Source organism: Gouania willdenowi, chromosome 18 (genome assembly GCF_900634775.1).
Source record: "Gouania willdenowi chromosome 18, fGouWil2.1, whole genome shotgun sequence".
Classification (NCBI taxonomy): domain Eukaryota; kingdom Metazoa; phylum Chordata; class Actinopteri; order Blenniiformes; family Gobiesocidae; genus Gouania; species Gouania willdenowi.
In genome coordinates this window covers 23,622,448-24,199,163 of record NC_041061.1, presented here as the reverse complement: position 1 = coordinate 24,199,163, position 576,716 = coordinate 23,622,448, and the positions used below count along the sequence as shown (strand labels likewise).

Below are 576,716 nucleotides of genomic sequence, written 5' to 3'. Positions count from 1 at the left end.
TCTTCACTTTAAATTTCCTAGATTTTGTGATTCATTTCTATTTAATTAAGGGAAATATAATAGAATAATTAAAAGAAAACTTAAATTAATTGTCAGAATTTTGAGTTTTCCCAACAGTTTAACATTAAAAGTGACTGCAATTGTGCAATATAAGCACCAGGAAAACTGAGCACCTGCAAATATTGAGTTTCATTTACGATTACCTCTTCAATTATCTACTTTCAATTACAATAAAATTACGATTACAAGCAATTATAATTAAAATTACATTAATTATGTTTCCCCTGAAAGTAAATTACAATCACTGAGCTTTTAATAAATGATCCTATAAAACGTAAACTTCCTTTTGTGTTAGCATCTTGATAACGGGTCTTAAATCAGCTGTAAATTAAAAAAAATCATCATCTAATTTGTTTCTCATCTCTTTGTTACCTTGTTAGGCTTCCTCATCAATGACAATATTAGTAAAAATATTTTTGGTGTTGGCATCTGAGCCTTTATTCTGTCAGTATATCCCTAAATTAAAATTTTGTGACCAATTTTCTATTTAATTAAGGGGAAATAATATGTAATAATTGGCGAAAAATTGAAGGATTTCGTAGGAATTTTGAGTTTTTTCAACAGTTGAAGAATGTCTAATGTAGACGTCATTAGTATTCACTGCAGTGTCACCACAATCACTGCAGCCTTCACTCATCTCCTGCTGATCATAGTACAACACTTGGTTTGACAAAAAATACTTTTATTAATGTGTGTGGATTTTTATTAGTAATAAAATGTAATAATTTCACTCTAATGTACTGTATACTAATGACATAACTCTATCCAACCATCAAAGGGCTTCTGTTGATCACACTACAACACTTGATTTGTCAAAAAACACTTTCATAATTGTAATGGGTTTTTATTAAAAAAAAATAGTAAAAATGTATTTAACTCTGGTTTCATTAATCATTTAACACAGTTTAAGAAGGTGTCCTATTTTTATTTCCTCCTATTGGTCATACTTGAGGTGCAGTCTGTATAGTTTATTGGTATGGTGTCTTAATTTAATTAATTACTATACGCTATCATTATTTGGCCAAACTGGTACACTGGGGACCATGTTTACTCTGTGTTATATTAAATATAGCATCACATACATCAAGAGAAGTGTCATCAAAAACATTTTACGAATAAAAATCCATTAAAATTTGTAATAAAAAAATGTCTCCTCATCCCAAAGGGCCGTGAGTTTGACACGTGTGGCACATGAGAAGCAGAGTGGTGGGGGCGGAGCAACGAGCAGCTTCTTTACTCACAGGGCGTATCCAGCAGAGGCAGGAACGTCACTGTGGCCGTGATCTGTCTGATGACGGAGCGGATCTCATCCTGAATGGCCTTGATGGATTTCTCTCTAGGAGCACTGGGTGAGAACGTCAAAGAATATCAAACACTCACTCTTTCTAAATCAGTGTTTCTCAAATGGGGGTACATGTACCCATGGGATAGGGGTGTCCAACTGTTTATTTCAGGGGCCGAATACAGATAAGTTTGATTTCAAGTGGGCCACAGTGGTTGGGAATCAAACAATTTCAACATTAGTGAGCTTTGCATTTCCATGTATAAATAATATAGAAGTATGTACGGTAGTATACAAGGCAACTAAAATATCCAAGCAATAGGTGACAGGTAGTAAGTATATTTATTTAATTTGGATAGATTTGTTTCAAATTTGAGGATTGAGGAGGATTTGTTTTTTTTTTTCACATGTGAGACTAGAAATGACTTCCATCGTGTTATACAAGCATGAGAAAACTGTGAACCCCTGTAAATACTGTAGAGCAGGGGTGTCAGAGGCCAAATACAGACCAGATTGATCTCAAGTGGACCACAGATTATATGTGGGGGGGAAAAAGAACAATCTAACATCATTGTGCCCTAGTTTTCAAATAAAATATACTGAATAATAAAAACAGCAAAATACACAAAATGATGGTAGAAATGATCTTGACTAGAAAATATAAAGGTCAGTCTTAAAAATAAATGCTTTTCAAAGAATTCTGAGCAAAATGTTGTAGTTGGGTCTCATCACAAGCAATACAAAAATAAACTTCCTGTCACCATTTCACACTAAAAGTGTTCTGATTTATTCATTTCTTCAGACAACTTTTTTCAGGAAATGTACTTTGATCTCCTGACATGTTTCGACTGCCAACTGTCAGTCTTCCTCAGGGGCAGCTACTACATATCAGGGGGCGTGGCCAGCCTGGGAGAACTCTCAAGTTGGCCACGCCCAGAAAAAACTCATGAGGACACATGAAAGCGATCAGTAGCAAAAAGTTGTCTGAATAAATGAAACCTTAACATAAAACACAAAATGACTCCAAAAATATACAACAAAACAATAAAAACATACAAAAATTGACAAAAACCCTTTGATCTTTCCTGTATTAATGCTCATAATGGTCATTATTATTCTAAATGCTGACGTGGACGTAGATAATGTGGCCCTCAGCGCAGACAATCACATTTTGTGTCCCTCACTGTATTAAAAGGTGCCAGATTATGAATTTGATCTTTATTTTCCACAACAAGACTAAATTAATATGTTGGAGTCATTTCATGCATTTTTCTTCCATTTGATGAGCTTTCGTTGTAGTTTTGTGTGTTTTTGGAGTCAATTTGTTGTTTTAAGTATTTTCCTGTCATTTTCACCATGTCTGTCCCTACACAAAATGAAACTTTGCATTAAAGTATGAACAAGTACTGGTTCTTTGTGTTAATATGTGATACCAACCAGTTCTCTTTGGCTGACTTGTCACACTGGATGTCAAACTGCCATCTCTCAAGCACCTCGTTGGTCTCCAGACAGGTGATGACCAGCACCAGCTTCTGCACCGTGCACTCCATCAGCCACTCTGCACCACACACACACACACACACACACACAATTCTACTGTTGTCAAGTCCTGTTTCAGGCTCACGTGTCGTGTAGTGCCTCCGATTATTTTTTAATCACAGGAAACTGACCCAAAGCACAGAATTTAGGTTCAAAAACAAAAAAGCAAATTTAATGCACTTTGTGGTTTAATGAGAGAACATATATAATCTGACTCTCTTTTAGCAATGCAGCCCAGTCAGTTAGAGGTTCTGTACATTATTATATAATGTATAAGTGGGGACAAGTTAAACATTATATTTTATATTGTGCGTTGATGAATTGTCATTGCTAAATAAATATTTTCATATTTTTAATTGATTTATTCTTTGAAGCATTAATATTAAGTTATAGGGGTGTCCCGATCCGATATCAGCCAGAAAACAAATACCAGATTTTATCTGACTGCATCTAAAATCTCCGATATAATATATATTGGGTTTTTTTTCACGGTATATGACGGTATTTTTTTTTCATGCATAATCAGGTGTTCACAGCATTTTCTACTGGTTGAGAGAGGAATTACTGCAGTAGATTGACTTATGATGGTTTATTTACTGTCATGATGAGTGAATATTGTAGAATAATTCCACACTAGTAGTAATACAAGTTTGCAACAGCAGCCCAATGGCTCTTTGTCGCACTAGCTTTAGCATTAGCTTGATTTCTAGCTTTAAATGCTTATGGTGAATAAGGTAGCGTTTTGTTTGCAGCTCTACCAGGACTTATTTCCGCGTTATAGGAATTACAAATTGGGATCCTTTGCTCTCTTTTTTTGTGTATTACTGCCGACGTGCTAAGCTAACTATGTCCGTCAGTGTTGTTCTCCTGTAGCAGAGGAATGCGTACGCAGGCACATGCAGCTTCAGAGCTTTCAGTTGTGTCTTTGTGATCCATGATTTACACCGTATCCTATTTGCAACGTTGAAAAAGGTCCAGTCTGAAACGCGGCACGGCGTAGCGTTCAGAAAGTTGTGTAATCAAATACACCAATACGACGGTATATTAAAAAATTCATATCATAACAAAAATATATACTGGTATTTGGTATGAAACGGGTATAGCGCCCAGTCCTAGCTCACCCACCTTTGAGCTGAGCGACCACGTTGTTCATGTAGTTCTTCAGCTTGACGTCAGTGGTGAGATGAAGGCTCATGTCATAGTGGGTGACTCTGCTGAAGGTCTCTGGTGGGTAGATGCCTCGCTGGTAGAGGATGCTGTTGATGCCGAACGCTGAGGAGGGAAAGGACAGAAAAGAAGAGAAGTCAGGCAAATATGGGGGTGCAAAGGGGTGGAACATTTCCTGTAAAATTCCACGGGAATTTAGGCTTAAACATTTTGGGAATATTTGGAAATATAAACTGTTTTTTAAAGGAATTATTAACTTGAATTAAGCATACACAAATGTGTCAACTTCCACTTTCATTTAATGTAATGTAATGTATTTCCACAATGTTTTTAAAGCTGCTTTGATTGTGCACAGCAAAATGTGTAGTTACTTGTGGGGATTGACTCATGCCGCTCATTGAGGATTCTGTTTGGAAGTTTTGATTTATTTTTAACAGAATACAAAAGCTTTTGTGTTAGATCAGATTGAATTTTCAGAAAAAGCTGATGTTTTAGTTATTTTTATATTGTTGTATTGATTTTTTTTTTGTAATATGATTACTGTTGGATTTGGCGATTGGACATAAATAAAGGTAGTTGCGATACATCCGTTTGCAGGGTTCCTACAGCTTTAGTCCTATTAAATTCAAGACTTTTTATTGCCATTTAAAAAGCAAATTTAAAACCAACTTTACAGTAAACATAATTGGGACACACACGCAAACACCACATCGATAACATAAGGTTGGGGGAGTGTTTTTCAATTGTCAAGTGCAGACGTGCAACTGGCCGCCCCCAAAGTAAACACACAAAAATACACAAGATGACGTAAAATACTGTAAATTAATGTTACCATTTATTTTGAAATGCGAGACCAATCACAATATACTTATTACTGTACGTGTTACAATGTAGAACATTTGAAACATTGATTTAAGGACATTTTAATGACAATGAAGGCCTTATTTTTAGATTCATGAATTTGCTGGAACCCTGGTTTGGTTACTTTAGTTATCGGATACGACACATAATCCTTGTTTAAAAGTATGAAATAGACACAATGCAAAGAAAAAAATAACCCTTAATTGGGGGGGGGGCATCAACATTGTGCTAATCATTGAATAATTGGGGCTACTTTAATCACCATATCGGTGTAATTTTATGCACCAAAAGGGTTTTATTTAATATTCATACAGTAATTGGGAGGATAAATTAAAATATCAAAATACATATCGTGCACTGTGATTCAACCTAAAAATATCGAGATATTGGTTTTAAGCCGAATCGTGCAGGCCAAATTAGTGTGACGATGTCTCGATACGGCGATGTATCGCAATATCGTATCGTGAGGTACCCAGAGGTTCCCACCACTACTATTTACTATACTTGCTCATTTTACATGAAACCCTTTTGTTTTTTTAATCCATCAAACACATTACATAATCTATAAGTGAGGAACAGATAAAAACGCAAATAATAAACACTTCTTTTTTTCACCGTCTCAAACAAGGTGAAATGACAGTAAAAAGTGTTTTTTTTTTTTTTATCACATTCACACACTACGGTCAGATTTAAGGTCTGATTCGTGGTGTGAGGATCTTTGTTTTGAGTTAAAGTGAAAATATGTATAAACCTATAGGTGGAAATGTTTAATATCCATTCATTTTAAAGCACGGTGCACGCCTCGCCGTGTATTAACAGGCCATGGTAGCATTAGCTGCTCTAACTTGATGCTATTATAAACCGTCCGCTGAAAGAAAGCAATACATACTCACAGAAGAAGTCGGCCACAAGCTCACTACTTCCTTTGAGGGTAATTCCTTGCAGTGTGCTAGTCATTTTGTCCCAACACGCTTGGTTTTTGCTTTTTCAGGAAACTTTTTGTTATGCTTCTGAAGCCAACTGCCCGCCGTGCAGTTCAAAATACGTCAGCTTCATGTCTGCGCATGCGCCGGCCCGATGACGTCAGGGGTGCGCTTACATAATAAAGACACTAGGGGGCAGTGCTCAAACAACACAACGCCATATTGACCCATAGACATAATACGTAGACGCCGCATCGACTGCTGCAGCACACTACAGCGGTGCGTCAGCAGGGCGGCCATCTTGGACCGGTGGCAATCGCTCCTACAGTGCATTACATCTATGGAGGAATTATGTGTTTACACTATTAAAGTTGTCATAAATCGCTCAATTCTCAAGCAATTTTAACGGGGACAGACAAATGTACACAAAATGATTCAACACAAAAAAACACACAAAATGACAACAGGAATGCACAAAGTTAGAGAATAATTTAGAAAATGAACACAAAATAAGAGAAAAATAAGGCAAATATACACAAATTGAGTAAAAACACACACACAAAAGGACTCCAAAAACACACAAGATTTACAAAAAGACAACAAAATTACCCAAAATGACTCCAAAAGCACATTAAACAACAGCAAAAACACATATTTACTCAAAAAAAAAAAAAAAACTCAAAAGATGACTAAAAAAACAAACAATGTAAGTACATATAAATTACACCAAAAACACATAAACACAAAAAAAACACTCAAAAGTAGACAACAGTTTAAACTCAATGACTCCAAAAGCCCACAAAATGACCAAATAAATAAATAAAATGACTGAAAAAAGACACTATAACAACAACAAAAACACTATTTACTTATTATTATTATTATTATTATTATTATTATTATTTTTATGGAATATATTAGGAATAAGTAAATATGGATAGTGATTGAGTTTGTCATCTCAATCCACCTCTCACTTTTTTCTGTCGTAGCGAGTCCCTCTATAGCAAACGCGTCTTAAAGTGACATTTGGCTTGACTTTTCTTTTGCGTCCCCCGTGCTACCTGCTGATGTGGAGGGCCATGACTTTAACTGGAGCAAATTGTTTGTGTTGCCGCCTCCAGCGACAACTTTAGCCCGACAAAATTTGCATAATGGACATTGGATATTTTGAAACTGAAAAACCTCGAAACAACAGACAGGGCTTCTCTTTTTGGCACAAGTTCTTCTGTCTCATCATGTTCTACTAGTTCTGCAGCTGTAGATGTCTTTCTTATCCATTTACACCGTAACTAACACCAGATCGCTACTATTTACCTTCCCCCGTGCAACCTTGAAGAGGGTCAGATCTGTAACTCGCAGCTTAGCGTTCCGAATGTTGTGTAATCAAATGCACCGGTACTGCACTATATTAAAAATGCATATCATAACGAAAATATACACTGGCATTCGGTATGAACCGGCATTCCTCCCAGCACTACTAATACTTTTATTTACATGATTATAGTATAATATTTATTTTATACTGTAAAAAGTGGCATCAAAAGCAGACAGAGTTTGCGGGGGCCGGGGGGCAAATTTGCGAAACGTAGGATGATAGAGGAAGGTACCGCCTTTCTTACCGTTGGCCAGAACGACTCTTCTCAATATTGCAAATTTAACCAAGTAATTCTTAAGAACAACTGTAAAGACTAAATTAGCCCACAGAAGAAGTAAGGAATAACTTGTTTAAGTAATTATCTGGTTAATAATGACAAAATTAATAAACCTAAAAATTGAAACCTGTAATCTAAATCGAGGGCTAGATTATGGAGCGACATATATGCTCTTCTATTGAAATATATGCAAGCTACATCTATGTACGGGTTCCATGGCAACCCTTCTATTACCCTAGTAGTGAATCACTAATTCCTTTAAAAAGTCAGAAAAGCTGTCTGCCCTGAACGTGACATAAGATAAGCCAATCGGAGAAGAGTCGTTCTGGCCAATCCGCAGTAAGTAAGGCGTTACCTTCCTCTATCATCCTACGTTTTGCAAATTCGCGGACATAGGAGTATTGCCCCACCCCCCTTGTACTGTTTTCCCAAATTAATTAAAAAAAAATACAATTCTCAATATAATGTACATAATATAAAATTAGTTTAAATGCCATGAAACACAGTGACTGTACAAAATATAAATTAATTAATTTGTTGTTCTTTTAAAAATACAAGTTATTTATGGCGCTTTAGTCATGTGACTTGGTTCTTCTTCTGTTGCGCAATTCTTCTTCACAATGTCAATGATGAATTGACACTGCGCCCAGCAGTTCATGTATTACCATACATGAAGCAGAAAGCGGGCACCAGCCTGATTTCATCATGAATTTACAACATTAAAGAACGCGTCGACGCACATTTATGTAGTCAACATTATTAATTATGTTACTAATCATTTTTGCATTATTGTATATGTTACGCACATTGTGGTTGGCATGAATCTCGAGACTCGGTCTATAAATGTAATTAATTATTTTATTGTTTTTAATTTTTTTTTTTTTTTGTGAAAAAGTTGCATCAAGACAACCCAAACTGGTAACAACTGCACTATCATTAATAAAGAATGCACAGTTTCCAGCTGTTTACTTACCAACCTACATATGATGTGGTGAGTACGTGTATATATAAATAGTGTGTAAATAACATATACAGAAATGGAGCCAATTTTTCCGAGAGGAGCAATAAAGATTCCAGTCTTTTCTACTAGACAGACTTCAATAACGGTGCAAAAATATTGATCATATTATTAAATATTTGATATTGATTGGATTTTTAAGAAACTTTTGGTTTTAAGTTCTGTGGAGCAAATGTCTATTGACTCCACACACAGCACAGACTCAGTACAGATGGCTTGTTACAGTCCAGCGTGACCTATTTCACACTGTAAATCCAAATAAACAAGGAAGCAGTCAAACTGAGATGCCTTTTAAAAAGCAGCTGCAGCTGACATCCCTTGGGAACTCATTTCTTTATCATGGTGAAAAGGAAATAGTGCATGCTAAGGCTTCAGTGGGTTGCAGTCATGCAAGATAATCACTTTCAACACCACATACATTAGTTTAATATATATAAAATACTCACATACAAGTAAAACATAGTGTTGTGGCGGTTTTAATGGAATGAGACGGAGTCTAGTTGTAGGGTTACTGGTCAGATGCGGACACAGGGTTTCCATATGTGTGTCCAATTAATCTGTGGTTGTTCTGTGCTCTCAGGGTTTTGTATGTTGCTGATATTTGTGCTAAGCATAACAATGACAGAGTCTCTGAGAAGAGACCATGGCAAATGTTATCAGTGTACGATGGTATCTGCTTAGGGCAGTGTGACCAGGACCAGGAGAGGATTCTGTAATCACATATCACAGTTAGGAGTTACTTTTTCCCCTCACGTTTATTTGTGATAATAAATCTTGCCACGGTTTCCTTGCATACAGTAAACATCTCGTGTATAAACTTAAAAAGTAAAAGATTCAATCTTACACAATTGGAACTAAATTTTTTTTTTTTGACAAAGGCATCTGTATGAAATAAAAGGTTTGTAAAATTGTACAATTTTTATTTTTTATTTTTTTAAATAAAAGAATACCAATGATTTCAATTCAAAATAAAATATGATGATATAAAAGTATAGCTACATTTATTAACTCTAAAACTGAGAAAATAACTGACATTCAATGCTGTTTTTGCATCGGGCATTACGTTTAATCTGGTTGGTCGGCTATGATGTAATGCATTTACAGTTACACAATGTCCTTTCGGAGGTGGCAAAAGTAGTTTTCAGTATTCAAGTAAAAGTATAGATACTTGAATGAAAAATATATTTGGTAAAAGGAAAAGTATTGAAGTTGCTCCCTTACTTGAATAAAGGTAAAAAAGTACATGCCAACAAATTCCATTTCTTTTTTTCTTTTTTTTTTAAGAACTTGTAGAAAACTGGTACATGGAAACAAAGTAAATGTGGAGAATTTAGCGCTCATTATGAAGACAATTTGTAAATAAAATGTTTTAAAAAAAAAAAATGCAAATACTCAATTATATTCAGAGCAGCTTTGAGTTTAACATTTTTAAAAACTTGAAAATGTTAACCATAAAATTAAAGGACCTGCCAAACAGAAAAAAGTAAAAGTTGCCAAAAAGTGTTTTACACTCAAGTAAAGTACAGATACCAGAAGAAAAAAAAAAAACTTGTCACCTCTGATGTCCATTGATCATTTTGAAATAAAAAATAAAAAATTTACTCTGTAATGGTTGGGTGTAAAAATGTACCAAATTAATTTACTTTTTTTAAACGCACTTAAGTACAAGTAAAATTACTGATTTAGAAATATACTCAAAAAAGGTACACATACCCATAAAAGAAACTCAATTACAGTAACGTGAGTACTTGTAATCCATTTCTTTCACCTCTGTAAACTAAACAAAAAATCAGAGCAGTTACTCCTTCTGGTCTCTGTGCAGAGGTTTAAAATGCAGCCTCATATTTTAGAACATCCTGAGTCACATTTAGCTTTTACAGACATAAAGCTTTCAGACACTGAAAATGTTCACAATGTAGCACTAAAGCAAACTTTTGATAGTAGCAGACAAATATCACTACCTTCACAAGAGCACCAGAGGTCTCCTTTAGAACCTCTGGTAGGAGGCTAATCAGACAGTTATAACTTGTGTCGTCGTCTGATTGTGTCACATTTGTAAAGCTGTGCACCGTCGGAAATGAGAGTCTGGCAATTTGAAAGAATCCATGTGATCCAAGAGTTTGCAAGAGGAAATCAGTGAAAAACAGTTTTTAAATGGAATAATGAAGCTACAGCTATACTGCTCAGTCAGCAATATGAAGCATATAAGAAAGGGTTTTTGATGACTTTGCCATTCACATCCAAGAAAGCCAAAATCATTGATAATATGACAAGTTAACAATATTTGAGCGCACAGATCCTCCCTTTCTTTAACAATAGAGGTAAAATGATTTTTCACTGTACATTTGTTAAAATCTAGGTAGTAAAAAACATAAAAACTAAATATTTTGTGGCCAGTGAAGCTTCCAACTACAACAAAACAAGCAGTATACAGGGTTTTCATGGTGCGTCATCAAACCGGAAGTCGCCATCTTGGAGGTACTCAGCAGCACTCAACAAAGCAGATCCCGAACGTTGAACAAAAGAAAATGGTGAATTATTGCTGTGTTTTTGCCTGTACCAATCGGTCAGACCATGAAAAACATTTAGAGTTTTATAGACTGCCAAAAGTTATAACAAATCACAGAGAGCAATGTCAAAAGTTATCAGAGGAAAGGAGGTGCTTGTGGTTCGCGAAGCTAAACCAGGATCTACGAGGAAAAATTCTGGACATCTAAATTTGTTCAGCCCATTTCTTGTCAGGTATGAGTTGTTGATAGCAGTGACTGTTAAAGGGGACATATCATGCTAAATCCACTTTTTTAGCCCTTAAATGCATTCTGTTGTATATTTATAGTGTTTAGAAGTACAGAAAAGTTCAAATTAGTCTCTTCAGGTGCTCCGTTGATATCTTTATATTCTGTTTTGGTCATATTTTTCAATCTGTTTAGATTTTTCGATTCTCTATTACGGTTTTTGAACAATAACGTCACAGTATTTGCAGCGGAACTGCCAAATTAGGACATCGACTCCAGGCCCAACACTTAGAGCAATCCGCCATTTTTATTTCTCGCTTTCATTTTGTAGTCCAAGCTCCAGGATGCCGAAGTTACGAGAGGATAAGTCAAAATGTTCGGTTGTTGGATGTAGTAACCCACACGCTTCATTACAACGTCTCCCAGCATCAGAACCTTTTCAAAGTGCCTGGTTGAGTTTTATTTTTCACAGAAATGTACCCACATCTGTGGGTAAGGTCAATTTTGTGTGCGCGAAGCTTCAGCAACCTCCGCCAGTATAAAGAAGGATTTGCCGAAAGACTTTGTCTGATTGAGGGTTCAATTCCTTCTATCTTTGGAGACGACAAACAGAGCACTTCGGTAAGCTGTAAATAACGCTAAAAAGTGTGATGATAAGACGTCCCAGTCATTGTTTTGTTAGTATTAGCAGTTGCACCATCTTCATATGTTAGCGCTGTGTGCTCGTTTTAGATCCTTGATGATATGGCCTACGTGATTTAATTTAAGTCTAAAGTTTTCATTAGTCGTTTAATTTTGCCATTTTTGTCTCAGAAAAGACTATTAAAATGCATTTTGTGACGTTAGCTTGGCATTAGCGTTGGCTCGGCGCTTGTGTTAGCTCACTTGTTAACATCCATATGGAGACGTTGTTCTGCAGGTTCATCATCATTTTCGGGTCCGACTCTGCCTCGAACATGTAAGGCTGGATGGACAAGTATTCCGTTGTTGACATTTTGTAAATAACGTGTGAATAAAAAGTTTCTGCGCCGCTACTTAATCGTATCTCTTCTATCAAACTACAAAAATGGCCGAACAGGGTGGAGTTGAACCGAGTGTCACCTCTGCAATCTGGAGAGGGGGCGGGGTATGAAGTGTCTCATTTGCATTTAAAGAGAACGCATCAGACGCACATCAGAAAAGGGGTAGAAAAGGGGCCTGTGGAGCTATAATAATGAGGAATTCAGACCAGAGCATTGCAGTTCCGCTTTATATAGACCACAACTGTATGATTTATATGTAAAAAGGATGGATTTAAAAGCATAAATTAAAATTAAAATTAACTAATTTTCTAGTATGATGATGATAATTTAATTCATATCAAGCTGCTGCATGACTTAATATAATCACATTTAATAGCCTGCTACTGTAGCAACACAGTTCTTAAAATGTAGAGCTAAAATGTACTGTATTTCTCATTGTATTCCAGGAAAAAGGTCTGACCTTTATCAAAAGGATGACCCAGATTGGGTTAGGGTTAAAACCAGGTAGTTGATGATATCAGGATACGCAATAGACGGAAGACTCTTCAGGTCGTCATTGATCCAAGACGAGGGAGCCAACTCGTATGGATCTGCATCACCAATAAACCCTAACTTTTCCAAATATCGTGCCCTTTCCTGCGGAACAAGTCCTTTCCTGTATGCCTTTGCATCTATAACACATTTTGAGGAGCTTTTCTATGGTTTCGGACATTTATCCATCAGAGTGTTTATCTCCGAGTGCATCCAATATGGCCGCGCATCCAGATTACTGCCCAGAATGTGACGTAGGTGAAAACCCTTTATAATACACCAACATATTATTCATATATTTTAGAATTACAAAATAATATGAACTCAAATGGTATCATCCTGAAATCCTCTTCATCTTCAGCTGAGCACGCTTATTATTTTGATTAATGATCATGAAATGCACATCTGCGTAGCTATGAAGCGGTGTCGTAAACACACTCATTACTAACAAAATTAGAATTTCCACAGTTATGGGGTTGATTGCGAACAGTTTGAAAATCCCTTTTAACTTAAATATATTAGTTTTAAAAACATATTTGCCCAAAAAAGTAATGGACCATAAGTGGTCCAAGGAATATTCTTTGAGAGAGGCTCAGCGCTATAATTTCATCACAGAGACTGTGGTTACTGGCATTAAACTCTTTCAGAAATGACTCCAGCATTGTGAAACACACATGGCTTTTTCTTTGCCATTTCTCTGTGTGAAAGAGAAATAATCATAACATTTGTGGGTTTTTTTCTTTCCCATCTCTGATTGATGTTCAGTTTTTCTTTATATTGACGTATGTTCTGCTCTCCCAGGGCTACTTAGGGTTTCTTTAAGGGATTGTCATCACTGTGGTTCTTTTGGTTGGTGTTTTGTTGTTGTTTTTTTTAATCTTTGTTTCAACACTTTTTTGGGGGTTGCTTTGCTTTGTATGAATGTTTTCTTATTTTCTTCTGATTTTCTTTCTCTCCGTCTTGTCTCTTGTTTGGGCAAAGTTGACATGGCTCCCAACAGGCATTTCTCTTTACCTTGTACCATCTCTCTGTCAGGTGTTCCTTCTCACTATGTCTTTGGGGTTTTTTTTCACCGTTTTTGGGTTTTTTATCTGTGTCTCTTCTTAAGATCCCTTTATTCATTCTTGTCAGTTTGAAATATTTAGCTTGATTCATAATTTTGTGCTTACTTTTTAGTCTTTTACATACTCTGCATTTTTGTTCAAATAATCCCCCAATAGTGTTGCTACTTTAGCAACTTTTCAAACTCCGCGAGCAATTTAAGTCCCTTGAATAATATAGCCATGGCGCTGAACAGCTGTTTTACCCTACTTAGCGCATCGCTAACATTATGATCCCTCTCACACAGCAAAATAGAGCTGTGTGTAGGCTAACTTAGCTTTTGGGTGTAGCATTAGCATGCCCTCCTGGAAAAGTCTTTAAATACATTCTCACAAAATTACATTCAATCCTAAATTTAAATTAGAAATTCAAATTCCTAATTCCACATATATACTTTGTCTACTCTAAGCAAATCCACATAACTTTGCTGAGAAAGGCTGAGGCCTGGATTTAAACTTGCAACCTTTTCGTAATCAGAAAGCGCATCACTAGCTAGAATCTATAGCCTACGACTTTAAACTATTTTATAGTCACCTTTCATCTTGTGCTATTACAAGCAGTTTAGGCGCTTCATTTATGTTGGCAGGGGAATGTACAGTATTGTGTTTTTGTGAGCTAATAAGCTAATAGCTGTATTGTTGCAATGAACCCCAGGAGCTTTAATCTGTTGACTTGATTTGGCTTTGAGGATTGGATGGCTAAGCAACAACCTCCATATTTCAGCTAGTCTTTGTACATGTGACAGAAGCAAAATGAGGTCTATGTTTCTTTGTTACAAATTGTGACAGACAATGTTCTGGACTAAGTAAATGTGACTGATGCTAAAGTGTGTAGAAAAGAGGAAAAAAAATTGGAATTCAACTATCCGCACCATCTGTAAATGCCAGTTGTTAATGTTGCGGTGAGGCCAGGATCAGTGTTGTCACAATGTGTAGCCAAACCCTCAGCAGTAAAAGTCACTATTAGCTGTCCATAAACTTTATGTCAGGGAGGGTCGGATTTCAACGGCATAAATAGAGAGAAGTACAGCTGTGCTGGTGGTTATTTACAATGGACAGAGAAGAGTAAAAGAGTGAATAAAAACTAACAAAAGTTGGGAGATTTGTTATTGCTCGGAAAAAAGAGTCGCTATCGGGGCCTGAAAAGTCAATTCATGTAGTAGTGATGTTCCGAGATGTGCCGAGGCTACAAAGCGTGTGCAGTGATATCGAGTCGTGCCTCATTTAAGGGAGGAACCAAAAACGATGACGAGCTTCAGAGATTGTCGCAAGGATTGACGGCATCATAAACCCGTCATGCTCTGTTCATATTGTGGGTGTTTGATCAAGAGCTGCTGTTAGTTTGGATAAAATGTAATGGTTATTTGAAATGGTTATTAGAGTCTGGATAGGGTTTTGATAGCTTTGATGTAGTTAGACGGAGAACGAGAGAGAGCATTTGAGGATTTTCGAAACTAAGGAGAGAGTATGAAACGAGAGATTAGTTAACCTCATTTCATGTATCATTCAGCACCATTCATTCTGAATAAAATTGCCCCTGTTCTCTACATCATTGTCCATGTTACACATGCATATTCAGTGACTTCTTCTTATATGCAGTTTATTATTTCAGTGAAACAGTGGCCTAGCAGTCAGAGAACAGGGCTGAAGCTCTGGAGGTTCTGGGTTCAGTAGGTCTGATGAACCATTTTGTGAACCAGTTGGCTAAAGTGTTGTGATGCCTCATGAGGCTTCATCTCACCAACAGTTCTACCCGTAGAAACATTAAAATATTGCCCAAAGTACAAGTTAATCAATAATTCATATTATTTTTCATTTTCTGGGTATTTTCCTGCATAGAAATATAGGCGGCTTTCGCTATCAGTCGGTTGATATAGTTAATCCATCAGCCACATGATTTGTCATGATATGGGTGTTTAACCAGGTGTAATATTTTGGGTTTGCTTGCCCAGGGTTATGAGCTTGATTCCCAGTCCCTGTAGTTATATTTTTTTGCTATGTTATTGTTCTTTTGTCTTTTTAGTACTGGGTTGGTAGTTGGTGTTGGTGTTCTGTGGGTTTCGGCTCAACTCCGCGCCTAACCCCCTCTCACAACCTCCTTCTTCCACTAATGATATACAGATAAACAAGGTAGTCGAGGAAGTTGGCATCACTGGCCAGGGCTATTTTTGGCTTTGCAAGATTTGTCCATAGTAATAAAAGAAGCAAATGCTCCTATCTTTGTTTGTGGTACAATAAGACAACTGTGCAAAGTAGGGATGTAACGATTAATTGTAAGGCAGTTAAAAATCGATTCATAGGTATCACGATTGACATCGATACTTTGAAAATTTAATTGCAGTACTTTTTTTTAAACAGCAGAGGGCGCTATATATATTATCCCTTCTCTTGTCCAGCAGGGTACCGGCGGGCGGAATCTGCTACTATTTTCTTTCTGGCCGCCTTCTACTCTTACATGTTAATGTTACATGTTAATAAATGATTCCTTACCCTTTTAGCACCGAAATAATATTTGCAATATTACGTGAATATCTGTAAAAGTCACGTTTTTCTATTAGCTCTGTCTGCTAGCATAGCATCTCTTCTTCACTGCTAGATTAGCTGCATGCCAACTGACCCCTGGGTTACCAGCGCCCTCTGCTGGTCTAAACAAATATCTGACGTAAATCAGTGCAATGACGGGTTTTTTTTTTAAAGTCCAATTGTTAAGGCACAAAATACATTTTCAGTTGCACTTTTAAATTGAAAAATAACTATTATGCAGTTTTGCATTGTTTACTATAGAACCAGAATTTAAATTAATAAGCTTTTTCTTCATTTGTATTATTCCTTTATTTATTTCATTCAATATTTATTTTTAGTTAAAATGCATTGTTTTGAATAGATTATCAAGGGATTCTTTTGACAATTAAAAATAAAAGGAAAATAATACAGTATTTTCTAGTTTTTTCCCAAAAAAAAAAAAGAAATATTTTTCAGTCATCATTTGTCTACAGTCCCATTTTGTAAAATAAATTGTGAGAGAATTGTATCGTGAACCCAGTATCGTGAACCGAATCGTATCGGGAGTTGAGTGAATCGTTACATTCCTAGTGCAAAGTGATGAAACAGTTGGTTATGTTTGGAGCTGACTGAGTCAACTCTGGCTCCACACCCAACAATCACTCGCCTTTTCACCCTCAACAGCTGGAGCTCTGAGAATGCACTTTTATGGTTGAATTTACGCACAGCTCATAGACATACATTCCCATATTCATGTGGATATAAGAGCCCAATGTAAACATGATACCGTGCACAAAGAATTTAGTGCTTGGTGTGTTTGTGGTGAAGATAAACTGTAGATACGTTTTTTGTGGCACTGAGACAAACGTCTTTTTAAAGTAGACTAAGGAGCCTAAGTCCATTAGTTTGAACCCATTTCAAGTGATTCCTTGTAAAAATGGATGCTTCTTTTTGTCTCATAAAGAGTTTCTTCCTTTTATGAGCTAGTTTATACGACAGCTAGAGACCATCTAAACATGCAGGTTCCAATGATGAATGGATAGGCCTCCAGAGTAAACAAGGCCTAATGGATAGTGGATAGGATGAAAGTCACTGTCAAGCTTTGCTTCCTCACATCCTCAATGAAGGTTAGAGTTCAGAAATGGGACAAACAGAACACGGGCTAAGGGTGAGCAGTGCTTTTTACAAGTTGAGCTGTGAATTTTTAACACATATGTTGCCACAGGCTTCAGTGGAAAAAGACGGGAATGGTCATTGTTTAAGAGAATCACCATTGCTCTTTTGTAGAGCGAGTTAAATTATGATTTTGAGTTAAAGTGAAAAGCCCTCTATTACATTTTTTTATTAAGGGGGATTTTTCAGATATTGCCTAAATCCTGTTTGTGTTCTCACAATGAATTAAACAAAACCTCTCCATTAAAAGTACCTTACAATGGAACATTCAGCATCTTGGAGTAACATTTTAGCCATTTTGGTGCATTACAGGAACAGATGTACTGGGTTTGACGCTACTACAGTAATTATTTTTTATTTCCCAATAAAAATGGATGAATATTTTTTTTAACCATTAACAGACAAGTGAAACTAACTATTTAGCTGAACCCAACCGTGTGGCTAAGGTAAACGAAAGGTATCCACTCAAACTTTGGAGCTTTTACAATTTAATATGCAAGAAAAAATACAACGGGAACTATTTGGATCAGGGAAACAAATGTCAAATTTGCTGATGTTTTATGCAAAGCACAGGCCACTACTGTATAGGGGATGGGGCCAAACCCAATAAAAATAATCCATAACCAAAACATGTTCTTTTGAAATCTAACACCAGATTTCAACAGGATGGGAAACTACTCCTTAAAGCTGATTACTGGAGTTTCTGAGAAATCTACGTTTATGTATGATTCTTTTGAAATGCGAAAAAATACCTGACTAGTCTTTTACTATGGTCTACTGCCGGTGGTCAATCATATACATTAATGTATATAAGTCCCTCCTTCGTCCTATAGACCCCTATACAAATGGAAACAATTGCCGAGTGCGCCCTGCCAATAGGTTTCAACTTCCTGTTTTTGAGACTGTCAGTCAAAATGAATGTGGAACTGTGCACGGAAACAAGGCCGATTTTAGCTCTTACCTGACCCATAGACCTATATCAATATGACTTGATGCGACCTTGTTATGTTCCGCAATGATCGCGCAGAAAGTAGAGGCGTGGCTTCTGGTAGAGAGAGGTAGTGGGAGGACGTGAAGCTGTTTAGGGCGGGACATCGAGACGTTTCTCAGAAACTCTGGATCGCAGCTTTAACGTCTCCATCTGTGATGCGTAACTGTTGTTGCAAGGACTCAGGAGATCTTGCTAATTCACTTGTTCACCATATAGCGAGTTGTAGTCAATACAAACAGTTCATGGTTTCCTTCGAGAGCAGAAGGAAATCGACTCGGTCCTGCCCAGCAGATCTTCAGTTTTTTTTGGAGATAATTGTGATTCAACCATAGCCAAGTGCAAAATCTATCCGAAAAAGTATTTTATTTTGAAAATGAACTGGATGTTTTATCCTTTGTCTGTGCACTACTTCCTGTCTATGGTGAATCTATGTGGCATTGCTTTGGTGTCTTGCAAAAATAGATGGTCTGTGTATCTGTTGCAAAGGGCTACGAACTGATGGAGTAGTCACTTTAATGTAAACGTATCAACTTCGTTGCTGTTACGCAGCAGATATGCATCCAGTGTGAATTGGGGGGTCACAGGGTAAAAATGTCTCATTCTTCATAGAGAGGCACAACAGAAAAAGTTTTTAAATCACTGCCCTACAATAAGATGAGATGGACAGGGTGAAACGTACATTGCCTAGAATGGTGCAACAGGGTCCATTTTGAGCAAGGCCTGGGGTTTGAGTTCTCTGTTTCCTTGGACATTTAATATGGCCATTGGGACATCACCTCGCTGGAGGGAAAAAACCTGAGCTAAGGCGGAAGGCTGAGCGGTACTGACGCAAAGTATTCGGCTTCACCGGCAAAGCTGTGAGGCCTCACCGAAGCTCTTTTTAAAATCTGGCACTGTAGTGGATGGTGAGATGAGAAATCCAAAACAAAAGCTGTAGATAGCGGTAATACTGGCTCAGATGACGAGACCGGATTGGCGACATAGGAAAAGTTGTTAATTGTGGTGACTAAGTTGCTAAGTTGCAAACATTGCGTCAAGCGCAGTAAAGCAGGAATCCTGGACACAGCTTAGCCTACACTGCCACCCATAGCAGTACATTTCTACCATGATGGAGCTTGTCTCTAATTCATCCATCCTGTCTCTTCCAGCTTTATCCAGATTTTGCTTTTCTACAACCTGCAGGAGTCGTCAATGAAAAATATCCGGGCTAGGGATCGGGCGCCTGCTTGTCCTTGAACGTCCCACTTTGCAGCTGCTTTTTATGTCTCAGCTGCAGGGAAATTATTTAATGGTCTCTTAAGTTTCCACAGTGTGTTACCAAGGGTATTGTGTTCTGCTGCTGTAGGGATCATTGTGTTGAATTCAACTCTGTTTAATAATCACAGCAGAGAAAGAGAAAGAAATGTGGGCAAACTCTGAATCAGGGAGAAGACTTTCTCAGCATTTTATGCACATCTGTTCTTCTTCCGCCCTTGTAGAGCTGATGTAACCACAGGGCACACAAATGCACTCATCTGGGGTTGTTTAGTCAAGGCGCCAACAAAGAGAAAAATGCATCTGTCACTGTGCTGCCATTATTAAATAGCATGTTTGGCACAACACACAGAGCACGTGGAGCAACCAGTGTAATCCGGGTTTAAAGAAAGGCTTATTCACATAATAGGGGCTGTTTGCTGGTAGCTGTTTCACGAGAATCCTAAAAGTGTGTCTAAAATAATTTATTTAGCGTTGAATTAAACTCTATTTCTCTGCTACTACAGTATATCATGTTTATGTGTGCCTAAAATTAGAAATTTCCGCTGGATGCTGACAATAGAATAAAATTATCATTATTCTAATAACAGTTTGAGTAGTGGCCAGTGTTCATTTTGTTGACTAAAGTATTTTTGTCATAGTTTTCATTGGCTGAATTTTTTTCAAGTGACAATAACTCGACAAAGACAAATATAAAAAATACATGTTAACAAAAAACAAATCAATTATTTATTTATATTTTTGTTGAATAATAAAAATGAAACTATAATTTTGTCACATGGAACTCATGTGATCATGGGATCTTAAGCATTGATCCCATCAAATCTGTCTATGTGTATTCATAAACATTAATGTTACACAAATCAGGTTGACCAATCATAATTGAGTGTTTTAAACTCTTATCCTGTATATTATAGTTGACTAAAACCCTAATATCATTTAGTTGACTAAAACTTTATTTTATTTTAGTGAAAATTTTTTATGACTAAACTAATTCTAAATTTGCTATTAAAATTAACACTGGTAGTGATTGATAAACAGGCATCAAAGTTCACTGGTAATCTCAATCATAACTTCTTACATCTGTGGCTTTTGTTGCAAAAAACTGATGTTGGTTTTCTGCACGACAATAAAGAGAGAAGATCATTTAAATATTTTACAGGAAGTTGCACCAATAATCAAGATGTAGAGTGATTGTTGGCCACATCATGCATATTTGAATAAAGCGTTAGATAATCCACACTTTGAAGGATGTTATAACAAAAACAAATGTGGTTGTGAATTAAAATATAAATATTAAAGTGTGATGAAAAATATCAAAAAAGGTTAAATGAATAATAGAAAAATAATCTAAGTCCACTTCTCCCATGAGCAACATTTTAAAGATTTACATAATTCTTGGAATTATTTAACCTTGATTTCACTTCTTTTGATCTTTCTGTTTTTCTTTGGTTTTTTTTTTGGTTTTTTTACCTTGTTTGCACATACTGCCAAAGGTCAACACTACACGTAATGCTCAGCTATGGATGTGTTATTATTGCAATGACATAAATACTTGTAATTTATTGCATAATTGTGAGCATTACCAGCCCTCCCTAAGGAAGGGTAAGACGTTTTTTTATTAAAAGAGAGGGCCGTGCTACACCTTGGTGAGGAGGAAAGGAACGGGGAAGAGGGAGTTAGGGTGGGACATTAGAAGGAGTGATTGATATTAAGCTATTTTGGTTGTGCTGACAGTATAATGTGATGCTACTATTGTGCATATTGTGTTGTAGGATTCTCAACTTTGTTTCTTTCTTTCTCTATTTTGCCAAATGCCAAAATTAAATCGCGACCCACTTTTTCTGAGAATTCAACCAACCAAATTTAGTTTTTAAAAAATAGCCGTTGAAAGCACACATACAGTATATAATCTTTTTAAAAACATAAATCTATATATTTTCCTGTGCAACATGCATTTCACAGCATTCCTGTTAAAAGAAAAGTTTATTTCAAAATAAAAGACAAGTCCAACATGAGAGAAATTAAGAATGTATTTATTTTGGACCAGCTGTCTGCGACCCACCCCACTTTTGGGTCCCGACCCACCAGTTGAGAAACACTGACAAATTGATTTTCTCTTTCTTTTATCAACTGAGTGATCCCTCTCCTCATGATGATACTAGGACCATAGAATTAATTACCTTTAATGAAGTTTTACTTTAATGGGTCAAAAATGCTACACAGGCCCTTTAATTAACAGCCAGCTTAACAATATCAACATTTTGCACCACTTTTTTCATATTCTCTCCAATGGGGACAGCACATGTGAGTAAGCCACCCAGACGTCACAGTCTGGGTTGCAGCCGTAGTTTAACATACTCCTCATATTGTCTCTTATGCTACTGTTGGATATGTTGGAAAAAGAGTAGTCATGCTTTAGTTTAGTTTAACCTGTTAGAAAAAAAAAAAACCTTGTTTTTTAGCATTCTCTGCAGATTGCACACACACACACACGTACAGACACACACACATGCACACGCTCTGTTGTGTATCCACTGTGAGAGAGCTGCAGTGAAAAACTCTTTTCAGCTCGGTTCATGTATGGTGAAAAGAAGTCAGTGTGCTGTGCAGAAACACACTGCTCATTTATGTCTGTCAGAGTGAAGCTGACACACACACACACACACACACACACACACACACACACACACACACACACACTAACTGCAGGCTTAAGCCCACCTCTAACTCGCCCCAGCTAGCGTGCATTGGTAGCGAGACTAAAAATAGTGCTGCAGCTCGTCTCTGGGCCTTCTTTGTTGGGACGTTATTAAAATGAGGTGTAATTACCGCCTTCTCCCACCACTCAGATCTGCCTCACCTTAAGTCCTCACCAATTTCTTCATCACTTTCATATTGAGCACCAGAAATATTACAATAAAACAATAAAACTTTCATTGCATAATTTGATTTTCTAAATGTCAATGTTTAACCTCTTAAAATGTAATTGATTACCCTTCCAATCTATATTGTTAGTGATCAGGATCATGGAGTGCAGGTCTCTATCCCCCTTCACTCAGGATAGAAGCGATGCACCAGGACACAACAAAAGTCAAAGGATTAAAGATAAGTAACAAGAAGAGTAGTTTTTCTCTCAGCTAAATCCTGTCTGAATTTTGTTTGATCTCGTCAATTATTTTGCCTATAGCATGTGTCAGAGCAAAAGAGTGATGAAATGGATGAAACAGGACATTTTCTTTACACAGTGACTTGCTTAACGTTTATCTTATTCTCCACCAATTAAGAAACAGCCATACTGCTTTGAGCATTACTTTATTTATAAAACACCAACCTATGCTACTAAAAGTCAGCATAGTCAATTTATCTTGTCTTCAATTCTTCCATGTTCAATTACAGCTCAATTATGATTACGGTGACTGGCATTTTTTCACAATTACAATTACAATTGCAATTATATTTTTCCCTTGAAAGTCAATTACAACTAAATTATTTGCATTTCCTGAAGAAAATGCAAGCGAGGATGCGGGTGCTGGCCTGCAACTAACTTCGCATTAGCATTAGCCTAACATTAACATTGGCTGGCATTAGCATTAACATAGTGTTAGCATTAGTTCAGCATTAGCCAATAATTAGCATTAGCCTAGCATTAGCATTGGCTGGCATTAGCTTAGCATTACCATTAGCCAAAAGTTAGCATTAACCTGGCATTAACATTGGCTGGCATTAGCTTAGCATTAGCATTAGCCTAGTGTTAGCATTAGCATTAACAAAAGCCTAGCTGTCAGTGCCCAATCCTTTCACAAACTGCATCCTTTCAGATCCTTTCAACGCATGCGGTATTTTACGGCAGTTTGTGTACTATTTAAAAGGTTGAAACCCTGCCATTTAAAAAGAATTAGAAATTTACTTTTGGAGTGAATTTCGATTTATTTTGGTTTTTATCTTATTTTCTGTCTGGTTTTTGATTGTCAATGTTGTGTATTGTTTTTTTATTTTTTAATTAACAATTAACAACACCACAAAACAGTCACATTGAAATGTGTACTGTTCAAATAATTAACAAAAGCTCTGTCATAATTATTGCAAGTGAAGGAAGTGATGTAGTCTACGCGCATGCGGTGAAAGGATCTATAAGGATCCGACCCGTGAAAGTATTGGGCACTGACACTAGCGTTGACTAGGATTAGCCTAGGATTAGCAATAACCTTGCAATAGCATTAGCCTAGCATTAACAATAGCGTGGCAATAGCATTAGCCAAGCATTCAGCTGCTAAACACTAACAACTAATAACAACACTCCATTATCATTTGATAGAGCTTGCAAACAGCAATTTAGCAATAATAACCATGTAGACACAGTATAAGAATTTATTTTGGAAATGAATGTATTTAAATAGTACATGTATATAAAGTAATTGTTTTTATTTTTCTCTTGTCTACATATGCTGTCCAAGATCAACACTCAAAGATCAACTTGTTACCCCAGATTCCTTCACATGATATTGAGTTTCAATGGTGGCTTAGTTACTCAAGCAGCCCAGATAAAGTCATGACACTGGAAGTAACATGACTAACATTACTTTTGAAAAACTATTAAACAATGCTGAGGCAGGTGAGTACAACTAGTTTCTATCATTATTCATTGTTATATATCGAGCATTATTATTTTTACATATACTAGAAATGATGAATTCAGATTTTGGTGGGATATCACTCGATGTATCTGCAACGCAGTTGTAACTTCCATAGTAAGTTGTGGACCATAGCAGGAGATTATTGCCACACTTTGTTTTCATTGTGAACACGGTTGAAATGTGATGTAGACATAATAACAAGCCTTGCTGTTCTTTAATCACTGATGTTATCAGCAACAGGCATGCTCATATCAGAGTGCCGTTGCCAAAATTCAATCAGTCTATCAATTTCAGGAAACAAGATTATAAGTATGATTCAAAACTATAATCTTCCTCTGTCGACTTTTAATTACAGAATAACTGACGGGAGGTTTGGTATTTTTTTCACAGTATAGGGATGTAGGAGTATTTTCATATCGTACATTTTAGGGTTTTGAGTTGGTGGTCTGTTGGCTCCAGGCCTCTGAGTTAGAGGTCATGAGATCAAGCCCTGTTGGGGTTGTTTGTTTTGATTAAGTCTTGTTTATTTTATTTTTGTTTTGTTCTAGTCTCCCTGTTCGTGTCTGCAGGTTTAGGTTCCCTACTATGCTTAAGGATTGTTTGGACACTGAGGGGTGGATTTACTAAGATCTGGAATAAAAGGTGGTAAACACTAAATCCTTTGGTGAGATGTTCACTAAGAATGAAGCAATGATTAGTGCACGTCCAGAAGTGGTGGAGACCGCTCTATTTAAATGAGCGTTTTGCTCGTTCAATGTGGAGAGGTGAGAGCACAGAAGCACACAATGACATTTGAGGAAGTTAAATTGGAGGCAGACAGACTTCTCTGTCTGCTGCACAAACATTTGATAATGTAGAAAACTAAATAAAGAAATAAAAATGTTTAGATTTAAAAAATAATGATATTTTTCCCCCTAATTTATTGTGGCTGCTCCGTCAGGTCCTGTACCTTTGCTCTGATCAATCCAAAAAACAAGCAGATTTGGACAGAAACACTCCTACTGATCTGTTGACGCCATTGACTTGAGTTAGTACAACAACAGAGTCTGTCAATCAGTCGATCAGCACCATTTGAAGATGATCTACTGACCATCATCGAGCAGGTCTGAGCAGCGCTGTGTGACGCACACTCTCATATGTGAACATTATTGCTTCATCACTGCGTAAATTACGCATCTAATCAGCTGATTCTGGCCTGACATCAACGCAACACAACAGTTTATTGATGGTCAAAACATGAAGAGAAAGACACAGAAGCTCACTGGAGCTGTGCGTCCGAAGCAATATTCACATAGGTCCGTGCACAGCATCCTCTGGCTCTGCACCGCAGCGGACACACATGAACCAGACTCCATTTTTTCTCATTCAGTGGATGTTAATATTGACTCTTGTTTTATTTGAATTATTTTCTTATACTAGAGAGGTTAACTGGAGCCTTTTTTTCATCTCCACTGTGCAAACACAGACGCAGATCTCTGTCTGTGTTTGCACCTGCTTGTCAGCCGTACTATTTTTCTGTGCTAAAACTATCACCGCAAACAGTTCCAGATTTTAATAATTGCATTGCTTGCATGTCCTCCTCCCATTGTTTTGCTCGCCTTGTGAGCTCCGCTAATCGCACTCAATGGATTGAGGGCACATTGCGACGTGCAGTGGCAGCAGCGTATTCCTGATTCCCTAGGGTTTGTACGGCTTATTAGCGTGTGGAGTGATGTTTGCACATTTTTAATACCCCTAAACCTTTAGTGAATCCACCCCTGAGTGAGTTCAGTGCAGTGTCTTGTGATGCCTTTCTCTTCTGCTTGGTTTTGGGTTCTAGTTTTACAGTCTTGATTTGCAGATTTTAAAAGTTCAACTTGTACTGTGTCTGCTGGTTTGTCTTCACATTTTGTTTTTGGTTGGAATAAATATGAACGGTTATTGAAACCTTCATTGATTCTCCTTCACTGCATTTGGATCCTCCTTCCCCTTCCACCTCACTTAAAGCACACCCTGATTATACCACTTTGCCAAATGCTTGAAGTATCACAGATAGAGCATTCCTTTGTTAATATTTGCATGATTTGGACTACTAGGATTTCTATTGCAACAACACATTATCAGTAGGGTAAAACTAACCTTACAGTTCTACAAAGACCAAAAGATACATGCAAGCTCCAGGAGGACCCTGGGATCCTGATATAACCACTTTTGGATGCTATTATTGGTTTTACTGTAGGTGCAAGACCTGAAAGCAAAGATTGACTGGCTGGAGGCTGCAGAGGGGAAAAGAATTGAAGAAAAGGAGACAGATAAGAAGGTGTCAGGAACTGAAGGGGTTGGGTTTGACTATCAAGAAGTACATTTAGAAAAGTACAAAAAGGAGCATTTGTTTTGTTTTACAGATGTTTTTTGCAATTATTTTATGTTCTTTAGTATGAAAAAAAAACTGTCTTCATTATATTTCACAAACCATTTAACCAATTCTTTCACACGCCTACATAACCTTTTTAAGTTTGAAGCCTAAACTAAAGTAGAGCAAGATGGGTCACAAGTTTTTCACACATTGCCTTCATTACCAAATGTAAAGGCTCCAGTGAAACCAACATACAATTCTTTCAACTGTAAAATAAAATCCAGGTACTTGTAGAAAAGGTTGTGCAAGAAACAATAAAAAGTATTTTCATCTATTGTAATTGTGGTAATTTTAAGTTGAATACAAGTATCAGCAGTTATCACAGCTGCAGCTGCACACGGATCTTTGCAGTTTTTCTCCGCTCTTGTAGGAGGAGCCGCTGAACTTGTTTTGGTGACACACAACGGGGTCTCTGTGCAGCTCAGGCAGGAGTTTTGGGGGAGGTTCGTGGAGGTGAAAATAGATGCTTCTTGGGGGAAGAGTTGCTTCCCACCATCAATGACTGAAACAGTTCCTTTGAAATATGATTCATTGTTGCAGAGATCCACTGAGTTACAAAGTAAAACGTGTGTCATTTAATCAGTGTTATAGGGTTGAAATCACAAAAATGTATATATTATTTACATACTTATATTACAGTTTGTTTAACTTTATCACTACATCCATAAATCTCCTCTTTGGTCTTCCTCCAGGCCTCCTACCTAGCGGTTCCAACCTGAGCATCCTTCTACTGATATATTCACTGTCCCTTCTCTGTACATGTCCAAACCATCTCAGTCTGGCCTCTCTATCTTTATCTCCAAAACATCTAACCTGTGCCGTTCCTCTGATGGACTCATTCCTGTTATTCTCTATCCTCATCACTCCCATGGAGAACCTCAACATCTTCGTATCTGCTCCCTCCAGGTCCGCCACCTGTCTTTTCCTCAGTGCCACTGTCTCTAATTCATACAACATGGCTTGTCTCTCTACCTTCTTGTACACCTTTCCATTTTTGCAAATACTCTTTTATCATACATCACAGATCTGACACATTTCTCTACCAGTTCTAGCCTGTCTGAGCACGCTTCTTCACCACCTTTCCACACTCTCCTTTGTTTTGGACTGTTGACCCTATGTACTTAAAGTCTTCTACTTTTTTTTTTATCTCTACTCTCTGTAACCACACGGCTTTACTTGGGTTCCTCTCAAGGGTTCCTTTATGCAATCCCACCCCCACCTTGAACTCCTTGTCACCCCTACAGCTCACCTCACCACTGTCCTGCACCAATTTCTGTCAAAAGCTTTCTTTAGATCTAAAAAGACCCAAATGCAGCTCCCCCTGATCTTCTCTGTATTTCTCTATCAATATCCTCAAACAAACACTGAAATGGTTGTACTCTCTCTTGGCATGAAACCATACCTCTGCTTCATAATGCTCACTTCTGCCCTTAGTCTAGCTTGCACTACTCTTTCTCATATCTTCATTGAATGACTCATCTAGTTTATTCCTCTGTAGGTCCCACAACTCTGCACATCTCTCTTGTTCTTAAAAATGGGCACCAGCACACTTCTCCTCAATTCCTCAGGCATCCTCTTACTGTCTAAGACTTTGTTGAACAACCTTGTCAAAAAACTCTACTGCCACCTCTCCTAGACACTTCCATACCACTACAGATAAATGAGTAGGACAATGACGTGCAGTCAGGGTAGGCAAGGTAGGCAGTGCCTATTTCCTGGAACGGCTGCCGTCTCACTCCGCTGTAAGGCAGGAGGAGACCACGCCCCCTCCCACAAGCACAAGGCTGCTCTGCCTCTGTTCCCATAGCGTGTTTTTATGTGTTTTGCGCATGCACAGTCAGTTCCCCAAGATTACAACCATTTACGTCCAAAGGCAGCTCTCTACGCTGCCTTTGGACATAACCACGCTATACTAAATGCTATACGTAAGTTCACAGTGCATTAGTGAATTGATCCCATGTGACCGCTGCAGCTAGCGCTAGAGACGATAGAGAAACTTTTTTTTGAGGAAAAACTACAGTTTTTAAAAGATGGGAGACCAACACCTGAGCTTCCAGACCTTCAGCAAAGGTAAGGTCAGAAAATGTTTCATACTTTTCACAATGAATGGTACAAAAGGAAGGATTGGCTTTGTGGATGCGCCTCACTGAAGCTGCTCCGAGTTGTTGTCATATTCTCCGTGTTTCTGTGTTTTCAACACAAACAACGAATGCGCTGCCATGTCACAAGATATAAATCTTGTTGGGAGAGTATGGAGGCTATATTAAATAATTGTTTAGGTTTCTTTAATGGTGTTTTACGATGTTGATTTTGTTAGATGGCTAAATGTTTGTTCATGTGGATCTTGTTAAGTTTTTTCTTTCTTATTATGAATTTTGTATTTTAATAAGTGCATTGAGATTACTTTGTTGTAAATTGCGCTATATAAATAAAGTTGTTTTGAATTGAATTAACACTTGCCAGCAGAAACATAGGAAATTGTCATTGGTGGTCTCGATTTGCAACGTGCCTACCCAACCCTAGTGGTCACGTCACTGCAGTAGGACCAACTGCCTTTCCACTTTTTATTCTCTTCAATGCCTGCCTCACTTCAGCCTTTCTAATCTTTGTTACTTCCTGCTCAACAACAGTCCCCTCTTCTACTCTTCATTCCCTTTTGTTTTCCTCATTCATCAGCTCTTCAAAATACTCTTTCCATCTTCCGATCATACTGCTGTCCTCTGTCAACACATTTCCATCTGTGTCCTTGGCCCCTAACGTAATGCATGTCCTTCCCATCTCTATCTCTCTGCCTTGCCAACCTGTATAAAAAAATCAGTCACTCCCTCTTTACTATCCGAGTTACTTTCTCAACTCTGGGGATATTCAGCGTCACTTTATCTAACTCATGCCATTCTGACTTCCATCCTACCTATGAGGCAACATTGAACATCACACATTCAATTTCTAGCTTCAAACTCATCACTCTGTCTGACACCTTTTTCACCTCTAACAAACTCCTGCTCCAAGATAACTCCTCCTGCTCCTAGGCCATGGTAAAACAACTTGAACCCCGTTCTTAGCTCCTTTTTTTTATCTTGAATTGATGGTTGAAGTAGCAGCAATGTGGTAGCTCATCATTTCAAAGCACAGTGTTTTTTTTTCCTACCGACTGTTATTAGGTTGATCAGGTTTAAATCACATTTCATCAATAATACATTCAGCAATAATCACTCTTTTGTTTTTGTACATTTTCAATGAACTATCTTGCTAATCACCAAAATGCCTGTTTTAAATCTTCATCACTAAACTTCAGATAAGGTAGTACGGTGCACGAGGATACAAGACATTGTATCCCAATGCAAAATTGGACTGTAAGCTTCTCAGACTGTTTATAGCTTTTTTTCTTGTGGTTAGAGTGCAAACACTGTAGTAAGTAAATTAAGTTATGGACATTGTATTTCAGCCACAGTAAGAGCAACCAAACCCCAAAAACAAGTTTTTCTGCTGAAAACAAATATATTTGTGTATGAAGTATTGATTTTGATTGATTCTTGTCCAACTCTTGACATTTTAGTCGAGGTATTTAAATTTGGCATATTTTTGTTGCAAAAATGTTTGCTATTGGTCTAGAATGAGGCCGATTATGTTTTGCTGGCTTCCTACCTCACATACCACCACTGTTAGCCCCACCCCTCCTATGAAAATGAGTACCTGTTGACTCTGCAATCTGTGACAAGTACTGAGTAGGTAGTTATTATAGCATAGCTTGTTCTTTTGATATTATATAGTATAGACTGGGCGCGTCGTAACTAAAATTTTTGAATTTCCAGCCCAGAAGCACGTCAGCCAAAATCTCTGGGTTTAGTTGCTCTTTCTTTCATAAGATATTTCTCCTAGCAAGGGAGATTGCGGTATATGTATAGCAAAAGTACATTCCATATAAAGAAAGTAATGCTTCTTTATATTGTATATATAAATGACATCATATTCGACCATCATTTTGGGAATTTGCAAATATTGCTATATCTGACTTAGTACGCACATTTTTAAAAGAATTGTCTGAAAATAAGTTTAATATTAACACTAAGATAGGACAACCAAATAGTTTATTACTTAAAGCTCCAGCCTGAGCAGGAAGAGTTTCTTTAGGGGAATGGTTTTAGCGACTATGGACCCATGACCCTGTTTATCATCAGCAGGAAGTTTGGGGAGGTCAACGGTGTGCAGTGACCGATGAAAACTAGAATGCACGTGTAGCCTCTCAAGTTGCTGACCCCAAGAGAACAGAGCAACGTGTGTTATCCTCAGAAAAATAAGTGGATTTCAACCCCCGACGCCACAAGAAAGTCAAAACAATTTGGATGCCATCAAAAAGAGTGGTATCTGATGACAGTTTTAGAAGTATTGTTTGCAGCCATGCATGACAGTGGAAGTGCACAGCTTAGTGTCTTCTCTCTGGGCCACAGGAATGAGGAAAATGTACAATGTGTGACCATGGTTTACACCAAAGGCAGTAACTCACTCTGTGATGGTGGGGACGAGGCACCCCCGGGCTTTGACTTTGCACTTAGGCAAACATCTCTCAGAGGCACCATTAGAGTTAAAAGCCATAAGACTTCAACAACATCCTGTCTGCCACGAGAACCCAATATAATGTGTTTACTTACAGTGGGAAATGTATTATATTATGATTCAAGCAGGTTTACTAAAAACGTATTTATTACATGCTATTCAGAATGTAAACAGTAGTAGTAGTAGTCGTAGTAAAAATGTTAAAATTAATCTTTGCCTATACTTGCGTTTCATGATTGTTGGATTCCCAAGTGAATTTATAAATGTTCTAACTATAGTATCCTATATCTTTAAACTTTAAACTGTTAACATCACCTCATTCCAACAGTATTCTCCTACACTGCTGTTTTATTGGACTTTCTGATATTTCATTAAAAGTAGCTAAACCCCCAAACCACTTTTTTTTTTTTCTGCTTAAAACAAATGTATTTGTTGATTATTGATTGTTGTGCAACTCTTGACATTTTAGTCAAATTATTTCACTTTGGTGTATTGCATTGTAAAAATGTAAAGTGACTGCCCTCTATGGATTGAAACCGGGATGGTGGTTTGTGACATTTGGGTGGCTTGTTACATCATTAACCACCACTGTTGGACCCGCCCCTCCTATAAAAACTAGCACCTGTGTACTCTGCAATCTGTGGTGAGTAGGTTGGATTGAGAGTAGAATAGAATAGTGAGTATTGAGTAGCTAGTTAGTGGCATAGATTGTTGTTGGGAATTTTACAGTACAGACTGGGCGAGTCTTAACTGCTCCTGGAGCCCCGCCCATAATCAAGGCATGTTTTGAATTTCTAGTCTAAACATACGTCAGCCAAAACCTCAGTGTTTAGTTATTCTTTAAAGTACAATCAAAGAAAGAACTGCCCTCAATTAGGGCTGGCCAGTATACCTTTTCATACCGAATACCGGTACATATTTTTGTTACGATATGAAATTTTAATATACCGTTGTACCAGTGTATTTGATTACACAACTTTTGGAACGCTACGCTGCGCCGCATTTCAGACCGGACCCTTTTCAATGTTGCACTTCTAAATAGGAATGTAAAGAGTTGCGCTCTGGTATTAGTTGAGGTGTAAATCATACATGCAAATTGATAAGAAAGACAGAATTAAAAGCTCTGAAGCTGCATGTTCGGCAGTAATACACAAAAAAAGAGAGCAAAGGAACGCAATTTGTAAATCCTATAATGCGGAAATAAGTCCTGGTGGAGCTGCAAACATAACGCTACATTATTCACCATAAGAAAGCATCACACCATTGAGTATGTAGCATTTAAAGCTAGAAATCAAGCTTATGCTAAAGCTTAGCTAGCGCGGCAAAGAGCCATTGGGCTGCTGTTGCAAACTTGTATTACTAATGTGGAATTATTCTCCAATATTTACACATCATGACAGTAAAATACACCATCATAAATCAATCTACTGCAGTAATTCCTCTCTCAACCAGTAGAAAATGCTGTGAGCACCTGATTATGCATGAAAAAATAAATACCCTCATATATCATGAAACCGTTAGAATTTTGAAAAATACCGTGATATACATTTTTGGTTATACTGCCCAGCCCTACCTTCAATCAGACTGGAATGAACCAACTCCAAGCATTGTTTTATATCATTATACCACTGTTTACTATTCAAGTTAGTTTTCCAAACATTTCTAACCTTTTCTTTAGTTATGCTGCCATGGATTTAAGCGGCTGGTGAACCATTACTTGTGCTCTTATCATGGCTTCTCTCTAAATGCCTTAAACATTTCTCTCCTAATATTGTAGTCTGGGAAACACACAGTGAAGTTTATTGGACCTCTTTGGCTTAAGTTATTTAGTCACTTACTCACGAGGTATTTGTGGTCCTTAATGTAACCTTTAGCATCTGCGTTTATTGGTTTGTGTTGCCTCTTGATAGTCTGGTTTTCTTTCACCATCAAAACCTACACTGTTGTTTACTGACATTAGCTAATGTGTTAGCATGCTTGGTCGGAGTGGGGATAACCTTCCTCTACCAAAAGTACCTTTACCTTGATATTCTGTGCATATGCATACACATGCAATGATAATAATATACTTGACCTTCGCTGCTGTAAAGCTTTTAAAGATTAAAATTAATTAAATACTCAAGATAGAATTTCACAGAAATACAACATCAATAAAATTGATGAAATAGTCTCTTTAATGTGTTGCATCTTGTGGTGTGGATGGTGATGACAAAAAAGGTTGTCTTGACCCCACAAGTTTAAATATATACCAATGGTACACTGACTCAAAAATGAAGGCATCTAAGCTCTTTGCTGTGATATATTGAAAAAACCTTTGTTCAAAAGAGTATATAAACCTTTCAATATCAAGATGTTAAATACTTTGATACACTTCAAATGTTTTGGTGCAGGTGACCTGTAGTTTTCAAAATAATATTTTTTTTAATCAAGAGAACATTTCCAGTGTAGCTAGTCCACGAGTATAGGTCTAAATGATTGACTCTCATATACATGCAAAACTACACACATTTTGAATGTATATGTACACAATAGCGTGTCTAAAAAAAAAAAAGAAGTTTAGTTAAATGCTTAAGGAATATTACTCCCACATGTGAGGATTGTAAAACGTCTTACAATGTGGTTAGAAAATATTACAGAACACGCCAGCAGAGATCCAACCCGCATCATTCAGACATTTAGAGATAATCCCCTGCTCCTCACGGCGTTTACACCCTGTAAATGAGATCAGTGTGTCAGGATGTGTGTGTGTGTTTGAGTAGTGACGAGGAATTATAGGACACTGAGAGAATTGTTCCTCTGTTGGAGGAGGTTAAGGGGTGACAAAAGCAGATGTCAGGGTTTTTTTTCTCATCCTTCCCACTCGCTCATCTTTCCTTATGTCGTACACACACATTCACACACTTTCCATCACATTCAGGTCCTGATTTGTTGGCACGTTTGTTGGTATTTTTTACTCGGGACTTTTGAACTGTAGGAATTTGTTTTTCTATTACACTCCTTCATAAATATTCTCGTAAACTATCCATGAACTCCAAATTATATTTACAGTAAAGCCAGATAAAATATGATCACTGTGGCGAAGTTATTTATCACAAAAATTGTTTCCAGCAGAGCTGCCCATTGCTCATCAGGAGAGGGTCCAAAGCATTTGGTTTTTATGGAGATACAGTACGTTTCTGACAAAGTAAAAGACATTCCTGTCTCTTTTGTGTGGAATTTGCATGTTCTCCCTATCATTAGCTTTAGGTGTCAGTGGGTAATAGGTGTGAATGTTTGTCTAAATGTGTTAACCCTGTAATTCTGTTCAGGGTGTACACTCTTATAAGAAAAATAGACAAAATCCCAATTATCGTCTCGTGTGAATAGAAAAGAAGGACATTAATTTATAACAAATACTTAAAACTGCTGGAGTATTGTTTTTACTTATAAAGACATAGAGTAGGCCTCATCAATATAGTTTTGCGCATTGCATTGTGGGACGTAGAGTCCGGATGAGCATAGAAGTGTTTTTATTTAATTTTTACTGTAACTTCTTGTGTTTTCCCCCAAAAGAACTTTGACAAAGTGACTTACCAACACATTTATTGTGTTTCCAAGAACTGAAAGTTGCATCAAAACAAAGGCAGATGTTTATTTTGGGGCTTAAACGTCAAGATCCGAATGCAGCCAAAACTGAATGTCTTGCAGAATTCTGGAAACAAACTTTCAAAAAAAAAAAAAAAAAATTGAGTAAATCGCTTAAATTAGGCCAACCTGTAGCAGCAACACAACATATAAAGACAATTTAGGCATTTTTTGCATGTATATATTGGCAAAACTCATGTTAATATAGTTTTGCTAAGTGGTAGTAAAAGCAGGGTGTAGTTCAGTTAATATTACAGTTTTGTCGGTCACTTCACAAAGAAATGCTTCGGTTAGTCTGCTTTCAAAGTGTTGCCACAACAGGGTAAATTATACACATATACTACAGCAGGTGGACACTGGCAAAAACAGAAACTATGGGCAGCGCTGAAAGTTGTTCTGGCAAGTTGAAGAATTCCATGTGCTATTTGCACACAGAACTGTGCGACAAATGCACTAATGGATAATACTGAAGCAGTGAAATTGGGAGCCCAGGATCCACCTGGAGCAGCAATGGGCTGAGCAGCTTTAGAAGAGAATCCAGCCTATGCTTCCTGTTTTATGCTTCATCTGCAGCTTTGACTCATGTTTATTTATTCTTTAAAGCCAGAGGGAACATTGATAGCTACCAACGGCTAGTCATAAAGTGTTTTAAGGCTCTGCACATCCACCTGATTCTGTCTTCAGAACAAAAATAAACACTGAACTGATGCCAGATTCATTACTCAAACCCCAAGAGTGACCTTCACCTGTCATTCCTGTGTTCTTCAAGACCCGTTTTTTTTTTTTTTTACAGCACCATGATTTCACTAACTGTCCTCCGTGGTACAGCCCTTTACAGATGGCCTTCCTGTGCAGAAGGGACCTGTTTTGGTGGGGGTTGGGGTGGAGGGGGCTAACACTAACTGAGTGCGTGCCAAGTAAAAACAGGTTTTGTTGAGGTAGTCATCTGAGCCAGCTGAATAACATATTAAACAGTGAGTGTGCCAGCAAATCGCCGCGCTGGGAACCAGCTGTGCATGTGTCTGTGTACAACCACAGTGGGTTAACAGATGCTAACAGTAGCTTATAGGTTATGGTGCAGTGTTGAGCTGACTGACACATGTGGGAGCCCCTCCACCAAATCTTTATAAATCACAGCCAAATATGAACAAATATCCACCATACTCATTAGGCGGAGTTTGCAAAACGTTAGTGAAAAAACAGTTTTCCCAAATTCATTCAAAAAATACAATTCTTATTATATTGCACGTAATATACAAGTGCCATGAAACACAGTGACTTGACAAAATATATGTGAATTAATTTGCGTAAGTTATTTTTTTGGCGCTTCTGTTGCACAATTCTTCATTACAATGGAAATGGTGAAGCGACAAATGGTGAAGCAGAAAGTGGCCGCCTGCCTGATTTTATCATGAATTTACATTACATTGAACGACGCGTCAACGCAAATATTTGTAGTCAACATTATCAATTATGCTATTTATCATTTCTGCATTATTGTATATGTTACACACATTGTGGTTGGCGCGAATCTCGAGACGGTTTTATATGTTTAATTCTATTTTTTCTTTTGACTTAGAGGTGTTGCCAGAAAAGAAAGAAGGAAATGTCCTGTTCATTTTGAAAACTGACTCCCTGGCATGCTTAATGTAAACAACTTTCCTGGACTGCTTACGATTTAGAGAACCCAGAGAATTGATAAAGTTTTTGATGAAGCGCTGCCTCCGCTAATACCCAGCGTTGTGATAATGAAATTCCTTAACTACACTGATAAAACTCAGTCATGAAGGCTGCCTGGATAAAAAATCCGACACTCCTAAACAAGCAGAGAGTCATGGATTTTCCATACTCCTCAAACAAAGGAAAACCTTCAACAAGGCATACCAATTGAAATATAAAACGTTTGCTCTAAAACTATAAACTCTTCCCACTATTGCTCAATATGTATAACAAATCTTTTGATCGACAGCTCCTTCTCTAGTACAGCACTAATAACATTACTGTGAAAACCTGGAAAACCTCTAGAGCGATGTGGTTCTTATAGACCTATAACATCCATCCATTTTCCAACCTGCTTGCTCCTTTTCAGTGTCATGGAGCTCTGCTGATGCCTATCCCAGCTATCATTGGGCACTAAGTGGGGGGTACACCCTTGACAGTGCTCCAGTCCATTACAGGGCAACAGACACAAAGACAGACAACCACTGGCACTCCCATTCATTCCTATGGGCAAGCTAGAGCAGTGGTTCCCAAACGGTGTGCCGCTCCAAGCGCATGCCGGTGCACGCTCATACTACTCCGTGTGCGCGCATGATTCTCCATAGCCTCTGGCTGTGCACAACGGAGCTGAGAACACCTAAACGTGCGCTGCACCATACATACGCTAAAAGGACTGAAACCAAAAGGACTACTGGTGACTGTTAAAATGATCATTGTATAATTCATTTGCTCAATAAATTTGCTGAGTTAATGTAGTTGTTTATATGAGAAGAGGAAAATAGTTTAAAATGTGCTTAAAACCTTGTTTGTGTATTTAAAGGCTAAAATAAGTCCGTATTTAAAAAATAGAAAATTTCTCTTTAATAAAATTGAGAGTGAAAATATTAAATTTATGTATGAAAATTATACTATTTTCATACATAAATTTAATATTTATAATATAATAATATAAAAGTGTTTCTGTTGAGAAATTGTTAAATTTAAATTTAAATTGTAATATCTGTAATTGATATAAACATAAGGAAAATGGTTTCAGGTTCTAAAAGTAGACATAGTTTTCTGTTTGGTTAATGCCTAATTTTACAGGTTACTTAATTATTTAGTAAAAAAAAAAAAGTTTAAAAAAATACTTTTACCAAATTAAAGGTACTGACCTGAATTGTACTTGAAAAATGATGAACTTATTTGCATTGTGTTTTGAGTTCAAAGGTTTTTCACCTTTCTTGTCACTGGAAAGAATAAAGGTAAGAATGAAATCCTGAGTCTGGTCAAGTTCTTCCTTTTTCAAGTGTGGGAAGCCATGACGTTATAAAGGCACTTGACAAATACATTATTATTGCAATTTACAACTACACAAAAATATTTTTATTTACTACTTTGTATGCACTCATTTCATAATACAGAAGCAAACTCTATACCTAACAACAATTCTTTAAAAAAAAAAAAGAAAAAGAGAAGGCAATAGTTCGCTGTTCCCCCGATTGCACAGGTGGGAATTATAAGACTGTGACAAAGACTGTAGGACAACAATAAAACAGAGAAACAGCGAGAGGGAAAATGGGGCCGTTTCTTATACGGTCACCTGTGATACCGTACATGATATGAGTGATAACACATGTTATAAAGGCTATTTTCTACAATAGGTGTGCCTTCAGATTTTTACTTACTACACAAAAAGTTTGGGAACCACTGATCTAGAGACTCAACCTAACAGTCAAGTTTTTGGATGGTGGGAGGAAACCGAATTACCTGGAGAAAACCCATGCAAGCAGAGGGAGAACATGCAAACTCCACACAAAAAGGACTCGGGTGTCCACCCCAGGGCTTGAACCCAGGACCTTCCCCCACCATGAGGCCCCTATGGGGGGGTCTATAATAGTATAATAATCTCAAAATGTTTACTAAGAGGCCTGAAGGAATTCTACCTGAAATAACTGATCCATCAGGATAGCGAGTTGAAGTAGTTGACCAAAATACATGTGTACAGGTAACACATGGGTTTAATAAGACTAGGCTTTATATTTTGTTATAAAAGTACTGCTTCTGTTGTTCGACGCTGAGAGAGTCTTTGACAGGATTGTGGCATTGCTTGATGCACCTAAAAGATTTAGCATGTGGGGGAGGTACGATTCCTATATTCTGACCAAATTCTTACAAATGAGCTATTGTAAACATCCTTTAGATTTAAACAAGAAAAAGACAGAGTTGCCCCCGGTTACCTGTTTGGTTCACCCTGGTCATGAAGCCTTTAGCCATGGCATTACGCAAACACATCATCCTAGCAGGAATTTAAATGGTAGCTATAGACAATAGAGTAGCGCTGTATGCGGATGCTCAAATTCAGATAAAACGCTACATAACATACTCACCCTGGTGGACACATTATGTACCTTTCTAAAGTAGATTTAATCAAGACTTAATCCTCCAACCTTGACTGCATCTAAATGTTTAAACAGAAGTTTTTTTTATGTAGATACTAAATGAACCCTCTTAGGAGCAGATAAGCACTTTATAAATGTTGGATGAAACTCCCTATATTGTCTATTGGACACATCACAGCCTAAAGACAACAATCTTAGTCAAAATATTGAAATTTGGGAACAGGGTGCTACATCTGAGTTCACAAGGAAGTTGCCTGTGGTCCATGCTAACTGTGATGATGAAAAACTGCTGCTTGATATGTTTCCAGAAGCCAAACGGTGTATCCTGGAAGAAGCAAACAATGTGCAGAATCTCTGAGTGGTTAAGAGGAATGTCTTTTCACTTTGCTCTTGAAAGGATGAATTATTTTACAAAGAACAAGCCTGATAAATCTTGAAAAACCTAGACTGAAGAGGTGGAAAGCCTGTCATTCCCTTTTTGTCTTTATTCAATTAGCTGTCCCCTTGTGTATGACAAAGGTTATTCACAGGAACACTTCTTTTTACCTTTCACAGAAGTTTTTTTATTTTTTATTTGCTTGTTTGTCTTTGAGCAGGATTACATCAAAAGTGTTTAATGGATTTGATCAAAATATTAACCAAAGATAGACCCTTGTCCATTGAAGATTCCATTAGAATTTGGAGGGCATCCGGATCAAGATACTGATTCTGAATCAGTTTGAAAAGTTTCATTTTTGAAAGGGAATATAACATTTTTGGTACCATGATCAGGATCACTGATCCAGATAACTGCCAATATATGACAAAGAGAATATTTGGTGCTTGGCGGAGGTTTGCACACTCTAAGTGTTCTTGTTTGATCATTAATACTACTAGTACAGTGCCCGTCAGAAGTATGTATTCATATAGTGGGGGCTTACGTAGTTAGCAATAATGGCCAAATGTGTATGTGTTTGAAGGTTGGATGTACAAAGAGGGTTTTTTTTATGTCTTTCTGTTGTCTTTTTGTGCATTTTTGTATAGTTATTGTTTTTTTGTTGCCATTGTCGTGATTCTGGAGTCATTTTGTGCATGTTTGTATAAATATTTAGTTTTGTGTATTTTGAGTCATTTTCATATTTTTAATGTTGTTTGGTGTATTTTTCTGTAATGTGTTTTTTTGGAATCATTTTCTGTGTTTTTGGAGCCTTTTTGTATATTTTTGTGCATTTCTGTTGTTGTTTTGTGTACTTTTTGTATCAATATTGTTTAGTTTTTTGCTTTATTTTACTCATTTAGTATATTTTTATTATATGTTTTCGTGAGTTCTCTCTCACACGCTCGCACGCGCATCAGCCATGCACATGCACATACTTTGTCACAGGTTGTTGAAATGCGTGTGTGCAGAGAAAAAAAAAAACAGACCCACAGAAACTATTTGAAACTTCTGGAAACTCTCTCTCTAAACTACGGAGGACACATCCGCGGCCATTGTCCGTCAATAACTTCCGGGTCTCGTCATAACATCCGTGTCCCATCCGTCCGCTCTAAACAGCGAACGGTCAAACAATTTGAAACGTTTTGAAACGTAATCACCAAATAAGGAACAGTCAAAAAGTATGTTTCCTCAAAGGAGAAGTACACAGGATCTCCAGACTTGTGAAAGAGCCTTAAATAATCTTCCTCTCTCTCACTCATGTGTTTGCAGTCCATGTCTGCTTGGCTATGTGAGCTGCGATTAGCTCTGGATGCATACGTGACTCTAGTTCGCCATTGCGATTGGCTCTGGCACGCACCGAACTACACTTTGAAATAGATATAGATGGTGCGCTAGCGCCCCCTCACACTGAGGTCAAAAGCTGAATAGGTTTCACTTCTGGGTGAACATGAATGTGCCGTACGGGTGAAATCAAATTGAAATAAATGTTTTGAAATTACCAAATTACTCCAAAATAACGTATGCGCACACTCGGGGTGTTTGGAAGCCGTTGGCAAAGTTTAGGTTGAACAGATACTGCGTCGGGGAGATATTTGCTCTACAAACACGCATGCACGCAGACCTTTCTTGCATTATAGATAGATTAGGATTTTTATTCCTATGATACTTCATTCTGTTTACATTCAGTGTTATTTGAATATACTACACATATCTGTCTTGTGTTGTGTGATGTTTGTTGTTTTTTTCTTTATAAACTGAAAAAGGAAAAGAAGAAGAAAAAAACTGTAGCTTATATGATCTTGCCTCAGTGGAAACGTGTGAGCTTAGCCTGGCGCTAACCTGTTCATTTTCTGGTTTTCTCAGTTTTCAACTATTAGCAATTTCATTGGATTTGCTTGCGGCTCCATTAAATGTGGCTGTGAAAAAGTTGTACAAGCGTTAGCTGACTTGTGTTTTTTCTTTAATGCAGACAACTATTCTTTGTCATTCTCTGGCCAGACTGGTTGAGATTAAAGGTCACAATTGACTGATTTGTCAATCACACTACTGTTGACTTTTCTCACGCAAGAATCATTTAGTGTAGCAGAGTTTAGTAAAGTTAGAACACGGCTACAAATGAAATACAAATAAAATAGGTCACATATCACAATGAGCTTAATTAGTAAATATATTCAATAGCCAGATTATCAAGCATGGTGATTTATATGATGTCTACATCAGTGTTTATCAAATGGGGGTGATAATCATACTAAATATTACCAGCAACTCACAAAACGACAACAAAAACACCCAAAGAAAGGAGAAAAATATATTGAATAATAAAAAGAACAGACAAACAACAACAAAATACACAAAACGGCACCAAAAACAAACACTGAGAGAATGATTTAAATAATACCAACAACACAGAGCAACTACAACAAAAACACACAAAATAAGAGAAAAATATATCGAATAATAAAAACGACAAACCTTGAATGAAAAAAAAAAATAGAATAATAGAAAAAAAAATGGAAATAAATCTATTCAAGAGGCACTAAATACTATTTAAATTCCACTTATTTACAATGTGTGTCATCACTTATTCATTCCATCATTATACTCTATAGTTGTTTTTTCGAATAATTCTGATCAGAATGTGTTTGTCAGACAAAGGGAAAGGGGGTACTTGAGCCAAAAAAGTTTGAGAACCACTGTCCTACATTATTGGTGTTTTTGTCACTTTGGTTTTAACACTGTGGAGAGTGGCCGCTCTTTAACTCACCTGGGTTGTGCAAACATACAGTAGCTAGTTGGCTAAGAGCAGCGTGCTAGAAGGAATCCGGGAATGAACAAACAGGGTCTGTACTGTTAGTTTGCGCGCGTGCATGTGTGTGTGTTCATGTGTTAGGGCATGTCTGACATGCAGACAAAACAACGTGGTGGCTAACAACATAGAAACATCAGAACTGAGGTTGCGTTAGCAGCAACCACATCATGTACTGTACCTTCATCTAACACGGTATTAGTCTCATACAAATTTTAAAATCTATAATTAGCAAGTATAGTAAACAATAGATTCCTTTGTGTTATGCTGGGGGAGATTGGGCACACATAAAATGTTGGCACAGCAATATGGTTCTGCCAAGTCAGGCCAGTAAACTCCCGCAGCTCCAGGGAGCTGCTAGTTTAAATTAAGGCTCTACTGTTGCTTCCTTTTGATCACTTGGTTGTTTCGGAGCCAGCCGCTCATTAGAACGCTCAGCACCCACAAGGCTTTTTATTTGGAGTCGATCTGCTAAAAGGTCAACAGATCAGGTTTAGTGCTGAGTCATCAGAAGAAGAAGTTTCCAGATGGACTGTTGTTTAACTTTACCAACAAAAACGAAAAACAAGTATAAATAAAACAATGACGGCAAGGTCAGACTTTTTGAAAACTACGATACACAGGAATCATTTTTCTGGAAGCTGATTAGCCATAACATTACGACCACCTCAGTAGTTTGCATAGGTTCGGATTTGCTTCCACAACAGATCCTTGCCATCACAAAATACCAATATATATTAGAAAAATTGACAAAATTGACAGTCTCATGTACGAATATAAAACAAGAGAACTCAGATGATCATGATGATTATTCACACTTTATAGTGTTAATTACCATGCACTATGTCCAAATGTATGTGCACTCCATTTAAAAGAATAAACTCAGTGGAGTGTAATTGAGGAACCAACTGACACAATTTTATAAAGATCTGTCAATTACAAACCGAGATATGAATTTTTACAGTTTTGCCAATTATGAGAATTAGGGATTTTTCAAACTGATCCAGAATCAGTATATTGATAAGAAACCCCTCCAAAATGTAATGTAATCTTACATGGCGTAAGGTCTATCTTTAGGCTATAATAGGGTTATACAGTAGTTATGGCTTTGGTGAGGACTATGGAATTTGGTCTACTTTTCTGATAAAGGATTTTGTGGGATTTACAACATAGACCATATTCTGTTTGCATGCTGAACAGCTTTGGTTTGGTGACATTTAGTGAAGAAATCCGGTGTCAAGGTCTGAGTTTACCTCCGTACTGAGATTATAACCTTAACCCTAACATAATCCAATAAACAAATAAAACACGTGTGCGTTCGTTTTGGAAACAAAAATAAACAAAAATGAATGATTAGTTTTTTTAGCAAAAATTCATTTTACGGCATTTATGTGATTTCTCTGCGCAAAGAAAAGAAAAACACAGTAGTTCTTTCACTTTTAAGATGGCAGCGAGTTGGGTGTCAACCTTTTCAATGCCCGAGATCGACATTATTTTCATATTATTAGAAAAAAAGTTAATTTTGCAGGAGCTTTATGGTTTGTTAATTAATGGGTTAAAAAAAATGTAAAAAAAAAAGGAGTAAAAAAGTAAATATTCTCTCTTATCGTATATCCGGATTAAGGGTTGCAGCTGTGACTTTTTGTACGGGAATAAGTGAAAACTGCAGTAAATAGCTCAAAGACCACATCTGATGAAAAATTATTCTGCTCACGAGCTCAACCAAAGTACCATGCTAAATATACTGGTCTGAAATAGCTGACATTCCTCCTTTATCAGTTAATCATGTGGACTGAGCAGGTTCGGTACAGTAGCAGGCTCCACCTGCCTGACCACCCCCTCCCTCTGGAATGTCTGCCACAGTACTGTCCTCCGCCACATCATAGGAGTGATCTATAATCTCTGTGTCAACATTTCAACACTCGCTCCCCTTACACTTGGGGGGGTCATTCCTCAGCATTGATTTAAGCTGCAGAGTGCACTCAGGTAAACACAGCAGAGGGGAACTGGAAGGCTTTTATTTTCATTAGTAAAACGTGCTTGCACTTGTGGCAGATGGTAAAAGATGACAAGTGGTACAATATAAATGGTGTCTTTAGGTATAAGACAAAGCAACAATTGTTTAGGGTGATATTGGACTGATAGGATGGTAAACGGTAAATGGACTTGATTTATATAGCGCTTTATCCCCACACTGAAGCAGTCTCAAAGCGCTTTACATATCAGCTCATTCACCCAATCACTCTCACATTCACACACCAGTGGGACAGGACTGCCATGCAAGGCGCTAGTCAACCACTGGGAGCAACTTAGGGTTCAGTGTCTTGCCCAAGGACACTTCGATCAGAAGACGAACCACTACCACCTGAGCCACGGTAAAGGAGCACATATAGCCAACGAAACAGAGCCATAACCAACAAGAGTATGAATTTTGAAAGTTGCAAATTGGGGGTTGGGACCAAAAAGTGGGTTGTGAATTTCAGTATAAACACAGCAGAGATTTACTGGATTTTCTGAACATTTTGATACCTGGATTGTTTAAAAAAAAAAAAAAAAAAAAACTATTGAAACTTGTGGGACACATTTCTGGCCATTATTTCTATCACTTGTTAAATGCGCTCTGCCCAATTTCCTCCCATTGTCCAACAACATTCCAGTTAGGTTAAAGATTAAAGTCTCAAACTCAAAAGGTTCCACTAACTGCCTTTAATGTCTTAACAATGGAGAGCTAGTGGAAGTGTCAGGGCTGATTTGGCTAAAAGTGGGGGCTACTCATTATAATGTGATACTATTAGTGAAGAAGAAGCGTGTGATGGTGATCATCACGATAGAGAAAATAAACGTACTTGCATAAGACTAAGGTTAGAGAAACCATTGAAATGAGATTTGAAAAGAAAAGCTCCTCTTTCCAAAACAAAGAATTCAGTGAAGAAAAACTATTAAATACGTATGGGATTTAGGAAGTTTTCCAATACCAACGTCACTACAATGAGCATACCTCGAAAGAAGCTAGCGGGCACTGTGCAGAGTACCTCTCAGGTATGCATGGAGCAAGCATTACGCCATAGAGTCTCGCCATTTTGCACTGGAGCGTGGTCCGTGGGTCCAAGTGTGGACTTTCTGGATACAACTGATTAGCTATTTGTTGTGTCCAAGCATTGCTGGTATTTCTACACTCAATGGCACGCACCCACAGTAAAACCAGGCCAAGCTGTGTTGGATTAGCGATCTTAGGTGATGAGTGGTGACTGATTATGAGCTCAATGAGGTCTTTAACAATGACAGAGAGCTTGAGGTTACATCTTGGCGCGTTATTCACCCAGCAGGACTGCCTGACTAAGGACTTCACTGGAAGGGACCAGTTTCTGGAATAGATTTGATTCACTCTCCCGGGAAAAAGAGTAAGCACAGCTCATTCCAACAGGTACTGTAACGTTTCCTAAACGACAGCCATCACCTAACAAGTGCCAACAAGTACCGACACCCTCCTGAGTGTCGTTTGCTGTGGACGCTGTAATCTGTCAACTTTGTTTTCTAACTTCTAAATTTATTCAGGCCTTTAAACCAATGACTAGCGGATGTGTTTGTGCACTCAGGCACTTCCAGGACCCTGAGAGTTATAACCTGTGAGGGTATTTCACAGAACTACTGTACAGCCCCCCCCCTCCAACCACCACCAGCACCCTCACCCCACCAGACACCTTGGGTGCAATTCAGTGGCTCATAGCGGCCTCTTTATACAGTGGCCTGGATCCTGTACGTTTAGGCAGTTACAGAAGTGAGGCAGGTACAAACTATGGCTAAATCACCCAGAGGCAATGAAGCCTGAGTGAGATAAAACCAGGAGCGCCAAACATTACATGAATAACATTCACATCCACAACAAGATTCAATGATTCGGCTTGTAAGTTTTCTCAATATTTGCCTGCATTTCTTTTAGTTTACTTATTACATTTTTGTACAATTATTTCAAGATAGAGGCCTGCGTGTTTGCGGTGGTGTAGGATCACTCTGGACAGATTTAAGTTGTAAAATAGTTCGCTGACCAATAGGAGCAATGCATAAAGTCCCATGAATGGTGTACTGGTATGTTGAAGAGTTATGAATACATAAATAAATCACAGTAAAAAGTTGAGATGACGACAAACACTTGAACATATTTGATTAAGGCGGGCATACACTGTGTGATTTTTGGCACATTTAAGCCGATTTTTGACTCGTGTGTCTATTTTTGGGATTGTCCCGAGTCTCTGCCAAATCATGTCATGCATCGTGTAGTATACATGGGGTCACAAGAAGCGATTAACACCTCACGACCAGCTCCCGATCAGCAATCGTATGGTCAAAAGAAAATCAAACATGTTTAAAATCCCAGTCGCTCCTCGTGAAGGTATCGCACAGTTGAAGCAGTGCCACGGACAGTCTTACCTCAAACTCTCACACTGCGCATGCTCGAACACCGTAGGACCTCTGTAAAATTGACGGACCGTACTGCCCACGTCTGTCCAGCCAGTTCCTGGTCCATCGCATTGATGCCTTTTCTTTTTTTAAAGCTCTTTTTACTGAGATTTATGAGTGTCTCTCCACTTTCGGGTTCTTCTTCTTCTGTTTTAAAGGCAACGCTTCAGAGTTCTTCTTCTTCTTCTTCTTCCAATTTGTACGTTGCATTTCCGGAAACAAGACCCCGACATGTCGTGTATGAACGTACAGTGTGAGCAGTCAGATCGTGTCAGTGTCGTACAGTGTGAGAACATGAATCGTGAGCTGCGCACATTCTAACTCTGCAATTTAGTCGCGCAATTTAAGCTGGAGCTGAGTACAACGAAATTGAAAAAAAATGCACATTATCTGCCCACCTTTAAAGGAACCAGAGTTGCTGTTATGTATCTACTGGTGCCGCCCGTTTCTTGTGATCAACTTCTGTGTGTGTTGATGGCTGTTATTGGAAAAGCTAGGTATTGAAACATGGAAAATATATTTTTACTGCCCTCACAAAAGCTGTGTAGTTATTTTTATAAAAGTCCCTACTCACACATTTTCTAACATCTATTGTTTGTCTCGCACCAGCAACACAGTGGATAGTCAGTTGCCAGTTCATTTGGATACTACATGGACCGTAACACCGCAAAAAGAAACTGAAGCGAGCAGGCTTTTTACGAGCTGAAACAATCAAACACTGCATGAAAACAGGAGTGGTACTAGGAAACTGCTGGTGGAAATCATGTGGGATAACAGCTGAAATGACTCCTAAACAGTCCTATCCTCTCTGTGTGTGGCAGCCTGGTCCAGTACCTGGGGGTGCAAAAAGGGTGCATTGGACTTCCCAGGATTTTTGGTCCAATCCGACAGAATCCTCTCTGTATGCGGCAAGCTTTAGTACGGTTAATACTGCTGCACTTAATGAGTTTAAATTAGCCATCTTTAAAGGTTTGTTTTCACTGACACATTGTAGATGCTGCAGATTTGTTCAATTGTACACAAATGGTACATTTCTTACGATTAGGTCAAAGTTGTTAGTTATTGGCTAGTAAAAGTAGATACATGGTGATTTCCTGTGATTTTTTTTAAGAAGTGATGGTTTGAAAATAAAGCAATTGCTTTAATTTAAAAAACATAAAGCATTGCATGTTAAAACTGAAGTATTTTCACAATCTTTATCTCGTGCTTGACCTCCGCTTCCTTCCTTTCCAGACCAATATTCTGGTTCCAGCTGGTAAAAGGGAGAATGACCAACATTTCACCCATCAATAGTTGAGGAAAGCTGCCAGTTGACATAAGTAAAACCAGCTGATTGTTTTTATGAATATATACACTGAATAAAGAACTTAACAGAAAATAAAGAAGCTTGTGTGGTTATTTAGAAATATATCTCTCGTACAACATTGGTTGCACAATGCGTAAAGTCGGAGAAGACAAAACGCGGCAAAAGCCCACAATACCCCATCATCTTTAGACCTGCCATTTTTTATAGGAGGGGCGGGGCCAACAGTGCTAGCTCGTGATGCAAGAATGCCGAATGACATAAAAGAATTTCGTTCTCAGCCAATTGTAGAATTCTATTGTAGAAAAACCTCCACAGGTTTGAACCCATAGAAGGCCATAATTTGTACATTTTACAACAAACTACACCAAATTAAAATACTTTCACTAAAATTTTAAGAGTTGGACGAGGATTAATCAACAACAATACTTTATACCCAAATACATATGTATTCAGCAGGGTTTTGGGTTTTAGTAACTCTTTAAATTGAAACATTTGGGGAAACATATTAAATTGAGAAGAGCATCCATTTATAGCTATTGTAATGGGTTGTTTCTGTTGTATAGAGCCCTGACCTTTCACTTCTGATATCTGGTTACTTTTACTATTGAAACAGAAGCAAAAGGTATGTGACTAAAGCTACACAATCTATTTAAGTGACGTCTTTATTTTAGAGTTTGGCTCTTTTGAACCCTGGTTAGATATTCTGGTGCCTGAACCTGAGTGACTAAAGAGGCCTTTCTGTTACAAGTGTGTTTATTGGTGTTACAAGGTTAATGTGGCCCATCCTGTGCACAGGGATCTGTCAGGGGGAGAATGTAAAACAGCTCTGGTTTTGTCATTTCTCTGGCTCTTCTATTTTAAACATAAATCAAATGTCTGCTTTTGTGAATCCAGAGAAGAAAACCAAATTCCTTTGCTCACAACGCCACTAAAGTGAGAATGGATTAGAACCTTTTCACTGCTGTTTGGATAAAAAGTGTTCCCCTTTTAACAAATGACTGATCAATTCACAGGTAATTTATAAGCCAATTTTAAACAAGTAATGCAAGCACCAGACAGCTTTTCCATTAGACTTGACATTAAATTGTTAATATTTCATATGAAACAGCTGAAGAATATGAAAAGTGTAAGAAAACAGAACAATTAGGGGACACTCATAGTATGACTTCAGCTCAGAAGGCACATGTGCGACAAGCAAAGGTTGAGAATTGATTGTGGGAATGTCATTCTTGATATTTCTATATGTTTTGTGCTAAATGGATAATGCATTATATTGTTTTAATGTAAGATAATCATATTTTTATGTGTATATAGACTATAGTGTCCAGGTATCTAAGAATGAAGTTAAAATCTTTCTAAAAAGAGGAGTCTTTGTATGAATGTAATTATAATAGAACAGTGTAATTGTCCAATGGCATTTGATAGCAGAGAACCTTTATAATGCTAATGTACCACATAATAATCTAAACAAGGCTAATAAACTCCCCAGTACAAATCCCAGACTCCCAAATTGTCACTTTCAGAAGCAAAGAAGCTTCTTTAATGAGATGTAAAACGTCTTCCATCAAAATAGGCAGTGGCTATCCGTACGGTTGCCGTATCAATATACTGACATTCTCTCCGTACTCAGCGCCGCTCATTGGCCAGTTTAGGTCACGTGACTATGACTAAACCTAGCCGTAAACCTAACCCTAACCTTAAAAAATGTTGCGATATAGGGTTATAACCTAAACCTAACCCTAAAACGCTACGTACGTGTACTTCGGTAAACCAATAGCACTGGGGGTTGTCCGTACGGCAACCCTACGAATAGACACTTTCATCAAAATATTGAATCAAGTTGCTTCAACAAAGTTCCCAGAACAAACTATGTACAGTAAGTTGGAGAGCTAATCAGTAACTAACCCAAACAGCAATTGATTAGCAAGCTCTAGCTTGATAGCTCATTCATCATTTTTTTCATTATTATTATCCAATGAATGAAAACCAAGGCAGATATAATTTGTATGGTTAAGGAAGGTTTAGATCTGAATTTGTCCAACAAAGAAAACTCAAGGGAGGCTAGTGTTAGTCAATACCAGCATATAGGCTATAAGAGATTACTGATGTATAACAGATTGTTGATAAATATAGATAAATGTTAATTATTTGATCTTTATTTAAGTAAAAGAGTCTCATTAAGATTAAAAATCTATTTTTCAGGAGTCTTGGCCAAGATAGGCAGCAGCAAAACTACAAGCACACATACGATTTCTTTACAACGCCAAGTATGTTAAAATGCTTGATAAATACCAACAATAAAAGAGTTAGAATTCTAAGTAAAATAAGAAAAGCAAGTGCATGTTATCCCCGTGCTTGCTTCCCTGGTGATAAGCTGGCCTCTGCTCTGTTTTAAATGGATATATCATTGAAACCACAACAAGAAGAGGCTTTAGAACTATTTATATTGAGGATGGATGTTTATGCCGTGCTTCCAACTGGAAAGTTTAGGGGAAAAGATCTACGCTGGTCGCGCAATTGTCGTCACGTTCGCTCTTTGTTTAATTGGTTACTCTTTGTGTGTTTGTCTCGACCCGCCCAGTCCCCGAGAACCCAAACACTTGGTAAGCGATTCCATACTAATCGCCTGTATTAAACATTGAATAATAAAAGAAGAATAAGATGGATTCCAGGCTACTGATGACAATACTGATGACAATAGCGCAACAAGCGTAGATCTTCTTCCCTAAACAGGGCCGGCAGAGGAAAATGGTGTGTAGTACGGTTCACAATTAATGTTTTAAAGCCTCTTCTTGTTGTGGTTTCAACGAAATATCCAGATTTTTCAAAACAGAGCAGAGCAGCAGCTCCGAACATCTTTTCCGTGGAGGGCGCCATGTTTGTTATGACACTGCTTGGCGCAGGAGATATAACGTTCTTTCTGTACGGCTCAGTTTCTTTCGAACCGAGAAAGTGAGTCGAAAAGATCGCATTACCATACCCATTTTGTTACAAAAAGTAAGGAAGTGGGTGTGGCTTATGGCCAGGGTACGCATTTAACACCTCTTTTGCTGTTTGTTTTTTTTTTCTCAACCTTATAGAATTAATTTGGCTTATTTAGTTTTGAAGTTTCGTGTTTATTCCATTTCCATAGCCAATTATTTCTCCTGTGGACATGTCATAAAATAAATTCTTAACACTGGAATTTTTTTTTAATTTTATTAGCTTGAAAGAGGCAGAAAATGATTTTAAGAAATCAAATTGTGTTAACAAGTAACAAAGTAATAGTTTTTTCTGGTATCTGTACTTGACGAGTATTTATTTTTTTTGGCGACTTTTTACTTTCACTCCTTTTTAAAACAAGTATCTGTACTTTCTACTCCTTACGTTTTAAAAGAGAGTTTGTTACTTTTAAGACCTTCGAAGATGACGTTGCGATGTAAAAAGACGCAAACGTTCAATTTTTTTTCAGTGCTGCTCTGAGTTTTATTGAGTACCTGCACTTTTTTTTTTTTTTTTTTTGACACATTTTATTTACAAAATGTATTTACTACGAGTGCTAAATTCTCCATGTGTTCAAAGGTAACAGATTTAACTTGCTTCCATGTACCAGTATTCTACAAGTTCTTTAAATATATATGGATTTTTTGATATTATTGAAGGGACAGTAAAGGCAAGGCAAGGCAAATTTATTTGTATAGCGCATTTCATACACAAGGCAACTCAATGTGCTTTACATGATAAAACATTCAATTGTTTAAAATCAATAAGAACATTTAAAATCACCAGTAAAATCAATTAAAATCATCAGTAAAATCAAGGTATTTAAAATATTATTAAAACAGTTCTTTCTAGGCATACATGTATGAAAGTGTTCATTCTATTTGTGTCATTAAGGAACCGATCTGAAGTAAGAAAAAACAGAGATTTGAGAATGTATAACAGTATTGTATTATGGTTGAAAATGGAATGGAGTTTTGCATTTGATGAATTTTGATTGGAATAATGTTTTGTCATTTTTAGATAACTTAATGCTAGTATAATGAACTGATTTTTGTTTTGATGGTGTAAATGTGAAATGATTTTTAACAAAACTAAGAGAACAACTTTAATACTTTTACCACTCGTTTTTTATTCAAGTATCTATACTTTTACTGGAGTACTGAAGACTAGAACTCTCTGTCTACCACTCCCATGAAGCTGGAGATATACGAGCTGCCCCTAAACGCCTCACACTACACTGGGAGTGTGACACGCACACATACATACACACGCGCGCACGCACACACCGTGTCCCCTCTCACTGACAGGATGGACGACATCTGCTGGGACGTGGACGGACCAGCTGCTGCTCGTCTGTGGAGCGAACCTCCAGCACCACTGACACACTGGACCGTGCGTGAGGAGCTGTTCTCACGCACACTGTGAGCGTGGAAGTGCGGCAGCAGCAGCAGCAGCTGGCAGTGCGATGGATTCTGTTTCAGCGTGGATTCAACAACTGTGACATTTTCCCACACGCTGAAACACAAATGATGCCAAGTCCGTTTCCACAGGCTGGGCCTGAAAATGTGCACCGTCACCGCCACTGACCACCGTGCGTCCGTCCCTCAGTCTCCCGCACAGCCACAGACATGTTGGTCCTGTGGGTTCCTCTCGGTCTGTTCCTCAGCTTCATCATCTCCCAGACGTGGAGCGTTCAGATGTCGTGGGAGAACTGGGACTCGGTGGGGGTGCGCGGCGGAGGGAACGACCTGGGACAGCAGAGCTCTCAGCCGCACATGGTCTTCATCCTGGTGGACGACCAGGGATTCCGAGACGTGGGCTATCACGGCTCAGAGATCAAGACCCCGACCCTGGACCGACTGGCGGCGCAGGGGGTCAAACTGGAGAACTACTACGTCCAGCCGCTGTGCAGCCCGTCCAGGAGCCAGCTGCTGACCGGCAGGTAGGCTCTGCTCTCTGCATGGCAGGGGTGTTCAGTACTCCAGTTAAAGTAGAGATACTTCAATTAAAAATTACTCCAGTAAAAGCATTGAAGTTGATCCCTTACTTCAGTAAAAGTAAAAAAAATAAATAAAAAAAAAAATGCCCCTTTAATAATAAGACAGGGTTTTTTTTTAGTTTTTTTTAAAGAACTTTTAGAATACTGGTGCATGGAAACAAGTTATATCTGTTAACACCTGGAGAATTTAGCACTCATATTTTATTTACAAATTGTATTTAAATACAATTTGTAAATAAAAATGTGTCAAAAAAAAAAAAAAAAATAAGTGCAAATTCTCAATAAAATCCAGGGCAGCTTTTGAGTTTAACATTTTTTAAGAACTTGTAGAAAACTGGTACATGGAAATAAATTAAATCTGTGACCTTTTCTGAGCACCTGGAGAATTTAGCACTGATTGAAACGCATAGACTACCATTCTATTCATACGCAGCGCCCCTCATTGGCCTTATTAGGTCACGTGATAGGTGCACCACGTAACTTAAAGTTCCGTCAGTTTTATTTTAGCTCATATTTATCTTTAGCTACCCCGCTAACCCTTTTATTTTAACTCTAACCCAGGAAATACCCTAAAATGTTTATTTTTCTTTTGTATATGTATTTTTAAAGGTGGGATTTGCCGTGTTAAATATGTTAAAATGAAAAAATATATTTGACAAAAGCGGGATTTGAACCCATGGCAGCGGAAGGAAGAATTCTTGAGTCAGACGCCTTAGACCTATCGGCTATCCTGACACGTGTAAAAACACAGGCACATTACGCTTATGCAGAAAATTCCAGAAAACGTTCCCATAGTTCCGGGGGCTATTACACTTCGTAAACAAATTGTTTCAAGCTTCTCTTTCAGCTTCGCGGTTGTTGGTTTGCGTCTTTTTACGTCGTGACGTCATCTTCGAAGGTCTTAAAAGTAACAAGCTCATTTTTCAAATGTAAGGAGTCGAAAGTACAGATATTTGTTAAAAAAGTAAGGAGTAAAAGTAAAAAGTCGGCAAAAAAAGAAATACTCAAGTAAAGTATAGATACCAAAAAAACTACTTCAGCACAGTAACAAAGTATTTGTACTTTGTTACCTGTCACCTCTGCTGCATGGGTCTAGTCTCCAACCCAGGGGTGTCAAACTCAGTTCAGTTCAGGGACCAAATACGGAACACTTCATCTTAAGTGGGCTGCAGGTTTTAGATGGGAAAATTAGTAATTTAACTATTATTGTGCTCGAGTTTGCACTTCCACATATAATTATAAAACATGACGGCACTGATAATGTCAAAGCAATAAGTGACAGATTTTAGTCCCTGCAGGATCTTCACTTTCAATATATTAGATTTTTCTTTTCTTTTTACATAATTTGGTCATATTTTGTGCAAGTCTGAAGAAAATTGCATTATTTGGGAAAAATTGTTATTTCAATAATATGAGAAGAAAAAAAATGAATTCCATCATGTGATATAAGCGTGGGGGAAATGTGTGAGTCCTGCTTTTATTGTTGCGTTGCATTGAATTTGTGTATTATTTTGGGGATATCTAGCTGATATATCCACAACTGAATTAGTTGGTTATTTACACAATGATTCATGGTTTCTCTGACTTTTTTTTAGCTTTCTACTGCGGGCCAAACTTGATGGCACAATGGCACTGCAGGGGTTACTTGAGAGAGAGTAAAATTTAAAAAAGAAAGAATAAAAACATGAGGGTTTTAAAATGTTAATATTTTAGTTAAAAACGATAATCATACTAAATATTACCAGCAACTCACAAAACGACAACAAAAACACACAAAATAAGAGAAAAGTTGAATAATACTGAATAATAAAAAGAACAAACAACAACAAAATACACAAAATTATGATAGAAATGATCTTGATTAGAATGTTCTCGTCGGACAAAGGGGGTACATGGATTCAGAAATAAGAGAAAGGGGATACTTGGGCCAAAAAAAGTTTGAGAACCACTGCCCTAAAGGGGAGGATTTGGCCCCCGGGCCTTGAGTTTGACACGTGTGTTTAAGGCTTGCTTTGCATTAGATTAGATTAGTACCATATATGTATTAACTCACTGTTACTCATCCTGATGTCTTCATACATGCTTATCCTGTTGGAGGTCAGGGTCCAACCAGGACAGATTGCCAGTTCATTGTAGAACCAGTCCCACATACACATTTAAACCAATTTTCCCATTTAAAGACTGTACATCTTTCCATTTCTAAAAAGATTTCTTCTTTTAAGCTCTAATGATCTACCAATAGTGGAACAAAACCAAAATTCTCATAGATTAACTGATTGGTGTCATCTGTTTAACATTTGGCCGTATGAGAAGATCATCATTGGCTGTTGACGAGAACCATTACATTACTCAACGTCAAAGCTGTCTACTCTGTTCCAGCTGGTCGTACAGATGTTCAGTGATCCGCTCTGCAGTGTAGCGTCGATCAGCAGAGGATCCCGGCTTGTGTTTTCCAGTTGTAGGGAATATCCATCCTTTTATTTTTCAAAATACATCAAACATCCATGACATTGCAAGAAGTTTCTCTAGTCACAGTGTCACTTTACCACAACTGATGACACAGTCCGCACAGTCATGCATGAATTTGACGCAGCACTGAGCTGGAGAAGCCGCGCCTCCAGGAAGCTCTCTGCCGTGATTGACATGTAAACAGACACGCCCATAAAGGTGAGCATTTCAGCGTCCTTCGCACAGTGCTATGTACGTATTTTCTACAGTCTATGTGTGTACCCGGCGAACGCCCCGCCCCCACGCTCTGCCTCGTGTTTATAAAGCAGCATGTGCTCGGCTACGGAGTGGGTGAGAGGAGGGCGGGCCGTCCGCTGGCCCTACGTCACCGTGCGCGGAGGAGGAAGTCAGTGTCCCGTCTATAGACACGCCCACTCATGAATATGCATAAGTAGGCCGCAAATCAGACTGTTTGTGTAGAGTTGCTCAAAAAGTGACTTTTCAGAGGCTAAAACTCTGGAAAACATGGGACCTTTAAACTTCATCCCCATTCAATAGTCCGTGGACAAGTTGGCCCATATTTAGACAAGCACGCGCAACGACCGCACTGTTTGCTCGCGTCTTTACAACATCCAGTTTTGGTCAGCTTTTTTCAGTGAGAAAAGTGTTTTGGTCGAAAACCAAAAATGCACTTTTGGGCCATTTTCGACAGAAAATTTTTGGTGGCAGGAATTTTGATGCATCATTTATTTATACAGTCAAATTAAATAGAACATTGGTTCTATTTAAGCCTATATTTCCTTTTGGAAATAAAGGCTATAGGTTGTTAAAAAAAATTGTCCTCAAATCCCCATCTTTAATTAACCCAGAAATGGCAAACTCTGTCTAGTGTACCCTCTTTTTTTTTTCTTAAAGCTGCTACCCACAATAATTATTTTATTAGACAAAATTGTAGGCCTCATAGATAAATAAATCGAACATCATTTACTCCAAAAAGAAAGGGAAATGTTTGAAATGTAATGTTTGTTTTTATCAACACCGTAAACACTATGTAGTGTATTCATAGATTAATTTCTATGCATCCCTTAAATGGATGCATAGAAATGTGTTATATATTTCTTATTTTTTACTATATGTGTTAACAGGCTCTTCTGAACTCTATTCTGCAGGTCATTGGGTCTGAATAGGTGTTGTTCATTTTGCCTTTGACTATTATTACTCCAGAGTCAAAGTTTTTTAAATATTGTCCAAAAATGGTCTTAATATAGTAACTAGAGGGTTTTACCATTATCATTTTCATTGTTGCAGATTCCAGAATTTAACTACATGTATATGCGGGTTTACATCATGATAAATGTTTTTCCTGTAAGTTTGAGCTAAATGGGACAATTTTAAAGCTCTGGTGCAAAATGTTTTTTCTTGAGTTTAACAGATTCTCCTTTAACGTGCATGTTTGATCACCCTATCTCCTTTAAAGTTTACCCTATCAAAAGCTTTCAGTTTCATTTTTATGCTTTTGTGCTTTATGACCGAAACGCTTGAGTCACAAGCCAGCAAAGAAGATAAGTTTGTTCTATGTCGACCGACGAAAAAATAAATCTTCAAGGGCAAAACATAGTCTTTTTAAAATTGTATTTATTTATTATGGGGACAGTGCATATTAAAGCTGATATCCGGAGTTTCTGAGAAACGTCTCGATGTCCCGCCCTAAACAGCTTCACTTCCTCCCACTGCCTCTGCCAATCTACCAGAAGCCATGCCTCTACTTTTCTGCACGCGCATCGCGCAACATAACAAGGTTGCATCGGGTGGCATTGATATAGGTCTATGGGTAAGGTAAGAGCCAAAATCATATTTACCTGTTTGCTTGTTCCGCATTCGCTTTGATTGACAGTCTCTGCTACAGGAAGTCGAAGCCTATTGGCTGGGCGATCACGCGCTCGTTTTCATTTGTAAAGGGGTCTATAGGATGAAGGCAGGACTTACAGTATATACATTGATGTATATGAATGACCATCAACAATAGACCATAATACAAGACGAGTTAGGTATTTTTTCACATTTAAAAAGAATCATACATAACATAGATTAATCAGAAACTCTGGATATCAGCTTTAATATACATTTCTGTAAATATGCCAGAATTAGCCTAAGGGCTATTTTTTTTTTCTCTGCACATGCTGTCAAAGGTCAACACTACAAGAAGTGCAATCATTTTGAGACAGCAATGCATGTTTTGTTATTGCAATAAAATAAATTGATTTATTTTATTGCTTAATTCTGACCATCACCAGCCCTCCCTAAGGAAGGGTAAGAAATCTTTTATTAGAGGGAGGATATAAAAAGGGAGAGCAGTGTTACACCTAAGTGGAGAGGGAGAGGGAGGGGGAGGGGTAGGGGAAAGGGAGCAGGGAGGAGAGACTCAAGGTAGGAAATAGAAAGGGTGGGGAAGAATAGATTGTTTTACAGTGAGGGTGAGATGTGAAGTTGTAGAATATATTGTGCTTATTATGTTGTGTAATCAAGCCAGTATAGTGACAAGTGTGACGCTTAGCTATAATGGTGGTGGCTGTGGACAGGGGGAATGAGTGAGTGGTAGTACCTAAAGCAGGTATTTGGGATTAACGTGTCTAAAGTTAAGCCCAGTATGAGTTTTATCCCACATCCCAAGGCGTGCCAGTGCATCGTAGACCAGTGTATGTGCAAAAAACCGCTACCGCAAACCCAGGAACTGCCCCGGGCCCGCAGATGCAGCCAGGCCAGCAGAAAGAGTGGGGGCCAGGGAGCCCCAGGCCACCCCCCCACGGCCGAGCAACCCCCCAGACGCCCCCAAGATCCCAGGCTATTTTTAATCTGTAGTCCCTGGAGCAGTGTTGGGGTTCGGTGCCTTGCTCAAGGGAACCTCAGCAGTGCTCAAGAAGTGCCCTGGAACCTCTCCAGCTACCAGAACAACTTCCGTATTTTGGTCCGCACTTTAAACCTCATGATATGATAAATGCTACATGGTTCACCACACTGATATTATCATGATACAGAGTTTTTACGATAATCAATTTATTGCAAGAAAATCACACGATACATTTCAATTTGTCTCAAAGTCAATGTTTAGTGCCTTTTAAAAGTCAAACAAACCTTTGGTCTGATCTAACTATGTACAGTAAGTTTCCTGTCCTCCCTAACTCCTTTACCCTTTTATTTCCCCCTCTCTTAGGTGTAACAATCATTAGTCCCCTGTACCACAAAAATAACGTTTTATTTAAAATCATCAGGAGTGTTGTGCCAATCCATCCAAATGTACCTACTTGGTGTAAATATGTGTTATTACCATGATTACTGTAATTAATCAGGTGTAGCTTGGCTTTAATGTATCTGGCTTATGTAGTGATGCATGCCAAAGGACATGTCAGTAGATGGCAGTGGTTAATTTATTTTTGCTTCAAGCATATAGTTTGTAATTTTTCTGATATGTTCTAGGACATAAAACATTCACGTGTCGTTGCTCACCAAAGGTCAGAAAACATGGTTCTATTCCCCTTTTAAATGGGATATTTACTAAAATAGACACAGGCCTTTTAATGCTAAAATGCTAACCAGTGCTAACAGTTCAGTTATTTTATCAGAAATAAACGCTATAAGCAAATCCTTTAACCTTTGCTCAGGTTTCCAGATTCTAATTATATCGTCTTTAAAGGAGAATTTAGAGTTTAAAGCCTGAGGTTTTAACTGAGTTTTTATTACCCTTCAGGTTGGATTTAAAAGTTTTATTTCCATTCGGCTCTGTTGTTCCTGCATTTTTGCTTTTATTGGTGCAGTAGCAGCCTTTCTTTAAGCAGTGGATAATAAACTATTCCATGAAGAGTTTTTTCAGGTAGTAGATATTTGGGAAAATATGTTGTTGATTATTGAGTGATGTATTTTTAGCTCTGTTGTGTTTGTGCTTTAATTGCGAATTGTCATTGAAATTTTTGTTGCAGAAAAAAAAGGAAAAAAAAGCAGATCCAGAAACTATCTGATATTGATTAGAAAGTCTTTGTAGTGAAACAAACCTCAAAGGAGAAGGTTTAGAAGACAACATTCAACAGGATGAAAATAGAGCTGATGCTGACGCTAAAGTCAGACATAATGGTTCCAATGCTTGTCGTAGCATTTGAGGATCTTCTCTGCGAGATATGAATGAGTGCAATATAAGGCTGAACGATCAACCTTAATCGCATTGGTATTGAGGTTTTCATTACTGCGTAGGGATGTAACGATTAATCGTAAGGCAGTTAAAAATCCATTCATAGGTATCACGATTCATATCGATTCTCTGAAAATTGAATCGCAGTACTTTTTCTCTTGTCCAGAAATATAGGCGACGGGCGGAATCTGCTACTCCTCTCTTTCTGGCCGCCTTCTTCTCTTAAACATATTCATAAATGATTCCTTACCCCTTAAACACCGAAAGAATATCTGTAATATTATGTGAATATCTGTAAAAGTCACGTTTTTCTTTTAGCTCTGTCTGCTAGCATAGCATCTCTGCTTCACTGCTAGAATCTCTGCATGCTAACCGACCACTGGGTTACCAGCGCCCTCTGCTGGTCCAAATAAATATTTGATGTAAATACAATGAAATTACTATTTTTTTTTTTTAAAAGTCCAATTGTTAAGGCACAAAATACATTTTCAGTTGCACTTTTAAAAAGAAAAAGAACTATTATGCAGTTTTGCATTGTTTACAATAAAACCAGAATTTAAATTAATAGGCTTCTTCATTTGTATTATTCCTTTTCTTTATTTCATTCAAGATTTATTTTTAGTTAAATTGCATTGTTTTGAATACGGGATTTTTTTGACAATGAAAAATAAAACGAAAATAGTACAGTATTTTCTAGTTTTTTTTCACAAAAAAAATAAAGGAATATTTTTCAGTGATCATTTGTCTACAGTCACATTTTGTAAAATAAATCGTGAGAGAATCGTATCGTGAACCCAGTATCGTGAATCGCATCGTATCGGGAGTTGAGTGAATCGTTACATCTCTATTACTGCGATAACGTAACCTCCGATGCTGGAGTTTCTGTTTGCATCATTTGAGCGATATATATGTTCACCAATCAGAACTGCCGAGATCCGCCTTCCTGGGCTTCTGGCCAATCAGAGATGGTTACAGGACAAAAGCTTGTATACGCGACAGCGAGTCTCAGTGTGCGCTAACAACTACACTAGGGCCCTAAAAAGATTTTGCTGAAAAATAAAATGAAACGCATATGCATTTAAATGTATAAAATATTTTTAAAAATTGTAAATTGAATTGAAATCGCAACAACTGCCAGAAAAATTGCAATTAGGTTTTTTTTGTCAAAATTGTGCAGCCCTAGTGCAATGACAGCAGGCTGATCCAAGGAAGCTGCCATTACCACTAACTTCACATCAGGTCCTTTAGTTTGCAGGGTTACAATGGAAGTTTCCAGTCTGCTTTATTTTAACCTACAGTAGAGCTGTTGCATGGAACACCACCCAATGATGTCTTTTTGACCTGCTTCAGACATTTCCGCTTTGGCTAACGCCTGTAACCTTGGTTTTGACTCATGAGAGCATTAGCTTCGTAGTTCCCCCGATTTGGATTTCCAATGGAATTAACTTCCTGAAATGGTAATATTTAGATGGCATGGTTACCATCACCTACAGTACATGTTTTGAAAGAATATTACCACAATTTCCCCTTATAAAGGGTGGTTAAATATGTAGCAAGTGTTTGGAAGACATAAACAAACATATACAGACCCTTTCCAAAAAATTAGAATATCATGAAAAAGTTGTTTAATTTCCATAATTCCATTCAAAAAGTTAACTTTCATAGATTATAGAATCAGGGCCCACAATTTCAAGTATTTATTTGTAAATTTTTTTACATAATTTGGGCTTCCAGCTCATAAAATCCACAAAAACAGGATTTCAAAAAATTTGAATACTGTGAAGAAATCACCATTTACTTCTTAGTTTGTGCAGAAAAAAAGAGCAGAAGAAGGACTGGACTGTTGGCCAGTGGTCCAAGGTCCTCTTTTCTGATGAAAGTAAAGTGTGTCTTTCTTTTGGGAATCAAGGTTTTAAGGGTTTGGAGGAAGACGGGTGAGGAACAGAAGAGAACTTTGCACCCCAAATCATGACTGACCGTAGATATTTCACACTGGACCTCAAGCAGCTTGGGTTCTGTTCCTTTTCATCGGAAAAGAGGACCTTGGACCACTGGCCAATAGTCCAGTCCTTCTTCTCCTTTTTTTTCTGCAAAAAATGAAAAGTAAATGGTGATTTCTTCACAGTATTCTAATTTTTTGAATTCCTGTTTTCGTGGATTTTATGAGCTGGAAGCCCAAATTATGTAAAAATTAACAAATAAATACTTGAAATTGTTTAAATTGTGGGCCCTGAATGTATAATCTATGAAAGTTTAACTTTAACTGGAATTGTGGAAATTAAACAGCTTTTCCATGATATTCTAATTTTTTGGAAAAGGTCTGTATAGCGCAAAATCTCGAGCTACGAAATATGTGGGCGGACCATTTTGACTTCTGAGGAAGATTTCACATAATCAATCCCTATTGAGCGTTTTTGGTATGTTATGGGGCATCAACTATTAGGGGTATCCCAATCCGATATCGGATATCAGTTCGATATCAGCGTGAAAACAAATATCGGATATGGTATTCAAATTTCTGAATTTCTGATTAAATTTTGTTTTTATTAATTTTTTTAATTTATTTTAATCATCTGTAGAATACTGTAGATATTATGTTGAAGGTTCAAATGTATGTAACCAATTGGTTAATAATAAATGGGTCAGTTTTTCTCATACCTACTATTGCTGACTATTGTTCTCTGTATGAGTAACATCACTTGATCAAACCTTTTCTAACATTCCACACTACAAAAAAGGTAATTATTATTTCTTTATTAAAGAAAAAAAAAAGTAATAAAAGTATGTGTGATTCATGCTGATATCGGGTCATTATTGTATCGGCCGATACGCAAGTCTGCAATATCGGTATCTTATCGAAAATGAAAAAGTTGTATCGAGACATTCCTATCAACTTTCAGTAATTAACAGTATGATTAATTGATGAAAGAAAATTAGAACCCCCAGATTAGATTTGGTCATCTTCTCTGAATCAGAAATATCATGCTTATTACCATGAATCATTAGAAAACACCCATGTAAGATGAAGTATTAGTCCAATTTAACACAATTCCTTCAAGGCCACATATGATGGAATATTAGTCACTACCGTATAGGAATTTAGTCTGAAAGGTGCAGAACTACAATATAATGTGTATATTACAGTATATGTGTGTATGCTATATTTACATCTGGCACTCCGGCTTGGAAATATGAGCCAAAATGTATCAGTTTTTTTTCTCATAATGGTGATATTTCTCAATAAAGTCGAATCAGAAGGATCATTTTGAGACAAAGGCCTTGGTGCTAAATACCACTCAGACACTTTTATTAGCAGCCAGCAGCCCAACATCTGACTTTTATTGTGCTGCTTTTGGCTTTGACTTTGATGGACAGCCCACATAATTGGTCATGTGACACCTTTGTACGAAGGCAGACAACGAGTAAATGCACTTACCAAAGTGGACATCATGGCCGTGCAGAGACAAACACAACTAACCCATGAAGCATCTTTTCACATTTGAACCGATAACCGGTACCTGGGAATTGGTATCGCCACTTATTGTTACCAATTTTCGGTACTTTTGCATGTGTTTACTTGCTCATTGATAAAATCTAAAATTTTCAATTTAACAGTATTGTAAAATCACATTCACAAATTACTTCAACTAGAAAAACGTTAACTCCAACTACGTATTTTATTTTATTTTATTTTTTTAATGCACAAATTAAAACCCAGCTCTATGTACTTTAGGACGGTACCTATAAAAGTACTGAAGTCGGTACTCATCCCTTGTCTTGGTTCCACAGATTTCATTCTTGGCACTTTTGCAGCCGAATTTTCCAGTTGATTTTTTTCCCCCGCTGAATTTCAATGCTAAATAAATTCAGTGAAAATTTTAATTCAGATAGCACAGATGAACTTCTTCAGATATTTGAAGGCACGGATGTCAAAGATTGTTCCACAACAGCGGTCCCTTCCTTGTGCATGGACTCTGCAGGACTTCCCTTCATCAGCCCCATTATGGAGCAGAAAGAAAAGCTAGAGACATGCTGGCTTAATATTCCTTGGCAGGCTTAGTTCTGAGTAAATAATGAGCGTGAGATACGTACCTCCAGGTACAGAGGTTCAATGATGTATCCAGGCTCATAGTCCTGAATGCTTGCGGAGAAGTATGCATGAGGTTGAGTGTGGGGAAGAACAAAGAGCATCTGCATGCATGTTTACAGTAAAACCTGAGCTCTCTCTTTCAGCCTTCTCCTCACTAAACACTCTAACAGCAAAGTTATTCAAACACTCTCTGGCACACTCGCATAGACTTGTCAAGACAAATGTCAGACTCAGTCAAAGAGATGCTTCAGGTATGCCTGATTTGGTGTTTACAGGCTTTTTAGACGGGTTACAGTAACAACCGGGGTTTGAGAAGAGTAGCGTTGGATATTTATTTCAACTGTCACATGGTTATATGTTTCACTTCAAATCTGACTGTACAGCATGCATCTTATTATCACATCTACAGAAATTTCCAGGATTTTGGAAAGAGTCCAATTCAAATCCCTGGAAGAGTCTCTGCCTAAATTTTTCACTTTAGCTGTAATAACACTCGTAAATTAGATAGGAGTTGTACTAATAATCACTCAGAGGAACATGGGAAACGATCCGTGGGAAAACCATTGCATTCTACTGCCGGGGATCAGCCAACATAAGTACGACGAGTGCCTTGAAAAATGTCTCCTACGGAAAATTTATAGTATTATGTCATCATCCTTACAGCATGTTGACGATAAAACTGTCATCACTTGCAATATGTCTTTATTGTAGGTACAAGCTATTCTGTAAAGGTTTTGAAAAATATGAATTGTTGCTTTTGAATAATTTAATAACTCGAAGGTATCTGTAGAAAAGTGTTCCAGGATTGTAATCAAACCACTTTAAGAAAGCAAATAATCGTAGATGTCTTCAACTGTTGGAAAGAAGATCTTCAAAGCTGCCAGACTGAAAGACGAGACAGGGAATTATTCCACGTATGGGCTTCTTTGGGATAATGCAGTCAAGTGAGCATGGCCACTGGCTGTTACTTCAATGAACCCTACCATTGTTCTGGTATTAATCTCCAGGAGACACTTGAGAAGTTCCAAAACAGATCATACCCAAGTTTAGAGACGCGATTATTACCGGTAGTTGACGACTAAAGATTTATGACATTTGTTAACACCAAATTAGAACTCCAACTTCACCAGTTCAACTTTTTCTTGAACATCTAAAGAAAAAAATATATATATTATTTGTTTATTTAATTATTTAACTTTCACTATCAGATAGGGGTTAATGAGCAGGAGCCATGTGGTCAATGTACAGACAAAGACTGTGCTTGTAAATGTGTTTTTTTTTAAATAGGAAATGATGATGGTGTGTAAGCTCTTCCATTAGTTTTGAACCAGGAACATATTTTCAATAAGGTAATATCCCCAACCTGCAGACCTCTGTTTGTGTAGAGTTTTGTCAGAGTTCGGTAAGTTATCTATCAATGAACTGACATGGAAACATCCTTATCTTCTTTGTCAATCAGTATTATTTGATATTAATTTAAATAAGATTAAAATTAAAACACTCCTGGCAATAACTTCATCTTGTTTGTTGAAAGTGGTACATTATTAAGCCAATGTAGAATCCTATGGGGACCCATTATTTAATCATTTTCATTTTTAAAATTTATTTTTCTTTTTAAACAGAATCGAATTTAAATATCAATAAGACAGGGAAATATACTCTCACATTCATGTTTCGGGACAATGTCACACATTTATACAAAAATTTTCCAAGTAAAAGGTGGGCAAAGATACAAAAATGACAATTCTTGCAGAGGTACTGTATATGAAGTATTTTGACACAATATTATGGAGTTCACCCCCTGAAATGGAAATGGCTATATGATATTGACTAAACCCTCACTGACGTGTTTTGAGATAATATCACACATTTACATACAATATACCACCGTAAATGTATGTCCTAATGTGTTACAACTTTAGTAAAAAGTAACAATATCGAGATCTCAGTCCGTTGTTCAGCACTAATATGAAATCAATAACCATAGCTAACTTCTTTAATCGTATTCAGCATGTTTTGCACCATTTTGGGAAGTTAAACAGCTAGTAATGACATCTGATTGGAGAAAGCCAATGAAATGGAAACAAAACAGAAAAGTGTAAATTGATGCGGAAATGACACGGGAATGGTTAAACACTGAAACAGAATTCGGAAACATTTTGAAACAGAAAATTGGAGCTTGAGCTTAGTCTGAGTGCAAGGCCAGTGGCACACGGTAACGGTCGCTAACCAGAGACACAACCAGCAATTGTTTTCCTTATACGCTTCATTTTTTTTTTTTTTACTGTGGGGATGATTGGGGGAAAACTGTTTAAAGTACATGCCGACTCTGCTTTGAATCTTGCCTTTAAGCTTCAAAGCTGCTAGCTAAAAAGCAGCAATTGCTTGGTTTTGCTAACCATGGTTCCAACAAGCAGCCGTGTTTGAAGAACTCTTATCTGCTTTCAACAAGAGCCAGGAAAAACGTTTCCTGCTGTCCATTCAGAGAACTTACATAGAATCGACATGGGTTGTTGTTTTTTTTTTCTTTCAAATGCACTGAAATGGTTTAGCTGCTTTACATCAGAGCTTTTCTTCTTCTTCAGTTTTCTTGGCCCAATGACTGATCTCCCAAATTGGAAGAAGTGACGTGCTAAAGATGTAGACAAGCTTCTATGGAACATCCCCAAATTACAAACTGTAGGCTCCGTATTCCAAAAGCATGTATTGAAATGAAAATCTTCTGGCTCAATGGAGATTTATTATACATTAATGTACATCATATTTCCAAAGCCAGTATGGTTTTTTTTCTGGGAATGTTGTCTATGTCTAAAGCATCTATACACCCTTTAGATTATTCCGACATACCCTTAGTGACATTGTGTGTAACAATGACGGTTTAACATTTCAGAAACCACACAGATGGCTCTCATATTTTAGTAAATGGGCAACAGGTGTTCAAGCTGCAGTCAATGTTCTTAAGCTGCTCAACTTAGTTCTTTCTTTGGTTTCTCATCATGAAGTGAGATATGTCCCATGAACAAGCAGGAATCAAAAACTGCGGGCCCTCCTTTTTTTTTACAACAGGTGTTGCAAATGTCACGTTACAGGGTGAAAATGGATATTCATTCATTGAAGGTGTGACTGAATCCAGCTGTGACCTTGTGAAACGTATACGGAACTCTAGCCAGGGCCGAAAACCTTGATTGATTCATTGGCATGTTGGAGTTTGTGGTAGCTATAGTAAATTACTTTATTACACAATATAAAACATGTATTACAAATAGTTTGAAAGATTTTTTTTGTTGGTTTATTGAAGATTTGCATGTACAGTATGTGCGAAAAGGCCAACAAAGGGCTAGAGATATGGATGGGAGTGAGTTAACAGAGGCTGAGGGAAAGAGTTAAGTAAGATGAACCACTCCAATGCCTGGTCACGGCTGCTTATTAGAACCATACTTCTGGAGGACGTGGAAAAGAAACACAGGCTAAAGCTTCGGCTATGCAGGCAGCAGTTACTTAATGCAGTGGTTTTCAACCCTTGGGTCACAAGACACTGGGAGGGGGTTGCGAGATGCATTCAAGAAACTATTTTGAGCCCATTTTTGCTTATTTTTACCCTTTTTCTGCAACTACACCAAACTTACCATATTTTAACCTAATTTCATCATTTTCTCTCCTTTTAATGCATTTTTGGTAAATTACTCCCATTTCTGACACTTCATCAAATTTCAAAGCCTTTTCTGCAAATGTTTTCCACTTTGAAGACATTTTTGGAACTTTTAATCCCTTTCCATTACTTTTCCCACCTGATGTTGCATATGTTGTTGACCCATTATTGTCACTTTTAACCTCTTTTCAACATATTTAATGCTTATTTTGGCAAATTTAACCACATTCATGAATTGGCATACCCATTATTAGTCAGTTTAAACCAATTGTTCCAGTATTGACACTTTGAACATTTTTCACCACTTTTTCAGTCTGTTTTTGACCACTCAACGTAGCCTTTTGAACACATGTTTTTTGTGTTTTAATATTGTAAGGTACTGTTATTGTTGTTATTGACTTGTAAATGTATTGTCATGCTTGTATTTTAATGCCTTTTTACATCTTGGCCAGGGGACTACAGATGAAAAATAGCCTTCTGGCTAATTCTGGCTTTTTTTTAGCCATGTTTGTTCATGTGTTCAAATAAACCAATCTAATCTAATCTAATCGCTAATTTGCAACTTTTAATCAATTTTTGTGGGTTTTAAAATCCCATTTCACCACCTTTTCCACTAATTTTGGTGACTTTTGAACCCATTTTATTTCTGATTAAAACAAGAATTTACATCTTTAAGATGACTATTCCTGGATAACAGTGGATATTATTCAGATAAATAAATAAATGTGGTTATCACAGATTCATAGAACAATGGACAATCATTTTGCTGACTTTATGGATGGACCCCAAAAAGCTCCCCCCTTTATTTCCCCTTATAGATGACCCTGTCTTCACATGACTGTTCCTCAATGTTCATGTCTGTGTTCAACCACTTTCAGGTACAGTGGGGTTCCCGGTCTCTGGCACCTTTATTTTGGGGGTCGCGGGCTGAAAAAGTTGAGAACCACTGACTTAATGGAGAACCTATAAACTTCACTGGCTGGGCTATGCAGTTGTCTGGTGGGACACGAACGATGGCTGAAAATTTAATGATGTGTGTGATTTGTTGGCTTTCTGCCTCAGTTGTTGTAAAAATAAACCACAGTTAGATTAAGATTGGCCTGCACCTGGGTACAAGTTCTGATAAGATATGAGAGTGAGTGATTATCCGTCTGCGTGTGTTTGGTCAGGTTAACCTTTTGGCCTCCTGTGGCTGCTCATTCATCCCCGTTTAGTTTTTAAAGAACCTATTAATCACTCACAGTTAACATGTGGAGGGATGCCGAGGAAGGAGTGAAGATCTCCAGAGGGCAATAGTTACTGCTGACATTATTTTAAGGCCTCATAAATACTTTATGGTTTGAAATGTCCTTTGGACACGTCAAAGACTCTAAAATCATGTCCCCGTTTCTCTTTAAACCACACCTCATGTGTCAACCAGACACAACACAGGGATACTTCACGGTCCTCAACCAGTGTTGAATGATTGTTAGATGGATCACAGTATGCACTTAGCATGACATTCTCATTACATAGCTGGAACCTTTTAGCCTGTTAAAAGCTGTGTGGTTTGTCTAAAAGGGTCAAATTGTAACAGACATGTTGATTACCATTGAACCATGAAAAGATTTTGTTTGAGGGCCTATGCCTGATGGTCCCGAGGGCCTCAGAATTTTAATGATTGCGGAAAAAAGACAGAAATTATTATGGATGCACCGAAATGAAAATTTGTGGCCGAATACCGAATATCAAATGCGGTTGTTAGGTTTTTCACTATTTTCTTCAGCCTAGAATACATTTTTAGGCATGTTTTTTAAACAACTAAATGTTTATTGAATATTCTGACATTTTTTAAATATCCCAGTAGCCTTTGCTTTTAAAAGAAAAAAGCACAACAGTTTTTCATTTATATTAGCCCTTCAAATAAAACAAAACATGCATTCCAAAAAAAACTAAAGTGCATTAAAGGAGGGGTATGATGAAAAAAAATCATTTTATAATGGTTTTGCTACAGTGATATACATCTCTTCAGCCTCATTCAGAGGGACAAAGTTGAAAAAGTTATGTTTCCTCCCTCCCATGTTATTCCACATTTATTAAAAAGTCAGCTCCAAACAGACGAGTTGGATTTTACCCACGTTGGCAGTTGACGTCACCTAACACGCCTCCTAGAACGTGAGATCCTCCCTCTCCAACTATCCAACAGCTAAAACAATACTGTGGTTTAATATAGAATATATATTATACTTTATTGCCATATATGTAAATGCAAACTGCACTAGTTTTTCTGCTGCCGATCATGTTGGGAGTCACTGCTTGGAGCCATGGACCCATTGTTTATACACATCAGCTGTTAGCACACCGTGCTAATGCTACACCAGCCTATGCAGGGAGACCCGACATCGCTTGTGATATTCACGGATTCGTGGCTCACAGCGCTAACAGCGGACTCGGTTGTGGAATTGGACGGCTTCCAACCTTTACGCGGTGACTGGGAGCGGTAAGGAGAGAGTCTGGATGTGTTTGTGTGCGGAAAGGAGGAGCTGCTCCTGCTGCTCTGTTTCTGCAGCAACGCGCACACACTTTTCCGACTCAAAATCACTGCACGTTGTTTGATTGCGTCATTGCTTCACACGTTACTTTTCGGCCTTGCTTTTAACTCACTAAACCTGTGATCACTCAGCTGCTGCTGCACGATTAATTAAATCTCTGACAGACACAGACTTCTGTCCACGTTGGTCACAATGATTCAACTATTTTCATACTATACAATAATTCAATAAGGTTGCTTTAAACTACTTATATTTAAAACTGCGTATTATGGAAGCCAGTAGTTCTGTTTCACTGCAAACATCCCTCTGTAATAAACCAGGACGCTCTGAGGCCGCGCTATTTCCTCATATCTCCAGCACATCTAACTCGGTCACGCTTTACAGCGATAATGATGATGATGATGATGATGATGATGATGATCAAGGAGAGAGATTTTAACTACGACTCAGACAGAAGAATGCAGCTGATCTTCAGTCACACTGCAATAATCTGATCAATGATCTGATCAAATCAACCTGTTATATTGTTTATTAATGAAGGCGTTTCACATTAAAAGTGAACTTCATCATTTTCACGGATTTCAATGACATTTACAAGCATTGGGAAAACTCCATGCTCCGTGATTTTTAGACAGCCCAAAAAAATGACATCACCACCTCCTTTCCTTCAGCCCACCTTCATTCACAGACTACGTGCTTTTTGGCTCCTTGTGCATGGTGGGCGTATCAGGAACCTGGACCAGAGAATATGTTTAGGAGAGAAGTACGTAACTGCAGGCGCGCAAAAAAGCGCTTAAAACCAGACAGTAGAATAGACCCCTTAGTAAAATAGAAATGGCTATATTTTTTAACAAAATCAAGCAGAAATTGTGATATGACAAGGAATCTACTCTGAAATACATGTTTTTGGACAATATCATGCATTTACATACAAGTTTCCCTGTAAACGGGTGACAATATGACAGAGTTTATCACCTTAAAGAAATAGCTATATGACAAAGATTGCACCTCATGCAATTTTCCACTGTAGAACGGGTGACCTAATATGTAGCAACTTAAACACAGACAGATCTCGTGTAAAACCTTGCATGATTTTGACGCTTGCATTGAGCACACCTTTACAACAGAAAAATGTGAAAAATAGTAATGTTAAGTAATGTTAAACAGGACTTCCTGACTTGATCAAATAATATTATGAACATGAAGTCCATAAAAAGGTAATAAAAGACTAAAACACAATCTAAAAGTGCATTCTGTGTGTAAAGCTTTTGGTAGGTTCTCTTTTCATTGTGTTGGTGGGAGTTTCAGTGTGTGAATCGCTGCCTTCATGGAGCACTGCTCAATGCTGTGGTAGTTCTGTCTTGTCCATAGGGATTGAAGTTATACCAAAGCATTGTGTATTCTTTTCACTGAATCCACAATTTGGGAAACTTGATCCCGAAAGGTATTCTTACTGCTCCCTGGTCACAGTCAAACCTCAACGTGGGTCAAAAGGTCTACTGGTTGACTTGCTGAAGAGTCAAAGGGACATTAAACAAGAGCTCATGTGTTCATCTTCAAAGAGCTGCTTTCAAATTCCTGACAGAACAACTTTTTTTGGAGCCAATAAATCTTTCAGACATGACAAAATTGTGGCTGCTTACTGCGTTTAATGAATTAAGTTGGAAGCAAGTACATAGAAGACATATTAAAGGTCCCATGTCATGTTATTTTTCACCCATCTCCATTTGTTCCAAGAGCTCTAAAAACATAGTATTTGAGGTTTATTTTCCCAAACTCACCTGTTTTCCAGAGTTTTAGCCTCTGAAAAGTCACTTTATAAGCAACTCTAATCAAACAGGCTGATTTGCGGCCTAGTTATGCATATTCATGAGTGGGTGTGTCTATACGGGACACTGACTTCCTCCTCCCTGCACGGTGACGTAGGGGAGGAGGCGTGGCTTCTCCAGCTCGTACTGCATCAAATTCGTCATCAAAGTGGGAATGTGTCATCAAATTGGAGTGAGGTGTTTGAGCTCACTCTGCAGTAAGAAAGGAACAAATCACCCTCTAACTAACGATTGAGGGAATCAATGAAAAACCACTTTAGGCATGTGTATGAAGCCCTAATAGAACTTTTATGATGTTTAAAGCACAGAAAAGTTGATTTCGCGTAACATGGGCGTTTAAGGTGAACGTCTCTGCATGGGCTAATTCAAGGAACAAAAACTGGAAGGAAGTTTGATAACACACAGACCATCTAAAGAGACACAACCTAAGCCAAAGCTGATTACTTGAACAGAACATCATCAACCCACATGCACTGAAATCAGAGGAATGTTAGAGTGCTTGAAAGATTAAGGACACAAATCACTTTTTTAGGCTGTGTCTTGGCTGTGTATTAGACTGACTGTCAATGAACTACAAGTCATATTATTAAGAATGCTAACTAGCATAAAACAGATTTTAAAAAGGGCTAAACAGCCTTGAAGTTGTTGCGTGGGTAATTTTCTTGTTCATAACTGGACTTTATTCATGGTTGCTGTAAAAGTATCCACACAAGAGCCCGACTTGCCAATCCGACAGCATACACCTTAAATGTTTCAATCTTATTTTATTGTAAAACATTGAACAACTGTGAAACAGTACAAATGTGTTGTTTTAACTGCACATGAGGTAGTTATCTCAAATATAAATAAAAAGTTTTTTAGAACATGGCTGTCCAAACTACTAAATTATATCAGTTTCTTTACTCTTTCATTTTTCATATATTAAAAACACACTAAAGGTGTGCAACAGGTTACGCTGCAGGCCTGTTTTGAGCTATTTGCCATAAATGAAGTGCAAAGCAGTATTTTGATTTTACAAATTACAAGGTTGAGGGAGATGATAGAAAAGGTTAGTTGTTCTCAGACTTATTGCAGTTACTTGTACATTAATGGCATGTTTTTCTTCATGTCCAATGCTATTTTCCTCATCGTAGCTTTGCTCTTTTTACTACTCATAAACTAACAGCGGCCCACTGACTGGCTCTTTGCTGTGCTAGCTTTAGCATTAGCTTGATTGCGAGCTTCAAATAGGTATGCACCAAATATTCGGTGGCTGAATATTGCAAAAAAAGCCACATACGCCCTTCGGTTTATTGAGTTAAAAGCAAGGCCGAATAGTGGCGTGTGACGCAATGACGCAATCAAACAACGTGCAGTGATTTTGAGTCGGAAATGTGTGTGCATGTTGCAGCAGGAGCAGACCAGCAGCAGATCCTCCTTTCCACACACAGACACAGCCAGACTCTCTCCTTTCCGCTTACCTAGCACTGTGAGCCACAAATCCGTAAATATCACAAGCGATGTCGGGTCCCATCGTTTCCTCCCTACACTACACCGGGTCTCGCTGCATAGGCTGGTGTAGCATTAGCATGGAGTGCTAACAGCTGATGTGTGTAAACAATGGGTCCGTGGCTCCAAGCAGTGACTCCCAACACGATCGCCGGCAGAAAAAGTAGTGCAGTTTGGGCGTCCAGTAGTGCAGTTTGTATTTACATATATGGCAATAAAGTATAATATATATTCTATATTAAACCACAGTATTGTTTTAGCTGTTAGATAGTTGGAGAGGGAGGAGCTCACATTCTAGGAGGCGTGTTAGGTGACGTCACCTGCCAACGTGGGCAAAATCCAGCTGTCCCGTTTAAAGCTGACTTTTTACAATATGTGGAACAACAAGGGAGGAAACAGAACTTTTTCAACTTTGTCCCTCTGAACGAGGCTAAAGGGATGTATATCACTGTAGCAAAACCATTATAAAGTGATTTTTTTTCATCATACCACTCCTTTAATGCACTTAAGTTTTTTTTGGAATGCATGTTTTGTTTTATTTGAAGGGCTAATATAAATTAAAAAAAACTTTGTTTTGCTTTTTTGAAAAGCAAAGGCTACTGGGATATTTAAAAAATGTCAGAATATTCAATAAACATTTACTTTCTTAAAAAAACATGTCTAAAAATGTATTCTAGGCTATTTATGCGCTATTAAAAAAATAGTGAAAAACTTAACAACCGCATTCGATATTCAGTATTCGGCCAAGAGTTTATCTTTAATTTAAAATACGGAATCGTTCCTTATTTGGCCATTAAATGGTGCATCCCGTACTGAGCCAAAATGGAAGTCTGTTTGTTCCGTATTTGCCTAAATGACCAGAACACTAGACATGTTCATCAGTCTGTCACACACAAAAACGCAGGAAATACGTTGTGGTGCAGTATTAAAATAATGAATTGTTATTTCTTACAGAGGGTATTAATGATAAATGACTGACACCAAATAAAATCATGATAAAACAATTTGTCAACCTAAAAATATATCGCATTGTGCAATAACTATCATCAACTTTCCTTGCACCTGTGGTTCGCCTTACGTTTTGAATCTCTGGCAAGATAACTAAACCAACAAAAAGACTATTCTGGAAGAAAATAGAGATTTTATTTGTGTGATGAAATATTGAATTATCCCAACAAATGTATATTCGTAGGAGACTAGCAGTTTGTTTGTTTACTTTATTCCTCTCTAAATATTAGTGTTTCTGAATTGGCATTTAACTGTAAATAATAAAAACCAAACTTTGGCTGTAGTTTTCAAATAGTGTGCAAGCAAGGCAATAAAGGACATGGTGTAAGACTTTTACTGTGCTTGTGAGGTTACTGTACGGTTTCCCTGCAGGAGTTTGGGATTTAATGGAAAATGAAAGTAAATAAACACTCCACTAATGGTTACATCAACACAGTTTTCCTCTAACTTCAGTCACCATTTATCCTAAAACCTCAACTATTATAAAAGGCTGACAACTCTGATTATGTACACACTTTGTTTATGGCTAATCTATTTCTAATGGGGTCTTTTCTCCTTCTTTTAAAGGTATCAAATCCATACGGGCCTTCAACATTCCATCATACGTGCCACGCAGCCTAACTGCCTCCCCTTGGAAAACGTCACACTGCCCCAGAAACTGAAGCAAGCGGGCTACTCCACCCACATGGTGGGGAAGTGGCACTTGGGTTTCTACAAGCGTGGCTGCCTTCCCACACAACGTGGCTTTGACACTTTCTTTGGCTCCCTGTTGGGAAGCGGCGATTACTACAGTCACTACAAATGTGAAGGGCCCGGAATGTGCGGCTACGACCTGTATGAAGGCGAAGAGGCTGCTTGGGAACAGGACCGGGGCTTGTACTCTACTGTGATGTATACCCGAAAGGCCATCAATATCTTAGCCAATCACAACCCACGCAGACAGCCTTTGTTTCTTTACTTAGCTTATCAGGCAGTTCATTCCCCGCTGCAAGTTCCCGCTCGTTACCTGGAGCGCTATAAGGGCATCCCCAACCCACATCGTAGGAAATATGCTGCCATGGTTTCTTGCCTGGATGAAGCCATCCATAACCTTACTGTGGCATTGAAACGCTATGGCTACTATGATAACACTGTTATAGTGTACTCTTCAGACAATGGAGGCCAGCCCTTAGCTGGAGGTAGCAACTGGCCCCTGAGAGGAAGCAAAGCCACCTATTGGGAGGGGGGCATTAAGGCTGTGGGCTTTGTTCACAGTCCGCTATTAATGAATAAAGGGACAAAATGTCGATCTTTAGTCCATATTACAGACTGGTTCCCTACACTGGTGACTTTAGGGGAAGGAACTATAGACGAAGATCTAAACCTTGATGGGTATGACGTTTGGGAGGCCATTAGTGAAGGTCTCCCATCACCTCGTCAAGACATTCTTCACAATATCGATCCCATTTACATCAAAGCCAAAAATGGCTCATGGAAAGCTGGGTATGGCTTGTGGAACACAGCCATCCAGGCTGCGATACGTGTGGGCCACTGGAAGCTCCTGACTGGTGTTCCTGGCTACAGTGACTGGGTGCCGCCGCAGACCTTCACCAACCAGAGACTGACAACTCGTTGGCATAATGAACGTGTCAGATGGGACAGAGGGAAGTCCCTCTGGCTCTTCAATATCACCGCCGATCCTTACGAGAGGGTGGACTTATCTCAGCGCTATCCTCACATAGTGAAGAAGATGCTAATGAGGTTAGCGCAGTTCAACAAGACAGCGGTGCCGGTACGATACCCCTCTAAAGACCTTCGCTCTAATCCTCAGTACAACGGGGGCGTGTGGGGCCCCTGGTACAAGGATGCGAAGGCGGAACAGGAAGAGGATGAGAGATACAACAACTTGTTCACAAACCATCTTGGCAAAAGACGGTGGAAAAAAAGACCCAAAAAAAAGAAGTCTAAAAGGAAGGTGGAACCACAGCCCTATTAATGTGTTTCAGCTGCCTTTTCTCAGGGATTGACTTACATTCTGTACATTTCTGACTGAAGATAGTTAGAACTTGAGTGCATACTGTGAGAGGAAAATGTGCATAGTAATGTCCCAAATGCCTCTAGAAATTCAAGCTAGAGCATCACTACTCGCAACACTACTGCCCAGGGTTGGGGTCAATTATTTTTTTAATTACAATTAAATTTGTTATTTTCCCCCTATTTTACAGCTTAAATCAGCTGTAAAATACACTAAAAATATCATCTACCATCTAATTTGTTTCTCATCTCTTGGTTACCTCATTAGGCCTTCCTAATCAATGAAAATATTGATATTATTATTTTTGGTGTGGGCGTCTGAGCCTTTTTTCTGTCAGTATACTCCTAGATTTCAATTTATTTTTTTATATGGTACAATGATCCTTGAGAGAACTCACAGGTTAACTTAATATGAATCATATAATAGCTTACTACATAGGCCTGTGTGTAAACCATAGAACTATAACATGGTTCCCCAGTTTTGCATTTAATTACATTGTAAATGACAGTTTGAATTCCAATTACAAAGATAAAACTATCTGAACTCGATTACGATTCAATTACGATTACAACAGCAACCATTTTTTTCAATTAAAATTTCAATTATAATTACATTATTGTAATTAATTACCGATTACAATTATAACTGACCCCATCCCTGCTACTGCCATATCCAAAGACAGCTCAGACCTCATGTTTGTGGCATTTCAAGAATGTTTATTTTGCTAGATTGTGTTGCGTGCTTTAACTGTTGTCACTTTTGTAATTGTGTATGTAGGATTGTGTCTGCTTAGGGTTGAAAATACAGTAAATGTTGCTTGACGGTTGCCATAAATATTGGTGACAGAAAGATAGAGACATACATTGTTGCTAATAATGGTGCTAAAGTATCATGACTGAAAACAGTTGATTGTTATATGCACAACCTGTGTACATTTTAGGCAAATACATTTTATTCCCTTTTTTTTTTTTTTTTTTTTTTTTTTTTAAATCAGTTTTCTGGTCCGGAACCAGGCCAATGTGAATGTAAAACACACTTAACAAAATAAAAGCCCCTCTGACATAAAACACTTCTCTCATTCTTGGATTTATTGGTACCAGATCCCCTATATCCCGATGAGAGCAAATACTCTTGTAAGTAGAAAGGTTTATTATTTCATTCATATGCTGAGGCCTACACCTGGAAGGTCTATTTATTCTAGAAAAATACAGTGAAGTGGGATCATCTAATGGCTTCTTTTTTGGCTTTTAGTGCCTGATCAGTTATGATGGATGAAGCTCATGACAGTACATTTCAATCCTAAAGCAATTATTTTATGACTTTTCCTTCAGCGCCCATGGAAATGTTACAAAAAGAGTTATTGCTTGAAATACTTACAAACTAATAGCTCCTAATATTATCTTGCTATGTGTTTTAAGCAGCCCTGTGACATAAGGTGGAATAAACTCTGGCTCCAGACTACACTGTGATCTGAACAAGATAAATGGGTTGAAGAAGACTGAAATCACATAAATAGTATATCATGCTTTAAAGGTGCAGTCTGCAACTCTTATAAAAGTCCCCCCTGCTGCTCCTGCTGCCTTTGGCAGATTGCCAGATTGCACTGTAACCAGCAAAAAGAACCAATCAGAGCCAGGATTGTGTTTGATGGACTGTCTGACAGCTGTAGCTCACAGGCCCCGCCCCTTTTCCCGGGGCTGTAGCGCCATCTTTTTTACAGTGTATGCTGTGGAGGAGTAGAACATGGAATTGGTGACTTTTCTGCTTGAAAGGTAATTACTGCTGCTTGATTTACGTCATGTTTGATTTGTAATTGTTACACTAGAACTCTGTAGTGCATGTGTTGTTCATGTGCGCTCAGCAGCCTCCGTGTGGGCTGCTTTAAGTGACACTGTGTTGCTGCTGCTGTTGCTGAGGTGGGTGAACATTGAGAAAGAAGCGTTGCAGTAATATGCTTTTAACAGTGCATGTTGTATTACTATAATGTTGCTGTCAGACTAACGTTAGCTTGTTAGCTCCTCTGAGGGAGGGACTTTGGAAAGTTTGGAGGCAGGGCAAGAGAGCAGCGGGGAGGGAGGGGGAGAGAGGGATCTCAAAGTCGTGGACTACACCTTTAATTGATTGTGATATCATATTGTCACAACATCTATAGTCGATTGTAGAGTGTGTCATTTCAACTTCAGGAGACGTAGTCCAAAGGTCTCATTTGCTGCCAGAAAATGTAGAAGTGCTTATATTGTTAAAAAAAAAAGAATATGTCCCATATCTTAAATCTGGGCTACGCATATGTATTTTATAGGGGTGTCTCGGTCTGATATTGATATTGGATATCGGTCCGATATCAGCCAGAAAACGAATATCAGATTTTATCGGACTGCATCTAAAATCCCCGATATAAGCGCTCTGATAAAATTTTCCGCTCCATTTCTCCATCTATCTATAGGTGAATGCACCTTAACGTTAGTGCTGGTCTTGTAATTTATTTTTTATTTATTTTATTCAGTTGTAGAATACTGCAGATCTTATGTTGAAGGTTAACATGTATGTAACCAATTGGTTAATAATAAATAGGGTCAGTTTTTCCTCATACCTACTTTTGCTGACTATTGTTCTCTGTTTGAGTGACATCATTATAACATTCCACACTACAAACTAAGTAATAAAAGTATGTATGATTCGTGCTAACATCACATCGGATCAATATCAGTATCGGCTGATACGCAAGGCTGCAGTATCGGTATCATATCGGAAGTGGAAAAGTTGTATCAGGACATCTCTAGTATTTTATGTAAAGTTCATGCACAGATGGGAATATTTTTTGAAGAATGTCATGATGATGACATTTTTTTTTAGACTGGAATTAATTGTCAGTCTCATATCTTTTGCGTTCTATTTGCAGAATGGCACTTTTTGCACTTTAAATGACAAAATTTGGTTTTACTTATGTTATTGTTAACTTAATGTTTTATATTCCTATTGGATTGAAAAGGTCATATCCATAGTAAGTATTTCCAGAGTGACTGGTCCAGTTCCAGAACCAAATAACATGTCCATTCAGTCCAATGATAACTAAAGTAAAGCTTTCAATTGCAAATCTAAAGGACTCAACATTTTGGTGCTTCTGCCTATGTAATATCCACCAATACTAGTTCTATTTAAAGCGGTGGACCAGTTCACTAGAAATCACAAAGGTTCTGAGAAAATTGAGCTAAACTGAAGATAAAATCACGTTATGAGATCAGACCACCAACACGGTCAACATTCATTGCATCATGTGTACAAACAGAGCCTTTGCGCAACCTCCAAATCCAAACCAAGTGTGGTGCATTTGCATTAAACACTGACATCCTCACATTATGTCGTCTCTACAGGCTATTTTGGAAAATTGGGAATAGTCTCAGCTGGTATGCTTGGTTTTATTGTAAACTATAAAACCCAACGGATGCCTACTTTAGCATTACGAGTTGCAGCTGAAGTTATATGAGATCACACGTATTTCCTTGCTGAACGTCACCTCCCATGGGCCATGGGAACACTTAAACCATGGATTCATTGGGAATTCACATTTGCTTTCAGTTACGGCCATTGGGATCTCTCTTGTGGAATATGCCAGAGTTGTAAAGCAATACATCACATTCTCAAGCCTCCCCAGTCTGACAATAAGAGTCACCATTGGAGGTTTATGGGGAAAATGAAAGAAAAATAATCTGATGGCTGCAAAGTAGGACTGCTTCAATCAGACTGAGGTGTGACACTATGATTCTTTCAGCTTCCTTTCCACTTTGACAGTGTGTATAATGTATTTATTTTGGGTAAATACGTAATGAAGGTGCAAATTAGCCACATTTTTGTAGGTACTCTGACTGGGTTGGCTACCTGTTTGCCAAGAGCAACAAGCTAAGAGCCATGACTCAGCTGGGCTTCAGTTCTGAACCATTAAGACAACTATGAATACAAAAATCCAGCGATGATTGAATAGACAATGATGTAGCAGCCGCTAAACCATGGATTATGAAATATCTAATTAATACAACCAAAAATGTAAAAAATAATGCCTGTGCCAGTCAGAGCAGTACTTATTGCCAAGCACAGATCTCCAAGTACTTGGCAAATGTTTTACATTCCATTTAGGCTATGTTTACACGGCAGGCCTTAATGCACATTTTGTATGCTCGTTCATATTACACATTAAATGCTTCTTCTGTCAGTTTACAGTATGAACGGAATGCAACCCTAAAGCAGGGCCCAATAAAATTCATTTTATTTATTTCCAAATTCTGTATTTTTTTCTCCCAAATTCTGTTTTTTCCACTTTAGTTTTTTAAATTCCGTTTTTAAAAAAAATATTTTTCAGTTTTTAAAGAAAATATTAGTTTTTAGCTCCTGTGAGGAAACAAAATAAATACTAATAAATAAATTTAAAAAAACTCATAATTAAACAAAAATGTATTTAAAAATAAAGTAAGATACAATTAAAAGGTAGATATAAGTTGTAGTGACATGGATTATTTTGACTGCTCCTTTTTAATTATTTATATGTCATATAAAGATATATGAGAACTGCATTGATGTCACCTGATTTCCTCTCAGGGATCAATGGTTTACTGGATCTGATCAGGTTTATTGATTAAGTTTTGATTAACTTAGTTTAAATTATCCTATCTTCTGTAGCTCTGATGAGATTTTGTTAGAATGTAACATTCTAATAACGTTGCTTCAACTGACTTTTATTTTGTAAAACGGAAGTTCCCACTGAAACGGTTGTACTTGAGGTAGGTTGCTGACTGTGAATGTGCGCCTACGAGGCTGGAATAAAAAGAACAACACGGACTGAGCTATTTTTAAATAGCCAGGCACAACAGTTTGAACACTGAGCAGGGGAAGATGATTAAAGCTAATCTCGTTTTCACGGAGCACCGCTGCGTTACACGAAAAACAGGCGGAGCTTCACAGGCACAGCAAAGTTAAACGGGCACTGTTGACTCTGTATTTTGGAGTTAGTGATGATTTGCTTTGTTTTAGAGGGTGTTTTGGTGATTTAAGATGAATTTAATTTAATTTAATTGAGCAGTCCCCGGAAACATTTCCTCAAAAAAACGTTATTTGCCCCACGAATTTTGTTTCTGTTTCTTTTTTTTGTCCATTTTTTTTGTCCATTTTCGCATTCAACCATTTTCATTGGTCGATTCTGTGATTCCGTCTGCGATTCCGTTCTGCTTGCAGTATGCAGACACGCAATGTGTTTACGGAAGTGAATATAGAAGCATCTCTTCTCGGCATGTGTGGCACTGATAATATGTATAATATAATAAATATTTATTCATTTTAAAACATCACTCTCCTTCCACTATATACTTTTCACACCGTTCTCGCATTTCAATGATGTAAAGGTCGGATAGAATGCGACCCGGCGGTTCAGACAGCAGTCGCATTGCAAAATATTGGATTTAGGACCATATGGAAGTGGGTCGGATTTTAAAAAATCAGTCTTTAACAGATTGGATACAGGTCGCATATGGGCAAAAAGATTGGATTTGGGTTGCATTTGCCTGCAGTCTGAACGATCCTAAGAAGAGTAGGGCTTGGTGAAATGTTTAATACCAAGGTGTTTTATGGCTTTCTGCTGTCATTCTCAATGGTGAGGTCATCCCTGGGCAGTGGCCACAAAAGGCAGGGAAAAGCTCCGAAATGAAAAAAACAAAATCAACATCCTATTTCCTGAGATAGGCGTAGAAGGCTAAGCTCAGGAAATCTGCAGGGAAATAAGTAAAATGCTACTGTTCCTATGGAAAATATATCTCTGTGTTTTATCAGTTCTGGGGTGAAGAAGCACTGGAGCCAACATAGAGCAAAAAGCTTTCTAGCTAGCAGGATAAATATTGAAAGTATACAGTATACCTAACACACGTCTTTAGATTCTCTTTGGAAACGTACTTCTTAATTCTGTATTCATAGCTAGCTTCTTGGCTAAGAGATACTGCTAGCCAATCCCGTCTTTGACCAACAACAAAAGTCCAACTTAGCGATGCGCTCACATTGTGCTGTGTATCCTGACACCTTGTTTTTTTTACAGTTTGTTAAAGTAAGAATGTCTTGAATGTTTCGACACAAGAAAAAGCTTTTTATCATCACATGCTAGTAGCATTAGCCACTGATGACACGAGTTCACCATGTTTGAAACTTTTCATTGTCCATTATTGTGTTCCTTGTTGAACTTGTTAAAACACCTATGGTAACTCATCTTTCCTGCTTCTAAGGGCCGATTAATGGTGGCTAAAGAAAACCTGACACTGAAGTGCACCTTGAACAAGTAGTACTTCACCAAAACATAGGGTGGTGGTTAGTAATGCACCAAAATTTTGGCCCCAAAAATTTTCAGCCAAAAAAACGGAAATCCATAATTGGGCCATTTTCGGACGAAAAATGTCAGGGCCATAAATGCAATGGGACTAATGATTTCTGTTAGTGTTTGGATTTTCAGTCTTGGTTTTCTCATTTTTGGTTTTCGGTTTTGGGCCAAGAATTTTAATTTCGGTGCATCCCTAGTGACGTTAAATACACAATAAACAAGATAAAAGTAGATGTTGGAGTTGAAACATATATAACAAAATTGAATAATGCTTTAAATGCTCTTAAGTTTGTCCCCTAGTAGAGTTAAATACTGCTGCACGTGATAACGTCTTAGCATTTATTGAAAAGAACCATAACACCAACATTGTGACAAACGTTTTTAAATGCTGCAGATTTGGTGTATGGGTTGTGGTCTGTTATATATAATAATGTGATTTTTTTTTTTTTATTTATTTTTTTTTTTTCACCTTGTCTGCACATGCTGTTGAAGGTTAACACTACAAGAAGTGCAATCTTTTAACAGCAATGCATATTTTATTATTGCAATTAAATAAATTAATTTATTTCATTGCATAATTGTGACCATCACCAGCCCTCCCTAGGGAAGGGTAAATACTTTATTAAAGGGAGGATGTAAAAAAGAGAGGGCAGTGTTACACCAGGGTGAGGGGGGTGGGGGGGGGAGTTAACAGGGAGGAGGGATACAAGATAGGAAAACGAATGGGTGGGGAATAGTCAATAAGTTTCAAGTGATGCGATGTGAAATTGTGGTTGTGTATATTGTGCTTATTGTTGTGTTATCAAGCCAGTCTGGTGACCAGTGTGCGGCATAGGAATAATGGTGGTGGCTGTGAGCAGAGGAGGAAGTGAGTGGAAATTCCATAAAACAGGTATTTGGGAACAACGTGTCTATGGTTGAGCCCAGTATGAGTGTTATCCCACAGGCTGAGGCCAGTGCATCCATGAAAAATGTAATTCCAAGAGCCGCTACTGCAAAACCCATGAGCCGCCCCCGGGCCCGAAGAAGCAGTCGGGCCAGCAGAAAGAGCGGGAAATCTAGGGGCCCCCGGCGACCACCCCACGGCCAAGCAGCCCCCCGAACACCCCCAAGATCCCAAGCCGAGAGGCAGCCATTGCCCCCCCATACACACCCGAGAAGGCCCCAAGGAGCCAAGGACCCAGCGCACCACGCCACCGATCCCAACCCCCAACCCCCAGGCCCCTATTCTGGCCTGTGGCCCCCTATTCTGGCCTGTGGCCCCCTATTAAAAAAAAAAAAAAAAAAAAATATATATATATATAATAATGTGATATAAATAAAATAATTAAAATTTGTTTCTAGCTAGTAAAAATAGTAACATGGAAATTTTCTATGTAATTAAGAAAATCAAGCAATTGCATAAATTATGTTGAAACTTAAACAGTTCTGACCTTTTTAAATGTCTGCTAGCCTTCCTTATTATCTTCCCCTCTAATTAAAGTGAAACCATGAACATTTTGTATCAAAGAAGCTCTTTTCAAACCGTCAGCTCCTCAGACTATGCAGTACCAATGAAGTAGTTCACAGTTTCAGAAAGGTTGGTGACCCCTAGTGTAGTCATTGGCAGTTTGTGTACTAACTACTATGTAAGCTATATTCTGGTCAGCCCTTATAAACCACATTGACCAATTGCTGCTTCTTTCAAATCAACTTTGAGGACAGAATATCATAATGTTCTGTGAATGGAATCTTTATGGAATGTGCTCCGAAGATTTTTCTGAACTAGGCTGTGCCATGTTCTTGGCAGATGATAGGTCTCCAGACATGGGGATTTCCTACTATGAACAAGATAATCCTTAAACAACTGGACTTCTGCTTCTCACCAGAGATTCAGTAATTCCCACATACCATTGTTTCTAACAAATGGTCCCATGAGACACTCCTTTATTATCTTACTGTTTGTTCTTTTTGGCTTTCAATAATCTTATCGTGTATGTACTATGTTCCAGTTTGCTTATTTTCCTTCTCTGTCACTCACCCAGACTTTATTCATTCCATTCATTTGTTCTCATGTGCTTTCTTTACACTCCCTTTGTCTTCCTCACTAGAACCCTCTGACAGTTTTCCTCAAGTCCGGACCTGTGGGATTTTCTCGCAGTGTGCCTCAGAGGGTTTGGAAACACTATGTGGTCCATCCTTGGACCACGGTGAACACCCCAAGGTCAGATTTCCAAAACCTCATCTTTTATGACTCACTCAAAACACTGATCCCCTCAGTGTCTCGCAGTGCATGCTCACAGTCAATGAAGCAACATAATCTTCACTGTGCTACAGCCAAAACATGAGGCTATGCTAACTGTCAACACGTCCAACGAAGCAAGACCATAAGGGGATTGAAGGCCTCCATTCTTTGTATGCATCATTTGCTGCTTGCATTAATTAACATCCATTTATCACTTTCAACAAAAAAGATCCACCCAAGAGACGCATATGGTCCTAATTATTATCAAACATTAGCTGAAGACCTCACACCAAACATGATATTAGATTATTTGCAAGTGAGGATGAAGGTGCTGGCTCGCGTCGCACTGCATTAGCTTAGATTTAGTATTAGCTCAGCACTAGCTAGCATTAACATTAGCATTGCATTAATATATCACGAGCCTTAGCACAGCATTAACATTAACCTAGCTTTAGCATTAGACTAGCAATAGCATAAATCTAGCATTAGCATTAACCTAGCTGTCAGCGTCACAAACCGGATCCTTTTAGATTCTTTCAACGCATCTGCAAACCAACCATACATGTTTCTTAAATATTTTAATAGTACACATTTAAATATGTTACTGTTTTGTGGTGTTTCTAATCGTTAGTTTAATAAAAAAAATAAAAAAAGAGAAGAAAAAAAAAAAAACGGATAAAAACACAATACACAACACTGACAATCAAAGACCAAAAAGAAAATAAGATTACAACCAAAATAAATCGGAATTCACTCAAAACATAAATTAATTTTTTCTTTTAAATAGCAGGGTTTCAAGTATACGAACTGCTGTAAAATAGGTCGACCGGATGGAGACGTGTTTCGCGCATGTGTTGGAAGAATCCGAAACGATCAGGCCTGGGTGTAGACGCGTTGCGCATGCGTAATATGTTTTTCGTTGCTGGTATTTCTCTAGCTAAAAGAAAAGAAAAAAAAAAAAACTTGAAAAGAACTATAAATAACATGTACATAAATACTTTATCAAGTGAAGTACAAAGGTCAGCTGTTGCTTTTCTACCTTTGACAAAAACCACCTGCATTTATGTGACACAGCCATACCTCTGTACCTGTAACTTTATCTGCATCTTTATCTTACTGTGGACAGACATAACATTCATGTCTCTGAAACTTTAATGAAACTGCGCTGCAGTCAGATACTCTTTGCCTCTGGAGCTGGAGCGTGTGCACCAAGATACGACACCAGGAAATAGCCACGCTCAATATCTTTTTCAGAAACAGGGAAACATTTCCAGGCTGGGAATGTCTTTTTAGCCAACACCTGATATGACATGTGTTATGTCACTGAAAGAGCGTGTTTATAACCGACTATAGTTGTTGGACATGACTCGGGAATGTGAAATAAAACAAAAGAAATTCACTGCGCATGCAAACGCTTATGTTTAAAAATGTCTCTGATTAAAAATGTAAAAAGTGATTATTATTGCTGATGATCTATTACTGTAGCGCTGTCAATGTTTTAGGGTGTGACACAGCTGTAACATCTGCAGTGGATTAAAATATCAGGCAAAAGAATCTAAAGATTGTTTTTAGTCTGTGAAGGGTCCAATACAACTTATGATCTCATCTTGATTTACATGCCAGGGCTGATCTGAAGGAAAGAAGTCCGAGCAATGAAACAACGTGTAATGTTTGGGTGTCCATGAGGCATGTGAGCTCATGTTTCCATCTTCGTGCTCTTTATCTAAACAGCAATTAAACGAAGATTTGAACAGTGAGGATTAGATAAAATGAATTTACATCAGCAATCAGTTTGGGATGAAAGCAAAGCAATGTCTCCACTTTAAGCAAATGTTACGTCTTGATTTATTAAAGTGAGTCCAAAGGGATCTGTATGTTTCATAACGTACATCCTTCCAGCATATATTCTTTTTTACGTACAAAACATCTGCTTATCCTGAATGCAGTCCCACCTCACCAGAGTTTGAGATTTTTGCCACTGGGTAGTGTGGAAGAAAAATTGAAATAAAATTTATAGACCGTCTCGAGAAAACCCCTCAACGTCCACCATCCCGAATATGGGTTAAATTGCATGTTCTCACTCATTCACTCATTTAAGGGATTAAATGCTTCTCAAATAAAGCAGCATATCACAAGTATCATATACCGTTTGAAAGCTTAGCATCTTCCGTTTTTGATCATATAAACCATTCTAAGACACAACTATCACAGCACAGTCAATTATTTTGACAAACTTTTTTTTTTTTTTTTAAATGGTGACATAAACAAGACAGTGACACTCCTCACCTTTAAAGCAACCAAGTCTTACTGAATCCATATATTCCATCAAAAGTGGTCTCAAAATCTTCCTGAGACATTCAAAAATCCAATGAATCCCAGTATTTAGTCTAAAACAGTGAAACTGCTGCAAAAAATGTAATTAAATGTCCTATTTACAAGAAGAAACCTGATTTCTTTTTTTTTTTTAGCTCTGTAAGCCTGACCGTGTCATTAAAAATCCTCATTTTTATATTAATGTTGTAAATTCATGATAAAATCAGCGGCCGCTTTCTGCTTCATTATTGGTGCAGTACCACACATGAACTGCTGGGCACAGTGTAACTTCACCATTTAAATTATGAAGAAGAATTGTGCAACAGAAGAAGAACCAAGTCACATGACACGAGTGCCAAAAAATAACAACCACAAATTATTTCATATATCTTTTGTACGGTCACTGTATGGCACTTCAAATATGTGTATGTTATGTACATTATATTAATAATTGTATTTTTTTCAAATGAATTTGTGATAACTGTAATGAAAACATTTGACCACTATAGAGGGCAATGCTCTCCCTGCGTATGCTTACCAGGTAAAGATGCTCTTGTATTTTCTCTAAATCAATAGACTATTAAATTAATTCAAGTCTTTTTTCAATTTATTTTCCTTGATCATGGCCATAGCGGACCAACACAACCTCTTCCTCCACTTCCTTCTAACATAGAACATCAAATGTTTGTAATTTGACACTTTTCTCAAGCATCATGCAGGTTGTTTCTGTGCCTGGAGCAGATGACCTTATAAGGTCATGTACTGTATGAAGAGCTGAGAAGCCCAGGCAAACAGTGCATGAAACAATCAAACCATGGGCTCTTTTTTCAACAGACCACATAAGCTGTGCAAAAAAACTCCTTGTTGAACATGAACATTCAATTCCAATAGGAATTTTACATGATTCCAAAGGCTCATATTTCCCTGTTTTTGTTTTTTTTTTTGCAAGTAGAAGGTGGAAAATGGACTTCTAAGTGGGACATTTCTTATTGTTTATGAATGGAATAAAGCAGAAATAGCAAATGATAAACAGTTGTTGTGGTGTTGAGTGCTCAAACCGGCAAAATGATGGATGGGGATTTTTTCTGTTTGCCAAAACAAAAAGAATATGACTCCAGGCCACTAAAAGGGAAGATTGGGTCCCGTTTATTAGTTTATTAGGATGTACCCAGGATCCCTCTGCACGTACACCTAGCAGCACACCTGCCCTCAAAGTGCAAAACGTGTGTCTTTAAACTTTAGTTTTTCCCCTGACCACATATTACACAATTATACTATATGCAAACAAATTGTCCTTTGTGTTCACACTGGGCAACGGATTTCAATGAAATTTGGTGAGCTGATAGACAATGACAACAGGAAGAACAAGTTCGATTTTGGAGATGATTCGGAAGGTACAGTAGATACAGTAGCTCTAAACTTGGCGTAGGTTTGCTTTATCTGGGTGCTCTTGTCTTTGTTATGCTATCAGACAAAGCTTTTTAGCAACTGGAGGAAAAAAGGTCAAATGTTAAAGATATGGGTAACACTACTTGAAGTTTCATACACAAAGGATGACATTGCGCTGTCATTATTATGGCATGACAGCTGTCATTAGCATAAACAAGCTGTCATGGAGGCTGTCATTAAGTGTCGTTTGTTACCATAACCCTAACACTTCATTACCCTAACCCTTAACCTTCCCTGGCCCAGACCCAAACCCCTCCCTCCCCTAACCCTAGCCATTCCCTCCCTGGCCCTGACGCTAAAATACTTCCATCTCAACCCCATACCCACATTTTGGGTAGGAGGCTGGAAGCTGGGTGAGGTCCAAACAGACCTAGTTGTGGTCAAGCCCAAACAGGCTCCCACTTTTGACCCTCGGTGACATTTTTCTTAACCCTCACCCTACACATAGTCTTACAAGAACACATATAAACACTACCACCTCCACCCCATACGGTCCAAACAAACCCATTTGTGACAAAGCCCAAACAGGCTCCCACTTCTGAACCTCGGCTACAATTCTATGAACCCTCATACCACATGACACAACCTTACAACAGGGGGTCCATACGGACAAGGAATTGAGAGGGTATACCCATCCCATACTTCTGATCCCTATCCCATCCTTGCTACACCACAGCACCAGCACTGACATTGCATATATACTGATACAATATCACGAACCTTTTGATGAGTGACACAAGGAAGAGAGGAACACGAATGACAAGCGTCGACCCGTGTCTGGCTTTGATTTCCTATTTAACTGGGAGATGCTCAGAACTCCCCGGGGGGTCTCATCGAGAAAAAACATTCCCTTCCCTAACCAAAACCTCAACCCTAACCCCAAATCCTGCCTAACTCCACTAGATCTCTCCACCTAACCCAAAAAATGCCAACATAGCTCCAAAGGTGTCATAATTTAGCGTACTACACTTATTGTCAGGCTTCATGACACCTTATTCATGCTAATGACAGATAATGACTGCGTAATGTCAGCCTTATGTATAAAACTTCAGATAAAGTGTTACCAAAATATGTTTTGCTGTTTTTTGTTTCCAAGAGGTCAAAGAGTTCCGTCCTCCCAGGTTGAGATAAAATCTTTTCATGCTACTGTTGGATAGTTTGTCTGAAACACATCCAGAATGTAGAAGTTCTTGGTTCTATAAGTTTAATATATGTCTAGTCGTTCATTCACTCTTGCTAATTGTCAAGCAGCCTCTTGCAACTTTTCATGTGACTTTTCACGCTGCTGTCCAGCTCCCAGACTGATGGATTACAAGATGTTGCTAGAGTTTCTAAATGCAAAGTTTCATCCACCAGGTGCCTTTAAATGGCTTTGTTGTATTTTATGCTATATTAAAAAAAAAGAATTGATTTGAACCAGGACCAGATAATACCAGGAAAGCACTAGAAAAAGGGAAACTGCTTGTCTTGGACTTCAACTCAGTAACAAAAAATATTATAAATAGTTTCCTTCTTGGCTTTACTAACCCTGCTTTTACTCATCTCATCCTCAGGTCCAAGTCTTTTGATCTCGTACTGGAACAACTCATCCCTACAACCACCATTCAGGCGGTAGAACCAGGTTGTTTCTTTGAGATGAAAATCTATGATAATGCATTTGCAGAAACGTGTGACTCTATTTGTTATTCAACGCAGCATTGTAGCTTTAACATTAATGATCCATAGCTTTTCCAAGCGCAGCTTCCAGAAAAATGAGGCTGGACCTGAAACTGCTGACAGTCGTTCTTGGTTGCAAAGTTATTTAGCTATGGAAAGGCTGAGATGATGGCAGGGTTGGACCAGGTGGCAGAATTCAGGAGAGTTCCACATTTCTTTGAGATATAATAGACCTGAATGAGTCTCTTGATTATAAACCATTACGCAACAGGTTTTAGTGAAGACAAGTTGGCTATAAAGCTCTTAGGTTTGATCCTAAATTAACTAACGAGTTTAACAGTGTTAAATTTTGATTTAGTTTTAATCATAGCCTTTTGACTAAAATGCTATTTAGTTTTAGTCAAAATGTTGTCATCACTAAAATTTTGTAATCATTACTTTATTTCAGTTATAGTCTAGTTTTAGTCGACAAATGACATTACAATTTTAGTTAAAGATATAGTCGACTAAAACACATGGGATAAAAGTGTATCCATTTTTTAAGATTAAATTACCATCCATCAGCCTGTTATTGGATGGTATTAATGTTTGTAAATACACACACACACAGATTTGATGTGATCAATGCATAAGACCACATGCGTTCTGATTGGATTCCCATGTGACAAAATTTTATATATATATATATATATATATATATATATATACTTTTTTTTGATAAGTCATTGTCTAGTTATCGTCACTTAATGGAGTTCTTCTTCTTGCTAATAATTTATTTTAGTTCAATTTACAGTAAATGAAAAAAAAAAAATCAGGCAGATGTGTTAGAATGGGTCAGTCTAATATGTTGTACATGTTTCCTTTTCCTGCCGGGACTTTTTCTGCTGCTCATTTTACTGGCAACACAGCTGACCTCTGCAGATGTCTTCCTTTCACTAATACAGTCTTAGTATATAGATGCTGGGTTTCCCCCTCCATGGATGATTGTGACATCTCCTGATTGGAGGAAAATCCCAAGCACTGGAAGATTGGAAAAAGCTGTTTGGAAGAATCATTATGTCATGATCAGATCCTCTGGATCACCTTCCTACTCGTTCTAGTTGGACGACCGTGTGTGTGTGTGTGTGTGTGTGTGTGTGTGTGTATGCATTATGTATTCTAGCATGTTTTTTTTCTGCAAAAGAAAAACCATATGTTGCCAGATATCCATCTTTGTCCGCCCAAAACATAGAAACATGGTTATGTCATTGGGTCAAGTTCCCTTTTTTGGCCAAAAACAGTCCGAGGTTGATTAATCAGGTCTGTGGGTTGTCCCTGGTGAGGGGCAGGGATAGTAAAAACCAGGTACGTAGCCATTTAAATTGATGTACTTATACATTTCAGTTTGGTAGATTGTTTAATAGTTACATTTCCGAGTTTCTTTCAGCTTCAATCATCTAGTCCACCAAACACCAAAGACAAGTCAAAGGCTGTAAAAGCTGTTTGCCATTGGCAGAGAAGATTTGGCACATTTTTCATGGGTGCAACCCATATCCTCAGCTTTGCTGCTCATCCAAGAAATGCATGTTTTTTTTTTTTTCAAATGTGGCACCATTTAAAAGGGAAACTTTCTAACAGAATAATATTTATAACCAAAACATTGTTACAGCAAAGAAATAGTCAACTAAACACACATTTTCTGACTTTCTGTGTTATGTTTAGCTTTTATATTTGCACAAGTCGGGCAGCGTGGCACTCCTGGGCACTTTTGGCTCTGAGGAAATCAGGTTCTTAGCCTATGTCACTGGTTACGTGTGTGTAGTAGCGGAAATTCAAAACACAATGAAAATGAACTAAAATGTTGTATGACATGGTTGTGGAAAAGAGCTAGTCTTTGCATTTCAAAGACTAGCTTATCTGCTAACATCTTAAAGCTGCTGGAGACAATTCTTTTATTTTATTATCAGATAAAGGCCTTATAAATCAATAATTTAACGGTTGTACAACAAATATAAAAGCAACATGGTTTCAATGAGGGCAGTTCAGAACTCTGTTCTTCTTTGACTGCATCTGCTGTTGCTACAGCAACAAGTCACGTTAACCACTGGAACCATAATCTTATTAATTAGTATTTCGTGGCCACAATTAACATTTTCTTTCATTTGTGTGACTCCAGAATAATTCAAAGACAATTTGTTAAAAAAAAAAGATTATATTATATTCATAGATAGAAATAGTTTTGATCTTTGCTGCAAACACTCGGTTTGCTAACATTGTTGGAAAATCTTTGTGCATTGCATTGTGGGATGTAGAGATGGATAGAAGTGTTTTTACTTCATTCTTACTGTGATTTCTTGTGTTTGCCCCAAAAACTTTGCCAAAGTGACTTCCCAACACGTTTCTGGTGACTTCAGTCCAAAACAATGGCCGATGTTTATTTTGAGGGTAAACGGAAAGGTCCAAACCCGGCCGAAAATGAACGTCTCGTGGAGTTAGGTGATATCACTGGGAATACTGGGTAAAAAACTAGAACAAAAATGGTGTCAAGTGAATCACTGTCCTTCTTGTCTGGAGAAGAAACTCAAGAAATCACAGAAAGAATGAAGTAAAAACACGAATATGCATCCGTCTACAAGACTACACATCCCACAATGCTATGCGTTAAACTTTTCCTAATCTTTGTTTTCTTGCAAATGATCTACAATTTATTGATCTCTACCACAGTTAGTTCCGACCAAGTCATTTTATTGGACGACAGACATTCCTAGAGTGCTGATATAGAGCAACACCAGCACCGGGACTTCTTACAGATCATGTCACTCCACTGTACAGCTGATCTAAATACCATTAATTACATTTTTGCTGCAGTACACTGTCACTAAGTTCACACGACATGAATGAATGCACAATTCGGATTCAGATTTTGTGTGTGTGATTGTTCATATCACACATCAAATGCGTCTTCAATCAGTTTGGAGTTTGAAAGGAATGAAACGATGAAGTGACGCGCATGTGCAGAAGCGGCACGTACGGTGTTCACGGAAGTAAACATGGAGGCGTCCAGTGTCGGGCTGTGTGTTGCTCTGAGAAATGTTCTGTGCAACAGAAGTCAGCACTTCATAACTTTAAGGAGAGTGAAAAAGAAGAGAGCCAGGTTGATCACTCAGGCCGTTTGCTGTGATGGCTGCTACATCTTTACAACGGACTGTTTGGAAGCGGAGTCGGGGTTAACAGTGGTGGGATGGGGATGTCAGCGGCTTCAATGATGCGGAGTTCATTAAAATCAGGTTTGTGTTGTTCAGACTGTCTTTAAAAGATCGAATAGAAAAGAATAGATCAGAATAGAATCATTTTATTGTCACCGCACAAGTACAACAAATTTGCAGTTTGCAATACAGGTCGCATATGGGCAAAAAGATCGGACTTGGGTTGTATTTGCCTGCAGAGTGAACGTAATGTGTGTGCTCTCCACTGGTCGAACTATTTTTGTTGGCGGAGCCAAACGATTAAATAAACAAACAAATCATAATCGCTTGTCACTCATTACTGTTAATTAATAAAATATAAAATATTCTTGTAGAACTGTTGTATAAAAGCAATATCACACTCGAGGTCATGCTGTGATATTACTTAAATGAGGCCTACACTACATGATAGAAAATTAGTGTCCCTGGCAGCTTTAATGCTAGATATTAAAGCTAATAACCGGAGTTCCTGAGAAATTTATGTTTATGTATGATTCTTTTGAAATGCGAAAAACATACCTAACTAGTCTTTTACTGTGGTCTACTGCTCGTGGTCATTCATATACATTCATGTATATAAGTCCCTCCTTCATCCTATAGACCCCTATACAAATGGAAACGATTGTCGAGTGCGCCCAGCCAATAGGCTTCGACTTCCTGGAGCGAGGACCGTCAATCAAAGTGAATGCGTGTGCTGCGTAAACTGTACACAAAAGCAAGGCCACGCGTCTCAAACAGGTATCACATGGAGGAGCGACTGCCAACATGTAAAGCTTCTACTAAAGGACAGAACAAAAATCCGGGTACAAAGCTAGTGGATAAACGTCTTCGTGATCGCAACAGGATTCATCTTCGAGCTGCTTTTCAAAGGGGGAGGGACTTTCTGCTTTTAAAAGGATTCCGAACGAACCAGGATTTGGCAACATTTCTCATGGACAGGTAATAAACATGTTTTGATCAAAAGTTACGGCACTCTAACAATAAATGTGTAGTTTTTGTAGTTATGCGACTTTGTTCTGTTTTGCAATGAGTGTGCACAAACGTAGAGGCGTAACTTCTGGTAGGTTGGCGGAGGCAGGGGAGGAAGTAGAGCTGCTGAGGGCGGGACATTGACAAGTCCTCTCAGAAACTCCGGATAGCAGCTTTAAGGCATATTTAAAGATGCTTTTTTAAAGAACCAGGGCATTGGGACCATGGGTTTGGAAGTGGTTATAGTCAGTGTTGTGCTAGTTACTGAAAAAAGTAACTAGTTACCGTTACTAGTTACTTCATTCACAAAGTAACTCAGTTACTATTTTGATTACTTACACCAGAAAGTAATGCGTTACTGGAAAAAGTAACTTTTGAGTTACTTAGAATTAAAGAATGTATTATTTATTTTGGGTCATTTGTGTCCATACAGCTTCACAATAGTGCTGTAATAATAATATAATAATCCACTGTTGATCAACTGCTATAAAACAACCATAAATGATGTCCATATAAAGCACAAAACAGTTGCTCCAAAATTAAAACAGTAATTTTTCAGCCATAGCACAGTAATGTAAAGTAAGCTGTGCATATTCTAGGTGCACATTCTGCTGTTGAAAATGCCGTGCAATAGTTTGGCTGATCTGTCCCTGGATAACAGTCACAGTCCATTAAAATCCATCCGCAGGGTTAGCTTAGCTTCACTGATGCATCATTTGGAGACAAAAATAATGCGCATATTTCTACTCTGAGAAGCTTGTCCTGCTCTCGCATTGACTCAGCATGATTGGCACACGTGATCTAAACAGAAACACGCTGACAATGCTGGAATTACACTGCTGCTAGCAAAGTAACGGACAAACGCACCATATTGTAACAGTAACGGTGTTATTTATTTAGAAATAGTTACTGTTAAAAGTGACGTTATGCTGGTTATAGTATTACACTGGATGTATTTGTGTAGTTTCACAGTTGAACAATATCACTGATTGTGTCTTCATTTTCAACATCAAATGTGTGAAAGCCTGATAACTGCACTCTGTGTGTGAAGCTTTAATAGCTCCAGCCCACCCTGCTCCTGCTGCACCCCTGACCCAGTCCATGAGCCTCTCCCACCAGAACTCTGCATATGACATCCATACGCTGTCTGCAGCTCATGCTAAGACTAAATGAGAAAAGAATGTGTATGTCACATTGTAAATCTGTGTTTTTGACCTTGTGAGTGCAGGCTGGATTGAGTGATGCAGAGTAACAGGAGAGCACCTGAGAGCCAGGGATGGGCTGAGGGTGTGGAAGGAAAAACAGCCAAAGTGTCACTCACAGCTCTGAGCTTTTTATTTTATGGTGGGCGGACAGCAAGAGGGAAATGTGTAGTAACTCTTCAACAGTTTTATCTCTGGGAATGTGAAAGAGGAGGGTTTGGTAGCAAAAAAAACGATGAGGAGCTTTGGGATTAGGGCTGAAATGATTGATCGACTTACTTGATTAAATCAATAACAAAAATTCCTCGAGGCAAAAATTGTGCCTCGAAGCATTGTTACATTCCTATGACGCGCACTATACGTGCAGGGACTGCACACCACTAGTGCGTCATCAATGCGCGACAAGCATTCTGCATTCAGTTAGCGCCATGGCGGAGAGTAAGCGACAGAGAACGTCTAAAGTCTGGGATCATTACATCCCAGACTTTATGAAGAAAACAAGGTGAAGAAAACAAGGTGCAATCATGTGTTTACTGTAAACAATACCTGTCATACCACAGCAGTACGACTTCAATGATGCAGCATCTGAACCGCAAGCATCCACATGATGTTTCAACAAGCGTCGTTGAAACAAGGTCATGTAGCACTAATTTAGGCCTGGGCCGATTATCAATAAATAGATAAATTAACTGGACAAAAAAATTAAATGAACGCAGAAGTTTTCCAGCCTCGATATATTGACATATGCATGTGTATTTGGCTGCGTGCCTGTCGGCTGTGGCTGCAGAGGTTAGCATTAGCAACGGATATAAAACAGCAGATTACTCAGTCAGTTGTAATATTTCTCAGTGAACATGCAGCGTAATTACTCTAAAATAGTAAACCACCGCCAGGCAATCTTAGATTTAGGTAAATCAAACAGTTATAGTCCGGTAGATGCGGCAACACTTGCTTTGGATTGCTACAGCAGCTACACCCAGCGGCCTGGTAGCAGCTGAGCCTCGTACCAGCGATGTCCGCCAGCAAAGGAGACGTAAGCGGTGAGTTCGTAAGCACGCACGGCATGTGTGTACACACAAACCAGGGTAGACGGTCTTTAAATCCTTAAAAAGGTAAGGTATTACATTTGATGAAGCCAAATGTAAGGCCTTAAAAGCTTTGCATTTGAGAAATTGTAGCATTAAATATTGTGGTACGTCTCAGTGCCTGTGCTCTGAAGTGTTGTGGATTTTAAACACTGTCTCTGATCATCACTGTGACAATTCTAATGATGTCACCAGCACAATATTTTAATACAGAATATAAATACTTTATTAAGCCTGAGATAAATTAATTTTCTCAGCTGCTAAAAACTTAATTCCAGTGTTTGTCAAACACATACACACACAGGTTTCTAGGTTACCATAGCAAATAGGCTAACCCTAGAAATGATATATTATTTGGGTAACACTTTAGTTTAGGGAACACCTATTATTATTAACTATTAATTAGTTGCTTATTAGAATGCAAATTAGTAACATATTGATTCTTAATTAGTTATTATTAACCAGTAATCCATTAACTAAGAGTTGTCCCTCAATAATCTCAGAATTATTACTTATTTGTTGTAAGTAAGAAAGATGTACCAGTATATGAATTACAATCTCAACATGCTAGGGTTAGGGTTAGGTTTAGGATTAGGGTTAACGTTAACCCTAATCCTAAACCTAACCCTGTATGGACTGCGAGACTGCCATTAAGTGTATAATAAGGCATTAATAAGAATAAGGCATTAATAAGTACTTAATGATGACTAATTAAGAGCCAATATGTTACTAATGCTAATAAACAACTAATTAATGGTTAATAGGTGTAGTTTGTTGACTTAACTGTATTGTTATTTAATTGTTGGCAGTGGCACTTATAAACACTACATGGTTCAATTGTAATAAATGGGCTCAGTTTTGGAGCCAAATGTTGTTTTTTTGAGAAATAAAAGCCAAATGCTTGATCATTTTACAGCCACGTCATTTTCGTTATGTATTATTTTGTTAAAAAAGGCAAAAAAAAAAATTATATATATATAATTATATATAATTATATAATTAATCGAATATGTATATATATATATATACATATTCGATTAATCGATGGATAAAGTGCTAGATTAATTGATTCCAAAAAGAATCGATAGCTGGAGCCCTATTTGGGATACACAGGTTATGACAATTTCTTCTTTTGACAAAACAGTTCCAGTTTGATTCCAACAGGGTTTTTTTTTTTCTTTTTTTTTTTGCCCAATTTCTCTGAAAAATGAGAGGAATTGACACTTCTTCCTTTTGTTACATGTCTTTTAGGTGAAGAGTTGTCTGTAGCTACGCTAAAAGTACACAGTAAAACACCATCATTTTAAAGTGAATCACTGAATAACTCAAAGTAAAATTTACATTACTTTAATTGAGTTTCCTTTAAGGGTACTTTTACTGTACTTTTTTTTGAGTATATTTCTAAATCAGTAGTTTCACTTGTACTTAAGTACATTTTAAAAAAAAGTAAAGTGATTAATTACATTTCTACACCCAACCGTTACTTAGTGAATTATTATTTGTTTTTGTTTTAAAACAATCAACTGACATTGTGAAACTACAAAAAAGTAAATGACTGGACAACAATCAAATGTATCACATCATAGCTGACCAACCAGATTATACGTAATGCACCGTGCCAAAACAGCACTGAATGGAGGTTATTTCCTCAGTTTTAGAGTTCATAAATGTAGCTACTTAAAGCCTGATCATTTTTTTTTTTAAATTGAATTCATTGGTGTTGTTTTACTTTTAAAAAAGAGAATTGTTTCGTATTGTTACTTGTCCCTGACCGAGCGTTGTGTCTTGTTATACTTTATACTATTTACTCGATTACATGCTCTTTTACTTATTTATTTATTTTACTACTGTGAAGCACTTTGTGACTATTGTCTGTGAGAAGCGCCATACACATACATTTTACTTACTTATTTACATCATTATTCATTTTGACAAACCTTTTCTTTTATACAGATGCCTTTGTGGAAAATAAATTCCTTAAGTTTATACATGAGATGTTTACTGTATGCAAAGGAACCGTAGCAAATATTATGACCAAATGTAAATGTAGGGGATGAAAATAACTAGTAACTTTTACATTGAGAACTATTTAAATGAGCTTCTTTTTACTTGTACTTGAGTATTTAATGTGTGACTTACTTGTAACAAAAGGCTACTTCTACTAGAGTAGGATACAGTATATCAATACCGTGTGGCTTCTTCCCGCCACACATTAGCGTTACAAAACAAAGAAGTGGCAGAGCAGCACCCCCATGCGGTCAGAATTAAAAATACCGTATAACATGTTCATTTTCCTTTCCTTCCCGTTTTGTGACTAACTCTAAACAGAATGTGGCAATGACCTGAGTCTCACAGCCACGCAAAGTTTATTCATCATACACTAAATAATCTATGAAGCTACTAAAGCCTTAAATATTCACTGAAAAATTATTCTTCTTATTATTATTTTTTTTGGTCCGTTTCCGGAGATAACTTTCAGGTATTTATATATATATATATATATATATATATATATATATATATATATATATATATATATATATATATATATATATATATACTGTAGACTATATATACACTGCTTTTTAATAGTGGATATGTAATTTTATTATGGCTACTAGTAGTAATGGTATAGGAGCTCATGTATATGGTGCTTTAGGAGAAATAGATAGATAGATATAGATAGATAGATATAGATAGATATAGATAGATAGATAGATAGATAGATAGATAGATAGAAAGGACAGTGGTTCGTTTTACAATCTCACTACACTTTTGGATTAGAGCAGATTAGAGGGTGAACAGGGATTAATGGAGACCAGGTTAACAAGCAGCACTGCAGAGTAAACCTCACCAGGATTTTCTGACCTTTATTAAAGCTCACTTTGAGCCATGGACATATTTTATTTGATTGATTTCTCATCCTAAATAAATAAAACATCTTTTCAGAGAACAGTCTTGGTCTGTGTGTTTGATAAATAGATTTTTCCGTGACCTAGTTACTGTAATTAGCCAGATTTCCTCTGATGGCTGTTCTGATACTGTTTCGTGTGGACAGTATGTGTGGGATTTGTGATTCACAGAAATTACAGCTACCTACAGTCCTCAAACACAGGAAATACTTTTATACACGCTTTTAATTCAGTTTTTGCTCTATAGCCTACTTTTGTTTTATTTTTTCTGCTTATTCTATAACTTTTGTTTTGCAGCACTTTCACATTCTCAACAAGTGTAAAATAATTTCCTCACAATTGTGATGTTTTATCACAATAAAATGTCTGCAATAGCAGCCGTTTAAAAGCATTTAGTCTCCGCTGAAAAAAAGAGACATAAAGCGTACAGGACTGGAGGCCTCCAGGAATAGAAGGTCCTCCTTCCTGTAGTTCAGTCTCTCTGCCTGTAGGTGGGGGTGCTGGGCTAAGTTTGGAACGAGGAAGCACCGGGTGGGAACTCCAGTTCATATTTAGAAAGTTGGCTTTAACAACAACATCCGGTAAGAGTGACTTTCAAAATAAAGGAAAACATAAAAACAATGTGCAATACACGTGGTTGTTAAAAATGTAGAATCAGATGAAAGCACAAGGTAAAAGTAAGACGTGTTTTTTTTTTCTTTTCTAAATGTCATCCAAATGCTTTTTTACATCATATGTCACTATTTCAGAGGTGTTTTTATGTTCATTGCTAATTCGTTTTGTCTTTATTTTCTTTGTTTTGTGAAATATTTCTGTAATTTTGTATGTTTTTAGCTCTTTTCGTGTGTTTTTTGTGTTTGTTTTGCATGTTATTGGAATCAATGTGTGCATTTTTGGGTCCGTTTTGTGTGCTTTTCGAGTTATTCTGTGTATTTTTTGTCATATTGTATATATTTTTTTATGTTACAAGTTTTTTTGTGTGTATTTCTGTTGTCGTTTTGTGTTTTGGAGTCACTTTGGTTCTTGTTTTCAGTTGTTTTTGTGTATGTTTGTTATCTTATGGGTTTTTGGGGTAAACTTTTTGAATGTTTTAATGGTATTTTTTATATAAAAAAGCTTTATATGTGCAATAATATTTCATATTCCATACAGAATTTATCTCATATTATTTATATGTATCTGTACTGTACAATTGTTATTATTTGAAATATTGTTTATTAATTTTCCTGTTAAATTGCCTTTCGTAATATACTGTTGCTTTTACTATTTATCTATGGCTGCCGTAACAAGTGAATTTCCCCATAGTGGGGATTAATAAAGTATAATCTGATCTAATCTTTCTTGAGTAGTTTTATTTAATTTTTGCTCTTCTGTGTGTTTTTGAAGTCATTTTTGTCCCTGTTTTTCTTTTCTCTTAATAAAGTAAATCTATTGTTTTTGTGTATGTTTGTCGTCGTCTCATGCGAGGTTTTTTTGGGATTATTTTTGGGATTATTTTTTTTTTGTCCTTTTGCACAATTTTTGTAAATTTGTGTTTTCTTGGGTAATTTTGTGTATTTTTGCTGTTTTGTGTGTTGTTGGGGGCAACATAGATTAGACTATGGGCCACTTGACCACTAGTTTCCCCCAAATAATAACTGTAGTGAAATACTGGTTGCTTTCACAACAATTAGATTAATTTTCTGTAATTTTTGAAGTCATTTTTGTATCTGTTTTTTTTTCCTCACTCTCTTTTTTAGTAAATTTGTGATTATTTTTTTGTTCTTTTGTGAGATTTTTGTTATTTTGTATGTTGTTTTGAATACATTTTATGTATCTTTGCTGTTTTGTGTGTTTTCGGAGTAACTTTGTGTGTTGACTTTTGGGGGCAACACAAATTAAACCAAGGGCCACATTTGGCCCCTTTGGTCACTAGTTGCCCATGTCTGATATAAAATTACAATTAACAACTTTCCTGAAATAAGAAAATGTTGCCACTCCATTGGTTGCTTTCACATCAATTATATATTTTCTTCAAAACAAAATCAAAGTACTTCAGGGTTGGACTTTTAATTTGGAATAAAAACACCGGAAGTGTGTCACAGGTGCTTTTCCTCTTTTGACCATAGTGAAACTAATCCAAGTGTCAGCGCAGAGAGTCACACAACAGCAGGTCGCGACGTCCGCTGTCAGGTCCAGGACGAGCCGAACAGAGCCGAGTCCAGCCGAGCCCCCACTCTGAGGGTTCCGACAGTGTGAGCACTTTGTGGACCAGCTTTCAGCGCCTGCTCTCAGCCCAATATGGCTTCAACCACCTGCACCAGGTTCACGGATGAATACCAACTGTACGAGGAGCTGGGAAAGTGAGTGTTTGAGTTTTTTCTCCTTCATTTATTTCAGCGGAACACCTCCTTTACCTGTGTCTCCCCTAATTAGTGCAGCTGGGCTGCCTCGCGCCAAATCTCATTCATAAATTCATACTTTCATTTTTTTTTTTTTTTGCCAGAATACGCAACATTGCTGACTAAATATTTAATTAAATTAAATGACATTGTAGAATTTTTGTACAGTTGTTTCTTTATCTTCCATAACCGCCATTAGGCGCGTAAACAAAGGTGGTTATTATTTTTTATTTTTTATTTTTTAAAGTTTCAAAATACAAACTCAAACAGCAACAAACACCTTAAATCGCAGGCCGAATTTTCACAAACTATAATTGACAGTTTTTACCAGCTTTGTTTTTGTCCTAAAGCATCCCTGACTATTAATAAACACAGAGACGATCCTAAATGTGCTCATTTTTAAACTGAGTTCGGCTTAATGATCAACATCACCTGTGCGGAGCTCCGCCGTCTCCGCGCAAACGGACGCGTTTCTCGGTGAAGTTTTCGCGTGAATCTCAGAACAGGCCAGTCATCGCTACGTGTCTGTGGGTCACACTACTGACACACTACTGACACACATGCTTTCAGCTTTACAGGCTGTGCCTTTGTTTCTGCTGATCGTTCCGTGCGTAAAACCTGAGGAGAAGCGATCTTGGCACGGGACGTAGGAAGGTGTGGCAGACTGACAGTGATTCCTGGCTGGAATCATGGAATGTTGTGAAAGTAAAGCAAATATTATTCTCACTGATTGGAGCAGATGGATGATTGTAACCAAATGAGTCACAGACAGAGGTAAAAAAGCTGATACATGTATTGATCACATGGACTACATTCCTTAAAACCAGTAGTTTATCTCTGCGCTGGTTTAAACCAAAACCATCCATCAACACGTATATAGTTGTATTTCAGGCTAATAACTAAAGCTGATGTTTAAACATATTAAGAACTATAACGTGTTTATATATGGATCAATGACCTGACGCCTAAATCTTCTGTCCAACTGCATATTTTTCTTTTTAAAAAGGTTTTAATTTATAAAACAACAACCTTTATATGTTGTACCTCACCTATATGTGCACTGACTTTACATTTTTGATAAATACTTATCTGTATTTTATTCTTTTATTAACTGTTTGGCCACAAAACTTCTTTAAAATTACTATAAATCTATTCAAATTAGTTTTTCTGCAGTTTTTTTTTAGTTCTCTACACAAATTAATTATTTACATTTTTTATTTCCATCGTAATATTCATGCAAAATTTGTCTGAAAATGCCAATTTTATGAAATGTCTTGCGTTGAAGATCCACATGCATCAACCCGTTTGTTAAACTAAAACTCTCGGAAATGCAGGTAAAAATAATTTAGATTACACAGAACTTGTAAAAACAATTAAAAACATGATAATGTTCATGTTATTAAGATTGAAGTGAAATGTTGAAGTCCCCACCAGCTTCAGTTATTGATTGGTTTGGTAATTAATTCCAATATATATAATATATAATATAATATATAATATATACATATCTATATATATATATATATATATATATACACATATAGGCGATATCAACCAAAATTCATATTTTTTTCTCAAAATTGTGATCGACAATATGAATCTTAATATTTTGAACTCAATAAAATCTTATCATAAAGACAATTCTAGGCTAAATTTGCTGATGCCAAAAAGCCACACAGGCTAAAATAACATCACAGTGCTTTAAGATTGGTAAAAAAAAAAAAAAAAAAAAAATGTGTGTATCACAAACATGGGCAACTAGCAGTCCCCAGAAGTAAATTGATCAAATTACAGCAAAAAAATCCCCCAATTGACTACAAAAACACACATTTACAGATAAATACACAAAAGGAGAAAAAAAACGCACAATGGGACAACAAAAATACCTAAAAGAACAACAAAAATACACAAATAAACAGAGAAATACAACAACAATAATGAAAAGGACACAAAAAGATAACAAATGCACAATGGGACCACATAAATACAGAACAAAAAACTAAAATAATAAAAAAGAATGCAAAAGATACAAAAGGAGAGAAAATACACAACAGGACAACAAAAATCCAAGAACAACATACATATAAAAACATACACAAAACGACTCAGAAGACATTCAAAATTACCAAAAAATACACAAAAGAACAATAAAAAATACATAGGACAACAAAACACACAAAAGGTGAAAAAAAATTCACAATGGGACATTTATTAACAAACAGCTGCCACTTTTGGCTTGTTCTCCTCTAAGGGACAGCACATGTGAGTGAGTTGTGTAGTGTGGCATGTTAATGACTTATTGGCAATTAAAGTTCACAAATTCATACCAAAAACGCTAAATAGGGTTAATAAAGTAAACTGTTGGTATTCATTTTTATGCTACAGACAATTTACAGAAAATTCCACAGCATTGGCTACACTTTTGACCCTCAACCACCCAATTAACAGGAAACATCCCATGGAAATGTGTGATATGGTCCCAACACTATTTGTCAAACCTCTAATTACCGCCAAGGAGTGAATCTCCCCTACGTTTTGCATCCTGTGCAGTGATTAAAGGTGTGATGTTTCACCAGGTAAACTCATCACCAGTTCAGCTAATACACCAGCAATAGCTAAACCTGTCTTTGTACCAGAGCTTTTTTTAGATTTGAATGCACTTTAGATTTGAATTGATCTAAAAGATACATTCAAGTCTGTAACGTTCAGGCAGTAATAATGTATTAATTTCCTTATGTTGGCTGAATAGCTACAAACCAAAAGGAACATACAAGTTGATTCTGTAACATCTGGAAATCCAACCAATAAGGCTACAAGATCACTAATGAGGATCTGTATCACAGTAATTTGTCCCTCAAATTAAGAAGGAATTACTGAGAGTTGGGATGAGTGGCGGCGTGAAGTAAGGCTGCAACCCGAAATCCATAAAATTGATAAAAAATCAACGAATAAAAGCGTTGGTTGTTGCGTCGTGGGATTTATGTCACTGACCGTGACGCAGAGCCGTCTGCTTTACCTGCAGGGCTTTGTCAATAAAGTTTTTTTTTTTTTTTTGTGTTCTTCTGTGTGTGCGCACAAGTGTTTGTGTGTGCTGTGCACCCATGACTGTGTGTGTGCGTGTGCGCGAGAGAGATACTTCTCAATTTTTTCAGTTAAATCCGCTTAAGCAGGTTGTAAATTAGCTTTTATAAATAAACTTAACACAATGATGGGAATCTTTAAAAGAAAACGCCTCAAGTTTTGATTTCACTCCATTATAGACTCTGGTCTGTAATGGAGTGAGGCTGGACTAATGGCATTTAGACAAAAGTTAAAGTAGTTTATCACATCTACTGACATTTGTTTCTTTGGGCTACTAACTTCCCTTAACCTAATACTGCAAATAAAACAAGTTAATAATTGAGTTGTTGTAAATTGTGCTATAATACATTCTCATACCATACTATCTGATTAATTGATTAATTTATTGACTGATTAATCGATTATGAAAATAATCGTTAGTTGCAGCTCTAGCGTGAAGTAGAGTTCTTACGTTATATCAGCAAAGACTTTGTGTTTGTATTGTTGCATTTTTCCGTGTGATTTCTAAATGAAATGTGGTTCTTGTAGGGGGGCGTTCTCTGTGGTGAGGCGATGCATGAAGATCTCCACGGGACAGGAGTACGCTGCCAAAATCATTAACACCAAGAAGCTCTCTGCCAGGGGTGAGTGAGTGCACTGAGCTGATGACATGGTGTTTGTAGATTGTGTCAAGACAAGAAGCTTTTCTAAACCGTTCCTTATTCGCCCCGTCACCTACAGCACGTGTTTTTCTCACTTGTAGCATTTTGTTCTCATTCTGCTTTTGTCATGTTTCAATTCACTGTAATAATCTACTTGTCGTACTCAGGAGGTGCATTGCCACTGCTGACTCAGTGTTTAGATAGATTTAAAACACAGGATAGGGAATATCCCGTTATCACCACACGCTTCCATTTTTATCATCAAGTATTTTTAGACTGGATTGATCTTTGCTCCAAACCCCAGTGGGCTTATGGGAAACACACAGACAAAGGATGAGCTCCTAAATAGATGCTGGTTGAATGTTTTATTTGTGGAAAGAAGAAAGAGGAAGCTCATGGTCTCCACATTGAATGATGGTGGCTACAGCCCTGTGAGCGATGATGGCAGGGGAAAAGGGGGGATGTTAATAGAAAAGCCGTCAGTGATTAATTTCATACCAAATTCTTCCCCAGATCCTGTGATTGGAAATCTCATGTTCACACAAAGCTGATATTATCCAATATTTTGGGTATTTTACTAGGATGTTATTTTTGCAGGATTGAAGTGTAAAGGCCAAGTTTTACTTTTCTCTTTTGTTTCTGTTTCATCGACTTTCCCTGATCCAATGTCATTACTGGTTTTTGATTTTCCCGATATCACCCCAAACTTAAAAATTCTTATCAATTTCATATTTCTCTTCTGTTTTTGCACAGAATTCATGCGCTGATTTTGCGCATGATTTGACGCCTGTCCATTTGCTAAACATGCTACACATTAGGCTAGCTGTTTTACCCTGGTAAATTGTGTGTAAATGCGTGATATTACAGTGGCCCTAAAAGCTCACGACACAAAATGACAAACAATGCAACACAAAACAAAAGTGCATACATTTACAAACATGACACGAAACGCTCACAGCACGAAACGCTCACGGCACAAAACGCCCACAACACAACACGAAATACTACATCACAGAAGTTCACCACACAACACGAGTGAAAGTGAAAATCATGGAATTCTGCCGTGCTTCTTTTGTGATATGAACTTTTTTGTGTTGTTGTGAGCTTTTGTGTTGTATTATGGGTTTTGTATATGTAAGCGCTCTCATTTTGTGTTGCGTTGTGGTTTTCGTCATTCTGTGTTGTGAGCTCTCGGAGCGCGTTGAGTTGTGGGGTTCTTCATTTTGTCTTGTGTTGTGAGCCTTTAGGGCCACCGTACGATATTGTCCCAAAACATGTCGGCGAAGGTTTAGTCTGTGTCATATCGCAATTTCAACTTTATTTTAAAAATGAATAAATAAATAATTAGTAGGGATACACTGAAATGAAAATTATTGGCCGAAAACCAAGGTTGAAACACCAAAATGATCTATTACTCTGAATGTGTACTAACCTCACTAAAATGAAATCATTGCAATTGTATAAATTAATATTAATGTTCAAAGAATAAATCAATTAAAATGATCTAAATATTTTTTAGTACACATTTGAACAATGCACAATATATAGTGAAAAAATAAAATGTTTAACCTGACCCCACTCATACATTAAATAATATTACACAGGCGGTGCCTATAACTGACTGAGCTGCTGGAAGAGAGTCAGATTATATATGTTCTGTCATTAAAACACAAAGTGCATTGAAGTGTCACCAGGACGCACACACTCTGTGTGCTATGATTGCGGCGTGAATCATTTCTTATGTGGGACGCACTGCTTTAATCCCATCTAAGTAATGATCTTCATAACACTGACCAAGTACCTTCATGATGTAGCTAAAGAGCATCTCCGTGTGACGTGGGCTCACAAACTGAAACCAGATTCTGCTTTTGATCTGAAGTCATGTGTCAGGCTGCCGTGTAGAGGTACGTGTCGGCGAAGGGCGACATGTAACTACCGTGTCGACATGACACAGAAACATAAAACACACTTATGTGCCCCGTCAACTCTGCTCAAAAAACACATTTAGTGCTCAGAACAATTGAAATACTGTCACTCCTGAGTCGGTGGACACGTTGGCCTGTTTCCAGACAAGTGCGCGCACCGTTTGCTCACATCATCAAAACATCCTGCTTTTTTCGAGGGGAAAATTATCAGTGGCCGTAATTTTGGTGCATCACTAATAAGTAGAAAAATGAAGTAAGAGCACTGAGAGAGCGCAAACCTCCATCAAGCACCAAATACCCTCATTGCTAGCTATTTGCTTTTATCTGGATCAGTAATCCTGAATATGGCACCATGATCGTACATACTTTAAATTTCTATCCTCATTAATAACACTAAAGTAGGTCACTCCAAATATATGGTATCCCCATTTTTATTCAATATTTTAGAAAAATATTGAGGTAACGGCAATCTGGATCCAATCCAGATGAAGCTGGATGTAGTAACTGAGGAAAAAACCCGACATAACTGAGTTAAATTTCATGAGTATCTGTCAATTAGGAACCAAGATATATGCATTTTTGAAAATTCACCAATGATAAGAAATAGGGACTTATCTATTGTTGAAACTGATCCAATTAAATTAATGGAATCTTCCATGGCGTAAGGTCTATCTTTGGTTTAAAATTTTGTCCAAATCTGTTAAGTACTTTTAACGTAATCCTGCTAACAGACAAATAAATTAATGCCAATGAAAATATTACCAATAACAATCTTGCTATTTGTTTTCTGTTTTCTGGGGGTTTTGATTTAATGCAGCTGTAGAAAGAATGTGAAATCTGTGTGTTGATGCTTTTATAGTAAACCAATCAGTTGACCTTTAAACTCCACCAGAAGTGTTAGTGATTGTCTTCATCAATTTAATTTACACAACTAAGAAAACCTTTAAACAGCAGCACGTTCTCTTCAAGTCGAGCTTTGGCATTTTAAGACTTACCAGATTGCCGTGCTGTGGTGTTTAGTTACTTGATTGTTTCACAGTTGGTCACATCCTCGAATTTGGTCATTAATGGGATGTTGCTAGGCAACAACAGAGATGAGTAAGTGGCCACGTTTGCCAGGAAGTATTCTGACACACTCCCCATCAAGCTGTCATTTTACATAGTGGAAGTCTGTACTGATTCATAGAAGAAATGTGATGAATTCGTTTAGTGGCTGACAGAGTTGAAGGGTTTATAATTTAGTTGTGGTCCGATTAAAGCCGCTGGGGACAATCACTAACATTTTAATTGCCAAACTGACTTTATCGGTGTTTGCACGCATTGAAAGTTCTGCTAAAATATTTACGGATTTTGATTGATATTGTTTCATTCCACGGAAATACCCGAATACGACCGAAATTTAACAAATAGAACGAATGGACAACAAGTGTTTCACTGTCTTCCTTGTCTGGTAAAGAACCTCAAGAAATCATGGTAAAAATGAAGTAAAAACACTTCTTAAAGAAACTCATCCACTTCAACGTCATCTTTGCTTTTTTCTCCAGGACTTCAAAATCCCACAATGCAATGCGTGAGACTTGTGCGTGATATTGCATGAGATTTGACATTTCAGTCTCTCTGACCAACCGTTTACGAAGACAAATTCCATGTAAATGCGTGATATTCTCCCAAAACATTCATGTTAGGGTACATCAATAACGATAATATTGCTTTTTCTATTTCAGGAAGTGAGTTCCGTATTCTGTCCATTTTCCACAATCATAGAAAATCGAAGGCCGTACGTTTGCACTTATAACAGTGAAGAGACATTTCAGATGAAGCTCTGCATTCATTTTCAGTCACTAGATAAGTTTTTGAACAAGATAATAGGCAATTTTCTACACTGTTTCTACATCAGTTTTCTGGTGAAAAACACTGTAAATGTGTGCTATTGTGCCAAAACATGCAATCAAGGTATTTCTACGGCATGTTAATTTTAATTAAAGGGGTAAAAATAATTTACATTTCTGAACAATTCTGCGCTTTCCATCATCCTGGAAAAGCCTAATTATGACTTATCTGTGGGATACATCAGTCACCATTTAAACATATTGTTCTCAGTGTTGCTGGAAAATGTAAAAATTTGATTCAGATTAACCAAACTAGTAACAGTTGATGATTAGTGATACCAGTAGTGATGATGGGAGTAGCACAGAGAAGAAATCATGAACATAAGGTCTGCAGCACTAAGTTCTGCTCAGATGATGCAGCGATTGACAAGGTGACTATAGTGTATGCAGATAAAGCCGTTTGAAGGTGTCCCCTCTTAAAGGTAAGAGAACATTTGGCCACCCTTTAACACCTTGTCTCCTTTTATTAGAAACACCATAGCTGAGAAAATCTATTCTCAAGCATTTAACTACAGATAGTGTTATCGGTTTGTGGCCTCGGCTTGATGGCGGCCATTTAATTTAATGATAACATGCTAAAAACAATACAACCTAAATGTATTTATTTGGAATTTTATTTCAAACAAAAGGTAAAAATGAAAAATAAATTTAAAGAACAAAAAAACCAAGTATAAACTTAAGTCCCTCCTTTTCATCACTCTACACTTCATTGCAATATTACTGTTACTTCCTATACGTAAGGAATGGATTTAATATACAACATGCATTGATATATAATCAATCAACTGCACTAATAAACAGTAATTATGCCATATACATAATCAATTTCATTAAAAATAAATATAATGCCAATTACCAATAAATAATTAGTATAGAAATGTATATTACCACTATAAATATTCTGTTCACTACATATATACACATTAATAATTAAATAAACCATAATCAATAGTATAATATAACAATAATTAATTGCCCTCATTTTGTGAGGTTTCACCTAGTAATTTTATTTACAAATGATAGTTATGGAGGTATATATAACAGCTATAGATATAGTTAGAAGAGTTACATTGCATATGATAATACCAATCAATATATTGAATATTTATCCCATTGTTAATACAGCCTATCTTCCTCCTAGTAGCTATTGAATATATGTTTTTTTGTATGTACTTTTGAAGTGATGTATATTATTAAATTGTCTAACTTATTCAATATTTCAATCCGCATACTCTTGAATGTTATCCGGGCATACAGTGTAATGACGAAGAGTTCACCTCTCAAACTACAACCCATCTCTGTTACCAAATAGTTTTTGCAAGTAAATAAAGAGGTGCATTATTATGTAATAATAGTTTTCCCACTAATGTCCTTTAATCTGTCTTGCACGTAGTTGTTTTCCGAGCAATGAAAATGGCTGTAATCTGGCTCCCAGTGCCTTGACTTGGCAGCTCTGACCACACACTCTTCCTTCAGGCGATCACCGCCACATACACTCCTGCTGTGTTGGCGGATATTGAAGCAAGCTGGCTGAACTCAAGGTCACGTGCAATGAGGGGAAATCCCAGAGTCGCTGCCAGCACTGCTGATGCTGTCGCTACGTGATGAAAATTGGAAACGTGCGGCTCCACCTCATTGGAGATGGATTTATGTGGCTGTAAAGTCCAGGTTGCGTCAGATGCGGCACTCTGTGGTGAGATACACTTGTGAGGGCTGTTGACAGGACTGCAGAGCTCAACTTTAGTACAAGGAGAGAAAGGTATAAGCATTGTTTTAGACTCAGAATAGACCTGTTTCCCTGAAACTGTGAAACCAGGAGAAACACTATGAAGAACCATCGACATGTGATCAGTGTAGTGGTTGCCAGGTAAAACTTAGTGTTGGAAAATGTTTGTTTTTCTGCCAGCATTTCCTCTAATTGTGCCCATCAGGGTCCTCTAGCTTTGCACTTGAACGTATCTGGCCAGATGTTTTTCCTGTCCTAAATACAGACGTAGGCGCGCTAAACCAACAACCTCTAGCCGTTATCCTCCCCTTCTGACTGTAAAAGATGGAGGCTGACAGTTGTCTTCATGTCAGAGAGTTATAATCCCCCGTGGAGGAGAAGTGCGAGCCTGTCGTCGCTGACAGCAGGAGCCTGTTAGAAGGGAAAACTGGGGCAGTGGTTAAACGCAGAGCTCGTGATGCTTGGACTCAGCGGAGTGTAAATGATCACTTGACAAACCCAGCAGGCTGTGGAAAAGCCGGCTCTGGTTCAGGAGCCTGTCTTTCTGTTTCTTTTTTTCTTTTATGTCTCTGCTTCTGGAAAATACCCACAGCCCCATCCGCTCACCGTGAACTCTTCATTCCCATGGAAACAAAAGCGATGGAGAGCTAAATATAGTCTGTGGGGGTAATATAGTATGTTACAGTCTTTGGGATGGGAACTCAACTCTCACACACACTTAATGATAAATGGACAGTGGTTGCATTGTTGGCTTGGTTGTGATTCATCAGATGACCTTCGTCCCCTTAACTCCACCTACAGTCCAATGATGATGTTGATTGGGTCAGTAAAATCTAAAGCCCTTCAGTCACGTGTGCAAATACAAAGGTAGAGTGCTTCAATGAAGATCTCTATCAGATGTATGTGTGCGATGGCAGTAGTGGCTTTAAAGTCTAATGTCAGAGGTTGAACCTGTCATTTCCACAGAGCCCTGTGAGGATAAAACATGAAAGAGGGGGATCAGCAAGGATAAATTATGTGTGTGCGTGTTTGCTAGAGATTGTAACACAAATCAGGCCCACGTGTACGGTCTAAATGCTATCTGTGCATGTCATCATTGTATCCGCAGTTTATCCCTTAGGTCTTAGTTGACCCACATTACCCCTGACTAGGACACCAGCAAAGTTGTGATTCAGTAACCCCAAAGAATAAGTCATTTATTCTCTATCCACACTTTGTTCTGTCTAGGTTAACAGGGGTCGGCTGGTTCTAAGTCTGGCTCACATTGGGTGCGAGGTGGGGTCCACCATGGACTAGATGCCAGTCTGTCACAGAACCAACATTGAGATAGAATCGGGAAATCTGAATACTGTAATCAACCAAAAAAACATGGTTATTGGAATGCAGAAGAAAGTTCCCTGAGAAAACTTGGGCAAACATACATACTCCACTAAAGTCCATAAAAGTTCTCAGCGAGTTATCGCGATATTAAAATGTTACAAGGTTCTGTCGAAAAAGGAATCCCACAAAATCTACTACAAATCTGATTATGGTTTATTTTAATTACCTCTGCCAAGGAGATAATCTTTTCACAGCCATTAATTTGTTTGTCTCTAAGAAGGCTAAGTCAAAGGTACTTAACAGATTTTACGCCATGGATGATTCCAATACATTTTAGAGGGAATCAAGATCAATAAACTGATTTTGGATCAGTATCAGAAATTAAAAAAAAAAATCTATCTCATCATTGGTGAGATTTAAAAAATTTACATCTCGGTTCCTAATTGATTGAAAAAGTTGGGGTGCCCATACATTCGGATCAATGGTATCATTAATAATCAGGATAGAAAATTGTAAGAATGATCATGACACCATGATTTGGCTCAATGATCCAGGTAACTGCCAATATCTGGCATATCTGGCATTTGGGCTCTCTGGGTGCTGTTGTTTTTTTATATTCCTATTAGGTTGAAAATGTCAGATCCAGAGTGTGTCAGTATGTCCAAGTCAAATAAAAGCATAGTTCTTTTTCCTGACTGCATTTTGTTTTGTGTTTTTACCTTTTCAAAGATATTGTATCATTATTGTGAACCCATTATGAGCTGCGTTTCCATTACTCTTGGAAATGCGCAAAATTGAAATAGCTTAACACAAACTGGTAATGGAAACTCATCAATTATGAAAAAAAAAAACACGTTTTGATCTTGAAATGTATCAGAAATGCGCAATAGAAACACTTTTTATGCAATTATATGTCACAGGATGTGACACTCTGGTCACATGACCACTTCCCTCTGAGAAAAAATGGTGCAGTATCTGTGGACAGTAGAGGAGACTGAGACATTTCTTAGCATTACTGCCACATTTGACAATAAACAACAAAGAGATGCAAAGTGTTACTGAGTGTCCAACTTCCTGCGGCGATGTCTCACTGGATGACATTTCACGAGAGTATTGAGGCTCCGGCCCCAAAACAACCTTCAATGGAAACATGTTCAAAGTGTAATTATACTTTGTCGACATTTTAGAAATATTGCTTTATTTTGCAAAAAAATGCAATTAAAACACAGCTAGTGTCTATGGTATTGTATCATGAACTCATTGTTTTGTCCCACCCCTAGTTCGAGTTCAACCAGGTAAGGTTGATTCTGCTAGCTTAGTTTAGGAAACTGCACTTGACGTTTGAAAGAAGAACAGAATTAGACTATTGGAGAACAGGTGAAATGTTTTCAAGCTAAGCCTTAAGTCCAGTCTCAGAATCTAATCCAGTGATGTGTGTTCTGCCAGTTTTAGATTTTTTATAAGGGTTCCAGTGTGTCTCTTGTACCGCTGCTTTCATTCTTTCCCATATGCAGTGCAATGGTTAACCCCGACTGATGCTAGTTTTTTTTTTCACACATTGAAGAACTTTTGGGTTATTTTAGATTTCAAACATCTTTAGATTTATTCTTGATAGATGGGAAAAAAACGTCAGGTAATATCTATTCCTTAGTGCCTTAAAGCATTAGGAAATCCATTCTTATATGTTTGAAATGAATTAACACATTTTCCTATGTATCTACCTCTTGCTATACCACCTTGCTCTGAGTCTACAAGGTTTATCTTGGCATAAGATTCCTTAATTGTCTACTACTAACCGAAGATTTAAATCTTGTTTGGTTCTAGTTTGGTTGTGAATGCACCATAGAAAAAAGTCTGAGTTCCGTAAAGAGAAAAAAAAAAAAAAAGAGTAGTGCATCTGTTTGTGTATTCATAATAATCCACCCTGGATTCCCTTCGCCAGTAACTGATGCACAGCTGCTCGCAGTGAGCTAAATATATCTCATTCGAGCTACACGAGGGAGCATAAAAAACAGAAATCAGGCTGCCATGTAATAGAGCAGCCGTCAGCGGGAGCTGAGGACTCCCCGGTCTGTGGCAAAAGGTATTTCATCTTCGCCTGCCTAATTTCTCCATCAATCATCACACAGAGCTCATGATTCCGCACTCCCCACCGGTGTAATTAATGATATTTCCACTTTGACTGCATTCAAGCACGGAGATGTGCATGAATAAGCAGGTTAAAAGGAACAATGAAAGAATGGAGGACAAGCATTCAGGGAAAATTTGCAGCATAAAATATGTAGGAGAGAAACATGCACAGTCAAATTGCAATTATGAGGCTCACTGGACAAAACCACTGATTCTTTTAGCAGGCAGCATGGAACAGCAGCTCAGTTACAATAAGATGTCACTCATTGTTTCAAATCAGCCTGATGTAGCCCGTCAGAGTAGCACTTAAACCTGAACAGCAGGTGATTGGTTGGAACATATTGAATTGATCACTGTTCAGGAGGTGTTGAACTTGCGAAACAGAAAATCACAGAGAAAGTTGAGTTGAGAAAGTCAACCAACCACAGGCAAAGTTTGCAAATGGTTGTTGCCTTTGAATTGAAGTTTTTTTTGTTTTTTGCTCAATTCTTTCAACAATGAGGTTGTGAATTATAATGTAAGCTTTGAATAAAATTTATTGGTAATTAGAAGATCAGAAGATACCAAGTTTCAACTTTTTTTTAAATCAATTTCATTTGATGTGGAACATGCACTTAGTGTTTGAACCAGGAAGTGCACCTAATCTGTTCATTTATTTTTATTTTTTTTAAAAGAAAATAACTTGATGACAGGCTACAGTCTGTTTGCAGGTTGTAGTTTAAACCTCTACTGCTGAAGCGCTGGAGACAAATGAACTGTAGAGAAAAGGAAAACAGACTAGTACACAGACCAACACACTTAATCCAGTGCAAGGTTTACTGAAGTCTGGCTTTTGTTTTTGATTGTATACTGATTGTATCGCTGTCATTTCTCCTAAATTACATTCCCAAGCTTTGTTTTGATTTAATTTAATTTTGAACATGAACACAACAGCAGTGTATCTCACGATGAGGAGAAAAAAAACAAAAAACAATGATAATAGTAATAAAACAAATGAAAATAAATAGGGATGTAACGATTAATCGTAAGGCAGTTAAAAATCGATTCATAGGTATCACGGTTGATATCGATTTTCTGAAAATTGAATCGCAGTACTTTTTTTAACCAGCAGAGGGCTATCCGGAAGTGTTGGCGGCGGGCGGAGTCTGCTAATACTTTCTTTCTTTCCGCCTTCTACTCTTAAATATATTCATAAATGATTCCTTAACCCTTTAGCACCAAAAGAATATCTGTAATATTACGTGAATATCTGTAAAAGTCACGTTTTTCTATTAGCTCTGTCTGCTAGCATAGCATCTCTTCTTCACTGCAAGATATCTGCATGCCAACCGACCACTGTATTACCAGCGCCCTCTGGTGGTCCAAACAAATATCTGACGTAAATCAGTGCAATGACGTTTTTTTTTCTTTTAAGTCCAATTGTTGAGGCACAAAATACATTTTCAGTTGCACTTTTAAAAAGAATAAGAGCTATTATGCAGTTTTGCATTGTTTATTATAGAACCAGAATTTAAATTAATAAGCTTCTTCTTCATTTGTATCATTCCTTTATTTATTTAATTCAAGATTTATTTTTAGTTAAATTGCATTGTTTTGAATAGTTTATCAAGGAATTCTTTTGACAATGAAAAATAAAAGGAAAATAATACAGTATTTTCTATTATAAAAAAAAAAAAGAATATTTTTCATCATTTGTCTACAGTCCCATTTTGTAAAATAAATCGTGAGAGAATCGTATCGGGAGTTGAGTGAATCGTTACATCCCTAAAAATAAATCATACAAGGCAAAGAGAGAACAAATGGTAGATGTTCATTTTGATCTGTTGGTTTCTCGGTTTTAGAAAGTGAGGATTTTTCTTCCTGACCTTTAACCAGTACATTTACGCTGTCACAGACAGTGACAGGGCTACAATGCAGTCAGCACTTCCTTGTGTGAGGGCATTGTGAAAGTTTTAGGGTGGGGGGATTGACCTTAAAGCAAATAAAGCTTTAAAAAAAAAAAAAAAAACATTCTTGGTGGTGGAAGCTGGAAAATGGCATTAAAATACCGTATTTTTCAGACTATAAGGCGCACTGGATTATTAACAATAACTCTCAGCATTGTTCAGGTTTAACACATAAAATACAGAACAATACACTCACTTTTTCAGTTCAGTATGTTGAAGCACAGTACAGGTACATATCACTCCACGAGGCGCCTGACTACGGTAGCCCTAAAGTGCCAAAAATCCATCAAGAGGTGCAGCTTCATAGTTTACCAAAGTTGTACTAAAACATTTTGACATATTAATTTCATACATAAGGCGCACCTGATTATAAGGCGCACTGTTGATTTTTGAGAAAATTAAAGGATTTTAAGTGCGCCTTATAGTCCGAAAAATATGGTTCTTGTTTTTTGCCTTTTTCGTGTCTTATTATATTATTGCCATTACCATCAACAGTTGTTACTGATTATACTACAGCACTATTTCTCTTTCTCGTGTAAGCGAATTAGCATGTGGGTTAAAGGTACAGCAAAAAGTTGAAAAAACATTGAAAATGGTACATTTTTTTGACCCTAAGTTTCTCTTCTGTTATCCACTGGCCTTAAACTACACTCAGCAGTTAACACAACACATTGTTTTTTTTGGTTCTGATGCTTCAATAATACAACCTTATACTGCTAATTATCCATGATGGCCTTCACTTTTTAACAGTAATCAGATTTAAAAGTAGGGCTGGGCTTTAAGGATCAAATTTCATGTCTCTTGTTTTCTCAAAAAGGCGATATACTGTAAATGTTAATATTTATTTCTCATTAAAGTCCTGGAACAAATTTTTAACTTCTAATACAATACCAATATTACTGCCTACAGTATTGGCAGACACTGATATCAATCTAATATCAGCACGGGTTATGCATACTTTTATTACTTATTTTGTAGTGTTAAATGTTAGAAAAAGCTTGAACAAGTGATATTACTCAAATAACAATTGCTATCAACAGTAGGTGTGAGAAAAACTGATCCATTCATTAAACAATTGGTTATATACAGTACATTTTAACATTAAGAATATAAGAATATTCTACAATTTAATAAAATAAAAACATCTAGAAGACCCTGAAAAATAACCTCAAGAAATCCAAGAAAAGCAATATATATATATGTATATATATATGTGTGTATATATATATATATATGTATATATTAGATGTAGGCCGATAACATCTGATTCTTATATTTATTTATTTTCATTTTTTTAAAATGTTTTGCTGACATTGGACCAATATAATATCAGAGCGGGACATCCTTCACATTTTTTATTTACCACCTAACAAAGAAATCTCAATATATCGTAAATGTTAATGTATCCAGATTTACATTATATATTGAGATTTATATTTGACAATATAGAATGACATTATCGCCTATAATAAGATTTTATTTTAATTTATTTTTTGTTGTGTTGAAATTATATTTCCAATAGGAGTTGCTGCGTTTGCTACTTTGTATAACTCGCTCAGCTGTAGATCTACATAGAAACAAATTACGGTTCATTCTGTAATTGTTAAAGCTCACATTGTATGGCAATGTCTCACATGCTGTCATTTTTTTCTCATTGCTTTTGATGTACATTAAGTTACGTTACCAATGTATGATAAAGTAATTTACATTATGTTTAGTTAGGATAGAATCAGAATCAGAATCAGCTTTATTGACCAGGTACAGTTTAGAACAATACGAGGAATTTGACTTGGTAGTTGCAGTGAAAGAAGACACATCAACACACCGGGGCAGCCTTATGCGGCTAATATAGTATATTGATTGTGAGCTGAATGGAGTACACTCAGTCCTCCCATGATGGAAATTACCTCAGTTTTGAAGTGTTCACTCCTCTTGATACCTTTTTTATTTATTTTTTTCGTGTTGTTGGTCAGTGCTTCAGCTGAAGAACCATCACGGTCTATTGTCATCCTCTCAGGTAGCATCTTTTCCAAACCCTTTGAACCTCTGATAATCTGGAGTGTGGCCTTTGGGCTTTACTCCAAATCCTCATTTAGTGAAGTAGGGCAGCCACCTGAGGGACGGGCTGCCTTTTTCTTTAATTAGGGCTTCTTTGTCTGTCAGAGGCACCTCCGATCCGCTGGTGCTCTCCTCGCCTTAATAAACCACTCCATAAGACAAGGTCATGCTCACTCGACACCCTGTTGCTCTGAGACTCTGTGGAAATACGATCCTTCTCTCACTTCTTGTTCTATTCTTATGGGAAACTCAGCTCAATTTCCTCCACACAAATTACCCCTCAACCTGAGATCTTTGATTTGCGGGTATTTCACGACAGAAAAAGCAGAAATGTGACGTATCGGTGACTTGTGAGAGATGGACATTCCTAGGATCTATCTCAGGATAGTAAGATTGAAGATCACTGGACTTTTTGCTGTTTTTACATTAAATCTCATCACTTCTACAGATAAGAGAAAGTTTTTAACTTATTAAAGGTCCCATATTATGCTTTTTTCCACCCATCTCCATTTCTAAGAATCCCAACAACATAGTATTTGAGATTTATTTTCCCGAACTCGCCTGTTTTCTGGAGTTTTAGCCTCTGAAAAGCACTGATATGCGGCCTACTTTTGCATATTCATGAGTAGGTGTGTCTGTAGATGCTATCCACACACTCTTGTTATTGATTTCAGCCAACAAACTGCACATTATAGTAAAAAACATATTTTTTTAAGCGGCTTTTGAGTCAGAAAAGCACTGCTCCATGGTGTGTGTGTGCGCGGCGCCAGAGCAGCAGCAGAGAACACTCACCGAAGCTGCTAAGTCGCTTTTTTGTCATCTCCTCAAGTGATTACAGAACTAGTCCATTCAAGGTGATAGTCCACTGTTTTGTCCAATCGCTGCGTCACAAAGACTCCTATCGCCGCTCAGAGGAGGTCGGCCTATGAAAATTACTCCTTTGGTTACGTCACGACAGGAGCAGAATCTGAACAGCCAGTCGAAGCACCGTTTTAGCAGTGGGTGGGCTGCAGAAACCATACAGGAATCACTTTTCCTCATCCTGGGAGTTGACAGGCTCAGGGAGGACCAGTTTATTGATGTAAAGACCAGAAAAAGCGTGTTTTTCATAATATGGGACCTTTAAAGTTCATCTTTCTTTCAAATAATTTTAATTTTTTTAACCTTTTCACTGCACTTCATGATGGAGTATTATGCTATTTTTCATCTCCATTTATTCTAAGAACCCCAAAAACATAGTAGTTGAGGTTTATTTATTAAAACTCACCTGTTTTCTAGAGTTTTAGCCTCTGAAAAGTCAGTTTCATGAAGCTTCTAAAAACAGGCTGTTTTGGGGCCTTCGTGCATATGAATGAGTGGGCGTGTCTGTAGATGCAGACTCCACACTACAGCTGATCATCATAGCAATTGTCTTTTGCTATTCACACACTTTTATTGTTTTCAGCCAAAATACTGCAAATTACAGTAAAACACATGGCTATTGTGATTGTGAAATGACAAACGCTCCACGGTGTGTTTATCACAGCAGCAGCGGGTTCAATCAGCTGTTTCAAACACTCACCAGAGCTGCTACGTCGCTTTGTTGTCATCCTCTACTGACCACAGGAGTAGACCATTTAAGGTGATAATCAATTGTTTTGTCCAACCACTGCATCGCATTGAGTCACAAACACCTCAGATTATGTTAAAGGCGATAGGAAGCTGTATAACCGCTACTAAAAATGGAACTGATTGTGGGCGCTTCGCATTATCTATATACTGGATAATCTACAGTGAGGAACATAAGTATTTGAACACCTGGAAATTTTTGCAAGTTCTCCCAGTTAGAAATTATGGAGGTATCTGAAATTTACTTTGTAGGTGCATTTCCACTGTGAGTGACAGAATAAAAAAATGAATTAGAAAATCACATTGTCTGATTTTTTTTAAATTATGTATGTATGAACACCTGAGAAAATCAGTGTTAATATTTGGTACAGAAGCCTTTGTTTGCAATTACAGAGGTCAAATGTTTCCTGTAGGTCTTGACCAGGGTTGCACACACTGCAACAGGGATTTTGGCCCACTCCTCCAAACAGATCTTCTCTAGATCTGTCAGGTTTCGGGGCTGTCGCTGAGCGACACGGAGTTAAAGCTCCCTCCAAAGGGATTTAGGTCTGGAGACCTGGCGAGGCCACTCCAGGACTTTAATTTTAATTTTATTTTTTTTTTTAAATTTTAATTACTTTATTAATCCCTGAAGGGATTGATATGCTTCTTACAGAGCAACTCCTTGTTATCCTGGCTGTGTGCTTTGGGTCATTGTCATGTTGATGCATGGTATTGTATAGTTAGAAAAAACATGCCAATATTAAAAAGGATATCACCAAATCTGCCTAATATTTAAGCGTAATTTTAACGTTTTAAATCACAAAAGAGGGCAGGAGAGGACACTGTTTAATTACAATATACATCTTTCTTTTATACTAAATTCTGCCTAAATTTAATGTATTTTGTGACATTTGTGATTAAACCGTATATCAAACCTTAAAAAGCAGTCGTCACATCCTTAAAACTACTTTTCAGGTAAAATCCGAGGATGAAATCAAAAACACCCTGCAAATGCTTTGTTTTTTCATAAACAAAGCATTTCCTCCTCGTTTCCATTTGCCTCAATTTAAATTCAAGATAAAAGCACCAGTGGGTTGATCATTAAGTCTTGATGCGTGACAATGAGTTTATTTGCCGACTCCTCGTTATTTCATGCTGAAAATTGGCAATAAACGAAGTTCACCTTTACCTTGTGTTTTCTTGAGACTTGCTTGGATCTAATCAGAACTTGTTAAGGTGGAAAATGAGATTTGTGTTAATGGTAGATTGTAATTCATCATTTGTTTTTGTTTTTCATTCAATCAAATTAGGGAACTATTGGTTTTCTGCTGTGATACTTAATTTACAAACTCACTTGTGGGCAAAATGTTTGATATTGACATGGCAAAATACATCAACATTTTCTCATATGCAATATAGAATGACACTATATCATTTATAATATTAGGCAGCTGGCTGGTAATAACCCCAGTGACTTTTAATCAGATTGTCTTTGGAGTAAGACTTGTTGAGGAGAGGGTGGTAAATTTTGTCCAGTGCTAATTCCAATTACACAAAAAGATTATGCATCTTAAGTGAGTTTCTTGTAATGCCATAATGTATTGATTTATTTAAAAAAGTGCTGCTTATAATTTGTTTTCTGTTGCCATTTTAGTAGTTTACTTTGTTTAGAAGTGTAGGCATTCTGAAAATAATTATAAAAAATGTTTTTCTCTCACAAATGAAACAGTTGTAGATGTTTCTTCATCACTATGCAGGGAAGACGTATACAGACACTGTTTTGCCGTAGCCGTGTATTTTTACCTTGTGCAGTTAAAGGCTTAGTAGTCGTCACGTACTCCTCTCCCAGTATGGCGGACGTTTTAATGATGTATGTGGGTGTTGGGCGGGTGTGTTTCTGTGGGAACCAGCGCTCTCTGAAAGCCTGATAACACCTGAAGTCTGCACCCCTGACTGTGGATTGAGAGGGTTTGAGCTTGGAATGCTGAGAAGCATCGTGTAGTTAAAATTCAGCATGTCTTTGTCGAGAACAGCTTCCATCTCACATGTTGTCGAACTCAACACTCATGCTCGTTATATCATGGTCACCAACTGTACCGTGGTTTAAAACGATTCTCTTTTATTCCGCCTGTTGTTTTTCTCTTTCCATCTCATTTCTCCTCCGTTTTAAATCACTGGCACAGGAATAGTGAGTGAAACGTTGTCGTTGAAATTAAAAAACGATAGGCTTCTCCGACAGTACTTTTCTAAATAAGCTGGCAATACACAGCAGGGATGTTAAGCTGTAGTTCTGGCTGATCATTGGAACCCCGTTGGCACTTGGGCGGAGATTCACATAGAATTTGAGTTTGGTTGTGATGGGGTACTTTGGACCCCTACTGGTACAATCAGTTTAATTATGACAAAGCAGCTTTCGAAAACCCCAATGTGGTTGATGAGTCACTTGCATTTTATAGAAAGTTGGTGTTGTAGAATTGATTATGAGGATTGTAGTGTATAACTGCAGAAAAATGAAGTTAATCAAGTTTTTTTTTTTTTTAAATATTACCATGTCACCAACATGTGGAGGCTCGGATTAACCGTTTCAAAATTTTGCATATTTTGTTTCAAAGTTTACCCATTTCCTCGTCTGTTTACACATTTTCATTTCATTACTGACTTCTGAACTTTCCAAAATCATGCCAAGCATGTGTAAAAGTGTTCATTGAGTTAACAATTGTTATTAATTTAATATTTCTCCGCTGTATTTGCACCCAAAGCATGCACTGAAATCCCACAAGTTTTTGCGTGTCTATCAGTTTGATAACACTGCTACAAAAATACGCCACCTGTTCTACAGTGGAAAATTGTTTAAATATTTAAAATTGTCATAAAATATGCTAATGAAGTCTGTCATGTAGCCATTTTCAGGAAGTGAGCTATGTAATATTGTCCCATATTCCCTGTCATAATGCATTTTTGCTTAATATTGTTATGAAAAAAACTCAGATGAGAATAACTGAAAAGCTGCAGTAACTGCATTCCGTCTATTCCGTCCTTTTTTGCGATCATGGATATCAGAGGCCCTAAAATGTAACTTTCTCTCTCCAACTTTACTTGGCACATAAATAAGCATAAATACAGATACTGCTGTCAAAGCTTTCAGACCTTTATCTTCATTTTTTTGACTTGATAAACTCGATAAACTTGACTTGATAAATAATTGCTGCAATTTGCTTTATTCTTGATTTGTACCAAGTTTCCATTGGTTTTTATTAGATTGTGTAGGTGAGGCAATCACAGCAGCTGCAGTCCATTACAATCGAGGTTGTGTCGCACCGCTGTCAAGATTAAACGCCTCCACTTGAGGGTGACTCACATCTATAAATGGATAGGCTACAGGCAATGGATAAATATGCATGTTTGTCCATGTGAACCGCTCAGAGCTTGATATTGATGAACCAACATTTGGGTTCTGGTCGTAACTTATTGCAAGGGTCCATGAGGATGGAACTGTGTGTGTGGGAGATTTTTCAGCATTCCAGGTCTTTGTTTTTTTACATCAAATTACTTTTTACTACAGGGGAGAACATTTGCTGAAGGACCTTTGAAATTTCTCATATCAATATCAGATGTTTTTAATAATTGCATTAGTTAACAAAATTAATAATATTAAGATATTTGAACAATAACAAAACGGAATACTCTTTGACATGTGCACGCCCACTGATATCATGTTAATATCGGGTGACATCGGTATCGGTTTTTCCGCCAATATTGAGAAAACGATATGTGCTTTTGTTTGAAAGAATTTAAGTTGAACAAGTTTTCTAGTTTCATGCAGATGTTTATTTATGGAATACATCCATTGGGGCATCACACTAAAAGTAGGCATTAATTGTTAATTCCATAGATTTATACGTATATTGTGACCTAAAATTAGGTTGGCGTTTCGATGTTTATATTGGCATCGGTTAATATTGGGAATAAGAAATTAAAGCTGGACAATATTGGGATATGGGCAAGAAGCTAATATCAAACATCTCAAAATGGTTTTATTACACTTTGTAAGTAACATATCAAGGTTTTTAAAATGTTTTAATTAGGGATGCATCGAAATTAAAAATTGTGATCGAAGCCGAATAAAATATAAACGTTTGGCCGAATACCGAATATGTTTTTCACTAATTATTTATTTATTTCTAATAGTGCATAAATAACTATAAATAAATAATACACTTTTAGACATGTTTTTTAAAGAAAGTAAATGTTTGTTGAATATTCTGAGATTTTTTAAACATTCCAGTAGCCTTTGCGTTTCAAAAAAAGCACAACAAAGTTTTTCATTTATATAAAACAAAACATGCTTTACAAAATAAACTAAAGTGCGTTAAAATGGATAAAACCACAACAAATGAAGTATTGTCATTTTGGCAAGTCTGCTTAGCCACAGCATTAAATCTTTTTTAAATATTTTTTTTCCCAAATTTTGTGTTTTTTACTTTAATTTTTTAAGTTTCGTGTTTTTTTTTTTTAGAAATATTTTTAAAGAAAATATTAGTTTTTAACTCCTGTGAGGAAACAAAATAAATAACAATAATAAATAAAAAAATAATCATAATTAAACAAAAATGTATATCAAAAATAAAGCAAGATACAATTAAAAGGTAGATATAAGTTGTAGTGACATGGATTATTCTGACTGCTTCTTTTTAATTATTCATATGTCATATAAAGATGTATGAGAGCTGCATTGATGTCACCTGATTTCCTCTCAGGGATCAATGGTTTACTGGATCTGATCAGGTTTATTGATTAAGTTTTGATCAACTTAGTGTAAATTAACTTAATTTAAATGATCCTGATGACATCATTCCGGACTGTAATGATTAAACAAAAATAAATGGACACAAGGAAGCATCAGTTATTTCACCACTAGGGGCCAGAATATTTTACAGTACCAGAAGTTATCAATAATCTACGATGTTTCAGACTCTACAATCCCTGGTATCGATGGTCTCGTCCACAACAACAGAACTACTTGTCCATGGATCTTCTGTAGCTCTGATGAGATGTTGTTCGAATGTAACATTATTGCTAATGACGTTGCTCCAACTGACTTTTATTTTGTAAACTGGAAGTTCCCACTGAAATGGTTGTACTTGAAGCAACTTGCTGACTGTGAATGTGTGCCTACGAGGCACGGACCAAAGGCTGGAATAAAAAGAACTAAAGGACAACACAGACCAACAGTACGAACACTGAGCAGGGGAAGATGATTAAAGCTGATCACGTTCCCTTGGAGCACTGCTGTGCTACACGAAAAATGGACGGAGCTTTTACAGGCACAGCAAAGTTAAACGGGCACTAAGAAATGTGCATCGGACACCGCGTCACTGCACGTTGTTTGATTGCGTCACACGCTACTATTCAGCCTTACTTATAACTCACTCCAACGAAGGCCGAATGTTGCTTTTTTTGCAATATTTGGTTACCGATTATTCAGTGCAGCGTGTCAACAAATTGCATCTTTTCACTTCAAACACAAAATATATCACCTACTTTTGCCGTTTCTTTGTTTGGTTTTGTTTTCATTTTACAGTTTTAGAGTGGGAAACTTTCAATTGTATATATGTGCCTAGGTAAGTTTGTGCCATTATGTATATTAATATCTTGTAAATATATACAGTATATTGCTAAATATCCGATCCTCTGGTGTTAAAAGCCACGTGGAGGAATACAGTAGTTAAATGGAACTATAGGTCTGACTGTATGAATGTTGTTTTTGAGTAGCAATGGGTCTAGCCAAAGCTAATGGAAACCCAGATAAAAAGATAAAATGTTCTCTTGTAATTGTTGGTCTCGGGTGTGACCACACAGTGGCAAGTGGGCATTCTCAAAATATATAAATAAACGAAAGGCTAACAATCACGAAATGATCCATTAAGATTATTCAATTGCTGTGTGGGCGGGGCCTTATTAAGGAAAACTTGACTGCAAACACTGCATTCTGGCCCAGATGCGTACAGTAGATACTGTGCAGTTAGGATGTCATACATTTATGTAGCATTTTTACTTTGTACGAATGAACCAACAACATGTTGAAGGATGTGTAATGACCTATTCTTTGCACTTTGATACTGGGTGTTGTAATATCTTTAATCCTTGGCTCCTGTTTTATTGCTATTGCTAATTTGCTAGCTTTTAGGCTCGTTAATGATTTCTTATTTCCTCCCACACTCAGCAGGCCACTTTGTTTCTTCTTTAACATTGACAAGCCAGCGATTGTTCACACTAACACTAGTTGTCCTTTTTATTGACTGCAGTCATTTATTAGCACAAGCAGGTTTGTGTTTTTTTTTAAGTCAAACAGACTAATTTGTCTCAGGCTAAACGGTTCAGTGGAAAAGCTGCCATCCTGTATCGCATGACAATGGAATCAAAAGAGGATATTAGGCACAATGTTTCCCGAGTACGGGAGGGAAAGGGGAACTTGAGCCAAATCCAGCAGGGGATTGTGTGTATTTTGTGTGCCTTCTTATGTAATCCAGGGTTTTTTTATCCCAATCCCTGGTCTAGTGCAGCCACAACTGCAGTGCTCACACATCTCCTTCATCCAATTTGGATTATGTCCACTGCTGCCTTTGTTTTTTTTGTTTTTTGTTTTTTTTTGTGTTTTTTTGCTCACAGTAATACATCTGCCAACAAGCCGTCCTGGGCAGCGGTCGCTTTGGATGAATTACAGTTAAGAGTTTGGCGGCACAAATTTAATATAATGACAGAGGATCCTCTACGGGATTACACCCTTTAAATATAAAAACAAATGGCAGGAATTTTCTGTCCATCAAAACTAATAACAGAATGAGATAATCACACCAGTATCATGCAAAATATGTCTTGCAGTGATTACTTTTATTAATGAATACATTTGAATAAATAAGTGATATTAGCAGTAAGACATGATAGTCTTTTTGTTTGTGATGCATATATTAAATTGACTTGAATTTTCTAAGGTCAACTAAATGGCCTAAAGACTTTGGACCACACATTTTGGGTTATTTTACAGATGCCTCGGTGTGGACTTGTGAATGCTGTTTTTTTCTGATTTCTGAGAAGTTCATGGATCTTCCAATATTTCAGTATTCCGTTCAGATCTGACGATAAAATTGGACAAGAGGATTTATAATTTTCTCAAAGTTCTTGGAAAGCCACATTTAGTAGTTTAGTGGTTCTTTCACTCCAGATTTTTGTCGACCTACAGCAGGACGTGCACTAGAAGGAACGGATTAATCCCCAAGTGTTTCCCAAAGTAAGATCTGTAGATTTTGGCAGAAATCCAGGTTATGATATACCATGTAGAATTACTAGAGGTATCCAAAATTGGTCTTTGATGTTTAGCTTCTTATCAAAGATGCTTCCTCAGACTTTTCTACTTCAAAATTGCTGTCAACATTGTAGCCAATTGCAGACGAGTATTCCAGCTAAAAGAAAGATCAGTGTAAAGGAATGGACAACTTGGGCAAGGCAACGATGAACATCTTCCTTCCTATGTTTACGACTGGTGTCTTCCTCTGTGAGCCTATTGGACTCAGTAACCGTCTGGACCTCTCACTGGGGTCAATGGGTGCCATGTGAGAGCTGTGAGTAGTACAGTTGTTTTCGGAGACATTGAAAAAATAAATGGATGCTTTATACTTGGCCTGAAACGATTTATCAATTTAAACAGACTAAACAACTCAGAAAATGAGTGGATGCAAATCATTTCAGACGCCACACCGTGTAATTTGTGTTTCCAGAGCCGCTGGGTCTCGTTTCCTCTCTTCGGTACGCTGCACCACTGCCCTTACTGTCTCTATTGAATTGTTGCCATGGTTACCCAAAGAAGCATGGGACAGCTAGCTGAGCACTAGCAAAACTAGCGAGTGTCTAAGGCAGGGGTCTGCAACCTTTACTCTCAAAGGAGCCATTTTGCCTCATCTCGCATGGATTAAAATCCTTCCGGAGCCGAAAAATAATCTGCTCAATGAAGATAATACAGTGTATAAAATTCTATACAGTTAAAATAGTATCGAATAATTTTATGAGTTAATGATTTGAAGGGAATAACTTGAATTTGATAACACATGAATGAAGTACAGATACCAGAAAAAACTACTAAGTACAGTAACAAAATATTTATACTTTACTTGTCACCTCTGTTCAACTTAGATCATGTTCTTCAGGAGAAAGAAGAGCAGGGAGGAAGCTGTTGATAACAAGAACTAAAGGACAAACACAGGCTAGAAGCACTTCACCTAAGGGTGCATTACTTCAACTGGTTATCTTCACAACTAGGGATGCCTTAACGTAGTGATCTATTCTTGTTTACCGGTTTATTTGTGGAAACCTTATTACATAAATATTGAGAAAACCAATAGCAATACTTAAAAGTAATGAAGCTGTATTTGATTTTGTGCTTGGACACGCCCTGATCAGGTATTGGTGTTAAAACATCGCTACAAGCATTGTACATACAGATAGTTGTTGTTTTTCTTTTCAAACAAAATGTAACATTTTAATTTGTATTGTTAAACTTGGGAAAACTTTTGTTTTAGTTCAATTTAGCACTGTCATTGAGTTTATTTAGGCAACCTTGATTTAAGTTTTATCTATTTAAATGGTCATGTTATTAGATTTTTGTATGTTTATTTGGTGCAATAAAAAGAGCTCAAAATCATTTCAATAAGATCAAGAAACATAAAGACTGAAATGTGGGATTTCTCTTTAATAATTGATTACGGTAATCGATTCATTATACCACACACGTATCAAAGCGGTCTCCACTGAAAGTCACACTCATCCATTTATACACTGTTGCTATGCAAGGCACGAGCTCTCCATTGGGAACAACTTGTGGTTCAGTGTCTTGATCAAGGACACTAAGGGACATGGACAGGGATAGCCTGGGATTAAACCACTAACCTTTCAATTAGAAGGTGACCTGTTCTATCAACTGAGCCACTTTTAATCCACAGATATGAGACACGTTACAAATGGTGGCTATTGTTTCAGAAATGATTTTATAGTAAAGTTAAGGTGATAGTCTCACTTTAATTATCAGTCACTTGAAGGACTCAAGCTTACTTTTGTCTGCTGTCATGTCAACACAACACACTAGGATAAGTGCTGGGTATTACCACAGACATACACATCTTTCATTTTAAGCACCTCATAAAATGTGGGGTAAGTATTAAAAACAGCCTGAAGACATTCCACCAATATTTCACTCAACTTTCCCAAAGTGTGCTGACAAGTATTGAATGATAATAGGCATAGTTTTAATGATAGCACTTTTATTATTTGGCATATTGACCTTTTGTTAAGGATCCCTTTACATGGTTTCTCAAAAGTGATTTGTAAAACCTGAAACACGTACATGGTAATAACTTGGACGATTCAGAGACTGTAGTCCAGGGGTTGAACTTGTTGAGAGTACGTGTTGTATTCTGTGGAGCAGAGATTTTAATGCCCCAAGGTTTTATTTATCAAGCAAAACAGTTTTCCTTCCCGCCTGTGACTCACACGCGAAGCCCGACTCCTGGAGCAGATGACGGAGGTGGGGGGGTACCATGCGGTGGGTCAAACAAAGTCAAAGATGCTTACTTTGGAACCACTCGTCTCTTTTAACCTGCTGCCCTCAGGCCTTGTTTATCAAAGCCTCTGGAGAAATATTAGGCATCTGCTTTTTATCAGCTCAAAAACGCTGCCTGCGCTGTGTTCATGTGCTCGTTTACAGAAAGGAAATTCCTCCAAATGGCTTCATTGGGGACGAGGAAATGACATGGTGGAACATGCCAAGCTGTGTTACATTGACTAAAAGCAAAGTGTTTAGCTTGGCAGGAAAGGGAACGAAAGAAAATCACAGCAGATGTGTAGATGGTGAAAACAGAAGTAGCAGGAGGGGTCAGCAAATGTAAAGGTTATGTAAAATATCAATTAGAATGGATGTTTTATATTATAATATCTTAAGATAATAATCTAAATCAGGGCTTTATTTATTAAACTATTTTGATGGTTGACAAGTCACGTTGTACAGTAAACTGCAATAATTACATTATAGTTTTTTTTTACATAATTGATAGTAGGGAGCAGGTTACGCAGAGTTGGTGGAGAAGAATGCTTGAGCAAAACAGAAAACATATTTAATGCCTCCGACTTTACATTTCAAAATTTACAAAATTCTGTTTCAGGGTTTTCCCATTTCTGCATCAAGTTACGCTTCTCCATTTTCTTTCCCCATTTCATAGTCTTTCTCTACTTAGATGACTTAACTGGCTATTACACTTCCTGAAATTGTACCGAACATGCTAAATAAGGTTAATAGAGACAACTACTATAATTAATGACATTTTATATGGTAAAGAAAATTCACGTAAATGGGATGTTGGCTAAAATCACGCGTTTACCCTCCATCATCCCTTCTATGGGAAAATACCTTAGAAATGTGTGATATGGTTCAAAAACATTATTTGTGAACGCTTTAGCGAGTGCCAAATGGTGAGTCACGCTTTTGTTTCGTACAAAAATCTGCACAGTCGTGTGATTGGAAATACGTCTGCCGTGAGTGACTTGTCACCAGGTAAACTTATGACCACTTCAGCTAATGCACCAACAGCCAACAGTCTTTGTGTCAGAGCCTTTTCAGATTTGAATGCAGTCATGATAATCTAAACCACTTGTTCATCACAGCACAAAAAAATACACAGTTTTTTCCATTTATTTTCAACAACCGCTGAAAATCAGAGGCTTTAAATGTGTGAATGAGAAGGTTGGTGATGGTTTGGCCATTTTCTGGTACTGTATGTAGGAGAGATGATAAATATGTAGGGAGAAAGGGTGACCGATGATCCAAGCTGATATTTTGCACTTTGGTGGGTCAACAAATACATTTTCGTAATAAAAGGAAATGTAAAACATCTGAGGTTTGTGTCCTCCTTCTGACCTCTTCATATCATCCAATCACATCTCTTCCTGAAACTCAGCGTGTCCCTTTGGTGCTGCTTGTATTTGTCTTTTCACCACCCAGCTTTTGAAACCAGTTGATTTTATGTCTTTGGAGAATACACTGCAGAGATCATTCGGGTTTTCTCTCCTTGGCTTGGGAATTGTATGTAACGAACAAAGCTGTATCTCTGGTTACATCATGGGAAATGATGTGTCCAACATGTAAGGAGGTTTTTTTTTTTAGCACTAAAACCAGATGTCTAGTTATATAAAGTGTTGTATTTCCTCTCAAAAAGTCTGTTTAATAGATGAACAGTTTTAATCATCTTATATTTGATGTAAGAATGTCATAATACTGTATATGGACATGAAGGACACCAACATACTTTCAGGTAGTTCAGTGAGAAAAAAAATAAATAGCTACACTCATCTACCAAACAAAGTCAAATGGCATTGATCCTCCCCTGTGCTGTGCATGCTGGGCCTTTATTCTCCTGTCTGTTCCTGTTCTCACATCAAAGCTTTCAGTTGTGATCATATATACTGTAGATATATTTCTTTAGTTGGAACAGTAAAGTGATGAAGGGAAAAAATGAGATGAAAAGCTTCCATTAAAATGGTTGGACTTAAATGTATGGACGAGAAATGTGAGCGTGTGTAGGCGGAGATAAATAAAGGTCTGCAGTGACATGTGGTGTTCTCTGAGCAACGGCTCTGACAGACAGGTAGTGACTGCACTGTAAAAGAAAAGCCATTATGTGTGTACACATGGAACGTGCCCATGTGCTATTTTAGAAAACTAAAAATAAGGTTTATATAAAGTGCCCAACACTGTAAAACTGACTGCTAACAGTGTTCAACTCATGTCTCGTGGTATTTTATACACAAACGCATGCATTCATTCAATTCTTTCCCTGTTTTGTAAGAGGTCGCTTTGGAATGTGGCTTCACACCCAGTCATTTTATAGTACTGGGACCAGTAACCAGTTGGTGTTACTGCTTATGTTCAGGCAGGTGAGGACTTGTGGAGGCCTGGGGAAGCTACAGGAATTTACATCTGGGGACAGGTTGGTGCCGTTATAAATCACTTCAAGAAAGCATCACATTCAGCGATGTTTTAACACATTTTTAGACTTGCTTTTAAATGGCCCACTGCGTTGATTTAATTAACAGGTAATTTTATATGGGTACTTCTGTACCATTTTTCTTTTGTTGGTAACAATGCTAGAAGTTGCAATATATGTAGGCATTTCCATATGAATTGAGACTGTTTTTTGATATATAGTACAAGTATTCTAGTGAGGCTGCTGTGCCAGAAGAGATGCTAAACCAAGTGTTTTTTTTTTGTTGCTAAAATGTTGATTTATTTATTTACTTTTTGCTTGCTACTTACATTGCTGATTTTTAATATGTAGTTGGATTAAGTTTAGCAAAAGAGGTTTTACTACGTCACTTCACTAATTTGGAATGTTCTGTTGGATGCTGTTCGGTTCTTTTACAAGAGCAGCAGTTCCTTACAGCACAGTGTCACTTACAGCAGCCCAAACGGAGGCTGTTGCACGCACACAAACAACACATGCACCACAGAGTTCTAGTGTAACGCTTACAAAGCAGACCTAATGTAAATGAAGCAGCAGTAATTACCACCTTCTACTCCTCCACACCATTCAGTGTAAAAAAGGCGGCGCTCCAGCCTGGGAAAGGGGCGGGGCCTGTGAGCAACGGCTGTCAGACAGTCCATCAAACACAATCCTGGTAAACCAATCCTGATTGCCAGAATGCACCGCGACTGAGCAAAAAGAACCAATCTGCCAAAGGCAGCAGGAGCAGCAGTGGGGACTCAATGAGTCTGTTTTTTTCACACAAACTACTAGTTTCATGTGAAGCTGTCCTTACATAGTGACAGCTTTAGCAAATATGACAAAAAGTCACTTTTATAAGAGTTGCAGACTGCACCGTTCTGACCAAACACTCGGGTTTGATGTGTTATGGTTCGTAAATGAAAAGACATTTGCTCAGTTACTAAGGAGAAGCAGCCTGTTTTGTGTCTTTAAAACATGTTGTTGAATAGAAGGACATGGAATAAACCTTAGAGGAAACAATGGAAAGGAAAACTCCGGAACTGCTCGTCCTGTCTCCATCTTATTTGGAGTTAACTGGAGCGCCAGGCTGCTGCTGCTTTTTATCCTGCTTCTTTCCTTGCAGCTTAATGTCTTTCTCTCTGCTGTGTGATCCTCCACATACTTCCAACTTTCCTTCTATTAGATCTCATGATTGTAATTCCTAACTCACCACCATTTTAGTCTATAAAGACATTCAATATTCAGCCTTATGGACTATTATCATCACCCACTGAGAAAAACTTTTAAAAGCTGCTTTCTGTCTTATTTTGTTGACGATAATGATCTTGTTCTTGCATTTTAACAAATGTGTGTCTTGTACACTAGCCTGATGTATATTTTGAAAAAAATAAAATAAAAAACAATATTGGTAGAGTTGGAATTCACTTTACAGAATAGTAACGTAGGACTTTAGAAGATACTCTTCCTTTTTCAAGTCCTGGATATTGCTAGTTGTAGCAATCCAGATCCGACCCCTGGCATCGTATTATATACAGTACATATCACACGGGCTTACATTATTCCATTGTTTCATTCTTCAGTCATTCATTCTTGCATGCTTCCCTTTTAGATTCCATGTTTTTTCTTGGGCTGCTCACTGATTAATGCTCATCTTTGAATTCTCTTTGTCCCACACAGGGGACTTTTGTTTTGTATAGCAGCAGATGAATAAAGGGTAGTAACTTTTCACACATTTAAAACAAATATGTAAATGAAAAATGAATTACAAAGTTACATACAATACACAAAAACAGTGTTAATTATATACAATATAAATATAATACATTCATAGATAAGTTGACTTTGGGCAGAGATTGTGTTAGGGTTAGCAGCAGAACCTTCCTTTGCAGTGATATAACATGTTGGTTGGGATGGTGTTTAGTAGGGATGCAACGATTAATCATAAGGCAGTTAAAAATCGATTCATAGGTATCACAATTGACATCGATACTTTGAAAATTGAATCGCAGTACTTTTTTTAAACAGCCGAGGGCGCTATATATTTATCCCTTCTCTTGTCCAGCCGTGTACGTGGTGGGTGGAATCTGCTACTACTTTCTTTCTGGCCGTCTTCTACTCTTAAACATGTTTATAAATGATTCCTTACCCCTTTAGCACCGAAAGAATATCTGTAATATTACGTGAATATATGTAAAAGTCATGTTTTTCTATTAGCTCTGTCTGCTGGCATAGCATCTCTTCTTCACTGCAAGATATCTGCATGCCAACCGACCACTGGGTTACCAGCGCCCTCTGCTGGTCCAAACAAATATCTGGCATAAATCAGTGCAATGACTGAGTTGCACTTTTAAAAAGAAAAAGAACTATTATGCAGTTTTGCATTGTTTACTATAGAACCAGAATTTAAATTAATAGGCTTCTTCTTCATTTGTATTATTCCTTTATTTATTTAATTCAAGATTTATTTTTAGTTAAATTGCATTGTTTTGAATAGTTTATCAAGGGATTCTTTTGACAATGAAAAATAAAAGGAAAATAGTACAGTATTTTCTAGTTTTTTCCCCCCAAAAAATAAAGGAATATTTTTCAGTCATTTGTCTACAGTCCCATTTTGTAAAATAAATCGTGAGAGAATCGTATCGTGAACCCAGTATCGTGAATCAAATTGTATCGGGAATTGAGTGAATCATTACATCTCTAATGTTTAGGCACTAATGCCACAGATTCAGTCTCAGAATTTGAACAATTTTTGATATTTTAATGCAAAAAGATGCTCCACTTTTTCCAATGTGCATTTTGTTGGATGAAGTTATTCAGTTGGCTCCAGCCAGCAGTGTCCCAATGCACCAGTTTCATCTCTGATATAATACTAATATTGCGGCCTTGCGTATTGGTCGATTTATGTTCCGATACACGTATTTATTACTTATTTTCTAGTTTGGAATGGTATAAAAGGCTTGATCATGTGATATTAATATTATTATTAATAAGATATTATTGTTAACAACTGGGTTACATACATTTTAACCTCAAACATTAGAAGAACCTGAAAAAGAACCTCAATAAATATATATATAAAAAAATAAATTATTTGAGCATTTAGATACAGGCTGATATAATCAGATTTTTTACTGATATCAATATCGTATCGGGACACCCTAAATGTAAAGCACCCGTTAATAATTGTAAGACTAGAATCCTAAACCACTGCAGACTTTCTCCTGCAATAAAGTGGGTCATTGTTGAGAGGATCAATGCATTCATTAACCCACTGCAGCTTTGGTTTGAAAGGATATGAAATCAATATGCAGACGCCGCAAGATGGGTTACTTTTTTCAGAATACACACACAGTAAGCAATACACAATAAAGTATGATGTCTGAATACAGATAATTTGTGTATATAGATAATTTATATGTATCATGTATATTTGAATTACAGCCTTTTATAAGGAGAATTCTTACTTCATCTTTATAGCTAGAGAAAATAAAGAATATTAGTTTTGAAATTGCCAGGATGCCTAAAAAACGGCACTTGTGCTAATCAATTGAAATTATTGTGGTTGTGATTAGATGTAATTCTTTGGTGGTTTGTCTGAAGCACATTCAGTCACCTAAACCTTCTTTGCATCTTCTTGAAAACATTCTTTCATATAGAATTGTTACCTTTCAAAACAGTTCCACACGTAGTCTTCTTTATCAAAACCAAAATCAAACACAAATCAGAGCAACTAACCAAAACAAAAAGAGCTTTATTCAGCTTTGTCATTTTAGGTTCAGCTGGAAAAGTGCTTGATTGGGGTTATGGTTTGTGGTTCAGGTGTTAGATGGGTTGTCCTGTGATCACGTGGTTAGCAGTTCAATTTCAAGGCTACAACTATGTTTGTCAAAGCGTCTATCGGGCAAGACACAGAATCATAAGTTGCTACCAATGACTCAACACTGCCTAGCATGGGAGCAGAGTCATCAGCATTGTGAATTTTGAATAGGTGAATTTGGCTGATATTGTAAAGCACTTTGCAAGTACACAAGTGGTGATTAAATTGCAGCAAAAATGTAGGACAGAGTGTTTGTTCATTAAATACCTTCACAGCCCACTAATATTTACACAACAGTGTGCCTTTTGTAGTTACAGTCGGGCTCTGTTATCACCTTCACTTTACTGAAGCGTGCCTTACACACATAAATCAATCTCAGACCAAAGGGGTCTCAAACTGTAATACGGTAATGTGCACAGATGACTTGGAAGAGAGTATGTGCCACCCTGAGGTGCAAGACTGTCAAAGTGCTGCTGAAACTGTTTGGCGCCTTGGTTCATTTAGTGGAAGGCACCAGGCCCTGCAGGCTGCAAAGGATGAGCAAAGAAAACCAAAAATATCACTAGACTGGGAGTGCATGCATGCGATACCCTGGCTCTAACTGCTAGCAGCATCACCCCACAATGGGTGTTTATCGACTAGAAAAATAACCCAAAGACAATATGGTTTGGAATTTAAATTATGCATATTTTTAGATAATTACCTTTTGCCACAAGACTTGATCTCAGGTATGAACTCTGTCTACACAAAGACACTCGCAATTAGGAATGTGACGATATCTCGGTGGTGATATATCGCGTTATTTTATCGCAAGATCGATTATCGATACGCTCACGCTTAGTATTGAGTTTTTATTTAATTTATTTTTTTTTTTTATTAAATTTTTTTTTTTTTTAAAACCTTTTCTGCTTTTTCACTAAAATGTGCAGGTACATCTTCACAGAAATTGTGTCACTGTTTGTTGAAGGAACCAATATATTGTTTACTGGAATATTGCACTATAATGGTGTCACTGGTAAGAAAGACCCTATTTTTTGTTTACAGAAAGCACTATTGGCGATAATTATTCATTTATATTGGTATGTTGACACTTATTTACAGAAATATTGCACTAAAATAGCGTCACTGTTCATAGGACACTTTTTCAAATTATTGTCTTTCAGAGATATATAATAAAAAATTATTTTTTTCACTTAATGTTTTTTTTTTTCTTGTTATGTCATAGATTATCGTAGATTGATTTCTGACCAATATATCGATAATCGCAGTATCGTCATATCGTGAGATAATCGTTATCGTGAGCTTTATATCATATATCGTAACGCAGGGTACCCAGAGGTTCCCACCCCTGCTCGCAATAGAGCTAACAAAGGAGTACACTATTGTGAACTAAAAGTCACAAATCAAAGTATCAGTAAAATGTTGCCGCACATGGTAATCCTCTTTGGGGTGTTACTTCAGGTTTGTTACAAAACACCAGTGGCTGGATTGAATATACAAGTGTAAGGGTAATTAGGCACCCTGCTACAGCTGTGACTAATTACTTTTAAATCAGTTACCTGAAGTGTTCTCTTCAGCCCCTCTCCAAGAAATTCAAGAAGGTTTGATGTGATAATTTTTTCCAGCTTCATGGAAATTTTTTTTTTTTGTTATGGAAGGTATTGCTGTTTTAGAAATGTCTGTCGGTGCCCAATTTGTTCGCGGGCCTGATAGTTTCGGATCCTTTCAACGCATGCGGAAAACGCATCTACATCTTGTCGGCCTATTTTACGGCAGTTTGTGTACTATTTAAAAGATTGAAACCCTGCTATTTAAAAATAATTCAAAATTCATGTTTTGAGTGAATTCTGATATATTTTGGCTTTTATTTTATTTTCTGTTTGGTTTTTGATTGTCAATGTTGTGTATTGTTTTTGTCAGTTTTTTTTTTTAAATTAACAATTAAAAACACCACAAAAAAGTCACATATTTACATGTTTACTATTAAAATATTTAACAAATGTCGTATGGTTGGTTTACATTCAAATATCACATCCCAGGAGCTCTGTTGTAAAGATTGCAAGTGAAGGGAGTGACGTAGTCCACGCCCATGCGTTGAAAGGATCCAAAACTATCAGGCCTGTGAAAAGATTGGGCACTGATACTGTCTTTCCATACAAACCTCACTCAGGTCGCCAGCCCATCATGCTTCATGATGCAACCACACAACTTCTTAAGGAAAACATGTAAACTCTACTCTAGTGATATTATCTTCTAGGGATGTAACGATTAATCGTAAGGCAGTTAAAAATCGATTCATAGGTATCACGGTTGATATCGATTTTCTGAAAATTGAATCTTTTTTTAACCAGCAGAGTGCGCTATCCACAAGTGTAGGCGGCGGGCGGAGTCTGCTAATAGTTTCTTTCTGGCCGCCTTCTACTCTTAAATATGTTAATAAATGATTCATTACCCCTTTAGCACCGAAAGAATATCTGTAATATTACTTGAATATCTGTAAAAGTCACGTTTTTCTATTAGCTCTGTCTGCTAGCATGGCTTCTCTTCTTCACTGCAAGATATCTGCATGCCAACCGACCACTGTATTACCAGCGCCCTCTGCTGGTCCAAACAAATATGACGTAAATCAGTGTAATCACAGTTTTTTTTTTTTAAAGTCCAATTGTTAAGGCACAAAATACATTTTCAGTTGCACTTTTAAAAAGAAAAACAACTATTATGCAGTTTTGCGTTGTTTATTATCGAACCAGAATTTAAATTAATAGGCTTCATTTTCATTTGTATTATTCCTTTATTTATTTCATTCAAGATTTATTTTTAGTTAAATTGCATTGTTTTGAATAGTTTATCAAGGAATTCTTTTGACAATGAAAAATAAAAGGAAAATAGTACAGTATTTTCTAGTTTTTTTCCCAAAAAAAAATTTGTCTACAGTCCCATTTTGTAAAATAAATCGTGAGAGAATCGTATCGTGAACCCAGTATCGTGAATCGAATCGTATCGGGAGTTGAGTGAATCGTTACATCCCTATTATCTTCACTCAACCCAAATTACAAAGACGACACAACAGAAAGACCATTCTATGTAAACTTAACTTGTTGGAATGAGAGGTAATTTAGAAGCTTCATATGCAATAAAAAGCACTTTAAGCACATGACAAAGTGTGATGTAGTGATTACTCAAGGAAGTGCTCCACCCACGTAATTCCAACTGGTTTGATGAGGTTAAAGGCATCTCATCATTGCGTAGACTTGCCTATTTTAAGGTTATTTTCTTTGTTAAGCTGGAAGGCATGCTTAGATCTGATAGTGGCATCCAAGTGAGCCTTGAGCACCACTTTCAAAGTCTGATGTTAAATTAATCAGCGGTAATGTTTTTGGTCTTCTTAGGGATAACATAACGTCTAAGGAACTGGATAACATATAACTAGGCACTGAAACATAGAACAAAATGCTGTTTCTCTATAGATTCTCTATGGGAGCAGAGCGGAGTGGAATATGAACGCTGATTGGCTGAAATCTCAAAATAGTAATGACACAAATAAAGGGATAGTTTGTGTATTTCAGGCAAAAAGTTGATATAAATGACTCCAAAGACATTTCTTATGCCAATGAGTAAAAGTTTTGTTATTCACCTTTGACTTCTCACCTGAAGTGCATTGATGCAATTGGTTGTGTATTAATTTAACTCATACAGAAAAGTAATTTTTTAATTTTTATCATTGTATCTTGCATTTGCAGGAATAAGTAGCAAAATACAGCTTGTTCAGGGTGTCCATTGATGTTCCTGCTCCAAATGGCTAAAACAACACTGCTGTATTAATAACTACTCAAACTGTCCTTTAGGCTGGTGATGACAACCATTCCTACGGCATGATACTACATACTGTAAAGCATCTGTCTGCACCAGAACCTGTATAAGAAAGCTCAGATTTCAATTCAACAAATCGGCCGAAACATTTTTGAGCAGCTCTAGCTTTGTAGTTTAGGTCCCCTCTGGGACTAAAAAGGAAGCCCAGCTGCTCAGTGTGGCCTCCCCATCTCACTCTGTGTTCAACAGCTGGGTCTGCCTCTTCCTGTTTACAAAACATCAGCTCCATCATATGAACAACCTTTACCCTCAGCACACTTTGGAACAAACTTTTCCAAGAAAAAAGAGACACGCAGCCAAACACAGATACATATTCAGGATCACATGTTTATGATTGTGTGATGATGTAACTTCAGCTTCAATCAACATATGTAATCATTCTTGGCATTGTCACTAAGCTCCCCCGGTGCCGTTTTATCAGAAGCACATCCTCCTGGTCTCAGTTCATGAAGGCTGTGATGAGTGCGTAATGCCTGTCTGGCAATCGAAGTTGCACATATGGGAATATGATTGACTCAGCGATGACTTATGATGCGACTGTGATAGCACATATTTCTGTAGTTCCACATGGCAGCCTCCGGCTTACTTGTCACATCTGTTTCATACAATGGAGGCAATCGTAATAAGAACCCTAGAAGTTTCCAGACAAGACAGCAGTTTAAGAAGTTTGAGGAAAAAATTAAAGTCAGAAGTCTGAAAGCGCACACGGTCTGTAGATCAGAAATGGTTTTACCTTTGAGAATGATTTGCAAGTCATTGCAAGAGATTCCTCTTTGAAGACGACATTTTCATGCTGTTTGTTCCTTAATCACACGGTGGATAAAAGGTTTGCTTAAGCTAAAGAGAAAGAAAGGATCAATAGTAAATTTACAATGTTGTCAATTTAAACTCCAGTGAGAATTCTTGCTACATTTCATCCTATGTTCTTGTATTGTGTGTTATTGTTGAGATGTGAATCAAAAAACATATTTCCCTTGTGACTGTTTTTCTTTTGCAAGTTATGCAATCACATGTTCACAATCATGTTGCACTGCTCAAATTCATCAGAAATCTGAGCCGTTACATTTGTGGTATTTTTTATTTGTTTTTGCCTCATGTTGAAGTCAATTTGCTTAGTTTTTCCTTCCTTGTTTCTTACCACTCAATCAAAGCACATCCGTTCTGGATTCATTTAAGGCTGGCTCCAAGCCACAATCCTAAGCTTAGTCTCTCAAGATTTGTTTACTTTATAAATCATCTTGGATGTTAACTTTATTACTTTTTGAATACATGCTATACCTTCTGTATACAGTGCTTGTACTTCCATCTCATTGTCCTGGCCACTTCCACCAGCTCCTCCGGCGAGATCCCAAAGCATTCCCATTCCAGTTGAGCGATATAATCCCTCCGTCATGTCCTATGCCGGCCTCAAGGTCTCCTCCCAGCTAGACATGTCCAGCACACTTCCCTAAAAAGGCGTTCAAGTGAAGGAGTACCAGCTTCACTGTTTCTTTCTGGGATGACTGAGCACCTCACCCTATTTCTAAGGCTGAGCTTGGCCACCCTGCAGAGAAACTCATTTTAGCTGCTTGCATTCTTTTAGCCATTACCCAAAGCTTGTGACCATAGGTTAGGGTTGAAATGTAGATCGGCCAGTGATCTTGTCAACAAGATCCAGAGTTATTTGAACTGGTCTGTCTTACAGCTGGCCACAGTATGTGGTCCAGACTCTTGCTCTTTGCACATGCCAAAATTATGTTTTTCATTTTTGCAATTTTGTTTAATTTATAAAATAAAATGTAACTATGCGTTAATGTTTCCTGACAATATTGTCTTTTTTTCCCATATACCAGAGAGACAGTAAATATGAATATAACTTTTTAAATATATAAAATATGCTGTTTTTAAAGGGGTGCCCTGACTTTCGCACACAACTGTATACACAAATTGGTATTATGAAATGTAAAAAAAAAAGGTTAATTTTGGTGATACATTTTATGTAATTAGTTTTTAGATTAAACATACTATAGATGTCAATTTTTTGAGCTATGCTTGGTTGAGGATATTTGTGAACCTGATGCCTTGGTTAAAATGGTAGATTTGAGATTAAATGACGGGAATATTTCTATTGCTTATGTTTCTTGTGTATGGTAGTGGTGTAAAATCTAGTTTAAAGGGCTATCTGTGATCCTGAGTGAGAGCTTTTGATACACCACAAATCAACACAAATATGTATTTTCTCAGTTGAATTTTTTTCCGATGTTGTGCATTGTATAATAAAATATGTTGTTATCGGCCTGATGGTGACTCGGAGTTGTTACTGAGGTTAAGCTTGTAGAGCTTCCATGCGTTTCCAGCGACAGTATCTCTTCCTGCTGTGAGTGGAGGCATCTGCTCCATCCGCTCTCTCCTTTTAACCCCAGCTCCACTCACTCTCCCACTCATTTGTTCACTCATGCACAAAAGTACACTTGCACAGACGGACCTCAGTAGTCCCAGCTAATTGCATTTTAACATTATCTTTCCTTGTACATGGCCTATGAGTACACCTGTGAACATAGCCTAGTAACCGCTCGCGAAAGCTCCCGTGAGACATACACGAACTGAGGTTTGTTCACAGTGGATTTAACAGTACTGGGAATCGTTCTTGCCAGTATAGTCGACTACCTGAATTTTGTTTGTTTGACTCAAAGAGTATGATAAGGAGCTCTCTCGTGTTTTGTGCTTTCTGGTTAATATGAAATACGTTAATCTTTATCATTTTCATTTGGCTCTCACTTTTTCTTTTGATTTTTCCATTAATTTATACCTCATCTTTTGAACCTTTCCTAATTCATATAGTTGGCTTATATTACCTTAACAAACAACAAGGTTGAACAACATTTCTAGGGCCTCAGACAGACACGGACGGAACTTTTTTTAAAGGTTTCACAAATAATGTTTTAGGACCAAATCACTCGTTCCCTTGCTGTTTGGCTAAGGGTTCTATCAGTGGGGCTCCCGTTGTTAGCAATGTAATCCTCCCATCTTTATAAATCATTTGAACCATTTATATATAAAATTAATATCACTGTTTCAGTCTTTTAACCATATTTAGCAAGTTTGGTATGATTTTGTGAAGTTTACTAGCCAGTAAAGCAATCTAAAAAGGGAAGAATAATAAAGCGAAAAAAAAATGTAAGAAGTGTAAAGTGATATGGATGCAAGTAAATTCTGAAACATTCACTCGTTTTAATTGAAATGAATGGCATTTTTATGACCATGTACTTTTGTGTTCTTCTGTTGGTATATATATATATATTTTCATGAATGGGAAAAATGGCAGATTAAATGGCTGCATGTCTTGTTTGCAAGAGTTTTCAGTGTTTAGAACCAGGTGATGAAAGTTCCTCAGAATTAAATGAGTAAAATATTCAGCATGTATGTTTGTGTGTTGGCAAGCTTGTTTTGTTTTTTTTAGCATTTGTCACATTCACACTTCTGGTCTCTTGGCACCAAACTCAATATCTCACCTCTCACTAGACAAACAGCAGGTGTAAATAGTTGCCAATAGCAGTTCTGCTTCCATCCTCATCATTCTTATGCTTTTATGAAAGATTTCACTGTGTTACTACCTACCAAATGTTTCATAAAGCCTGATCATTTTTTATTTCTATTCTCTGTGATGCATTAATGTGTTGGCACATTGAGAGAATCCCTCTTAAAGGATGGAACCTGCAGGCTCTGGATGGAGGAACAGATGTGATGCTTTACAGTTAAATGAAAAGGACTCATTTGATCTATTGGCAGCATTGAAAATAGCCACTGCCCTCATTTTCAACAGCTTGACGACGTTCAGGCACTCATTAAGGTATTCTAAATAGGCCAGCATCAGAGGGATTCATAACTAAGGACTTGGATCCATGACTGAGATGCAGAATGTCATTGCTGATTTATTTCAATACTCTGCAATTGTCAAGTTAATTTGTTTTTAAAGCATAATTAAAAATATCAATTGACAAATTTTTTTCAGTGGTTTCAATCTTTTGGGCAAAATCAGTTGAAGAAATGCAACATTTTAGAGGAAAACAAAATTCAGGCATCACCTTATCTGACTGATTGTTTTTCAGTTCTATACTGAGCTGACAACAACAAAAATGATTTTAGATGCAGGCCAATATGAACCGCTACTCTTCTTTTACTGATATCGGACCAATAACAAATGAAAAGACACGAAGAACAGTGTTTTTCTAAAGTTTGCAGCTTCATAGCTATGATTAGCAATAACCTTTATTGCCCATTTTCACAAGAATTATTTTCTCAGCATTTTTCCAGTTAACCCTACTGGAAGAAGTTTAATTGCACCAATATCAATGCATCTGCATAGTTAAGACCAAAATATTCGAGAACAAGACTTGTTTGAGACCAAAATGCACAGAGGCCAAGCCAAGACCAAGACTTTTGGTAGTCGAGACCGAGTCGAGACCAAAACCAGTTTTAAAAACCATTTCAAGGTGGAACAGTTAAAGATAGAAATTCTCTTTAATTTTATTTTTAATACATTTGACCAAAACCATGACAATTTTTTTCAACTAAATTCTTGCTCGAAATAAATCTTGTCTGTATTTAAAGGCCACTCATAAGTCCAGAATTATTTAAATTATCTGAAAATAACATGATTATTTGTCAGGTAAATGGAGATTAAAGTAATGGCACTTTCACACCAAACGCATCAAAAGCGTCAGGTGTACATGCCGAGCGTTTTGAGGTTACAAGCTTTTGACATGCGTCCGGCGCCTCCAACGCGGTCGACGCTGGAGTTGGGATTGTTGAACTTTTGTGGCATGTCGCAGCCCGTCGACCAATCGAGCTTTCCCCAACCGTAACGTATTCAGAATAATGAAAAGAAAATAGTCTTCTTCTGGGATAGGCGCCTGTAGTTGGTGTCCTGGTAGGGGATGTGAGCGCCGATGCGGGTCAGCAGGTCAAACTAGGCACGGGAGAGACGGTAGTTGCGCTCGTCCGAGTGCAGCTCTGGTGAATCCAGAAACGGCGCCGAGGCCCCCTTCGACGATGTTGTCTGGCTTTATTTATCAAATAAAGCCAAGCCACTCTCTCGCTAATGTAGAGCCGATGAACGGGAGTCGGAAGCGCCGTGTTCAGCAAGGAACTCCAAACTTTATTCTTCATTCAACCACATGTCCCTATAGCCCTCTAACATTACAGTGCACACACTGAGTCACACCAAAATACATCTGACCTGAAACACCGCCTTCTCAACACAATGTTCCCCACCACTTCACAGTCACTGGGTGAATTATGAATGTAACTGATCGCCACAATTTCATCCATTGTAAGAACACCACCGGCAACAGTGAAGCCCCTCCCCTCAATGCGCTCTCTTCCCAACTTGTTTAGATGCGCGTCCAGAGCGTCTTCAATGCTGGTGACAAGCGTACTGATTCAATGAGCACAAGCGTCCAACTAGGGGCGTGAGGCACGATTTTGATGCCCGAAACACATTTGATGTGAACGTACCATAAGTGTTCAGAGATATTTCTGAATAGAATTAAGATGGACTGATGTCCGAGTTTTTCCAGGTGTCTGACACATAAGGCGCTCAAAAAGATTTCCAAGGAAGCAGAACCATCAGTGAGCATATAGTACATGAATTCATCATGAACATTTCCAAGTGTTTCTCCTTATGATTACATTAATAAACAGCCACTGAGCTTTTAGTCCCGATACATTCAGCAGCTCTTAGCTCAGACAATGCTTACATTAAGTATATTAGGTTACGGCCTTGTGATTAGCTATGAGGCTGTTTGTGTTAACAAGTTAAAGAGGTGTACCTCATAGTTTTTAATGCATGTTTAAACGTTTTCCTCTCTCAGCCTCTGATATTCCCTGATGAATAAAACCTACTCAAACAAGAGCAGCTTGTTAAATATTCAGCACTCAGTCTCCATTACCCCCAACATCTTCAAAGCCTTTTCATTTGAATAGCTAATTGAATGCATTAGATACAATCCCAGTGGTGCTTTATGAATATCTCCAATACTCGTCTTTTCCTGTTTGTCATACTATTATTGCTGTCTTGCCATAAATGTGATTTCTGATGAGGAATCAATTATAAGCCTTTCCTCTTCTGTTAAACTGGGGCTTTAGTGAAATCCCAAAAAGGTGTGAATGGTTTATTTTCATTATAAGTCTGATTAGTGTTTGACTGAAGTGTAAATGGAAAATGTATTGCTTCACGGTGGCTTCAAGTGTCTCCTGTTGGACCAGTAAGGACACAGACAAGAGCCCATCATGAGATGCAGAAATCCAATCAGATCATCCAGTGGGTGAAGGAGCTCTTTGAAGAACGTATTCAACAATATACACAAAAAAAACAAAACTCAAACTCTCAAAGTATTGTGACCCTAAAATTGACCTTGGTCATTGGGGCTCCTTCATATTTGAAAAGGTCATTCTGATTGATTTTAAAAATCTCCCTGAAATGTTTTGTATTTGAAAGGCATTCAAGTGCAAAACGATACCAGATCTTTCACATTAATGTTGTATGAAAACAAAAACTGGTCTTTATTGTTGGATTTGTATTTGAAATGTGTTATTACCTCACAATGTAAACATTGAACAAAATGACCCAGTCAGATGTTCAATAGACCAGGTACTTGGTATACATTGCAAAAGAAAGATTGGGGATCTAGTGTGGATAAAATTATTTTTGGTGCTTTCTGAAAGCATTGTGTGACACATTTATTTTCTAACCACAACTTCCTGCAGTAATTACGGATGTTGTCCATTTTTTACAATTTTACAACCAGTCTTCTAGAAAATGTGAATGGAACAAAGGCCCTCTTACGTTGTATACAACGTACATTGTATCCTGCTGTGGATTTGTAAAGCGAAATCTAGTTTAAATATTTCTACCATCTGATTGATCTTTGTCATTTCTTTTCCAGATCACCAGAAGTTGGAACGAGAAGCCAGGATCTGCCGTCTCCTCAAGCATCCCAATATTGGTAACCAGTTAATGTTGTTTCCTCTGACTGTTTCCACTAAAGAGGTTCATCTAAATAAATAGCAGTTTGTAAAATATTTACATTCACATTGGATACTTCCTCAAGTGCTTTCCTTACCATACTCTGCCAGACAACCAGGCTTAGGTAACTAGGGTCTCCGGTGTTCTGTTTCAAGGTTTCCTTCGTTCCGTTTCAGGATGTACCCCATTTCTGACAGACTAATATCCTAAAATCAATTATGCTAAATTTACATGATGGGATTAATTGAGTTAAATCTTCTATGCTTGAGAGTACGAAAAGGTACACTCAAATCCTGCCAAATCAATGGGTCGAACGCAACCAATATTTCGTTGCGCAAGATTTTGCAAGTGCACTTGCTTGACATTTAGCCAATCATTTATTATGGAAGATAAGGGTTAAAATGCAAGCTGTTCTCTGAAAACATGTAGGTGAGGGTATATTCCATATTCGTAAGTTAATTCGACGATTTTCATTTGTTTTCCAAAATTTTAGAACATTTTAGGCCCTGAGTATTTTTACAACTGCATGTTTGCATTTCCATCATGACCACTTTGCTTTATATGTTGTGAACATACATACCCCCTGTCCTCCTAAGGCTATTCACAAAAGTGAAAGAGGAATAGTTTAACATTGAGCATACAGTAAAGTTATGTTGCTTTATTCATCATCATACAATAATTGTGCAACAACATGACATGTCAGCTAAATGGTTTTAGTGGTATGTCTCTGCACTGTAGATAAGGCTGCTGTAAGACATTTAAGAATAGGGGTGCGGCAAAGAAACCAAATCAAAATCGTGATATACAATATACAGTTTATCGAGATTTTCTCTTTTAAGAAAAGTTTTACCAGAAACACTATTCCAGGTCAAATTCACACATTGGTACTCTTTGTATTGCACCTTATGCTGCTGTTGTAGCTGATGGCATTCTTTGCCTATTGTTTTCTCTGCTGCACATCAGATGGCCGAAATCCAAACCATCTCCCAATAAGTGAGCCATTGTGCTTTCTCAAGCAAACCAGTTCCTCTTTCTCATTAACTTTTTATTAACACCCGTCCTATCAACAATGGATGCTGATGGACACACACTTAACGGTGGTGTCCATGTCTGTTTCTGCCATGTTATCTCTTTGAAAATGTGTGAGTGAGGCCAAGTCTGAGGTTTGGGCACTGAGGGACAGTTAACGATGAATTGGGGGAAAGTAGCGACTTAAAACTAGTGTTCTAGCGTAAAATGAGCTCTAAAATAAAGTTTTAGTCACGAAAACCATATATCATCCAGGCTTATTCAAGAATAGCAAATACCATATACACTGAAGTTGGAGCAGCCCTTTCACACTGAGCAGTTTTATAATTTTGTGTCATAGACATAGAGACAAAAAAATTATTTGTGCAAAAATGAATTCGGCAACACCAAAGTGGGAGAGGACTCTGCATAAAACACCAAGGCTCAGAAATGTCTTGATCTCAAGCTTTGTCCTTGTCAGTTTTGTCTTAAATCATTGTTGTTGGGGTTGCAATCCATAAGTGGTCCTCTTCTTTAGTGTGTGAATGTATTTGCTCATCCCCAATGCGTCCCATGTCACACAGAAACAAACATACTTGCTTTGGAAGCCTGAAAAACTATTATTATCATTGCTTTCGGGTTGTGCTTCAGTAAAAATGAGAGGGCCTGTTGAATAACAAAGGGATGAAAGGATGATTGGGGTCATTTTCAGTGCTAACCTATTGTTAAGATGTTTAATTTTTGAGTGAGATTTAAAATGCATGGATTTAGTTAAGCTTGATTTAGCAGAACCTTGGATTTGTGTGCTTGTTCCACCAGCAACACCTTTTTTAAACTGCAACACAGTTATTTAATGATCAGTAGTGATGGTCTAATAGCTGGTTAGCAGAAGACCAACACTGATTACTTGTTTGAATAGACTTTAGGCTTGCAGGCGTTCAGCAATGATGTTGAGCAAAGCTACAGGAGATATTAGTACGACAGTCACACATTTAATACATGGCCACAGATAATCTCTATATTATGGCTGCTTTCATTTGGTGTCTTTATCAGGCAGCAGGTGAACACATTGTCCTCACTATTAATGTGTGAAAAGAAAAAAAGGACAGCTGGCTTGAATTTTAAAATCTTCCCATAGAAAGACATTTCATAATTGAATATTTCTATTTTTGTTAGAAACCTCAGCTTTTGCTCCACAGGTGAGTCTAAAGGAGCTGTACATTAAAAAAAAAACAGTGAATGATGGGAGTGCCAGTAAGAAAAAAAAATGCTGCTTCCAAAGTTAGAATGGCACCAATACTAAATGGGCGATACTTTCTTAATCTTTTTGTCAAGGTCTTTTTATTGTTACTTTTTCAATTATACATACATATAAACAAAAACATTAACATCAATGATGTTTCAATTAAGAACAGTGAAACATCCCCCTCCCCCACACCATAGCTCCAGCTGAGCTATTCTCATGTTTTATAAACAATAACGGAAGTTCAAACATGCTGAGAAAGGGTAAATTATAGAAAGTATAAAAAATATACAAAATAAATATATGCATATGTACACAATACACACATGCACACATATATGCATACATAAACTAAAAACGAATTGAAAAAGAATAATGAGTGAACAACAAAATAAATAACTTACCCAAAAAGTGGTGGGATCATCAGCTCTAATTTACAGTATCCTTAGATTCCATTTTCTCTATGTAAGTGAGAAAAGGTCGCCAGATAGTATAAAATTTCTGGGCACTGCCCCTTGTGGTGTATCGTATTTTCTCATATTTCAAGAAATGAGCAATATCATTTAGCCATGATTGAAAACTGGAAGGATGTTTGTCCTTCCATTTAAACAATATCAGATACTTTCTTAATCTTAAAGAGATAACTATACTTTCTAGCTGTGCTACTGGAGAGTCCATGTCGGAGACCTACATCTATCAAAGCAATATGCATTAGGGGATAGCAATCAATCTGGACGTTATGAAGGTAGTGGCCACGGAGTAAATTTAACATATTAAGTGCTCTGAGAGTCTGGTGAGATGATGGACATGTATGTCTTTTAGGGATGAAACAGGATAGGGAACAAAAAATACTGATGTACAAGAGTTGTTGAATTGACAATAGGAACCATTTCTTTAAAAAACCTATGGCACACCATCATTATAGAGTTACTAAATGACAGCTTACTACAGCAGGTGCTGCACTTACTTGTTCATTTCTCCGAACACACTGGCAGTTTGGAAATTTGGTTAAACTCAGTCACCAGACAACGTGAGGCATTAAGGCTCAAGCTGGGCAATGTTATTATGTGGCCAAAGCCCATTTGATAGCTTGTTTCTGTTGCATTGGCTTTCCCTAATCAGATGTTATTACAGGATAATAAGAGTCCCAAAAAAACTTGTTACTGTTGGTGAGAATTTACTCTTTGTCATATATCTCTATCTCCATTTCAGGAAATAAACTGTTATATCACTTTAAGAATTGACATCTCAGTATCTTCGCCGCACCCGATTACCTTGAAAAAATGTGTTAATGCGTGACATTGTCCCAAGACATGCCTGAGTGTTTATTTAGAACAATGTCAACAGCAACAACGCTATTCCCATTTTTCAGAAACTAAATTCCCAGAAATGGTCAGGTTAGTGGAGGCATTGAGGACAAAGTTAGCTAGGGTTGAGCGTCTAGGTTAGTCACTCGGCTCAAAACAAACCAGGGCTAACTACTGTTTTACAGGTGTACGAGTTCTTTCCAGAAGCACATATTTAATAATTGGTAGGACGGCCAAGATAGAATACTTCCTAAAGCTAAACCTCAATAAATCCAAAGCAGAGAAAAATCTTCTGACAGCCAGACTCCATGGAAAAGCAGGCACAACACAACTTAATCTATCAAAGATGAGATGACTAAGCATCACAACCAAACTACAGACCACTGGAAGATGGCGGGAGCATTTATGGATGGACTGTGTGCATGTTTATTGGAAGAGCCACAGATTCAGGAATGTTTTAAGAAGCACAACAAACAACTTTTGAGGTTTGGAATTTGTTATTCTTCAAAGGTGTGAGATCTCAACTAGTATCCATCAATCAGTGGCCACGGTTACATGATATTTTTTCATTCGGAATTAATTATTATGAATGAAATTATTCGGAATGTAAGTGTTCTGCTTCGTGTTTAGATGGAATTAGTAATTCTGAATTGAGGTTTACATAGAACACCGCTTTATTCGGCTTTATTTAATTCTACTTTATGTCTGGGGATTGGGAAGGGTTCTGATAGGACAGGGGGCAAACGTGATGTATCATGTTTGTCGGGAAAAAACACAAACTTTTTTTTTTTGGCTACAACATAAAAGACTACATGATATCTGTTTTCACTTTAATTTTGTATTTTGTATATTGTAGTTTTGAAGCAGCAACTCGACAATAACATACGATTTTGCTTTCATCCGAGGACCAGAAGAGAGATAGAATAGTGGAGAAGGGAGATATCACCATACTTTGGTCAATCAAAGCCAGTAATTAATGCAACAGCTGTTCTACCTCAACTATACAGGATGTTGAGTGAAAAATAACTTTATAATGATCCACACGTGATTAGTGAAGCTCTGGTGCTTCGTGCCCCACAGTACCAATGAAGCCGTTCCGTTTGCCAAAGTCCATGTGAATGTCTGCATGTTTATTCTTCCGTCCATCTCTTTTCATTATATCCATGTCTTTTAAGGCTCTTATTAAATAGTCTCGGCTGGAGTCCGGGTGGCCATCCTGGACTGTCGTCACCAGCGCCGCAAGTCGGCATGCGCAGAACGACCGGAATTAACCTTAAGCAGAATCAAGTGTTTCTAAGAAAGATTAATTATTTAATTTGGAATTAAATTTGCATTAGGAATTAAGTGTTTACAAGGTCAGTTTAAAGAGGATTTAACTTTCTGAATTAAAGAGGAATTAAAGTTCCCATGTACTGTAAATGTGGTCAGTGTAATGTGGTGCTGGCAAAAAAACACAAAGTTCACTGTATAGAGATTTATTTGGCAGCTTTGATGATTTAAGGATTCACTGTCTTGTGGGATATACAACTACATTCATCATAAGACAAGAACTGTTCTCCTTGCATGGTTCAATTATCACATAGTGTAGTAAAAAAAAATAGTTTGAATAAATCCTTGATCCTTGATTGTTGCCATGGTTTGGTCTTTTGTACAATGCTTACAATCGTCCCACTTCATCCAGGGAATGATTTCACCTTTCCTCTGGTAAAAAAAAAAAAAAAAAAAAAAATCTTTTAATTCTCCAGAGACACAATCATATGAACAATGACTGGTGCCAATGTCATTTTTAATTGTAGTGTAAAAAGTCTTCCACCTATTCCACCCAAATATGTGCACACATCCCTTTGAGACCAATCTGTCTGCAGTCAGATAGTGGCTGCTGAAAATATATGCCAGTGGTTTCATTATGATTCTATTCACTCTGTTCACTGCACAGGGAAAGCCCTGTTTTTCTTGAGTCCACGGTGGCAATTCATTTCCTACGCGTCAATCAGAAACCATCCCATCCCAGAAACCCCTTTAGGAGAAAGGAACCCACATCCATCAAGGCATGTCCTCGCCTGTTCGCCTTTAACCTGTGTTACACTGAGAAACAAACGCCTTTCATCCATGAAATGCATTATTTCCTCAACTTTGGTATTCCCATCACTCTCCAAACAGAACCAGAATAGATGATATTGTCATCACTTTCAGCTTTAATCCTTACAGCTCAAGTAGTGGACTGTCCTTTTTGTGCAAGTTTACCTTTTGAATAACTTTTTTGTGTTGTGCATTTGTTTTTAACTTAGTTTATGGGTATATATACTTTTTTTTTTTTTTTTTTTTTTACCATCTCTCAGAATTTGAAATTTTCCATGTGGCTGACACCACAGTTGAAAAACCTCCATATCTGCAATGCCATGTTTGTGGTTAGCTTAGCAATGGGCTGTGGCTGCTCAGTAACAAATGGGTGGGGCTTCTTCTGATTTTGCGTTTACAGCAGTCTGTGTCAGTATTGGCGACAGAGCTATGTTAATAACAGAATAAATGATCATTCTGCATTTTCTTATTGATTTAGTAAAAAAACCCAAAAAAAAACAAACACAATTATGAACCCATTGTTCTTTGACACAGTTGTAGTTATTGTGCATTTTTAGTTTTAATAGTAATAATGGATAAATAAATTGGGAAAAATACAAATTGTGCTTTTTGTTCATTTATTTAGTTAATCAGTACTGAATACAAGTTATGTTTAAACAATACGTGAGTCACCCAAGTTTGAAACGTATTGTACTGCATTCATCAGGAATAAAGTTTAAGCTTTCCACTTCTGTACCAGCCTTTTGTTTTGAAGACTCAATGCCACATCTCTGTACTATAACCTGAACATACACCAACAAAGAAAAAATAAAGTAGCTTTAATGCTTGTGAGGATCCTGTTGAATCCTGAACTGTTTCAAGGTTTGAATCTTCCTTTTGAGACCTCACGCTTTTATTAGCCAAACTTGAAGAAATCCTGCAGAAATGTCCTTGTTGATACGTCCCGTTTGTTGGATTTGGCAAGATTGTTGAGCTCACACTTTTAACAAACACACCCCAGGATGTTTAAAAGACGTGTCGACTGAAAATCTTGACTTTAAATCTAGAACATCACTAATTATTATTCATTTAAGCATTGAGTTACTACAAAATGCCTTTTGTACTGTGTTGTGCTTAGCTGAGCAGACAACGTTAATATAAAAGAGCTGAAAGTCGTCTAGCTCCTGTCCACCATGACTGTTTTTGTTTTGAAATAAAATTTCATAAGACTGCTCAGGGAACGATAAACGCATCTCAATGTTGGCTCAAAGGACCCATTCTTAATGGCTTCTTTTGTTGTTCCTTAATTTATAAACTCCTTTTTTTTCTTCCTTATTTTAACTGACCTCATCCCACAGATGCTTTTTTTTTTTTACTAAATTGTACATTCAAGTGAGGGTTTCCCACAAGATGTTGCTGAAAACAGCTTCAGTCATTGTTTAAGCTAAATACCCTCGGAGTTGGATGATGCTTGAACATTAGCGTTATCCAAATGCATTTCCCGTGATGGTGATAATCTGATGATCTAACATTTAAGATGAATAGTATCTCAGTTCATTTCTGCAGTGTCCGTCAGAAGGATTGTATTTATCTCACGTCGGCCCTCTTCGTCACCTCCCACTGGGGCACTTTATGTCCATTAGGCAGCCTTGATAGCTGGCTCAGTGAAATGCAAGCACTGTTGCTGCTTTAGTTTTCATGTTTGGATAAGTGAATGAGACCGGCTTTTACTCCCTGATGTCTTTCCTCATTCAAAGAAACTGAAGTGCTAAAAATAGAGCAGCCGTGCAACATCTGCGGACCCTTTCACCTGAAATGGCATGCGCTTCAGTGGCCCGGTTAGTGTGGAGAACCAAAATGTGTACAGCACGGCGCGCATCAGCTGTTTGTTTATCACGGCTGATACTGTGGATAGAGGATGGATACCCGACCGAACCCTGATGACAGATATTTAGAACTGGTGTTCGGGTTCGGTCACATAGTGTCGTTTGCGCGCAGCATTCTTGCTTTCCTGCTGCAGCAGCCACAGTTGATCCGCAGTGGATGTAGAATGGAACAGAGGAGAATTTTAAAGGAATACACCGTTGAAACATTCCTTTTACTGCACAATAACTTAGGGTTATGTATATAACCCCGGTTCTATGAGTAATATGAGTGAGAAGTCTCACTTTGGGATGCAACCTCTGTCTGCATTCCTCAGAAGCATTTATTTCAATCTGCCAATCCTGATTGGCCGGTTCTCGTAGTCCGAGCATAGAACCGGGGTTATATACATAACCCAAAGTTCTATTTCATACTATTTCGTGAGATGTCTCACTATGGGATTTGGAAACTTGCGTAGTGCAGACATGATTATCGAGCGGTACCAGCCCCCAAGGCAGAAGTCTGATCATATCAGGACAGCGAAACCGCCCGTGCCACTCACAGGGCGGAAATGTCCAGCATGTAAAAGCGGACAAGGGACAAGGTCCAACTCATCGCCACACAGATGTCCTGAACAGACACTTCCCTGAACAAAACCCAGGATGTGGCAACACCCCGAGTCGAGTATGCACTCAGACCCGTAGGCGGCTGCAGACCCTGACATGAGTAAGCCAAAGCAATAGCCATCACTCAGTGTGAGAGGCGTTGCTTACTAACAGGCTTCCCTTTGCGGGGATTGGCCCAGGAGACGAACAGCTGATCGCTCCTCCTGAGGCCTTTCGTCATATCCATATAAGTGCGGACTGCATGAAGTAGACTCAACACATTCGGCCGCTGCTCACCCTGTGAGGCAGAAAGGGCCAATAGGTCAATGGGAGAACACGAGCCCACAACCTTCGGCACAAAAGCCGGGTTGGGTCTGAGGATGATCCTCGCATCACATGGGAAAAGCACAACGGATGAACCGAGAGCGCATGGATGCCACCGACCCTCTTGGTCGAAGCCAGAGCCAGTAACAAGACAGCCTTAAGAGAGGCGAACTTCAGGCCTGCCTCCTTCAGTGGTTCGAAAGGAGGACATTTAAGTCCCTCCAAAACCACCGCCAGATCCCTACCAGATCCCTATGCCTACGCGCCCCCTTCGTAAACCGGCAGATCAGCAGATGCTGATTGGCCGACTTATCCCCAAAGCCAATGTGGCAGGTAGCCATCGCCGCCAAATACACCTTCACAGTGGAAAAGGCTTTGTTTTTGTGAATCAAGTCCTGCAGAAATGACAAAATCACTCCCACCTGGCACTGAAAAGGGATGTGGTTCCCCTGGAGGCACAAATAGCCTCCAGCTAGAGTCATAAAAAGACCTAGTGGAGGGGGCTTGAGCACTGTGTATGATGAAATTCACACTCTGTGATAAACCCACGGGTGACAAATTGAGCCACTCAGGGGCAAAGCCCACAGCACCAGACGGTCTGGACGCGGGTGGAAAACTGTCCATCTCCCATGTGACAGCAGGTCCCTGCACACAGCATCTGGTAAATCTCTGCCAGCCAATGCATGGCCAGCCACAGTGGAGCCACCAGGATCAGTGTGTGACCGCATTCCCTCATCCTGGACAGGGTGGAGGGAATCAGAGCCAAATGTGTGCTAGTATATCTATGCCCAGGGGAACACTGTGCGTTTTCTTCCCCTGCCAATAGGTCCACCTCGGCCTGTCTGTAACGGGCCCACAGCTGCCGCACCACCTCTGGGTGCAGCATCCATTCACCGTAAAGCAACGCGCCCCTGGTTAACAGGTTGGCGCCCACGTTCATGATCCCGGGACGTGTGTCGCCCTCAGCAAGAGGAGACGCCCAACACTCCACAGGATCAGTCTGCGTGCCAGTGACCGCAACTGACGAGAGCGCAACCCACCCTGACGATTGATGTACGCCACCGCCGTGGCATTGTCTGTCTTCACCATGACATGAGGTTCCCTGAGAGACGGAAGGAAGTGGAGCTGACTGCTCCAAGTAATTTATGTGAGCGTGCTTGAGGACCGCATTCCAGCGACCCCTCACAGCCCCGTCCTTGTAAAGCTAGAGACCACCTTCCTGGACGTAACGATGCCCATAGGCACCCCGTCCGTCAGGAAGCCCAGGGCCCGCCAGTGGCGCAGAGCTACACCGCACTCCAGCGTAACCAAAACCCTCCGTGCGCCATGACGCACAGGATCGAGCCCATGTGAGGCCACCCACAGTTGGAAAATCCTCATGTAAAGGCAACCAAGGTGGATGACCAAAGCCATCAACCTGAGTAAACAAAGACACAGTCTGAACTGAACAAACGTGCCCCCCCGAAACAATCCGAGACACGCCTCGAACATCTTCTCCTCACTCCGGTGCAGCGCACAAACACCCTCGGGCTCAAAGAGAGGCCAAACGGGAGAACGCGGTACTCGTTTAAATAAATGAATTAATTTTATTGCATAATTGTGACCATCACCAGCCCTCCCTAAGGAAGGATAAGAAACACTTTATTAATGGAGAATATAAAAAGAGAGGGCAGTTTTACACCTGGGTGAGGGGGTGGGGGGAGGTGGAGGGGGAAGGGAACAGGGAGGAGAGATTCAAGGTAGAAAATGGAGGGGTGGGGAATTGTTGATTATTGTATAGTGAGAGTGAGATGTGAAGTTGTAGTTGTGCATATTGTGCTTGTGTAGCGTAATCAAGCCAGTCTAGTGATAAGCGTGAGACTTAGTGAGTGGTAATACCTAAAACAGGTATTTAGGATCAACGTGTCTAAAGTTAAGCCCACTACGAGTTTTATCCCTCGGTCCAAGGCATGCCAGAGTATCGTAGACCATTGTATGTGCAAGAACCACTATTGCAACCCCAAGTGCTGCCCCGGAATCGAAGATGCAGCCAGAATATCAGAAAGGGCGGGGGCCAGGGAGCCCAGGCAATCCCCCCACGGCCGAGCAGCCCTCCAGACGCCCCTAAGACCCCAAGCCGAGAGGCAGCCACCGCCCCCCCCCACACACACACACACACACACACACACACACACACACACACACACCCGAGAAAGCACCAAGGAGCCGAGGATCCAGCTCACCCACTACCGACCCTGGCCCCCCACCAACATCCACTCCAGAACCCCCCCCGAGGGGAGGGCCCAGAGAGCCCTCCGCCCGAGACCCCAGCAGAGGGGCCAAAGCCCATGCCCAGTAAACGGCCAGAGCCGCACCGAACGGGCAGCCAGTGGGCACCCGCCGGTGGGCCCAGAGCCAACAATGACCTGTCCACAGGCCAGAAGGACCCGGAATAGAAGCTGCACCGGGAGCAGCCCGCCCAGGGACAACGACCACAAATCAGACTCCAAAAAGCAGTACAACATGTATCACACAATCTTTTCAAGGCAATAGGTATAAATGTGTGAAGTCATTCTCTTTGGTTTAGAGCACTTTATCACCAATTAGCATTAAAAAAAAACTCAAATCCTGCTGTATGCTTCTTTAAGCTTGGGAATTGTGGGGATATTATAAAATAGAGTAGAAACTCTTCTTGGGAATTATTTCTTAGAATTAATTGGAAATCTTGAGTAATTTTGTAATACTTGACTTGAATACTTGAATACTTGAATACACAAGCAATCTTGTGTTTGTTAAATATTTGAATCAAGTCACAAAAAATGTTGGATTAAATATTACTCATAGGCCTGACCCCTTATTTGAAAGTTAAATAAAATCGCACAAGCCTAACAAAACAACAACAAGCCTAACAAAAATGTCCTTTTCAAAACCAATCGACAATTGCCTCTTCCTGTTCTTAACTATTTTTGCCTGAAATCCAACTAAGATATTTTGTCTTTCATATTATTATTATTTAATGTAAGACATATAATATATATTTAACTATTTTAGATATAGTTGGGAGAATATGTTTGAGCATCCTCTGTTAAGGCCCAGCTTTCAATATCATACATTTCTTGTTATTTCCTTTAATTTCTGTTCATTCCCATAATCCCCATGAAAGGTTTCCAACTTTGAAATTTTCTGGAATCTTGTAATAATACAAGTGATAGTATACGATAAATACTCTTCAGAATTAGGTCATTAGGCCAGGGGAGAATTGCATATAATCTGAAATATGTAAATTGAGCTTCAAGAAGCTCAAAATAAAACCCACCAATGTAAATTTAGCATATTTGCACATTTTAAGTTTGTCTCAATCTTTGAGTTGTATAAGGCAGCAAGTTTACATGTTGTCAAGGTAAATGGGTTAGAAGCATGGACAATGAACAAGTGTAAGAATTTGGGCTGTCCCTCACACAACTCTTTTACCTCTGTTACGATGCCAATATTGCGGCCTTAGATATTGGCTGACATCAATTCGATACATTACCAACACATATACATGCATTTTTATACTTCTTTTGTAGTGTTGAAAAAGGTGTTTAATGTGGTTAAAAGGATAATTAGGGATACCAATGAAATAAGCTTTAGTTACATTAAACTGGAAACATGCCATTAAACAGTTACAGCATTTAGCACAGCAACTAATACTACTTTAAGTTCTTATTGCATATATTGCATACTATGATTTTTCACCTGAATAAAACTATAACTGATTGAACAAAAATATAAACTAAATGAAAATGATTATAAAGAATAAAAGTCAGAGCCAAGATTTAACAATACCAGTTAAATAACCAGTCTTCAAAAAAGTAGTATATTTTGCTCCACTTAAAACTTGACTAAAACAAAAAAAAAAAACTTTCTCTCAATAAAAACAAAGACTAAAATATAATTTGTTGTCAACCCTAACTCTGGTGTGTTAAATTTGTGAATATTTCAGACGGCAGTTGTATGCAGAATGACATTTGACATTTCAGTGTCAGTATATCAGTGCTCTCCAACCTTTTATGTGCCACGGAACACTTTCATACCTGCCAATAGCTCCACGGGGACATTTCTCTCTCTCTCTCTCTCTCTCTCTCTCTCTCTCTCTCTCTCTCTCTCTCTCTCTCTCTCTCTCTCTCTCTCTGCGGAAATGGTAATTTTTCAAACTTTTTTTGCATTCCAGTACCAAATGCACCAAGGGCTGGTAACAGTTGACTTTTATTAATAATGAATAATATGATATTTGCATGTGTGTGTTGGAGACCACAGTGAAGCAAATAGGCATCAAACATTTACAAGCCTGACCCGTTGTTATAGTTTGACAGTTTGAACACAGTCGTGCTGTGGCACTGGTTATTCATCTTTATGGAGATCCACAATGTGATTAATAACTTTTTTTTTTTCTTCCTTTCATTGCAGTGCGACTCCATGACAGCATATCAGAGGAAGGCTTCCACTACCTGGTCTTTGATTTGTAAGTGCACAATATTTTCAGTCCAGCATCTTTTTAAACACACACTTCACAAAGTTTATAAATCATGACACAGAGGAACAGCACAAACCTGGCAGCTGCCAATCAGATGTCCCGTCTCTGAGGCGTGGTGAGGAAAGATATGGCAGGTTGACTTCCTCTTTGCCCTGATACGTCTCAGCAGTGCCACAGTGCTCGCACAATGCATTCCAATAGTGAGCAATAGGTTTGGGGATTCACATGGTATTTGCTCTCACAGGAAACTGATTCTGACTCATTCCTACCTGTTGACAAACAGGGGTTTTATTTGGATGCTGGTCTTTGTTATTTATCTCAACTATATCTTTTTTTTATTTTATAATTTTTCCTCTTGTTTTTTTTGTCTATCCAACATATCTTTTCTTTTTTTCTTCAACTTAACAGAAATATAAATAAAAAGAGACAAACACTGACTTGCTCCCCACCGTGACTGATGCGATGCAATTAGATTTCACTGCTACCATATGCCTTGTGCTAATTCATTTTATTTCTGCACTGTACTAATTGTATAGTAACCGCTGCGTCGCATAAGGTCACAAACACGTCAGATCATCCCAAGGTGATACAAGGTGCTGTAACGGCTACTAAAAGTGAAACTGATTGTTAGCGTTCTTTGGTTTATTTATACTAGTACAGTGCCCGTCGGAAGTATGTATGTTCGGCTTTAGTTCATTCTGCATTAAGTGTGGGGGTTGGGAAGGCTCTGATTGGACAGGGGGACAACATGACGTATCACATCTATCAGGAAAAACACACAACAAACCTTTTATTGTCAGCGAGAACACAGAACACCACACATGAGAACTGTTTCCACTTTTATTTTGATTGTAGTTTTGAACCAGCAGCTCTACAATAACACACGGTTTCAGTTTGGACCGCGGAGCGGAAGGAGATAAGAACTAATCACCAGTAAAAAGACCAGTAAAACTCTGGAAAACAATCACCAGTAATAAATATTTGCTCCCTGATAAAGATGGTAGCTCTAACAACTGGTAAAATGATAAACTTGGTGATATTATAGCCTGTGAATGCTGGACAGGGGACGCATTTACTCCGCCTCTGGGTCCTAGTGCCAGCCGTCCGGTGAAGTCTGTTCCCTTTACCACGTTTACCAAGGTCTGTGTGTTTAATAATTCTGTGTGTGTCCGTGTGAAAGTCCACATTTATGCTTCTGTCCATATACTCTTCATTATATCCATGTCTTTTAATGCTCTCATTAAATAGTCTATGCTGGAGTTCAGGCCACCGGGCCACCATCTTGGATTATGTCGTCACCAGCGCGTCATTGCCGCAAAACGATCCGAATTAACTTAAAGCCACTATAACCAAGTGAAGTGTTTACAAGAAAGAGGAATTATCTAATTCGGAATTAAAAACGGAATAAACCAGCCACCTAATTCGGAGTTAAATTAGCATTAGGAATTATGTGTTTACAAGGTCAGGTTAAAGATGAATTAACTTTTATTCCACTTTAAAGAGGAATTAAAGCTCCCATGTAAACGTGGACACTCGTATAGTGGGAGCTTAAGTAGAGTTGTTAATTATGGGCATAATAACATACTCTGTATCATTATAAAGGGGTTTATTTGCAGGTGCAAAGTAAAATAGCGTGTGCAATTTCCCCGGTTTAATTCTATGGGACATGCGCATGATAAATGTGTTGGTTTTTTTACTCATTTTTATATTTATTTCTTTTGGTGTCTTTTTCTGTATTCTATGTTTTTTGGAGTCATTATGTGTATTTTTGTATCTTTCTGTTGTCTTTTTGTGCATTTTTTGTAAAATTATTGTTTTTTGCCATTTTACTGTGATTCTGGAATCATTTTGTGTATTTTTGTGTCTTTTTTGGTGTAGTTTTGTGCATTGAGTCATTTTCATATTTTTGTTGTCATTTGGTGTATCTTTCTGTAATATTTATTTTTTGGAGTCATCTTGTGTGTTTTTGGAGCGTTTTTGTATACTTCTGTGCATTTTGTGTACTTCCTGTATACATATTGTTTAGTTTTTTGTTTTACATCATTTGTGCCTTTTTTGTATAATTATTGTTTTTCGTTGCATTTGTTGTGTGATTCTTTTTTTTTTTTTAACCGTAGTTTTTTGCATTTCTGTTGTCTTTTAGGTAGTTTTTGTGTAAATATTTAGTTTTGTGTATTTTGAGTCATTTTCACATTTCACAAAATGTGAAGCAGGCAAGGGAGAGAGAAGTCATGCATTTTCACTTTTAGAGCCTCATAATGAGACCTATTACTGTTAGAAAACCATAAAAAAAATTGTTTTTTGATAATATGGGACATTTAAACGATAACATCTTTTCTAGGACAACATGATAAACCAAATTTCGACACTGGTTGATAACAAATGAGAAGCTACTAACTGTAGCAGTGAGGGTTGAATGACTCGTTGCCTTCTTAATCATCATTATCAATCGAGCAGCGCTTAATTTGTAAATCATGAGGTCCCGGAACAAACGCCGGGTGTTGTTCCGGCAGGAAGAGAGAGACAAATATGTCACGGAATACATTTTTTAAAGCTCCTTTTGCTAACTAAATAGGTCAATATTATCACGTGAACACAAACAACCAATCAACCTACATGTTGAATAAAAGAGTAATGAATCAGCCTGAAAGAAGCACAGACAATCGCCCGTTACAGAGCGCATCTATCTGAGTGACGGCTGTCAAATCTGCCATGTTTCAGCAACAAGGAGAGCACAAAATCAGCGCTAATTTAGCCACTCATCACAAAGGTCACTAAACTTTCAGAAAACAAAAACCCACAAATACAAAATATTTACAAACTTTTACACCATAACTAATCTAAAGAATCAGCAGCAGAGCTTTATTTGTCAAAACAGCCCCAAAACAGCCATGGAGAACTTTGTATCCTTGTCATTTTTTTTTTACATATTTCACAACTGAGGCCTGCCTTATCTTTCATAAGCCAAGAGTAGCAGCTCATCTTAGCTTTGAACTGAGCCTCTGTTTTAATGTCTATATCAGAACTTTCCCCGTTGTCTCCTTTTCTTCTCTCTGTCCCTCAGGCTTAGCTTCACTTATTGGCTTAGAAAAGCTCTTTAAATCCAAGTGCTTTTTTAAACCATTATCTGCTGTCTTCCAAGCTGACAGAGAAACTATTTTTGCACAAAATCACACTTTAGACATAGCGTGGGCGTGGCTTAACGTTGTTCTCTCTCACTCGCGCTCAGTTTTTACTTTTAATTTTGTGTGTACAATGAAATTTCCAGTGATTTCAACTCAAAAAAAGACACAGCTGTCCAAATATAATACTTCAAAATGTAATCATAACACCTAAAAGCAAATGGAAAAATTAAATTAAAAATGAGGTGCTGGATCCAATCAAATACGTGCCGGTCAAAAGCTTTGCAGTCCAGTAATTACTGTATATATGAGGCTCTTACCTGTTTGCTTGGTTAAATCCAGGTGTTGACCTTTATTTTGGGCAGCCAGTGTGTTTTGTAGAAGAAGGCTGGGACTTCACTTCAATCCAGATTAATACTGCATACTATATGGCTTTATTTGATACCTGATATCGGCTGACTCATCCCTTTAATAAACTCCAATATAAAGTTATTTAGTTGTTATTTTTCAATGCACTCTATTCATTCACCCTGTTTGTGGATTGTCTCAGAACTGTTGCTGTGTCATCAAAGCAACATTGAAGCTGATATCCGGAGTTTCTGAGAAATCTATGTTTATGTATGATTCTTTTGAAATGCGGAAAAATACGTAACTAGTCTTTTACTATGGTCTACTGCCGGTGGTCATTAATATACATTAATGTATATAAGTCCCTCCTTCATCCTATAGACCCCTATATAAATGGAAACAATCGCTGAGTGTGCCCAGCCAATAGGCTTCGACTTCTTGTCCGGTCACAACAGCAAACTGATAAATATGATTTTGGCTCTTACCTGACCCATAGACCTATATCAATGTGGCCCGATGCAGCCTTGTGATGTCCCACGATGCGCGCGCAGAAAATTAGAGGCGTGGCTTCTGGTAGAATGGGAGAGGCAGGGGGAAGAAGTGGAGCTGTTTAGGGCGGGACATTGAGACGTCCTCTCAGAAACTCCGGATATCAGCTTTAAGAGTGATTGAAATATGACTAAGCAGTAGGGGTGGGCGATATTGACTAAAAATAATATCCCGATCATTTCTGGTATTATCATAATAACGATAAAAATCACTATAAATAAAAACTGTAAATGCATTTTTTAAAATTTAAAAAATTTACAACTTAGTATAAACAGTTTGTTTACAAACACAAATAAATCTGAATACATCAACATTAGACACATTTAAAAAGGTTACAATAGCTGCTGACTCAAACAGTTCATGAGCTGATATTTTATGGAATATATTATATGCAATCTATTTCCTTCCTCACTTGAAATGAAATTTTCTTAAAAAATAAAAAAAAGCACATGAAAAGCACAAATAACTCCAATAGTGTTTTTACTGCTGATGAATCTTGTTTATTTTGTATTTGATAATGAGTTACATAAAGTTGTGGTTGATAAATAACTCTCTGATTTCCTATAATTAAACCAGATCAGACTTGATGATTTAATCATTCACTATATTTTGGTGTAATAATCTCAATAATTACATTACTGTCTAATGGGACCAGCTTTGTCTGTGAACACGTGAAATATAATTAAAAAATATTGCGTTTCACAAGTTAGGACGGATGAATAGTGACATTATTATTTATGCTAACATTTCACGTGTGATATGTTTAGCTTTTATTCTTCTATACAAGTGTTAAATCTGACCATAAACAAATCGGTGGCTCTCTGTGGCTTTATGACAGTAAGACATGTTCTGTCAATCTTTTTACGTGGTCTATTATTCCTTATAGAGAGAGGAGAGGTTAGCGTTAGCTCTTAGCTCAGTCAGTGTGTTAGCTTAGCATAGTTAGCTTTAGTTGAGTTTCCAGTTCATAATCGGTGCTCCAGGTTCATCTCTGTCCCTGTGTTTGTGGACCTTTGGGTGGATCTGACAGAGGAACTTGAATCGGTTCACTTTGTTGGATGGTTGTCTGGTTTTAACCAAGTAGCGGTCCAAGATGTATCGCAGCACGGCAGCTGAGCACCTCACACACACACAGACGGCGGTGTGTGAGGGGGGCGGTAGCACTGCGCATCGTGGAGGCTCCGCGGCAGAGCTTCCTTAAACAGCGTTCTGCTCCAGAGAATACTAAGTTGTTGACAGCATACAGGGGCAGTTTTGTCCCGTGGAACAAGGATTTTTTTCGGCATTCTTGGCTAAATTGAGGGACAAATGGCCCGTGGCCCTCGCTAACTTCCGACATGGGAATTTATCGTTTATATCGTGGGATGACGCATTCTTACCAGTGAGAATGTTTTTGACAATAAATCATAAACGATAAAATATTGCACATTCCTACTAAGCAGCCCTTCTAATTGTTTTTACTTGGAAAGAAATTGAAAATTCACTAATGCTGTTTTGGATGTAAATAAAAGTTGTATTAGTGTGAACTTTAAATCTCCCTTTAAGCGGCTGAATACAGCATCTTTATTGGATTCATTAGTCACTTTTGCTGTTGATTGATTACACTCCACATCATTTCCTCATTATAAAGCGTGTATCCCCGTTCAGCTTTCATCTTCCATCACTTCCCATTTCCTTTATTCCTTTCCTCTCCTCGGAATCATCAGCGGCTGTGTGTGCTGTGACCTGGACTTATGAGTTTCAAACTGTGTTTATTTATTACGATCATTTTACTTTTCATAAGCATTTCTTTTTTTTCATCCAATCGACCACTTGCTGACCTCAGGCTCAGCAGCATTAACTATGTTTTTCATCTACTTTATGTTATTGAATAAAACAAGCTGTTTGAAGAGGTTTAGATTTATTTCCCCAGTGGCTTAAGTCTAAATATGTCCAAACAACTATGATTTTTTTGTAAGAGTTTTTGAAATTTTAGTGTGGAAACCCCTGCAGCCTTGGAGTATTTGAGTTTTACACAGGCTGCATTATAAATAATGTTTTGGCTCTCTGTAAGAGTGTCTCCCTGGCCTTTAAAGGTTATTGTTCAGTCATTTTAATGGCACCTAAACTAAAATCCATAATGCATAATCTGCTTGTTAGCATCAGTTAGTGGTACTGGAATGCACAAAATATTTTGTGGACACATCAGAATCATATATCCTTTTTTTTTTTTTTTGCATATGTCGACACCGTGATCCATTTTATGGCTGCATGGAGATAGATACGTTATGTTATATAGATTGCTAGATTATTGCCAATGTATGCAAAGCAAACAATGAAATTGGCAAAGCACATCTGCTGTATAGAAATACAGTATATGTATGTAAATACTAAATATATAGAAAAATAATATTGTGAAGTGATATAACGAAATTTGGGTCAATTCCCCCTCTCATCTGTTCTCACCCTGGGACCCACAATGCCACAGTCATTAAATTGGGGCCCCCTCTTTTTTTTTTTTTTTTTGTAAGAATTCAACCAGTCAAATTTTGTTTTTCAAAAATAGCTGTTGAAAACAAACATACAATATATTTTCTGTAGATGTAATTTTTCAAAATAAAAGACAAGTCCAACATGAGACATTAAGTATTTATTTATTTTTGACCAGCTGTCCGCAACCCACTTTTGGCTCCACCAGTTGAGAATCCTGTAGCCTGTATTCTGTAGCTTTCCCAGCATGCTTTGCAGTGAGATGGTGTCAACCCTGATATTAACAAAAAATAGAGGATAATCAGTTTTTGTCAGTCATTACAAATGACATTTTTTTTTTGTGTTGAAGTTTCATACTTGGATCGATCCAAAAGTAGCACAAGGACTAAGTTCCTGTCTGCGTTTCTTCATTAAAAATAACACATGCTTGATCAACATTACAATGTGTCTCATTGGCAGTAAACAGTAAATATTGAAGCTACTCATTAAAGCCTTTCTGTATCTAACAGATGGATTGTAGATATATATATATATATATATAGACAAGAGGGCATGCAGGAATTAATCTGCTGTGACAGACGAATACCCACTATTTGTGCATAAGATGGGGTTAAATTTAAAATTGCCACCTACATTTTTTGTAGTAAGATAGGGCTGAGAATTATTTTGAACTAAAATTATTAGGTTGAATCTACTCCTACAGATTGAGTGCAAATTGTTATCTTAATTTACTTGAGTTGATTCTATACATAGTTTTAAACCTTAGTTAGTGGAATATAATAATTGCACTGTAAGCACAATAAAGTAGGTTTGAAAAACTACAAGTGTGCTCTCTATGACGGAATACAGAAACTCCCTCCACCTCAGTAAACAGTCTTTACCGTGTTCCCAAATGTGCTAACGAATTTATAATATTTCAACAGTTATGAATGATTCATTATTCCGAACCATTATTCAGAAAGAGAGCTTTTTAAAAAATGTTTTCCAAAATTACATTTTCTTATCTCTAGCTACAGTTTAACAAGGAAAATAATTCATTGGGAAGCAACTGTCTGCTTTCTAAGAACTGTCGTGTTTCATAGTTGTGCTCTTGTCTTTTACCCTCTAGAGTTACTGGTGGTGAGCTGTTCGAGGACATAGTTGCCAGGGAGTACTACAGCGAAGCTGATGCCAGGTTGGTCTTTCCAGTGTATAGATCATGTGGTGGTGGAACAGTGTTTTTTAGGGTTCATGGAGTTCAGAATGTGATTCCTGTGGCATTAAAAGCATATTATAGTACATACAGTACATGGCAAAAATAATTTCCAAATGAATTTATGGTTAGCGTCTAATATTGGCACATTAAAATGCATGGCTGTACTTTGGCTTGTAATCATGTGGCCAATCACGTTAGTGCTTTTAATGCCTTGAATTTCCTTCTGATCCAGTGTTTTTGTGCCTTTTGTCCTGGAAGGTGGATGTTGTTTTACCCTATTCCTCTTGTTACGCAGCATTTGGTTCAGAATCCAATCTGGAAACAACCCTTGCAATTTTAGTCAAGTCTGTTAGCATTGCTGCTAACTCCCAATGCTAATTGTTTATCACAAGTTTCAATTTAAGTCTCGTCGGTTAGCATTGCTAATACCAAATGCTAATTGTTCATCACATGTTTCAATTTAAGTCTAGTCTGTTAGCATTGCTGCTAACTCCCAATGCTAATTGTTTATCACAAGTTTCAATTTAAGTCTAGTCGGTTAGCATTGCTAATACCAAATGCTAATTGTTTATCACATGTTTGAATTTCTTTAGTCTAGGCAGTTAGCAATGGTCACTTACAATGCTATATGTATGACAAGCATTTTTAATAACATTGTGTTTCTTCAGACTAGTGTCAGTTTGGGGGTGTGACTGTTGTCTGTTTGGCTAAACATTATATGTGTTGTATTCCACAGAGTCTGGTTTGCTTGTGGCGTCAGTGTCTCTTCATATACTGGGTGTTGCATGTGACTGGTTATTGGAAGCCATAGTTTGATTGGATTAGGCTATATGCTAATGCGATCAAACTGGCCCTAACCCTCACATTTAATTTGATTCTTTAAAAATAGGGCCATAATATTTAAAATAAAGTTTGTCTAAAATGCTATTGCAGAGTAACCTATGGAAACAGTTGACTCTAGTTTCTGCCTATTAAGGCGTTTATTGATTCTTTTGTAATACAAATAGGCCTAAGTCTTGCATGTCACATTTATATTTAATATTTCATATGCTATTTCTCTCATCATCAAATTGAGCTTGTTTTAGCATAGAAAGGGTTTTTGGCAATGTTGGTTATAAACATCCTTTATAAACAAACCATCCCTATGAGCTATCCGAGGTTCATGGTTATTCTCACACAGGAAATGGTATTAAATTGTCGTACTTGTCTTGTTTCATGTGTGCGCTGTGTTGTGTCTGCCTTTGTCTCCTGACGTTTTCCTGTTCTTCCTCTTCCTCTCCTTTTTGCTTCTGGCCCTGCTGTTTCTCTCCTCCACAGTCACTGCATACAGCAGATTCTAGAAAGTGTATATCACTGCCACATGAATGGCATAGTGCACAGGGACCTAAAGGTTAGTAAGACACGGCAGTGTGAACGAAAACACAGGCCCACCTGTGCTTAGTAGAGCTGACGAACCTTCAGAAGGAGCTGCGTGCTTCCTTCTCTCATGGTCTGAGGAGGTGGTAGGTTGTGTAGTTGGAACAGGGCTGGTAGAGATCAGCACAGCCTGCTTCTCCTGTGTGACTGGGCACAAAGTGCGTGTAGCATCTGTTCATCAAACAAGATGAGATCAGGAGACAAAGGGCAGCGTGGGAAAAATGCTGGTTTGCCTTTAATAAGAAGGTTGGCTGTGGACAAATCCCAAGATGTCATAGTGTAATGCACACATGTGTTGGAAAATTCTAGTTCTGTTTGCCTAAATTCTTTAGGCAAACAGGATTCCCCATCCCACAATGCAATGCACAGAACTTTTCAGACAATATGAACAAGCTTTAGGGGCCTCTACTCCGAAGCTGCATTTCCTATTATTGCGTTAACTTCCGTGATTTATTCGGTGTGTCCTGTACTACGACGCTGGCTAACTTCTTACTGGGCTAAATCACCATGATGACTTGGGCTGAACACCTAACCCGGTCATGAAGTGGATAAGATCTGAGCGAGTACAAAATGTCCGCCTCCTGACCAATCAGTTCACTTGGCAAATGACCTGCTCATTGTTAGAAAATCCTTTGTTGGTGCAGATCTGACAGCTGCGCTTAGGAAAGAAAGAGTATTAATGAGTAAATGCAATCCTTTCTTTTATCTATACCTATCTTTTAGGGAAGGTGATATGTACGGATCATTCATTCTTTCATTTATACTGTACATACGCGTGGCTATAGTGATGCAGACGGTCTCAACAGGAACACTTCAGTGAAACAATGCACACTCTAGCCAGTGTGTGTGTGATAAATTGAGTAGGACTACGTGAATAGAAACACGTCTGTGATGTAAAACTGATCAGAGCTCTGTCCATTTATAATCCCATGGATTAATATTGTATACTCACTAATTTAAGCATTAACAGTGTTGGCAGCTTCCTGCCTGTGTTCCTTTCTTCCCACTTTTTCTGCAGCAACAGTGTGGTTTTTGGTCTGAATTATGGATTTTAATTCTTCATTGTTTTAAAGAATTATTCCTCAATTGTGAGCGTGTTCATATCCCGCTTTGTAGGACAGCTGCTCTCTGACGGGGAATGTTTGGTTCGATGAATAAATCCAGGATATACTTCATTATCCAGCTTCGTAGTACAGGCCCTAGAGCAGCAATTCCAGCTTTTTACATCTTTATTTAATCTTATAATCTTGGATGAGGCCGACACTATGTCTTTATGTTATCATCAGTCCTCAAACAGATATATAAAGTGTGAACCTTTAATGTTCTATAAAAATGAAATTTTTTTTTATGTGGTCTCAATAGATTTTTGATTTGATCATAAACGATACAAATCCTGATAAATTGAAGCCTTTAATGTGAAGATTTCAAGGCAAGAACTAGAGAAACCCAACCCTAGCAACTAAAAAAACAAGAAGCTAGTAAGACCTGTTGTCTGCATTCTTTGTGTGGTCTGATGGCATCATTGCTGGATTAAATCAAAGAAATAGTTTGAGTTTTAATGGCATGTGTTGCCGCTTGTTGCAGCACTGGACAGTGAGCGCTTGAATGCTAATGAGAACTCACGTCTTCCTTCCCACACTGAGCCTCTCTTCCCTGTCTAAGTCTTCCACCTCCAGCTGGTCACTATCTAACACCTCTTAGTTTTGAGACTCAGGCGGAGAACTGGCCACAAAAGTGCTGAATCACCAAAATAATGCTGTGTCTTTGGCATCAATAATTGCGAGATCACAAATGAGTAATCTTTGCACCATGGCTCCCCAGTGGCTTGTTTGTGGGATTTTTGGGAGCTTCCACATCCACACTGATGCAGCCAGCAGCTCCCTGAGTGTCAAAGCAAGCTTGCAGCCATAAGTTAGCCAGTAGTAGCTTGTCACTAACCCATGCCTCCTGGTGTTTGCATGCAGTCATTGCATTCAACAGATCCTAGAGGCTGTGCTTCACTGCCACCAGATGGGCGTGGTCCACCGCGACCTCAAGGTAAGTACATGCTCAGGTAATCTCAACCCATACCAACTGTCAGACTCTTCTCTTTCCTCACTATTCAATCCCAGAGTTTTCTCTTTGTTTTGTTTCATCTTTTTGTTTTCTTTGGATCCACTGAGGTTAAATTACCTCCTCTTGGCTTTTTTATTGTTGCTTTTTTAATAAAAACTTTGCTCCACCTCAAGAAGCAAGCACCACTGTAAAGTGTGGATGTGCCTTAAAATAGAGCTTCCAGCCCTGCAGCAGCTACGCTGGGTAAATGGGACTTATTAAAACCAGTGTGAGTGGAGAACCACAAGACTCTGGTTGGAAGGCTTTTTATGTACTTCACTCTGGTGATAAAGCAGGCAATCTACACCGAATTACACAAGAAACCAGGTTAATGTCAGTTGAATTAACAGTTGCTCAATAAAAGCAAATTAATACAATTTGTTAATCTTAGCCAAGGACGAAATCTATTCACTGGCCTTTATTTATCAGTTTGTCTGTCTGTTAGCAAGCAGGATTTTGTCAAAAATACTGGATTTTGACACAATTTAAACCAATGATTGACTTTACACCGTCAAGATTCTATTACATTCTGGAGAGGATCTGGATCAATATACTAATTCTAGATCAGTTTAAAAAACTGAAAGATCCTCTCATCATTGGTGAAACTTCATAAATGTATACCTCAATTTTATTATTTATCAATTTTCATGAAATTTGACGCAGTTTTGTTGGGTGGGTTTCTTATTTACCACAACGAGGTTCATCCAGATCGGATACAGTTTGTGCGTTTCATTGCACTTTTTTGAAAAAATGGGTGTGCCTTTTTGTACCTACTGCATTGTTATTAATTTGTTCCAACCCTTTAAAGTGTGAATGATCATGGTACATCATCAGTATCACTGATCCAACATCTGGCAGTTATCTGGATTTCTCTGAGCGCTCTTGTTATTTATAAAAACTGAAAATAAATGAGTTTACAGCTTTAGGTTGGAACTTCGCTTAAAAGGCCTATTTGAAATCAATAAATTTTACTGTAACAAAGACGAAGAACATCCTGAGATAGGACTGCCTCGTCAATCCCTAATCCAAAACAAATTAAGTCTGTTTAAAACTGATGTTTGGAAACAGTTCACACATACATGCACATCTGGAACTATTGTTGGAAACCATGACAACACTTTACTTTTTTTACCTTTTTTTGTACATAAAGGCTGAGATTACACTGTCATGACATAATAATGTCATAAGCATGAATAAGGTGTCATGAAGGCTGTCATTAAGTGTCGTTACCCTAACCATTCGTACCCCGAACCCCACTAGATCCCTCCACTTAACCTAAAAAATGCTAACATAGCTCCAAAGTTGTCATAACTTAGCGAAAGGTGTCATAATTTAGCAAAAAACCCTTAATGACACATAATGACAGCCTTCATGACACCTTATTCATGGTATTGACAGATAATGACAGTGTAATGTCAGCCTTATCTATAAAACACTTTTTAAATGAAAATATTGATGATTTTATTATTATTTATTTATTTATTTTAATTGAGTTTTTGTTCCTCGGGGGTCAACTTTGGGTCATTCACGCTCCAAACAGGTGGAAACTGCCTTTAGTGTTACATCAATGATAACATTGTGACCTTTTTACCTCAGCGCAGCTTTGCTTCCAAATTGTGCATTTGCCAATCAAATGACCCAGGTGTGTCTGAAGTCAGGCTTAGCAGCAGTCCCCTCGCTCTTTGCATTTGTCAGTGGTTTGCGCTCTAAGCTCTGATTGGCTGTTGCCTGGCAGCAGCCAGAGCTCGCTGCAGAAACACAAAGGCAAGCAAATACAATCAAAACAAATAAACAGATGCACGGAGACACACACACACACACACACTGAACAGACACAGACACACACACACACACACCACACACACACACACAGAACAAACACACACACACACACACACACACCCAAAAAACACACACACACACACACACACACACACGGAGGGAGGGAGATAGATAAAGTGATAGCTGTGTATATATCATTTCCTGTTTATATGAATGTTCACTGCACAAAAATTGATTAAGTTCTTGCTCCAGGACACATGATCATTTGTTACTTTCTAAAATGGTCTGAGCAATTTCTTATTTTTTGTGCAAGTGCATCATTTATTTCAGTGTTTTTGACTAAAAAATAGGAAATGCATAAAATCACATTAGAGCCAAAAGTTGAATTGTTTGAACGTTTTGTATGGTCCAGATATGATCCTGAATAAACAAAAACAAACATAAAAACAAGCCGATCAAAGCGTACAAACTGCCCTTCAACATGTGAGAATCAATCCTTGCTCTGCCGTCCTGTCCTGTATTTCTCAGGTGAACTTTTTTTATTCCTCCGACTTGTACTGGGCTTCGTGCACGGCTGTGCATGGGCTGTGCATGGGCTGCATCTGCAGCTTTTACAATGACTGCATGAAGCTGAACAATGGTTGCATTAAACCAAAACCTTTTCTTTAACAACTTTGACATTTCCCTCCCCTCGATATCGTTTGGCTGCAGCATGCGTCCTAATTCCTCCATGCTTTACTGGCTGTTCTGAATGCCCCATAATGTAAACTAAAACGTAAAGTTTGCATCCCAGTAGAACTTTGCACAGAAACAGTGGCTGTTTGAGGTGTAAGTGAAAAAAGGTGAGACACACACTTGGTCAAGGTGAGCGGTGGAGCTGAACGTTTACTTTCCTACATATTTTGGATACACAGCCCTGTTCTGAGCAGATCTTTGGATAAGTAACCACTACACAGCTTTTGTTTCAATGTGTTCACTGGTAATACTAGTAGCTATTAGTTGCTTCTTTTGACCGGCCTAATGTGCAAACATCACAAGAGGAAACGTATCGCTGTCGCAAAAAGGAATGTTTTATTTTTGTGTGGGCTATAACACAATGTTTCACATTTTTTTTCATGTTGCAAGATACGACTTTGAAACTTTTACCCTTTTTCTGCAACTACACCAAACTCGCCATATTTTAATCCATTTTAATCATTTTTTCTTGCCATATTTTTGCTTCTTTGAATGCATTTTTGCTACATTACTCCCATTTCTGCCACTTCTCTCATTAAATTCCAATGCCTTTTCTGCACATTTTTTCCACTTTCAAGACATTTTTGGTGCTTATAAACCCTTTCCACCACTTTTTACACCTAATGTGTTGACCTATTATTGTCACTTTTAACCTCTTTCCTATAATTAATGCTTATTTTTGCCAATTTAACCACATTCATGATTTGTCATGCCTACTATTTGCCAGTTTAAACTAATTGTTCCTACTTTTTATATTACATTATCCCATCCTCCCTCCTCCCATTTCTGCCACTTTTAAGCCAATATTGACACTTTGAATCCTTTTACCCTCTTTTTCTGTTTGTTTTGGCCACTCTAATTTGCAACTTTTAACCAATTTCTGTTGTTTTTAAAATGCTGTTTCACCATTCTTGGTCACTTTTAACCCATTTTATTTCTGATTAAAACAAGGATTTACATCATTAAGATGACTATGTACTATGCACAAATTAAAATAGACTTCCTGGATATTAGTCAGATAAGTAAATAAATGTGGTTATCACAGATTCATAGAACAGTGGACCATCATTTTGCTGACTTTATGGATGGACCTTAAAAAGCTCTCCCCTTTATTCCCCCTTATAGATGGACTTGTTTCCACTATGACTGTTCTTCAATGTTCATGTCTGCGTTCAACCGTTGACAAGTACAGTGGCGGGTGCCCCACTTTGTGAGATTGGACTGCTAATGTTGCAATACTAGGACTAGGTAGTCAAACATGACTGTTTTTGCTAAATGATCATAGAAGTATTGCTGTTTGACTAAATCAGCAGCACAGAATCTTATTTTGTTTGTGATGCTGGAGTTCCTTAAATGTAACATTTTTCTAGCTTTGCATTATCAAACCCTGATTGTCATTCTTAATGCTATGTAATTTTTTCCCCCTCTCTTTTGCTGATAAATTGGCCAATTTCTAAACGGGTTGACGTGGGAGATGAAGAAAGCTCTATTTAAGTGCTTTATAAGGTTCCCACTGCAACTATTTCAACCTCTTTAGACTCAATAAATGGCGAGTGGGTGATCCCCACTGGTTGTTAAAATGACATTTCTTGTTGGCTCTGACATAAAAGCTAGCTACTTTGAAGCATTATTTACCTTCTCTAAGGCTTTTCCAAAGGTATGCTCGAGTTTTTCCTGAATTCTTGGCATGAGTCACCATCTGGCTCTGTCGCTCAGTCTTTCCCCATTCACACTGGTTCACACAGTCCATTAAAGTGCTGTGTGGAGGCTTTGTCCTTGGGCTGGTCGGCCATGCTCCCCACCTACTGAACCAGAGTGTAGGCCTGTAGAACTATATCAGTCAGAGAATCTGTTCACTAGTCCTCACCTCTGGCATTCACTGCTAATGGAATTGATGTCTTAGTCTTCCAGCTCCTTTACTGTGGGATGCTAAGTGTTTCATCTTTGTCTTTTTATTTCAAGCCAGAGAATTTGCTCCTGGCCAGCAAGTTGAAGGGAGCTGCAGTGAAATTGGCAGATTTTGGTCTGGCCATAGAAGTGCAGGGGGACCAGCAGGCGTGGTTTGGTGAGTGTACTCCGTTTTTATTTGTTAGACATAAAACATCAATGCCTGATACAGGCAGGGTTTTATAAAGATCTCCTATATATATTTATTTTCTATTGTTTATTATATAGTTAATGACAGAAGTACAAAAAGTACAAATATAAATGATTTTACAAATTGGCTAATACATCTGTTCTTACACACCAAGAAACATACCTGTCAAGTTTTGGATTTGAAAATAAGGGAAATTTTCAGGGGCCCACTACCAGCCGTCCCACCACTCCAACCAAGCTCCAGTATCCCTTATATTTTAAGGCAAGTGTACAAGAAATCTAAAATAACCACTTGTCAATTCAATGATATGATTAGAATCTGATAGGTCAACCTTTATTAAAATTGAAATGCTGTGAACATTCCTACTAGGGCTGGGCGATATGGACCAAAACTCATATTTCAATATTTTTTGTCAAAACTGTGATACACGATATAAATCTCGATTTTATTTTCTTTTAATTTTTCATGCTCACTCGTGGTTCTCTGGTATTCACTAATGACTTATTAGACACATTTGTTGCAGACTTTACGTCCTTTAACACTTTTTGAAAGCTGTGATTTTGTGGCGCTTGTGACTGGCTGATTTTTCATGGTGACTTACATCGTTCCTTCCAGAACGCTAAAATATCAGTTACAAATCTTACAGAACGTGTAACTGTGTCCCATCCTGCTTATTTTTAGGAAGGTAAACTCTCTGTCACATTTTACAACATATTCACACAAGTTCTTTGTTTTTTTGCCGGAACGTCTTCATTCATCATCTCTCTTCTGAGTTGTTTCCGGGTTTGTTGCCGCTGTCGGCACTAATCTCGCGAGAACTGTCACCCAAGCCATTTAAGGTGGCAGTTCTTGCGAGGCTAGTGACGGCGTTCAGTTTAATAAGGCATCTTTTAATTATTATTACATTAAAATACGGGATATTTACGGGAAAATACTAATACGGGACGATAGCGGGAAAGGGTTAAAATACGGGAGTTTCCTGGGCAAAACGGGATACTTGACAGGTATGCCAAGAAATTGTACTTTTAAACATTTGTAGTGTTGTATGAAATTGTTCCTAAAAGTTGACACATTGGTAAGCCATTTTGACCAATTTTCCTCAAATATGTCAAAATGATTTATTAGTGTAAATGTGATACACTCATTTATAATTGGTATAGCTTTCTTGAGTCGTTTTCTAGTCAAGGTCTATCAGAAAATATGAAAGTAATTTGCTTAAGTTAATTCCTAAACTAACGTCATTATGTGAGGATGCTGGTTCAAACGGGCATGCAGAATCCCTCTCAAACTCTGGCTTTATATTCCTAGTAATAATTTACTTTGACAATTGCATAATGGATGCTTCTTCTCAACCAAGCCACAAGAGGCGGGGTCCAGGGCAAAGAAGATTAAAGGATTTCTAACCACTGGGGGGACACGCGCATGCGTGCAGCTTTTTCTGGGCGCTCCACTACGCCTTCCCTGTCCCTTGGAAAGGAGGGAAGACGGACAGACGGCCAACGAGGCCTCCATGGAGCGTCTGTATGTAGAAACTTTCTGGTGATAGATAGATGAGTCAGCCTTGGATAGCTGACTTTGGGAGCCAAAAGAAGATAGGCAATGTGATTTCGATTTAGGCTAGGTCCATTTCAATAGCCTTGTGCCCCAGGTCTCTCTGGATTAATCTAATAAAGATGGTTTTAACTTGCAGGCTCGGCACCCAACTTCTCCAATTTAGTTTCAATTCTGCGTATACAATCCAAAAGCAGTTCGCTTTTAAGATCGTTCATCTTGAGTCTGAGTGTTGAGAGCCGTGCTCCATCCTTCAGAAATGACTGCCAGCCTTCCCAAAACAGTTGCCTACGTAATACGGACTTTGTGATAGGTCAGAAAGCTGAGAGCTCCAATTAGCAACATGCCTGTTACCATAATTCCAATCCTGTAAATGTCTTCCATGAAAAGTATCGACAGACACACAACTCGCCACTTGTTCAAGGGTCCAGTGCATATCCAGCCGCAAACGTCCCGCTTGGACACGTGGGCTCACCACTGCCCGATCTTTTTGTCGAAAAAATTTGATGGATTCTATTGAGAGACCAACTGATCAATTCCATAATTCCAGTTTTGGATGAGATGCAAAGAGAGGCTCCTGTTAGATTTACAAGACCAGACAAAATAAAAGCAGATATGGGTGGGAAAAGAGAGAGCAAAGAAAAATGTGACGCCTCGTCGAGTGGCAGAATGATGTTCCTGACTCAGACAATACCTATGACCGCCTGCAATCAGCTTGCTAAGGTTTGCTACACATTAATGTAACCAGGCTGCTATTTCCCTGATTTTCCCTTTTCCTAATCACAGATAACAAACATCAGGTTTTCTCATTTTTTATAAAATTATCCTATAAGATACTCCAATAAAACTGAGGTTTGTTAAGAGTGTATTTGTTCAGATTATTGGCTCTAAAACCGGTCCGGGCGATAATTGTTCATCTTTAATCTTTAATTCAATATTGGCTCAATATTAGGTTCAGCAGCAACATGTCGAAATATCTCAAACAAGGTTGACCTCTATGGTATTGGATTCCCCCCCCCCCCCCTGACTTTACTGAGTAGCAGCTCCAAATAAGGTGGTGTTCCAAACCACTTTTTCAGGTAGGAGGCTGAAAAAATCCAGAGTTCCGAGTTGCTTGGAATGCAGCATTAGATCACGTTTTTAGGTCTCGTTTGATCACGCAATACTTCTGGCTTGGTAAAGATCTTTGGTGTGACAGAATAGTTGTGTGTGTTTGCTATGTTGAGAGTTTAATGAATTACATTTACGCTACCTTAAAATGGCTTAAATGTTCCCTTTGCCTCAGTACAGTAAACTTTCTTTGATCCATAGCTGCTTTTTGAAATGTAAATACTTCAAGAATAACTAGTTAATAGCAGGCTAAACCTTTGGTAGTAATCCCACTTTTTTTATTCTAGCAAATCATTCAATAAATCAGGAAATGTATGTACAGAAGATCAGTTGATATATTTGCTTTGTGTTTGAAAGACTTTGATATACATAACCACAGAGGCAATCATTTATATTTATGATTATTTATTTAGAAATTAAGGGAAACCCAAACTGAGTTTCACAGCTCTGAAAAATTGCACCACTGCTCTAGGCTCTAATCCAAAGTTTGAGCTGGTTTGATAGCAGACCCATTTTTTTTATCTGCTCCCTGTAGATGAGAGAAATAATGAGTCTATTCCCCCAGTTGCTTTATCCATTGGTGCTCCCACATTACTACAAGTCCCAGTCTTGCCCTCAGGCTGTTCTGGTTGGCTGAGGTCGTTTGAAACTAGGCTGTGTTTTACAAGCAAACTCCATTCCATCACACAAATGTTTGTCTTGTTAACCTCAGCTCGTAGCCTGACTTTATCAGAACACAGCTTTGTAACTGCAGTGAACTTATATACTGTAGTAGACGTATATTAACAGTATGGGAACAGTGGACTAACTTGTTCTTTGTTTTACAGGTTTTGCTGGGACACCCGGGTACCTGTCCCCTGAGGTGCTGAGGAAAGATCCCTATGGAAAGCCAGTGGACATGTGGGCCTGTGGTAATGCCCTCTGCTGACTCTAATGACCCACACCGCTTATTTGCTTAAATATGGATGTATCAAACAAAGCTACTCCTTGTAGAGCAGCAACCTTGCACTATAAAACTGATTTATTGCTGGTGACTTTATACTTGTTCCCCTTAGTGCTTTTATCACATCAGTAATAAAATAAGTCATTAGAAGCTAATTGGGATTTAAAACGCATCATTAGTCTGAGAACTAGAGTACGGTTGTTGTCGTAAGAAGCTTTTAATTGGTTAACTATCTGTCCCATTTACAGCCCTATTTACCAAATGCTGTGTTAATGATCTATTTAGAGGCATTAACAAAACGCTGCCACCGCAGTTATTCATCAGCTGGAAAGCAATGATTAATAAATTTAATATATTGAGTAATAAGTTAGTTTGTTATAAAACTGGAAACCTTTTATCACTGGGACATAAAAGCTCCTGGGCTGTGCTATTAGAAAGAATAGCTTCAAAGTGATGGAATAATATATAAGAAATCATATCTGCTGTTACTGTAGATAGATAAGTGGATGGCCAGATAAATGGATGGATGGATACTAAACATACTGTATACTAGACGGATACAAGTTGGATACCAGACAGATACTAGATTCTAGACATACTAGATGGATACTGGACGGATACTAGATGGAGGCTAGACATATACTAGATGGAGGCTAGACATATACTAGATGGAGGCTAGACATATACTAGATGGACGCTCGACATATACTAGATGGACGCGAGACAGATACTAGCTGGACCCTAGATGGATACTGGACGCATACTTGACGGATACTAGATGGACACTAGACAGATACTATGGATACTGGATGGATACTAGACAGATGCTAGATGGATACTAGACAGATGCTAGATGGATACTAGACAGATACTATGGATACTGGATGGATACTAGACAGATGCTAGATGGATACTAGACAGATGCTAGATGGATACTAGACAGATACTGGACGAATACTAGATGGACACTGGACAGAGACTAGGTACTAGACGGACACTAGATACTGATACATTCCAAGCCACCAGTCCCACTTAACTTAGGTGCATTAAAACTCACACTAATGTATTTGTGTGCTGGTGCATGCACTCTCAAATGACTCAAGCCCTAAGGATAACACAGGGGTCAGGCCTCCTGAATTAATCATCCTCATTACATGCACTTGTGATGGGCCAGACCACCTGGGCCGGAGATGTCAGGCACACTTACTCACTCTGTTAAACACACATTTGCCTACCAACGCACCTGTGTTGACACATGAAGCCCCATGTCAATATTACAGAAACGATGCTGACATAAGTGCTCAGAGCTTCATCGCCATCGCAAATACTAAAGACACTCATAACACAGCTTCATTTAAACTTTTGTCATCGTACAAAAATGCTCATCTTTGCAGTCAGGCAACACAACAGATTTTTTTTTCTTTGTACATCAAGTCGATGTTTGCTAAAATTAAGTCAATGTTCTAAAACAATATACATTTAACTTTGATATGGTGTATTGTTGATTCTGTCGACTTCTTGCGTTTATTCAACCATCTAAAAAGTGTGTGTTGTGTGTAGGTGTAATTCTCTACATCCTCCTGGTGGGTTATCCTCCATTCTGGGACGAGGACCAGCACAGACTGTACCAACAGATCAAAGCTGGTGCATATGATGTGAGTTCAACACATTGACATGTTATTAACTTCCTGGGTTATTTATGCAACTTCTTGAGTGATGCATAGAAAAAATACATTTATAAAAGGAAGTGTCTATTAGAGATTTTTTCAATACTTTTTGATCCCAAAGGGATATATTTTGGGGTTTAAAGAGTTTTAAAAAATTACACAAAATGAAAGAAAAATACACAGACAACAACATACACAAAATATTCCAAAAATCCACATACAAATACACAAGACACCACAAAAGCATTAAAAATGTCAACAAAATACACTGAGTGACAACACAAATACATAAAAAAGGACAATAAAATACACAGATTGACAGCAAAAATACACGAGGACATAAAAAATAATCAAAATGTCAACAAAATACACCAAATGATAACAGCAAATCTGAAAAATACATAGAAAGGACAACAAAATACACAAAAAGATTCCAAAAACACACAAAATAATTTTATAAGATCAAGGGGAAAAAGATGAATAACAGTTTCCATTTATCAACTAAGATCTTGAGAAAGAAAGCCATTTTGTGAACAGTAGCCAGAATAAATTAAAAAAAAAAACCTAATTACTGAATTCAGACTAAAATTATGTATATTGTATATTATCAGGAGCTACGCTAAGACTATATTAAAAGTTGTGCAGTACAATGAGACAACACTTTTCTACTTCTTATTTTTGAATGAAGTGAAAGAGATATTCTCTAATTGCACTATTGGAGACGCTCTGAGCCACTCTTCCTCACAGTAGTTTGAGATACACAACAACAACAACAACAACAAGCAGAACCCTGAGTTAATTGCAGGATAGAATTATTGTGAATCCTTGTTTGAGGGTTTCATAGTGTCACCTGTCCAACAGTTCCCTTCTCCAGAATGGGACACAGTCACCCCAGAGGCCAAAGACCTGATCAACAAGATGCTGACCATCAACCCAGCAAAGAGAGTGACTGCCACAGATGCTCTCAAGCACCCCTGGATCTGCGTATGTGTCCAAATAATAAAACACTGGAGCAGGCACTCATATTTGTCTTTTTCCTGTGTAAAAATAACTCTTCTGTATGTTTGTGCTTGCAGCAACGCTCCACTGTGGCATCCATGATGCACAGGCAGGAAACTGTGGAGTGCCTCAAGAAATTCAATGCCAGGAGGAAACTCAAGGTGAGTGATGATAGTGACCATTAAGGCTTCCTTAAATTATTCAAATCACACAGCCTTTCCACTCCAACTACAGTATATAGTATAAACCAGTTATTCTCAAACTTTTTTGGCTCAAGTACCCCCTTTTTCCTACTTTTTAATCCAAGTACCCCCCTTATGTCTGACTACAACATGTTGCTGAGAATACTATGAAACAACATATAGAGCATAATGATGGAATGAATGAGTGATAAAACGAAGAGTTACGAATGTAACTATGGTTCTATGAATCCCGAATGACCGCCAGAGGCGGTGCTTTAAGCACTGAATATTCCCCTTCGCGCATGCGCAGTGCGAGTATGTATACCAACTATGTCACCCGTGACCCCTGGATGACCCGGAGGAAGTTTATATCTTCAGGTATCACTCCAGGGTACTTTCCTACAGAATCTTCTCGCGAGCACACGAGGGTTCTGAGTGACAAAGAGCTCTGGCGGTCATTCGAGATTGATAGAACCATAGTTACATTCGGAACTCTTCGTTCTATTTCATCCCTGCTGACCGCCAGAGGCGGTGCTTTAAGCACTGAATGACTTATACCAGAAAAGTCACGAAGAATCCTGCTTACCACCCTTCAGTGAGTAGGATCAGAGGACTCTGGCCAAAAGACAACAGCCAATGGATGGGGTGCGGCTACATTCACCCTGTAGAATCTGACGATGCCCATGAGGCCGCAGCACAGATGTCCTACAGGGGCACTCCCCTCAGGGCAGCCCATGACATAGCAACACTCCTGGTAGAGTGGTACCGCACACCAGATGGGATGAGACCCGATATGCATGGGTAATCACATCAACAATCCAGTTGGACAGGCGCTGCTTGGAGACAGCACCACCCCTGTTAGGGCCACCATAACAGAGAAAGAGCTGATCAGCCCCCCGAAAACCTACATTGGCTTTAATGCACTGTAGGCTTCCAGGGCATGCACTGGGCACAACAGGCCTGACTGGACCTCTGGCTCCACGGAAGAAGGGTTGAACCGTGACAGCCGAATGGGCTGTTTGAGGTGAGCGTGGGACAGCACTTTAGGCCACAGAATGACTCCCGAGCTGTCCGAATTCCACCTCAGACATGTGTCGTTGATTGACAGGGCGTGCAGCTCACTGACACACTTTGCGGAGGAAATGGCCAGAAGGAACGCAGTCTTATGAGTAACCCACTTCAGCGCTGCTTGTGCCAAGGGCTCAAACGGTGGAAGGCGCAATGCCTCCAGCACCAGGGGAAGATTTCATATTGGAGTCCTCGTGGCTCTCGGAGGATGCAAGCTCCTCTCAAGAAAAGGGACACCAGCTTGTAGTAACCAATCGTGCCATTGTCGACTATTACATGTCGGCAAGATATTGCTGCGACATAGACTCTCAACGTTGAATGAGAAAGCCCTTTGTCCAGAAGGGACTGGAGGAAGTCCAGGATAGTTGGCACAGGGCAGTGCACAGGGTCCACCTCCCGCATTGTACACCAGTCGGAAAACAGTTTCCATCTGTTCTCATACTGGAGGCGAGTAGACGGCGCTCTTGCATTCATTATAGTATATCTAACTGGGTTGGCACAGACGCTCAGGAGCGTCTCGGGCCCCCAGTGGCCAAACGCACAGTTGAAGGAGTTGCGGATTGGAGTGCAAATCCGCCCGGCTATTTGGGACAGGAGATCCCTCCTGTTGGGAAGCCACAGGTGCGCCGTGACAGAGGCTGTGCAGCAGTGGGAACCAGTTCCTTCCTGGCCAAAAGGGAGCTACAAGCAGGATCCTGTGGCCCTCCTGAAGGACCCTGTGGAGTACCAGCTGAATCAGAGGAAACGGAGGGAAGGCATACAAGAGGCCATCCGGCCAAGGATGAGCCAATGCGTCCTGGCCGAGAGGACTGGTTGTCTCAGCCAAGGAGAACCACAGAAGGCAGTGGGTCGACTGCTCTGAAGCGAAGAGGTCCACCTCTGCCCTGCCGAATATGCTTCATATCATGTTTTTTACCTCCGGGTGGAGGTGCCACTCCCCTGATGGAGGTTTCTGACGGGAGAGGAAGTCCGCCAAGTATTTCTGCTCTCCCGGTATATGCATTGCTTGTATACTGATCAAGCGGGGGGCTGCCCGCAGACTTGGTACTGCCCTGATGGTTTATGTGATACACTGTAGATGTGTTGTCTGACCGCACAAGGACATGCTTGTCCCTCAGATGTGGCAAGAAGTGCTTGAGAGCTAGGTGAACCGCACGCAGATCCAACACATTGATGTGTGCACCTTGGTCTTCCACAGGCCAACACCCCTGGACCGTCCTGCTCTGCCACACCGCACCCCATCCTGAGGGGCATGCGTCTGTGGTAACGGTCTCCCTGCGAGATGGAACGGAGCCTATAGGGATGCTTCTGAGCAAGTAAGCCTTGTCCCTCCACGGAGCCAAGGCGCAAAGACTGCTGTGAGACCTTAAGCTTCCTGCTCCTGTGCTGCTTGGCATCCAAGGGAAAGCTGTTCAGCCACCTCTGCAGCGGGCGCAGTGACAGCAAGCCTAGAGGAACTACTCCCGAGACTGACGTTAGCTTGCCCAAAACATGGAGGAAAGAGACATCGGTCAGCCAGCAGCCCTCCCTGAATAAGGCGAGCTGGCAAAAAATACCGTCCACACGGTGGGGGGAGGGTTTCGCTGTCATAGTTACACTGTTCAGTAAAACCCCAATGAAAATTGTGACCCGGGATGGCACCAGGCAACTTTTTTCCACATTCACCTTGAGTCCAAGTCGAGCCACATGGGACATGGCTCTGTGTCTTGTGACGCCTGGACACGGGATGGAGCACAGATCAGCCCGTCGTCCAGGTATGGGAGAACCTTCAAACTCCAAGACTGTAGAGGTGCTAGGGCCACAGACACACACCTTGTGAAGACCCTTGGGGGGAGAGAGAGGCCAAAGGGCAGCACCCTGAACTGCCAGCGGCGGCCGCGGTATGCAAAGCGCAGAAACTGCCCGTGTTGCTGAGCAATTGGAATGTAAAAGTACGCTTCCTTGAGGTCTATTGATGTGAACCAGTCCCCATGAGCCACCGTTCTGAGGACATCTGCTGTGGTCAGCATGTGAAAAGGTATGACCTTCAGAAATTTGTTCAACCCTCTGAGGTCCAGGATTGGGTGGAATCCGCCTGTCTTTTTTGCCACTAAAAAGTATGTTGAGTAGAACCCTCTCTGACCTGACCGGGGGTCTACAGACTCGATGGCGCCCTTGGCCAGGAGGGTGGACAGATCCTGGTCTCATGCGAGAGCCTTTGCCGGGTCTCTGATGGATGTCATTCTGACCCGGCCGGACATGGGGGGCCGGCGGCGGAATTGAAGTTTGTACCCGTAGGTTAGGGTTGCAACCACCCACGGGTCTGAAGCATGAGTAGCCCACTGTTGGAGCTGCTGATGCGAAAAATATCCGACCGTGCATTCTCCTGGCTGCCTCCATTAAGTTCTACTGAGACAGCCAAACCTGACGACAAGCTTGGACAAGGATGGACATTATTCACCCAAGCTCTCTAGACATAAGCCCAAAAGCCTCCAATGAGGCATCACAGAAGGTAACCGCATCAGCATGCACACCGCCTTCCAGCAGTGAGGCTGAGAGGGCCAACATGAGGTGTGATAGGGTGTTTCTCATGCGACAAGCACTTGCTCCGGCATCATAAGCCCTCGTGAGAAGGTCATTGGTTATTTGACACTGGGATCGAGGACCTAGCATCCCTTCAAAGTGCATCATCTGGGGACACAATAAGAGAAGCGATGGCACGCTCAATGGGCGTAGCGCGCTTGGAGTTGTCTTGCCCCTGAACTCTGATCCGAGGAGTGGGAGCCCTGCTCAGACACCTGGGGTCCGACATCCAAATTCTCCCCATAATCACAGAAATGGCTAGCCGAAGCATCCAAAGAGTGTTTACTCCTCGGGTAGCAGGGGAGAGAGTGCCGCATCAGCCACCAGGGGAATAACCGGCTGGCTGTCGGCCAGCAGGGATCTCATCTGAGCCTATTCAGCAGACAGCTGCTCGACTTTACATGATAACCCACTATGGTCAGACTTTGTTCTCTTCCTGGAAGGGGCAGCTGCCATAGCCTCTGCCGGCCTCTTGGAGCGTGTCTGACGGGTCGGAGGTGGCTGGCCTGGGGGGAGGTCGACTACGCCAACCTGGCAACCCTGGCTGCCCGAGGCAAGTGGCTGCAATTCATGCAGGGATTGCCTGACAGCACCTCCCGCAGGTGCTCAGGACCAAGGCATGCGGGGCATAGATCGTGGCCATCCTCTGGCTGTAAAGAAACCCCACAGGATGTGCAGATATGAGAGCCATCTATCGTAGCTGCACTGAGAAGTCACTGATTTCAACACAGGTATTCTATCTCAACAAAGGGAGGGGGTGCGTACGCCACCTGTCCGGTATCACCGTGCACTCCTCGGCTCAGCCTGAGCGCGGACGCCGTAGATTGGGCGAGTATAGGGACGCCTCTACTGTGCAGGCAGCGCGCACGCTGCCTGCACAGTAGAGGCCCAAATATACTTAAAAAAAAAAGATCGTACTGTGGTCCTCACCCGTACTGGGCTCTTTAACAGAAGATGAAACTAGCTCAGCCAGTGAAGCTAATGTAAACAAATCCATGCTAGGCTCCGGCGTGCGCACACGACCCACCAGCAAACAAATAAAGTCGGCTAACTTAAATTTCGGGAGTAGGCAGCTCAAACGCAGCCATCACCGATAATCTTTTTCATTCTTATTTTGTAAAGACAACCGTTGATCTGCCAAATAAGCGGCTACTTACCTTGTCAGCATGTGTCGTCGGGGCCAAACACAAACCATATGCTGGGGGGAGGCGGCACTAATGCGGCCTGTGCCAACAGAGGTTGCTAATGGGTAACGCTACCACTTCCCAAACACTCACCGTCGCAGCTCCTGGAGGGCGAATGCATGCTGCTCCGACCTACCACGGTCACAAAGCTGCTAGCGACGGCAGCTTGTATGCACAGTATTCCAGCAACTGCGCGCGAGAAGAAAAAAAGGAAAGTACCCTGGAGTGATACCTGAAGATATTGTTGGTATATGTGTTTTCAGTTCATGTTCTAATGAAGATCATTTCTATCTTCATTTAGTGTGTTTTGTGTGTATTTTGTTGTTGTTTAGTTTTTTTATTATTCATTAGATTTTTCTCTTATTTTGTGTGTTTTTGTGTGTTGTTGGTATTATTAGAATTATGATTATTTTGGTGTCATTTGGTTGTTTTTTTTAGTCTTTGTATCTTTTTTGTATGTTTTATGTCATTTTTGTATATTTTGTAGAGATCTTGTGAATTTTTCTCTCACTAGTTTTTGGTGTAATTTTGTTGTTTGTCTTTTTTTTTTTAATTATTCAGTAAATGATTTCTCTTATTTTGTGAGTTGCTGGTAATATTCAGTGTCATTATCATTTTTAAGAAAAAAACCCCCATATTTTTAATGATTATATTTATTAATGTTCTCTCTCTCTCTCTCTCTCTCTCTCTCTCTCTCTCTCCCCTGCTCTCTCTCTCTCTCTCTCTCTCTCTCTCCTCTCTCCTCTCTCTCTCTCTCTCTCCCTCTCTCTCTCTCTCTCTCTCTCTCTCTCCTCTCTCTCTCTCTCTCTCCCCCCCAAGTACCACAGTAGTGCCATTGCATTCCCCCATTTGAGAGATACTGGTATAAACTGTATACACTCTCACTAATAAGAGGTGCCATAACTTTGTAATAAACATGTTTCTTTGACTGGTTTTATGGTTGGAATGTAGTTTATATTTATGTATTTCTGTTTACTATACTCACAGCTCAATGCTTCATTATCTGGTTCAAGAGAGTTACTAAGTTCAACAGTATTGTTGACCCAATAATTGAAAACTGACATGTGCTGTTGTTTGAGACTTTTTCAAAATAAAAATGGCTCTTTTTCAATTATTGAAGTTAAACTAGTTTGCCTATTTAGCACCACTTCACTTTAGTGAAGGACATTCAATGGGAGATGATATTAAAAGTAGGTTAACATGTTAATTCAATGGAAACATATGTAATGGTCCTAAAAAGATTGTATTGGTTAATGTCGTAAATTAACTGTTGGACAATAGTCGATACAAAGCAAATATGAACATCTCTTTATTTAAGCACTGGGATTAAAGTACATCTCACAAAGGAGCAAATATTTCAACCATGTGCTCAAAAAGGACATGAAAATCATTTGTTCCTAATTACCCCTTTTCACCAAATTTAAAGCAAATCGACAATTTCAAAGTTAATGCAATAATATTCAAGAAATTATGCCATGTCCCAAATAAATCTGATGGTAACTTTCTGACCGTCTGTGCAGCAGCTGTTTCACATTCCTTCTAAACCCATCATTTTATGGTGACTTTTCATTTTAGAGAAGGAACTTAATAATTTTATATTTATATTTTACTCCGCTTAGCCCATATGGCTGCTGGCTTAGTAGGATTAAAGATTAATAGGCTACTTTATTTAATCAATTTATTGGGTCAACTGTGACAAGAGGTGAAATAAGGTTTTTGTTAGACTACAACTATCTAAGATACAGTATGTTGACAAGTTCTGGTTATGAAATAGGTGTCCAACATCTCAGCCAGTCGGTGCATTGTGGGATGGGGTTGAAGGTGAAAACTACCCTGTTACGGTTTTCTACTATGACTGATACTGGAGATATACTAAATATTGATGATGTTAAGCACTGGACAGTGCAGCAGTTAGTAGAAACTTGTAAAGAACAAGGGTTGACAGTTAATGGAAAGTGAGGTGATTAACTTGTTGCATTTTGGTATCCAGCCTTAAACAAAAAGGGTCTGATTGTTCCTTCAAAGCAAGAGCAGATGTCAGCTGCTGAAAATATACCCAACATCCTGCTGGTTTTAGACAGCCTGAAATTTCCTGATCACCATTGGGATCTTCTTGAAGGATGGGTGAGGGGAAAGTGACTGAGCCTGCTTGTTCCTCCTGTGAACATATATATATATATATATAATACCAAAGAGTTTTTAACTGAAGGAAATGTACGGACACGGAAACCAAAGCGTTAGTTTGATGTTGGCCGTGCAGACATTTGGCTGAAAATTCTCCATAGCTTCTCCAATATTTTTGAACAAATAGCTTTAATATTCCAACCACTTGGGTGAAAATGTTACAGTTTTTAGCTGAATATCTCAAAATCAGTATCAAACTAGCTTCACTGTGTTAGCAAATGGAGCTATTAAACAGTTGTGAAGTTGGAGTTATCTATAGTTACTGTATCTATAGTAAAATATCCATCTGTAGCAGACTGCTGACCAGGTAAGGGTTGGTTGTAACCTTCCACCCACTGTGGGGTGGATTAACTAAAGGTTTCCGGGTATTAAAATGCATGCAAACGTCACTCCACATGCTAATAAGGGGTACAAACCCCAGGGAATCAGGACTGCACCTGTTAAGCGCGTCACAATGATCCCACAATCTATTTAGCGGTTTTCCCTCTGATGAATATATAATGTATGCGTATCAATTTGGTTGAGCAAAAAACTGGGAGGGGTAAATGCAAATAAATTAATGCAGTGGATGCAGTGCAATTCATCAAATCTGGAATTGTTTGCGGTGACTGTTTCTGCGCCGGAAAATAGTATGACTCACAGGAAGGTTCAAACTCACACCTCAGTAGATCATTTTCAGTTGCTGCAGTAACTCAGATCAATGGCATCATCAGATCAATGGGAAGGTTTCTGTCCAAAGCTGCTCCTGTTTTCCATGGACTGATAAAAGCAAGGTTACAGTAACTGAATGAGCAAAATGTTCATTTAAATAGGGTGGTCTCAACCACGTCTACACGTGCACCTATTTTTGCTGCAATGTTAGTGAATTCCCCACAGCAGGTGAGGAAACAGCGCCATCAAAGGATTTACATTTTCTGGACAATTTAGGGACACACGTGCTTTGCTACTTTTTATTTCAGATCTTAGTGAATCCGCCCCTAAATCTTGCGAATGTGTAGTTGGAATGTCGGATAGGTCTATTGTTGCTTCACTTTATACATGTACGTAATAGAATTTACTTCAATACTTTCTTCTTGACCAATCATTAACCTCCATGGTTCTATTAATCCTGGTCTCTGTTTTTTTTTTTCCTAGGGTGCAATACTCACCACCATGCTCGCCACTCGCAACTTCTCAGGTAGGAGTGTTGCCGTTTGGGGGCAAAAGCCTCTGAGAGAGACAAAGGGTTTCTCTCCCTAACATTCTGAACTGTCTCTTTTTCCAACATCATGGCCTTTAAAAACCATCAAGTTCCATTTCTCCTCCCTTTTGAGTCACAACTGACAGAGACTGAGTGACGGCAGGAATCAATAAGGGCTATTTTAAAGGGCAAACAATTACAACACAGACAAACAATATTGATTCTCCTCCATGAAAATGACAGAAAGCCATATTTTCTCCTCATTCCTTTTTGTACTGTTTTAAAGTGCTATACCCTCAGTGTTCACTTCTGTTTTTTTCCTTTCCTCTCTTTTGTGGTGTCTCATGTGAAAGGTAAGTGTCCCTCTCCATGTGGCTGGCACTTCTCAGCAGTGCCCACCTACACTGTCTGGTTTGATTCAGAAGCATGTCATACTAAGTCAAGCTCCAGCACGAGGCTTTCAGCTGACATTATGCACCCACTGGCCACTGCATTGGAGGAAAAGATCACGTGTTCTTTGGTTAAATTGCTTAAAAAATACTGTTCTTTGCAGTAGATTCAACCTTTGTCTGCAATCAAAGTTCTTCATCCTCGATAAGAGTAATAGCAAGAATATCTCCATGTGAAGGAACTCCACCTAAAGAGCACAAAACACCACAACATGCATTGTGTGTGTCTGTGTAGAACTAGAAGATGTAGAATTACGTTGCAAGATCATCTTTTCATTTGTCGTAGTTTTAATCAACGAATTAAATCTTTTTGTTTTAGTCTAGAAACTAGCCTAAAGCTAAAAATAATTCTAATGACTTTAGCATTATTACCAAATAAATGTTAAACTTTTTTCTTTTTTTTTATTTATTTAGCACACATTAAAGAAAAAACTGCGTTAAAGGTGCAAGGAGGGAACCCCTTCCACCCATTTCAATAAACAAACAATTTAGAATGAGGGCTAACAAATAAACACTTATGAGACAAAATGCATAATTAAACTTTGAAATATGATATAATAATGAAATAATACATAAACAAAGTATACAAAAATCAATATTAAAAGGCAAATGAAAATATTGGACGAAATATTATTTGAAAATCAAAAGAGAAATACAAACTTAAAACATACATGAATACATATACACCCATATACACATGCAAATACAAACACGTTACACGTGGATTTTAAAGAGCTTAAACTTAGATAAAGTCGAAATTAACAAAATGAAGCTGCACAATACATCACGCTCTCACGGAAAAACATGATCCTGGCTCTAAAATAATAATTTCACTTTTCGAGTGAGCCACCATGAATTCCGCATTTCTTTCACACTGTGGTCACGACTTACAAGCTCGATGTGTTTCGATTGGATGTCATTTTGCACAATTGCTTATTACAACATTTAATTTACAGTTTTGGTTAGGGTTAAGGAAAGGGTTATGGTTTAGACTTTAGACGATAACTCCCATGAAAATGCATTGCTTTGCAATTACCACCAAGAAGTGCCACAACATTTAGTGACGCGCAGCGCGGACAAAACCCGTGTCATGCAGCATGAAAGGGTTACGTGCTGCTTGACATGTAGAATATTGTGTTGCCATGCACGCAAAATTAATCCCAAATGAGTCCATTTTGTGTCAGTTACGAACTTCATGAGACTGGGCTTTATTATATGAGCAATGGTGGATCAGGTGGTGTATTGGTCGTCTTCTGATCGAGAGGTTGGAAGTTCGACCTCAGGGCTATATCTGTCAACGTGTCCTTGGGCAACCCTAAATTGCTGCCAATGGTTGACTTGCTGCCTTGCATGGCAGCTTTATCCCATTGGTGTATGAATGGGTGAATGAGCGGATATTGTAATAAAAGCGCTCGAAAAATAAAGTCCATTTTCCTATTATATTACTGTTATAGGGAAGTAACGTGTCAGAAATTGACTCTTCTCGTACAGCCCAGTTGCTCTTTACAGACCTTTGGATTAGCAGATTTGCACAGAAAACAGTTCCTCCAATCAGCCAGTTTAAACACAATGTCACTACAAAGCCTTTATCAGTCATCGTATTGAAACTTGTCTGATGATCAGATTATCATGATCCTTTCCTCTAATTTCACCCTTGTAGAAAATGCACCAAACTTGAACGACCCACTTTCTGCACCACGTACTACTACTGACCATCAGTCAGTCTGCATGTTACATGAGAAAGTAAAAATTGTTGATTTGGTCACAAAAGTTGTAATTTGTGCATGTTTTTTTTACAATTTAGAAAAATAAAACCGGAATAAAAAGAGGCCAAAAGGCACAAATTAGCGGACACTTGTTGTCCTGCATCCAATTGCATGTATCAGATGCATCGTATCCTTTCGTAATTTTCTTTTTGTCCAGTCTGCACCAATTACAGCATGGTCCGCTTTGATGCTGCTCGTAATTGGGCACCCCTGAATAGACCTGCCTGTGTGTGTGTGTTTCTGTCCGGTTGGCACCTGATTTGCCTATTATCTTTGTTTCTGCAGCAGCCAAGAGTCTTCTGAACAAGAAGCCGGATGGTGTCAAAGTAAGTCCACCACCTTTCCCTTTGATGATCTTGTATTGGTAAAGAAAAGAAGCTCATGTTGTAAGAGGGGAAACTTGTTTTTCTAACTGGGTGTGTCGGAAGTACTGCCTCTCTTTAGCTTTGTCAGTGTTCGACTGAACAGGAAGAGAATTTGTTATCTGAGCAGAGGAGATTGGTGCAAACTAATCACTGGCGATTACTGCGTAATTCAATGGTGGGCTCTATCGCCCCGTTTTTTCCAATAGTCAGAGAAAGAAAATTGCCTTTGGATAATTAGTGAGACTATCATTCTAAAAGTGAAGCCTTGAGCTCATTGGCTCTTAAAGGTTTCACAATGTTCTGATTCTTTAAAAAAAAGACTCAATAACGGTGGACAGAGCTAAGCAGAAAGCACATTTCTCTCATGCCTGTCCAGCCAATGTGGAGCCATAAACCCAACTTTAATTGGAGCTATTGTGTTTGCTCCACCCATGGCTTTCATTACAATGTACATCTGGTTTTTGTTGCTACGATGCAGAAAAGGAAGACGGACAGTCCAGAACATTTCAGGGTAGGCCTTTCTCATGCTTTGTGCCCAACCTGCAGTGAGGCGTTAGTGGTAGAAACCCGATTGTGTTCAAACTTCAGCCAAACACTGGGGGACACTGTGTGACTCAGCAGTATTTTGCTTTGCAAAGATGAAGAGTCCATGAGTTCTCTGGACAGTCTGAATTATTCCATCAGGTTTGAGTGTATAAAGGCCACCTAAAGTGCTACTGGACTCACATGATGCTATTAGACTGATCCCAGTTTAGATAAAATACCCACATTGTCTGCCTGCAGGCCTCCCTGAAGACTTAAACTACCGCTTTTATGAATGTTTAAAGCTGCAAAAACTGCTGAAACAGAGAAATTCCTCCTCCTAATTATTTTTAAAAGTCTGAAAACACTAACCCAATTATTTCCAGGATCAATGGGTTTCTCCTGAAATAGGAGTCCTACAGTGTGTCCCCAGATATAGAGAGCCATAAAGCAGAAAAGAGTCTTAGGGTAGACACGTTTTTTGTTTCACTGTAGCCGAAACCTTTTTTTCAAGTAGATGAGGCAATATTTTGTTATGTTCTTTTATTTTAGTGAGTGAAAACTGTGCAACATGCAAAGTGAAAACTGTGCCACATGCAAAGTGTTCTTCTGTCAGGCGTTTATGGATGTTAATATAATTTGCCAACCACATAAAAGAAAAGCATATCTGTCTGCAAAAACCAGTCAACGTGGAACTGCGGATTTCTGAGTTGAATTGAAGGCAGCATCAGCCCTAATGTTATAGGTCACAGATGGAGTTCCGGGAGAGTGCAAATTGCCCTTCTAGGTGGCGCAAATCTGGATGTAATTTTATTAAGCGTCCCTTTATGTTTAACCAAATGTGGGAACATTGCTGATATGGAGTTCCTCAGAGAAAGACGGTTCATTAGCTTCTGCAATAATGTGCAACGCAAAGAAAATAATCCCTGAAAAAAAACAGTCAAAACCTCAAAAGATGTGAGAATTTTTTTTTATTTTTAGTTTGAGTGTCTATATAGTATTTCATTATTTCATTGTCCAAGTCAGGCCTGTGTCTGTGATCCAACAGTCAAGTTGTTGTAGCTAATTTTTGAAGATGTTTATGATGTCATTAGGGCTCGCATCGATTTGAACTTGATTGTGAATGGTCAATACAAGGTACAAACAAATGTATTTGAATACTTGTGATGCCGATCATGCTGGTGTTTCATAAGCCTGGGTGAAATGGTATTTCCACTCTGGAAGATAGAAATTTGGTTTAAAGTCCCACCTCATGTTCTCAGATCATGTCCTTCAGCTCTTTTTGGAGGAAGGTTCCTATTGCATTGCAGTTTTTCCGACGCTGGAAGAAGCTTTTTTTTTTCCTTTCTGAGACATGAATGATACTTTCTGATCTTTTCATATTAACATTTGGTAAACAATGCCGTCTACGGTAATTCAATTGTTTACCTTAAAGGGGACCTGTAGTTAATTTTGATTGCAATCTCCACCACCTACATAGTGGATGCTTTGGCAAATCCTGTAACCTGTGGTGGTTCCAGTTGTTTTGATGGCTAAAGTCTGTTTACTCGTGAACTTCCACCCCACTGTGTAAGCAACCATCAGTCACTGAAGTCGGTCGGCAGCTGATGGTGGCTCCGCAGAAGCCACCAGAATTACCATTTTAACACCTCATACGACTCTGTTGTACAACATGGCAGCGAGGATGTCTGAGGAAAGGGCAACTCAACTTTATTTATATAGCGCAAATTACAACCAAGTCATCTCAGCACGCTTAACAAAATATATGGTCCATAGTAAGAAAGAAAAGGTTTAAATACCTTCTGGCTGCCGTTAATATCCAAAAAAAACCCTCTAGTGTTCTATATTATCTTTGATGGGACTTTCAGGTGAAGTTCATGACTAACCCTTTTAAAACAAAACGATTATTTTAAGAGTATTTGCTTTATATTATATACATCTGACCTTTTGAACTGATGTAAATGATTTGTTACTTCTTGTTTTTAATTAAACAAAGAAAAACAAATGCAGTGTCTAACAAAAAATACATTTTGTGTGAAATGGACACAGCTGCATAAAAAGTGCTCTTTGCATGTTTACATACAAAAACAAGGTGCCAAAGTGTTTTTAGGTTGGTGCAGGTCGTGATGTTTGGTCAGCTTGAGGTTTAACTCTATGCATGATTGAGTCATTTGTTTTCCCCACTCTTTCAGGCTGTTGTTCTTCTGCACCTGCTGTCATGTTAGATGAATAAATCACTTTAGTTTCCATGTTCAAACTGTAGAAGTATCTCTGTATGTAGAGGACTGCTCTTCTTAAAGAGCGTGTTCCACTCTCCATCCACCAGCTGCAGCTTGAAGAGCAAATGTTTGAACTCTAAGCCTTGTCACTTCTGCCCTGTCCCTGTGTTCGTCTACCTGTCTCTGTGTTCACTTTGTCCCTCCAGATCAACAACAAGGCCAATGTGGTCACCAGCCCCAAAGAGCCTGTCCCCACTCCTTCTCTGGTACACTGTGTGCCTGCCTGCTGCACGCCTGTCTGCTTCACACATTTCTGTTGAATCTCATGTGTTTTTAATGCAGTTGTGTTTCGACCATGCCGCGCGCTGTCTGCACACACAACCGGGTTGCTTTATTGCATTGCTGCGTTGCTCTCCATGGGCTACATTCCCCTCTGTTGTTGATGATGGCTGTAATGGTGTTAAAGCCACTGGTTTCTGTTGCAATCATGAGACGAAAACATGTTATGGAGCCATTCTGTAGAAACTCATACAGTTCTACATCTACAAATCTGTTGTTATTGGTACTGATTGACATTAATGTTTAGATAACTTTTAAAGGTTGAATCCCTAAATGTTTTCCCTCATCCAACAACTAACATTCATACAGTTAACATATGAGACTGAAAACAGTTTGATTCTAAAAGGATGGATGAAAGAAGATAATGTACAATATTTTACTAATTCCCATTGGTTGAAAGGAGCCAGGAGGGAAGAGTTTTTGAATGTGCAGCTCTTAATTTATTGTCTTTGACTGTGGCTAAATCATATGAGAACGTCTCACATTTGTATTTCACCTCCAACTCATATTACTGCTGATTAATGCACAGTTCTTTCTGGGAAAGAATGTGAGAGAAAAGTAAGTGCTCTACACGTGTACATTGTTACATCCCTCTTATTATATACCAGTATAGTAACACAGTTACAGTGTAGTACTAGATAGAAGCCTTTAAAAGTGCAAAAGGACTTGGGCTGTGAGTGAATATTTCCTGTTTTATATTCATGCTAATTTTGGAGCTTTTTAGCAGGAAACAGGCACAAGTGAATATTATTTTTTCCCTCAAGATAAAAGCCAGACAAACTGTGCTAAAGCCTTTGACTCTAATCTCAGTGAAGATGATTTGACTGTTGGTTTTTATCAAGGTATTACATTTATAAAACATTAGGTTTTAAGCTAACTTAGCATGTATGAATGGTCCGTATTTCTCCAGACTGTTGTCAATGCTTTCATTAATCTAATAATAACCTTTTTTTTATTCTTTTGTTGAGCATTATGAACAAACCCTTAAATGTTTTTAAGCACTGGAGGGTCAGGGGTTAATATCTTGTGGAAGGCTTTGGGAAAAGCAAGATAATTCCCATCAATGTGGGTACCAAATCTCCTCGGGCCTCACATTGGGAGCTCACTGCTACCGTCTGTCATTTGTCCTAACTTGTAAAATATCTTCAATAAGGGTAACATGGTATCTTACTCCTACATGCATATTAAAGCCTGTATAGTTGTCAACATTGAAGTTGTTTGTAGGTTGTACACATCACCACTTTAGAGCAAAAAAGTTCTTGATTTCACCATAAAAGTGCATTTACATATATATTTTTTTAATTTTAATTTTTTTTAATTTAGGAGAGTCGTTCTATGTTTATGTTTGTGACTTTGCTTGTGATTGATCAACTGGTTACTGTGAATGTCAAAACTTTTTCTTGGTGTTTTGTATTATATGGCCCAAATTGTAGAATTCAAGTGTGCCACCTGATTTTAATTTATTTATTATCATTGTCTAAAAAGTGTGTTTACATCTAAATGTTGAGCTTCTAGTCTGTGTCCACTCATCTCTTTTCTGTGTGTGATAGTGCCGTAGTCATTCTGGTTGTAGTGTTTTTCCCAAAATGCGGATATTTCCCTTTTCTACCTAGTATCAGGGCCACACGGAACCAAAAAACTCAAATATTCTCGTTAAAAGATTTGTGAAGTTAAAAAAAGTACATTCATACATATTTACTGAATTTAAGAAGCAAAACAAACTGAAGTCAGTGGTGGCTCAAGTCAATCATCTCTGTTATGCATCATAACATGTCCTTGAAAAACTCATATACCTTTTATAAATCATTGAAAGAATGAGAATAATTACCTCCTAGAAATTAAGCTATAACAAAACAAAACAAAAATCAAAGTTTAGAGTACATTAAGGGCTCTATTCTTTCATGTGCGCAAGTCCAAAAAGCCGCGCAGCGGTGCTGTTTTTGGCTGTGTGCTATTCTCCCCCGTACTTAAGTCAGTCACTACGCGCCTCCATCCCAGTTACGTACTCTGGGTGGATCAGCCCTGAAATGTGTGTTCCCATTCAAATCTGGCTTTGAAACACTATATTGCACTAGAAATATGGACTTACATTTTAAGCCACATTGTGTGTTCTGCAGCAGCAGCTGTGATCACTCAGCTGCTGCTGCTGCCGTGTGATTAATTGAAACTCTGACAGACATAGACTTCTGTCCACGTTGGTCACAGTGATTCAACTATTTTCATACTATGTCCAACATAAAGTCACAGTTTTAACCACTATAGAGTGAAACAAGCTGTCATGCCGATGAGGACGCACCAGAAACTGTTACCACACATATTTTAATGAGACTCAGCTCAGGTCGCTTTAAACATTTTATATTTAAAACTGCATATTATGGAAGCCAGTAGTTCTGTTTCACTGCAAACAGAATATGGCCGATCCTCAGTCACACTGCAATAATCTGATCAAATCAACCTGTTATATTGTTTATCAATGAAGGCGTTTAAAATTGAAAGTGAACTTTATCATTTTCACGAGTTTAAATGACATCTACAAGCGTTAGTCCGTGATTTCTAGACAGCCCCAAAAAAATGACATCACCGCCTCCTTTCTTTCAGCCCGCCTTCATTCACACATACGCGCTTTTTGGCTTCTTACACGCGGTGGGCGTAAGAAGCCAGAGAATACACGTTGGAGAGAAATGCGTAACTACAGGCGCGCAAAAAAGCACTTAAGTCCAGATTGGAGAATAGAGCCCTTAATAATTATCAGCATATACACTTCAATAAATAACTAAAAGTTTGCAGCATCATCGTTGGCTAAACCGCTGACTAACACTTTCCTGAGTATTTAGACTTTTTTGTCAAATTTGAAATTCTTTAAAGTTAAATTAAATGAAAGGTTTCTTTGTGTGGCACTAATACTCCACTTCTCCCTCCTATACTGTATTTATTGGTTATGTTTTTCCAATCTTCTTACCAAACTCACTTTCCTTCTGCACTTGTATGATTTTCCCACCGTTGGTCCCGTCCAATCAGGAGCCTCAAACCACTGTTATCCACAACCCAGCTGACGGAAACAAGGTATCCACTGATCAGGCGCGGCTCAGAGGTCGCAGTTAACTGCTGATGTTTGCAGTTAGAATTTGCATAGAATAGAGCCTTGATGTTGCTTTTGACGATGCTCTTTGTGTGTACTTGGTTGGTTGTTGAATCTGCCATGGTAACAACTCTATAAAAACTACCTTGCATGTTATCAACTGTTGCATGCAATTGTGTTTTGCAGCCCATGATATTTATAGAAATGAAACCGTATTTGTATTTACGTGTTTTGCAGAATGTGTCATGACATGTAATGTTTTAGACCTTGAGAAACATGAGTTTTGCAGTCTTGTGACAAAGGGATTGTGCATGTCATTGGAATGGCCATGCTGAGCTGTTCCAAAGTGAATCCACATCAGAACATACAAGAATCCCATTGTCTTCTTGGTGAAGATTTTTGGATGGACACCATCATGTGTAACCATAGGTTTCTACTGTGAGCAGTGCATGTTTGTAACTGTGCAGTGATTGTGGTGTTGTGCATAGTGCTGCATATAGATTATTTTATTTGTATATATATAACACTTTATTTCAACTTTTATACATAATGGCTGACATTACGCTGTAAATATTATGACATGACACTTGTCATTAGCATGAATAAGGTGTAATGAAGGCTGTCATTAAGTGTTGTTTGTTACCCTAAACCTAACCCTTTGTTACCCTAACCCTGTCTAACGTAACCCTAACTGCCTAATCCCACTAGATCCCTCCACCTAACCCAGAAAATGCCAAGCTCCAAAAGTGTTATAATTTAGCAAACGACACTTAATGACAGCCTTTATAACACCTAAGTTATTTATGCTAATGACAGCATGATGTCAGCCTCATGTATATAAAACTCCAAGTAAAGTGTGACTGATTATTTTTGCTTGGTAAGAATGTTTAGGTGCATAGATAGAAGTGGCTCTTGTTGAAGTTATCACATTTAGCATTCAATTTATTGAAATGGCATTTTCTGTTTGTGTGTTTTTAAACTTGTCCCACAAAAGTTACATTATAAAATTGAGCTCTGGGAAAAAAAGAACTACATTTGGATGTGTCTTATTGGCCAATCAGGTACCTAGTCTAGTTATTACAATGTAATCTAATTGGCTGGCAAAGATCCCTTGTCTCAGTTCCTAATTGATCTATTGGAGATTTGCATCATGTTTTAAATCCTCATAATCTAAAGTGTAGTGGAGGTCTTGTTTTGATTTTACACTAATTATGCAACTTTCAAGTTATATTTAGAGATGTTCAATATTGGCTTTTTGCCAATATTGTCCAACACTTAATTTTTGATATTAACCAATACCAATGTGTACATAGAGCCCCTCCCCTCCCAATCTAATTTTACCATGCATTATATACATCTTAATGGAAATAACATGGTAACCCTACTTCTAATATGACGTTTCACTGGATATGTTCCATGTAAAATGGCAAAATAAGAAATTCCGTAATGGACCGATATCCATATTTATTGTCAATGTGTCGTGTCATTTATTTTTTTAATATTGTCTTAAATAACATCACACATGTTTTTTCACTATGGGTTGTAATCCAATGCACATGTCAGTCGATATTACATTTCATGGCAAATATCGGCTGATTATACTGCCCAATTCTACATTCAAGTGTGAAATATTAGTTGGAATGATTTCATACAGTTATATTTTCAGTTATCAAAAATCTTTTTGAGGTAAATATTTCCTCTCCTTTTCCTTTTGTTCTTGTCACAGGAATCTAGTGAGAGTGCCAACACTACCATTGAGGATGAAGATGTCAGAGGTAAAGAATCTCAGAACTTCTCTCATTGGTAATTACTGAACAAAATAAGAGGTAATCCTCATTAGTTAATCCTATCTTCAGCTCTCACTAAACTGGGCTTGGAGTCCCTGTCAGTTCTTTAAGTTTTGTTCCAAGTCTCCAGGGCTTTGAAAGATTGTTTTTCTTTGTGCTTTTCAATCAGCACTTTTAACTTTTCCCTCTTTTGCATTCATTAATCAATTATTCCAAAACAACCTCCTTATTCCTCATTCTGCCTCTTTCCTTCCATACTGGAAAGAAATGCTGAATAACAGAGTCTTTGCCACAATGTGAAGTAATCTAATAATTTCCCTCAAATACAATTGGTTTGTTTAAATAGATTATATTGGAGTAAACCTTTTAACTGTTTGCATCTGTTGCAGGAATGTGTTTGTCCTTCCTTGTCTCTACATCTCATTGTGTTCCATTCATTGGTTCACTTTGCTTATTAGAACTGACCACTACCCGATTGATCCAAATAAAATTCTACATGGATGAAAATACTTATTCTCAACATTTCACCAATTGTAGTTGTAGCAAAAACAGACAAAACCTTCATATCAGGTTTGAAGTATGTTGGTTGAAGCATAGCATTGTTAGTACAGACAGCTTCATAAAGAATGACTTGTGGTCAACATATATTTTAAATATACCTTTAGTTTAAAACTTAAACCTTTTTTGCGATACATCATCATCCCTAAGTCAGATTTCTGTAAGTAGATTTGCAATGTTAGAAACATAGTCAATAATTTTTTTCTTTGTCTTTTGACATCATCAATTTTGTTTGTGTTTGTAGAAATACTTACTCTATAGGGGATGGACACATGTTAAATTTGCATCACGATGTTGCAATTTTAAAGCAACACGAGATGTATCGTCAAGGATATGGGTGGTATTGTGACAGGATGATCTACTACACACCAGATTATTACCTTCCACCAAGGAGGTCATATTTACTGTATGTGTTAGCAAGATTACTTGAAGATTTTAACCAAAGATGAACCTTACGTCATGGAAGACTGCGTTAAAACAGAAGGGATCTCGATTGCTATACTGATTCTAGACCAGTTTAAAAAAATAAATAAAAACTCCTATTTCTCATCATTTGCAAAATTATAAAAAGTCACATCTTGGAACCTAATTAATCAATTTGGTAACACAAGTTTTCTACTTAAAGGCTGACATTATGCTGTCATTATTATGACATGACATCTGTAGTTAAGTGTCGTTCGTTAAACTAACCTTAACCCTAACCCCACTAGATCCCTCCATCTAACCCGAAACATGCCAACATAGCTCCAAAGGTGTCATAATTTTGTGAACATCACTTAATGACAGCCTTCATGACACATTATTCATACTAATGACAGATAATTACCTTGTAATATCAGCCTTATATATAAAACTTAAAGTAAAGTTTTACCACCAATTTTTATGAAGTTTGACTCAGTTGTATTGGTACCTACTGTATTGCTATTAATGGGGACGTGAATTTCTTCCAAGTCTTTAAAGTGTGAATTATCATTGTACCAATATAAATGTACATCAAAGTGTGTATTATGTGCTGTTAAAGATGCATCACACTCTAAATGTTGAAGTAATATACTGGGGAGTCCAAATACTGGGGAGCATGAACCCTGATCATCTGCTCTTAGACACGCATGCTGTGTCTCTGCCATGATTACAAAGTTGCGGTGTGAAAGAAAGCGAGCGGGTGAAGACCATGATGCTTCACCACAGGAATGTGTTCTGATTCAGACGTCATGTTGTGTATTTGAAGTGTTTACTGCAGTCGTGACCTTTGAGTCGATAAACAAGTTACTCGTGAAGATTTAGCCTTTTGTGATTGTTGACATTTTACTCAGGGATTCGTGATCAGCGACTGATATTTTCCGTCCGTATCGATGTGAGCGTGCCAGCAAATTCCCAAGGACACACTCAAGCCCATTCAGTGGTAACATAAAAGCATCCTTTATAATGGCTTCCATTGTTAGTCATGGCTGATGTCATTCCTCAACTCTCCAGTGATTGTATTCACTCCAGTTTTTGCGCTGTTCTTCTTTTCATCACCTTAATATGTGCAGAATTGTTGAGTTTTTTTTTTTTTTTACAGACTTCCACATGGTTTGTTGCTCTAATTAGTTCCATCAGTGGCTCTTTCATGTAAATCCTTTACTGTCAGCTGGTGAACTAACAGAGTTTTGAATGGTTTGTCACTTCCTGCATGCTTGTCATGTTGTGTTCATTACATATTTTCTCTCACCTGTCCTTCGTCTCATCCCTGCCCCATCCTCATAATCACAGCACCCTTCATCTACCAACTAAAGCACTCGCCCCCCTCCACCTGTCCCTCCACCTCAGCACGTTCCCTTCCTTGCTATCTGTCCTCCTCCTCCTCCTCCTCCTTCTGCCTGTTCTCTTGGACTGTTTGGCCCACTGGTGAGGAGTGCTGTCACTACATCCTGTGGGCGCTGCTGGCTGCTTACCTACTCCTCTTCATCACGTCTTTTTTCCTGGTTTTTGTCTCTGACCATCCCATCTCATGTCACTGTGGCCCTCCGCACACCCCCAAGCAGGGGCCCCTGCCCAGTCTGGGCCACAAAGACTCCCATTGTAAGTCCCACTGTAAAGCAAAGCTAGGAAAGAAGCTCTTTTGAAGCTGTTTGGGACAATATACTGTATTTTTTCTTTATCAGTTAAAGACATAGTGTTGGCCTCACTAATCAATTAATTGAAGATCATATCCTCGAAAAAAAATGTAAAAGGTCGAAAGTTTGTTTTGATCTGTTCTGTAAACACATTTATTGATATCGTCGGAAAAGTTTCATCCAATGCATTGTGGTATGTGGGGTCTCATAGACGGATCCATAAAAGTGTTTTGACTTCATTTGGATTCAGATCTTCTCGTGTAAACCCCAAAATAAATGTCCGCCGTTATTTTGCCGCAACTTTCAGTCCGTGAAAACACAAGAAATGTGTTGAAAGTCACTTTGGCAGAGTTTTTCATGATAAACGCAAATAAATTGGGGGGACCATGGCTCAGTGGTAGAGTGGGTTCGAATCCCACTCTATCCAACTCATTGTCATTGTGACCTTGGGCAAGGCACTTTACCCACATTGCCTCGTGTGAATGGGTATGAATTGTGCATGAATGTTGGTGGTGTCCGAGGGGCCATAGTGGCAGCCACGCTTCTGTCAGTATGCCCCAGGGCAGCTTTGGCTACATTGTATCTTATTACCACTGGTATTACTGATGCACGCTTTGAGTCTCCTTGAAAAAAGCGCTATATAAATCTCAGTCATTATTATTGTTATTATTATAAATTGGATGTCTCATGGAATGAGATGATGCCACAGGGAATAAACCAGGAACAAACTACAATAAAAACTAAGTTAAATGAAGACAGTGTCTGAGAAGAAACTCAAGAAATAATTGTAAGAATGAAGTGACAACACTTCTATGCATCTGTTTCCTGGACTCCACATCCCATATTTATATAGCGCCAAATACAAGTCATCCCATAGCATCAGCAATGGAGAGGAACAACTCCCTTATAACAGGAAGTAACCTCAAGCAGAACCAGGCTCAGAGGTGGCAGCCATCTGCCTTGACTGGTTGGGGTTAGTAGACAGAAAGAAGAGAACAGCATGGAGAGACAGGACATCAGAACAGCGAACCATGGATCAAGAACCACCAACTCCAGCACCAAGACACTTGCAACAGAAAATGATAGTGTTGGCAAGGATGAGATGATCTAGAAGAAGGGCTCAAGGGGGAGAAGTCACTTAAGGGTTAGAGGCATGGTTAGAGAGTCAGTGTAGGAACAAGGAAGTGGAAGAGAAGACTACATCTGTCACACAACCCCATCCTTATCCTGACCCCCACCTCAGACCCCCCCAGGTGGGAGAAGCTGAAGACCAGAGGAGAGCGAGGGATGAAATGTCTAAACCTTTTCCTCATACACTTTTTTTTGAATAAGTAGGTTTTAAGTTTAAGCCTTAAAGGTGGAGAGAGTAGCAGCCTCCTGTGCTAAGACTGGAAGCTGGTTCCACTGGCAAGAAGCCTGGGAGTTGAACGCTCTGCCTCCTTTACTACTTCTAGACTCTACACTCGGAACATCCAGTAAACCAGCGGGAGCGGAGTATTCTGCCCGGGCAATAGGACACTAACAGGTCTTTGAGATACACTGGAGCTTGATCATTAAGAGCTTTGTATGCTAACAGGAGGGGTTTTAACATTGCTTCTTTGATCCTTTGATGTCAGCTCTGAAGCAGAATTTACCAATGGTTGGATTGTTCAACCATTAATAGGAAACATGAGCTGGGATCAGTCAGACATGAGATGGGCTGGTTGCTGATGATTGGATGTTGCAGTAGTCATCAATAAAATATGATAAAATGTATTGAATGCTTGTTACTTTGAGTTATGCTTGCTCTTGAAAAAGATGTCCTGCTCTTAAAGCCCGTCACCCTGGTTTGGTTCACTTTATAAATGGTTTCATAACAGCTCCAGGCCTTCCCTTTGAGAGAGACCTTATCTGAGTTTCTGTTCAGCTAAGCTAATGTTTGTTTTTCGCTAAGTAAAGTCCATGTACCCAAAGCTCCATGTTTTAGCTGATTTAGCAGACATGACCCAGGCGTTTCTACTGTAAGAACCAATGACTAGACAGACTGGCCCTGTGTCAGTGGTTGTGCGTTCCTCCTGCCTCTGTATAAGTCGAAGCTGCTGTCCAGACTCTGACCAGTAAAACTCCCCCAGTAGAAGATGCTGCGCTTTACGATTGTGGGTTTTTTAGTGTTGGTGTCATTCGATGGGCTTGATGCCAGCCGGCAGACTGTAAGTGTCCAGCTTGGATACAACACGAGTGAACCTGAAGATGCAGTAGGTAAAACTGGAGCTTTGATATTCTCTAATAGTCTGTGTTACACTACTGACGTTTGCTGGTGGTCCGAGGAGATACCGGTACAGGGAAAAGGCAACATCTGATGAGGTATCAACCATTCAATCCAGTTTGTGGAAAACCTTTCAGAAGCATTACAGCATTTTTTCTATCAAAGGATGAGAACAGTGACATTAATAGACTGGAAGATAAAAATAGGGTAAGATGACTGATTTTAGCTTAAATAACGGATCCATGGTTTGTGTCTTGTTGGACAATCAGATGAGTGAGATTGGAAGCAGCAAGATTGCATTTTACATTTTTTGGAGTTGGTTATTCTTTGTAAGTGTTGAATTTACATTTCAAATTACTTTGATTCTATTTCCCTCTATATACAGGACTGGATAAACATACAAATCATAAAGGAATGAGGAAAATTAAGATAAATTTAAAAAAAAACATAAAATATTTAATTCAGAAAATGTTTTGGTTGAAAATGAAAAAAGGAGCAGAAATTATTTAACTCTAATTTTATGGCTTTGAATATCAAAGTTAAAAACATAATTAAAAAGGATTTATCGGTGGCTAAAGGAAACATTCAGTACTACGTTAGTGTTTGGCTGAATGGTAAACGGGTTACATAATAACAAAGTCCTCATCTTTAAAAAAAATGATCTTCAGTGTGTGTGTGTGTGTGTGTGTGTGTAAGTCACTGGCGTCACTGTATCACCTCCATGTCCTTCTCACCTGTCGTATGTTACATGAACTTTACGACACTACGAAGCACTTACTCTTTCCATGGTTGTTTCCTAGCTCACCTCCTTAGCATGAAAGGTAACATTGATGTTGTCATTGGTAAAGCCGTGCTCACCAACGCACTTTTCCGTTACTCATTCAGTGTTTTTGTGTTATTCGTCGCAAAATGGTGCCCAGTCCCTAAACATTGTTGCATTATCACAGTATAATGTTGGATATGTGTTCTCATTCTCCGTCCTGGTCCGTTTTAATCTCTTCTTTTGTGGTTTTCTTTATTACACCAACTTCTGCTGTTCTTCTATTGTTTAAGTTCAAAACGTTGTGTGTGTGTGTCTCTCTCTCACAGCACGTAAACAGGAGATCATTAAAGTGACCGAGCAGCTGATTGAGGCCATCAACAATGGAGACTTTGAGGCCTACACGTAAATACTCGTTAAAACCTTGTCTGTTCTGCCACATGTTGACACGTCTCCATGACGCTAACGCGGCTCTTTGATGTCGTACCACAGGAAGATCTGTGACCCTGGGCTCACGTCCTTTGAGCCCGAGGCTTTGGGTAACTTAGTGGAGGGCACCGACTTCCATCGCTTCTACTTTGAGAACGGTACGATATGTTCAATGGTTAGCATAGCTGCTAAATACTAATCCAATCTTTTTTTCCCCCAACATTTCTAAGCTATTCATGGACGAGTTTTTATGTAAATACAGAAGTTTAAAGACCCGCAATTTCAAATTCATGTCAGTTGGTTTTCATTCTCTTATTAGTATCATAATTCTATTTAAATTTTTTGACGGCTTTATTCAAATTTGACCTTTCCCTCCATTCTTTTATAAAGTTTATAAGTTTCTCTGAGCAAACACAGTAATAGACTTTGTACTGTGTTCTGCTAAATGTGCCTTGTGTAGCAAAGTAAATTCCGCCCTCTAGTGGACAAGTTGTAATATTACGTTTAATAGATTTAGATTTGTAACTTTTATCACAGCTAGGGGCCACAAAAATTGTCTCATCCAACATTCATGTCAGCATTTAGATTTGATCAATCTGAACATTAATACAGGTAAAAACAAAGTGTTTATTTTAATTTGTAATGGGTTTTTTCCTGTTTGTGTCTTTTGAGTCATTTTGTGTATTTTTGCCATTTTGTTTGTTTCTTCACGTGTTTGTGTGTTTTCATTGGTGTTTTTGTGTATTTATGTAGTCATCTTGTGTGTTTTTAGAGTCCTGTTATGCATTTTTGTTGTGGTTTTTTCAGTTCCAGTGTGTTTGTTTTAGTCTAAACAAAAAATGATTCTAACACAAATCACAATTTTAAAATATGCAACAAGACTGAAAAAGGCAGAAGCAAAAATGCTAATATGCCCAACATAAATAACGTTTAAGTTACCTTTTCCAATAATACAAAAGAAATGCAAGCATTCAGCAAGTACATTTGAGTTGCCTTTTTTCAAATAATGCAAAAAAAGTATATATATATACACACACACACACACACACACACACACATACTTTTTCTTTTATATACAACATTTAACAAGGAATATAAACATGTTTCTACTGCTTCACATAATTCTCTAAAATATATTGTGTCACTCATTTTATTTCTTTATCAAAAGTATTCCATAAATTAACCCCTAGAACAGACAGACATCTTTGATGGTAAAATAAACATAAATTGATCTCTTAGGTTGTATTTGCTGGTCTGTAGTGAGAATTATTTTTGAACGTCTTCTGGAAGAGCATTTATTTTTGCTTTGAACATTGTGTTATTTTATAATAAACAATATCTTTAAATTTCACGAGTTTTTATTTAACAAATAATGGATGTGTGTGGTCATAATATCCTGCTTTGTTTATCAATTTTACGGCCTTTTTTTTTTTTTGCAATTTTCCTGTTTTTGGAGTCATTTTTTGTCATTTTGTGATGTTTTTGCTTTAGAAGTCATTTTTTGTGTATTTTTGTAGTCATTTTGTGTGTTTTTGGGAGTAATTGTGTGTGTTCTTGCTATTTTGTGTATTTTTTGGTTAGTTTTTGTATTTTTCATTTCTATCGTGTGTTTGGATTCATTTAGCGTATTTTTGATGTTGTTTTCCTCTGTGTTTTTGGAGTCATTTTTGTGTAGTTTTGATGTCAATTTGTGTATTTTCTGTTGTATTTTTGTATTTTTGCTGTTACTTTGTTACTTTTCTGTGGGGGCTGCACAAAATTATACTATTTTTCCATGTACTTGCCAAACCAAACCATGTAGCAACAGTTAATCCTCAGTTTTTAGTCGGCTTAATGAAAGCAGGGTGGCAGTGACATGTCTCTCTGTCTCAGCTCTGTCAAAGGGAAAGCAGCCCATCCACACCATCCTCCTCAACCCTCACGTGCACCTGATTGGTGACGAGGCGGCGTGCATCGCCTATATCCGCCTCACTCAGTACATCGACGGAAGCGGCCTGCCCCGCACCATGCAGTCTGAGGAGACGCGCATCTGGCACCGCCGCGACAGCAAGTGGCAGAACATCCACTTCCACCGCTCCGGTTCTCCTACCGTACCCACTAAGTAAGGACTCACACACTAAGTAAGGTTAACTACAGTAAGGAGTAGCAACTAACTGTCGCCCCAAAGCCCTTTGATGAAGTAATAACTCTTCTATTCATCCGTCTATGGAACACAGAGGGCCATCTGTAAGAGGGAATAAAGAGTAGAGCGTTCTGGGTCCCATCCATACAGGCAGCAAAATGATTGTCCGTTCTATGAATCTGTGATAACCACATTTATTTATTCATCTGAACAATATCTACTCTTATCCAGGAAGTTTAGTATTATTTGTCATAGTGTATAGTCGTCTTAAAGATGCAAACCCTTGTTTTAATCAGAAATAAAATGAGTTCAAAGTGACCAAAAATGGAACAATTAGTTGAAACTAGCATCTAATGGGCATAACAAACCGGTTAAATTGGCAAAAATAAGCATGAAATATGGTGAAAAGACATTAAAAGTGACAATAATGGGTCAACATGTGCAACATAAGGTGGGAAAGGGTTTAAAAGTGCTCAAAAGTTTTGAAAGTGGAAAAATGTGCAGAAAAGGCATTGTAATTTGAAGTGGCAGAAATGGGAATAACGTAGCAAAAATGCATTAAATGGAGCAAAAGTCATGGCAAGAAAAAGTGATGAAAACAGGTTTAAATATGGCAAGCTTGGTGTAGTTGCAGAAAAGGGTAAAAATAAGCAAAAACGGGCTAAACTTTAGTTTCTTAAAGGCATCTGGAAACCCAACGTTGAGAACCCCTGGTGTACGAGACTCCACATCCCACAATGCAATGAGAGAAACTTTTTGAGAGTTTCAATAGAGACCATGTCTTTTATCTGATGAATAAATGATCGTCCCTTACGACGAGCTTCGTCTCCAACATTTAATCTGTTTGTGATTTTTCTTTCAGCTGAGACGAGTGTGTGTGTCTGTGACTACAAACCGCCTACAGCAGACCCAGCCTACCAACAACCAATCCCTCGCCCTCCTTTGCTTGAGCGCCGCCCTTTGTGTGTTGTTTACATATTATCTCTACTGGACTGAAAAACCTATCATTCACATCCATTGGAAAAAAAAAAAACAAGCGAAACGTTGGGATGACTTGATTGGGTGGTTAACGCTTTAGATCCCGTACGTGTGAAGTGAGGAATTCTGCTGTAATGTGTGAGCCTCGCTGGTATCATGCAGTGATGTGTTCATTCCAGCTTCCGTGATGTGTTTGGGCCGCTTTAGGCAACATGACCAAGACTTTACATATCTGAATATCTCATGGCAAACACCTCGTGTTTTATTGCTTTCTCTTAAGCTGCTACGGGGCGCAGATTGTGAAGTTGCACATGCTGAAATACACAGCACATTTAGCAACAAACTGCGTTTAAGAAATGTATCACAATGTTTGTATTTCTTTTGACCTGATTTACAGCAATGTTTGAAATATTTTATTCCTCGTGAAAATATAATGTCAATGTTGAATCTAAATGTTAATTTTAAATGTAAAAGTTAAATCTAAATGTAAATGTGAAATCAAAATATTAAATGTAAATGTTAAATTTAAATGTTAAATTTAAGATTTAGATTGAGATTTAACACTTAAGATGTAGATTTAGTATACGATTTAACACTTAAGATGAAGATTTAGATTGAGATTTAATATTCAACATTTAGATTTAACTTTTAAATTTAGATTTAACTTTTAAATCTAAATTTATATTTCAATCTAGCAATTAGATTTGGATTTTACATTTAAGATTTAGATATAACATGTATATTTAAATCTAACATTCAGATTTTATATTTAGCATTTAGATGTAATATTTCACGTTTAGATTTAATTTGTTATATCTTTACAAAAAAAGAAATATCATACATTTCACAAGTACTGCTGTAAATCTGGTCAAAAGTAACATTAAAAAAAAATTCACATATATTTTTTAAATGTGGTTTGTTGCTAAAAGTTGCTGTTTATTTTAGCACGCACAACTTTACAATGGGCGTCTTATAGGCTGCATCCTAAAATCAGAAGACTTTCTCTCCTTTACGTTTTAATTTGTTGAGGAACGTTTTAATTTGTTGAGGAAGAGTTGATACAACCTCAGTTAGTTTTCAAAGCACATAGAAATATAACCCTGTTGGTTTACTACAACCTGCAAACTGGAATTTATTTTTTAAACTGTGTCTAAATGTGTGCCAATGTTTCTTTATATACTGTGTATATATATATACATATATATATATATATAGTTTCAACCATGTTTCTGACTTTTTGTATGTTTTTTTTTTTTTTTGCAAATTCCCGTTCATATGAATACTTACACCAATTAGCCATTACATTATTATTACTGTTGTGTAAAATTAAGATGTATACCTCAACGTTTCTCTGTTAAAAGCAGATTTGGTTTAGATTTAGATGATAAATACTGATCACTGGGTGAGAGCGTCGCCAAAACATGCAGCTCTGGTGAGGATTTCCTGAATTACGGGTGTTGGTTTTGATTACAAAAAAAGGTGAGTTTAAATGGGTGATAAATGATGCACGGGGAGCGTTCCATGATGGCGAGTCGCTTGGGTAATACAGAGCACACGTCTGAATAGTGTATTTATATACATATAAAATGTACTTTTAAGATAAATTGGGTGAAAACATTTCCATGTTATTGATGGATCTTTAACGTTAATCACTCTTAATCACTGACTTGTATATTTTGATGATTTGATTTCCTTCCTCCCATCATCCTTTTTCTTTTTTGGCCCCGTGTGTGTGTGTGTGTGTGTGTGTGTGTGTGTGTGTGTGTGTGTGTGTGTGTGTGTGTGTGTGTGTGTGTGTGTGTGTGTGTGTGTGTGTGTGTGTGTGTGTGTGTGTGTGTGTGTGTGTGTGTGTGTGTGTGTGTGTGTGTGTGTGTGTGTGTGTGTGTGTGTGTGTGTGTGTGTGTGAATAACTGAGCTGTGAAAGCACCACTCTGTTACACTGTGATGTGTTGGGTTTATGGGGAATGGGGTCTGTTTGGGTTTTTAAACACATTCTGATTTGTTGGTGTTGCTTCCTGAGATTTCTTTCTTTAGCGTATTAAGTCATGACATCACACAAACTTTCTGTTCATCACAGCAAAATTCTTTGTGAAAACACGTCCTGATTGGATGCTGAGGGGGACGAGCTCAGTGTATGTTCAACCAATATCAAATAAAGTGTGCGATTTATGCCGACATGAGTTGTTTTTGTTATGGCTGTGTAGGAAGCCTCATGATTACTCTGCAATCAGTGAGTGGTGAAAGGTTTAGGTTGTCATGGAAACGAGGTGGATTACGTTTCCCATGTCTCACGGCTCTTCATTAAAAGTTTTCTTGATTTTTGCTGGAAATTGTTTGGCAGCTTCAAATTGCCTGAAACAAGAGTCTTTGCATTAAGTGTGGAAATGATTTGATATCATTGATATCACCCATAGATAAGCTTTACTAGTACTCACATTTGGAGTACATGTTTTACTAGTGCTCGAGTAGTCGAGTACTACTGGTAATCCCTAGATGCTCATAAGTGGGTGGGGAAAAGCAGATTCAGGCTTTTAACTATATTACAACCAATCAGGGAAAAGTTCCAGCCAGATTCATTTTGTCTTTTTGAATAGTATAAGTTGAGGTTTCATCTATTCAGACAAGGTTTTTCAGAAATGTTTTATCTCCCAACATGTTTCAACTGCCAGTCTTCATCAGAGAATTTCCAGCAAGATAAGAATGTCCTGAAAAACCTTGTCTGAATAAATGAAACCTCAACTTTACATACTATTCAAAAAGAAGACAATTAATCTGGCTGGAACTATTACATAGAAGTCAAGTGAAACTTCAAAGGAACCATCAAAGGCGATCAGCAGAGTTCAACTCCCCTGACAAAAACTGGAGGTTGACAGTCGAAACATGTCGGGAGATAAACATTTCCTAAAAAACCTTGTCTAAATAGAAAAAAAACCTCAACTCCACCAATCAGGGAGCTGCATTTGGTTATAATCCCTCCTACTTTATTCGCATTAGGTCTACTAGCATTGGTCGTAAATGTTTTTGCTGCACTAGTTGAAGAAAGCAGTCTACTGGTACTACTAAACAAACTTTTTGTGTTACTAGTAGTACTAGTACACTTAAATTATGGTAATAGTAAAAACTCTGCTAGGAGACAATTTTCTGTTACTACAACAAAATAGTCTACTAGCAGTACTAGTAAAAACTCAAAGCTTTACTAGTACTGCTAGTTGACTATTTTGTTGTAACAGAAAATTGTCCGCTCATTGCGCGGGCGGCATCAAGATAAGGCGATCTGGGGCGCTTGGTTGGTGCGCCTGGTGGCCGGCGGGGCAACTTGTAGCGTCCCCTTGGTTCCCTAGGCGGCTATGGGCGTGGCCGTCATCCCTGGGGGGGGACTGCTCTCGGTGCTGCTTCCATTCCGGGTCCTTCTGGCCTGGGGTCCGATCCCTGCTGGCTCTGGGCCCGCCGGCTGCCCGTTCAGCGTGGCTCTGGCGGTCTGCTGGGTGTGGGCCTTGGCTCCTCTGCTGGGGTCTTGGGCAGGGGGCTGTCTGGGCCCTCCCCTTGGGGGGGTGGGTGTGTGTGGGGGGGGGGTGCTGGCTGGGGGCCTTGGGGTTGGGATCGGTGGCGGGATGCGCTGGGTACTAGGCTCCTTGGGGCTTTCTCGGATGTGTGTATGGGGGGGCGGTGGCTGCTTCTGGGATCTCAGGGGCATCTGGAGGGCTGCTCTGCCGTGGGGGGGTGGCCTGGGGCTCCTTGGCCCCCACTCTTTCTGCTAGCCTGGCTGCATCTGCGGGCCCAGGGCGGCTCCTGGATTTGCAGTAGCGGTTTTTGCACATACACTGGTCTACAATGCACTGGCACGCCTTGGGATGTGGGATAAAACTCGTACTGGGCTTAACTTTAGACACGTTGATCCCAAATACCTGCTTTAGGTACTACCACTCACTCATTCCCCCTGTCCACAGCCACCACCATTATAGCTAAGCTTCACACTTGTCACCAGACTGGCTTGATTACACAACATAATAAGCACAATGTGTTCTACTACAACTTCACATCTCACCCTCACTGTAAAATAATATATTCTAACCCCACCCTTTCTATTTCCTGCCTTGAGTCTCTCCTCCCTGCTCCCCTCCACCACCACCCCCTCCCCCTTGGTGTAACACTGCTCTCCCTTTTTATATCCTCCCTATAATAAAAGATTTCTCACCCTTCCTTAGGGAGGGCTGGTGATAGTCACAATTAAGCAATAAAATAAATTAATTTATTTAATTGCAATAACAAAACATGCGTTGCTGTCTCATAATGATTGCACTTCTTGTAGTGTTGACCTTTGACAACATGTGCAGACAAGTGGAAGAAAAAAGAAAACTGTCCACTAGTAGAGGATTTAGCTTCGCTAGTAAGGTTGACTCAGGCACTAATGCATAAAAAAAAATACTAGTGAAACAAAAATGTTGTTCACTAGTACGACTAGTACACAAAATTGTATAGATCAGGGGTCTGCAACCTGCGGCTCTGGAGCCACATGTGGCTCTTTGACTCTTTTGCAATGGCTCTAGATAGCTTTCAAAAACTTAATAAAATAATTAATTATTATTTCTTACAGAGGGTATTGATGAATAATGACATTAACTTCAAATAAAATTAGGATAAAAACAATTTGTTAACCAAAAAATAAATCACTTTGTGCAATAACTTGCACCTGTGGCTAACCTTAAGTTGTAATGAAATCCCTGGTAAGATAACAAAACTAACAAAAAGACTATTCTGGAAGAAAATACACTGCTTGATATGTTGCGAGAAATTAAATTCATTAACTCATGAAATTATTTGATATTATTTCAACTTTATAGAATTTTATACACTGTATTGTTTGCATTGAGAAGGGTATTTTTTTTTTTTTTTTTTTTTTTTCGGCTCCAGAAGGACTTTAATCCTGGAGAGATTGGGCAAAATGGCTCCTTTGAGAGTAAAGGTTGCTGACCCCTGGTATAGATGAATGCACTATGCCCTTCTGTTTCTCCAGGTGTTAAAGAAATACTGAATATTTCATTTCATTATCTTCATAATGAAATACAGATCTAATTTGGATGAAACCTGATGAAGTAATTGAGGAACCAACCCGACAGAACTGAGTAAAAAGTCTTGAAGATTGGTAAATTACCAACAGAGCTGGATTTTTAAATATTCTGCCAATGATGACAGATTTTTTTTTTTTTTTTTAAACTGATCCGGAATCAGTATTGATCTGGATCCCCTTCAAAATGTTGTGGAATCTTCCATGGCATAAAGTCTATCTTTGTTGGCAAAATTCTTAACCAAAATTTAACCAAACAAATACATGCCAGTAAAAATATGACCTCCTTGACAGAGGTAATATATTCTTGGTAATCGTAGATGCAGTCTATCAGCCTTGTGCCTTCTTCCTGTTTTCAGTTTTCCCACGGTGCAAAAAGTGTCACAACCCACAACTTCCCATCATCAGCACAGTTCCCGTAGTACATTTTACTGCCGTTTCTACTACATGTGGAACTGATAAAAACCTGATTGGTTCTCTCTGATTTCACTCACACCAGATTATATTTTAAAGTTTGAATAAACCCTGAGGTTTTGTCTGACATGTGTCTGACTTGAAACTAAAAAAGAAACCAAAACATTGAATATGGGCGGGACTCCTGGAAAGATTAGGACACGGCAAATCTATCCTGTATAATCTCCATAGAACAACTATGCTATGCTAATAACAGTATCTAATTAATACGATAACTCTTTTTTTCACAATTCCCTCAATCCAAACACCCGATTTCATTTAGACTTTCTTTTTTGGGCTGAATCTGGTCGGTTCGTGATGGCCTCGATTTAGCCTGAATGTAGTTGTAGAAATTAGGTTTTGATTGGACCGTTCGATGTGGTCCAATATTAGCTCAAGAATAGTCGTTGAAAATGTGGTTGTTTTATGATGGTCTATATAGTTAGAAAATGTAGCCCAAATATAGTTAACGATTGGGTTGTGTTTGGGCGGTCACATTTGGTCCAGGTTTAGCCCAAAAATCATTAGACTTTCTCATTTCGGCCAAGTGAAGCTTAAAACTTTTAACTGTATTTTTTGTACCAAAGTAGGCCAAAAATAAGTATATACTGTATATATAAAACACTATTCAATAGTAATATGAAAATGACAACTAATAGGGTCATTGTAGTTTGTTTATTTTACTTATTTTGAACTGACTCCCGCCAATTAGCATCTGTCGTCTGAGTTTATAAAAGGGGCGGGGCCAACAGTGGTTTGTGACCCAAACAAACCACCATTCTCAGCCAATAGCAAAATTTAATTATAATAGCTGGGTTTTAACCCATAGAAGGTAGTCACTTAAAGTTTTACTACAAAATACACCAAATTGAAATACTTTGACTGAAATGTCAAGAGTTGGACAAGGATCAATCAACAACACAACTTCCTACCCAAATACATTTGTTTTCATCAGTATAAAGGGATTTTGTGGATTTAGTTTCTCATTAAATTAATCCCTTTGTGTGAGTGGAAGAGTGAGAATTGATGCTGGTTGAACTCCAGTGCATAGAAACCCAAATTGAATGGTTTTTCTTCAGTCCATTAATTCCATAACTAGACTTCTATCCATTAAACCAGGACTGTCACTATCACAGATGTTGGGAGTCTTATGCACATCGTTCGGTTCCTTTAGTCCGCGTTCATCTGCTGTGAGGAATAAAGAAAGACCTCATCTCTGTTTGACACATGTACACTTTTATTGTTGTGCCATGTACACACTGCAGCTGCTATGCCTTGTTAGCCTTGTTAGCATGTCAGGTTTATTTTAAAGTACTCGTACATGCCCGTATAGATATTTAGCACTGGTATTATGTATATTTTTAAGCCACTATAGAAAGAAAATGCGTGTTTATTAAATCTGTGGGCTTTTTAAACCAGTTTTTTTTTTTTTTGGTAATTGTTTTGATCACATTTAAAGAGCATTTTTGCACATCTAATAAAATCCAACCTGTGATCAGTCAATTTTCCATTTCAGCAAAACTGTTTCTACATTGGCAACAAAATGAATGATTTTTTTTTTTTTTTTTTTTAAATGTATGTTTATAAAGCATTGAAAGATGCACATGGGCAGAGTTTCCTCTTACAAGGTCACAGACAGGCAATAAATAAATACAGTGAAGTCAGTAAAAGTCGGCCTTTAGTGAACACAATGACAAGGAAAAGTCTGTTTGAGCAGTTTTAATGTCAATAGTTTAATCATCTTTGTCTAATGAATCATTACAATTCTAACTTGTATTTATAATATATAATATTTAGTGTATTTATCATTAAGTTTGTCACTTTTGGACAAAAAACTGTCTGTGTTGCTTAGTGATGAGCCTTTTTGCCTCATTTTCAATGTGTGAAAACTGTCTGAATTGTAAATTTAAACGCTTTTGGACCTTCAAAGTGTTACTTATGACAGCAGATTTAGTTTTAGTCTATTGACTAAAAGCTACTTAGCTTTAGTCATGAGGACTATGTCAGTTTCAGTATTGTGTAGACTAAATTTGTTTTAGTCGACTAAAATATAAAGCACATCAGTTAGCATTGATCAGCCTGATATGGGATAGTATTAATATTAACGTTTGATCAAAGGGCCACATTATCAACCTTCATGTCAGCATTTAGAACAATGACCAATCTGAGCGTAAACACAGGAACGAACAAAGAGTTTTATAGTAATTCTGTGTGTTTTTCTGTCATTATGTGTCGTCTTCCCGGTTATGAGGCATTTTCTGCATTTCTGTTGTCCTTTTGTGTATTTTCTCTCTAAAATGTATGTTTTTTGGATTCACATTGTGTGTTTATGTTGTCATTTTGCTTTTTTTTTTAAAGTTATTTTTGTTGTCATTGCTTGTTAGTACTGTGGGTTTGCATAGTCATTTTTTCTTGTCTTTTTGTGTACTTCTGTTGACCTTTTCTGTAATTTTTTTAATTTATTTTTTTGCTTTGTGTTATTTGTAGTAATTTGTGTATTACTATTGTTGTTTTGTTCATTTTTTGTAGTATTTTCTGTTTTTCTTGTCTTTTACTGTTTTTCCTGCATTGTTGTAATTCTTTGTAAATTTTTTTTTTTAATGTATGCTTGATGCTGTGTTGTGTATTTTTCTGTCATTTTGTACGTTTACTTTGGGGGCCGCATCAAATTAGACCAAGAGCTGCATGTGGCCCCCGGGCCGCCAGTTGCCAAAGACCACATGGTCCATCTAAAGGCCGCAAGCACAATCGGCTTCCTTCCAATCGGATCACTTACCGACTTGTCCCGCCTTCCAAACAAAAAATATTTAATTTGATATCTTTCAAAAAAGAACCTGAGTTCTGATTGAATTTTGTCCCATGTGAACTTTATATTGTAGTTTTATTAATTGACAGAAATATCCGTATGTTTTTGTTCACATGTGCTCGTCTTTAATTAGTCACAGTCTTTGTATGTTAAAAAAAACATAGTCGACCACAATTATGACAAACATTTTTAGTCAACAAAATGAACACTAGTTGGAAGGTAGAGGTTTTGTGGAGTCTATCGACGATTAAAACGACACAACCAGACTTTTACTTTGAAAGTGTTCACAACAGGAAGGTGTGTGGTTTGTTTAAAGGAAAGCAGCACATTTAAAGGTGGATGTTTAAAACACCAGCACATCAGAAATGAGTGTTCAGGTCAAATCAAAGCATTCCTCATCACGGGATTCACTCCCACTATACACACACACACACACACTACACACACACACACTCACACTTGGAGACAGAGAAAAGGTGAACACACAACACACTTTAAGATAGGTGAACTAAAGGAGGGCAGATGCATGATGGGAAGACAGCAGGGTGTGAGCACACACAGCCTCTGTAAACATAAATGGGTGAGTCGTAGTTGTGTGTGTGGCTGTAGAAAGAGTTTGTGACACATTGGCTCCCAGCAGTTCATATTCTCCTCCCACACGTCCATTCTCCAGCTGAGTCGGTGCATGTACAGCAGGTTCAGGTGAGCTAACGGATAAGGAAGTGCTTCCATTTTCCCATCAGTTCAGTCGGGATTTCTCTCCCGTTTTCCTTTATTTACAGTGTGTACAACAGTTGTTCAGGAAGAGGCGCGTGTGTGTGGGACCAAACGTCCGAGACGCTCCGATGTCACAGTCCGAAAGGCCGATAATTGACGACATTAAAGGGGGTGATCTTTGGTCACGATCCGAGCAAAGGAAAGGTGAAGCACTACAATACTGTTCTGTAGTCTGACGGAGCCCAAAGGACAAAAAACAAGGTCAGCAGAGAGGGAGGACGTGGAACCCAAGGAGAGGGTCAGCCAAGATTCTCCTTCTCCTCTTCCTCCTCGTCCTCGTGGTCATCCTCGCAGTAACGTTGGAGCAGTTGGTGCAGATGCTGTTGCAGGGTGTCGGGCTGCAGGGCGTCCTGGGTGTCATCCACACGTTCCAGGTGCACATGCTTCCCCTGGGAGTCCCTCACTACAGTCCTCTTCTGAGTGCGCGACTTACACATTTGACTTCTGTGGAGTCGCAACAAACACAGCAGGGTTAGGGTCAATTACATTTTTAAATTACTTACGTTGTCACAGACTGGGTTTACCTCTGACTGCTACGTACTGAGATGTACCCGTGCTGGAATTGCTGGAATCATGTTTTTTTTGGAGAATAAACTATTCCCATTTGTATTGAGATTGTCACATGACACACTATTACTTTACTCAAGACTCAGATTGTCACTCACTCAGCACGGCTCAGGTAGCAAAAATCACAGAGATGCACATATTCGGACTTGGGCGGAGCAGACCTTTCCGCTGACACCCGACCGGAGCACTATCGACGATGGAGCCGCTTTCACACTGCTCTCTCCCATAGACACAGTAAGGAGGCGACACCCTTCCCACGCGCTGGCATGGTTTCAGCCAGAGCCGTATAGAGAGAGAGTGTTCACTGCAATGGTTCGTTTTCTTTTACAGCAATGGTGGCTCATGGAGCGTCACAATCATTCCAGGAAGTGAGCAGTTGACTGTTGCAGCGCAATGAAGCTAGTGTGGATTCCACAGTTTGTGAGGCACTTTTGAACGGTAAGACGTATTTAAAAACTTCCGGGAACAAATTCAGTCTTACATGAATCACGTGACGGTCAAGCATTTCGAACTTCCGTTGTTGCAACTTTCTCTCTATACGGCCCTGGTTCCAGCGCCTCTACCTGACACGCCCCCAGCGAGAAGTGCTTGTTTTTACATGATTTTGAGATCTAATTTTATATATTTAGGAATTGTTTTCATTTTTTAAAATTTGGATCAATGACACATGTTTCTGTTGTGTGACAAACTCAGAACACAAATGTATTTCTGCTTTACACAGACTTTGACCTAGCGTTAGCCTAGCAATAGCAATAGCCTAACAATAGCATTGACACTAATCTAGAATTAACCTAGCATTAGCCTAACAATAGTAATAACCTAGCATTAGCTTAGCAATATCAGAAACCGAGCAATAGCATTAAGCTGACATTTGCCGAGCAATAACCTTAACCTAGCATTAGCACTAACCTAGTATTAGCTTAGCCACATTTTAATAACTGTTAATTACATATGTGATAGAACTGTAACATGGTTCCCCAGTTTGGCATTTAATTAATGTATAAATCACAGATTTTATATCAAATATCTGAATTCCTTTTCAATTCAATGGTGATTACAACTGCAACACATTTTTCCAGTTACAATTAAAATTGTTTCATAATTGTAATTAATTATCAATTACAATTATAATTGACCCCAACCCTGAAACCAAGAGTAACAACTCAGCAGCAATTACATACCATGTAGTTTATACTAGAGATGGGAGATATTATTGGTCTGTATTACTGTATTACTGGTTGGGTTTTCCATATTAATATTGAACAAAACTATAAATGCTTTTGCTTAAAAATACATCTAGAGAGGGAGTGTATGTATGTATGTGTGTGTCATTATGGGTTAATATCAGAAGTTTAGTGTACGACAATAACAGCAAAAAGCTAATACTGAACATCTCCAGTTTATTCACCATTTATCTCTTATCTTCTACACTGCCTCTCTGCTGCCACCGTGTGGTCATGCTTTGAAAGCAGTTAGGATGTGACGTCACAATGTGTGAAACTCAATCAGGAGGAATGTTTACAACCATAAAACATGCTGTTTGCTTATGAAAGCATATCTATAGCATAATTAAATTTAAAATGGATTAATAGACACGTGCATCGTCCAGGCAACAACGTTATTAATACACTGTGAGAGACAGAATTCTTCTTTGTTTGTAGGCGTCAAATACTTATTTTTAATGCAAAAAAATTGCAAATAAATTCTTCAAAAATCCTACAATGTGATTTCCTGGATTTTTTTCCCCACATTCTGTCTCTTACAGTTGAGGTATACCTATGATGAAAACTACAGACCTCTCTCATCTTTTTAAGTGGAACAACTTGCACAATCGGTGGCTTCCAAATACTTTTTTGCCCCACTGTATGTTCATAATATTTTCTAATTTAATCTAAAAGTAAAAAATATTTCAAAATTGTATCTATAATATAAAACTACATGACGTAGCCATACAATCTCAAAATGAGGGGAAAAATGGTAAAAGTATAAATCTCCTTTTCTTAACCTAGCCAACAAGTTACACTGTTGTTTTCTTCACTATAGTGTGATTACACAGCCATTTAAGAGCAGAGCACAAAGAGTAAAAAACAATATAAATTCACTCATACACTGTGTTTATCTTGGTTCTTCTTCTGTTGTGCAATTCTTCTTCACAATGTAAATGGTGAAGCGACACTGCGCCCATCTGCTCATGTATGGTACTGCAGCAAAAATGATTTTTGTCAGGAATTTACACTATGAATCTAAAAATGAGGATTATTTAATAACACAGTCAGCCTCAGAGAGCTAAAGGAAAAAGCAGTTTTACTGTGTTTTGGACTAAGTGCTGGGATTCATTGGATTCATTTTGAATGTCTTGTATTTCAGGCCACTTTTGATGGAATGTATGGATTCTGTAAGATGTGGCATCACTTTAAAGGTGAGGAATGCTGGCTTGACTGTCACCATTTTTTTCCCACGTTTGACAAAATAATTGACTGTGATGGTTGCGTCTTAGAATAATTTATATGGTTAAAAACAGAAGATTCTAAGCTTTCAAATGGGATCTGAATCTTGTGATATGCTGCTGTATTTGAGAAGCATTTAATTCCTTAAAGCTGGGGTTTGTGGAATCGTGAGGCGCTCCACGCTGATCAGAGAAGACACACTCCGTCCACACTGCAGATGAACTGGGTCTGTTCTCTCCACCTTAGATCATTTTTAATAAGCTATTTATTCTGTCTGTTCTCTCTCTCTCTCTCTGACTCGGTGCGGACTGCGCTGACTGAAAGCGGATCGCTCGCAGTTCGCTGCACACACCGACTCCGCAGACAGAGTTCCTCCTGAACAGGTTTGTGCCTTTAATCTGTTGCTTCTCCACCTCAGTCTTCCTTTTTTCCTCTTGCTTTGCCACGTAACCGCTGTGCTAAAAGTCGTACTAGAGACTTCAGGTGGAATATAATGCCATGGGACTGTCCCTACTCTCAGCTCGAGAACGCACATCAACTTTTGACGAGCAGTTTGAGCAGCCAATAGCAACACGTGTGGGCTCGCCCTGTTGGTAGAAAGATCTCTGATTGGCTGAAGTCCAGCTTCACGTTCCTGTATTTCTGAAGCTCATTTACAGAGACAGGAGAAGGAGCAGCGATTCACTGTCCACTCAGAACACTTTAGATTACAATATGCAATACAATATAATAGGATGATTATGGATTTTTGACCAAATAAAACAAAACAAAAAAACGTACATACTCCAGCTTTAAGAGCGTGAATGAGTGAAAACATGCATTGTAACCCGTATTCGCGACGATGGATGTTTCAACGCGTCGACACAAATTTTTGTAATCAGCATTATCAATTATTTTACGAATCATTTTTGCATTATTATAAATGTTACACACATTGGGATTGGCGCAAATCTACAGAAGGTCTATACAGTATATTTAAATATATTTTTTCTTTGGCCCCTCCTGGCAAGAATCTCAAACTCCGCCTATGCATTTGGACTGTTTTCGTATCCACATCCATCCTGTTTTTATACAACAGTTACGAGTGAAATATCATCAAGCCAAGCCCGTTAAAGCAGCTGTAAAGTGCAGTCATGTGACTTTACTGTGCGCTGCTGTGCTCACATGTTTACGTGAGTTAGTGTGAGCCGGTAAAAATCACACCATGCATCGCAGCCTCAGCTATCTGTGCACGCTGCCATGCACTCCGACCTTTTAACCACTGAACCGTCGTCCTGTACGACCTCCTTCTCTACTACGTGAGGCAGGAGCGTTTTCTCAAAGCCTCCAGCGTAACCCAACGCCTGAAGGAGGAGCAGTCACAGATCAGAAGGAGGAAGAGGAGTGTTGATCCACAGGAAGCGTGAGTCTCTAACACTGACCTTCTCAAAGTCCTCCCTGGCTGAGGGCAGATCAGCAGCCAATGAGGCTTCTCCGGTCTGCTTCTCCACCCGCTCTCCTCTCACCACCGTCGTCTTGACCACCTTGCTGACCTTTCGACCTTGTACCGGCTCCACCTCAAACTCTGATGACATGGCGGCTTCGAGGGCGAGAGGCTCGGTGAAGGTCAGCTAGAGAAAGATTTGTAAACCAATCAGTCGTTCAATAAATCAGACGAAAAACAAATTATTACAGTTTGACGTCAGACTTTGAAGCTGATCTGACTGATCTAATATCAAAACATGTTGATTTGCTCAATTACAATTTGCTAACATTATCCTTAATCCTCTGCGGTGTTTCCATTAGAGATCTTTCTAAATGTTGTTCAAGTATAATTTGCGCGTTGAACGTGTTTCCATTGAAGGTTGTTTTGGGCTGGAGCCTCGTTACTTGTGTGAAATCTCATCCTGCGAGACTTTGCTGCAGAAACATAGATGCTCCAAACCTCCTTTTAACACTGTGTTCCTTTGATGTTTGCTGTCTAATGTGGCAGTAATCATTTTATAATGCTATGAAATATCTTGGTCTTGTCTATTGTCTACGCGTATCCGCACCACGTTTTCTCAGAGAAAAAGTGGTCATGTGACCAGGTACGTCACATCATGTGACGTCTTATGTGGAAAAAGTGGGTAACACTTTACTTGAAGTTTTATACACAAAGGCTGACATTACGCTGTCATTATTATGACATGGCACCTGGCATTAGCATTAATAAGATGTCATGAAGGCTGCCATTAAGTATCATTTGTTACCCTAACCCCACTAGATCCCTCCACCTAACCCAAAAGATGCCAACATAGCTCCAAAGGTGTCTTATTCATGCTAATGACAGCGTAATGTCAGCCTTATGCATAAAACTTCAAGTAAAGTGTTACCGAAGTGTTTCCATAGTGCTTTTGCAATTCATCTAAAAACCATTTATTTGAAATACCTCCTCATGAAAGCGTAAAAAGTCTTTAGCAATATTTAAGTGCTTTTTCGAAATTCAGGTGTTTCCATCAACAGTTTTTTATTGCGCTATTTAGATTGTGCTCATTTCCAAGGATAATGGAAACCAAGCTTCTGTATGGAAAACAGTGACATTAGAATGTCAAACGGAAGAGATCTGTCCGTCTCACAAGAGATATATAATAATAATAATAATACTGTTTCTGGTTTTTCCTTTTCCTTGTATTCCTTTTCACATTCCTTGTATTCTACCACGCAATGCAATTTTCCGATTCTGAAGAGGAATCAGTAACCATACACACCTTGTTTCAATGCATTTCCTGAGACCACGCCCCCCTGTGACTGACCTCCTTCTGCTCGCCCTCACTGTGGATCACAGTCCTCTTCAGCACTCTGGAAACACAGTCTCCCTCTTCTATCTGCACCGGCTCCTGCTGAGAACCCTCAACGGTCACTTCCTGGGACTGCGTTCCATCCGGAGACACATAACTACGGATCACCTTCCGTGTGATCTGCAGGACAAAATGTTAGACAAAATTTAAAAAAAATCCAACTTTTAATCAACTTGTATAAATCTACAGTCTTAACCAAGCCGTTCGTGGTTAGCGTCTGGTGTGCCATAACGGATGTCTTACCTTCTTGATGACCATGTTGCCGTGCTCGTCTGTGTACTTTTCCTCTGTGACCGTCTGTGGAGGGATGTCTGGCAGAGTGTCCGCCTGCAAACACACAGAGCACCCATTAACATGTTCGGCCTTTAATCAAGAGTCACACACAATATAAACGATTGATCATTCACGTTAAAGCCCACGGGTAACAACCATCACATTAAACAAGGCGTAGGCTTCTGGTGGCCACGTGTGGTCCCTAAAGTAAACGCAGCACAACATTTCTCCAACTCAAAAACACAATCTGACATCAAAAATACACAAAGAAAAAAAAATACACAAAGCGACAAATATAATAACAAAATGACTTCAAAAACAGTAAAGACAAAAAGGTAACACTTCACTTGAAGTTTTATACATAAAGGCTGTCATTAGGTGTCAAGTCATTATTATGACATGACACCTGTAATTAGCATGAATAAGATGTCTTGAAGGCTGTCATTAAGTGTCGTTCGTTACCCTAACCCTACATAACTGTACTAGATCCCTCCACCTAACCCAAAAAACATCATAATTTAGTGAACAACACTTAATGACAGCTTTAATGACACCTTATTCATGCTAATGACAGATAATGACAGCATAATGTCAGCCTTTGTATTACAAAGTGTTACTGGGAAAAATATACAAAATTACTACAAAAATACACAAAAAATATTCCAAAAATGCACAAAAATATACAAAATGACAATAAAAATTAATTAATTCTCAGATTGGGAATTTTTTTAAACACTGACACAAATGTTGATTTTGTGGTTGAAACCTAAGCTGAACTTAATCTTTAATCATGCCTTAAGTTTTAAGACTAACTTTTTCCTTGTATGTAGCTACGAGTAGGAAAATTATTGTATTACTTGATTGTACTTTTACCTTGTTTTTGTTGTAGTATTGTTATTAATATTACATGAAATTACCTTATTACTACAGTTATCAAAGTTGTACTGTATCTTCCTGCCTCATTTGATGGGAATGACTTCCACTGCCTACTAAAATAGGTCTTTTACACTGTATTACACTTACTCCCTATCGATACCACTCATACCACTGACAATAGATTTTTTTTTGCCGTTTTATTATCACCTGAATGGTCTATATATCGCCATGTGAGGGTTGTACACTTTGAGTTTTTATTATACGAGTAGTGAAAAAAAAACCACGGATGGAGAGAGAAAAAGAAAGTGTATGAAAGAAGCTCCACTCTTTATCACTTTACACTGCACTAAAGCCCCGTCGAACAGAATTACCTGAATGATAACTCTGCGTCGGACCACCCTGGTGGTCAGCACTTCCTCCTCTGAGCTATCAGAGGACAGCATCCCTAGCTCCTCTGCTATCTCCTGGGACATGGCACACAACCAGTATGGGTCAGTGGACCAGTTCTCCACAGTAGCACAACACACGCCTGCATTCAACAAGCTGTTCCTTCTTTCCTCCTATAACCTCACTTTGTATTCCTGTCTCTACAGACACAGAGAGGATCAAACTTAAATCCACTAATATTGTCTGTATTGCAGTGAAATGGGATGAAAAGAAGGCACAGTAACTCATTATTACAACTCAAACATGCAGTCGTTGGAATGACAAAACTAAATTTAATGAAAATGTTTTAAAAAGCAAAAGAAAACAAGCGAGTGGTGTGAAAGATAAAATCAATTACATGCAGTTACTTTGTAAGCACATACACAAACTATTAACAAGACAACCTCTGCACCAACAGAGCACAAAGACCATGGGTAAAAAATATAGACATCAATTGAAGTAACAAAAATCTTACTGTACATTTAATGACAGAAAACTTTAGACCAAAGTCATTTATTTTTCATTGATTTTCCATAATCACCAAAATTAAAAGCCTTCAAACACAAAAAAATTAGTTTTATTTGTGGGCATCCCTATTTTAGAGATTTCGTCATGTTGATCTCATTACTGTGTTGCAGCTTCCATTGAGAGTCTATGGTCAGATAGCATTCAATCTGACATTTTAGTGCTTTAGTTATGTGTCATCTAGCTCCATAAAGTTATGCCGAACAATACCAGAAGCATCACGGTGGGCACATTTTTTAGTTGCGATCAGCCAACCAAACATACAGACAGAACGGACCAATCACTTTTAACTGAAAAACTAAAACAAATCTGATCCTTCTTTTTACTTCTGTTAATCACAAAGTTTTCTTTCCATCTATCTCTAAATCTTAGGTCTGCAAATTCACGTAATGTTTGATCTTGTGCGCATCCCTTATTTTGGTCACACATGAGCTGACTTTCGTGCACCCCTGCTAAAATCTTAACAGACATAATCTATATACTAACAGTGAGTGTGCACTGAGACTGTACAAATACCAAACGCAAACAGTGGGGTGCGCCCAGAATGGGTAACCAGTCTATCATCAGATGAACATCCATAGTGAGTATTCTCACATTCACAAAAACATGCATAGTCTATACACTAGCTTAAACTTCCCAATTATTAGTTGGATGCACCATCACAGCAATAAGTTCAAACCACAGTCAGTCACTCCCCAGTTAGAGTAGCACTGTGCTCATGCTAAACTTCTTACCCTCCCAAGGAAGTCGTCATCATAATACCCTGCCTGATCCCTGGAAGGAAGTTCTTCACATAGTGGATGGTCACTCTCAGCTTGACCCTCTGAATCATAAGCAAATTCCCCCAGACTTTCACTACCAGAAGAGAATCGCTTGTAATCGTCGACCCGAAGAAAAGGTTGACCCGACCACTGAGGTCCGTCTTTTAGGCATGGAAAAATAGTGCTCCCAGGTACCGGGGAAGGCGGTTCTGAAATGTGATAGCTGATCTCACGATCTACTTTCACATCCTCTGGGTCAGAAACATCAGATAAGGTTTGTTGACAGTCAAAGAATTCTAAGTCAGAGTCAGAGAATTGAAGAGAGCCAGAGCCTTTACTAAGTTTTCTTTGAAACTTGAATTCCTCGGGTTCAAAATCAGAGGTGGTTTCCTCAAAATCTAAAGGACCCTTTTTAAAGTCTGTACAAAATCCAAAGTCTTCTGTCTCTCCTTTTGTTATAGCAGCTCGTGCTGAGATTAACTCAGTGGACAGTGGGGAAACTTGACTTAGATCATTTAGAGATGCTTGAGTACATTCAGAAACCCTTAGTGTTTGATGTCCTGAAAAGACGGCCTCATAATCGGCTGGCACCAAAAACTCAGTTGACATAGGTGAAAAAAGTTCACTGGATTGGGCTTCTTTTGGAGACAATTCCCATGCTGAGCAGCTAGATGGGTCCAACTCTTTGGTCTTTTCCTGTATGAGTAGTATTGGAGTAACACTTCGATGGGTTTTGAATGAGTCCTGTTCTGGTAGTTGTAGGATGACCGTGTTTGGCTTGTCAACAGGCAACAGGACTGGTTTAATGATATCTTTTGCTGCTGCTGTGCAGCTTAATAGCTCATGTTGAATCTCATTGTCTTTTTGAGACTCTGGTGTCTCACGAGAAGCCTGTAAATGAAAATTTTAACATATCCCAGTAAATTGCAGGATAATTAATCTAAAAAATGGGCATGCATGTTTTATTAGTATAACAATCTACCCAAAAAGTTACTTGGTTTGCATTTAGCTACACTATCCAAATCACAACCAAATGAGAATGTTAGTAATTAGTTACTCTTGATATTTGGGTTTAGCATTTACATTGAATAGACCCTGTGAGATTTACTGCACTCCCGTTTATTCCATTAGTTTGTTCAATTATTCCAAAACAGTCTTTGTTGACGTGTCATGCACTCAATCTTACCCTTCGAAGACTGTCCTTGCTCTTCAGCTCTGAGACCTTCTCTTCTTTTCTTCTCACATCATACACTGCCTTCACGGGCAAACAGTCCTCTTTACATACTTTTGGGACAATTCCAACTTGTGATCCATGTTGAATCTTTTCTTCTGATGGAACTTTTGACAGTTTCACACTTTGCAAGTTAATACTGTTTAAGAGTAAGGACTCATTATCATCCAAAAGAGATGCTACATGGCTCATAGGTTCCAAGTCTAATTCCTCTTCTGTTTCGATACTTTCAGGACTTAATGGTCTTGGGCTGTCATCAATCCAACAATCAATAGGCAAAGCCACAAACTCAGTGTCTGATGACAAAGATACTGGAGATGATGATCTTTCCATGGCGAAGCTTACATAAAATATGAGGACAATATTCTCATAAACTCAGGTACAGGAGAATCGGGAAGAAGGGGTCTGAACTCAGTGACAGATGATATGGATTCAGGCGAGGATGGTCTGTTACTCCATGAGGTCACTATAAGTTCACACTCTGAATCCGAACCTTGTGACTCAGGTGATAATGACCCATAGGTAGCTGTGCTATCTTGCAATGACAATGTAAAATGTGGAATGGGCGAGTCCGGAGATAGAGACCTGTTCCCATTGTACTCAGGAGCAGATTCTGGGGATGATGCCCTTTTCTCGGCCATCCACATGTCTGGCTCAAATGACATTACTCTGTATTTCGGTAAGGATTGATCATCTTGGTCTTTCTCACACAATATCCCTGGAGATAATGATCTAAAATGAAGATGCTGCGTAACATCTAAATCTGGTGACACTGTTTCAGGTGAAGATGATGTTGATCTCATGTATTTGACACATCTTGGAAGTGTTGTTAGAAATTCTGGTATAGGGGAATCTGGTGACAGTCGTCTAAAGGCATTAATGGATTGCACGGATTCTGGTGATGATGCTCGTTCTTCTCCTAGGCCTAATATTTGTGGCATGAGTGTATAGTCTAGGGATGATTCAGGGGAAAAGGAAGTATAATCATCCTCAAGGGCAGGGAGAATCACCCATTCATCAGCAGATGCCTGTGTTTCAAATGTGTACTCTTTTACTCTGTATGGGGCAGGCAACTCCTCAGTTATTGGGCGAGGTAAATCAGAGTCTAAAACAGCCACAGGTTTTTCTGTAGAAGTGCCTTCATGAGTATAATCTTGTAAATGTCTTTCCTTTTCTTCATTTTCTTGTAAAGCGCTCTCATACTCTATCGTGCTACCAACAAATTGCATGAACCCTGTTTTACTCCTGAATGTTTCTCCCGCATACAGAGGATCACGTATTTGAGAAATCAGCTTCCACAACTCAGCATCGTAAACCAAATTATACTCAGCTACCATTACAGCTAATTCTTCAGATGAGAGCAGTTCTGTTTTTGATGCTGTGCTCATAGTGGACGCTTCAGTAGCATCTGAGTGCTCAAATTCATTCAAAAATGGGTTTGGGATCAGTTCTTCCAAAAAGGCTGACTCATCTGCTTTCGGAGATGATAATATTTCTTCTGGACAAAAATCAGATGAGCTTGGAGATGAATTGTCTGTTGGGGATTTGACTCCAAAGGATATAACATTTTCCCCAAATGTTTTAGTAAAATCTGGTATAGATGAATTAGGGGCCAGGGGCTGCCTTGCTTCATCTAATATTTCGGATTGAGGTGACGATGCTCTTTTATCCATGTCAATTAAAGCACAATATGTTGAGTCACATTCTTCATCTGATAATAGTGATTGAGGTGACAAACTGTCATAGTTTGTTTCCACTTGCTCAAAAATATTTTGTGTAAACCAAGGAAGAGGCGAGTCTGGAGATAACCTCTTGGTTTCATCAAGAGATTGTGTTGATTCTGGCGATTCTGATTTAATTTTCTCAAGTTGCATCAATGCTGTGGGGGACATTGGTATATATTCTGATATGGAATCAACTGACTCTGTCCTTTCTATGAACTCCACTTCTGCCTCCATAGAATCTCGTCTATCTTCAACACCAAAATACTTGGAGATCAAAATCTCACCTAAAGCATACTCAATATCTGAATCAATGGAGTCAGGAGAAGGTGAGTGATACCCAATATTTACAACAACATGATCATGTATTGCTGATGTGTAATCAGGTATGGGTGATTCTGGAGGCAATTTCTCAGATTCATCTGCAGAAGCAGGTGAAAATGTTCTGTGGTCATTACCAAGTGATCCGATGCAAATAAAAATGTACTCATCATCTGACCATGTTGATTCAACGGATGTTGACCTTTCACCAAAGGTTGTTTCCGTAAACAATGCTGGAACAAAATCTGGGATGGGGGAATCTGCAGATTGCTCACCTGATTCAACAGATTCTGGAGAGAATGGCCTGCTTTCTGAGACTGGTGATAAAGAATAATCCATTTCTATATCTGAAACCAATGACTCATATGAGGAGGATCTTAAGTCCACATATGAAGGTACTGACTGAAATAATGTGAATTCAGGAATAGGTGAGTCTGGGGAAAGACATCTAAAGGTGTCATTAATTGCAGCTGAATCAGGAGATTCTGCTCTGGCCTCAAAAAAACAGGGACCATAAAAATATGTCTCTATATCATCATTTGAATCCACAGAATCAGGAGTTATTGATCTGTAATTTATTACTGTGGGTACATCACTGGTAAACTGGGGTAGTGGAGAGTCAGGAGACACACAACTGTCATCAGATATTCCTGAATGGCGCGACTCTGTTCCATCCTCAAAATCAAATATCTGTGATATCATTGGGGCAAATTCTAAATCTGAAGCTTCTGATACAGGGGATGAAGACTGGCATGCAACAGAAGAATATACTTCACTCAAACCCTCATAAAAATGAGGTACTGGGGAGTCTGGAGACAGTTTTCCATTAGCATTAAAAGATGGATCAGAATCAGGAGAGGAGCAGCGGTCCTCACAAGTTAAAAGAGAGGACAATTCCATTTCTAAATCTGACAAAACTGATTCTGGAGACAGTGATCTTACAGAAGAGTGTAACATAAAAGACTCTTGTATTTGCCATGTAAATTCAAGAATGGGTGAGTCAGGTGAACGAAGTCTGGCGTCCTCTATAAATGCATGTGCATCAGGAGATTCTGCTCTGTCTTCAAAAAGCCAAGGGAGACACAAATCTGTCTCCAAATCCTCTTCTGAATACACTGACTGAGGTGATGTGGATCTGTATTTAATACCAAATAAAGTGGGTTCACTCACAGTAAACTGTGGTAATGGAGAGTCTGGGGAAAGACATTGATGATCAAACTCAAATGATCCAGATTGGCATGATTCTGCTCGATCCTCAAAATCAAATATCTGTGATATTGATGGAGAAAAATCTAAATCTGAAGCTTCTGATACAGGCGATGAAGACTGGCATGCAACAAAAGAATATACTTCACTCAAACCCTTGCAGAAGTCAGGTACAGGGGAGTCTGGAGACAGACTTTCATTAGCATTTAAAGATGGATCAGAATCAGGAGAGGAGCAGCGGTCCTCACAAGTTAAAAGAGAGGACAATTCCATTTCTAAATCTGACAAAACTGATTCTGGAGACAGTGATCTTACAGAAGAGTGTAACATAAAAGACTCTTGTATTTGCCATGTGAATTCAGGAATGGGTGAGTCAGGTGAAAGAAGTCTGGAGTCCTCTATAAATGCATGTGTATCAGGAGATTCTGCTCTGTCTTCAAAAAGCCAAGGGAGACACAAATCTGTCTCCAAATCCTCTTCTGAATACACTGACTGAGGTGATGTGGATCTGTATTTAATACCAAATAAAGTGGGTTCACTCACAGTAAACTGTGGTAATGGAGAGTCTGGGGAAAGACATTGATGATCAAACTCAAATGATCCAGATTGGCATGATTCTGCTCGATCCTCAAAATCAGATATCTGTGATATTGATGGGGAAAGATCTAAATCTGAAGCTTCTGATACAGGCGATGAAGACTGGCATGCAACAGAAGAATATACTTCACTCAAACTCTCATAGAAATGAGGTACTGGGGAGTCTGGAGACAGTTTTCCATTAACATTTAAAGATGGATCAGAATCAGGAGAGGAGGAGCGGTCCTCCAAACTTACAAGAGTGGACAATTCCATTTCTAAATCTGACAAAACTGATTCAGGTGACAGTGATCTTACAGAAGAGTGTAACATAAAAGACTCTTGTATTTGCCATGTAAAGTCAGGAATGGGTGAGTCAGGTGAAAGAAGTCTGGCGTCCTCTATAAATGCATGTGCATCAGGAGATTCTGCTCTGTCTTCAAAAAGCCAAGGGAGACACAAATCTGTCTCCAAATCCTCTTCTGAATACACTGACTGAGGTGACGTGGATCTGTATTTAATACCAAATAAAGTGGGTTCACTCACAGTAAACTGTGGTAATGGAGAGTCTGGGGAAAGACATTGATGATCAAACACAAATGATCCAGATTGGCATGATTCTGCTCGATCCTCAAAATCAAAAATCTCTATCATTGGAGCAAATTCTAAATCTGAAGCTTCTGATACAGGGGATGAAGACTGGCATACAACAGAAGAATATACTTCATTTAAACCCTCATAGAAAGCAGGTACAGGGGAATCAGGAGACAGTTTTCCATTAACATTTAAAGATGGATCAGAATCAGGAGAGGAGCAGCGGTCCTCGAAACTTACAAGAGAGGACAATTCCATTTCTAAATCTGACAAAACTGATTCAGGTGAAGATGATCGTTGAGCATAAAGTGATGAAAATGACTCTTGCAGCATCCATGTACATTCAGGAATGGGTGTGTCTGGTGAAATAGGTCTGAATTCCTTTATCAATGTATATCCATCTGGGGATTCTGCTCTTTCTTCAAAAAGCCAAGGGAGACACAAATCTGTTTCGAAATCTTCCTCTGAATACACTGACTGAGGTGATGTGCATCTAACACTCAATACTGTAGGTGCACTCACAGTAAACTGTGGTAATGGAGAGTCTGGGGACAGGCATTGATGACCAAATTCAAATAACTCTGATTGGCATGATTCTGCTCGATCCTCAAAATCAAATATCTGTGATATCAACGGGGCAAATTCTATATCTGAAGCTTCCGATGCAGGGGATGAAGACTGGCATGCAACAAAAGAATATACTTCACTCAAACCCTTGCAGAAGTCAGGTACAGGGGAGTCTGGAGACAGACTTTCATTAGCATTTAAAGATGAATCAGAATCAGGAGAGGAGCAGCGGTCCTCACAAGTTAAAAGAGAGGACAATTCCATTTCTAAATCAGACAAAACTGATTCTGGAGACAGTGATCTTACAGAAGAGTGTAACATAAAAGACTCTTGTATTTGCCATGTGAATTCAGGAAGGGGTGAGTCAGGTGAAAGAGGTCTGGAGTCCTCTATAAATGCATGTGTATCAGGAGATTCTGCTCTGTCTTCAAAAAGCCAAGGGAGACACAAATCTGTCTCCAAATCCTCTTCTGAATACACTGACTGAGGTGACGTGGATCTGTATTTAATACCAAATAAAGTGGGTTCACTCACAGTAAACTGTGGTAATGGAGAGTCTGGGGAAAGACATTGATGATCAAACACAAATGATCCAGATTGGCATGATTCTGCTCGATCCTCAAAATCAAATATCTCTGATATCATTGGAGCAAATTCTAAATCTGAAGCTTCTGATACAGGGGATGAAGACTGGCATACAACAGAAGAATATACTTCATTTAAACCCTCGTAGAAAGCAGGTACAGGGGAATCAGGAGACAGTTTTCCATCAACATTTAAAGATGGATCAGAATCAGGAGAGGAGCAGCGTGGTCCCTCGAAACCTTACAAGAGAGGACAATTCCATTTCTAAATCTGACAAACTGATTCAGGTGAAGATGATCGTTGAGCATAAAGTGATGAAAATGACTCTTGCAGCATCCATGTACATTCAGGAATGGGTGTGTCTGGTGAAATAGGTCTGAATTCCTTTATCAATGTATATCCATCTGGGGATTCTGCTCTTTCTTCAAAAAGCCAAGGGAGACACAAATCTGTTTCGAAATCTTCCTCTGAATACACTGACTGAGGTGATGTGCATCTAACACTCAATACTGTAGGTGCACTCACAGTAAACTGTGGTAATTGAGAGTCTGGGGACAGGCATTGATGACCAAATTCAAATAACTCTGATTGGCATGATTCTGCTCGATCCTCAAAATCAAATATCTGTGATATCAACCGGGGGCAAATTCTATATCTGAAGCTTCCGATGCAGGGGATGGAAGACTGCATGCAACAAAAGAATATACTTCACTCAAACCCTTGCAGAAGTCAGGTACAGGGGAGTCTGGAGACAGACTTTCATTAGCATTTAAAGATGAATCAGAATCAGGAGAGGAGCAGCGGTCCTCACAAGTTAAAAGAGAGGACAATTCCATTTCTAAATCAGACAAACTGATTCTGGAGACAGTGATCTTACAGAAGAGTGTACATAAAAGACTCTTGTATTTGCCATGTGAATTCAAGAATGGGTGAGTCAGGTGAACGAAGTCTGGAGTCCTCTATAAATGCATGTGCATCAGGAGATTCTGCTCTGTCTTCAAAAAGCCAAGGGAGACACAAATCTGTCTCCAAATCTCTTCTGAATACACTGACTGAGGTGATGTGGATCTGTATTTAATACCAAATAAAGTGGGTTCACTCACAGTAAAACTGTGGTATGGAGAGTCTGGGGAAAGACATTGATGATCAAACTCAAATGATCCAGATTGGCATTGATTCTGCTCGATCCTCAAAATCAGATATCTGTGATATTGATGGGGAAAGATCTAAATCTGAAGCTTCTGATACAGGCGATGAAGACTGGCATGCAACAGAAGAATATACTTCACTCAAACTCTCATAGAAATGAGGTACTGGGGAGTCTGGAGACAGTTTTCCATTAACATTTAAAGATGGATCAGAATCAGGAGAGGAGGAGCGGTCCTCCAAACTTACAAGAGTGGACAATTCCATTTCTAAATCTGACAAAACTGATTCAGGTGACAGTGATCTTACAGAAGAGTGTAACATAAAGACTCTGTATTTGCCATTTAAAGTCAGGAATGGGTGAGTCAGGTGAAAGAAGTCTGGCGTCCTCTATAAATGCATGTGCATCAGGAGATTCTGCTCTGTCTTCAAAAAGCCAAGGGAGACACAAATCTGTCTCCAAATCCTCTTCTGAATACACTGACTGAGGTGACGTGGATCTGTATTTAATACCAAATAAAGTGGGTTCACTCACAGTAAACTGTGGTAATGGAGAGTCTGGGGAAAGACATTGATGATCAAACACAAATGATCCAGATTGGCATGATTCTGCTCGATCCTCAAAATCAAATATCTGTGATATCAACGGGGCAAATTCTATATCTGAAGCTTCCGATGCAGGGGATGAAGAATGGCATGCAACAAAAGAATATACTTCACTCAAACCCTTGCAGAAGTCAGGTACAGGGGAGTCTGGAGACAGACTTTCATTAGCATTTAAAGATGGATCAGAATCAGGAGAGGAGCAGCGGTCCTCACAAGTTAAAAGAGTGGACAATTCCATTTCTAAATCTGACAAAACTGATTCTGGAGACAGTGATCTTACAGAAGAGTGTAACATAAAAGACTCTTGTATTTGCCATGTGAATTCAGGAATGGGTGAGTCAGGTGAAAGAGGTCTGGAGTCCTCTATAAATGCATGTGTATCAGGAGATTCTGCTCTGTCTTCAAAAAGCCAAGGGAGACACAAATCTGTCTCCAAATCCTCTTCTGAATACACTGACTGAGGTGACGTGGATCTGTATTTAATACCAAATAAAGTGGGTTCACTCACAGTAAACTGTGGTAATGGAGAGTCTGGGGAAAGACATCGATTATCAAACTCAAATAACCCAGATTGGCATGATTCTGCTCGATCCTCAAAATCAAATATCTGTGATATGAATGGGGCAAATTCTGTATCCGAAGCTTCCGATACAGGGGATGTATGTTGAGCTCTGAACTCATATCTCTCTGATAAAATTGGTCGAAAATCAGGTACTGGTGAATCAGGAGAAAGATGTCCAGTAGATGTAGTTGAATAAGGAGATTCAACTCTGTCTTCAAAAAGCCAAGGAAAATATTCTGACTCTAAATCCTCATTTGAATATACTGAAAAAGGGGATGATGATCTACATGTTACCATTAAAGCACAATGTTCAACATTTGTGTCCTGGGGAATTGGTGAATCTGATGGATGTTTGTAGTCATACAAGGAGGAGATTGAGTGAGGGATGCCCGGTCTTCCATCCAATAACAAAGCCAGTTGAAGATCTGATGTACATGATTCTGGTAATGATGATGTGTATTCAGTAACATTACCGAAGGATAGTGGCAATGCTGGCTGGAAATCAGAAATGGGAGAAACAGAAGGAAGTTTTTTGTATTTGCTTAAAGATGCTGAAGATTCAGGAGATGAAAGCCTGTCTTCAAAAGGCATCAACATACTTTCCATTAGCTCTGATGCATTTGATGACACTGACTCCGGAGTTAAGGATCTGTTGTCTGTATAGGTGTGGATAGACTGCTGTACAGCCTGTCTAAAATCTGGTATTGGTGAGTCTGGGGAAAGAGGGCCAAACTGATTCTCTGATACTGCTGATTCAGGAGATGAGGCCCTGAAATTCAACTGTGACATTACAATTACATGTGGTAAAGTGCTAGATTCTGGATCAGAATCTGATCTCACTTGTTCATATTTTGTACCTTCTACATCTACATTTACTGATTTAGGAAGTGAGCGTCCAAATTCAACAAAGGATGGGAAACGATCAACTATTTGTGGCAAGAACTTGGGTTCACGTGACTCTGATTTTTGTACAAATGATTCTGAATCAAAGGGCTGTTGTCGGTGCTCATCAGATAGTGACGAAACGTATTCATTCATATTGTCTATATCAGAATAGATAACTGATTCAGGAGAGACCGATCTGCATGTAACAGTTGGGGTGGGAAATATGATTCCTGCAAAGTCAGGTATGGGTGAATCAGAGCAATTTTCTCTGAACCCATCTTCAGAACCAGAGGTTAAAGATCTATTATCCACATTAGTTAAGTGCACGTCAGAAACTTCATTTTCACTGTCTGACAAGCAGAATGTTGGAGTTGAAGATTGGCTCACTGCAAACATAGCAACTTCTGTGTTTTGGGTGAATTGTGGCAAAGGAGAATCTGGTAACAAGCTGTGTAAGTCAGTAAGATGTGTTGCTGAATCAGGGGAATTTGTTCTCAATTCTGATAATACTTTCTTTGACTCAGGTGACATGGGCCTATACTCCACCAGACTATCAGGTGAAAAAGACCTTTCAGGTTTTAATAATGCAAATTCTGTTGAGTTGCTCCTTTGAACATGAGACCCATCGAAATCATTAGGGTCCAAAGAACCTAACTCGGGTGAGAGAGCTCTCTGCACAGCAATGGGTTCAGAAGAACTGAGTATATCTGAGCCAATGGCACACTGTGTTGAGTGTGAGGGAAGATTACTATTCAGAATGTCAGTTAAGTACAAAGTGTTAGCGAAGGTTTTTCCAATATTATGAGGGTCAGAAAGCTGGCATATTAGCTGGTGTGCTCTAAATGGTGCCTCAATTGCTGGTGGCTTACATTCAAGTGTGAAAACAGCAGATTCTGGCGATTCTGCTCTCTGGTCAGTAAATGTTTCTAAGGGCTCATACTCTGAATACACCGACTCTGGTGAAGAGGATTTGTGGTCAAAAGGAACTGTATGTGACCAATACCCTAAAACAGAGAAATCTGGTAAGGGAGAGTCTGGTGATAATCTGAGTTTTTCATCTAAAGATGATATTGAATGAAGTGACTCTGGTCTGCTTTTACAGAGAGTTTCATGTATGTCAATGTCTGACTGCTCAGTTGATGTATCTGATCCTGGTGAAAAGGGTCGAGATTGTGAAAAGTCAGTGAAGAACTGGGGAACTGGAGAATCTGGACACAAGTCTGTCAAAGACTCAGGAGAATCTGATCTAAAAACTTGTAGCTTTGCCATGTCTCCAGGTGAAAGAGGCCTGTACTCTGACTCAGAATCAGGAGACTCACGTCCCTCCTTTACCTTCGTATCAGTAGACATGTCAGACACTTCCATAGTGAGACCAGACACAGAGTCCCTTGATTTTAAATCAGAGTCCTCTGCAACATATTCAACTGTTGTCCCCACATACTCAAAAAACCCAGTTTTACTAAAAAATGTCTCTCCAACATATGAAGGATCTCGTATTTGAGAAATTAGTTTCCACAGTTCAGCATCATAAACAAGTTTGTAGACTGGAACCCGGATTGTCGTAAGGGGTTGACCCTCTTCATCCAACACTTTTTCTGTGAAGTTCTGTATGTCTGTTTTTGAAGAATCTGGTTTGTGTTCAAAGTTACTTTTGTTTGGATTGGATTCTTCAATTTGAATTTCATTATTCAAACTGACAAATTCCTGTTGTGATGATCTTTTGAAAGTTAGGAAAACAGGTTCAACGGGTCCTGTCTTGCGTTCTGATATTGCTGATTTATCTTTGCAGTCTTTACCAGAATCTATTGAATCTGGTGATGATGCTCTTAACAGTGGAGACCTTGTCAAATAGTCAGCCCCATATTCAAGATCTGAGCAAGATGAAACAGGTGAAGGGGAATTGTCGAGTGCTGTCGAAATGAAACACTCTGGGATAAAAGAGGAAAAATCTGGTACGGGAGAATCTAATGATAATTGTTGGTTTTCATCAAAAGATGTTATTGAAGAAAGTGATGTGGTTCTGCTTTCAGAGACATTGGCAGGTATATAGTGATTTAATTGGTCAACTGACACATCTAAGTCAGGTGAATAGGACAGAGGTTGTGAGATGTTAAATAAGTCAGGACAAAACTGGGGAACAGGGGAATCTGGACATAAGTCTGTCAAAGACTGTGGAGAAACACATTTGAGCGCACCAAGACTTTCTAGTTCCTCAGAGGATAAAGGTCTGTAGCTTGACTCAGAATCAGGAGACATTAACCTCTCTTCTTCATATGTATCATTTGACATATATTCCCCAGTCATCAACAAACCAGAGTCTCTGGTTTGTAAAACGGAATCATCTGCAACATATTCAACTCTTGTCCCCACATACTCAAAAACCCCTGTTTTACTGAAAAAGGTCTCTCCAACATATTGAGGATCATTTATTTGAGAAATTAGTTTCCACAGGTCAGCATCATAAACAAGTTTGTAGACTGGAACCCGGATTACCTTAAGAGGTACCTCCACTTGTTCTGTTGTATCAAATACTTCCATTTCTGAAGAGTCTGGCTTTGGTTTAAGATTACCTTTATTTGAAATTAATTCTTCATAGTCATTCAAATCAATCAACTTTTCTTGTGGCAATCTTTGACAAATCAGTGAAATTGATTCAACAGGCCCTTTCTTGGGTTCAAATATTACTCCATGATCTTTGTAGTCTTCATTAGTACCCACTGAATCTGGTGATGATGCTCTTAACACTGGGGACCCAATGTCATCCCTAGATTCTAGATCTGAGCTAGCTGAGACTGGGGAAGAAGATGTTTCCATTACAGCTGAATTGAGACAAAATGGGTGAAAATCTGGTAGAGGGGACTCAGTCAAAATTAGCCAGTTTTCATTAACAGAATCTATAGATGAGGGTCGGTCCTCCAAAATCAACAATTCTATAGCGTCGCAACCATATTCTGGATCTGAATCTGTTGATTCAAAAGTGAAGGACCCATCAAATGCAGCATGTACAATAGACTCAAAGAAAAGCTCTTCAAAGTCAGGAATAGGTGAGTCAGGGAAGTGAGCCCTGTACATGTTTATAGAGGATACTGAATCAGGAGAACATGGTTGGTGCTCAAAAAGTGACGAGATATCATGATCAGTCTCAGTTTCCTGATCTATCCAGGCTGAATGGTTAGAGGCCAATGTATGATAATCTTGGGGTTCCTCAGGAAACAAGGGATCAAACTGAGGAATTGGAGAATCAAATTTCAAAGCTGGCCAACTATCAGTAGATCTTTCTGAATTGGAAGAAACTGGATTGACGGTCTCCGTCAAAATAAGTGATTTTGATGACAATGTTTTGTATTCTGATTCAGCCTCAAGCAGAAGATGTTCTTCTCCAACTTGTGGACCTTTATTTCCAGGAACAAGTATACACTTACTTTCATCAGATGAAGTTAAGTCTGCTTCTATCAATGGTCCAAAATCGCTTGCAGAATCAATTGAACCAGGAGATAGTGGCCTGTTCTCAAAATGTGTTAGCAATGGCATTGGCTCATACTCTGTATCCGATAACGGAGATTCTGGAGATGTGGAATGGCGGCCTAAACACACAGGGGGATGCATGGATAGCCCAAAATGTGGTATGGGGGAATCCGGAGGAAGGCGTTTGTTGAATGTATCTGATTCAGGAGTGGATGATCTACGATCTAATATTGTTGATGGCAGGGATATTGCTTTAGACTCCAGAATAGACTCAGCTGAAAATGGCCTTTCTTCAATATCAGTTAGAGAAATTACAACCCAGTCATCATCAAAATCTGAAGGCTCTGGCAATGACTCTGTTTTTTGATCTGCAGGTATGCAATCACTCACCAACTCTGCAGATTGTGTTGATGTAGGATGACACAATAAGTGACTTTCCAATTGTAAAAGAGAACACAGTTCATATTCAAAAGCAACTGCAGCAGGAGATAAAGCTCTATTTTCATCATTTGCCAATTCCTTAGAAAAAGAGCCATATTCTAGGTCTGAACATGCTGACACAGGTGAACAAGATTGACATCCAGTTGTTAAAATTGTTGAGTTAGGACAGTTGTGATCAAACTCAGTAATGGGTGAATCAGGTGACAATGCTGCATATTTATCCAGAGATCCACCAGATTGCTCAGATGAGGGCCTGTCTTCAAAGCCTTGTGTTAAATGTATAATTTCATGTTCACTATCGGAAAACAATGAATCAGGTGATAATGACCTACTTTGACAAACAGTAAAGCGGTCTAGTACGGGTTGTCTAAATTCTGGTACAGGAGAGTCCGGTGGAAGTAAAGATTGTGCCTCAAACTCGGGAGAAGATGACCTCTTCTCGGGGAGATCAGGAGTGCCACGCACAAAAGATGTAGAAAACCAATGTACTACTTCTAAGATGGCAGACTCAGGTGATGAGGCTCTGCCCTCTAAGTCATATGTCAATGAGGGAGGTGAAATTGATCCTTTGCCACTACTACCAGGAGAAACTGGCTTACCAAACGGCCTTCTATTTGAGACCATTGGTGTTAGGGGCCGTTCCTCTGCTTCTAAAGCTAAAAACAAGGGAGTGCCCCTTCGCAGAGGTTGCTTGTGAACAGAAGCCCCAACAATGGCAGGTTCCCATGGAAAGACAGGGGGTGGGAGAGGTGATAAGGGCCGGAATTGAGGTACTGGAGAATCGGGTGCAAGATTTTTCAACTCATTTACCGATAACACTGAGTCAGGTGAAGAGGCCCTGCTGTCTGATAGCATTAGGTCTGTATCATCATATTCAGGAGAAGATGTTTGAAGCCGAGGTGAACTTTCAACATCAGAAATGCAATCAGTAAGATAGTCCAGTACTTCAAAGTCTGTCTTAGATTCATTTTCAGTGCACTTTTGAGACAATGATGCATCACAGATTAGTTCACATGACAAATCATAATCTACCAAATTTGAGGTTTGAGGTTTCTGGGAAGGCAAATTTAAACATTTATCAATGACAGGAGAAATATCACCTGATATTGGATTTGCACACAGATTTTGGTTAATGGTATGGCTGACTGTGACATCAAATTCACCTGAAACTGAGTAATCTTCTATGTCAATATTTGTTCGAGCTAAGCTTAAGGCCTCATTACTGGACGTGTTTTCTTTAGCAGGCTGCAGAACTTCATCTTCCCTCTGTCCATCCTCCCTACCTGAACTCAGGTCTCCATCATATCCATACAGGACTTTGTAAAGCCTAAGTGAAACTTCATCTATGTGTTTAGTGGCCAGTTTTGGGGATTCTGTACATTCTGGCATTGCTCTTGCAGAAACAGGGTTAGGTTGAAGCATTCTTTCATTTGTAGGAGTATGTGATGCCTCGCTGGTTCCAGTGAGCTCTATCCACAGTTTTTGGAAGTCTTGCTCTGCATACTCACACTCAATCAAGCTATCTGCAAAATCCGTCATTGACAATGGTCGACTTTCACAAATACCTGTTCGAGAACTATCGGCAGTCTCTCGACAAGGTAAAGGGGATAAATGATGATCACTGTGACCAAAATGTGTGGTTTGTAAACACTCCAAGGTCCAGTCCTCCCCCCCTTCTGCGCCAGCAGCCCCTTCATCATCACATGGCTCATTAGACTGGGAAGACAGAGTAACTGAGACAGGTAACTTGGGTGCCCCTTTGTTTACAGGGTCCATCACATGGGTTTGGAGATTGTAGGGAGAGGTGCGGTACAACGTGAAGAAGGGACTTACGTGTTTATAACTGCCTGTGTGTACCGTGTCTTTGACTTCCTCATAAATTCTTTGTGATGTGCTGCAAAAAAAAAAAGAAGTTTATTAGACAAACTACATTCCTGGTAACTATTTGTGAAAGTCGAATTTATAAAAAAACAAAAACAAAAACAACCTTGAACTTAGCTTAACTTTGTAGAGGGTATTTTCCATCAAACTTACTATGCTGTGTCCATCTCTTTTTGTAGCTTTTCTTTCTGGATGTTTCTTGGGTCTGTGTCTGAGCGACCTGTTGTCTCATTAAGTGATGAAAAACTGGAAGATAAATCCTCTGATGACACTGTGGGCACTTCTTGCGCTGAGACTGGACTTTGATGTGAAGTCTTTGTGTGTCTTCCTGGCCTTGGGCTATCAATGTCTTCATGAAGAGCGGCAAAACCTGATCATACAACAGGGGCAAACATACAGCATGTGATCATTTTGGGCTGTTTATAATCCAATTATCAACACTGTGCTTTTCTACCTTCACTATGATCCAGTGCAATAGTCTGCTCAATTTCTGCATAAGTATGTGATGATGTTTCTTCTTGAGTAGATTTGAGTATTTTGGTTTCAATGATATGAACAATATCCATTCTGTTGATCTTTGTCAGTCTTCTAATGAGTGCAGCCTCTGCTAAAAAAAAACAAGAAGAAAAGTAGTTAAAGTTCTCAATATAGCCCTCAATTTAAAGCAGAAAAATCAATACTTTTACTCATCACGTACCTGTGGGGTGTGTACCTTCACTTTCTGCCCAGAGTTTCAAAAGTGCATGGCTTTGGTCTTGCAGTGAGTTAGGGTGTTCATTCCTTATCTGGTTGATCTTCTCCTCACTAAAGTCCAGCTCCCGAGCTAATTCTGTGAGGTAAAACAACACTAAATTACTTTCAGTTTTAACAATCTACATTTCTTTCAGTCAGGTTTCTTTTGTACACCTCGCCAAATTTTTGAGAAAAACTCTTACCAACCCAACTGAAGCCAAGGTGATCAGCTAGAATAGCCAACCTTTGCTCTTTTCTCTCTGCTTCATCGTGTGGGTCTACTGCAAATATCACCAGATAGCCATGAGCAGACCAAACATTACATGAACGTAAACTTAAAACACATTCACAAAAAAAAAAAAAAAAAAAAAAAAAAGAAATTCTTCACTGGCTTTCTTTTTTTATTATTATTCAATCAAAGAAAAAAAAATATTTCAATAGTTTTAACTGTAAAGAAAAATATAATTATTTATATTCAGTGTGTATTGACAACTGACTGCTTTGAAGATTTCCATAAATCTTTCATTCAGTTTTTTAGTAAACATAAAATGGAAAGGACAACATCTTTACAAAGACAAACAAGATTCAAGCAAGACAGCAACATCAAAAAGGTCCTTTAAAAAGGCTACAATGGGACATTGCTACAAGAGACAGAGAGGCAGCACCTTTACAACTAAGTTCTAATGAGGCACAATAGATAGAGAATAGCCCCTTATACTGGGGGGATACCTTGACTTTGGACTTTATCATCTGGGATTCGCTGCATCTGTGTCTCAACAGGGTCGTCCCACAGAGGTCTAATGGGAAAGATGTCTCCTGAGGGAGGGAACTGCATCAATGGGAAACTTTCTTTTTCTATGATTGACGGATCAATTAGACTACTCTCATCATCAGAAATGGAGGCTACAACTTCTTGCTCTTTCTCTGCTTTTGCTAAACTGGCCACAACCTTTGCTGCTTCATTTCTTATTTCTTCAAAGAATTCAAATGACTCTTTTTTGGACTCACTTTTCCCTTTCATGGGTGTAGTTGAGAGAGAGGACTGACCAATTTTGCCCCGGACTGGTAATCTGGAATGGAAGCTTTTAGACTTTGCTGACTCAGCACATGAGGGAGGACCCTGCTCTTTTTTAGGAGAAGACTTGGTAGAATCACCCACACAAAAGCTCTTTGCTTTTGCAGATGTTTTCTTGGTTTTGCTTTCCAAAGAGGGACCTGCATCTGTCTCAGATTTTCTCCTTGAATCCTTTTTGCCTGGGACTTTCAACTTTTTGTCTTTGGTAGGTTCAATATGTTTGGGAGAAGGGTCAGTCTTTACAAAGCCAGCTTTGACAGGGATTCGAGATTTGGATTCAGAGGTGAAGGAGGGCTCTCTTTTAGGGGCAACAGAAGGGGGGGCTGCATTAGATGGAGAGGTAGTCTTACCTCTTTGGGGGTTAGACTTAGCTTGTGCTTTGACTGGAGTCTTTTTAACATTACATGAAGGGCTTTTTTTAGACTTGGGTGCTGTTTTGGGGGTTTCTATCACTGATTGTTGTTCCTCTGGAGAGGAATCAGAGGACTCCTGCCCCTGCTCAGAGTACACCGATCTAGTGACAGTTGTCTCAGCTGTCTGCACATTTGTTAATATTTGGTCAGGGGAAATTAAGTCCAAATCTGAAGAGCCCTCATTAACATTTTGTTCTGCCTTAGCTTTAATAGGCTCTGGTGATGTTTCATCCTTTTTTGTAACTTTGCCTGAAGCTGAAATGCCCATTTTTGGAATTTTAGATTTAAAGTCATCAGCTTTAGAGACTGCCTGATCACCTACAGGTGGGGTCTGAATCAGTTCAGTATCATCTCCTGCTCCCAAATCTTTCTCATTTTTCACTTCTCGTGTAAGATTGAGCCCAACTTCTGGTTCTGCTACTACTTTCCTACCTTCGTGTCGGACCTCTTCTAAGACAGGCTCCTCTAATGGCTGATCTCCTATTTGAAAAAAGGCAAAACCACCGCCTTCCTCTTCATAGCTCCTCTTGGTCATGTCTATGGCACCACTTCGGGTCATCTCAAAGAGCTTTCCTTCTTGGAAAAGGAAGGGATTGGGCTCACTAGTAGGAGTGCTCTCTTCTGTTGGTGTCCTACCAGGTGTTGAATCTGGAGATGCTTGGCTAGACTGACGATCCACCACTAAATTCAATATCTTCTGTTCCTCCTCTTTTACTCGAGTTGCAAACGTAGCATCGTCTTCACGCAATGACGACCATGAATCAGCACCTACCCTTGCAGTGACACCCTTCGACTCAGTTCTGGGATGTATTATAGCCTTGACATCCTTGTCAGTGTCATTAACAATTGCACAGAGTCCTGCATCTGGTGCTCCCGTGTGCTTAAGATTGTCTTTTGCGTTGTCTATCCTATTCAATGTACTAGTCTGTAAGTTGCTAACATCTAACTCTTGATGATCTTTATCTCTTTTAATATCTCTTGAATTTCTTAAGCCTTCATTTTGCTCTTCATTTCTGTGCTGTTCTTCTTGTGCTGTTTTCACTTTAGGCTTTGAATGATGATCTGAGACAGAATGAGGTCCCTCTGAAGTGAGAGTGGTTGATGTACTCCTGAGATCTTTGCTGTGTTGTCCGTCATGCAAACCTGCTGGGAAAGGAAAGGGAGGTTGTATTTTAATATTGGGATTGACACAAAGAGGTAACTTTGAATCCTCTAGGGGTCTACTGAGCTCACAGTCACTTTGCAAAGGTATTTTGTTTGTAGGTTCTATCATTTCATAGTCATCCAATATTTTGGAATCTGTTGATGGTAACAAATCTTTCCTAAACTTCTTTTTGCTTTTAGCATCTTGCTCCATCTCATCAAATGTTTTTATTTTGGCAGCCATTTTAAACATTTCCTCCTCTGGAGTGATTTGTCTTATTGCTGCACAACTTTCTGATGTGTCCTCTTCTTCAGGGTCTTCAGAGATGACAGTCGGTTTGAATGAAACAGGGGAAAATGCAGGGTCATGGGGTCTGGGGTTTACCTCATAACTTACCTCTTCAGAACTAGGAGTGTCAGGGGTGAGGAGACTCTTACCAGAACTTGTCATCTGTGAAGTCTGCTCACAACTGTCATCCTCAGCACTAACTTCAGGGTCTCGTAGTAGTCTACCACGCAAGGCATCTTGGGATATTTCTGCAGGTTTGGATAGCTCTGGGTGGCTACAGGATTTACTGGATTGTACTAGTGTTGGTGGGAAAAATGGATGCATTTGTTGGTCTACAGGACTGCTCTCTAATGAGTCATGAGGGGGTGATTCCTTGGTTGGGCTGGGTTCAATAGAGTCTGGGGACTTATGTGATGAATGTTCTTCCATTAGAGGACTACCATCTAGAGAGTCTTTGTGGCTTATTGTCAGAGAGTCATCTGCTGGGGGACTGAGAGCATCTGAGTCTTGTTCTAAAGGCAGGTCTAAGTTTTTATGATCCTGAGAAAAGGATCTAGAGGCTGGAGAACCAACTAAAGGCAATGTTAGCAGACAATCAGGGCTGTCATCATCACTAAGAAACGTCTCTAAAGTCTCAGAAATTCTCTTTGTTAGTTTTTTAGGTCTAGATGGCGTAGACTCACTTCTTTCAACAGCAATTGACTCACTTGCAGTGTGGTCATCTGCAGTCTCGCTGGAGGAGACAGGAAGAGTCAGTTCTGCAGAGAGATGGTCACCAATAGTCCCTACACCAGAGTCTCCAGACTTTTCTGGGTGTTTACTTGGCTTTTTGCTTTCAGCTGTTATTGACGTTGGAGAGATCTGCAGTCCACTTTTGGGGGAAAGACACAGACTCTCTGGGCTGGTGCCAGGAGTGGCCAGTGCTTCATGTTTGTAGCTGTCCTCAGAGCTCAAATGAGCAGCCCCATCTCCAGAACTTCCACTTAATGAGTCTGCCACACCCTCATGTTTTAAGCTGTCAGAGCTATCATCCAGGCCACTATTCCCAAAATCTACTGTTTCAGTTGGGTCTGATGTGGTAGTAAAAACAAACTTGGCCTCTTTGTTTATTTCTTGCTGAATTGTCTCTTTCTTACTTGGTTTGGAATCCAATGAAAGTTCTCGGCCTGGAGAGATGCAAGAAGTTATTGCTGTGGTCATGGATTTTGATTGAATAGTCTCAGTTTTAGGTTTCTCTGGTCTTGATGAAGAGGATGATTTAAGCTCAAATAACCCAGACATTCTTTTTGAGGGGTCCTGCCCTGTTTGGAATGCTTGCATGAGCTCTTTAACAGACATGGTCTCCTCAAGCTTTTCTGATTCAGCTTTTGGAGACTTTGGTTGGGTTTGCTTTGAGATAGTTGCTTTTTTGGATTTCGTAGAAGGTTTGCTCATAACAGGGAGATGTGAAGACTTGTGTCCAGATACTTTAGTGCTCTTTTGCTCCTCCTCTACCTTCTTTTGTAAAGCTTTTACTTTGTCCTTTATTGACCCAATAGGGGTTTCTTCAATCACTGGGGATACAGGTGAAGTCGCATCAGGGGCTGTAGGCACACTTAAAAGAGCCTTGGTCTCATTTGATTCCTCCGTATGCACTGGATCTTTCCCCTTCTTTTTCGTTGGCTTTTTGGCATCACCAGGAGTTGATTGTTTTGTACTTTTCCGCAAGACAACATCTGTGAACTTCTCTTGAACAACCGACTCTGTTTTAACTTTTGATTTTGAGCTAACAGGTGCATCTAGAAGGTATTCTTTTAGGTCACCACTGCCCTTAATAGCTTTAGGTCTGGGAACTCCCCTGTTAGCTCTACTCTCACGTAGGACAGGCTCTTTGATATTTAATGCTGCCATTTTTTTGGCTTCTTCTATTTCACTGTCTGTGAGTAAAGTCCACTCCTCAGCCATTCTAGCAGCTTTTGCTTTCTCTTCTACTGCCTCACTATCATATGTTCCACTTCTTAGTATTTCACTGACTTTTTCTAGGTCCTCTTTGACTTTTTCTAAGTCTTTTTCCACAATTTCTAATGGTTCTCCAGAAACTTCCTCAGTCCCTTTCTCTAGACCACAGCCTCCCAAAGGAGATTTTTCTGCTGTATCTGCAGTCAAGATGGCAGTCATTTTGATCAAATCTTGTTTCATCTCTGACACGTCGGATAGAAGATCTGGTTCTCGAATCAGCTCTGATTTCAGGCCTGATGTCTCCATCTCTTCATCTTCCATATGGAAGAAGAACAAGTAAGGAGTAAAGAAAATCAAAAATTCAAATGAAAGGAGACAGACATTGGAAATGTGGTCAGGACAAGATTGGAGCACACTGCAAGGGATAACAGGAAAACTGTTTTACACTGGGTAGTACATTAGGATCAAAAGAGGAATCAGGCTTATTGTTCCATACAACTTATCAGCATTGTAAATGTAAAGCAAAGACTACACAACACTAATGGGAAAAGGTAAAAGCAGGAAATAACTTGCCTATTGTCCCACGCCCACACTCACATGACAAAGCTATAAATTAAAATAACACATAAAAGAACGACACTGACTATCAGTGACAGAAGAAACCAATAGGTGCAATAGGAAACGAGACAACAAAGGAAACAAATAAATGACATGAGAATATCTCAAAATTGTTTTGGTGTATGGGAAATATTGATGTGATAGCAGGCAAAAATGTGATTGAATACAACCGAAAATGCTTTATGCATCAGTCAAAGAAAGCCAGTGAAAAAAAGTTTCTCTTTGCCATGCTATTTATTCAAACATAAAATGAATGATAAAAGAAATCATGGGGGTTGATGAATTTAGAACATTCACTTGTCACCTTTACCATTTGTTCCAACATTCACATTGGGGAAAAAAAATACTTAGTTCACAAATTTTATGATTAGATGTGTTTTATTATGAAAGAGCATTCCCAAACTAGACAAAACACACACAAAAAAACTGTTAAATCATGGGACAAGACATCACACACATACAGACATAAAAGCACACTCATACACATTCATGTAAGGCAAGTTATTTCCATGCAAAGCAAAGGAAAGTGCTGATGGATGAAGATGTATTGGAAAAAAATGAAAAGGGAATGGAGTAAAAGGTGATTATAGTACGAGTTAAATGGGCAAATAATGAAAAAGCTGCTCGTCTCCATTCATTATAATGCTTGTTTGTATATTCAAAAAGGCAAAAAGGATGCAAGGGAGATAATGGATTGTTTTACTTTATAAAGAACTACAGCTGGTGGAATACTAATGCCACGGCCTCTAATTTTTTGGCACTTTAAATTATTTAAAAGTGAAAAGTTAAAAAAATTAAAATCTAGCTAATTTACCAATAAAATGAATGATATGCAAAAATATGCAAGAGCTCTGATAATATCAATGAAACCAGTCGCCTTTACCCTTTGTTACTTCAGGCTACTCACGCTTGAAATGCAGCAAAAATAAAATCCATATTAAATATCACTATCTTGCGATACCATCATCCACAAAAAAAAACAATAAGTCTTGTGTGTAAACAGAACAGGGTATGGGGAGGAGGCTGAAATGAAAGAGAAGCAAGATACTTGATTTAAGCTATAAAAGTTAAGCTAGTGATGAGTTTTTCATCATGTGGGCATTACAGTAACATTACAGCATTTTTTAAAATTCAAACAAGGCTTGTGTTATTTCATGTTCATGCTTTCAGAGTAAGAGTATCCACCAATACCTTTGTGGTGTTTTCAGTCTCCTAAATTTGTCACAGTATGCTAACAATTGCTAAGTTAGCTATGCTACATCTGCTAACATTTCAGCAAATAGAATTGACAGGCACCATTTCCCCTCAAAGTGAAAACATTTTCACTTTTAACTCATATGGTGTCAATAGGCAAAGCTGATAATCCAACAAAATTAGAGGCCATGGTGTAAATATTACAGTTAATAAAACTAAAAGTTTTCTCATGTACATACGCTGATGGCAATGTTTAAGCTTTTCTCCAAAAGTCCAATCTTAAATTGCAAAGGAGAAGTGAGAAGAAAAGCAATAATAACATGAAATATTGCAAAACAAAACAAAAAAAAGAAAATGGGCAGTTAATGGAAGAGTTGTTTTTTTGCGTGACAAGACAAAACTGTGCTTTTTAAAATGTGACTGTTACGTATTCTAGTAGGATTTGTTAGAGAACTATCCTGATTATTTACACACTTATCAATTGACCATTCACCCAATATTAGTAACATTATTCCATATTTTAAATAAAAAGGACATGCAATCTTAGATAGGTTAATTTGATTTAAGCTTGAAGGTAAACAAGTAAATGTCTTACATTTCTCAAGTGTTCTGCTGGCCTGAAAAAGAGAACAATGACATTTGAGAAAAATTAGTCGTTCAATAACCAAGACTTTTTAAAAGAAAGAGTGCCAAGATTAGGCATAGCAGTCAAACTGTGGCGCCACATATAATTCAATGAAGTACATTAATCAAATTACATGAAAAATAGAAGCATTGGGAATGCGTGTCTTTAGTCCAGACAGGGTAGTAAATAGGACAGATCAACAAAGCTCATGGGCTCACATTAAAGTGAGAAGCAACGGCTGCTTTTACCTGATCCTCTTGCTCTTGGTCTGAATCAGATTCCTTTGGATTGCAAGAAGCAGCAAGAAGCAAAGATGTATGAATAGAGAAAAGCCACATAAAAAAAAGACAAAACATGGGGAAATGCATGGTTATCATGCATGGTTATCAAAGACAGGGAAAACAAATGGTCTGTAAAGCTATCAGGTTAACTTTTGATTGCAGTGGAGGCCAAAAAAACGTGATTTTATGATCCAATGGCTACAATATTAAAATATCAAGTCAGCATTTAGAATAATAATTAGAATAAAGATATAGAATTATCTGTTTTTGTCGTTGTTTTGTGCATTTTTGTTGTCGTTTTGTGTATGTCTGTCATAATTTTGTGTGTTTTTGTTATAATCCTTTGTTTGAGAGTCATTTTTATTCTTGCTTTTCTGTTATTTTTTTGTACATCTGAAGTCGTTAGGAGTAAATTTGTGCATTTGTGTTGGCTTTTTTTATGCATGTTTTTTGTAATTGTCAGTTGTTTGTGTTATTTTGTGTATTTCTGCTGTTTTGTATGTTTATCACTAGTCATTTTGTGCGTTTAATCTCGGGACCGCATTAAACCGAGGGCTGCATGTGGCAGCAGAGGGAAATCCAAGATGTTGGTCTTTTTTAAATATGATTTACAGAATTACACAAATGGGGCTGTTGACAGGGAGTCGTCAAGTATCCCAACATCTGGGCTTAATTCAATGTGGTCAGAAGTTTAAAGGAAATATGGTTTGATTCATTTATTCACCAATATATCGAGTAGGCAATGTGACATTTGAGACAAAAGGTAGAATAAAAAGATTATTTGGTAATTTTTTTGAAACAGAAGCAAAATCTTACAACAATAATGAAAAGTTTGAGCAGCTCTAATCCAGTACTGCTGAAAAGACTCTAAAATGTGCACAGTGTGCTTACCTTACTATATGATGGGAGTGTAATATTGAGATTGCATATGGCATTTTGCATTAGTGACCTGTAGTTCCTTGGTTCTTTCATAAATGAGAGCCGACCACATGGCTCTTGAGTGTTGTCTCTTATCTGGAAAGAACAAACAGAAATCTTAATTACAAACAGGTGATCAGGTTTGCATTCAATTGGAGAGCCAAGGAAACTGATGATGTTATGCACACGTGTGTGGAATATGCAAAAGATAACCAGTTCTCACTTTGATGAAGAGAGCGAGCCTGTTCTCTTTAAAGGCAAAAAAGCTAAAGAGGTGATGTTGGCCACTTTTGGTGAGGGGAACAAGGTTTCCAAAGCAGTCTGCATAGATGGGTTTTCCTTCAAGAACCTGAGAAAAGCAACAAGTAAATACAAAAAGCTCCTGACAAATGATCCACACTTAATTCCTATTCACACGGGATTAGTTTTACCTTGGGACCACATACGATTTGTAATAATTGAATGTCTGTGATGTTAATCCCGTGCGAATCGGACATGTCAGTAATTTGTAAAGTAAAAACTCCCCCGCAAATTACCTACTATATTTTGCTGAACTACGAGGTCCTGTGATAATACGAATCCAATGCGAATAGGCCGATCTGTGATTTGGACAGAAATGGTGATTACGCATTGTTTTGTTTCCGGTGTCTGAGTTTACCTCGTACTGAGATCGATTATGAGCATATAAGCGCGCATGCAACCCTAACTTAATCCAATAAACGAATAAAGCACGTGTCCATTCACTTTGAAAACAAAAATAAACAAAGCTGAATTATTTCTTTTCTTTAGCAAATTCATTTTCCGGTAGTGCGCATATGTGCTCATAATCAATCTCAATACGAGGTAAACACAGACCGGGAAGCTTTTTTATTTATTTTTGGCGAAGAATGGAGGCTGTATTGGAGTGTTTAGAAAACCTTTTGGGTCCCGGGCCAGGAAAACCTTATCAGCCCGTAACGTACGGAAACAAAAAAAGAAGAAGCAATATCAGAAGCAAATGGTAGATCATGTCCTGCTTTGCACTGTGCGGTAAGAATCTTTTTTTTTTTGTAGCCTTCTATTTAATATAGCTGGCTATAGCGCTAGCAATAACACAGCACCTAGCTGTGGTCAAAAGCCTGTGAAGTTATTTTAACTCACACACTGTTTCACATTTTCAGATGTCCGTAAATTTCAGCAAAATCTCAGGCTTCGGTTATCCCGTGCGAACGTGCCACATACAAAGCAGACGATGGGGGGTCATCTACTTATTACATGTGGTCTCTCGGTAAAACTAATGCCATGCGAATAGGGCTTTAATCACCATTATGTGGCTCTATCTGCTTTCTATTGACGTATTTTGAGGGAATTCCAGTATAACTGTTTGTCTTCCTCGTTCTCACCTCTACATCCCGGCTGCGGGCCACCTCTGTGAAGTTTTCCTGCTGTTCGAGTGTTTTGTCAATTTTGTCATCGGTCATGCAGAAGCAGCGCAGGCGGGCCTCAATTGGATCATGAGTTTTGGCAAAGATCACAAACTTAGCCATGTAAGGGACACAGATAATCTCACGGTACACCTGAGTAGAGAAGTTGACTGATTCCTGGACTTGCCGACAGTCTATGAGCCAAAATCTGAAAAGAATAAAAAACCAAAGAGTAAATTGAGATGTTTTGTAAATGATAGCAGAAGATGTTAAGTTACCTAGCAGACACATTAGTGGTAAAGGAGACACAGTCTTTGATGAATGTTAATGGTGTGGTTCCTGTAATATCCTCCCACTGGGCCGGCGTTGTTCCACCTGCACAGTTACAAGGTGTTAACATAGAAAGTCATTGGTTGGTTCAGAGAGATGAAACCATATTATTGGTTGCAGTCTCTTACCAGTAATACTACAGAGCAGGCGTAGGGTGGGCGTGTCCCCTCCAAAGCCGTTCAGCGCAGGGTCAGAGTTGTTTTTGGGGACGGGAAGGGTCATGGTAATGGGTTTATGAAACTTTCGTCTTCGGGGCTCCAGAGTAACAATGGGGCTAAAGGTGGCCTTGTTGCCCAAAATCTTCCGAACTACATCCACATCCACTGGCTGGGCCTGTAGAGTAAAGACGAGTTTGTGCTAATGATTTCAATGGACTTCTATCTTTAACCAACAAACAAGTGGACCACAACTTGTTCATGTAGAAGAATAGAATACTTTCGATTACTTTTCAAAGGGCATCAGATGAACAATTTTGATTGCCTTAGAGCAAGTTTTTAATTGAGTCAGTCAGTAGGATACAAGTCAAGGCTAGTACTACATATTGATTAGATGCAGCCCAGTCATACAAGGCAACTGTGGCATTATGAATGAATCTATTGTTCCGTGCGTGCCAACATAATTTCATCAATTTTTATGTGCTACTAAGAATTAGTTTTTTTCCGCGCTGATAGGAAGGAATTTTAAAGTGATGTATTAGAATTGGAACACATGTCCCTAATCATAACCACCACGGGTGGGCCCGAGTGGGGCTGGGCCCACCCATTTTAATCAAGGCACACCCAGGTGTTGTTCATCCAATAACAAGCCCAAGGAAAACCTTGATGAAAGGCTTACCAATTTCCCCAGCTCTAATCCTAACGCTTATTATTTTCTGTATACCACTGACTTTTTTCAATTTCAATTTATTTCCATTTGATGAAGCATGATAAAAAGTGGTTCAAAGTAGCACGAAAAGAATGAGGAAATTGTGTTAAAAGTGAAATGCACAAGAAAATAGTTATTAATGTGAGAGATCCACGATCTCCTGTAAGATTGGTTTGCCGAATATAAAACAAAGCTTGATCTTTACCTGAAGTCCGACTCTTATTCTCTTGGTGAGGGCTCCTTCGGGAAAAACTGCCTGGACTTGTGGCACAACTGTGCTGCTGAGGATACCTCCGTCAGGACCAATCAGATTATTATCCTGCTTGACTCGTGACACCACGGCAAAGTACTGTGGGAAGTCTCTCGTAACAATACGACAAATGCGTTTCCTCTCTAGCTCCTCGGGGGTGTCCAGCTCTACAGGTGAGATAAGGACACATTCAGTTAAACACATTAATGGTGGCGTATCTTTAAATGAGACTAACCCTCATCCATGCCATTGAGAACTTGATTAAGTTCCTCTTGTGTATGTTCACAGTGGTGCTCCTTCCAACTTTCTCCCGTCTCACTCCTCAGGATGACCAACTCCCGCTCCTTTCCTCGGAGGGCAGCAAAGTGTGGAATCTCCACAATGACAGGACTGGAGGGCCAGAGGTATAAACACACATCAGGATCTGTGGAAATACTTTTTAAAAGTCTGTTGTATTCTAAAATCTATTTAGGTTTTCAAATACTTGCATTTTTTTGTAACTCCAGATAATCCATAAATTTCATCTAGCCCAGAGGTTCTCAGTTTTTCAATTGTGCCCCCCCCCCATTGAAGAATGTAATTCTTTAGGTCGATAATCCCAACGAAATTTCAACAAAATGGTTAAAAATGGTAAAAAGGTAAAACTAATAATAACAAAAAAGGTACAATCACATAGTTGAGAAAAACAATAATTATTATAAATAACGAAAAGATAAAGCCAAAAAATCTTTTTCGGGGGTGTCACACACTTTGATAACCATTGCCCTAGCCAATCATACTACTTATAAAGTTTTAAACCAATTTTCTTTATTATACCTGTAGTATATATTGTGACATAAATCAAAAAGTTATTGTATAAGTAAATTAACAAAACAAAGAAGTTAAAATCTGGAGCAACTGTCAGAATGTAGGATTTGTTGGGTATGTTTTGTGTTTGTTACATGTGTAGTTCAGTAGTACTCTGTGTAAAGTTCTGTTCAGTTAGCATGCTTTAGTTAGGAGTTGCGGGCCTATTGTGTGGGTTTGTTTTACTTTTAATTTTCTTTCTTTCATTCTTTATTTAATTCAATTGTAAAATATTCTTATGTTTGAGGTTAAAATGTATGTAACCCATTGGTTAATAATAAGTGGGTGAGTTTTGCCTCATAATTGCTTTTCCTGACTCTTGATCAAGAACTTTCTAACATTTGACATTACATAATAAGTAATAAAAGTATAAATGAAATTCATGCTGATATCGTCTCAAATGGATATCAGTTTCAGGCCAAAAGTGGGGAACGATACAGTTTTTTAGTGTATGTTGTATATTTCTCTAAAGGGGGCTTCTTCACATTTTGGTTAACCCTTTATTACTTACCTGCTGTGCTTAGTGACACAAGCTAGCCCGCTAACAAAGTTGGACAAAGAAAGCATGCAACACATACAGACATTCAAGATACTGAGGCTTTTATGTGTTATCTAAATGTGTTTGGCCAGTCAGAAACTAAAAACAGTAGGCAATCATTGGCTCCTCCAGCTCCGAACGTCATAGCTCACTTGTTCTAAAAGTATATCATGTAATGCGTGACCATCACTTAAAGTTTGAATTAACTATATAAACTACACAAAATGTAGTTTTGTGAATTCATACATTTTTATTTTTAGACAATTTTCTATGTAATCAAAGGCCATACAACCATTTAAATTTCACATAAAAAGGAAGGAGATGAAACATACACACATTAGAAAAAAGGGAAAGGAGAGCAGTAAAGAATCAGGGGTGGTGACAGATGAAATGAAAAATGTGGCACAAATACAAGCAGGGGCAGCACAATGAGTAAAAAAAGTAACTCAATGTAATGGGATGAAAACTACTTTAAAAAGTTTCCATGTATCGTTTCATATACAGAATCACAGTTTGTTTTTGTTTTCCCACCGTACCCGAGGAATTTGGACCCAGGTGGGCCAAGCTGGAGGATTCTGCTAACCAAACTCTCTCCCTCATTAAGAGGTGGGGGTGCAGTGGGCAGGTGGAGTTTACTGTGTGATCAAGCAAAGGTCCAAACGCGGCATTGAGGAAGAAAGAGCACACACACAATGGTTGGTTTGTGGAGATAAATAGAAATCAAAGGTTCAAATCCACTGCATATCTCAAGAGTCCAAAACTCTATTCAACGGAGTCTATTTTATCAGTTATGCTGCGTTCACATCAGATGCGTCACGAAATGTCTGTACGTCCAGAATACATACAAAGTCAATAGATACTGTAGATGCGTTCCTGTGCAGCGATGCGGTCCGATCCGCACGTCAAGTGCATTGGCCGTGCGAGGGCGCTCCCAATTTTACGGATATCCGCACGTTCGCAAGAGTTGAAAATATTGAACTCCTGTGACTGTTTCGCATGACGACAGCCAATCAGACTCTTTGTTGCTGATGATGTCAGGCCGTCAATACAGACACCAGTCTGTTCACCCATTCAACCATGGAGTAGAAGCCGTGTGTGACCACCTGGAGCTGTATGACACGGCCTTTATAACCGGGACCGGACTAGGAAGGATTTGTCGTGGAGGAGAATGAGCGAGGAGGTGGTAGTAAAAGTTCTCTCTGTAGTTTTCATCTTTGAAAGTCGGCACTGAGCTAAGATAGCACTAGCCGCTAAACACACTGGCTTTTTTCACTGGTGGTTTATGTTTATGAGAGGAGAAAAAGGAGTGCAGCTCCTCGCTTCAGCAGGCAGTGAAACTCACCGAGTTGGATGTGTCGCTGGTGGGCGGGGCTACGCTTCAGACGTGCGTATGAAGCGAATGGGGACATTTTTTGATCCTGCGGTACGTTTCGTGCGGCAGATGCGTCAGGTGCCGCAGAAGACGCATTTGGTGTGAACGCAGCATTGAAGGTCCCATTGTGTTAATGAGAAGTTAAAAAGGTTAAAGGGTGTAAATCATTTGGTCTCTAAAAACCTGAACCGTTTTCATAAATATAAACAATTTTGCATTGAACAACCTGTATATCAATGTGCAGGTCGTAGTTTTGCTGCCATAACGACCCTGACTATTTGCAGCTGTTGTGTATGTTAGGCAGGTCTGTTAGTTTTATAGTTAACATTTTCACGTTTTTAAAAATGTTAAACTCAAAGCTGCTCTGGGTTTAATTGAGCTATTGAATATCTTTTTTTTTGTCTTATTACTGAAGGGACATTTGTTTTACTTTTTTACTTCGTAGCATGTACTTTTACTCAAGTAAGGGAGCAACTTCAATACTTTTACTTTTACCAGAGTCATTTTTTATTCAAGTAACTATACTTTTACTTGAGCACTGAAGACTAGTACTTTTGCCACCTCTGCATTTATCCTTACAGCTGCTGGAGACAATATATATATATATATATATATATTTTAATCAGATAAAGACATAATGTAGGCCTCATAGAGCTTAAGACATTTTACTTCTAAGGATGAAAGTGCCGCTGAAAGGTTTGTTTTGATCTCCACTGTTAACACTCGGTTTGTTGAGATTATCGGAAAGGTTTTGCACTTTGCATTGTGGGATATGGAGTCCCATAGACTGATGCACAGAAGTGTTTTTACTTCATTCTTACAGTGATTTATTGTGATTGCCCCAACAAACTCTGCCAAAGTAACTTCCCAACACATTTCTGGTGTTTTCACTGAAAGTTGCAGCAAAATAATTGCGAATGCTTATTTTGGGGTTTACACGGAAATAATGGGTCCATTTACAGGATGCATAGAAGTGAAACGTTTCCGAAAATGTCAATAAAAGTGTAGATCAAGAGGAGATAAAAACAAACTCTCAAGCGGCAATTTGAATATTTTACATATGTCTAGGAACAAATTATATTCTATGTATTGATCTATGAGGCCTACACTATGTCTTTACCTTTAAAAAAAAAAAAAAAAACTTGCCTAACAGTAAATAACTGTTATAAATTTAGTTGAGTGCACCATCAGAAAACCAACTTCAGCTTCTGAACGTGAGCAGCCGAGGGATTGATTCAGACGCTACAAATCAAACCAACTATGGTCTATCATATTTGAGGAGAAGTTAATCGGAAAAGCTTGAAAGAAGTTAGACTGCAGCTGTAAAAGAAACCAGTGCATGCTGAGCAGATCCCACGCACTGAGGGTGAAGCAAGAGCAGGTCAGACACAGTTTTAGTTTGGCAGAGGCAGTGATCAATGATTCTGAAAGGAAAAGGCAGCAAGATGGAAGCCTCTTCCAACTCTGGGTTTACATATATTATTCTAAACAATACTGTACAATGCTTTTGTTTTTTACAAGTTTGCCTATACAAATGTTATGTTTTCATTCAATCTAATTGTTATCATTACGTTCTAAAGCTATGCACTCATTCTATGGTTTGTCTTACCCGAGAAACTGGGCTCCGGAAGGCCCCACCTCAATGATCCTGCTGGCCAGCCCCTCCCCCTCCACCATGGGAGGCATAGTGGCCAGGCGGTGCCTTTTCACCAGCCGACAAGTGATTCTGGTGGGGGCGCTGCAATTTTTCGGCGGGATGATGATGCGTAGTCCATTGTGTCGACAGCCACGCATGGCTCCACCCCTGGCATCCACCATGAAGCTCACCAAGAAGCTGGGAAGGAGGAGAAGATGTTTGTCCAAATCAACGGCAAATTCAGAGTTGAACGCTTTTAGAGACGGGGAAACAGACACCAAGGGTAGAAAGTGATCTGTTTGGGTAGGAATGATCTTTAATAAACCTTCATATTCATATTTAATAAAAGAACTACAATGTAGTTGCGAACACCTAGTTTGACAGTCTACGTGTCTAGAGCAACAAAGTGTTGTGGTTGTAGAAGAAACCTAAGTTTTGAAAATGTATATTCATATTGTTAAAGAATAAGTACACCCCAGGTTTTTGCTGATCTCCCCCGAGGGGGGAAATTTAGAAAAATGCCTTGATTATGGGCGTGGCTCCATGAGTCGTTAAGACACGCCCAGTCACAGCAGCACGCCCCCACAGTGCTGCACAGTTCCTCACTGGAGCTGTCAATCAATGCTCACTGAGGGCTGTGAGAGGAGGGCGACCATGACTCAGTGGTAGAAGGGGAGTAGAAGGGGAGTGCAATAATCGAAGGGTGGGGGTTCGAATCCCACTCTATCCAAGTCATTGTGTCCTTGGGCAAGGCACTTTACCCAAATTGCCTTGTATGAATGGGTATGAATTGTACATGAATGCTGGTGGTGTTCAAAGGGAGCGTAGGTGCGAAATGGCAGCCACGCAGTGTAGCTGTGGCTACAATGTAGCTTACTACCACCTGTATGACTGATTTGAGTGACTGGTGTAAATAAATAAAGTTTTTTTTACACGCTTTGAGTAGCCCTGAAAAAAAAGCACTATATAAATCTAAGCCATTATTATTATTATAGGAAACCTCATCCCTCCTCCCATGTTTTATAGGGGCGGGGCCAACAGTGACGGTTAGTGACGTCACTGATCCAAAATGATGTCACTGATCTAATTTCAGCCATTAGAAAAATTCAATTGTAAAAGCCAGTGTTCAACCCATAGAGGGCAATCTTTGACATTTTACAGCTAAAAATGCTAAATTTAAATACGTAGAATAAAATGTGAAGAGTGGGAGTAGGATAAATAAACTACATGACTTCTTACCTAATCATTTATGTATTCAGCAGAAAAAAGTGGTTTTAGGGTGTACTTACACTTTAAACCTTCATATTGTTCAGGATGTGAATTCTGTGTCGTGTCACATCTTTCTATTTTTTGTCTTAAAATGTGTTTGGTGTCTGTTATCTCCACTCTAAATGGCCAAGAGCAATGACCAATCAAAGGATCATTCATCTTACTCTTCATGCAGTAACACAAATATACAAATGGGGGGGGGGGGCAAAACTGCTCAATAAGTGCGTGGGGAGGGTGTGACAGTTTGATCCCAAACCTGCTTCTCATTTATTTACAATCCACGACATCAGTGCAACAAAATATAAATTACAGACGTGTTGAACATACCACGACAAACTCTGTTCCGTGTAGTTAATGAAAGCTGTGAGGTATTACTTTAAAATCAATGCAAACCTTTTCAAAAACAGGGTCAACACAATCTGGTCCTACTTGTTTGGACAAGGACAGCCTTCTTCCACCTCCGTAATATTTCTAAAATCAGGAATATCTTGGTCCAAAGTGATGCTGAAAAACTAATCCATGCATTTGTTTCATCTAGATTAAATTATTGTAACTCTCTACTGTCAGGATGACCTAGTAACTCACTAAAAAGTCTCCAGTTAATTCAGAATGCTGCAGCTAGGACACTAACAGGTGCTAACAGGAGAGAGCATATTTCTCCAGTATTGGCTTCTCTTCATTGGCTTCCTGTAAAATCTAGAATAGAGTTTAAAATCCTCCTGTTAGCAAACAAAGCTCTACATGATTAAGCTCCTTTTTTTTTTTTTTAGAGACCTGTTAGTGCCCCATTGTCCGGGCAGAACACTCTGCTCTCAGTCTGCTGGCCTCCTGGAAGTTCCTAAAGTATCTAGAAGTAGAACAGGAAGCAGATCATTCAGCTACCAAGCGCCTCACCTTTCGGAACCAGCTTCCAGTCTTAATACGGGAGGCTGCTACTCTCTCCACCTTTAAAAGGAAACTCCAAAACCTACTGATTTGCGAAAGCATATAGCGTATAATAGCGTGAACCTAACCACTAGGAAATAAGCTCTAAACCTACAAATAGAAACTGAGAACTAAGATTATATAGTAGACATTGGGTATATAGTAGACACCAACATTATATTCAAACATGATCCACAATCTACACATAGCTTTAATGGGCTGCAATGGGATGCTGGGTTGTAGACAACCACCACTTCTCTCCCTCGTTGCATAACCCATCACACTGCTCACACTGCTCCACACCTTACACTGATATCCACCCTATATATATATATATATATATATATATATATATGTGTATGTGTATATATATATATGTGTATGTGTATATATATATATATATATATATATATATATATATATATATATATATATATATATATATACGTATATTGGTTTTTTTCCTGCAGTCTCCTCGCCCTCTGCTCTCTTTTCTGTTTCAAATGTCTTGATGCTGGAGATGGTGGTTCCTGATCGATGGCTCACGGCACAACTAGTCTGGAACACTTGGATGGACTATCCTTCTACCCTATTCTGTTTGTCCCTTTGTTCACTAACCCCAACCAGTGGAAGCAGATGCTGCCACCTCTGAACCTGGTTCTGCTGGAGATTTTTTCCTATAAAAAAGGGAGTTTTTTCTTCCCACTGTCGCTAAATGCTTGTTCATGTGGATCTTGTTGGGTTCCTTCTTCTTTTTTACTATGGACTTTATATTTTGTTCAGCGCTTTGAGATGACTTTGCTGTATTTTGCGCTGTATAAATAAAGTTGAATTGAATTGAATTTGTTTGTAAAAAATAAATAAATAAATCTTTCAGGGAGCACTGTTGATATGGTGGTAAAAATTCCACAATTTAGAACATAATGTATAACATCAAGAAAAAGGCTCTCAACTTTCATATGATTGAACCTGTATTGTCTGCATCCAATAGCACATCTTTTAAAACTGTGATACATAATATATAGCATGATTTTATCCTGCATTATTCATTACACAGAAATCCAAAGAGCTGAACTGTTCTTTATTATTAGTATGGAACAGCATTGATCAAATACTTCTTTATTTCACTGTTTTCTTTCTGTATCCCATGTCACACATGCATCATCGCTTTTCTAAATGAATCAAAGGCACTTATCTGTTCATCTGGACATGATTTTATGTCATAAAACACACAAAACGTGTAAACGTTGCGATGCAGTTGAATTTTAATCAGTTTTCTTTTTTCCTCCCTAGTTATTTTTTTCTTACTAATTTTACATTTCCATTCTTTTCTAATTATTTGTGTATATGTACACATATTTTTCTTTTAAACTATTTTAATTTATATATCAATATCTCCTTTCATTCCCCCATTAGTAAAAAACTACTATTTTTATGATCTATTATATTTGTTTTCCTCTACTCCTTTACCCCTGCCTCACACTCTCTCTGTAAGAATACCTATTTGAGTCCTTGTATTCAAACTGTGCAGTTTGTTTTATTTCCATTTAACACATTTATTGAGTAGTAAGTAGATGTTTGATCTCCTAATGATAATATTGCCTCCTTTAGATGCCATTTAATCAACAATATCTCCCTCCCGTCCTTGCATTTCAGTACAAAAACAGCCACTGAGGACGGACGCATGCACCTCTCCGCAGGGAGAGCACACTGCAAGGGGGATAGGGGAGTGATGAAGATGAAGAGGAAAATGATTGAACCAAGGTGCAAAAGGCTTCACCTGCTGTGGTCTCCATGATCGTGGCACGGAGAGGAGTGGCTGAAGAAAGGACAACCACATCAGAAGAGGAGAAGAAGAAGAATAACCCACAGAGGCAAGTGTCACAGACGCTCTGTAGTAATTGACAGTTTGGACCCATTAGGATCCTATCGTTGGACCTACCCAGAGTGAATGGGGCTGGAGGATAAAGCCACATTGTCCAGGTTCTCTGTGTCCCAGCTCAACTGATAGGAATCCCTGTCAGTCTCTCTGGCAAGTGATGAAATCTGAAATCAAACATGAATCTGCATAAGTACACAAACAGGTCTAAAGGAAGGGACTCCTTTAACTATGATTGCAGTTGTGTGACTAGAATCATGTACTGCACCTGGTGACTGGTGATCATCTCCTCCATCATGCCTTCATGTTTGGGTGAGTAGTAGCCGTGGTGGGTGGGTGTGAAGGACCTGTCGCAACTGGAGGAACACATCAAAACATAAGAGCTTTTCATGTAAATAATAATTAAAATACAATAGTTATTTCGTGTTTTGACTGGATTGAATTTCATTTGTGAGTTTTCAATTACTAGCTCAGCTCGAGCTTTAAGAATTTTTAAATCAAGACATCAACATGTAAAGAGGTGCAATAGTAAGACTAAAAAAGTAAAAGTTGGTGGGTTAAAAAAAATAGTTTAACGCTTTACTTCAAGTTTTTACACAAAGCTGACATTATTATTATGACATGAGGACTGTCATTAGCATAAAGAACGTGTCACGAAGGCTGTCATTAAGTGTTGTTGGCTACCCTAACCTTAACCCCTATCCCTAACCCCTAACCCTTCATTACCCTAACCCCTAACCCCTTACCCTTTGTTACCCTATCCCTTAACCCCTAGCCGTTTGTTACCCTAACCCCTAACTCCTAACCCTTTGTTACCCTAACCCCTAACTCCTAACCCTTTGTTACCCTAACCCCTAACTCCTAACCCTTTGTTACCCTAACCCCTAACTCCTAACCCTTTGTTACCCTAACCCAGGAATATTCAACTCCAGTCCTCGAGGGGTGGATTTGTGAGACTTTTAGATGTATCCCTGCTCCAAACACACCTGAATCAAATGAATGCTTCTGCAGAGCTTGATGACAACACATTGGTTTCAACCAGGTGTGTTGGAACAGGGAGACATCTAAAAGTCTCAGGAATCTGGCCCTTGAGGACTGGAGTTGAATACCCCTGCCCTAACCCCTAACCCTTAGTTACCCTTACCCCTAACCCTTAGTTACCCTTACGCCTAACCCTTAGTTACCCTTACGCCTAACCCTAACCCCACTAGATCCCTCTACCTAACCCAAAAATGCCAACATAGCTCCAAAGGTGTCATAATTTAGCAAAACAACACTTAATGACAGCCTTCATGACACCTTATTCATGCTGAAGACAGATAATGACAGCATAATGTCAGCCTTTATGTATAAAACTTCAAATAAAGTGTTACCAAAAAGCTCAGTGATGGTACACAAAAACATACAAAACACCACAACACACACTGTGACAAGAAACGTTACTTCTTCAATCATGTAAAAAGAGGCAGAGCTTCAACTCTCATCATAGAAAGAAAGTAACTAATATTGATTCAAGCAATAAATATAGACATTTGTCCACTGATATTCATTTTTTTATGCCTAATTTTACCACTTTAATAATATTAAGAATTGCTGAAACTTTGCATGTACACAATATATCGTGAATGTATGTCAATGACCCACTGATCAGAAAGGCATCTGGAATGCCAGAAAATGGACCTTCGAAATAGTTTATATGTGTAAATTATTTTCTATAGTGACTGACTGTGCTAATAAACTAGCAATCACAATATTCTTAAGTCAAAAACTAACTAACTAAAGACTGTGGTTGTGTTCGAAATGTCATCCTAACTCATACTACTCATTCTAAGTGTGACGTCAAAATGAGAATGTAATGCGTTCACATTAGGTAGTATGAAAAAATTGAGTATGTGAGAAATACCTGGATGTATACTATATTGGGACATTTTTTAAGTATGCATAGTGAGCACACTAGCCATACTCAACCGTCCCATGATGCATTGCGAGCAGAACAGAACACAAAATTGCTCTGATTGTCCTGGGACCAGCTTCAAGCTGAAAATCAAACATTCCTTTTTCAAAATAAAAGCATCTCTTCTTGTTATCCATTCGTTTTTTTTTAACACTTTTGTAAATAAGGCTCTTGTTTTGAAGTTAACCAGAAGTTTAGTCAATAGCACAGTGGTGGGTCTCCGTAAATCTCCAAAATGTCGGCATGAAATGTGTTTTCCGCGCATTTTAGGGATCAAATGACCACATGTTGATATTCTACTTGGTCAATTTCTCACTTAAAAAGCTTTCAGGACTTTCAAAGATGGAGAATCAACAGAGATATTTATCCTCAGTGTGCTTCAGGTTGTTGTCGTTGTAGGTTCTAAGTGCATTTTGGGAAACTTGGAAGTATACTTCAGTGGGAACGGTTACCATCCAAATCCTCCTAGTATGTAGTAGACAGTACACACTCATTGACTTTGTAGTGTATAATACAGAGTATGCCATTTTGAACACAGCCTGACTGTTAAACAGTGCTGCCAACTTCTCAGTAAGGAAGCTCCCTATTGGCTGTCCCAACAGTCGCTTGATGACGCCATTGCCTAATTAGCATAATTGACCGTTTTCATGTATGTTTGGCTGCTGTAAAACGAAAGATGAAAAAGTGAACAAAAAACCACCTAAAAAGGTTGTTTCCCATCATTTGCGTGTAACTAATTTGCATTCTGGGTGTGAAGGGGTGAACATCTTCTACTGCTACGTGAGGACTGGACTGGCTGCCACTGTGAGCACCTGCAAACTAACACCATGTGCATGTATCTCCAAAATCTCCAATAACAACAAAAAAGTTGCAATGTTTGTCACTAGTCGCTTTTGTAAAGTATGCAGAGGAGTTCAAAAACTGAACATAGTGTTTAAGTTGGCAACAGTGCTGTTTATCTATCTAAGAGTTGAGTCAGCACATACCTTTGCATTCGCCTATGAAGACATAACAAGGAAACCAACGATGAGATGTGAAAAGGAGAGATTGCAACACAAACACATACAGGCAAACACAGACAGTTAGTGTAGCGGCGCAACAGAATGATAACAAAACCAGAACAACAAAAACTACAGGTTCCACTATATTAGACCAGGGGTGTCAAACTCCTTTTAGTTCAAGGGTCAAATACAGACCAGTTTGATCACAAATAAGCCACAGTTTTTAGGTTGGAAAATGAACAATTTCAACATTAATGTATTACATTATAGTTATAATGTATTACATTATGAATGGAAGTTTGCACTTTCAGTTATAAGTTAGATGTAAAGTATAAAAGGCATCAATAATATCTGAGCAATAAGTGACAAATACTTAAATGTCCTTTGATTTATTAATTTTTGGACCAAATATTATTTAATTTGGGGAAATTTTGTGGAATAATTTGAGAAAAATTACAGTATGTTGGAAAAATCTTTCAACAACAATTTACAACTGAATTATTTTGTAAATTACACAATGATTCAAGTTTTATGTCATTTTCATTTTGTCCTGCGGGCCGAATCAGATTCTCTGAAGGGCCGGATTTGGCACTCGGACCTAGAGTTTGACACACGTGTATTAGACAAAAAGGAGAAAAACACTTTTGGTTGTATTTTGAAAATCTTTCATCTTCTACATTGACTTCTACTCCATGTGTCTACTCTGTCATGCTTTGCAGCTACAGTGAGGTAGACATGTGACTTCTACCTGTCAGTGCGACCTCCTTCCAAACTAAAGCGGAGATAATTCATTCCATCAAGATACTGTCCAGGCAGAGAGTCGTCTCCCAGCTCCCGCAGGTCTTCTGCTCTCAGGTATTCTCCTCCATCGCCCGTCATCGTGTCTTCACCTGGGAATCGCAGAAAGATCACTTAAATGAAGAAAAACTGTCGGTCAACTGAACTTCAACTCTTCTGAACTCAGTTCAGGTTGTATCAGAGCAGTATAATCGATTAGTGATTTTCAAACTTTTTTGGCTCAAGTACCCCCTTTCTCTTACTTCTGAATCCAAGACCTTCGTCCCACCCTTCGTCCGACTACGTTTTGCTTCGAAAACTATCTAAAAATCACTATAAATCAAAATGATGGAATGAATGAGTGATAACACACATTTTAAAGAATCTAATTTTGTAAATAAGTGGAAATAAACAGTATTTAGCGCAGTGATTCACAACATTTTTTGGATCGTGACCCCATTTTGATCAATATCAGTTTGAGCTCAGATATTTTTTTACTGCATTTTAGTTGAACTATATTTAGATTTTACAAAGTGAAAGTATAGAATTTTTTTAAGATTGTGTGTTTTTTTACTTAAAAAAAAAAGAAAAAAGAATTAAAACATTTTAAAAATCTATTTTAGCTTTTCAGAAACTTAAAGCAACCCCATGTAAACTCCAGGTGATTCCACATGGGGTACCGACCCCAAGGATGAAAAACACTGATTTAGTGGCTCCTGAATAGATTTATTTCTATAGTTTTTATTCTTTACGGTCATCTCACGTCTGAGGTGGGACCAAGATCGACACTTTATTTGTTAATTTTCCACTCTTTCCTCTAAAGTACCCCCGACGTGCCATTGCGTACCCCTAGGTGTACACGTACCCCCATTTGAGAAACACTGTAATAAATGATAGATGTGAATAACAATAATAATAACCAAAATAAATCCTAGTTGGAACCTGCTGGATCTGGGTCAATGACTTGACACCTAAATATTCTGTCCAATTGCATTTCTAGGTGTAAATTCATAAAAAAAATATTGAATTTTTAATTTTTTTATTATTATTATTGTTTATTGTAATTTATTATATTAGTCAAACTGTCAAAATATCATGTGGTGTGCGACTGTCTGGCCATGACTGTTGTTTTTAAAAAAATTTGTCTTTTCTGCCTTATTCTAGTTAAATTAAAGTCCTGTATAAGATTTAAAAGCATTTCTATATATTTATTTCCATCATAAATAAACACATTATTTATTATATTATTTATATTCATGCAAACCTTGCCCAATGATGCCCATTTCATGAAATATCATGCGGTGAAAATCCTTATACGTTATTGACCCGTGTGCACTGTAGATAATCACAGACATTTTCACACTGCATTACATAGCACTGTTAGTACTAGAGATGGCTGATATTATTGGTCATTATTTGTCAGAAAATGTAATATCAGTAAACATTGGTATCAGTTTTTCTACCGATATTGAAAAACTCACATACTGTATGTTACACTAAAAACAAATAGGGCACTTTTTCCATGACTAAAGTTGAATTAGTTGTATACTTTTGCACAGATAATGTTAAGTTAACATGTTGATTTCATGGAGATATATACAGTATATATTAGCTTGGGGTCTGCGTATATATTTGTATTGGTTTATATTGGAAATGGGAAATTAAGTGTTAAATAATATTGACCAAAAAGCACATTTGCAACATCTCTGGTTAGTATTGCAGCATCTTATCCAACCATCATAGTTACATGTTTTGCCACCTTGCATGTCACACAACAAGTCATCACACCATGCTGAATACCTTCCTCATCCATGGAGTCGTTAGACATAACATCCTCATCAATGGTTTTCCACGCTGTGGGTGAACAGCACAGTCACTCGCTAACAGCCAATCACAGGCTGCATTATGTGTTTGCTAGTTGCTCACCACCGACACCAAGCACATGTTGCTATGTTTATGTAGCTGCTGCTTTCAGCTTTATTCAAACTCACATACTGTGTAGATTAAAGGGGCAGTATTATGAAAAATGCACTTTATAATGGTTTTGCTGCAGTGATATACATTCCTTTAGCCTCATTCACAGGGTCAAAGTTGAAAAAGTTTTGTTTCCTCCCTCCCTTGTTATTCCACATTTTGTAAAAATTCAGTTCCAAACGAGCGAGTTGGATTTTTCTCTTGTTGTGACGTTACAACACGGAAACTCCTTCCCTACATAAGAATGTGAGCTCCTTCCTGTCAAACGACCTCACAGGTAAAACAAAAAACAGGTTGATATTACAGTTTATATGACAGTTAATATCTTTACGTTCAGTATATAGATAATCCAGTACATAGATATAGCGAAGAGCACTCACAATCAGTTCCACTTTTAGTAGCAGTTATGTCCCCTTGTATCGCTTTTATGGGATCATCTGACGTGTTTGTGTCCCAATGCGACACAGCGGTTGGACAAAACAATGGATTAACGTCTTAAATGGACTATTCCTGTGACCAGAAGAGGGGCGGACGAAAAGAAAGCAGAGCAGCATCTCGTGTGAGGGATTAAAAGAGCTGACTCAGCTGATCGTTGAGATTTTACTTTCCTGCTGCGCAGCGTGAGCGGTTACAATCAGTTCCATTTTTATTAGCCGTTATACCACCTCGTAACTCTTTTATGGGATGATCTGATGTGTTTGTGACACAATGCGATGCAGCGCTCAGACAAAACAGTGGACTATTGTCTTAAATGGACTTTTCCTCTGGTCAGACGAGTAAGGAGGAGAAGGAAAACTGTTTATGATTTACTGCTGCTGCTGTGATAAACACACACGCTGGAGCAGCCATGTAGCGTGTCTGTTTATGTCTACTCATGCATATGCATGAAGGTCCAAAAAACAGCCTGTTTTTAGGAGCACTCAGAAAGTGACTTTTCAGAGGGCTAATACTCCAGAAAACAGGCGAGTGTGGGAAAATAAACCTCAAATACTATGTTGTTGGGGTTCTTGCAGATGGGTGAAAAATAGCATAATACCAAACCTTGAAGCAGCTTGATGATCTATTTTAGGTGGCAGATTATAGATATTTTGTGGATAGATGCAGGAAACTAATGACCGGTACAAGAGTGAAAATACAAAGTACTATTGATTTGGGGGGCGTTTGGTTGGTGCTCACCTTCTTCATCAGACACATCCAGTACTTCAGTCATGGTCTCCGGCACATTCAGCTTGTGTTTTTCTGTCACAGTCTAACAACACACAGACAATAAAAGCCTTGAAATGCACAGACATCACTTCAGGACTTAAGACTTGCATTATACTTTATATTAAATTAAATCATGCATTTCAAAGTAACTACAATGTAACTCTAACTGAATCCATGTTTGTATAAATGCCTGAAAGCATGAACAAAGGTTTAATAAAGGTATTAAATTACATCACATGTCCATCCACTCTTTTCATTATATCCATGTCTTTTAAGGCTTTATTACATAATGTCGGCTGTAGTCCGGGCCGCCGCCATCTTGGATTATGTCGTCACCAGCGCGTCATCGCCGCAGAGTTGCACTAGCACAGAATGACTCAAATAACTGTAAAGAGGTCTTATATTAGTCTATTTTCTTTTTAAAGTGGTGTTTTTTTGTGTCTCTAGACTTCAATTACATTTATGTATATAATATGTTCACTACAATATAAACAGGTTCACAATATAATTATTTTTTATAGTTTCTGTTTCCACTGTATCCAGAATAATACTAATAATTCTCAGCAATAACTATTGATTAATTTGTCACATGACTGTTCCAGGGTTTGAGTTTGTTTTATTTAGTTTCACATCTACCTGTAGCTCTATGTTTTTTAGACTGCTGACAACTTGTTTGTAGTTTTATTTCAGAAAGTTTCACTTTTACAGTTACAGCTGGAAACCTTTGTTAATTGAATATCCTAGTTACATTACAGCAACCAGATTAAACTATATCAACTAAGTGAATTAATAAAAAATGCCTGTTTAAAGCCTTTTTTAAACTAAAAAATTATCTTGTGAAATCTGTGACCTGTTGACCTGCACAACTCAAAGAATTAGAATCAAGAATCATTATTTCTTGGCAGAAATACTTTTAAACACTTGCTGTACATTCAGCTGACATAAAAATCTTGTTTTCAAATATGTAGAATAATTGTGAATTTATCAGTAGCAGTAGTAGTTTTAATATTTTAGTTAATTTTTTGCACCTTTTTTGTCGATCAAATGTATTTAATATAAACTAAAATTAAGGAGGAAATGTTTTTTAACTGTCGAACCTTGTCATAGTTTTATTTATTTATAGATTATTTTAAATTGAAAAAAAAATATGTTCATGGTCTTGGTCTTGACTCGGTCTCGGCTCCCGAAAGTCTTGGTCTTGTCTTGGTCTCGGTGCATTCTGGTCTCGGGCAAGTCTTGGTCTCGGATAGTGTGGTCTTGAACACAACACAACTCGGCACTTTCATAGATGTTTGTGTTTACTAAGATGTTAATGACTTAAAAGAATCAGAATCTGTTGTAGAAGCAAATGTAAAACTTTTTTGAAAAATGTAATTTGACAGCTTGATAGACGTATCACTTTTTTTAATATTAGTACTTAAATTACAGTTAGTTACCATTTACTTGTTCTCACAAGTTTAAAAAAATGAAATAAACTGTATTTCATACCATTTTGTTCTTTGTAATTACTGATACTGTGATATATCATGGTAATGTACACCCCTACTATGCAGAAAGTACACAGACATGCATGAGGGTTTTACTTATATTATGGAAAAACAGTTACTTGGGTCCTGAATTGAACATTTCATGGAATTTAATTCAGATTTAAAATCATACTGTTGTGGTGGTAATGATCTCCTCGGTGACGACCCGCAGTGTGTCAACCACAGAGATGTAGCCCAGCCTCCGAGCGATCCCCAGTGCAGTGTTTCCATTCTGCAGAACGGACGAAACATGCAAGAATTAAAATCTAGGCCCACCTTGGTTTAACTTTGGTTTGTTCAGATGTATTTTTAACTCACAACAGTGATGGCGTTGGGTTTGGCACCGTGCTGCAGCAGGACATTGATAATGTGTGTGTTGCCCTGTTGGGCAGCCTGGTGGAGGGGAGTGTATCCATTCTGAGGAGGAAACAAAGAAAGAACTTGAAAATTTTGTTTTGGATTTTTGAATGAGCTGAAGTAACTGGAGTAGCTGTAGTACCTTGGTTTTGGCGTTGACACTTGCTCCACTCTGAAGCAGGAAGTTGACCATCTTGGCATTGCCATAATGACATGCTACGATCAGTGGTGTGTAGCCCAACTGTAAGACAGAAGGGAAAAAAAGCTGAAACAAACTGTTACCGTAAATAATCCGGTTCAATGATATAACTATAAAAATATTATCCACGTTGTTCCTCAGCCTGATTTTTCAAAAGTAAACAGCTCAGATTCAGAAAAACGGATTGGATCAAAACTTGAAAATGGGTTATTCAAAATAAAAAATCTTGGTTTTGATCCAGATCAAACCTGTAGTTTGGGGTTTTTCAGAATGGGATCACTTTGATCCAAAAAAATTCAGGCCCAAAATGTGATGAAACTTTAAAAGTGTATCAAATAATACTATATATGGATCATGCAGTAAAGCTTACAAGATATCCAATTTATTCATGAGGTTTTAGTTTGATTTGTTCATCCGTCAGGCTACAGTCATTATGTAGGCTATAACATATTCAGCCTTTCAGTTGGTTTGGCCTCATAAAATAATCCCCCAAACAGCTGTCAATATTGACCACAAATAATATATTTAATTATGTCACTAATTGATGTATATTCATCACAATCAAAAATATTGTTGTTTTTGTTTTTAGATTATTTTTTAGTGATGCATGCAATTATAAAACAGGATAATAAAGTAATGGCAATGGCATCACTGCTTTCAGAAATTTGAAGCGCCCTTCATCAAACAAAGATGAGCACTGGTTATCCAGATTTGGTGTTCCTGGTAAGTTTCTATCCGGATCAGATTGATCCAATCCAATGTTGCCTTGAAAAACCGGCTAAAGGTAAGATAGATTACGTGATCATGGATAGCAATCAATTTTATCCGGATCAAACCTTTTGAAAAACCGGTTCCAGAGATACTACTGTAAGAGGCATCCACTGTAAGTGTTAATAGAAGCTGTTGCCTTTAGATATGCTGGCATTTGATAATAATTGTACAGCCTATATTTAGCTTCACAATCAGCAAGTAGCGACTTGAGGAACCGGAGTAGAAAACTTGCTCTTACTTTAGTTTGTTGGTCAAGGTTAGCTCCGTTTCTCGCCAGGATCTCAGCAACAACCACTTTGTCCTCCTGAGCTGCCAGATGGAGCGCAGTCAGGCCGCTCTGCATGGTATATATACATATAAAAAGTGTTTAATATTGATAGTACAGCTCTAAAGTGAACGTATTACTGCAGTGTGCTCTTTGAAAACGGTAATAGTTTGAGATAAATGGGCCGTACCTTGGTGGGAGTGTTGACTTGCGCTCCTTTGCTTATAAGCAGCGCTGCCATCTCTGCGTGACCCTCCTGTGACGCCAGATGGAGCGGCGTGACGCCCTGCTTGGTCAGAATATTGGTATCTGCTGCGTACTGCAGCAGCACCGTGGCTATGTCCATCTGATTCTTCTTAGCCGCAATGTGCAGAGGGGTGTAGCCGTTCTAGGTGACAGATGTTTGGGTTACAACATGGTGAACAGCAATAGTGAATAGTAAAAAGTCTTTACAACTGGTTAGAATGTTCTCACATAGCTTAAGTACACTACAGCAGAAATATGATGCTGGTGTCAGGGGTTTGCGCAAAATGCCGCATGGAGCAAAAACTTTTAACTTTTTTATCTTGAACGAAAAACAAACAGAAATCTGTGTTTCCTAAGTGCGATAACCCTAAAAATAAAAGCAATAGGTTGGTAACACCGCATAATGCACTGAAAAAAGTCTGGATAATATCATAATTCTAAAAAATGTTATAAATATGTGCTTTATGGTTAAAACATCCATATACTGTATGTACTATACAAATATAGAATAATTGCTTGTGTTCTTTTGTGTAAATGTAATGTTGTGCAGTATGTAATACCCAAACAGAATGTCTTTCTTCATAAAAACCTAATAATCATAATCTTAATTTTAAATTTTTCTTAAAAAACAAAACAATACAAAAATATGGTCATAGATAGTATACTGTATATCAATCAATCAATCAATCAATCAATCTTTATTTGTATAGCGCCAAATCATAACCAATGGTATCTCAAGGCACTTTACAGTAGAGCAGTCTTAAGGACGGACTCTTCATTTTATGGATACACACATATGCATATATACGTATATACACATACATATGTATCCCACACCCAACATGAATTCATCATGGCGGCAAGGAAAACCTTCTGTATAAGCAACTAATAACCATGAAAAACAATAAATAAATGTTATTCTAAATGAAGATATTATTTCTTGCATTTTGTATTTACCACCACATTGTGTGAAAACATCATTACCTTATGACACAATACTTTATTATGTAATGTGTCATGTGGTGTTAAAAGCTTCTGAGATACAGGAATTCCACTGACTTCTAAAAGTCCTGCTCTCCCTTACCTTTGCCATTGTGTGGGGTGAAGCCCCTTTGTCCAGGAGCAACAGCGCCACATTCTGGTTATCATAATGTGCTGCGACATGGAGCGGGGTGAGGCCGTTCTGTAACCAATGGACAGTGAGTGCAGGGTTATTAAGTGGACATTAGTGTAACATTACACACAATAGTAATCAATAGTATTCCATGTCATTTCACAAATGGCCCACGCACTTTGGTGTAAGAAAAATCTGAATTTTTTTACCAATTGTTCCATGATTATTCAATAGATACTGTACATTTTTAGTTTGATGAGATATGGATATTTTAGTGAGGAGGATATGTGTCGTTTTTCGCTCTTCTCATTTTTCTTTCATTTCCACCTTCCAATATCTCAGGAACTACACCACATAGGGAACTGATTTTTTTTTTGTATAGTAATACAGCTCTACCTACTCTCTTATAATATACAGAAACATCTGCTCTACATCCTATCTGGTGGACATGCCAGCCCCTGGGGTTTGGGGCTGGAACATGTTTGGGCCTTCAGTAAACAACTGTGCATATGCCTCAGCTCCCTGTATTTTGATAGCTTTGAGCTATGTCACTAATGATTAGTCACATATATGGATTGGTTCTTAGTTGACAGTCTCTTGAATTTTCATTGGCCCATAACTACATGTGGGAATGTCTGTTTTAATTTATAGTAAAAAAGCTACTCTCTCTTGGGACTTCTACATTTTTATTTTGAACCCCAACTTTGGGGCTATTTCACCACTCTCCGATATTAAAAATCCTTTACATGAGGTCATTGTAAACTTGCCTCTGTGTCTCATAATCATTTGTCCAACTTTTTTGAGACCTAGGTGAGTAGGATGTCCTGAAAAATTGTTGAAAAGACATGGAATGACCATATTATGAACTGACTACACAAGCACATAGACTAATTATTAGGGATTGATGCAAAAAGGCTAAAGAATGTCATCAAAAGAAGCCATCATGTACAAATATTGTGATATAATATCTGGAATATAAAGAATATTAATAATAAATCCAAAATATTCCTACCTTGCCAGCAGAATCTGGAGGTGCTCGACGCTGCAGCAGGAGCTTGGCTACGCTCAGGCTGCCATACTTTGCAGCCACGTGCAGGGGCGTAAAACCTTTCTGTAAACATTCAAGAATTAGGAATTATAAAGTGATAACAACAAATATATTAAGTATCTCATCCAGTGGTTTGTTTTCTGCTCTTTAAAGCCATTGGGTTTGTGTTAAGTGATGTTTAGCTTGTGTTTGCCCCTGGTACAACCTCTCACTTTTAAAGTTCACTGCCATTTATTTCACACATACACCAGCAGAGGGAGCGCTTACATTATTACAGGTATGTTAAAGCAGAACTAAGCAACTTTTTCACCTTAATAAATCCTTCTCGTGGTCCCTGAAAACTGTACTTGCAACTTTCCTGCCTCTGACCCGGTGGCCCAATACAAACTAATGCTAGATTATGACCAGCCCCATAACTACACACGGTTGTCTCCAAATTCACTTTTATCAAACTTATATCAGGGCGGAGCCAGCAAGAAAAAGGCAGAGAAGACCTTTGTCCGCGGAACGGAGCAACTCCATGCAGTGACAGCTCAGCAGCAACACACAGCAATCACACACACTGTCGTTGCGGCAACAGGCACGCACACACACTCAACAACCCAGCACTCCATCAGGCAGCACACACACAAATAGCCATCCATCCATCCATCCATCCATCCATTTTCAGAGCTGCTTTGTCACCACACAAACATCACACACATTTCCACACTCCCTTCTGTATTACTCCCACATTTTTCATTTATTTTACTTGTCTCTCTTCCTCATACTGTTCACATGGTGTGAAAGCACCCTTAGTGCCACCGTTGTACTAGAATTTTTCAGTGATCGGTTGCTACCGTCTTGGGAGAGCAAAGGTGCGCATGTAGCTGTGGGGTGGGGCAGGCAGCGGGGGGGGGATGTTTTTACGACAGTGACATAACCAAAAGGGACCTTTAGGGGGAGGGCTAAGCGCAAGTTACTTAGTTCTGCTTTAAATAAACAAATCTGATAGACCTGAGAGCATCCCTTTGTTTGTGAAAATACTGAGTTATGTCCGGTGAAATTGATAAACGATGCTTAGACAGAGCGTTAAAAAGAACTGCATCAAAGTACTAGAAAATGTGTAGAAAAATGTGATAAAAAGGTAAGATCAAAATCCTGAATAGTATTGGTCAGGTTCTTGTTCTATCAATAAATAAATGAGTTAGTCTGTCATGGACTTGCTGCACTGTGTAGATTTTAAATGCACAGCCCTGATAATAATCACTGCATTCAAACGTTACCTTCACCGTCTCCACTGTCATTTATCAAAAGTGGGTCAAACAGAGAGACTTGCACATTAGTCTACGTTTGATCATTATTAGTTTAAAACGTCAAATTAGTGAGGCTTTTTTTTTCATTTTGTATTTGTAGACATCTCTTTACAGCTTAGAGGTTAAAGCTAATGCTCACTCTTACTTAGCCTATACGTAACTAGAAAAGAAAGCACTCAGCACGCACATATTTTAGTTAAAAGAAAGAACAACAGCTTATTTTGCCTCCATTACTGCTTAGAAAGTGTGAAATTTTATATTTAAGCCATCCAGGGGAAAAAAATCGAGCTTTTAGCTACTTTTAGCTTTGGTGCTATGTCATGCTTTCTTTTATTTTGATTTAATTCATAAACACCACAATGAGCCCACTTTATGAAGTTTTATGTCCATAAGTAGAGCTGAGAATACGAAAATAAGAGGTGAAACATTTTGATAGCCTTTTGTGACATTTTCACAAATCAACAACTTTCTGTATAGATGGTTTTCGCCAATGTCACTTTCTGGGTAGTAACCCGGATGCGCGGCCATGTTGGAGGTAAGCGGCTGTTGACACTCCATGTTGGAGGCTCACAGAGATGTACTCTGTGATCGAGAGCACAGAGGTGTACTCTGTGATGGATAAATCACGTAAAAGCTCCTCAAAATGCATTATTGGTGCAAAGGCATACAGGAAGGAATTGGTCCGCAGGACGGTTTATTGGTGGTGCAGATCCATACGAGTCAGCTTCCTCATAAGACAATTATAGTAAATATTTTCAGACATAAAACCCAACTTTCCATCAACCCATGACTGGAGTTATCCTCCCACCTTAGTGGCCAGTGAGTGTGAAGCTCCGGCCTCCAGCAGGACTGAGGCAGTCTCAAACTGCCCCTCCCTGGCTGAGATGTGGAGAGGAGTATAGCCGTTAGTCGTGGCTGCGTCAGGATGTGCCATGTGCTGCAGAAGCAGCTGAACGATTTCAGTTTTCCCCAGACGAGACGCAATGTGAAGAGGGGTCTGGTCCTCCTGTGTTGGACACACACCAATCAGCAAACAGGAGAACCAGCGCTCCAAAAGGACATAATGCTAAAGATTAGGAAGGATTGACAAATGTGTGTTTTTTTGGTTTTTGAGGTAACACGTCTTACCCGTGCTCGGGCATCCACCATTCCTCCGTTTCTGAGCAGGCATCTGACCACCTCCACCTGACCTGCCCGAGCGGCCATGTGTAAGGCTGTTTCCCCTCGCTGCAACACAATATTAACATGGAGTTAGTCTACAATAAATGTGATTGTGGCATTGTAATCAAAAATTCGCCCATGTTGTCGAGCACAGTGACTTCATATTTTGCATACTTGATACATGTCGTGCAGAGATAAAAGTTATTTACATTTTTTTGAATCATTAAATGTGATTAGAACTACAATTGAACTTGATTCTGTTAAATATTAACTTTTTTTTTTTTAATATAATATAATGTGATAAAAGGTGGTTTCTTTTGCAATCACACAATCTATTATTAGTTAAGTCCAAAACTCTTGTGTCATGTGCCCTTGTAAAGCTGAAAGCTGAACTAATTACTAATGAAGATGTAAAAAGGTAAAATTTAGTTTATAAGTGAAGAACAAAGTTTGAATCTAACTAATTCAAGTTGGTAAATAACTGAGAAGGGTTTTTATAATCCAAATTGTGAAAAAGATGTATAGATTCAAGGATCTGTATTTGTCATTTGAACTTCCTAAAGTTCTCCGTTAAGCCCTTAAAGAATAAATGGAGTAAAGAGTAATAGTATGAAAGAATAAAAATAGAAAAACAAATACAAATAGCAAAGTAATATAAATGGAATATAAAAAATAATACAAATACACAATAATAATAATACAATAATATACAAAACAGAGGCTCAATAGGAATGTATTCACTTTAAAATGAAAATACAAAGACATAGAATAGAAAGTTTTGTTAATATAAAATGTATAAATATATTATGATAAAAATTATAAATATAACATTTGTATTAACTTCTTTTTTTTTTTTTAAAAAACAACATAAATTCAATATGTTCTACACAGTTTATAGGGAGTATGTAATATGATATTATTAGTGTTTTAGGGGTTATAGTTTTGTTTGTTAGTGTTTAGTTTGTTTCAACATTCATAATAAGTTTAAAAATTGTTGATACCTTAGTGCCCCCTATTGATGAGCCATCGCTAGTTACATAGGCCCTGTCCCAGTACTGCACCCTCGCACCAATTTTTCATGATGACTGCATTACTCGTTGTACTTTTGATTAGAGACGTTGCTCCTTTGCTGAGTCATGCTAGATTAGATTACTCGTAGTACAGACAGATTGTGCTGCATTCACAGTGCCAGCAAAAAACCAGTCTCAGCATAACTCTGATAAGGGCGACCGTGGCTCAGGTGGTAGTGGGTCGTCTTCTGATCGAGAGGTTGGGGGTTCGATCCCAGTACCTGACTATGTGTCGAAGTGTCCTTGGGCAAGACACTGAACCCTAAGTTGCTCCCAGTGGTCGACTAGTGCCTTGCATTGCAGTCCTGTCCCACTGGTGTGTGAATGTGAGAGTGATTGGGTGAATGAGCTGATAAGTAAAGCGCTTTGAGACTGCTTCAGTGTGGTGATAAAGCTCTATATAAAATCAAGTCCATAAGCAGAGCTCTGAAGAACCCTCCCTCCCCTTCCTCTTCATCAGCTATAAAATATATTGCTTTACTCTTCCAGGGTTCAGGCGCGTCACCCTTCTTGCGGAAGTGGGTTGTTGTATTTATCCTTTCCTCTTTTCTTTATTAAATATGTTTTTTTTTTATACATTCACTTCTCAGAGTGGATTTCATCAATGCAGAGCAACTGTTGTGGGTCAAAATCAGAGGACAGCTGAAATGTTTCCTTTCCAAAAGGTTTGCATAATGACAATAAAAAAGGATTCTGATTCTGGTTCCCAGCACTTACTATGTTGCTGACATCAGGAGAGGCTCCGTTCTGCAGCAGGAGGAGGACAATGTTCAGGTGGCCCATGAAGGCAGCAACATGGATGGGAGTCAGGCCAGACTGAACATAAGAAAGGAAAATAGAGATGATTAATGATAATATCACACTTCCGACTGTGGTAAACAATGGCAGTCCCAGCAGGTAAAAAAGTATCAAAAGTACCTCTGTGATGGCCTGAATGGAAGCTCCATATTTCACCAGCAACTCCATCACCTTCACTCGGTTCTTCTTACAAGCTATGTGCAGCGGAGTGAAGCCATTCTGTGCAGAGAAGATATGAAACTTATAGCTATGGTATTATTTGTCCTATACTGTATATCTGTGTTGGGGACATTTCTTTGGCACGCACCAAGGCCCTGGCGTTAGGGTTGGCCCTCTTGTCCAGCAGCAGCTTGGTGACTCTGTAGTGACCACAGTGAGCAGCCACGTGTAGCGCTGTCAAGTAATCCAACGTCACGTCGTCTACGGGTGCTTTGTGCTGCAAAAGGTGTTTGACACACTCCACGTGGTCGCCCTGAGCCGCCATGTGAAGAGGAGACAGGCCATTCTGAAAAGATAGAATACATTATCCTATTTATCCAGTTGCGGCAAGCGTTTCATAGAAAAATCACACCAATTTCAAAGGTTTATCTAACAGTAAATAAGGTCAAAGGGGCATTAGTTGGTAGCTTAATGTTGGCAAAGCAAATTAGCTTTACTAAAATAATTTTTTGGTGTTTTTTTTGGTAAATTCATAGTAAGGATACGATTTTTGGTTTAGCTACACTAGCTAATCATGATTTGAGTATTTTAAATGATGCAGAATGTTTTAACAATGCCAACATAAGTCGGTAAATGTGACTCCAATATATTCAAAGTTAAACACAGCTATCTCATTGTTTTTAATCTATTTGTTGGAGATAAATTCCTTCAGTATAACAATGCAATCATTCTTTAGTTGCATATACTATAGTTACCTATTGGTAAAATAAAATAGGCCGTAGCTACGGGTACGTTAAACGTATCCGTAGACTGCCACTCTATGGATACACAGCGCCCCTCATTGGCCAGTTTAGGTCACGTGACATGTGCACCACGTGACTTAAAGTTCCGTCATTTGTATTTTAGCTCATATTTATTTTTTAGCTACCCCGCAAACCCTTTTATTTTAGCCCTATCCCTAACCCTAACCATAACTCTAACCCTAACCCTAACATGTTTATTTTTGTCGGAAATGTATTTTTAAAGGTGGAATTTGCCGTGTTAAATATGTTAAAATGAAGAAGAAGAAAAAAATTGTCATATATGGGGTTCAAACCCACGTCAGCGGTGAGTGCGATGACCACTCGACTATCCTGGCACGTTGGTAACACAAACACATTGCGCTTATGTAGAAAAGCTCCAGAAATGTAAGCAGACTATTATAGTATTAATACTTTAGGGATATATTTCTAATGCTTCATAAAGACTGAAACTTGGCAACATAGAAGTGAGCATGTGACCAACCTTAGTCCTTGCCAGCAGAGGAGCTCCTTTCTCCAGCAGCAGCTCCACAGCCGTGTCATGTCCACTACGAGCCGCACAGTGAAGGGGAGTCAAGCCATCCTGAAAAACACACGTATATAAAACATATATTACACATGAACTGCCTGAGTCTAACACCAACCTGGTTCTAGTGTGCATTAACTCATGTGCATAAAGTCAAATCTAGATCACAGCTAAGTTACTGTCAGAGATCTGTTTGCTGTGTTAATATAAGTGGAAAGTAATAGCTGGCATTGCCTTGAGCAGAAAGCATAGCAGAGGTCAGGTTATCCAGAGTATAAATGAATGTAATCCTCTGGCCGACACACTTCAGACCAAACTGAAAACAGCAGCTGTCCACATCTGTTGTCACTAATGGCGCTGATGTACCGGATCAACTGAGTCTCTAAACATTGACATGTGTCAACATTTTGGCACATTTAGTTGTCTTAGGTTTTATTTTGGAATGACTGTATACTTCGATTAGAAATGACATTAAAAGGCACAGAAATAAAACACAGAATCCCAAAACTGATCATTTTGGTTTAAGTTTGGACTAGCACATTTAGTTTCAACCTAATATAGATATCAGTCTCAACTCAGATTTGTTTCGTATGCAGGTTGTACTCACAGGTTGTACAAATGTAAGATATTTATGTGATTTTGATCACTTATAAAGCCTATATTGTTTTAAAATAATAATAATTCTTTTTTTTTTAAATTTTATTTAAAAAGCACCTTTCAGGCCACTTTACAATGAAACAGAATAATAAAAACAGTGCAATGCATTAAAAACAGTATAATACAAAGAACAAAAGACAAGAAAAAGCAATGTAGGCAAAATTAAGAATGAGAATTTACAGAGAATGGTCAGATTGGAAAATACAAGTTTTAAAGTGATACACGAATGCATGAAGCTCATTACTAAAACTTTGCTACTTATTATTCTGATTTTTTGCCCTCAAACACACATATATACTGTATATACAGTGTAATCCTCAATATGAGGAAATGGCCATTTTGGAGATTTCAGCCAATCAACATTCGCGTATCATGTTCTCTGCACGTTTTAAGGGCTGATTGTGGCATTTAGATCTATTAAATTATTGTTTTTTTAACAAATAAAATAATACCTTTACTGAAAATATTGATCCTTCAAAATCTCTTAAGTTCACTATTTAATACTCAACAAATATACTCATAAACCAACAGCTGTTTTTAGACAGAAAACAAAATGTACATTTTCCATTTAATGCAGTGTGTCAGTGTTAGAAACATTACACATGATGCAGTCAGCTCTGCATTGCCAGATGTAGATAATTGTTTCACCGAAAAACTTTAATAATCACTTAAATGTCTCTTACACCCCTCCTTTAGACACTCTAAATCCAACCTGGCAACGCAGCATCACAACACTTGACTTTCCTGTCTCTGCTCCACTGTTTTAAAACTTCTCTCACTTACTTATTATCCTGGGAAATCAAATTAAGATGCATTTATTTATTGTTTACTGACTTGTTCTTTGTTAACCCATTAATTTATTTATTATTTACAGTTAGATGCAATAGAAAATAGGGATTATCTCAAAAGGAGGAAATATTAGTGACCGACACAGCTGCGCGAAAATACAGATATGCTTTTAGAAAACCAGACTGTCACTTCCCAATTTTCAATATTATTATTGGGCATCCAATATCCGCGCAATGCAATAGTGGCCTCATTCCTCACACAACAGTAGTTTTAAATGGTTGAAACTTGAGAACATGTCATGTAGATCTACTTCTTTGGATTCCCTGCTGTGTACAAAGTTACCTCTCCCTCAACCTTTATGCAAATTTTCCACAAATCCAGTTGTTAAACATTCTTTCAAGATCTGGGCTCAATTCAGAAGAAGTTTCGGTCGAAATAATCTGTCAATTTACGCTCCTGTAATGCAAAACCTTATGTTTGTCCCTTCCGTTGTTGATGACTCTTTTGCAGTGTGGTTCACCCATGGCCTGAGGACACTGAAGGACATGTTTGTTGAAGGACTGTTTGCCTCATTTCAACAAGTGAAAGGGATATTTCAAATTCTTGAATCTCATTTTTTCAGATATCTTCAGCTTCGCCGTTTTGTGTCTGCTTCACTTATTCACTTCCCACCACGACCACCTGACACACTCCTTGAAAACATTTTGGACTTGAATGCAAACAAAAGGAATTACTGGTAAAATCTATGCTATTATTAATTCCTAGGATTTGGAACCATTGTCTTGTGTCAAAGGAAAGTGGGAGGAGGAATTTATAACTGTAATCCCTGAAGATGTATGGCAATCTGTGATAGATAATATATATTCTTCTTCAATTTGTTTAAGGCATAGGGCAATTCAATTTAAAATTGTTCACAGATTGCATTGGTCAAAAGTGAAACTGACGAAATTTCAACCTGACCTAGACCCCCACTGTGATCGCTGTGAAACTGAACCAGCGACTCTATCTCACATGTTTTGGTTTTGCTCAAAATTGACACACTTTTGGGAATCCATATTTAGATTTCTTTCGGGTGTATTTCAGATTAATGTTGAAGCGGGCGCCACAACTGCTATATTTGGTATTGTATCTCAATTTTCTAAATTTAATCAAAAGCAAAAAGATGTGATTGCGTTTACTACACTTATTGCCCGAAGGCATATACTGCTGAAATGGAAAGACAAATACCCTCCATCGTTTAGAATGTGGTTTGTTGATCTTTTGTCTCATCGAACATTGGGGAAGATACGATATTCTATAAGAGGTTGTGTCAGTAAGTTTTTTATTCTCTGGCAACCCATCTTGGATCAAATTAAACAGGTGGATCCCTCACTTCTTCTATCGGAATGATGTCGTATTCATATTTCTATTTTATTGTTTTTTTTTTTTTTTTTAAGGTGCAACAGGGTGGGAGTGTTCTGTGGGAGGGGGGGAGAGGGGTTATTAGCTAAAAAAAAAAAAAAAAGACATCGTTGTATTTTCTTCTCTTCTGTTTTGTATCATGTCTACAATAAAAAAACACTTTGAACAAAAAAAAAAAAAAGAAAACCAGACTGTGGCACATTGCCATGTGTATGTCCACCCTACGATGATTCTACTCTTTCATATATGTAATTTGAGCTACGGCGCTAGACGCTAACTCTCTAGCTAGCCTGCTAAACAAATCCAGCAGTATTTATCATGTTTTGTTAGATTTATGATGAGTCCAAAATAAATTTGACCTTTATGTGATACTCACTCTTGTTTTGGCATCAATCTGAGATCCACGATCCAGTAACAGCCGTACCATGTTAGTGTTGCCACGCTTCGAGGCCACATGGAGGGGAGTGATTCCATTCTGCAAGGGAAGGACAAAAGCAATATCTACTTAGAAAAACCATTATCGCACATTGCTTTATGGATAAAAACTGAAGTTGGAATTTTGTCCTCGCAGCCTACTGACTCTTTTCACACTGAAATATGTGCATCAGCAGCTGCGTTGCCATTACCCATGGAAATATGCAAAATCTAAATAGCACGATGAAAATTAGTAATGGACACACCTGAATTTTGAAAAAGCACTCAAATACTGCAAAAACGTTTTTACGCTTTCACAAGGATGTATTTCAGACGTTTCGATTTTGAAATGTGTCGCAAAGGATAAAGAACAAATTATAAACTTTATTGATCACCCAATGGGCAAAGTTTGGATATTGCAGCAGCTCCAAAAAAACAGGAAACAGGAAATATAATAGCATCAAACATTAATTAAATGACACTACCGTATCGGAATCGCAGTCTTCAAGCCTCACGTAATGTGGTCTGTTGGTCAGGTAGTGACAGTCAACTCCCACTCTTTCTAGCTCCCCCCTGAGCAGTCCAGCGAGTACCTTGAGTCTCGATCTTTAAAAGCCAAAGACCAAGTCCAAAACCTTGGTGTTCTGACATTCAGCAGTCAGATCAAATCTATCACAAAAAAATCCTTCTACCACCTAAAGAACATCTCCAGAGTGAAAGGTTTAATGACTCAGAAAGATCAGGAGAAACTGGTCCATGCTTTTATATCCAGCAGACTGGACTATTGTAATGGTCTTCTGACAGGAATCCCCCAAAAGAGCATCAAACATCTACAGCTGGTTCAAAACGCTGCAGCTCAGGTCTTAACCAGAACAAAAAGGTTAAAGCAATATACTCCAGTTTTAAAGTCTTTACACTGGCGCCCAGTCAGCCTCAGAATAAACTTTAAAGTTCTGCTGCTGGTGGATAAATCTGTGAATGGGTTTGGTCCAGAATACATCAGTGACATGTTAGTCACTGATGTCCATAGGTCTCTCAGATCTATGGACACAGGTCAGATAGTGGAGCCCAAAGCTCACAGCAAACATGGTGATGCTGCTTTTAGTTGTTATGCTGCAAAGAAGTGGAACTAACTGCCAGCAGAGTCACCATCCAATGTAAAATGTAAATGTTTTCTGTTGCACTTTTTAATCATGTAAAGCACATTGGATTGCTTTGTGTATGAAATGCGCTATACAAATACCTAATGCAAATGAAGGAGGAGTGGTTAAAACCAAATCCAGCTCCCTGATTGGTTGGAATATTTTCAAAAGCCAATGACAAGCCTCAATTTTCTTTTCACCTTACTTGTTGTACTCGTGACAAGTTTTGCATTGCAAGTGAAGTGTACTAGTAAACCTAAATTGAGTACTAGTACAGCTTAACTATGCTTGATTTCACTCATATCAACATTTTGCTCAACTTGGAAAGATACACCAGCTATTCCTACCAAACCCCTAACCCTAACCCTAACTCTACCCCTAACCCTAACCCTAACCCTAATTAACACCACTAGATCCTTCCACCTAACCCCAAAAATGCCAACATAGCTCCAAAGTTGTCAAAATTTAGCAAAAAGTGTCTTAATTTAGCAAATAACATTTAAAGGGGTAGTATTATAAAAAAAAATCTCTTTATAATGGTTTTGCTGCAGTGATATACATCCCTTACTAAAGAGATTAAAGCAGCAGTTCAAGGCAGCAAGTGAAGAGGAGAAGGAACCTCTTGCAGAGCTGCGCAGCATAATCCGCAAGAGGCTGATGACCTTGAGAAGGGCAGAGTGGCACAGGAGGAGGAGGAAAGAGAGGTCCAGGAAGCGAGCTGCCTTCCTTGCAAATCCGTTTGGGTTCACAAAGCAGCTGCTAGGGCAGAAGCGCAGTGGCCAACTTACCTGCTCCAAAGCTGAGGTCGACCACTACCTCAAAGAGACCTACAGCGATTCCTGCAGAGAGCAAGACCTGGGCCCCTGCAGGTCCCTAATTGATCCACCTGCACCAACTTGGGATTTCAACGGGAAGGAGCCCGCTTGGAAGGAGATTCAGGAAGTGGTCAAAAGGGCCAGAGCGAGCTCTGCTCCGGGGCCCAGTGGAGTACCTTATAAGGTGTATAAGAACTGCCCCAGGCTACTCCACAGGCTTTGGAAGATCCTGAGGGTAATCTGGAGGAAGGGCAAAGTGGCTGACCAGTGGAGACAGGCAGAGGGTGTGTGGATCCCGAAGGAGGAAAAGTCACAGAACATCAACCAGTTCCGAGCCATCTCGCTGCTAAGTGTTGAAGGGAAGATCTTCTTCAGCCTCGTCTCTAGGCGACTGACAGACTTCCTCCTGAAAAACTCCTACATCGACACCTCGGTCCAGAAAGGAGGGATCCCAAAGGTTTCCGGGTGTCTGGAGCACACAGGTGTGGTTACCCAGCTCATTAGGGAAGCCAGAGAGAACAAGGGCGACCTGGCTGTGTTGTGGCTGGACCTTGCAAACGCCTATGGATCCATACCCCACAAGCTGGTCGAAGAGGCACTAAACAGGCACCACGTCCCAAAGAAGGTCAAAGATCTGATCCTGGACTACTATTCCAACTTTAGCCTGAGAGTCTCCTCTGGATCAACAACTTCAGACTGGCACAAACTCGGAAAGGGAATCATCACCGGATGCACAATTTCTGTCATCCTCTTTGCACTGTCCATGAACATGCTGGTTAAGTCTGCGGAAGTTCAGTGCAGGGGGCCCCTCAGTAAGTCCGGAGTCCGACAGCCACCAATCCGAGCCTTCATGGATGACTTGACGGTGACAACGACATCTGTCCCAGGCTGCAGGTGGATTCTAAGTGGCCTTGAGGAGTTGATCTCGTGGGCTCGTATGAGTTTTAAGCCAGCTAAGTCTAGGTCCCTCGTGCTGAAGAAAGGGAAGGTCACTGGCAAGTTTAGTTTCTCCCTTGGCACCACCAAGATTCCATCACTAACAGAGAAACCAGTGAAGAGCCTGGGAAAGGTGTTCAACTGTAGCCTGAGAGACGCAGATTCCACACAATCAACGAATCAGGAGCTGGAGACCTGGTTGGCCGCGGTGGACAAGTCTGGCCTCCCTGGAAAGTTCAAGGCCTGGATTTACCAGCATGGCATTCTCCCTCGGATCCTCTGGCCCCTCTTGGTCTATGATTTCCCCATTTCAACAGTGGAAGGCTTCGAGATGAGGGTCAGCAGGTTTCTCCGCAGGTGGCTAGGACTGCCGCGAAGCCTGAGCAGCATTGCCCTATATGGGAAAAGCAACAAGCTGAAGCTCCCTATGAGCAGCCTAAGTGAAGAGTTCATGGTGACCCGGTCCAGGGAGCTGCTTCAATACCGGGAGTCTAGTGACCCAAAGGTTGCCCAGGCTGGGATTGAGGTCCGGACGGGACGGAAGTGGAGAGCTGCTGTGGCCGTGGACGTTGCGGAGTCTAGGGTACGGCAGAGGGTACTGGTGGGCAAAGTGGCACAAGGAAGAGCTGGCCTGGGTAGTGGTAGAACTCACTTTAATAAAGCAAAGAAGAGAGAGAGGAGGGCGCTGATCCTCGAGGAGGTGCGAGCAGGACTAGAGGAGAAGCGGGCCAGCCAGATGGTGGGAATGCGGCAGCAGGGAGCCTGGATGAGATGGGAGCAAGCGCTGGAGCGTAAGATCACATGGACCGAGCTGTGGAAAGCTGAGCCCCACCGAATCAAATTCTTGATCCAGGCGGTTTATGACGTGCTGCCTAGCCCATCCAACCTTTGCATCTGGGGGAAGGCAGAGACACCGGCTTGCCCCCTCTGCCAGAGGAGAGGAACCTTGGAGCACATCCTCAGCTGCTGTTCGAAAGCCCTGGGTGAAGGGCGCTACCGCTGGAGACACGACCAGGTCCTTAAGGCAATAGCTAATTCCATCTGCTGCGGGATTAGCCACAGCAAGAGCCTTCGCCCAGTGAAGAAGAGCATTACTTTCGTCAGAGCTGGGGAGAAGGTTGTAGTGACCACCCAAAATACCTCCCCTGGCCTGTTGGCAACGGCGCGTGATTGGGTGCTAAAGGTTGACCTGGGGAAGCAACTAAAGTTCCCCGAAGAGGTCGCAAAAACAACTTTGAGGCCAGACATTGTGATTACTTCAGTAGCCACCAAGCAGGTAGTTCTTTTGGAGCTTACTGTGCCGTGGGAGGACCGGATGGAGGAGGCCCATGAGAGGAAGAGGGCTAAGTACTCCGAGCTAGTGGAGGAGTGCAGGAGCAATGGTTGGCGGGCAAGATGCCAACCCATCGAAGTAGGATGCAGAGGATTTGCGGGCCAGTCTCTCTGCAGGGCCTACAAGATGCTGGGTATTGCTGGAGCCAGCCAGCGAAAGGCCATCAAGTTGGCCACAGATGCTGCAGAAGTGGCATCAAGGTGGCTGTGGATCAGGAGAGGAGAGGAGTGGCACGTAGGGTAGCGCTACCTGGGCACAAGCTGGGGCTTGATCAACCCCAGTTGGGTCGCCTGGAGGAGGGGGTCTGATTGTTGAAAGACCCGAAACCCCCTGTGATCCCAGGTTACATCACTGATGATGTGTCCAGGGGCACCACAAGGTGTATTTGAGAACCCTTTAGCCTCATTCAGAGGGCCAAAGTTGAAAAAGTTCTGTTTCCTCCCTCCCTTATTATTCCACATTTCGTAAAAAGTCAGCTCCAAACGGCCGGTTTGGATTTTTCTCGCCACGTGACGTCACATGGCATAAACTCCTCCAGACAAACCCTGCTCCTCCTACCCTATACAAGAATGTGAGCTCCTCCCTCTTAAACTACCTCACAGGTAAAACAAACACTGAGGTTTAATATAGAATAAACATTATACTTTATTGTCATATATGTAAAGCCACATACACAGAATTTGTTCTCTGCATTTAACCCCTCCCTGAGGAGCAGTGGGCGGTCACGGTGTAGCACCCAGGGAGCAGTTACAATCAGTTCCATTTTTAGTACCCATTACATCGCATTATTGCATCTCCTTTGACATGATCTGACGGGTTAAAGACACAACGCAACGCAGCGGTTGGACAAAACAATGGACTATCATCTTGAATGGGCTATTCCTGTAATCAGTTGAGGAGAGGATGACAAGAAAGAGTCGTAGCAGCTCCGGTGAGTGTTTGAAACAGATGACTAACTCCGCTGCTGCTGTGATAAACACACACCGTGGAGCAGCTTTTGTAGGACTCACAATCACAATAACCCCTTAAAGTGTGTGGATAGCAAAAGAAATCGCTATGATCAGCTGTTGTGTGGAGTCAGCGTCTATAGACACGCCCACTCATGCATATGCATGGGGGCCCCAAAAACAGCCCGTTTTTAGAAAACTCACTAAACTGACTATTCAGAGGGCTAAAACTCTGGAAAACAGGATGGTTTGGGAAAATAACCCTCAAATACTATGTTGTTGGGGTTCTTTGAACAAATGGAAATGGGTGAAAAATAGCATAATACTGGACCTTTAATGACAGCCTTCATGACACCTTATTCATGCTAATGACAGATAATGACAGCGTAATGTCAGCCTTTGTATTACCAAAAACATGATCCAGGAATTACTCTTAAATTATCATTAACTCAATTAAATATGGCTTCTTTTGTCTGTTTGTTAAACAGCACAGATTGACAGGGTACAGCACTAGTAACTATTTGCTGCGTTTATGAAGTAAATGGATGGACTGGTTAAAGCTGCAGTTTGTAGAATCGTGAGACACTCCTTCCTGTCCTCCTGAACAAAACTTACTGGTCTTATTTTGCACGCTTGCTTTACGTTGCACAACTGTCGGGCACTTAGCAACTTTTTTCTTAATAGAGACTCGTGACAAATGTAGGAACTTTATTGGAGAGTTTTCTGGTGTTTTAGAGACATGAAAGCACATATCACTCGCTGCTATCAGGACAGTAACTAGAGGCTCACAGCCACAGCCGCTCCTCACACATACGCAGCTGCAGCGAGCCCAGCTGATCAGAGCAGACACACTCCATCCACACTGCAAATTGTGAACGCGCATAGACTTTTGACGTGGAGCTCGAGCAGCCAATAGTAACGCTTAAAACAGCTCATGGATCGCTCTGTTGGTAGAAAGATCCCTGATTGGTTGAAGTCCAGCGTCACGCTCCTGTATGTCTAAAGCTCATTTTACAGGACGAGGAGAAGAAGAATAGACTCACTGTCCACTCAGAACACTTTAGATTACAAAATGATCAAAAACAATTATGGATTTTTGACCAAATTGCACCAAACTACTGCAGCTTTAAGGTGGTGACTTACCCTTGCTGTGAAGTCAACAGCGGCCCCTCTGTTTAGCAGCAGTGTCGCTACATTGACGTTCCCATAGTGGGCTGCAATGTGCAGCGGCGTGAATCCGCTCTGAAAGACAGAAACGAGACAACAGAAAGAAGAAAAGAGGTCAAACGTTAGAAGGTTTTTCATTTCACTCCTCTACCTCTTCACCTCCAGTTGTCCTGGCATGCAGCAGTCATGTGAAGCATCACAGGTGAACACAAAGTAACCCAAAGGGAGTGTTAAATATGCCTAGGTTTCCCAGTTGAGAAGATATGCAAATAAAAAAAAGGAGCACCAATAAAAAGAAAAAAGTTACATTCATGCAGGGCGTAAATCACAGAGGTGGAAAACTGAGTCTGACTTCAGCATAAGAAACTGAAAGGAAGTGACGTACAGTAAGACAACTTTTCAACACCAAATCATAAATCAAAAACGTCTTTCCCATTAACACCAAAGTGCACTATGCTAACTGTACGTCATAGAGATATTAGTTAGCCATGAGAAATAAATGAGGAAAGTTAGAGATCGCAGAGCAAGTTTGAGGAGTTGTGAAAATCTTGCCTTACCTTGCCATTCTGTAAGTGTTGGTCCGATTTAATGTGAAAAAGTGGTTTACAAGAGTGTGAAGAATACAGTGACTAACGTGATGGTTTCAAAACTTTACACAGTCAAAAGCTCAGAATGGTGCAAATTAAGATAGAATGATGCATTGTGCTATTCAATAGCAAATCTTTGGCTTCCCATGCCTAATTACACCGATAGATGAAACATCAAAGGAAACATTGTCATGCAAGCATTGAATGTGGAAGCTGCTGTTTGTGGAAGACCAAAGAGTATAACGTGTATTACAACATAAATGTTGAAATGTTATACAAAAGTCATTGTCGTGCATTTCAATGACATTTAATTTTTTTTTTTTTGTTTAATAAAATATACAGAGAATATAGGTCATTTTAAAATTATTTTTTATTTTATTTTATTATGAAAACATTTTAACAACAAAGTCAAACATTTTTTTAAATTTTCATTTAAAAATTTGCCAAAAAAAAGTTAGCAAAACACTTTTCTATGCATCCGTCTATAGGACTCCACATCCCACAATGCAATACGCATTGTGACAAACTTTCAAACGACAATTTTTTTTTTTTTGGAGCATCTTTGATTTATTGATCTATGATGCAGAGACAATATAAAATGGATAAAATGTTCCATCTACATTTAGGATAAAAACATCTAAAAGTAATTTCTGACCTGTGCTCTGGGCCCTGTACTACGAAGCTGGATTTTCTCTTTTCATGCTAACTTCAAGGCTTAAGCCTGTTGTGTCCTGTCCTAGGAAGCTGGTTAACGTCTTACCAGGTAAATCACCATGGTAACTGATGCGGAATGGCTGTGATAACGCACATTTTAAAGAATCTCATTTTGAAAATAAGTGGAATGAAACAGTATTTAATGCCTCCTGAAGAGGTTTATTTCTATAGTTTTTATCATCTACCGCCTGGTGTGGGACCTGTTGTTGGTATTATATAATTTATTCTATCTCAGTGTATGTGTTTTTGGTGTTGTTTGGTTTTTTCTGATGTCGTTTTGTATGTTTCTCTATTATTTTTGTATATTTTGTAGCGATCTTGTGTATTTTTCTCTCATTTTGTGTCTTTGTTGTCGTTTTGTGAGTTGCTGGTAAAAGTAAGTATCTTTCTCTCTGAGTGCATGTGTTTTTTGTGTCATTTTGTGTATTTTGTTGACATTTGTCTGTTCTTTTTATTATTCAGTATATTTTTCTCTTATTTTGTTTCATTTTTAACTAAACATAAACATCATAAAACCCTGTATTTCATTTTTCCTCTCTCTGTGTCTCAAGTAGTTCCATCACGTACCCCTAGGGGTACACATACCCCTATTTGAGAAACACTGGGCTATATAACATACAAACAATGTCCACCTTATGATGTATGCTTACTTAGTGGTATGAATGCTGCCTGTCCCTTTCACAGGGTTCACTACAGTCATCAGAGCCATAGACTGCACCCAAAATGAGACCGATACATGAATAGAACACGTCTGTGCGTGCCGCAATAAAGTAAAACTGATCTGTTTTTCCATTAATTGTCTGATGAATTAATATTGTACAATCTTGATGCATTAACAGCCTGTAATTTTCTGCGTTGCTTTTGGCCAATGGTGACGTAAGTTGCTCTGCATGGTTTCTTCGTGTTTGCGATTCGTCAGATGTTGCAAACTCCGCCCCTTTTATGTGACTGTGCACTGATCCAAATTGAAGATACCTGGCTTCAGTTAACGTGTTGATAATCAACTTTGTACTACAGCTGCTCTGGGACTGCACTAACGGAGAATATCCCATATCCCAGATATGTTTATCCAGTTTTGTAGTGCAGGCCTCCGGTGCTAACATAGTGCTGAATTGGACGCTGAGTTTACATGCATAAATTAAACTTAAGTGCCAGAGCACATCACCTCCACATTTCATATATTGTAAACCTTAAAGGTGCAGTCTGCAACTCTAATAAAAGTGACTTTTTGTCATATTTACTAATGCTGTCACTATGTATGGACAACTTTACATGAAACTAGTAGTTTGTGTGAAAAAAACAGACTCATTGAGTACCCCCTGCTGCTCCTGCAGCCTTTGGCAGATTGCCAGAATGCACCGCGACTGAGCAAAAAGAACCAATCAGGATTGGTTTGCCAGGATTGTATTTGATGGACTGTCTGACAGCTTTTGCTCACAGACCCCCTTTTTTTTTTTTACAGTGTATGGTCTGGATGAGTAGAAGATGGAATTAATGACTTTTCTGCTGAAAGGTAATCACTGCTGCTTGATTTACATTATGTTTGATTTGTAATTGTTACACTAAAACTCTGTGGTGCATGTGTTGTTCATGTGCGTGCAGCAGCCTCCGTGTGGGCTGCTGTAATTGACACTGTGTTGTTGCTGCTGCTGCTGCTGAGGTGTGTGCACATAGAGAGAGAGAAGCGTTGCAGTAATATGCTTTTAACAGTTCATGTTATATTACTGTGATGTTGCTGCCTGGCTAACGTTAGCTTGTGAGCTCCTTTGAAGGAGGGACTTTGGAAAGTTTGGAGGCAGGGCAAGAGAGCAGCGGGGAGGGAAGGGGAGAGAGGGATCTGAGAGTTGTGGACTGCACATTTAAAGTGCGGAACAGCACTTTAATTGTCCATAATTAAACTAAGCATTGTTTAGGGTGTGTTGTTTCATTTAGCATCAAAATACTGACAGGGACTTGACATTCAAATACCAATACCAGTATGTTTTTATGCACTGTACCTATGAACTATTTACAAAATCATAAAATTAATTGTAGTTTGAATTATTCACTTCAGGTAGTATTTTTTATGGTAACTCAATAAGGTAATATTGTGAGCTAATGCAGACATGTAAATGTAAAAATATACTTAGCTTATACTTAAATACTCATGTTTTTTTGTGGGGCTGGACTTCCACATAAAACAGCTGTATATAGTAATATCATCAGTCAGCATGTAGGCAGATAAAAATCGTGCAGAACAACAAACAACGGACACGATAACAGGATACACAAAAACAGTTATATTCATATCTGTGGTGGATATCACAAATGTGGTGATCTAAAGTAAATTTCAATATGCAGTGCAGGCCAGTCATGGGCATTCCTATTGTTTAATGAAACGGTGCAAACAGAAATTCTGGAGGATATGAATATGATACAGATTTAAAGTCAGAGGTTATTGACCAGTGCAGATGACTGGGACATTCCCATCAGCCATGCATGGGGACCTCTTCTTCCACACTACCAAGCCAACTGAAACTGAGGAACTGTGAGATGACTGCATGTCTACAACCATGCAGTGCTGTAGACACGACAGAACCAAAAGTGATGGAGAGAAATGAAAGGGATGGGACAGTACGGTGACACTGTGGACAGTTAAAGGAGAGTGTGTGTACCTCAGTTGTCCTATTGACCATCATCTGTGGCAGGAGGAATGAGGGAGGGAAAGATGAGTTCAGTTAGGCCTGAGTAACACACTGCACTCAGGTGGATGTACAGCAGTGGGAGGCGGCTGTGCATCACACACCAAGCTGGCCAATGACGTGGCTGGAGTGTGTAGTTTTAGTAAACCCTCACATAGAAGGAATGCTGGTGTCATGAATTGTTGGGTTTGTGCAATGCTTACAACAAATTAACTTATTGCAACTTCCACAGTAGTATCCTGAACATTCTCGGGTTCAGCTTTAGGTTCAAGCAACTCCCGTTAAGGTTTAAATGATGATAATGAGAAGTAATATTAAATAAAGTTAACAATATGCCATAACATCATGACATCAAACTGTATCTCAGCAGTTGTTGAAGTAACTCAAAGTTCTGAGTGACTTTAGTTGATATCTGCTTTTGTGAAGGCAGTTTACAACCTGCTATTCTCAATTTAAGTGATCATTCATTAGTTACCGCAGGTGTTTCATGATACTGTGTGTCTGATGTTATAACGTCTGAACCTTCTCTAGAATTTCTCTCAAAAAATCTCCATTAAAAGAAAAATCTGATCTTATCTTTAGTGTTCCTACAAAAAGTAAGTTGCATTACATTAGTAACAGTGTGGTGGCTTAATGGTTAAAAAAGTGGACTTGTAACCAGAGTGTTGGCTAGTTCAAACCCCACTATGGGTCATCGCTAAGGGCCTTTGAGCAAGGCCTTTTATTCTACCTGCTCCTTGATGCTGCAGACTCAAGGGCGTATCAGCTTAGAATGTAACGGTATTTAACTTTTAGGTTATACAAACTATTAAGTTGGAAAAACCAAGTTGACTTGCCTTTGTTTTTAAAGTGAACTAATGCAAAACATTGACTTGAGAACAAGCCCATGCCAATAATGTCTATGTTTTTAGTGAAAAACATAGACTCCTCTAGACTTTGGAGGTGGGCTTTATTATCGACCACAAAAATGTTAGCACGTAGCAGAACATATCTTTAGTCTCATTATTTTTTAGGTGAATTACATCCAAAGTTGCTGAATTGGTCAAATCTGTGAGCGATAACATCTTCTTCCCTAAAATATTTCTGAAGCATTCCTACTTTGCAACAGAGAGTACTATCCTGTTGAAAGAGCACACCACGGACACAATAACCATCAAAGGGTCAATATACAGTAGCCAATACCATACATAGTTCTGCTCATTAAGCAAGATATTTCGAAGCCAGTTGGGTCTTCAATCTGTTCACCAGTCATCCATTGGTCATTGTGTTATGGCTGATTGTTGCTTTCTCATCCATTAGCAATGATGACATGTATACACTTTTTACTTTGGGTTTGTATGTTGCTGTTTATAGCTGTTCTCCTTTGGGTCTTCCCTCTGAGTCATACTAAGCATGACTACATCCCAGCAGCTGGAGCACATATGGTACACAAGGATGAGTTATGTAAGTGTCCCCCATTGTTGTGGAAAAACTGTCAATGTATTCCTTAGGTTGCTAAACATGTAAAGTATGATGTCTAATATGTTAACTCTAGCCACGTCACTCAAGGCCTCTTATTCCTTTTACATTGATTTTATAGCGATATCAAATGATATGGCTTTAACCTTCTAGAACAACCAAAAACAACCCCTCATTGTTAGCATGCAGCCATAAAGATATGACCACCATACAACCTGCAGACAGTGGCACACTCCATGCAGTGGACAGTGCTACACTTAGACACCCGGTCAGCGTGGTGGGAAGAGTGGGGTGATGAGGGGAAGTGTGTGGGAAGTAGCATTTAAGGAGAGAAAGGAAAAACAGAGAGGGAGACGCTGTTAGTGGGACGACCAGGGTAGACGGGGCAGGCACAGAGATATTGGGAGAAGAAAAGAACATTGAGGAAGACAGAGATGCAACAACAGACTAGTGACAACACAAATGCTCAGTAGATATTGAACGGCTGCCTGGTACATTGCTATTGTGAGGTATAAAAATTGGGATATATAACCCAAATACTGTGATACAGATACATCCATGTGACTGGATATTTCATCAACCTGACCATTTGCTTACAAGCCCAAAACGCTAAGAGTAAAAAAGCACCCAAACATTCTTCTAATGAGGCTAAAGTATGATATGTACTTGTGTACATGTCAGAACATTTCCTAGCTTTGTCCAGTCCTGGCAATGATCTTGACCATAAAAGGGTTTGTGCCTTACAATGCAATGTTACGACCATAACCTGATTTCTAAGATGGGAAATCAACCAAAAATACAGACTCAGCTAATGTTGGAAGACCCAAGTGATACAGATGTCTACAAGACACGTGATGAGCAGTTAGTGTTATCTGGTCCTAAACACTGCAACCTCACCAGACTGAAGTGAAAATGCTAAATTTGCTCTTATAATGCATTTTAACACTGCCACAAACACAGAGCATCACTTCAGCTTGAGTTTTGTACATGCAAGAGTGCCGAGTCAAGGCCACCATGAACGTACCTTCGACTGGACGTCAGCGTTGTGATCGTTCTGGAGAAGCAAAGCAGCCGACTTGGTGTCGTCCTTGCGGGCAGCGATGTGCAACGCTGGTAGACGGACTTTGCCTTTAGTGTCATTCTCCAGGAGGACTGACACCACCTGGTTGTGGCCTTGCTGGAGGGCAATGGCGAGCGGGGTAAAGCCGTCCTGAAAACAAAGTGGAAAAAAGATCAGTCGCTTAAATGAAATCATATTCAATCAAATCAGGTTTAAATAAAAAAGAAAAACGCGATACAAGTAGCTAGATCAACTAATAACGTTAGCATGTTAGCTAACATTGCGACCTCTAAATGTCAAATTAGTACTACAGTGAGGTAAGGACAGTTACACTTACACAAGTGTGGTTCCACTTTTGTTGTGATGGGTTACAACAGTCAAATAATCATACATTACAACCCTTGAACATGTTTAGAAAACAAGAACAAAATGTTTAACAGACTACAATTTTCATGTGTTTGTAATTAATTTCTTGGGCCTTCAGTCAGCTGGGATGTGCAGGTGTAGGTGTATGGGTTTATATTCAGATATATCAGTCAATGATACCGTAAGTGTACTAAGTTATAATGACTAATACCTAATAGATAGTTGTAGTAGGAATGTCATTTTTATTGATCATCAGTAGTTCAAGAAACATTAGCAACAGTCAACTAGTAGGTTACAAATGTTAAGCCTACATTTACAATCATGGTATTGAGCAGCTTTTTCAGTACAGTATACAGTGAGAGGTGGATCAACGTGTCCAAGTCATTTTGGATAAATGTGATGAAAATAAGACTCTGAGGCTCTTGCAAGTCATTATTTCTGTATTACACAAATACAAAAAGGTAGACAAGGTCAAACCCGCTAATTCCCGTTTATCAGGGTCGCGGGGAGCAATTTTATTAGATTTAGAAAATTATACAAAATATACTTGAAATGGAATGAAAGTAAATTAGTGTTTAGTTCATTGGAGCATTTTTTTTTTTTTTTTACCCCATTAAGAAAAAGTCCCTTTGTGATCCCAACCTGTCCCATCACCATGTGAAAATGGCCCATTGGTAGATGGATTGCCTGGCCACACTGTCCCAGTTTTACTGGGGCTTCTGTCTCATGAGAAAACACTTATCTAGGCCAACCTACACCCTTAACATTGAAAGAGAAACACATGACACAAGTGTAATGTAGCGTACGGTTTTGATGAATGAATGACGTTCGGGAGAAAGTTCATAGGTTGCCTGCAGATTGCAACAATTCACAAAAATGAATGCCAAAATGCAGTTATATCAGAATAGGTGTGACCAGGGCTTTACATTCACTTTTTAGATCACCAGCCAGCATTGCTTGTAGATTCTTCAAGTTACCAGCCAACCAGATTTTCCACCAGCCAAATGTTTTTTTTGTTTTTTCAGCAAAAATAAACTACATCCTGAGTGCCACAGAATAGATTTAAGTGTTCATGTTTCTTTAAATAGTTTTTATTTTAGTTGATTTCAGAAATACATTAAAATGGTAAAAATATAAACATTTGATTTAAAAACAATGATGCAACAATGCCTAAAAGGTGTAATATGGAACTTTGGGTGTGTCGGAGAAGTGAATCTTTTATAAAGTATGTTTTTATAACTTAATACACAAACTTAACTGAGATGAAAATCGGATCCCTGGAACACTGTTTGAAGTTAGAAAGAATAGAAGTAATCAGTACTATAAATTACATGTACTGTAGAAAAAAATGTTTTACGAACATGCATGCTCTTCAAATGTAAACAAACTGTATAGTGTAAATTTTAAAGGTGAACAAATGGTCGAATACCATTTAGTAATAAAACTCCTCACTTTCTTCTTCTTTTCAGATCCTCTTTCATCGTCATATTCAGCTGTGTCAGCAGCAGCCTTCCTTTTTTCCAGTTCAGTTTTTTCAACACCCGATAAATATCTCCACGTTTGTTTGTTTTTTCCAGCTAATTTTACAACTTAATTTCAACTCCTATTGTTTGTTTTGCGCTGTTTCATTTGTCTTCTCCAATACCAAACCATAACAATCACGCTAACATAAGCATGTAGCCAATTGTTGTATGACATGATATGGTGTTCATGGGAAATGTAGGATTAGCAGTGTTGCCAGATATACATTATGTTTTAAAATCTAAACACACAAAAACCCTCAAATTTCTTGGTGGAAAACAGCCCAACCTGGCAACAACGACTTGTTGCATTGTTTCTGCAGCCTGCCGATTCAAACAGACGCAGTGGTTATTGTTTCGTTCTTCACCAGACAAAATGGCTAGTAACGCTACAATGTTACCCACCAAAGTTCATTTTTACCCGCAATTGGCCGGTTGGTGGGTGTTAATTTAAAGTCCTGGTTGTGACATTTATCTAGAGTTATTGCTCAATAAACATGTTCAGTCGATGATTCATGTGTGTTCATCTTTGTTGACACCTCACCTCCGTAGCAGTGCTCTGGTTTCCTCCATTCTCCAGCAGGTACCTCACCACGTCCAGGTGATTCTCCTGAGCGGCCATGTACAGGGGGGTGAATCCATTCTGCAGAAGAAAAAACAATACCAAAAAAATATGGTTACAAGTCGAGTGTTGCGAGTTTAACAAAAAAGAGTGCAAAGTCTTACCTGGGACTGTGCATTAATATCAGCACCTCGTTTGACCAGGATCTTTACGACTTCAGCCTGACCAGCCAGGGAGGCTATGTGTAGGGCAGTATTTCCTTTCTGGAAGAAAATAAACCACAATGATGTTTAAAACAGCTCCGTTACTGTCAACTTACTTGACATCTATGAGTATATGTGACAGTGATTTTATTCTGAAAGGTGTGCAGCATACAAAACTTGATGAAACCTGTTTAAAGCATTGGGAGAAAACCCATTAGACTTAATCGGCCTGAATGTGTCATGTCTTCAAACTCTCAAGGTGTTGCTGTGGTGGAACAAATCAGACATGTCTATAAATTCCCATCACTGAGACGTGCTGTCTTACCTTCGTGGCTGAATCCACAGTCGCACCTCTCTCCAAGAGTTCCTGAACCAGATCCACGTGGCCCTCTTTGGCTGCCAGATGAAGTGCATTGAGTCCATTCTGAAACCACAGGAGACCAAGTGTCGCATTAAAACAAAGAAACCCAACAGGTACAGCTCCGAATCAAAGCAAAGCTATCACCTGCTCATGCTGAACTAACCGAGCCTGCCTCTTCCTCTTTGCAGCCATCTTTAAAGCCATTCTTCACCACTTGTTTATGAAGACGGAGTAAAATATCAAGCCTGGCTGTCAAAGTGTGGTTGTGCCCTGATATTCTCCTGTGAAGCAAAGCTAGCCTTGCATTTGTAGCTATAAATAGCTATTAGTGTTTGTGTGTGTTCCAGTGTGTTTCTTGTTTTCCATTCTGACACACTCCAGACCAATGAACTCCCAACTAATAAAATATATACAGCCCTGGTATTGATTTGTGGAGGCTAAGCTAAAAATAAACTGACAAGAGACAGTCTTCACCTTGACGTGATGGACACTGTGAGTTGGAGTAGTAAATCTGTTTGGAAACCTATTAATACCCATACCAGGCACATGGGTGTCATGTGAGTGTGGGCGGAAGATGACTTCGCAAAACAAATGACACAATTTATTTATTGCAACACAGTCTATCATGTTATTGAATTTAGAGCAGCAGTTCTGAAACAATATAGAGTAAGCTGGTACTCATTCAATTCATGTTTCTAAGGAATATTTGGTAAAACCTATGTGAAAAGTGTTTTTAAAGGTAGTATAGGCATGTAGAGTGTTTTGATGTTATGGGAAACATTCATATTTTGATTTTAATGGCATTGAGCGAATAAAAATGGTCCTTTTCCTGAGTTCACGCCCTAACACTCATTTTCCGACTGACCCAACAGTGATTCAGTAAACCTTTCAGCAGCATGTGCATTCGCTTGCTGTATTAAAGGAGCAACTGATTCGATAAGTAATTTCTTTTATGGTTATTAATCAACAATTCAACATGTACCGCCCTGAGGCTGATTGTCCCACTAGAATCCAAAGAGTCCCTAATAGGTACCCTGTGGGAAAGCATGTACAATAATCATCTGTATTTGTGTTTATATTGTATTATGTGTATTTTCTAGGTCAGTCATGGAACAAAAATACATGCCAGCCTTTTTATTAGACATACAGAGCATAGTACTGTTTTGAATATTTACTTCCTTTAGACTAGAGTATTAGATATGTTTGCCATTTGCCAAGCTTATACAAAGAGATCCCAAATATTAAGTCCATTTTTAACAGTAAAATTTAAGCTCCAAAAACAAAAGTGATCATTTGGCAAAACACAAAGAAACAAACCATAAGGCACAAGGAACAGTCATTCAGAAACATGACAAATGAGAAACCAAGTCATCAAACACAATCCAGAGTGAGACCAATAACTCATTTAACGGTGCACGGAAGATAATCAGGGAATGAGAAACACCTTAGTGGAAACAAAATGGGATTTTACGCAGGGATTTGCACTTGCACAAAGACAAGACTGAGGGTCGGATTCACTAAGATCTGAAATAAAGGGTGGTAAACCAGTTGCGTCCCTAAATCCTTTGGTGATGCAGTTTCCTGATCAGTGCAGGTGCAGAAGTGGTGGAGACCGCTCTATTTAAATGAGCGTTTTGTTCGTTCAATGTGGAGAGGTGAGAACACAGAAGCACACAATGACATTTGAGGAAGTTAAATTGGAGGCAGACAGACTTCTCTGTCTGCTGCACAAACATTTAATAATGTAGAAATCTAAATAAACAAATAAAATGTTTGAAAAAAGAATAATAATAATAATAATAATAATAATAATAATAATAATTAAAAACCTAATGATATTTTCCTCCCTAATTAAATGTGGCTGCTCCGTTAGGTCCTGTAACTTTGCTCTGATCATTGATTTGAGTTAATACAACAACAGAGTCTGTCAATCAGTCTGAACCATTTAAAAATGATCTACTTACCATCATCCAGCAGGTCTCAGCTCCTGAGTAGTGCTGTGTCACCACACTCTCATATGTGGATATTGTGCCATCACTGCATAAATTATGCATCTGATTAGCTGATTCTGGCCTGACATCACTGAAACAGTGCGTCCATAGTGCGCACAGCGTCCTCTCTCCACCGCATCAGCACCAGACTCCACACATGCACTGTGAAGCTTTTTCTCTCCCTCACACACACTTTACTCACGGTTTATTTTCTCATTCAGTGGCTGTTAATATTGACTATTGTTTTATTTGAATTATTTTCTTATACTAGAAAGGTTAACTGGAGCCGTTTTTGTTTGTACCTGCTTGCAAGTCGTACTATTTTCCGGTACTAAAACAGTCACCGCAAACAGTTCCAGATTTGATGAATTGCATTGCGCCCACTGCATTAATTTATTTGCATGTCCTCCTCCCAATTTTTTGCTCCCCTTGTGAGCTCCGCCTACTATACATATTAATTAGAGGGAAACGAGCTAAATGGATAGAGGGCGCATTGCGACGTGCAGCAGCCGCACACTCCTGATTCCCGAGGGTTTGTACAATTTATTAGCGCGTGGAGTGACGTTTGCACACGTTTTAGTACCCCTAAACCTTTAGTGAATCCGCCCCTGTAGGAGCTAAACACACAAAAAAGACTATAACCACTGAACAAAGTAACTGATAGGAAAACAAATAGATTATCATTATTACAGTCAGGAATTAAGAGCAAATGTAACCCTGTTATTTTTGCAATTTTTTTCCTACAATGCATTCTGATGCAAACACCTGTTAAAACGAATGAAGTGTAATTCCGAGTTTCGCCAGTAGGCAGTGCACTAACACGCTTTAGCACTCTTCTTCGCTGTTTTCTTTCTCTGGCATCCATCTTGCTAAGCTGAGCACATCACAGAGAAACAAAACGAGAGGTAAACTTTAAATAAAAGTTGTTTTCATGATCTAAATCGATCCAGAGACTAACTATGATAATTGTAAATATATCCTGCGGGAACCTGTGAATGTTTCGAACCAGTTGGAGCTTAAAAGCAAAATCGTTTTGAACCGTGGTTTTCCAGGTGAGTCCTGACCACATTTTCTGTGTATTAGCATGCTAGTGTTGCTGATAAACAAAAAAAAAAAAACATGAAAAACGACTATAAATGTATTTGTGAAATTTGCTGATGATAAAAACCAGTTAGGATAGTGTTTTACTGTTGAAACTGACTACTGAAAAAGTGACATTACTTTTGTTTGGCAAATCACCTTCCATGTAAAAATGGCATTGAACAATGACAGTGAACTACAAGTTGCACATGTCTGGACTTTGTACAATCATATGTAAATGCGATTGTGATATGCTACCTGTATATTTAGGACGTTTACTATATCGTGATTTATATTTCAGCCAATTATTTAAATGATTTATATATTTTTTGAAAATAAATATTTTTAATTGTAAAATGAATGCCAATTTTGATTGTAATACTGTTTTATTTTGGTTATCCCAGCTGATAAGTTAAATTTGAGTTGAGTAATGGACGATAATATGAATAAGAACACACAGACTGATGAGTAGCTAATTTTCTGCATGTTTTGCAGACTTTTTTTTTTTAAATAGATGATTCATCTGGATCTGATTCTTGGTTCTGCTGAAAATTGATTATTTTTCGTTCACCCTGGTGCCTGGTTTCCTGGTCCACCTCCTCATCTGCAACGGTTACATTGGGTACCTTTCATTTTTCATGGATGCTGAGTATTAAGGGTGCGGTAGGATCCTAATTTGAACGCACTCAGAGGTTATTTTTATTTGGTACCAAGGTGTTTTATTTTTGTCCTTTTGTTTTATTTTGACTGAGATCTCAGAGGTAATATTGTGGCCAATCTGCAAGATTATTTTTGGTATTTCATATGAGTCGTTTACTATAAAAAAGAAAGAAACTGAAAAACAAATACTAATTCAAACTTATTGTGTCCTTTATTTGGGTGGAATCTACCAGTTATTAAACTGTTAGACTGTTATTTACAGCCAGTCTCCTCATCAAATCTAGATTTAGATAATCTTAGAGTTCTCACTAGCAGAACAGTCACTGTAGGGTTACACAAACAGGAACTGAAGCAAAACAAAATCCACAATTAAATAGAGCCACACGAAGACTTCAACACGGCTAAAGACAAAGTGTCGGCCTGATAGATCAATAAATCAAAGTATTTTCCCCCCAAAATGAGAGAACATATTCACAAACAATGCATGGTTGTTTTAACTTCATCACAAACATTGGGCTTGTTGACAAAAAGTCATTTGACCTGAACCTCGGAAACGTTTTGCTCGTTGCATTGTGGGATTGGGAATCCCATAAAAGAATGAAATTATTTTGCCAAAGTGAAAAAGTTTCATAAGAGATTAAACAAGGAAAGGCCAAATTTCTGCTGACACAGAGGAAGTACATACTATTATTTTTCATTGTTTTGCCACAACTTAGATGAATATAAATGTCTGGTATTTAGACCCAGTCTCCCATCCTTCATATGCATCACCCCATTCTGTCTGCCATGAGCACAGTCACTTACAGTAAAACTATTCCCTGCCATCCTTAAAACTTATTACACTCGCAATGAAATGTAATGCAAATGTGATGCAGTGAAAATTTAATTAGGGTTGGCTGAAATCATCTCTGGGGTAAGAAGTGGTCATGATGAGAGTAAATGCCACCTCATTAGTGCTGTATGACACTGAGCTACAGTAAGTAGTGATATCCACTGTGGTGAAACTCTTTCTCACAAGACATTATTGGAAAAAACACTGCAGGGGCCCGAATTTGTTTTTTCCTGAACAAAAATTACTAGAGTATAGAAACCCTTCATCTTCTTTATCTTGTGACTATTCTCACGTTTTAATGTCATGATGTCAATTTGTATGTTTAACAATTCTTCTAAAGACTCATTGGCTAATGAAGTTGTTAATAGTGTCCATAATTGCGTAGCCAAAAATGGAATATTTGTAACTGCAGGCACATGCTGGGAGAAAATTATTCCCATGTGTAGCTAAAAGCAATTAAGATGGAGTGAAAACATTTCTCAAGTTATGACTCCAGTGGAGACATTAAGGTCCCATGGTTGTCGTAACATGTGTAACCTATTTTCTTTTGATAACTGAATGATAATTTATTCAGGAAGGGTCAGTGTTATATTCCACATGTCCTTCACAGCATACATATTGAAAACCCACAGTACACATTACAAAGAGCACCAATCACATTATATCACAACTGGGAACAATCCAGTTATCGGTTCAGTGACTCCTTAACAAGAGACAAATTAATTATTATTTATTTTAAATTGTAGACACTATTAATGTCTTTGCCCAATTATGAATCAGGTTGAAGACATTAATAAAGAGTGACAGTTCAGAGGTGTTGCCAATAAAGAGAGGAGTTTTTTTTTCTCACGTTGTGATGACACAATGCTGAAACTCCTCCTCCGGACAATCCTGGCCCCTCCTACCCTATAAGAATGTGACCTCCTCCCTCTTAAACTACCTCACAGGTAAAGCAAACATAGCGAAGGCAGGTTGATATTAGAGCTAAAATCACAATATCTTAACGTTCAGTATATAGATAATCCAGTATATAGATAAACCGAAGAGCGCTCACAATCAGTTCCACTTTTAGTAGCCGTTATACCACCTTGTATCGCCTTTATGGGATGATCTGACGTGTTTGTGACAAAATGTGACGCAGTGGTTTGACAAAACAATGGACTCTCTTCTTGAATTGACTTCTTGTGACCAACAGAGGTGAGGAGGAGAAAAAAGTGGCATAGCATCTCAAGCAAAACAGCTGACTCAGAGGTTGAGATTACTTCCCTGCTCCTAGAGCGAGCGGTCACAATCAGTTCCATTTTTAGTAGCCGTTATATCACCTTTATGGGATGATCTGACGTGTTTATGACCCAATGCGATGTAGCAGTCGGGCAAAACAATGGACTATTGTCTTAAATGGACTATTCTGTGGTCATAGGAGGAGAAGAAAGCGACTGTTAATGATTTACTGCTGCTTCTGCATATGCACGGAGGCCCAAAAAACAGCCTGTTTTTAGGAACGCTCTGAAAGTGACTTTTCAGAGGGCTTAAACTCCAGAATACAGGCAAGTTTGTGAAAATAAACTTAAAATACTATGTTGTTGTGGTTCTTAGAACCAATAGAGATGGGTGAAAAAAAATGCATAATACTGGATCTTTAATAATAATAACAATGCATTGGATTTATATTGCATCTTTCATAGACACTCAAAGTGCTTCACGTTGCATTCATCTTTCACTCTATACACAGTGGTGGTAAGCTACTATTGTAGCTACAGCTGCCCTGGGGCAGACTGATGGAAGCGAGGCTGTCATAGTGAAAATTGAATAGTTTAATTATTGCAGCGCGTTCCTGATCTGAGACTAAATAGGTGATGGCGCTCTCACATATGAGTAATATATCTCCATATCTCAATATTTGTCCTGTTGCATTATATCTAACGGTTTCTGAAATGATTATTTACAGCCAATATGATTTAATTTAAATAATACCTACACATCTTTGGAAATACACAGCCGAGTAAACACAATGATAAAAAATGTTAGCATTAAAAAAGCGCTTTCAAACCTTAGTTGATAGCTGCTTACTTACCTACATTACTGTATGTTGTATTGAAACAGAGGTTAGTTGAGAATTACACAATTGCAAAATAGTAATTTTCTACTTCATTGCACTATATTTATATTTTGGAGAGTTGGTCACACTAATGTAGAAAGTCATATGTTATTACAATGTTGTACTATCAGGTGTTGTCCCCAAAGCGACCCCAACCAATGCTGGAATGTTAATGCACTTCAAGAGGACAAAATAATCAGATATTACTAAATAAAGAAACACTCTGATCAAACAAAACTGGCGCCTTGGCTCAAATGCAAAGACATGTTTCGACTGATGGACAATATTATCAGCAAATATTAGCCATAAAATGTTGTTGGTTGAGATCTGTAGTGGTTTCTCCACAGATATTGAAAAATGTATTTATGCTTTATTAGTACTCTTGTTTTTTTTCACCGACTATGTTAATTTGTGGAATACACCGAGTAGGGAGTCTCATTAAAAATAGCCTTTCTGTTCTTTTCTAGTTGTGGGTGGTAGTTTTAGTTGGGTTTTAGTTTAGATTTAGTTTAATTATTTCCTTGTCATGTCTTTGTGTGTCTGTGTTCCTCTGTGTTTACCTTCCCCAGTAGCCACATCAAGGCATCATACGCATCTCAGTTGATTGTTCTATTCATTTAATAAAAATTAAAAAAAATTCAGTATAAAACACATTTTTAAAGTTATATTTGAGCTTCTTCTTTTTTTTTTTTTAATAATTATTTTATGTGATTTATTTCATTAATTTTATTTTACTGATAATTTGTATTTCATTTTTTCACAGTTTTGCAGGCGTCTATTTTAAAATACAGTGGAATAGTCAGCGGAACAATAGCAACCAACTCCATTCATTTAAATCTTAAATCATGAAAAACGTTCACATTTTACAGCCGTTGGGCAAAAATAGCAATCATAATAGCTGTGGGTAATATGATGGAGTGCAGTCCTGCTGTACCAACAGTGGATGATTTTCCTCCTTAATCCGATGAGCACTTAGCTACGCTTTTTAATTGCCAAAAAAAAAAGCGTCAGTAATAACTCAACAAAACCAGAAATATTCACCTGCTCTAAATGAAATTATGCTCACAAAATGCATTTTCACACAATCAAATTCTGGCAAACTGCCCAATCAGGCAACACATTAAATCGGTCTACCAGGTCCACTGAACATCATGCCTGAGTTGGTAACAATGAGGCTTTACTTAGCAACACACATTTGCAAATAACGTATGAAATTCAGTCAGACGTTAATAATGTCCTACCTGGTTGCAGGTGCTGATGTCCACGCCTCCTTTCAGATATTCTAAGACTTTTTCGATGTTTCCTGCTCTCGATGCCCTAAGGAAACTGGTGTTACTGTCCGACTGGAAGAGACAAAAACAACAACACAAGTTTAACAAACAGGCTTTTAATTGCATCACCACAAAACTTTCCATATTAAGAACTTGATATTTATTTTCTGTTTGGACCCCAATCATGACATAAATCAAGCAATAAACAATCATACACACAGATATACATAGTAATCTTATTTAAAACTGTATGTCATTTATTGCTTCTGTGACTGAATCTGCTTTCACACTATGCTGACGTCAATACATATAAACACATTTTTTAACCATATTAATGTTGGCCTTAACTACGACAAAAAAGCAGATAAGCTACTGTAGCTTCCATAGTGAGGAATACAGATATTAAAAAACACAAAATTGAGAACAGATACAAAAGAAAGGTGGATTTCAGTTCAGGGTGTCGGAATATGGAACAATCTAAATGATGACATCAATTATTAAGCTCCCTTAAATTAACACAGATGACTTGACTCAAAGAAATTCACAAAATAACAACAAAAACACAGAAAATGACACAAAAATAGCAACAAATACACAGAAGAGAACTTCTGTGTATAAGGTGTTTTTGAAGAGAACTCCAAAAACACCTTATTTTTAAGGTATTTCCTTAAAAATAAGGAAATACCACATAAACAGACAAACTGACTCATAATTAAAAGAAAATGCAAAGCAATACATAGTGTATATAAATTATAACACATTTTTAAACCAAATTATAATTGGCCTTAACCACATAAAAAAGCAGGTACGTTAGCTGTTCACACTAATCATTATTACGAATTTACGTTATGGAAAAAAACTATTTATGGAACTACATAAACACATATTGTATATACACACACATATGATGATGTACTGTATAAATATTGTCAATCAATGCAGTTAATGGCGACAAATTATCGAAAATCCCAGTTTTGTCACTAGGAGTCAATGGATTCGAATGGCCCGCCACTACAACTTTACAACAGATATCCATATTAGTTGTTCTTGTACTATAACACAACAGTTTATAAATGGCCAATAAATTACAGTACACGGTAGTATGATCAAGAGTTTTTCGCTGACTGAAGAGCAACAGTGAAACCAGGACTGCACAGGCAGAGTGAATCAGCGTTTTCATTTTAGTGCCTCCAACAGCGCTAAAACCTGACTCATCTGCAGCTTCATTTAAATTCTCAGCTGTTTGCATCACTGGAAAGAACTCTGCACAATACCTTTTATCACTGCATTTAAAATGCATCAAGATCCAATTTAGCATTATTCTTAGTTGATAAAGGTACAGTTTGTGTTTTATACCATGACAGTCTGTATGTCTCCATCGCCTTCAATAATTGCGGTCATCCTCACACCTTCAAGGATCAGGAATGCCTCACTGATGATCTTAACATAAACATAAACACAAGGATGTCGCCTTTAAACAAACAAAAAGCCTTCTGACTGCTGCAGAGAGCTGCACTGCATCACTCAAAGTCAAAGAAACGGTGTTACCTCAGATAGCCAAAATAACAGTTTGCAAAGTATTGCACTGTGCAAGTTTGTAAGGTTCAGAAACACCCATCTCAATCTGACCTGTGACCAAAGACAGGACAACCCCAACATCATAAATGACCACTTTTGATTTATAGTCATACTGTATATGTCCATTTTGCGGAGTCTGCTGTATCCTGACTTTATCTGTTAGCCCATCCATCACCACTGCAAGCAAGTAAGGGCGAAGAGCAGATCCTTGGTGTAGCCCCTCCTTTACAGCACAGCTCACTACAGCATTACTTTCCTCATGCATGCTGTTTTACCACTCTGATATAGATCTAAGGCCTAGGTTCCCAAAGTGGGGTACGCAAATTAACATAGGGGGTACGTGAATGAAAATTAAAAACACAGACAACATTGGAAACGACAATATAAATAGAGCAGATAATGTTAATGCTCGGTTAATTGCTAATGCTATTGCTAAGCTAATGCTAGGTTAATGTTAATGCTAGGTTAATTGCTAAAGCTATTGCTTAGCTAATGCTAAGTTAGTGTTAATGCTAGGTTATTGTTATTGCTAGACTAATGGTAGATTAATGCTAATGCTAGGTTAATGCTATTGCTAGGCTAATGCAATTGCTTGGTCAATGTTAATGCTAGGCTAATTCTAAGATAATTCTATTGCTATGTTAATGTTAGATTAATGCTATTGCTAGGTTAATGTTATTGCTAGGATAATACTAGGTTAAAGCTAATGCTAATGTTAACGCTAGGCTAATGCGAAGATAATTCTATTGCTATGTTTATGTTAATGCTATTGCTAGGCTAATGCTATCGCAAAGCTTATGATAATGTTATGTTAAAGCTAAAACTAGGTCAATATTAATGCTAGGCTATTGCTATGCTAATGTTGATGTGAGGTTAATGCTATTGCTTGGTTATTGTTATTGCTCGGCTAATGCTATTGCCAATAATAAGCTAATGCAGTACGACGCGGGCCAGCACCTGCATCCTCACTTGCATTTTCTTGCAAATGCAAATATTCTAGTTATTATTGTTATATACTAGTAAAGCGCCCGTCGGAAGTATGTATTCATATAGTGGGAGGAGCTTAGGTAGAATTGTCAATTTTTGGCCAAATGAGTGTGTTTGAAGGTTGGATGTACAAAGAGGTGTACAGACTCTGTACTCTGTAGGCCACGGGCGACCGTGGCTCAGGTGGTAGAGGATCGTTTTCTGATCGAGAGGATGGGGGTTCGATTGGGCAAGACACTGAACTGCTCCCAGTGGTCGACTAGCGCCTTGCATGGCAGTCCTGTCCCATTGGTGTGAGAGTGATTGGGTGAATGAGCTGATATGTAAAGTGCTTTGGGACTGCTTCAGTGTGGTTATAAGGCGCTATATAAATCAAGTCCATTTACCATTTTAGTGTTTTTTGTGGGTGCAAAATAAAAAAGCGTGTGCGATTTCCCTGGCTTAATTCTATGAGACATGAACATGATAAATGTGTTTAGTTTTTTTTTTTTTTTTTTTACTCACTTTTATATTTTTTGTCTTGTGTATTTTTCTGTAATGTATGTTTTTTTGGAGTCATTATGTGTATTTGTGTATCTTTCTGTTGTGTTTTTATGTATTTTTTGTATAATTGTTTTTGGTTGCCATTGTAGTGTGATTCTGGAGTCATTTTGTGTACTTTTTGTATAAATAATGTTTAGTTTTTTGTTTTATTTTACTCATTTAATATATTTTTTTATTATAAATGAATAAATACCTTGTGTGTGTGTTCCCGTGAAATGTTTGAGACGCTGATAACCAAACTCCATAGCCATTGTAGCGCCAATCAGAAAAACAACAAAAGTGCGCAAAACAAAATGTAAAGCGCCAAACTCCATGAGTGAGTAAGTAATGTAAAGTATTATCTACAATTCGGCTGTCTTTTTATTTTTAAACAAAAATCATTGTTTACCTTCGAACCGAGTGGTCAGAGCTTCGCTTTCATGCACGGCACCACAGAGAATCTGCAGTTTTCCAGATAGAGTATTAAACGAGTTGAGTTCAATACTGTCTCTAGTGAAACAGCACGGTGAGCAACAACATGGACAGTTAAATAGTTTAAACAATGGGAAACGTGTCTGCAAAAGACTCACCAGTGGCTGACGGTTTCAAATGATTTGTTCAGAGAGCTCCCATGTTTCGGTCTAAACTATCTTCCTCTCTCAACAAACCTTGGGGTTGCTTTTGATCAGTCCATGTCTTTGGAGGAACATTGTCGTCAATTGACTAAAAACTGTTTTTACCACCTGAGAAATAGCTCTAAAGTGAGGCATCTATTATCAAAATCAGATCTGGAACTGGTCATACATGCATTTATATCATCTCGTATTGACTATTGTAATTCTGTTTTTACTTGTTTTAATAAGTCGACCCTAAACAGACTCCAGATCGTTCAGAATGCTGCTGCCAGACTTTTAACTGGTGCTTCTAGAACATCCCATATTACCCCCATTCTTGCTACTCTGCACTGGTTTCCAGTTAAGTTTCGCATAGAATATAAAATATTAGTTCTCACGTTCCGTGCATTACATGGTCAGGCTCCTAAATATATCTCGGACTTGTTGTGCCCCTACTCATCAGGGCGATGCCTTCGGTCTTCAGGTCAGGGTCTCCTAAAGACCCCAAAAACTAAATTTAAGACCTGTGTGGACACTTTTAAAAAAAACTGCTGAAGACTTTACAGAAAAGCTTTTAGTTAACTGGATTTTAATTTTTATTTGTCCTTTAATGTTGCTGTTCTTATGATATTTATGCACTCTTGTTTTATTATTCTATTGTGTTGCACTTGTACTTTTACCACAACTCTGTACAGCACTTTGTGATTTTATCTGCAAAAAGCGCTTTATAAATAAACTACTTACTTACTTACTCTCTCACTCGTGTGTTTACAGTCTGTGTCTGCTTGGCTGTGTGCGCAGCGATTGGCTCTGGCTGCACACGTGACTCTTGCTCGGGTGAGGAGCTGTGAATGAAATAGATATAGATGGTGCGCTAGCACCCCCTCACACTCTGAGGTCAAAAGCTGAATAGGTTTCACTTGCCGTGCCGTCCAGAAGTGAAATAAAATTAAAATAAACATTTGGAAATGACCAAATTACTCCAAAATAACAGATACACACATTTGGGGTAATTGGAAGCCATTACCTAAGTTTCAGGTCAAACTCACACCGCGTCGGGGAGATATTTGCTCCACGCACACAGACCATCCTGAATATATAGTATAGATTATTCCTCAACAGGATAGGAACAATTCACTGTAGGGCTGTATATGACATTATATTATTATGTATTTAAGTGTGCAAGAGGAGGGATACATGACTTCAGGTTTAATTTCTGAAGAGGTACGGGACTGAGAAAATTTTGGGAACCACTGATCTAAGGCAGAGTAGCCAAGCCTCACCCTTTGAGTGTGACAGTCTCGCAATTTGACCCATTCTCACACCACACTTGACATTTGCCACACTTATATATCCCCATTCAATACTCTATTTATTTTTTTCATGATAATGAACTTTGGTCCTCGCGGCTTGCCGTTGTTCAAGTAACTCTGATTGACTGACCGAAATAACTAATCCCAGACCAAACCATGTCTCCTTGTGCCTAAATCTAACCAACCACGGCAGGCATCACGCAATAATAAACCAATCAGAAGCAGGATAAGGCGGGTCTTGACGAGCTGTCTCTAACTAGTAACTTTCACACACAACATGCGTCGACTCGTCGACATGCTTTCAGAAAGAAAGAAAGTTTCTAGAGGACAGACGCCATCTGAGACGGTATGTAATTTTGTTCACTGTTTATATTGCTGTGTGTGTTATAGTGTTAGTATTTTCGTCTAAAAAAACGAACATTTTGTGTGTGTCTCTCTCTCTCTCTCTCTCACTCACATGTATGTATCGCTGTGCTACACAGTAACTTAAATTAAATAAAACTCTTATTCAGTTACTACCAGTGTTATAATCACTGCTAGTAGCTGAATTACACTTGTAGGTTATATCAGCATAAATACATGGTAAATGAAACAAATGCCTTGTCTAGTTATTTGATTATTTTTGTATGTAATAGTGTCTTTCTATGAACATTGAGTCTGCTACTAAGACATTCATTCAATCAAAAAACACTTGATGCTTTTTACATGATTATCTTTTTAATGACCTCCTTTCTGTTGCAGATAAGGAGAGCTGAGGTAAAGGTAGCACTGCCTTGGGCCACAGTGTTTTAAGTGGGAGCTCCCTGCCTCTGTCATCAAGGCATCAACATCTGCGACAAGCACCTACAACATGAGACATGTCCCCAGCTAAATGATGGAGAGTTGGTTGAAATGAAATATTGACAAATAAATGTATTTTGTCCAAATTCGTGTTACAGTTATTTCTAATTTCTGGTTCATTAAAACTAGCATTAGGAGGCCACAGTGCAGGGAGAGCTATCTTTTCCATCTTCTTCACCGATGTCCTCACTTCATCCTTTCTGATTTTTTTCCACTTCCTGATTCACAACTTCCACATCCTCTGTTCCTTTCATTCTCATAAAACCTCTTCTACCTCCAAAACAGATTTTAATCACTAGTCAGTACCTTCCTATCTTTGTCCTTCATCAGCTTAATCTCACGTACATCTGTGCACATCTGCCTTTGTTTAATGTCCATCCTCACATAAAACTCCTTTGCCTCTTTCTTAGCATTTGCCACCATTCTACTGTACTGGTTTGTGACAAATCTGCTTTTACTCTTCCCTACTTTTCTCACCTCTCAGCCATTTGTACTTCACCTTTTCCAATCACTTGCTTTCCCACACTTCTTCATTCCAACAGCACCTATTTTAGTCCTTTTTCTTGCCGATAGAAACACCTCTAATCTTCCAACCTCCACAACCATTTCAGTAGTTGTCAAAAAATGAAATGTATTTGTATTTATATTGTATTATGTGTATTTTCTAGGTCAGTCATGTGCTGAAGTACCTTTGGTAGGAACAAAAATACATACCAGTCTTTTTGTTAGACATACAGAGGATACTACTGCTTCTAATTTTGATGACTTTCAGAGTATTAGATATTTTTTGCCATTTGCTAAGCTTATGCAAAGAGATCACAATCGTTAAGTCCATTTTACCTGTAAAACCTAAGCTCCAAAAACAAAAGTGGTCATGGGGTGAAACATAAAGAAACAAACCATGAGGCACAAGGAACAGTAATTCAGAAACATGAAAAATGAGAAACCAAGTCATCAAACTCAATCCAAAGTGTGACCAAGTACTTCTTTAACAGTGCAGGGAAGACAATCAGGGAATGAGAAACACCTTAGTGGAAACGAGAGGTAATATACAGTCTTTCAGTCATTTCCCTTGCATATAGAAACACCTCTAACCTTCCAACCTCCACAACTATTGCATCAGCCGTCCAGTCTTCTTGGTAGCTCGCTCTGACTATCTAGTGCCTGACTTACAGTACTTCCTGTTTAAACTCAGCGTGACACTCTTTTTTTTTTTCCGTCAGTTCATTTTTGGTTCCTGCTTTTGCTTTCATCCAGCAGACCATAGCTGATTTTGTCTTGTAACACATTTCCATGCCACCACCTCACACTTAGTGATCTCCTTCAAATTTTAGCTCCTGCAGAAGATAGTCAACATGTGTCAACTTTTCTACATAACTTTGCATTTCTATTTGTTCTTAAAGGGGGTATTCAACACTACACATTTTTTGATATTGTAAAAAACATATACATTTCTGCAACCTGTTCTTTTGCATTTCTCTGCTTATCCATTCTCAGTTTCCATCCATCCTCAACCCTGACGTGTTTGCTGTCATGCTATTGCTGCCGAGTCAGATTATCTCTGTGTAGTGCTCATTATTTTGCAGTGCAGGCTTGTTGCCATAGTGATATAGTTTCAATCGACTGTACTCTTAGACGAGTGAAGGCTTTGCAATGAAAAACACTTAACTTCTGAGAGAATGGCATTATTGTAGAAGCCAGCATCCTCCAGAAATATTTGATAAATCCTGATTATATTTTGCATGTCGACAAGCAAACTAGTAACAAATACATTTGCATGTTGTTTAATTAATGTTGCTCTGTCTGCAATCACCTTTAGGTTTTTAGCCAACACATAAAATTACACACCTCACAACTTCTGCAAGAACAAAACCGACGACCATTAAACAAGAACAAAACATTTCAGCAGCGTCCACTGTTGTTGCCTTAGGGGACAGGTTTCTATTCAGAGCTGTCTGGATGGAATAACAAGTGTTTCTGTTTACTAGCAACTGCTCTTTGAGCTTTGGCACAGACTCCAGCACACATTTGGTATCAAAAGTTTCTTTGGCTTGGCCTTTCACATCAGGTAATAAAAGCTGCTGTCCTACATTGAGATTAGCAACGCCACACCAATGGGTGATCATGGAGTGTGACGACCCAAGTGTCACTCCTTATCCGGAATATCCAAGTTATCTTAGATTGCTTAACCAAAAGTTTGCAGTGACAGAGCAGCTGTACTAGCTGGTTATCAACCAAAGGTTTTCCAACCTGGCTATGTACGCGCTCACATAAAACGAGTGGAGATTGTAGTGTCAGACCAATCATAGACACAGAAACCGTGCAAAGCAACTTACGTTACAATTGAGGAATAATTCTTTAAAAATATCAAGAATTAAAATCCATGATTTAGACCAAAAACAACACTGTTGCTGCAAAAAAGCAGGAAGGAAGGAATGCAGGCAGATAATTAATGACTGTTTATGTGGGAATTTGTGAGGTTATACAATATAATTTCATTGGAGAATAAACAGACACCAATCAGTTTCATTTTACTAAGCCTCAGCCTACATCACAAGGTGGACAATATTTATATTTTATACAGCTTGTATTATCTTACGGGACTGAGGCTCTATATCGCTAGATAGTATATAAATTAATTCATTTATCAGTCAGAAGTAAAGTAATGCATTTTTTGTATGAAAATGTATGAATGCATTATATCCGGGAATACATTTGCCTAAATATAATATATGAATATTATATTAAAATATAGTTGTTTGATGACATTCAACATATTTGTAAAAAAATGGTGAAAAAAATAAGGCCACATTATTATTTTTTCCATTGAATTGAAGTCAGTAGGTGGAAAAACTAAAAATAAATTAATAAATGATTCCAAGTACTGCATTGCAACAAGTTCAAGGATTCAGATTTCTAATGTATTGCTGTTATACATGGTTAGCTATTACATGTTTTTACACATTTACATTTAAAGGTTAAATTATATCTATCAGTGACTTTGAAATTGGACATGCAGTGGTACAACAGTGTCAGATTGGATTGGGTGTTAGCGGTCATGACACAGAGTTCTCCATGTCGAAATGCAGAAGTGGATGGGATATACCATCAAAGGGGATGATCGAAAGTTGATTTTCTCATTAAATCTAAAATGACAGTAGTTTGCCTAATTTGCTAATATACAGTGACAGAAATTTTAGATTAGTCTAATGTGGTATTTAATGGCATTGTGGCGTACTACTATAAGACAATTGGCTAAATAGGTTGAGTGCCTCTACTTTCTTCGACCACTTCAGATCATCGAACTATCATAGGGACAAAGCAGCCAAGCAAGGTGCTAATCAACCATTGGGACAACGTAGGGTTCAGTGTCTTACCCGAGGACACTAAGACACATAAGGATAGAGCCCCCAACCTCTCGATTAGAAAACGATCCCTCGACTACTTTACTCGCAATCGATAAAAAGTAAAACCTAAGATAACTAAATTATTGGTAAACTTGTGTAATTCCAGCAACAGTGACGTTAGCAGCAGCAGCATGCTGCCAAAGTCGTTAAATAGCTTTTCAAATTAGCCACGAGTCCATGCACTGCTGTGCAGCCAACACTTTAGGTATAAAAATGTCACACTCGCCTTAAAAGGTAGACATGAAGGAGAAATGTCCCACCCCATCCCTCTCTCAGAGATACACACACACACACACACACACACACACACACACAACCTTGTAAACAACTACTACTGCTTCTGATCATGCTAATGTGAAGGAAGATTATACATATATTGATGCATGCAGGCAAAGCTGCTACAAGAAGCCTGTCATCAAGTTGGTGACCAAAATAAACCAACATTGACAAACAAGATGCTTATGCCTCATCACTTAAACCCATCGGCTTAAACATTGCATTTCCCAGAGTTCCCAGTATGAGAAGCTGTCTTTTCTGTGCTGCACCTGCCAGCATTAAGATCTTACCAATATCAGAGGAGGCTGCACAGGAAAGTGTTCCTCACAGTAGTAGTCTGGCAAAGGATACTGGTCCAGGTTGGACTGGTTCCCAGCAGCACGCAGGCCTTTGTCCGAGCCGCACACCTTACACAGGGCCGTGTTGCCCATGCTGCAAGAAGTTCAAGTCTCTCCCATCAGGTTGTAAAGAAGTCTAGAGAGTGTATTTAATCACTCTGGTAATCCACTCCCTGTCCTTGGCTACCCTCCCCTCCCCCCAGCACCTTACAGGCCACCATGAACAGGCAGTGACCCCCTCAATCACAGCAAAACCGCACTTCTTCCAAGTGTTTGCAGGAGCTCTGTCCCTGTCCCATCAACCAAACACACTAAAGACTCAGAAATACTCCCACCAGAGAGCTAGCTCGTCCCCAATGCCAACTCTAACTCTGACCATTGACTAGCAACGTCCCCCCTCCACCACCTCCCAACGCAGCTATTTTTACACCCACCATCGAAGCTATGCATGTGAAGGAGACAGGGTGGTCAGCATGGGACAGCACGCCAAGACAGAGCAATTGAGAAGGCAATGTAGGCACAGCCATGGGCTAATATGGCTCACCAGGTTTACCTATTCATTTGAATTAAGTTTTTTATCGGCCAACCAATGTTAGTCATAAAATGTAATATTGTTTTTTTGTCCACCGATATAAAAAATTGATGTGTTTTTGTTTGAGACAACTTATTGAAGACCAATATGGCACTTTTTTGTAGAGTCGGTGCTTATTTGTGGAGAACATCTAGTGGAGAGATATATCTACATCTAGTGGAGAGATATATAATGTAATATTGGCAAAAATCTAATATTCAACATCCCTAAATTAGGTGTATGTTTTTATCAGGTGGACTGAAAACAAGCACTTGATAAAATGATTCCAGTTTCCTGATACATGGGTATATGGGCCATCATTAGACATCATTCTTTTAGTTTTTCTCATCTGTAATCAGAATTCTTTTAAAGACAATTATGTTCTCTGTCATCAATAATAAAAAAAAAAATTAATAAAAACAAGAGCGCATACCTCCACCAAGTGCCAAATTTCCTCTTTGCCAGATATTGGTAGTTATCTGGATCAGTGATACAATGATCATTCATACTTTAAAGGCTTAAAAGAAATGTATATTCCCATTTTTTTTTAGAAATTACGTCATGACACGTGAAATCTGGACTAAACTCCTTTGGGTAATTGAGAAACCAACCTAACTGAGTCCTAAACTGATCCAGAATCAGTATATTGATCCGTTTCCCCTACAAAATGTAATGGAATCTTCTATGGAACAAAGTCTATATTTGCTTCAAATTTTGTCAAAATCCTTTAAGTACTTTTGATGCAACAAATAAAGAAATAAACGGCAGAAAATATGACCTCCATGATGGAGGTCCAACTTACTGTAAAGTTTCACTGTGCATTGGTTTAATGCACTGTACATCAGTGTAGATGGAAACAGCATCTGTGTGACCATAACTAAAGGTCATGGCCCACACTGAAAATGAAACGACTTAGTTTGTCAGTTATCTTGTCAGCTCAACCAGGAGCACTGAAGCTTCAATAATTGGGTCCCGTTGTGCTAATACAGGAGCTATTGGCAGTAGAGGCACAGGTTTCATTGAGTAAACTAAGCACTATCATTTTTATTCTCTTCTTTGATTATGAACACATTTTCTATGTTAATTGGAGCGTTGAACATTGTGGTTTTGTTGAGAAGAAGCACCCATTCTGTAATCGCCAAAGCGTTTGCTAGCATAGCATAGCATAGCATAGCATAGCATAGCATAGCATAGCATAGCATAGCATAGCAGGAGGGGGGCAGCAAAAAAAAAAAAAAAAAAATATATATATTTATAGAACGTCTCGAGTTTCGCTTCACAAATACGAAATGAAAACTAATGTACCAATCCAACTGTTTTTATTATTATTTTTCATTTCTGTAACATAAGTTTTGAATGCTGTATTATGGAATTGCCAAAATAAATCAAAAATGCAGCTTGAAATGTTCAGCTCCCACTGCAACTTAAAGAATGAGCGTGTAAAATTGCTCAAATTAAGCAATGTTATTATTTATGATGTTCTACATGATAACACTCGATACATGTGCTTTAATATGGGAGATACACTTTAACATGGAGGGTGAGACTTGCTGGAAATTGTAAATCACTAAATTATACATGAGGTGGGATAGAATAAAAGGATCCATATGGATTAAAAGCATTTAAAAATCCAACAATGTAGATTATGGCATTTAAAGTCTAACAATGTAACTCCAACTTTGCTGATTGTCTATGTGCTTCCGTGGCCGATTTTGTCGCGAGGAGGCGGGAGAGTAGATTATCACAACAACGCTCAATGCGTGCAGTGAGTGCGATGCTTGCTTGTTCTCTTTTCCAGCTGCTTGATTTCTCAGTGCATCACTACAAACAACAGAATTATGGGTCTAAAGATCGCCCGCGGTGTCCGCCATGTTGTAAACAAATAAAGCACTGAGCTGCTACGGGAAGCAGGAGGATCAAATGTCATCAGCTGCTGGTCCTTTAAAACTTTTTGCTAGTTTTTAATTGTGGGAGATCTTTATGCCCCATCCTATGTTTTCTGTTGAAAAAGTAGTTTTTTTGTTATGCATCTGTGATCATTACATCAGATTTATTAAAACATGCCATTCCTTCACACTAAGGCACAAGGTTGGAGTATTTGGGAACAACTGCTGATCACCAAAAGTCTTCCCGACTTCTATATAATGATAATATGATTGTAAGGAGCTGTTTACACTGAGCAGGCACGACATGGAGCTAAAGTAGATCTGTGTCGGACTGTCGCCTGCAGCACTGCTGTATTGATTAAACTGGACTGAAGACAAATGAAAAGCAGAAACCTTTACATAGTGATCGACCGAATCCAATGAATTATTTATCCTGTTGTTTGTGTCTGAACTGTTTACTTGTGTTCTTGTGCTTAGCCAGCAGGGATGTAAATGTCTTCACTCTCTTTGCATTATTCTCAGCAATGACTCAAACAATGACCTCTCTGTCAGTAATGCTACACAGACAAATCTCATTCAGTGGCACAGTTGATGTGGGGTAAAGACCTTTCTTTGTTCACCATCTCAGAGATTGCATGAGAAAGCATCTTTTTTTTTTTCTATGAATGAACATAAACTGAATATAACAACGATAGAAGGAACAACATAATCTGCTTACGAGAAGGTCAGCCTATGTGTTCGGTTACAGCAGTGGTTCTCTACCTTTTCATCCCGCAATCCCCAAAATAAAGGTGCCAGAAACCGGGGACCCCCACTGTACATGAAAGTGGTTGAACAGACATGAACATTGAAGAACAGACATGTAGAGACAGGGCCAAGGGGGAATAAAGGGGAGAGATTTTTGGGTCCCATCCAGAAAGTCAGCAAAACGATGGTTTATGTTCTATGAATCTGTGATAAACACATTTATTTAATAATCTGGATTATATCCACTGTTATCCAGGAAGATTATGATTATTTGGGCCACAGTATATAGTCATCTAGTCATGGGTTAAAAGTGACCAAAAATAGTGTAAAAGGTGGTGAAGTGGGATTTTAAAAACCACAGAAATTGGTTAAAAGAGTGGCTAAAAACAGACAGAAAATATGGTAAAAAGGGTTCAAAGTGTCAACATTAGAGCAATTAGTTTAAACTGGCAAATAATGGGCATGGCAAATGGTGAATGTGATTAAATGAGCAAAAATAAGCATGAAATATGGATAAAAGAGATCAAAAGTGACAGTCTACATATGAGACATTAGGTGAAAAAAAATATGACAAGAAAAAGTGATGAAAAAAGGTTAAAATAAGGCAAGATTGATGTAGTTGCAGAAAAAAAGTAAATTGGGTGCCGACGCCAAGGTTGAGAACCCATGTGTTACAGGAAAAAGCCACGCAGAGCAGTACTGACCAAATGTTTACAGTCTTCCCTAATGCTATAAAAATTAACAGTTTATTTATCATATTAAAAGTTGAGTGGGCTTACAAGGGAACCCCGTGGTGCACCATGTTATTCAACCATCTTGAGTCAATTAGTCTAATTGTTGTGGTTTTACCAAGACATTTAGTGGATACTGTGACAAATAGGGGGGGTCTCGGTACAACTTTTTCACTTTTTATACAATACCGATTCATTTATTTTTTGCAACATACAAGACAAAAAAGTAGACAACAACATAGTATAATAAACTGACAAAGACAGGTTACTCTAGATGATATATCTACAAATCCTACTCAGAATAGAAGTGGCCAATATCGATTTTGATCTGATACGATATTGCTAATCATTCATACTTTTATGACTTATTTTCTGGTGTGAAATGTTAGAAAAGGCTTGATCAAGTGATATTAAACAGTGAATACAATCAGCAAAAGTATGAGAAAAACTGGCCCATTTGTTAGAAGTGCTGGAGCGGAGCCTGGAATGGACTGCTTGTATCAGAATGTGTCAGATTCTAGTCTTTCTTTGTGGCCCAGTACCAAATACTGCTGTTTGTTGGCCATTATTTCACCTGTCTAAAGACAGAAATGTGGCCTGCTCTTACTTAAAACCATGTGATGTTTCCTCTCGGGCACATATGTCAAACTCAAGGCCCGGGGGTCAAAGCCAGGCCTTGAAAGCATCCAATTTGGCCCACAGGAAAAGTAACATTGACAGAGAAAGCCGTGGCTCAGAGAGCCTCGTAGAGTGGGTTGTCCAGTGACCGAAGGGTTGAGGGTTCAAATCCCGCTCTAATCGAGTCATTGTCGTTGTGTCCTTGGGCAAGGCACTTTACCCACATTGCCTTGTATGAGTGAGTATGAATTGTGCATGTATGTTGGTGGTGGTCAGAGGGGCCATAGGCGCGAATTGGCAGCCACGCCTGTGTCAGTCTGCCCAAGGGCAGCTGTGGCTACATTGTAGCTTACCACCACTGGTATGATTGTGTGAGTGACTGGTGTGAATGAATAATGGTTTCTGTAACGCGCTTTGAGTCTCCTTGAAGAAAGCGCTATATAAATCCAAGCCATTATTATTATTATTATTATTATTATTATTATAACTAACTCCACTGTAGATATCGTTGCCCATCCAAACATACAAATTTAAGCAAATTTCACAATATTTGCAGAGCTTAGAGTTTTCCTTTGATTATACCACATGATGACAGTCATTTTTTTTCAAATTGTTGAAAGAATTCGCAGTTTTTCCAAAATCCTGCAAAATATCTACAAAATATCCCCAAATCAAATTACTAAAAATGGTTGAAAAAAAATCCAGGACATATAGAAAGAATTTAAGTTTATTAAGGATATTGTCGGTGCCTTCATATTTTGCGTATCCCGCCTGTACTCTGTGGCCCACTTAAGATCAAACTGGTCCAAATTTGGCCCCTGAACTAAAATGAGTTAAACATCCCTGCTCTAGGGTGAACAGTAATTGTTGTCATCTTTGCGAGCAGTGGATCATAACCTGAAAGATCTTGGGTTCCTTTAAATCCCAAATTGAGAGGCGACACCCACATGGTCGATGCTTGTTATATGAGACATCCGACCTGCAGCAGAAGCTGCTGGGATGCTCGTGTAAAGTGAGAAGAATGACCTTCTTCTCTTTTTACGTTGGTCATGTTAAGTAGTGATATCACATGTGTAGGCTGTCATTAAAGCATGGCAGGGTTAAACGAGAGTAAAAACATTTTCGACTGTAATTTGATCTGTCAAACTCATATTATTAGGTGGGAAAAATTCAATTCCAACATTATTGAGCCCTAGTTTCACCTCCACATGTAAATATGTAGATTTTAAAGATAAATGACAGATATCAGTCCCTGCAGGATCTTCAATCCTGATTTCCTTGATTGTGTCACCAATTTTTGGGTAATTTTGTGAGATTGTTTCTGAGAAATTACAGAAAAACAACAATTGATAACACAGATAACTGCAAGCATTTTTACTGTAAAAGAACAAGAAACATTTAAAGTATTGTAAAGTATCTTTGAATTTGGGTATTTGGAGGGACTAAGATAAGTGAATTATTTGCCATTTATTTTACAAAGTGATTCATGTTTTCTGTCATTTTTTTCTTTCTCCTGCATGTCAAATTTGAGGCTTTAAAGCAGTGTTTCTCAAATTGGGTACATGTACCCCTAAGGGTACGCAACGGCACTACAGGGGGTACTTGAGAGAGAGAGAGAAGGTGTAGAAAATTTCAAATGAAGGCATTAAAATATGGGGCTTTATGTTTGTTTTTGACGACCAGAAAGAAAGTAGTAGCAGGTTCCGACCGCCACCTACACTTTTAGATGAGAAGGATAAATATATAGCGCCCTCTGCTGTTTAAAAAAGTACTGCGATTCAATTTTCAGAACATCGATGTGAACCGTGATACCTGACTCCATTTTTAACTGCCTTACAATTAATCGTTAGATCCCTAATATACAGTATCTGTATCTTTATTACATTATTTTTTCTATTTATATGTATATATATATATCCTTTATTATTGTATTGTTCATTTATCTTTATTGCACTATTTTTGGTGTCTTTTATGTTTTTCTGTGTATTGCCTTCTGTTGTCTTTTTTACTGCACTTTATTTGATGTGAGCTGTCATGACAGTAAGTTTCCCCACTGCGGGGAAAGCTATCTATAATCACACTAAAAATTACCAGCAACACACAAAACAACAGCAAAGACACACTAAATGAGAGAAAAATACACAAGATCACTACAAAATACACAAAAGTAACAGACAAACGCACAGTACGACAGAAGCAACAACCACATGACACCAAAAACACACTGAGATAGAATAATTTAAAGGGGACATATCATGCTAAATCCACTTTTTTAGCCCTTAAATGCATTTTGTTGTATATTTAGAGTGTTTAGAAGCACAGAAAAGTTCAAATTAGTCTCTTCAGGTGCTCCATTGATATCTTTATATTCTGTTTTGGTCATATTTTTCAGTCTGTTTCGATTTTTCGATTCTCTATTACGTTTTTTGAACAATAACGTCACAGTATTTGCAGCGGAACTGCCAAATTAGGACATCGACTCCAGGCCCAACACTTCGACCAATCTGCCATTTTTATTTCTCGCTTTTATTTTGTAGTCCAAGCTCCAGGATGCCGAAGTTACGAGAGGATAAGTCTAAATGTTCAGTTGTTGGATGTAGTAACCCACACGCTTCATTACACCGTCTCCCAGCATCAGAACCTTTTCAAAGTGCCTGGTTGGGTTTTATTTTTCACAGAAATGTACCCACATCTGTGGGTAAGGTCATTTTTGTGTGCGTGAAGCACTTCAAGGATGACTGCTTCTGGAACCTCTGCCAGTATAAAGAAGGATTTGCCGAGGGTTCAATTCCTTCTATCTTTGGAGACGACGAACAGAGCACTTCGGTAAGCTGTAAATAACGCTAAAAAGTGTGATAAGACGTCCCTGTCATTGTTTTGTTAGCATTAGCAGTCGCACCGTCTTCATATGTTAGCGCTGTGTGCTGGTTTTAAATCCTTGATGATATGGCCTACGTGATTTAATTTAAGTCTAAAGTTTTCATTAGTCATTTAATTTTGCCGTTTTTGTCTCTGAAAAAACTGTATTTAAATGCATTTCGTGACGTTAGCTTGGCGCTAGCGTTAGCTTGGCGCTAGCGTTAGCTTGGCGCTTGTGTTAGCTCACTTGTTAACATCCATATGAAGACATTGTTCGGCAGGTTCATCATCTTCATTTTCATCTCGCTCCACCGGGTCAGACTCTGGCTCAAACATGTAAGGCTGGATGGACAAGTCTTCCGTTGTTGACATTTTGTAAGTAACGTGTGAATAAACATTTTCTGCCGCTACATAATCGTATCTCTTCTATCAAACTACAAAAATGGCCGAACAGGGTGGAGTTGAACCGAGTGTCACCTCTGCAACCTAGAGAGGGGGCGGGGTATGAAGTGTCTCATTTGTATTTAAAGAGGACGCACCAAAACGAGATGCTCTTAGAAGCACATCAGAAAAGGGGCCTGTGGCGCTATAATGATGAGGAATTCAGACCCAAGCATTGCAGTTCCGCTTTATATAGACCACAACTGTGTGATTTATATGTAAAAAGGAAGGATTTAAAAGCATGATATGTCTCCTTTGAATAATAACAAAAACACACAAAACGACAACAAAAATACACAAAATAAGAGAAAATTAAAAGATAAACGGCCTTCGCCGCGCTGTCTTTGCCACGCCACCTTTCCGCGCTGCCTTTGCCGTGCTGCCTTAACTAAATTGTGCCGCCTTGCCGCGCCGCCTTTGCTGTCCAGCCTTCGTTATGCCACCTTCGATGCGCTGTGAAGGCGACGCGGCAAAGGCTGCGCAGGAAAAGGTGGCGCTGCGAAGGCGAGAGCCGTTTATCGCCGCTTGCAGCTATATTTTTGTCTGTTCTTTTTATCATTCAGTATATTTAGGCCCGAGCGTCATGAGCTGGCGAAGGGCCTCTTGCTCTCGTAGTGGCCACACTACAACGTGAGCGAAAATAGCTTTCTTTTTTTTTTTTTTGGCGTGGTCTTAATATTAGGGGAGTTGGTTCCGACACCAGGAAACAAAGAAGAAAGAAAGAATAATAATCCAACCCAACAACAATGTTTCCCCCTTTTTGAAAACGGGGTCACTGACGGGCACGTGGCGTTTGCATAGGCTCCACCCCTTCCCTAGTAGTGTAACCACTACGAGAGCAAGAGGCCCCTTGCCAGCCCATGGCGCTCGGGCCTAAAAACAAGAAAATACACAAAATGACAACAAAAACCAAAAATGTGTGTTATCACTTATTCATTCCATCATTATGCTCTATAGCAAAATGTGTTAGTCGAACAAAAGGGATACTTACATTCAAAAGTTAGATAAACACTGCTCTAAAGGGTCAGATTTGGCCCCTGGGCCTTATGTTTGACACATATGACTTAGAGGCTTGGTTTTAGCCACCGAACTGTCTAATATTTATCCAGATTTCTTTAATCCTTTGCAGTTACATACATTGTATTGTGTTGTACTTCAAATGCTGTTTTGAATTTTATGCTAATAACTTCTGCAATAAATCTGCACAGAACTCACATTACATGTTTTTTAATCTGCCGTGTCACCAGTAAGGGATGAAATGCTCACGCCTTCTGTTGGATCAAATACTACAGTTTTTCTTTCCTTTACTTGTTGTTTTTGTTCATTTTTTTATGGGACTCTGTAGAAAAAAATACACATGCTATTTTGTTGTGGTCACAACATTACACTGGTTTTGTTTGACCTCGACATTTAATTGAAAATCCAAACAAAGTTGCCCTTTCTTGTTATTCGGGACGCACTTTAGATTCATTAACCTTCTCTTGGCAGTAATTTTGTTAATGTCTCCTCCAATCTCTTCACTCCACAGCCGTCATCTGCCAGCACACTCATCCAATTACGGCAGCCAATAGATGGGAACCAGTGGCTTTGAGTGGAAATCTGGCTCTAAAAAAAAATCACCCAAAAACAAGTCACTGTTATAGTTTTTTTTATTGACCGCCTAACCCTTTACCCTTTCATCCCTCTCCTGTTTTTTTTTTTTTTTTTTTTTTGCTGTTTCTCTGTCCAGCTGGTAATCCATGGGGGGGGGGTACTGAAACAGACAAACAAATGCTTTTAATCCGTAATCATCCATATGGCTCACTGGCTGCTATAGAGGCTGCATAAAGACACCCGTAGCACTTTTTTTCCACCCACAGCTGTCATTTATTTTTTTTATGTTGTTTCTATCTATGTATTATATTTCACATGCAAGTTTTTACATTATAGAATTATATACTACCAGAAAACATGGCTCATTGGATATGTGTTTGTGGTTATAGCGTTTATTCTTTTAAAAAATATGTCAGTGTTTGGTAATGACATTAATATTAATCCAACTCTTCCTTTTAAATATTCAAAACATTGTACTCTATAATATTTCTATTTTGAGTAAAATGTATTAATAATTCATTGTTGGAAACTCGCACATTTCTGTGTACAGAAGTCTTTAATTGTATTAAAAAGGTTTTTTCTAGTCAGAAAACACATGTTATGGTCCCAAAAGATACCATATGTTAATTGGAAATCTCTATAGTAAATTTACTTGTTCAGGGCCACAAATTTTACAGGGAAAAATGACATAATTGCGCCATAGTTTACGCTATACATATACATAAAATACAAAATATGTAAGAAACTGACCATATCCAAGCAATACGTGATAAATATCAGTCCCAATAAAATCTTCACTTTAAATTTCCTAGATTTTGTGACAAATTTCTATTTAATTAAGGGGAATATTATGTAGTCATTTGGGGAAATTTAAGAATTTTTCATCAGTTTAATATTAAAAATGACTGCAATCATGCCATATATGCACCAGGAAAACTGTGAGCCGCTGCAAATACTGTTGAGTCATTTGCACAATGATTCATGTTTTAGTAAAAAAAAAAATGAAAAAAAAAAAAAACAAAACACATTTATTCAAAAAAATGCGCAAAAACGCAACAGAAAGATACACATAATGACTCCAAAAACATACATTACAGAAAAATACACCAAACAAAAAAATATAAAAGTGAGTAAAAAAAACAACATAGAATTAAACCAGGAAATTTGCATCGGCAAATATACCCCGTTATAACACTACAAAGTACAGTGTATGTACACCTCTTTTACATCCAACCTTCAAACACACACTCATTTGGCCATGATTGACAACTCTACTTAAGCTCCCACATAAATGCAGACTTCCGACGGGCACTGTACTCGTATGTTCAATTCACATTGGGAAGATTTAGGTTTGTTAACGTCGTAGAATAAAGCCAAATGTGAATCCTTTTTATCCACATTATTTATCAAAGGCACGTGTCAATTAATTGAAACATTTACCAAATTAATTGTCTGAAATACTAAGACAAAATACAGCAATAAAATACATTTTAATAACTGTTTTGAACTGTTAAAGCGTACAATACCATGAACCTTGGGAGTATTGGAATGTTAAAATGTCATTTTGACGTTCTTGTTGTGTGTGCGTTCGCTGAATTAACCTGACTGGACGACGTCCATAAAGACATCTTAACGTAATTTCAACATTGGGATTTAAGGCTCGCAAAGCATAATATATGAATGTTACTGAAATACACCTGGATATATACTTATTGACTGCAGGAAATACTGTAATAATGATTTGTAATAAACAGAAGCACATTTTGCTAGGGTTGTAGTTTAAATTTGACTTCAAAGGTCATATCAAGGTCCAGACGAGGTCGTGGTCATGACGTTCAGATGCCATTGTGCAGGTGTGACGCTATATGATCACGATCTGGATGTTTAGTGGGACTCTTCGTATTGTACCTAAGGCTGATGTTGAAGATGGTGGAGGAGATGTGAAGCGCTCCAACCTTTAATCATAACCTGTTTTAAGCATTCTGTGCAAACTGATGGCTGTAATCAGAACCATCCTAGAACCTACCTAACAGTGAGCCCATGTGCTTTTCTCGAGCAAACCTGTTCCTCGTTAACTTCCAATTAACGTCCTTCACGTCAACAATGGGCGCAGTCTGTGGGGGAGGGGGGCGGGGCAGCTTGCTCTGAGGGCGGAGACAAAAGTGCGGTGGAGATTTGTGTTGTGATTAACAGTTAGGAAAGAGTGACTATTAAAGCTAGTATTTTAGTGCAAAATGGGTTTTGAAAACCTAGTGTGTGTGTGTGTGTGTGTGTGTGTGTGTGTGTGTGTGTGTGTGTGTGTGTGTGTGTGTGTGTGTGTGTGTGTGTGAGAGTGTGGTTGGAGGGAGGGAGATGTAAAAGTCATGGTAGTAGGACAAAAGAGATAAATAACATAGTAGAAATAATAATAAAAGGGTTAGGGTTATAGCTTTATCAAACATTTGGATAATTTCTTATTGGTACAAATAATTTCATATATATATATATGTATTGCTTAGCCCAAGTTTGTATTTTGGCTTGTAGGTACATATATAGGTATGTATCGGTACATGTAGTACTAGGTATGTGTGTATTTATGTGAGTAGGGTTTGTATGCAGTAAACATTGATCAATATTATATTAAAAAAAAAAAAAAAGCCATGTACCATCCAGCTGAAAATAAAACGTGCTGTATATGTAGCCGAGTGGGAAACTGACACTTCACGGTGGTGCCACTGGGGGCGCTGTGTACCGTGTGGTGAAGCAATGCAGGAATCCACAGGAAGCAGAAGAAGAAGAGTTTACTGGAGCATCTGAGTGTGGGTTCTTTGCTGGGAAACAATGGTAAATTCTCATTCTAAAAGTACTATATTTACAAAACGAGTTATCTGTGTATCCTTGTTTTACTTTGTATGTGTGTAAATTGTGCCGTTTGTGACCGATGGTGTTGTAATTATGTCGATGTTTGTGTCGCACGTGCCGACCGAGCATTTGGCCTAGTAAACTTACTGATGAAACACTGCTAAAACCTTTTAAGTTTGTGTTCTGTGAAAATGTTATGACTGTTTTCTGTTTATGATTATACTCAAGACTGAAATATTTGTTAAGTCTACAGAGAAAATGGTGCTTGTGCCCTGCAGTGACAAGAGTATGTGGAACTAGCTCAAAAAACTACTACTGTGAGTATATAAAGGTTATATACTGATGTATTATAATATCTACTGTTAGTGACAACATGTGATGTTTTAACTATGTGGTTGTGTGTATCTTGTTTGGTTTTATTTACATTTATGGGTTAAGTGTATTTCATGCTTTTGATAATAAGCTTTAAAAAAAAAAGACAAAATTTGAAATGTATTTAACACTGCTCCTCTTCCTTTGAGCAGTCAAGAAATAAAAGACCCTGAGATCTAGTTTTGTGTTTGGTGTTATTTTACATTTCACGAGCCGACATATATTTATTGTAAAAACAGTACATTATTATACAACTTTGCTAAAAACGCACCGATTATAGAAGCTGCTGGTGCAATGTCGCTATGGAAACAGAGCTTGTGTTGCAGGCTATTTCAGGATATTTGATTTTTTTTGAAATATAGAAACTGAATAATTATTCAAGAATATCATGTATTGTTTCAGTGCGGATGGTTGTAGTATAAATGTCTCACGGGGTCCTGGTTCTTCTATAATGACTAATAGCCTTATAATACGTCCACACAGCGCTAACCCTCTGAGACAGACTCCAGTGGACCCCTGAAGCTGTGCTGTGGTATCTGTAGTTAACATGTTACGAGTAAATACGTCAGGTCTTGAAGGTTGATCTTGAAGACTTTTGGTACATCAGGTCAAGGTCACATCACTCAAGTTCAAGTTTTTACCAAATGTCATCATAAGCTGGCATTTTACATTTGTGTATTAGCTTTTCTTTCGTAGTTACCTTATACCCTCTTGGCTTGTCCTGATGCTGCCCTACTTTTACACTGATATCAAAAATTCATCATCTGGATGATAAAAGTAAAAAAACAACAGCTGCTGCCAATTTAGCCAGGATGTTAAGAAAAGAAGCAAACAAGCCAACACTGCAGCGTTGAATCAGTTTAGGTAATAATATAGAGAAAAACATCTACTTTTAGAATGGTCTGATTTCCATAACCGATGAGTTTCATTATTATCATTACATTTCCATTATACTCATAATTAAACACAAACATTTTTGATTTTTTAGTTAAAAACCATCACGTCTGATTAATACTGCATTCAATAACTGAACTAATACTAATACCATCTTTCAAATCACTTCTCAAACCTCACCTGCTTTTAACATTTAACCATCCACTCATTCATACCCGTTTCCTGCTTTTTCCTTACTGACGGTCTTTCTTTGTCCTGATTTATATTTCTTTGTTTTATTTCACTCTTTTTGCTATTGTTGTTTTAACTTGTAAAGTGTTTTTGAGTGTCTTGAAAAGTGCTTTTAAATGAAATGTATTATTATAATTATTACAATAGCTTCTTAAAACTTAAAACAAAGATTGTTGTGAGTGCATAAATGATTTACAGCTAACCCTAAAATAGAAGACTGAACGCCCACAGAGCAGCAGAGAGATGAAAAGAAGAATAGTGGCCCAAAGAGAAGACAGAAAGAGGGAGAGGAGAGCTGGAATGGATGGTGATAGGATCAGGAGTAACTGAAGGCAGCACACACTCTCTCCAGCCAGTAACAGTAACTCGTTTTACAGCAATTTGGGTCATTTTGCTCAGTTCAGTCTTCCTGACAGGATGACTGAACACACCCCCTAACTGTTCTTTACAAAACTTATCCTAACCCACATCACAATTGTAGCATTTTTGCTGTTAGGCTACTATCAAACACATACTTGCAATGTTCTCATCATTTGCTAAATGTTAGAAAAAAGAAAAAAAAAAACAACAACAACAATGCTTTTCTTCTGAGTAACATGCATGTCATATGTACTATTAGTCCCAAAAAAAAAAAAAAAAAAAAAAAATTTGAATGTCTTAATTATGATCCACATATTGTGACACACACAACTAAAAAAAAAAAAATGAATTTTTTTTTTTTAACAAGACATTAAAGTTGATATCCAGAGTTCTGAGAAATCTATGTCTATGTAGCATTCTTTTGAAATTACTATGGTCTACTGCCGACTGACATTGTATATGAGCTTATATGAAGATGCACACACGTGCACTACCGGAAAATACATTTTTGCTCAAAAAAATGTTTATTTTTGTTTTCAAAGTGAACGGACGCATGTTTTATTTGTTTATTGGATTTGGTTAAGGTTAGGGTTATAATCTCAGTACGTGACACCGGTTTTGAGTTGTAATAATCTGGTCACCCTATGCTAGCATGCTAATCCTCTGGAAAGTATTTCTTAGTTAGACAATCATTCTACATCACAAAGTAAAACAGCCCGTTAATGTTATGTGACATGCTAACAAATGTTCCTCAGCAACTACTAGATTAGATATTTTGAAGTTATTCAAAATGTTCAAAAGTTACTCACTGTCCCTGAGACACTGATGGCACAAATGTATGAATTATGTATTTTGTAGAGCAAATAAAAGTCCGATTTTAAACACCTTTGGTCAAATCACCGTAAGTGAAAGGGCTACGCTAAAAACCAAAGTTCGCTAATGCTTGATTTCTGCAAACATGCATGTTAGCATGTGCTATTTATCCTAAAAAACATTTTGATATCTTAAATATGGGCCATATATTGTGACACAAGAGAATTAGTGTGTCATAGACTGATTCTCAAGATATTAAGGGAGTTGCTAATTTGTTAATGCTAGCATGCTAGTCCTCTGCAATGTATTTCTTAGACAATCATTCTCCGTCACAAAGTACAACACAGCTGCTATTATTATGCTACATGCTGCAAATGCTTTTCAGCAACTACTTGAAGTATTTTAAAATGTTCAAAAAGTAGATTAGTCACAAATGTATTAATTATGTATTTTGTAGAGCAAATTAAAGTCTAATTTTAAATTCCGTGGATCAAACCACAGTAAGCTAAAGGGCTACGCTAAAAACCATAGTAGCTAAAGCTTGACTTCTGCCAACACACTATGAGGTGGATCCCTTCATTTCTAGAGGGAGTTCTGTACATGGCTAAGCTTCTTTGGGTGATCTTTTCCTCTTGCATAACTGAACCACGGTATCATCTGCACTACCATGTCCAAGCCTGCCTGTGTGATATAATTCTGTGCACATTCATTAAAGCGGCAATACGCCATTAATGGTAATCACTTATGCAGTGAAACCTTTTAAGCACCAGTAAATAAACACGGCTTTGTTATTCACAATAATTCACTATAACTCAATGTGAGGCACCACATGCATAGTGGTCTCACTGTGTTGGATTTCCCTTCTCTTTGTTACCATAGCAATGCCATTGGTATCCTGGATGAGCTGCAATGCTCCATAGTGCAACAGCAACCAGATTATAAATACTTTAATCCAGGATTTTGACAATCCCAGTTCAGCATCTATCTAACAGTGATGCATACTCAACATCAGCAGCATGGGGGTTGGGGGTGGGCTCTGAATTCATAGGTGGGCTTGGGTAAATATTTTGACAACAGGGAGAGAAGTGATAATAAATTTTAAAACCTGGAAAAATTATTGATTGGTCTAACCTCCAATGGTTGGCATATATCTAGAGACAAAGTGTTTTTTGGTTAAGTAGAATATGTTTTTATGAAGCTATTAAAGAGTCTTGAAAAGTTTAAACAGATTACATTTTGTAGAACATTGGAAACATGGCAAATGTCCTGCGATAATCCATCAGATCAGATGATCAGTTCATCTATGGAGAGGAGGTGGGGGGCAGAGGGATGGATTAACATCTCCACAAACATTCCTCCATAAACTACATCAGATGAGCATGCAGCTGTGGCCTGAGATTAGATGTGAAAACAAACAGAGCCACATGATGTGTGACTTTCATCACTAATATGAGCCGTCAAATCAAATAGCTCAAGTCAGGTCTGCATACACGTAGCTAATCCAGGGTTCTTCTGCATGTTGAAGCTTGAGTGGGATTTAAAGGAACTGCATTTCCCAACGGGCTCACTGACAGTACAAAGTATTCCCAGTAATATCACCTCAATATGTGCCACATTCAATCCCAGCCAGGTTTGGATCCTTCCGTGTAAGCCCTAAAATAAACAACCTGTGTAAGAAAGAAAAACAGGACTCCACATCCCACAATGCATTGCACGAAACTTGCTACATTCCAACAAGAGTGGACATCAAAACAAACTTGCTACTTTTTATCTTTTACATCCAATGATCTTTGATTTATTGATCTATGAGGCCTACACTATGTCATTATATGATTTTAAAAAACATCCAAACAGGCAAGTTGGATTTCCTCAAGTTGTGATGTCACAAAGCGGAAACTCCTTCTCCTGACATCCCTGGCTCTTCCTACCCTATAAGAACATGAGCTCCTCCCTCTCAAACTATCTCACAGCTAAAACAAACACTGTGGTTTAATATAGAATATACATTGTACTTTATTTTGTTTTCTGCATTTAATTTCAGTGGGAACTTCTGGTTTACAAAATAAAAGTCAGTTGGAGCAATGTTATTAGAATGTTTATTTCTAACATCTCATTAGAGCTACAGTAAAATGCATGTCAACAATTAACTAATGAAACACAATAATAAAAACAATCAAAGTTTATACTTGATTTTTTTAACTAAGCAATAAAAAATGTAATATTTTTTTTATTTTTTATTTAGAGAGTGCATGGCTTATTAGCCAGAACATTGTTTTGTTTTCTTGTTTTCCTTAAAAAGATGTTATGTTTTCTTTAGTTTTTTAACTTCAGTGTATTGCATGGTGTTACTTAAGTCCTGACTATGGGGGACAAAAGTAACAAAATGCAACATCTAGTCAACGTCAAAGTCCACATTACACAGAAGATAGGATAATTTAAATTAGGTTAATTTAAACTAAGTTGATCAGAACTTAATTAATAAACCTGATCAGATTCAGTAAACCATTGATCCCTGAGAGGAAATCAGGTGACATTAATGCTGTTCTCAATATATCTTTATATGACATATAAATAATTAAAAAGGAGAAGTCAGAATCATGCATGACACTACAACTTATATCTACTTTTTAATTGTGTGAACTTTATTTTTGACATACATTTTTGTTAAATTATGAGTTTTTCTTTAATTTATTATTAATTATTTTGTTCCCTCACAGGAGTTAAAAACTAATATTTTCTTTAAAAAATGATAAATATTTCAAAAAAAAAAAAAAAACAGAGTTTGTGAAACTGTCACAAAAATTACTACGTAACTTTTCATGCGGAGCAACAACAATTCCTCATATTTTTTAAATGTTTCCGTGTTGGGTGATTTTTTTTTTTTTTGTGATGCATGGCACGAATGTTTGCCTTTCTCCAATGCTATGCTCTAACGAATATTCCCACTCTTTCACATTCAAGTCTTTTTCATGGGAAATTAGAATGAAAACAACTAAACATTCAATTTAACAATAGGCTTTTACTGTAGCTATGTTTGGATATTTGATTTAATGATATTTATGTTTTTTTTTTACCTTTTAAAAAAAAAATTTATATTACCATCTCGTGAGTTTGACTTCGACAGTCAGAGTTCGCGAATGAATGCGACGAGTATGGCAAATGTGCTATCTAAAAGCAGACACATTTGTTTTGGTTGACAAATTAAAGGTAAATGCACACAGCTCAGCATCCTCCTCCTCCTCCACTGCAGAATTAAATAACGATGAGAGAGAGAGTGAATAAAAGAAACAGTGAGACGGATCAAATTTTTCCGTGACTTGCCAATCTGACAGTAAAAAGCTATGTGCAGGTTCACCACTTTTAAGCAATCTAACCTGTCATAGATAAAAGATGAAAAGCAATGTAGAGAAACAGCAAAAAGCATTAGAAAAGGTGAAGTAAACAATTTCACTGCAATACGGAGGATCAGCTGTTTTAAACTACACTGTAGATGTGTGTGTTCATCACTGAGCAAAAACACAGATGGAGCTGTGCCGTCTCTTTATTTCTGCTGTGTCCCATTATATGGAACAACAACTAACCATTTGATTTTTTAACTTTAAAACTACTACTGCTGTGTTTGTAGTTTTAGGGGCCAATTCGCGCACAGTCCTGATTCCCTAGGGTTAGTACCCCTTATTAGCGCGTGGAGATTATGTTTGCACACAATTTAATACCCCTACATCTTTAGTGAATCCACCCGATAATGTAGTAATTTCACTGTACAATAAAAGTTGTCATTTAACAATACAAAAAAAAATCATTATGATAATTTCTTAACGTTGTGTAAATTCACTCCTATTACATGAAACAAAACAGGACTTCTGTAGACTTCTGTAGGAAAATATATGTTGGGTCAGCCCAGTCACAGAGTTTGTGAAAGTGTCACCAAAAGGACTTTATGTAATTTTTCATGCGTGGCAACACAATTTCCTCATATTTTTTGTGCTACAGTAAACAACTTTTGTGAAATATTTTCGTGCTGCATGGCACAAATTTGTGTGGAGGTGCTGGGAACGAATTACAAACAGATGTATGTCAGTGGGATTTACAACAAACCCATGAATGAAATGTTCTAAAAAGTAATGTGATTCCACAAAATAACTTTCAATCGAAACACGAGAGTAGACAAAAACAAGACAGAAAACGTGAGATGGTGTTGGTTGCTCATGTGCCACAATGTTGAGACAGTTCATGTTCCAAATATATCATCACATCAGACATCAATATTCATATTACTGAGTTAGCTCAATTCACACAAGCAAAGTGTAGCTACTCAAAAGAGTGATTTACCAAAGAATGCAATTAAAATAGTTAGCTAAACAACTTCCTTGCTCAAAGGCAACATCATTAGTACTGATGCATGATTGTTAGCCAAAAAAAATGCCAACAGCTACAGTGTTGTTTTGAGCAGGTAATTAAAAACATAAATCATGCATAATGACAGTAACTCAGCTTTTCTACATTCTAGCGAAAAGAAAGTGTTCAAAGCTAAAAAAATAAATTAAAAAAGTCAGCTAAGGTCTCACAACCAAACCTTAGCTAATAAAATTTCACTTAAAATGGTTAGTTAAGCTAAATATAAAATGTAAACATGCTAGCTCGTGCTACTAGCTGACACATGAACAACGTCATCAGCTGTTCACAGCAACCATAGCTAAAAACTTAAAGGTCCTATATCATGCAAATCAACCTTTATGAGTTTTTAACCTTGTTACAATGTTAATGCCTTATCAAAAACACCCCCGAAGTATTATTGGGATTCCTTCCTGCATCTCTGAGAAATCTTCAATAATCCTGCTCTCTGAGAGCTACTCTGCACTATTCTGAAAAATGAGCAGTTCAAATTCTGGTGACGTCGTTAGAATTGTGAAGCGTCCTGTGCCTGCTGCTGGTGCTGCGCCTCCACAGTGAACATACGTGCCCATTCTCTCTGGTGCTAGACTAGAGTAATGCTAGCGGCTGAATCACATCTGTTTGGATGTCATTGTCCTTTCTTATCCAGTCTGCACAGGGCAAAGAAATGGACTTTGTTTTTGCACCAAACGATAATGTCTTGTAACCGAAAATGCGTGTTCGACTGCGAAAGTCCTCGGAATTTGTTCAAACTTTCTAAAGAAGAGTCTACTGGCCAGAAGTGGTTGGAATTTATCTCTGGGAGCACACGACGCACCATCCAGCATCAATTAATCTGTGATCATCACTTTACAGAGGACAGCTTGGTGAACCTTGGCCAGTTCCAAAGTGGATTATCCAGTCAATTACGTCTTCAAACCGGAGAAATTCCCACAATAAAACCCAGTGATGGAGAGGCCACAGCCGTTAGTAAAATAAACCTCTAGCAAAATGTTAGCCATACTCACTTTGACTTTATATTTGAAATACATTCTCTGGAACTGTTTACAAAGTTTGGTGGGCGTGACTGTTGCCGGGGCTCTAGGGCTAAGTCATGAAATGGGAGGCACTCACACGGGGAGAGGCGGAGCTCCGAGAAACCGTGCGTCTCAACTTCCGGGTTGAAAGAAAATAAGTAATATTTCTTAATAAATTTGTATTTTATTTTGCAAAATGTAAACTATTACCCATGGCTGTAGTTGATTTTGGAAGGTCTTAATATAGCATGATATAGGACCTTTAAACAAGTACTACAGCTTCAATTGCCTGTCCTTTGAATCTCAGCATTGATGTATTTTGAGAAACTAATGACATTTCTGCAACATCTGCTGCACCGCGTTTGCTTCCAGTAGTGTACACAAAAAATAATCCTGTCTCCTGGGACAGAGTTTTTATTTGGTAAATGATGGATTCTTGCACAAGAAGAGCCAACACAAGCTTGTAGCGAGAGCCTAACAAATCACAGAACTCTGACAATGCCATTTCCTGCAATGTTTATGGGGCCCACAAAACTGAAGGTGAACTGAGAGAGTTAAAGTACCATATATATCTGTAAAGGTATTTGTAATTGAGGTGAAATACCTACAAAAGATAAATGGAGTTTTATAATAAAAGTTATTTAGTATTCATCTGAGAAAACCATAGGATTTAAAGTGGCAAAATCAATTGTCTTTGATGATCAGTAGGCCTATATATATTTCACATATTATATTAACATATAGATTGTGGCAGTCCTGCAGAAAACAGCAGCAGTAGAGGATGAAGGGTAGAGCGAAACATCATGATCTATATACGAAGCAGCTTTGAAAGACTTGACAGTGGTATGAAGTGATTCATAGAGGGTTTGCACCGACGTCACTTTCTGGGTAGTAACCCAGATGCGCGGCCATGTTGGAGGTAAGCAGCTGTTGAAACTACATGTTTGGGGCTCACAGAATAGATGGATAAATCACAGAAAAGCTCATCAAAATGCATATAGATCCATACAAGTCGGCTTCCTCGTCTTGGATCAATGACGACCCAGAGAGTCTTCCGTTGATTATGTTTCCTGATATTGCCAACTATCTGGATTTCACCAAGCCATACACAGCGGAAGACCTTACAGAAGTTTGAAGGTCGGCTGCGGCTGTGGAGGCTCGTGTTCGCAACGAATATATAATGTCAGATAACTCAGTCAGTTTTGATAATTTCTCGGTGAACCTGCAGCGTAGTTACTCTAAAATAGTATACGACCACCAGGCAATCCTAGAGTCAGGCAAATCAAACAGTCTGTTAGATGTGACTACTCTGGAACTCGAGCCTCGGATTGCTACGCCGGCTACTTCCAGCGACCTGTGTAGCAACGGAGCTTTGTACCAGTGGTGTCCGCCAGCGGAGAAGTAAGCGGTGTGACCAAGAGGAGGAGGGGGCTAGGAACCAAGCTAAAAAAGCTAATCCTCAGAGAACACCGGTTCCTTCCATCCTGCGTTTATTACCCTACCTGAAGCTGGATTTAAATGCAAGACGGGGGATGAGGGCGGCGGTGTTTGCATATACACCAATAACAACTGGTCCAACAACGGTGAGCTCGTCTCATGTCACTGCTGATGTAGTGTAGATGTAACTGCTGACTATAAAATGCAGACATTGTTATCCCTGATCTGTTATAACTTTTGGCAGTCTATAAAACTCCACGTTTTTCAAGTTCTGACCGATTAGTACAGCAAAAAACACGGCAATAGTTCACCATTTCCTCTCAAAATTCGGGATTTGCTTGCGCCGTGAAAACCCTCTATGGTTACTCAGTTATTATACATCACATTATATGTCAAAGTGAAGAAAAAGTAATTGGTCTTGACTTCTGGCTTAGACATTGATATCCTATAATAGATTTCAAGCTAATTATAGTTAATGCACTTCTAGCATAAACCAAGCTAGCACTGTTGTAAGAATATTTCTAAAGATTATAATTTCAGACCTTACTTGACTTAATGAATGTCATTTATAAGTTAATTGATGTGTGTCATATCAGATTGAGGAAATTTAAAACTCATCATGTAAAATAAATAAAATACCATGTAAAATGGTATTTATTTACATTTTACATGATATGAATACCAAACTAATCGTTTGACAGACAGTTAATTGAGTTCATTGAAAGAATAAGCCAACCAGAATCTTCATGTCTGATTTGACAATTTTTCCATACTCATACTCTTTCAGATGACTTTTTGACATGTAGCTAAATGCAATGATGAAGTGTAAGGATGTACATGGCTTCTGATTAGATAAGCATACAATTTGGTGGCTGTACTTTGTTCATTTTATTACATAAGAAGTGAACAAGGGGGTGTTAAGTGAGAATGTATGGTGAGAATTCCACAAAATTCAGTCTCAATCAACTTTATTATGTCCTTATAATATAACTAGATAGCGCATACATAGGATTCTATGTAACTATCTTTAATATGAATAAGTAAATACTTCCAATGAGCTTGAATTACTGCAGGAGTTCACCAAGGCAGGTCACATGTTTGAACGAATCTTTGTATATAGCATCTATAAGATGCTTAAATAACAGATACTTAAATGTCCTTTGATGTTTCTATTCTTTGACTAATTTTTATTTAATTTGGGGAAATTTTGTGGAATAATTTCAGAAAAATTGCAGGATTTTGGCAGAATTCTGAGTTCTTTCATCAACATTTTACAACTGAATGATTTGGTAATTTACACAATGATTCAAGTATTCTCCTGAGGACCGAGTCGGATGCTCTGAAGGGCTGGATTTGGCCCCCCTGGCCTTGAGTTTGACTCGTGTGGGAGAGAGAATCAAAGGGTGGGGCAATACACAGTTCACAATACGCTAGACGATAATGGGCTCACAATAACAATATGTGCATACTTGGTCTGGGTATGGTCTTTAATCAGTAGGACTAAAAAAATAAAACAAAACAAACCATAATTATCTTGTGTGTAGTAGATCATGTGGACATCTTGTGACGATTTAATATCACAATATATTGTCTCCCAATATATCGTTTCACCTTTAAGAGATGAGTTCTAAAGTGTGAAACTCAAGGCCCAGGGGCTAGATCCGGCCCTTTAGAGCATCCAATTTGGCCTGTGGCAGCAAGCAAAAAAAAGTCAGAAAACCATGAATCATTGTGTAAATTACCAACTAATTCAATTCTAGATATCTACAAATTAATACACAAATTATTTTTTATATTTGCAGGGCTCTCATATACAGTATATATATATATCTTATATCACATTGTGGCAGTTATTTGTAATCTGAAATTGTTAAAAAAAAAAAAAACTAAATTTTTTTTCAAAATCTGCACGTTTCTTCAAATTATTCCAAAAAATTTCCCCAAATTACATAAAACTGGGTCACAAAATCCAATAAACTGAAAGTGAAGATCCTGCAGGGACTGAAAGTCACTTATTGCTTTATCAGCGCAGTATATATTTTATCATTTATTAATATGTGCAAGCGCAAACATAAAGATTAAAATTCTAATTTTCCTGCCAAAAATCTGCAGCCCACTGCTCCGCATTTGGCCCTTAAACTAAAATGAGTTTGACACCCCTGCCTTAGATGATAAAGCTAACATAAGTTTCACATTTTGTTGGCAAACACACATCTTGCAGCGTTGTAATGCAAAGCAGCAGGAATGACAGCAAAGTGTGTGAGATAATGAGTTTTGGGATCATAGATGACACTGCTCCAAACTTAACCTGGGTCCATACATACAGTAGCTAATGGAGAAGTTTGGTTAAGGTTATAAAAAATAATGTTTAGCACGTTCTGATGGAAAGTTGCCAAAGAACAGAAAATAATGCTGATGGTCTGGGTGGAAGGAATGCTTGTGATGGATGATGCCACCTGAATCTCCCCTCGCAGTGACACACATGAAGTGATGAAGATGAGGAGGCTGGTGACGAGGTGGGAACGGGCAGACCAGTGAAACACAGATTGTTTACGAATGAGCGGGGATGGAGGTTTGGGTCTGAGCCGATACCTTTCGCTTGCGCTCTGCCCGTTCCTTGGACCGCCTTCGTCTCTCTTTGGCTTTCTCCAGAGCCTTAAGATCCGGAGGCTGGTCCATCTCGGACCTTGCCTTCTTAATGTGAGCTGCGGCGTGAGCCATGGCTGTTAGATCAATTTAGGAAGTCCTCTCAGAGAGAATGCTTCATTGATACCAAAAAAAAAGCCAATTTCAAAAATGTCCACCTGACTTTCCTTGTTGCCCAAGGACACGCAGGGTAAGAGTAAGCTCTGTCTCCTCAGTCCTCTCAGTGTATAAATGTCCCTCTCTGCTGCCTGGGTAACTGCATCTAACACAGGGGTGGGAGGGAAGAGGGGGTGGCCTCGTACACACCATGCACCAAGAGGTAAGGCTGTGGACCAATAGGGATGCCCGGAAGAAATAGAGAGAACTGTGCACAGGGAGGGGAAATCCACCCTTCCCTTTAGCACTCAGCCAGTGAAAACCTGCATAGCTTTAGATATAAACTCATCTACTGTATTTACACCATTCATCATGTAGGGGCGGCGAATAGATGGAGGTGGAGGGTGAGAGTGTAAGTCGAGGGGGGTGTTGGGATTATAGGAAGGCGGCGTTAGAGAAGAGGAAATATGTGGGAGGCAGAACAGAACACGGAAGCATCAGCATGTGTCCTTTGGAGAAAAAAAAAAGCAAGGAACGTACCAATGATACCCAAATTATAGGGGGTGTAACCGTCCTCTAGCATCACCCTCCCCTGGTTACTAGTGGACTATTCTAGGGCGTGATGGAGACGTTTCACAGCTTCAGTAAAACATTTTTATTCTCCTATGGGATGTGACAGTTTTTCCGCATGTGGTCACGAATGAAGGTGAACAATGTGTCTGCAGCACTGACAGGATTTCTGCCTGACCGCCTTTCATTTAGAGATGTAGGCGAGGGATGCTTAGGGAACATTCCTGGCTAAAAATTATGCCATCTGCACACTCAGTGTCACAAAGCAAACCGACCATGTCAACACAATCCCTGGCCATGGTGCTGAAATCAACAACTCGGGGACAGGTATCATTCGCTAAGGTCGCATTTGTGGGCCTAAAGCCTCTCTTAGGATACTATTCAGACTTGTGCAGCAGTCATTTAATGTGTTTCACACTTTTACACTGCAAACTATTTTTATCTGTTGTTTTTAAAATCCTCATTGTGTGTTTTAAGCCCATTGTCTTATTGTGTCAAAAAAAATAATTCTGTCACTGCTTCAGGACAGACAATAAAGTCTATCTATCTATCTATCTATCTATCTATCTATCTATCTTCCCAACATAATTAGTGCCAACTTTATTTTAGGTGAATTTGAAACCATTTTCTCAAAATTCACTAATAAACAATACCACAAACAAAATTCAGCCTCCACTAAATCCTCTACCAAACACTTTCATCAGCCAAAAAATCAAGTCATTACTTTTCACCTTGTTGAGGTTCAAAACAATATCTTCTTTCTCATGGCCTCGCCCTTATTACCTTGCTTATACTACAGCACCATCTTGTGGACAAATGCAATATAACAACTCAAGAAGTGTGTTTTTCATATAACTATGCAAAACCCCTTTTTGTTCGATTACAACATTTTGCTCAGAATACTATGAACAAACATTCTATAAACCGTAATAATGGAATGAATGGGTAATAATACACTAAAGGATGTCATTTTGTAAATACGTGGAACGAAACAGTATCACGTGTCTCGTTAATACATGGATTTCTATAGTTTTTTTTTCTTCATCATTTTCAGTCAAGACTGACCCTTGTGTTTTCAGTTCATGTTCTAATCAAGATCATTTTCTTCATCATTATTATTTTAGCTAAAAATAAACATGATAAAACCTACATTTTGAATTCCTTCATTTGTTAATTTTTCACTCACTCTTTCATTCAAGTACCCCTTGTAGTACCATCTACATCTATTTGAGAAATACTGGTATAGAGAACAACTGTTTGTTTATTTATTTATTTATTTTTAATAATCCATGGCTTTTTATGGTATGAGTAGCATTTTAAAACATGTTAACCAGTGAATTTTTGGGCAAACGTGAAAAAAATGATATTGTGTGTGTGTGTGTGTATATATATATATATATATATATATATATATATGTGTTCTGCTTTAAAAAAAAAAAAGAAATAGTGAAATACTGTTTTTGATAAATGTTACACCTCTAAAATAACTTTTTTTTCGAAACAATTTCAGAATTCAGGTGTTAAATTATGTGTACAAAAATGGAAATAGTTGATGATTGTGGCAAACTTTAAAACAGTGCTAGAGTCCAAATTGTGAGTCTTCCTTACCTTGTCTATATCTCCATATCTACATTAACAGACTGGGGCAGAGCAGTTCCTTTATAATACTGATAATCTGCTGAGGGTCGCAAAGTGATTACAGGACCTCCAGCTGCCGCTAACCCGCTAAGAATCCTCAACATGCTGGAAAGCTGTGACCTACAAGAACCACAAGGCTAAGGAGGCGTTAGCGTTAGCCACTGAACCAATTACAAAAGCTAAGGACAGCCAGTAATAATAATGAGGAAGAAAAGGGTTTTAAACTATAGCGCGACAACAGCCACAACCTCAGGGTTAAAAATGAACAGCACAAATCTAAAAGCATGTTTTCTACTCAGCTGCTGATGAGGTAAAATCCAGTGTCTGTTTCCTCGCCATTCATTTGAACTTACCTAAAAGAGAAGAAACACAACATTAGGGTCATGCTTGGAATGGATGGAAGCACAAAGTTATCCCATGCTTTTATTTGAGCTATAGTACTCACAGAAAGTCAGGAAGAAATCAACCAAAACGGAACGTTAGTTTTAGTATAACCGCTAAGTAATTGTATGTTTTTGAAATTACTGCCACCGTTAGCATGCTAGCAGCTACTGTTGCTAACATACTGTTACACCATGGTGCCCTGGTTGAAATTGAGACTCGTACCATTTGTTATCATCATTGTGTAATTTTTATGATGTAAATTGAGGGAGCAAAAGTAGTATCGGCTCCAAATAAAATTGGGGCAAAGAAAATCGGCAGTCCGTATCGGTCATCGGCTAAGGCTGATGGGGAAAAAAATCGGCATCGGCCCTAAAAAGATACATATCGGTTTATCCCTACTTTATTGTTTCACATCTAATATGGCAGTAATATCTTTAAGTAAAATGCTAATAAATGTCCTGGTCTCCTTTTCTGTTTACATGTACAGCGTTATGTTTTCTTGGAGAGCAGTGGTCATGTGACCAGGTACCTCACGTCATGTGACGTGTATTTGCGGGAAAAAGTGTTTTCATGGCGCTTTTGCGACACATTTCAATATCGAAACACGTGAAATTCCTCCTCATAAAAGCATCAAAACTTTTAAGTGATGTTTGAGTGCCTTTTCGAAATTCTGGTGTTTCCATTTTGTGTTTATTGTGCTATTTAGATTTTGTGCATTTCCAAGATTCATGGAAATGCAGCTAGTGATAACTTACATTCTAAGTGAGATTGTTATGATAAAAATAAGTGTAGTAGATGAATAGATACTTTACGGCCAAAAGAACAAGGAGGAACAATGAAAATGTTTGGTTTATAACCCTATTGCTGCAACGTAATACAATATTAATGTATTAAGTTCATGAAAGTGATTTATGACATAAAAAGCTGAGAGGGAAAACATGTCAGATTAAATTCTTCATTAGGAGCCACAAGGATGAGATTGGAGGTCTTCATTATAATATTACGCCTTTGATCATAACTCATTTCACTCATAAAGTAGCTCATTTGTTAGCTCCAGATGCTAAATGGTATAGATTCAGTAGTAAACCCATTTCTAACTGTGTTAGATGAAGATGAAAATTGAGGAGTGGGGGTCCCTCGAGTGCAGAGCGAGACAAAGAGGCCCCATTAACACGACCACGCCTCAGACACCACAACACAGGGACATACTATCATTAACCCATTTATTATCACACAGCTAAATACGTCTTCATCCAAATTAGCATTAGAGCGTGGATTCCAACATATGTCACATGTAGAGTGTCATGTGCACTCATTGTGTCTGGATTCCTCCTCAAACCCATTTAAACACAATCTCTCACTTTTGACACGAGGGAACCCAAACCGCTGGGGGTTGGGGGCTGGAGCTGCGTATATATATTTTGAATGCATCTGCGGGTGTCGAGCTCCGTTGCCCTGGGGGAGGTTCTTTGATTTATCACAACTGCTAAAACAGCTGAGGCTGAGCTGTTGTGTTTGTTAGTTGTTAGCATCATGAAGGAACAAATAGAGATCTTTGAAGGACTCAGTTTCCTACTTGTCTGAAGGCACCTGGGGGGCAAATGCAGATCAACCTAGCCCCATATTATATTACATACATAAATGCATATGTTGTAGGACTGCTTGTTATGGTATCATTTGTGAAGAATGTTTCCCTTGTGCAGCATTATGAAAAGGATTTTGATGATGTAGCCGTCAATTTAGGTTATTTAGGTTGACTATTCATACAAGGCAACATCTACTTTTTTTTAAGAAGGTCTGGAATCGTGATAAAATTATAGAACTTTCTTATTAACTATCTTAGTATGAAATGGTTTCAAATCAAAACTCAAGTTTTACAACTGAGCTAACAGATCAAAATGTTTTTGCCGATATTTGATATGTCGTTACTGTCCAACCCAATTCATTTCTGATTCTGATATCATCCGATTAGCGATATACCCTCCTAAACAAATTTTAGGCCACATCATGGATATCTAATACATAGCTTTATTCCATCATTTTTTTCATTATTGGGAGAAAACTGTATATAGATAAGTACAGACATTAAAATGTTAAAGCTGCAGTTTGTAGAATGCTCTCTCCGCTCCGTTTTGAAACCGAAACCGAAACTTAACCTCCCTTACCGGTATGTTTTGAGAACGATCTTAGCGACTTTCTTTTCAATAGAGACTCGTGACAAATGCAGGGATGCATCTTGAGTTATTGGAGATTTTTATGGTGTTTTACAGACTCTAACATGAATGCACGTATCACTGTAGTTACTGTCTCGAGCAGCGCCTGCTGCCATCAGCTCGTCACCCCCACAAGCTCTCACAGTCGGCTGTGATCTCAGCTGATCTAAGTGGCAGCCACTCAGGGCAGAGTGACAACCATTACTCCGCATTCAGAACGTAAAATTAATTGACCTTCAATAAGCTTCTCTTAGGTTTACACACAATTTATCCCATCTGTTCCCACTCTCCCTCTGACACCAATTTGTGCGGTGGACCCCCCGCAGTCACGGAGGTCCGCAAGGACGCAAAGTGTTCCTTTCCTCCCGGACATGTTTGTGACTTTATTCTGTTGCTTCTCCACCTCGGTCTGCATTTTTCTGCTTGATTTGCCGTGTAACTGTTGTGCTTAATGCTGTGATTGAGACTTTGCTCCTTTACTACTGATGGTACGTAACGCGCCTGTCTTCACTCGAGCAGCCAATAGTAATGCCCAAAACAGCTTATGGAGCACAAGTGTTTGTAGAACTATCTCTAATTGGCTGCCATCCAATATCACACTCTTGGATTTATAAACTTCATTAACAGAGCCAGGAGAAAAATAAGAGATTCACTGTCTACCCAGAACATTTTGAATTACAATGTGCTCAAAGATGATTATGGATTTTTGACCAAATGATGCCAAAAAACTTACATACTGCAGCTTTAAAATGATATCAAGCTGAGACTATTGGTGGGCCGATATTTTCGGACACCTCTATATTATTGTACCAGACGTTTTTCTCACTTAACTCAGGGTCCAAGCCAGCAAGTTCAGCTGTAATGACTGATAGCCTTTAGTCCTTCCTTCCTGTTGCTGTCCGGGCCTACAGCAGAATGGGGCTGTCTGTCAACATCACTAAAGACATAAGTGTTCTGCTGTTGACCTTCCAGTACTTCATCTACCTAACCCGTCTTCACCATCAACAACAAACCACTGGCAATGGCCCCTTCCTTTAACTACGTTAGCAGTGTCCTATCAGAGGATTGTGGCATCTACCAAGAAGTTCAGAATTGGACCAGTCAAGTATCAGCAGCCTTTTGGAGACTGCAACACTGGGTGTTTCAGAATAACAACCTCCCCCTGCACACCAAGGTTGGTGTTTACCAAACCATCTGCATCACCACCCTCCTCCACAGCTGCGAGGCACGGGTGACATACAGCCACCACAAAACATCTTTGGAGCGCTTCCACATAGGATGCCTGCAGCGTGTCCTCGGGCTCACTTGACAGGATTGTGTGCAAAACACAAAGATATTTACCAGGAACAACTGCAGAAATAAAGAGGCCATGATAACTCAGTATCAGTTGTGCTGGCTTGGCCATGTAGTTGGAATGTCTCAAGACAGGTTGACCCACAGAGTACTGTATGGCCAACGACACAGTAGTGGCAGTATCTGGCAAGGGGACTAAAGAAGAGGTACAAAGATCAGTGGAAGACCTCAATGAAGAAATGTAATGTCAGACCCAGATCTAGACAGAACTTATTGGCTAGAAAAGGAAAGAATTGCAGAGTTCTGTATTAGGAGAAACACTCCCAGATATGCTAACACCATCATGTCAACAACCTACAGATGTCCATCCTGCAGTAAAGTCTGTGGTTCCAGGATATGGTATTACAGCAGTCAGACCACCCACCAATAAAAGACAAACACAAACGTTGTAATTGGATTGAATGGACAGTGGACAACGAAAGAAGAAAGTTCAGTCTTATAATGTCTAGGTTGTGGGTTCAAGTCCCTGTGGTCCCTTTTTTCAGCTGGGATTTTGTTTGGTTTCTGATTCTGTTCAGTCTTATTACCTGATTTAGATGATGGTAATTGTCTGTCTAGTCTAGGTTCCCTGCCTATGTGGGTTTAGGATTCCTGTTCATGTGAACACATCCCATCCTCCAGTATTTCACTGTGAGACTCCCACAAACCTCTAAATGAAAGTCATAATGCTGTGATAAGGCAATTTGACCTATTTTGTTATTTATTGTTTTAGTCATTTTCAGTAATTCCTTACAGTTGCTGTGTTTGTCTTTTGAGTTTTTTAGTATCAGTACTTGACATAACAGGTTCAAGCAAAAAGAAAGGAAGACACAAACATTTCTGAATCAATCATAGTAACTGAGTTCAGACCAAGCAATGTCTGTTCCTCTCATCATTGCTGTAACAACTTGGCTGTTGCTCTTTATTGCCTAGCAACAGGGGTGTTGGGCGTTGTCAGCAGGAAAAGGCTCTCCATGGGGTTAATGTGCTTGTGTTGGATAACCCAAGTCCCCTGGGTTTCATTAGTACAAGCCTATCTCACCTAACAACGCAGAGAAAACCGTGTCAGAGTGATGGAAGGATGAGCTGCCATTATGTGAATGCACAATCCCATGAATTGAACAATGAGGTGTCCTCATCTCTGCTGATAGTGGACACAAAAGGGGAAGAGAGACGGGGAGGGTCGGAGAACAGGCGTGGCAAGGATGGTCGATTCCTCAGCGCTGTCAGATACAGCCAAAATGAGCCTTCCCAGAATTCCCTGGGGCTGTGATGACATCATCTACCGCTGCTCTCCTCAGCGACACATCAATGCTTTTTACATGTCCTAGTTTACTCTCTGCTGTTGCTGTGTGAGATAAAGATTTTACACATTAAGAACCAGCCAGTCACGGCTATTTACTTAACTCTACACCAGACCCAAAGTAGGGCAGCACGAACCTCTGTTTTAACTCAAGTGAGCCAAAGCAGTGGAATTATGGCATATTGACCCATAAATAGTGACACTTTTAATTCCCTCTTATATTTGGGAACAAATAAGGAAAATGTAATCCTGAAAATGTTCACTTTTAATAACATTTCTACATATGATTATAGCAGTTGTGCATAAATGGTCGGGGCCAGGCAATTTTAGGCAAAACAAGACAGCAGCTGTTAGGCAAATATTAAGACAAAATCTGGAAAAAATCCATCAACAATATAGAGTTGTTGGTAATTTTTTTAAACAATGATTTATTGGCACCATAAGTGAAAAACTGACGATTATAAATGACCTTTTTTTATTGTCTCCAATTGTTTGTATGAAAGAGAGACATTATCTACAATGACTCCAAAAGTCTGTCATTTTTTTTAAAATTGACATTGAAAGTGTATTTAGCAAGAATTTGCTAAATACACGTGAATATGTTTACATCAGCGTTTGCAGTCATTCGTTACATTTTGATGCACTGTCGGCTCAATGTTGGATAAATCAAAAATCTGTGTGGTTTGTGTAGGACAGTCTGAAGATTCTCTGGAGGTTTGATAATAGGTTTAAATGTACAATGCTTTCTTCAGTGTTGGGGCTACTTTACTTTGGAGCTCTATTTGGTGAAACTAGCAAATCTGTAGCACATACCGTATAGTGCATTTTCTAAATGTTGAACTTTAGAGGATTACTGTAGCGCCATCTTTTGGACAATATGCCTGTTTTTGCAGCTGTAATCTGGCATAGGACTGGACCTTTGTGCCAAATGTGGTGATCATTCACGCGTGGGAAGCAGCATAGGTTCTAACAATAGGTTCCTGGCCGCTTAAGTGCATGTGCGTTACAACTTTACAGATCATGCAGATCTACAAAGGTGCAAAACATTGGAAAGATGGACCCACAATAAACGATCACACTTTCAGTGATTACAGTAATACAGCACAAACTGCAAAAACGGTTCACTATAATTAAAAAAAGAAAAAGAAAATCCAGAAGAGTATAGGAAACTCTAGAATAGGATAAAATAAACAGTGTAGTGTTCTAATGGCCTAACAGGTGGTCAGGTGTTAGCACAGAAGAGTGAAGGGTTTTTGACTGCTGGGGTGTGATATTTTGGTGTAATGTTGTCCACTTGTGTGCATGGCTAAGGTATAAAGAGGATCATCATGTTGCAAAGGATGGACATGTGTCAGTGTCACGTCAACCTGGCTTTTCAGGAGCTAGCATGTCAGTGGCTAAGCCTCGGACTGGCTACTGTAAACAGCATACATTTACAAGTCCCACTCTGTGGTCGAGCTGGGGAAAAAAAAATCGATTTAATAGATTAATCAAATTTGTAGATAAACATTTTTATTTTGCAAATTTGAGTTAAAAAAAAACCCTTTGAGTAGGCTGTATGTGTGCCACAGGCATGTTCAATTTTTTATTTGTTATATGTTATAAAATATGTAGTTATCTGATTTCTTAATCAGAAAATTGAAGCTACTGTGAAGTTGCTGTTGCACTTTTGCTTAAACCTCGGTTGTAATAATTGAATGAGAGCCTCATTTACTTTTGATTTTGGGATTGTTCTATGCATTTTAACTCTGGAGGACAATCACAGCAATAATGTTGCACTTTTGTCATTTTTAAGTGCATAAAAAAAAAATCGAAAATCAAATCGAAATCGAGTTTTTTTTTCTTTTAGGCTAAATCGCTCAGCCCTACTCTGAAGTGTTTCACACAAACACAACAACCTAATAAAGTGGATTCATCGTCTGTCTGGCTAATGAGCCTTTGATATTTAAACCCTAGAGGTATGAGTGGAGGATTAACCCTGAGAGAACAGAAAGGTTTTCCCTGCTGAAAAATGACGAGGCAACAGTTTAAACAGCACACACTCCCACCTGGCAGGGTTTATTAAAAAAGCCAGGAAGTGCCACAAAGGGACAGACATGTTATTGCTTACTTACTACCTATTTAAAGAAACAGCACATAGAAAACATGATTGTACCAAATAGCATTGACTTCAGTGTATCGCTAACAGACCTGCAAGTAAAACCTAAGTTTATGCGCCACAGGATTAAATGTGTGTAAAAAATAAAATAAAAATTCTCCTCGTCAATCAAAGCTCACCTGGCCTGTTGCTCCCACCACCATGCCTGCATTCATGGGTGCTCCCAGGTAAACCTCAGCACCCCAGGGTAAAATATATCCAACAGGAGGCCAAAGGGAAGCATGTGTCTAATGTGTGTATGTGTAGTATGGGGAAAAAGGAGCGAAGTAAGGTAGGATGGTCTTGCCGACTGTGAGGGGATTAGTGTGTAACGGGCTGGAGGTATTAACACACAGCGGCCGGCACACACACACACACACACACACACATAGGAGTGTGTGCATTCTTAGAAGGGATTATGTGGACAAAAATAGACAAGTCTTTTCTAATGACCTAGAATCAAAATGATAAAAGAACAATAAGGAGTGGACACACACACACACACACGTATAGGGCCATAGGACACGTATAACGGAATCGACCAATGAAAACCCCCCAAAACACCGTCTAAACTGCCAAAAACTATGCAACACATCCCTCACTCCAAAATACGGAGCCACCAGTTCCCGCTTAACTTTACTGTGTCTGTGAAACTCGGCCCATTTGTCATCAAGCGCTGTAGCGCTCCATGGAAACATGATCAGTGTCACCTGCTCAGAGTGTTTCAGTAACATCTCATCAATGCTACAGAAGATCTGTGGGAAAAGTTGTCGGTTGTTGTGGACACGACCACCGATGCCAGGGATTGTAGAGTCTTAAAGGGATCCTCCGCTGTTTTTACAAATGTGGCCTAAAACCATTGAAATGTCCTTATTAGAAGATCTATGCCTAACAAAACACATTTTTTGCACCATATTCGTTTTTATTAACTTTTAAAAATGAGACTACATTACCCTGTGCACCGCCATGTTGAAATGACGTCATTGATGATGCCAATCGTCCCTTTCAGTCCATTGAGTTCTATAGGAGGTGACGCACTCAGGATCATTTAGCAGCTTATTCAGTCAAAATGACAACTTGTGCTGCTTTGGGTTGCTCTAAAAATCAATAAAAGTTAAAAAAGACGATGTAAACCTCTTTTATTTACCAGCAGATTCCGATCTAATCAGAGGGTTCATTAAGCTATGTGTGTATGTACAGACACAGTGTGTATATTCCCGTCTGTCTCTGTGTGTGCGCAAATGTGCATGAACAGTACATCTCACTGCTGTGTGTGTCTTTATGCGTGTTTGTGAGGCCGTGGTGTTCTGACACTCATGGCGGGAGCAGAGCATGGATAGTTTGTGAGTAATATAGCATCCGTGGGGCTGTTTGTGCTGTGTGCTTAGGTTTGTAGGCTGTGTAGTAGCACTGACCATCTGTCTGAGAGGGCGTGTCTTACTGCGTCAGGAGTAACACCCATAATAAAGGCCTTTTTTTAATTTCCCCCCTAGTGGCAGCTCAGCAGAATGCAGGGGTTTAGTTACTCTTTAAAGGTTTTTGTATGTTTTTGTTGGGTTTTTTTGTCTATAGAGACATATTGTGTGCTTGTATTGTTGGCTCGTGTGTTATGAGTCAATTTGTATATATTTTGTTGTCATTTTGGGTTTTTGAGTCATTCCTGTGTATTTTTGTTCTCATTTTGTATATTTTTGTAAACATCTAGTGTGTGTTTGGATTATTTATTTCTAAATTTTTGTCATCATAATGTATATTTTGTGTCGGCGTCCTCTGTGTTTTTGTAGGAATTTGGGGTCATTTTATTGTCCTTTTGTGCATTTGTTATATGGGGTTATTTTGTGTAATTTTGCTGTTGTTTTCCTGTAATTCTTTGCGTTTACTTTGGGGGCCAAACAAAAATAGACTGAGGACCACATGTGACCCCCTGGGCCGCCAGTTGCCCTGTCTGATATAGAATACAGATGTATTTTTAAGAATAACCCTTTAATACAATAATGATCTCTTTGCTATACTCTGGGCAGTAGGAAATGCTGACATCAGTTTGCACCACTGCAACTGTGGCAATAGATTGTATTGATATGATCTATGTCGCTGAATATTTGAGAAAACAAAGCCACAACCTTATCGAGATCTAAATCCTGATTGTTTTTCATTTTATTCAATAATATAAATATTCACTTTAAATTCATGACTTTTTTTAAAATGTGATTTTACTGACAGGAACATAATTATCCAGACAATAAACTCACTTTGGTTTAAAAACAAGAACCAGAAGTTGCTGCTGTTCAATTGCAATTTTTAAATGACACTTTGCTGCATTAATCATTTGTCACTGAATAAAAATCCTGCCTCTGTAGGTAATACTGTAAATGTTAAACCACAGGAAGCCTTCAGTGGAAACTAGATTATCTTCAACCTGTAACCTGGTGATCAAACTCACTCTGCTCCAGAGGATTTATGGGCTTTGTTGCATCAGCCAATGACTGTCAGGCTGCACAGAGGCATGAAGCTGAGAAAACGACTACTTTTCATCAAGAAATTGGTACAAATCCAGATGTTTTGGCTAAACTAAGAAAATCATTGAGTGGTCATAGCCCTACATCCTCAAGAATCGGTTCACGGCACATAAACAGGTCTTTGAGGATTGTTCTGAACCACTAAAATACTGAAACATCATGAGTATCTCAGTACAAATGAAAGAATACTGTATATTAACCATAAAGTTAAGTTAACATCTGGATACATCTGCAAACTCATCCATCATCTATCTGCTATAGCATATGTTAGCCTGAGTGCATGCTAAAAATAGTGTCTGTTTATGTGTGTGTGTGTGTCACATGCTGAGCTGTCAGCTGCAGTTTATTTAGAGAATTCATAGGTTAGGTAAATATGTAATCGGTTATTTTCAGATCAACAACGGAAGCATGTAGGCGCCTGTACTACGAAGGTGGATTTCCTCTTCTAGTGCTAACTTCCGCAATTGATTTGGTGTGTCCTGTACTATGAAGGTGGCTAACCTTTTACCGGGCTAAATCACCATGGTAACACTTAACCTGGTCGGGACCAGGTTATGAAGTGGATAAGATCTGTCCCGCCTCCTGACCAATCAGTTCTCTTGGAAAATGACTTGCCCATTGTTAGACGATCCTGGTTGATGGTTGGACTGGACAGCTGCGCTTTTGAAAGAAAGATAATTAATGGGTAAATGCAATCCTTTCATTTACTGATGACATCCTGTAGGAAAGGTATATATTTACATCTTATGGACTGATCTACACTCAGCTGTAGATGAAGTCTTTTTTTTGGGCGTTGTTCGTATTGCGGATGGATCAAGACATTCATTCATTCATTCATACATACGCTATAGCTTAGAACATTGATTTTCAACTCGTGGGTCAGGACCCAAAAGTGGGTCGCGGACCCATACTGGGTGGGCCGCAAACAGCTGGTCAAAAATACATAAATACTTAATGTCTCTCATGTTGGATTTGCCTTTTATTTTGAAAGAAACTTTTTCTTTTGACAGGCATGCCGTGAACTGCATGTTGCACAGGAAAATATATAGATTTGTGATTTTAAAAAAAACATTATATATATATATAAATGAAACAAAACAAACAAAAATACCAGATTGACATATGCTACAATTACCACCATTAATGATTATTATCTTCCCCAGCAGCTTCAAGCTAGGTCAAGTTAAGTTCATTTGTGTAAAGTTACAACGGCTACGTTCACACTGCGTGTCTTAATGCACAATTCTGATTTTTTCAAAAAATCTGATTTCTTTGTGTGATCGTTCATATTACATATTAAATACGTCTTCAATCCGTTTGGAGTATGAACGGAATGCGACCCTGAAGTGACCCGCACGGGCAGAAGAGGTCCTAAGGTGACACAAGACCCAGCAGGCTCGTATGGTGTTTACGGAAGTAAACATGGAGGCGTCCAGTGCAGGACTGGAAGTTTCTTTACAACAGAAGTCAGCACTACATAAATAAAAAAGAAAAAAATCAATTTCAAAATATCAGACATGCATCTTATTTAGGACCGCATATGAAAGTGACCTGGGGCACATTTGAAAAAAATTGGAATTGTGCTGTTCAGACTGTCTTTAACAGATCGGATACAAGTCACATATGGGCAAAAAGATTGGATTTAGGTCGCATTTGCCTGCAGTGTGAATGTCGCCAAAGAGTTTTTTTTTTTAATTAAAGCTGATATCTGGAGGATGAAAAGAGAGAGAGAAAATTCAAAAGCGAACGTCTCGATGTCCCTCCCTAAACAAATCCCTGTTTATAGCTTGCAGATAAACACAAAGACGTTTATCCGCAAGCTTTGTACCCAGATTTGTCTTTTGTTTTTTAGTAGAAGCTTTGGCGTTTGGGAGCGCTCCTCTATGTTGCTACGCTGCTCAGAGTGAAACCTGTTTGCTGTTGTGAAGCGCGGCCTTGTTTCCGCACAATTACTTTGATTGACAGTCTCCGCTCCAGAAAATGGAAGCCCATTGGCTGGGTGATCGCAGTGCGATTTTCAAAGGGGTCTATAGGACAAAGTCGGGACTTATATATACATGAATGTATATGAATGACCACCAGCAGTAGACCACATTAAAAGACTAGTTCGGTATTTTTTCACATTTCAAAAAAATCGTACATAAACATAGATTTATCAGAAACTCCGGATATCAGCTTTAAGTTAAGGTAGATTAAGGTAAGTTGACTTAAGTTTTGTATATATGTTTTGGTCTTTGTGTGTGTGCGTTATATTCTGTGAATGTTATGTTTTAATCATCAGTCACTAAACAATACAGTGCATATCTATAAAGGTTAGGGATGTCCCAATCAGGTTTTTTTGGCCCAGAGTCCGAGTCCTTTAATGTTGAGAATTGGCCGATATCGAGTCCCGACCCGATTCTTCTATAATACATTAAAAAGATAAAGAAAAGAAGAAAAAAAACAGATCCAGGATGTCCCTTATTTATTTTATTCACCTTATTTTAACATTTAACCCTAAACAAAGCACTTCTGTGACGTAGCTTGATCAATCAAGCAATAAATAAATAATAAAAACGTTAGACTTTAGTGCAAGATTAAATAATATTAAATAAAAATGTCTAATATAAAAATGAATAGTGCCTCCTCTTAAAATACCCAACAGGCATGTTAACAAATAAGAAAATAAAAGTGCCACAGTGCTGTAAAGTAAGGACAGTAATGTGCTTTTAGGAACTACACTCTTTATGCTGACTCTCCTCATTTAGTTTCACAGATTAAAATGTATGTTTTTTCATGAAAAGTACGACAACTTAATGTTAACTTAAAGTATTTAAAAAATAGCTTATATATTACATTTTTTTAAACATAAATCCATATGCTTTTCTGTGCAACATGTGCCTGTCAAAAAAAGTGTCTTTCAAAATAAAAGACAAGACCATTATGAGAGACATTAAGTACAGCACAGTACAGGTCCGCGACCCACTTTTAAGTCCCGACCCACCAGTTGAGAATCGCTGATTTAGAGCACACCTGCACGTCCTGCTGTAGGCACTTGATATAGGAAATACTGCAGTAGATTGACTTAGGATGGTCTGTTCTCACACACAAACATACACGCGCACATGCAAATCACACAAACACTGGCGCGAGCGCGCGCAGCGTTCCACACGTTCTGTAATCAATACACCGGTACGGCGGTATATTAAAAATGTATATCATAACGAAAATATATAATGGTATTTGGTATGAACCGGTATACCGCCCACCCCTATAATGATAATAAATATACACATATATCCGAGTTCCGATCTGAAACCATGTGATCGGGCCGGAACATCCTTAACTCACTCAGTGCCATCGACAAGATATCTCGTCATTTCAAATACAAACGCTCAGTGCCATTGACGAGATATCTCGTCATTTGCAATTTTTCACGGGGATTACTAGAAAACACCCTGGCGGACGTCTCTCATCAATATCTAAGATGTGGGGTGTTGTAGTGACCAACTGTGTCCTGAAGATAGCAGCAGTGCACCTTTAGATGAGAGATTAGCCACTGATGCTACCCAGCAAAGGAGGAAGAAGCAGGAAAAGAAGTGCGATAATGGCGCTATGAAGTGATATTGTGACGTATCCAGCAGCTCACAGCACCACATTCTAACACAGAACATGTGTGGACCTGAGTGGATTATTGATAATGTTGTGATCGTGAGATAAAACCATCAACTAACCGGGCCAAACGGGTCATCCCTGCGTGTCGGGAGGAGGGGGGAGGAGGGGGGTGTGGAGGTGGGAACAAAATACCCCCAGCCTGTGAGCCAGATAGCAAAATAATAGGTGACATGTAGGAGGTAGCAGCGCACATTTGGATGTGAGATCATCCATGCTCATCGGAGCTCAGAGGGAGAAAGAAAGGCGTTTACGAGACAGAAAATGGCGCTACGTGCAGAGCTGACGTTCCCAGCAGCGCACAGCAGCGCACACTCCGACCAGAGCAAGTGTGGAACTCATGGATAGTGTGGCTATTGTGAGATAAAACCATAAAAAAACGGGGTAAGCAGTGACCCTCTGCATGTCCGGGAGGAAGAGGAAGTTATGCAGATCCCAGTATTTTGAGCAGATCCCATGTATTTTATTATTATTGTTTTATGCTGTATATTTTGTGACTGTTTTTACATTGTATTTTATAATGTTTGCTGTACAGCACTTTGGGCAGTTGTAGCTGTTTTGAAATGTGCTATATAAATAAAGTTGACATTGACATTGACATCATGTGTGTGCAGACTGACGGGAAAGAAAGTTGGAGGAACGCCAAAATACAGTAAGAAATCAATTCAACTCTGACCCAGATAGCAAAATAATAATAATTTTGCCATCAAAAGCCCTGTCTGTGTTTTTTTTTTTTTAGTTTTATATCAGGAAATGATGTTCAGATGTTAGAGTTGTCACTAAAGCAAAAAAAAAAGCTTTAAAGGGGACATATCATGGTTTTAAATCCTTCCTTTTTACATATAAATCATACAGTTGTGGTCTATATAAAGCGGAACTGCAATGCTTGGGTCTGAATTCCTCATTATTGTAGCTCCACAGGCACCTTTTCTGATGTGCTTCTGAGAGCAACTCGTTTTGGTGCGGTCTCTTTAAATGCAAATGAGACACTCCATACCCCGCCCCCTCTTCAGGTGACACTCGGTTCAACTCCACCCTGCTCGGCCATTTTTGTAGTTTGATAGAAGAGATACAGCTATGTAGCGGCGCAGAAACTTTTTATTCAGAGGTTATTTACAAAATGTCAACAACAGAAGACTTGTCCATCCAGCCTTACATGTTCGAGCCAGAGTCGGACCCAGCGGAATGAGATGAAAATGAAGATAATGAACCTGCAGAACCCTAACAAGTGAGCTAACACAAGCACCGAGCTAACGCTAGCGCCAAGCTAACGTCACGAAATGCATTTTAATACAGTCTTTTCGGAGACAAAAACGGCAAAATGAAATGACTAATGAAAACTTTAGACTTAAATTAAACCACGTCGGCCATATCATCAAGGATCTAAAACGAGCACACAGCGCTAACATATGAAGTCTGAAGATTGTGCAACTGCTAATGCTAACAAAACAATGACAGGGACGTCTTATCATCACACTTTTTAGCGTTACTTACAGCTTACCGAAGTGCTCTGTTCATCGTCTCCAAAGATAGAAGGAATTGAACCCTCAATCAGACAAAGTCTTTCGGCAAATCCTTCTTTATACTGTCGGAGGTTGCTGAAACAGTCATCCTTGAAGTGCTGCGCGCACACAAAAATGACCTTACCCACAGATGTGGGTACAATTCCGTGAAAAATAAAACTCAACCAGGCACTTTGAAAAGGTTCTGATGCTGGGAGACGGTGTAATGAAGCGTGTGGGTTTCTACATCCAACAACTGAACATTTTGACTTATCCTCTCGTAACTTCTGCATCCTGGAGCTTGGACTACAAAATAAAAGCGAGAAATAAAAATGGCGGATTGCTCAAAGTGTTGGACCTGAAGTTGATGTACTAATTTGGCAGTTCCGCTGCAAATACTGTGATGTAATAGTTCAAAAAACGTAATAGAGAATAGAAAAATCGAAACAGATCGAAAAATATGAGCAAAACAGAATATAAAGATATCTACGGAGCACCTGAAGAGACTAATTTGATTTTTTCTGTACTTCTAAGCACTATAAATATACAACAAAATGCATTTAAGGGCTAAAAAAGTGGATTTAGCATGATGTGTCCCCTTTAAAACTGGCCTGACGAGAATATCAAGTTCAACTTCTTAAAATTACATTTTTTTTTTTACTGTAGCTACTTGAAAAGGGGAGTGTGTTAGCAATATTGACTCTCAACATAAAAAAATTTAATTATATCAGTGTTTCAAGATGTATCCCTCTTTTTTCAGATTCTTACGCAAGATTAGAAACATTATTTTATAGAATTTTTGAATTTGAAATACTTTATTAACCTATCAAGGGGAAATTCTTTCTTTTTTTTTGTTTTTGCTGCTTCATCTTAATTTTTACTGTGAGGGGAGCGCACTCAGAGCCGTGTCGGGGTTCAGTGCCTTGCTCAAGGGCACCTCGGCAGTGCTCGGGAGGTGCCCTGGCACCCTTCCAGCTCCCAGAACAACTTCTGGATTTAGTTTGAACTGGCGACCTTCTGGTTCCCAAACCAAGTCCCTACGGACTGAGCTACTCTCGTCCCACAATGATAATCATAATCATAATGATAGAGCTGTAATTGATGGCTGAAATAATAGTATGATAGATATTACTAGAAATGAAATATATCTCTTACTTTTTTTAAATTCTAAGTCAATTGAATTTGCCTTGTTTTTACTATTATGTCAAATCCTGGGAATTGGAAAGGCAAAATGTTGGAATCTCTTTCATTTGTTCACAAATCGCTCTAACTCTCTCTCTCTCTTTCTTCACATTCTAATTTTTTCCATTCCCGTCCATCTGTGTACTGGGCCATGTAGCCATGGGCCCTTAATAACCCACAGTGGTTGTGCTAATCCTGTTAGCTCAGCCCAGTAGCATGGACCCAGCCACCGCTAACCTTTTGTTTCGGCTAATCCTATTGACATGGCCCCGCCACGCGTTACACTCACACAGCCCAATGTATGGACGTTCCTCAGAGCTATTCGTCACCCTTCACGTACAGATCAGCAAACACACAGAGAGAGAGAGAGAGACAGGACATCCTGCTAAAGGCACTGTCTTTGAGTTAGATTAGAGTGTTCTCCGTGTGGATTATGAACGCTTGAGTGACACTTCTTGCTGCGTAACATGATAATGCAGCAGTGAATTGTATTCAAAATTATGGTTCCTGTTTGATTTGCTTATCGTATGCAAACACACTCAGTTAGTCCGACATCAGTCAATGCTTGTGTGAATTTTATTTTCAAGCTCTATGAAAAGATCATACATGATACTAGAGGTTTAGTTTGGTACTTTTCTTTAAAAGTCCTTGTAGAGCATCCAGAAGTAGAAAAAAAACCACGGCTGGTCCAAATAGTCCCTCCTATCTCCTTTCCTATCCACTTTTCCTTAACCCCTGGAAATGCTAAAGTGGCGGCCATGATAAGGAGCGTTCAAATTCTCTAAAAGCTAAGTAAAGGAGGCTCAATGCTTCCTTTATAACGTCTTGTGATGCATCCTTTATCAAAGGAGACCAGATAATGCTGCCCCACAATTCCTTGCAGTGACAACCTTTAAAGGGACGCGGCCATCCAAGCATTCACAGATGACTGAAAAGGGACGCAGATCATGTAAGTTATCAATGCAACTATATGCCTTCAACAACTTTAAATAATCTAAAACTATCCAAACTATGAATGTTATATGAGTATTGTAAAACTAAAACAATAAACTATATGTGCAGCCCATTCTGAGCTTGCATTTGTTATTTATTCATTTAAATTAATGTTGATTTCTGAGTGTAAGGTGAGTGTGAGCAACCATTGTCAATGTGACGTTCTTTTAGTTTCACTTTTATTCCTCGTAGCCTGGTAGCCTCTTTTCCTTTGATTTTCATTCAAACCTTGTGATATTTGAGATTATATCAGTGTTTAGAGTCACAGGGGAAAGTGGTATAAATGCACGTTTAGTAGTCCATTTTCGGAAATTTGTAGTTTTTTTTACTACGGCAGACGTCACTAACCTTCACCGCCGTCGGATTATTACGTCACCTAGTGGATGTGCGTCTGATTGCATCCCTGTGATATCATCCACGGGGTTAAGGAAAAGTGGATAAGAAAGGAGATAGGATGGACTATTCGGACGCTGCCCAAGTCGACTACTGCAGACACGGTGGCCACCATTTCCCTGACTTCAGATGCTGGTAGTGACATTTGGTTGTTGCACCTCTATAAATTCTTCAATGTCCTCCCAGACTCGTTCCTGCTAAGTCCACTCTGTCCTACGCACCGGTGCCGTGCAGGTTGATCTCTGCCATGTCGCGTATGTAAACAGCATGGATGACTGCCGGCTGTAGCTGCTCCAATGCACAAAAAGAGCTCGCAATAACAATTTCATTTTTGTCCAAAGTAGCTCCAAAACACATCCTTCAGGCTGGACCTAATGAAAACTCTGCACCAAAAGCAATGACTTGATGTGAAATTGGCTGCTCCCCATGGATTGTATTGAAGAAATTGTGCTTCTTCATATAAATGTGCACATATTTTGTTAAAAAACTTTTTATGTTATCTACATTTCCACTACAGCGTCCTTTTGTCACTTCCCTCTGTGTCACCTTAAATGACTTTCTGTGCATGTTCAGTGACAAGACAGCACGTTATTAGTCCCACAATGGGGAAATTTGCTAAATGTTGATTTTGTTCTTGCATTTGCAGGGTTTGTTATGGGTTCATTTAGGTGTGACTTAAATCCAACGTGAAGAAATCCAAAGATGTCAAGAAATTCAAAAACAAATTACAAACATCCTTTTTGGGGGTGAACTTGTATGTCTTGATGTTCAAATCTCATTCAGTGTTGTTGGTACTGCCTTTAGTGCTACAAATGAAATAGCTAAATCAGTTCAATCCATACAACCAGAGACAAACACGAGATTACACACAACTAGCTGAGCATATCAACAAAGACTGTAAACTAACAAACTGTATATGAAATATAATCTCAAACAACCATTGTGATTAGCTAAAACTAATAGTTCTAAACTGTTTATCCGTCACAGCTTTTTAGCTTGTAACTGTGGATAAGAAAAGGGTCCCTTAATAAGACACCTGAGGAACACCAGGTAACTCTTTCATGTCGCTTTTCAACTATTAATGACAGCATAGTGTAAACTGAAAGGATTTGGTATTATTTTCAAAATAAAATCAAGGTATGACATGTACTAAAAGTCTTTTCTCAGAGCAAAGTAATTATCAACTAACTGTAACTGTAACTTAATAAAATTCAACTTGTTATAAATGATAAATAGCCAACGATGGAATGTGTGGCACGTTGGTTGCTGGGTGTTCAGCAACCGACGGTCGAGTGTGTCGGGGGTTATATATCTCCATAGAAAGTGCTGGGTAGGAACATTTAAAACTTGTTTTGCAATGACAAGGCCTGTCGTAGCTCTGGGAACATGACAGCTCGATGAGCAAATAGGAAAAAAGGCCAGTATGTTCATTGCCGAAGAAAGATCGCTTTGTTATGGAAGAACCTTTTGCGTCCTTTCACCGTTTGCTCCACACGGAGACACAGCAGTCAAAGACAAGGCATCGCTGTCATCTGTGTTGGACATTTCTGTTGACATTTTGGTCTCCAGTAGGGTTCAAAATGGGGATCAGATGAGAAGCTAATTAGCTACAATAGAGAGGTCAGAGGGTAACAGCTCTGGTGTGGCATTTCTTCCACAGCCGGGGGAGGAGGGGGGGCATTTGGTTGAATTCAAACACTAATTGCTCAGTTCCAGGCAGCTAACTGAAGGCACAGCTTGTTTTCTACATTAAGTCTCTGATTTACAGTGTAGGAAAACCTCCTCTGGGCCAATTCATTACTCCAGAAGAATAGTGTCTTCCAATCATACAGACTTTATAAAACATGACCCGATTTTGTCTTTAAGAGTAGACGACAATACAGAAACATGGATTTTAAATTGTCGGTATGTGTGCATGTGTGAAATGTATCCATATACATATTGATATTGATTTTGCAACTTTGCATATTGGCTGACACTGATATTGAATTTATTTAGTGAATCATACTTTTATTAGTTATTTTGTAGTGTGGAATGTTAGAAAAGGCTTGATCAAGTGATGTTACTCATACAGAGATCAATAGTCAACAATAGCAGATATGAGAAAAACTGATCCATTCATTAGAAGTGTTGGAGCAGAGTCTTGTTTCAGAATGCTTCCCTCAGAGATTTTAGATGCAGGCCGATATAATCCGATATTTGTATTTTTTCTGATATCAGATCAATATCCAATATTGATATCAGATCAGGACAATAGCCTAAAAAACTTTGATTTTGTCGTATAACTGAAACTCACATATTGTAAAGCAATACAACACATCCTTAAAGCTGATATCTGGAGTTTCTGAGAAATGTCTTGATGTCCCGCCCTAAACAGCTTCACTTCCTCCCACTGCCTCTCCCAATTTACCAGAAGCCACGCCTCTACTTTTCTGCAATGCTTGACTAAAGATCAGCATTACTATTATGACAAGAGAAAACAACAACAACAAAAAATATTATGACGAGAGATGTCTGATAATATCGCCTCGTTGATATTATCGGTCTGATATTAGCATGATAATGTTATCGATAGGTATCTGTTCACATAGGTTTTCTGCTGGTAATGAAAAAATGATGTTCACCTAAAATTAGTTTTGGGAGAAAAAATCCTTTGTATATTGGTATCATTTGATATTGAAACACTATTGGCATATTGCATATCGGCAAAAAATGAAACGGGGGACATCTACTATTTATGGCCACAGATTCAAACCAGTTTTACAAATCTGAAACAGTAAGTGGTCAGGAGTTTTCAAACGACAGCTTGGTGGATATTGTTTCTATTTCAAGGACACTGCATTCCTCATATAGATAAAGATTAATTTACTAAATCAAAAAAATATTTGATTCCAGAATAATAATATAATAATGCGTTAGATTTTATATAGCGATTTATCTTAGACATTCAGAGCCCTTTACAGAATTAAGGCATTATTTTTTCACTCCACACTTAGTGGTGGTAAGCTACTATTGTAGCCACAGCTGCCCTGCCCAAGGCTGCCATAATGCGCCATTGGCCCCTCCGACCACCACCAACACTCAGTCATACTAGGCAATATGGATGAAGTGTCTTGCCCAACGACACAATGACTAGTGATTGTCCTCCACTGTGTCATCTGGAATTCTCAGTGGTCTCCCATCCACCTACTAACCTGCTTAGCTTCTGAGATCTAACGAGATCGGGCATAGACAAGCTGGTATGTCCAGAAGTTAAGACACGCCCTACTGTAAAATCTCCTAATAACAATCTATGCTATGCTATGCTAACTAGCCACCCAACACTAGGGGTGTTGAAAAAAATCCGGCGATATATTGCGGTATTACGTTGCGCAATTCTCAGATCGATTCAAAAATGCATTCATATCGATTTTTTTTTTTAATTAAAAAATAAATAAATAAAAAATATTATTTTTAAAAAATGTTTTACCTTTATTGAACCAGGATTGTCTTTCCCACTGCAGGAGACATTGTAACTGCACAAAGAAGTACACTGAAACCTGGGCATGTTGACCAGCTTGTATTTTTTCAATAAAACCAAAAAGAAAGTATTAACTTTCTGCATTTATTTGTTGTTCTAGGCATATAGCTCAGTTAAGTTGCACTAAAGTCATGTCACACTAAAGTCAAAGTTGGTTTAAAAGCCACAGGCAGATTGTATGTTGTTTTTTTTAAGTTGTTGGCACATGGCATGTTAAAGCCAATGTTTTGAGTGTAAAATTTGCTAATAAAATATATTTCATACATAATGTTCTCATGAAGGTGTACACATTTACTGATTAGTCATTTCTTAAGTCATATATTATACAGTATATATATATATATATATTAAAAAAAATCACAATATTCGCCTTGTACTTTAATATTGGGATATGTTGTATCGTATCGTGACATCGTAACGCCAGATGCCAGGCAATACACACCCCTACTCAATACTCACTATACCTCTCTATTCACAATCTCTTCAAAATTCTCTCAATCACACCTACTCAACAGCTTGTAGAGTTCACAGGAGCTAGTTTTTAATGGAGGGCCCAACAGGGCTGCCAAATTGAAATACTCAAAAGTTGGTCAAAAACGACTTCATACCCAAATACATATGTTTTCAGCAGAAAAATAGTGGTTTGAGGTGTAGTTACTCTTTGAGACACCAAAACACATGATAACAGTTTGACAGTATACGCGCTAGACATGGCTCTGCAACTCATTTCAAGACTTTGAGCTCACTTAATCACAATACAATCTGCCTCGTAGATGTGACCACCTGCACATGATTGTTGAAATCCCCGATCTATATTGTTGCTCTGTAAACATCAACTGTTGGGCAGTGTTTTCTCTCCTGTCAAACAATTGAATATCCAAATCTGGCAAAGCTTTCTCAGCAGTTAAAAAGCAGTATTAGAGGGCCTGTTTCTGAAATTGAACAGCAAATGATTACATTTCTATAATTATGTTTCCTCATTACATAGAAACTACAAATTCAAATCAGGAGTTCTGCCTTTTTGTCTTTACTTATCGGCACAGTAAAACGGTCTGATTTTAGTGTGTGTGACCTCCCACAGACTGTCAGAGTAAATGTTTTAAGCAAGCTATTCTACGTAGGCTGAACGATTAACCCACAGTAAAAGACAAATCTGTTTTGTTGCTTTACTTGGCAGAGGCTCAATGCTTCCACGTTGTTTACGAGCTTCATTCCTACTGCATTAACTCTAGTCTACATCCCTACAGCTCTTTTACAGGGTTAAACTCTGTAATATATTTACTGAATGACCTGCTCCAGTGTGAAGCAGATTCTCTGTCATGCCGTGCATGGAAGATAAGCTCTGACCACTGGGTTCAAAGGTAAAAAATGATTTTTGTTTTTTTTAAAAAAGACAACCGAATTGTAGATAATACTTTAATTTAGTTACTCACTCATGTAGTTTGGAGCTTTACATTCTTGTTTTGCGAAGTTTTGTTACTTTTCTGATTGGCGCTACAATGTCTATGGAGTTTTGTTATCAGCGTCTCAAACATTCACGGGAACACACGCGCTATTTATTTGATGCGCGTTCACGGAGTCGGATGTAGACACACACACACACGGCAGATGCGCGTGCACGGAGGAGATGGATGTAGACACACACACACGGCAGATGCGCGTGCACGGAGGAGATGGATGTAGACACACACGGAGGAGATGGATGTAGACACACGCACACACACACACACACACAGTATTTATAATAAAAATATACTAAATGAGTAAAATAAAACAAAAACTACACAATATTTATACAAAAAATACACAAAATGATTCCAGAATCACTACAATGGCAACAAAAACAATAATTATACAAATAATGCACAAAAACACAACAGAAAGATACAAAAATACACACAATGACTCCAAAAAACATACAATTCAGAAAAATACTCCAAACAAAAAAATATAAAAGTGAGTAAAAAAAAAACAAAAAAACAACAAACACATTTATCATGCTCATATCCCATAGAATTAAACCAGGAAAATTGCACCCACATTTTGCACCCGCAAATATACACATAAATGCATACTTCCAACGGGCACTGTACTTGTTTTAACAAACAACAGCAGTTGTGTTTTTATGTTGTGTAGTTTAAAGGTATTTATAGTAACAGGGGGTAAATCAAGCCCACAGAATGTAACACAGGAGCTGGAGCCCTCTCTTTTTAATCAACACTACCTTCTACATGGCTGCTATAATTCACAAAGGGCTGGCAGGTAATAGCCAATGGGAATTCAATCCTGGAGCAATCGTATAGGTTGTCATCCTTTCATGTTCTCTTCCCGATTCTGCCAAGTCACCTCTGACCTCGTGTTATTTCAAACCCATGTTGTATATTTCAGTCACACACACACACACCGCTACACAATGGATACTTCACACACTATTTCTGTCACTGATTGACACGAGCAGTCAGTCACTCACGTCACAGGGACAGAACACAGGATAGCTGTGTGTACGCGTGTGTTTGTATGCAGCGTTGGGTGAGTTCCTCAACAAAATGAACCAGCAACCCTCAGAGTGACCCCCCCCTCCTTCCTGTCCCCTGTGACCTCAGGCCACTCTGAATAACCACACCACCCACCTCAGCACCTGTCAATCTCCCCCCACCCTGCCCCCCACATGCCCCCGCCAAACTACCATACATTATTCAACACTCTATAGGAAATAAAGGGGAGGGGCGAGCATGCATTAATGTACCTGACTTAGCGCTGGGCGATATGGACCAAAACTCATATCTCAATATTTTTCTCAAAAGGCCGTTATACGATATAAACCTCAACAAATTTTATTCAAATTAAGTCTGACCAGAAAGACAATTGTGTGATAAATTTACTGAAGCAATATGCCAAACAAGCTCATTTATTAAAAATAAGCTATAAAAAAATATTGTGTTTTTCTATATCGTCAAAATAGAAAACTCGATTTATCTTGAATCTTGATATATCGCCCAGCACTGACCTGACTTTATTAACTCATTCTGTGCCAGCCTATCTGAGATTTTCTACCCCCCTCAGTGCCAGCCGTTTTTGAGCATTTTGACTGATTTTTAAAGACCCACAGAATATTTTCTACTATGACTATCTGAAATCTGACACCAGATTCTGAAAGATTGAAGCATCTACTTTCATCAAAAAAAAAAAAATTGTTTCTGGCTTGTTTCGTTCTTAAGTAATCAGCCGTTGAATAGAGCAAGTTTTACACAAATCTTCAGTTTCAGAGCAAAAACCTGAGAAAAAAGCCTTTTTGTAAAAAAAAAACCCAGTCAGTGACTTTAAAGCAGACATATCATGCTAAATCCACTTTTTTAGCCCTTAAATACATTTTGTTGTATATTTAGAGTGTTTAGAAGCACAGAAAAGTTCAAATTAGTCTCTTCAGGTGCTCCGTTGATATCTTTATATTCTGTTTTGGTCATATTTTTCAATCTGTTTCGATTTTTCGATTCTCTATTACGGTTTTTGAACAATAACGTCAGCGGAACTGCCAAATTAGGACATCGACTCCAGGCCCAACACTTCGAGCAATCCGCCATTTTTATTTCTCGCTTTTATTTTGTAGTCCAAGGTCAAAGATGCCGAAGTTACGAGAGGATGAGTCTAAATGTTGGGTTGTTGGATGTAGTAACCCACATGCTTCATTACACCGTCTCCCAGCATCAGAACCTTTTCAAAGTGCCTGGTTGAGTTTTATTTTTCACAGAAATATACCCACATCTGTGGGTAAGGTCATTTTTGTGTGCGCGCAGCACTTCAAGGATGACTGCTTCTGCAACCTCCGCCAGTATAAAGAAGGATTTACCGAAAGACTTTGTCTGATTGAGGGTTCAATTCCTTCCATCTTTGGAGACGACGAACAGAGCACTTCGGTAAGCTGTAAATAACGCTAAAAAGTGTGATAAGACGTCCCTGTCATTGTTTTGTTAGCATTAGCAGTTGCACCGTCTTCATATGTTAGCGCTGTGTGCTCGTTTTAGATCCTTGATGATATGGCCTACGTGATTTAATTTAAGTCTAAAGTTTTCATTAGTCATTTCATTTTGCCGTTTTTGTCTCCGAAAAGACTGTATCAAAATGCATTTCGTGACGTTAGCTTGGCGCTAGCGTTAGCTCGGTGCTTGTGTTAGCTCACTTGTTAGGGTTCTGCAGGTTCATCATCTTCATTTTCATCTCGCTCCGCTGGGTCCGACTCTGGCTCAAACATGTAAAGCTGGATGGACAAGTCTTCTGTTGTTGACATTGTGTAAAGAACGTGTGAATAAACTTTTTCTGCGCCGCTATATAGCCATATCTCTTCTATCAAACTACAAAAATGGCCGAGCAGGGTGGAGTTGAACCTGGAGAGGGGGTGGGGTATGAAGTGTCTCATTTGCATTTAAAGAGACCGCACCAAAACGAGTTGCTCTTAGAAGCACATCAGAAAAGGGTTAGAAAAGGGGCCTGTGGAGCTATAATAATGAGGAATTCAGACCCAAGCATTACAGTTCTGCTTTATATAGACCACAACTGTATGATTTATATGTAAAAAGGAAAGATTTAAAACCATGATATGTCCCCTTTAAACAAGATTTGGCCATTTTCTTGATCGTTAGGCCAAATAAAGTATAAATGTGAGCTTGCTTTATGCTATTTTCACATGACACAAATACAACAAACCTGTTTTGCAAAACAAAGGAAGAATGTGTCTCATATCCCACCAAACTATGGACACAAGTTGAGATATCGTTGTCGCTGATCTTTTCATCTGATCTCAGCCTCGGGCAAACGGGACAAGGTCTTTGTATGCAGCAGCTTCGCCTTTGGTGCATATAAATAAACACGCGTACAGCGCTGACAGCACAACAAACCAGTACAACCTCGAGGTTTCAGTTTGGTTGGGTTTGCATTATGGCCTTCAGTCCAACTGAAGGAGCAAATCTCAACAAATCCCACTGCGAAGCCCTTCAGCTTGTTCACAAAGGTCAGCATTCACTGGGGAGCTCTGGGGAGGCGAGCTGCAGCATAAGTCAGACCCTTTAAGTGAAAGTCTTTTGATGTAGCAGTGGGTGGGTCTGAGTGGTATTTAAGTTACCAGTCTGCTGTGAGGCTGAGGTCAAACAGACAAGCTGTGACAGGGCTTGATTTGAGCTGTTACATAATACAGTATGTCTGTGAAGCCTTTATCTCTATGTCATCTAACTTTGGTTTTACCTGCTTTTCTTCCCTCTATCATAACTCATCATTAAATGAAGGAATAAATAAATAAATGATGTAATCTTTTGAATAATCTATGTATTAATTCTGCAATACCACCACTGTGCTATTCTCCAAAAAACACAAACTTTTGAAAATTTAAATCTGTGTTCCTTTTCCATGGGTGATTTTCAAAATCACCCATGGTCTGTCCTCTCCTCCACTTAATCCATTTGTAAATATTTAGAAATGTCACTCAGTGTAACACAAGGGGTGCTGTTAATACTGCGCAATCCCAATGAGAAAGAGTGCATTTGGCCAGTCGTCCTTTGCATTTGAAGCTGCTCATTACTGGAATATGTTACCTGTAAATATTTCATTTCATTTCATTTGTATTCAATGTGTATCTGATCCCTATTTTTAACAGTCTTTTACTTAATTATACACTTATTTAACATTTATTCTTTCTTTCGTCTTTGTTAACGTTTTTATTCTTTTATTTGTGATTTTTTTTTTCCTGTGGCTGTAACATGAGCAATTTCCCCCTGGGATTAATAAAGGAACTCTGATTGTGATTGTGATTTATTTATTCATTTGAGCAGCATATTACAAACATAATAACGAAACTCAAACAATTTCTAAAAACCTAGCCCTCATCTCTCGTGCATCTAAATCATCACGAGACAAACTTTCAGCGTAAACTCATGCAAACACATGCACGAGTCTATGCTTGTACATTTTGAACAATCGTTTATGGTCGTACAATCAAAGGAAAAAGAAAGGCACAATTTAAAGTCATACAAATAACAAAGCACATATCTTACTTTCCGTTTATGGTCATACAAAATGTTCAAATATGGATGTATCGTTTATAGTTATACAAAAATAAATACACCGTAAAATAATGAAAAATTATTAGGGACACTCCCACATATAATTCATTTAAAAGACAGCTAAAAAAAAGGCTTTTGAGTAAAAAGATCTGTAATCATTAGCTCTGATAGTCAGGTGTTGTCTTGCATTTTATATTTAAAATATGTATGTAAATATGTATGAACAATTTAACAAAACTGACTTATACATGTTTAGGAAGGTGAATTATAAAGTGTTATGTTTGTTTTTATGCTGTTTTAGAATGTGACATTTTTTTTATTTATTGAACTAATGTTGATAGATTTAGTTTTTAAGGGTGACTTTTAACATCTGTCCAGGGACAGCAGATGAAAAATAGCCATTAGGCTAACTCTGGTACATTTACTGTATTGTTGATGCATGCATATATTCCCTGTCAAATAAATAAATAATAATAATAATAATATTTTTCACTGAAAACATTTAATACAAAATAAAACCTCTTGCTTAAATTGTCTGCTAGTATCTGTTGGTCAGCAACTAACTTACCAAAAGCAAACATAATAGAACAACAATAACCAATATATTAAAACTCTAGAAATGACCAATTCCACTGTTAAAAAGGCAGAAAAAGTAAAAAAAACCTACTTCTAGGACCGTGAACTGCCCAATCTGGCAACGACACCAGTGAAGCACACAAATTTTTTGTCATTGTCAGCGAACACAACATGTTTAGGTAGTTTACTAAGTAATTATTTTGTAACTGTCTCTTTTTGATTTGATTGGGTAGGTTAACTTAACTTTAGTTAGATTTAATTCTTCCCCTCTGGACTTAAGCGCTTTTTTGTGCGCCTGCAGTTACGCACGTACGCGTATTCTCCGGTCCAGGCTGCTGACACGCCCACCGTGCGTAAGGAGCTAAAAAAGTGCGTAGTCTATGAATGAAGGCGGGCTGAAGGAAAGGAGGATATGATGTCATTTTTTTGTGCTGTGTAGAAATCACGGCACATGGAGTTTTCCCATGTTATCCCATGTAAATGTCATTGAAATCTGTGAAAACGATGAAGTTAACTTTTAATTTGAAACAACCTTGTTGATAAACAATATAACAGGTTGATTTAATCAGAATATTGATCAGATTATTGCACTGTGAGGATCGGCCGCGTTCTGTCTGAGTCACAGTTAAAATCTCTCTCCTTGATCATCATCATGTTCATCATCATCGTCTGTAATTAATGTTTCACTTGTTATTTAATCTGCAGTACGCACGCACGCACGCACACACACAGCTGATGAGCTCCTCCACGCACGGGTAAATTATAATGAAATGTAACACATTTTGTCTCGTCTAGAACTGGTAAATGTGAACATATTAGTAACGCTGATGGTCAATCCTTTAGCGTGCTTGTGTGACTCCTCCCACCCCTGTGACAGCATGTCAGTGTCGCTTTGGATCAATTCTTTCCGGGAGTCTAATATTATGATGTAACTAAGTCCATATTTCTAGTACCATATAATGTTTCACCTTATGGGGGCGCTGCACTTATTCCAGGGTTAGAAGAACGTAAAAGAAAAACAACTTAAGCAGATGGGAGAATGCGCGTGAAGCCAGATTTATAATGGGAACACCCACATTTCAGGGATGCTCCACCCACAGTGCGTAACTGGGATGAAGGCGTGCAGCGACTGACTAAAGTACAGGGGGAGAATAGCTGCCAAAAACACACAACACATGCGGCTGAACATGGCTGCTCTCCCATTATTGTATTTTATGGCACAAAATCCTCCAAACAAAAGTGTTTCATATATAAATGTACTCATATTTTGTTGATTGTTAACACATTCATCACATTTTATGGTACATACTTTTCCCCACAGGTTGAATCCTACCAAATGCAGTCATTCTGGTAACAGTAAATGCCATCATTGGCTCCTCTGTACTCAGTCTCTGACCATCTGTTTCTTTGTCCTTTAACTGACACAAAGAAGAGAAACGTTGCATAAGAATGATTAAGTCTAACTCTGTACCAGGCCACACAAGGAGAACAGCCTGAGTCACCGCTGGCAAATTTAATAAGACCAGCTCTGTATCTACATGGGAAAGTGTATATCAGGATGACTGACTGAAAATGGATTAAGGGATTATTAAACACACACACACAAGGACACGCGTGCACACACCTGTCACCACTGAAAGAGAAAGGTTGCAAATGAGCCGATTTAAAGCGATAGTGCTCTGTAAACCTTTAGTTTAGATTTTTGGCATTTTTTTTAATGAATACAATAGCTGATCTACAAAAGTAAAGAAATCAATTCATTAGTCTTGCTCAGCATCATGACCTCTCGCTGAGGCTAAAACCTTTCCGACTTGCCCAAATACCTTCCATCAAGCTCCATTGATCCATTTGCCAGCCAGAGTCCCAAGGCATCACTAATGCAGATATCCTCCCATCAATAAATAATCCATGGCGATCCATAAATGAGCTCAACGACGTTGGTTTCGTGTGAGACTGAGCACTTCCTTCATCAGCTACGAGCTGCCTATAAAAGCCTGTCACTTCTCATCAACACAGCTCCAACGCCTGCCTGTCGTGCTGAGTGAATGACATGGTTTGGAAAGCCATTAAGGAAATGTTCACATTAGTTGAAGTCATTTGGAATGACATATACATTATTACGGAAATCCTAGATGTACCCATTGTGTCTAATTTGATACCCAGTTATCCTGTGTACAGGATACAGGATCACTCTAGTCCAGTGGTCCCCAACCTTTCTCGTCTTGTGTACCCCTTGAGACTTTTTGTCATGCCATGAGTACCCCCTCACTCATACGTGTTCGTGATTCTCCAAAAGTAGAACATAACACAACTGAATCTTTAACGCAAGTCATTTTATTTCATCTTCATAAATTGAACAATTAATATTCAGCCATTATCTTCTTATTTAACTCAAATTAAACATAAAATTATGTTGCCTTCAAGGCAATACAATTATAAATATGAGAAATAATATTATAGTAAATGTTTGTATTATTAATACTAATATATTATGATTATATTGTTATTAAAGAAAAATAATAGTTGAAATTAGAATTTTTTTTTTTAGAAAGAATAAAAATAACAAGTAATATAAATAAATAAATACAAATCAAATAATTAACCTGCCTGTGTTATATATAGCTTTGATGACATTTACCACAAAAGATGCTTCTTTGAATATGTTCCCTTTAAACAAGCATTTAAGTTTGAAAAACAAGTCATAGCACACACGTGCCATTTTATTGACGGACTTATGAAATGACTGAGAATATCTTTTATTATCTTGGAAATAAATTCTTAATTTTTCCACGTACCCCCTGCAATGTGTTCATGTACCCCTAGGGATACGTGTACCCCTGGTTGGGAAACAGTGCTCTAGTCTATCACAGACAGGCTAACACACAAGTTGACACTACTAGCATTACCATTCACACTGACCTAAATTACAAAAGGCAACAAACCTATACTGGTATCGTTCGATACTCCGATGCTTGTTAAAGTTCTCCGATACCTGGAACCGATACCCGTTGCATGCAATGGCTTTGAATGGTGGCCTGTCATTTCTGTTATATTATTCAGGATTGGCCACCAAGGGGGAACCATTTTTTTGATTTAGAAAATGATTTGAAACATCAGTTATATAGTAATTTTAAAATAATGTTTATTTTTTGTAACAAGCAGAGAAGAAAATATAAATGTGTACACAGGATTGGCATTTACACATACCCAAATATTGGTATTGTATCTGTTTGGGGAAAAGTGGTATTTGCCCAGTTAGCACACATACATCTCGCCGAATAAAGTGTATCAGCGAGACGTATTATGGAGAGCGTTTGCTCATTGGGCAGATATTGCGGAGACATCGTTCATTTCACAAATTGACACATTAGGAGTAGAATGCCGACGCACGATCTGAGGCCGACATCGGTGAGACGTATGCGTGCTATCTGGGTGTGAATCCCTAATGCGTAGTTATTAGAAATTGAGGGTGAATGTCCTTAATTGTAGATGGTCAATTGAGAGTACGAGGAATGGATTCATGTGTCACCATTTGTATAATATTGGATACATGAGGATCATGAGTACATCATAAAGTAATCTTGTCACTACATTTCTTCACTGTGGTTATTTCATCGGCATTATTATTTCATTGGTATAAACTAGAAGTTGTGTTTAAGGCTGCAACGATTAGTTGACATAATCGATAACGTCAACTACAAAAATCTGTCGATGCAGATTTTATATCGTCAACGCATTGTTTAATCTTGTAAACAAAGGATAAAAACCGGCGTGCGACCACATCCTGATGCAGGTGCTTATATGAACTGCGGGGGGCAGTATCACTGCCACCCGACCGTTTAAATGCTGGAAATTGGAAAATACAAGCGTGGAAGAATGGCGGACCAAACTGTTGAAGAAGCCCGAAAGCTTTGACCTAAAGTTTCTAAAATGTGGGAACATTTCAGCGGAGATAAAGCAGCAAAACAAGTTAAATGTAAACTATGTGAGGTACGACTGGCATTCCATGGGAGCACAACAGTGATGCAAGAGCGCATTAAGCGCAGGCACCTCGCAGCTGGTGTTCCACGTTCTTCTTGTCCAGCGGAAAGTCGAGATCATGAGTCATGTTGATATCTCAAGAATCTTTCATTTCTATCACATGAAGATTTGTTTGTTAGCCAACAAACTATGATTGAATTAGTTATTATGTTTGTTTAGTGCTTATCTGTCAGAAAACTGCGGAAGAAGCTCGCTAAGTTAGTAGAAATTTAACACTATTTCAGTTACGTTTATGCATAATTTACTTCACTTAACCTGCTTTGAATTAAAATACCTTGTTTTCTGCCTATACTAGCAGTATTTACAGTAAAATGCTTTCACCTTATTGTGATGACCAGGTTAGTCATTCAGCCTAAGTTACCATGGTGATTTAGCCCAGTAAGAAGTTATGCGTCGTAGTACAGGACACATCGAACAAATCCTAGAAGTTAAGTGCGCCCACAAAAAAAATTCATACCTCCAGTTTTAATCGGCACTATTTTCTCTTCCGTTTCCATCAATCCGCGCGTTTTGTGATGTAAATGAATCAAGCTTTCAAAAGCATATCTTTTTTTCTATTAAAAACGCACAGTTTTGTGGCCCCGGAAACTAACCGGGACTACTTTCTTGACCAACTTCAAACGGCCAGAACTCGGACCAGGGAGGTGACCACTGAGTGAAACAATGTGTATGCACTATAGTGCTGGTGAGGATTGCATACAACGTCATGTCTTAAATAGGCGAACTATCCCTTTAAGAGGAACTCCAGCTTCTGAGTACAAGCCCTAAAAGTAGACATTTAGGAAGAGGGCATGTAGAATTGTTAAAAAAAGTGTTAAAAAAAGGAGTGGGTGTTGGGTAGATAATTTGACCTAATATGTTATCTGCTAAAAACAACAACAACAAAAACACAAGAAAACATGAAAAGCATAAGCTGATTTGTTAATGCGGAGTTTGATAAAAGTTCAGAAAACCCAGAGTTCTGTAAATAAAGGAAATGGGATGTATATATGAAGAGTTTTAGTGTCTTAACTTTACATGCAAAATTTTAATACACTGTTATTGAAATCCATGACAAAATCCCAACAGATATAATACACGTGGACAAATTAGTCTATTAATCTTATTTATGCTGTAATTTTCTGTCTAAAATTCATAGTAAAACCACTAGAAAACCAACTTTTCAGCATTTTACACACGACTGGTGGAAGCTCCCAGTCAATCTGCCCAAAAGTCTTTCTATTATGCAACAAGCAACTGTAAGGATTCCTAAAAGCTGCTGAGAAATGGACTGGTCCACAAAGCGCCATATTTAATGTATCCCAGTATGAGTGTTCAGGTTCACATTCATTGGTTAAAACTAGAAAAGAGCCAGTCAGAGAATATGCTGCCAAAGTGTGAGATGTCGCCTCAGATGTTTTCAGCTTAAGGTTTTTGTTCTTGATGCCAAGTCTCTTGGTTGCCATGGTGATGTCTTGGTGTCATCCTCACAGACCATCTGTGTGCTTCGCAGTCCAAGAAAAGGGTCAAAGGCACACACTTAGAGACACTTGACAAATTCTGAGTACACACACACACTAATATCTTCCTCCTGACTGCACACAGGGACCGACAGGCCACTTTAGCTGCTCTACACAGCTGATGCTAACCCCAGACATATGGCATAATTTTACACACTGTAGCTTACATAATCTCCACAGGGTTTCTCTATCTAACTCAGTGCACTTGATTTCTAGAGCAAATAGAGTCAGCAGTAGCGGTAACTTTGTAACTCTGACACACTGATCGATAGCAGCTGACTTTGTTTGTTCCTTCTCATTTAAAGACATTTGTCCTTGAAAGTACCAAGGCGACATGAAGACTTGCAAGAAAAGTGGTTGGAGTTAAGTTATTTTTTTATGTAGAATCAACCTTTTGGCTTAAAAAAAAAAGGCAAGAACTTTGGATCACAAATTGCAGATTAACTTGAGAATACCATTCAATTTCCTTATGTCTTGCCAACGATTCATGCAGATTGTTATTGATCATTTAATGCTTACGCCAGGAAAGGATGCACCAACATGTGAATGATATATCGAATGTCAGCTGAAAATGTATTGATTATTTCTCAGATGTCCTTGCTTTTGTTCAAAGATGCATTTTGAGGCTCAAGCCATAAAGTTTCATTCACCCTCGAAAAATACAAATTAAGCATCTAATAGAAACATGAGGGAGGGGTGGGATAGTGCCATGCTGGTTTACACTTGTAGATCCCTTGAAAATGTCCAAATCATATGAGGATAGATATGCTTTTTTTAATAAGTAAATTGAAATAACCGTCAATCGGAAAGCCAAGATCTGCTGAATTTGTAGATAGACTCACTAAACTGGTTTTAATCAGCTAGCAGATAAATGTGAGTCAGTGGTTCCATTTATAGTCTCCATCTGAGAGCCAATGTAGCAGTTGGCAGAGAAGACACAGTCAAGTATGGCCACCTGCCCGGTATTGCACATATATAATATGCATTCTGTAAATAAAATAATGTATGATATCTGCGGGAAGACATACAGTAACGCTTATGAGTAAAGTGCATTTTCTTCTTCCTTTAATGCATCAAACTGGGGCAAGAGAATTAGATCATTATTTTTTAATACAAACTTTAACTGCTTTTGTTAAGTTGTATTAATTTGATGGATATCATCCAGAACAAGACAGACTATTACAATTAGTATCAATATCAATATAGATTTACTTAGATACCCTCAGTAAAATGAAGTATTAATTGTAACAAAAAAAAAAAAGCACTCAACGTTCAAAGTTAACTCTTATCTCCTAATCAAGATTATCCAGTATATAGATAAACCAAGGAGCGCTAACAATCAGTTTCACTTTTAGTAGCCGTTACACCACTTTCATGGGATGATCTGACGTGTTTGTGACCCAATGCGAAGCAGCGGTTGGACAAAGCAATGGACTATGTATGACCTGAAGCGGTGCGGATAAAAAGAAAGCAGCGTAGCAGCTCATGTGAATGTTTGAAACAGCTGACTCAGCTGATAATTTCCCTGCACCGCAGCATGAGCGGTCACAATCAGTTCCATTTTTAGTAACCGTTATACCACCTTATATCACTTTTATCAGAATCAGAATTCCTTTATTAATCCCAGGGGGAAATTGCTTTCGTTGCAGCCACTTGAGAAAAATCACATATAATAGAATAAAACTTTTAACAAAGGCGAAAGAAAGAATAAACATTAAATAAGTGTATAATTAAGTAAGACTGTTAAAAATAAGGATCAGATACACACATTACAGTAGTAAAAACATAATGTAAGATTAATAATAATAATAATAATAATAATAATAATAATAATAATAATAATAATAATATACAAATATAAACAAATAAAATACATATTTATAAAAATAATACAAAATGTACAAATATGATACAGATATTTTATGGGATGATCTGAGGTGTTTGTGACCCAGTGTGACGCAGTGGTCGGACAAAACAATGGACTATTGTCTTAAATGGACTATTTCTGTGGTCAGTAGATGTAAGGAGGAGACGGAAGACCGTTTATGATTTACTATCCTGCTGCCGCCCGCTCATGCATATGTATGAAGGCCCAAAAAACAGCCTGTTTTTAGGAACACCATCAAGAACAGGCACGTTTGGGAGAATAAACCTCAAATACTATGTTGGGGTTAGCATAATACTGGATCTTTAGTTGCAAACCCCTGTTTTAGATGTGTAGATGTTTTTCGAACTCTTTTCTTTGAAAGATCAAATTCTGCCTTTTCAAAGTATCCCTCTGTGAGCTCATTAAGACGATGTGAAGAAAACAGGCCAGAGCCAAGTGAATGCAACGTCCCTGACAGTCTCCTCTCTGTTTACATGCCGAAAAGATAGAAAGGCAGAGCTAGCATATCCCAATGACAGAAGAAGGAGACTGATCTGTCTCCTCCATGCAGCCTGTCTACACACCAACAAGCCCTGAAACTGAAACCTGCCTGTGCTCATCCAATTATAGCAAAAAAACAAACACCTGCTACTCTTAAAGGTCTCATGTCATGCTATTTTTCACCCATCTCCATTTGTTCTAAGAACCCCAAAAACATAGTATTTAAGGTTTATTTTCCCAAACTCGCCTGTTTTCCAGAGTTTTAGCCTCTGAAAAGTCACTTTATGAGCAACTCTACACAAACAGGCTGATTTGCGGCCTACTTATGCATATTCATGAGTGGGCGTGTCTATAGACGGGACACTGACTTCCTCCTCCCCGCACGGTGACGTGGGGCCAGAGGATGACCCCCCTCCTCCCGCCCACTCAGTAGCCGAGCTCATGCTGCTTTATAAACACGAGACAGAGCGTGGGGGCGGGGCGTTTGCCGGTACATACATAGACTGTAGAAAATACATACATAGCACTGCGCGAAGGACGCTGAAATGCTCGTGGGCGTGTCTGTTTACATGTCAATCACGGCAGAGAGCTTCCTGTAGGCGTGGCTTCTCCAGCTCAGTGCCGCATCAAACTTGTCATCAAAGTGGGAACGCGTCATCAAATTAGAGCGAGGTGTTTGGGCTCGCCCTGCAGTAAGAAAGGAGCAAATCACCCTCTAAATAACGATTGAGGAAAAAAAGCCCAAATAGCACTTTTATCATGTTTAAAGCACAGAAAAGTCCATTTAGCGTAACACACTTTAAAGTTTAGCTCACCTTTAGAAATAAGGCAAGAGAATGAGCAGCTGTTACAGAGTGGCTGAGTTACACACACACGCTTTAGATCATCAGTGATAAGAAGAGTTATAATTGAGTCAGCAGAAGATTAAAGTGCTTAGGGCTTTCATGAAAGCGCCAGAAGACAGAATTAACAGGACTCTCCCACCAGTTAAAAACACACGAAAGCCTCAGAAAGCAGAGCTGACACCTCGCCGTGAGTCTGCTGTCTGCTGCACAGAAAGATCAGCGCCCATAGGTCACCTCAGCAGGGGGGGGAGGGGCATATCAATAATTCATCCATTGACTGAACGCCCCCCCGCTGCCAAACGCTTTGACTCTGCTTATACCAACAGTTTATTCTTCTATATTCAGCATCTCTGCTGCTTTACCTGCTTCAGTCCAAGCCTTTGGTTTCCTTTTGTCCCTCACATTTAACAGAAAACAAGGATGAAAAACGAGACTATTTTGAAAGCAGTATGACATTTAAGAAGCTATCTTGCAAAATCGTATCGTTTAAATGGAGAAAATTGATTTTTGGAAGACGCCACCCTTTTATCTACCTGTTTTTCTTGCATTCCCAGTAAAGTGATACAGATTTTTCATTGCAAATGAAATCATCACAGGGGCATTAAAGCGAAAGAGTAATGAGCAAAATCTAGATATGTGAAGAAAAACTGTTGTTTGACAATTTTGAGCCTAGGGACTCTTAACTTCTCTTAACGCAACATAGCATGATGAAAAGCGTCACAAGTTGCATTATTTTCAAGCTTTCAAGAAAAAAATTGGTTTTACATTTTCTTCCTTAACTATTTAACAGCCCCGTCCTCACTCGCACGTGTTGTCCCTTTTCAGAGGTATAGCCAAAAGTAGAGCATGTTGACATCTTTCCGTTGAAACTTCATTGAGTAGAAAAAATATTGATAAACTGTCCATCATGTATCCCCCATTTAGAAATTAACTATCCCAATGGCACAACCCTAATATAGACTTATCTCAAAAAGGTCTAAATTCAGTTGGTCCTCCAATGATTGGATGTAGGGCATGTGTAAAAGCATTTTGGTTAATTTGGCAAAAACTAAAAATAATAAACCGTGCAGTCGTGACATTACTGGGAGAAAAAATAAAAAAATTGTTGCAGCTCATTCACACACAAAAACCAAATGACTGATCACAAGATGGACTCATGGTTGGAAAGCACAAAAAGTCCTATTCTCAGTAACACAAGTGAGGGACTTACAGCCCAAAATACTGTTTTTGTTTGTAATAATTGGTCAAATCATACAACTATACATACAGTCAATTTTTTTCACCTGTCTACTTTCACAAACTAAACCTAAATGTTGCTTTAACCAGTGCTCCATGCTTCCAGATGGCTGACAAACTTTATAATACAACATTCAAAACATGCAATGTTGGTGTTCTGGTTTAAAGCTAATGACAGCCAGTCAGACTCCTCCCTATTAGGGCTCCACCTGTCTCACAGACAATGTCCATGTCAGATTAAAGTGATAATACAACCATGCTGGAAAGTACGTGCAGGTATGTGGAGAACATGAGACGCGAGACAAAATGGATAATCATAGGAAATTATGACCATTTGTATTTAATGACTGAATGAGATCAAACATTAAAAATGTAATGGAAAAATAGAACACATTCTTAAAAAAATATGTCAAAATAGTGATTCATGCACATACATAACAATACCCTGGTTGCCTTGTTTTCATGAATTCCTGAATCTAAAGCCTAATGGATGTGTCAAATATATAATTAATGAATAAAAATATGTAAGTGAGGACTCAGAAACGGGCTGAGGGCGGATGGGGGAGATTAAAAACACCTCTTGATCAGCTACAATCACAACAGTGGGCACACAAAGAGCGAGCGGAGCAGGGACCCACCCAGTCAGCATGTGATAGGAACCGCCTCCTACTCACACACAACCTCGAACTGTCCACAACAACAACAACAACAACAACAATAACACAAGAAGGAAAGCAAAGAGTAAGAAAGAGAGCACAGCAAGGTGGAATCCACCAAGAGAAAGCTGAAATCAGCAGGGAATGATGGGAGGCGCCCAGCAGGTGATGATGATGGTGATGGAGAGCACAATCACAACAGGACTGGTGGGAAAATTTGAACAGAATCTGAACACACCTTTACACACACACACACACACACACACAGTGAGAGCGTATTTCCTTCAAAGCACAGAGAATGACCCCATGCAGCAGCTGTCTATACATTTACCTTCTTAGGTTTCTTTCTCCTCTGCCCCAGCCCATTGAGGCGATCGCTGGGGTCCAGCCTGTAGTGGGAGTGACTGTCCTCACTCATTCTGGCCCCGTCCCCCAAAAAATCAACCTGCTTAGTCCAACCTTTTTTTTTTTTGTTTTCTTGCTAAAATCAAGCGCGCCGACCTCTTCTCTGCTCCTTTGGTCCTCACTCTTCTGAGCGCTGAGCCAGGCGGAGTATAGGGGTGGTGGAAGGGGGGAGTGGTAGGAAGAGCGAGGATGAAGGGAACAGGGAGGGAGGAGGGTGCACAATGGTGTTGCTATGGCAGCAGCTGCTACCAGGGTTTATCTGACAACCCCACTGGTGCACAAACACGGTTACACACGTAGAGGAACGCACACTTCATTCACCAATCAGGAAGCCCTATATTACCATGTGTTAAATAATGGTCAGGACCTTTTTTAGTGGGCATAAGAGCGATGGATGTCGAGATACAGTATGGGTTCCACTATCCCACTGAATGTGTGCTGTGGCATCTGTAACAAGGGTTTTGAGGCAGATATTTTATCCTAGTTCAATGATTTTCAACTGGTGGGTCGGGACCCAAAAGTGGGTGGGTTGCGGAAAGCTGGAAAAAAATAAATCAATACTTAATGTCCCTCATGTTGTACTTGTCTTTTATTTTGAAAGAAACTTGTCTTTTGACATATTTTCCTGTGCATGTTGCACAGAAAAATATCTAGATTTATGTTTTTAAAAAAATGTATGTCTGTTTTCAACAGCTATTTAAAAAAATTTAAATTTAGTTGGTTAGATAAAAAAAAAAAAAGTGGGTGAGACCAGTTGAGAATAAATAAAATAAACAATGAACAAACCCATCAATTATCTGCAGCATCGTCACTGCAGCACAACTGTGATATCGAATGCTGATTTTAATTCAGGAATTAGGGTTTAAAGTGAAAGTGCTGGAAATAGTTTTAAATAAACATAATCAGACGTCAATTCTGTGTGAGAAGTTAGACAGGGAGCTTGGAGGATTTTCGGGGGGAAAATACAGGTTACAAAATATAAATATATATATATATATATATGTATATATATATAATTTTAGAACATATTTGGTTGAACAAAAATTATTGTGAATTTAGCCAAATGAGGCACTAATGTCAAAAAAGTTCTTCAATGTTTTAAAATTAATTCTGTCAGGGGTCATAATTTAATGGCTCTTCTGGTTATAAGGGTGTGTTCACACAAAATAATCCTAGAACAGATTAAAATTTGTTTGTGTGGCTCGTCTGCCTCGTTTGGTCAGCGTAAACGTGCAAGTGAAGTCTAGAGCAGATCAGAATTCTGCTCGGATCAAACACAGAAAGTGTCAAAAATCATGTAAAGCGCGCACGGCATTGTGGGTGGACAGGATAAGAGCTACGGCGCAAAGCAAAAACACTTAAACCACCAAAAGCACAGCAGTTTGTTGCTGCTCTCTTATTGAAAGTGGAAGAACGGGCGGAGAAGGCAGAACCTTCAGTGCACTGTTACTGGCTCGCTTTGACCAATAAATGAGAACCTCTTCTTCTCTTTCTGTTTGTCTGAGGAGAGAAGTCTCTACTCCAGTAACAGACCCCAATCACAGTGAGGATTACACTTCCAGACAAACAGCGCCTTGTCAGGCCTTTGTTGTCTCATGGAAGCCAGGCTTTAAATCCTTGTGTCTTACACACACCTCCCTCCCTCTCTCTCTCTCTCTCTCTCTCTCTCTCTCTCTCTCTCTCTCTCTCACACATGACTTTATGAAAAAAAACAATAATTGGCTGTATCTTAATGATGGCCTCAGGCAAAAGCGTTCCCCATCACACAGCAGGTTCTCTTAATGGGACCAGAAATGGGATTATTTATACGCATCCATGCATAGGAACGGAGATATCCTGATTACAGTGGAAAACAGGTAATAGTAATGAGACAGTTTTTGTTCGCACACAGGGTACTATAATGTAAGTTGCTTATCTTTTTTATAGCCCTAAACAACCATGTAGCCAGAGTGAAAAAGACTGGTGCAATTCCACATATTAAAGAACAAATTACAGAATTTTACAGAACTGTAAGGTTGACTATCAGAGCTACGCAGACGACACACAACTATATCTATCACTGAACCCAGATGACTATGGTCCCATTGAGGTGTTGTGTGACTGCTTACAAAAAGTAAACTTCTTCTAACACATACACAAGTCAAAAAGTTGCCTTGTGTATGAAATGCGGTATACAAATACATTTGCCTTGCCTGACAGATAAGATTAAATTTAACTTCATGTACACCTATTGTGTGGTGTCATGTTATCCCATCACAGATAAAATGTTACAATTACAAGTTTTTGTTTTGCAGGAACTGGTGAAAATATGAATATAACAAGAGCAGTCAGAGAGTGCAAACCACCAAGTGCCAAATAAAGTTTTTGCCAGATATTGTCAGTTTGTCTGCATCAGTAATCTTGATAATGATAAAATAATCATTCACAATGTAAAGGCTTGGAAGAAGGTACAAATGTATTGCCAGCCCCATTTTTGTTTTAAAAAATTGCAATTAAAAAGCATCGAGATCTGATCTGGATGAAACTCAGTGGGGTAGCTGAGGCACTCACATGACATAACTGAGTCCATAAAGATCGGTCAATAAGGAACTGATTACGCCAATGATGAGAAGAGGACTTTTGAAATTGATCCGGAATCAGTATATTGATCCGGATCCCCTCTAACATTTAATGGAAGCTTCCATGATGTAAGGTCTATCTTTGGATAAAATGTTGTTAAAATCTGTTAAGTACTTTTGACGTTATTCTGTAAACAGCCAAAAGAAAACAAATAAACGGGGGTGAAAATAAGGACAAGTATGGCTGAGATTGATACCTGTACACATTATTCTACATTAGATGTTTCACAAGTGTTCCCACTATGGCTTCCCCACTCTTGAAGCCTGTGTTTAGGAACATTTGTGTTTGGCAAACATGTCGTTGCTCTTGTTAAAGTGTGACAGATGTATCTACAATAGGATGCCTTCAAGTTAGTTCCGAAGTCTCTGAGCTGTTTGCCAATAAATCACTTTGATTGCACTAAGACGTCTTTATTCCCATCCATCTGTGTGTGTGTGTGTGTGTGCGTGTGTGTGTTGGATGTTAACTGGCACTGTGGAATGTGGGAGTTCCTTCCGAGTGTGGGTTCTCTTTCATACAGACCCATCTCAGCTGAGCGTCCTAATGGAAGTGGTGTCAGGCAAGGTCAGTGTCTCTGAGGCTCGAGTGTGAGGGTGTGTGTGTGTATGTGTGTGTATTGTCAGTGTGTTGATCTGGGATACTGGTTGAAAGAACTTTCTCTTCATGGGGTCAGAAAGTGATTAATCTAAGTTTCTTCCTTTCCCCCCAACAATATAGTTAAACAGAGAATCCCCTTGTTTAGGCTTTAAAGGTTCTCTAGGCACTTGGACTCTTACACACAAAATACACACATAAAACTCTTGTTACAGCTGGCAAGCACTTCCTTGGTTGGATAAGATGGCTTTCCCACCAGAATAATGTGAGAAACTCTCACATTTTTACCTGTCATTTGGTTCACACTGCACTTTTTTTTAAATGAACCAAGCTGCCACAAAATATTAATATTTGTGTCGATATTACCCAGTATGAGCACTAATTTTCTAGTACGATACATATTTGCAGTTGATCAGATTCCCCCACCATACTGGAGCATCCCTGTGTACTGTGATACCCATTAAGGTGACCTGTTCAGAATCCTTCTAAAGTTATTGAGTGGTTGCATTTTGGAGCTGAGGTTACCACAGATGCTTTACAACATTAATCTGTGCATGAACTGAAAGCTGATAAAGAGGCAATGACTTGTTGCTGCGGGTGCACAGGCTATCTCTGATTCACATAGTTTCATCAAATGGTTTGCATCGTAATCAAGAATTTACTCGTAAGTGACTATAGACTCCTGTGTCCACTAAAGCAGAACAACCTTCAAAGTTATAAGAAAGTTTAATTTGATACTGAGATGAGTATTTAGTTGCTTGATGTTTCTCATCATCTACACTACACAAGCAAAAACAGGGAACTAAGATCAAGATTTCATTTACTTCAAAATCAAATACAACAAAAGGATCGTTTAAAAGCATGGCACATAATGGTTAGCATGCTAAAGCATCTGGTTTCATTAGCTGCAGCTGTGTTTCTGCTGGTTTTTAACTCAAACATTGTTGAAATGTCTTGACGTGCCAAGTGTAAATCATCTAAAAGCGAAATTTTTTGTCAAATCAAACGTACTGTCAAAATGAACACAAATATTGTGATTGTTACATAGACCACTTCACTTCCAAAAAATGAAAGTTTTTGCATTGAGAAAAAATAAATTGATCAATATGGAGATATTTATTCTTTCAAAGCCACAGTCAGCTATTGAAATAGGAATGAAAGAACTAGTGTTGTACTCAAGACCGCACTATCCGAGACAAAGACTTAATCGAGATCAGAATGCAACGAGACCAAGACAAGACCAAGACTCTTGGGAGTCGAGACCGTGCAAAGAACAAGACCATTAAATTCGATTTAAAGTTAAAAACAAAACAAAGGTGTCTGCTGCAACTCTTTCAAAGCACAACATGCAAAAGTCTCAAACTTGACAAAGTTTTTGCAAAAAAAAGTCCAAAATTAATTTAAATATCTGAAAATATTAATATTTTTCTGTTATAAGTATGAGGCCTAAAGTAAGTGTTCAGAGGCATATCGGATTAGGAACAACATGGACTCATGTCCGAGTTTTTGCAGGTGTCTGACACATAAAGCACTGGACAATATATCTAAGGAGGCAGAACAATCAGTCACCTAATGCTAAATGTGTGAAGTCAAATTACAAAATTCATTAACCAGCAACAGTTCAAAGTAATTATCCTTAAAATCAAATGAATGAAGTAGAAAAATAGCAGATCAGTGCTGTCTCCACTGGTCTTTATGGAAAATTCCGATCCAGCTAGTCCTAGGCCTGGGACGATAACAAATAAACAAAGTAAAGCAGGTGCTCGTGACGCTTTATGGCTGCAGCTTGATGGGGAATAACGGTTAGCTGAGCTGTGCTCATGATACCTTGTGGCCCCGCCCCTTCCACAAAGACAAAGAGACTGGATGACTGCTGTAGAACAAGCGTGCATAGGTGCTGAGACCAATTTAATCCATCCTGTTTTGAGGCGGGAGACAAGGAAAACAAAAACGCACGCACATGGCGATATATCAAGGCTGAAAAAGTTACCGAGTTCATTTTCATTAATCACTCAATAAATTAGGCCTAACTAGTCAAAGACCGAGACAAGAACGAGTAAAAATGCTCTCAAGTCCGAGACAAGACCAAGACCTTCCAAATGTGATCTTGAGACCAAGACCAGTGTTGAGAACTATAACGCTATAACACTGTTACTCTCTCCACCATTAAATAAAAACCTACTTATTTGAAAAAGCATATAATTTCTTCCCTCACCATGAGCCATTCTCAGTGTCTAAGTCCTCTCCTTGTCAAGACAGTATCGTGTTTTTCTGCAGACTGTGTTTTCCCTGCCCTTCTTTCTTTTTTTATGTTGCGTCTGTCTTGTCGCTGAAATTGACACTTCCTGATCTGTGGTTTGCGGTTCAACTAGTCTAGGACACTGATGTTCTATCTCTTTATCCTGTTCTGTTCTTTATGTCCACTGACCCCAACCAGTCGAGGCAGATGGTTCTGCTGGAGGTTTTTCCTCTAAACCATCACTCATGCTTGCTCATATGGACATTTTTTTATCATAACTACTGTATATTTTGTGATGAGGGCTATGAGATGACTTATTGCTGTATTTTGCGCTATATAAATGAAGCTGAATTGAAAAAAACAAATTGAAACATTTTATGAAAACAAATGCATTTCGCTCTAGAGCCGTGGGTTGCAAACCCTTGATTCGCAGCAGTCTGACTGTTCTTGGAGAGCAGAGGATTAGCTTTTAGCCAAAAGCATGGTGATTATGCACAAGTGTGGATTACCAGAAGGGGCAAGTGGAGCACATCGCCCCAAGGCCTCCAATCCTTCAAGGTCCTTATAATGCACAAGTTCATCCACTGCTGTTAGAGTGAGAAGGAGGGATGGATTTATCTAAGACAAGGGAAATTCAGGAATGTAAAAACTAAGTCTAAGACTAGTAATCATATTGGGTTTCACTCATAATGTAGTTGCTTAATGTTCTCTCATAGCATACAGGGGTTATTGTGTTATTATTTAGATTACTTTTTTTATTCCATTGTATGTACTATATGTCTGCCCTTTGCCTTTTTGTATTCATTGCCATTTGTCTTAGATTGCTGTGACACCTGAATTTCCGCCTCAGGGATAAATGAACTATGTCTATATAGCAATTTATTAAAAAAGCTCCTTAGACATTGTTTCATCTTTGCGAAAAAGACAATGTTGATTAAATACAAGCGTGCTAAACATCAAGAAGAGCTCCCGTTTTTCAAATTTAAAGGCAGACCTGCTCTTTGTGAACCCGCCCTTTGTGGCTTTCAGAGAGGCACGTGCCCGTCAGCTTGCTCCCTGTGTGGCAGAGAGAGGGGGTTGTGTCTGGCTCTGAGTCGGGGTCTTTGAATATTTCAGAGGGTCGAGAGGGGAAATACAATACAAAAAAATCTTAGGACCTTTGATGCTGCAAAAACAATTACATAGTCCTGTCGGTGTCATGTGAGGAGGGTTGAAGTGGAGGTTTGGAGCTAATTTCATAAAACAAGCAGATGGCAGACTCAAAACCAACAACATACAAACTAAAGGAGATCAATAAATGAAACAAAATTAACTCAAAAACTGAATGACTGAAAAAAACAGTAGAAGGCTATCAGGATATGGTGGGAATAACAACACAATGGACCAACAACCACTTACTGTTCAAGCACACCTTAAATAGTGAGGAATGGCAATTAGGAGATTGGGCACATCGGGGCGGCCGTGGCTCAGGTGGCAAAGGCTTCTGATCAAGAGATTGGAGGTTCGATCCCAGGGCTATACCTGACAGAAGAAACCTAAATGGTAAATGGACTTGATTTATATAGCGCTTTATCACCACACTGAAGCAGTCTCAAAGCGCTTCACATATCAGCTCATTCACCCAATCACTCTCACATTCACACACCAATGGGACAGGACTGCCATGCAAGGCGCTAGTCGACCACTGGGAGCAACTAAGGGTTCAGTATCTTGCCCAAGGACACTTCGACACATAGTCAGGTACTGGGATCGAACTTCCAACCTCTCGATCAGAAGACGACCCACTACCACCTGAGCCACGGTCGCCCGTGGTTTGAACCCCTGACCTTGTGACAACTAGACATCCATCCATCCATCCATCTTCTCCCGCTTAGCCGTTTCCGGGTCGCGGGGGCAGCATCCCCAGCAGGGAGGCCCAGACTTCCATCTCCCCGGCCACTTCCTCCAGCTCTTCCGGGGGGACCCCGAGACGTTCCCAGGCCAGCCGAGTGACATAGTCTCTCCAGCGTGTCCTGGGTCTTCCCCGGGGCCTCCTTCCGGAGGGACGTGCCCTGAACGCCTCACTAGGGAGGCGTTCAGGGGGCATCCTAATTAGGTGCCCGAGCCACCTCATCTGGCTCTTCTCGATGCGGAGGAGCAGCGACTCTACTTTGAGCCCCTCCCGAATGACTGAGCTTCTCACCCTATCTCTAAGGGAGACTAGACATAATTAAACCAAATGCATCACACAACCAGCTGAACATTAACCTGAAAAAAAAAAAAACCTGATTGTGACACACTATATGCCATTGTCAAAGTCCTTGAGGGAGCTATTTGAACCCAGCAAAATAACTAACATTTTGTCTACTCCAGTTATTGCTTAAAAACACAATATAAAGTGTCCATCTTAGTTGCCTTCAGTTATGTAATTGAACAACTATTGGACACACTGGAAGAGAGTAATGAGCTCCAGGGTCAAATGTGGCTCTCGGCTCCTGTTGATGACCTCAGCAGGACAGTAACTATAAAAAGCAACGTTGAGGGATTGATTGACCGACAGATCCATACTGTGGAAATGTTACATGTCATCTAGCCTCTAATCCTACTAAGCATTGACTGACAACGCTGACACAGATCAGTGATAGTGAAATCCGATAGCAGTGAATGTGCAAGGTGGGGTGATATATCGGTGGACAAGATATCCTGATATAAAAATGTCACAAGATGTATCGGCAAGGGGGAGATGGGGGGGGGGGGGGGGATTCATAAAACAAAATCCACACAATGTACTACACCACTTTTTAATGGATTTTTTAAATTGTTTTTTTTTTTTTACATTATTTAGTTGAAAAGTCATACCCAGATTAAGTATATCCAGAGTTAAAGTCAAGTAAAAGCATGGTTACTTAAAGGTGTTTGTGTGTGTGTGTGTGTGTGTGTGTGTGCGTGTGCGTGTGCGTGTGCGTGTGTGTGCGCGTGTGTGTGTGTGTGTGTGTGTGTGTGTGAGTGCCAATCGAATTCAGCGTTGCTATAGTAATTACATCTAAGTGAATATCCACAGCAACGGCGGCGTTGCTTTTGACACCATGCTCCCAGGAAGGTTTTGGTTTTCAATGCTGGGGATCAAAGGGGCCTGATTCTGTTTGCTGAGGGAGGAGATAAAAATGGTAAAAAAGGTTGACCAATATGGATGAATGGGAAGAGGTGTAGAAATCAAAGCTCGAGAGAGAGATAAAGGAAACAATGGATGCAGAGAAAAATGAAAGGCTGACAAGCCAGTGTACACTGATCTTCACCTGCTATAGATGTTATAAATTACTTTTTCATCTGCTGTTTATCGTTTTCTTTATTTGGAGCCAGTGGCTTTGAATGTAAGTATATGAAATATAGAAGAACAAAATATGTTGCAGATAATACTTCATCAACACTCATCTATAATTTCACATAATTCAAATGACCTGACGCAATAGCCGAGCTGCTTGTGCTGACCAACCTACGGTATATTTGGTGGGTTTCTTTGCTATTTCTTTTCCGTGTAACAATTGGGGGCTTGTCCAGGATTTCAACTTGGGACTTCTACAATGGCATAACGTGTTTCTATTTACATTTAATATACTGTATGTGTATATGCTGGGGTCTCAGGGTGGAGTTGTTCTTCAAGTGCTTGCATGGATTTTCTCTGAGTACATTCTTATCCTCCCATCACCCTAAAAAAGGAACAAGCGGGTTGAAAAATGGATGGATGGACATTCTTATCTTTCTATTTTTGGATAAAAACTAACGCTTTTAGAGATGTTGGTAGTTCACTCAGTCTGCTAAAAGCTGGAATACACTGTGCGATTTTTTCAATCGTACTCAGCTCCAGATCAAACTGTGACTCAATTGCAGAGCCCGATTGTGCGCAGCTCACGATTCATGTTCTCACACTGTACAGACCGACACTCTAACACAATCTGACTGCTCAAACTGTACGTCCATACACGGCACATCGGGGTCTTGTTTCCGGAAATGCAACATACAAATTAAAAGAAGAAGAAGAACTCTGAAGTGTCGCCATTAAAACAGAAGAAGACGAAGAGCCCGGAAGTGGAGAGACTCACAAATCTCAGCAAAAAAAGCTTTAAAAAAGAAAAGGTGGCAACGTGATGGACCAGGAACTGGCTGGACATGCATAGGCAGTAACGTCCCGTCAATTGTACATCAGTCCTACGGTGTTCGCGAATGAGCAGTGTGAAAATGCGATAACCTCACGAGGAGCGACTGGATTTAAAAAATGCTTGATTTTCTTACGACGATACAATTGCTGATCAGGAGCTGGTTGTGGGGTACTACACGATGCACGATACACAATTTAGCAGAGTCAAAAATTGGCTCAAAATGGGCCAAAAATCACACAGTGTATGCCCGCCTTTAACACAGCCACACGTTTCGATTCTGCAAATATTATTCTTCTTGTACTGAAAGCTTCACTGTTTTCACGCAATCTACCCACAGGAAATCTGAGATTAATATAGAGCTGACATTTGGTTTGTGGTCTTACTTTACTGGACAGGGAATGTCTGAATAAACGTAGCTAACCTAAGAGAAACTTCATATTAGTTAAAAATAATCTTGATTAAAAAATAACAATAATAATAATAATAATAATAATAATAATTGAGATGGGTTTCTGCTGCCCAGCTATTAATTTAGGGCTCTATTCTCCCATGTGCGTAAGTCCAAAAAGCTGCGCAGCGGCGCTGTTTTTGGCTGTGTGCTATTTTCCCCCTGTACTTAAGTCAGTTGCTGCGCGCCTTCATCCCAGTTACACGCTGTGGGTGGAGCAGCCCTGAAATATGGGTGTTCCCATTCAAATGTGGCTTCACTCGCATTCTCCGGTGTGTGTAAGTCCTTTCCCTCTTACGCGCTTCTAACCCTGGAATAAGTGCAGCGCCCCGATAAGGTGAAACATTATGTTGCACTAGAAATATGGACTTAGTTACATTTGAAGCCACACAGACTCATGCGTCACGCAGCAGCAGCTGTGATCACTCAGCTGCTGCTGCGCAATTAATTCAACCTCTTCGAGACACAGACTTCTGTCCACGTTGGTCACAGTGATTCAACTATTTTCATACTATGTCCAACATAAAGTCACAGTTTGATCCACTACAGACTGAAACAAGCTGTCATATGCGGATAAGTATGGACCAGAAACTGTTCCCACACATATTTTAATGAGGCTCAGCTCAGGTCGCTTTAAACAATTTATATTTAAAACTGCGTATTATGGAAGCCAATAGTTCTGTTTCACTGCAAACATCCCTCTGTATTAAAGCAGGACGCTCTGCGGCCGGATTATTCCTCATATCTCCAGCGCATCTAACTCGGTCATGCTTTACAGCGATGATGATAATGATGATGATGATGATGATGATGATGATCAAGGGGAGATATTTTAACTGTGACTCGGACAGAATGCGACCGATCCTCAGTCACACTGCAATGATCTGATCAAATCAACCTGTTACATTGTTTATCAATGAAGGAGTTTCAAAATAGAAGTGAACTTTATCATTTTCACAGATTTCAATGACATTTACAAGCGTTGGGAAAACTCCATGTTCCGTGATTTCTAGGCAGCCCAAAAAAATTGACATCACCGCCTCCTTTCCTTCAGCCCGCCTTCATTCACCTTACGCACGGTGGGTGTGTCAGCAGCCTGGATTGGGGAATGCGCTTAAAAGAGAAGCGCGTAAGTCCAGACGGGAGAATAGACCCCTTAATATACAGTAGTTTCATATACATTATGTAGAGAAAGATATTTGGTCACACCTGTTTTTCAGTAAAGGACAACCTAATGCTTCAGCATACTTGGACATTTTGGACAGTATCATACTTTCTACGACAAGTTTTGGGAAAGCCTTAATCTTATGGTATTTCAACATGACTGTATCCCACTGCACAAAGCCAGTACCATGAAGACAAGGTTTGATGAGTTTGGAGTGGCCAACACAGAGCACTGTTCTCAACGCCATCAAGCATCTTTGGAATGAACTGAAACAGAGATTGTGGACCAGGCCTTGACCTTCTAAATGCTCTACAAAATGAATGAACATTAATTCCCGCAGGAACACTACAATATATTTTAGAAAGCATTTCAAGAACAGTGTGAGCTGTCGGAGCTGTAAAAGAAGGACTAACTTCATATTAAAGGATATGTATTAAAAAATATATATAATTCAATATTGTTGTCCATATAATAGATATTTCCAATCAATTAATCCAACTGTGGATCTCTATCATGTAAATCTTGATCTGTAAAAATACAATTTCTTACATATAGCAAAAAATAAATAAAAGAAAAAACAGGTGTGAAACAATTTTAGTCAACCTTATAAAAGTTATGAATGCAAATTAAGATGAGGGACAACCAATATTTGTCCGTTTTTTTTAATTTTCAAAATAAAAGATCTAACCAAACCATAGCTTTAAAATTTCTATCTGTTCCACAGCAGCCACAATGGTGACTTTTATTTTATGTCTTGTTTCTAGAAGAAATGGTTTAAACACAAAGAGCTTGTTATTTTTTTCAGCAAAATGATTGATATCGTAATATTTGGTTAATTTGTCGCTAATTTAGAGACTCAAATTAATTTCTCCCATCCTTGACTTAACGAGACCTCTTCGATAATGTGTCTTCATTTGGAATGTAATAAACAAATTTGGGAAGGAAAATCCCTGTGGGATTGAACCTCAGCCTTTTATCTCACTTACAATTTAAGGCAGTTCTTCAGCAGCAAAACAATAATCATCTAAATCTGATCTCACATTTTGAAGTGGCGTGTCAGCTGTGTCCTGTCAGACGAGCAAAGTAGGAAACCCATGCCTTTCCCCGTCTCCACGGAAACCCTTGTCTAGGTGTCTGTCCGTCTGTAGTCATGGTAACAGATAAAATTGGAACGCAGGAGAAAAACAAATGGAGTAGGACGAGGAGTAGTGATGTGAGATGACAAAGGCGAGTGTGATGGAGCTTCATGGTCTTTGCACTGAGACACAGGCGGATTAAATATGGATGAGAAGCAGGCCACAGAGCACGTGTGTGTGTGCTTTATTTCTGATGGTTTTACATTTTTAATTTAGAAGAAAAACTCGTACACTGCCCTTTTATATAGTGTCTCCGCCTCTCGCCACCATCCCTGTACATATAATGTATATAATGTAATATATGTAAAACACATGTTTACAACTCAGGGGGCAAAACACAAGGGATGTACAGGTAAAATGACACTTTATGACAATAATAATTACTAAATAAAACACTACAATACAAAAATTATAATAGCATTTTTTCATTAATGATATACATTCCATAGAGAATCAAATGAATGTTTCTTTATTTGTAAATTCATTGGTAATTGGTGCCCTCTTCAGGCTCTGAGCTGTTACTACAAATCATATCAACTATGCATTTGTCTCCTAATATTTAATAGCTTTAATTTAAAGCAAAGAAGGAGTAATTAAGAAAGTGTTTTACACTTAATTAATTTTCTATGAAGCTAAACTTTTCTGGATAATGACCCCATTTGGGGTCGTGAGACACTGGGAGGGGGTCGCCACATGCCTTCAAGAAACTAAGAATATATCTAAGTATTTGAGCCCATTATTGCTTATTTTTTTACCTCTTTTATGCAACTACACCAAACTTGCCATATTTTAATCTATTTTTGTCACTTTTTCATGCCATATTTTTGCTCCTTTTAATGCATTTTTCAACATTAGTCCAATTTCTGCCACTTTTCCATTACATTTCAATGCCTTTTCTGCACATTTTTCCACTTTAAAGATAATTTCAGCACTTAGGACCCATTGCACCACTTTTCCCACCTAATGTCACATATGGTGATCCATTATTGTCACTTTTGACCTCTTTTCACCATATTTAATGCTTATCTTAACCACATTTAACGATTTATCATGCCCATTACTTGCAAATTTAAACTAACTGTTCCAACTAATTTTTCCAAAATTGACACTTTGAACCCTTTTTATTTCTTTTTCTGTTCGTTTTTGGCCACTGTAATTTGCATCTTTAAACCAATTTATGTGGTTTTTAAAATCCCATTTCACCGCCTTTGGTCACTCTTAACCTATGTTATTTCTGAATAATGCCCTTGCCCATGATACGCTAAATTAACTTTTCTGTGCATTAAACATCATGAAAGTGCTATTTGGACTTCATACACATGCTCAAAGTGTTGTTTCATTGATTATCTGAATCGTTAGTTAGAGGGTGATTTGCTCCTTTCTTACTGCAGGGTGAGCCCAAACACCTCGCTCCAATATGATGACGCGTTCCCACTTTGATGACAAATTTGACGCGGCACTGAGCTGGAGAAACCGCGTCTCCAGGAAGCTCTCTGCCGTGATTGACATGAAAACAGACACGCCCACGAAGGTGAGCATTTCAGCGTCTTCCGCACAGTGCTATGTATGTATTTTCTATAGTCTATGTATGTAACGTTGAACGGCCAGCCCCCACGCTCTGTCTCGTGTTTATAAAGCAGCATGAAAAATAGCATGACATGGGACCTTTAAGAAGAGTCTATGGGGGAAATAATAATAATAATAATAATAATAATAATAATAAACTTCCTGTATAACAGTCAACATTACTCAGATAAATAAATAAATATGGTTATCACAGGTTCATAGAACAATGGACCATCATTTTGTTGACTTTATGGATGGGCCCAAAAATCTCTCCCCTTTATTCTCCTTATAGATTGTCCTGTCTCTACATGACTGTTCTTCAGTGTTCATGTCTGTGGTCAAGCACCTTCAGGTACAGTGGGGGTCCCCGGTCTCTGGCACCTTTATTATGGGGAACGCGGGGTGTAAAGGTTGAGAACCACTGAACTAGAGGGCAGTATTCAATGAAATACCTGCAGGTATTTTTGTCTTCTCTGCCCTTGCCTCGCTGACCTTTTCCACTCATTATGGCTGCATTATTTCTGACTGCAGCTCACATGACTGACTAAGGTGTTAAAGAGTTTGGTCGTGTTACCTCACAGACAGGGAGGATGACGTGCACAGCCTTATTCAAAAATAACCTGTGAAGGGATACTGAACTGGTGAGATTTCCCACTGTTTCCCCAGTGTTGAATAAAGTCCCCAGGATGGAACAATAAAAGCACCAAATGTTCAAAATAATCCAACTACCACCTGCATCCAGAAGCTTTTTCCAAGTAGACAAAATTATTTAATCAAATATTACATGTTGTAATATAGTTTTTTCATTCATTTATTTTTATGTACATAATATATTTAAATGTATATTAAATTATTAACATGTTTATCCAACTTATCAAAGATATCCAACCGGGGAGTAAGTTTTTCAACATATTTACTGTCATCTGTACTCCTAAATATTTAGGGATTTTTAACAACCGACAACCTGGACAACTTCAGACCAATCTCCAATCTCCCGCTACTTTATAAAATTCTGGAACATGCCGTCATCACCCAACTCCACCAACATCTCCACTCCTCTCATCTCTTTGAAACATTTCAATCCGGGTTCCGTTCACACCACAGCACAGAAACAGCACTTCTTAAAGTCACAAACAATCTCCACCTCGCCGCTGACTCAGGTTCTTTATCCATCCTCCTCAACCTCTCCGCTGCATTTGACACAATAGACCATACTGCTCTCCTCCACCGTCTACAATCAATCGGCATCTCCGCCACAGCACTCCTTTGGTTCACCTCCTACCGCTCCGACCGTCACCACTTTGTGTCTGTCAACAACTGCAACTCCCACACTGTTCCCATCACCCACGGTATCCCCCAAGGTTCAGTGCTCGGCCCCCTCCTCTTTATCATCTACATGCTTCCCCTCGGTCAGATCATTCAGCATGGACTCCACTTCCACTGCTATGCTGATGATACACAACTCTACATCGCCACCAAATCCATCACCCCAGTTATCCTCTCCACCATCACTAACTGCATCTCCAACATCAAAACCTGGATGGACAATAACTTTCTCAAACTCAACAGCAATAAAACAGAACTCCTCATCACCGGCCCCAAATCTCTCCTCCCCTCTGTCCAGAACTTTAGCCTTCTCATCTATGCTCACAATGTCACCCAATCTCCCTCTGTACACAACCTCGGCATCATAATGCACTCCACCCTCTCATACCAAACACACATCAGCCACATCACTAAAACATCCTTCTTCCACCTCCGCAACGTTGTCCGCCTCCGCCCCTCCCTTATCAACAGCTGAGATCCTCATCCATGCCTTCATCACTTCCAGAATCGACTACTGTAATAGCCTTCTCTACGGACTTCCCACCAGTCACCTCCAAAAACTGCAATACATCCAGAACTCTGCTGCACGCTTCCATCACTCCCGTCTACCAACAACTCCACTGGCTCCCCGTTCAATACCGCATATAATACAAGCTCCTCCTTCATAACCTGGCCCCGCCCTTCCTCAACGAGCTCCTGCAACAACAGCAACCCACCCGCCACCTCCACTCAGCCAACACCAACCGCCTCACACCCATCACTCGCACTAACCACCGGACCTTGGGGAACCGAGCCTTCACCATTGCTGCCCCCACCCTTTGGAACTCACTCACAGAACCTCAGACTCATTACCAAACTTCAAATCATTACTCAAAACCCACCTGTTCAAACTGGCTTTTCCATAAACCCCTTTTGTTTTGTTTTGTCTTATTCCCCATGTAAAGCGTCTTTGAGTGTCCAAAAAAAGCGCTATACAAATTTGATCTATTATTAATATTATTAACTGATGAGCAAATTCAGAGCTGTTTTAACAGCTTTTTTTGTGTGGAGTTTGCATGTTCTCCTCCTGCGTGACATAGTTTTCTCTGGCAATTTTGGCTTCTTCCATTTAACACATCATTATGTAACTCAGAGAGAGCAAAGCAAACCTCCACCAAGTGCCAAATCTCCTCTTTGTCATGGTACCATGATCATTCACACTTTAAAGGCTTGTATGACATTTCTATCCCCATTCATAACGACAGTTAATGCACAATCTGTATCTGATCTGGATGAAACTCAGTGGGGTAATTGAGGAACCAACCTGAAATAACTGAGTCAAATTTCATAAAGATCAGTCAGTTAAGAACTGAGATATGAGTTTTCACTAATGATGAGAGATAGAGATTTTTAAATTATGAAGGTCTATCTTTGCAAAAAAAAAATGTTATCAAAATCAGTTAAGTAATTTTGACGTAATCAAACTAACAAAAAAACACAGGTGAAAATATTAACTCCTTGGACATCAAAATATAATAAATGTTCACTTAAACCATCCCCTTACCTGGAATACAGCTTCCTGTGTCCGAAGTTACTGACAGAAAAAGGTAGGATTGCCTTGGTGCAAATCCCTGACAAGCCCCCATTTTGTCATAACCTTGCTCAGGGTACTAATAACACTTGTTTTTTGTGTTGTATTTTGTAATACAAATTCTAAATGCAATGTATTATAAAAGGTGTGCATTTGGTAATTATTTCATTTTGGTTATTACAAAAATATAATGTTTATTGTTTAAATAACCAGTGCAATTTGTAATTAGGAATCACAAATTTCCAGAACATGTATTAGACATTCCTTTTTCAGAATGGCAATTTATTAGACAATTTATTAAAAAATGTAATACATTTTGGCCTTACTACATAATGTGGTGTTCATCATCATCATCCCTGATGCAATCCTAATAGGGGTATATGAACGCACTGATACAAAATGGTAACGTGTACTGTATATACTCTTTGTTTTCCAACTATATTTAAACACCAAACTGCTCATTTAACAGATCAAATCAAATTGGTCAAGGCTATGAAATATAAGAATCAGTATTGTTGCTCGTACATCTCTGTTAAATTAAATGCTTTTAAAGCACATGCCAAAAGTTTTTATTTAATTATTTTTTAATTATATATTCATGTTTAGAGAATAAAAAAGACGCATTGCAGCGGAAGGACATACATTGCAGATAGCACTTTAAATCTTTATATACAGTATACGTTTTGACCCGGAATGGTAGTTAGTATCCACTTGTGTGTGTCTCGTATACACGCATAAAGAACTATGGGTAACACATTACTTGAAGTTTTATACATTAGGCTGACTGTACGCTGTGATTATCTGTCATTAGCATGAATAAGGCGTCATGAAGACTGTCATTAATTGTCGTTCACCTTTGGAGCTATGTTGGCATTTTTTGGGTTAGGTGGAGGAATGTAGTGGGGTTAAAGTTAGGGCAACTAGCAACACTTAATTACTTAATCACGCGAGAACGCAGTTAAAGGTACGTGTTATAAATGCAACAATAAACAGATAAACAGGTCAGTTTATGATTTAAACTTCAAGTAAAGTGTAACTGAATTATGTCATTATGAGCTCTTAGCAGTTTCCTTAGGCTTTAATATCGGTTATTAGGGTCGTTCATGGTTGTAATAAGCTCACTGCTGGTTTAGCATATAGCCTTGAATCTCTAGGAAAAGGTCAATATAGCAGTAATCAGATGCAGTGTACATGGCTCAACACACAGGGTCGATGACATTTGAAACTCTTTTGATTAAAGCTATTCACGCTTCATAACTTGGTCTCGAATTAATTGTGTAATGCAGTCACTGTATTCAAAAGAATTCAACCTGTACTGACTTCAACTGTGTTTTAGCTGTAATGGATGTTTAATAAAGCATCAATATCTACAATATGAAGCAGGCAAACCTTATCAATAATACAATCCATCATATAAGGTGTACATTTCTCTGGTATATTGATTCCACTCGAGTACAGAAGTTTGCTGTGAAAGCTCTCACTGTTATTACCCTACCCATTTATAGGATATGACATTCATTATGGAGCACGCACGCACACATACATACATATAAACATGTGAACAGGCAACCTCTGTAAAAAATAAGGCTTTGCTAAAGCTTCACCCAATAAAATTAATCTGTAAACACAAAGGATATGTACATTGTTTGAGTTGAGCTGTGGATCAGTGTGTAACACAAAACATACATATTTATGTTTGTGATCATTGATGAGAAAATGAGACCATGAGTTAAAAAATGAAGCTAAAAACTGGTTGTTAAAGGTGCAGTCCGCAACGCTCAGATCCCTCTCTCCCCCTCCCTCCATGCTGCTCTCTTGCCCTGCCTCCAAACTTTCCAAAGTCCCTCCCTCAGAGGAGCTAACAAGCTAACGTTAGCCAGACAGCAACATCACCATTGGAAGCAACTTAGGGTTCAGTGTCTTGCCAAAGGACACTTTACAGGTATAGCATTGGAATCAATCCCAACCTCTGGATTGGAGGCCGACCCTTCTACCACCTGAGCAGTTAAAAGAAAAATAGTTCAAGATCCATTGCAACTGCTTTGAATGGCTATTTTACTGATTCTGTTAAGACTCTATTCTCCCATGCACGTAAGTAAAAAAAAGCCGCTGTTTTTAGCGGTGTGCTATTCTCCCCCTGTACTTTAGTCAGTCGCTGCGTGCCTTCATCCCAGTTACGCACTGTGGGTGGAGCAGCCCTGAAATGTGGGCGTTCCCACTCGTATTCTCCCATCTGCTTAAGTCCTTTTCCTCTTACACGCTTCTAACCCTGGAATAAGTGCAGCGCCCCGATAAGGTGAAACATTATACAGTACTAGAAATATGGACTTAGTTACATTTTAAGGAATAGAGACTCATAATGTTGCAGAAGAGACTCCCGGAAAGAATTGATCCAAGGGGACACTGACATGCTGTCACGGGGGTGGGAGGAGTCACACACGCACGCCAAAGGATTGACCATCAGCGTTACTAATGTGTTCACATTTACCAGTTCTAGACGAGACAAAATGTGCTACATTTATTGTGTGTGTGTGTGTGTGCGTGCGTGTGTGTGTGTGTGTGTGTGTGTGTGTGTGTGTGTGTGTGTGCGCGTGCGTGCGTGCGTGTGTGTGTGTGTGTGCGTGTGTGCGTGTGTGTGCGCGTGTGTGTGTGTGCGTGCGTGCGTGCGTGTGTGTGTGCGTGTGTGTGTGCGTGTGTGCTGCAGCTCTTACATTTTGCTCACCCTACAAGAGTAAATAACAAGTGAAGACTTCATGACAGATGATGATGATGATGATGATGATGATGATGACGATGATCAAGGAGAGAGATTTTAACTGTGACTCGGACAGAACGCGGCCGATCCTCACAGTGCAATAATCTGATCAATAATCTGATTAAATCAACCTGTTATATTGTTTATCAACAAAGGCGTTTCAAATTAAAAGTGAACTTTATCATTTTCACAGATTTCAATGACATTTACAAGCGTTGGGAAAACTCCATGTTCTGTGATTTCTAGACAGCCCAAAAAAATGACATCACCGCCTCCTTTCCTTCAGCCCGCCTTCATTCACAGACTACGTGCTTTTTGGCTCCTTACGCCCGGTGGGCGTGTCAGCAGGAGAATTCTGAATATTTATTAACGTATTACCTTACTATAGATATCTTACAACAAGACAAAGCCTTAACCCCTTAAATACACATCCTGTTCTTGCACCATAATAAGGTAATAAGTGAATAAATATTTGGTTGATGGCAAATACTAACATAATTATATATATAAATATTACCCGCTACTGTCTGTTTTCATCTCCTTTTTTTTATGGCTTTGTTATGATCAGGTTGTTACTTTAACTACGACTGCACTGCATCTATAATACATGTCACTGCATGACAGCCAGCAGTGTCCAAATCCAAAGCACCCACAACAACATTAGACCATCATCTCTTTACTGGTATAGTACAGAACAATTCACTAAGGCTCAGAAGTATTTAAATATGAATTAATCATAAATTAATTACCAATAGGTCAGGCCAGGGCAGCTCCATGTCAACTTACCTGGAAGAGAAAAAGAGGAGAGAGAGGTCAAGGTGAGAAATCTGCTATTATTCAACTTTGAGACACACTTAGAATATGTATAATAGAACTATAATAATAAATGTATTATTTAATGATCAAAATGAGGTGATAACTTCAATAGGTTTTGTGACAAACTATTTGTGATACATTGTATTATCAGCCATTTCGCTGATAAAATTGTTAGAGCCTGATATGTACTAACGACCCGTACTGTAACAAGACCCTAATTGCTATAACAAAAATGCACCGTATTAAAACTGGAAATGTAACTGGTCAATAAAGTAATAAGACACTAGTGATGTAACAATTCACTCAACTCCCGATACGATTCGATTCACGATACTGGGTTCACGATACGATTCACTCACAATGTATTTTACAAAATGGGACTGAAGACAAATTTTTTTTTTTTTGGGAAAAAAACTAGAAAATACTGTACTATTTTCCTTTTATTTTTCATTGTCAAAAGAATTCCTTGATAAACTATTCAAAACAATGCAATTTAACTAAAAATAAATCTTGAATGAAATAAATAAAGGAATAATACAAATGAAAATGAAGCCTATTAATTTAAATTCTGGTTCTATAGTAAACACTGCAAAACTGCATAATAGTTCTTTTTCTTTTTAAAAGTGCAACTGAAAATGTATTTTGTGCCTTAACAATTAACAATTTTTTTAAAAAAAACCCGTGATTACACTGATTAACGTCATATTTGTTTGAACCAGCAGAGGGCGCTGGTAACACAGTGGTCGGTTGGCATGCAGATATCTTGCAGTGAAGAAGAGAAGCTATGCTAGCAGACAGAGCTAATAGAAAAACGTGACTTTTACAGATAGTCAAGTAATATTACAGATATTCTTTCGGTGCTAAAGGGGTAAGGAATCATTTATTAACATATTTAAGAGTAGAAGGCAGCCAGAAAGAAAGTAGTAGCAGACTCTGCCCGCCGCCTACACTTGTGGATAGCGCCCTCTGCTGGTTAAAAAAGTACTGCGATTCAATTTTCAGAAAATCGATATCAACCGTGATACCTATGAATTGATTTTTAACTGCCTTACGATTAATCGTTACAATCCTATAAGACACTGAGCCAAAACTTGACTTAACAGGTGTATCGTAGTTTTGAATGAAGTAAAAATTGACAATGGCTTGCAAAATGTTTTTAGGGTTTAGTGTCAATATTAAGTTTTTCTGCAACAAGCAGTGGCTGAAAAAACAGGTCATTTATTTTATATAATTTTAAAAGAAGAAGTAACAATTTTTTTTAAATAACAGCAAAGCATAACAACAGGTTACATGTATTCTTGTTTTTTTATTTATTCAGAGGGTTATAGTTTACATGAACACAATGTTATATGAGAAGATTTTTTTTAGTTAATGTATTTTTATTTATTTTATTTATTTATTCAGTTTATTTCCGACATGGTTACATTCACTTGGTTACATTCATTTTTTTTTTTTTTTTTTTTTTTTTGTACATGCCAAAAAAGGATTTGAAAGGCTGCAAAAAGTAACTTGAATTTGATAACACATGATCATGTGGTCAACACATGCTAATTGCTCATTTCTTGCCAGACATCGTATAAAGCATGCATATTATAAATATATATATATATATATATATATATATATATATATATATATATATATATATATATATATATAAAATTATTATGCTATCAGAGGAAAAGTGTTTTGTCTGCCTCATGATGTAATAATAGTCAAATAGTTTTTTACAGCCAAATGGATATCGGCAAAATATCTACTATCGTCCATTGCTTTCTGATACAAAAGATACTTAAAAAAATAATAATTAAAATTTTCGACTGTGGTAGAATACAGTGATAAAATAAATCAATTCAGGAAAAGTTCACTATTATCATTTATTTTACCAGAAAAATGTTGCAAGAGTCATTCTCCTAGTATTTACTATTTTCAGTTATCATGACATGGTCTTTACACGCTTGACGTATGTATTTAAAGGTCTAGTATTGTGCTATTTTTCATCCATCTCCATTTGTTCTAAGAACAGAAAACACAATATTTTGAGGTTTATTTTCCCAAACGCCCCTATTTTCTGGAGTTTTAGCCCTGGTGGAGCCATTTCAGCAGCAGAGGGCGCTAGAGGAGTGGCTCTGCCCTAATCAGCTATAAAGGAGGATGTAATGAGCGTCAGGTGTGGCGCTGGAAAACATATGGTTTTTACTGTGCTCAACGTGCAGAATGGGAACATCAGGTGAAGTTTACTGCTATTTTCATACCCTGCAATAACTACAGCATTCTGGTTTTTCGTCATCACATCTGCTCATCTTTGCAATAAATGGATTGACATATCCGACCGGACTTCATCACTTTTGGTTTTTCATTTTTTATGTATTTTTTGATACAATAGCATCTACTCGACAAAGCACGTGTAAGCCAACAACAACAGCGCCACCATATTAAGTAAAAACCTGCTCTCAAACGTTGGACATAAAGTATATCCCGTTCTCGAGTTGGAGAAGGAAAAAAGGACACTGACTCGGGGGCTGGTGGAAGTCTGGTCACCACCTGGCAGTCAACGCACTGGGTGCGAAAAGTTCACGCGTCCCAGAAGCAAGGGGAGCGTGTGTGGGTAGGTGGAGCCAGATTGTCAGGAGGAGGAGTTTCCCCCTTATGATGTAATACTGGGGAAAAAATCCAACTCGCCCGTTTGGAGCAGACTTTTCAGAAAATGAGAAAAAACAACGGAGGGAGGAAAAATAACTTTTTCAACTTTGGCCCTCTGAATGAGGCTAAAGCAATGTTTATCACTGTAGCAAAACCATTATTAAGTGAATTTTTTTTAACACTGCCTAGGGTTGGGCACCGAGAACCGGTTCCTAACGTCCGGTTCCAGAACCGTTACGAAGATGTTTGCATTTTGATTCTTTTTTCCGATTCCTAAATGCCCGCATTAGTTTGTTTCCGCGGCTTGCTCTGTTTGTTTACGAGGGGTTTGTATAAGATGTGTTCAGAACACGACTTGTGCGTGTGTGTCTCTGGCGTGTGTGTCTCTGGTCTGTGCGTGTGTGTCTCTGGCGTGTGTGTGTCTGGCTACGGTTTCAGTTTGGTGCGGCGGAGCGGAAGGGAGATAGGAGCGAATCACCAGTGAAAATCCCAGTAAAACTCCGGAAAACAATCACCACGAATAAATATTTAATCCCTGGTAAAGACAGTAGCTCTAACAACAGATAAAATGATAAACTTGGTGATATTACAGCCTGTGAATGCTGGACAGGGACACATATACTCCGCCTCCAGGTCCTAGTGCCTGCCAGTCGATGAAGCCTGTTCCGTTTACGGTGTTTACCGAGGTCCGTGTGTGTTTAATAAGTCTGTGTGTGTCCGAGTGAAAGTATGCATGTTTATGACTATAACACAGAACACCACACATGAGAACTGTTTTCACCTTTATTTTGATTGTAGTTTTGAATCAGCAGCTCAACAATAACACACGGTTTCAGTTTGGACGGCGGAGCAGAAGAGAATAGGAACTAATCACCAGTAAAAAGCCCTGGAAAACTCTGGAAAACAATCACCAGGAATAAATATTATCTCCCTGGTAAAGACAGTAGCTCTAACAACAGGTAAAATAATAAACTGGTGATATTACAGACTGTGAAGGCTGGACAGGGGACGGACTTACTCTGCTTCTGGGTCCTGGTGCCAGCCGACCGGTGAAGCCTGTTCCGTTTACCGAGGTCCGTGATGTTTAATAAGTCCGTGTGTGTCCGTGTGAAAGTCAGCATGTTTATGCCTCTGTAGATCCACTCTTTTCATTATATCCATGTTTAAGGCTCTTATTAAATAGTGTCGGCTGTAGTCCGGGCCACCGCCATCTTGGATTATGTCGTCACCAGCGCGTCATCGCCGCAAGTCGTGAAAGGGCAGAATGTCCCAAATAACTGTAAAGAGGTCTTATATTAGTCTATTTTCTTTTTAAAGTGGTGTTTTTTTGTGTGGCATATTACATTTATGTATATAATATGTTCCCTACAATATAAACAGGTTCACAATATAATTATTTTTTATAGTTTCTGTTTCCACTGTATCCAGAATAATAAAAATAATTCTCAACAATAACTATTGATTGATTTGTCACATGACTGTTTCAGGGTTTGAGTTTGTTTTATTTAGTTTCACATCTACCTGTAGCTCTATGTTTTTTAGACTGATGACAACTTGTTTGTAGTTTTATTTCAGCAAGGTTCACTTTTACAGTTACAGCTGGAAACCTTTGTTAATTGAATATCCTAGTTACATTACAGCAACCAGATTAAACTATATCAACTAAGTGAATTCATAAAAAAAATGCCCGTTTAAAGACTTTTTCAAATTAAAAAATGATCCTGTAAAATCTGTGACCTGTTGACAACTCAAAGAATCGGAATCGAGAATCGTCTAGAACAGGAATCGAATTTGAGAATCAGAATCGGTAAAATCCAAATGATGCCCAACCCTAATACTGCCCCTTTAAGTCCTGGCAACGAGTCCTGGCTGATGTCTGTGTCCTGCATGTTGTCCTTAAATCTCCTCATTCCAGTTCTGACCTCCTCTCCTTTAAGATGAGTCTACTGATGAGTTAGAGGAAGTCAGTAAACACCTAGAGTGGAAATGAGCATTGCATCATTGGAGATCATTTGCTTTTACTGGAGAATGTGAGTGAATGCAATAATCTACTTTCAGAGAAGCAGTTGTTCTTGATGGACTCTAAGTGCTCCACAGTGTGAAGGAAGCAATGATCCTCCAAAAGAGAATTACACAGTGCTTTTAGACACTAGGGAAACATGAGGACTGAAATATGAACCGCAACACATCTTTCATTTGATTATAAAGACTTAAACCTGAGTGCAACAGGAGAGTCCGATGAAATCTATTATTTTGAAGGTAAGTTAACATCCAAACTTCAGATGAAGAAGAAATAGTTTGCATAAGATTAGAATTATTAGGGTCCGAAGTCCCAGAATGGGACATAGGAACCTATTGTTTTTGCTTTTACTATTATACACAGCCTGCCTTTGATAGCTAATTTGACCCCTTGAGAATGGCAAAAGTCTCACCAAAATTTGCACGCACCTCAGGCCTGCTGAAAAATTTTGGAATTTGGCGCAAAGAAAAAAATCTGTAAAAAAAAAATGCGCACATAGCGCCAACTTCCATCCACCCATCCATCTTCAAACCCGCTAATTCGCGTTAATCAGGGTCTGCCGGTGCCAATTTCCGGTTCATAGCGCCAACTTATAGACGCAAAAAATGCAGCACAACCCGCAGGTTTGATCGATACGTACAAAATTTGCCACATATATTATTGACCCCGGGATGAGCAAAAAGTTACAAAATGACCCTGGCCAAAACCAAACAGGAAGTAAGCCATCTTGGATCAAAGGTCAAAAATGGTGTTCCACTTTGAAAATGCATTTGCTGAGGGGCTTCATCCAATTTGCTTCAAACTCGACCAGAACACTTAGGACTTACTGAAGATTCAAAATCATCAAAGGAATTTGCGTATCTCTAAAGGTTTGGTCGTGGCACCGCCACAATTTCAAAATCCCCAAAACTCTTACTCACAAATTTTGATCAGCTTCAAATTTCACACAAATGACATTTGCCCAAGCTTTTTCCATGAAACATTTGCCATCATGCCCTGCTCTTTTTGACTGGTGCCATCTCCATAACCCTGTGACGTCATCCACAGGGTTATGATATAAAATGGTATAAAATAAAAATCTAGTTTCCACTGTACATTTTAATCATAATGATATATAAAAGTAGACTTCCTACACTTCTGCTTTTTTTAATTGCCCTTTTCATTTTAATTTGTTTGAACCTACAGTAACTTTTCCAGCGGTAGCACTGGTGCGACTGACTTTCTCCGTTGGTCGCACCAGCACAGAATTTGGTCGCACCTTTTTTTTTTTTTTTTTTTTTGAGTGGAGGTGCCGAGAGTGTACAGCATAGCCCCGTATGCTAATGAATAGTTGACTTAACTGGCGTAATGTAGCTTTGTATGAAGTACAGATTGACAATGACTCGAGATATATTTGCTAAATGTTTTAATGTTTTTGTGTCAATATTACGTTTTTCTGCAACAAGCAGTGGCTGAAATAACAGGTCATTTATTTTATATAATTTTAAAAGAAGACGTAACATTTTTTTCAAAAAAAATGACAGCAAAGCATAACAACAGGTTACATGTATTCTATGTTTTTATTTTACAGAAAGGCTGTACTTGAATTAACTTAACAGTAGCATAACCAACTTAGCATCTGCATTGCTTCACCCCATGTAATTCATTTCAGAGGGTCCAGCTCTGATAGTGGGGTCTCCTAACCCTCTTCCCCTGGTCAGGCGTCTGCAACCTTTAACTACAAGGAACCATTTAACCTCATCTCACCTGATGAGATTGATGTGATTTATATTGCTCATGTAAAAACTTAAAAATAGTTTAAAAGAAAATAAATTGACATCAAGAAATAAAACAGTATCTTGCATCTTCAAATTCTTACACATCTCAGTTTACATGAACACAATGTTATATAAAGAAGATTTTTTTTAGTTAATGTATTTGAAAGGCTACAAAAGTAACTTGAATTTGATAACACATGATCATGTGATCAACACATGCTAATTACTTATTTATTGCCACATATAAAACATGTATATTTAACCAGTACATTGGTGGTTAAATGAATCTGTTCCCACACAATTAAAATCTCTATTTTCTTCTAGAATAGTGTTTTTGTTTGTTTTGTTATTTTACCAGGGATTTAAAAATTAAGGTTAGTCACAGGAAAGTTGATGGTCTGTAGATGTTGCAGGAGGTGAAGTAGGAAGATGCTGAGTCATTGAACAACATGATTTATATTAGGTTTTACAAGTTAGAAATACTTAATTAATTACTTATAGTGTTGTTTGGTGCATGATGAGAGTACATGAACAAAAGCATATAAGCAATAAGAAAAACTAATAAATGAAGATAGAATTATATGGTTGAAATAAAATAAAAATAAAAAAATTCATTTAGTTTCTTTAAATTTATGTTTAACTAATATAAACAATCAACTTAAGATAACAAATCCACTTAAAAAACATAAAAAACCATAGAGGATAAAATACAATAAACAGGAACCGATTCCCTGAGGAAACTATATTTGTATGCATTTTCTGGTTGACATCACCGGTGTTTTATGAGATTGAATGTGATCCCTCCTTTGTATGGATATAATTTGTAAATATTGTTTGTACATTGTAAATATCTCTGTAAATAAATAAAAACAAGATCGCTCTGAGTCCGTGCGGAAAACAAAAAATGTGTTCCCTCCTTTAGCTTCTATAGCTGGTGACAGCGCCTGCACAGTAGATCTCCTATTGCTTTACCGTCTCTGCCTTGTTTTAAAGCCAAAATAGTTCCAAATGGGACTTTTGGAGTTTGGTTTTTTGAACATAATTAGTGATGCCACTGTGTGAAGCGGCCGGAATGAGAATCAGCACCTCCAAATCCGAGTCCATGGTTCTCGACCGGAAAAAGTTGGAGTGCCTTCTCCGGGTTGGAGATGAGGTTCTGCCCCAGGTGGAGGAGTTCAAGTACCTCGGGGTCTTGTTCACGAGTGAGGGAAGAATGGAGCGAGAGATCGACAGGCGGATTGGTGCGGCGTCTGCAGTGATGCAGAGTCTGCACTAGTCCGTCATTGTGAAAAGGGAGCTGAGCCAAAAAGCAAAGCTCTCGACTTACAGGTCGGTCTACGTTCCAACCCTCACCTATGGTCATGAACTTTGGGTCATGACCGAAAGAACAAGATCACGGGTACAAGCGGCCGAAATGAGTTTCCTCCGTAGGGTGGCTGGGCTCTCCCTTAGAGATAGGGTGAGAAGCTCAGTCATTCGGGAGGGGCTCAAAGTAGAGTCGCTGCTCCTCCGCATCGAGAAGAGCCAGATGAGGTGGCTCGGGCACCTAATTAGGAGTGAGGCGTTCAGGGCATGTCCCTCCGGAAGGAGGCCCCGGGGAAGACCCAGGACACGCTGGAGAGACTATGTCTCTCGGCTGGCCTGGGAACGTCTCGGGGTCCCCCCGGAAGAGCTGGAGAAAGTGGCCGGGGAGAGGGAAGTCTGGGCCTCCCTACTGAGGATGCTGCCCCCGCGACCCGGAAACGGCTAAGCGGGAGAAGATGGATGGATGGATGGATAGTGATGCCACTGATGATGACGTCGCTAAGGCAGACTCGCCGCTCGGGCCTGGTGCTTCTGCCATGTGTTGTCTCGTGTTTGTGACTGCAAGACGTGCACACGTCCAGGCAAAACAGAACTTTAGCTTGTTTGTTTTGAAGCGAGTTTCTGTTCAAGCGGAGCTGTCTTCATGGAGTTCATTCTGCCGGCAGAAACACACAAACGGCCAATCACCTAACAGACAGGCGGACCCAGTGTGCAGATAGAGCCTATCATATTCCCGGACCTCACCAGTAACAGGAAAACAGACAATCATTCAGCAGCTGTGTGGTTCAGTTGCCATGTTGGTATGTTTTCAAGTAAGTGACGTGCAGTGAGCTTAGACTGTGCAGTGAGAAGCCGGGAGGAGAGTAGAGGCAACCACTATGTAGAGGAAACTGGTACCAGTAGTACTGTCATCCATCCGTCGTGTAGAATTTCTAGTATAGGAGGAACCGTTATAATTTGGCACCGCGGGGTACCGTGGGTATCGTGCAACTATACTGTATATGAACCACTCTCTATGACAACATTAGCTTACCTTGTCATTGCTGGTGTTGGTGGGGATTTTGCCACCAATTTTTTAAAAGATGGTGATTCCACTGTTGACAGAGGCTGCATAGCCTCCACCACATACTCTGCCACCAGTCTCCTCACTTCTCTTAGTTGAAGTAGCACGGCAGACCGAGAGAAACCCAATTTCTGCTGCTTTGTCTGACTCTTTCCCAAACTTTCATCCTATGCTGTCTTTCTCTTTTCTGCGCCTGCATCTCTCTCTGTCAACTTGGTGTTAGCGTGGCACCATTCCAGGTGTTTTTCTCAAGTTAAAATATACCGAAGTTTTATTAGTGATGCGTTATATTACTGCGTTCCAGCAAAAAGTAATACATTACTGTAATTGCGTTACTACAACAATTTCTTAAGCAGGTATAAAAAAAACTTCAGGAGAGAGGTCAAATACATCACAGTAGGTCCATTGATCAAACACAGTCATCACATCTCTTTATTGTACATTCATCACATGCTGTGCTTGTATACATCAAAATGATGCTCCGCATTGATCCAAGAGCAAAACTGCAAACCACAATGAGATTCACAAGAGCTTTAAAAGATCCACATTAGGGATGCGCATTTAAAAAATATGTATGACCGATAACCAAGGTTGGGGTCAATTACATTTTTCAGTTACAAAATTACGAGTACCATCACTTTGTCCGATTACAATTAAATTACAATTTTCCGACTGAAAGTCAATTACAATTATTTTCTCAATTACAAAAGTTAAATTAACATTTTACTAACTTTTATCTATGTCGTACTCAAAAACAGCCCACAGGGGACCAAAGTGCTTTACTAATGATCTCATGTAGTGTGTATGTTGGTATACCGTGTATGCTCATCATTTATAGGCCTGTTGTGATGATTGTATGTGCTTTTGTGTTTGTAAGTTGTAGTTTTAGGCAGTATCTTCACATATACATTTCAGTGCACTGTCTGGACGAGAATTTAGCAATAGCTATAAACTCTTTGTACAAAACATCAGTACAGTATTGTTACTCTTTGTATCGTCCCTATTTAAATAAATTAAAATACAGTACATCTTAACTTTGCCATTTTCATTTGATGATTGTGAAACCTTTAACTACAGCCACCTGGTGAATTACCTTCACGTTTTTGCACAAAATCCCCCCCAGTTTAAGATTATAGCAATGGATTCTGAACGGGATAATGAAAGAGATTAGACATATTCGTCTGTTTGGTACATTTACTAAACATTCAGTCACCTGTTTTATATGTGATATTGTCTCAAAACATGCAAGTGAGGCATTTCCATATCATATTGGGGCCTGATTTAAAATATGAAAACTGACATAAATAGCGAAACTAAAAAGAAAAAAAGAGAGAGAAGAAAAACGTTATTGTTAATTGGTCAAAGTTCTTGTTATCCGTTAACCCTGAGCATTTCTACTCCACATCTTAGCATCCATTTTCTCCAACACATACAGTAGCTAACATAAGGTCACACTAATATCTTACTGTTGGTTTTCACCTTTACTTACTGTGACATATTTGAATATTCATTCACTATTCAAAGCCAGTAAAACTAAGAATTTAAATTGTGTCATGGTAACATTCTCCAAACATTCCACATTCCTTGACTGGCTGCTATGGCTCTGGAAAAGCAGAACGCTGTCCATAGGAAAAACACCAACAACAATCTAAAAAACTTTTTTTGGCAGAAAAATGTGAGAACTTTATTAATGTACAGTCTTGTAAAAACCCATAAAATGCAATTTTCTTATACTTTTAAAGATTGCATCATTGCTTTTCTTAAAAACAACTGGGCGGCACCGTGAGCCCCCGTCCAAAAAACACCCACAGGAGGTCAAGTCATTGTATGCTAAAAGTGCCAAATGTTTTAATGGCTTGGGTGAGACATTTAGTGTGACTGCAATGTCCACGTAAACAAGCAAGTTTAACCATTGCCCTACTGCCTGAAACGTCTAGAAACTCTATATATCATATACAACCAAGAGACTTCAGTGCATTGAATGAACGTGTGAGCTAAAGAAGAGATGGAGAAGCTAGAATTAGACTCACTGTGGGTTCGGACATAGCTAGCACTAACACAGCATCTCAGCTGGTGTTGTCTATGTAGCTACCACTTAGCTGCTCAAATAGCAGCTTAGTTTTGACTCAGTATTTGCCAAACTCTGACAAATGGAAAATCTAAGGAAAGAGCAATGAAGGAATAGCCATTAGGACACTCCCTCCTAACTGAGGTGATGCATAAATAATAGTGATAATAATAATAATCAATTATATGTATGCATCACACTCCCTCACATAGCTTATTTTCTCTTTCAACACACACATTAGGACAATATGAAACATGACTCATCAGACCAGACCAGGGGTCTGCAACCTTTACTCTACAAGGAGCCATTTTACCTCATCTCACCTGGATTAAAGTCCTCTGGAGCCAAAAAAAATACCTTCTCAATGAAGACAATACAGTGTGTTAAATTCGATACAGTTAAAATGATATAGAATAATGTTTGATTTAACTTGACTTGATTTGTTTTGATCATGTAAATGGCAACTTAAAAACAGTTTCAAATAAAACAAATTGACATCAAGAAATAAAACAGTATCTTGCATCTTCAAATTCATGCTAATTGCTCATTTCTTAAAGCATGCATATTTAACCGGCACATTGGAGATTGAATTAATCTGTTCCCACACAATTAAAATCTCTATTTTCTTCCAGAATAGTGTTTGTGTTGGTTTAGTTATCTTACCAGGGATTTAAAACTTAAGGTTAGCCACAGGTGCAGGAAAGTTGATGGTCTGTAGATGTTGCAGGAGGTGAAGTCGGAAGGTGCTGAGTCATTGCACAATGTGATTTAATAATAATAATAATAGATCACATTTGTATAGTGCTTTTTTTGTATGCTCAAAGACACCTTACATGGAGAATAAGATAAAACAAAAGCCAAAAGCCAGTTTGAACAGGTGGGTTTTTAGGTTAACAAATTGTTATATCTTGATTTTATTTGTCATTAATCATTAATAGCCTCTGTAAAAAAAAAAAAAAAAAAAAATATATATATATATATATATATATATTTTTTTTTTTTCAATAGTTTTTTTTAAAGCTATAGGGGAGCCATTGCATAAGAATCAAAGAGCCACAGGTTGCAGACCCCTGGACCAGGCCAACAATTGCATCAATCCAATGCACACATGTACTGTACACATTCAGGATTGGTCTCAAACATGTCCTTCTTTGGAGCACTTTTACATACAGATCACTGAGACAGAGATCACAATGTGAATTCAATCTTCATTATCGCTCCTATTTCTTGCTTCGTCACTGTTTTGTCCCCTCTGATGTACTGGCTGTGGCCAACAGAGGGCTCATTCTACAAACATTCCTTCTTGACTAACCTAAATGGATGTCCCTTTGTGCTCACCCTTCTTCCTTTCATATGAGAGCTAGCAGTCTTAACAATGCCTCAGTGCTTCAGATCCCTTAGGATTTCTGCAGCTGTATACTTGAGAGCTCTCAGGCATGGAGGTGTAAGGTTTTCCGACACCAAACTAATGCTCGGCCATGCTCTGGGGGAGGATCACGTCTCCTGCTCCTCTGACCAAACAACACTTTCCCTCTCAAGAAAGCAGGCAAATGCATCCAGTTTAAGTCCGAAATTTCAAACGACAAATAAACAACAAAATAAATACAGTGAAAGGCTGTTTTGGATGTCGATTCAAATATTTGGGGGAAACTCACGCACTGGCTCGTGCTTTGGCAAATTATAAAGTTTGAAGCAATTGACAGTAATCTAGGATATCACATTTCTTACTGTGTACAAGGAGAATTAGAATCCTGTTCTTAGCAGTTTTGAACAGTTATGCTAGACTTCTTTACATACGTCATGAGAACAGAGAACTTCGCTCTCTCACCTTTTTTTTTTTTTTACTTCTCACCTCTTCCTTTGTGAGATTTGTTCTGCGATTAATCAGAAATCTCAAGTAATTTCCCCCTGGGATTATTAAAGTATTTCTGATTCTGATGTAGGCGTGGTTTATGTTGTTATTAAAGGGGCCGAGGATTCACAGCATCATCTATTATCCAATATCCTGAGTTGTCTAATTTAGTCCTGGAAAATTACAAGAGTTACGGTTGATGTGGAAACTGACATTTGGACTATGTGCGTTGATATGTTGTAGAGGAAGTAATCACTGACTAAAAAAAGGAGAGGCAGGCAGGAGTGCAAACGAAACAAAAGCCCAACAGAAAAGGAACTCCACCGGAATTAAGGGCTCTATTCTCCCATCTGCAATTACGCACTTTTCTCCTACACGTATTCTCTGGTCCAGGCTGCTGACACGCCCACCGTGCGTAAGTAGAGCAAAACCGCTTAGTCTGTGAATGAAGGCGGGCTGAAGGAAAGGAGGCGGTGATTTTTTTGGGCTGTCTCGAAATCACGGAACCTGGATATTTCCCAACGCTTGTAAATGTCATTGAAATCCATGAAAATGATAAAGTTCACTTTCAATTTGAAACACCTTCATTGATAAACAATGTAATAGGTTGATTTGATCAGATTATTTCTTAGGATCGGCCGCATTCTCTCTGAGTCGCAGTTAAAATCTCTCTCCTTGATCATCATCATCACCATCATCGCTGTAAAGCGTGACTGAGTTAGATGCGCTGGAAATATGAGGAAATAACGCAGCCTCAGAGCGTCCTGCTTTAATACAGAGGGATGTTTGCAGTGAAACATAACTATTGGCTTCCATAATACACAGATTTAAATATAAATAGTTTAAAGAGACCTGAGCTGAGCCTCATTAAAATATGTGTGAGAACAGTTTGTGGTCCATTCTCATCCGCATATGACAGCTTGTTTCACTCTGTAGTGGATCAAACTGTGACTTTATGTTGGACATAGTATGAAAATAGTTGAATCACTGTGTCCAACGTGGACAGAATTCTGTGTCTGTCAGAGTTTGGATTGAGCCTTTGTCACGCGGCTCAGTTGGCCGGGATAGAGGCAGCCTGTGGGCGCACCGGAGCCAATCACTCTGTGGGCAGTGGGGCAGAGGGTGGACAGTGTCAGCCGGGGGCAGCCTGTCCCGGGTGGAGGTGCCGCAGCAGCCCGGGGTGCCATCCGCATGTGTTTTATTCAGAAGTAAATGTGCATTAGGAATGAAGTGTTTATAAGGTTAGTTTAAAGAGGATTTAACTTTTATTCTGAATTCAAGAAGAAATAAAGCTCCCATGTAAACCATCCATACTTAACCTCCCACCTTTCTATAGCAAGACATAGTTCCTACGGGCACTGCACTAGTCTTTAAAATGTCTATGTAATCTAGGTCCAGCAAATCTTACCAGCCACATCTAAAAATATGAGGGTAATAGAGTAACCAGGGCCATGGTGGATGGTGACTGTGAAATATCACATTGTAGAACCACATTTGGGAACTCAACTTCTCCATCAATGGCTCACAACTACACATTCCCAACTGAAATTAAATTAATCCTTGAAACAAAAGTGATTACAATAAAGGTGAAGTGCATGCTAAAAGAAAAAAACAATGCATGACCATTAACTTTATGTCTTGATGGACTGTATTTGACTGTAGGGAGTTACGGTTGATGATATGTAGCATTGGTGTTGTGGAATGTATTTTGCTGTGTAATGCAGTCTTACTATGCTTGTTGTTTATAGGCCTGTTTATAGGTATGTAGTGTTGTATGGTGTTGTTTTAGCATGTTCACAACTTTCTTTTCAGTGCATTGATTATATTATATCATCCAGTAAAAGCACAACTCGGAACAAGAGTTCGGGCCGGATCGGGCCTAATTTTCCCGCTCAGCTGTCAGGTCGGGCCGGGCTCGGGCTTCATTTTTAACCTTTAACATATATATATATATATATATATATATATATATATATATATATAATATGTTACATTAAAATTATTTTTTAATAAACACAAAAACACTTGTTGTGGTATCATTTCTAAAGTGATTTCTGCTAGTAGTGGGATGGGATATTTCCGGTGTTGTGTTGCGTTTAGGTGTTCAGCGTTCACATTCACTGAATATTATTTGCTGATTTTGCTCATTCCTCACTTGCTGCTGAGGCGCAGGGAACAAATATGACTGTGTGCTTCAGTCAGGTCTGCGCTGTACGCACGGGCCACCCGGTGGGGTCTACATACTGTAACGGACTGGGTTCTATGTTCTGGTTATGTTCCACTTGTGTGTATTCAGTGGTTAACTGATGCTGAGATTTCCTATGGCCAAGAAGGCATCATGGTTACATGCAGCTTTCTCTGCAAATGTGTGTCTTTGTTTACATGTGTTCTGAGTGTTGATTGGCTGGGAGGCTGGGGAAAGGGCGGGCAGAAAAGAGTGAATTCTCTTTCCCACAGTAGTGTGAGTGTATGTTGGTGTAAGACGCTTCTTTGTGTGTTTGATTGTTATTTTTGGGGTGTTGCTACGACCTCCATTAAAGCCTGTAAAACTGTGATAACGGCTCAAGTCACGTTATTACAGTACCTTTTGGGCTGCGGTGAGTGTGTGCGCCCCCCCCCCCCCCCCCCCTCTCCCCGAGGCACCGCGATACTAATCTACCGGTTTCAATAAAATAATAATTTACATCGGGTATAAGCTAAAGGGTCGGGGCTGGGTCAGGCTTTATGCCCGCGGGCTCGGGTCGGGTCGGGCTGGGTTTTTGTGCCCGATCCAAACTCTAGTTGTTTTGTGTATTTTTGTAATAATTTTGTATAAATTAATTTCTCATTTTTGTGTTTTGGATTCATTTTGTGTATTTTTATTGTAGTTTTGTGTTTTTGGTTTCATTTTGAATTTCATTTTGTTGTTGTTGTTACTTGGTGTTTTAGGAAGACATTTTATTGTCCTATTTTGTGGGGTTTTTTTGGAGTAATTTTTGAGCGATTACTTTTGAGGCCACACATAATTAGAATGAGGGCCGCATGTGGCCCCGCACCGCAGGTGGCCCTCTGTTTTTTAGCATGTGAGTTACTTTTGGTTCTTTCCACCTCAACAGTTCCTATAAAAGTATATAGAAAGTTTAAAGATAATTATGCATGAGCAAACAAAAAACTAAAACTTTTCTCAAGCTGGTTTCCAGATGTTGGATGATTAAAATGCTATGGATGGAACCTGTGGCCTTTGACAGGTGTTTCTATGAGATCTGCTATTGTTGATTGTAAACTATATTGTTGTAATCCTGTAATCCTCACCTGATGCTTTTTAATCACTCCTACAGCTTGAACTTGTGCAGATTTGAAACACAAGTGACGCTTTCTCTCTGCATACCAGTGTTCTCCATGTTCAAACAGTCTAGCTGGGAATTGCAACATAGAGTAAGACCTAAGAAATGTCAGGAATGACAGAGACACTGTAAAAGAAACAACAACATATGGTTGTCGTTTCTGGCTTTGTCAGGATATAATCCAGAGTAAAAGTGTATTCTTCCTCTAGTTTATGAGTGTTGTCATTGTCATAGAAAAATGGGGCCAGAAATAAAAACTGCAGGACTGAAGAGAAACAGAGAGACACACATTTGGGTACATCATCCAACAATCTGTCTTTCTGGGCAAGTCTCCAAGCTAAAGGCCAAGCCCAAGGATCAGTTTTGGAATAACGTGTTGGGCTAAAAACTCAAAATCAAAGAGATGACAGAAAGATGAAGTCATTACACAACCCTTAAAAGAGTGATTTGAAGAAAGAATTTGAAGAACCAATGTGTCAGTGATAAAGCTAGAACATTGGTTGGTTTGTACATTATAGAATGAATGGTTATTCTGAGCCTATGAAGTAAGTCAAGGTGATGAATGGATAATGAATGAAGATGTTTGCTATAGAAAGGTTGATCAAATCAGCCGACTAAATTTCCAATTTCCGATATTAACCAATACCGATATATACATAGACCTCTTCGTTCCAACCTAATTTTAGGTCATATAATATATTTCCACGGAACATTATTCAACTTCAGTAATAGAGAATGTGCCACATTGGTTTTTCATGTTGTCTCAAACAACAGCTATGTCAGCCTCGGTAGTCGTCCAAGCTAACTATCCAAGCAGTTAAACAGTTGTAAGAACTCCACAACAAACAATGTTTACCGTGAAACTGTAACAATACAGAAAAAAACAACCTTTCAATATTGTATGACAAACATTTACCATATAAAATGTATTTTAAAGTATGTACATGAGGTGCAGATCAATAGCCAGTGAGCTAGCGAGTTAGCATTGGCTTTGTGGTTAGCCTGTGAGCTAGTGGAAACAGAGAACAACAATCTACGTCACCGAGTAAAATGACTGAACCATATAATAAACACAGTCTAACATCTGAGAACACTTAGACATTTCTTTAGCGCACAGAATGGAGGTTAAAAAGCACATTTTTCAAACGGTTCCGACACTTCGTGAGAGTTTGTTACAATACTTCCGGTTTTGACCCTTATTGTATTGACAGGTGAGAAACCTAAACAATATTCTTTTCCGACACTAGTTAACACTGTAACACCATAAACAAAGTAAATTCAATAACACAAAGCTTGAGGCAGAAAAGCATCAATATCTGTAGAAAAACCAATACCGATGTCAACTGGTATTACATTTTCTGGCAAATATCGCCCTATACAATCAGTGGGCTGATAATAATATGGAGTACTGCTATCTTTGAGGTCACTCTCAAAAAGATACTTTAATCTCAAACTAATCTTCTTCCTGGTAATTTATGGATAAACAGTAGATCAGGGGTTCCCAATGCGTCAATCGCATTCTACTGGTTGATCGCAGAGGCATTTTGTCGGTCACGCTTATGGGCCGCAAGACTTCATAGATGAATGAGAATGTATAGTCACTTATACCAGAAATGAAACCCAACAATTCAGCTTTTTAAGGGGTTGGAAAAGGTTGGAACGAAGAGGTCTATATATGTATCGGTATTGCTGCTTAACAGAAGGTTTTCCTTGCCGCCATGATGAATTCATGTTGGGTGTGGGATACATATGTATGTGTATATACGTATATATGCATATGTGTGTATCCATAAAATGAAGAGTCCGTCCTTAAGACTGCTCTACTGTAAAGTGCCTTGAGATACCATTGGTTATGATTTGGCGCTATACAAATAAAGATTGATTGATTGATTGATTGAAGGGGGCATTAGTGCACCAATCTGTTCATTTACAACCTCTAATAATTAGTAAAAGAAGACCAAAGCCAGTCACTCCCGGTTACACAGGTGCGACCAGGTACATTTATTAGCAGCATTGTTAGACAACATACCAGTATGGGAGCCATTGAAGTTCTTCTAAACAACAAAGGGGTCTATTATGCCGTCTGGATTTAAGCGCTTTTTTACGCGCCTGCAGTTACGCACTTCTCTTCTGCTGCGCGTACTGTCTGGTCCAGGGTCCTGACATGGCCACCGCACGTAAGTAGACCAAATGCGCGTAGTCTGTGAATGAAGGTGACTGAAGCAAAGGAGGTAGACTGGGGCATGATGTACATTTTTTTGGGGCTCTCTAGAAATCAAGGAACTGTTTCAATATTATAATTGTATTTAAATGTTATACAAATATGAAAAAATATTTAATCATTGTATTAGTGTAAATATTAAAATCAAATTATTTACAGTTATAACACCCATACACAGTAGAGTAGATCGCAAAGAGCTGTCTGTGGTAGAAGTAGCTCGCGAGTTAAAAAAGTGTGTGCAAAACCTTAAAAAGTGTACAAATAAGTAATTATACCACTCCAGTAAGACAAACAATTAGCGTCCTTTGGTAAGGGGTCCTTTGTCCCAGAAGGACAAAAAGAAAAATGCATATGGAATGATGACATCAGCTGGGGAGTTTGTAAGCCTTGCAGGATTCAAGGTTTGGTCACAACAATGTATATCAGATGGAAAATTATTGGTATTGATGAAAATTTCACGTTAAACCTTTCTTGAGGGTTTTCTGAAGTATTAGCTAGCTTTGGCTAAGCACCGAAAAGGAACCAAAGTGTTTATCATCAGTAATATCATTTAAATGCTATTTTCTTTATTAATATGGAGATTCTTTCCCCAAGTTGCACTGTGAACTTAACAAAGGCCTAATGTTTCACTTATTGCGTTTTCAACACAACATCGTACCATTAGAGTGACAAAGCAGAAACACATTCCTCTAGGGTTTAAACTACACCATCCACACCCTAACTTTAGAAAGAAACGCCCTCCATGCCTCATTTTGTTCAAAATGCTCAAAAAGATGAAGGCTTGGTAATCTTTAGGATTAATACTTGAAGAATCATCAAGATCAAGGAACAAAAAGGCCTTACAAATCTGCTTAATCACAATGTCATTTACACCATCCACATTGCAAGCACTTCACTGCATATTGTTATTATTTGCATGCCTGGATGTGACTCATCTGCATCTGTATCATACCAACGCTGGATATCAAGCTGTCAGCTAAAGCTTAGTCAAGCATAGCGATCCTAAAATGCTAATCTAATTATACTGCCAATCTTCCATTGCAGAATTAGATCAGCGGATAGTGTTAGGAGGCGTCCGGTTCAAGGCCTTTTATTGAATGAGACTATGAGAGCTCGAGTAGTGTCTGCCATTGAGTGTCATTCGGTTAATGTAACCTTAGACGACTGATTTCACTCCAAGCACATTGAACAGAAGACATGCAACATTTTGTGGTGAGCTTCAATCTGTTGAGAAGGCATTAATTACCCTTAAAGGTCATGAGAAATGCTATTCATTAATAATTATGAAAGGATTATTTCTTAATAAGGAGAGCACTGAAAAAATACTCTGGGCAAAGATTTTCTGTGATTATAGAGAATAGGTGGAAAAAAATTAATTTACTTCCTGAAACAGAAATGGCAATATTGTTATCATTATAGTTTTTCAATTATATATTTAAAAACAAATCAAAAATAAAAATCAAGTGGAAAATGCAATATGACAAGGAATATACCTTCACATACATGTTTTGAGAATGGCCATCTTGGCTCAAACCGTGTCAAATGAAATGGAAAACTGACTAAAATCTATAGTGTCTATAGTACAACAAAAAATATTGTGAAAACCTGCAAAACAAAAGTATAGCCTTGAAGAGATGGCATACAAAAACAAATTGCTTGTGGTTATTTCAAAGGTTCTGTGAAAACATATTAAATGTACAATAAAACAAAAGAACAAAGAAAAATAACCAATCATCAATTACAGGAAGTGTATAAATGGCTTCATCAAAACTTTTTATATAGAGAGCAAAATTTCATTATGGAACCGAATGGTCCTGGAGCATGCAGAATTTGGTGTGTTTTGACTTAACTATTTTAAAAACTGAAGCCCCAAAAAATACAATTGTTTACAATATTTAACTTAATTATTCCCTGTTAAGGGTAGACCTTGACATTTAATTTGAGAAAACTTGAAACGCGGTACCAATATAGCACCGGTACCGAAGTAAACAGTAGTAACCAGACCGAATAAGTCAGTTATTTAAATGTTTTTGTTTATTATTTCCATATGTTACTTGTGTATATATATTATTTGTGTTAAATTTGGCCCTGAAAATAAAAGGGCATTGTATTTTGACAAAGTGTGTGCAGTTTAATTTTTTGAAAAGTACCGGTTTAAGCACTGTTTAAACACATGAACCATTTAAAAAATACAGAGTAGGCACCGGTATCGGATAAAACCCAACCGATACCCAACCCTACCAATATGTAGCCTACTGGTGTTGTAAAGTTATGTGCTGATGTCACACTTCTGACCAATTAATTAAGTTCGTCAGAAGTGACGAAAAAGGTAAAAAAAAATCTGAAATCTACTTTTCACACTTTGGCTACACTCGCCCACCAGACCAGACCAAGCTCATTGACCTCATAGGGGGGATTTGGAGTACTTTATGTTAGATTTTAGTTAGTGTCTATTATGTTCTCCCCTGTGTGTGTGTGTGTGTGTTTGATGGCCTGATCGCCTAATATATAAGTCTCCCCTTGTGTGTTAGTTGGTAGATCTGTTGGTTGTGTTAACACCATGCTCTGTTGAAGTTTTTTACGGGGGGGGGGAGAATAAAACCCACATTTTTTTTTTACGTCAAACCTGTTTCCTGTTCCTTGGCTGCTTGGTCCACGACAACATGCAACAAAGGAATGCCAACATTCCCATACAAAAACTATTTCTATCTCAATCAATGCTGAGCAGAATTGAAAAAGAGACTCAAATAAGTTATGTACAGTATGCCTTAGCAACTGTTGCCAATCTAGTAATGTGACCTCACCGCTTGTTAACTACTGCTCCTCTGGGTCATGTTCATTTGTAACTACAAAGCAAAGCACAGCTAATAGATATGTGAGAGACACAAGCAAGTCATGTCAGTGCATGATGACAGCGGCCTCATCAGCACTATTGATCGACTGAGGGTCAGTGCTATGGATCCATCCATTCATCTCCATCTCATTCTCAAATTCATAACTCATAATTAATTCATTATTTCCAATATGTCACCCAATATGTATTTTGTATACATAGTTTATATGAGTAATAGTATTGGTTTCTTCCTTCTGCAAAATTCTTTTTTTACATTTTTTTTTCTACAGTGTTTTTAATCATATCACATCTCTGTGTGCTGTTTCCCATCTTCCCGTCTGATGAAGGAAGTGGAGGGAAGTGCCACTTCCACTGAACTCTCAGATAGCTGCAGGTCAGATGATAACACAGCCTTAATTTAGATCCTCTATTTAAATACTGCTGTTTGCCATCATTTCAAGTTTCACTCAAAGAGGCCCTGTGCATTTTTGCTCTCCAAACCAAAACATAGCTGTTAATCTAATACAAAGCTTGTGTTTTTTCATGGAAATGGGGATTGGCTTTTCAAATCTAGAGAAATGTCATGTTTCAGTGAAGAAAAACCCTTTATGCTGCGTTCACACCAAATGCTTTTTCTGCGGCACGGGACGCAACTGCTGTATGAAACGTACCGTAGGGTCCGCAGGATCCGCAGGATCAAAACATTTTCCCATTCACTTTATACGCACGTCTGAAGCGAAGCCCCGCCCACCAGCGACACATCCAAATCGGTGAATTTCACTGCCTGCTGAAGCGAGGAGCTGCGCTCCTTATTCTTTTCTCATAAACCTAAACTACCAGTGAAAAAAGCCGGTGTGATTAGTGGCCAATGCTATCCTAGCTCGGTGCCGATGAAAACTAGAGAGAATTTTTACCTGCTTCTACCACCTCCTCGCTGATTCTCCTGCAACTGTTTCGCATGACGAAAGCCAATCAGAGTCTTTGTTGACGATAACGTCAGTCCGTCAACACGGACACCCGTCTGTTCACCCATTCAACCATAGAGTAGAAGCTGTGTGTGACCACCTGGAACTGTATGACACGGCCTTTATAACCGGGACCGGACTAGGAAGGATTTGGCTCTGTAGTTCTCATCTTTGAAAGTCGGAACTGAGCTAGGATAGCATTAGCCGCTAATCACGCCGGCTTTTTTCACTGGTGGTTTATAAATTTATGAGAGGAGAAAGAGGAGCACAGCTCCTCGCTTCAGCAGGCAGTGAAACTCACAGAGTTGGATGTGTCGCTGGTGGGCTGGTTGGTGAATGCAGCATTAGCCAATCAGAACGCAGAACACAATGCGCGTTCATACGCTGTAAAAAATGCATCCAAAATTGCACTGTAAAAAAAAACTGCAAAACACAGAGGCCACGAAAGGTGAACCACGATGTAGTGAGGGACAACTGTACATCATAGCACAAGGCTGAAATTCATGAGAGAACTACGCCACAGTGTCTCCTAGCAACCCCCGTTGAAAAACATAATTGACGTGTATATATATGTCGTTGGCAGCGAGCGTTTGGATTGGAAATTACGTATATTTACGTCAATGGCAGTAACTGAGTTATGGTTAAAATGTCTGATCTCTGTTTGAGTAAAATGACTTGATCAAGCCTTTTTTAACATTCCACATTCTAAAATAAGTAATAAAAGTATGTATGATTCATGTTAATACTGTATCGGATCAATATCAGTCTAAGAATTTATTTCCCCAGATTTAATGAACAATCTTTAAATAACATCTGCGTTTATTTGCGGCCTTCAGCCACCACCGCCGTGTTAGCCATCCACTATTAAGGAGAAGTAAAGGGCCCTTGGGTATACAGTATATACGGACTTCAGCCACCGTAGCCACCATTTTATCAGATCACAAAATTTGTCACAACACCATAAAGGACTTAAAAATAATGGCGGCCACCTTCTCTCATAGACAACCTGGTTTCAATCTTCCAAGCTGCTCTTCCTCTCTTCCTTCTTCAAGGTCTTTGAAAGAAAGACCTTGTACATCTATGAAGCCTGTCAAACAAGGAACGTAGAAAATGTCACTATCTTCTACTTTAATCAGCCATCAACCACTTTCAACTTTGCCAGTGTTCTATTCCATTGGACAAAACCAGTATTCCTTAGAACTATAATTTCACATTTAAACCCTCAGACAATTCACCCCATTTTTATTTGTCACTGCAAAATGCTCTTGAATTATTTTCTTCTGTGGTATTTTCTTCTGTTGTACCAAATTGTCCATCATGTTGTGCATGTGGGAATTAGACACGTCCATTGCCTTTGTTCAAAACAGCCCGTTGACCATCGCAATTTGTCGAACGCGCGCACACGTGGCTACACTTCACACATGTACACACGCACACAAGCATTGCCCTGCTTGTCTTTTTCTACACAACAGTCACTCAAGATGACACACATAGTGACATTACATGCCACACAGAAGGCCAAGTGCAGGCATGCCATTCATGCCTTCACTCTTCACTCGGCCTTCACAAACCCACACAGCTGCCTCAATAGTCTCTTTGAACACACACTGGAGCAAATATGCCACCAACACCTTCAGCTTCTGATCAAAGGCTGAAAAGTAAAAATAGGGTGAGTTATGCTGCAAAACCCAATGTTCTGGCAAGTTAGGTAAGAATCATAATGACTTCTTTTGACTTGTGGCTGATTTAAAACCTTTTATTTTGTCGGGGTAAAAACACAAATCTGCAAGTGTGTGAGAAAGAGAAGAAACTAACTTTCATAATGCTGTGTGCCTTTAAAAACTCTGTCCACAGAGCCAGAATCACACTAGTACCATCACTCCTCCTTTGTTGCTTTTTATTTACTTCTGACAGCCTTATGGCTTTCACATGATCCAAATCTTTTTCCATTTGTAGATGTCCTAAAAGTCTTTTATCAGCTCGCCCAACGACTATTCTGTCCCGAATCAGCTCATCATGCAATTGTCCGGAGTTACAATGTTCTGCTAGTCCATGCAGGGCAACATTAATGTGAGACAAGCATCAATAGAATGTATTATTATTTGTTTTGCATTGCTATGTTATTGATTGTATTGTATTATTTCTTATGAGAGGGATTGTATCACATCAGTAACAAACGCCGGCCCTGCAAGCTAGCAAACAGTTTGTCTGAGTAAGCTAAAACAACACTAGCACCCCGTAACCCCAATCATAATAGAAACTTGCTTTAGTATTAAAGGGCCCATGTTACGCTGAATTAACTTTTTTGTGCTTTAAACATGATAAAAGTGCTATTTGGGCTTCATACACATGCCCAAAGTGTTATTGTCATTGATCCCCTCAATCATTAGTTAGAGGGTGAGAAACACCTCGCTTCAGTTCGATGACGCGTTCCCACTTTGATGTCGAATTTGACGCGGCACTGAGCTGGAGAAGCCGCGCCTCCAGGAAGCTTTCTGCCGTGATTAACATGTAAACAGACACGCCCACCAAGGTCAGCATTTCAGCATCCTTTGCGCAGTGCTATGTATGTATTTTCTACAGTCTATGTATGTACAGGTGAACGCCCCGCCCCCAACGCTCTGTCTCGTGTTCATAAAGCAGCATGAGCTCGGCTACGGAGTGGGTGGGAGGAGGGCGGGCCGTCCTCTGGCCCTACGTCACCGTGCGGGGAAGAGGAAGTCAGTGTCCTGTCTATAGACACGCCCACTCATGAATATGCATAGGTAGGCCGCAAATCAGCCTGTTTGTGTAGAGTTGCTCAGAAAGTGACTTTTCTCTGGAAAATGGAGATGGGTGAAAAATAGCATGATATGAGACCTTTAATCAGACTTGAAATAATGTTGTCATGGATTTAATTTAATTTTAAAGGTTTAATATGTTCCTCAGATTTATATCAGGCTGCTTTTTTTTTTAATTCAGAAAAAGAAGCTTAGTCGAGATGCAGACTGTGGAAATGTTCCACACCAACTGAAGCTAAGCTGAGGTTTTCAGCAGAATAAAATTTCTGCTTTGTGAAATCATTTGACCTATTTCCAGCACTGATTCAATTTTTGTGAAATTACGTTGTTTATTTGTTCACAACAGAAACAGCATTTCTTTGTCTCTCTGTTTCCCATTTGTTTTACGTCTGTAGTGATTTCAGTGTCAATGTTTTTGTCCTGTCACAGTCTGACCTTGGTTAGAGCAGTCTCCTCTCTTCACTGGAACAGATACTGTACGGTGGCCACCTGCATGTTCACCATTCTCCAACAAGCCCATAATCTTAGAGTTTCACCTTGTTAACTCTGTGTCCACAAGTATGATGAGATATTTTGATAACAATGTTTTAGTCGTAAATTCATCCATATTCAGAGACCAGAGAGAAACTTGGAAAGTAATCTTCTGCAAATTGAGCCGTCAATTTGCAGCAATTTGATCAGTTTTTAAATAATTTCTCTCTTTTCATTCAAATTCATGTCATGGAAATGCCTCACATGCATGTTTTGGGTCAATTTCATGCATTTACATGCTATTTTTTTTTTGCCAGAAAAATGTTGTTTGAATATCTAAAAATTTGTGAGACGAATGGACAAATTTAATTTAAAACGTGTCGGTAATTTGTTGTTTGGCGATAATTAAAGGTTTCACAAATAATGTTTTCGGACCATCTGACACATTTCCATGGTATTTTTCCTGTTAAACGGGTGGCTGAGGGTCTAGCAATGTGGCTAACGTCGATGTAATATTGCATGATTTCAGTCTAACCATACTGATTTTGTAAATCATCTTAAGCATGAAAATGTAAATTAATAGTTGACTATATTAAGCCTATTTATCATGTTTTGTACGATTTATATAAAGGGAAAGACGATGAAACGGAAAAGTGTAAAGTGACGCGGATGTGGAAACAGAACTTGGCGATACACACACATTATTCCACTGTTACTTCTCAATGTAAAAAAAAAAGAAAAAAGCTCCATTAAGCATTACTTGATGTAATGCTCACTGGAGTGTAATGCATGATGCTTAATGCTTCAGTCTGGTGTGCAGGAATGTGTGCAGGAAGTCAGACTGTTTCAGAGGAATGATGAAACCAAAGAAATGTGGAGCAGAATATGCTGTGAAAAATTCCACTTTAACAATATATAATTATATATATATACTTACAAATACCAGCACATCATGGGCCACGCTAATGGTATTGCTTCTATCTAAATGACCTAGTATTTACCTATGGAGAGATTATTGTGTCCAAAAATTAAAAACATATTTCAAGAATATATCTTCCATTTATTTTCTAAATTAATATTTATTTGTTTTTTTTTTCTTTTCTTGTCTTTTATTGCATCATTGTTTGAACAAATTATATCATATTGGTCTAATCTCCATCTAAAAACAATTGACGTCACTTTTACTTCACTGGCACTTTTACTACAATTGTGTGTGTATTGCTGCCCTACTACAGTAATTCAGAAAGCTTACAGGAATTGCCGCTATGGTTGAATGGAAAACACTGACTAATGGACACGGGGCACAACAAGGCTTTCTCAGAGTGTGTTAAACCACAGCTTGGCTTCTCTCCTCCACTCTGAAGTCCAGCACTGTACTGTAGTGTAAACAGACGCTATGGGACAATTCTATGAACTTTTCAAATGTGTGTGACTGAGCTGACGTCTGACAACATTTAACTAAAACTGTCTAAAACACATTATCCATCTGTGGCAGGGGTGGATTGGCCATCTGGAAAACCAGGCATCGTCCCGGTGGGCCGTCGACCCGGTGTGCTACTTTTTTTTTTTTTTTGATGAGCAAGTGGAGGCAGACATGGTAACAGATGGTCAAAAATATTTAAAAACAAAAAACAAAGGTCTCATGTCATGCTATTTTTCACCCATCTCCATTTGTTCTAAGAACCCCAAAAACATAGTATTTGAGGTTTATTATCTGTTTTCCAGAGTTTTAGCTTCTGAAAAGTCAGTTTCTGATCAACTCTACACAAACAGGCTGATTTGCAGCCTACTAATGCAAATTCACGAGTGGGCGTGTCTATAGACGGGACACTGCCTTCCTCCTCCCCACACGGTGATGTAGGGCCAGAGGACGGCCCGACCTCCTCCCACCCACTCCGTAGCCGAGCTCATGCTCAATGCGCACATTCGTGGGCATGTCTGTTTACATGTCAATCATGGCAGAAAGCTTCCTGGAGGGGCGGCTTCTCCAGCTCAGTGCTGTGTCAAATCCGTCATCAAAGTGGGAACGTGTCATCAAATTGGAGCGAGGTGTTTGGGCTCACCCAGCAATAGAAAAGGAGCAAATCACCTTCTAGCTAACAATTGAGGGAATTAATGGAAAAAAAAAACACTTTGGGCATGTGTATGAAGCCCAAATAGCACTTTTATGATGTTTAAAGCACAGAAAAGTCAATTTAGTGTAACATGGGCTCTTTAAATAGAGCATAGCGTTAGTTCAGGCAGGCTGCGGATGTCAAGCCAGCCACACCTTCAATCAACCAACAGCCCAGATTGGCTCCCTATTGGCCAAAGCATACAGGATGCACAACTTAAACCTTGACAGCTGCCTCATACCTCCTCAGCAAGCATCTCGCTACTCACCTTGACCCCAACTCCTCCAGGTCAGTATGTATCTGTCCCAGTGGTATGTGAATGAGTGGGTATGTAAAGCACTTAGTGACCTCTGTCTGTGAAGGGTGTTAGAAATAAACATTAACATTACTTATCCAACTAACTGCGTGTCATTTCGTTGTCATTAACATCTGCTCTGCTCTGTTCCAGGGGGTTTCTGCTAACCCCTCTCCTTGCTTTAGCCTTTTAGCTAGGGTTCATGGAAAGTCAGGGAGGAGTGCGCTCCTGGCCTCCGGCTTTTCACGTGAGCACGTGAAAAAAGGGCAAGGAGGTCCTGGAACAGACCCATACCACCAAATATAAGATTGCATACACATCAATGTAAAGGGTGTGAAGGTGCTATATAAAATCCAATGCATTATTATTGTAAATAAATCATTTGTTTTGACTAAAGCAATCCTGACTGAAATGGGCCAAAAGCAGTCAAGAGTGGCCAAAAAAATGGGCAAATAAAAAGGAACCAGGTGGTAGGTAATGGCAAAAGATAGCTTAAATGGGCAAAATGTGGCAAACAATAGTGGAAAAAGGGCAAAAATACACCCCTTTAATGGCCCACGAGTGACATGGCTGGAGGCAAAAACAGGAAACACCACTGGCTAAAGCTTAGATATATATGACACAAGCAGGATTCACCAGCGTAGCTCAATGGCGGCCATTTTACCTCAAACAACTGACGTTTTATGGTAGCTGTTGGACGGTGAGTAATCACCTTAAACAAAAATAACCTAACTTTATGAAATATTGACAGATTTACGAATAATTTGCCTCATTACAAGCCTTATTATACGTAGGTATGACATTTGAAAATGGGTTGAAAATTGAGCAAGTTAGGGTTCTTTAAATAGTACATGCACCATTGAAATCGATGTAATGAGCGGAGCCAGCTGTCTGAGGTAAGATGGACACCACATTGCTATGTTGCTACCCATTTCTACCATTTATAAATACATATTGACCAGAAATGTTCCAGAAAAAATATGCTTTATTGTTGGAAAGTAAACACCAACACAATTTTGCAAAACATGCAAACACTTTTTTTTTTTTAGCTTATACACTGAGCGTATCCTGAATGCAAAAGGTGCAATAGTTTTTAATCAAAATGGTCATCAGAAGTGCAAGTCAGTAAACAATATTGAACTTAAGGAATCTTAAAGTGCATAACATGAACCTGTCATGAAGACATATTTCTTTAGGCATAACAAAAAATAAATAAAAAATACAAAGCATTAACGAACATACTGTATGTAATGATATTGTGTGCTTCCTGTTAGTTCTCCCACATGGGGTTGTACAATGGCTTGCATTCTCTTGACGTGTTTTACAGAATCAAAATGCTTGTCCATAGAAGACCTTCCTCTTTTGCTCGATGATAACATAGCATGAAGCAACGTTGGGAACTGTTTTGCACGGTCCTTAGCCGATATTCTTGTAAGCAAATGCAAGGTATTTCTATCGCACATGACTCCATTGAATGCTTTCTCCCAGGACTGGTTGAAAACAGGATGTGACGTAGGCATTTTCTTCTTTGTAGTTTCCTTGTCAGCAGCGCAAAGCATGAACATAACATATGTAGACGCACCGCTCTAGTGGGCGGCAGCAGTCGATGTGGCGTCTACGTATACATGTCTATGGCGCAAAGCCCATAATACATCCTCCGCTACTTCCGTAGCAACTACAAGAGCTAAAATGCCAAAAACAACAATAAGCGGCCGCATATTTATGTTATTTTTTCAGCGAAGTTGCGGAAAATTTGCAGGCTTTTGGAAAAACTGCATTGCCACACTGATTGCCGGATATTGCTTGATTTTGCGTTGATAGTTGTGATCGCGATATCGCAAAATTCTGGAGGGACTGATCTATGGTGGTTTGCCTCCAGGCTAAGCCCCGCCCAACAAAATACATCACAATGTTTACAAACAATCAAAGGGTCTATGAGGAACAAAAAGAGGCAAAATGTAGAGAAAAAGGAAACAAGTGGTATTCATTGGTATTTTATAGCTTAGTTGGATCAAAACTGGCCAGGGCTGAATTTTTGTTCTAAGGCTTTGACTAAGATGTTCTGTTTTATTATTAATGTCACTTTATTATGATAAACCTGTAACATGCAGCCTGGCCTCACCTCTGACTCTTTCATTCCCTGACTAGCAACACTTGAAACTGATTGTGTTCTGGCTCACTAATGTGGTTCAAGGAATGACTCAGCTCAACTGCTTGAATCCTCATTCACAATGACTTGTGAACATGAATAAAAGAAATAAACACTGATGTTCAAAGCTTCTCTTTGTTATGGCACCCATTAGTGGGTGAACATGTTCTCGAATGTGTATATATAACAAGCAGGAATAAAGGAAAAGCATAAACCTGAGCGACTTTAGAGGAGTAAATGTATTACCTGCTGTTTAGTGGTTTTCACATCATGGCTAATGTGTATAGAGATTCATTCCCATTAAAATACCATGAAATCATGATATCAATTATAATTTACTGTGATCTCAATCAATGTGAGGGTACATGATGCTTAAATACTTACACAACTTTTTCCACTTCCAATACAATACCAATCATACCGATAATATTGATCCAATATGATATCAGCACAGATAATACGCACTTTTATCCCTTGTTTTTCCTTTAGTGTGGAGTGTTAAAAAAGTATTGTATATGTGTATATTACTCAAACAGAACAATAGTCAGCAACAGTAGTTATGAGAAAAATGGAACCGTTTATTGTTAACCAATGGGTTACAAATGTTTAACCTTAAACATAAGAATATTCCTTAACACTTGAAGTTTTATACATAAGGCTGACATTACGCTGCCATTAGCTGTCATTAGCATGAATAAGCTATGTTGGCATTTATTGGGTTAGGTGAAGGGATCTCGTGGGGTTAGCTGGGTTTAGGGTGACGAACAACTCATTCACTGCCGGCCATTTTCAGAGCAGCCAACCCCATATTGCCAGGTGTTTTAGATGATTTTCACTGATCTTTCAGAATATTATCAGATTCTGAAAGATTAGACTCTCTACTTTCATCAGAATTTTTTTATATTTTTTTTTAATTGCTTGTTTCGTTCTTCCGTAATCAGTTGAATAGAGGCAAGAATTATTTTTTTTTTGCTATAGGGGCACCTCAGTATTGGTTTCCTTCTATAAAACTACAAAAACAACACTGAGACTGAACTTTTGATGGCAAATTGATTATTATTTTACAATCTGGGTCAGAATTGAATGGTTTTCTTACTGTATTTTGGCATTTCTCCAAGTCTCTCTCCCGTCATTCTGCCCACACGCCACTTCCTCCTTCTCCCGGACATGCCGAGTGTCACCACTTGCCCCATTTTTTTTATTGTTTTCTCTCACCATCGCGACACTAAATAGTCCACTTAGTTCTATACATGCTCTGGTGGAGTGTGTGCCGCTGTGAGCTGCTGCAAACTTCAGCATCAACTCTCGTAGCGCCGTTTTTGTCTCGTAAACTCCTTTTCTCTTCCTCTGAGCTCTGCCCATAATGGGTGATCTCTCATCCAAAGCCACCTACATGGCACCAGTTGGTCACTACATCATGGTACAAGTTCGATATTCACGGGAGAGCTTCGTCACACTGTCTCCTAGCAACCTCAGCCAAAAAACACAATTGACGTCTTTAGACATCTTTGGCAGTCAATGAGTTAGCCTTCATGACACCTTATTCATGCTAGGTGTCATGTCATAGTAATGACAGCGTAATGTCAGCCTTTATGTATAAAACTTTAAGTCAAGTGTTAGCGAATATTCTACTATTGAATAGAATAAATAGACAAATAAATTAGAAGACCTTGAAAAGTAACATCAATAATTTGAAGAATGTATCGAAGTGCTTCTATTGAAGATTTTAGATGTAATTATTTAATTTTTTATTTCGCTGATATCGCACTGAATACCGATATCGGGACACCCTTAACACAAACGTGAAAATGCAGCAACTATTGAGACTATCTTTATGCAGTTGTATGTTTCGTTAGACATCAATTGCTGATAATGAATGCCTGTGCCGAGTTTAAAATCAACGATCTGAAAACATGGTTATAACACGTCAGAAAATAAACAAGAAGCAAACTGCTTGCTGTCAGATACAGTAATCTCCTCCTGGTACCAAGGTTTGAGTTTCTATGTCTGGCATTCACTCTGCATTCCGGTCCCTCCAGCCATGTGTACACATTAGGAATCAGAACTGTCACACTCCTGACACTGACAGCACCAAACACCTGTTGTGTAGGTGTCGGATTGCATCAGACTGTAAACAAATGCACCCTAACGTGGGCAGCACGCAACAGTGACCATGTGTGAGGGGCCTTCTATTAATCAAAAGACCTGATTTATGTTTCAAAGACAAAGCCAAAGACTTTAGGAGGAACAACTGAGCCTAATACACAGAAACAGACAAACTCATTTAACTTTTAGATTAAGGCTGGTAAAAGGCACTGTATCTACATCACATTCAAACAAGATCCAAAACTAAATTTACATAAATCAATAAAAAAAACAATTTGCAGTAAATACAATCTAACTTTTATTGCCCCGTTTTTATTAGCTTTTAATATAAAATGTCTGCTTTTTTGTCTGCAAGCTCCTTAAAAATAAGGGTTTGTGACACAATTTTGGATCACAACCCAGACAATGAGAGCATCAGTTGTAATAGAAATACAAAATACACAAAATTGTAGGTGGATAAGCAGCTATCCTCTGCATGGTTGATTTGTGTCCTCAATTGACCTACTTCCGGGTGTGGGTGGGGCTACACACCGGTGCGCAATCTCAATAAATGGCAAGAGCTGATTCACAGGGAGTGTGACAAGCAGGCCAAACGAATGTCGGTTGTGTCTCCATTATTCCTCCGTATTGCCGGCCATCTGCAGCCGGGATATGGCTGCGTCAACAGGTATGGGCCCAGTAAAGAGTTTGGGAGCCGATGGAATCGCTTATGCTTTGACGGAGATGAAAAGAATTATGAACTGTGGGAAACAAAGTTCCTGGCACACTTACGTCTGCAAGATTTGAAGTCCACCATCCTGGGTGAAGCCCCCGCTGCGGATGAAGATGGTGCTGAAGAAGATGCCAATAAAAACGAGGAGGCGTATGCAGTTCTAATTCAGCTGTTGGATGATAAAAGTTTATCGCTTGTAATGAGAGACGCCGCTGATGATGGTAGGAAAGCGCTGCAGATCCTGCGTGACCATTACGCAGGGAAGGGGAAACCGCGCGTAATAAGTCTGTACACGGAGCTGACTTCTCTTCAAAAAGGTGTCAATGAGAGCGTCACAGACTATATCATCCGTGCAGAGACTGCAATCACAGCGTTGCGTAATGCTGGAGTGACACTCAGTGATGGTTTATTGACCGCAATGATTTTAAAGGGCCTCCCTGATAAGTTTAAGCCATTCTCTGTTTACGTAACACAGAGTGATGAAAAGTTGACATTTGGTGACTTTAAAACCAAACTGAGAAGCTATGAGAGCACAGAGAAGTTTGGTTCTGCTCACCCAGGAGAGGACAGTGTGATGAAGGTGAAAGGAAGAGACAACTGGAGCACAAAACTCACCTGTTACACCTGCGGTCTGAAGGGCCACAAAGCCGCTGTGTGCACGTCAGCGGGAGAGCAGAGACAGTGGTGTAGCCTCTGTAAAAATGCCACGCACAAGGACGCAAACTGTCGCCGGAGGAGACGGGACAAAGTGAAGCAAGCGGTGGATGAGGAGGATCACACGTTCGCATTCAAGGTGCAGCTGGATGCCCCGGTCAGCGCATTGAGGACGAAGGGCCTGATGGTCGACTCTGGAGCGACGAAGCACATCATCACCGACAAGGAGAGGTTTGTGCAGTTTGACCCAAACTTTCAGCCGCAAAGCCATATTCTGGAGTTGGCAGATGGGGAGCACGCAAACGGGATTGCGCTGGAGAAGGGCACCGCCACAGTGCGCATGAGAGACAGTAAAGGCCGCGACGTGGATTTGATGTTGAAGGAGGCACTCTACGTTCCATCTTTTTCCCAGGACATATTTTCTGTTGAAGCGGCCACAGCCCAAGGAGCGACTGTCATCTTTAAAGAGGGACAGAACCGACTCATTCATAAAAACGGTATGAGTTTTGATATCAACACACAAGATAGACTATTTTACTTAAGAACTCTTGAAAGTGAAAGTGATCAATGCAGTGTGTGTTATGATATTCAAATGTGGCATAAAATATTGGGTCACTGTAATTATGATGACGTATTAAAACTGCAAAGTGTCACAAAGGGTATGAAGATCAAAGGGAAAAATGAGAAGTGAAATTTGAAATGTGAAGTATGCATTAAAGGCAAATTTGCACAGAGCAGAAATACGGATCCAGATGAAAAAGCTAAAGAGGTACTAGAACTAGTTCACACAGACCTGGCGGGGCCTATAGAGCCAGCAGGTAAAGATGGTTTTAGATTTGCTCTTGCATTTACAGATGATTACTCTGGAGCAATGTTCACGTATTTTCTAAAAACTAAGAGTGATACTGTTAAAGCTACAGAGAGATTCATTGCTGATGTTTCCCCTTATGGGAAGATAAAATTCATAAGATCAGACAATGGAACAGAGTTTACCTCATCTGTATTTCAGTCGTTGCTATCCCGAAATGCCATCAGACATGAAACCTCAGCTCCTCGATCGCCCCATCAAAATGGGACAGCAGAGAGGGCATGGAGGACCTTATTTGAAATGGCGAGATGCATATTGATGGAGAGTAAACTACCAAAATGGTTGTGGCCTTATGCAGTACAAACTGCTGCTATAATTACAAATAGATGCTTTAACAGACGACTTGGACAAACCCCATATTTTGTGTTAACTGGGAAGACCCCTGACATGTCTAAACTGAGAGCGTTTGGCTCAGAGTGTTTTGTATATAAACATGACAAGAAAAAGTTGGATACGCGTTGTGAAAAAGCCGTTTTTGTTGGTTATGACAAAAATAGTCCAGCATTTTTAGTGTTTTATCCAGACACTGGTAAAGTAATGAAAAATAGGCTGGTGAAGTTTGTAACAAAGACAACAAATGAATGTGACACTCAGACAGATGAAGATATGTATGACCATCTTAAACATAGAAAAACTGCTGAAATTCAGCTACCAAAACCAGATGCAACTAATGTGATTCCCCAAGAAGTAAAAGTTGAGGCATGTGAATCTAATACCAACTTACAAAGTGAAAGTGAGAGGGGCCATTGTGATCGTTATCCAAAAAGAGAGAGGAGACCCCCAAAGTATTTTACAGATCATGATTATGAAGCAAAATGTGACGATCAATCATTGACTAATATTGATTATTGTTATCGTGTGTCATGTGATGTTCCCCTGACACTGCAAGAAGCTTTGAGCTCTTCAAAATCAGAGCAGTGGGCTAACGCTATGCAGGAGGAAATGGACTCTCTTATAGAAAATGATACTTACAAATTAACACCCTTACCTGAAGGGTAAGGAAAAATCCTGTTGAGACACTTTACAAAGCCAGATATGTTGCGAAAGGTTATAGTCAAGTGGCTGGTATTGATTATAAGGAAACTTTCTCACCTACGGCTGATATGATCTCGGTACGTGTCCTAATGCAGCTTGCAGCTCAATATGATCTAGAGCTACATCAAATGGATGTTAAAACTGCATATCTGCATGCACCTATAGATTGTGAACTATACATGGAACAGCCTGAAGGATTTGAGATAAAGTCTAAAACTGGGAAGAAATTGGTGTGTAAACTCAACAAATCACTGTATGGCCTGAAACAATCAGGACGGAATTGGAATAAGATGCTTCATGATTTCCTTATTGAAAATGGTTTTGTTCAGAATACAGCGGACTATTGTGTTTACCATAAACAATCTGAGAGTGAAAAGATTATATTGATCATATGGGTTGATGATATTATTCTTGCCGCGAGTCATTGTCAAATACTCCAAAATGTGAAAGAAATGTTGGGAGCAAAATTCAAAATTAAAGATCTTGGAAAGTTGAGGCATTTCCTTGGCATCGATTTCGTCCAAACAAAAGGGGAAATTAAAATGAATCAAAAAAGATACATTTGCAAAATTATGGAAATATTTGACATGACTCATTGCAAACCGAGACGGACATCATGTGAAATGAAAATGAAATTTGATAGTGAGGGTGAACCTGCCGATCAAAAGAAGTATCGTGAAGTTGTTGGCAGTTTAATTTATTTAATGACTTCAACTCGACCTGATTTAAGTTTTGCTGTCAGTAAATTGTCACAATATCTTTCTGAACCAAAACAACAACATTGGGTTGCAGCTAAACATGTGCTGAGATACTTAAAAGGCACTATAGACCAGGAGTTGTGCTACAGAAAGCATGAGAATCTTACACTTTTGGCCTATTGTGATGCAGACTGGGGTGCAGACCAAAATGACAGGCACAGTGTGACTGGCTACTGCTTTAGTTTGTTTGAGAGTGGGCCTGTTATTTCCTGGAAGTCCAAGAAACAGCCCACAGTAGCTTTATCCACGTGTGAAGCTGAATACATGGCTCTGTCAGCTACAGCACAAGAGAGCCTTTACCTCACACATTTGTTGGATGGAATGGACAATGGGATGAACTATACCCCTGTAACTATTTTTGAAGACAATCAAGGTGCCATTGCACTATCAAAGGATCCAGTCTGTCGTCAACGATGCAAGCACATTGATATCCGTTATCACTTTGTTCGATCTGTACTCTGTGATGGCAAAATAACCATTTATTATTGTCCCACAGACAGAATGGTGGCAGATATCTTTACAAAACCTGTTTCCAAAATGAGGATGGATAAATTTGTGCTATTTTTATTTGGTGTTTGAAATGTTGTGACATTGTATCACACAGGAAATGTTTGTCATATGTAAATAGGATGCACTGTTTTGTACACAGGTCAATGTAAGAACAAGTGGGGGTGTTGCATGGTTGATTTGTGTCCTCAATTGACCTACTTCCGGGTGTGGGTGGGGCTACACACCGGTGCGCAATCTCAATAAATGGCAAGAGCTGATTCACAGGGAGTGTGACAAGCAGGCCAAACGAATGTCGGTTGTGTCTCCATTATTCCTCCGTATTGCCGGCTATCTGCAGCTCTTACACGGGATATGGCTGCGTCAACAGACATTAAAATGTCTGCTTTAAGTTTGAATCAAAATCCGATTTTATTCACTCAGCTATCTGTTTTCCTCTGCTCCGTCTCTGAAGCTGTTACCAAACAAAGCAGCTGTTTTTAAGGTTTCCCTCACACGTTTGGGTGAAATTACTGCAATGACATCATAGCGGCTATAAAGCACAAGTTCTTAGCTTTTAAAAACTGTTTAATTTATTCCAAGAAGGCAATTATTGACAAAGATGTGGTATTAATTAGCTGTCCTTGCAACACATTCCTTGGGAAAACACAGTTATGTCCATGCATGTATTTATAAAAATCCTTTCATAAACAGTCAAATCATGATGGGAACAGGGGAGAGGGAGTCAGGGTAGGAAAATGGAAGGGGTGGGGAAGACTTGACCGTTTTAAGGTGAGAGTGAAATGTGATGTGATACAATTTTGTATTTTAAAGGACGGTTGGGGATCATATTCAGTTCGTACAGCACCGAATAGCACAGCTAGCTTAGATAATTCATGTTAATTGTTAATTATCAATATTTGGAACAAACCATGTGGCTGACGGTTGCTCCCAGATGAAATCAACAAAAACACACTTTGTATTACCAGCCTGAAACAAACAATAAAATACACCACGATAGTGCTTTATGATAATTATCATGCTATTGTATCATCCAGATTCTATTGCATCTGTGCTAAGCTAACTGTTTGCAAGAGGGTTGGGATAATTGTTGTCCTCGTTATTGGTTTCATCACTTTTAAACTCTGAAATGACTTTCTAAGAGGACCATTAAAGTTGTCCAACCATAAGTAACATTAGCATAAAGCCACTTCCACATCGCTGAGTCAGCTTTAGCACACTGAACAGAACATAGCTTTTACTCCCCACTGTGGCTGTGCGCCCTGAGTTCACCTTCGATGATTTAACCCTGCATCTTCCTGACAACACAAACTGGTTTTTAACTCAGAAATACACTTTTACCATTAGCAGACAAGCATTCCCTTCATACATTTGATTTTTTAATTAATTATAAGCTTAGACTAGAGGTTTTGATCATGCATTTTCATAATATAAAATAAAATAACACTATTATTGACACATGACGCATTCATCACTGATTTTGTATTGTTTCTGGAACAATAAGCTTTCAACCTGCATTGACAAGTTTTAAAAAATGTACTTCTTAATCATTCTAATCAAATGAATAGCACACGTAGCTATCTCATAGTTATTAAAAATAATAAATTAATCCAATAATGCTAGATTGGGTCGGCTAATAAAAAGGGGGGGGGGGGGGGAGTGCAGGAGAAGATGAGATTGTGAGAGAGTGGTCATGAAACGTGAGTTCTGGACTCCGAACATTTGCTCTTGGTTTTCAGCCACTGGTCCTCGCATGTATACATACGTAGGTCACAGGTTTCTGTGAAGACGTGCTTGTTTTCCTATTGATGTTATTCCTGTTGATTTATTTCCCTATTTGTCAAATGTCTATTGCCAAAATAATTTGTTGATTTAAAAGATCCGAGTGAACCATTTCCTCCATCTCTGTCTGTTCAACTCACCTCAGGTTTGAACAATTTGCAAAGTAATTCCAACAGCACAGCTTTTAGGCCATCTCCACAGCAGGCCTGAGATAGTCAATGTGGATGCAGATTAGGACTGCAACTAACGACTATGTTAATAGTCGACTAGTCATTGATTATCTAAACGATTAATCAACTAATCTGATGATAAATTTTACAATGATTTGCTCTATGTTGCTCCAATCTTATAAATTTGGCTTGGGGCAGGTAAGCTTTTTTTTTTTTTTTATTGTGTCAAGGGATGGGCGATATACACTAAAAAATGTATCCCGATAATTTCTGGTATTGATCACGGAAACGATAACAGTTACGATAAATAAAAGCAATAAACAAATAAATAAATAAATAAAACATTTTCCAACTTTAAGTGAAAACAGGTTCCTTACAAACACAAATGAATAGACGAACACAAGAATGTGCTTCAGTCATAACATTTCATTGTGGTTTTATACTATGCATCGTAAAGTGACCTTGGGTGACCTGGTTTTCAAATGAAATGTATTATTATTATTATTTAAACATTAAAAAGGTCAGGGTCACTCTGTTAGTGTGAATGTATGCAATTCATTTGTTTCCTCATTTATATTCTCTATTTTCGAGAAGAAAAAAAAAAGAAAAAAAAGCAAAAATAACTCCAATAGTGTTTTTACTGCTGCTGAATCTAGTTTATTTTATATCTGATAATAAGTTACATAAAGTCATGGTTGATAAAAATCACTTTAATTTTCTATAAGATATTAAGGTGTAATAATTACCTAATCAAAAAAGAGGATTGTGTGTGTGTGTATGTGTGTCCAGCTTTGTGTTGTGAACACGTGAAATATAATTTTAAAATATTGTATCACAAGTCGGGACGATGAATCGTGATGTTAGTTTCATTCCGCGATATCTTTAGCTCCGCAACAATTAGGAGTCTCTAAATCCTCCGAAATGTCCGTGTGGAGGTTCTGTGCCCAACACCTGCTAAAGCAAAAAGGACACGTTTCGGATGCGCAGTTGGAAGCAGCGATCATGTCATGTCGAACTGCCGTTAGCATAGCCGTAAGCGTCGGATGAGAGTGCACTTCCGCGTCACGTACTTTGGTCAATCGGTAATAGAGAAAACGAATAATGGAGTTAGTTTTCCGTTTTTCGTTTTCTGTACCGAAGCAAAAGAGCTTGAATTTGAAAAACAAGGCGTTTTCCGTTTTTTTATTTTTATTTTGGAAACAAATAGGGATGTATCGATTAATCGTAAGGCAGTTAAAAATCAATTCATAGGTATCACGGTTCACATCGATACTGTGAAAATTTAATCGCAGTACTTTTTTTAAACAGCAGAAGGCGCTATATATCATTCTCGTCTAAAAGTGTAGGTGGCGGGCGGAATCTGCTACTGCTTTCTTTCTGGCCGCCATCTACTCTTAAACATGTTCATAAATGATTCCTTACCCCTTTAGCACCGAAAGATCATCTGTAATATTACGTGAATATCTGTAAAAGTCACGTTTTTCTATTACCTCTGTCTGCTAGCATAGCATCTCTTCTTCACTGCAAGGATATCTGCATGCCAATTGACCACTGGGTTACCAGCGCCCTCTGCTGGTCCAAACAAATATCTGGCGTAAATACAGTGCAGACTGTTTTTTTTTTTTTTTTTAAAGTCCAATTGTTAAGGCACAATATACATTTTCAGTTGCACTTTTAAAAAGAAAAGGAACTATTATGTAGTTTTGCATTGTTTACTATAGAACCAGAATTTAAATAGATTCTTCTTCATGTGTATTATTCCTTTATTTATTTCATTCAATATTTATTTTTAGTTAAATTGCATTGTTTTGAATAGTTTATCAAGGGATTCTTTTGACAATTAAATATAAAAAGAAAATAGTACAAAAAAAGGAATATTTGTCTACATTCTCATTTTGTAAAATAAATCGTGAGAGAATCGTATCGTGAACCCAGTATCGTGAATCAAATCATATCGGAAGTTGAGTGAATCATTACATCCCTAGAAACAAATATCAAATAATTAGTGTTTTTTTCGTTTTTCATGTTTTTGTTACATAATGAAAAACAAAAAAAATCATTACAATTATTATTATTATTATTATTATTATTATTATTATTATTATTATTATTATTATTATTAATAATAATAATAATAATAATAATAATAATAATATAAAACTGTATTTGTAGGTATGTGCATGTCACTCACTCCCTGCGGACATCAGTATAATTTTTTCTTCCATCGTTTTTGCAAATGCATCCTTCAAATAATATGTGTTATTAAATGTTCAATGTGTTCAATTATTTCACACGCATTCTGTTAATTTCACAGAGCTGTCTTTAATTTCATCCTTCTCCTGTTGGCGTCAGAGTTTCCCGTTTCTCATGATTTAGTGCGTACGGTAGGGTCAGAGCTGCCGTGGAGGTGCGCACATTATCTCGCCAGATTTTTTTTTTTTTTATAAATCCCAAACTTTGCTTATATGTGACGTACGCTTTCTTTTGTACGTATGCAGCGTTTATAAATGAGGCCCCTGGTCCCCTTGAATCCGAATATGTGTAATGTGAAAAATATAAACACTATCAAAACACTAAAGATCTTTGGACTAAAATGACAAACGCTGTTAGGTTGGCAATGTCAACAGACTGACCGAGCTTGTTGACGATTTTACACCTGTCGTCCTATGACCTAGGTTTTGCAGGCATAGTTCCAGAGTGTGACTATAGAACATAATGATGGAATGAATGAGTGATAACACACATTTTAAAGAATTTCATTGCAAATAAGTGGAATGAAACAGTGTTTAGTGCCTCCTGAATGGATTTATTTCGATGGTTTTTATCATTTCTGGTCGTCTTCCGCCTGATGTGGGACCAAGACTGACCATCACATTTTCAGTTCATGTTCTAATCAACATCATTTCCATCATCATTATTATGATTATTATTTTTAACTAAAAATAAACAATATAAACCCCATATTTTGAATGCTTTCATTTGTTGTTTTTTTACTCTCAAGTACCCCCTGTAGTGTCATTGTGTACTCCTTGAGACGCACTGGTTTAAACTGACCAGTTACGAAACTGGTTATTTCCAGTGATTCACAATCTTTTTTGTCCCATGTAACTTCTTTGCATCGCTGTCAAATCATGTGTACAGTGTACCCCCTTCATATCATAAGTACCCTTATCATAATTTCATATGCATTTTCATTAGTGGAACAGCGGGCACTCCTACACCCCTAAATGTGTCTCGAACATTGCTTCCCTAAGGCTCAATCTACAAATTCAAATACCATTGCAACTTTTATATGATTACTTCAATAGTGAGTTAACGCCGTCTCCTTTGTAAAATGTGGCTAATTATTGTATCCTATTGTCAGAAGTGTGATACAATGGCCTCTACAGCATAAAACTATTCAAGAAAATATAGTATTTTATTGAAATTCATTGGTCAATCTTTCTGAGTACCACCTGCAATGTGCTCCTGTACCTCTAGGGGTACGCGAACCTCTGTTTGGGAACCCCTTTGTAAACCTAATAACTTTGCGTGATTTGGAACACATGCAGTGTGACTTTGAAGGATCCGCCTCCCCTTCTCTGTCAATCTGCGTCACACACACACACACTTTTATTGACAAGCTGCACTAATATATATATCAATGAGTCATATTCAATATTTACATAAACCTTTGTTTTACCTGTATTTTATTTTAGTAAATAATGTGTAATTAAGCACGAGGTTATTACAGAAATGCTGCCTTTATCGCATATGTACCTGAAGCATCCTCTGTGTGTTTGAATATTGACATGTTTTGTCATGAAGTTGGTGTTTGTGTTGCCAGAGCAGAGCACCGACCTGTCGGATGGTTGAAGACTCTCCGTTCCCTAGAGGTGACGGTGTCCCTCCTTCCAGCGACGCAGGGGTGACCGGAGTAGAAGCCATGTCCATGTCCCCGCTCTGCTCCACAACAGCCGCTCCTCCAGCATCCGGACCAGGCTGCTTCACTGCAGCGGGACGACCTGCTTCTGCTGTCCGAGCACAGACGATCTCTGTCCGGCCGAACAGTGGATGCACTGTCCCTCCTCCGGACGGTGCTTGTCTGATCAGTCCAGTTCTAGGAGATGACGTTTCAAACGTCTCTCTCTCTCTCTCTCTCTCTCTGCTCAGTCACACACGCGCGCACACATGCACGCGCACACACCATCTCTCATCTAATTTAAGCTTTGATTCATGGCCTAAATAACAAGAAGGCTCGTGTTTTTTTTTACCTCCTACTTCTCTCAGTGTGTGACACACACACAAACACAGGCACGCGCACTCACACTCCTGTCCTCACAATGTCAAAACTCAAAATAAATTCTTCCCGAAGAAATGGTGTCATGTCTGCTGCAGCGTTACCCCTTTGCTTCTATTTGGAGCATCCACGTGCTGATACAGCGCTCACATTCCCCAAAAGCAAGAGGATATCTTGCTTGTGTATGGGTGCCAGGGCTGGACAGGGACAAAAAATCGGCCCGGGCATTTTGAGCCGAGACCGGGCCACCAGGTACTGATGGAAATACAATGAATGAATTCAAGGGCAAGGATGACAGGGAAGAGAGATCTCCATCCGTACATTAGCATTCCTCACTTTGATAATCATTCCAATGTATTGCAGCGATGTAAAAATGTAGAAAGTATCCAAATACAGCGCACAGAAAAACAGAAGCAGGGAAGGGGGAGGTCTATGCAAATCCAGGGACACACCCCCCAAAACAGAGCGTTGTCACAGAACTGGTTTTTACAGGGTATTAAACCTCTTCTGTTCCTTAATTCATGTTATGTTTTGACCAAACACCAGCACAGATATGTCATTTAGACAACAGGGAACTGTTTTAAAAAGGTGAACATTTTTCATACTGTATGTCCCCTTTAAAAACATTGTTTGCACTGTTTTTTTGAAGAAGCTTTTGCCAGTATGTTTATTGTTAAAGTAATGGCTATTGCAATTCTACAATACTTTTCGTTAAGTGTCCAACTATGTATGCACTAAAAGAATGCAACATTTTGAAACACAAAAGCTAAATATTGTGAATAATGATCCCAATGTCAAAATGTTTACTGCTTGGGGTGTACTAGTTTACAGTATTATATATTTGTGTGTTATTTATTTTAATTATTTGAGTTTGTTTATTTTTTTGCACAACTGCACTGTACTTTGCTTTTACAGACTGTGAATAGTAGGTCTACTTTGTATGGATGAAACAGACATTGTGTTTGTTTGTTAATTGACTTGGGTGTGTTTGGTCTGCCCAAGAAGAGGTGCCCTACCTGGGTTACCAACTGGGTTAAGGTCAGTTGCGACCCCAAGTCGACAAGGTAGCGGAACTGCAAAACTGTCTCAGACCCAGAACAAAGAAGGAGGTGAGGGCTTTCTTGAGCCTTGCTGCTTGTTCCACAGTTCGCTACCATTGCTTCTCCACTCACCGCCCTAACTGCTAAAGACCAAAGAAATCCGGTGGTCTTCACAGAACAATGCAAAACCGCTTTCCGGACTTTGAAGGAGTGCCTGTGTTCGTCTCCAGTCCTCCAAAGTCCAGATTTCACCAAGGGTTTCCTGGTGCAAGTTAACGCTTCAGCAGTTGGCCTTGGTGCGGTTGTGGCTCAAGGTGATCCAGGGGAGGAGCCCATTCTCTACCAGAGCAGGAAGCTTTTACTTCAAGAGGTCAGGTACTCGGTGGTGGAATAGGAGGGTCTGGTCATCAAATGGGCACGAGAGAGTCTCCGCTACTATCTCCTTGGTAGAGAGTTTGTCCTTGAGACAGATCACCACGCAAACACCTGGATTCACAGCATGAAGGACCACAACAGTAGGCTGACAAGATGGTATCTGTCCTTACAACCTTTCAATTTCAAGGTTCGTCATCGTAAGGGCATAACCAACGTCGTGGCATACTACCTTGCCCGGTTGCCCAACCTTGGCAACCTTGGGGAGAGGGAAGAAGTAGGAGTAGGAGTAGCCCCATTAGCTAGTGCGGGGAGGCCACGACGCTAACACACGTGCACACGCACACTCACATAGACCGTCTTTTACCGTTCCATCCGTTTACCGCTGTCTTCAGGTTTCCTTTCTTTAGCCACCGCAGCAACCATGGGTGCACACTGCTCAAGCCTTTTTTCATCCATAGTTTTCTCCGAGTTGCAAACATTTTCTCCAGTATACACCACTCATTGATACACGCACACAGCCAATTCGAGTGGATGGTTCTTCCGCGCTATATTGCGTCATACACAGGGCGCACATGAGTGACGTCACGGGACGTCATGTGATTTTCTGTTTTCAGTACATAATTATTTTTATTTTTTCTCTTTTGGGGGATTTTGAGTTTAGTTATTTTGTATTTTTTCAGAATTGATTATCTTGTGATTTGGTTTCTGTATTTAGAGAGATTGTTGGTTTTCTTTCTTAATTGTGTTGGGGGTGGGGCTTCATGCTATATAAGAGGCCTTCAGCACCACAGACGTAGTGTGTGTGTAGGAAGGGGAGCTGAGTACATTACAATACTGAGAAAGCTGGACTGTAAATATTGTACAAAGAACTGCATGTGGATCTGGTGTCGGTAAATCAATTTTTTGCACTTTTTGGGCGGACCTGCACAATAACGTCACCCAACACGAGTCTGACGAAGCCATATCATTTTAAAGAGACAAAACTCACTATACAAGTTTAAATTGAGGTTTGGAATCATCTAGTGTAGTTTCAATCAACCGGAATGACAAATAAAATATAGGTGTATAAGCACCAGAATGTTTTTGTTTTACCAAAAATGTTTTGTGCGCACTATGGGCCCCATATACTGATTTTGCTTAGGGCCTCCAAATGACCTGGGCCGGCCCTGCTCGCACCTGCGGAGACCACCTCCTGCCTCTCCTTCCCCTCATCCACCTCCACCATCATCACCTGCGGCCGCTTTGTATGCTGCTGCTGCTGCTGAAGGCGATGTGTTATTTTCACACATTTGGCAGTATCTGCCTGAAGAGCTTGTCTCTTTTTATCTCAAATTTTTTCCGCGCCTCCTTTCCACTTCTTGCCGCTATTCTCCTTTTTCTCCTCGCTCTCTGTGCGATTGATTGATTGATTGATTGATTGATTGATTGATTGACAGCCGAGGCCCAAGAGGGAGGGGGCATCGGCCCTTGGCTGTAATTGGTCCAGCCCAGAATCAATCATGACTAATGGGCCGATCTACCAGTTTTGTGTACCAATTGGTATCATGAATCCCATTACTAATACTAGCACCATTAGTTAAAAAAAAAGAAAAAAGAAAAAAGGCCCAGCTCAAAATCACCACCCGGTACGCCCGATGGCCAGTCCAGCGGTGATGGGTGCCGAATATAAAAACTTCACTTTTGCATAGCCGACATATTGCGAACTTTAGCTTACTTTCCTCACAATTAGCGAATTTTTCTTTCATTTGAGACAGAAATTCATGTAAAACAGCATGTTCTATATCATTGTTAAAATTGTGTACAATCTGTGTAAAATGAAATCTAAATGTAAATGTTTAATCTAAATGTTAAATGTAAATCTAAATGTTAAAGGTATAGTGGAAAATGTTTTTTGGCCTCTAATTCCGGGTGGATCATCTAGACTATTGGTCCTCCTTGTTATCAATCATTCTGATGATATGTTTACGTAAGGACGTCGTACGTGCTCGTGCCCGGTGAGCACCGGGTACTTTGAAAATGGATTTTCACTTACCGGTGGCGAGTCAGACATAGAAGGACAAGTGCAAATCTTCTTTTGGAAGGTAAGCCTGTATGAGCGATGCCGACTCCAACTTGTAAACAGAGCTGTGCACAAGGAAAACTGTGCTCGTGCACGCTCTCTCGTGCACGTAGGTGTTCCCTCTTGGAAGCAGGTAGAGTGTTGCATGTGCAGAGGGCGTATCTTTTCCAAACTTCGAGAAAATCGACCACTATACGTTTAAATTTATATCTAAATGTTAAGTCGGTCACCAAATGTAAAGCTAAATGTTTAGAAATGATGCAAAGTAGGCAGATTTAACATTTAGATTTAACTTTTACATTTAAATTTAACATTTAGATTTAACTTTTACATTTAAATTTAACATTTAGATTTAACTTTTACATTTAAATTTAACATTTAGATTTAACTTTTACATTTAAATTTAACATTTACATTTATGTTTATTTTTCATGTTTGCTTATTTTTTACAATGATATACAGTAAAACATGGTGTTTAACATGACTTTGTCTCAAATCTAAGAAAAATGAGTTAAATGTGAGGAAATTGAGCTAAATGTTCAAAATATGTCGGCTATGAAACAGTAACTGAGTTTTTACATTTGGCACCCCATACAGTATGTGTGCGTCTTGAAAAAGATCAAAGTCAAATGTTGTCAAAGTAAAATGTCAGTAAGATCAGAGACATAACACCTGTCCATGCATTGGGTTGTGGGGGGATGGTAGTGTGCGTCATGGAGGTAAAACAAAATGAGAGAGTACGATTGCTCATTGGTCACAGGCAATGACTGACGGGCATATGGATGATGCCCAATTAAAGATGCCCTTTCAGAGGACATCATCAATCAGGCCAATTGAATTCCAGGCTTTTAAAATAAAGAAGGAGTCTCAGCTCAAATCTGAAAATCACATTTAAGTCCTGATAAATAACTCCTGCTGTAAAACATCAGCAACAGACCAGTAATCAAGTTGTGCATGGGTGTACTTCAGTGAATGTCAAACTGTGGCGTTCGTACCTGGATCCAAGAATCAGACTTCAAGGGATACAATGAGAAACGTAAATCATTTTAGGAAACAACTATTTCAAATAATATAGTGTTAAACACTAGATGAAATGCATTTCCGTAAGAAAGTATAGCCCCTCAGAGTCAGTATAACCTCAGTCATGAATAACAGCAGGAGGCGCTCTGGTGCCAATATATATTGTTATATTCTTGATGTCACTGTTCCAATAGAATTAAATAACAGAAAAAATGTTTAACTTTAACAAATAACCAATAACCAATAGACTTAGTGAAAATGCCAGAAGATAGCAGGAGAGGCATTCTGTAAACTGGGGTACCCTGGTCGGTAAAATCAGACTAAATTTGGGGGCCAAGTTAGGGACATAAATCTACTCTTTAAAAATAACAAAGTATAGGGAAAAATGTAATTCATCCTCACTGTTAATACATGTTTAATTCATTAGGGGCCAGGAGGATCCTATTGTTATACTGCATGCAAGAAATGACTGAATTTTGCACAAATGTCCAGTCAAAAGCCAGATTGTCTCAACTGCAAAAACTGTCCCAAAGGTGGCACTATAGAGTAAGCCTCTAAATTGTAAAAAAAATTCAAAATTAACAATAAATGAACCACATGTGCTACAGATATGCAACATTCACCAATGTGTAGCCCCAACACAGAGGAAGCATTTGTACATTTAAGCTTTTGCAAATTATGAAATCCATCACTGTGTTTATTTCTTTATTTCTTTATTTTAAACTGGAAAACATTAAATGTATCTCCTCCCTCAATTTTTGCTCAACTGACACCAAACTTGCTACAGTTCATCCTCAGACTGTCCTACACAAACGATCAACACAGATTTATTAAAAAAAATTGAGCCTACAGTGCATCAAAATTATTGACTGCAAACTGGGATGTAGACATGTTATGAAGGACCAACTCTGGAATAATTAAAAATAAATAAATACATGAATGAATGAATAAATAAATATTTAAAAATGTCTGTCATTAAAAAAAAACTCAATTTATTTATTGTATTTTTCAGTGAATTGATGTATTATTTATTTATTTATTTATGGCATATATCTGCAGGTATGTATTATTTTATTTTTAATTATGGCAGAATTGGTCCTCCATATTTCAGCACAAGTTTGTGCAAGACTTCAGTTTGTTCTGGCGTCATTTAATTCCATTCCGCGATGGGACCGGGACCTATTGTGACTGAAGGGATGCTATATAGTCCTCTTCATCATGCTGTTCAACTTGTGTTGGTGTTGCTATTGATGCATGACATCCACATTTGTTTTATACCTACTGCTTTTTTTTTTTCTTCTTTTGTTTCGTTTAATTAAATTGTAAGATAAGGAAATCACTATTGCCTTCTTCTATTTAAATGTCATCCATTTTAGGTCATTATTGTATGAACTTTTTACATTTCCCATAAATTTATCAAAATCAACTGTCAGGATTGTTAGTTGGTTTTTGTTTAGCCCTCGTGGTGCACTTTTAGTCTTACCCTTTTCACTAATTCTTAGTTTAGTTACTTGTCTTTAGTTCTTGTTTTGATTCATGTGTTTGCTCTTGCGCCCTTGCTTCCCAGGTATTCCTGCTCGTGTCTCCACCTCCCAGTGATGTCAGTGTGATTGGCTCTCTCATGTTTGACACTCAGGTGTGGCTCGTTCCTAATCAAGCCTCCCTCACTGTTTAGCTGAGTGCTTGAACACTGAGGGCCTATGTTACGAATCCAGATGATTATATCCTGGATTCATTTCTGTTAGCGGGCTTCAACGAACCAAACATTGTCAGTCAGACAGAAGCTGTTTAACGAAGGTCGATCACAACAAGTTGAGGTAAGCGTGTTGATTTCAGTCTGGTTAACTGGTGCGCTCTAGTGACGGAGGCAGATATTACGATGTCTGACCAATCGCACGAATGAACTGTAGAACGTCAAAAATGAGGAATAGTTCATTAAGAATATGAATAATTAAAATACATAATTCGGACAAAAAACAACACAGTTGCTGTAGTTAAAACAGAAAGTAATTAATGCAGGAATTGGTGAGTGTTAATAATATTTAAATTAGTGGTCAGTTTCACTTTCTCTTCTCTTTTTAACTTGGCTCTGATGCTGCGTTCATACAGATCAGCCTACATCATAAGGTGATATATGTTATATTATCTACAGGACTGAGGCTCTTTGCATCACCACAGAATACATGAATTACTTGGTGTGAAAGCGCCTGATGCACACAGGATTCATCAGCTGACTCATGTTATTGAATTTAATTTGTCAGTCCATCAGATAAAAATCTCTGTTTCCTAAAGGATGCCATCATTGGTCAATGCGCACGCAAATGATGTTCGCCCGCCTCGTTCCGGAGTGCCGCTGAATGTGCACGCAAGTGATGTTCGCCCGCAAGCTGAATGAGTAACTAAATTCACAATAATATAAAACAAGCAGTATTTACTCACTTGTTGCAGGATTATCACTGAATAATTCATTAAAATTTACAAATTCACTTGCCTCATTCAGGAAAGTCGCTGAATTTGCACGTAAGTAACATTCACTTACCTCATTCAGGAATGTTGCTGAATTTGCACACAAATAAATATATAATACTAAAATAACTAAAAAAAACAATCATTATTTACCTAGTTGATTCTAGTTTATGACACAATAAGTAAATACATTTACAATATTACAAAACAAGCAGTGAATAATTAGCTGAATGAGTAACCAAATTCACAATCATATAAAAAAACAGTATTTACTCACTTGTTGCAGGATTATCATTGAATAATTCATTAAAATTTACAAATTCACTTGCCTCATTCAGGAATGTCGCTAAATTTGCTCGCAAGTAAAATTCACTTGCCTCATTCAGGAATGTCACTGAATTTGCACACAAGTAAATATACAATACTAAAATAACTAAAAAAAACAATCATTATTTACCTAGTTGATTCTAGTTTATAACACAATAAGAAAATACATTTACAATATTACAAAACAAGCAGTGAATAATTAGCTGAATGAGTAACCAAATTCACAATCATATAAAAAAACAGTATTTACTCACTAGTTGCAGGATTATCACTGAATAATTCATTAAATTTACAAATTCACTTGCCTCATTCAGGAATGTCGCTGAATATGCACACAAGTAACATTCACTTGCCTCATTCAGGAATGTCGCTGAATTTGTACGCAAGTAACATTCACTTGCCTCATTCAGGAATGTCGCTAAATTTTCATGCAAGTAAATATACAATACTAAAATAACTAAAAAAAACAATCATTATTTACCTAGTTGATTCTAGTTTATAACACAATAAGGAAATACATTTACAATATTACAAAACAAGCAGTGAATAATTAGCTGAATGAGTAACCAAATTCACAATCATATAAAAAAAAAACAGTATTTACTCACTTGTTGCAGGATTATCACTGAATAATTCATTAAAATTTACAAATTCACTTGCCTCATTCAGGAATGTTGCTAAATTTGCTCGCAAGTAAAATTCACTTGCCTCATTCAGGAATGTCACTGAATTTGCACACAAGTAAATATACAATACTAAAATAACTAAAAAAACAATCATTATTTACCTAGTTGATTCTAGTTTATAACATAATAAGTAAATACATTTATAATATTACAAAACAAGCAGTGAATAATTAGCTGAATGAGTAACCAAATTCACAATCATAAAAAAAACAGTATTTACTCACTTGTTGCAGGAATATCACTGAATTATTCATTAAAAATTACAAAATCACTTGCCTCATTCAGGAATGTCGCTGAATTTGCACGCAAGTAACATTCACTTGTCTCATTCAGGAATGTCGCTGAATTTTCACGCAAGTGATGTTCGCCCGCAAGCTGAATGAGTAACTAAATTCACAATAATATAAAACAAGCAGTATTTACTCACTTGTTGCAGGATTATCACTGAATGAGTCATTAAAATTTACAAATTCACTTGCCTCATTCAGGAATGTTGCTAAATTTGCACGCAAGTAACATTCACTTGCCTCATTCAGGAATGTCGCTAAATTTGCTCGCAAGTAAAATTCACTTGCCTCATTCAGGAATGTCGCTAAATTTGCACGCAAGTAACATTCACTTGCCTCATTCAGGAATGTCGCTGAATTTGCACGCAAGTAGCATACAATACTAAAATAACTAAAAAAAAATCATTATTTACCTAGTTGATTCTAGTTTATAACACAATAAGGAAATACATTTACAATATTACAAAACAAGCAGTGAATAATTAGCTGAATGAGTAACCAAATTCACAATCATATAAAAAAACAGTATTTACTCACTTGTTGCAGGATTATCATTGAATAATTCATTAAAATTTACAAATTCACTTGCCTCATTCAGGAAAGTCGCTGAATTTGCACGCAAGTAACATTCACTTGCCTCATTCAGGAATTTTGCTGAATTTGCTCGCAAGTAACATTCACTTGCCTCATTCAGGAATGTCGCTGAATTTTCACGCAAGTAACATTCACTTGCCTCATTCAGGAATTTTGCTGAATTTGCTCGCAAGTAACATTCACTTGCCTCATTCAGGAATGTTGCTGAATTTGCACACAAGTAAATATACAATACTAAAATAACTTAAAAAAACAATCATTATTTACCTAGTTGATTCTAGTTTATAACACAATAAGTAAATACATTTACAATATTACAAAACAAGCAGTGAATAATTAGCTGAATGAGTAACCAAATTCACAATCATAAAAAAAACAGTATTTACTCACTTGTTGCAGGAATATCACTGAATAATTCATTAAAAATTACAAAATCACTTGCCTCATTCAGGAATGTCGCTGAATTTTCACGCAAGTAACATTCACTTGCCTCATTCAGGAATGTCGCTGAATTTTTACGCAAGTAACATTCACTTGCCTCATTCAGGAATGTCACTGAATTTTCACGCAAGTAACATTCACTTGCCTCCTTCAGGAATGTCGCTGAATTTTCACGCAAGTAACATTCACTTGCCAATTTCAGGAATGTCGCTGAATTTTTACGCAAGTAACATTCACTTGCCTCATTCAGGAATGTCGCTGAATTTTCACGCAAGTAACATTCACTTGCCTTATTCAGGAATGCCACTGAATTTGCACACAAGTAAATATACAATACTAAAATAACTAAAAAAAACAATCATTATTTACCTAGTTGATTCTAGTTTATAACACAATAAGGAAATACATTTACAATATTACAAAACAAGCAGTGAATAATTAGCTGAATGAGTAACCAAATTCACAATCATATAAAAAAACAGTATTTACTCACTTGTTACAGGATTATCATTGAATAATTCATTAAAATTTACAAATTCACTTGCCTCATTCAGGAATGTCGCTGAATTTTCACGCAAGTAACATTCACTTGCCTCATTCAGGAATGTCGCTGAATTTTCACGCAAGTAACATTCACTTGCCTCATTCAGGAATGTCGCTGAATTTTCACGCAAGTAACATTCACTTGCCTCATTCAGGAATGTCACTGAATTTTCATGCAAGTAACATTCACTTGCCTTATTCAGGAATGTCGCTTAATTTTCATGCAAGTAACATTCACTTGCCTCATTCAAGGATTGTCGCTGAATTTGCACGCAAGTAGCATACAATACTAAAATAACTAAAAAAAATCATTATTTACCTAGTTGATTCTAGTTTATAACACAATAAGGAAATACATTTACAATATTACAAAACAAGCAGTGAATAATTAGCTGAATGAGTAACCAAATTCACAATCATAAAAAAACAGTATTTACTCACTTGTTGCAGGATTATCACTGAATAATTCATTAAAAATTACAAATTCACTTGCCTCATTCAGGAATGTCGCTGAATTTGCACACAAGTAGCATACAATACTAAAATAACTAAAAAAAAATCATTATTTACCTAGTTAATTCTAGTTTATAACACAATAAGGAAATACATTTACAATATTACAAAACAAGCAGTGAATAATTAGCTGAATGAGTAACCAAATTCACAATCATAAAAAAAACAGTATTTACTCACTTGTTGCAGGATTATCACTGAATAATTCATTAAAAATTACAAATTCACTTGCCTCATTCAGGAATGTCGCTGAATTTGCTCGCAAGTAACATTCACTTGCCTCATTCAGGAATGTCACTGAATTTGCACGCAAGTAGCATACACTTGCCTCATTCAGGAATGTCGCTGAATTTGAACGCAAGTAACAATCACTTGCCTCATTCAGGAATGTCGCTGAATTTTCACGCAAGTAACATTCACTTGCCTCATTCAGGAATGTCGCTGAATTTGCACGCAAGTAAATATACAATACTAAAATAACTAAAAAAAACAATCATTATTTACCTAGTTGATTCTAGTTTATAACACAATAAGGAAATACATTTACAATATTACAAAACAAGCAGTGAATAATTAGCTGAATGAGTAACCAAATTCACAATCATATAAAAAAACAGTATTTACTCACTTGTTGCAGGATTATCATTGAATAATTCATTAAAATTTACAAATTCACTTGCCTCATTCAGGAATGTCGCTGAATTTTCACGCAAGTAACATTCACTTGCCTCATTCAGGAAAGTCGCTGAATTTGCACGCAAGTAACATTCACTTGCCTTATTCAGGAATGTCGCTGAATTTGCACGCAAGTAACATTCACTTGCCTCATTCAGGAAAGTCGCTGAATTTGCACGCAAGTAGCATACACTTGCCTCATTCAGGAATGTCGCTGAATTTGCACGCAAGTAACATTCACTTGCCTCATTCAGGAATGTTGCTGAATTTGCACACAAGTAAATATACAATACTAAAATAACTTAAAAAAACAATCATTATTTACCTAGTTGATTCTAGTTTATAACACAATAAGTAAATACATTTACAATATTACAAAACAAGCAGTGAATAATTAGCTGAATGAGTAACCAAATTCACAATCATAAAAAAAACAGTATTTACTCACTTGTTGCAGGAATATCACTGAATAATTCATTAAAAATTACAAAATCACTTGCCTCATTCAGGAATGTCGCTGAATATGCAAGCAAGTAACATTCACTTGCCTCATTCAGGAATGTCGCTGAATATGCAAGCAAGTAACATTCACTTGCCTCATTCAGGAATGTCGCTGAATTTTTACGCAAGTAACATTCACTTGCCTCATTCAGGAATGTCACTGAATTTTCACGCAAGTAACATTCACTTGCCTCCTTCAGGAATGTCGCTGAATTTTCACGCAAGTAACATTCACTTGCCTCATTCAGGAATGTCACTGAATTTTCATGCAAGTAACATTCACTTGCCTCATTCAGGAACGTCGCTGAATTTTCACGCAAGTAACATTCACTTGCCTCCTTCAGGAATGTCGCTGAATTTTCACGCAAGTAACATTCACTTGCCAATTTCAGGAATGTCGCTGAATTTTTACGCAAGTAACATTCACTTGCCTCATTCAGGAATGTCACTGAATTTTCATGCAAGTAACATTCACTTGCCTCATTCAGGAACGTCGCTGAATTTTCACGCAAGTAACATTCACTTGCCTCATTCAGGAATGTCGCTGAATTTGCACACAAGTAAATATACAATACTAAAATAACTAAAAAAAACAATCATTATTTACCTAGTTGATTCTAGTTTATAACACAATAAGGAAATACATTTACAATATTACAGAACAAGCAGTGAATAATTAGCTGAATGAGTAACCAAATTCACAATCATATAAAAAAACAGTATTTACTCACTTGTTACAGGATTATCATTGAATAATTCATTAAAATTTACAAATTCACTTGCCTCATTCAGGAATGTCGCTGAATTTTCACGCAAGTAAAATACACTTGCCTCCTTCAGGAATGTCGCTGAATTTTCATGCAAGTAACATTCACTTGCCTCATTCAAGGATTGTCGCTGAATTTGCACGCAAGTAGCATACAATACTAAAATAACTAAAAAAAATCATTATTTACCTAGTTGATTCTAGTTTATAACACAATAAGGAAATACATTTACAATATTACAAAACAAGCAGTGAATAATTAGCTGAATGAGTAACCAAATTCACAATCATATAAAAAAAAACAGTATTTACTCACTTGTTACAGGATTATCACTGAATAATTCATTAAAATTTACAAATTCACTTGCCTCATTCAGGAATGTCACTAAATTTGCACACAAGTAAATATACAATACTAAAATAACTAAAAAAACAATCATTATTTACCTAGTTGATTCTAGTTTATAATACAATAAGTAAATACATTTACAATATTACAAAACAAGCAGTGAATAATTAGCTGAATGAGTAACCAAATTCACAATCATATAAAAAAAACAGTATTTACTCACTTGTTGCAGGATTATCACTGAATAATTCATTAAAATTTACAAATTCACTTGCCTCATTCAGGAAAGTCGCTGAATTTGCACGCAAGTAACATTCACTTGCCTTATTCAGGAATGTCGCTGAATTTGCACGCAAGTAACAATCACTTGCCTCATTCAGGAATGTCGCTGAATTTTCACGCAAGTAACATTCACTTGACTCATTCAAGGATTGTCGCTGAATTTGCACGCAAGTAGCATACAATGCTAAAATAACTAAAAAAAAATCATTATTTACCTAGTTGATTCTAGTTTGTAACACAATAAGGAAATACATTTACAATATTACAAAACAAGCAGTGAATAATTAGCTGAATGAATAACCAAATTCACAATCATATAAAAAAAACAGTATTTACTCACTTGTTACAGGATTATCATTGAATAATTCATTAAAATTTACAAATTCACTTGCCTCATTCAGGAAAGTCGCTGAATTTGCACGCAAGTAACATTCACTTGCCTCATTCAGGAAAGTCGCTGAATTTGCACGCAAGTAACATTCACTTGCCTCATTCAGGAATGTCGCTGAATTTTTACGCAAGTAACATTCACTTGCCTCATTCAGGAACGTCGCTGAATTTTCACGCAAGTAACATTCACTTGCCTTATTCAGGAATGCCACTGAATTTGCACACAAGTAAATATACAAGACTAAAATAACTAAAAAAAACAATCATTATTTACCTAGTTGATTCTAGTTTATAACACAATAAGGAAATACATTTACAATATTACAAAACAAGCAGTGAATAATTAGCTGAATGAGTAACCAAATTCACAATCATATAAAAAAAAACAGTATTTACTCACTTGTTACAGGATTATCACTGAATAATTCATTAAAATTTACAAATTCACTTGCCTCATTCAGGAATGTCGCTGAATTTTCACGCAAGTAACATTCACTTGCCTCATTCAGGAATGTCACTGAATTTTCATGCAAGTAACATTCACTTGCCTCATTCAGGAACGTCGCTGAATTTTCACGCAAGTAACATTCACTTGCCTCCTTCAGGAATGTCGCTGAATTTTCACGCAAGTAACATTCACTTGCCAATTTCAGGAATGTCGCTGAATTTTTACGCAAGTAACATTCACTTGCCTCATTCAGGAATGTCACTGAATTTTCATGCAAGTAACATTCACTTGCCTCATTCAGGAACGTCGCTGAATTTTCACGCAAGTAACATTCACTTGCCTCATTCAGGAATGTCGCTGAATTTGCACACAAGTAAATATACAATACTAAAATAACTAAAAAAAACAATCATTATTTACCTAGTTGATTCTAGTTTATAACACAATAAGGAAATACATTTACAATATTACAGAACAAGCAGTGAATAATTAGCTGAATGAGTAACCAAATTCACAATCATATAAAAAAACAGTATTTACTCACTTGTTACAGGATTATCATTGAATAATTCATTAAAATTTACAAATTCACTTGCCTCATTCAGGAATGTCGCTGAATTTTCACGCAAGTAAAATACACTTGCCTCCTTCAGGAATGTCGCTGAATTTTCATGCAAGTAACATTCACTTGCCTCATTCAAGGATTGTCGCTGAATTTGCACGCAAGTAGCATACAATACTAAAATAACTAAAAAAAATCATTATTTACCTAGTTGATTCTAGTTTATAACACAATAAGGAAATACATTTACAATATTACAAAACAAGCAGTGAATAATTAGCTGAATGAGTAACCAAATTCACAATCATATAAAAAAAAACAGTATTTACTCACTTGTTACAGGATTATCACTGAATAATTCATTAAAATTTACAAATTCACTTGCCTCATTCAGGAATGTCACTGAATTTGCACACAAGTAAATATACAATACTAAAATAACTAAAAAAACAATCATTATTTACCTAGTTGATTCTAGTTTATAATACAATAAGTAAATACATTTACAATATTACAAAACAAGCAGTGAATAATTAGCTGAATGAGTAACCAAATTCACAATCATATAAAAAAAACAGTATTTACTCACTTGTTGCAGGATTATCACTGAATAATTCATTAAAATTTACAAATTCACTTGCCTCATTCAGGAAAGTCGCTGAATTTGCACGCAAGTAACATTCACTTGCCTTATTCAGGAATGTCGCTGAATTTGCACGCAAGTAGCATACACTTGCCTCATTCAGGAAAGTCGCTGAATTTGCACGCAAGTAACATTCACTTGCCTTATTCAGGAATGTCGCTGAATTTGCACGCAAGTAACAATCACTTGCCTCATTCAGGAATGTCGCTGAATTTTCACGCAAGTAACATTCACTTGACTCATTCAAGGATTGTTGCTGAATTTGCACGCAAGTAGCATACAATGCTAAAATAACTAAAAAAAAATCATTTTTTACCTAGTTGATTCTAGTTTGTAACACAATAAGGAAATACATTTACAATATTACAAAACAAGCAGTGAATAATTAGCTGAATGAATAACCAAATTCACAATCATATAAAAAAAACAGTATTTACTCACTTGTTACAGGATTATCATTGAATAATTCATTAAAATTTACAAATTCACTTGCCTCATTCAGGAAAGTCGCTGAATTTGCACGCAAGTAACATTCACTTGCCTCATTCAGGAAAGTCGCTGAATTTGCACGCAAGTAACATTCACTTGCCTCATTCAGGAATGTCGCTGAATTTTTACGCAAGTAACATTCACTTGCCTCATTCAGGAACGTCGCTGAATTTTCACGCAAGTAACATTCACTTGCCTTATTCAGGAATGCCACTGAATTTGCACACAAGTAAATATACAAGACTAAAATAACTAAAAAAAAACAATCATTATTTACCTAGTTGATTCTAGTTTATAACACAATAAGGAAATACATTTACAATATTACAAAACAAGCAGTGAATAATTAGCTGAATGAGTAACCAAATTCACAATCATATAAAAAAACAGTATTTACTCACTTGTTGCAGGATTATCACTGAATAATTCATTAAAATTTACAAATTCACTTGCCACATTCAGGAATGTCGCTGAATTTTCACGCAAGTAACATTCACTTGCCTCATTCAGGAATGTCGCTGAATTTGCACACAAGTAAATATACAATACTAAAATAACTAAAAAAACAATCATTATTTACCTAGTTGATTCTAGTTTATAATACAATAAGTAAATACATTTACAATATTACAAAACAAGCAGTGAATAATTAGCTGAATGAGTAACCAAATTCACAATCATATAAAAAAAACAGTATTTACTCACTTGTTGCAGGATTATCACTGAATAATTCATTAAAATTTACAAATTCACTTGCCTCATTCAGGAAAGTCGCTGAATTTGCACGCAAGTAACATTCACTTGCCTCATTCAGGAAAGTCGCTGAATTTGCACGCAAGTAACATTCACTTGCCTTATTCAGGAATGTCGCTGAATTTGCACGCAAGTAGCATACACTTGCCTCATTCAGGAATGTCGCTGAATTTGCACGCAAGTAACAATCACTTGCCTCATTCAGGAATGTCGCTGAATTTTCACGCAAGTAACATACAATGCTAAAATAACTAAAAAAAAATCATTATTTACCTAGTTGATTCTAGTTTGTAACACAATAAGGAAATACATTTACAATATTACAAAACAAGCAGTGAATAATTAACTGAATGAGTAACCAAATTCACAATCATATAAAAAAAACAGTATTTACTCACTTGTTACAGGATTATCATTGAATAATTCATTAAAATTTACAAATTCACTTGCCTCATTCAGGAAAGTCGCTGAATTTGCACGCAAGTAGCATACACTTGCCTCATTCAGGAATGTTGCTGAATTTTCACGCAAGTAGCATACACTTGCCTCATTCAGGAATGTCGCTGAATTTTCACGCAAGTAACATTCACTTGCCTCATTCAGGAATGTCGCTGAATTTGCACACAAGTAAATATACAATACTAAAATAACTAAAAAAAACAATCATTATTTACCTAGTTGATTCTAGTTTATAACACAATAAGGAAATACATTTACAATATTACAAAACAAGCAGTGAATAATTAGCTGAATGAGTAACCAAATTCACAATCATATAAAAAAACAGTATTTACTCACTTGTTGCAGGATTATCATTGAATAATTCATTAAAATTTACAAATTCACTTGCCTCATTCAGGAATGTCGCTGAATTTGCACGCAAGCTGAATGAGTAACTAATTTCACAGTACTATAAAACAAGCAGTATTTACTCACTTGTTGCAAGATTATCACTGAATGAGTCATTAAGTTTTACAAAATCACTTGCCTCATTCAGGAATGTTGCTGAATTTGCACGCAAGTAGCATACACTTGCCTCATTCAGGAATGTCGCTGAATTTTCACGCAAGTAACATTCACTTGCCTCATTCAGGAATGTCGCTGAATTTGCACGCAAGTAACATTCACTTGCCTCATTCAGGAATGTCGCTGAATTTTCATGCAAGTAACATTCACTTGCCTCATTCAGGAATGTCGCTGAATTTGCACGCAAGTAGCATACACTTGCCTCATTCAGGAATGTCGCTGAATTTTCACGCAAGTAACATTCACTTGCCTCATTCAGGAATGTCGCTGAATTTTCACGCAAGTAACATTCACTTGCCTCATTCAGGAATGTTGCTGAATTTTCATGCAAGTAACATTCACTTGCCTCATTCAGGAATGTCGCTGAATTTGCACGCAAGCTGAATGAGTAACTAATTTCACAGTACTATAAAACAAGCAGTATTTACTCACTTGTTGCAAGATTATCACTGAATGAGTCATTAAGTTTTACAAAATCACTTGCCTCATTCAGGAATGTTGCTGAATTTGCTCACAAGTAAATATACAATACTAAAATAACTTAAAAAAACAATCATTATTTACCTAGTTGATTCTAGTTTATAACACAATAAGGAAATACATTTACAATATTACAAAACAAGCAGTGAATAATTAGCTGAATGAGTAACCAAATTCACAATCATATAAAAAAACAGTATTTACTCACTTGTTGCAGGATTATCATTGAATAATTCATTAAAATTTACAAATTCACTTGCCTCATTCAGGAAAGTCGCTGAATTTGCACGCAAGTAACATTCACTTGCCTTATTCAGGAATGTCGCTGAATTTGCACGCAAGTAACATTCACTTGCCTCATTCAGGAATTTTGCTGAATTTGCTCGCAAGTAACATTCACTTGCCTCATTCAGGAATGTCGCTGAATTTTCACGCAAGTAACATTCACTTGCCAATTTCAGGAATGTCGCTGAATTTTTACGCAAGTAACATACACTTGCCTCATTCAGGAATGTCACTGAATTTTCATGCAAGTAACATTCACTTGCCTTATTCAGGAATGCCACTGAATTTGCACACAAGTAAATATACAATACTAAAATAACTAAAAAAAACAATCATTATTTACCTAGTTGATTCTAGTTTATAACACAATAAGGAAATACATTTACAATATTACAAAACAAGCAGTGAATAATTAGCTGAATGAGTAACCAAATTCACAATCATATAAAAAAACAGTATTTACTCACTTGTTGCAGGATTATCACTGAATAATTCATTAAAATTTACAAATTCACTTGCCACATTCAGGAATGTCGCTGAATTTTCACGCAAGTAACATTCACTTGCCTCATTCAGGAATGTCGCTGAATTTGCACACAAGTAAATATACAATACTAAAATAACTAAAAAAAACAATCATTATTTACCTAGTTGATTCTAGTTTATAACACAATAAGGAAATACATTTACAATATTACAAAACAAGCAGTGAATAATTAGCTGAATGAGTAACCAAATTCACAATCATATAAAAAACAGTATTTACTCACTTGTTGCAGGAATATCACTGAATAATTCATTAAAAATTACAAAATCACTTGCCTCAATCAGGAATGTCGCTGAATTTTCACGCAAGTAACATTCACTTGCCTCATTCAGGAATGTCACTGAATTTTCACGCAAGTAACATTCACTTGCCTCCTTAAGGAATGTCGCTGAATTTTCACGCAAGTAACATTCACTTGCCAATTTCAGGAATGTCGCTGAATTTTTACGCAAGTAACATTCACTTGCCTCATTCAGGAATGCCACTGAATTTGCACACAAGTAAATATACAATACTAAAATAACTAAAAAAAACAATCATTATTTACCTAGTTGATTCTAGTTTATAACACAATAAGGAAATACATTTACAATATTACAAAACAAGCAGTGAATAATTAGCTGAATGAGTAACCAAATTCACAATCATATAAAAAAACAGTATTTACTCACTTGTTGCAGGATTATCACTGAATAATTCATTAAAATTTACAAATTCACTTGCCTCATTCAGGAATGTCACTGAATTTGCACGCAAGTAAAATACACTTGCCTCCTTCAGGAATGTCGCTGAATTTTCATGCAAGTAACATTCACTTGCCTTATTCAGGAATGTCGCTTAATTTTCATGCAAGTAACATTCACTTGCCTCATTCAGGAATGTCGCTGAATTTGCAAGCAAGTAACATTCACTTGCCTCATTCAGGAATGTCGCTGAATTTGCACGCAAGTAGCATACAATACTAAAATAACTAAAAACAATCATTATTTACCTAGTTGATTCTAGTTTATAACACAATAAGGAAATACATTTACAATATTACAAAACAAGCAGTGAATAATTAGCTGAATGAGTAACCAAATTCACAATCATAAAAAAAACAGTATTTACTCACTTGTTGCAGGAATATCACTGAATAATTCATTAAAAATTACAAAATCACTTGCCTCATTCAGGAATGTCGCTGAATATGCAAGCAAGTAACATTCACTTGCCTCATTCAGGAATGTCGCTGAATATGCAAGCAAGTAACATTCACTTGCCTCATTCAGGAATGTCGCTGAATTTTCACGCAAGTAACATTCACTTGCCTCATTCAGGAATGTCGCTGAATTTTTACGCAAGTAACATTCACTTGCCTCATTCAGGAATGTCACTGAATTTTCACGCAAGTAACATTCACTTGCCTCATTCAGGAATGTCACTGAATTTTCATGCAAGTAACATTCACTTGCCTCATTCAGGAATGTCGCTGAATTTTCACGCAAGTAACATTCACTTGCCAATTTCAGGAATGTCGCTGAATTTTTACGCAAGTAACATTCACTTGCCTCATTCAGGAATGTCACTGAATTTTCATGCAAGTAACATTCACTTGCCTCATTCAGGAACGTCGCTGAATTTTCACGCAAGTAACATTCACTTGCCTCATTCAGGAATGTCGCTGAATTTGCACACAAGTAAATATACAATACTAAAATAACTAAAAAAAACAATCATTATTTACCTAGTTGATTCTAGTTTATAACACAATAAGGAAATACATTTACAATATTACAGAACAAGCAGTGAATAATTAGCTGAATGAGTAACCAAATTCACAATCATATAAAAAAACAGTATTTACTCACTTGTTACAGGATTATCATTGAATAATTCATTAAAATTTACAAATTCACTTGCCTCATTCAGGAATGTCGCTGAATTTTCACGCAAGTAACATTCACTTGCCTCATTCAGGAATGTCACTGAATTTGCACGCAAGTAAAATACACTTGCCTCCTTCAGGAATGTCGCTGAATTTTCATGCAAGTAACATTCACTTGCCTCATTCAAGGATTGTCGCTGAATTTGCACGCAAGTAGCATACAATACTAAAATAACTAAAAAAAATCATTATTTACCTAGTTGATTCTAGTTTATAACACAATAAGGAAATACATTTACAATATTACAAAACAAGCAGTGAATAATTAGCTGAATGAGTAACCAAATTCACAATCATATAAAAAAAAAACAGTATTTACTCACTTGTTACAGGATTATCACTGAATAATTCATTAAAATTTACAAATTCACTTGCCTCATTCAGGAATGTCGCTGAATTTGCAAGCAAGTAACATTCACTTGCCTCATTCAGGAATGTCACTGAATTTGCACACAAGTAAATATACAATACTAAAATAACTAAAAAAACAATCATTATTTACCTAGTTGATTTTAGTTTATAATACAATAAGTAAATACATTTACAATATTACAAAACAAGCAGTGAATAATTAGCTGAATGAGTAACCAAATTCACAATCATATAAAAAAAACAGTATTTACTCACTTGTTGCAGGATTATCACTGAATAATTCATTAAAATTTACAAATTCACTTGCCTCATTCAGGAAAGTCGCTGAATTTGCACGCAAGTAACAATCACTTGCCTCATTCAGGAATGTCGCTGAATTTTCACGCAAGTAACATTCACTTGACTCATTCAAGGATTGTCGCTGAATTTGCACGCAAGTAGCATACAATGCTAAAATAACTAAAAAAAAATCATTATTTACCTAGTTGATTCTAGTTTGTAACACAATAAGGAAATACATTTACAATATTACAAAACAAGCAGTGAATAATTAGCTGAATGAATAACCAAATTCACAATCATATAAAAAAAACAGTATTTACTCACTTGTTACAGGATTATCATTGAATAATTCATTAAAATTTACAAATTCACTTGCCTCATTCAGGAAAGTCGCTGAATTTGCACGCAAGTAGCATACACTTGCCTCATTCAGGAATGTCGCTGAATTTTCACGCAAGTAGCATACACTTGCCTCATTCAGGAATGTCGCTGAATTTGCACACAAGTAAATATACAATACTAAAATAACTAAAAAAAACAATCATTATTTACCTAGTTGATTCTAGTTTATAATACAATAAGGAAATACATTTACAATATTACAAAACAAGCAGTGAATAATTAGCTGAATGAGTAACCAAATTCAAAATCATAAAAAAAACAGTATTTACTCACTTGTTGCAGGATTATCACTGAATAATTCATTAAAATTTACAAATTCACTTGCCTCATTCAGGAATGTCGCTGAATTTTTACGCAAGTAACATTCACTTGCCTCATTCAGGAATGTCACTGAATTTTCACGCAAGTAACATTCACTTGCCTCATTCAGGAACGTCGCTGAATTTTCACGCAAGTAACATTCACTTGCCTTATTCAGGAATGTCGCTTAATTTGCACACAAGTAAATATACAATACTAAAATAACTAAAAAAACAATCATTATTTACCTAGTTGATTCTAGTTTATAATACAATAAGTAAATACATTTACAATATTACAAAACAAGCAGTGAATAATTAGCTGAATGAATAACCAAATTCACAATCATATAAAAAAAACAGTATTTACTCACTTGTTGCAGGATTATCACTGAATAATTCATTAAAATTTACAAATTCACTTGCCTCATTCAGGAAAGTCGCTGAATTTGCACGCAAGTAACATTCACTTGACTCATTCAAGGATTGTCGCTGAATTTGCACGCAAGTAGCATACAATGCTAAAATAACTAAAAAACAATCATTATTTACCTAGTTGATTCTAGTTTGTAACACAATAAGGAAATACATTTACAATATTACAAAACAAGCAGTGAATAATTAACTGAATGAGTAACCAAATTCACAATCATATAAAAAAAACAGTATTTACTCACTTGTTACAGGATTATCATTGAATAATTCATTAAAATTTACAAATTCACTTGCCTCATTCAGGAAAGTTGCTGAATTTGCACGCAAGTAGCATACACTTGCCTCATTCAGGAATGTTGCTGAATTTTCACGCAAGTAGCATACACTTGCCTCATTCAGGAATGTCGCTGAATTTTCACGCAAGTAACAATCACTTGCCTCATTCAGGAATGTCGCTGAATTTGCACACAAGTAAATATACAATACTAAAATAACTAAAAAAAACAATCATTATTTACCTAGTTGATTCTAGTTTATAACACAATAAGGAAATACATTTACAATATTACAAAACAAGCAGTGAATAATTAGCTGAATGAGTAACCAAATTCACAATCATATAAAAAAACAGTATTTACTCACTTGTTGCAGGATTATCATTGAATAATTCATTAAAATTTACAAATTCACTTGCCTCATTCAGGAATTTTGCTGAATTTGCTCGCAAGTAACATTCACTTGCCTCATTCAGGAATGTCGCTGAATTTGCACGCAAGTAACATTCACTTGCCTCATTCAGGAATTTTGCTGAATTTGCTCGCAAGTAACATTCACTTGCCTCATTCAGAAATGTCGCTGAATTTTCACGCAAGTAAATATACAATTCTAAAATAACTAAAAAAAACAATCATTATTTACCTAGTTGATTCTAGTTTATAACACAATAAGGAAATACATTTACAATATTACAAAACAAGCAGTGAATAATTAGCTGAATGAGTAACCAAATTCACAATCGTATAAAAAAACAGTATTTACTCACTTGTTGCAGGAATATCACTGAATAATTCATTAAAAATTACAAAATCACTTGCCTCATTCAGGAAAGTCGCTGAATTTGCACGCAAGTAACAATCACTTGCCTCATTCAGGAATGTCGCTGAATTTTCACGCAAGTAACATTCACTTGACTCATTCAAGGATTGTCGCTGAATTTGCACGCAAGTAGCATACAATGCTAAAATAACTAAAAAAAAATCATTATTTACCTAGTTGATTCTAGTTTGTAACACAATAAGGAAATACATTTACAATATTACAAAACAAGCAGTGAATAATTAGCTGAATGAATAACCAAATTCACAATCATATAAAAAAAACAGTATTTACTCACTTGTTACAGGATTATCATTGAATAATTCATTAAAATTTACAAATTCACTTGCCTCATTCAGGAAAGTCGCTGAATTTGCACGCAAGTAGCATACACTTGCCTCATTCAGGAATGTCGCTGAATTTGCACACAAGTAAATATACAATACTAAAATAACTAAAAAAAACAATCATTATTTACCTAGTTGATTCTAGTTTATAATACAATAAGGAAATACATTTACAATATTACAAAACAAGCAGTGAATAATTAGCTGAATGAGTAACCAAATTCAAAATCATAAAAAAAACAGTATTTACTCACTTGTTGCAGGATTATCACTGAATAATTCATTAAAATTTACAAATTCACTTGCCTCATTCAGGAATGTCACTGAATTTTCACGCAAGTAACATTCACTTGCCTCATTCAGGAACGTCGCTGAATTTTCACGCAAGTAACATTCACTTGCCTTATTCAGGAATGTCGCTTAATTTGCACACAAGTAAATATACAATACTAAAATAACTAAAAAAACAATCATTATTTACCTAGTTGATTCTAGTTTATAATACAATAAGTAAATACATTTACAATATTACAAAACAAGCAGTGAATAATTAGCTGAATGAGTAACCAAATTCACAATCATATAAAAAAAACAGTATTTACTCACTTGTTGCAGGATTATCACTGAATAATTCATTAAAATTTACAAATTCACTTGCCTCATTCAGGAAAGTCGCTGAATTTGCACGCAAGTAACATTCACTTGCCTTATTCAGGAATGTCGCTGAATTTGCACGCAAGTAGCATACACTTGCCTCATTCAGGAATGTCGCTGAATTTGCACGCAAGTAACATTCACTTGACTCATTCAAGGATTGTCGCTGAATTTGCACGCAAGTAGCATACAATGCTAAAATAACTAAAAAACAATCATTATTTACCTAGTTGATTCTAGTTTGTAACACAATAAGGAAATACATTTACAATATTACAAAACAAGCAGTGAATAATTAACTGAATGAGTAACCAAATTCACAATCATATAAAAAAAACAGTATTTACTCACTTGTTACAGGATTATCATTGAATAATTCATTAAAATTTACAAATTCACTTGCCTCATTCAGGAAAGTCGCTGAATTTGCACGCAAGTAGCATACACTTGCCTCATTCAGGAATGTTGCTGAATTTTCACGCAAGTAGCATACACTTGCCTCATTCAGGAATGTCGCTGAATTTTCACGCAAGTAACATTCACTTGCCTCATTCAGGAATGTCGCTGAATTTGCACACAAGTAAATATACAATACTAAAATAACTAAAAAAAACAATCATTATTTACCTAGTTGATTCTAGTTTATAACACAATAAGGAAATACATTTACAATATTACAAAACAAGCAGTGAATAATTAGCTGAATGAGTAACCAAATTCACAATCATATAAAAAAACAGTATTTACTCACTTGTTGCAGGATTATCATTGAATAATTCATTAAAATTTACAAATTCACTTGCCTCATTCAGGAATTTTGCTGAATTTGCTCGCAAGTAACATTCACTTGCCTCATTCAGGAATGTCGCTGAATTTGCACGCAAGTAACATTCACTTGCCTCATTCAGGAATTTTGCTGAATTTGCTCGCAAGTAACATTCACTTGCCTCATTCAGAAATGTCGCTGAATTTTCACGCAAGTAAATATACAATTCTAAAATAACTAAAAAAAACAATCATTATTTACCTAGTTGATTCTAGTTTATAACACAATAAGGAAATACATTTACAATATTACAAAACAAGCAGTGAATAATTAGCTGAATGAGTAACCAAATTCACAATCGTATAAAAAAACAGTATTTACTCACTTGTTGCAGGAATATCACTGAATAATTCATTAAAAATTACAAAATCACTTGCCTCATTCAGGAATGTCGCTGAATTTGCACACAAGTAGCATACACTTGCCTCATTCAGGAAAGTCGCTGAATTTGCAAGCAAGTAACATTCACTTGCCTTATTCAGGAATGTCGCTGAATTTTCACGCAAGTAACATTCACTTGCCTCATTCAGGAATGTCGCTGAATTTTCACGCAAGTAACATTCACTTGCCTCATTCAGGAATGTCGCTGAATTTTCACGCAAGTAACATTCACTTGCCTCATTCAGGAATGTCGCTGAATTTTCACGCAAGTAGCATACACTTGCCTCATTCAGGAATGTCGCTGAATTTGCACGCAAGCTGAATGAGTAACTAATTTCACAGTACTATAAAACAAGCAGTATTTACTCACTTGTTGCAAGATTATCACTGAATGAGTCATTAAGTTTTACAAAATCACTTGCCTCATTCAGGAATGTTGCTGAATTTTCATGCAAGTAACATTCACTTGCCTCATTCAGGAATGTCGCTGAATTTGCACGCAAGTAGCATACACTTGCCTCATTCAGGAATGTCGCTGAATTTTCACGCAAGTAACATTCACTTGCCTCATTCAGGAATGTCGCTGAATTTTCACGCAAGTAACATTCACTTGCCTCATTCAGGAAAGTTGCTGAATTTTCACGCAAGTAACATTCACTTGCCTCATTCAGGAATGTCGCTGAATTTGCACACAAGTAAATATACAATACTAAAATAACTTAAAAAAACAATCATTATTTACCTAGTTGATTCTAGTTTATAATACAATAAGTAAATACATTTACAATATTAAAAAACAAGCAGTGAATAATTAGCTGAATGAATAACCAAATTCACAATCATATAAAAAAACAGTAATTACTCACTTGTTGCAGGATTATCACTGAATAATTCATTAAAATTTACAAATTCATTTGCCTCATTCAGGAATGTCGCTGATTTTTCACGCAAGTAACATTCACTTGCCTCATTCAGGAATGTCACTGAATTTGCACACAAGTAAATATACAATACTAAAATAACTAAAAAAACAATCATTATTTACCTAGTTGATTCTAGTTTATAATACAATAAGTAAATACATTTACAATATTAAAAAACAAGCAGTGAATAATTAGCTGAATGAATAACCAAATTCACAATCATATAAAAAAACAGTAATTACTCACTTGTTGCAGGATTATCACTGAATAATTCATTAAAATTTACAAATTCACTTGCCTCATTCAGGAATGTCGCTGAATTTTCACGCAAGTAACATACACTTGCCTCATTCAGGAAAGTCGCTGAATTTGCACGCAAGCTGAATGAGTAACCAATTTCACAGTACTATAAAACAAGCAGTATTTACTCACTTGTTGCAAGATTATCACTGAATGAGTCATTAAGTTTTACAAAATCACTTGCCTCATTCAGGAATGTTGCTGAATTTGCTCACAAGTAAATATACAATACTAAAATAACTTAAAAAAACAATCATTATTTACCTAGTTGATTCTAGTTTATAACACAATAAGTAAATACATTTACAATATTACAGAACAAGCAGTGAATAATTAGCTGAATGAGTAACTAAATTCACAATCATATAAAACAAACAGTATTAACTCACTTGTTGCAGGATTATCACTGAATGAGTCATTAAAATTTACAAAATTACAAGAAACTCATTTTGGTCACAAACCTTGTTCACTGAGGACATCTGCTGGTCAATCTTTACGAGGTGTTTTAAGGATATTAAAGCTACTTTCCCTCGTTTCTGACAGTCCTTAGTGCTGTTATTACTACTGTGGTCTAGATTCTGCACCGCTTTCATCTCAGCCTGAGTTACCATGACTACCTGTCAAACATTGAGCTGTTCTGCAAAGCTGCATTTAATGACTAAATGTGTACATTGACACAAAAACAGGTGTTTGTGTTAAAAAGAATTAATTAATAACTATAATAAAGACAACAATGTCCTTCTAAAGGCGTAGCGTAGTGCTTGATACATTCATAATGCACACTAATGGCTACAAAAATAGATAAATATATGTTTTACATGGTAAACACTGCTTTCAGTTCAATAAAGATAGACTAACATCAACTACTGCACAAGACAAGACATAAACACACTTTTAAATGATGCTACACGACCGGAACACGGTAAAAACTCACTGTGACACACACACCGCTCACTGGGGACATCTGCTGGTCAATCTTTATGGTGACATTTACACATAGAAACGCCAGGTTCTGAATCTCTACTAAAGTAAGTCTTCTGAGCAGACTGTCTTCTTGTCTTTCATGTGCTCACACGTCACAACTCGTGACAGTTTGCGTTTTTCAAGACTTTACGTCCTAACGGTCGTTATGCTGCGTTCACTGAACCTCGGATTCTGATTCAGGTGCAGCACTTCCACAAAAAAAAAAAAAAAAGAAAGAAAAAACAAAACATGGCTGACCTGGACAGTATTTACTATAAAGGAATAAAATGTTTGTTTGTGTGATTAAAAGTATGATTTTACAGAATAGTAATTATTAAATTGGTGCAATAAAGCTAGAAGGAAATTTCAACAACACTTTAAAAATGATTTACATCGTAATAAGACATTAAAACATGACAAAGGGCACACAAATAATAAAATAAAATAAAATGAAGTCAAAAAAATACAATATAAATGCATTAAAAATTTTACTTTTTAAAAAAATATAACTTAAATCCAAGTTGAAGTAATTAAAATTCTTCATTACAATCATATGAATTGCAATTAGATAATGAATTGATGCATTTAGATGCACTTTTCCACAGCATTGTATTTTTTCTCACCTTGACCAATGATGAATTACTGTTTTAAAAATATAGCAATTACAATCAGACACAGGAAATACTTTTACCTCCTTACCTTTTGTTAAACCAGCAGGAGAAATCCGCTAATACACAAAATGACATCACAAACACAAAGGAAAACAAAATGCATACAATTACGAAAAAAGACATAAAACAACAAAAACATAGGACACACACACACACACACACACACACACACACACACACACACACACACACACACACAAATAACTTCAAAATGCACGAAAGACAAAAAAAAATACACAACATCAAAAGAAAATGCATAAAATTACAACAAAACAAGAAAGCATAGGACAAAAAAAAAAAAAAAACACACAAAAATTACTCTAAAAACACACAATGACAACAACTAAAAAAAGCACAAAAATGTGGCAAAACGTCATTAAAAACATGCAAAACATGATGCTTTAAATTAAACTAACAATAAAAATGATGACAAAAAATACCCAAATTGACTCCAAAACTACACAAAACCCTTTGATGCTTCCTGTATAAGTGGTATTTCTTCTAAATAATGATATGGATGAAATATTGTGGCCTTCGGATCAGACAATCACATATTTGTGGCCCCTGCTGTGATAAAAATTGCACAGATCTAATATATTTACAATTAATTCCATGTCTAAATACCTAAGGATGGTCAACAGGGGGCGCCAGAAACTAATAAATCGAGACCAAAATGCTTTGTTGGTGTACGCTGCTTTAGACCCCTTAATGAATACATCACGAGTGACGTCACAACTCTAGTTTGAGGCAAAAACAGGAAACGCCTCTGTTTAAAGACTGTGGAGGCTCGTAATGCTACAGCTTTAGAATATGTCTTGTTGTGTGTTTGGGTGCCAGAATAAGAGGAATAACGTTCGTGGACGTAAATTAAAGTTCTATAGGATTCCAGCGGACACTTGTGCTTAGAAAAACGAAGACAATTGTGGTTTTGCCTCCAAGCTAAGCCCCGCCCAACAAATTACGTCACAATGTTTACAAACAACCAAAGGGTCTATAGCCTATTATTAGCAAAAAGTTTAAAATATAACCTTGTGAATGTAACCAAAGTGGGCCACGGAATTAGCTTTGTATGCTTTCATGTGCCAAAAATAGCACGTATGTACTGTTTTCTAGCTTAAGTAATAAGCTATGCTAACCTGTTGAATGCTGAGGTGCCTTCAGGGACCTGTGATACTAAATAAAGTTCATGAAATTGCTCAAAAAGGTCAATTAATTTTCCTATGATCATGACATGAGCTTTCAGAGGCTGACAACTTAGACAAGGTTGTGTGTCATACAGCAAATAAAGTGCAAAAAAAAACACATAACATAAGCTCATGTTTCTTTTGTAAAAGGCCAAAATGAATAATAGTAAAAGCAGATGATGGTATAGTTTATGCTAATGTTTCATCTTGAAACTTGACACTTGAAATGTTAGAGAAAACACAATAAACAGTGTTGATTTCAGAGTTTTTGTGCCTTATTGAATAGTTAACTCTTTATTTTACTAGATACAGCATTCCCCCCCACTTTATAGATTATTTGATACATGTTTAGGAGGGTCATGATCTGATACTGACACATGCTATTCGTCCAATGTCAGAAAAAAAAAAGTATTGTATATTATTGGTCTGCATATAAAATCTCTGATAAAGCACTCCAATATATTGTAGAATGTAAATTGTAGGATTTGCTTATATTTAAGTTAAACTAGTGATTATTTTGCAATTTAAAAACCATATTTTTTGTTTTTATTTCAGGGACTAATATTTTTTTTTAAATTAATATTATTTATTTGTATTTAATTGCTGATGATTCTTGTGTTTAATGTTAAATTGTACATAACACATTGGGTAATTTCAAATTCTTATAACTACTTTTGTTGATTATTGTTCTCTGTTTGAGTACTGTCACTTGATCAAGCCTTTTCTAACATTCCATACTACAAAATAAGTAAAGTATGCATGATTTGTACTGATATATCAGATTAAAATCAGTATCAGGCAAAATGCAAGGTTACAAGGTTGCATCAAAGTGGGAAACGTGGTATTGGGACATCTCTAACACTTTTAAGTCTTTTAGTTGTTATGTTGTGGTTATTGGGATATCGTTTATATCAAATATATACTGTATCAAAGAGAATGTAACTGTTGGAGGGCTTAGCAAAATAGATCAATAGTTGTTTAGTGATTGGACATTTTTTATTGAGGTTTATTTGATTATGTGAGATTTAACTTACAGGCTATAAGGACACACAAAAGCAGTCAGTGTGTTGTTTTTTATGTCATTTTGACACGTACCAAAGTCATCTTTAGGGCCCAGATGACACTACGGGCCTGTTTGGGCCTTCAATGTGCATATCAAGTTTTAAATAGTTTGATATGTCCATTTTATTTATAAACTTTATTTATAATTGTAAGTATAGCATATAGTCCCAGTGAGACAATGGGGTCTCATTGACAGGAGAGGCCTGTTTTGTCTTTTTGAAGTAACTCAGTAGTGTGACTCATTACAAACGTGAAAAGCGGTAATATATTACTAGTTACAATTAAAGTAACTCAAGTTACATGCATATTTCATTTAAGGGCATATTTGCTTTGTTTTCTCACTGTTTGCAATTATTTGAGGAAAAAAAGATGCTCATTATCGTCAAATATAACTTATGGGGAACAGAAAAGAGCTTTCTGCTCCTGAAACAGCAGAAGTATTTGAAACAAAACTTAGACCGATGTTATTCGAACACTATCAGTGTGATTTATTTAGTGTTCTGGACCAAAAGTAACTCAAAGTAGTGTAACTCAAAAAAAAAAAAAAAAAAAAAACTAACATTGTATTACAAATACATTACATTTTTATTCCGGTAACTAGTAATTATAAATATATTACAAGTTTAGAATAACTTACCCAACACTGCTTAAAATATATAACTATTAAGAATTAAAGACATACATGTTAAGTGCAGCAAAAATGTTATAAAAAGTCAAGTTCTTAGCAGAGCAGGTTAAATACTAAAAACAGGAACAGTTTAACAGTGAGGTTTTTTTTTTATAGTTCTTAACAGGTGCTTAAAATGCCTAAGTGGAATAAAAGTGGAAACTTTATTCAAATATGAAAACATTCAAAGTAGCTAAATGTATAATGTTTGTTAACAGGTCCTGCTTTCGGATGTATGAGCTGAGTAATGAAATATCAGTGCGGTCCGTGAACGCAGCCCTCGCTCCCTAAACGGGGAGGAGGAGGTTGGTGGTGCGTTCAGGTGCACTGAGGCGGTGCCCGTCCTGGCGGCTCCAGACTGCAGAGAAGAGAGAGCTCAACGACACAGAAATGGCGGAGGGGGAGTTGGACGTGGACTCGCTGATTTCTCGGCTTTTGGAGGGTGAGTTGTGGCTGTGTTACACTGCTTTCCGTTACGTTGCTGTCGGTTCCTGGTTAGTTTTTAAGCTTCAATCAATGCGGAGGGTCGCCTCCGGTGCTGGAGCAGACTGGACGGGTCCTCCTTCAACCAGCCACCGCCTCTTTGTCCGGTTGTTTTCAGATTAAGTTGGCCTGAAAGGATCTCCTTAGTTCTAAACTCTTTATTATCGGTAAAGTGCCTTTATTTTGCGTGAGTTGTCTCCAAATTGTTTCGGTGGGTATTGTAGTCCTTACATTAGCTTTTAAAACTAACCAAACTATGACAGCTGTACACAATTAAATAATTTGGCATCTGTTTGTTTGGAATTTGGTTTTGTTTTGTACTCCTCCAAACCTTTATTATATCTTCGTATTTTCGCTTCGTCAAACTCGCTGCTCATAAAGTACTTTTTTTTTTTTTCTGCGTAAACTAAGTTTAACTTGGTGATATAAACAAAACCACTGCTCCTTTTTGGATTTTTAAGTGCTTGGAAACGTAGTGTAAAATATATCATATTTTTCAGCTGAAGCACGTCTTGGTGTTTGGATGGATTCGTGGTTAAATGGTGGTGTTTACACAAGCCACCAGGCCTTAGTGTGGTTCAGTTTGGAATAAAAGCTGCAAAATGGACAAGAATGTCCATTTTTATTGGAGTTTTTAGTGTTAAATCTATTGTAACATGATTTGTTCGACTTTTATCATTAAACTTGATTGGATAGACTGTCCAAAGACAACTCTGATGATCAGACATGAGCAACTTTTTTTCACAGCGAGAGCCACAAAAAAATGTGATTGTCTGATCCGAGCTGATAGGGCTACATTATCAACATTAATGTCAGCGTATAGAATAATCACCAATACAGGGAAGAACAAAGTATTTGTGCATTTTTGCTGTCACTTTTTGCAGTAATTTTTAAGAAATTTTTCATTCTCCATGTATGTATTTTTGTGTTTTTGAAGTAGTATTTATTCTTTGAATTTTTGAAGTAATTTTAATGTTTTTGAAGGAATTTTGTGCATTTTTGTCATTGTGTTGAGTATTTGGAGTCATTTTTGTTTGTTTTCATTCTCCATTTATGTGTTTTTGAAGTAGTTTTCTTTGCGCTTTTGAGGTCCTTTTGTCCATTTTTGTTGTTGTGTTGAGCTTTTGGAGTCACTTTTGTGTGGTTTTGTTCTGTATTTTTTTTTCTTTTTACGTTTTTTACGTTCGAAGTATTTTTTGTGTTTTTGATGGCATTTTTGTATTTTGGAGTCATATTTTGTGTTTGGAGTCATGTTGTGTAATTTTCTGTCTTTTTGGAGTCATTCTGCCCAAGTTTTGGGTTTTTATAGTTTTTTTTTTTTTGGTTTTTTTTATAGGTTTTGGAGTAATTTGTGTATTTTTGTTGTTGTTTTTTGAGTCAGTTTTGTTTGTTTTTGTTTTCCATTTATGTATTTTTCAGTTCGTAGTTTTGTTAGCATTTTTTAAGTCATTTGGTGCATTTTTGTCATTGTGTTGAGTTTTTGGCGAAAGTTTTGTGTTTTCATTCTCAATTTTTGTGTTTTTGGCATCACTTTGTGAATTTGATGGCATTTGTGTGTTTATTTTGTATATTTTTCTGGCGTTTTGTGTGTGGTTTTATGTCCTTTAGTGCATTTTTGTTGTCGTTTTGGTATTTAAAAAAATAATTACTGTTTTTTTCTTTGTACTGTTGTGTATTTCTCTGTCATTATGTGTGTGTTTTGGAGTCAAGGCTGTGCATGTTTGTTTTTGGTTTGAGGTTTTGGAGTAATTTTTTGTGTCTTTGTTGTCCTGTTGTGTACTTTTCTGTCATTTTGTGTGTTTAATGTGGGGGCTGCTCAGAATTAGACTGTGGCCACTGGACCGTCAGTTGTTCATGTGTGCAGCAGAGGAACACAATCTGTCAATGTCAATATTGTCCCTTCATCTTCTCGTTAATTCACCTGTTCACAGAGGCATTGTTGTCATTTGAGGCAAAGATACACATGGATTGTCAGTCCACATTGTGAATCAACATGTCAGTAGGAACTAATCATCTGAGGGGTATTCCATAAAGGAGGGTTAAGAAACTCTGAGTCTATCCATAAACTCTGGGTCAACATACTCCGCGATGGGAAATTCTGGGTATCTGATTCCATTACAGCTGGTATGAAGTGGGTTAATCAACCCTGAGTATGTAAACCCTGGGTTACTTACGTGCACTCGCGTGATAAAAAGCCATCATCAATGGATCGAAGATGAGTCGAGCTGCCATGGCAACCACCCGGAAAATAGTGATTTATTCACCGTAATGGGTGAAATAAGCCGGTGTTTGAGGAATATGAGCCTGTTCTAAAGGTGCGTTCAGTCTTCAGTGACTATAGTGGCTTAAATCACCCGTAATTAGTCACACTTTTTGGTCGCTTCATCACTTTATTGCTTGTGTGACGTGACGAGCGGTGAATAATATGAATAAAATGTGACAGAGCATGTGTCAGCAGCATAGGATAGCTGCATAGAGAGTCCTCCCGTTACACTGGATATAAAGACAGTAAATGCCGCTTGATATTGCATCATTTATATTGATTTTTAATGTAATATTGTCGCCAGAGTCATCTCAAACTCCTAAAAAATGTCATTAAAAAAACACTGAAGCGGGACGTGAACCCGCGACCCACCGCTTCCACGCGCAGCATCACAACTCACTGCGCCATCATATCTTCAAAGGTGCGTGATCTACAGATTCAACTGTATAACAATATAAAACAACAATCGAGCCTTAAAAGTGGATTCATTTAAATTATTATCTCTTCCTTTATATTATCCACAGGTTTGTATTCAGTGAACTTTACTACAGACGTCAGTAGATGTTATAATGCAGATCAACCTCAACCTACATCCACAATGTTATAAAGAAAACTACCGTTTGCACACAAAAAAAAAAAAAAACACGTAAAGCAACACAACATTAGTAATGATGTGATCACATCTGTGGTGTGTGATGTTACTAATGTGTTTCAGAGAAGAGTTGAGGTTCATTAAAGTGTTCAGAAATGGTGTTCAGGTGGGCGGAGCCTAGGTAGAAACCCAGGGTTTCTTTGATAAAACCTGCCAGCGACCAGGTTTATTTCACGGACAATGTTGCTATGGTAACATACTCAGAGAAGATCATACCTCGCGTTTAGGAATGGGATACTCAGAGTTTCCCTCATTTCAGCCTGAACATACTCAGAGTTTGAACAAACCTGCTTTATGGAATACCCCTCTGGATTGATCAGAGTGGACCAGCTGTGAGTTGACTGGAGCTGTATTTGGAGACCAAGGAAGAGTTGGCATTCACTTCAAGTTGTGCAGCAATAGTTTACATCTGTATTTTTTAGTGTTAGGAATAATGCGACAAAGTGGGACTTCTGTATCTAAATGCATATTCTTTGTTTGCTAGTCTAACTGAATGATCCATCTTGATCCTGAATCCACCCGAGGCAAATCTTGTTTTATTATCCAAACTCTGTGAACAACCACAATTAAACGTAGCACAAAAAGCAAGGACATTAGTTTTTGGTAGATTATTTTTTTGTTGGCAATAAGTCTGATACTGATGGAAAAGGCTAATTTTTTCTCTTTTTTAAATAGTGCCACATTTGTGAAGAACGTTGTGCAAAGTATATCTGGCATTAGAAAAATGTCATAATAATGCAGAACTACAGTAAATTGATTTATGTCCATATTTTTTGTTTTAAGAGAACATTTTTACTCACGTTAACTAAATATCTGTGAACTTGTAAAAAGTAAATTTCAATATAACAAGTAGATATCCTAAAAATCCAAAAAAAGGGTAATATCCAAAAAAGTAAATATCAAAGTGACAATTTAATGTACAACCTCCGATTTTCTATCTTTAAACCTCTACCCGTTTACCAATGAAAAACATGGTGGAAATGTGTGATTTGTCCCAAAACATGTCACTGAGGGATTGACTGTGTGTATCATATTGCCATTTTCATTCCAAGGTGAAGTTCGTCATATATTTGCATCGTATTACGTCAGCTATTGCGCTAGAATTCATATTTCCGTCTCTCTGACCACTTGTTTATGAAGACAAATTGCGTCTAATGTATATTTTCCCAAAACTTGCATGTGAGGACCTATTTACTGTCACTTAGTGTTTTGTTTTGTTTTTTGCTTAATAACAATAATAATAATAATAATAATAATAATAATAACGGAAATATTGCCATTTCCCTTTTAGGAAGTGATTCAGTATTTTCCATCTGATTTCTGCAATCACCGTAAATCACAATTCATGATTTCATTTTTAAATACAAGGTTGTAATGGATGGATGTAAAATATTGTGGTAATGAAAGGTTTTGATGGGTTTTATTTAAGGGATTTTGTTTTAATATATTTGTTGTAATACATTATAATCCAAGGACCGAGCTCTACTTTGCCTCTGATCGGCTTACTTTCAGTATGGTATCATGTTTTACATTGGCTGTCAGTCAATGTAAATCATGATTTACAGCCAATGGCTAACATTGTAATGTAAAATGCTAGCTAATGAAAAGTGGGATAAGGTGAGAAATGTAATGTTTTAAGATATTTGAGTAGCAAATATATATATATATATATATATATATATATATATATATATATATATATAAAATCTAAAATGTTGACCAAACTAAAGTTTTTCAGCATTGCATTCAAACATCACTAACTCTAGCTTTATACTAATTTTCCTTATTTGTCATTTTGGTACAGAGTGTAATAGTGTAGAGAGATAAAACTAACAATTATTTTCATAATCAATTAATCGGTCAATAAATTAATTGATTAATCAGATTGAAAAAAACAAAACAAAAAAAAAAGTTTGTCTATAAAGCACTTTTAAACCCTGCTTAAGCTGATTAAGCTGAAATAAATGTCTCTCACAGACAAACAAACGCTCGAGCACGCAAGTCACACAAACACTCGTGGTGTGCATGCACACAAATCTTATTGATTCGTTGTTGCAGCCTTAATATTGTATGAATAAAACAAATATTAGTTATGTTTTTCGAAGCTTTTTTAATTCCACTGGGATTAATTATTTTGTTGTTTCCAAAATTTGACCTGGAAGTGAAACAAACTGTGGAAGGTGCAGAGTGTGACAGCGTTATAAATAACACACCTATTATAGGCCTCCATGCTCTATTTGTGTGTTCTACGTATTTTCCACATGGTACTAAAAAAGACGTTTTTGCTAAATGCAGAGATTTGTGTTGATAATGCTCAGATATAGATAAATGAAGATTAAACCACAGCTCTTGTCCTTTAAAGATAAAGACCTCTCTGATTTCCCCTGGCCTTCATCTTCACTCTTTGAACCAGATATTTGTCTGTCAGAGGCTTTTTCCCAGTGAGGAGTGAGGACACCTCACCAGGGAGTCGTTTCTTTAACTCTGCATGAATAAAAGGGGTTTTCCTTAACTGGCTCCACTGCTGTGATGTCTCTGTTTTTGAGGGAGCTCTTTTGCTGCTACAAAAATCTGTGTGTGTTTGTGTTTGTACAGAGACACACATACGGCAAGCTTAGTGGTTGCTTATTAAATGTCAGCAGTCACAGCTGTCTCTGTTAGGAATGAGGCTACCCTTTGGGTGACACTTGCATGAGAAGTGGAGGGTAAAAACAGCCGAGCAGCAACGTGTCTGTCTGTCTTTGAAGCAGTCACTATTGTAGCTCGATAGACGGCCGTATCTGCCTGCCTGTGATTGACAGGGTTGGGCTCAATTAGATTTTTCAATTACAATTATGTCTTCAATTATCCATTTAATTACAATTCAATTATGATTACGGTGACGTGACATTTAACCTCATCTCACCTGGATTAAAGTCCTCTGGAGCCAAAACAATTCCTTCTCAATGAAGACAATACAGTGTATTATATTATATACAATTAAAATTACATAGAATAATGTTTGATTTGATTTATATTGATCATGTTAATGGCACCTTAAAAACAGTTTAAAATTAAATTAAATTGACATCAAGAAATAAAACAGTATCTTACATCTTCAAATTCTTACACATCTCAGTTTACATGAACACAATGTTATATAAAGAAGATTTTTTTTTAGTAAATGTATTTGAAAGGCTACAAAAGTAACTTGAATTTGTTAACACATGATCATATGATCAACACATGCTAATTGCTAATTTCTTGCCACACATAAAGCATGTATATTTAACCGGCACATTGGTGGCTAAATTAATCTGTCCCCATACAAATAAAATCTTTATTTTCTTCCAGAATAGTGTTTTTGTTTGTTTAATTATCTTACCAGGAATTTAAAACTTAAGGTTAGCCACAGGAAAGTTGATGGTCTGTAGATGTTGCAGGAGGTGAAGTTGGAAGATGCTGAGTCATTGCACGTGATTTATTTTTAGGTTAACAAATAGTTATATCTTGATTTTATTTGTCATGAATCATTAATAGCATCTGTAAAAATATTTATTTCAATAGTTTTTTTTTTCCAAAAGTTATAGGGAGCCATTGCAAAAGAGTCAAAGGGCACATTAGGCCCCAGAGTCGCAGGTTGCAGACCCCTGCTCTGGGAGAACCACAGCTGAACATCTGGCCTGGTATCATAGTCCATCAGATCTGGTCCCTCCATTCTGATTCTGATGTACGTGTACGCGCTATCACTGTGCTCGACACGTTCTTCATTTTTACTGCTGCTCTCAATGTGAGAACACACTCAGTGAAGGGCTCGTTATGCCTGGCTTCGTTCGCGGACCGCGTGCACTCCAAAAGGAGCTCATTGGTGTTTATACTCGGCGCATTTACCGTTGCAGGAGCATGACCTGCAGCCAAGTTGTGTGAGCACGCTCTGTCTCCTCACCCGTAGCACGGAGCGAGAGAGAGAGAATGGCTCGGAGCCAAAACACGCGCTAGCTCCAAGTTCGCTCCAGCTCTTGCCCGGTGGAAAAGCGGTATCTGTGGGACGTGATGAAGCGCTCAGTCGCTCCGTCCAAAATAAGGTCACCCATACGCACTCGCACTGATGCGACCAGATAAAAATTTTTACTCGCACACTGAAAATATACTCGCATATGTGCCCAATTTGATCGCAGTCTTTTTCACACGCTAACTATTGGATATTATAATGTAAAACTACAAATCATAGCAGATCTATAAACAAAACATTTAGTTAATAGAATTTAGGTGTTAAACTTTTTTGTGTTACACTTCTTTTGTGTGCAAGTTAAAATATCCACACTGGCAAAGATGCTTAAATATTTGCTAATTAAAGATTTATTTTTTTTAATTATCATGATAATAATGCCTTGTTTTAAACCTGATAATTAAAATGTTATAAACCACACAAAATAAAATTCCTCCAAACTCTTTTTTGCTTTGGTGTGTGCAACATGTTGGCACTGAGGAAAATCTAAGTCTCAGGCTGAATGAGCAGTAGTATTCCTTCTCTCTGGTAAACTATTCCATAATGTTGCTGCTGTAAACACCAATCAAAGTTATCTATTGATAAGTGTAAATAGGTGCAACATCAACAGTCTGCTCCAGCTCTACTGTTGTCCATCTCGTGTTTTACTACCTACAGGGGCGGAGCCATGGGGTGGCCAATATTGGCAAAAGCCACCATAATCTAATCTTGGGTCTCGTCATTCCAGAGCATTGATGTCACCCTTCATGGCATTCTCAGCCTTTATGAGGGAACAAGTTTGTGACGAGAAAATGACAAGTAGATCCACACCACACGGGGCATAGAAAGTAAAGAACACAACAGTTTCTGTGCCACCCCTATCCAAATCCTGTGGATTTCTAAACAAAGTTCTGCTTTGTTGTGGAGCTAAGCAGCAATGAGAAATGAAAGTGGGAAAGTCAAATGTGCACATGCCGGCAAAAGAGTTGCTTCTGCGCATTCTTATTAAATTCCTGTAAACTTTAGTTTAGGATGCATCTTTCTCGCGTGGGAGGCATTATAATATTTGTTTGACATAAAGGGGGGAAAAAAGGTGATGTTTTACTCAGAAAAATAAAATTTGTTGGATACTAATTTTAGGGCCTCTTATTTTCGGTGGTTGCGAAAAACCAATGGAAATCACAGCATTTCCTACGTAAAACAAAAATGTCAATATTGTCAACAATTTTTGTTCTTCTTCCTTTCTTTTTTTACAAAATCAAATGGGCTAAACCCTCACTGAGCCACCCTCCGTACAATATCGTGCATTTTCACAACCTTTTTTTGCCATAAAATGGGTGGCTTAATCTCTTGCACATGTGGCAAAAACAGCACGTGTTCTCAAAGCACTAAGCATTGAAATACAAAATTGATAATTGCAGTTAACTAAATGAATCATGTTCAGTATTAAGGATGTAATAAAAAGTATTTTCAGCGATATATTACAATATTTAACCACACAATTATCCTATCGATCCAAAAAATGTCCAAATCGATTTTTTTTATCATGTTTTTTGTAAAAAAAAAAAAAAAAAACATAATTTAATTGTGCTAACATATGCATAGCACATACACTTACAGTCACTAGGTGTCTGTGAACCACATCAGACCTTGTTAAACTACCACTCCTCAATGCATTTTAGCTGGACGTTGATTGCACTTAGTTTTCATAAAACTTACTAGACACTTTTATAGATGTTCAAGAACTTAACAGAACAAGAATCTGTTGTAGAAGCAAAAATGTTTTTTTGAAAAATGTAATTTCACAGTTTGATAAACATACAGTATACCACTTGTTTTTTTATATTTTTTACTTGAATTACGGTTGGTTTGCAGTTACTTGTTTTCGCAAGTTTAAAAAAAGTGAAATACATTGTTTTTCATACCATTTTGTACTTTTAAAGGTGAAATTTGTAATTATCCATATCACAATTTATATCGTATCGGTATATATCGTATCGTGACATGCAAATCGTGAATCGTATCGACTGATTCATGGCAATGCACACCCCTAGTAATTTCACGTGATTTCAACGTATGTTCTCAATGCACTTAGCATTAAAATATGGAATTAGCAGTTAACTAAATTAATCATATTCACCATGTTTGGCACGATTTTAAGAAGTTTAATAGCCAGACATATGATTAGGGAAAGCCGATATAACGGAAATGGGTAATCTGAGAAATGTTGAACCTGAAAATCTCAGCCTGCAAATTGTCAACAACACCTGTCAAACTCATGGCCCTGGAGCCAAATCCGGCCCTTTGGAGCATTCAGTTCGGCCCACAGGAGAAAATAAATATTACAGAGAAAGCATGAATTATTGTTTAAATGAAACTCAAAACTCCCGGTGCATATATTGCATGATTGCAGTCATTTTTATTGTTAAACTGTTGAAAAACTCTAAATTCTTATGAAATCCTTCAACTTTCCTCAAATTATTACATAATATTTCCCATGATTACATAAATTGTTCACAAAATCAAAGAAATTTAAAGTGAAGATCCTGTTGGGACTGATATTTATCAATTATTGCTTGAATATTGTCAGTTTCTCCTGAACTAAAATGAGTTTGACACCCCTAGTCAAACAAAATGTTATTTTTCTGTTTACCACTGGTGGAATAGGTAAACGCCTCAAAGGTTTTGTGTAGGTTAAGCCTTTTCTTAGCACATCTAGAGACAGAAAAACACTCCAGGACAGCTGTTTTACAGACAGGCGGAGCCTCGCTAACAGGCTGAACCTGATCGGCTGACATCACGATTTGAGCCCTGTCGCCCTGAGTACAATGCAAAGCAACACACAGCTCACATGGCGAGGACACTTTTCAATATTCGAGGTTTGTGTTTAAGCCTGGTCACTGCGTCCCATGCATTGGGTGGAAAAGCCAAGACAACACAGTGGATAAGTGTCAGGTAGGTGTCTAATCACAGGGGCGTGACAAGCTGTCACTGCGGTGAGAGATAATCAATGCAGTGACACAAGGCTGTGTGAAATCACTCCGCTTGTTGGTTACAGTGCTTTCTGGCTGACGTTGCACATTTTCTCCAGATTTATCAAAATCCGCCCACAGTTTTCCTGCTGTTTGTGCATCCACCTGGCTCCCTATTTAGTAATTCTGATCCCCATTCACTCCAGGCTCATGCTTCTTCAACGTGCTCGCCCTCTCAGCCACAACAGACCCTCTGTCTGCACGGCCAGAACAAGTGGCCATGCTCATATTAAGCTGTTAAGATTTACAAAAATGTTGGGTTTGCTCTTTTACTTGACACACTGATAGCAGTAGCGTTGAGCAGCATCGTTCCCTCAGGCAAGATACCAGAAGTGTCTCTTGGAATCATTCAGCTCTCCAAACTCAGAACTCAGAGACCGCACACCACTCCAGACAGACACTGCTGAATTTTTTTTACAGATTTTTGCAAAAATAAAAGTGCTATTTCTAAATGTCGACAAAGTATAATTGCGCTTTCAACATGTTTCTTTTGTAGGCTGTATTGGCCACGAGCCAATCCCATGAAATCTCATCCCGCGAGTCTTTGCCGCAAGAAGATGGACGCTCCTTATACCACTCCATATTCCTTTGTCGTTTCACAACTAATGTGGCAGTAACAATTTTTATTTAGTGTAATGCTAAGAAATGTCCTGGTCTTCTCTTCTGTTTGCACGTACTGCTCCATGTTTAGCCAGAGAGAAGTGGCCGTGAAAAAGTGTATTGGTGGAAAAAGTGTTTCCATGGCGCTTCTGCGACACATTTCAATATCAAAACATCTGAAATTCCTCCTCATGAAAGCGTAAAAAGTATTTGTGTTTTTTTTTAAATTCAGGTGTTTCAATTACCAGTTTTTGCGCATTTCCAAGGGTAATGGAAACGCAGCTATTGTGAAACTACGAAAAATGAAATAACCTAACAACATTAAAATGCATTACATCATAGCCGACCAATCAGATTAAACGTAATGCACGGCACTGAAACAACATTAAATGGAGGTTATTTTCTCAGTTTTAGAGTTAATAAATGTAGCTATACGATCTGAGAATTTATTTATTTATAAATCAAGATCCAGTTGTGCAAGATTTTGCCTTTTCATTTTTAAGTTTATACATGAGATGTTACTGTACGCAAGGGAACCGTGGCAAGATTTATTACCAAAAATGAACATGGGGTGAAAGTAACTAGTAATCTTTGCTTTGAGTACTATTTAGTATTTAACTGAGCTATGTTTTGCTTGTACTTGAGTATTTTATGTAGGCTTTACTTGTACTTGAGTACAATTTCAAACAAGTAGCAAACAGTACTTCTACTTGAGTCAGATATATCAGTACTCTTTACATCTCTGGTCATTTCCAACTACAGCCAGTTCTTGTCACAGTGATTATGGTAGTACAGTCTGACATTGTTTTTAGAATGTTGTAGTTTTTAATCTTTTTGTACTCAAGACTACACTATCCAAGACGCAGACTCGCCCAAGACCAAGACGTGACAAGGTGGAACAGTTTAAGACCACTCTTTTTTAACTGTAGTTTTCTTTTAAATTACACTTGGCAGAGAAAAACGAGGTGCTCTTTCAAAGCACAATATGCAAAAATATCAAATCTTGACATATTCGTTCAACTAAATTATTGGAGAGAAAGAACAAAAATAATTGTTTTTAAAAGCAATTGATAATGATAAGTAAAGATATTTAAAATATCTGAAAATAAGATGTTTATTTGTTGGGTGAGTGAGGCCTAAAGTGAGTGTTCAGAGGTATTTCTGACTTGATGGATGTTTGTCTGAGTTTTTGCTGGTGTCGGACACATAAGGCTGGAACAATCAGTGAGCCAACGCCCAATGTTTGAAGTCAACTTACTACAAAAATGAATGAGGATCAGTTCCAAGTGATTCTCCTTGAGGCCGAGACCAAGACTGGTCTGAGTACTACAACACTAGTTTTTACATGTCAGTCATAGAGCTGAGTTCTCCACAAAGTATCGGATCTATTTCCATTCATTTGCTGCTTAATGGCACGTTACATTCACAACCTGGGACCTTCAATGACAGTATTAAAGAGGAGTTCATTTGTGCACAACTTCTTGCTCAAAACACGTCCTGTGTCTGTGTAAGAAGTGCAGTAGCACACATGGCATGCTTTACTCCATTGCATTTGTGCTATTAAAGCTCCTTCCTGCACATTAGGATACATTTAATTACAACTAGCAGCTTTATTTAGTAGTTTGAGAAATTGATTAGTCAACCCAACCCATACAGCCACCTCGTTGTTGGAACTCAAGCTGTTTATTAAAACACACACACCGCTGTGCTATGTTCACCTTTGGTTCAACCTGTGTACGTCAGTTTTTATCCTTCATAAAGCTTTATATATGTTATATTTTCATTGATTAGGAAGCCTAATAAGGTAACCAAGAGATATGAAATAAATTTGATGATAGATATTTGTTTTTAGTGTATTTTACAGCTGATTTAGGACCAGTTATCATAAGAGATTTTAACACAAAAGGAAGGTTAACTTTTATTAGGTTATTTATTTCAGGCTCAGTAATTGTGATTCATTGTAATTGTACTTTAGTAATTAAGAAAGTCATTGTAATTTACTTTCTGTGGATAAAAAAAATTGTAATTTAATTGTAATTGGAAAAAGTGCTGGTCACTGTAATCATAATTGAATTGTAATGAAGCATGGATAATTGAAAATGTCATTGTAACTGAAAAATGTAATTGACCCAAACCCTGGATGTTGGTTATTGTCCCAATTAATTCTTGACTTTCATAGTTATAAACAAAGCAAATCAACATCAAAGTAACTACTTTAAGAAAGGAGGTATTTATTAGTGTTGCACAAATACTTCAGCTCTTAGATGCAGAGCCATATCTTCTAATAGGCTTTTTTCATCCAGTAACAGTTGTAACATTAAATATTAGATTTAACAGCAGATACATTATTTTTTTATCCAGCAGTTTTTGAGGTTATTTTTGCTCCTCCTGTATGTTTTACTGCAGCACTGTTGGGTAGTGTCCAGGACACTGGTATGTTGCGCTGTTATGGAAACAATGGAGGAGCCGGGGCAGCATCGAGCGTTCGCCCCCTGGCACCAAACGTGGCACAGAGCGCTCACCCAGGCTTTTCAGCTATGAAGCCTGTCCTTCTTTTCACTCCCTCCCTCGCACACTGCGTCTCCAGCTTTAGTTCAGCTTTAGCATTTAGTCTTATTTTCCACTGGCTCTCGGCTCTGTGTCCATCACCCCCACAACCCTCTCTGTTTCAGCCTTTCTTTGACCTCACAAAGACCACCATTCTTCCGCGGCACTGGGAGGTGGACAAAACATCCCCTGAAATGCTGTCATGGTCAGGATTTCAGTCCTGTTTAGAGTTCTCTCCGTAGCTGAAGGGTCACTGTTTTCCACGGCCACTGTGTGGGAGAGCAGCTGGCTTCATGCCAGCTGGGAGAGAAGTGAATTAGAAAGCTGGAGAAGTGTTTGTTGGTGCTGTAATTATACATGTAGTCCCAGCTGCTGTAAACCATGAGTGTCCTGAGCTCATGACAAGTGTCAAAGCTATCTTTGTGTTTTTAGAGAACAATTCACATTGAGGAATGTTGAACATTAAACCTCATAAAATCCAAGGACAGTCCAAACGTATCGTGAACCAGGAAATGGTCTGGTTCACCTATGGCTGGGCAATAGGGGTGTAAAAAAAATTCACAATGTATTGCGATTTTTTTTTTGGGTGCTGATTTTAGATTGATTTTTTATTTAAAAAAAAAAAATAATAATAATTGCATTATTTTAATTTTTTGGATATTTAATCAATATTTGTGTATTTTTGCAATATTTCAGTGGTGGTTACAATGCTTTCAATGGTTATTTGATGCACTTGATCTTATGATGGCAGTGTGTAACACTACATTTTCTTTTTTTCAGTGAAAATGTACAAAAACACTAATAATAAATAATAAATAGGATGTGTTGAAGCAAATAGTTTTGATTCAGTTTGTCCTCTGAATGATCAATATATTCTGATGAACATATTCAGCAACTTGATTTTTCATCTCTGTTTAATTTTGATATTAACTGGGTAGAATATCGCGATATATCGCAATAATATTGTATCGTGGTCCAAGTATCGCGATAAGTGTCGTATTGCAACATCCTTGCCAATACTCAGCCCTACTGGGCAATGTATCGAGATTCAAGATATATAGAGTTTTCTCATTTGGCGATATAGAAAATGTCAATATCTCCTATATCAATATATATATTTTTATTCTATAGCTTAATTTGTATGAAAAATACTCGTTTAATGTGTTGCAGTGCTTGCTACCTTTAAAGCACAGTTTGATGGATTGCTGAGTACGTTCCAACCCAAACCTTCCCATAAACAAGCCACACTACAGAACTCACTCACACATGCTGTCTCTATAGGACAAAAAGCCAAAAGAATAATATATATATATATATATATATATATATATGTATAATTCTTTTTCAAATTGACACATCACACACAATAAATATGAAACAACTGTTTTCTATACTTAAACTCTCTAATAAAAATATCTGAGGTGGTGCATCTTGTCTCTTGTCATTTTGTGCACTAATCCTGGCTACTCTGTATTTGTAAAACACTTTAATAAACATGATTAAAAACAAATTCGAGAAAAAAATAAAACAAAAAATGTCTGGGGTTGCCAGACATTTGTTAAAACAAATGGGGTCACGACCTGAAAAAGGCTGGGAACCTGCTCTGATGTAACCTCTTATTGAAAAAAGGTAAAAATGGACTATTCTCAATGAAAATTCTTAAAATAACAAAATATTTAATCGCCTATTTTAGAACAGTAATAATAAAGTTAAATCAAATGTAATATAAATAAAAAGTATATATATTTTTACATTTTTATGCTCAATGTTTAGAAAGGCCGTTCTTGATTGCACATTTTATAATGGTTTTTATGGGTTTGAGAATCACTGCTTTGTAGAAAAGTAAAGACCAAGCATGTTTTATTACATGTACACTCTTGTTTTGTCTTTACATACAATTTGCTTTTGGGAGTTTTTTCTTAATAGGTGTGGAAAATGTTCAGTGCAGGTCATGTAACAACAATGCTAACCTTTTTACATGACAGAGACAGAGTTTAAAAACTGTTATTAGATTATGCTGCTTTTATTTTGGTGACTATCAGAGTCTTTCAGTGGTTGTGGGGCTTCTTTACCAAGTATTTTTTTATTTTTTGCTGCTAGCAGTAAACAAGCCCACAGCTGAGTGTTTTACTTATGGAGGCCAGGCTTGTGTTTAAGCTGATATGTGTGTGTGTGTGTTTTTCACACACCTCTCTGTTAGATATAGTTAGAGGACTTTGCTCAGTCAGCGCTCGGTCTGCGTCTGGCTCATCTGGTTCTCATGCCATCACACATGCATCAGCACTCCTTCTTTTTCCTGACTGACTGCTTCCTCCATTCGCTACACAGCCCGTGTCCATATATGGCAATGCCTTCCAGGAACAAACTGTGTGGATTTGACTTATCTCCCAACACTTTGCTGGGGCGAACCTTCTATTTTAATGAGTGGAAAAATAGTTGACCCCTGTGGCCTAGTAAGCTCTGCTAGATTTGAACACGGTGCATCTCTATTCGTTTCCACAGTTATTTATAGTGTTTTGGAAACACGCTGTGCAAAGACAAACCTCTGGACCCTTTGCATGAACCTTTAACTCTGTTTGCACAGAGCAATCAAACAGGTCCATCCCAGCTGGGCGCAGTGGAACTCATGTTCTTTTTTTTTTTTCATTGTTTGTACGGGCACCTGGTGCATCACTTTGGCCCTTTGTTGTAATTCAGCAAACCGCAGAAGAAGGGTTGGGCCCCACCTGAGATTCTCCCAGATAGTTTATGTATTACTCTGCAATGTGTCAAGAGAAGCCAATAACGAGTACAATCTAAATGTTATTTGGGAGTTGTATAAATAATCTAAAATGAGAACATGTTTCTTGAGTAAATCATAGGGCTGGGCGATATGGACCAAAACTCATATCTCGATATTTCTTCTCAAAATTGCAATATGAAATATAAATCTAGATCATTTTAATTCCAATGAAGTCTTACCATAAAGACAATTCAGGGCTAAAGTTGCTGATAAAAAATGTCACACAGACACATTTATTACAGCTGCAATATGTGCCACTTTAGGCTTTTTCTCCTCTAAGGGACAGCATGTGTGAGTGGTAGATCTGGGTTAGGACTAGAGCTGAACTATTTTGGAAAATAATCTAATTGCGATTTTTTTTAATTTAAACTTTAAATAAATATAAATGTTAAAGCACAGATTAAAACAATAAAGCAAATCAATCTGTGGCTTTACCTCTTCAACATATCTAACTAACTTAAATTTCATGAAACGTGTAAATGTGTGGACTGCACTTCTTAAACACTCTCTGAACTTAACAAGACAGGACAAGAAAAAAATTTCAACCTTTGCTATTACAAAATCGCGTTTTATGATATCGCAATAATATCGCAAATGCAATTAATCGTTCAGCCTTAGTTAGGACGCACTCACCAATCCATCTACAGTAACTATGCTTTTCATGGCATTCTTAGAAGTAGAGAATAAGCTATAAAATTATATATATATATATATATATCGATATAGGCGATATTGTAATTTTCTTTATCGCCAAAAGAGAAAACTTGTTATACCTGTATCTTCAATCTTGATATATCACCCAGCCCTAGTAAGTCGTAACTGTAGAATATGAATAAATATTGAGTTAAAATTACGTTCAATTAAGATTTTAGTGACCAGAATTTTTTTCAATTACAGTTAATTTTTTATCATTTTCTATCCTCAGAAAATCAATTACGATTACACTCTCAATTACTAAATTACAATTATTCACAATAGCTTTCTGTTAGCATCTCTTATGATAATGGGTCCTAAATCAGCTGTAAAATACATTATACAATAATTTATTTCCTTATTATTAGGCTTCCTAATCAATGTAAATATAGGTTTTAATATTTTTGGTGTGGACATCTGAGCCTTTTGTGTCAGTTTACCCCGAGATTTCCATTTTTTAAAAAGGTAAAATGTAGGAAAGCTTGATATGAAATATATTTTAATAATTGTTATCTACATATGTATAGAATGGTTCCCCAGGTTTGCGTTAGATTAAAACTGACAATTTTGAGTAATTCTCAAATACACGATTACAATTATAATTGACCCCAACCCTGAATCCAGATATGTAGTTTGACCGACAACAAGAGCATTTTCAACACTATGGTACTGTAGTTTTCAGTTCCACGTGTAAAAAATTGTACAGTATGTCACATACAACATCTTACATGTAGCGCAGTTACAAATATAAGTGCCTCTAAAATCTTGACCAATTTTCTCAAAGATGGCAATGTAATATGTGAGAATTCTCTGGGTTTATTTGGGACAAATTGCCATTAAATATTACTGCGGTCAAGAATAAAGAGACTATCGTCTCTATATTGTCATTGTGTTGAATGCAAGCCCTCAAATATATTGAGCAGTCTTATTAGGGAGTGTCCCGACTTCTTCACTTCCGGTACAGTATCAATATTGCAGCATTGAGTGATGACCGATATTGATTCGATACCATATCAGCACGGATCATGCATACTTTTATCACTTAATTTGTATTGTGAAATGTTAGACGGGGCTTGATCAAGTAATATTACTCAGAGAACAATAGTTAGCAATAGTACGTATGAGAAAAACTGACACATTTATTATTAATCAATGGGTTAGACATATGTAAACCTTTAATTCAAGAATATTCTACAATTGAATACAATCAGTAACAGGAGAATGAAATGGAAAGACCCTAAAAAAGAACCTCAAAACGTATATTGTATTGCAGATTTTAGATGCAGGCTGATATAATCCGATACTCATTTTGTTTAGTCACATGATCAGGACGACCTTAAACCTTTATTAAATTTGTGAATTTGGAAAGACTGAGAAATCATTTTTTCTTTAAATCTCCAATGGGATAAACCTGACATTCACTGTATGGGTTAGACACATGTTTCAGCGGTATGACCACAGACAGAGGAATGAACATCTAATTACTTTTGATGGTATTTGGTTTGTTAGGATCACAAACTCACACTTGCTCACTTGACCAAATTAGGAGAGACTAACTGGAGCCTGGAGCTTCAATAAGGGTTCAGACAGACTTCAATAAAGGCTTATCTTTTTTACAGGAACCTGTATCTTTTGAACAGAGAGTGTTGTGACGCTACATAATAAGTAGTCTGCATTTGTTTGGAGTGTCTGTAGCCGTGAGTCACATAGCCCACGGCTGATACGAGCTGAATGGTTAACAATCATAACAAACTGGCTGTTTGAACCTTGAAACATGAAGTGTTCTTATCTGAGGAGCTGGTACTTGGCCATAGGAAAGGACTGCGGTAGGACTGAGCGCGTCTCTTAGTAAGTGCGCAAACAATTCACGATGTACTACAGTATAGAGGTGAGCTTAGGTTGGTTTAAAATTCTATTTTATCCACTGGATATATTTGATTAACATTTTGCCATTGCAAGCCAACAGAAGCTTTTTATCCAATCCATCATTACATAGTTTGTGGATGCAATTTGAATGAACTGTGGAGGAAGATCTAGAAATCAATGGGTTCAGATGTTTGAAAGAAGTTTACGTGTTACTTTAAGAGAAACACAGGAAACCAGAAGTCGCTAACGGAAATCTGATCAGCAAGAAAAGGGGGTGTGGTTTAAAGTAGAGATGCACCGAAATGCAAATTCTTGGTTGAAACTGAAAATAAGAAAACCAAGGCTAAAAACTGAAAGAAATTATTAAGCAAATTATTAGACCCATTGCATTTATGGCTCTGAATGTGTACTAACTTCACTAAAATTAAAACACTGCAATTTTATAAATTAATATGAATGCTTCAAAGACTACATGAATTAAAACTATAAAAATATTTATTTAGCACTGACATTCCAACAATGCACAATATAACTCAAAATTGTGATATTTACCTCATACATTAAATAATATTGTACAGGCCTAATAATTGAGAAATAACGATTTAAAAAAAAAAAAAAAAATATTGTACATGTTTATTTGGTAAATAAAACAAACTTCCACGATTTCGGACATCTACAAAGAATAAAGCTTGTTGGCACACACCGATTAATAATTCTAACTTTGAGTCAGAAAGCTAGCTTAGCCTGCAGGCTAACGTGAGGAAAGTTGTTGCTAGCGGTCTGAAACAATGGCAGGAGAAATGCAGCAAAAACACTTGCTAAACAAACAAGGCAAGTCAAATTCTTTTATATGGCAAAGGTTTGGGTTTGATGATGAAGACCGCAAGAATTGTGTTTTGTTTCGTGCAAAAATTGACACTTGATTTTAGTGTATGAAGGGTTTTATTCATGTTTAAAGAATATATTTTACTTTGCTTTGTAGCAAAAAAAATCAACAACTTTTTGGGTGACAAATAATCGTTTGAATAATCGCAATTTCAATTATGACTAAATTAATCATGATTAGGATTCTTTTTATAATCAAACATCCCTACTTACGGGGAGATACTATAACTCGCAAACATTTCATAGACATTTGAGAGACATAGGCTATTGGAGACTAATATAATGTGGCCCCGTACTGCATGTACAGGCTGTAATATCACCAAGTTTATTATTGTACCAGTTGTTAAAGCTACTCTCTTTACCAGGGAGCAAATATTTATTCCTGGTTATTGTTTTCTGGAGTTTTAGTGGGCTTTATTTACCAGCGACTAGTTCCTACTGCATATTTACAAGTTTATAAATATTTTATTATTGTGAATAGTTCATGTTATGAACATATATGTAAGCTACATCTGAATGAGGTAACCTTTTAAATAATAATAATAATAATAATTAATAATAAATCAAGAATGAAAATACAACTGGTTTCCATGTATTTTCGAGCAGTAGAAACTAGTCGCCAGTAAATAAAGCCAAATAAAACTCTGGAAAACATTATCTATGAATAAATGACTGCTCCCTGGTAAAGGTAGTAGCTCTAACAACTGGTACAATAATAAAGTTGGTGATATTACAGCCTGTGCATGCAGTATAGAGCAGAATTTACTTTGTCTCCGGTATGTCTCCAAACTATTTTCAGATGTTTCCGGGTTTTTGTAAGTCCCCTATTTACATGCCTTGTCAACTCTGCTCAGAAGAGGCTTTAGTGCTCAGATGTATTGAAATATAGCCGCTCTGGAATTCTGCAGACAACTTTGTCCGTTTCCAGACAAGTGCGTACAGTGACCGCGCTGTTTGCTTGCGTCTTTACAACATCCTGTTTTGGTCGGCTTGTTTTGGTGAAAAAAGTGTTTCGGTTGCCGGAATTTGGGTGCATTACTAGTTTAAAGTCACATGTTGTAGCTCTGTCTGCCCTTCCTTTATTGGGTGTCAGTGGGTATGCACAGAAATGGGTTAGCAAAAGTGCCACATAGTCTGCTAATTGGTCGCTTTCCTCTCAGCAAAATAGCAGCCGTTGTCATAGTGATGGGATGCAGGGGAGTGTACCATACCATTCCCTCCTGTTCCCTGTCTTTCTGTTGACTGTTGGAGCTGCGGTGTAGTAGGGACAGGACAGAGAGATGCTGGAAGAGCTCCCCGCCAGCTTGTAGTGGTACGATCTGAAGTCAAGGTCAGTGTTGTTGTGTTAAATCTTGGGCTATCAACATATGGTGGCGTGTGTGTGAATCTTTCTGTCAGCTGAGCTGCACAGACGTGCAAAGTCGTCATCACATCTGAAATGGAGGGGGTCAAATCACTTTTCACAGAGGACATTTGGACACTCCATTCCATCACTCATCATCACTGAATGCATAATTTCAACCCCTCCCTCTGTGTGCGCGCGCGCGTGTGTGTGCGTGCCTGCATCCTGGGTAGAGTACATGGAGTCCTGTCTCATTGAAACATGTGGTGGGTGTACATGCACACACGCTCCTGTTGCTGTGCACACTGCTGGCATTCATCAACACTTCCACCTCTAGAAATACGCAAAGCACCAGTTTGACTACATGATATCTTTTCTGTGGAGAGTGCAATATTTGCCGATACACAATGTCCGCCACGATTTGATTCAGGGCCCCTCCGATCAATTTAAGACAATATCATATACCGATTTATTTATATTTCACTTAGCTAGAAAAAGTTACCAAGCATTGTTGATGTTTTGACAATTTTATTGCTGAAACGTTTCAGACAATCGAATGAAAAACTTTCTTTTTAACAAAAAGGCATGCTTATGCTAACTATGGCAATGTTTATCGATGGTTGAGTTCCTATGGATTTGATTGGATCATTGCTTAACCTTTCGATGTATTGATCCAGATTGATTTATCATTACTCACCTATAAAGCAGTAGTTTTCAACAAACAATAAGGCTTCGGACCCAAAAGCCTTTCAGCATCACTACTAATATATGGAAAATGAAATATTGTATCTTTTTAAAATTTTTCTTTTCAAATTTGTATACTTTTATATTGATAACTTTTTATTGCGACAGACCTTTACCGTACCTTATGTTTGTTTTTATGACGTGTGTCTGTTTGGCTTGAATCTTTGAAGTGAAGAATATATGCATTTCAGAATAAAAGCAATGTCTTTTGAGGTTCACAGTCATCCAGGTTATGTTCTGATAGCTTAGTGTAAGGAACTGGACTTGGAGATGTTTCTGAGGCTGCTTCATTTTTACCTACACGACAGTGGAGCTACTTAGATGTAATGTTTAATTTCAGTGTAATTAATAGTGTTATCCATTGATTGTGTCATCTGTAGGTTTGCCTGAGAAAACTTGGTGAATTTGACAATCAGCAACACATTTAATTTTATTTATTTTATACAAAGTTGTGGTATCCTATGTAACTGTTTAAAGCTGAATTTTTTTGGCTTTTCAAAATAAGAGCCTTGTGTATAATCTAGTGTTTTTCCACTGGTAAAATCTCTCTTAAGAACAAGCAATGACCCAAACCAATGGTAATCACTGAAATCCCAGAATATTCCTGTAGCCCAGGATTAAAAAACAAACAAAATAAAAGTCACGACTCAAACTGAGAAAAACATTTAATGCCAATTAAAAGAAATACAGAGCAGTTTATAGCTGAGATGATACAAATAACCAGATTCTCCTCAGTGTTTCACAACAGGAACCCGTTTCCACAAACCTTTTCCGCCAACATCCACAAACCCACAGATGCTATTTCTATCCCATGTTTACTAAACTCTGCCTCCCATATTTAGTAGCAAACTGGTGCTGACAAAGTCACCACCTTTGGAGTCGTCGTAACCCTGGGATGTTGTAAAATGTTGAAGGTGCTCTGAGCTCACTCTGCGTCTCCTCCTCCTTCCTCCAGTGCGAGGATGTCGTCCAGGAAAGATCGTCCAGATGACGGAGGCAGAGGTGCGCGGACTCTGCATCAAATCCCGAGAGATCTTCCTCAGTCAGCCCATCCTCCTGGAGCTGGAGGCTCCACTCAAAATCTGTGGTGAGTACAGACCCAAACCAAGGTATGAAATTAACAAAATAATATGGGGGCAATTTTGGCCCCAGTAGTCTAAAAAAAAAATGGGGGCATTTTTAAAATGTTTTGGGGCCATGGGAAAAAAAATGTAGTTACAGCTTGGATTCTTTTATAGATTAAAATACACATTAGCTTCTGCCAACGCAAATACATGAGATTGAGAAGTTTGCAATTAGCATGGTAGCTATAGCTGAACGATTAATTGCATTTGCGATATGATAAAAACGACCTGTTGCACAACCTCAGGCTCGACAGAGGCCGACACTGCACAAAGTTTGGTCCCAAAGAGGAGCAGCACAATCAGTTGTGTGGAATTATATTTGGATATTAAAAAAAAAAAATATGCTGCTGCTCTCCCCAGCCACGCGTATCACGGCCTGGGTCCAAGGGCCCTGCAAATCATTCACCTGTGGGGGTTCGAGGTCCGCGCGCCAGAGCCCCACTTTGTTTTCAGGTAAATCGCAATATTGCGGGAAAAAAATCGCAATTAGATTAGTTGTCCAAAATCGTTCAGCCCTAACGGTAGCTATTACAGACAGAAAGAAAGATGTAGGGAAAACTTTGCGTTTATTTAGCTCTTATCAACCTGTAAATAAATAATACACAAAACAAAACCTTAAAAACAAGTGAAATGCAAACGGAAGTATAATCGAAGTTTAATAGACTTACAGTTTCTAAAGAAATTAAAATTAGGGTTTCTGAGGTCGTTGGCACTTAGCCAGTTTTGGCAGGTGAGCTCAGAATGCTTTAGTCGAGTTTCAGTTCATAATCGTTGGTGGCAGGGTATATCTCGATGTCAACATGTTTGCCGGGAACTTTATGTGGATCTTAGGAGGGACTATTCGGACATAGCCTATCTCCTTTCCTATCCACTTTTCCTTAACCCCTGGAAGTGTTTTAGTGGCGGCCATATTAGGAGCGTTTCCAATTCTCTAAAGCCTAAGGAAAGGAGGCTCAATGCTTCCTTTTTTTTTACCTCTTTAGCCTAGTAAACACTAATACATCCTTTACCAAAGGAGACAAGCTAATGCTGCAGCACAATTCCTTGCGGCGACAACATTTAAAGGGACACGTTCATCCGAGCGTTCACGGACACTCACAATGACTGAAAAGGGACGCCTATCATGCCCTTCCGGGGGTTAAGGAAAAGTGGATAGGAAAGGAGATAGGAGGGACTATTCGGACGCACCCATGTAACCTCTGTGTGCAGTCTTGGGGGAAATTTTGGTTCAGTGGAACAAGGTTTTAGGGAGCATGCTTCATTAATTGATGGCCAAATGGCCCGTGCCCCTCGTTAATTTCTGATACACGCTGATGAGTGACTCCGCACACACCCACTCCTCCTCTACTCTGCTCTCCACACAGGAGACATCCACGGACAGTACACAGACCTGCTCAGGCTCTTTGAGTACGGCGGCTTCCCTCCAGAGGCCAACTACCTGTTCCTGGGCGACTACGTGGACCGAGGGAAACAGTCCCTGGAAACCATCTGCCTGCTGCTGGCCTACAAGATCAAATACCCCGAGAACTTCTTCCTGCTCCGAGGCAACCACGAGTGTGCATCCATCAACCGCATCTACGGCTTCTACGACGAGTGTGAGCGTCACAACTGTGTCTGAAGATCTAGTAAAACTGTGACAGTCAAAGCAGTTCTGTGATGGGAGTGTTTTTTCACTGGTGTTGCAGGTAACGTAGATTCAACATTAAACTGTGGAAGACATTCACTGACTGCTTCAACTGTCTGCCCATCGCCGCCATCGTGGACGAGAAGATCTTCTGTTGTCATGGAGGTAAAGTGATGCTTGATTTCACTAATACTTAATGTGTTGTCTAGAGATGTTCAGTATCATCCTTTTGCCAATATTATCCAACACTATAATTTTACAATAGGGTCATTCTATGTCATTTTAACAACTTTTTAGGACATCCCTCAGTCTCAAAAAACTTTGAAATTTTTACCAATCGTTCTGTAATTATTGAATAGGCACAATGTAAATTTTTTTAGTTTGAAAAACTTACATTTGGTATAGTAACAAAACTCCACCTACTGTCTCAGAATATAGAAAAAGTTCTGCTATACATCCTATCGGATGGACATGCCAGCCCCTAAAAATTGGGAGAAAAGTTTGTCTGGGTTTGGGGCTGGAACCTTTGCCTCAGCTCCCTGTAATTTCATCAGCTTTGAGCAATGTACATAGACTGTTCATATCACTAATGATTAGTCACATAAATGTATTCTTGGGTGACAGTCTCTTAAAATCCAAAAATATACTTTTATCACAGATTTTCATTGGCTCATAACTGCATGTGGGAATGTAAGAAAAAATGTGATCTCTATTTTAATTCATAGTATAACAATTACTATTTTGTGGGATACAAAACAATTTTTCTGTTGGCAACTTCTTTTTTTATTTTGGACCCTAACTTTTGGATTATTTCACCATTTGCGAATATTGAAAATCTTTGCAGATTATTCTGACTGTGTCAGGACCAAAAAACATTAGACACAGGTCCTTTGGACTATGGGAGGACAGTGTCTTTATCTGAAGTCCCGCTATTCTACTTTCTCAGAGTCACAGCCTCCTCTGTCTGCAGGGCTCAGCGTGGGAGTGGAGCTCTGCTCCCTGAGCCGCTGAGCCAATGCAATTTAACTAAAAATAAATCTTGAATGAAATAAGTAAAGAAATAATACAATTGAAGAAGAAGCCTATTAATTAAAATTCTGGTTCTATAGTAAATACTGCAAAACTGCATAATAGTTCTTTTTCTTTTTAAAAGTGCAACTGAAAATGTATTTTGTGCCTCAACAATGAAAAAACCAGTCATTGTATTGTATTTACGTCAGATATTTGTTTGGATCAGCAGAGGGCGCTGGTAACCCAGTGGTCGGTTGGGATGCAGATATTCTTGCAGTGAAGAAGAGATGCTATGCTAGCAGACAGAGCTAATAGAAAAAACGTGACTTTTACAGATACTCATGTAATATTACAGATATTTCTTTCGGTGCTAAAGGGGTAAGGAATCATTTATGAACATGTTTAAGAGTAGAAGGTGGCCAGAAAGAGAGTGGTAGGAGATTCCACCCGCCGCCTCCGCTTCTGGACAAGACAAGGATAAATAGATATTTTTTCGCACTATCGATTATTGATATGCTCGCGCTAAGTATCGATTTTAATTTTTTTTTCCAAAACCTTTTCTGCTTTTTCACTAAAATGTGCAGGTACGTCTTCACAGAATTGTGTCACTGTTGAAGGAACCAATATATTTGTTGTCACGGCAAATTTGCGGTTGACCTCATTTGGAGACATGATTTTATTGCTCTGGTTGAATGATGGAGTCCAGGCGAGGCATTGATGATTTTATAAAAAAGGAGTAAAAAAAGAAGCTTCCATCCTGAAAGAATGAAAGGCAAAATGCTCGTGGCAGAGCAAAAAGGCAAGACCCACTCTAAACTAACAGTTTCACAGCTTAAGCTTTTATACAGATAACAGACAAAAGTTCCACCCTGAGGTGAGGAGAAGGAGGGAGTCAGATGCCCAACAGTGGAAACATTTGAGGATGATGAAGACGTGTATATTATGAGGAAGATTGGGCGCCACTCTTATCTATCCTTGATAGTGTGTGTGTTCGTGTGTATGGCCTTCAAGCAGAGACTCTGTGTTGCACTGAGTTACAATACGATCTGTACTGTTTAATCTAACAGACTCAGCTGTTCAAAGTGCGAAGAGTAATGCAGTCATCATGTATTAAAACATGACAAATTGTACACATGAACACACATTTGACGATATTATGATGAATATAAAAATTGCCATTACATTGTTTACTGGAATATTGCACTATAATGGTGTCACTGGTAAGAAAGACCCTATTTTTTGTTTATGGAAATCACTATTGGAGATACTTATTTATTTACATTGGTATGTTGACACTTAATTACAGAAATGTTGCACTATACAATAGTGACAATAGTGTCACTGTTCATAGACACTTTTTCAATTTATTGTCTTTCAGAGATATAAAAGAAAAGTGTATTTTTTCACTTAATCTTTTTTTCTTGTTATGTCATAGATTATCGTAGATTGATTTCTGACCAATATATCAATAAACACAGTAGCGTCATATCGTGAGATAATCGTTATTGTGAGCTGTGTATCGTATCATGAGGTAACCAGAGGTTCCCACCCCTACTCTATATACGGCTCTCCATGCTTTCTTTCTCCTCCTCTGTGTAGCTTTCTCTGTAAGAGTAGGACTCTTCTCTTCCTCTATTTCTGCTTTCAAAACACCCACTTCCTCGTCCTCCTAAATCCTCAGTTGATGTGACACTCAGCGACCCTCGTCTCCCTCGTCTTCGTTTGCTCCGTCAAAAAGAAGTGCTGCATCAGATCACACACACAAACTTCACTGCTTCCTCAACAACTAAACGTCATGAGTTGCCTTTTAATTTGTTGAAGTGCATTTTTTAACCAATGGGTAAGAGGTGTTTGTTTTGTTTGCGAACACTTGTTTTGCAAGAGAAGGAAGAACAGCCCATTTCTTTCAGGGAAAAGTGTGGTGTTTTTAATCTATCATAACTATTGTTTTACTTGGCCTATCACGATAATTCAAAAATTGGTGTATAGTTTTGAGTCCTCACTTTCAACACAAGTGTAAATGAACATGAACTGTTGTTTTGAATTGGTCATGGGATCAGGACGCGTTGGAGCTTCCGTTGATTCCTAAGGTTTACACATTTGTAAGAACTCCACAACAAACAAAGTTTACTGTGAAACCATAACACTACAGGATAAAATAACTTTTCCACGTTAAGCAACAAACATAACACATGAAAAACTTTGGTAACACTACATGAAGATTTATACATAAGGCTGACATTACACTGTTATTATTATGACATGACACCTGTTATTAGCATGAATAAGGTGTCATGAAGGCTGTCATTAAGTGTCGTTCATTACCCTAACCCCACTAGATCCCTCCATCTAACCCAATAAATGCCAACATAGCTCCAAAGGTGACATAATTTAGCGAGTGACATTTATTAACCGCCTTCATGTTACCTTATTTATGCTAATGACAGCGTAATGTCAGCCTTATATATACAGTATGTATAAAACTTCAAGTAAAGTGTTAACGAAATGTTTATATAGATTGTACATGTGGTGCAACTCGGTTAAAATAGCTAACAAATTGGTGTTAGCTTGCAGTTAGCTGTGAGCTAGTTGACTATACACGAGACAATCTACATTAGTCTGTAAAATGACTCAAACATATTATAAACACTGTCTACCATCTAAAAACACTTACAGACATAGCTTTAGCACAGAATGGAGGTTAAACAACATTTACAAAAGTTATAATCGCATCGAAAAATAAGTTCTTCAACTTCCTGTTATGGCAGGAAATGGCCCACACTGAAACGTCAGCTGGGATATTCAAACAATATTCTTTTCCACCACTAGTTAGCAGTGTAACAACATAAACAAAAGTAAATTCAGAAACACAAAGCTTGAGGCAGAACAGCAGCAGCACATATTGTTTTATTGTTATAGATGATTGACAGTGGATTGCTGTAGTGATGCTGTGCTGACACTAGCAGATGGAATGATGTGTGTGTTTTCCACACAGGCCTTTCTCCAGACCTGCAGTCGATGGAGCAGATCAGACGCATCATGAGACCCACAGACGTACCCGACACAGGTCAGCAATGTTCTTTTATTAATGTGACGGGGCTTCACAATAAAAGCACAAGCTCATTTTCTGTTATTTCTGCACAGGCACATTTCAGCCGACCCATTGAGTACAGTTCTGACACTTGGTAGAAAAGTTTAACACTAGAGTGAAAGAATGTAACTTTTAACATTTGATCATATTAGGACTTCATGTACTGGGTTCACACCTGGCTTTGTATGGTTTTGGTTCTTCCTTTTTCTGGCTTCCTGAACTGAAAACAAGCAATATAATTGTTAAAAAAAAAAAAAATAATAATACCGTGTCCCCAAAAAAAAGAACTCCTCAGAGGAATGTACCATAAATGTATCAACATTTTGACTAAACACTTTCCACCAAATTCATGTTTGTGCCTGAAGTGTCTTTGAGGAACCAAACGATGGCTTTAATGCTTTGTTTACCTCTGGAAAACAGGAGAACATCCTGATGACTCAGCAGAACTGATAGTTGATGCAGAAAAAGAACGTGGATGTTCATTAAATCCCTGGTCATGATTAATGTATCAAAGTAAATCTGTGTATTGTCTTAAACCATGTGTAAAACTTAAGGCCCGGGGGCCAAATCCGGCCCTTTAGAGTAGTTGTTCTCAAACTTTTTTGGCTGAACTACCCCCTTTGTCTTATTTCTAAATCCAAGTACCCTCTTTTTCCAATTACAACATTACTTAGAATTCTGTGAAAATAAACAACTATAGAACATAATGAAATAATTAAGGAGTGATTACACATATTTTAAAGAATCTCATTTTGTAAATAAGTAGAAAGACACACTACTGCCTCCTGAATAGATTTATTTCTATAGTTTTTATCACTTCCTGTCACTTCGTATGGGACCAAGACTGAAAGAGTTCTTGTTTTAATCAAGATCATTTTGTGTGTTTTTGGTGTATTTTTTTATTGCTGGTATTATTTAAATTATTCTCCCTCTGTGTGTGCGTGTGTGTGCATGTGTAGTTTGGTTGTTTTTGTCGTTTTATATATTTCTCTGTTATTTTTGTGTGTTTTGTTGTTGTTTGTTCTTTTTATTATTCAGTATAGATTATTTTCTCTTATTTTGTGTGTTTTTGTTGTCGTTTTGTGAGTTGCTGGTAAGATTCAGTATGATTATCATTTTTAACTAAAGATACATAGTATAAAACCCCATTCATGCTTTCATTTGTTTATTTTCCTCTCTTTCTCAAGTACCCCTAGTGGTACACGTACCCCCATTTGAGAAACACTGCTTTAGAGCATCTCAGTTAAACTGCAGTATTTTGATTATACTTTGTTTATATCACATGAATGCAGTAATTTTTAGTTAGTTTAATTTCTCACAAATTGGTGACAAAATTTAGAATTTTTGAAGTGAAGATCCAGCAAGGATTGATATTAAAAACTAGTGCACAATTGATGTGAAAACTGTTCTTTTTTCCCCTAACAAAAATCTGTGGCCCACTTGAGATCAAACGGGTCCTTATTTGGCCCCTGAACTAAAAAGAGTGTCTTCAAAAGTCATTTTGACCAAATCTGGTGATTGTTTTTGTGTTTTTTTTGGGAAACAACAGATCTAAGCATCCAGAGGACACTGAAGATGTTCCTTTAGTATTTGTAGATTATAAGAATGACTAACTATGTCATTGGTCCATCTTTAGATTCGTGTCTGATCCCAGTTTGGTGTCTTTGGTTATCATCCTCTTTTTTTTTTGTCCTTATAAGGCAGCAGCAGTCGGAGCGATGCAACCACTGCTCTCAGATCCTCTTATGGTCCTCCAGGGCATCCTCGTGTGTGTGCGTCCTTCTGTGTGTGGGTAAAAAAGCTTAAGAAGCCACTTCCTGTGTTGGTCCAGGTCTCCTTTGTGACCTACTGTGGTCCGACCCCGACAAGGACGTGCAGGGATGGGGCGAGAACGACCGCGGCGTGTCCTTCACGTTCGGGGGCGACGTGGTCAGCAAGTTCCTCAACCGCCATGACCTGGACCTCATCTGCAGAGCCCACCAGGTAATCACACGAAGTCTGACAGCTGTTGGAAAGATGTAGCCCCGCCCACTAAACAGGACCCGCCAATCAAGCCGTTAATAATGAATATCAGCGCACAGGGAAGAGACTGATCTCACTGAGCTTAGTCACTGGTTGAATTTAAACATCACTCAGGTCACTCCTGGTTTTATTCTGGTGGCTCAGGGGACATGTGGCCCTCAGTCTAATTGTTTTCGACCCTCAAAGCAAATTCCCAAAAATTGTGATTCAAGACGTTGGAAGGAATATGAAGCCCAACATAATACACAAAACAACTCACAAAACATACAAATCAGCAGCAAAATTAAAAGAATACACAAATGTCTCATAAAACATAAACTGACAACAAAGACAGACACAACAACCACTTAAACAAAAACACACAAAACATCACATTACAGAATAGCCCCAACGACACACAAACTGTTCACACAATTACACAAAATGACAACAATGAAAATACACATTAAAAATAAAAAAATACAAAAAATGACAAAGACAAACTGTCAACAAATTAACACAAAATGACAGGAAAATACAGAAAGTGAGCCCAAAAACGCACAAATCGACAACAAAAATACACAAAACGACTAAAACTGAAAACATCAAAACCAGAGAAAACCCTTTTTTCTGCTGTGTTAATGCACAGATCAATTAATATTCTAAATGCTGACATATGTTGATAATGTGGCCCTCTGATCAGATACAACCACAGTGGCCCCTGCTGTGATAGTTGATCAATCCATGGTTTAAGGTTTGAGGTTTTTACATTTAGAAGTAATTGTAGGTAACAGCTTTTTGACTAGTTATAATTCCAAGTTGACATACAGTATCAATGATGGAATTTGACTTGTGGCGATTGTAACTAGATGGCGCTCTACCACGCCATAGCAGTAACACATGTTATTACACGATATTGATCACTTTTTTATTTCCTGAAAATGTCACCAAAATCCATTCATTTGTTTTTGAGTTAGACTGTTCAGACGAATAGATAATAAATAAATGCAGGTAAAAACCTCCTTGGCGTAGGTCAGTGGTTCCCAAACTGGGGGCGCGCTCCTAGAATGGCCTTAATGAACCTTAAGCATGACAAATAGAAAATGTTTGTTTTCTTTGCACTTTATTAATTAGATCATTTCGAGCATAGCAGAAAATTTTTAGGAAACACTGGCGTACAATTCTATTCTCACTATTCAAAATGGCAATTGTCAACTACTCAACTTTTACCATCTTCTTCAAATTTAAAGATTTTTACATTTAAAGTTCAAAATTAAAAGTCAAAATGAAATGATATTTGAGATTAAGATTGATACGTACTATGAAATGAATTGTAGATATATCAAAAAAGGAATTTCTACTTGTCAAAATGTTACTTTTAACTTTTTATCAAATGTAATCGAAAATAAATATGCCGGTTTGTGTTGCATGTCAGATTAAACTTAATGGAGGTTTTAGAAAACTAGTCAATACTCAATGCAAATCAATACAAGCCTGATAAAGAGATGAAACTCCTCACCGTGTCTCACTGGTGCCCCCAGGTGGTGGAAGACGGTTATGAATTCTTTGCCAAGCGGCAGCTGGTGACTCTTTTCTCTGCTCCGAACTACTGTGGAGAGTTTGATAACGCCGGTGGAATGATGAGCGTGGACGAAACGTTGATGTGCTCCTTCCAGGTGAGCTCAACTATGTTCAGTCTGAGGCACTGATGGGCAAAACCAAGGCCTGGAGCCATGAGTTATGTTAGGAGCACCAGAGTTCTCGCCAGCGCTGCTGAGCGTAGGGGCCCCGTATGGTGTGATGTCACCCCCTATGGTGTGTTTCAACCAGCGTAGGGGGATTTTCTGTGTTTTTTTTTTTTCCTTTTTTAATTGGTACCGCCTTAATAATTGTTGCAAAGTTGGACTTCCAGGCATGTCCGTGTTGTTCAAACCAGTGGTTCTGACCAAAAATGGTAGAAAAGGTGGTGAAATGGGATTTTAAAAACTACACAAATTGGTTAAAAGTTGCAAATTATAGTGGCCAAAAACAGATAGAAAGCGGTAAAAATGGTTCAAAGTGTCAATATTGGAACAATTAGTTTAAACTGGTAAATAATGGGCATGGCAAATCGTGAGTGGTTTAATTAGAAAAATAAACTTGAATTATGGTTAAAAGTGACAATAACGGTCAACATATGTGGTGGAAAGGGTTTATAAGTGTCAGAAATGTCTTGAAAGTAGAATGTGCAGAAAAGACATTCAAATTTAATGGAGAAGTGAGAGAATTAAAGCAATGTAGCAAAATGCCTTAAAAGGAGCTGAAATATGGCAAGAAAAAGTGATGAAAATAGGTTAAAATATGGCAAATTTGGTGTAGTTGCAGAAAAAGGTTATCCGTAACAGTTCCAATATTACTGCAGATCCCACATAATATCTCATTTAAATGTGATGTCTTTGAAATAAATGTTATTTCTTGTCTATACAGTGAGTATTTATTAGTGGAGAACATATACCAAGCATGAGTAACTCTATAACTACATTTATCATGACTTTCAACCAGATCAACAAATAACTTTCTGCTTTAAAGTAAGGCTGGAACAAAGTTTACAAAAAAAAACAGAGGGTTATAAATTAAAAAAAATGTTCTAATGGGGGTGCTCAGACCCCCTGCAACACTTGCGCCGGCACCTTGCGATCCCCCTACGCTGTGAAAACCTGGTGAGAGCCCTGTGAAGTTTTAATCAGGTAAAAGGAAAACCAAAGACAGTCCACACACGTCACTCTTAAAGTAGACTTAGATCTGTGCAAGTTTAACCCTAAACCCCAGTCTGATACTCTGACTGTGCTCCTTCTCCAGATCCTGAAGCCATCTGAGAAGAAAGCCAAATACCAGTATGGAGGAATGAATACTGGTCGGCCCGTTACACCTCCTCGCACAGCCCAACCCCCAAAGAAACGATGAGGACCAGACGAGGACACGTCTGCTGGTGGCTTCTCAACACTTAGACGGGACGAAATAAGACACCCACCTTTTTTCCATCTTTTCTTATCTCTTCTTCCTCTGTGTAACATGTTTAAAAGCAAACAAAGGGGTTGTGCCGTAGCATATCAAAGTGTCTTTTTGTTCACTTCTTTTTTGTCTTAACAGCAGAATGAATAGTTTAGTTTACCACAATCTCCTGACGCCCCGACTCTGTACAGACATTGCAGGTGTTAATGACTGCTGGGTTTTCAATAAATAGGACCGGGAACATACATACCAGTGCTCCGTTTGCTTATTTCCCTCACTTCTTGTTCACTCATTAGTAGCTGTGTTTCCATTACCCCTGGAAATGTGCAAAATTTAAATAGCGCAATTAAAAACTGGTTCATTTAAAAAAAACCTCAAAACTAAAAAGTTTTCAATATTGAAATGTGTCACAAAAGTGCTTTGGAAACACTTTTTCCACAAATACATGTCACAGAACGTGATGTACATGGTCACATGACCACTGCTCTCCGAGAAAACATGCAGTGCGTGTAAACAGAAGAGGAGACCGGGATAGTTCTTAGCATTATACTTTAAAATGAATACAGTGTGTTTTTAGCGTCCTTTCAGTTTGCAGCAAAATCTCGGGGGATGAAATTTCATGAGTTTGGAGGAGCCTAACCCAAAACAATCTTTAATGGAAACACTTACAAAGCATAATTACACTTTGTTGACATTTAGAAATATTGCTTTTATTCTGCAAAAATCTGTAATGGAAACACAGCTTGTGATAACAGTGGTGACATCACAAGAAATGCATGATGGTTTTTTTTACTGATAGCCGGGATCTTACAACTGATTTGTCCGATAACTGATAATTCTCCACGCCTAATTGCAGAGATCATGTGCAATACTTGTAATAATAATGCATTGAATTTTATATAGTGCTTTATCATAGATGCTCATAGCGCTTTACAGAATTAAGGCATTATTCTGTTACTCCACATTTAGTGGTGGTAAGCTACTATTGTAGCCACAGCTGCCCTGGGGCAGGGAGGCTGACATAGTGTGCCTCGCTTCACCCACATACTAGGCATTGTGGATGAAGTGTCTTGCCCAAGGACGCAATGACAGATACCACAGGAGCAACTGCCCCCCCATTTTATATTTCAGTGATAGACTGCATTTTTACAAGATGCCAGAGCTATAGATACTGTATATATATATATATATGATATAAAAATAAATCCCATTTAGAAACCAGTGAATAATTCTACTTTGAAATCATTGAGTGCTTCTTCCCTCCGTTGTTAGTCTACTCCCACACAAGATGGCAGCACTTAGTCACGCCTCTCCACAAGCGTCTACGTATATATTTCTATGGGTTGATCAAGGAAGCAAAGTCTGTTCATATTGGTTAATTATATCCTTAGAATTGCCTAAAATCTTCACAATTGTAAAGCATGGTGGTGGCGGTGTCATGCTGCTGGTCTTTTAACAAAGATGGAAAAATAATGAAATGCAGCTGAAATAAAACAAAGGATTGTGTATTTAAATGTAAACTAACGTTTTCTGTTCCTCAAAATGATTAGGAGTTTGTGGCGAACCGGATGGTGGTACATGATGGCACTACAAGGGGTACTTCAGAGTGGAAAGTTAACAAATGAAATCATTACAAACATGGGGTTTTATGTTTATTTTTAGTTAATAAAAATAAACAAAGGCTCAGTATTTCCCCATGTGTGAAACCTCAAGACAAATATAATCTCACTGAATTCTCCGTTACACACGAGTGAACGCTAAACAGAAGATCCTGTTTGTATTCAAATTCATTCTCAAAATATGACTAATCTCATAAAATTATGATTTTATTAAAATATGACTATCCACATAAAATTACAGGTTTATTCTTGAAACATTTTGACTTTAATCTCGTAGTTTATTTCAATGCGGCCCTAATACGTTGTAGTAAAATACTGTTTTATTCCACTTACTCAATGTGTGTCATCTCTCATTCATTCCATCATTATGCTGTATAGTTAATAGTTAAACGTAGTCAGACATGAGGGGGTACGTGGATTCAGATATAGTAAGAGAAAAAGGGGGTATTTGACGTAGAGCATCTTTAACACCTCACTGAACCTTGTTCAGCAACAATTCCAACGGAGAAGTTGTTCATAAATTCTGTAGATGTGATTAACGAGTTATTTCCATTGAATACGTTGAACTCATTGATTTATTGATGAGGACATTCAGAACAGATACATTGGAAACATGCACAGATTCTGTTTCCCTTTCCTCAGGAATCCATGTTTGTCTCTGAATGTTTTTACACTTATCTGCAGTTTATGAGAGAAAGCAGAACAAGAAGCACAATCAAAGACTGGAAGTCACACATTTCTTATAGAAAAATCAGATTCTTTTAGAATATTGACCTACAATAAACAAAATGGTACACAATATAAACAGCCAATACATCAGCTAAACAAGAATAGCTAACGTTTGTTCTCCTTTTAAATGTTTTTTTTCCTATGAATGTTAGCTGGTCCTAATCCTTATAATAACTCAAATAAATTAACAATAAGAAATATCAGTACAAAGAAATCTGTGACAGCAGCAAGAATAAGTTAATCTAACAATTATATTGTAGAAATGATTAAACTCTAATTTAATCCTGAGTAAACCAAGGTCAGTCATGTTTATTTTAAAGGATTACTCATGCTAATAAATAAAATAAAACTATAATCAACTTATCTAATGCAACAAATCACCACTAGGTGGTGGCAGTAAGCAGCTCTCTAGACGCAGAGGAAACATGGATACTAAAAGTGTTATAATCTGTGTTATTGTGACTGTTTCTGATTGGCTGAAGGGGTTGGATGTTTGTTCATAGCAGAAAACTACAAAAAAACAATGTTCAGCTCTCTGACATTTCATTTACACCATACAAAAATAAAAGGCATCAAGAATACACAACGTAATCATCATCAATCCAGTAATATTAACAATAATAATAATAATAATGGAATCCAGGATATGTGTCTATGAGCACAGAGTTTCTCCTTTGGATGACAGAATGTTGTAATGTTCTTGTCATTTCCCTTTATCTAAACATGTAAAGCCAAAGCCAAGCAGTAATTAACTACAACATCAGACTATTAATAAACCACACACACACACACACACACGTCTCCTTTAAAGAGAACAGGGTTTACTGCATTGTCTCTCAACAGCTTCCACAGAGAAACCTGTGTGTTCCTAAACCAGAGCCCTGAGGAGGAAGGAGAGTGCGGCTCCAAGAGACAGACCGAGGGCCAAGAAGAAGGTCATCAGAGCTCCAGCTGTCTCTGCATCCTTGGACTCTACCAACCTGAACACAAAACACAACAGGTCAACAACACTCACACCCTCACTGCACACTTAATGACCAACTAATTGTTGTGGGTATTAGTACCATGGTTGGGTTCATTTGTAATTGTAATCACGTATTTTATAATTACAATTATGTTGTATATGTAATTGCCATGAAAATTCTATAAAAACAAATAATTAACAAAAATTACAATTAAACGTAAAACTGTTGAGTCATGCTACAGCTCCTATGCACAGTTCAACACATGTAGTTAAAAATTATTAAAATATGTTTCATAAAGCTTTCTCACATTTTACCATTAAAAAAAATAAATAAGGGGGATATACTGACAGAAAAAAGACTCAGACGCCCACACCAAAAATATTAAAACCTATATTTCATTGATTAGGAAGCGTAATAAGGCAACCAATAGATAGGAAAGGGATGAGATGATAGATATTAGTTTTTAGTGTATTTTACAGCTGATTTAGGACCCGTTATCATTAGAGATGCTAACAGAAATTAAGGTTAACTTTTATTAATTTATTTATTTCAGGCTTAGTAATTGTGATTAATTGTAATCAACATTCTGAGGATAAAAAAAAAGAATTGTAATTGAAAAAAAAAAAGCGGGTAACTGTAATTGTAAATAAATTATACATGGATAGTTGAAAATGTAATTACAACTGATTAGTGCTGTGCGTGACTCACTGTGGTGCATAGGACATGGACAGGCAGACGAAGTATCCACTGCTCAGAGAGAACATCGTCATGATGGCGGAGAACACGGCGTCGTGGGAGAAGTAGACGGGGAGGAAGGAGCGATCCTGGATGTTACACAGCATCAGCAGAGGGACAAACACCACACGGGACACCACCAGCACTGGGAACAGCCGTGACTCCTTACTGGGCTGTGGGGGGAGGACGAACACGGGTCAGTTGGGGGTCACAGAAGAAGAAGCTCAGAGAGGTAAGAGTGGGAGCTTTGTAGGAAATCAATGTACCCTTCCTTCTTTGTTATTTTGATTTGGTTTTAAAACGGAATAACCAAATAAACAGTGTGGTTATTTTGTTTTACTGACTAAAAACCAAAACAGAAATAAACCAGACAATCTAATCTGATCTAAGGTATTTAATTATTTTTATTATTATTCATCTATTTTGAACATCTAAAAAAAAAAAAAATACATAATATCACCAAAATTGGTATACAGTGCAGTAAGAGGCAGAAAGCTTAAAGAGCTTAAATGAAAACACCACAAAATCTCAAACACCTCTAAAGCTGGCACATATTGTCACAACTTTGTATTTGTAACAAAAAACTAATTTTAGATTTTTTTTTAAAAAAGTCTCTGGGGTCACTAGAAATGTGTATAAAAACAGGGTCACGGCAAGAAAAGGGTTGGGAACCACTGAGCTAAGTAGTGTAGACACCAACCCATTGGATGACAGTGGTGATGGTCCGTCCCACCCAGTCGCTGATGTTGAAGATGAGGAAGCAGCAGACTGAGATGAAGAAACGCTCTGAAGGACAAACAGAGGAGAATGGTGTCAGCGGCCTGTGTTACATTAGTTCTCACTAATAATATCTGTTTTTTTCTTTGGTCTGCGTTAACTCCTCCTACACCGTTTGTCTGATTTTGACAAATGAGCAATCAAAAAATTCTGAAAGTTCCCCAGATTTATGCTTGTACTTTTATCATTTGTAACTATTAAACTTTTTGACGTATCACATTTTTTTTCCTTCCCATTTATTTCTATAGGAAAGTGCATCTTTTTCAACATTTAACCCCTTCATCTCCAGCCATTCTTTAACTGATTAAAGGTTGAAGGGTCAACTTCAATCTTTAACATGTTTAGCTACTGCCTTAAACACATTTCAACTACCGTATTTCTAGGCAATGCTTAGTTAATGCTAATGCTATTGCTAGGCAAATGATTTGGTGGTGCTAATGCTAGACTAATTCTAATGCTAGCTAATGCGAGTTAGTGCTAATGCAAGCAGATGCTGATGCTAGCTAATGCTAAGCTAATGCAGTGCTACGCGGGCCAGGAAATGCTAATATTCTAGTTGGGGTTTATCTTCCTACCCCACTTGGGGCTTGAGAACGACGTTTTGACGTCTGCAGTGACGGCAGGGAACACGGACAGAGTGACTGTGAACACAAGCGTCACGCAGAAAGCCATCACCCAGATCTGAAACACACAAAGAGAGAAGCTAGTTAGTGAACGGTTAACAATAGTTTGTTATGCATTTCTTTTCTTTTTTTCATTTGTCTGTCGTTAACTCGTCCTACACCGTTTGTCCTTTTTGACAATTCAGCTATCAAAACATTCAGAAAGTTCCTGAGATTTATGCTTGTAACTTTGACAATTTGTAACTTTTAAACTTTTTTTGAGTTATTACATTTTTTGGTGAAACTGCATTGACTTTGAATGCTAATTCTAGGATAATTCTAATGCAAGTGCTAGGTTAGTGCTATAGCTAAATGAATGCTAATGCAAGGCGAAAGCTAGGTTAGTGTTAATGTTAATGCTAAGCTAATGCAGTGTGATACTCTATGTTGAGAACATGGAGTGAGCAGCACAAACAGCAGCAAGTTCACCTTCTTAAACACCTCCATGACAGATGCCTTGGCCCCTCCCTTCTCCATCTGCTCCAATGACAGGAAGGCCTGCGTGCTGCGGTCTGCACTGGGCGGTCCCTCAGCCTCGGGACCACTGCCGCCCTTGGCTGTGTTTGACAGCGCCGATCCGTTAGCGTGACCGTTCACTTTGCCGTTTTCCACCACGCTGATTTCTGCAGACAAATTTAAACCCCTCCCATGTAAACAGTGACCTACCAACATGTCCTGAGGGAGTGCAAACAATCAGCAGGAGAGTCTGTGTCACTCACACAGAGGCCGTCTTTGTCTGATTAGATACACAGACGCTCACTGACTGAACGAGACTAAAGCAGACAGACATCAACCTCTGTCAGAGGAGCCTGTTATTAGCTCACATTAGACCAAATGGTTCCTTAATCAAATCTAACAGATTTTCTGAATGAAAGTTCGAACACAAAGCAAAGCAGTTGTGCATCGCTAAGGAAGACTTTTGCTTGTATTCTAGTGATTTAGTCTTTTTCTTCTAAGGTTGAGTGGGAAGAAATAACTTTTTTTATACCGGTATGTATTAAAAAAAGTTATTTTCTTTAGTGGGTGCACAAAAGTGTTTATGTTGTATGGATTTTGGCTGTAGTGTCAAATTTTATTTTCTCACCTGTCCAATGAAAATCAACAGGGACAACTTTGCATAAAACTTAAAACACTTACAAAAAAAAAACATGGGTAACTAACGGCTCGGGGACCACATGCGGTGCTCGCTCTAATTTTGTGCAGGCCCTCAAAGTAAATGCACAATAATAAATCCAAAAACACACAAAATGACAGAATAATATAAATTGAAAAAGTCTAACAAAAATGCACAAAAATATAGAAAAGTACAGAAAACCCCAACAAAAATACTAAAACTCCAAAAAGATCACACAAAACTGCAATACAAATACAAAAAATGACTCCAAACAACATATATTACAAAATACACAAAAATGTTCTCAAAACACAAAGAACAATATACAAAAATCAAAGGAGAAAAAAATACAAAAAGACCAGAAAAACAGATGAAAGCCTTTGTCATTTCCTGTATTAATGCTCTGATTGCTCATTATTCTAAATGCTGACATGTGATTTAAAACTTTACAACTACTCAATAATCTTTTTGTTATGGGATTGCTTCTATATTTGAGTGGCAGCACATTTTGCAGTTTGAAAAGTTTGAATTGGTTTTGAGATGGTTATGTAATATGTGCCAAAGGAAGTAGATGGAATAATAATAAATAATTAATGCTAAATGTGAAGTCTCACCTTTCAGCAGCTCATCAGTGGTTCCTGCTTCATACGTGATGCTTTTGTCCAGATAAAACTGAGCAAACCTCTGCAAACCAAACCAAACACTAACATTACCGTTAGGTTGAACAGAGCTGAAATGAGTGCATTGTGGGTAATGTAGTGTGCCACACTGACCAGGCGTGGCAGCAGCATGTAGCTCAACAGTGTGATCAGTGTCCCGACACATGGCGTGATGAAGTAACCCAGCGCTGCCGTCTCCCGGTCGGCCTCGCCTCAAGAACAAACAAACTTTAGGAAAAAAAAAAGGTTGGCTGTGTGTTCTGTCGCTAGGCAACAGAGTGTGGAAGACTCACTGGCGATGGCGAGTATCATGGCGATGGCGGCAAAGGTTCCGGCGAGGCCCTGACCGCTCATGAAGACGGCACTGTACTTCTGAGGCAATAGACCCACCAGGCCGAACAGACTGCCCTGCACCACGGCGCCAAAGGCTGCAGAGACAACATCATCATCATCATCAGCATCTACGCCAGGGGTCCCCAACACGGTGCCCGCAGGCACCAGGTAGCCCTCATGAACCATGAGAGGGACCCTCAGGAGCTCTAGTCACCAATGAGCTTCATCTATCTAAATTTGATTAACTTTCTAGGATTTAAACTCACAAAGATAAATACATTTGACAGATGTAGTTAATGATGAAGGTTTAGTATTAAATCAACCATCTAACCTGGTGTATGTCAGTGGTATGTTATATATAAGATATATTTATAAAAACGCAAGGTGGGCTTTCTGAAAAATGTCATGAAAATGAAAAAAAATTGCATAAATTAGAAGAGATAAAGTGTTTCTTTTTTTTTTAATACTTTTTATTTACAATTTTATATTACATGGACAACAAGGAAGAAAAAACACACAAAAATAATTTTTTTTAAATAAATAATTAAAGAAAAAGAAAATAAATAAATTAGGGGGGTAGTGCTCCTTGTGAAAATTCAGTCCTTTGTCCTGTAATCAATCCATTTTGTCCAGCGTTTCCCAAAATGTCTCGACTGGTTTCTTAGATAATGAGTCCATTTCTCCATTACATATATTTCCTCCAGTGTATTTGTCCATTGAGTCACTGTTGGTGGGTCAACTTTCATCCAGTTTTTGGTAATATTCTTTCTCGCTGCAATTGTCATTATTTTAAAAAGATAGATATCACTTTTGGAGATGACTTCAACCGGTACAAGGCCAAGGTAAACGACAGGGTCCACAGGAATAGTACAACACAGTACATCTCCCATTACTTGGATAACTTCCCTCCAAAAGGCTTTTATTTTTGGACATAACCAGAAGATGTGTGAGTGGTCAGCATCCGCCTGCCCACAGCCCCTCCAGCACAGCTGTTCACATTTCAGTGTTTTCTTTAAAAATTAGTGGTGTTATAAAGAAACGTACCAAGTTCTTCCAGCCAAATTCCCGCCATCTCCTTGAGCTGGTGGAGGTGTGCTGCGTATCGCACATGCTGTACCACTCATCCTCAGATATCGTCATATTTAACTCCCTTTCCCACTTTTGTTTTATATAAAAAGTGTTGGATCCATTTTGTTTTAGGCTTTTATACAGTTTTAAAGGGAGTGGCTTTGTATGCTTGTATTATGATTTCTATTAATTCGTTTCCTGCTGAAAGCTCTTTTCTGATTTCAGTATCAAAAAAATGTTCTTATCTGTAGATATCTATAGAAATCGCCATTTTCTAAATCAAATTCTTTTTTAAGATTGTCAAATGATTTTAATGTTTTAGGTGTTCTATCTTCCATCATTGTGCATAACGCAGTTATCCCTTTATCGCTCCATTTATTAAAAGTATCATCTATTTTTGCTGTTGTGAATCGAAGTGTTTGGGAAGGCCAGATTAGTAGTTTACAGTCATTTTCCAAGTTATATTTTTTCCTTATCATTTTCCATAATTTTAGTGTGTGTTCTACAATACCATTAGCACCCATTCATTTTATTTCTGTCTCACCTATCAGGGTTTGTGGTTGGGATTGGCCCGTGTTTAAGTCAATTTGTTTCCATTTAGCCTGATAATCTGGAGAGCACCAGCAGACAATGTATCTCATCTGAGCAGCTAAATAATACTCCTTCAGGTTTGGTAGTGACAGTCCACCTCTATCTTTGTTCAGATGTAAAGTTGGAAATTTAACCCTTGGTTTCTTTCTTGCCCAAATAAATTTTGAGATTTGTTTATTCCAGGCTATGAATTGAGATTCTGGTATCTGATTGGTAAAGCTGAAAAAAGAAACAATAACGTTGGCAACACATTCATTTTTATAGTTTCAATTCTAGCGCTGAAATCTAAGGATAGTGCCGTCCATTGTGATAAGTCATTTTGTATTTTGTCATTTATTTTAGTGTAGTTTGTTTCATAAAGTTTGTTTGTGGCTTGTGTAATACAAGTTCCCAGATTTTTATTTCTTACCGCACAATATCAATGTTGAATGTTGACTATAAAATATTTACATCAATTTTATCAAAAAGAATAGAACACTTTCTACCTGTTTAAATAGACGAAGACCAGGCAGGCTTTATTAAAGGGCGCCAAACTCAAGATAATATAAGACGAACTTTAAATATAATAGAACATATTAACAAAGAACAAATCAGTGCAGCAGTGATGAGTCTAGACGCTGAAAAAGCCTTCGATAAAGTGAGCTGGAAATTTTTAAGAAACGTACTAGAAAGAATGGGCTTCAACACCAAATTCAACAAGTGCATTCAGGCGCTGTATAGTGAACCAACTGCTAGAATTAAAATCAACGGACACCTTACAAATAATTTTAGACTGTATAGAGGTACTCGCCAGGGTTGTTGCTTAAGTCCTACTCTTTTCGCAATATTCATAGAGCCCCTGGCCCAGGCCATTAGACAACATAAAGATACAAATGGAATCAATTTAGCTAAAGAGGAACACAAAATTGGACTTTTTGCTGATGACGTAATTTTATACCTTCAAAACCCTAATGAGACACTCCCTAAAGTGATGGAAACGTTAAATGATTTCGGCTCTCTCTCAGGTTACTCTCTAAAAATCTCTAAAACACAAATACTCTCAATCAACACGTCTATAAAGAAGGCGATAAGGAAAGAATACAGACTGAAAAAAGAAACAAATTCAAATAAAGTGTTTCTAATGTTGAAACCTCAACATTTCCTACCTTTAGTATGTTATGGTTTCATTTATTCAAACAACTGTTTTTCAGGATATGTACTTTGATCTGACATGTTTCGACTGTCAACTGCCAGTCCTCTTCAAAGTCGTTTGCTGATCGCTTTGATGTGAAAAATAGTCTGAATAAATTAAACCATAACATATTATTTAAAAAGAAGACAAGAAGAACTTGGTGGAATTATTTCCTACTTTTATAAGTTACTGCTAGCCTTTGTTATTATCTTGTCATCTAATTAAAATGAAATTGTGTAAATGTGGTATTTAAGAAGTGTAGGTATAATCTGAAGTGCAACCAATGTAGCTCATGAGTTTCAGAAAGGTTGGTGACCCCTGGTCTACGTACACACTTACAGTTAATAAACCAGATGGTCGCCATGGTGACGGAGAAGAAGGGGTCCAGGTCCATGTCCACAGTGACCAATACTGCGGTGAGGATGAAGAGCAGCAGGATGAAGACGAGGCTGCCGGCGATGCGTACGGCCTCCGAGATCCTGAAACGCAGCCACACACATTAGCGGATGATTGACGAGCAGTTGCTAAGGGATACTCCCAGAATCCCCTGGGGCATGCAGGTCCAGTGACTGACCTCTGGTACAGGAAGGAGTTGAGCAGAGTGAAGAGCAGCAAGGGCAGCTGGGACAGCAGTGTCATCCAGTTGTTGAAGTGATACTTTTTACCCTCCACGACCGTGCCGTTGCTCCATTCGGTCCCGTTAAGGCGATCCTGGAAGTACTACAACAACACAAGATAGAACTCTGTCAAATATCTGGGAACGTGGCTGGACCCTAAATTCAACTTTAAACCACATATTGATTATATATCAAAATGTTTATACTCTTGTTTAAATCCTCTCTATCAGTCTTCAAATTGTTTCACACTATAAGTAAGTAAGAATGCTTATTAGAGGTGTCCCGATGCGATATTGATATCGGTCCAACATCAGCCAGAAAACGAATATCGGATTTAACGGACTGCATCTAAAATCACCGATATAAGCTCTCCGATACAATTTTCCGCTCCAGCTCTTCTATCCATAGATGACTGTGGTTCACATTCAACACAGTAACCTACTGTTGCTGACCATTGTTCTCTGTTTGAGTTACATCACATGATCAAACCTTTTCTAACATTCCACACTACAAAACAAGTCAAATATGTACTGTATGATTCATGCTGATACTGTATCGGATCAATATCGGTATCGGCTGATACGCAAGGCTGCAATATTGGTATCATATCGAAAGTGAAAAAGTTGTATCGGGAGATCCTAATGCTTATTGGGTGGGGATCAGTCTGTCTCCACCAGTTGCTCCTCCCTTTTCCTCCTCTGTGCAGGTTCTCCACTGGGTGACAGTTGGTCCACCCCTGATTGGAGAGTGGAGACACCTGTGTGCAGCTGCCTGCTCTACTCCAATCCACCTCCACCCTGTTGAACTCTCTCTTACTGTTTCTGCACAGTTTTGTAAATAAACGGCATCTGATCACATTTATGCCTTCAATGCCTCGTCTACTGTCACCTCCTTGAACCAGTCTTGACAGACTGGGGGCTTGTCCATCTGAACGTAAGTAGCTCATTCATTTTGTTTGTGGTGTCGTTTTATTACATATAACATGCATCTTAATTCTCTCAATGTTTTGTTAAACTCTTTATTTAGAAATGTAATCATTAGGAATGTCCCAATCAGGTTATTTTGCCTCCTAGTCCTTTGATTTTGAGAATTGGCCGGGATGGAGTCCCAATTCAATACTTCTATAATACATTAAAAAAAGAGCAAAAAAACAGATCCAGGATGTCCCTTATTTATTTTATTCACCTTATTTTAACCCTAAACAAAGCACTTCTGTGACGTAGCTTGAACAATCAAGCAAATAATTAATTAAAAAAAAATCACTTTAGACTTCAGTACAAGATTAAATAAAAATTTTTAATATAAAAATGAATAGTGCCTCATCTTAAAATACCCAACAGGCTTGTTAACAAATAAGAAAATAAAAGTGCCACAGTGCTGTAAAGTAAGGACAGTAATGTGCTTTTAGGAACTGCACTCTTAATGCTGACTCTCCTCATTTAGTTTCACAGATTAAAATGCATGTTTTTCTTAATGAAAAGTATGACAACTTCATTTTGTTGGCATTGCAGGTGCAGAGCATGTACAGTATTAAGCTGCTTATGAAATCATTTTTCAAATATTTTCAAATTTTTCAGTCATCGTTTGTCCACAGTCCCATTTTGTAAAATAAATCGTGAGAATCGTATCGGGAGTTGAGTGAATCATTACATCCCTATTAAAAATGGTATTTGGTATGAACCGGTATACCCCCCACCACTATAATGATAATAAATATACATATATATCTGAGTCCTGATCGGGAGATGACGTCCGATTCCGATCGAGTCTGAAACCACGTGATCGGGCCCGATTTCTGATCATGTGATCAGGACATCCTTTGTAATCATTTTAACATACTGCCATATTTGAAATGTTTTTTTTGTCCTATTTACCTCAACTTATCTATTACTCAGTATTTAACTTTCACTGTTCCTCCCATTTGTAAACGGGTTGGTCGGAGGTTCTTCTGTTTTAAAGGGTACCTGTAGTGAAAATGTATCGGGCCCCATAAAATCTGTTTCTTGTCAAATGCAGCGGCGCTCCGTGAAAACACGAGTCAGCTTTAATCAGCTTCACCTGCTCAGAGCGTTTAAACAACATCTAATCAGAGGATTGGGGATCGATCCCGGTCTATACCGGGCTGTGTGTCGAAGTATCCTTGGGCAAGACACTGAACCCCAAGTTGCTCCCAGTGGTTGACTAGCGCCTTACATGGCAGCTCTGTTCCAGTGTGTGAGTGTGAATGAGTTGATATGTAAAACACTTTGTGACCTCTGTGAATGGTACTATAGAAATAAGCATTACTTACTTACTACATTGACAATTTTAGCAATTGAAATATTATACCCCCCAATTAAAATCAACAGTTTTTACATTCATTTTCACATCAGATGCTTTTATACTGGCTATGTAGTTCATAGTCCTGTTTCATATACTATAGTTTTGTGGCCTTCTCATTTGCACTTTATAATTTGTTTAAAGGTTTGTGTATTCTTTAGCTTAACAAAAACATTCTGATTGCCTTTAGTTTAATGTCCCCCTCAGGAATTGCTCTGTAAAAATGTACCGTCTAATGTTCCCCCAATAATGAAAAGGGATTTTACCCCTGAAAGAGGGTTGAGAACCACTGATATAAGGAAAGGACAGAGGACGAGGTCAGATGTCCCTATGGGTCGAGTTACCAGTGGAAGATGTGGGCGGGGCTCCAGAATCAGGAAAAAAGATTAAAAAAACATGGACAAACTTTAAACCTTAGCATGTGGATCCATAAGCACATGATCCCAGTCATTTGACAAGAGCCTGCATACAAGGCTCCCAGTGAACAAGAGGCATCTGACTGGGATCAGTGGTAACCTGACTTGGTTGGGGTCAAAGTGTGCACTCAGTGATGTGTGGACATCAACAAGGATCAAGTTGTTTTTACCAGTGAGGCTGTCATGAAGAAATTCCATGGCAGCAGAGTTCCCAGGCCTAGGATGAAGAAAATGATGCCCACCAAGTAGCCCCTGGAAATAGACAGACATGAGACTCATCTTTTCATACAGGCTGAGCCTCAGCCACCACAACATGACGCACAGAAACTGTGGCAGAGAGCAAGCGAAGAGAGGGGAAATGAAAGTGGTGTTTTAAAGTGTGTGTGTGTGTGGCGTCACTCACCGGTCCGGAGGCGCGTTGGTGCGTTCCTTCATCCTGATGTAGGAGCTAGTGGTGGATCTGTGAGGACAGCAGAGGAAGAACAAACTCAGCTGGATGTGAGCACACATGGCACAGCCACAGGAATGTCCTTCACATTGTGACGAGTGGCTGCGAGGGGCTGAGACTGTGGACGACCTCCATCACCACCTCACTCTCACTCTGAACATGCTTTAAATCCCTCTGAGTCTCTGCACCAATCAGCATCATCGTAGCTGAAAATAATGCAGGGCTGCAGCACACCATTCTTTAATCTATCCATGTCTTAAACAATGAATCATAAGAGAAATTATCCGTTTTGCGGTTTTAATACTCATAACAGACTTACCAAGCTCAACTAAGCTTTTTTTATTGCATAAAAGAAACAGAAGAATCTAACTAAATCATCTCATATGACAGTTATAGGTATGACTTAAATGGGCAACATTGCTTAAATAAAGCAAGGGGTGTGTGTTTGGCTGAAATATATCTGCGGTTCAGGCACAGACGGAGCTCAGACTTTCAACATGGCTGCCTTTTGGTTCAAAGGTTTGCATTGTTTGATTTGTTTGGATTGCAATAATAGCGTTGATGAATTACAGTATTTCATAAAATTGTCTACCAGAACGAGTCACGTGCACCAGAGCCAATCGCTGGAGAGGCCACCCTTACTTCGTGGTTTCGAGCGGAGCAGCGACCCGCTGTCTGAGTGTGTGTGGGCCGGGCAGAGGCTGTGTCGGGATAGCAGACTTGAGACAGGGGTGCTTGAGGAACGGTGCTTCACAGCCGCCCCATGGCGTCCCAGCCGGCAGAGAGCCAACACTCTGCTGTAGCTTCACTTTGTGCTCGCTTTGGGTGAACCGTGTTTGTGTGTGTGTGTAATATAGAATAAAATTTACATTAGGAATCATGTTTACAAGGTCAGTTTAAAGAGGATTTAACTTTTATTCTGAATTAGAGAAGAATTAAAGCTCCCATGTAAAAGTGAGCGTCTTAACGTGTTTCTCCAGGCATAACTTCATGCTTGTGCGTTGCTTTTTTCGAATTTATTCATTTAAATATATGAAAACACAATAGTTATCACTCTACTCATTTCACAACAAACCTAAATGTCACTGACGTCCCACCTTCAAACACAACCTCATTCAACCATCCATGAAAAAGCTACTGAACCTCCCACTTTTCTATAGTAATACATACTTCCTACGAGCACTGCACTAGTTGCTTAAATAAACACTACCAGTATTTCACTAATTAAGGTAAAACAAACTATTTTTGGCTGGAGTTCAACAATAAACAAAATGTTATAGTTACCTAAAAAGGTATGACACAATTAAATACATTTTATTAGCAGAAGTGATGCAACACTCATAGCTATAATTAAGTGAGTGCGTGTGAAAAGACAAAATCCAAAACTAAATACAGATTACTTTAAACATAAAGCTAAATAACAGTGAATTATTTTGAGTAATTTTGCTATTTATTTCTAAGTTGTTAATCTTATTTATGCAATTAAGTTTCCGTTTCCATGTTCACATTTTTATTTATTTATATATCAACATACAAAACGTTATATTTTCAAACAAGCATTTTAGGTGGTTGATTTACAGCACTACTGCAAACTGTCTTCACAACATCACAATGCATCTGAGCACTGTATAATAACTTTGATACACTAGCTGACAATGGTATGGGATCAAATAAAGCTGGATGTTTCTATGACAACAGTTTCAACTGATATTAACAAACCTGCTTTTATATTTCACTAATAATCCATTCATTAGATTATTTGCTTGATCACCGTTCCAACAATTTACTTGGTGTGACCCAACACTGTTAAAATTAAACTTTAATTTTGAATCACTTTGACAGCCTTGAAATGACTTTGTAAATAAAATTAAACAGAATTTGAATCACTTATTTAGAACATTTTTACCTTATTCCTGTTTTTCCAGATTTTATCTATAGTTCAGATTGCATCTCTTGGTTACCGTCACTCTCATTTCCTGCTTCTTAAAAACATACAGTAGAGACCAGTGCATCCTGGTCACACTAAGGCCCTGAGTCATATTACAGTCGACGAACAAACAGAGCCACACGATCCACACAGAAACTATCAAAGCTTCACAAAAATGCCCTCTAATGTACCTCCTTTACTGTAGACACACCCAGCCCAACCTGGCAACGCACCTTGTTTGTGAATAGCTTCACTCTCTCTCTCTCTCTATTACGTATTTTACATACAGTCATGCTTTACTTTCTCTTTGGGTTCTGGAAAGTAATATCATGGGACAATTTCTAAACAATGAATACAATAAAACAGTGTTCTAAAAATGTAACTAAATGTAAAAACTGATCCAAAAATTACTCAAGTACTTGCGTAGCTGAAAAACTTACGTCAATGCAGTGATCAAGTATTAGTACTTATTCCACTTTAGGTTGGACTTTTCTGCCCATGTTGGATTTATTAATGACTAGGGGTGTAAGGGCTCGAGACTGCGACCAAAATGATCGCATGTGAGTATATTTTCTGTGTGTGCGAGTGAAAATTTTATCTGGTCGCATCTGTGCGAGTGCGTATGGATGACCTTATTTTGGACGGAGCGGCTGAGTGCTTCGTCACGTCCCACAGAGTGCACTTCTCTCCCTCTCGCTCCGCACTGCAGGTGAGGAGACGATGCACGGTCACGTAAAAGTTGGTGTAGAGCCTGGGTGTGCCAAAATATCAATACGATATATTGCGAGGTTTCGTCTAGCGATACGTTATCGATTCACTGGTGCCAAATATCACATTTCTATTTATTTTTCATTGCAACATACAAGACATGACCAAAACAATATCTGTATATATAGACATGATACACAGAGATAATACAGTACAATGAGACAATAGGTGAGGAGTGGATATTTACAAATGTACAGTATGTGTGAGTGTTAAGAGCCACTGTGCAGTTTACACTGTGTTTTACTTGGCTGTCATTCATGTGAAAATGATTGACAATGTTTTGTAATTCATGTGAAGTGGATTTAGTGTAGTAGATAAATGACACGTATCGTGGACGAAATTTCCCGCGATATATCGGTTATCGTTGTATCGTGATAATATTGTTATCGTGAGAGAAATAAAATAAAATAGCAATATATCGTATTGTGAGGTAACTATCTATACCCAGCCCTAATCTGAATAGTAAAACTGTTCCAAATCGCAAACTAACTCAGGCCGACGTCCAAATTAGTATGTAGTGTCTTCACATTGGATAGTGTGCAAAGATTGAGTAAGCAAGAAATACTGGGATGGCGCGCACTTGACTTGGGCGGTATCCAAATTTTGATACCGTCAAACCTCTTCCCTATTTTACCACAGTATATGATACCGTGACAAAACATTTATGACGTATGCAGAAAAAGAACTGATTCAATAGTGGACGCTTGTGCTTCAAGCCTGTCTTAATTCGTTCCCTCTCTGCCCCGATCAGAGCAGCCACTGACAGCTGAAGCACACTTTTTTTTTTTTTTTGCAGCCAGCACTCACTCACACAGCATTACATAAATTATATTTGATATTTAATTTTTATCACCTATATAAGTGCATTGTAGGGGTGTAACAATAAACAAAAATCACGGTTCGATACGTACTTCGGTTTTGAGCTCACGGTTCGGTTGCAGAGCTGCTGGCAGTTACAAATGCAAAACATAAACTTGCTTGTTCATTAAAAACAAAACTTTACTGTTGTAAAGTGCTGCCTGATAATAATAATTTTCTTAAACAAAAAATACATAAAATATCATTAAAAAAAATAAGCTCCTCACAGCTTTTATCCGCTGCTGTAAAGACTCCGATGACAGTTGTTATAGCTTTGATCAGATCTGAATTGCTAAGCAGAGGCTACTTGAACGCTGAAGTCAGCTGCGTTTGCACTAAGGACGTTTTCTTTGTCGCAGTGATAGTGGCACTCGGGTGGTGCCATTTCAAGTGAGTTAGTATGTTTGTCGTGTTGCAGAACAATACCCGATCTCAGCTGAACAACGTCGGCATACTGCCCTCGTTTTTACCACTGGTTTTTCTCCATTGCAGTATTTCATCCGGACGCCTAAGTGTTCCCAAGCAGGAGACTTTAGCAACAGGGGAGGGTCCTCCAGCTCTGGTTTCTCGCTAGCATTAGCCATGCGCATGTGGCTACAGGCGGAAGTAAACACACACAACTTCTGTTCCATTCTGGGAACTCACCTGTGCACAACCCTGTTCCTGAACTGAATGTGGTCAGACCAGCTGTCTGACTTCTCTAAACTGGCTGGGGGACACCTCCTCCTTCCTTTCGGTGCAGGCAGGTGTGAAACGGACTGAACAGGCACACAATGAGTAAACCCAGTCAACACCTCCATTGGTCACTTCTGCCCCTTGTTTGTCATGATCTGTAAGGTTTGCTAACCAAGTGCTGACACGGTTGGTCGAACAGACAGTCTTTAATTTGATTCGAAACCTGCTCTGGGTGTTCAGGCCAGCTGAGCACAACTAATTACCCTGAGCCTATAAATCATAGACCAGGCTGAACATGAAGGTCAATTTAGAGCTTTTGAAAAGGCAGAGGCTCCTCTGGTAGCTTTGTTCCTCTAAATCTAATGAGAGGTGCACAGCCAGCCTGATGTCATCGCTGGGAGTGTGCACACTGTGCAGAGGTGAGGGGGGAGGATTTCTGAGTGTGTCCATAACAAGCACGTGCCAATATTGACAGGAAAAACATGACCAGGGGTGGATCGAGGTCAGGGGGGCTGCAAACGGAGCCACAGCACTGTGACACGACAACGTCTGCATTACGTGCATAAGGTGTTATGCATATGTATTGTAAAAGACATTATTTGCCTTTACCATGAACTTAAATCTATATTCCTTTTCATTGATTTCATGACATCCGAAATGTATAACTTGTGTTTTATATATAAAGTTAAGTTGAAGCAATGACTTAGAAATCAGCTGTTTTCCCACCGTTTCCAAACAGAGAGAATTCCCATTACTTAGAAACACCCATGACCTAAATGACCTTTAGAAATTTCCTCACACTCACTTGACATAACAGAGAGTAGCTTTATGTTCAGCTGTTTGTAGAATTCCCTTCAGGCTAATGAGAACTTTTTCCCAAGGAGGAGTGGGAAAGAAGGGGAAAGGCTATAGCTTCTGTTGACGAGGGGTAGTTTGGTATTCCGCCCAAAAGGAATTTTAAATGTAAACTGTTTACAGACCCGGGGGGGGGTCACATCTCCTTTCATTTCAATTACAAACTTCACAGGGTAGGAAGGACAAACAGGCTTTGTTCCACAAAAAGCTCAGTAAAGCTGGCCAACACAAACATTTAGATTACAATTACATTTAGCAGACACTTTTATCCAGAACCACGTACAACACGAGCAGTTAGAATTAAGGGAGTTGCTCAACATCACATGGGAACTTTAATTCCTCTTCAGAATAAAAAATAATTCATCTTTAAACTGACCTTGTAAACACTTTATTACTCATGCAAATTCAAAACTGAACTTAAATCCGAATGAGGTGGCTGGTTTATTCTGATTTCAATTCTGAATTAAATAAGTCCTTGATCTTATAAATGTTTAATTCAGGTCGTTCTGCACATGCGCGATGATGCGCTGGCGACAACAAAATCCAAAATGGCCACCCAGAATAGAGCCGATACCATTTACAGTGCCTTGCGAAAGTATTCGGCCCCCTTGAACTTTTCGACCTTTTGCCACATTTCAGGCTTCAAACATAAAGATATAAAACTAATTTTCTGTGAAGAATCAACAACAAGTGGGACACAATCATGAAGTGAAACTAAATTTATTGGATATTTCAAATATTTTTAACAAATAAAAAATCGAAACTTGGGCGTGCAAAATTATTCAGCCCCTTTACTTTCAGTGCAGCAAACTCTCTCCAAAAGTTCAGTGAGGATCTCTGAATGATCCAATGTTGACCTAAATGACTAATGATGATAAATAGAATCCACCTGTGTGTAATCAAGTCTCCGTATAAATGCACCTGCTCTGTGATAGTCTCAGAGGTCAGTTTAAAGCGCAGAGAGCATCATGAAGACCAAGGAACACACCAGGCAGGTCCGAGATACTGTTGTGGAGAAGTTTAAAGCCGTATTTGGATACAAAAAGATTTCCCAAGCTTTAAACATCCCAAGGAGCACTGTGCAAGCGATAATATTGAAATGGAAGGAGTATCAGACCACTGCAGATCTACAAGGACCCGGCCGTCCCTCTAAACTTTCAGCTCATACAAGGAGAAACTGATCAGAGATGCTGCCAAGAGGCCCATGATCACTCTGGATGAACTGCAGAAATGTACAGCTGAGGTGGGAGACTCTGTCCACAGGACAACAATCAGTCTATACTGCACAACTCTGGCCTTTATGGAAGAGTGGCAAGAAGAAAGCCATTTCTTAAAGATATCCATAAAAAGTGTCGTTTAAAGTTTGCCACAAGCCACCTGGGAGACACACCAAACATGTGGAAGAAGGTGCTCTGGTTGGACGAAACCAAAATCGAACTTTATGGCAACAATGCAAAACGTTATGTTTGGCGTAATCGCAACACAGCTCATCACCCTGAACACACCATCCCCACTGTCAAACATGGTGGTGGCAGCATCATGGTTTGGGCCTGCTTTTCTTCAGCAGGGACAGGGAAGATGGTTAAAATTGATGGGAAGATGGATGGAGCCAAATACAGGACCATTCTGGAAGAAAACCTGATGGAGTCTGCAAAAGACCTGAGACTGGGACGGAGATTTGTCTTCCAACAAGACAATGATCCAAAACATAAAGCAAAATCTACAATGGAGTGGTTCACAAATAAACATATCCAGGTGTTAGAATGGCCAAGTCAAAGTCCAGACCTGAATCCAATCGAGAATCTGTGGAAACAACTGAAAACTGCTGTTCACAAACGCTGTCCATCCAACGTCACTGAGCTCGAGCTGTTTTGCAAGGAGTCTCTCAATGTGCAAAACTGATAGAGACATACCCCAAGCGACTTACAGCAGTTATCGCAGCAAAAGGTGGCACTACAAAGTATTAACTTAAGGGGGCTAAATAATTTTGCACGCCCAATTTTTCCGTTTTTTATTTGTTAAAAATGTTTGAAATATCCAATAAATTTCGTTTCACTTCATGATTGTATCTCACTTGTTGATTCTTCACAAAAAATTACAGTTTTTTATCTTTATGTTTGAAGCCTGAAATGTGGCAAAAGGTCGAAAAGTTCAAGGGGGCCGAATACTTTCACAAGGCGCTGTATTTAATAAGGGTCTTAGAAGACATGGATATAAAGAAAGGACAGAGGCATAAACAAGCGGACATTCACACCGACACACAGACGTATTAAACACACACACACTAGAGGTGTCCCGATCCGATATTGATATCGGATATCAGTCCGTTATCAGCCAGGAAACGAATAACAAATTTTATCAGACTGCATCTAAGATCACCGATATAAGCTCTCCGATAAAATGTTCTGCTCCAGCTTCTATCCATAGGTGACTGTGGTTCACACTCCAACAAAGTAACCTACTGTTGCTGACTATTGTTCTGTTTGAGTAACATCACTTGATCAAGCCTATTCTAACATCCCACACTACAAAAAAAGTAATAAAAGTATGCATGATTTGTGCTGATATATCGGTATCGGCCGATACACAACGCTGCAATATCTGTTTCATATCGGAAGTGAAAAAGTTGTATCGGGACATCCCTAACACACACACATATCGGGAAATGTAATAGACTTCGTCAGACAAGTGATACTAAAACCCGGAGATGGAGTAAATGTGTCCCCGTACAGCATTCGCAGGCTGTAATATCACCTAGTTTACCATTGTACTGGTTGTTAGAGCTACTATCAGACAGCAAATATTTATTCCTGGTTACTGTTTTCTGGAGTTTTACTGGGCTTTATTTACCAATGATTAGTTCCTATCGCCTTCTCAGAGGAGCAAAGTGAAACCGTGTTATTGTTGAGCTGCTGCTTCAACACTATAATAAAAATAAAGGTGAAAACACATCATGTGGTTCTATGTTGTAGCCAACAATAAAAGGTTTGGTTTTTTCTCATTCCACACCACTGACATGTTTGTTGGAATTTGACAGCTTTGTTTCTCTTTCTTTTTGTTTTTTAAGAGTGACACTTTCATCATCACCATGCCAAGTAGGGTTGTGTATTGCCTGGTATCTGGCGATACAATTTGTATCCCAATACATAGGTCATGATAGCATATATTCTGATATTAAAGGAAAAGGCGACTATTGCAATTTTTTTAAAAATCTATATATGACTTAATATGTAAATGTGTACACCTTTATGAGAACATTATGTATTAAATATATTTTATTGGCATATTTTACACTCAAAACATTGGCTTTAACATGCCATGTGCCAACAACTTAAAATAAAAAAAACATACAATCTGCCTGTGGCTTATAAACCGACTTTGATTTTAGTGCAACATAACTGAGCTATATGCCGAGAATAGGGCCCTATAAAATCCGCGTTAAAAGAATCGCAGACGGAATCGACCAATAAAAAACGTTTAAACGCAGAAATGGACAAAATCGTGATGAAATGCCGTCACCGTGGTGCAAAGAACGTTTTTTATGGGGAAATGTTTCCCAGGGACCGCTTAGTAGGTGCACCACCCTCCCCCCTCCTGTCCTGGCTGCATTAAACTCATCTTAAACCACTAAAACAATGCAAATCACCACTGACTCCTCACTACAGAACCTCTAGTGCCAGTTTAACTTTGCTGTTCCTGTGAAGCTCTGTCCGTGTTTCGTGTAGTGCAGCGGCGCTCCGTCAAAACGTGATCAGCTTTAATCATCTTCACCTGCTCAGTGTTCAAACTGTTATGCCTGGTTAACTAAGATTAACTCAGTCCGTGTTGTCCTTTAGTTCTTTTTATTCCAGGTTTTTGTCCGTGTCTCGCAGCTACACATTCAGTCGGCAAGCTACCTCAAGTACAACCGTTTCAGGGGGAACTTCCGGTTTACAAAATAAAAGTCAGTTGGAGCAACATTATTAGAATGTTTATTTCTAACATCTCATCAGAGCGACAGTAAAATGCATGTTGAAATAATGAATTAATAAAAAAATAACTAATGAAACACAATAATGAAAACAATCAGTTTATACTTTGACTTTTTTTTTTTTTTTTTAATTAAGAGTGCAGGGCTTATTAGCCAGAACATTGTTTTGTTTTGTTGTTTTCCTTAAAAAGATGTTATGTTTTCTTTAGATTTTCTTTGTACAGTTCTATTCATATGTAGTTAATTATTAAAGTACAGTATGTTTCATATCAAGCTGTCCCACATTTTACGATAATCTAAGGGTATACTGACACAAAAAAGGCTCAAACGCCCATACCAAAACCTATATTTTCATTGATTAGGAAGTCTAACAAGGTAACTAATAGAAATGAGATGATAGATATTTGTTTTTGGTGTATTTTACAGCTGATTTAGGACCTGTTATCATAGGAGATACTAACAGAAGTGGAAGTTTAACTTTTATTATGTCATTTATTTCAGGCTCAGTAATTGATTAATTGACTTTCTGAACATAAAAAATAATTGCAAATTAATTATAATTGGAAAAAATGCTGGTAATTGTAATAGAAAACATAATTGTAACTGGAAAAATGGAATTGACCCCAACCCTGACTCGGCCTATTGAACATACAGTATGCAACATTAACTTCGTCAGAGCTAAAAATGAATAGTGAAATCAAAACAACGTTCTCGTACACATATTCAACCACATACTTCAATGTATCACACTAGACAATGAGCTTTTATTTGGTTTCATTTCTAATGCTAAATAGAATTGTTGGGGCTTTCCGTGGTGTGAGCATCGTCACTGTGCTGCACTGTAGGCAAAATAAACTAAGATTTACTGTGTATTTAAAACCAGCACCAAACCTACACACATTAGTCAACAACAACAACAATGGGTGCTGTTTGGAGTGATCAGAGTTGTTCAGCAATCACAACCTAACCTTTATAAAACCAGCAGTGATCCCAATATTTCCCTTAAATACATCAACAACACATAGTGGCCACAGAGCGTTATAGTGTTAATCACTCCATCGCCTGTGTAAGTCTGTTAAACAGCAGTTAGAGATAAGAGATATTATTCCTTTGAGTTATCTGACTTTTATGGAGTTATACAACTTGAGTTGATGGTTATGGCCGGGTCATAACTTTCACTTAATTACTTTTTAAAAGGATTACAGCTTTGATTCATCTGCATATAACTCAATCAAAACACTGTTTTTTTTTAAAAAAAATTGTTTTTACAAATTCTAAACACTGATTACCTAGTATTTTAGATTAAAGTAATCAACCGTCCTCTGACAGATGTCTGACAGGTTAATGCTTATTCTCGTCTTCTTCACCTGTCGGCTATTTACTATTCTCCTTCAAACTGATGCACAAGTTGGACCAAATATAGAAAGAGTTTTAATGGTTTTCAGTAGAGCTGTATGAGGAAATCTACTTAGAATTGATCTGACATGTTTTGCCAGTCTTCGTCAGAGGTATCTGCTGATCACTTTGATGCTTCCTTTGAAGTTACCGAGTAATAAACCCAGCAAGATTCTTTTTTAATAATATGCTAAGGTTTCTTTTATCAGAGTGGTGTACGGATAACCGCCGGGGCTATTTTAGGGTTAGTTAGTCTGTTTAGGAATCTACGTATTAATAGCAAACGGAAGTACTGGCCAATGAGGGGCGCTACATACATACGGCTACGTACGGATAGCCACTGCCTTCATTTATTCAGACAACTGTTATAAAGGGACATAATATTCAAAAAGACAGTCATTAGAGCTGGATGAGGGTCAGATGTGGGCACTGGGATAGTGTGGGAACTATATGTCAATATACAGTATGTCAATCTGTATTTTATTTGTACATGTGTATTATCTTGTTTGCACTGTAATGTGTGCACTTGTATTTAATCTTTATTTAATTAACAGTTGTTTTTTTTACTTAATTATGTTCGTTTTTCTTTCTTTCTTTAGTGTTTATTCTTTTTAGGCCGTGGCACCACGTGACTGAAAGTTCCGTCAGTATTATTTTAGCTCATATTTATTTTTAGCTACCCCGCTAAACATTTTTAAAGGTGGAATTTGCCGTGTTAAATATGTTAAAATGAAAAAATATATGACAAAAGAGGGATTTGAACCCACGACAGCAGAAGGAAGAATTATCCAGTCATCCTGACATGATGAACACAAAGGCACATTACGCACAGACCCTGGGGCTATTGGTACGGACACTTCGTTTTTTTGTTTTAATTTGTAATATTTTTTGAGTCTCTTTAACTAAAGTAATTTCCCCCTGGGAAAATGAAGTATATTCTGATTCATGTTGAGTCAGAGATCCATAATTACAGTAAGTTCATTTGGTCTTTTTTAAATATGTTTGGTTTATTCAGACATGGTTTATCAGGAAATGTTTCGACTGTCAGCTCCCAGTCTTCCTCAGAGGGACACATCAAGGGAAATCACCTCTGAGGAAGACTGGCAGTTGGAGATAAAAAAAAAAAAAAAAATGTCCCGAAAAACCTTGTCTGAATAAACGTAACCTTAACATACACAGACACTCATATTTCATTCTTATCATGAATAAATATCCCTCAACAAGTTGATATGAAACCATGTGCTCTATCCGACCACGTGCTTTTCTAGGTTAAGATCACGACCTTACCTGGAGCTAAAAATGCGGTTTAACATTGTAAATGTATTTTGTAAATTACGGAAATGTTTAAACAAACACGGAAATAATACATAATAATAATAATAATAATAATAATATCTTCTTGAAACATGGGTCTACATTTCAAATGTTTAAAAAAAAATGCACCTGCTTAATGTAAATATTAAACAAAAATATTCCTATTAGATCCGAGGCGAATGTTGGCTAAATACTGTATGTAGTGTTTCCGGGGGTGCACTGTAGTGCTACACAGCAGTGGGTTTGTGGTGCTAGTATCTGCTGATGGGGAGCTCACACTCACCTTGGAGAAGAACGCTGTCACTGTCTTCTCATTCTGTTTTTAAGCCCACACACAAACACCACCACACGGTCCTAAAGAGAGGATAAATCAGCGGCTATCACCGTCTGTCGTCCATACACGTGGCAGAAGCTACAAATGGCTCCAGTAGTAGATGAACCAGGCTCCGTCATAGCGGGAGAGCGTCTACCGTGATGACGGCAGTTGGGTTCCAGTCGGGGCGAAGCTAAGGCCCGCCTCCCGCAACATGTGATTGGGTAGTTATAAATTTCTAACCAATCAACGTTTACTGTTTCCAACTAATGAGGAAGGTTAGCCAATCAGAGAAAGAGAATGGCTCCCCCAGGCATGTGCCATCCTAGATGTGAGTCGCCCTCCTTCTCGCCTCACAATAGCAGCTGCGCTTCCGGTTGATGTCGCGTCATATTTTGCATCCTTGCTAAAAAGCGGGAGTTTCAAATGAAAAAGGCGCCATGGCCGCCTTTTCTGCTCCAATACATCAGTCAACAAACATAACGTTACAGTTGTTTTACAAGTTGTCGTGGGGAAAAACAGTAGAGACAGGACGGTTTAATCAGCCTAAGGAGAGGATGTTAATGCTGTATGTTTAACATGCTTTACATTATATACCAGATGTAGGCAACTGGTGGTCCGGGGGCCATGTATCAGATTCAATTTGTGCAGCCCCCAAAGAACTCAGAAAATGAAATGAATGAATAAAAGGCAGCAAAAATCAACTAAATTTTTACAAAACATGCACAAAAATACACAAAGGCACAACAAAAAATGTAATACACAAAAGAATAAAACAGCAAAGTGACTGAATAAATATACAGAATTACAAACACACAAAAATGACAGGAAAATGCACAGAAAATAATCACACAGAAGAACAACGTCACTACTATTGTATTATTGTATGTAATATTTTTCCAACTAATATCACAGCGACACTTCAATAAAATAATCGTCAATGTCATGGATATTATTAATATGAATATGATAATGGCCAATTGGTGTTCATAAAAAGACTATTATCTTTCTAAGTCATTTGTTTTTACTTTAATTCCTGATAAATTCATGATTAGAAGAACCTATAGGTTAAAAAAATATATTTCTATTTCTAAACATTTGATTTTACGCTTCTTTTTTCCTGCCATTGATGTTTCCCTGTTCTCAGCATAAACAAAGGTATTCCATCCTAACATGAGGTATCATTAAAAAGGCCAGGGTGTCTTCTATGGCCCATTAGATATTTATATTGTTGCAAAAAGTAGGAAATCTATACGAACTGAAAACTAATGTGCACTACAGTGGACAGAATTAAATAGGAGGATTATACTGTATATGAACCCCTTCAATGACTTGAAAAACCAATAATTGACCAGTAAGACAGTGGAGGGAAACCATGAGAAAAACCCTAACTTAATATTTTCTAAATGATCGACTATCTAAACAACTTTCAAAGGGGTATTTCCGCATCTTAAGTTAAAAAAAAAAAAGAAGAAAAGTATGAAGTTGTTTAGAATGCAATTTTAAAAAAGTATGTTCCTGTGGTGCATGGTTGAATTGTCATTGTAGTTTACAACCAAATTGGAAAACTGGAAAATAGGGAAAAGAGTGGACATGTGTGCATGCTGTTTAACACAGAAGAAAAGCAATTACATATTTGCTTAAGGTTCTTAAGGTTATTTCTTTTTTCTAAATCAACTTCCCTTAAATTCCCAGTGACCCATAAAAAAAAAAGCGTCAGAAAATGGATGGAAGGAACTTCTTATTTCATACTTTTTCTTCTTCTTTTTTGATTTCTTTTTTGAACTTTGTGCTTTGCTATGAGTTTGTTTCATTTAGTTCTAACCAGTATTTTTGGGAGCTAAGTGGTATATTCATTAAATACCCTACGACAGCGGGTGTCTCACGAATCCTGGTTCGGGGTCACATTCAGGCTATTTTAATAATAATAAAAAAAACAATTAAATACATTTTTAACAACTTATTTATTCTTGTTAAATTCAATTTACATAGAATCAGAAAAGCATTAGGTACAAACATCTGGAAAATAAATGTATGAAGTTTTGCAATGTAATCAATATTTTCCCTGTGATTATCACCTTAGGTATGTATAGAATCATGCCAGGGCCCAGCAGATGCTGTAATGGGCCGAACCTGGCCCGCAGGCCCCGATTTGGAAACCATAAAAGTATTTACCAAGTGGAAAGTCAGCCTCTAATCATGAGGTTATTTAACCTTTATTTAATCAGGAAGATGACATTTAGAAACTAACTTTTAAGGGAGTTCTGAGCTATAATGGCATCAATATCGATCCACAATAATTTACACATTCACAATGAAATATGCAATTTATCAATAAACAGCACCACCTGGTGTTGAGCTGTGGAAGAAGTTTGGGTTTCAAAACATCTTTTTCTAAACTTTTCTAATTATTTTCAATCATAATCGTCTTCCATTTTAGATTTGAACTTAATTCAATGTAAAATGTTTATTTGATAGATGTCTACTTATAGTCAGCAAGAATGGGATACAGTTTTGGGGTTAAATGCAAATAGTAAAATGACACTTTTCAGAGTATTACCTTAATCAACACTCATAAAGTCAATTAATAAGAGTTAAATATTCTTCACACCTCATAGTTACCGGTGTCAAATGAAGGCCAAACCACCAGGAGTGTTAATATCCTCAGTGTTGCACTTGATTGACACTTCTCATGGTTTTCTAATGGAGTTAAATTGACTCTAAAACATCAACACTTGCATCAGTGTAAGTTTAACACTGTAGATATTAGTTATACAAGTTCACTGGCTCAGAGTTAAAATTAACCTTTTGAATGCTGAATTTAATATGTTCAAACACTAAATCTAGTCTTTCAGAGCGTATAAATCATGGTTGGGGTCAAATAATTTTCAATTACAATGATGTCTTCAATTATCCATGTTCAATTACAACTCAATCATGATTACAGTGACCGACATTACAATTATTTTTCCTCTTTCAATTATATCTTCTCAGTTACTAAAGTTAAATGACAATTCATCAGTATTGCTGAGTATTTAATAAATAAGCCCTTCTCACGTGTTAGCTTTCTGTTAGCATCTCTTATGACAAACATTACATGATTTTAATGGTTTTAAATCCTCTGTAAAACACACTAAACATATTATCCATCATTTAATTAGTTTCTCATTCTTGGTGACCTTGTGAGGCTTCCTAATCCTTGGAAATATTGGTGTTAATATTTTTGTATATTCTAATATCTGAACTCAATTACAATCCAGTTACGATAACAAAGGCAACCGATTTTTTTCAATTACGATTGCATAATTGGTTATTAATTACAATTATGACGTAATTATAATTGTAATTACAATTATAATTGACCCCAACCCTGGTATAAATCCACACACAGTAGATAAATATTACAGGGAAAGAATTGATCACATATTTGGAAAGAGGATTTTGAAAAAGAACAGAATTGTCAGGGTTTTGTAAGTTTAAGGAAATATTCTAATAAAACAACCTAAGAATAATAGAATTAAACATATAGACCGTCTCGAGATTTGAGTGTGTGACATATACAATAATGCGAAAATGACGTAACATAATTGAGAATGTTGACTACAAAAATGCGTGTTGACGAGTCGTTTAATGTTGTAAATTCATGATAAAATCAGGCTGGCGGTGTCTATCTGCTTTGCTGCAGTTCCATACATGAACTGCTGGGTGCAACAAAAGAAGAACCAACCTAAAGTCTCACAAGTTTGGGGCCATTTCACTGAAAATTTTTATGACACATTTGAGTTAGAACTAATATATGTGACGTGAAACACTTAAAATATGTGTACATTATGTACATTATATTAAAATTTTTATTTTTTTCAAATGAATTGGGGAAAACTGGAAGTATAGAAGTAACAAAATACAGCTTGACAGTGTCACAAAATTCACCATAAACCCCCTGAGATGATATTGTGAACAAACAAAGCATTATTTATAGTTGGAAATACAAGAACATACACTTAGAATACCAGAAGTCTCAGGTTAAATAGCGCAGAAGATCTTAAACACCTTAAAGGTACAGAATCTGCTACTGCTATTTGAGTCTAGTTAGCTGAGCAGCTCATGGGGGCGCTAGAGGTCAGTAAAGGTCCTTGTAGGGAAATTGGAGAATATGTATTTTAATGGAACTGAAACACTTTAGAATGACAATTTCACAAGTTTTATTACTAAAAAAATAAGAGAGATTAAAAAAAAATATGTTGCAACACAGTGTTGCTGCTGTTTATCAATGAACATGGATTTTTATTATTAAAGTAATTTGAAAAAGCCAATGAATTGCTCAGTAGAGGTGAATTTTTGGTGTTTATTTCATATAATCACATATGTACTATATGCTTTTCTGAAAGAGAAAAATCAAATAATATTTGAAAATTAAAAAACAATTGAGCCTATATACAGTGGAGGAAATAATAATTAATCCTCTGATTTCACATAAACAGCCCGTGGGAGCCAGAATCCATGCTTTTTTGCAGGGGAATAAATACTTGTTTCCTTAAAAAATAAAAAATAAAATAAAAAAGTAATTCAGAATTCAATAGTTGTTGCTTTTTACTTTTATTTTGAAATTCACTCCCTGTTTGTTTAAATAAAGGTACCATACATTTTATAGATACTTTTTTGTAAACGGTAAAACATACAAAATCAGTAGGTATGAAATAATGATTTCTTCAACTGTACATTTTTAGATTATCCATCCATGTTCATATGTTAACAATCCTAGTAGAACTTGTATCCAATTTTAATAAAGCTAAAAAAAAGACATATCACATCCTCAATATTTATATTATTCAAGAATTTCTACACTTTGTTCATAGAACTTTATATAAAAAAAAATTAATTAAATAATTAACTTCAAATGTTTGGTTTTGTCTGTACTCATTTTCATCTAATATTAGTGGTGCTAATATAAAGAAACATTTTGCATGAATTAAACATAACCATACACATAAAATTATTACGAATTGAGTGTAAAACAATAAAGCACAAGAATCTATTGTTGAAATTGAGCAGATAATTCCATGTGGATAAAGTTAAAACTATGATTTGTTTATCAGTGTGCAGGTGAGTTGGAACACCTTTTCTATAAAACAACATCCTTTGTTGAACTAAAACACGCAAATCCTACCACCTGTCAAAGTGTCTTCAGTTTGAATAGAAGACAAACTGTGGACGACACAGTTTGTCTGTCAGTGGATTTGGTCTCAGTAGGTAATGTTATGTAGTAATAATGTTTTCCAGATTGGAAAACAATATTATACTATATTACGGTTATTTACGGAGCCACAGACATGACATGGTTAGAAAAAAAACACTTAACATTAGCTATGATGTGTGCACGACATACATATAACGTCTGGTCTGTGGTAATTGAGAACCAATGTTGTCCAGTTGAAAGAGGAAAACCTTGACATCTTCTTTTCTGATAGAAATGCCATGTTTATACATCCACAGATGACCGTGATCCTTAGGGCCTTGCAGTTTGTCAACAATGAAACGTCCAAGTCGTATTCCGCTAATAAAGCAACCTCATTTTGAATATTGGGTTTACATGTGTTTATTGAGGTTTCCTTGCAATTTCAGGCTTTTTAGAATGTCTTTGTAGCACATTCCCAACCTAAAATTATAGCTGATGCTCAGCAATGGTAGGGGCCAGGCAATTCTCGGTAAAACAAGTCAGCAGCTGTTAGCGTTCAAAGGCAGATTTCAAGCAGCTGTCAAAAATATAGTAATTCAGACTATATATTTATATATATATATATACTGTGTATATATATATTACAAATTGCATATAGACAGCATAGAGATGTTAGTAATTTGTTTATAATGTTAATTTGTAGGCTCCATAAGTAAAAAAAAAAAATAATAAATAAAAAAAATCCCCCCGTTTAAAAAAACAACTCCGTTTGTTAGAATTAGAGTGGAAATTAAAAATGCTTTCAACATGCAACACTTCTAATTTATGTTGTTTCATTTTCATTACATTTCATAGAAAATGATCATCTTCCTATTTTACTAGCTACTAAAAACAACTTAAACTAATCGTACAATAGAACAGAATAGAATAAAGAATAAAATAAAGTTTATTGCCATATGCACATGCCAAAAAAGAACAGGTAGAATACTTGTGCATGTCCCAGAGTCAGATTATTATTATTACTATTATAATTATCATTATTTTTATTTACAAACAACAAATACAAACAACAACAAATCAGCCAAGACAGTATAAGTAAAGGTGCAAAAACAAGGATAGGACATAAGTATACGCAACAAAAAGATAAATAAATAAATATAACCTAAGTTTATTTTACATATTGCACATAGGAGAGCGTGAGGTAAAATTGTCCAGCATGAGGGATTCATTTCTCAATGAAAGGGTGCTGTGGTATCTGCCCTCTTTACAACATTTGTAAAATGTAACAATGTCATTTTTTTTCTATAATAGTATAAAATACCACAACCCATACACCAAATCTGTAACACTTCAAAACATTCACATGTTTCAGTGAAAATAAACATGTAAAGATGGTTATTCAATACTAAAACTTTATCAGGTGCAGCAGTTTTTATTTCCATTAAGCACTAACTCCATCTGTCATATGTATTTATAGTTGTGGGTTTGAATCCTGGAAAGTAAATCAGATTTTATGTGGAGCAGAGCTAAAAGTACTCGCGTTACTGTAATTGAGTAGCTTTTATGGGTACTTGTACTTTTTTGAGTATATTTCTAAATCAGTAATTTTCAGTCATTTGTTGCATTTTCACACCCAACCGTGACTGAGTAAATGATCACATTGTACATAATCCATACGCTCTTAGTAGTGCCATTTCTAAAACAACACCCAGCCACTTTCTTTGTTTCAGAGTTCATAAATTTAGCTGTACTTACAGCGTGATACATTCTTTAAAAAAAAATTTTAACTTTTGAATTGAATTCAGTGGTTGTTTTAAAATTTTATTTTGACAATACTTTTCTTTTACGCAGATGCATAAACTGTAAACTGTACTGTATGTAAGGAAACTGTGGCAAAATTAAGTACCAAAAATAAACATGTGGGTGAAAGTAACTAGTAACTTTTACTTTGAGTACTATTTAATTGAGTTAATTTTTTACTTGTAATTGAGTATTTTCTGTATGACTTATTTTTACTTGAGTACAATTTTAACGAATGATGATTTAGTGAACACACTGACCTGTAGAACATATTCAGACGGAAGGAACAAACGCTGTGGTTTTAGACACATAATGCTCTTTCATACCAATATCCGGTTCTAGAAAAGACAGGTTTCCAACACGTCCTTTTCTAAAGGCACCAGTGTTAGTATTCAAAATACATTCAAGCAAAATGATGAAACTCATTATGACCATTCTGATTATTCTGCTATTACAGTGCGCATTCCAGGGTAAGATATTTACTTTATTTTACAAGATATTTACTTTTACATTTACATTTCCATAACAAATTTGTGATGTGAATTTTATTTTTTTCTTCTTGTGCAATGGAAACGTGATTTTTTTTTTTTTGTTGTTTTACTGAGAAAAGTAATTTAAAAAAAATCTAACAACACATTAGCATCTTTGCTAATTTATTGATTACAATAAACAAGACTATCAGAATCAGAATCAACTTTATTGACCAAGAATGTATGTTATACACAAGAGGAATTTGACTTGGTGAACTGTGCTCTCTAATAGTGTAAACATTAAATAATAACAATCAACTAGAAAAAATAATAATAAATATAAACAGTAGTTAGACTAGGATGTGCAAAACTAAATAAAATAACAAGATAATAATAATAATAATAATAATAATAGTGTAAAAATAAAAATAATTATGAATATGCTCGCAGAAGTTAGTGGAGGGCCATTCGAATCCATTGATTTCTAGTGACATAAATTGAATTTTTGGTTATTTGTCATCAATAATAATAATAATAATAATACATTTTATTTAAAAGCGCCTTTCAGAACACCCAAGGACACTGTACAGGGCAGTCATTAAAATAAACACAATAAAAACAGCAGAATAAAACAGATAAAAACAAGTACAACGGAATAAAACAGGGTACAGTGTTGGTGTGGTGAATGTGTGACTAACTGCATTGATTGTACACATACACATGACGGTGTACAGTGTAAATATTGTCAATGTTTTTATGTAGTTCCATAAATAGTTTTTTTTCCTCACATAAATTTGTATTAATAATTAGTGTAAACAGCTTACCTGAGTTTTTTGTAATAGTTTAGGCCAACATTAATTTGGTCAAAAAATGTGTTCAAATGTATTGTATACAGGATGTATTGCTTTGAATTTTCTTTAATTTTCTTTAAAAAAAAGGGGTCATTAAAAACGCCACATCCAGACAGAACACATTGAATACATGTTCATACATATTTAAAAATAGACATTAAATTTTTTTACTTTGCTGTTAGTTAGAACATTGTATTATTTAACTTTAATAGAGGAAAACAAGAATATTCCACGGTTTCCACGACTTAATCAACTTCTTTACTGATAAAATTCTAACAATTAGAAACAAAGCTAATGTCCCCCCTGCAGAGTGCTCAATAATTTATTAAACAAAGCAGCTCCTGAAATATCCCCAACATGTATCTTTTATTTACAGAGTTTCACTCCAAATGGTCTATCTGAACTGATCTCAGTAGTTAGTGCTTCTAAACCAACAACCTGTCTTTTAGATCCAATCCCAACTCCACTATTTAAAGATGTTCTTCCACTAATTAGCTCTAAAATGATGAACTCAATCCAAGTGACTTGTCCAATTATAGACCAATATCCAATCTCCCTTTTGTTTCTAAAATTCTAGAAAAAAATCGTCACAGGTCAACTATGTGATCACCTACATACTGTAGGAACAATTTATACGAGAGCTTTCAGTCTGGTTTTAGAGCCCATCACAGCACAGAGACTGCCTTAGTAAAAGTAACCAATGATCTCCTCACAGCCTCAGACAGAGGGTTGGTCTCAGCTCTGGTGCTCTTAGATCTCAGTGCAGCCTTCGTTACAGTGGATCATCATCTACTGCTGCAGAGACTGGAAAGTGTTTTTGGGATTAAATAAACTGCGCTGGGTTGGTTTAAATCCTACCTTTTAAGTTTTAAGTTAATTCAGAATGCTGCAGCCAGAATACCAACACCGATATCAATATATCACCTGTTTGTCCAAAGCATGACTGGCTTTTGTCCTGGTCCTGCAAAAACTGCCCTGTCCTAAACAGGAGTTCATTTATTCTGCATTTCAAAACTCCTGTTTTTGTGGGATTTTGTTATTTTCATTACTAACCTACGGTGGCTGGGAAGTGTCAGGTGAATGCATTTACGGAAACGAACACAAATGCAAAAAGGTCACAACGCGAATGCAAAATGGCCACAACGGAAGTGTTTCCGACGGCCCGGTATTACAGACGAACATGTTTCTGGCGGATATTTTTAAACCACCAGAACAGAGAAGAACAAGAAGAAGACATCGAAACACGTATGAAAGTAAGTGAAAGTTGTTGAGGATCCTCTTATATTTTTCATATTAGGCTATCATATCATAATACCCGTTCGTCGTAAACACTTCCGTTGCGGAAACACTTCCGTTGTGACCATTTTGCATTCGTGTAGTGACCTGTTTGCATTTGCGTTCGTTTCTGTAAATACATTCAACTGACACTTCCCAGCCACCGTACTAACGAGGTACCAACATGATCATAGACACTTGGATGTGATTGCTCATTTTTTATTTCTCATCTGTGTAAGATGCATATGTATTAAACCACTGTAAAGCATTTTAAATCAAGTACTTAACACTGATCTCAATTATTTGTTCCACTGTTTGTTTTCCAGGTGTTTCTTCAGATAAACTCATTGTGAAATTTATGTGAATATTTTTAATGTTACTTTTGATCAGATTGGCAGCAATATTTGTATTGACTTTTCTCATCAAAATATGTCAATATTAAATCTAAATGTCACTGTTTGTTTTCCAGGTGTTTCTTCAGGTAAACTCACTGTGATCCAGAATCCAGATGTTTCTGTCATGGAGGGAAACCCAGTCAACCTCAACTGCTGCTGCACAGGCGAATTTGAAAGAGTGAAGTTGGAATGGAAAAAAAATCAAACATTATTAAAGAAAGGCACTTTCCAGTCCAATAGTGGGTGCTTAATTTTGGCTTTTCCAAAAATCAAACATGAGGATTCTGGGAGATACGTCTGCATAGCGAGGGTTGAAATACCGTTATTAATTGTAGATGAAGGGAATGGTACCACCATCAATGTCATGAGCCGAGACAGTATGGACAACATGGACGACAGCACTAGAGAAGGTGGACCACAAGGTAATTGCATTGTCCCATGGTTACTGCTGGAACTGTTTTGTGTTGTTCATGTGCTGAAGCTTTCAACAAAGTCAATCTTATGTCGGTATAAGATTATTCAACATTCTACATTGTTTCTAATGAAAGCGTTTTTGGGATTAAAGAAACAGCACTGGGTTGGTTTAAATCCTACCTATCAGACAGAACCCACTTTGTTCATGTTGATAATCTCTCCTCAGCTCATGCCAGAGTTATTCATGGAGTTCCTCAAGGTTCTGTTTTGAGACCAATACACTTTACATTATATATGCTTCCACTAGATAACATTATCAGAACATGATATAAATTTCTATTGCTATGCGGTAGGCCTGTAGTCAACCAAGGAAATGCTTGGTCGTATGTGTGCCATAGTCTTGTTCGGAGACATACCTGTCAAGTATCCCGTTTGGGCCGGGAAACTCCCTTATTTTACCCCTCTTTACCCCGTCACCTTCTCGTATTAGTATTTTCCTGTAAATATCTTGTATTTTAATGGAATAATAATTAAAAGATACCTTACTAAACTGAACGCCAGCATTAGCCTCGCGAGAACTTCCACCTGAAATGGACTGAGTGGCAGTTCTCGCGAGATTAGTGCCGACAGCGGCAACAAACCCAGAAACAACTCAGAAAAGAGATGAATGAATGAAAAAAAAAAAAACAAAGAACTGGTGTAAATACGTTGTAAAATGTAACAGAGTTTATCTTCCTAAAGACCATCAGGATGGGACACAATTACACGCTCTGTTATATTAATAACTGAGATTATAACGTCTGCCATAGCGAGAGGAATGATGTAAGTCAACATGAAAAATCAGCCAATTACAAGCTCCACAAATATACACTGCTTTATAAAGTGTTAAAGGATGTAAAGTCTGTAATAAATGTGTCTAATAAGTCATTAGTGAATACCAGAGAACCACATGAGTGAGCATGAGAAATTAAAATAAAATATGTAATAAAATAAAATGTTAATGTTTAACTTAGACAAACAAAGTGAAATTAACAGTAAATATGCAATGTGGTGACTTGTATATGAACTGTAAGTATATTAAACACATGTGCTTCATATACACATTTATGTTTTAATTTAGGCTGTTTTAGGAATTAGGGCTGAGCGATTTATCGAAATTCAAGATGTATCGAGTTTTCTATTTTGTAGATATAGAAAACTATAATATTTCATATATCAAAATACCAGTTTTAGGAGTCGCTGCTTTTACTTCTCAGAACAGCATGTAAAGCTCAGTTAGATGGATTTCTGAGTGCACATATTGTGCAGCTGTTAATAAAGGTCGACCTATCAGATTCTAATCACATAATTGTATTTAGTAAGTGGTTGACAAGTGGGTATTTTAGATTTCTTATACACCTATATTAAAAAATTAACAGATACTGGAGCTTAGTTGGGCGGGTGGGACGGCTTGTAGTGGGCGCCAGAAAATTTCCCTTATTTTCAAATCCAGAACTTGACAGGGATGGTCGGAGAATGAATGAGCAGGTGCAGAGGAGGACGAGGAGAAAGAAAAAAGAGACAATTATTTTTTTTTGTGGTGCAGATTTGCTTTTAAACAGACCATTTGTGATATGAACCTTATTCAAGCTTTGCCCAGAACCCGCCAAAGCAAAAGTGAAACCTACAGGTCCGACAGACATTAGGTATTTATAATTTATATCCGTGCCCAATCTGAAACCGGCAATTAAAACCTATTTTTTCCTCACACAAATGACATATTTACGTTTGTTTAAGTGGTAAACCTGCTGTTACTAATAAACTGTTAATGTCAACATCAGATCAGCGCACTGGGAAACATTAACACGTCAAACACAGGTGGGCAGTGCGCCAGAGAGAGCAGTAGATCTATTTACATAATCCACGTATGAAATATAAGGATAATCCATGTTCTTGTGCAGAAAAAGGATTGATTTAACAGTGGATGTTTGTGTTAATTTGTTCCCTCTCTGCTCGGAGGACAGTGCACTGACAGCTGAAGCGCAAGTCTTTTTTTTTTTTTGCAGCCCTAGCACGCACTCGTACAGAGCTGTTGCTGGACATACAATCATGTTTAGGCATTAAATAAATTGATATGTAATCCATATCACCTATATAAGTGCATTGCGTTTTGTTTTTACGGTATTGAAACTGATACCATTGCTGGTCGACCACAACGGCATCGACCAGTTAGTCGACTAAACAACCAAAGTTGGCTGCCCTACTATGCAGATGATACACAGCTTTATCTGTCAATGCAATCAGACAAAACTCATCAGTTATTAAAACTCCAGGCTTATCCTGGATGAGCCGTAACTTTCTTTAAGAGCAATTAACAGAGCAAATAGTGTCTCTGGATGGCATTATTCTGTCACCCAGCACCACAGTAAAAAACCTAGGTGTTATCTTTGATACTGACTTATCTTTTAACTCTCATATTACACAAATCACAAGGACAGCCTTCTTCCACCTCCGTAATGTTTCTAAAATCAGGAATATCTTGGTCCAGAGTGATGCTGAAAAACTAATCCATGCATTTGTTTCATGTAGATGAAATTATTGTAACTCTCTACTGTCAGGATGACCTAGTAACTCACTAAAAAGTCTCCAATTAATTCAGAATGCTGCAGCTAGAACACTAACAGGTGCTAACAGGAGAGAGCATATTTCTCCAGTATTGGCTTCCCTTCATTCTTCATTCAATCCTCCTGTTAGCAAACAAAGCTCTACATGATCAAGCTCCTGTATATCTTAAAGACCAGCCTATCATCCAGGCAGAACACTCTGCTCTCAATCTGCTGGTCTTCTGGAAGTTCCTAAAGTGTCGAGAAGTAGAACAGGAAGAAGAGCTTTCAGCTACCAGGCTCCTCGCCTTTGGAACCAGCTCCCAGTCTTGGTACGGGAGGCTGCTACTCTCTCCACCTTTAAAAGTAAACTCAAAATCTTCTTATTTGCTAAAGCGTATACTCTATAATAGCAATAACCTAAAACGAACTTGGTCTCGTTGTTTTGGTCACAATCACTGACCATTACACGTAAATGGACAACACCTCAGACCATTACGAGAGATCGACACATTCAAAACCTACTTATTTACGAAAGCGTATAACGTATAATTGGAATAATTAAAGCAGACAAGTATCCCCTCTGTAGTGATTGCTGAGATCACTACATGCACCTAGTACAAGACGAAACCTTGTCTGTCGTGGCAGTATTTCACGGTGTTACGGCAGAATTTACGGTTGACCTCATTTGAGACATGATTCATTGCTCTGGTTGAATAATGGAATCCAGGAGAAGCATTGATGGTTTTATAAAAAAGGTTTATTCTAAGGCTAAGTAAAAAGGTACAAGATGGAACAAAGTGAAACAAAATTAGCGTCCGTCCAAGTGGACGCCCGAAGGAAGTGCCGCGCCCCGCTCCAACAGTTTCAAAGCTTAAGCTTTTTATACAGATAAGAAAAGGTCCCAACAGTGAGAGACAAAAGGGAGGGAGTCAGATGCCCATAGTGGCAATGTTGGAGGATGATGAAGATGTTATGAGAAGGTTTGGCTCCAGTCTTTATCTGTCTTGATAAGTGTGTACGTCAGTGTGTGTCTGCATGTGAGCCTTGGCAGAGACTGTGCTGCACTGAGAATAATACGATCTGTACTGTTTAATCATGATTCAGCTGTTCAAAAGTGTAAAGATTAATGGAGTCGTCATGTATTAAAACATGACAAATTGTACACATGAACATACATTTGAGGATATGATGATGAATATAAAATTTGCCATAACATTCCCCACTTTTGGTCGCCTCAACGACCAAATCAAGAAACAAAATTATTATATTCCACCTTTGCTGTCTGTCAGGGTTAACCATTAGCATCGTTATTGTCATACATTGGATATATTCTTCTTTTGTGAGGCACAGATATATCAAGAAAAATGTGGAAATAAACTTCTTCATCATTATTATTAATGGCATGAATCATCAAAAATCATCCTTTATTGCATCTAGATAAGCAAAAATCATCATTTGCATCAAGGACGTCACTCGTCTTCATCGGCTGAGTTCAGTGGTAACTGGGGTAACCAATAGCATCATGAGTGAAGAACCTTGAGTATTTTCCTCAATCGTAGCAGAAGGGTTTATGACTGTATTCCTGCAGCTAGGTGTGAGGTTGTTGTCCCTCAACCTAGCTATGAGCATTTGGTGTGGCTTATAAACAAAGCTAGGCCCTTGTTCTAGAGAGTTTTCTTGTGTGTGTGTGTCTCAGTGGCCTTGTCGGTTCCCCCTTCATTGTTCGGTCAGCCTTCGTCTCAGCATCAGCTGGTGTCGGCAATCATCTTGGATCCATGTTGCCTGCTCCGCGACCTTCACTGCCGTGTGGGTCGTTCGTTTCCGGTCGGCGTTGTAGATGATTGGTTGTTGTCTGAGGAAGGGTAGTCTCCACACACACCTGGCAACCTCTCTTGGGATCGGAAGGTACCTGAACAGAAGAGGGGGAAAAACACCGAAACAGAACTCTTGGGATTGGCTGGTACCTGAACACATGCGCGATCCCACTACTGAGGCTTTAGCTGGTACCTGGTACCTGGTAGGCTTTAGCTGGTACCTGGACAGAAAAAAAAGGGGGTGGGGGGGAAAAACACTCACCCAAAATAAAATAAAATAAAATAAAATAAAAAATAAAATAAAATAAAATAAAATAAAATAAAATAAAATAAAAAATAAAATAAAATAAAAGTTTAGGGGTGTTAGGTTTAGTTAACTAACTAAATGAATAGTTAGTATGGCAGAGACAGGTCAGAGGTCAGGATCTGAGAGCTTTTCAGATCCTAAAAGGTGCTGCTGCACAATCACACAATGGTTAGGTGTGGGTTAGTGAGCTTTTAGCCATGCTAGCTCTGTAGCCCATTCGCACGCGAGTGGGAAAATATGAGGCTGAAAGAAAAGCAGGAAGTATTAATTCGATTTTCTTTTCCTGGAGTAAGAAGAAGCACAGCTGGAGTTGCAGTGATTATCTGTGGTACATCTACTTACCTGGTGAGGTCTGTCTGCGTGTGAGAGAATAAATGAAAACAAAATAATCTAGTGCACAGTCAGAAGATAGAGGGGTTAGTATTGTGCGAAGGAGAAGCTTGTTGGCTATTTGCTAGTTGTCCCCCTCCATGCCAAAGTTCAAGGCTAAAGTGATTTAGCTCTGTGCGTGCGCGTGCCTGTGCGTGCGCGTGCGCACTACCACCAAAGGCTGTGGTGGACTTCTTGTGGCTTGGTATCCTTGTGGCTTTTGAAACAGTGTCTTTTTGGTGAAGATTTCCAGCAGACGTGTGACCAGTCTGCAGTTGCTGCCCATCATTCAGGCAGTAGTCGTGGCGTTTAACTCGCAACTCATTGGTGGGGGGAGTGTCCACTCCGACGCCCACAGGTTCTCAGTCTTTGATGATGGGGCAGGATGTGTTAATCCAGCATTGGCATGCGGCCCATTCATAGACGATGAAGAGTTGACTTGGGACTGAGCGAGTTATTTCAGCATTGCTTTGCTGAATGGGAGTTGAGTCCTTGAGTCCTGAAAGGTCACACACCTTTGATTGTCCATTTCCTTCTGATGCTTGGTCCTTTGAATGATGTTGACATTCCATTAGCGTAAGAGTTGAAGGTGATTTCATTCTTTCATTGAAGATGTCGTTTCTTCAGGGGGCAACCACAAAGCCAACAGAAACTAACAATTTAAATAATAAAAATGATAATGATGGTAACAGTAATATTAAAATAAAATAAAATGAAATACTGTATTCATCTGTGTGTGTGTGTGTGTGTTGCCCATCAAACATGAAATCAAAATAAAATTTAAAATAAAAATAAAAATAGTGTCTGTGTGTAATGGCACTATTCTATCGGCAGGGGAGAAGTGAGAAATCACAATGTTGTGTCACAAGTGTGTAGTGCACTAAACTGGCCAGTGAGGGGCGCCACCTCTCTCTTGGGATGGGTGTGGCGTGTGCGTGCGCCCGTGCGCGTGCCTGTGTGTGTGCTCTCTCTCTCTCCCTTTCTCTCTCTGTACGTGTGTGTGGGTGTGTGCGTGTGTGTGTGTGTGTGTGTGTTCACACGTCAAAAAAAAAGAAAAACACAGCAGCGACGTGTGTGTGTGTTTGGCTCTCTGTATTTCTCTCCCTTTCTCAAAAGCTGACACTCGTCAAATGAAAGCATTAAAGCCAAGCCAAAGGGAGAAATCTGATTCCACGTTTAAACAAAATAAAAACAAAGATAAAAAAAAGTAAAACTCGCCTGAAAGCATGATCTGAGTTCACATCATACCAAGATTGTATATGCGTATGCATATATTATTTGTTTATTGGGTTGTTCATCTGTTTGATTCACAGAAACACAATTTAGGTTAGATTCGGGGTTTTAATCTATTTTGCTTTCGGTACAGAGGTGAACTCAGATCATGACACCGCTGGGATGTTTTGGAAACTTTGGTTGCCCGTCTATCTATGGTCAGGACCTCACAGGCTGTGGGAGTCCGAACAAAACCAAAGTAAATAATGACCAGCCGTATTTTATGCCTAAACAAAATATCCGAGCCCGAAGAAAACCAGAGAGAACCTACAGCATTAAAAAGCATAGAACCTCAACCATTTGAGCCCTTCTCATAGCTATTCACTGCGTCAAAACACAGAACAGCTGAGGATCAAAATCAAAGCTCAAAGCTGAAAATCAATACAATGCTTGACTGGTTCCAAAAAAAATTAACACAGAGCGAATATATATATATGTAAATGAAAATTTACATATATATATATATTTATAAAGGCAGCTTTACCTTAGTCCGAATTGGTGTTTGAGGTTCAACCGATGGTTCGTGCTCCAGTCTCTGTCCGAGGGGTGGACAGAAGATGGTCCTGTTCGTGATCGCCAATTGTTACGGCAGAATTTACGGTTGACCTCATTTGAGACATGATTCATTGCTCTGGTTGAATAATGGAATCCAGGAGAAGCATTGATGGTTTTATAAAAAAGGTTTATTCTAAGGCTAAGTAAAAAGGTACAAGATGGAACAAAGTGAAACAAAATTAGCGTCCGTCCAAGTGGACGCCCGAAGGAAGTGCCGCGCCCCGCTCCAACAGTTTCAAAGCTTAAGCTTTTTATACAGATAAGAATAGGTCCCAACAGTGAGAGACAAAAGGGAGGGAGTCAGATGCCCATAGTGGCAATGTTGGAGGATGATGAAGATGTTATGAGAAGGTTTGGCTCCAGTCTTTATCTGTCTTGATAAGTGTGTACGTCAGTGTGTGTCTGCATGTGAGCCTTGGCAGAGACTGTGCTGCACTGAGAATAATACGATCTGTACTGTTTAATCATGATTCAGCTGTTCAAAAGTGTAAAGATTAATGGAGTCGTCATGTATTAAAACATGACAAATTGTACACATGAACATACATTTGAGGATATGATGATGAATATAAAATTTGCCATGACAACGGCATGGTGGGTGGCCGCATGACGATTAATATTAATATTATTCTAACCACTAGGAACAAGTATATCATAGTGTATAATTTTTCTTGCAGTCTGTGCCTTCTCCTTGCCCTCCGCTTTCTGTTCTTGCTGTTGGAGCTGGTGGTTCCCGATCGATGGTTCGTGGCTCAACTAGTCTGGAACACTTGGATGGACTATCCTTCTACCCTATTCTGTTTGTCCCTCTCTTCACTAACCCCAACCAGTCAAAGCAGATGGCTGCCACCTCTGAACCTGGTTCCGCTGGAGATTTATAAAAAAGAGGGAGTTTTTTTCTTCCCACTGTCGCTAAATGCTTGTTGGGTTCTTTTTCCTTACTATGGACTTTATATCTTGTTAAGAGCACTGAGATTACTTTGTTGTAATTTGTGCTATATAAATAAAGTTGAATTGAATTGATCTGGATCCTCTTCAAAATTAAATGGGAATCTCTAATGGCGTAAGGTCCATCATAATTTAAAATTGTTTCAAAATCAGTTAACTGGTTTTGACGTGATCCTTATGAGTTTCTAAAAATAAAACATTTGCTTGCGATTTTCTTTTTAGAGAACACAATGTCCATTTGACCTTTAAAATGTTTGTGTTTTGATATGTCTCTATGTTCCAGGTTTCTCTTTTTCCAATTTAAAATGATCTCTATATATCGCTTATTTGTCCATAGCATGACTGGCGTTTGTCCTGGTTCTGCAAAAACTGCCCTGTCCTAAACAGGAATTCATTCATTCTGCAATTCAAAACTCCTGCTGTTTTTGTGGGATTTTATGTTATTTTCATTACTAACCAGGTACCAACATGGTCATAGACACTTGGATGTGATTGCTCCTTTTTATTTTTCATCTGTGTAAGATGCATGTGTATTAAACCACTGTAAAGCATTTTAAATTAAGTACTTAACATTGATCTACATTATTTGTTCCACTGTTTGTTTTCCAAGGTGTTTTTGAGCATTCGATCTGAATTCTGTAATGACCGTCACTGTTTGTTTTCCAGGTGTTTCTTCAGGTGAACTTAATGTGATCCAGAGTCCAGATGTTTCTGTCATGGAGGGGAACCCAGTCAACCTCAACTGCTGCTTCACAGGCCCATTTGAAATAGTGAAGTTGGAATGGAAAAAAAATCAAACATTATTAAAGAAAGGCACTTTCCATTCCAATAGTGGGTGCTTGATTTTGGCTTTTCTAAAAATGAAACATGAGGATTCTGGGAGATACGTCTGCATAGCAAGGACTGAAATACCGTTATTAAATGTAGCTGAAGGGAATGGTACCACCATCAATGTCATGACCCGAGACAGTACGGACAACATGGACAACAGCACAAGAGAAGGTAGACACCATTGCAAATTTACTGTTACAATGCTTAATGTAATAATTAAGGAATTCCCTATTTTTCTTTGGAACAAATGACTGTCTTCTTAATGTTGCTGATAATATCAACCAAAACTGACAAACGCAGATTTCCGCTGCCCAGACTCATAGCTCATAGCACAGATCACATGATTTAATATTGATGTTGATATTGAAATTGCATTGGCCCATGGTTAATGCTTGAACTGTTTCGTGTTGTTCATATGCCAAAGCTTTCAACAAAGTCAATCTTATTGTGGGTATAAGATTATTTAACATTTCACATTGTTTGTAATGACACTAATAACATTTTTAAACTCAACAATTACCTAACAAACATACTTTGAGAGAGGAAATCTTGCTAAATATAATACAGGACGCTATCTGTGAGAAAGTGAAACTGTAGATAAACAGAAGACAAGATGGCAATATATAAGAAAAACAAAAATTAACTGAAGCTCATGATTGCTCATATTAATGTTTGCATGATCACCAGACAAGCCAATTACTGTACTAAAGTAGTTTTTTCTGGTATCTGTACTTGAGTATTTTTTGGTGACCTTTTACTTTTTCTCCTTGCTTTTTTCTTTTTTACAAATATCTGTACTTTTTACTCCTTACATTTTCAAAATGAGCTCGTTATTTTTAAGATCTTCGTCACAACTTGAAAAGACGCAAACGAACAACCGTGAAGCTGGAGGAGCCCAAAAAGGGCCTGGAGAACATGATTCTCTTTTGAGGCTAAATGAAAAATGTTGGTAGTTTAAGCCTTTTTTCTGTTAGGTTCCTTTCTTTTATGGTTAACATTTTCAAGTTTTTAAAAATGTTAAACACAAAGCTGCTCTGGTGTTATTTGAGTATTTGCATTTTATTCTTGAAACATTTTATCTGCAAATTTTATTTATTACGAGTGCTAAATTATCCAGGTGTTCAAAGCTAACAGATTTAACTTGATACCATGTACCAGTTTTCTACAAGTTCTTTAGAAAATACCATTTTTTTTTAATTTTTTTATTTTTCAGTTTAAAAAACCTGTCTTATTGAATGACCTTTGTTTTACTTTTTACTTTTTTTTACTTAAGTACATTTAGTTGCATGTATTTTTTTTTTTTTAATTACCTTTACTCACGTATGGGAGGAACTTTAATACTTTTACTTTTAACAGGGTCATTTTATATTAAAATATCTATACTTTTACTTGAGTACCAAAAACTAGTACTTTTGCCACCTCTGATGATCACGCATAAAACATTTTGCCCAGATGTCTATTCCTTCAGAGGCAAATGCGCTAAAGAGATTGTTTGTGTTATTTTACGTGTTTGACGGATGCAAACCTTGTTGCACCCAGTTTGTAGATCCACTGCAACATGTGTTTGCCCAGGCTGTCAAGTTAGTGCATGCACGTCCGAATAGTTGCTCATCTCCTTTCCTATCCACTTTTCCTTAACCCCGTAGATGACGTCACTGGGTTACAGAAAGGTGTGAAAAAAAATGTCACATTGAGAATGGTTGCTACCACTCAGAAATCAACAATAATCCAAAAGAAGGATGATTTTATGAAATTGTTACATTAATGCAAGACATAGGCCTCCTTAACGTTGTAGCCAAAGAAATATACAAGTGCACAAACCATTCCTAAGAGAAAGAAATGTGTTGACAAAAATTGTTCCAGCGAGATTCCTTTTGTATGTTAAGTTGAGGTTTTGTTTATTCAGGAATGTTTTTATCTCTTGACATGTTTTAACTGTCAACTGCCAGTCTTTGTCAGAATTTCGATCAGCAGAACTCCTCTGATGAAATCTGGCAGTTGACAGTTGAAACATGTCAAGAGATAAAAAATTCCTGAAAAACCTTGTCTGAATAAACAAAACCTCAACTAAACATGTTGAACAAAACGAGTCACTTATGTAACTAAGGTTCTATGAATCCTGGATGACCGCCAGAGGTGGTGCTTAAAGCACTGGATGTTCCATCTCGCGCATGCGCAGGTCGAGTAATATCAACAAAGTCACCTGTGACCCCTGGATGACCCGGAGAGTCTATATCTACCTGTGTCATCAGGTCAAAATCTTCTCGCGAGGACACAAGGATCCTAAGTGACAAGATGCTCTGGCGGTCATCCAGGATTCATAGAACTGTAGTTACATACGTAACTCTCGTTTTATTTCATCCTTAGAAAGTGCGATCCCCCTTCTACAGCCTCCATGGCAGACGAAAAGGCAGTCTGTCGTTCGTAGGCTAGCTGTCGCCTTCATGTAAGCCTTAAGCGCCTGCACAGGGCACAACAGTGTTGATGACTCGCCATTCCCCCCCAGAGGAGCCTGGAGGACTGAAGGCAGCCAACTCGATAGGCTGGTTCACATGATGAGGGGGCAACCGTATGGGCAAAAATGAAGGATTTGGCCTGAGACTCACCCCAGAGCCATCAGCCTTCCAGCGAAGTCATGCCTGGCTCACTGACGGGGCATGCAACTCCCCCACACGTTTCGACGTTGCCACAGCAAGAAGAAAGGCCGTCTTGAGAGACAGCCACTTCAAATCAGTGTGTCCCAGCGGCTCAAAGGGCAGCTGGGAAAGGGACTGAAGGACAACTTGCAAGGCCCATGGCGGCAACCCATAGACCCGACGTGGTCTGAGTCTCTGAGTCCCTTTCAAAAGCTGCTTGACCAGATAATGTGATCTCACTGTCTGGCCATACACCTTTGTATGATTGGCCGAGATAGCAGCCACATACACCCTGAGGGTGGAAGTAGTCCTGCAGGAAATGCAGTATTCCCACCACTGAACATGTTCCCGGCACCTCGTTGTGAGTGTGACACCACTCCACAAATCACCTCCACCTGTTAGCATAAAGAGCCCTGGTGGATGGTGCTCGACAGTTGAAAATTGTGTGGGCAACCGCCCTATCGCAGGATGTTAAAAGTGGGTCCCTGACTATAGGGGCCACAAGAACAGCCTCAGACGACCTGGACTCGGGTGCCATATGCGGCCATTGATCTGAGACAGGAGGTCTTTCCTCTCTGGAAGACGCCACGGTGTCCACCGCAGGAGTTTGAGCATGGTCTTCCTGGCCAGCATGGGGCAACCAGAAGCAGGTGTAGACCACCCTGCTGGGCCCTGTGAAGTGTTGCTGGTATGAAGGGGAGTGGAGGAAAATTCATAAACTAGGCTGTCTGGCCAGGTATGCGCCAGGGCGTCCCCCCCGAGGGGGCTGGTCTCTTCTCTCAGAGAGAACCAGAGAGGGCAGTGAGTCGTCGCCTCTGAGGCAAAGAGGTCCACTGCTGCTCTGCCAAACGTGGCCCGTATCACAGCCACCACCTCTGGGTGAAGTTTCCACTCCCCGGATGGAGGCTTCTGACGGGAGAGGAGATCCGCGACAGTGTTCCGGAGACCAGGAACATGCATTGCCCGGAGGCGTAAGAAACTCTGCTGGCCTGTAACGGTGACAGAGCAGCTGCCATACAGTGGGTAAATATTCGAGGGGCCAGGGATTGCCCAAATGGCAGAACCCTGAACTGATAAACCTTGTCCATGAACATGAAACGAAGGAAGTCTGTGATGAGGGGCAATAGGAACATGAAAGTAAGCATCTTTCAGATCCACCGTCACCAACCAGTCTCCTGCTGAGACAGTCCAAAGGACATCTGCTACACGCAGCATATGGAAGGGGAGAACTTTGAGAAACCGGTTCAACCCCCTCAAGTCCAGGATCGGGCGAAATCTGCCCTCTTTTTTGGGCACAAGAAAATAAGTAGATTAAAACCCGCTGAGGCAAGCCTCCGGTTCCACTGGCTCGATGGCACCCTTCCCCAGAAGGGTGACTACTTCGTGACGTAGCACAAGGGATTTTATGGGATCTCTGACCGCTGAATGTAGGGGGCTGGCGTCGGAACTGTAATGTGTAATCTCTGGATAGCGTGGACACTACCCAAGGGTCTTTGGTCTGCTCTTCCCAGCAGAGGAGCTGCTCTTGGGAAAAAAGTCCGACAACCGGCCCCTGAGGTTCAGGTTCCGTCCCCCTTGCCCCTTGGGGCTCTGGGGGGGGAGGCGACTTGGTGCAAAACCCCTTGGCCCCTGAGCAGATGGACGTGTGGCTGCACGGCGTTGCAGATTTCCTGGCACTGTGACGTGCAGGCCCCTGGGCTGCCCAGACGGACGAGCAGTCGGCCGTAGGTATGGGCGATCTGCACCCATACCTGCCAAATGCTCCTGCCTAGGAGGGGCAGGGGGAGCCTGGCGCAAACTGCTGCCTCGGTTGGCCAACCTGCACACTACGCTCCAAGGCCTGCAATGCCGCTGGGCCAAAGGTCCGGCCCGGCACAACCGGAAGAGAATGAATGTTCTGCGACATGGCTCGGATAGAGGGGACTGTGCGATCCAGACCTGGCGACGAGCCAGCGTTATCGTCGACATTAGCCTGCCTAGCTCCCTGTTCATGAATGCGAACATCTGCAATGAGGCATTGCTGAGGGACTGAGCCGTTCGGGTAGGGACCGGGGCTTCATCCAACCCAAGGCGTGCCAAGGCCGTGCGCATTGCCGGCTGCACAGTGCCATGGCTGGACACTGAACCTAGAGAAGAGGTCCTACTAGAACCCTCTGAAAATACATGAGAAGCCTGTGAGGCAAGCTCCCAATGCCCATCCCCGTCAGCGTCATCAAACAGGGTACATGATGCTGCCGTGGACAGCGCATCCTCCTCCTGAAGGTGGGATGGACCTGCAACAGGGTTAGCCGCGAAGGTTGGCGCACCAGGCTCTGTCTGTAGGTTGAGCAAGATGGCCTTAATCTGAGCAAACTCGGTGGTGAGAGCATCCACCTTATCAGCCAGAGCATCAACCTTCCTCGTCTTTTGAGGAGGATCACCAGACGCCGGTGGCTCTACCTGAAGAGGGCAGGTCTATTGTGCCCTCAGCCTCGGCCAACCTGGAAAGTCGCAGTGCATGAGGCATAAAACTGCAGTTCATGCACGAATTACCGGACACCCCCTCTCTTATGTGGTCAATGCCCAGGCAAGCAGGACACTGATCATGACCGTCCTCTGCCTGAAGGGGGACCATGCAGGAGACACACAAATGGCAGTCCATTCTTCTCCAATTCTTCCTAATATTATTATTATTCATTTTTATTGATAATATTATTATATAAATAACAATTACACAAATTATTATTATATGAATAACAACTATACAAATTATATGAATAATAATTATTATAATTATAGTAATTATGTACAAATCATAATTAAATTAATAATAGTTATATTGATAACCGCCGAACTGCAGCGGCTTCAATGAAGGAACTTAACTCAGTGATCTAACTGTGCTCCCAGTGAATCTAACTGGAGCAACACCACAAAACGCAGCGTGTACACTGCGCGGCGATGCCACACTCAAAACACCGGCCGCCGCTCAGCAGCAACGTGCCGGGAGGTCCGCTAACAGAGCAGCATACAACACAGCAGATTCACCGTAGCCATTTAATCACTGAAAAGAGACAGCGGCGTAGCCGCGTAGCTACCGAGTCTGAACCAGCACACAATCACAAGGCGAAACACCGCCGATGACATCAAAGTGTTCGGTACTCACCACCTCAGGCAGCCCCTGGTTAACTGGTCACTAAGTCCCGGCCCCACTTAAGGAAAAACAGCGAGTCGCAGCTTCTAGCAGACGAGAACACTCGAGGCGCCAATCTTACGGTTCCGAAGCAACAAGCGACAAGCTGTGAACATTAACAACCGACCTGCTATCGTTTTCCGCAATCGTGAGAAGATAGAAGGAACAAATCACCTGATGACACCGGTAGATATAGACTCTCCGGGTCATCCAGGGGTCACAGGTGACTTTGGTCATATAATTACTCAACCTGCCTCTGGCAGTCAGTAAGGATGAAATAGAGTAATGTGGCTAAAAATGTCTCTGATCCTTTTTTCTTGAACAAAAGAGTGCTTTGTTTTCAGTCATTGCGAGTTTCCATGAACACTCGAATGAGCGGGTCCCTTTAAATGTTTTCACTGCAAGAAGTTGTGGGGCAGCATTATCTGGTCTCCTTTGGTAAAAGATGCAACAGTGTTTCCTTGGCTAAATTAGGTTATAAAGGAAACACTGAGCCTCCTTTCCATAGCTTTTAGAGAATTGGAACGCTCTTATCATGGCTGCCACTTAAACACTTCCGGCGGTTGAGGAAATGTGGATAGGAAAGGAGGTAGGAGGGACTATTCGGGCGCACCCCAAGTTTTTATTTGTGCAAACCTTGAGTAAATCAGGCCCTGACTCGAGATTCACACCTTTACCTTCTGATATCTATCATCATGTAAAGAAACAATGTTAAATAGGGTTTGAACTTCAACACGCCGTTAGTTAAGTGAGGTTCTCTAGTGCTTGTCAAAATAAATGCTAGACTGGTATAACAGATAGTTAAAAGAAGAAGTTGGGTTTGAGCTGCATGGAATAATTTAAATAATAATCTAAATAATAATAATGATAAATGTATTTCATTTTATTAATTTAAACTTTTTTCCCCTCTTTTCAGAAGAAACTCCAGTCATAGTTGCCTACGTGCTTCGGAGTCTAGTCATCCTTATCCTTATTACAGCCTTTATCTACTGTTACTATTCAACAACCAAAGCTCAGCGGCAGAAACAAGGTAAGGTTTGAATTAATATAAAGCAGAATTGACTTCCAGAACAATAGATATTTATATTTTGGACGCCTTCAATTCAGTTAGGAGTGTCTCTGATTCACATTCATTGAAATTCCATGGTAAAGGTTACTCATGGTAAAGGTTATAGTTTTCTGTTCATGCAGAGGGGAATCCCAGGTGTTGGTCCATTTAAATAATTGATATTTTCATATTTAAATAGGGACGTGAACAGGCTTGGAGTATTAAATTCGATGCTGATTTTGATTTTGTACGAGCAGGTTCCGACATGTAGATATTTTTAAGTGTTTGTTTTTTTTGGATTGAAACATTTTCAGTGTGTACACCCTTTCTCATTAAGAAAGCTGACATATGTTGTGTTTTAGGTACTCGAGAAAATGAAACCACCACAGAGAAACAAACTGAAGATGAACTGTAAGAAGAAATAAAGCAGAGAAAATGGAAGAAAACACATGACATTTGAATGTATTTTATATTGTAAATTTTTCAGATACAGGCTGGATTTTTAGTCATTCTTATTTGTGCAAAGGTATTAAAAGTTAAAAACTGTTAGATTAATTAAAATCAGGTAAGTTCTGGAAATTCCAGCTTCTAAAAGCAATATGTCCTGTTAGATAGTCAATTCAATTACTAGTTCAATAGCAACTAACATGCATCACCCTAAAAAATACCATTTAATTGGTGAAACCAATTAAAAAAAAAAGATTCCACCACACCTCACTTTTAACACAAGCAAAATTACAAAATGTTATTAAATACACTGTATTTGTCCAATTGTGAATAAAATGTTTTTAAAAATCAAATTTTGAATCTAAATCAATGCATTTTGTAATTGTTTGACTCAAATTTATTAGAGAAGTGGTATGCTAAGCTGTTCATACAAATGTCATACTCAAAAGGAATCGCCATAAGGATACCATACTGATGTGGCTCATGTAAGTAGTCCTGATATCAATATATTGATGTTAAAACTTTTAATTTGAAACTCCGTCATTGATAAACAATGTAACAGGTTGATTTGATCAGATCATTGATCAGATTATTGCAGTGTGACTGAGTCACAGTTAAAATCTCTTTCCATCATCATTGCTGTAAAGCGTGACTGAGTTAGATGCTGGAGATATGAGGAAATAATGCGACAGCAGAGCCTCCTGCTTTAATACAGAGGGATGTTTGCAGTGAAACAGAACTATAGGCGTCATGCGCATAAGTCAGAAAAGCTACGCAGCGGTGCTGTTTTTGGCTGCGCACTATTCTCCCCCTGTACTTAAGTCAGTCGCTGCATGCCTTCATCCCAGTTACGCACGGTGGGTGGAGCATCCCTGAAAAGTCCCTTTCCTCTTCCGCACTTCTAAACCTGGAATAAGTGCAGCGCCCCGAAGGGGTGAAACATTATATTGCACTAGAAATATGGACTTAGTTACATTTGAAGCCACATGGACTCGTGCGTCATGCAGCAGCAGCTGTGATCACTCAGCTGCTGCTGCCGCGATTGATTAAAACTGACAGACACAGACTTCTGTCCACGTTGGTCACAGTGATTCAACTATTTTCATACTATGTCCAACATAAAGTCACAGTTTGATCCACTACAGAGTGAAACAAGCTGTCATATGCGGATGAGAATGGACCAGAAACTGTTCCCACACATATTTTAATGAGGCTCAGCTCAGGTCTCTTTAAACTATTTATATTTAAAACTGCGTATTATGGAAACCAATAGTTCTGTTTCACTGCAAACATCCCTCTGTATTAAAGCAGGACGCTCTGAGGCCACGTTATTTCCTCATTTCTCCAGCGCATCTAACTCAGTCACGCTTTACAGCGATGATGGTGATGATGATGATGAATCGCTGATCAAGGAGAGAGATTTTAACTGTGACTCAGTCACACTACAATAATCTGATTAAATCAACCTGTTCCATTGTTTATCAATGAAGGAGTTTCAAATTAAAAGTAAACTTTATCATTTTCACGGAGTTCAATGACATTTACAAGCGTTGGGAAAACTCCATGTTCCGTGATTTCTAGACAGCTCCAAAAAAATGACATCACCGCCTCCTTTCCTTCAGCCCGCCTTCATTCACACATACGCGCTTTTTGGCTCCTTAAGCTCGGTGGACGTGTCAGCAGCCTGGACCGGAGAGTACGCGTAGAAGAGAAGCACGTAACTGCAGGCGCGCAAAAAAGTGCTTAAGTACAGATGGGAGAATAGACCCCTAAATGTTGAATTTAAATCTAAATGTTACATTTAATTATACATGTTAAATCTAAATGTTAAACGTAAATTTTAAAGTGGTGGTTTTTTCACTTAACACCAAACTGGCAATGCTACTCCCTATAAAGCAGGTAATAATAATAATGCATCAATTTTATATAGCACAATGACAGATACCATTGGGGTGACTGCCATCCCACTGTGGCACCTGGAATTCTCAATGGTCTCCCATCCACCTAACCAGACCCAGACCTGCTTAGCTTCCGAGATCTAAAAGGTAAGCATCAAGACAGAGCCACTGGTCACAATGGAGCCCTGATTTACACATGGTAAGATGATGTTTGTGCACCAAAGTGTTATTTCATAACCTAAAATAGTCCACTGATAGATGCTCATAAAGGTTTTGGAGACGTTTTTAATTGAATAAATGAGGATAGAGGCGGGAGCTCAGTGTAAAGACACTGAGTCACTGTATTGTTGACAACAAATTGCAACAAGACAAGTTCACCAATGGCACAAGTGCACTTAATGAAATGTTTTTTTGTTGTTCACTTTGATAAATTATTTTTAAACGTATTTTATCCCCAAAGAATAGCTTATTTTTTAATTCAAGTTCATTTTCTAAGGATCAGTCTCATTTGGCTGAGTAATTATGAAAATATTTATGATCAGTCTTTATCTTCTTGCATTTAACCAGGTTTATAAGGTGGTTGAGATCAGATAAACCACTGCCATGTTTATCACTTACGTGCAGGTGAGGTGTTTGATGACTCTTCTGTAGAATGACGGAAATATCCTTCAAATAATAAACACATTTTAATACAACTCAAAAGTCCAAAACATAGTAAAAAAAAAAGTAACTAACAAATGGTCTATTATGAAAATACAGGAAAGCCACAAGATCAATTTGCGCCATTGTTTTCAATCCCTGAAAACAGCAGAATTGTCACTTCGTCAGTGTTTTAGGGGTCACACTGGCATCAAAAGTGTATGATGATAGGTAGAGGGTGGCTAAATATAGAGTATTTACTGAACAATTTGAGCCGATTTTTTTTGTTTATTTTTACCCTTTTTCTGCAATTACACCAAACCTGCCAATTTTCATCACCTTTTTTTGCCATATTTTTGCTCCTTTTAATGCATTTTTGCTACATTACTCCCATTTCTGCCACTTCTTTATTAAATTTCAATACTTTATCTGAAGATTTTTTTCCACTTTCAAGACATTTTCAGCACTTATAAACCGTTTCCACCACTTTTCCACCAAATGTCACATATGTTGACTTATTGTCACTTTTCACCATATTTCATGCTTAATTTTCCAAATGTAACCACTTTCACCCTTTGTCATGTTCATTATCTAAATTAGATGTTTCAATATTGATACTTTAAACCATTATTATTTATTTATTTATTTTTTTTTTTTTACTGCTTTCTGTCCATTTTTGGCCACTCTAATTGGCAACTTTTAATAAATTTCTGTGGTTTTTAAAATCTAATTCTCCCACCTTTTCAACATTTTTGGTCACTTTCAACCTATTTTTATTTGTGATTGAAACAAGGATTTACATCTTTAAGATGACTACATGCTATGGCCCAAATAATACTAAACTTCCTGGAAAACAGTGGATATTATTCAGATAAATAAATAAATGTGGTTATCACAGATTCATGAATCAATGGACCATTTTGCTGACTTTATGAATGGGCCCCAAAAATCTCTCCCCTTTATTTCTCCTTATAGATGACCATGTTTCCACATGACTGTTCTTCAATGTTCATGTCTGTGTTCAACCACCTACAGGTGCAGTGGGGGTCCCCGGTCTCTGGAACTTTTATTTTCGTGGTCGTGGGCTGTAAAGGTTGAGAACAACTGGTCTATCATGTAATTGTAGAATACCTACAAAACAGCCACAGCGAGCATCACATGCTCTCTATTATAGTTCATAAAGTCAACTGAAAATAGATGAGTAATCAATCCTTTTATTTCAGTTAAATTACATTTTCAAACACAACATAAATCAAATTCTGTTTTGTCCCTAAGATATATCACAATGATTTCTTCGGTTGGGTCACACATTTTGATCGTAGCTTTGTCTTCTGCAGCAGATCACCATCACTTCCTCTCTGTGGTGGAAAAAGAGCAGCATCTGCTGTGGTTTTACCTCTGCAAAGACGTGTGTATCACGAAGGATGGTTCTCATGCTGTTTGTTCTGTGTGGGAGCGCTATCGTGGTGGTGGCAGTGGGTGGGAACCTGAGCTATGGGTTTATATGAGCAACAATGCTCTGTGATGCACCAGAGAGGAAAGATGCAGTTTTTGCTGAGCAGCCTGCTACTAGCCTGTCACTGCACCATCTCATCCTGGAGTGAGTATAGAAACATTGCAGATTAATGCTAGAAAATTATTTTATGAAGTGACGAGCACAATGGATGAAATTCACTCATTGGCTAGTATAGCTGTTGATGTTGAACAATGCAGAAAATGAACTTACTCAAATTACGTTTTCTTTAACAAGAATTAATGCAAAACTCCAGTTATTTTAGTAGGATTCTACGGGACGCAGATTGGAAAGTTGCACATGCTAACATTTAGCAACAAACCACCCATTTTTTTTTTTTTACGTTACTTTTGACCAGATTTGCAGCATATCTGTATTTACTGTTCTCATCAAAAAATAATGTCAATATTATATCTAAATGTTAGATATTGAATCTAAATGTTAACTCTACATCTAAATGTTAAATATTAAATCTAAATGTTAAATCCAAATGTCACGGGTGGAACTAAATATTTAGCTAATATGCAAAGTACTAAAATAAAAGCTTTTTTTGATTTAGATTAGAACATTTAACATTTAAATTTAAACATTTAACCTTTACATTTAACATTTAACATTTAGATTTAACATGTATCATTAAATGTAAGATTTACATTTAACATTTAGATTTAACATGTATGTTTAAATGTAACATTTACATTTAACATTTAGATTTAATATTCAAATTTAAACATTTAAGATTTACATTTAACATTTAGCATTTATATTTATCATTTATATTTTAATGTAACATTTAGATTTAACATTTAAATTTAACATTGACATATTTTTTAAAACATTGTTTGTTGCTAAATGTTGTGAAAAGTTGTTTTTTTTTGTAACAATATTTTTATTGAATTTTTCAAATGTAGAAGACAAAACAAAAAAGACAGTGTATTAACCCACAGGTCCTTGCAGGACAGGGACATTCAATGAAACAAAAATATTAAAACCCTACATTAGGTTTTCCCCTTTACACACATAATAATAATGCATTGTATTTTATAAAGCACTTTATCATAGACACTCAAAGTGCTTTACAGAATCAAGGCATTATTCTTTCACTACACACTTAGTGGTGGTAAGCTAGTATTGTAGCCACAGCTCTGTACCATCCAGAGGCAGCACTTATTCTACTCCATGTTCATTCAACAGATGAGATAGATTTTAGTTTTTAATATAATGGATAAATCGACCCCAAACAGGAACATAATTCCCTAAACCACATTGCAATACCTGGCCTACTCGTACTTTTCCGTGTTAAAGCTGTTGTCCTCTTTGCTTGTAAAAAACATATGTTTAAAAAGATTCTTTCATGACATTTTGTATCATGTACAACCGTGTAAAGGCCAAGTAGAAAGAGTTTGGGATCTAGCTCTAATCTGATTGAAAGGATGTCCTGCACATTTAAACTAACCTCTTCCCAAAACTCCCCCGCTTTTGGGCACTGCCGTGAAAGATGGTGCCCTTATCTACACCACACCTATTGCAAGTGTCCAGAAAAAATTAACAAATTTAATATGAATATTCCGGAGTCACATCCACCCTGAAAAGTTGCTGTTTTTTTTAACAAGCACAACTTTAAAATCAGCGCTCCATAAAGTCAACATTATTTTCATTATTCAAACACGAGCAATTGTCATTATTATTGTTCATCACTGGACAATACATGTACTTTAAACCAATCGTTACGCGTTTTGATAATTCGATCTGAATTCTGTAATGACCGTCACTGTTTGTTTTCCAGGTGTTTCTTCAGGTAAACTCACTGTGACCCAGAGTCCAGATGTTTCTGTCATGGAGGGAAACCCAGTCAACCTCAACTGCTGCTGCACAGGCAAATTTGAAAGAGTGAAGTTAGAATGGAAAAAAAATCAAACATTATTAAAGAAAGGCACTTTCTTTAATGATAGTGGGTGCTTGATTTTGGCTTTTCTAAAAATTAAACATGAGGATTCTGGGAGATACGTCTGCAAAGCAAGGGTTGAAATACCGTTATTAATTGTAGATGAAGGGAATGGTACCACCATCAATGTCACGGACAACATGGACGACGGCACTAGAGAAGGTAGACCACAATGTAAAAGTTATAATGCTTAAGTACCGTAGATTCTTTTTCATAATTTATGTTTGTTTTTTTTTTTGTTTTTTTTTGTTAATCAGGACTTTTACTTTCACTCTACAAAAATTAAAAGATAGAAATATCATTTTACTTGGTTTCTTTATTTCAATTAGATAAAATGAAATAAAGTGTGTTGTCTTTCTTCTTCTTTTTTTGCACTAGATTCTGACTCTCCCAGCACAACTAACCTCCCGTTGGTGGTTCCTCTGGCCTCGTTGGGTCCATTCATCCTCATCGCTCTCATCTGTTGGTGCCGTCAGCGGAGAAAACAAGGTACACATTTTTATGTACTGAACACACAATTTACACACATCTCTGTACCGGTACTTGGCTTTTTGGGGCAACCTAGAATTAAGCATGAATTTCAATTTTGCCATGCAAGAATAAGAACTATTAGTCATCACAGGGAAGACGTTTCCAAATATAATGCAATGGAAGAATAAAATAAACCCCCAAATAATCGCTTTTGTCTTTTTACAAAGAATAAGTTACGAAAACAACATTTAATAATTCATAAAATGTAAAATGAGAAGCTGCAAAACTAAGTTTCCCGATAGTTCTGGCCTTGTGATCTGAGAAAAACACTGTAAAATGACTGAAGTGTTAACTCCATTAGGCAGACAATTAGATCTTTTCAAATACTTTGCGATAACAATTAATTAGGCACAACCATAAAACAGGATTAAACAATAAAATAATGGGACAGTAAACATTAGATTAGCTGAAAACATAAAAAAAGGATATGATATATGAATTTATTGCTTGGATATTGTCTGTCTGACACACTTTATATATTATATATACATGTGGAAGTGCAAACTATGGCTTAAAAATGTATAAGTTACTTGTTTTCCCGCCTAAAATGTGCGGCCCACTTGAGAACAAACTGAACTAAAATGAGTTTGACGACCCTATTCCAGTCAAACAGCTTGGTGTTATAAATATGATATACTGTATATTGTATGCTTTCTTCACCTGATACGTTTGGCATAACTAGCTTGTAAACTAAGAGTGTTCTCTAGTTTCAACATTATTAACCCAAGTTTAGACTTTCATGTGGGGGAAAAAGTTGTATAATTCACTTACAATAGCAAAAATAAATCCTACAGATTAGTACCTCTAGGATCTACACTTGCGGACAATTTTCTAAAAAAAATTAAATTGTGATCGCGGGAATATTGTTGAACTACTTGTGAAGAATTAAAAGTTATCTTCCAAAATACTGGTGATTAATTATGACTGCAATTAACTTTAAGCAATATCCTTCAATGCGTCTGACACGCCTGAGCTGAGCTTAAAAATAAAAAAAGAAAAAAAGAAAATTCTAAAAGGATATTCAATGAGCTTGTCAAAAGGCTGTAACAAAGGAGGACAAAAAAATGATGTCTGTTGGTATTTTAGGACAAATGGTTTTAGGACAATAATTTAGTTTTTTAATAGCTTCAAACAGCATTATTTGATGTAAAATGTATATATCGTTTTGAGACTGTCAGAATGGTCAGAGTACCCATGATTCATTATCTTGATTCATTACCTTAATCAATCTGAGAGGGTCTGAGAATAGAGCCTTGTGGTACACCACGAAAACCTTGATCGGTATATTGAAACTTTAGCGAGGAGAGAATTTAGGATATATATCATTGGGATGAAATATTACTAATTTTGCACAATACCTTAATGATACAGTTCAGAAACACCCAAATAGGCCCATAATACAGGTCTTTATTATAGTCAGACATAATAGAAAACACAACAATGAAGCTTTAATTGTGCTAATCCTTTTCTCTCTCTCTCTCTCTCTCTCTCTCTCGCTCTCTCTCTCTTTCTGTGTGTGTGTGTGTGTGTGTGTGTGTGTGTGTGTGTGTGTGTGTGTGTGTGTGTGTGTGTGTGTACATGTTTTCATGACATTCGAGGATATTTTGATGATCACATCTACGCAAATCAAACCACTTGAATGAGGACAGTTTTGACGTCCTCATTCACCAATCGTTCTACACCTTTAAATCCTCCCACACCAAAATTCTTAAACGTCCTCATTCGTCACAAATGCAATGAAAAAAAAAAGAAGTGAGTTAGTCGTTTTTTGCTCATCTTTGATTGTGCAACCTAACAAACTTTAACAACTTTGGATGAAGTCACTGCAGGTGGCTGACCTTATGCCATGGAAGTTTCCTTTAAGCTTTGGAGGGGATCCGGATCAATGAACTGATTCTGGATGATTTTCACGAATGGAAAAAATCTTTATTTTGCATCATTAGCAAAAATTGAAAAATGTATATCTCGGTTAGTAAGTGACCAATCTTTATGAAATTTAATCATTTTTGTCGGGTTTGGGTTCCTCAATTATCTCACCAAGGTTATTCAGATTGTATCCGGATTGTGCCTTTAATTGTGATTTTATTATTATTTTTAAATAAATGGGGGTGCCATTGCCCATACATTTGGACCAGCCTTTAAAGCAGAGATGGGCAACTTCTGTCACAGCTGGCGCCACAAATATGTGATTGTCTGATCTAAAATGATGACCAATCCGAGCGTTAATACAGATAAGAAACAAAAGTTTTGTCTTTGTTTGCTTTATGTGTGGTTTTGTGAGTTTTTGGCAATTTTATGTGCTTTTAGAGTAATTTTCTGTATTTTTCTGTCAATTTGGAACTCATTATGTGTGTTTTGTTAATTGTGTCATCTTGTCGTCTTCTTGTATATTTTCTGTATTTCTGTATTTTTCATGGGTTTTTTTTTTTTTTTTGTGTATTTTTTTTGTTTTGTGTAGTAGGGTCATTTTGTTATTTTGAATGTGTTTGTTTTTGTTTTTTTTGTTTTCAGTCATTTTGTCTATTTCTGGAATCTTTTTGCATGTTTTTGGACTGATTTTGCGTATTGCGTTAAGCCTTATAATCCTTCAAAATTCTTAAATTACAATTTTCTGGGGGACTCTTTTGAGGGCCACATGCTATCAGATTGAGGACCATCCGTTGCCCAAGTGTGAAGGATCATGGTACCAGTGATCCAGATAACTGACAATATCTACCATTGGTGGAGTTTTGCGCTCTCTGACTGCTCTTTTCTAAACATGAAACATCGGTGTGTTACACCATGCTACTCTTGACCAAAATACCACCTCCACCGAAATCTGAACAGTTTAATGCACAGGTGTCAAACTCATGGCTCTGGGGCCAAATGCGGCCATTTGGAGCATCCAATCCGGCCCGCAGGAGAAAGTAAAAATTACAGAGATAACATGAATCATTGTGTAAATGAAATTCAAAAACTCCCAGTGCTTATATCACATGATTGCAGTTAAAATTCTTACAAAATTAATTTCCCTCAAACTTCATTAAATAGAAATTGGTCACAAAAAAAAGGAAATGTAAAGTGAAGATCCTGATAAATGTCACTTATTGCTTGGATATTGTTGGTTTCTTCCATATTTAGTATTTTATTTATACGTAGAAGTGCAAAGAAGGGCACAATAATGTTGAAATTACTCGTTTTCATGCATAAAATCTGTGGCCCCCTGAACTACAATGAGATTGACACCCCTGGTTTAATGTATCTGACGGAAAACATCACACAATCTGATTACCAGAGCCACACGCTGCAATCTGGAAACACTTAAAAACACATGTGTTTGTGTCTGTGTGCGTGTGTGTGTGGTTGTCGTTTCAGAACTAGCAGTTAGGGTGATCTATGAAGTCCCCCACATTGACTCAGAAGTGGACAAACACAGCACCGGCTCCTCCGAGAGTGGCACTAAATGGGTAAGACGTACACAGCTGATGTATGATCAGGTGATGACACACAGACGTTAGAAAATACTGACAGTTAGTCACGCACCACACACTGACTCTCTTTCTCTCACAGTGTCAGGTCCCGGTGTACGAGTCTTTTGATTACTTCGAGGGTGTGGAGACCGATTGCAGTAAATAACTGACTTGGATTTCTATGAAATGTAAATAATGTATATTCATTATTTGTACATATGCAAAGAGTAGTTTTTCTATGAACTTAATATACTCTTCTGAGGTTGTGCTTCCTCTACACTGATGACAAAAACAAGTGTATCAGAACACTGTTGGCTTGCAATTTCATAACCAGCATTGTGCTGGATGTGGGTTAGTATATAGCTATGTATAGCGTAGAGGATTATGATTGATTGAATGAGTGATAGCACACATTTTAAAGAATCTCATTTTGTAAATAAGTGGAATGAAACAGTATGTGGTGCCTCCTGAATAGATTTATTTATATAGTTATCTTTTACAGTCATTTCCCACCTGGTGTGGGACAAAGACTGACCCTTGTATATTTTCAGTTGATATTCTAATCAAGATAATTTTGTTTTGTTTTTTATGTCATTTAGTGTATTTTGTTGTTTGTCTCTTTTTATTATTCTGTATATTTTTTTTCCTATTTTGTGTGTTTTTGTACTCGCTTTTGTGTGTTGTTGTCTCTCATTGTGTGTTTTAGTGTGGTTTGATTATTTCCTAAGTCATTTTGAATGTTTTTCTGTTATTTCTGTGTACTTTAGTGTACATTTAGTGTGTCTTTGTTGTCGTTTTTTGTGTTGCTGGTAGTAGTATTTTCCTCTTTTAGTGTGTGTTTTTGGTGTCATTTTGAGTATTTTGTTGTTTTTTTCTGATTTTTTATTATTCAGTATATTTTTCTCTTAATTTTGT

General features: G+C 38.2%; 7 protein-coding genes, 1 long non-coding RNA gene and 1 pseudogene across 68 annotated transcripts in view; 4 read left to right on the top strand and 5 right to left on the bottom strand.

Moving 5' to 3' along the window:
• mad2l1 (MAD2 mitotic arrest deficient-like 1 (yeast)) overlaps positions 1-5,956 on the bottom strand; it is a 6,508-nt gene extending 552 nt beyond the window's left edge. The window contains exons 1-4 of the mRNA XM_028474931.1: positions 5,803-5,956; positions 4,007-4,153; positions 2,780-2,900; positions 1,302-1,405 (exon numbers count right to left, since the gene is read on the bottom strand). Of these exons, the coding sequence (XP_028330732.1) occupies positions 1,302-1,405; positions 2,780-2,900; positions 4,007-4,153; positions 5,803-5,866 (436 nt within the window). The 5' untranslated portion in view covers positions 5,867-5,956. The remainder of the gene's footprint in view (positions 1-1,301; positions 1,406-2,779; positions 2,901-4,006; positions 4,154-5,802) is intronic.
• A 46,378-nt stretch (positions 5,957-52,334) lies between these two features.
• arsj (arylsulfatase family, member J) lies at positions 52,335-77,182 on the top strand. The gene is made up of 2 exons (XM_028474494.1): positions 52,335-53,032; positions 74,880-77,182. The coding sequence occupies exons 1-2, from the start codon at positions 52,719-52,721 to the stop codon at positions 76,285-76,287; spliced, it is 1,722 nt and encodes a 573-aa protein (XP_028330295.1). The 5' UTR covers positions 52,335-52,718; the 3' UTR covers positions 76,288-77,182.
• Positions 77,183-101,818: 24,636 nt separating this feature from the next.
• On the top strand, positions 101,819-210,925 carry camk2d1 (calcium/calmodulin-dependent protein kinase (CaM kinase) II delta 1). Of its 13 annotated transcripts, none has more exons than XM_028474914.1 (20): positions 101,819-102,051; positions 105,700-105,794; positions 147,054-147,113; positions 159,970-160,024; positions 167,633-167,698; positions 169,037-169,109; positions 175,709-175,811; positions 179,333-179,416; positions 181,009-181,103; positions 181,977-182,099; positions 182,192-182,275; positions 190,429-190,471; positions 192,978-193,015; positions 196,002-196,061; positions 199,153-199,197; positions 200,940-200,988; positions 206,989-207,064; positions 207,152-207,246; positions 208,961-209,189; positions 210,073-210,925. In XM_028474914.1, the coding sequence occupies exons 1-20, from the start codon at positions 101,990-101,992 to the stop codon at positions 210,074-210,076; spliced, it is 1,539 nt and encodes a 512-aa protein (XP_028330715.1). In that variant the 5' UTR covers positions 101,819-101,989; the 3' UTR covers positions 210,077-210,925. The 13 variants fall into 13 exon arrangements, with proteins under 13 accessions (XP_028330715.1, XP_028330713.1, XP_028330712.1 ...); XM_028474912.1 differs by having other exon boundaries at positions 192,975-193,015; XM_028474911.1 differs by lacking the exon at positions 169,037-169,109 and adding an exon at positions 171,100-171,172 and having other exon boundaries at positions 192,975-193,015; positions 210,073-210,924.
• On the bottom strand, positions 108,353-120,827 carry LOC114480622 (uncharacterized). The gene is made up of 3 exons (XR_003676137.1): positions 120,755-120,827; positions 120,588-120,603; positions 108,353-108,364 (listed from the first exon to the last, which is right to left on the bottom strand). It is a non-coding gene; the product is annotated as an uncharacterized LOC114480622 (long non-coding RNA).
• A 7,369-nt stretch (positions 210,926-218,294) lies between the features above and the next one.
• Positions 218,295-447,991, bottom strand: ank2b (ankyrin 2b, neuronal). 41 transcript variants are annotated; one of them, XM_028474145.1, is made up of 53 exons: positions 447,693-447,991; positions 405,335-405,371; positions 309,570-309,671; positions 301,632-301,730; positions 301,268-301,366; positions 301,086-301,184; positions 298,620-298,805; positions 296,111-296,134; positions 292,713-292,721; positions 292,132-292,230; positions 285,778-285,876; positions 282,513-282,611; positions 281,377-281,574; positions 281,190-281,288; positions 280,989-281,087; positions 279,169-279,267; positions 278,849-279,046; positions 276,710-276,808; positions 275,668-275,766; positions 274,528-274,725; positions 274,311-274,409; positions 273,245-273,343; positions 273,064-273,162; positions 272,879-272,977; positions 271,190-271,262; positions 269,840-269,893; positions 268,011-268,152; positions 264,576-264,663; positions 264,371-264,474; positions 264,209-264,247; positions 260,209-260,433; positions 257,764-257,862; positions 256,079-256,233; positions 255,799-256,010; positions 254,858-255,062; positions 254,678-254,774; positions 254,379-254,607; positions 253,220-253,345; positions 252,970-253,092; positions 252,046-252,078; positions 251,768-251,789; positions 245,232-249,674; positions 244,706-244,783; positions 244,468-244,599; positions 244,225-244,377; positions 243,924-244,140; positions 243,723-243,783; positions 226,643-226,735; positions 225,366-225,449; positions 225,078-225,242; positions 223,725-223,913; positions 223,555-223,646; positions 218,295-219,733 (listed from the first exon to the last, which is right to left on the bottom strand). In XM_028474145.1, exons 2-53 carry the CDS (start codon positions 405,359-405,361, stop codon positions 219,529-219,531), a joined length of 10,365 nt encoding a protein of 3,454 aa, XP_028329946.1. In that variant the 5' UTR covers positions 405,362-405,371; positions 447,693-447,991; the 3' UTR covers positions 218,295-219,528. The 41 variants fall into 41 exon arrangements, with proteins under 41 accessions (XP_028329946.1, XP_028329952.1, XP_028329954.1 ...); XM_028474151.1 differs by lacking the exons at positions 405,335-405,371; positions 447,693-447,991 and adding an exon at positions 319,427-319,661 and having other exon boundaries at positions 245,232-247,136; positions 247,572-249,674; XM_028474153.1 differs by lacking the exons at positions 405,335-405,371; positions 447,693-447,991 and adding an exon at positions 319,427-319,661 and having other exon boundaries at positions 245,232-247,133; positions 247,572-249,674.
• On the bottom strand, positions 228,444-234,882 carry LOC114480222 (uncharacterized). The gene is made up of 2 exons (XM_028474171.1): positions 229,170-234,882; positions 228,444-228,874 (listed from the first exon to the last, which is right to left on the bottom strand). Exon 1 carries the CDS (start codon positions 234,842-234,844, stop codon positions 229,556-229,558), a length of 5,289 nt encoding a protein of 1,762 aa, XP_028329972.1. The 5' UTR covers positions 234,845-234,882; the 3' UTR covers positions 228,444-228,874; positions 229,170-229,555.
• Positions 447,992-479,758: 31,767 nt separating the features above from the next.
• LOC114480323 (serine/threonine-protein phosphatase PP1-beta catalytic subunit-like) lies at positions 479,759-513,413 on the top strand (annotated as a pseudogene).
• A 1,929-nt stretch (positions 513,414-515,342) lies between these two features.
• LOC114480284 (equilibrative nucleoside transporter 2-like) lies at positions 515,343-539,643 on the bottom strand. Of its 4 annotated transcripts, none has more exons than XM_028474280.1 (13): positions 539,435-539,643; positions 527,345-527,401; positions 527,112-527,193; positions 524,164-524,309; positions 523,929-524,068; positions 520,720-520,854; positions 520,541-520,638; positions 520,382-520,451; positions 519,083-519,276; positions 518,567-518,672; positions 517,915-518,000; positions 517,188-517,387; positions 515,343-516,494 (listed from the first exon to the last, which is right to left on the bottom strand). In XM_028474280.1, exons 2-13 carry the CDS (start codon positions 527,374-527,376, stop codon positions 516,383-516,385), a joined length of 1,401 nt encoding a protein of 466 aa, XP_028330081.1. In that variant the 5' UTR covers positions 527,377-527,401; positions 539,435-539,643; the 3' UTR covers positions 515,343-516,382. The 4 variants fall into 4 exon arrangements, with proteins under 4 accessions (XP_028330081.1, XP_028330083.1, XP_028330080.1 ...); XM_028474282.1 differs by lacking the exon at positions 539,435-539,643 and adding an exon at positions 531,588-531,601; XM_028474279.1 differs by lacking the exon at positions 539,435-539,643 and adding an exon at positions 531,369-531,571.
• Positions 525,047-576,321, top strand: LOC114480285 (vascular cell adhesion protein 1-like). Of its 6 annotated transcripts, none has more exons than XM_028474287.1 (6): positions 546,831-546,910; positions 549,506-549,706; positions 571,864-571,983; positions 572,200-572,310; positions 575,707-575,798; positions 575,902-576,321. In XM_028474287.1, the coding sequence occupies exons 1-6, from the start codon at positions 546,853-546,855 to the stop codon at positions 575,965-575,967; spliced, it is 648 nt and encodes a 215-aa protein (XP_028330088.1). In that variant the 5' UTR covers positions 546,831-546,852; the 3' UTR covers positions 575,968-576,321. The 6 variants fall into 6 exon arrangements, 5 of the variants coding, with proteins under 5 accessions (XP_028330086.1, XP_028330088.1, XP_028330087.1 ...); XM_028474286.1 differs by having other exon boundaries at positions 575,707-575,828; XM_028474285.1 differs by lacking the exons at positions 546,831-546,910; positions 571,864-571,983; positions 572,200-572,310; positions 575,707-575,798; positions 575,902-576,321 and adding exons at positions 525,047-525,139; positions 558,362-558,697; positions 565,248-565,361; positions 565,742-565,833 and having other exon boundaries at positions 549,506-549,853.
• The last annotated feature ends 395 nt before the right edge of the window (positions 576,322-576,716 follow it).

Coding starts and splice junctions, on each gene's coding strand:
- LOC114480285 (XM_028474284.1), top strand. CDS start 546,853: ATGATGAAACTCATTATGACCATTCTGATTATTCTGCTATTACAGTGC. Junction 549,854..558,361: donor TAGAGAAGGTGGACCACAAG/GTAATTGCATTG, acceptor TTTGTTTTCCAG/GTGTTTCTTCAGGTGAACTT. Junction 565,362..565,741: donor AGCTCAGCGGCAGAAACAAG/GTAAGGTTTGAA, acceptor GTTGTGTTTTAG/GTACTCGAGAAAATGAAACC.
- LOC114480284 (XM_028474279.1), bottom strand. CDS start 531,532: ATGCGCATGGCTAATGCTAGCGAGAAACCAGAGCTGGAGGACCCTCCC. Junction 519,277..520,381: donor CACTGATGAGCTGCTGAAAG/GTGAGACTTCAC, acceptor ATTTGTCTGCAG/AAATCAGCGTGGTGGAAAAC. Junction 518,001..518,566: donor GTTCTCAAGCCCCAAGTGGG/GTAGGAAGATAA, acceptor TTTGTCCTTCAG/AGCGTTTCTTCATCTCAGTC.
- arsj (XM_028474494.1), top strand. CDS start 52,719: ATGTTGGTCCTGTGGGTTCCTCTCGGTCTGTTCCTCAGCTTCATCATC. Junction 53,033..74,879: donor AGCCAGCTGCTGACCGGCAG/GTAGGCTCTGCT, acceptor CTTCTTTTAAAG/GTATCAAATCCATACGGGCC.
- LOC114480222 (XM_028474171.1), bottom strand. CDS start 234,844: ATGATATCAGAGATATTTGATTTTGAGGATCGAGCAGAATCATGCCAA.
- ank2b (XM_028474127.1), bottom strand. CDS start 319,567: ATGGGCAACACGGCCCTGTGTAAGGTGTGCGGCTCGGACAAAGGCCTG. Junction 257,863..260,208: donor TCCGGAGCCCAGTTTCTCGG/GTAAGACAAACC, acceptor TTGATCACACAG/TAAACTCCACCTGCCCACTG. Junction 225,243..225,365: donor GCAACATGGTCATCAAGAAG/GTAAGACATCCG, acceptor TTTGTCCTGCAG/ATCACACGGAAGGTGATCCG.
- camk2d1 (XM_028474912.1), top strand. CDS start 101,990: ATGGCTTCAACCACCTGCACCAGGTTCACGGATGAATACCAACTGTAC. Junction 182,100..182,191: donor TCAAGCACCCCTGGATCTGC/GTATGTGTCCAA, acceptor TTGTGCTTGCAG/CAACGCTCCACTGTGGCATC. Junction 182,276..190,428: donor ATGCCAGGAGGAAACTCAAG/GTGAGTGATGAT, acceptor TTTTTTTCCTAG/GGTGCAATACTCACCACCAT.